Here is a 535,117-nt window from a genome sequence, read left to right on the forward strand (position 1 = left end):
AAACACCATCAGTTTCAGATCCGCTACAGATACCAGCTGGGAAGCTCCACTTAGAAGGTTTGAAAGAAAGAAAGAAAGAAAGAAAGAAAGAAAGAAAGAAAGAAAGAAAGAAAGAAAGAAAGAAAGAAAGAAATTCCCCCTTTTAATTAGTGATTTCCTGCTCCTCGGTGGGTGCCTCTGTAGCTGCTATTTTGCTCTCGCTGGAAGAATGGATTGTTTGGGGTTTGTTTTGAACTTTGTTTTATTATTCTTGCCCTTTTGGATAGGCCCAGGTGGCACTGTGGTTAAACCACTGAGCCTAGGGCTTGCTGATCAGAAGGTCGGCGGTTTGAATCCCTGTGACGGGGTGAGCTCCCGTTGCTTGGTCCCAGCTCCTGCCAACCTAGCAGTTTGAAAGCACGTCAAAATGCAAGTAGATAAATAGGAACCGCTACAGCGGGAAGGTAAACGGCGTTTCCATGTGCTGCTCTGGTTCGCCAAAAGCAGCTTTGTCATGCTGGCCACATGACCTGGAAGCTATACGCCTGCTCCCTCGGCCAATAATGCGAGATGAGCGCGCAACCCCAGAGTCGGTCACGACTGGACCTAATGGTCAGGGGTCCCTTTACCTTTACCTTTTATCCATTTTTTGTGCCAGCCGTGTGCAGGGCTCTTTACCAAGACAAGCAAGGTAGGGTCATAGAATCACAGAGTTGGAAGAGACCACAAGGGCCATCCAGTCCAACCCCCTGCCAAGCAGGAAACACCACCAAAGCATTCTTGACAGATGGCTGTCAAGCCTCTGCTTAAAGACCTCCAAAGAAGCAGACTCCACCACACTCCTTGGTAGCAAATTCCACTGCCAAACAGTCATAAAGGCCGGCCCATGAAGTGGACTGGGGCAGCCGCCTCAGGCAGCAGAATTTCACGGAGTGGCGCCCTTGCAGATGACCCAGCCGCCACCGCCGCCGCACGACATGAGACTTTGGTGGAAAGGACAGCGCCTTCCCATTTCACCTCAGTTTCACCTCAGTTGGTCTGCCAGCAAGGCCTGGTGTTTGAAACCAGTTCCCCATAGAGCCTGGGTAGGCAAACTAAGGCCCGGATACGGCCCAATCGCCTTCTGAATCCAGCCCGCGGACGGTCAGCATGTTCTTACATGAGTAGAATGCGTGCTTTCATTTAAAATGCATCTCTGGGTTATTTGTGGGGCATAGGAACTCGTTCATTTTTTTGCCCCAAAATATAGTCCGGCCCCCTTACAAGGTCTGAGGGACAATGGACGTTTGCTGAAAAAGTTTGCTGACCCCTACCGTAGAGCATGTTCTCGCGGATCCTGCCCTCTTCCATCCTGTGGACATGGCAGGAGTGTGAAGATGCTGGGATTGTGGGCTTGGGAGAGCTTTGTTTGAGACTGTCCTGCCATGTCATGCCCAAACTCTTCCTGACACAGAATGTGCGGAAAGTGTTGAGACGTCGCTCCTGGTGAATGCAAGTTGCTAGGTAAAGGTAAAAGGTGTAAAGGACCCCTTGATGGTTAAGTCCAGTCAAAGGCGACTGCGGTGTTGCGGCACTAATCTCGCTTTCAGGCCAAGGAAGCCGGCGTTTGCCCACAGACAGCTTTCTGGGTCATGTGGCCAGCATGACTAAACCACTTCTGGCGCAATGGAAACACCGTGATGGAAACCAGAGCGCACAGAAATGCCGTTTGCCTTCCCGTCGCAGCAGTACCTATTTATCTACTCGCACTGGTGTGCTTTTGAACTGCTAGGTTGGCAGGAGCTGGGACAGAGCAACGGGAGCTCACTCCGTCATGGGGATTCGAACCGCCGACCTTCCGATCAGCGAGCCCAAGAGGCGCAGTGGTTTGGACCACAGCGCCACCCGCTGGGGTACTCCATTCTGCCTCAAACCCCATCTGGAATCCTGTGTCCAGTCCTGGGCACCACAGATTCAGAAGGCTAATGACAAGCTAGAAGGTATGCAGAGGAGGAACGTGTCCAGAAGAGGGCAACCAAAATGGTCAAAGGCCTTATGAGGAACGGCTTAGGGAGCTGGGTATGTTTAGCCTGGAGAAGAGAAGGTTAAGGGGTGATATGATAGCCATATTCAAATATAAAAGGATGTCATATAGAGGAGGGAGAAAGATTGTTTTCTGCTGCTCCAGAGAAGCGGACACGGAGCAATGGACTCAAACTAGAAGAAAGAAGATTCCACCTAAACATTAGGAAGAACTTCCTGACAGTTAGAGCTGTTCGGCAGTAGAATTTACTACCAAGGAGTGTGGTGGAGTCTCCTTCTTTGGAGGTCTTTAAGCAGAGGCTTGACAGGCATATGTCAAGAATGCTTTGATGGTGTTTCCTGCTTGGCAGGGGGTTGGACTGGATGACCCTTGTGGTCTCTTCTGATTCTATGACCAATACGATAAAGGGCTTGCAAAGCCTTGCGAGGAACTTCAAGGAGCCTTTTGAGGAACAGTTAAGGGAGTTGGGTACGTTCAGCTTGGAGAAGAGAAGACTCGGAGGGCATGACCTTGTTTTCTGCTGGTCCAGAGAGTAGGACCCATACCAATGGATTCAAATTACAAGAATGGAGATTCTGATTAAACATTAGGAAGAACTTTCTGATGGCAAGAGCCATTCAAACAGCAGAACGAAGGTGGTGGACTCTCCTTCATTGAAAGTTTTTTAAACAGAAAAAAAAGTCCGTCCAGGATTCTTGAGTTGCAATTTCTGCACGACAGGCGATCGGACAGGCAATGGGAGCTGCATTTCAAAACATCTGGAGGTCGGCACCAGGTTTGGGATACGTGGTGTTGGTCGCCATGCATGACAATTGCAAGGTGTGTCTCCCCCCCCCCCCGGCATTAATTTTTTGGGAAGCTGAGACAGGCACACACTTCGCAAAGTGGAGCGCTTGCCGTTGCCTTGTGGGTCAACCTTTGAGCAAATTTGGCTGATTTTGCACCACCGCCACCACTCCCCACGCGGCCCCCTTACATAGATGTGTGGACTCTGATTTTTGTGTCATTCTCCTGGAGGTGGGAGGAAGGGAAGGGGGCAGGCGTGCTGGGCTGGGTGAGCACACCCACCGCTTCCAGCTTTTGGTGTCAACTCCGATGAGGCATCTTGGTGACTGTGTCACCTCTCATCTCCCAGGATCTCCTCAACCCAGCAGGGAGCTTGTGGAAACTCCCATCTACTCCTGCCAGCTGCCAACTCGCCCTTGATGGGAACAAATCGCCTGGCGACACCCCTTAATGAAAGACAGAGTATATTAAGCATTACCCATTTGGGGGAGAGAGATATGCTATGGTAACTCACTTAAATCTGCATGCAAAAATGTTAAATCCACCTGTGATCTAGCTCTCTGAATTTTTTAAAAAAGCAGATAGCAGGTTAATAATTATTATAATATATCTATTTATACCCCGCTTTCCCCCCTGACAGGGAGTTAAGGGAGCAGGGGAGGTACGCACATCCTAGGTCTTTTGGAATTTGTGCAAATGAGATGACCTAACATCGGATTTCAGGCTTCTTTTTTAAGGGCGGAGAACCAGAGGACGTCCTATCAAAACAGCGAGTCTTGAATCCTAATCCAGAGATTGGCAATAGCTGTTCTTCTTGGTCACCTACGGTGTGCTGATAGCCCCTGCAGGTGACCAGAGGCAAGGAAAGAAGGATTTGTTGCCTTAGTCCAGACATGTCCAAAGTCTGCTTTTGGGGGGGGGGTCTAATCTGGTCGGTTTAATCCGGCCCTTGAGGCAGTTTACTTCCTGGGGTAAAATCCTTTAAAAAGCTCAACAACTTCAATCCTAGAAAAAGGTTCGCCCTTTGGTCGCCTCTCACGCATGTTCACTTCGTCAGATCTGGCCCTCTTTGGAAAAAAAAGTTTGGACACCTCTGCTTTAGTCAGAGCAATTTCTTGCCTCTTTCCCGGTGTGCATGGACAGGCACAGTAGCCAGAGTTTTGTGGGCTGCTGCAGGCGATTTACTACATGGCCTAGGAAGCTGGCTTTGTTATTTATATATTTATTTACTGTGATTACATCCTGCCTTACACACACACACACACACACACACACACACACACACACACACACACACTTCCAAGGAGCTCAGCGTTTTAAACGTAGTTCTCCCCTGTCCCATTTAACACCCCTGTGAGGAAGGTCAGGTCGAGAGAGGGTGGGGGGAGAACAGTGCCTGGCCCAAAGCTACACCCAGCGAGCTCCATGGCCAAGTGGGGATTTGAACCCTGCTCTCTCCCAGGTCTTTGTCCAACGCTCTAACCACTGAGCCACCCTGCCTCGGTCAGATGGTTCATCTCGGCAGGATATGGTGGTGGTGGCACTTTTTCCACACACACACAAAAAACCTGTTATCTCTCCCCTCCCCCCAGTTGCATACAGTGCTAGAGATTCCCCAGGAAGGGCTCGCCCCTTGGGCGTTGCCCTTGAAAGAGCAGAGGGTAGCTGGCAGGCCCTGGCACAGCACTCCTGAGACAGCCCGAAATAACTTCTGCGCACCGCTGTCATCGGCTCCCACCCACCCCGGCTTCCTTCTCCCTCCGGCTTCCTCAGCCGACACCTTGCATCTCCACAACTGAGAGGAGACGAAGGCTTAGGGGCTTTGCCTTTGTTTGCCCCCCTTCCCTGAAACACGTAGGAAGGTGGGTGTCGCACGTCTTTCCCCATCTGAAGGCAAGGGGCACCACTCAGGCACACGGCTGCCCTTCCGCCAGCCGCTCTCTCACTCCTGCCGACGCCGCCTCGCTCTCGCACCATGTACCCCTACAAGCCGCACGGCACGGACGCCTTCGGGACCCCTCTGCGGCGCACCCCGCCACGGACTGCGAGGGGCGGCCTGAAGAGGAGGAGCCCGGCTCCTTCGCACTCCCAAGGCTGCAGCAGCCCTGACAGCGGACTGGGTGCCACCCTGGCCAGCCACGGGATTGACCCTCTGCCTGACACGTCCGTGGGATGCAGGTAAAAGAAGCCGGGTGCAGGATTCAAGAGACAGTGTGGTGCACTGGTTAGAGAGTCAGAGCAGGACCTGGGAAAGGCCAGGGTTCAAATCCCCGCTTGGTCGGGAAGCTCACTGGGTGGTAGCCTGGGGGCCAGTCACTGCCTCTCTCAGCCCGGCCTACCTCATAGGGGTGTTGGGATCAAATGTGCGCACCTCGGGCTCTTTAGAGATTGGATATAACTACATGCTGAGCTGCAAGCCGCTTCCCTGAAAATCCACCATTGCATTTCTTGGGTGAATCCGACATGGGCTTCTTGGGTGGCGAGTGCGGGTTCAACCGCTGTTGAACACAGCGCAGCTGTTTAAGAGGGGATGTAGCCACCCAGCGGGTCTGAGCAGAAGGAGGCTGGGGGCAAAGGTCAACCAGATTTGTCTGCACCAAATTTTGCTGCAGGGGTTAGACGAGATTGGCTGTTTATTGGGCATCCGTTCTGATTTGTTGTCTAGATGACCTTGCGTCAAGCAAATGGCATCCCACACTTTCCCGTGCATTTCCTTAATGTCAGTTCCTGTTCTCAAAAGAGGGGGGGGGTGAGAGGTAAGCTTTAATTACACATCTCCCCTGTTTTATTTTTTTCCTTTCCTTTTTTATGGGTTGTGGGAAAACAACGGCTTCTTAGCACTAAATTGTCTTAATGTAAAAGCAGGACGTTTATCAAGGCCCTACATATTTACGAGTGAAGCTGTCTGCGGACAAACGCCGGCTCCCTCGGCCTATAGAGCGAGATGAGCGCCGCGACCCCAGAGTCGGACACGACTGGACCTGATGGTCAGGGGCCCCTTTACCTTTTTAATAGGCTGGCCCTATCATTAGGCAACCACTTCAAGCAGCCGATGTGAGCAAGTGGGCAGTGGTGGCAAGGTCCAAAGGGGAAACTGATCAACTTTTTCATCTCTGGCCTCCACTGGGCACAAAAGAGGAGGAGAGAGGGATGGCAGCAGCCAAAGTGGTGGAGGGACATAGGAAGCAGAACGTATGTAAAGGAGCCCTGGGCGGTTAAGTCCAGTCAAAGGTGACTGTGGGGTGTGGCGCTCATCTCGCTTTTCAGGCCGAGGGAGCCAGCGTTTGTCCACAGAAAGCTTTCTGGGTCATGTGGCCAGCAGGACTAAACCGCTTCTGGTGCAACAGGACACCATGATGTAAACCGGAGCGCACAGAAACGTCGTTTACCTTCCCGCCGCAGCAGTCTCTATTTACCTACTTGCACTTGTGTGCTTTTGAACGGCTAGGTTGACAGAAGCTGGGACAGAGCAATGGGAACTCACCCCCTTAAAGCGGATTCGGACCGCCGACCTTCCAATCGGTTTAGACTACAGCGCCACCCACATCCCTACGACAAACAGAACATAGGAACAGAATCTAGTACCTTAGTTTATAATAATGGAAAGCACTTGCGGAAATTGGTTTTAGAGGAGCTCAGATCTGTTAGGTTACTTCCTCTGTTGTGTGTGTGAGAGTGAATTTGCATGTATCTAGAAATGATTTTGATTAAAACATTACGAACCTTTGGAAATTTCCAGGTTGGGTGTCTGTTGCAACTGAGCGAGCCAGTGATAAGAAATGAACCAGACAACTCACAATAACGTAGTTTTTGGAATTTTGATTACTTTAGCAATTACCTTACAGTATTGATATAGATTCTGTTGTTTTTTTTTTATTATTATTCCTTCTTTCATTATTTTTTTTTGAAAGGCCTTTGTCCTTTAACCATCTGTGCCCTTTTTAGAAGTGTGTGGGATGTTTTTAATGCATCTCTGTGGCAGGGGGTTGTCCGCCTGTTTGGTTGTAAGTTGCTTTGGGCTGACCGGACCAAGATAAGCAGCTAACAAATTCAATTAATAATAATAACAATTTAAAAAAATTAGGTGGAGTCAGACAATTGGGATCCATCAAGCTCAGTATTGCCAACATGGACTGGCAACAGCTCTCCAGAGTTTCAGGCTATCCCAGCCCTACCTGGAATTGCCATTGGGGATCGAACCTGGGAGCTTCTGTGTGGAAAGCAGGCGTTACAATACCTTCCCTTAACGCAGATACCCCGCTTATCTGGTTGAGTCTCCCCAGCCACTCTGGGCGGCTTCCAACCGAATATTAAAAACAGTACAGCATCAAACATTAAAAACTTCCCTAAACAGGGCCGCCTTCAGTTGCCTTCTAAAAGTAAAATAGTTGGTTATTGCCTTGACATCTGCTGGGAGGGCGTTCCACAGGGCGGGTGCCACTACCAAGAAGGCCCTCTGTCTGGTTCCCTGTAACCTCACTTCTCGCAATGAGGGAACCGCCAGAAGGCCCTCGGCGCTGGATCTCAGTGTCCGGGCTGAATGGTGGGGGTGGAGACGCTCCTTCAGGTATACAGGACCGAGGCCGTTTAGGGCTTTAAAGGTCAGTACCAACACTTTGAATTGTGCTCGGAAACATACTGGGAGCCAGTGTAGATCTCTCAGGACCGGTGTTATGTGGTCCCGGCGGCCACTCTCAGTCACTAGTCTAGCTGCCGCATTCTGGATTAATTGCAGTTTCTGGGTCACCTTCAAAGGTAGCCCCACATAGAGCGCATTGCAGTAGTCCAAGCGGGAGATAACCAGAGCATGCACCACTCTGGCGAGACAGTCAGCGGGCAGGTAGGGTCTGCGTACAAGATGGAGCTGTTAGACAGCTGCCCTGGACACAGAATTAACCGGTGCCTCCATGGACAGCTGTGAGTCCAAAATGACTCCCAGGCTGCGCACCTGGTCCTTCAGGGGCACAGTTACCCCATTCAGGACCAGGGAGTCCCCCACACCCACCCGCCCCGTCTCCCAAAAACAGTACTTCTGTCTTGTCAGGATTCAACCTCAATCTGTTTGCCGCCATCCATCCTCCAACCGCCTCCAGGCACTCACACAGGACCTTCACCGCCTTCACTGGTTCTGATTTAAAAGAGAGGTAGAGCTGGGTATCATCCGCATTCTGATGAACACCCAGCCCAAACCCCCTGATGATCTCTCCCAGCAGCTCCATATAGATATTAAAAAGCATGGGGGAGAGAACGGAACCCTAAGGCACCCCACAAGTGAGTGCCCAGGGGTCTGAACACTCATCCCCCAACACTTTCTGAAGACGGCCCAGGAGGAAGGAGCAGAACCACTGTATGACAATGCCCCCAGCTCCCAGCCCCTCTACACGGTCCAGAAGGATGTTATGATCAATGGTGTCAAAGGCTGCTGCGAGATCCAGCAGAACTAGGAAAGAGCTCTCACCTTTGTCCCTAGCTCGACGAAGTTCATCGACCAGCGACCAAGGCAGTTTCAGTTCAACCTTTCAGACAAAGGTTGCCTCAACTGTATTTGTTAAGGTCTACTCCATTTAAAGAGACGAAGCTCATTGGACAGGGCCAGGCTGGGCTGAAGGAACAAGGGCATAAGAAAAGCCCTGCAGGATCCGGCCCATGCACTCAAGCATCCTGTTCTCTCAGTGGCCGACCAGATGCCCATTGTGGGGAACTCTTATGCAGGACTCTCTCCCTTCCTGCAGTTTCCATCAACTGCTATCCAGAAGCATTTCAGCCTCTGGCTACTAGCCATTGATAGCCTTAAAGGTAAAGGTAAAGGGATGCCTGACGTTAAGTCCAGTCGCAAACGGCACTCATCTTGCTTTACCGGCCAAGGGAGCCGACGTTTGTCCACAGACAGTTTTTCCGGGTCATGTGGCCAGCATGACTAAGCCGCTTCTGGCGAACCACAGCAGCGCACGGAAACGCCGCTTACCTTCCCACCAGAGCGGTACCTATTTATCTAATTGCACTTTGACGTGCTTTCGAGCTGCTAGGTTGCCAAGAGCAGGGACCGAACAACGGGAGCTCACCCCGTTGCAGGGATTTGAACTGCTGACCTTCTGGTCGGCAAGCCCTAGGCTTTGTGGTTTAGACCACAGCGCCACCCGCGTCCCATCCAGTTATAGCCTTAGGCTCCAATAATTGGTCTGCTCCTCTTTCAAATCCATCCAAGGTAGCGGCCGTCACTCCCTCCTGTGGCAGGGAGTTCCCACAGTTTGCTGTGAAGAAGTACCTTATTTTATCTGTCCTGAATCTTCCAACATTGAATGTCCATTTTGTTGTCCGAGGCAGAGGATATATGCCTGCATCCCCTTCCACATAGAGAACCACCGACTGTCGAACCTTTCTTGCGACACTAGTGATGGGGTAGCCTCACTTGAGAGGAAGAAGCAGGGCAGGGCATGGTGCTCAACCAGATCTCACGTCTGCCACCCGAGGCAGCTCCCGCACTTTGCCTGACAGCTGGGCCGGCAACCCGGGTCCAGAACGAGAATTTGAAGTCGATGGAGGTGTTGACCCAGTGTGTGGCAGCTGTGGGGAAAATCCAAATTCCAGGCTATGGGTTGTGAACAAAGGGTCTGAAAATAAAGCTGGCACAATCATAATGCAGTTCTTCAAATTTATGGTGCGACCACACTTGGAATACCGCATACCGTTGTTGTAAAATTTAAGCTGGTTCCTATGAACCCAGAGAAATGGATCTTGACCCAGGGAGAGCTCAAGGATCCAGGCAAGCAGACGAATTTAAGCGTCTCCTGCCCACCAAATAACAGAGACCAAACCAGGACTTACGAAGCAAGGCACTTTTATTTTTGCTGTTGCAACAGGGTCCTTCCTCTCACACAGGAGAACAAGGAAGGAACCCCAAACAAAGATGTCTTGCCCTTAAAAAGAAATTTGAAATTGGTTTCAGCCCACCCCCCAGAAGCATCATCCATATGTCACAGAAGGGGTGTAGCCCAAGACCCCCCTCCCTAGATTCATCATAGGTACATCATGAAAGGGGAGGTCTGGTGGCAGTAATCTGAGCAGTCTGGACCCTGCCCCCTGCCCCCCAAAACCTAATCAACAAAATTGAGAGATATGTACATTTCCCTGTTTCCCAGCCAAGTTAATCACACCCTTTTGTCTGGCAGTCAGGTATCAGGATGCCAGGGATTATCACTTTAATTCCTGAGACAATGAGAAGGTTCCCCCCACCCCACTTCTTCCTTGCAGAGGAACACCTGGTCAGAGAGAGTCAAAATGGTGTCAGTCAGGCCTGTTTTCCTGTGCTGCTTCAGACATGTTTCTGTACATTCATGTACATGTTTTATGAACAATTATTATATATATATAGATATGACCTCAAAATTCTTATAACAATTCCCCATTTGGGGCTATAATTTTTCTTAAAAATTGTTGCCCCACAAAAGAATAACCAGATGTGTTGTTTTAGTACTTTGGGAGAAGCATTTCTCAAAAATGGTCTATGTATTACACTTAACAGGATGGTCCACCAATATTGACTGGAAAGTGCAGTTTGCTTGTTTACCCTTTTGTGTGTTCTCAGGTGTCAAAAGCTAGCTCTCCTCTGGTTGCACACCTCCAACGTGGCACAACAGCAACAATCCCTGGTGAATCCCCTTAGGGCTTTCATATTGACCATGTCGCCTGGCACTCACCATAGCTGCCACAGGTTTGGACATGTCATGAGAGAGATGCCTTTGCCTTGGGCTTTCTATGGACCTTTATTATAGGCTCTGGCCTTGCACTGTAGGGAGTTGCCCAGTTGCTCTTAAAGGAAGAAAGCTACTTGCACCTTGGATACACTTGCCCAATTAGAACTGAAGCCAAATTAAAATTTATACAGCCCCATAAAACATGTCCAAATTAGTCAAATTTAACTCTAAAAGGGATCATTCCTGTTAAATCAAGACATAAATACCTTCATTTATCTGGTGTTTCATGGATCTTGGGGCTTATTCTTGGTAAAATGATTTAAAACAATCTAAAATTGTGTAAGAAGGCTGGCACACTGCAGAGTGCCAGGTGGGACAAGAAAACGTGGTCATAAGTTGATCTAATCTAAATACTGAACTATGCAATATCCTGATCCTTTAAAAGGCATACAATGCATGGCAATAATACAAAAAAAAACATTGGGACACTATACATTTTTTTTTTTTAAAAAAAAACCCAACAATTAAACACAAAATTGGTTCACCTCCCCCTCCTTGTGGAAATAACATACTGTCAGACATAGTTCAATGTTTCTGTCGAATATCACGCAACATAAGACCTAATAATTATATATCAGTTGTATGTCTTGAGGCCATCATGATCTTGAGACAATTCCGGCTGCTTTTAAATCCTAGGGCACAGAGTCTTGAGGTCAAGGAGAGAGAATGTCCTTGCAATTCACTTTCCCCCTTTGTCCCAAAGTCATTTGACACATTTCAGTATTCCTATATAACACATAATGCACAAAACCTTCAAATTATTAATTATACGCCATTTGTATATCTTGAGGCAATCAGGTGAACTTGAGATAATTCTTGCTGCTTTTGCATGTATCTCCAACAAGGGGGTTTTCTTGTCTGCCTTCGAGTCACTGGGAGGAAGTTAACAGTACTTCTATAACAGCACTTCTAAACCTTGCTGAAACGTTATAGCTTTCTAGGTCCTCCTTCTTAGGTTGTGATCAAAGAGATAAAATGTCAATTTGATTTCCTGTAAAACATCCTTTTGAAAATAGGCCTGCAGGGGGTTGGGGCCTGAAGATATAATTAGTTAAAAAATAATAATGATAAATAGTCAAGAAAGGGGAGAATATTCTAGAAATTTCTTCTTGGGGAGCTGCAAATAATATAAGATCATAGTTATTTAATTACTGCTGTTATTGTCTACTCAGTCAGTTTAATTTACTTCACCTAGTTTGGCTGTGGAGGAAACAAAGGACAAAAATTTTGTTAATTAGGACACAATCGATAAGTTATTAACATTTTCCTTATGTGGTTCTGAATTCTCTTTGAGGTTCATGTATCTTGTTTGAAAGGGATTATTATTATTATTATTTACAGGAAAGAATGACTTAGATGCTACATTTGTATGTACAGAAAGAAAAAGTAGAAATACCAAAAAACACACAACAATTTTTACCTGGTTATTGTTAGAATAATTTCATAGACATAATGGAAAAACTGATATAATAAATGGAAGCAGATTATTTATAAGCTAAAGAGAAGCGCCAAAGAGAAATGAAATTACTGTTTGTATCTCCTCACTCCTCACTTTTTTTTTTTTTTTTTTTTGCTGTGGAAGAAAAGAATTGGCAAAACACTCAATCATTGCTACATTAGAAAAGGGAGGGTTATATTAACATAGGGTAATGCTTCGGGGTGAAATGCAAATGGGAGATAAGTATCCATCCTGAGTACCTGCTAGGAAAGAAATGGAGCCTTTTGTTTGCATAGTCTGTCAACTGGTAGACAGCAATTTTCTATGAATTTCCAAGTGTGGAGGGGGCTTGTTTAGGTGGCGTGTCCCCCCCCCCATTGGGAGATAATTTTGCATTAAGGTTCTGAAAGAATTTCTCCACACCCTGAATCTCAGTATTCTGCTGGAAAGGGAAAATTATTTCATGTGAAAATCAGTCAGGAAATGTTCCTAAAATGTACAGAGTTTTGCATGTTGAACTGGAATTGGCAGCTTCTAAACAGTTGATGGTTCTCAATGGTTCTTTATCTATTTATTTTTACATAAGGAAATTTAAATTTAAGTTTCATGTGCAAAGCATAACCTTGAACCTCTTAATTAATTTATAAACTACTCAAGAGACAGACTTATAGTAGTACTCTGCTATTTATACCTGTGGAAAGAATCTGGCATGTTAAGATTTTGAAACTTGGCAACCATTTAACTTTGATGGACCAGTAACATACATGAGGTTGTTTTCCCTCAGTGGTTCAAAGCTTTACATTAAGAAATTTGAATAATATTTCATGAGCAGATTATAACCTTTTCGCCCCTTAGTTAAAACCTCCTTTTTCTCCTCTATTTTCCTCTTCAAACTGACATAGCCTCTGTGCATGTACAGAGTTCATGATTCGGCAGTCTATTGTACCATTTTTTAAAGTGCTGCACCTCTTGACAAAATTACCATCTGAATAAAGGAGGGGAAGGGGAAAGAGTAGATTTTAAAATAGGGTTAGATTTTACACAGAAACCCAGCAATTTACACTTCCACCAAACCAGCAACAAAAGTGGTGAAATTAAGTTCTTTGGTCAGTTTAAATCCATTTCTTTAGCTTTTGTGTCCTGAGATATTTCTGACACCTCTTATTTCCTGTTCCTTGCTGCTTAGGAAGCAGGCTTATAAATCTTAAACTTTAAATATATAAAACTTCAATATCCAGGCAACCCAATATTTTCACCAGAAAGCTGCAAGAAAAGTTTGGTCAAATTAAACTCCTTAATGAAGTCATGGCACTAATTAGCCATGTTTACTGTACTATATAAACATCTCATACCCCAGGCAAAATAAATCTTGATTTGCCCCCTTTATCTACAGGGTTCGGGGTGAATTCGTAATTGCAAATGTTTTCGTTTGTTTGTTTGTTTTTAATTAATTTATTACAGCCATGGCAGACTAAATTCTCTGCCCCCTTATCTATGGGTAATATGGTCATAGAGCCAGAATTCATAAAATCCTTTGCATTCTTATTGATTTTCAGCCTTACCAATTCCAGACAAAATTTTCTGGCCCTTTATTTACAGGGATGGTCAAGGCTCATTCTGCTTGATTATGAATTTGTATGTGCTTGAACTGTTGGCTGGAGTTTTGCAGTTAATAAAAATAGCTGACAATATGGTGGAAAAAATAACACCAGACATTCATTTTCAATGCATGATATACCATCTCTACCTCTTTCTGAATGGCACCTCAAACTCTTCATGCCAAACTTTAAAAATCTATCTTTCCATCCTTCTCCACCAAAGAGTAATGCTTGACTGAATTCAGGCCATTTCACTATACCACCAGGGTTTAAACTCACTTTTCAGTGCTTACAAACACATTTTCTCTCCCTCCTTTTTGCAAGTTTGGAAAGGGTTGGAAGGGATCTTGAGTAATCTAGTCCACCCCTTCTGAAATATGGGGATCTCAACACTATCACTGCTCTTAGGATACACATACATTTGAGTACAGACGTCTGACTGGGAAGGAAACACAGGCTATGCCCTATCACGGAAGCACATGTGTGTACTAAGGGAAAAATAAGGAAGGGGAAGATTAAAAGTACCGACGTTATATAGAAGCCTTTAGCAAACCTTAAGATTGGATAAACAGTTTAAGAGGGAATTTACTTCCTTACTAAAACCATTCTGTCCATTTGAATCAAGGTTAAAGTGACTCAGATAGACATTTGCTGGCTATGGATCCTCTACTTTTAATAACATTTCCCTAGAAGGAACACCATATTCCATAGTCACATGGTGAAACATTACATACAGAGCACATGGCTCCCTTGTGACACAGACCTTAAATATTGTGAGTTCACAAACAAACATTTTCAAGGTTACAATCTCCCTTCCCGCTCCCCCTTTCTGTACAGAAAGGGGTATGTATGCACATACACCCCTCTTTTACTCTCTAGAGAAAGATTGGGAAATGTTCAAGACTTTCATATGTGCTTAAACTTTAACCCTTAATAGAGAAAGTGATAAAAACTTATATAATCACTCCATAAAAACAACAATGACACTCTTGTTCCAACTCTGAAAACCAATAATCTTTCCTTGCCAGAAAGCAGAGCTGGGCTGAATTTCAACCCATCACCACATCAGACACATTGCCTTTCACATAGCTCTAAAATGGGGGTTAGAAGGGACCCTGAGGTCATTTAGTCTAACCCTCTAAGATACAGGATTCACAAGATTTGAATGAAAATACCAACTTTATATAGAACCCTTTAGCAGATGAGTTTTTTTCCTTAAGAGGTGATATCAGGAGCCCAACACAATTGAAGTTAAAACTAGACTCAGATAGACAATTCCTGGCTAAGGAAGCTCTACTTTTGACAAACAATTCACCTTTATAGGAATAGCTGTTCAATTTTCCTTTAGTCAATATTCCTCTAGTCACTTGGAGGAAGACTCCCTTTTAGAGCCTCTCTCAATAACAAACATTTGCACACCTCATGAAGTGAACATTTTCAAGTTTCAAAATATTTTCAAAGCATTGAGCAAGCATTTTCAAACTTACTACTCTTATTTTCCTTCATCCTGCCCCCTCTTTTTACTTTTGGAGAGGAAAAAATGGCCTTCTACAGCCTCTTTAAAACAAACCTTTACACACTACCTCCACTCTTTTAAATATTTGCCATTGTTTTTGGGTTGATCAAGCCCTTACATAAGATTATTTAAGCAAGCTTGCCTTATTATTATATTATTTTAAACTATGCATGCTTTAAAAAAGGCAGTCTGTGGGTGTCATGGCCAAATTTTACACAAACCCCTAATTTCCTAAACCTGGATTATATCTCTCATTTACTTTAAGGGGAACAATGAACTATAGCAGACACAAGGATCAGACGCACATACACTTCACAGACAACACAGACAACATGTAACATGCAAACATATATAATTTTATACCATAACATACTTTGTAGGATTCCTCACAAAACTTTTCTCATTCAGAGTTCACCAGGGTTAATTTTAAAGCGGAGATTCACTGTATGTTAAAGGAACCTCCTGGTAGCCATTTCCCCTCATCTGGGTGGTCCATAGTAAATCGGACCCAATGTTTTTTTCTTACAAAGTTTTTGCAATTGGTTCCCTTCAAGCTTGTCCGCCCCGGGGATTTCGTGCCAATTTAAGAGAACGAATTGGAGTGGACTTTCATCCTCAAAGTCCTTACCGGAGCCAAGCCTCAGTTGTGCTTTGCCTCGGTTGGGAGTCTGGGAAAGGAATTCCTTAGAGTGGGTTGCACCCATTTTACTTAAGCCTTTTTATACTGCAGTTCGGGTCCCCGACCCTGTTCCTGGACACTCTTAACTTCCCGAGTCTATGACTCACCCCCACGTCCTAGTGGTGTTCCTGCCTGCCGTTCGCGTGCACTAACTACTAGGCGGCCTGGTGCAGCTAAAACCCTATTGGAACCCTCCCACTGGTCATCAATTGCCTGAGGGTTCCACAGCAACTTCCCTGCCTCTTACACACTAGACTCATATCCTACTGAACGCTTGCCTACGCAATGTCAGGTCGGAACTGAGGAATACAGAGATACAGAGTAGTAGGAAAGGAACGGGCGCACTTGCAATCTCTGGTCATGGGTCATACCTAACAAAGGTCGCCATGGCAGGGGGGCGTCTTCACCCGAAGATTAAGAGCAGAGGAATAGGAAACAGAGCTGGGATAGCCAGATTCCCAGATTGGTAGAAAAGGCGACAGTTTGCTCAGACTTCTGCTCAGTTTGGCAGAAGGGAGCTGGGACAGTCTTTCTAAGCACTGCGTTTAACGTAAAGACTGTTGCCCTGCACCTCAGTTCTACTTTATACCCGTGCCTTGGCAGCCTTGCTGCAACTGAGGTCCAAAGAGGAGAGTAGAAAAGGATAGTCTAAGTGGAGAAATAGATTTTTAGTTGCTGTGGTTCTTAGCTCACCCAAAGTGTCCCCTTTTAATACTCACGACCGATCCTTTCAGTCGAATCCCGTTGTCTCCAGCTTCCAACTGGTTCCTGAAAAAAAAACAGCCTTGTCCCTTTAAACGTTGCTTCGTCCTGGGGGTCCCGCTTGGACTCTCAATTACTACCAAGTGCCTCGGGTCCTGAGGTTGGTTTACCCCCCTGCAAAAGAGGCAAGGGCGCGCTGGGCTCCCCTTCCTCAGTGAACCCGGAGCTCAAGGCAAAACTGGGTCCCCGAAGTGGTCGCCAAATTGTTGTAAAATTTAAGCTGGTTCCTATGAACCCAGAGAAATGGATCTTGACCCAGGGAGAGCTCAAGGATCCAGGCAAGCAGACGAATTTAAGCGTCTCCTGCCCACCAAATAACAGAGACCAAACCAGGACTTACGAAGCAAGGCACTTTTATTTTTGCTGTTGCAACAGGGTCCTTCCTCTCACACAGGAGAACAAGGAAGGAACCCCAAACAAAGATGTCTTGCCCTTAAAAAGAAATTTGAAATTGGTTTCAGCCCACCCCCCAGAAGCATCATCCATATGTCACAGAAGGGGTGTAGCCCAAGACCCCCCTCCCTAGATTCATCATAGGTACATCATGAAAGGGGAGGTCTGGTGGCAGTAATCTGAGCAGTCTGGACCCTGCCCCCTGCCCCCCAAAACCTAATCAACAAAATTGAGAGATATGTACATTTCCCTGTTTCCCAGCCAAGTTAATCACACCCTTTTGTCTGGCAGTCAGGTATCAGGATGCCAGGGATTATCACTTTAATTCCTGAGACAATGAGAAGGTTCCCCCCACCCCACTTCTTCCTTGCAGAGGAACACCTGGTCAGAGAGAGTCAAAATGGTGTCAGTCAGGCCTGTTTTCCTGTGCTGCTTCAGACATGTTTCTGTACATTCATGTACATGTTTTATGAACAATTATTATATATATATAGATATGACCTCAAAATTCTTATAACACCGTTCTGGTCGCCTTGCTTCAAAGCGGATATTGCAGAGCTGGAAAAGGTTCAGAAAAGGGCAAGGGGGTGGAACAACTCCCCTATGAGGAAAGGTGGTGACATTCAGGACTGTTTGGAGAAAAGGTGAGTAAGGGCTCATCCACACTTACTTTGTGTCCCACACTTTCTTAGTAAAGGTCTGCACTTTAAAGCACCATGTCTGAGCAGCACTGCTTTCCCCAGGAAACCCCGCTCTTTACCACTGAATTGGAACAAACAGTAATTCAGGTTTTCTTCTGCAGGCTGCCCTTTGCTCTGATTCAGCGGTAAATAGCGGGGGCTTCTCCAGAATAAAAGCTGGGGCAAATAAAGAGTGTTTGGATTGGACACAGCTTTAAAGTGTAGGTCTGTGCCTGGAAACACGCCACAAAAGGAAGTCTGCATGAGCCCCCAGAAGCGACATGATGCAAGTTCATAGCGTTATGCATTGTGAAGGGGGAAGAGAAAGAAAGCTTTTCTCCCTGGAACTCGTTCAGGTGAGAAAAAAGTCCTTCACACAGCACATAGTTAAACTTTGGAATGCTCTCCCACAGGACTCGGTGATGGTCGCCAAGTTGGATGGCTTTAAAAGAGGCTTAGGCAAATTCAAGGGGGGGGGGGTGAGACTCTCTGTGGCTACTAGTCCACGAGGGCTGCTTTAGTTGGTGCCAAAATATTGTCCAAATGTGGGGAGGGGGGGAATCAGCTGCCCTTCCAACTTGCCTGCAGAAGGGAGCCTTGCAGACCCACCAGTTTTCCCCATTCCCCTGGGGAGAGGGGCTTCTTCCTTGCCCCCAATTCCTCTACTCCCATCTCACCTCTATTCCATGTTCCCCACTGATACAGACCACCCGTGTGGCTGCTTCGCCCTCCCCCATTAAGTGCTCCCCTCAACCCCCCCCCCCAAGTCTCCTGCTTAAAGTCCTAAACTGCTATTATCCCAAATCCTTTCTCTCCCCCACCTTTTTTTTATGGATGCTCTTAACTTTATCCATCATTCCTCTTTGGGTGGATTATCCGAGCCAAGAGAGAGATAGGGGGGTTAAGAGCAGCGGGGGCAACACGTGTCCCCGTTAAAAGCTTTCCGCAGCTGTCGTGGTCTTTTGTTTTTCCTCCCTCTCCCCTCCGCCCCCCAGTCACATACGCCAATCCCCGGGAACCCAGGAGTCCTGCTGCCCCCCTCCCTTTCCCCTAAGAGCTTTAGGAGGAGGAAGTGGAGGCGGCGGTCCAGAGGATGCTCTTCCCATCTCCGCCTCTGCCAGCATCTTCGCCTGCATCCCCGAGCATCCTTCTTCCTCCAACGCAGCGGGTCCCCTCGCCTCCCCCCACACCCACAAAAAAGGCCGGCGGGGGAGGAGCCTGGCATGCAAATGAGGCCCAGCTAAACCGGGGCGAGGAGCGGCATCCCGGACAGCAGCTGTACTGAGGGTGCTGCCCTCCCTCTCCTCTTCCTCACCCCCCACTGCAGCCTGGCCAGTCCCCCCCCCATCTCAGCACCCCTTCCCTCAAAGACGTCCCCGCCCTCCCCCCTTGCATGCAGCTCCCCCCACAGGGAAGGAGGCAGCCAGGCGCCCACAGCCCATAACCCCGGGGTGCGTTGTGGGGGGGGACAGACACCTTTGGGTGTTGGGGGTCCCCAGCTGAGCCATGCAAGTTTCCATCGCCTGCACAGAGCAGAACCTGCGGAGCCGGAGCAGCGATGACCGGCTGTGCGGCGGGGGGACGCGGGGCCAGGGCAGCGGGGGGCAAGGCAATGGGGGGTACCAACCCCCCGGCAAGGGACCCCGGCTAGCCATGGGGCCGCGGGCGCCCGGGCAGAACCTGCCCCACATCGCCTTCCTCCTGAGGGAGTCCACCGGCCGGGCCACGGGCATGAACTACAGGTAGGGTCTTTTTTCTGATGGGGGGATGGGATATGGAGAAGGGAGGGGTAACAAGAAGGGGGGCTGGAGCGGGGGGGGAGTTTTTAGGCTGGGGGGACCAATGGGGATGGCTTGCGGGGGGGGGCAAGATGAAATGAGCTGGTGGTCTGGCATGGGACCTCACCCCTGTCCCAGAGGAAGGTTAAAGGAGTTTAAACTGATGTGGGGGGGGGGGGTGTGCTAAGGAGAACTCTGAGATTATGAGGAGGGAGGTAGAGTCGCAATCGTCTGCAGGACACCCCACGGTGGTGTCTGCTGCCAATGGGGGTTGCTGGGGGATGGGGTGGAGAGAGGATTTGGTGGGGAGGGGTTTCAGTCCCTTGGAAAGGGAGAAGGCGGATTCTGCAGATGAAGAAGGACCTTGCAAGGAAGGGGGGGTGTCTCACACCACATGTGGAAGCAATATTTTTTGAGATGCTTCTTAGCAAAATTCTTGAGCGGGGATGAAGAGGTGGGATTTTGGCTTTTTCTGAGGCTGGCAGCTCATCCAATGCGGCGCCCCCCCCCTTTGTTGGGGTGCAGCTTGCGGAGGATGTGGTCCAGAGGGCAAGGAGAAGCAGGAAAGGCACGTTGAAAGGGAGCAAAATCCCAGAGGCAGCTATTGGGGGGGGGAGGGGGGGCTGTGAACTTGTCGCTTGTAGATACTTAGATACTACGGGTCCCAGGACTCCTGGGTTCTTTGAGAAGAAATTCTGACCTACAAACAGAGGTTGTGGCAGGATCCTACCCTAAATGTTGGGGAGGGGGAGGTAAGAGAACTAGTGGGGTGTGGGAGGAAAGATGAGGTGTGGGGGGTCCTGGGTAGAAAAGCTCTCCCTGAACCTCAAAAGGCTGAAGGGGAAAGTAGGGGGGTGGTTTCCTCATTTTACTGGATTACGCAGCGAGTTCAGTTCCTCTTAGAGGAGCTGTTTTGGAATGGGGGGGGTGGGGAGACACAAAGAGGCCGAAGCAAGGCCCCCCAGTAGTTACTGCTGTCTGTCCGTCCCCCCCAGCACAGACTCAGAACTGCACAGACGCCACACTTCCAATCCCTCTCTTCATATTTGGCATTTTAATCAAAGTTGGGTCAGATCTCTGCTAACCCCAAGGTTAATCCATTTGCTCACAAGAAAGGGTGGGTGGGGAGGAGAGAGCCTTGTAGGGAGGGAGGGGTGTTGTGCCTGTGAGCCAGGACGCCTGGGTTCTCTGAAACAGGGGGAGGGGCATAGGATCTAGAGGGTCGGAGCAAGGAGGGGTGCATAAAGGCGGGGGAGGGAGGACCCCCGATGAACTTGTGAGGAAACTCTGGATGGAGGTTTTTAAAAAAAGGAAAATTGGGAGTGTGGGGTGGAATCATTGGAGCCCATCACCTCTGGCAGGTCAGGGAGGGGCGTGGGGGGGTGTAGTGGTAGTTTAACACAACCTGGAGAAACCCACAATCTGCAGATTTCCCTGGAGAGGGATTGTGGAGACGGAAGGTCAGGTTTGGATACAAAAAAAAAATAGCTACCCAAAATCTTTCTGCATTTGTTTTGGCGTAATGTCTGAATGTTGCAGTAATGCAAGGGTGGGCCGTGGAAGAGAAAGGAACTGAACCCCCCCCCAAAGCACTCCTCGAATCTTCCCTCATTCTCATCCCAGCCCAATTTAGGCCCGTGCTATGTATAAACGCCACTCTGGCACAAGTCCTCAGACCCAGGAAGGGCAGTGAGGCCTAGTAGTGGTGTTTCATGAAGAGGCTGTTATTTCTGCTGAGTGTTTTGAGGAGGGGGGGGGGAGAGAAGATATATGAAAACGTGAAGGCAGGAGGACTCGGGGGTTTCCTTTTCTGTGCTGTGTGTTTTGTGTGTGTGTGTTGCCTACCTAGAAGTAGGTTGTGGGGGAAGAGGGGAAGGGAGCCAGGACTCCCGAGTTCTCTGGCACAGCCAGGCGTGGAGCCTAGTGGGGTGGGTTTTCGAGTGAGGCTGGGATGGGCCCGGGCAGGCGGCCAGGACTCCTGGGTCCAATTCCCCTGGTGCACCACAGAGTAGGGTTGTTGCTGGGGCTGGCCGGCTTCCAAACCGCCTCGCAGAGCCCATAATTGCCGCTCTGCGCCTCTGCTCAGGTTGCCCTGGGCCGGAGCCAGCCCAGCTCTGAGGTTGGAAAGCCAGATTAAAAGCAGGAGATGCTGAACTTTCGACAGGAGGAGCAGAGTCCTAAAGGAGCGTCTCCACCCCCATCGTTCTGCCCGGACACTGAGGTCCAGCTCCGAGGGCCTTCTGGCGGTTCCCTCGTTGCGAGAAGCCAAGTTGCAGGGAACCAGGCAGAGGGCCTTCTCGGTGGTGGCGCCCACCCTGTGGAACGCCATCCCATCAGATGTCAAAAAGGAAAACAGCTACCAGATTTTTAGAAGACATCTGAAGGCAGCCCTGTTTAGGGAGGCTTTTAATGTTTAAGAAATTAGTATATTTTAATGTTTCTGTTGGAAGCCAGCCAGATGGGCAGGGTATAAATAATAAATTATTATTATTATTATTATTATTATTATTATTATTATTATTATTATATGTTGGGGGCTGTGGGAAAGTGGGGAGGGTGCAAGGGATGGGAGGGGGAGCTGGGGGCTTTCATGGTGGGGGAGAGGTCCTAGCTAGAGGTGAAGGTCAAGGACCTCAGTTATGCAAGAAAGAAATTACCGGTAATATGCGTATTTGTGTGTTTGTGCGGATTAGGTTGATGTATTTATATAAAAATATAGGTATGGTGTTCTATTTTGGGCTGCAAATTGTATTCCCGCTTCTGATCTCATTCCTCTTGAAGATGTAGATGAAAACATTGCTGAATATTTATTATTTATGTTCAATATTTATATCCAACCATTGCTGTGTACAGAAGGCGCCTAAGGAAGTTTATGGCATATTAACCTTTTTTTGTGGGGGGGGGGGAGAGGATAAGTGCATTGTGAAGTGGTCATATCCGCAGCAGTTCCAAACTAACCCTCCTGCCCACCCGAAAACAGCACCCCCTACTGGTAGGCAGAGGAACCCCCAAACTGAGGTTTAAGTGCATGGGGAGGGATGATCACTACAATCAGAAGAGAGCAAAATTTGTGCTGGGGGCGGGGTAAAAGGTCTTTTTCAGCTAGTGAACCTTGAGCATGTAGAAAGTGCTTTTTTGCATACCACTGAACCGGCACAAGCAGCCATCGCATATACCGTTTTCAGCGCCCAGTAACCAACCACCCACAGTATCTGGACTTGTAGTGTTACCCCCCTGGAATAGGTTTTGATTACACTCAGGAAGACTGATGGATTATTAGTCATTTATTGGGCCTCCAGGATTTTGGATGTGTGTGGCGGGGGGAGAGTAATGTTCCCCCTGGCCAGGTGACTGAGGGTTTTCCTGCAGGTTGACCAGCTGGCTTGAGTCACCTGGGACTATCATTGCTTTGATGGTGTTTCCTGCTTGGCAGGGGGTTGGACTGGATGGCCCTTGTGGTCTCTTCCAACTCCATGATTCTATCACTTCCAAAGGGCCAAGCACCCTGGATTCCCATGGCAGAAAATCCAGTCTTGCCCCTTGCCGTGCTCCACGCGGCTTGCCCAGGAGATGCTCCTTGTGAGATTGTGCCCTGGGGTTAGACGGATCTATAGGACCCCAGTAACCTACCCCCACCCCCCAACCATCTGCACCCCGATCTCTACTTGGACCAGGTAGCTCACCCTTTGCCAACCTGATGCCCCCCCACTAGCTGTTTTGGGCTACAACTCCCAGCAGCCCGTCACAATGGGGTGGGCAGTCCCTGTGTTGCAGTCAAGTGCCTTGTCTTGAAGGGTAGTGGTTATTTAGGAAGTGGGGAGGGGGGCTCCCCTGAGCTTTAATATGGCCTTACGATCTGGCATGGCTGGGTATATTGTTCCATAAAACCCAGCTTTAGGAGTTTGAGCTAGAGAATCATAGAATCATAGAGTTGGAAGAGACCACAAGGGCCATCCAGTCCAACCCCCTGCCAAGCAGGAAACACCATCAAAGCATTCCTGACAGATGGCTGTCAAGCCTCTGCTTAAAGACCTCTAAAGAAGGAGACTCCACCACACTCCTTGGTAGCAAATTCCACTGCCGAACAGCTCTTACTGTCAGGAAGTTCTTCCTAATGTTTAGGTGGAATCTTCTTTCTTGTAGTTTGAATCCATTGCTCTGTGTCCGCTTCTCTGGAGCAGCAGAAAACAACCTTTCACCCTCCTCTATATGACATCCCTTCGGGTCCCAACTTTAAAATTCTATGGTTCCCTCTGAGCGATTGAGGTTGTTCTGGTCCACTGGACAGTTGTTGGGGGGGGGGCGCGCGATTGGGTTTCTGGCCTGTCTCCCCTCCACCATCTGTTTTCCACGGGTCCCTTATGGTTTAATTATGAGGCCAAGTCGCAATCCGTATCCGCGCAGCAGCTGGTGGATACGGATACTTTGATACTTGTCCCTGATGTGGGGAAGGGAGGAGAGAATGGGGTTGCCATAACCACCTCTCTCCTTCTTCTCCTCCCCCTGCCCCTCCAAGGGACACCTCTGGCTCAGGAGCAGAGCATCGGGCGATGGGTTCAATTCCAGGCTGGGAGAGACTCCCCCCCACACACTGCCATGTGAAATCCCAGAGGGTTGCTGCCAGTCTGTGCAGGCAATATTGAGGTAGATGGACCCCAGTGCAGCTCCCTGTGTTTCGCTGCCTCTCGTGCACACTGCCAACTTCTTCTCTTCTTTTGGCCCTCTGTTGGGAAATGCAGCAAGGGAGAGGTTTTCGTAGAATCATAGCATTGTAGAGTTGGAAGAGGGACCCCTAAGGGCCATCATTTCTTATTAAAGAAAATCCTTAATAAAAATTATTTAAAAGGAAGTTCTTCCTGACATTTAGTCAGAATCTCCATTATTGTCAGTTGGATGGCTGGGAGTAGTGGGGCTATTGGTTTGTTTCCTTTCTGTCCCTGGTTTTATTATATATTTTGTGCTTTCAAGTTGTATTTTTATGCTGTCAACCACCCTGAGATTTATGGGTGAAGCGGGGTGTAAAATGAAATAAATATTGAATAACGTTTGGTTCGGGTCTTACCCTCTGGGGCAGCAGAAAAACAAACTTGCTCCATCTTCAATGTGACAGACATAGATTTTTCTACGAAGCCGAGCAGGGGTTTCCTGTCTGTGGTCGTCACACTTCATTCAGGTGGTCTTTGGTGGTATGTCTGTAAAAATGCAATTAAGAATCGTGCAGCACCTGGTATATGGGGCATTACAACCGCCACAGAAGGCAGGGAAAGTAGTAAGTGGTCTGCCGTGGAGCAAGAAAACCGCTAGCACTTTTGCAAAGCTAAGCAGGGTGTGCTCTGGTTTCGAATTGGATGGGGAACCGCAGGTTGAGATTCCCGCATTGCAAGGGGTTGGACTAAATGACCCTCCGGGTCCCTTCCAGCTCTACATACAATTCTACGATTCTAAGACCCTCAGGAATTTTCAAGGGGTCTGCGGCAGTGGTGGTGATACAGAGTTTGGGAACCGCTGGAGAAATTTGAAGAGGGATGATGAGCAAAGCTCCACCTGCTTAAGGTCTGTGTGTTCTGTTCCGGCACTGAAAGAAGTTGGCAACCATGATACACAAAGCTTTACTTGACTGGCAATTTACTATATTTTTTAATCTGAGCTTCTTCAAGGAGCTTAAGGCATTGAACCTAGTTCTCCCACCACCTCACGCATTTCACCTTCACAACAACTTTGTGAGGTAGGTTAGGCTGAAATAGAGAGTGACTGTGCAGGGATTTGAACCTGGGCCTTCCCAGGCCTGGACTGAAATTGTGAGTCATAGAATAATAGAATCATAGAGTTGGAAGAGGCCACAAGGGCCATCCAGTCCAACCCCCTGCCAAGCAGGAAACACCATCAAAGCATTCTTGACATATGGCTGTCTGTCAAGCCTCTGCTTAAAGACCTCCAAAGAAGGAGACTCCACCACACTCCTTGGCAGCAAATTCCACTGCCGAACAGCTCTTACTGTCAGGACGTTCTTGCCCTTGAAGGTCAAAAAAAGGAAAGGGAAGGGAAAAGATGGAAATTTCCCAGAGTGACTGATCCCTACTCCTTGTTCTGTTGAAAGAGCAGCACTTACTGGGTTCAACGGGAAAAAGCAGACGCTCGAAGCTATTTGCAAGTCATTCTGGAGAGCTCCTCCTCGTTCCCCAGTGTGTCCGCTACGATGAAACGCACTCCGTGCATGCTCCATGGCACTGCCTTTAATACTGACCCGTGTTTTTAGAACCCGCCTTGTTTTTGGACTTCTAAGTTGTTTTGAACTGTTTTGAATATTGTGCTTTGATAGCGTAACCCGCCCAGGGACATTAGGGTGAAGGGTGGGAAACAAACAAACAAACAAACATTAGTGCAACCGTTGAGCAGCCTTTGTTCAAAGAGCTTTCCAGTGACACCCACCAACTTAAATGGCTTTAAAAGAAGATTAGACAAAATCGTGGAGGAGAGGGCTCTTGAATGGCAATGCTTTTGAATTCCAGTTGCTGGAAACCACAGGAGGGGAGAGGGGCTCTGGTTGGCCACTGTGAGAACAGAATGCTGGACTAGATGGGCCACTGGCCTGAATCACAGAACCGGGCGGGACCCCCAAAGGTCATCCAAACCAACCCCCCGCAATGCAGGAATCTTCTTGTGTTCTTATCTCTGCTCCGCCCCAGAAGCAGCTGCAGCGGCAACAGCTGAACTCCCCCCGTCCTTTGCCCCACCGCAATTTCCTCTAAAGCCCTGCTCTGCCCCATCCCCACCCCATTATCTCAATAGCAGAAGCTCCCAGCCATCGGCTGCAGTGACCCCGTTTCCAAGCCCCGAGCTCAGGCTCCCATCTATTTTTATCCTCCGTTAACCGCTCACAGCGGTGGCTCCGCTGGTTAACGAAGCTGCGAGAGGCGCGCTGGGCAGACGGCAAAGCTAATGAACACAGAGCGGAGGGGGAAAGTGAGGCTCTGAGAGGGAGCTGGACACCTCCGAGGGCGCTTGGTGCAGTCACTCTGGGGGAAAGTGCCCTCGAGAGGAACCCAGGAGTCCTGGCTCTGCTCACTTCCAGATTCGTCACTCAGCCAATTTGCACAATGAACCAGTTAAGAGATTAAGTCCAGCCTGCATCACATTTTTGTGATGCAGGCAACTAATGCCAAAATGTAATTCAAGAGATGAAACTTGGGCACAGGAGGACATAATAGTAGTAATAATAATAATACCAGCATTAAAAAATTCCAGCTGTTTTCTACTCAGTCTTCACCAATACTTTATCAAGCCCTGACCAAGCCTTCACCTATGTCTTGGAAGGTGCAAGTTCCCTCAGTTAGCAGAACCATATGCTGCAAAGTTTTGCTAAGATGTACCATCTCACATTAGAAGCAAGGAATAGCATGTTTGAATAGTCTCCCATATAAATAGTCTTCTGCGTATAGTTAAGGACACAATTGCCTTTTTCAGTCAGTTGTAGTGGAGCAATGGAGACAAGTTTTTCCTACTGCCTGGGGATAGGCAATTTGTGGTAATATCACAAATTTTATGGTCTGTTTTTTGTTTTGTTTTGTTTACTATACCTAAGATCCTTTGCTTATTAGTGGCCACCCTACATTTTCTTCAAAAAATTGCTTTGCACAGACCACAGTTTTCAACATTTTCAAAAGTAGGGGGCCCGTGGTTTGGCTTTTGAAAAATAAGGGGTCCTCAGTAATTAGCTAATTGGGAACCACCTGGCCTAGACCTCAAGAAATCTCTCCCTCATCCCAGTGTGCTCAGGACCATGGTCACTTAATGTAAAATAAAACGAACCCAGTGTCCCCCCCCCCAATCGGCAGGCCTTCTCTTGGAAGCCCCCCCCCCCGTGCTGTGTTGTCTGTTGGATTTGATGGAAATGTCCCTGGGGGAGAGACTATGTCACTCTGTGCTGCTATTGGTATTAGTATTTCATAAAAATTCTACATTCCTTGATTGCAGGAAGAACCTCAAAGCAGTTTGCACACACAAAAAGGAATAAAATGACGACTAAGAAATAGAAAGTTGTAACTTACAGAAAGTTAAAACACTAAACAAGTTAAAACTCACCTCGGCTTTCTAAGCACCTGGGTAAAAGGTAAAGGGACCCCTGACCATTAGGTCCAGTCGTGACCGACTCTGGGGTTGCGCGCTCATCTCGCATTATTGGCCAAGGTAGCCGGTGTATAGCTTCCAGGTCATGTGGCCAGCATGACAAAGCCGCTTCTGGCAAACCAGAGCAGCACATGGAAACGCCGTTTACCTTCCCGCTGTAGCGGTTCCTATTTATCTACTTGCATTTTGACATGCTTTTGAACTGCTAGGTTGGCAGGAGCTGGGACCAAGCAACGGGAGCTCACCTCGTTGCAGGGATTCGAACTGCCGACCTTCTGATCAGCAAGCCCTAGGCTCAGTGGTTTAACCACAGCACCACCTGGCTTGTCTAAATAAGATTTTTTTTTCCAGCAGGGAGTTCCAAGGAGCAGTTCTTACAAATGCGGAAAGGGTGTTATGCAGGACCTGTAAAAATTATATTATTCACTATATCATATCAAATAACTTATAGAGTTCAACAGAAATAACTCATAAAGTTCAACGGAGTAAGCAGAAGACCCAGTAGATCAGTTCATTCACAGATCAGTTCATTCACGAGGTCCATACATGTACTACTAATGTCTATTCCACCTGTTGTCTTTGTATATTAACATACATACTTTATTAAGTCTAAACAATCCACATGGGAGCTTGTACAGTTCCACAGAATCCCTTCACACAGTCTAGACAAGGATTTCCGGAATATTGGCCTTGTTTCGCCGTCCTGGGCTTCATCAGTTGTACAAGTTCATATGTGATGTAATAAGATTGTGGATCTTATGGCATAGTAGTAGTTGCAATGTTGTTGAGTGCATTTTACGTAACCACAGGTTTGGTGTTGTTTTGGACCTGTAAAAGTGCCAATTCCGTCAACTGAAGCAGTCTGGTGGGCTCATGTGGGGATAATAATAATAATAATAATAATAATAATAATAATAATAATAATAATGGTTGATATTGTTATTACTTAATGCATTTTTATCTCGCCTTTCTCCCAAGTTGGGAATCAAGGCGGCTTGCGACATATTTATATATTTTAAACAAACTTTATAAAATACTGTTGTGGGTTGGGGAAGTTTAGATTTTTGCCTGAGTCCCTTCCAATTCTGGGGGTCATGTACTCTGTGATGGTTAGACTCTATCAGAGCAACTACTCTATTCCAAACTTTAAAATGGAAAGCGTAATGCTGGTGGTCAACAAAAGAGGTTTAAAGACTGTCTCAAGGCAAATCTTTAGAAATGGAGTATAAACACCAACAATTGGGAAACACTTGCCTGCAAGTGCTCCAGTTGGAGAACAGCCTTTGCCAAAGGTGTCGTGTGCTTTGAAGACGCTCAAACTCAGGACGCAAGGGAGAATCGTGCTAAGAACGAAGGCATGCTTGGCAAATCCACATCATGATCAACTCCTGCCCAGAAACCTATGTCCCCACTGTGGAAGAATGTGTGGATCCAGGGCCGTCTTAAGCCCACCCAGTGCCCTGGCGCTAGGTCCCTCCAGAGCCCCCCTCCAGAGCCTCTCCAAGGGCCCGGGAGTGCCAAGCGGATCGCGGCAGCAGCGGGAGGCCACCTCCAAGGACTCCGCGTTGCGCCTCCTTCTCGTTTCCCCAGCGCTGGGTTCCGCTCAGTCAAGCTTCGCCACCAGCGTGCGCACCGCAGGACCAGCAAGAGCTGCTTGGGCGCTGTGTGCGCGCTGGTGGCGAAGCTTGACTGAGCGGAACCCAGCACTGGGGAAACGAGAAGGAGGCGCAGCGCGGAGTTCTCGGAGAAGGAGCGCAATCCTGCCCAGATCGCCGGAACCCTGCGCTCACTTGGCGCCCTTGCAGCGCCGTGGTTCTCCGCACCACTAGCCTCTATGGCTAGGACGGGCCTGTGTGGATCCAGAATTGGCCTCCACAGTCACTTTCATCAACATCCCAAAAGAATGAAATTGGTTGCAAGAGCCCCAGCTAAGTGATGGGCCCCCTCCAGGCAAATGGGTGGGCTTTTCCTCCACCTGCCTCCCCTAGCTGCTACCGGTAGTAGCCAGAGCTGGGTATGAGTAAGCAGGATAAAGGCTGGGAGCTGGAGGCACAGAGACCTGCTTGCTTTGTGCTGGATGCAAAGCTGCGACTTAAAGAGAAGGAATATCTTTGGGGCCATTAATGCTGAGAGTCTTTCATCTTGCGCTCAGATTGTAAAGAGGTGTGAACAAAACCATATATCCTAAGGCTCTGCTGACCTTCATTCCAAAAAAGCTGAACTCTGGGCAGGTGCTGCAATTCCTGGAATCTCACACTCTTGGGAGATTGCGGTGGCGCGTCACAACATGAAGGCATCAAAGCAATAGTTAAGATTCGTCAGAACTCATTTAGAACCAGCAATTAAAATATACCGGTAGTTTGCCCTGGCAGCATCTTCTGCAGCTTGGTTTTTCTGAACGGGGAGGTCTTAGCTTGCTGGGAGAAGGAAAGCAAGGAGGAACCGGACTAACCTCTCTTGGGAGGGAATTTCGCAATACGGGAGCCACCACTGAAAAGGCTCTCTTTTGTGTCACCACCAGCCATGCCTCTGATGTTGATAGGACTGAGAGAAGGTGCTCACCCGAGGATTTTGGCACCTGGGCAGGTTTCTATAGGGAGATGGATATACGTTTACAGGACCCAGCATACCGTTTTATGAGATCTCCAGTGGTAAAGCATTGTTGTGAGAGCACTTGTAGTATTCCTCCTTTTTCCTTTCTTGCAGGAACCTTGGCAAATCGGGGCTTCGTGTTTCCTGTCTCGGCCTGGGTGAGTTCATGGGAGAAGGGGGACACTAAGAATGGCAAGGGGTTGCGATATGACTGCTTTGGGGCAGCAATGCGGGGAGGGCAGTTTGTGCGTGCTCAGAGACACTCCTGACAAGCCCCAAGGCCATAATCTGCCAGAGCATTCTTTGACATCAGCAAGCTCCCCCTTCAGATTATGCTGTGTCCAGTGGGTTCATTTGCTGGGATGGGGCCTTTCACAGTGGCTTTTGGGTAGAGCTAGGAGTGTGGCCTGGCTGAAGCATATCCGTCTCACGAACTTGATTTCTCCCCTTGCAGGTACTTGGGTAACATTTGGGTCGCAGATCTCAGATGAGGTAAGCCTGAGCCCCGTGCCAATCTACCCTCCTCCCTGCTGGAGATTTTCCTGCCACCCATTTATTTGACACTTATCTCCCTCTCTCATTTTTTTCGAGATGGCGGAAAATGTGCTCACCATCGCTTATGAGAACGGGGTCAACCTCTTTGACACAGCTGAGGTCTATGCTTCTGGCAAGTATGTCTGGCTGTTCCACCCTCGACTCTTTGCAGGATTGCTGCCACCTTTCTGCCTGCGCCTCAAATAGCCCTGTGTGACAGGGAGAAATTCAACAGGGGCGGCTGCATTCCCACACCAGAGGAAGCAACACCTTCTGAATTTCTGCCTGCCACGCAGCTGGAAACCCTAGACTGTGGCCATCTTTATTCATGACATGAACGAGTCTCTCTGGGTTTGGAAGGGGGATCATAGGAGTATTGGCACTTGCATCCCCCCCCCCAGTCATTCTCAATAGCTAATTTCTCTAGAAGGCCCTGAAACCCCAAATCTGGGAGCCAACCCATCTTGATTTGTCAGCCCAGCCTTCCTAGGCAGTGGTAGAAGAATGGTACTCTTCCCGTGCTCAGAAGCCCTCTCACCTTTACTCTTCTCTGTGGGACCTGGCTTGATGGTTGGGGATAGGGAAATACCCTGACTGTGAAATTTCCCCCTTCCCTACGGATTACAGTAAACTCGGCCCTTGCTGCCCTGTGTGACGTCTGCCCGCCATACATGTCCAGAGCAAAGAGCTGTCTCAAGGCTTTTCAGAATGCGGTAATTAAAGCCCCGTGACATGATTCTGTCAGGCTGAATCTGGGGGCTAGCTGGCTCTGAAGGGAAGGCAGGTTGGGGGGGGAATGCAACCTGCCGCAGGATGATGAAAAGTGATTGGGTGATTGAAATAATTTGAACAGAGGGCGCAGGTGGCGTCTCTTTGCGCCAGCAATAGCAGGGGCTTCCATAGATCAGGAATGTAGTGTGGCGACAATTCAACAACAGCAATCCCCAGAGATGGCCAGAGCAAACATTGCAAAATATTGGAAGGTGGTGGGTGGTGGGGGGGGGGAGAGAAATCTATGCCATTTCATCGAATTTTGAAATGTAGTATAATCCGTATCACAGTTCAGCAGCTGTCACTATCTTAGTTGGCTGCGGTTATGACGGCAAAAAGTATTGTGGCTACCTTAAAGATGAAGTTTTATTGCAGCATTAGCTTTTGTGAACTAGCAGGGCACATTGTCAGATGCAGCAAGCAATGGCATGTTAGATTCATCTGCCATATTCATATGATGGCTGGGATGCTAGCAGTGGGGGCCGAGTAGGATTGGCTCAGCTGTGCACAAGCCCAGCATGGAAAATGTCTCGCCTCCCTAACTTTGCTGTGCTGATTTGATCCCTGGGAAAAAGAAAGAGAACTATAGTCATGGGAAAGAGGACTATAGTCTCAGTTGAGCCCCAAACAAATAAAATCAAATTTGTAGATATACCTTATCTAGTTCATGAACCGCCCACTGACATTTCCCTTGAAAGCTTTTAAAATACAATCTATACCCCATTGATTGTTGTCGTTTAAAAAAAACCTCGAAGTGGTTTACAAACAGTATAAAGCAATAAAATTATCAGTCAAAACAACCATTTAAAGCATTCAAATAATACAATCAGCAATAAACTAAAAACAAATTAAAACGTACACCAGCATTCCACATGTCTGGGTAGGCTTGTCTAAACAAAAAAGTACTTTTAGCAGGTGCTGAAAAGAGTACAGTGACAGCACCTGCCTGATACAAATAGGCAGGGACTTCCAGAGGTAGGTGCTGTCATCCTAAAAGATTGGTTTCTTATAAATGTGGAAGGGGTAACCGTGCCCCTGTGTTAACCGATGACAGTGCCAGTTTTGATGGGGAACTTCGACTTTCAGGTCTATTTTCCCAATAGAATTTGGCAGCGAGAGTAAACAACTTCAAGGCCCATCAGTACAGAGCATCAAGCCAAAAAACAACAACACAACCCTGTGATTGACACTGATTGCATCTGAAGCTGTTCCTTTGCAGTTTGCTTGTGGTCCTTATTGCTGGAAGGCGGGGGAAAAAACCAAAATAAATTCACCCTGCAAGGCAGAAACCATCTGCAGGCTTTGTGTCCATGCTGAAGGCCATTTTGTCAGTTGCTCTTTTCAGCCCGTTTGACTGGTTTTTTTGGGGGGGGGCCTGTTTCTTGTTCTGAGTCCCTGGAAGTAGATATTAAAAGGCATTCATTTGAGGGATTTCTGAGGAGTCAACCAGGTAGGGTGTGTGTGTGTGTGTGTGTGTGTGTGTGTGTGTGTGTGTGTGTGTGTGTACATACACACACATAAAATTTTGTCTTCTTTTCTTATTCAGAGCAGAAAAAACATTGGGGAATATCTTGAAGAGCAAAGGATGGAGGTAAACACACACACACACACGTTTACTACTTATTGATTTCCTAAAATGTATATACCACTTGCTTGTAAGCAACAATTCAAAGCGATTAAGGAAAAGCGTTAACCAGTTGAAATGGAAACATAATGAACATTCTGTTATCTATAGAACTGGATTTACACTATTTGGAGAGGGGGGTGGTTTGTCTTCAGATGATGATATACAGTACAGTACTTGTAACTGTTTATATCTAAAAATCAATAAGGTACGCCAATGAGAGAGAATTGACCAAATTACTGGTAAAAGCAATTATATAAATCATTCAAAAAAATTAAAACAGCAGCACACTAAAAACACACCAGCCTTGAGATATCTCAGGAGGTTTGTTTTAGCAGGGGCCAAAAAGAGTGCAGTGAATGCTCCTGCCTGGTATCAAGAGGCAGGGAGTTCCGAAGGGTGGGTGTTGCTGCGCTAAAAGATACATTTCTTACCAAGGCAGAACATGTTTCATGTGGCAATTGGAACAGTGCCAGTTCCAAAGATTAAAGCTGTCAAGCGGGCACATATAGGTATGACGACCTCGTAGGTAAACTGGTCCCTAGTTGTTTGGGGCTTTATATGCTAACAGTAGTAACACCTTGAACTTGGCCCAGTAGCAAATCGGCAGCCAGGGCAAATCTCTGAGCAGAGGTGCTCACTCCTGCCGGCAATTGTGCTGCAGCATCTGGCACTAACTGTGGCTTCCGGATCAAGCGCGAGGGAAGCCCTACCTAGAGCGCATCACAGCAATCTGTCTTGAAGTAGCCAGTGCAGGAACTACGATGGCCGGGCTTTCCTGGTCCAGGAATGGTCGTAGCTTCTGTAGCAGTTTCACAGCTGCCCTCCCGTCCGTCAATATCCTCTGCCTTGCTTCCTTTTTCCGGATTTGGCAAGCGGTGCTTTGTGTTTCCAATCGCTGCATCACAGCTTCCTCACTTTACATATTCATTTTACATATCATAAATCTCTGCATATTTTACCAAAAGTACAGTATTCAGTATTTCTTTATTGCATCCATCAAAACTTGTTTACACTGTTGAATTTATCTTAATGCTGCCAGCGTTTTCAGCTGTTCACAATTATTTCCCATATATTCAATAAACGTTTTCCAATCTTCTCTAAACGTATGTTCTTCTTGTTCTCACATTCTATATGTTAAGTCTGTGAGTTGTGCATATTCTGTCAACTTAAGTTGCCATTCCTTTTCAGTTGGGACCTCGCTCGTTTTCCATTTTTGGGTTTACAAAACACGGGCCGCAGTAGTGGCATACATAAATAACCTTTTTTGACACCTGGGAATTTCAGCCTGAATTATCCCCAACAGAAAGGACTCTGTTTTTTTTGGGAAAGTACTTTAAATCATTTTTTTCCCCGATTCATTATGGATCGTTTCCGCACTAATTTCTCCTCTCTCTGCTCCACAGGCGTTCAAGCTACGTTGTCACCACAAAGATTTACTGGGGAGGCCAGTAAGTACTCAAGGGATGTAGTGAATTGATGGGGTGGGAAGGGGCTGTAAGGAAGGAATCTGTGTGTGGGTGGTGAATTTGCCGTGTGTGGAGAGCAGTGGCACTGTCCAGTTGTGGGGTGCTGGTTGCAGGTGAAAAGGAAGCTGGCAGAATCCTAAGCCTTCCTATAACCCCAGTTGGGTGGAGCTGGGTGGTTGTTGTAGGGATAAAATGAGGAGGTGGGGAGAACCACCTATGCCCCCCCCCCAGAGCTCTGTTAAGGAAAAAATCCCAGGGTGATAGACCACTCCACAGCCCAGCTCGTCAGGGTGCAAGTCCCCTGTGGGTCCATGCAGTCAGTAAAAGAAGGAAGTTCCAGCCAAGTTGTTGTTGTTGTCGTTTAGTCGTGTCCGACTCTTCGTGACCCCATGGACCAGAGCACGCCAGGCACTCCTGTCTTGCACTGCCTCCCGCAGTTTGGTCAAACTCATGTTCGTAGCTTCGAGAACACTGTCCAACCAAGTAATTTGGAGCAAAGCAAGGAGTCAGTAGACCATGATCTTTATTGTCGCACAACAGGTCCCAAGCATGGGGTGACATCCTCTTTTTAAACGTTTTAAACTTTTGCACTTTGACGTACTTTCGAACAGCTAGGTTGGCAGGAGCAGGGACCGAGCAACGGGAGCTCACCCCGTTGCAGGGATTCGAACCGCTGACCTTCTGATCGGCAAGCCCTAGGCTCTGTGGTTTAGCCCACAGCGCCACCTGCGTCCCTGTCAAACAGCTCTAAGCACCCCCAAAGCTCCTCCTAACATTCAGGTGTTTTTCCTTGTTTTCTTCCAAGGGCTGAGACGGAGAGAGGCCTGTCGCGGAAACACATCATTGAGGGTAAATGGGGGGGGGGCTGGGCTTGATATTTCAGGGTTTGTGGGAAGGGAAGGAAGGAAGGGACCACGGTATGTTGGACGGCAAAAGCATTTGGCGGATTGAGGGATTTGGGGCGAATGGGAGTTGGGGATCCGGGGTTCTTTCTTGATGCCATTCTCAAGAGTTAGATATCTGGGATGCTTCCCAATTTCTGCTATTTTGAAGTGGGATTCTGGGTGCACAAGTTGGGACTTTTTTTCCCTATGGGGAAAATGCTCCAGAAAGTGTGGGGTAGCCCTTGCTTTCACCTACATTCCCTACACACAAATGGGGCTGGATCCTCATTAAATGACAGAAGATATTACCAAGGGTGACTCTGAGGCTGACAGAGTCCAAGATGTCTGGGCAAATGTTATCAGGATGCATGCGGAATAGGAAGCTTGCTTGGAAGAGCCCCTGGAGATCAGGAGATGTGCTTCTGGAGCTGGGGGCCCCTGCCTCTGGGGCAAGCTTTTCTTTTGGGGCTGCAGCAGGGCAAAGTCTGCTCTAAGCTTCAGCCTTTCTGTGGCTCCCTGTCCTTACTCCCTGCCGCTGTTTCGCAGGGCTAAAAGGCTCTTTGCAGCGGCTTCAGCTGGAGTACGTCGACATTGTCTTTGCTAACCGGATGGATGCCAACAGCCCCATGGAAGGTGAGTGGCCCAACCTGCTTCAGAAGGGCCAGGATGAGGCATGGCTGCCTCCCCAGACACCTCCCCTTAGCAGATCCAGGGGAGGCCAACCCTCTCTCCTAGGCTTCTCAGCAGCCATCCCTTTACCTGCCCTGCTTGACAGACACCCAGCAACGCCGCTGCCATAACTGAGGGGTTCCCCCTCCTTGTCTTCTCTTGCTATCACGATCCCTCACATTTGTGCGATGCATTGTAGGAACGTAGCTCCCACAGTGATGATAACCTTTTGAGGAAGGTCGTTATTAAGCCCATTCTTCATGCTGTAGGGGGGGGGGGCTGAGGCCAAGAGTAGGCAGCTTGCCCAAGGGCAGGCAAAGAGCCCGCAGCAGATACCCCCCCCCCAAATCCTGACCCTCTTGCTGCCAGGCACACACACACACACCTTGTGCCAGATTCCAGCGGCGTCTCATTGGTTCTCTCCTTCCCCCCCTGCAGAATGCGACCCGAACTTCCGATTGCTCTTGCTGGAAGGTACTGCAGACTGCCCCGATCTCCCACCTCACCCCACCCCCCAAAAAACCACCCCATTTTGCTGCCCCGTCCACCCCAGATCCTGTGAGCCCCATACCTCTCTCAAGCGAGGAACAGGATGAAGGGTTATTCTAGCTTCGAAAAGTCGTTCTAACTAAATGAAGCTGTTTTGTGAAAAGGTGTCGTGTTCCCCTTGGAACAGGGGGCTCTGAGGGCCAAAATCCCACCTGGACTGTGACCTGAGGGCCACATGGGAGGGGACAGATTCAAAAGTGGGTGGCACACTGGATGGAAAGGTCAGCTTGGCACCATAGGGTCTGTCCGCCATCAAGACTGACGAAGAGGCATCATCAGAGTTAAACTCTGAGTTAAACACCCCAGGCAAGCAAACATCCAAGGAGGGTGAATGAAGTAGGATCAGTGAGGGGCGTGGTCTGGGGAGGCTCCTGGGGGCCACAGAGAGCCCTGCGAGGCTGCATTTGGCCTCCGGGTCTCGTGTTCCCCAGCCAGGTTTAGAAGAACTCGAAGCTCGTATGTGTCAATGAGTCTTTGCTCTGTGCACAGGTTTAGGAAGATTTTCCCAGCACGAAAGAGCTTTATCTTCAGGATTTTCACCTGCTGTTACAGGCTCAGGGTTCACTGAGAGGAAGGAAGCTTGCAGTCTCGTTCTTCAGCTCAAGCACACTGCGCAATCCTAGGCTAAGGTAGACTTAATACCTGATGTAAGAGAGGTACTTATGTTCCTCACCTCGTGAAGGAGGCTGTGTGCAGAACACATCGAGGTCTGTTTCAGAGATACCGTGAGGCTTTAGCTTGGGGGCTGCCACCAGAAATCTCAGAGACAAGGCCCTATAGTGAAAATCAGAGCCTTGCACAAAATCTAATGGATACCGGGCAGGATTGAGCTAATGAGTCTCATCAGTGGAAACCCATGCGAGGACTTCTGCTCGTGAAATGGGGCTTTCCCCTCTCCCCTCGTGTGCCCCCCACAATTGGCTCAGGGGTTGCAATCAGGTGCACCCCCAGAACAGGGTGCAGGAGGAAGAGGGGAAAGATTGGTCCACCTAGCCAGCTGAAATGCTTGCAGGCATTGCATATATATTTCATTGTATATTCTAGTGATTTATTTCCAAGCCAGGCTCTTGAGAGGTATGGCCAGCCCCTGCCTCCTTCCTGAAGCCCAATACTCCTCTTTGCACCCCATAATGCCCTCCCCACTGCAATGGCCCTGTGCCCCAGATGACCCTTGTAAATCCTTACCCATATGTCTACCCAGAAGTAAGTCCCACTGAGATCATTGGGGCTTGCTTTCAGGTATGGGGGAATAAGATTGCACCCTTGGTTCCTGGGATTAGAGGGGGAAACCTTCCATGAATATTCCTGTCTCCATTCTGTAGAGACCTCACCGACTGTAGACCCAAGGATGGGGGTGCTGCCCTGAAAGTAGATGTGTGTGGTGTGTGCTCGCATGCTTTTGTGTTCCGCTGTAGAAAAATTCTGTGTGTGTCGCATTGCCAACTGATCAGAACAAAGCAACCTGCCTGTTCTTATGCCTTTAACAGCAACTTGATGGCTGCAAAAATCAGTAAGCAGAGCTTTTTCTGAATGGTGAGATGAATAGTTTGCCTGCTTAATACCTGCAAATCAAGCAACAATTAAAGGCGATTAAAGTTGACAATCCTGTTTTGTGTCTGTGTATGTGTGTGTTTACTATAAATGCAGGAACTCAAGATGCCTTTGTGCTTCCTGATATCACATGAACCCACAATTGAACAAGCTTTGCCATATGGGAGAGGAGAGGAAAGGCAAAATTATTTTCACTATAGCATTTTGGGAACTTACTTTGGAAAGAATATTTTAAAAGTAGTTTAACGGTAGATCAAACCAATTTGTTTCTGTGCTTTTAATGAAGTAGAGATGAATAACACAAGTATCTTTTCCCCCTAGAAAAGGATTTTAGCCAGCTTGTAATCCACTGATTTCATTGTGAAAATGTGATCAACAGGGGGAGCGCAAGATCGAGCGATCTTACTGGTGTGGTGCAGCTTTTTGGAGAATAACTGCTCAAACCCACCTTTCTCCCTCCCTCCCTGTTGGGATTCAGTTTCTGCTGGAGGCGGAAAGAGTAATTGTCCTGGTTACATTGGGCTCACCTTCCAAAGGTGATAGGCAAAAGGTCTGGTGGGGCAATATCTTCTCTCACGTCTCCTCTCTCACCCTCAGAAATTGTACGTGCCATGACTTACGTGATCAACCAGGGGATGGCCATGTACTGGGGCACCTCTCGCTGGAGTGCAATGGAAATCATGGTAAATTCTGGAGTAGCGGGTACAACCCTAATTTATGCATGTTTTCTTAGAAGCAGTGGTGTCCTGCTCCAGGGTTGTGAGGGGTTTCGGAGACCCCTTCCTATTTCTGCAGCAGGGACCCTTGCTCCAGCATCTGAGAGCCGTCCAATCAGCATGAAAGGGGAGCTTTTTAGCCACCGACAAGGAGCCTTCTCGCCCTTTGTGCTGATTGGAGTGAAAGGAGGCGGGTCAGCCACTGAGGATGGGCTCCCGGGGGGGGGGGCCGCTCTGGAGAAGGTGTGCAAGAAGATCACTGAGGAGGAGTTGTGTTGTATGATCCAAAGCTAAGCTTAGAAATACACTGAAAATACAAGGCACCTCCGTTCCAAGAGGACGCTGTGCTACTTCTGTTGCGTACAACAGGATTTCAAGGCAGGCACAACTTAAGTCACTCCAGCAGAAGATACTGGAGCGCTTGAGAACATTTGCCTATGTACATGCACAGAAAACAGTAGCTCTATCTGAAGATCTGCAATGATCTTTGCAATGCATCCCTAATTATTACTTAGAAGGTGGTTTCAGAACTGTAGGAGGGGGGTTTGGCTGTAACTCTCCCGACAGGGAGGCTGCACTTCTCAATTCGCCGCCGCGTTGCTGCCCAGAAGCAAGCCTGCCCTGCGAGACTGATTATTTTTGCCTCCCTCCCCTAAATTAGGAGGCGTATTCCGTGGCACGGCAGTTCAACCTCATCCCACCTGTGTGCGAACAGGCAGAGTACCACATGTTCCAGCGGGAAAAGGTGGAGACACAGCTGCCAGAGCTCTACCACAAGATTGGTATGAAGGCAGGAGGGAGAGGGCTGGGCCAGGGAGCCCTTTTTAGCCCAGGGGCCACATTCCCTTCTGGGCGAGCTTCTGAGGGCCACGCGTCCCAGTGGTGGGCAGGGCCAGAGTCGAAAATGGAGCTGAGCGGCTAATATAAAGTTCCCCTTTGTAAAGTAGGCTAGTTTTTCTTCCCCAATAAAACGACTTTGGGCGCAAACCAGCACAGTAGGGGGTGCAGTTTGGAGGGCATGGGGGCTAGGCAGAGAGGCCTTGAGGTCTGTGTACAGGAGAAGGGATTACAGGGGCCAGTGGAAGCAAATTGCTGGGAGAGACTGGGGCAACCGGTGAGACAACCAGGAACCAGAAGATACAGAGGGATCTGCAGCTTGGATATGGAATCTGAGAAATGTGTTTCTGGAGGTGGAGCAGGTGGAAGCAAGATGATCCCTTGCGAGTATAAGCCCAGATTCAGGGTACAATTCTGCATGAGGCATAGCAGATAAGATTGATATCTGCACTTCTCTGATGGCTTTTCTCAGCATGGGATGGTGTTAAAAGACTTTTGTAATGCAGAGTAAAGGGACCCAGGTGGCGCTGTGGGTTAAACCACTGAGCCTAGGGCTTGCTGATCAGAAGGTTGGCGGTTCGAATCCCTGTGACGGGGTGAGCTCCCGTTGCTTGGTCCCAGCTCCTGCCAACCTAGCAGCTCGAAAGCACGTCAAAAATGCAAGTAGATAAATAGGAACCGCTACAGCAGGAAGGTAAACGGCGTTTCCATGTGTTGCTCTGGTTCGCCAGAACCAGCTTTGTTGTGCTGGCCACATGACCTGGAAGCTGTACGCCGGCTCCCTCGGCCAATAATGCGAGATGAGCGCGCAACCCCAGAGTCGGTCACGACTGGACCTAATGGTCAGGGGTCCCTTTACCTTTACCTAATGCAAAGTAAACCAGGAGGAGCTGTGATTTAGGATGGCCTGTGGCTATTATTTCAGTGAATCTGTGTACAGTGATAGGAAGAGGTGGGGGAATGTTATTTGTTTCCCCCTTATCTTTACCTGACCTGCTTTTTTGTCTTGCTAGGAGTGGGGGCCATCACCTGGTCCCCGCTGTCTTGTGGACTCATCACAGGGAAATATGAGGAGCGGGTGCCTGAAAACTGCCGTGCCGCCATGAAGGTACTGTCTCCTTTGCTTTTGCTGAGGCCTTCCATCTCTCAACTTCAGCTGAACCTCGCACTGTCGACACCACACACAGCCCTTAAATCAGGGGAGACAGGCCTGTGGACACCTCCAGATGCTGCTGGACTACAACTCCCATCATCCCTGACTGCGGACCATTCTGCCGGTTCTGATGGGAGTTGTAGTTCAACAACATTGCTATTTTCAAACACTGGGAATCTGGAAGTCCTGGAGCTCAGATTACGCACACTGGCAATGCTCCAAGAAACCAAACGCTTCCCTTCTTCATCCCAAACATAAATCAATTTGTTGCTGATGTCTCAGAGGTACTTGAAACTATCCTCACCAAAACACCAGGGCCTCATCCAGACGTCCTTATTGTGCATTCAATATTATTTGTGTTCATGGTGCTATCAGGGCGGTTACACAAGCTCCTGTTTCCAAGACTGTTCATGCCCACAAAAGTTTCGGAGCAGGCATACTACTCATGTCCTGCTGAGATCCTGTAGCTTCTTATACAACAAATGTTTCAGGGCGGGGGGGGGGGGTTAGGGGGTGTTGTCCCACTTTTTTTGGCATCAGCACAACATTGAGAAAACATTGCAGGACAACTAATAAAGTGCAATGATGCTTCAGTGATCCATTATGAACCCACACCTAAGGCACTATTCTTGTGTCAGTGATACCTGCTGCAAAATTACCTGCCAGCCCCCCCCAAAAAAATCAACCTGGAGGGGTCCTAAATCCTTTGCTGACAGCTCAGCACATCCCTAAGGGCTGCTTTGCAAGTTCACAACCTCCATCCTTTCCTGCCAGTGGCTCACTACCATGCTGTGTGTTAGCTATGATTCCTGCATTGCTGTGGGTTGGATTGGATGACCCTTAAGGTCCCTCCCTGTTCCCCTCTTCCTCTGCCAGTGCTCCCAAGACGACAGTTCTATGATTCTGTGCTTGTTTCCGTTGCTCCTCACACTCTCCAGGGGTACCACTGGCTGAAGGAGAAATTGCAGAGTGAAGATGGGAAGAAGCAGCAGGCCAAAGTGAAGGAACTCCACCCGATCGCAGACCGCCTGGGGTGCACAGTGGCGCAGCTGGCCATTGGTGAGGGAGGAGTGGAGCGTCTGTGTTGGTCAGGGCAGGCCTCAAGCGGCCCCAGAAGCAGCTGCACATCTGGGGCAGGTTGCATTCCAGATCCTGCCTCAGAGGTGGGGCAGTTACGTAGCCCCGCGGTAGGAGAGATTCCCTTTCCTGAAACCTTGGAGAGCCACTGACTGTCATTGTAGACAACTCTCCCCCAACCTGAGGCCTTCCAGATGTTTTGTACTAGAGTCTGGAGCAGGCTTCCTCAAACTCAGCCCTCCAGATGTTTTGAGACTACAATTCCCATCATCCCTGACCACTGGGCTTGCTAGCTAGGGATCGTGGGAGTAGTAGGCCAAAAACATCTGGAGGGCCAAGTTTGAGGAAGCCTGGTCTGGGGGCTGTAGTCTGAAACATCTGGAAAGCCCCAGGTTGCAGGAAGTTGGTGTGAACAACACCAAGCGATATGGACCCCTGTGGCATGCCTTAGCATAAGGCTGAGGCTAACCTTTGTTAGCCGCAGAGCTAAAAGAGCTGGACCCTAATAAGAGAAGTAGGTTAGAAATCAGGAGGCGGTTTCCAGCTGCAAGAGGCATGTGGCATCCTGGAATAACCTCTCTTGAAAAGTTACGGGGGAAAAGAAGGCGCCTTTGCCCAAGACCGATGTAGAGCCCCGCTGCACAACTGGCTTCCTGGTGCTTTCAGCCGTGGCCCATGGGAGTAGAGAAGGTCGCCCTTGTATTTTTGTCTGTTCCCCTAAGAACATGGAGCATTAGCAATGCAGCAGCTGAGACTGGGAGCTTATCCAGGCACTGGAGACGCCCTTCTTCCCTAGCTCTCAGCCAGGCCCTGATCCAGGGTGGTGCTTCCCCCTACTCTCAAGTAGTCATACATGCAGTTAGTCCGGCACTTTGAATCTTGTGTCTAGTTTGCCACCACTTCTAGTCCTGTGGCCCTGGGGGAGATTAGGGTGGTCCGAGAGCTAGCCAGCCACCTAGGCAGCTGGTGAGGAGACCTCCAGTCCTGGGGCAGGGATGGCTGGGCCCTACAGCTCTTCAGAGTCTTGCTGTCGTTCCGAGGTTGGTTCCAGGGCTGGGCAGAGCTGAGCCCTGACACTTGGAGACCCCATGAGGTTCTCTCTTAGCCAGGGCCAGTGTGCATGAAGGTGGGCCTAATTCAGGGAGGTCACAGGGAAGTTTTAGCAGCCAGGATGATGCCTTAACTCCACCCAGATTCCTCTGCAGTTAAGTTGTTGGGTGGGCGAGCAGCTCTTTGCTCCCTGCCCGCCTCTTTTCCGGCCCTTTTGTTTTCTTCCAGGGTGGCAAGTTTTTAGACGGCTCTCCTTATTTGGTTTCTCTTGTCTCCTCCTAACCTAAGCCTGGTGCCTCCGCTCTGAAGGCGTCAGCTCTGTCCTGCTCGGGGTCTCCAGCACTGAACAGCTCATTGAGAACTTGGGGTCCATCCAGGTAAGGAAGAGGAACAAGGGTGCAAAGTCTGGGATAAAGGATGCCAAACCTTCCTCCGTCTGTGCGCATTTATGTCTTGTCCTGTCCTGAAGCATCATGAGAACATGAACAAATATTCATCTAGGCCAGGAGGGGGAAACCTTTTTCAGCCCAAGGGCCACACTGCCTTCTGGGCAAGCTTCCGAGGGCCACGTCTCCCTGTGGTGGGCAGGGCCAGGAGCAAAAGGCAGAGGGTAGAGCAATGAATGCAGATTTCACCTCTGTACACGCGCCTTCATTATACACCTTTAGGTGCCGGACGAAAGCATTCCTCTACAACCAGGCCTTTGGCTGATTAAAATCCAGTACCCTTTTAAATGAGTTGTGGGAGGGGGGGGATTATCAGTTTATTAGTTTTCTTGTTTTTATTATGCAGCTTACATTTTTTATATTGTATTTTTATGTTGCAGACCACCCTGAGATCTGTGGACGCAGGGTGGTATACTACTACTACTACTACTACTACTAATAATAATAATAATAATAATTTTTGCATACACTCAAACACCCGTCTCTGTCCTATATCTAGGGAAGCATGAGGCAGGCACTATCAAGAATTCAAGGACACACCCAAAAAATGAAAGAGCAAGTGCAGAGCAGGTCTGGTAGAGGTGTGGCTGGGGAGAATCCGGGGGGCCAGATAGAGAAGTCTGGAGGGCCACATCTCTCTCTCTCTCTCTCTCTCTCTCTCTCTCTCTCTCTCTCTCTCTCTCACACACACACACACACACACACACACACACACACACACACACCCCAAGACCTGAGGTTCTTCAGCCCTGATCTGGTTGCATTTTAAACCATTGTGACCTGCTCTGGGATCTTAGGGTGAAGGGCAAGTAATAAAATAAAACCTCATCCTGGGTTTTTGGAGGCGTTCCATAGAGCGATCCTGCCTAACAGCCATTGATAGACCTCTTCTCCTTCATGAATTCCTCTTTGTCTCCTCTTAAAAGCAATCTAAGCTTGCAGCAGCGAATGTCATAAATTAATCCTGCTTTTACCTCTCATCTCCCTTGAATCTCCTGCCAACTGGGGCTCTTCCAGGAGGCCTGTTTATTGAGCATTCACCCCTATTTCCCCCCACAAAGTGTGCACAATGGTTATACGATGCCCGCTGTTCATTGAGCAATTGCTGTGCTCAACTCCCAGTGAATTTTCTTGTCAGTTTCCTTACCACAAAAAGCCTGTGGTTTCTTGTTTGGCTGAGTTTAATCGTGCGTTTTCAACTGCACAACCTAAATTTGCGGGTTTATGATCAAATCCCACCCACAAAGTAGCCACAGTCTGGAAAGAGGAAGAGAAGAATTACTTCTCGATTTTCTCCACATTGTGCATACCAGCTCGGTGGCTTTACAATATTCATTTCAAATTTTAAAAAAAGAAATGTGGAGACAAGTGGGTGGGGAGCAGGGGCAACTGCATTTCCCCCTCCTATTAAATTTCCATAATTTTTTTTTGGCCAAATGTACCCGTAGCCAGAGATTATACAGATTATTAATTTTTTTTAATGGAGAAAAGTGATCGTGGGGAAGAATGGACATTTATCCACTTTTTTTTAAAGCCCTCAGAAAAAGTGGTGGTTAAAAAGGTGGGGCACAAGAGAGGGATGCACAGAGATGAAAACTGGGACACCCTGCAGCTCTTTTAAAATTTTTGGTTTCCCCTGGCCTTTGTGTTGCATTTGACAGATATATGAGCCAGCTTATCAAAATGCTGGCTCACTCTATTTCCCTACTTATTTTGAAAGCTTACATACCTCTTAATTTTCAAAAGAACTTCAAATTAAAATCACAGCGATAATTTTAAACAACCTGGCATGGGACTCGGCTACATTGGCAAAGAAAAAACGCTTTGTATGCATTGTTTATGCATTCTAACGCTCTGACACCAGATGGCACTGTGGAGTTCCATTTTTGCTAACCCGATTTCTTATACAAAGTTTGCAACACGTTTAATTGAAACGCTTGTTTGATGGGTCTAGACCAGACATCCCCAAACTGCGGCCCTCCAGATGTTTTGGCCTACAACTCCCATGATCCCTAGCTAACAGGACCAGTGGTCAGGGATGATGGGAATTGTAGTCCAAAACATCTGGAGGGCCGGAGTTTGGGGGTGCCTGGTCTAGACAGTGCTTTTTTTCTTTAAAAAATTTTTTTAGGAGTACAGTACTCTCATTTTCCTACTCATATTTGAAATACTGCCCCCTCAATGAGGCCAAACTTAGATTCACAAAATGTTTAGGGGTATGCATACCCCTGTGTACCCCCAGAAACAAAAGCACTGGGTCTAGATCCATCCTACGTTTTATATTTTTATTCCATACACAGCATGGCTATAGGTCTCTGAGATCATGTGGCAATAAATTTATGGAACAATACCTTTGTTTAAGAACTGAAATGACTTAAAAGTTAAATGTCATTAAACAGGCATTTGGTGCTTTTGAGTGTGTGGCGGGGTGTGTGTGAAATTGCTTCTTGTTTAAATCATCGGAAACAAGAAAATATTTGAGGGTTAGGGGAAGCTCACAATAATAACGAGATGTAAAACAGAGTCCACAATTCAAATATGGGTGCCACCATGGCGGAAGCCCTTCCTCCTCAGTCATGCAGCCCCTCTCTTTCTCTCCGCAGGTCCTGACCCAGCTGACACCCCAGGTCGTCCAGGAAATTGATGCGCTCCTGGGCAACAAGCCCAATGCAAAAAAAGAGTCCCGGGCGTAGGGACACATTGGCGCCCGGGACTTTGCACGCTGTTGTCCCAAAGGACTGCATCGCCTCCTGCTCCTCCTCTGGTGGGCTCCTGGCTCTACCTACCTACCCCTCCCTGCCCCACATGCTCTCCCACCAGCTGCCGCCTCTCAACTTGGCGGGGGTGGGCAACGAGGAGCCGCTTCGCGCATGAGAACCAAATAACCGTATACTTCCACGGCGGGCGAAGTGGGAGGGTGCCGGCGGGTTAGCGCTGGCCCCCCTGCAGCCGTCTGCTTAGATTACAGTACAAATAATAAGGCATGAGCAACCCAGCTATGGGACTGGCGGGTAAGAGGCACCGCCTCCCACTAGCGCCGGAACTGCCGGCCGCTTTGCCTCTCTTTCCCATATCAATACGCCTGGTTTTTAAACAAGGAGCGGGCACAGTGCAACGAGGCAACATGGGGGGGAGTGGGAAAAATAAGCACACAGCTGGTGTATGATAACAATTGAGCATCCTTAGTACATATTTACCCTCGCCGACCAAAGTCCCGTCTTGCGTAATGAGTCATTCCATTTACTGTACTTTTTTTACTTTTCTCCTCAGCATCTTGTGCTTTCGTTGGGGGGGGCACCGCACCACCTTCATTTGTGGGTTTTATGATGTTTTGAGGGACCGCAGAGGAGCCATCGTGTGCACGACCCAGTGGGAAGTCCTCTCGGCGAAATGAATGGGAGCTGCGCATGAGCGGGAGGGGCGCCATTTTGTATTTCCTGCCTCAGGCACTGAAATGTCTTAGGCTGGCCTTGTGTGAAGGCCCCAGTGAGGACATAGCTCAGATAGTCCCTATAAACTGAGGGAGAAGTAGAGGGACCCTCCGTGCCCCTGTCTCTGGTGGGGATATTGTGAAGGGACAGTGCCCTTCACCCCAATTTTTCAAATGTAACCTTTCTAGAGTCCTTTTTCAGATACAAATATCAGCTTTCTTCCCCTTCCCAGCTCTTATTTCCATTTCCCCCCCCCCAAAAAATATTGCCTTGCCTCTCCAACACAACCTTCTCCCTTCACCGTCTTTCCATTCCTAAACATTTAAGGTTTATTCCCCCAGGGAAAATAATACAAATCCTACATTTTGAGGACAAGGGGGGCTAGGACTTTTTGAAAGACAAATTTGTCCATCAGTTCGTATGCTTAACTTGGGCTAGTCATGGATTTTTATTTTTATTTTCCACGGAGGGAGTGGGGAAAGGGAGGGACGTTTCTGCAGTGCAAAATCATTGCCAGAACCCGCTTCCCCTTTCTCACCGAGTGGAGAGGATTACGTTCCTCCATTTTGGGGGGCTAAGAAGGCCCAAAATTCATGGTTGTCGGGCAGATCAGCCCTTTGGGCAAGCAAAAGCCATTTTGCCCGCAAGCTCCACTCAGCTGCCCCAAAGCGTAATTCGTAATGTCTTTATTTGGTTTCGCCTAATCCTTTATCTAATTTGCAGCTATTCTCCTCACAAAATGCCATTACAAATCCCCCCTGTTACTTTTGGCAGGAAAGCAAAACTGGCTCCCTTCCTGCTCCTCAGGAGCAGCAGAAGCAGATGGCTGAGAAGAGAGAGAGAAAAAGACATTTCTCTCTCCTTCCCCCTCAGTTTCCCTCTGTGGTTTTTCATTTTGCCATGAATTTCCTCCCCAGAGGCCGACACCACCAAACCTTCCCGTTTTGTCGCGGAGGTGGAGGCTGCCTTATCACTTTGGTTCTGACTTAATCTCTCTCTCTCTCTCTTTTGCATTTCATTTTTTAAACAGAATTCCATATTCACCCTCCACTAGGGAAAGAGCCATCTCTTCTTAAAGCAATAATATATTGAAAAAAAGCGTCAAAAAAAAAGCGTCCTCAGGGTCAAAGGGTCACCTTGGGGCAGTGGGGAGAGAGGAAAGCTAGCAACCAAGTCCCCCCCTGAACTCCCTTGCTCCTGGGGGAGCCCTGTGACACCCCTTTTTTTGCACAACTCATTGCTTTGAATCTGCTGCGCTTCCAGGGCAGGGCCACTGTGGCACCTGTCCCCCTCGCACTGGCTGCAAAAATTAAATTATACGATGCTGTGTATATAATATATATATTTTCTCTGTCGAGAATGAGTCTTGCTTCGAGTTTTACTCTAGAGTAGCACTTCTGTCGCTTCCAGGAGTCTCTGCAGGGGGTTGGGGTGGGTCTGCAGGCCAGAACTGAGGCTGCTTGGGATTTCTAAGATGGCACCCACGCACACCCCTCTCGGTTCCTCAGATCATTCCTCAGCTTTCTTTATTGCATTGTCCACCAAGGGATAGCTCAGTCAGTAGAGCGTGAGACTCTTAATCTCAGGGTCACGGGTTTGGGTCCCACATTGGGCGAAAGATCCCTGCATCGCATGGGGTTAGACTAGATGACCCTCGTGCTCCCAATTCTATTATTTATGGCACACCTGTTATTCTGCAGGGAGCTCGAGGTGGTTTATGCGGGTCTCCTCCCCTTCCTCATTTAATCCCCACAACAACCCTGCAATGGAGAGAAGAAGGCAGCCCAAGATCAACACCCTATAATCTTCATGACAGAGTGGGAATTTGAAACCTGGTCTCCCAGGTCCAAGTCTGACACTTTAACCACTATGTCACACTACAATCTTTAAAGGCTTTGAACATATCTTGTTATATATCTATTTATACCCTGCCTTTTACCCCGACAGGGACTTGAGGCAGCTTACAGATAAAATAAGAACAGCTAAAAACATTGGGGGGGAGGGTTTAAATTAAAAATATTACTATGAAACATTAATATAATTAAGTATATGTATAATCTTTATATCGGTGGGCTCTCCTTCACTGGAGGTTTTTAAACAAGAGGTTGGATTGCTGGCAGTCAGAGATTCTTTAGCTGCGGTTCCCTTTCCAACCCTACAATTCTTAACGTTTTTAAGATTCTATCTGCTTGTAGCCCAGATTTGTACCCCACAAAAGCTCAGGTGCAAGGAATCTGTTTAGAAACTGCATAGGAAACCTGTGTCAGGGTGGGTGGGGGAGGGGGGGACTGAATATACCGGTATTCAATTTTTAGAAGAGTTTTCCAAACCGACAGGCAGGTATTTTTAAAAGGCAAAATGGGGTTCAGGTCAGTTTTGCCTGGGAGCTGGACTCCTGGGCTCCTGTCCCCAGATCTGACTAGGTTGTACAAGGTGTTTCTCTGTGCGTGAATCTAGTAATATTTAGCCGCCTTTCGATAATGTTCTTTTGGATCCGTAAAGGGAAGGGGGCTAGGCAAAAAAAGCCCTGAAAGATTTCAAAGCGCAGAGCTCGTTCCAAGGGAGAGCAGCTCCCTCTGCAGCGCAGCAGAGGCATTGCAGGCCTGTGCACAAATTGCCCCTTTCCCCCTAAAGGAGAGAGAAAAGAGCTATTTCTACTAAAAAGCAGTCCCCCTGCAGAGACCACCTTGCAGGGATTTTTTTAAAATGCTTGATATAAGTAGAATGGGCACGTGGCTTTTAAAGAGGTTCTTTTTTGCCCCTTTTCTTCTTTTGGGGTGTGTGTGTGTGTTTGGACGGTGGGGTGGGGGCGGGGAGAGATACTTGAAATATTGAAATATTAAAGAATACATGAAGCAACAGACCTGGTCTTGCTTGGTGTTTTGTGATGCTTGTTCTTGCGATCGATGAGATGCTTTGAGAAGAGGATTTGGAAGGGGAATAAGACTCCACCGTTCAGCAATGTTCTGTCTTAAAATGCTCATATTGTCATGACAACAATCAGCCACAGGCATCTATACCTGGAAAACAGTGCAGGGGGAGTGACAGAGAGATCTCTGCCCGGTGTGACAAAGCTTGAGTCTCTCTAGGTGTTGCTGGACTCCCAACTCCCCATCACTTATTTATTTAGTGAGGTTCATGGCTGAATGGGGATTTGAACCCGGGCCTTCCCAGCTCCAAGTTCAACACTCAGCCACTCGCTATACTATGTTGGACCTCATCCCCTGACCATTTAGCATGAGACACTTAACCTCAGGGTCAGGGGTTCAAGCCCCACTTTGGGCCAACGTTTATTGCATTGCAGGGGGTTGGATTACTAGTTGCGATCCGTTCCAACTCTACAATTCTGTGATTCTACCACTGAGTTTGTGTGTCTGTGTTTGATAATGCATTGTTCTTAGGTCCACGCTATCTGATTTGGAAATGAAACACAGCAAACACTTGGCCAGACACTCGCTGTGTGGTGGGCGACAAGAGCATGGCGCTCACGCTTGCTTGCATTGTTTTATTGTGTTTTTAATATTTTGTTGGGAGCTGCCCAGAGTGGCTGGGGCACCCCAGTCAGATGGGCAGCATATGAATAAATATGAATAAATATGAATAAAATTATTATTTATTATCATCCTAGTCTCTGATAAGCTTCGTTCCAAGGAAGCAGGACCCTGCTCAGAGATCGGGGTAGCATGCAACAAAATGTACATGTTTGAAACTCTTAATCGTGGGTTAGAGCCCCACAATGGGCAAAACATTCCTGCATTGCATGGGGTTGGATTGTTGACCCTTGGTGACCATTCCAACTCTCCAATCCTATGATTCCTATGAAACCTAATGTATGAGGAAGCTGTCTTAACCACTGCTGGATCCATGCCTATGCTGCTTGGTAGCTCCTTTCAAGCAGGCATGCTTCCCAATAATAGTTCTGCTCTGTTTTGCCTTGGCCAGACCATACCTGGAGTCCTGTGTCCAGTTCTGGGCATCCTAGTTTCAGAAGGATGTTGACAAGGAGGAAGGTGGGCAGAGGAGGGTGACCAGGATGTTGAAGGGTCTGGAAACCCAAGACTTATCAGGAACAGCTGAGGGATCTGGGTATGTTTAGCCTGGAAGAGAGGAGATACGATAGCTGCCTTCACATCTCTAGTTGTTTTCTGCTGCTCCAGACGGTAGGACCTGGACTGAAGAATTCAAATGACATTCAAAGGAAATTATGCCACAGTGGCACAAACCTTAGTCACCTCCCATTTGATTACTGTAGTGCGCTCTACATGGGGCTGCCTTTGGAACATGCTCAGAAACTTCAGCTGGCCCAGATTGTTGACTGCGGCTGGTTCTAGCAAGCAGGCCACTCCCTTGCTAGAACATTTCCACTGGTGTTTCCAGGCACAATTCAAAGTGCTGGCTATGACCAATAAAGCGCTATACGGCTACTGTATCTGAAATTAATAATAATAATAATAATAATAATAATAATAATAATAATAATAATAATTTATACCCCGCCCTCCCCGGCCAAGACCGGGCTCAGAGCGGCTAACACTGAATATAAATACAGTAAAAACATTTTTTAAAAACAAAACAAAAAACAAAAAAGTTGATTGAAATATATGTTAGAATACAGTTTAAAATGCAGCCTCGTTTTAGTGGTAGCTATAAGGGGAGAAAACGTCAAATATTCACCAGGGCCAACATGCTGGTCCTACATGGGCCAGCAAAAAGAGCCGAGGGAAAATTTATATACAAAATCCCATATAAGGGGTTCCATCCAAAAAAAAAATGGGGTGGGGGGTTAGACTGAGACCAGCCCAAAGGCCAGGCAGAACAGCTCCATCTTGCAGGCCCTGCGGAAAGATGTCAAATCCCGCAGGGCCCTGATCTCCTGCCGTAGGGCGTTCCACTAGGCCAGGGCCAGAGCTGAAATCTAACCTCCTTGGGGCTCGGGACTTCCAAAGTGCTGTTAATTACGGACCTTAAGGTCCTCTGCGGGGCATACCAGGAGATGCGGTCCTGTAGGTATGAGGGTCCCAGGCTGCATAGGGCTTTAAAGGTCAAAACCAGCACTTTAAACCTGACCCTGTCCTCCACCGGGAGCCAGTGCAGCTGGTAAAGCACTGGATGAATCTGATCCTGCGACAAGGACCCCATAAGGAGTCATTCTGCACCCGCTGGAGTTTCTAAGTCAGCTTCAAGGGCAGCCCCGCGTAGAGCGAATTACAGTCATCAAGCCTGGAGGTGACCATCGCATGGATCACTGTGGCCAGATCAGGGTGAGAAAGGTATTCCCTCATATGAGCCTGCCCAGGCTCTGAGATCTTCTCTCAGTGCTTCTCCACAGGGATGCTTGGTGGGGACGTGGGAGAGGACCATAGCTGCCAAGTTCTCCCTTTTTTTTAAGGGAAATTCCCTTATGTTGAATAGGCTTCCTCGCGAGAAAAGGGAAAACTTGGCAGCTATGGAGAGGACCTCCTCAGTGGTGGCTGCTCCCAGGCAACTTTGGAACTCCCTGCCTAGAGAAGCCAGACTGGCTCACTCACTCCTTGCTGTCCTTGAGCCAGCAGAAGACTTTCCTGTTCCAACAGGCTTTTGGGAACTGACTTTTAATGAAAGGGCTGGTGCTGTGCTGTTTTTATTGTAATTATTTGTTATGGTTTTAATAGATTTTTAAATGTATATATATAGTTTTAGTGTTTGTTTATAATGATTGGGTTTCCCCCCTATGTTTGTAGCTGTTCTTATTTTTATCCATAAGCCACCTTGAGTCCCTGCCAGGCAAAAAGGTGGGGTGCAATTAAATGATTAATAAGAAGCATTAGGAAGAACTTTCTGACGATATGAGCTATTCAACAGTGGAATGGGTCCTTCGGAAGGTCATGGACTCTCCTTCCTTGGAGGTTTTTAAACAGAGGCTTGGTGCCCCTCTCTCAGGAATTCCTGAATTGTGGTTCCTGATTTTCAGGGGGCTGGACTAGATGATCCTCGGGGGGGGTACCTTCCAACTGCACAGTTCTATGATTCTATGGAGATGCTGTTAGCTGTACTTGGGACCATTTGCCCACAAAGCAGGAGCTTGTACCAGTGAGCTACAGCTCTTTGTCCCTGGCTCTTGGAGGTGATGCTCTGCCTTGGGGAGCACAAGCATGTTCATGCTGTGATAAGTCCTTCAAACACTTACCAAGTGGCGTTGGTCCATGTGCCACGGTATCCTGGGGGAACCGGTGCTTCCTCTCAGCTGTGCAATTAGATTATTCAAGAGGAAATAGCTTATCAATTACCTTCTCTGTTATTAGCCAAGAGATTAGCGAGTCACAAACCCAAGTGCCTTTGGCACATGAGAAGTTTCACCGCTGCTGCCTGCATGAGGTGCAGGTTGAGACAGGAGCACCGCAGTCTGAGGAGGGGGAATCTTTGCATCGACTCAAATGAAAAACACACAGTAAAAGGTGCCCATCTTTTTAGACCTATGACCATTCTCGTTATGGGGAGAGTTGAGCCCATCAAGCATATACATCGTGCTTCCTGTCTGGTTTCCTTTTCACCAGGGCAAGGCAAGCGATGGAAACGTGGCTGGCCAGCCTTCCCTGCAAAAATCCTGCGGCAATTGCAACTTGAGTTGTCAATCAGCTTGCATTGTTGGAAGGAGCAGACAGCGCCTACAATTACCAGGCTTACGAGCATCCCTCACCAACAAAGCAAGCGGCACACAATAGGCTACGCTCCTGTCATAGATTAAGCCAGTGTCATTTATGGGACCCCATCGAGCAAGCAAGCGGATCCCAGTTACACAGTTTGTAAAATCTGATTTCTTCACCTGAAGAATTCAGTACAGGTATAGGGTTGTAACGTCGAATTGCTTCATCAGTCAGATTAAAAATGCTTTGGGTCAACTGAGGTGTCCTTTAATCAGACTGTGTGGGCGGGCGGGCGGGCGCATCACTCATGGAGGGGGCCCTGCAACAAAGTGTTGCAGTGTGAAGTGCTTCTGTTCGGGGTTCCACGTACACCACCACTACCACCCTGACAGCAGTTTGTGCCCATTGAACATGCTTAGTCTTCATATCAATGGGCAACTCTCTCTTCCATCCCCAGTAATGTCTAAAATAGCTTCGCAGCGTGAACCAGGAAGCGACAAATCGCTCAACATGATTCCCAGCCATATCTGTATATGCTTTCACTCACATGCAAGTTCATAGAATTAGAGTTGGAAGGGACCCCGAGGGTCATCCAGTCCAACCCCCTGCAATGCAGCAATCTCAACTAAAGAATCCATGACAGGTGGCCATCCAGCTCTCCTTAGGAGAGTCCACCGCCTTCCCAGGGAGTCTGTTCCACTGTCAAATGGCTCTGGCCATTGGAAATCTTAATACTCTCCCAGCAGAGGTTCATGCCTTGCCTTGGGTAAATCTTCTGGGAAAGATAATCCCATTGTTGGGGTCTGGCCAACCTGAACGCCACATTCTATACGTAGTTCTCTTATCCTGCGAGGGATGGCAAGACCTGGGGTTGGAGTGGCTGACTGTATATGTGTGTGTGTGTGTGTGTGTGTGTGTGCGCGCACACACACACACACGCAAGCGCAATATAGGCTAATAATACAGACGTGCTTTATAGAGTTGTTAGAAAGATTACAGAGGTAATGTACGTGAAGTGTACAGAGCACTCAATAAATGGTAAGGATTGTTGTTGTTGGTATTTTAGGATTAGCATGTACTGATTTGCCAACCCAGAACTTATAACGCCACTCTCACTATTTAGAAAGAGGCTGACTCATGCAATCTGCAGCAGTGGCAGTTGCAGTTGGCGGCTCCCTGCCCTCGGCTCCTGCCAATTCTCTCTCCGTATCCTTAAGTGAACAAACTGAATCAGTGGATTCACTCTGCAGCTGGGAATGAATCAAGAAAGCAGGAAGGGGAGGGCAAAGGAGGAAGCTTTGGAAAGCCTTGGTTCAGAGCAAACGTGAGATCATGCAAGGAAGGCGAGGCAACAGCAGCAACAAGCAACTCAGTCCTGGAAGGATGGCAACAAAGGCGAGGCCCTGTGAGGCCAGGAGAATTGCACATCGCTGACCTAGTATCACACCTCAGGCTCTTGCAATAATTCTGCAGGCTTGGCAGCAAACTCATTCTCCAAAAGTGGTTGCTTAATGTAGCCAAAACAGCATCATCCACGCTCACAAGAGGGACGTATATAAGCAGGGTCAGGCTTGCAGAAGTTTGTTGTTGTTGTTTAGTTGTTTAGTCATGTCCGACTCTTCGTGACCCCATGGACCACAGCACGCCAGGCACTCCTGTCTTCCACTGCCTCCCGCAGTTTGGTCAAACTTATGTTCGTAGCTTCGAGAACACTGTCCAACCATCTCATCCTCTGTCATCCCCTTCTCCTTGTGCCCTCCATCTTTCCCAACATCAGGGTCTTTTCCAGGGAGTCTTCTCTTCTCATGAGGTGGCCAAAGTCTTGGAGCCTCAGCTTCAGGATCTGTCCTTCCAGTGAGCACTCAGGGCTGATTTCCTTCAGAATGGATAGGTTTGTTCTTCTTGCAGTCCATGGGACTCTCAAGAGTCTCCTCCAGCACCATAATTCAAAAGCATCAATTCTTCGGCGATCAGCCTTCTTTATGGTCCAGCTCTCACTTCCATACATCACTACTGGGAAAACCATAGCTTTAACTATACGGACCTTTGTCGGCAAGGTGATGTCTCTGCTTTTTAAGATGCTGTCTAGGTTTGTCATTGCTTTTCTCCCAAGAAGCAGGCGTCTTTTAATTTCGTGACTGTTGTCACCATCTGCAGTGATCAAGGAGCCCAAGAAAGTAAAATTTCTCACTGCCTCCATTTCTTCCCCTTCTATTTGCCAGGAGGTGAAGTTTGCAGAAGTACAAAAAATATTGTAATGCCCAACCCCAATCTCTGAGTGGTGAGAGACTGCAGGGTTTCAGCGCTTATCCAGGGATTGGTTTCCTTTGGATAACAGTCACTCAGGGCATTGTCCAGATTGACACACACACACACACCCCGCAAACCCACAATAATATTGAGGGGGCAGAAAAGCTTAAATGTGACGGAGGGCAAGAAAAACAACAACCCCAGATCAATGAAGAAAAAGTATGCTCAGTGCCAGGGTATGCAGGCTAACTGGAGGGGCAACAAATGGAATGGAGTATTCTGGAATAGGACATGACTAGCTAATGGGGTGGGAACCTGGACAGGAGCACTCCTCACACTGCAACATTTTGTTGCAGGTCATATTAGTTACCTAAAGAACAGAAGTCAAAGGTGCAGATGGAAATTGAAAAATAGACCATTCAAATTCCTGCGATCTGCTCCTTTCCCTTCACTGTACACCCCCAGTGTGAATGAGGGTGGAAAGTCGCAGAAATTTGTGGGATTGGATTTCTCCACTAGTCTCCGATCTTTGCTGAAATATAACATTAATGTTCACAACCATCAAGCTAGGCTCTTGAGACTTCTGTGAACCTGAAAGATAGCATATTTACTTTTTACTTCATCCTGACTGGTGTTTCATGCAAAGGCAATTTTGTCAGACTCAGCCATTCCCAGCTATTTCAAATTCCCTTGTGATAGCCAGGTGTTGTCAGAGATCGTTCCATCTGCCAAGAATGAAATTTGCATGAGCTTCTGTCCTCAACCGGTTTGATGGCTTCCTGTTTATCTGGGAGACGTTGCTTCTGCGGGCAAGGAAGGGAGTCATAACACCCAGATCCACTATCATCCCAAATGGGTCTGGAGAGGACCTCCAGTTGGGAACAGCTATGCCTCTGTACAGCGCCTAGTAAAGGTAAAGGGACCCCTGACCATTAGGTCCAGTCGCAGATGACTCTCGGCTTGCGCGCTCATCTCGCATTATTGGCCGAGGGAGCCGGCGTACAGCTTCCAGGTCATGTGGCCAGCATGACTAAGCCACTTCTGGCAAACCAAAGCAGCGCACGGAAACGCCGTTTACCTTCCCGCCGGAGCAGTACCTATTTATCTACTTGCACTTTGAAGTGCTTTCGAACTGCTAGGTTGGCAGTAGCAGGGACTGAGCAATGGGAGCTCACCCTGTTGCAGGGATTCGAACCGCCGACCTTCTGATCGGCAAGCCCTAGGCTCAGTGGTTTAGACCAGTGCCACCCGCGCCTAGTACAAGCCCCCAAAAGACTAGCTGATTGTTCACGAAATCAAGAGCAAGATTTATTGTGGCACTGGCTTTCATGGACTAGATCCCACTCTGTCAAATGCATGAAGTGTTATTGTCAGCTGGAAGACTGAGGGACCTAGGGTATGTTTAGCTTGGAAAAGAGAAGACTGAGAGGAGATATCATAGCCATCTTCAAATATCCAAAGACCTGTCACATGGAAGATGGAGCAAGCATGTTTTCTCCTGCTCTTGAGGGTAGGAGCCATACCAATGGATGCAAGTTACAAGAAATAAAATTCTGACTAAACATTAGGAATAACTTTCTGACAGCAAGAATCATAGAATCATAGAATCATAGAGTTGGAAGAGACCACAAGGGCCATCCAGTCCAACCCCCTGCCAAGCAGGAAACACCATCAAAGCATTCTTGACATATGCCTGTCAAGCCTCTGCTTACAGACCTCTAAAGAAGGAGACTCCACCACACTCCTTGGTAGCAAATTCCACTGCCGAACAGCTCTTACTGTCAGGAAGTTCTTCCTAATGTTTAGGTGGAATCTGAAGTTTGAATCCATTGCTCCGTGTCCGCTTCTCTGGAGCAGCAGAAAACAATCTTTCTCCCTCCTCCATATGACATCCTTTCATATATTTGAACATGGCTATCATATCACCCCTTAACCTTCTCTTCTCCAGGCTAAACATACCCAGCTCCCTAAGCCGTTCCTCATAAGGCATCGTTTCCAGGCCTTTGACCATTTTGGTTGCCCTCTTCTGGACACGTTCCAGCTTGTCAGTATCCTTCTTGAACTGTGGTGCCCAGAACTGGACACAGTACTCCAGGTGAGGTCTGACCAGAGCAGAATACAGTGGTACTATTACTTCCCTAGATCTAGATGCTATACTCCTATTGATGCAACCCAGAATTGCATTGGCTTTTTTAGCTGCTGCATCACACTGTTGACTCATATCAAGTTTGTGGTCTACCAAGACTCCTAGATCCTTTTCACATGTACTGCTCTCAAGCCAGGTGTCTCCCATCCTGTATTTGTGCCTTTCATTTTTTCTGCCCAAGTGTAGTACCTTACATTTCTCCTTGTTAAAATTCATCTTGTTTGCTTTGGCCCAGCTGTCTAATCTGTTAAGGTCATTTTGAAGTGTGATCCTGTCCTCTGGGGTATTAGCCACCGCTCCCAATTTGGTGTCGTCTGCAAACTTGCTCAGGATGCCCTCAAGCCCATCATCCAAGTCATTGATAAAGATGTTGAATAAGACTGGGCCCAAGACAGAACCCTGTGGCACCCCACTAGTCACTACTCTCCAGGATGAGGAGGAGCCATTGATGAGCACCCTTTGGGTTCGGTCAGTAAGCCAGTTACAAATCCACTGAATGGTAGCATTGTCTAGCCCACATTTTACCAGCTTCCTTACAAGAATATCATGGGGCACCTTGTCAAAGGCCTTGCTGAAATCAAGATAGGCTACATCCACAGCGTTCCCTTCATCTACCAGGCTTGTAATTCTGTCAAAAAATGAGATCAGATTAGTCTGACATGACTTATTTTTCAGAAACCCATGCTGACTTTTAGTGATCACAGAGTTTCTTTGAGCTGTTTGACAGTGGAACGGACTCCCTTGGAAAGTGGTGGACTCTCCTTCACTGAAGGTTTTTAAGCAGAGGTTGGATGGCCATCTGTCATGGATGCTTTAGTTGAGATTCCTACATTGCAGGGGGTTGGACTAGATGACCCTCGAGTCCCTTACAACTCTACAATTCTATGATTCTGTGATTCCAGCAGTGGGGACAAGCAGCTTTGAAATACAAGACGTACTACAGCTTGAGACATTTCCATGCAAAGCTCATGAACAGTAATTGTTCACAATGCTAACTGGTGATAACCCAGTCTTTCTAGCTAGCTCTATAACATCTAAAGTGATAGCAGAAACCCTGGTCTCAACTGAGCCCCAAACAAATAGAATCAAACTTGCAAATGAATTCTAGCTCAGTGTTAAAAATATAAACATCGGAAAAAACCAAAGTAGATGGCTCCCCCCCCCCCACAGTCATTTCCCCCGACCCCCATCTGCCCTCTAGATCAGCATTTGCCAGCCTGGAGTCCATTGGGTGTTTTGGACTACAACTCCCATCAGTCCCAGCTGGCATATGGCTAATAGGAGTTGTAGTCCAAAACACCTGAAGGCTGGTGAAAGCTGATGTATATCACGAACGGTGCTGCTCAACAGGAATCATATCTCATAATTCACCAGCGCGAGCAAAGGATGTGGTTGCCAGCCTTACCCTAACACCTCACAAAGCATGGGACCTTCTCAGCGAAGAAGGGAATGCTTGGGATGACTTATTCCACCTGGCATAGCTTTGTGATCACTCACCCACTCAAAAATGTTGCCTCACACCAGCTTAGGTGGTGGGAATGGGTGTTGTAGGAAAATGCCCTTTCTATACACTTCAACTGGGTGAGCAGATCCTTCTGCAAATGGCATTAGTAACAAAATTGGAGTCAATTGTGGGTAGAAAAGTAACACAACACAAGGGAACGTGGTAGTGAAAATGGCCACAAATGAAGAGGCCTCTGACAGGTGAGCATATTTAAGAGGCCAGAAATTTCCCTTGAACATCAACTTTAACTGCCATTGAAGACCTCTACATATTTATTCCAGCTGTTGCTTTAAATAAAAAAAACTTTCTATGCAAATACTGTCAGTGCAGGGAGGTCAGACGTGGGGGGTGGCTATGGGATGCAATTGAAGGGCAGGGTGATGCCCTCTCTATGCCATGGGGTCAGGACTAAGGGGGTGTTCCAGACTGAGACGGCTGCATGTGTACGTGCGTTGTTGCACAAGGTTAAAACCCCAAGGGTAATTTCTGGTTGAAGGCTCAGTCAACACACGGAGCAACCAGGAAACAGCTGCTATCTCCATACTTGGGGGCGAAAAAAAATTCAAATCCTGCTTTCTGCATCTCCTGGCAGGGAGAATCTGGCACTGGGAGGCTTCCTGGATGGCCGGCCAAAGAACCCGGAGCCCTGACCTCATCAGAAAGCTCTCCCTGCCAAGGCCCCAGACGGACACGCCAACAGGATGACTCATGCTCAGGCAATTGAGCAGGTTTTTGACACTCTTGGCCCTTAAGATACAACAGTAAGACCAATGCAAATTTAGCCCTCTCTATCATATCCTCTATGAGAGCAGGAAACGGGACCCCGGTAGAGTCATCAATCCTAGTATTGCACAGACCCAAAGCAACCGAGTGTTAAATCTTGTTTGCCTTTCCAGCAAATCTTATTTGTCCAGGGCGAAAATTGGCTCGAGCAAGGGGATTTCCGGCACTTGCGGTCAACAAACATTAAACTCTCCCATTACCTCAGAGGGTTTCCCCAACAAGCTTTCCCCGGTGCAATGTCTCTGCCTACTGAACAACTACACAGTGCTTTAGTGCCAAAGAGCCAGCCTGGACCCAATGCAGTGAGCAGTCCCCCCATCTTAATATATCCCTAGACACACACACACACTACACACACACACACACACTGCTCCCCTCTCAGGAGGCCCTCGGAGGTGGGTAATCTGTTGCAGCAAAGAAACAGCAACCTACTGGCAATTTAAAGATTAGCATATTTATAAGCTTTCATACACACACCACTGGTTGAGATAATGTTTCAACTGATTTTAAAAAGCTTTAAGAGTGATTTTAGAATGCTTTTAAGGTTGATGTGTTCTCTGCCCTGGGCTCCTTCGGGGTGAAGGGTGGAATAGAAGTTGAATAAGCAATAGTAACAATAACTAATATGCATATACAGTGATATTTTTCCAGAAAAGGAGGTGCGGGAACTCACCATGAATGCCTCCCTTTTTCTCTTATAATGGCAATGGTGCCCACCTGGGTGCCGGAACTGAATTGTGGTGAGTTTGGGCTGAAAAAAAGCCCCGCGCTCCATGGTTTGGAGAGACTGTAAATAACAAAGGGGGTTGTTATTATTATTCTGCCTGACCTTCAGAAAGCCTAGGGTCCCATGCATGGCTGTACTTTGGCAGTGTTAGAAACTGGGATAGAAAGCTAGGAGCCATGTGGCTCCTGGGGCCTAGGTTGTGGGTACCAAAACAAAATGTCTAGGCGCCTTTTTTTTTGCTGCCACGCTACCAGACCAAGCAGCCTGGGAGCAAAACAACAACAACAGTTATTGTTGTTGTTGTTGTTGTTGTTGTTACTTTGCTGTCGGGCGAATCAGGTGGTCTGCAGGGTTGCATGGCAGCAAAAAATGCGAGTCTTTTGCTGCCACAGTGCCTGGCAAACCAGCTGACTGCAGCCCAGACATCTCCCAGTGGCAAAAGGCTGATTGCTTGTCAAAAAGTGCTACTAGCACCTGGCTAATTTTGAACGCAGGTACTTCCTACCCACCTGCATTATTCTCACAACCTGAGAGGTAAGCCAGACTTCCTGATTCAGCAAAAAGTCTCCCCAAACCTAGCCCAACTATTTGCTATACTCACCTGCCCCTCCATCTTCTTTCTTTCCTCACCTGTCCAGGCTGGGCAAATACAAGCCCCATGGCCTTGCTCCTAGGTGGCTCTTGATCTTTAAAACTAGCAGTTTGGGATCAGGCTATTGGAAGCACTGCCTGCCCCTACAGAAATTGCTTGGGCTTTAAAGATTGCCCCTGAGATGCTGCATGCACGCCCACAATCAAGATCTATCAGACTGCCTGGCACCAGAGACAGAGCCTTGTCATCAGAGGCACCAGATCTTTGGGGTCCCCCCCTTAAAAAAAAAGAAAAAAGTACATATGGCCCTATCTTTGTTTAAATACTCCCTTTTTAAAAAAAAAACTGACCTTTTAAGACATATTTGTTTCAAACTGTGCTTTGTTGAAAGTACCGTGAATCGGGTTTTAAACCGCTCTTTTTCACTTTCTAAAGAACTTATTGATTTTTTTTTATTATAGCGCAAACTAATTGTTCTGCCATCATCTATCCATACGTGTACATTTATAAATAAATCATCATGATTTTGAATGCATAATTCATATGCTGCCATAGCAATTCCTGTTCAAGAATGAGAAATCTTCATATGCATGAGGGGCGAGACTGAATTTCTGCTTTCCCCTTTCTTCACGCAAACACATTATGCTTAGGCATTGCGGCTGCATGCTATACTTTAATGAGCCACTATTTTTCTGTAGGCATATTCATATTGTGCAAATGCCATTTAGCAGTTATTACATTAAAATTGCCACTGTCATTAAGGTTCCCACTATATTTTGGTGCTCATGTGACATGCATCATTGTATGAAAAACCTAACAGAATTCGTAGAGGATTAAAAGTACATCCTTCTGTTTATGTACAGTAATGATATTTCCCCCCAAGCTGCTGGTTGTTTAATAAAATAAGTTCTACAATGTACACATAAAGTGAGCTTCAGATTTCCCGTACTTGCAGGCTACAAAGCACCTGCTGTGTAAATAGAAATCCCAATGTTAAACATTCAGCATTTCCAAATTATGGGCAGGAAAGAACCCCTCAAACCCTGAACTGCTGCCAGGTACCAGTAGTGTAGGCCAGTGCTCCCCAACCTTTTTATCGCCGCGGACCAGTCAACGTTTGATAATTTTACTGCGGCCCGCTGAGGGGGGGGGCGTTGATTGTTTTGTGGCCCGCCGAGGGGGGGGCGTTGATTATTTATATTTTGTTTAGATTGTTTTGATTGAATAATTTTAATTTAATTGTATTTAATGTTCCTTGGGCGGTCTGATACCAATTGATCCACGGACCGGTACCGGTCCGTGGCCCGGGGGTTGAGGACCACTGGTGTAGGCAATACTGAGGTAGATGGACCCAGGCTACAATTATAAGGCAGTTCCTATAGTCCCACAACATTTAGATATACCGTATTTTTCCGTATAAAGTATAAGATGCCCCCATGTATAAGACGCCCCCTACTTTGGGGGACCCCAAATTTAGAAAATGGGCATATGTACTATCTGTGTTTAAGACGCCCCCAGATTTTTAACCTTAAAGTAAAAAAAACCCTAGCCTTATACACAAAAAGTACGGTAATTTTGCCAGGCATTGTACTTTTTGTGCCAGGCTTCATTTGTACTTTTAAAATACGGTACTGTTTTATTTGCTGGGGGGAGGATAAAAAAGAAGTTATCTTATTAAATGTTCTGGGAGGGCTCCTGCCAGCAGCTGAAGACTGTTTTATTCCAACAAGCTTTTGGGAGCTGTTTTTAAGCAAAGGGAGTTTAATAGTGCTATGCTGTTTTTGCTATCCGTAAGTTAATAGATTTGTGTTTACATTGTTTTAATTCTACTAGGTTTTATAAACAAGAATCATAGGAATAAGAAATAATAAACAGGCCAAGCCTCAGTCCCATCATTCATTTATCACAACAAAAATAGCATAATTTTTTTGCAGTACTGTAACAACTACAACTTATGGTTCATTATTAGTGGTCAATGTATATGTTCTTAGTTTGCAAATTGATTTAAACAAAAGGCAAACAGGATATAACAGAGTTAACAGATAACAGTCAACATTGCATACTGGTAGCTAAATGCCTTATGGTTGTGCTTAGATTAAGTATGAGTAATACTCATTTTTCCTCTTATGTCACCGATGAGACAATATAAAATGTTGGTATTTGGTGAACATGGGAATTGGGTTAAGTGAAGATAATAATTTATGTTAAAATTTACATACAGATCAACCAGATTGAGCCAAATGCTGATGTGGTGGATTGTTCCTATCCTGGAATACTGGCATAAATTATGAAATTAATTATGAAATTAATTGGCATCAAGACAAAGCCATTTTTCTTGATCTGTCCACATGTCAACTGTAGTTTATTTGTTAATCTCTCGGAGTCCTGCTAACTGTTTTATACTGATTGTTTTATTGTTGTGCCAGAAATATCTTTCCATTGTCTGGCTGCGTCTTGTCGCTTGTTAAAAACGGCTTATTATCATGTAAATCCAGATTGTTGTCTTGAAATATATTTAATAAAGCTAATTCTGGTTTGAGACTTCCCATTGTTGTTCGGTTATTTTATTAATTTCTTGGAATATCAAATTTCAGAAAAGCTGGATTTTTGGAAATTCCCATATCAGTTCCCATTGATGTTTAAGTTTAAATACTTGTTAACTATTATCTTTTATATTTATTTTTAGCTTTTTGTATTTTAATCTGTGTTGTTTTAATTTTTTTGTAAGTCGCACTGAGTCCCCACTCTCGGAAAAAGGTGGGATAGAATGAATGAATAAATATTATTTTTATTAATGGGGATGATGGTTGTGATGATTATTTATTCATCTATACCCCTCATTTTTCCCTGACGAGGATTCAATGTGTCTTACAGATAAAATAAAAACACGGGGTGGTTTTGTTTTTTTTTTTTTAAAGAAAACCACATACACACAATGAAAATCAACTGGACATTATTGGAATTAAAACTGTACATATAAATAAAACAACCACGATAAAATAATGCATGCTAAAAGTAAAGAAACGGGGTTGCCACACCTTTCAGTTTCGTGGTGCAGACAGAAATCAGACTGGTGTAGCTGCTCTTTCTGCATCACTTTACCAAAGAAGCCTCACCAGTTGGATTTCTGCCTGAGTCAAGCGGTTGCCTCTCCCGCCTGCCCTCCCCGCCCCCCACCAACCGCCTCCCATCTTTTCTCCCGCCTTTTTCCCCCTTTGAAAGAGGCTGGGGAGGCGTGTCCTTTCGCCGCGCGCCGCCCCTCTAGCTCCGCATTGGCTGAAAAGAGCAAAAGGGGCGTGTACCCAAGCGACCGGACACGCTCTCCTCGTGTCTATATATAGAGGCAGCCGGCGAAAGGCGCCCTTCAGTTCGAAGCCTGGCTCGCGCGGGTCAGCGCGGAAGGGGCCGTTTAAAGTCGAGGTAGCGGAGGATGGCCGTGGACGAGCGCGAAGAGGGCGGGGCCTCCGAGGAGCTGGAGTGCGGCATCTGCTGCATGCCTTACGATCGCTGCGGCCGCGCGCCGCGCCGCCTCGGGGGCGCGCACGGCTCGTGGAAGCCCTCCCGCTGCCGCCACGTGATTTGCAGCGCCTGCGTGTGCCAGCTGGCGCGCGAGGGCTGGTGGGAGGAGGTCACGTGCCCTTACTGCCGCGCCGTCACCTCCCTGCGCGAGCGCGGCAACTTCCTCGTGGCCGGCGTCAGGCGCGGGAGTGCGGGCCTTACCGGGGGCGGCCGCCGCCGCCTGGTCCTGCCGCCCATCGACGCCGAGCTCTGGCAGCGCGTAGTCCGCCTCGAGAAACAAGGGGCCGGCGGGAGCAAGGCCGAGGAGCACCTGGGGGAGAAGGAGGGCGACGAGGAGGAGGACGGCGGCGACGCCGAGGCCGGCCAATGGCGCCTGTGGAGGGCGCTAAAGAGACTCCTGAAGGGAGGAAGTGGGGACAGCGATGCGTCTGCGCGGAGCAGGAGAGGGCGTGGCCGGAGCAGGTCCGTGCCCCCCAGGCGGAGACCACCAATCAACCGTGAGTTCCTCTTCTTAGCCGTAGGGGGCGTGGTCTGAATTATTTTTTTAACCGTTACTGTATTAGTAAAACATTTGTTTTCAGTAAGCTTTTTAAAACAGAATACAGTAATAGAAAGCCACAGGGAGTGGGAGGAACAAATAGCCCATAAGGGTGGGAGGAATAAATAGCACAGGAGGCTCGAAGGGCTTAGCAGGCCTCGCTTGTTGACAGGAGACTGCCTTGCCAGGTGCATGAAGTGCTGCTCACCTTGGGGGATGTGTATGCATGTTTGGGGTGGTGGATGTAACACTTTGCTGCAACGTGGCCTCTCCACAAAAGCTTTCAGTTGCCATAAATGCTTGCTTTTTAAGCCATCTTCGCTTTTGCTTTGACAGACTTAACACGCGTGGCCTTCTGAGGTGCTGCCTGCTGCCTCCTGCATCTGACTTGTGGGTTTTGTTTGTTTCTTCTTTTTTTAAAAAAGGAAACTTTCTTGCTTTGAAACTTTATGTAGATTTCATGGATTGACTAAAATGGGATTAGTTGGCCAAGGTTTCCTTTAATTAAGTGGCAGCGCGGTTATAAGCACGGTTATAAGATGTGTCAGTTTGGAGCAAGCAAGCAATCCTGCTGGCCGTGTCCTTAATCTCCATTTTATTGACATCACGGGGTTTATGTATGTTAAACGTCAATGCTTTTTTCCAAAATCCAGGTATTGGAATTCCCACCACCCTTCTGAGTAATACCCCTCCCCACCCTCTCACTATATATCCCCACCCTCTCACTATATATGTGTCTGGTGACTTCTGTTTCAGTGCATCTGAAGAGGTGTGCATGCACACGAAAGCTCATACCAATGACAAACTTAGTTGGTCTCTTAAGGTGCTACAGGAAGGAATTTTTTTTATTTTGGTAGACAAGAGTTATTGGAGATGAGTCCCATCTCCCTCTGGGGCTGGAGTGTACCCCAACGTCTTATAACTATATTCTTAAAAGAGTGTGCCAGTCCCTTGATTGAGCACTTCCTTTCCCTTGCCTCCATGATGCAAAGTTGGGTCAGAGGATGGTGGTTCAGGTGAAACACTTTCTTGCTTTAATATGAGGCTCCTGAATTAGGCTTGTGCTGACAGACATAAGCTTTGGCATTAGCGGTTTTAAATATTTATGGGTCCCCAATTATAGTTTACACCAGTGGCTTTCTTTTTCTCTCCTGTGCAGCCTATGGCCCTGAAATAAAGGACTTGGCACTCATGACTTGCTACATCATCTGAAAAGTGGCTGGCTTGGAATCAACAAGCTTTTATGAGCCTGCTACATCAGAAGAGTAGCCAGCTTGCACCTTCAAGGCTTTGATGAAGCATCCCTTGTCCACCCATGGGGTGTCCTTTCCCTGCAGCACGTGCAGGATGACTGAGGTGATGCCTGTTCTTCTGGTTACCATGCGACAGATTTTCACCATGCTGCTCAGGGAGGTGCTATTCCTTATGACCCAAGAAGAGCTAGAGCAACTCTTTCATCCCTTCTCCCCTCACAGCTTCTGGAGCAAAGTGTGGAAGATAGCAGCAGAAAGTGGAGGATGGCCTGTCACGTGATACAAGATTACATCTCTTCTGGACTAAGTCCGTGTCTTGAAGGCTGACTTGCAGTCAATTTATCTTGCACATAGGTTGTTTAACATGGTTCTGAACCATGGAAAGTTTTCCATTGTCTATGTGCCTTTCAAAAAAACTGAGGCGGCATACATTTCTGAAAGTACCCTCCTATGTGCACTCTGGCAAAAATGGGATGGATGCAGCCAAAATTGGATGGCTTACAATTTGAACATATATTTTTGGCACTTGTAATACTTTGTTTTCCTACTGCAAAGTAGCCATTTTAACAAAATTTAGCATGTGCCATTGTATGAAGAGATCGAGGGTGGAAATACCGTGCCTTGCAATCCCTGTGTGTATGTGTATGTATATTTTGTTTTCAGCCTTGCAAGCTACATCTTTCATATTTGGCTTTCTTTTTTTTACCCTCAGCATACCTAACAAATTTGGTTAAATGACTTCATGGAAATATTTTGGTATATTATCCAGTTCTTACTAAGGATCTCCCCCCCCCCCCCGTTGCAACATGTTTTTGACACAAAGTTGAGGGTGTTTCTTAGTTTATCAGATGAGTAGCTGAAGTAAAAGTTTATTTGACCAAAGGTCCTTTGAGAAGACCATCCAGGCTACAAGCAGGGCTCATAATCCTTGTGACTGTTGGTTTGGCTTGTGCTTCCTCTGACCAATACCATTTTCTTTTGCTGCATTCATTACAAACTACAGAACAGATTATGCAGGCTCTCCCATGTTGGAAATCTCATATGTGAAAAGTATCAGAAGAGGCAGTCGGCCTCTCCTAGCTAGATACTGTGTTTTTCCTGACAAGGAAATTATTTAAGTGTTTGTTTGTTTGTTTGTTTGTTTTAAGAAGCATTTCTGTGAAATGTATTTGGCATACTTAATAATTTCATATTTATAATTCTTCCCCGTTTTGCCAATTGTAACTTATTTAATTTTAATAAAAACCCAAGAGTTGAACTATTATTTTAGTGGTTATCTTTTTGGTTTTGTAAAAAGCCCCTTAGTCCCAAACACAACAGTTAAGGACGTCACCAGTTGAATTCTGACCTACACCTCAATTCCAAACCTTAGCAGCCAAACAAAACCCCTCAGACCACAGACTACCAGCCTTTCCACAGCACACTGTTTGGGAATCATTTTACCAACCTAAAAGATTTATGGGCCTTTGTTGATATAGGGCAGGGGTCAGCAAACTTTTTCAGCAGGGGGCCGGTCCACTCTCCCTCAGACCTTGTGGGGAGCCGGACTATATTTTGAAAAAAAATATGAACGGATTCCTATGCCCCACAAATAACCCAGAGATGTATTTTAAATAAAAGGACACATTCTACTCATGTAAAAACACCAGGCAGGCCCCACAAATAACCCAGAGATGCATTTTAAATAAAAGGACACATTCTATTCATGTAAAAATATGCTGATTCCCGGACCGTCCGCGGGCCGGATTTAGAAGACGATTGGGCCGCATCCGGCCCCCAGGCCTTAGTTTGGGGACCCTTGATTTAGGGGGCCTAGCCCTGCCTTGAAACAAGCCTTTGTCTTGGGTCAGCAGAATGTAGTGACCCACCTCCTAACCAAGCAAGAACTGAGTGTTATCTAGCATCAGCACTGCTTTGACATGGCAGCAAAAACCTTGAAAATGGGCAGGACTGATACAGGTTGTAGACCAGGCATGTCAAACATGCGGCCCTCCAGCTATTTTGGCCTACAACTCCCATGATCCCTAGCTAGCAGGACCAGTGGTTGGGGAAGATGGGAATTGTAGTCCAAAACATCTGGAGGGCCTCAGGTTTGACATGCCTGTCGTAGACCAAAATAACTGAAAGGCAGTTGTCAAAGGGTGCTCAGGGTCCAAAAGGTTTGTGAGCTCTTGAGGCCGGGTAGTGCCCTTCATCCTAAAGCTCTCAAGGTGAGGAAAAGATCTAAATTTGGAGGAAGGTGGATGTAAAAGACTTACATTTGGTTTCTTGTAGGAGTGGGGCAAATAGTTTGCAGAATTTTTTATTGATTACATTTATATCCCACCTATTCACTTAGGAGCTCAGGATGGTAGACATAGTTTTCCCTCTGTTTCATCTTCACAACCCTGTGAGATAGGTTTGGCTGAGAGGCATTGTGACCCAAGATCACCAGGTGAGCTTCATGGCCATGTGTGGAATTGAACCCTGGTTTCTCCAAGGTCCTAGTCTGACACCTAAACCACACTGCCTCACTGCATTCAAGAGAGCTTGACAATACAGTACTGAAGGTTTGGCTAGCCAGGTGGCACCTGCCATTTCCCAACACCTTGAGTAGATAAGACCTCTGTGTGTTCCCTGCAACCTGCAGATTCTTCACCTGGGTGACTCAGGTTGCTGCATTCCTTGCTTTAGCACACCTGTCCCAGGCTCTTTCCAATTCTAGTTTCCCCATCGAGAGGATTGCAGCAATTTCCAAGCCATCATATCCTGTTTAATCATCACTCTGGACTCTGCAACCAGCCTCTCTCCCATGACTAGGGACAAGGGCTGCTTTTAATGAGCCTGTGTGGGTGGCATCTGCATGACACACTCTGGCTAGTCCACCCTAGCCCACAGCCAGCCAGACACAAACATGCTGCAAACGTGAGGGATGTGACTCAAACTTTTGGCGGCCAAGGAACCTCATTTTGGAAATGAAGCTGGAAATTGCCTTGAGGCAGTGGCATGTGATCAGGAGAGCAACCTGTTAACAAGCCAAGCCCAACATGTGAACTGTGAGTCTACAACTCCAAAGGAGAATTTGGGGCAGGATTTGGGTCAGCTTTAAGCCTAAAAAGGGTTACACTGATATACCTGAAGTGCCACAGAAGCTGGCCTTTTTTTCTTAAAAAGTAAGACACGCCTGGACGTAGCTGATTCCCATGGTAAACAATGTTATTGGGAGCTGTATCTACTTTGTGTTATGCGAGCCCACCATTTGTGACTGGTGCCCCCATTGGTCCAAAAAGGTTGGCAACTCCTGATTTATGGCACTAGTCCTCAAACATTTTCAGTCCCAGGACACACTTTCAACCCAAAGTTCCTACAAGGGTCCTACTTTTGATTTTTTTTTACACTATATATAATTACTGTGGGAATGTTGCTGCTGTGACCCAGGAGTTGAACAATGCAGAATTCATCTAGCAAGTGGAGCTTTTTGCTACAAGTTAAGGGTTAATATTGATACATGGAACAAGGTGTCTTGCTCAGTTTTCCTTCCTGTACTTGTTAAAAAGTAGGAAAGAAACAATATGAATACTGTATTGAATGAATGAATATTGAATTTTCATAAAGTATGGGAGGTACATAATGTGTTGCTATTAACTGAATCCATGTGTGAGATTGGCTTAATTTCAGAAATAACTCAGGTGAAAGTCATGCAACCTGTTGGTGTGGACCCCACTGGTATAGGTAATTCTCCAATTGCCTGGCAGCGTGTGACTGGGGAAAACATTAACCGATAATATGTCTCAACCTTATTGTCCCCCTGGGGCTAACTCATGGTGTTCCCTGTTGAATAGATAGAGAACTGTAGAAATTGTAACACTGTTAACCCTTGGGGGAAGGAAAATGGAGGTAATTTTTATCTTGAATGGTGTTTTTTTAATAGAACATGAATAATTTTCTTCAAAACATGGTGCAAGTAAGTTCACAATCTAATTGACAGAAGAGTCTATTCTGCCTCAGTTTGTTGGGTATGTTTTAGCTCTGAATTACTTGACTCTTTGTTCTACAGGTACCTTGGTTTACAACCGTAATCAGTTCCGGAGGTTTGTTTGTAAACCAAAACAGGTTGTAACCCAAGGCGCGCTTTCACCAATGCCCCCCCCCCCAAATTTGTTCGTAATCCCCCCCAAAAATGGGTTGTAATACAAACAAGTTGCAAAATTTTGCTTTTTGTCTTTCTGGTTTTCCAAACGCTGCCTCCTCTCAAAGGTGAGCTTGGGTCAGCTCTTGGTAAAATCTCCCATGCGAGTTCATTCATTTTAAGAAGCTGGTGATTAGTTGAACTTTCAAAAGGGGAGTGGGGTGAGTAGACTTGGGGGAGTGGGGTTGCCAGCTGAAGTTAGGCGTGTGTGTGTGTGTGTGTTAGAAGTAGAGATCAAACTAGTGGAGAGGAACAAAGACATTGCAGTAAAGAGTAAAATATCAGGCATCCACTACCAATCACAATCCATTTTGAATGGACACACCCTGGGTTGGGAATGAGTGAGTACACTAGGAAATCATACAAGTGCCGCCTGCAATGTAGGAGGAATGGCCGTAGTTTTGCATGCAGAAGGCCCCAGGTGCAACGCTCACATCTCTAGGCAGGGCTGGGCAAGACTTTGGTGTGAAACACTGTCGAACTATGGTACTGAGCTTGCTAGCCCAATGGTCTGACTAAACATCATGGCGCTTCCTAGTTTCCTCTATTGCACCAATAGGAATTCAGCCAAGCAGCCTTCCCCCAACCCGGTGTCCTCCAGATGTTTTGGGTGGCAGTGTGACCCTTTAAAAAAAAAGCAGTTTGTGCCAGAAAAGCTGTGTGTTCAACAGTTTGGCGGAAGAAACCCCATGTAAATTTCTTTTTGGTAGTGCTCTTACAATCTGTGACGGGTCAGGACAGCTGGGTGGGTGAAGACATCAAAGAGGCTACCCTGATGAGAGATGCTCCAGATAGCTGAACAGAAGGTTGAAAGAGCCTGGCTGCCTGTGATTCTCGTTCAGTCCCTTCACAGAAGCTGTACCTTGCCATGGCTTTCTCAGAACTTCAGTGGCTGGAACGAAAGGTTAGATTTTCCTGCAGAGCTTTTCGCAGAGGGTTAGGCTGACCTCTGCTGGTGGGAAGGGTTCCTAGCTTGTGCCATAAACTTCACCACTTGCTGCTTTTTTTTAGTCGTCTTCTTTTCTTTCATAGAATTTTAGACCACAAGGCTCATCTAGTCCAACCCCCTGCAATGCAGGAATCTCTTGCCCAATGTGGGGCTCAAACCCATGACCCTGAGATTAAGAGTCTCATGCTCTACCAACTGAACTATCAAGAGCTTTCAAGAGTGAAATCTCTAAACGGCCTATATGGCTGCACTGAAATGCAAAGCCAGGCCATCTTCATTTTTGGTCCCCTCCTGCTTTGCAGCTGCGCCACACCAAGAACCTCACTTGGACCCTGCAGCTTCCTCCTGATGTCCCAGAAATGGGACTTGCTGGTGGATGGCCAGAGGCTGAATTTGGATATCATCTCCTTTTCTTCCCCATTGCCAATCTTTAGTGTAAATGGTTGAGAGCATATAAAACAGCAACCTTCTCCTTCCATGCATAGTCCTGAGCAATCTCAAGCCTTTTTGGCATCTGTATTGCACTCCTTGACTTCAGGCTCAGAGCCCAGGCTCTAAAATGCCCCAGGCCCTCGCCCTCCTTCTGCCAACAGGTAAAGAGCACTGGATCTACATGGGTCTTTGCCTGCATTTCAGTCATTACTCATTTTTCTTAACTGGCAGCTGGCTTCATTTATGGGATTTGCCTGGTCTTTTTTTGGCTTGTAGATTGCCACTTGCCTTAACGTATGTGTTTTATTGTGGGTGTGAGCTGCCATTTGCACCAAGAGGAAAGGTGGGAGGAAACCTGAATGAATGAATAAATAAATAAATAAAATCTTGAGCTGTTCCTACATATCCATTTTCTCCTCTTCAATAACAAGGGCTGAATTTTTCAAAAATCCTCTGCACAAGAAAGGCAAATGCTGCTATTCACCCCATTTCTTCAAGCCTTGTTTCATCTGTTAACAGTCGTGCATGGAAAGGTGCGTACATTAAATCCATATTTTGCAAAGCTCAGCACACACAACTGCTAACAAGTTTCATGTCCAATGCTTATGTTTACCTTTTTTAAATGTGCAAAGCAACCTTTTAGATTATGTGAAAATGACACAGAAACTGCAGTGGAAACAAATGACTCAACAGCAAACCTAGCCTCCCCTTTCAAGCACTGGCAGAGCCCCATTTCTTCCAAGCCACCCACACAAAGGAGGCACAACGCACCCAGGTGATGTAGCCAAGGAAACAGTGCCTTTATTCTGTAAGATTTAAACAAGAAGTGACTTGAGATCCGGCAACAAAATCCAGGAGCGCAGAGCTAGCTCTCCTGTTGCCCCTTCTCCCTGTCCCCCTCTCCTCCAATAACTTGCTTCTAAGGAAGAGGCTGGCAGGAAGGAGGGGTAAAGAGGCAGCCCCCTTGCCCGTCTGCTCAAAGCAGGGGACACTCCTGGGAGGGGTGCACCTTCGGGATCTGGCTTCCCCATTCTTCCAGATGCAGGAAGGTGGTGGTGGAGTTTGCTCCCCACACTATGCGTTCTCAGAACAGAACATGGCTAGGGAGTGTGTCCCCCTCCCCAGACTGCCCCATTATCGCCCCTGCAAGGGGTCCAAGCACAAGTGGGAAGGGGGTTAAACATACAGGATGAGTGTGTATACATTATATATATATTCATATTTATAGAGTCACTTTGCAGTGCTTCTCAAAGGTTCAGCACTGCCAGGAACTAATGCCGCAAGGCAGGCAGCCCCCTCCTCTGTCACAAGCAGGAGACTCCAAAGGTGGAGCCCTGGGAGCCTAATTCCATTCCTGCTTTTCCTGCCCGCTTAAAAGCCTCTGGCCAGGAACAGAACCCAGGTGGGCCCTGGCTCCCAAACATTTCTCCCCGGCTGGTTTTGAGACCTGCCTCCCCACACCCAAGATGGGAGAGAGGAGGTGCTTGGGAGACAGCAACTAAATCTAACACAGGAGGTTGAGGTGGGCATTATTCACCCACCCTCCCCACCGCCCAGGCAAAGCCACCAACGTGATCAGAAAATAAAAGAGGAGAGGCTGGAGGGGAACCATGTGCCCTCCCTTCTGCCAGAGGCAGGACCTGTCCAGAAGCAACCAGGTGGGCAAGTTAGCCCAGCTGCCCCATCAGTCGTCTATGCAAATCACCTCCCCACTTTTCGCCTCTTTCTTCTCCAGGCTCTCTCCTTCTTTTTCCTTCTTCACAATCACAGGGGGACCATTGGCTGCAATTACACAAGCAGAGAGAGAAAAAGGCAGGGTTAGCTAGAGGAATGACTCAGACATGCAGCTCCCAACTCTTGCCTGGTGCTCCTTTTTGCCCACTGAAGAAGGAACAAGAGAAAGAGGGCATACTGGTGATGAGAGCCATCCCCTGCTATGTCGCCACCATTACATAGCTCACCTTTGACCACAGAAGCTGCTGTTTTGGCATGCAACCACAAAACACACTTCTTTCCCCGCCCACATGTTCTAATCTTTTTAGAAAGCCACCATCAGCATCAGAAAGGAGAAAAAGAGGCAACGCCTCAAAATGGTATTGTGCAGGGGGGGTGAAATTTAATAAAATCATAAAATGCTAAACATATTTTGCTGAATACCATTTTTTAGGGGCACTGAAAAAAACAACCAACCATATATCCCTGATCAACTTCCATGTTCTGACATCCTTGAGCCAAGGAGAGAAGCTACGATTGCTGGACTTTCTTCAACACCTATTTATTGACCTTTCTACTCCCAGACTACCCAGGAATCTTCATTCCTTGATGGGTTTCATTGTTAAGTAGGTATGAGTCTGGTTAGTGACTGGATCGGAGAATGCCATCTAGGGTCCCATGTCAAAGACAGGAATGCCAGAATATCAAAAATGCTCATTCTGATTTGTTGCTCTAACAATGTATTTTGGTCTGGGAAGGAGACAAAAATTTCCCCCTGCTGGTCCCACAATTGGGGTGGGGTGGGGTGTGTGAACTGTGATCAGAGATCCCACATGCAGTTTCAATTTGCCCTTGCCTGCCCTTTCCCCACTCACCCACAACCAACCTGTGATGAAGGAGCCAGTTGGCATTTGGCTGTAGTTGGCACCCATAGTGGGGAGCGTTCCGCCAGGGGTGGCACCAAAGGCGCCCCCAAAGCTCGGAGGGGTGGCATAAGGCCCAGGGGGGAAGGCCTGTAAGAAGAGAAGAAGAAAAGAAGAAGAGGGAGAGGGCAACTGAACTCCAGCTGCAATGCAGAGAAATCCCACAATAGAACAGGTGGAAATAAGTCTGTCTAGAAGGACCATCCTTCCAAGTCTTAAAAGTTTCACAACCTGTTTTGTCAGTTGTGTTCCAGGCTGCCTTCACACCAATAGAAGCAAAACCATGTTAGGCCCTGTTGTGAGGTGCCCTCCACCCCACTTCACTGGCCAGTCAGGGAAATGTGAGTGGAGCAGGGAGCAGATGGTTACCGGGGCAGTCTGTGTCTCGTTCCCCTTGCTTGCCAAGCGGCTGAGGATGCTGCGTTCGGACATCTGGAGGCGGGCAGCGATTGGAGGGATGCGAGAGAGCGTGGCTGGCAGGCGCGTCACGTCTGCTTTCATGTCACTGAGAAGCTCCTCAAGCTGGTTCAGCACTGGCAGGAGAGAGAAATGAGGAGACAGAAGGAGAAAGAGACCGGAATCTGTCAGGGGGGGCAGAGCCCAGGTTAACAGGAGACCTCTCCTGGAACCCAATAAACCCTTGCCAAACCTATGCTGCATTTCACCAAGTTCATGGAGGCTGGGGGGGATGGCGTGAAATCTGCTCCTGAGCCAAACTCACTCCATGGACACTCCCAAAATGAGCTAGAAGATTTATCCACTCTTCCTGCCCAACTGTCATAGAGAAGGGATTCGGCTCACTTGCCAGATTGTTAATCACCAAGTGGAGAGGAAATACAGTACTCTCCCAAGGGACAGCTAGCAGGCACTGGAGACTCCCGGATGAGTCCAAGCAGATGGAGGGAAATGAATGCACCAAGATGGAAGACTAAATGCAAGGGATGCTCACACAGTACTTGGGAGGGTGGGGGACACACCAGAGTAATTCACAGGGAAACAAACCAGATATACTTGAGAAATGCACCAGAGAGAGCAAAATATTTAAGAGACACATGGATAGGGACAAATGTGAACCAGTGCTACTCACAGAATATTTGATGGAGAAATACACAAGCGATACTTAAAAGTGCATGGAGCCAGGGATCTCAGAAGCGCTCCATGTGAAACTCAAGAGAATTTTATGGGGACTTAAAAAAAGGAAAGATACATCAAAAGCACTGAATATGATTGTGTAAAAGGACAGTCTGGAGGGTATATTCCACTGCTACACCGAAAGATACTCAGCAGTCATGCTTGGGACAGAGAGGAGAGGGGAAATGTTCAGAAGATAAAAAGATGTTTTGCAGATGTCCAGCAAGCACACAAAAGATTGTTGGCAGATACTCAGAAGATATTTGTGGATACTCCATGGATAGACCAAAGCAGATACACCAGAGATACACAGAGCAGGATCAAGGAGACAACTGTACACAGCGGCTTTTCTGATCACAACCGCACTTTAATGGATTCAGAATGTCGTACAGAAGGACGCAGCACAGAGGCGCGGGGGGTGGGGTGTAGGGGGTTCACATGGACTGTCCTCTCCGGGCCCTCCTACCCGCCCGCCTCTTACCCTTGTGCAGGACGGCGTTGGCAGGCTTGTTGCCAGCCAGAGATTCCTTGGACAAGTGCTGGTGGCTCTCGGCCAAACACTCCACCTCGGCAAAGCGGGTGTTGAGGGCCATGGCCGGGTGGCTGGGGTCCTGGGTCATGTTCAGGTAGGCAGCTCTCCGCAGCTGCTCTTCAATCACCAGGGCTTGCTCCAGAAGCTGAAGGAAGGAAATGGAGAGAAGGAAAATGAGGTGCTATGAAAAACTGTCATTTGGCCCAATGTGGCTTTCCTCTCAAGGTAACCAAAACCAGGACTGGGCAATAATTTGCAGATTCTTCAGTATTAATTAGTTTAAACAAATCCAGTTAATTCTGACTCTTTTAAGTCACAAGGAGGGGAAGGAAACTATGCAGAATCCTGAAGTACCCCTGAAATGCTTATACCTCCACTGCCCCACTTTAAGGATTTTAGGTTCTCCCCAGGCATTACATTCAAACTTATTTTCATAACCATAAGGACTAGAAACCTGTTTATAAAAGCTGAGATTATTTTGCACCCCAAAATACATTTGTGATTGTGGAAATAATGTAATTGTCTGGATATACGCCTGGTTTATTTCAGAAGCCACTGACATCGTCGTTGTCCTCAGATCGGCAACCTCTGGTTACACTGCCAACGTTAACACAGCTTCAACTTTAGCTTCAAAATGCTGAAAGCAAGCTTTTGAATTACACAGACTGCTATGCCTGAAGTAGTCATGCTCTATGACTGCCAACTGGCCCCAAGCCCTTGATTCTATTGTCTGGTCCCATCAATTCATTCATCCACACCTTGAATCTTCTGGCAAGGAACTTGTTCTTCATCTCCAAAAAGTTTCCCTTGTTGGCTTCGGTCTTAAAGGGCTCATTGATGATGGCGAACTGGTTGTCATTCTGGATATCCTGCCAGCGAGCGTAGCCGTGACTGTAGAGAGGTGCAGGGGCATTAAGGAATCTTGCACAGGCCACAGGGAACCCACTGCCACTTCCCAGCAAGGCAGGGGAACAAGGAACTGCCTGGCATGAAGTCACAGCCTACAGCTTATGGTTCAGCATGGTTATCTACCCTGAACCAAGAGGCCAGAAAATGCCTTTCCCAGCCCTGAGGCTATGAGTGAAAGTTTGGATCTGCTGTTCCCTGTCAACTCACACAGCTCCATAAACAGAACAAGCATAAAACAGCAAAAAACAGCAAAAAAGCATTTAAACCTTTGTTTTCCTCAGAAATACAGGAATGGAGGAGGTGGCAGACTTTGTCTGAAATATTAAAAGACACCTGGGGAATAAGTCCCATTGAGCCCTGCTGGGCAAACATGCTTGGGATCATAGGGCATGATTAGGAGAAAACCTTTTGGGCAGATGACTGCCTATGGAATGTTTCCTTTCAAGGCTGGAAGGAGAAGATGCTGGGTCCAAGTACCTGCCTGGCAATGCTGGGTCCAAGTACCTGCCTGGCAATGGCAATAGGCTCTTCTCCCATGCTAGGACTCTTTTTCTCCACTGTCAGCAGCATTCAAGAGGGGGAAACACTGAAGTCATATTTGCTATACAGAACGCCAGCAGCAGACATTCCTAGCACAGAGAACAGTCGCTGGGTCTTTCCCCTGCTCTAGACAACTGTTCAGAAGGTGCCAAATCTCCCTTTGAATCTGCCAGTGGCCAATATTGGAGGAGAGTGCCATAACCAAGCCCACTCCAAGGTTAGGCACTAATCCTATATTTCTGTTATTCGTCTCTCTGTACTGTCACATCTCTTGCCAAGGGCTGCACCTTTCGCCAAGGAAGAGCTCAAGTAGGGGTTTCCAGGAGGTGAGCTTGGCACTCCTTACTTGCCAAGAATCAGCACACACACACATACTACTCTCCTGGGTCAAAGGATACAGGACAATGCCTGCCAGTAGCCAGTAGTCATGTCGGCGGTGCCAGATCTCGTTAAGCTTACTGGAGGAGATGGCGGCTCGCTCCTCGTTCTGCCACAGGGTGTGGAGTTCTGAAGAGAGAGGGGGGAAGAGATGTCCACAGTCAGTGCTACTCTCAATGAACTCCTGACAAAATCTGGCACCCAATGTTTCAAACAGTACACGTTACTTCCACACTAAGTGACCTAGTTCACACATTATCCACTTAAGAGAGAGAGCCTCTTTCCCTAGTTGGTCCAAACAAGGGAGGGGGCCGCTCTCTACACACCCACAGACACACACACTTGCCAGGTCACTCTCTATACCAGCACAGGCTCATCTCCACATTGTAGGTCTGCATCTGAAGCCAAAACATACCCGTGAAGCCACCATCGGCTATGTTGAACATGAATCGGGGCTTCTCGGTCTTCTCCTCCTTCTTGCCATTGTTCCGGTTTTCATCTTTGATGCTGCTAGCTTTGGGCTCTTTTCCAGGCTCCCTCTCAGCTTTTGCCTCTTCTTGTAAGAGAGAAGGTGAGAACAGGGAGATGAAAGAGGCCCCCAAGCCCTGAATTCTCCATCCGCCTCCTGTAGATTCTGTGCCCCACCCCCAGGCTTCCACACTGGAGGTCGGCAAAATTCTACATAAGCCACACCCTCAAATCTAAGGCCTCCCCTTCCTCCCTCCCTGGAGGCTATGTGGAGTCACTCTGCACACGTCAGGCAATTTCTGGAGTGGGAAGGGGGATCGGAGAGACTGGTGATATTTGTCCTTTCCCAAACAGCACCTTCAAATCCTGCCATCAGGCCATTCCCAGAAACCAGAGCAAGGCAAAATGGGGGGGAGGGGGAATTAAAAACTGGAAAGTACCACATGATGCCTTCCCAGTGAGAGTCTTAAACTGCTCATTTCCCCCAGCTTGCCTAACCCCTGGATGGTGACACAGTACAAGCCATTCAACCACAAAATGGGTTCATCACTCTACACTTCTGCCTCATAAAGGCCATGTTACCTTTTTTCACTTCCTGTGCCTCTCCCTCAGCCTTTTCCTTACTCTCGTCGCTCTCTGTGGGTTTCTCATCTGCCACGAGTTTTTCAGAATCAGCATCTGGAACTTTGGAAAGTGAAGGGGGAACATTAGGTATGGGGGTGTCACTTGGAGTATCTGATGTCATGCAATGCTGCATAGGATCTTCATTATACAGTGGTACCTCGGTTTAAGTACACAATTGGTTCCGGACGTCTGTACTTAACCTGAAGCGTACTTAACCTGAAGTGAACTTTCCCACTGAAAGTAATGGAAAGTGGATTAATCCGTTACAGATGGGTCCGCGGAGTACTTAAACTGAAAATACTCAAACCGAAGCGTACTTAAACTGAGGTATGACTTAATCTGTTACCATTTCCCCCCAAAAGGAACAGCCAAAGTTTCTTGTCCTCTTTGAAAAGGGAACATTGGTTGCTTATCATGACAAGTGTAGGGGGCCTCCCATAGAACTATCAGCACTACCTCCACAAGACCACCACACACCATCCAGAGAAGATACAAGCAAGGTGGACGTTTGGTTGGAGTTCCCACTGATGACAAGGTCTTCTCAGGTCCACATTCCTTGACAGTAAAGAGCAGGTGAGGATACCTGAGGCACATTTGCACCTTCCTTTTATTACTCACTGAGCCTTGCCCACTGTGGTACCAGTCTGGTCAGTTGTCCCAATGAACCCAGCCTTCGTCTACCACAAGACCCACTAAAATGAGCAAATTGCATTTCCCCCACGTTCCCAAAGAAGGACAGTCTTCGGTGCTCAGATCTAGAACCATTCCCCCTCCATCCCCATCCTTGTAAATCTTTACCCAATTTCTCTTTCTCTTCCTTGACTGCGGGCTCAGCTTCTGTTTCCTTCTCCCCAAGTGCTGCCAATCCCTCCTGGTCAGGCTTCTTGGATGACTCCATTTCCGCTTTTTCCCCTGAGAAGGTGGCAGAAGTGGGCTGCTCGGGGGCTGAAGGCTGAGAAATGCAAAATAACAACCATTTTCCACCACCCTTTGAGCTAGTAATACATTGCTAGGAACTCCACACAGCAGGGAAGTGAATTAGAGATGATGTACCGCTGCTAAAGGGGATTGTGTGGTTGAAGTTTCACTGTCTGCAGGTGGAGCTACTGCTTAACTGTGGAATCCTCAAGCTGTTGTTTCTAAGGCCAGAAGCTTTTAATATCAAAACTAGTGGGAAGCATAGCTGCCAAGTCTCCCGTATTCCCCGGGAAATCCCCATTTTTCTAGCTGTTCCAAGCTGAAAAAACGGATTTTTTTATTTTTCCCCGGTTTATTCTGGCGCGGCGGCCATTTTGGAACTGGGCGGAGCATGCTCAGAAGCGATTTTTGATGCTGCTCTGCCCAGTTCCAAAATGGCTGCAGTGCGACTTCTGGCGCGGCGGCCATTTTGGAACTGGGCAAAGCAGCATCAAAAGTCACTTCTGAGCATGCTCCGCCCAGTTCCAAAATGGCGGCAGCGCTACTTCCGGTCTGCTATTTCCGCCCGGTCCCTTATTTCTATGGTGGGAAGAAGAAAGCAGGGCACATCCACAGAATGTAGGCTGTTGCCTTCAGTGCCAACAATCCTGGTAATTTCCCCAGCAATATTGCTTTTGAAAACATTCCCAAAATATATCCCCCCACAAGGTACACCAAACCAGAAAGCTCTATTGCTTGGAGGGCCATCTGAAAGAACCCCTCCTTGCACAAACACAAACCTCAACCTCCATTTTCTCGCCACCCTTGGCTTCTTTCTCCGGCTTCTCATCTTTGGCTTCTGGGTCCTCCTTTTCTGCCAGGGTTGCCCCATCTCCTTTGTCACTGGGAGCCGGGGTAGCTGGTGGGATAGACACCAAGGTAACAGTCAGTCATCCTCTCCTTCTTCAAAAACACATTTGCACTATAATCCTATACACCTTAGAACCAACCCAAAGCCAAGATGAACTGCAGCCATTCAAATCCACATGAAGCTTATCATTTCAACAAACCAAGTTTTTATCTAATGTATGCTAGCATTAATACAGCCACCTTCTTAAACTGAATCTGGTTTCATTTACACTGGTATCCATGTAAAGTGACTTTGCCTTAGACCCTGGGGCAAAATTCTAAGCTCTTTTGAGAGCGATGTCTGTTTGGAATGAATTAGTAATTGTAGTCAGCCCCAATGCTCAGAGATGTGGCAGGATAGAAATCCTAGGAGACCAGCAACATGAAGGAACTTTACCTTCACCTATTGGCCAGATTCTGAACCTATTAGGAGGGTCTCTGGCCTCTTGGTTGGAAGTGATTTGGAGTTCCTCCCACCCCCATCCCCACCAAGAGATCCTCAGTGTTTCCCATTGCTCCAGGGGCCATACCTGGCTTGGACGTGCAGGGGGTATTGGTGCAGCTGGGGTCTGGGGTGGTGGTGGAGGTTTTGATTGTGGGAGACGAAGCTCGGGATGACTTTTTGGAGTCAGCGCTGGGGTCAGGCATCAATTCAGGCATGCTCCAGCGACCATTAATGTGTTCAAACTCTTGCACCTGCCATACAAAAAGATATGCAGCCCACTGTGAGCAAACACATTTTAGCTGTGTTAGATAAGGGCCGCAGAAACAAGCCCAACAGTAGAAATATTGAGGAAGGGAAGAGGATCCCATGGACTCAGTCAGGCTCTCACAGAAGAGATTCTGGAGTCAAGATGTTCCCAAACAGAAAAAAACAACACAACAAAACACTGGCATTCCCATTCATTCCCTTTAAAAAATAATGCCAATAGCCTTGAAGCAGACAAAAACTGTGGTTCTGTCTCATGGCATTTAAATACCTCACTTCTGTATGATGAGAATTTTAAAATTCAAACAGATGCTGAATTCCAGGAATACTTTGAAAATAATAAGGGTACTACTTCTTCCCAGGCTATTGAATGATATTAACTATATTACGCTAGAGCTGAATTTGCACTGGCTTATTTGCACCACAGCTATGGGGATTGTGGAGAGAGAACGGGTAAAATATTGGCTTGTTGTTTAAAGCAAAAAGAAGAAGAGGGAGTTGGAATTTACCTGGTTAATGGTGAACAAGAAAGCCAAGATACTCAAGAACACTTCCTTTTCCTTTAGCGCAAAGAAGCCATGCTCAAACCCACGCATAATAATTTCTTAAGGGAACTGGATGATTTCCCTTTACCCACCTGCCTTTCCTACCCTGATGGTGAGATTCCCTACCTTTTTCTTCACCAGAGACATGACACCTATCCGTGTCAGGACCTGCTGCCTCGAGAGACCTTCCCTGGGCACCCCATCGGCAAAAGTCTCGGAACCGTCAGCCCCAGGCTCACAGAGGTGTCTCATGAATAGTGAGACGTATGCCCTGAAGAAATATAAAATCCAACAGGCTGAATGAGAATTTATGGGCGGGGGGGGGGGGGGGAGAGAGAGCACCAAAGTTAAGATCCTGATACATTTCCCCAAGGATGCTCAGGGGACAGAGCAACTCCCCTATGAGGAAAGGTTACAACAGATAAAACAAATATCTGAAGTGGTGTCACATGGAAGATGGAGCAAACTTGCTTTCTACTGCTGCAGAGGGCAGGACCCAAACCATGGATTTAAATGAGAAAGGGATATTCTGACTAAATATTAGGAAGAACTTTCTGACAGTAGGAGTTGTTTGGCAGTGTTCTGGAATACTAGGGAAGGTGCTGGAGTCTCCTTATTGGAAATTTTGAAATGGAGGTTAGAAGGCCATCTGAAACAGATTTTTTAGCTGTGATTGCAAGGTGTTGGACTAGATGACAGTTGTGGTCCCATTCCAACTCTAAAATTCTATGGTTCTACAAACATTTGGGGCTTTTTAGTTTAGAAAAACAAGATGTGCCAATGGCTGCCAATTTGGACAACTTTAAAGGCAGCTATCAATAGTAATTCCTGGATCAGAGCCAGTCTGCCTCTCAATACCCATTGCTGGCAATCCTGGGCAGGAGAGAGTGACTGCACTCATGTCCTGCTTGTAGACTTCCCCTGCTTGGGGCAACTGGCTGGCAACTGTGGGGGGGGGGAGGGGATGCTGGACTATATGGACCTTTGATCCTATTGAGCTGAGTTCCTCTTATCCTCTGCATTTGGTGAGCTGCTGTAAACAGAATTATTTGGGTTTGAAAGTAGGCTGGTGTCTATCTGCAACGGCCAGCTCCTAATCAGTGGCTAGATTGCAATGATGTCACAGACCTCTAGTGCCTTTGTTTCCAGAAGCAATAGCACCCAAACCATGAGACGGGAGGGAGAGGAGGAAACGGAAAGGAATAGGAATACTGAACGTGGACCTGAACCCAAACACCCCACCTATGACAAAGACCCACACATTTGCCATCAGAATTTTCTTCTCCTGTCTTCACCCACTGAGCACATAGCTCTGTAACTGTGGTCCAGCTTGGTAGATGCCAGAGTTTGGGCTCCCCAGTGCACCCGGCCACAGCCCCTCTTTACTGAGGGATTGCTGTGTGTCTGCATGAGGGAGGGGAGGGTCACCTCTACCTCACACTCCAGGAAACACAGACCCAAAACACTTGGCAAATAGAGTTATAGGCTCATCTGTCTACCCCTGTTCCAAGAGTTCAGGGTCAGTACAGGCTATATGTCATGCTACATCTGAAAATGCCAAATCTGGCACTTGAACAAATTAGACTGAAAACTGTTTTCCTTGCATTTGCTTATTTTGTATATTATGTTCCAATTGTTCATACAAGCAGGGGGAGTGCTGAAGATGGGCCTCCCTCGAGCTCTGGAGGTTTTAGCAGGCATTGCTGGTATGCAGCCAAGCTTATCTTTGTGGCCAGAATGTCTAGAAAGTGTCTGTTTTCTTTCTTTTTCTTTGAATGAAAATAAGTTTCTTGAGATGCTGTGTGTTTGTGTTTGTACAGCAGGACTGTGATGTTTATACAACCCTGGTTATAGCTGCTTTGCAGGAGGATCCTCAAAACTTGTTATTCGGGAGGTTCTGCTAATTTGCAGCAGGAGGCAGGACGAGCCCTTCTTCCCCCTGGTGAAGAGTGGCAGGTGGCAGGATGCAAATCTCACACAAGATACCTACTTAAATTCTTTCTCCGTCTTGCCCCGCAAGTCCCGGACCAGCCACTGGGAGGTGAAGGCATCTTGTGGAGGCATGCCCCAGCGCATGACGGCATTCAGGAAGGCCTTTCGCTGGCGGGTGTTGAACCCAAGCACCTGAAGGAAGGTGGCACAAAAGCCAGGGTCATCCCTAAAACATCACTAATATGGCTACAGCTAGGGTTCCCCTAATTTTTCTAGGAAACCTAGTAAACTAGCCACTTGTCCACAGAGCATAACTGTTGCCAAATTGCCCACCACTCAAGCTGTACCACAACACATAGATTTTGTAAACCGCTATGATGTTTGCTTGTTTTTTTACAATCAAGCAGTGCATAAATTTAATGAAATAAAAAATAAACAACGCCTAAGCCAAAGCACTGCTCCTTTTCCAGTCCCCCTTTCCCACAAACTTCCTCTTCCCTGACATCTGTCTACAGAAACAAGACCCTCCAGTAGTCCAACCCGTACTTTTTTCCTACTCCACAGTTCAAACGGTCGTTAGGGAAGTGGACCTGTCCCATCCACCGTTCCCCTCCCACCACTCAAAAGCCATCCTGCAAGGCTGTCTTCTCACCTCGATGTTCCCACCAACTCGTGCCAGAAGTGGGGGGAGAGGCTTGTCCTTCTCGTTCCGGAGCTGCCGTCTGGACTGTCGCCGACCTTGGCATGCAGAGCGAGACAAGAGGCTTACAATCACATCCCTCCACTGCTCTAGTATTACCAAGGCATGGCCTGGTGCCCAGAAAGCCTCCGCCTGGCTTGGCAGGCAGAAGGTGGAGCAGGTCCCACCGAAGTCCCTTGTGCTGGCCTGCCCAAGGCCACACACTCATTTGGCCCAGGAAAGCCAGGAAGAGAACACAGCCCTCCCCCTGGCATGCCAATAGGGAGGGAGGGCTGGCTGGCTGAGATCCCAGAAAGACATGTGCAGCAGGCTGCCGTGATAGAAAGCAACCTCCCATCACACAGAGGAAGACAGGCCACCAGGAAAGAGCAAGTCCCATGGGGTTTGTTAGGTGCAATACAAGGCAGCGTAGGCCAAGAATCAGTAACACAAAAACGCATGTGCACACACAGTTCACAGCCCTGATGGAATGCCGCACAAGAGCAAACCTCTGTTCCCAACCAGCCATATAGATTTGTTCCCTCTCTTTGCTTGGCAGGAGCTCACAAGCTGTAGATTGAGCGTGGAAAGAGGGAGGATCCCTCCCCTGGGCTGAGAGTTGGACTATTACACAATCTCCAGGCTCCTTTCGGGGCACACCACATGCAGGAGAGGAAGGAAAAACAAGCCCTCACCTTCTGGCCTTTCGTCAAAGTCTTCGTCCTCCTCTTCAGAGCCCACTGAGTACTCGGACTGATTGTCTGAAACAGCATCAGGCCAGTTTGCAAGCAGTACAAGGCTCTTGCTTTTTCAGTGCTTCTTCCCCTCTCCCATAAACCCCACATCATCAGACGATCATTTCCATGCAAAGTGCTAGAGAGGAGGTTGCTGGAACACAACCACCGACCCCCTTTTTTGAAAGCTGAAAATCGCTTGAGACACCAGTGACCAAATATATGACCAGGTTGGTTTTCAGGGGGGCATGTTAGTCTAGATTTCCTTCCACTGCATGATGGGAGAAGCAGTCCTACCTCCATGTCTTGCCCAAAAACCACAGTCCTCACGCACTTTCAGCAGATGGAATCTGGTAGAATCTTACACAACACAAAGGAGATGCAGTTCTGGCTGTTCTCCCCCCCCCCCCCAAACCTCCATCAGGAATACTTCCTGAGGACTAGCCACTCCGAGCATGCATAAATGTTATGACTGTCACTCTTTTTTCTGAATTTGCAGGTTTCAAATTACAAGAAAAGGGGGGGGTCAGGATAGGGTCCCTAAAATCTGGGGCCATTTTGTTCGGAGGTAGGTTCAGTAGCCCTGAGAGTGCCAGGTGGCCACTCCTATCCTCTCAAGGGGATCCCCAAATGCTGACCTTGGTCCTCTTGGGCCGCATCATTGTAGTTGACCTGTTTGCGCACACGCTTCCCTTTTCCTAGGTTGCGAGCCAAGTCCTCCTGCTGCTGCTCGTAATGGTGCCGCAACAGCTTCTCCCAGTAGTCAGGGTCCACATTCTCTTCTTGTTTGATGATCTCCCGCTCAATCTCCTCAATCTGAGGCAGCAAAGAGAAGGTCGGGGTCACTGGGATGCACATGCTAGCACAAAAACAGTCACCCATCACACACTCCACACCCATTGCTCCATGGCTTCAGCCTCTCATCTGTAAGCCCTGGAGCACAGTCTTGCTGCCTATTAAACCGTCAGCCATCATCTCACAGCTGCCTTGTCCGACTGACCTTGTCCTCCTCCCGAACCACGTACTGAGCCACTTTGAAGGAGCTGAGGTACTCGTTCATGTTTTGGACGTCCGCATCATCGGTGGCATCCTGGTTACGGTCCAACAGCCGTGCAATGGCTTCGTTGTCATAGTGGATGACACTGCTGTCCTCCTCTTTGTTCTCTCCTGTAGTGAGGTGAGGAGGAGAAGAAAAGGGGTAAGGGGTAGGAGACTGAGGCTGAGACCCGGGAGATTGCTGTCAGATTCACCACAAAGGATGCTGCAATTTATGATCAATGGATTTCACCTTCAGCCCAAACCCTGATTCTGCACACTTTACCCTGCAATGGTTGCAGCAAGAGGTACCTGCATCATTTGACACAGCAAGATCCACTGGTGCACCTGGAAGCCCAGGTGGCAGAAGAGGCCAAGTGCACTGCTCAGCAGCTCTGTCTGATTAAAAGTGTATAGCTTCCTTTGTTCAGCTTCTCACTGTGCAACAGTTATTCCTCTTCTAATATACATGAGGCTAGACTACTGCAATTAATTATACTTGGGACGACCCTTGGACATTGCAAACAACTGCCTCCCTCTTGATGCATCACCCACAACAGCTATCTCCTCACCCTCATTTTCATCCTTGAAGAGCTCCTCAGTGCCAAACTTGAGGATGTCATCCAGCTCCTGCTTGGACATGCTGCCCGACTTGGAGCCCAGGCCTGGGCGTACAACCAGGTGAGTCAGCATCATCTTCCGCTTGGCCACCTGCGTAATACGCTCCTCCACAGAGGCCCGTGTCACAAAGCGATAGATCATCACCTTGTTGGCCTGGCCAATGCGATGAGCTCTGCTGAAGGCCTGCAAAATGGGGGGGGGGGGTGAAAAACAACCCAAGAAAGTCAGGTAATGCTGAAATGGCTTGGGGAGGATTATGGCCCTTAAGTCCTGATTTGGGTTTCTCACCCTAGGAACCAAGATGCTGAACCAGATAGGCTTTTGAACTAATTGATCTGGACTCTTCTTATGCTCCACATCTGGTAAACTGCTATGGTCAAAATTATGTGTGCTAAAAACAGGGAGGGAGGGAAAGAACGGGACCTGTTTTGCAGCAATGGTTACGTCTGAAGATATTTTAGGATAAAGCAGGCTGCTGCCCATCTGTATACTTGTCCCTAGCCACTGGCTGATCTGCAATGATGTCAGAGACCTCTAATGACCTCTAATGGTTCTAGAAGCGGCCTGCAATAGCACCCAAACCATGAGAAGGCAGGGAAGGAAGGAAACGCAGAGAAAGAGGAATAGAGAGAATTAACCCAAACACCCTGAACATGAAAGAGGCCTGTGGCAAGACTCATTGCTCCACATTTGCCATCAGATTTTCTTCCCTTGTCTTCACTCTGTGAGCACATAGGTCTGTAACTGTGAGCCAGCTTGGTAGAAGAAGCCATAGCTTGGGCTTCCCAATGTACCTGGCCACAACTCCCCTTTGCTGAGGGATTGCTGTGTGTCTGCATGAGGGAGGGGAGGGTCACCTCTACACCTCGCACTCCAGGAAACACAGACCCCAAAACAAAAAAATGTTTGGAGGGTTTGTCAGATGAGTAAGAACCATCATCACTTGGCAAATATCATGCTAAGGTTTAACTATCCACTCTGCTCCAAGGGCTCAGGGTCAACTGCAATACAGGCCTCTCTCATGCTGTTATCCAAAATGCCTAATTTGGTACCTGAATAAGGTAGATGAAAACTACTTTCCTTGCATTTGCTGATTTTGCATTAGTCATTCCGTTTGTCCTTGCCTTGGGTGGGAGTGCTGAAATCAGCCTCACTCTAGCCTAGAAATTTTAGCAGGCGTTGCTGGTACATGGCCAAGCTTATCTTTGTGGCCAGAAAATAGCTTTGACTAAAAATTATCTGTGTGTTAATGAACAGTAAGCGCCTTGGGACGCTGAGGATTTTGCTTGCATAGTCGGATTGTGGGAATGTCTATAACCCGTAGATCGCTGGTTAGCTAATGGGTGAAAAAGGGATGATAGATAAAAATCAGCCTTTGGTCTGATCCAGCAAGGTTTTTATTTTATTATTTACTTCATAAAATTAATGTATTGATTGTAAAAACAAAACAAAACCACACCCTCAAAGTGGTTCTTATGTGCAACCTCCGGTGGATCTACACAATTATTATTATTTTATCCCACCTTTTCCCCTGAAGTTTTAGATGCGTAGAAACATCTAGAAACATAGAAAAAAGCAATTATAAAAATAAACTATACATACACACACAGGGTATATATAGTCTATTAAAACATGCAGAACATTACAATAAAAGTATCACAGCCCCAGCCACCTCCTTAAAAACAGAAGTCCATAAGGAGGAGGAGGGGGTGATCAGGGAAGCAGAGGGGCCTACCTGAATATCATTGTGAGGGTTCCAGTCTGAATCAAAGATGATCACCGTGTCTGCAGTGGCCAAGTTGATGCCCAAACCACCTGCCCGTGTGGAGAGCAGGAAGCAGAACTGCTGAGCTCCCGGGGCTGATAAAGAATGAAGACCTCAGTGAGTGAATCAGGAGGTAAAACATATGAATTGGATTCAACATTCAGAACACAAAGCTGAACTCAGAAGTCAGGCTTAGGTCTGCTTCACACAAGGTATTTCATGCTTGGGAGCAGATTCCCAAGTATATCATGTCACTCCAGAGTAGAAATTATGGCTGCCTGCTCCAAGCTATGCAAAAACATCATGCTTAACCTTCAAGTTACAAGAGATTCCAACGAAACATCAAAAATAACTTTCTGACAGTTAGAGCTGTTTGACAGTGGAATGTACTCCCTCAGGAGGTTGTGGACTCTCCTTCCTTGGAGGTTTTTAAGCAGAGGTTGGATAGCCATCTGCCATGGATGCTTTAGTGGGGATTCCTTCATTTCGGGGGGTTGGACCAGATGACCTTTGGGGGTCCCTTCCAACTCTATGATTCACCATGAATGTCCTTTCTGGTGTGGGGTAAACAAGGCATCCATTACTGAGGAGCTGGCTCCTTCAGCTGCCCAGGAAAGGCAGAAAACATACAGCCAACTTTTGCAGTCTAGTCTGGATTAGCAGACTACATCCCTGTTCTGTCTCGTGACCAAGCAAGAGACAGAGATAGCTGAAGAGGAGTTGCTGTTTCAGGATTTTTTGTTCCTCCTACTGGACATTGCTTATAGTGTTGCTCTGGCCTACTGGCACACCTGCAACTCCTATCCTCCCTCAACTGACAAAGGCTGAAGTTTTGGGTGCCGATTCTGGCACTGACTTCTCAACCATGACAAGACTGTTGCAACTGACCCTCACACCCAGCTTGTAGGTTCCCCATCAGCAACTGCCTGACCACTATGAGAGACAGGATCCTCGAATAGATATACCTTTGGTCTGATCTAGTGGGGTTCTTCTTGTGGCATGTAGATGGATCCTTACAACCCACTCTAGTCCCAATCTAGAGAGAGCCTCCACCTGAAGGAGATCCTTGGCAGGCTCCTTTCTATAGACAATTGAGGTCATGGTACTGTAATGATATATAAAGGCCAAGCCCCACCTGCCCTCACACATCAGGCCCACAACCTTCATACTTGCCATTAAATCTATCAATTGCCTCTTGCCGCAGGGCCCCCGTAATGCCTCCATCAATCCGTTCGTACTTGTACCCTTCATAGTCAAGGAAATCCTCAAGTAGGTCCAGCATTTTTGTCATCTGGAAAAGATACCCATAAATGAGACAAGAGGTCTAGTACTTCTGGAAATTCTCAGTTGGGGAAACGGGGTGGGGGGGTGGGATGCAGAAACCACTAACACTGTGGAAAATTATTTGGGGTTACAAACAGTCTCCACAATAAACAAGATCCAGAAAAAATAATACTAAAAATTCTCCTCCATAGCCCAAGAAGCAACAGAAAACTTTTTTTATTTCTATGCCTTTCTTTTGCCAAACAGAATTGGAATGGAGTCGTTCATATCTACTGTATACAGAGACTGCAATTTCCTAATGCTGTATATTACTGTACAAAGTTACTGGAAACAATTTTGAGAGAGTACTGTACAGCTAAAATTATATTTTAAAACCCTGCCTTAAAGAGCAATATCCTAAAAGAGATAATAGTTCATTGGAGGGGTTTCTTTTCCTTTCCAATTTCCGTTGTGGGAAAAAACGGGGGGGGGGGAGGGAGGAAGACCTTGGAAAAATGAGGAAAACCCATTTTTACCTCTGGGCATTCATATTCCTAAATGAGATTGATAGTGCCTTCGCATTCATCAATAGCATTCTTGCTGTATACTGCATGCTTGCACTTGAGACTAATTTGTTCTTACTGAACAGATGATGTCACAGAAAACAGCATCCCAACTCCTCCGTAACATTTAGGAAAAATTTATGTCATGAAATTACATTATTTGCATGCTGTAACCATAGAAGAAACACACAACAAGTTGTTCACATCTTTTTCTTCTCCATCCCATCCTCAACACTCCACACAGCCAGCATCCAGGTGTTCAAGGCCCCATATATCCCCCAACCACTCTCACCTGCGAGAAGATGAGCACCCGGTGGCCCTGCTCTTTTAGCTTCCGCAACATCTTCTGTAACAGCATCAGTTTCCCAGAGGACTTTATGAGAGCACCCCCTTCATAGGCACCGCTTGGCAACTTGGGGGATTCCTGCCAAGACAAAGCATAGCCGTCGCCATTCATGCAGGTGGTTTCATCTGGCTGGGTCTATTATTTACTGTCAGGGGATTAGGCAAAGGCCAGAGGCTAACTGAGGAGGTGGGCCAGTTTGCCTGCCAAAGGCAACCTATCCCTGCTCCATAACATGAGCCCACTCATTCCAGCTGGAGAGAGCTGCCCTGGCCCTACACAGGCCCCTGCTAGCCGGCTGGGCAACACAAGACATACCATCGCAGCAACAGGGAAGAGGTAGGGGTGGTTGCAGCATTTCTTCAGGTCCATCATTATGTTGAGCAAGGACACCTGGTTACCGCCACCACGGGAGTTCAAAGCTTCAAAGTTGCGAGTCAATATATATTTATAGTATTTTCTGATTGGGGGGAGGGCCGGGAGAAGATTGGGAACAGCAGCAGGAGGAGAAAAAGAGAAGCATGAGACTCTATGACCCCTCCACATACAGAAGTATCTGTCAGATTTTTACCAAAAAGGGAGGGAGGGAGAGAAATACAGTACATTTAACATTCAATGACTTGTCTTTTCCCATTCACCCTCCCAACAATCTGGAGGAAAGGAGACCAGAATCTTGGGTTCTGGCATGCTTTGGTCTACGGCTCCCTCCCTAGCATGTAACTATCCTTGCAGAAAACCTAAGGACCTTGACTCGCCTCCATCCTGACCAGACCTGCTCCCCTCCCCCAAATCCTGTTTCATTGGGTCTACCCTCCCTGATCCAAGAGCCATCACTGCCACGTAAATCCATACCACAGTGCCCCTGCCCCACTAGTTGTTGTTTAGTCATTTAGTCGTGTCCGACTCTTCGTGACCCCATGGACCAGAGCATGCCAGGAACTCCTGTCTTCCACTGCCTCCCACAGTTTGGTCAAACTCATGTTGGTGCCCCACTAGAGTCCAGGTCATATATCAGCCACCACCCTCTGCATGGAAAGAACAGTCCCCCATACCGCCTCTCCTCCCCCAATCCTGCCCATACTTCTGCATGGGGCTGAGCTCCACCCGGACAATGAGCTCTGTCTTGGCCGGCATGTTCTTGAAGACGTCAGCCTTGAGGCGGCGCAACATATGGGGTCCCAGGAGGTCATGGAGTTTTTTTATTTGGTCCTCCTTGGAGATGTCAGCAAACTCCTCCAGGAAGCCTTCCAGGTTGCTGTGGGAAAGAGACAAAAGCTGTTACGTGTACACCTCTGGGGATATTTCAGGCCAACAAAATCTTGCACACAAGCAAGGAAAAGGAAGGGATTTTGGATTGGGGGAAGTATCTGAATGAGGATTTGTCACAAAGATGCCTCAAGCCTAGTGCTCAAATTAGGGCAGGGGAAGGGAAGGGACCCTTAATGAAACGAAAGCCCCATCCTTCAACTCCCCACAATTCTAACCAAGTCATGCCCCCCTAGATTCCTTAAAACAATGGCTTGCGGAGTGGGGGTAGGATCATAAAAAGTAAATTGGTTTTAAATTGCATTTTCTTTATTCACTTAAATTTTGTGACCCACCCTAAAATATTTTGTGATTACAGACAGAATATAGAAGCATAGAAAACATAGGGAGCTGCCATATACAGTATAGTCTACACTGGCTGGCAGCAGTGGCTCTCCAGGGTTTCAGACAGGGATAGCTTGCCTACATTTCCCGTGCCTAGAAAGCATGGGTCCAAGCAGTTTACTACTTGTCCTGTGCTTTCTAGGCATGGATCCAAGTGGTTTTGCCTTTACCTCACCACATTCCCCGGAAAAACCCATTCTTTAGCACTAAATCAAGACAAACAGCAATACAAAGTGGATTTTCTAGGGAGAAATTGGCTGGGCAAATGGAATTGAGGAACCAGGGAGATTTGGCTGACGCCTTCATTATACACCTTTAGGCACCAGGTTCCTCTTCAACCAGGCCTTGGGTCGATTAACATCCTATACTCCTTTTAAATGTGTTTGTGGGAAGGGAGAGGGGTTATTGGTTGGGGTTTTCTGTTCTTGTTTTTGTCATGTATTTTGTGCTTTTATACTGCATTTTTAGCTTGTGAACCACCCTGAGATGTGCAGATGAAGGGTGGTATACAACTGCTCTTTAAGGCACGATAATCGTTATCTGGGTGATAACTGAGTTAGACTACGTTTTATTTATTTTGGGTGGCAGGTGGAAACCTGTGAAGTGTGCTGACTTGTAGTACAGTGGTACCTCGGTTTACGAACTTAATACGTTCCGGGAGTCCGTTCTTAAACCGAAACCATTCTTAAACCAAGGCGTGCTTTCCCTAATGAGGCCTCCTGCCACCGGTGCCCTTCCACCATTTGGATTCCATTCTTAGACCGAGGTAAAGTTTGCAAACCGGGACACTACTTCCGGTTTTGCAGAGTTCGTAAATAAGCAGGGCTGTTCTTAAACCGAGGTACCACTGTATTAAGTTTTTTTAAAAAAGTTTTAAACTGTGAATTTTTAAGGTTTTAATTTTGATAGTAAGGCTCTTGTCCAGAAAAGCGACTAAACATATTTTAAATTAATTAAATAAATAGAAGTGGATAATTTATGTAGTGTTAATGTGGTGTCAAATTTGAAGGCTGGGAAGGCAGGATCTTTAGTTGGTAGGTGGAAAGAAATAACAAAACCACAGACGTGCAGGAGGGTTTGAACAAGGGAGCACCTAATGGTTTGTGGTCCCTTTGCAAGTCTCGGTGTAAAAGACACCACCAAACCAAATAAAATCTTTCCAGCCCTAAAGTCAATGAAAGAGGAAAGAAAGAAGCCGTCTCTTTTGGTTTCCCTAAGCCTTGGAGAGGCAAGAGCAGCTGAGGTTCCTCAATGCACAAGGGGCAAAAATGTGAAAATGTAACCTGACCCTCTCCACCCGCCCTGGAAAGAGCTTGAAGTCCAGCTTCCAGTGCTGATGGGAGGAGCCCGCCCCCCATCACTAAACATCTGTTTCAGACAAACGGAAATCCCTTGAGGCCACCAGAAGTCACATTAAGTTTCACTTGGGAGTGACCAAGGTGCCAGATTGCAAGCAGTGTGCATGTCTGGTCAGCAGAGGGAGCCATCCCTCCAGATATACATTTTCAGATGCCCAAATGCTCCTCTATTATAGGTTTTCGGAACGGCTTTCTGTATATAACATACACACTAGAGCTGTGCTGTGAGGCAGATGGCCCACCACATTTTGGGACCAGCTGTTAGGCACTGGGTCTTATAATGCTGGAGAGATCAACTGATCATGGAGGTCTTTGGCATGAAGGGCAACTAAGAAGTGTCCAGTAGCACCTCAGAGAACAACTAAGTTTGCTCTGGGTATAAGCTATCGTGTTCATGCACACTTCTTGAGATAATAATAAGAGAATAAGAGAATAATAAGAAGTGTACATGCACACGAAAGCTTATACCCAGAAAAAACTTACGTTGGTCTCTAAGGTGCTACTGGACAATTTTTTAATATATTTTTTACTTATTTCGATTGCGTCAGACCAACAAGGCTACCTACTGGAACTAAGAAGTGGTTATCTAAAGATCTACTATTTGCTTGTCCTTTCACATTCAGCCAAGTCTTTTTATGCCAACTGGCTCACCAGGCCCTCCTCATGCTTATGAAGGCTGAACTTATCCAAAGGTCTTCTGTGATTAGAGCGGAAGGACTCAGCCCCTCTGTTCTACCAAGTTCCAGTTGGGTGGAAGATTAGGTAGAAACTCCACCCTATGTTCAGGCTAGCTATGCACTGGATGAAAAGGTTACTGGTGGATGCAAACCTGGAAAGGAGAGGGAAAACTGTGGACAGGGACCCCAGTCTGAAGGTAGATGACAAACAGGTCAATGTGTCAATGACAGAGAGGAGAGGAGTTAAGATTAAGCCCCTCCAGCTCTCTGATTAACAGGCCTCCACAGCAAAGGGGAAGGAAGCACAAAATTAGCCATACTTGAATCTCTCAGGAGTGAGGAAATTCAGCAGGTGGAACAGCTCCTCCAAGTTGTTTTGCAAGGGAGTCCCAGTGAGCAGCAGCTTGTGGTCGATCTTATAACCGTTTAACACCCTGAAGAACTGAAAGCAAGAGCAATACAGGCATCAGAGCACCCTTCTTCCCTCCCTCCACCTTCCTACACTCTCACCCACCACAGAGGAGTCCAAAATCCTGGCATTTATCCAGGACAAACCAGCTCAGGCTTCACCACCACACGGCTCTCCTCACCTTGGACTGGTTGTTTTTGAGTCGGTGAGCTTCATCCACAACAAGACATGCCCACCGGATGGAAGCCAATGCAGCCTGGTCAATGGTGACGAGCTCATAGGAGGTAAGGAGGACATGAAACTTCACCTGAGCTTCTCTCTGAAAACAAAGAGGAGAAATACAGAAGGTGGGAAATACATATGTATAGCCACCATCTGCTCCATGACACCACTGAATGTGGTTCTCCTTGATGGGGGAAGAGTTCGGAGCTCTTGTGCATTTGAAAGGCAAGCTGGCAATGCGGCATTGTGGGTCTTGGAAGCAAAGGGGTTAACAAGCTGCTTTCTGCCTCAAGGTTTGGTGGGAAGCAGAATTATATTGACCACAATCAATATAAGGCCCATGGGAAGCTGCAGAGTCAGTGCTGCTGTTGCTGTAAGGGGGGGGGGAACCCCACTGCACTTGCCTTCATTTTGAAGGCCTTCTTTCCACCCTTCATGGCATTGTCCTCAAAAGAAAACTCGTTCTCACGGATGATGGAGCGGCTGTCCTTATCCCCTGTGTAGGTCACTACATAGAAATTGGGCGCCCACATCTGAAATTCTCGTTCCCAGTTGATGATGGTGGACAGCGGAGCACTGACCAGGAAAGGCCCTTTGGTGTGGCCCTGGTTGGGGGGAGAGAGAGAGAGAGAGAAAAGAAGAGCACGAAATCACATGTGAACTAGAAGGAACTTTCCCGTCTGTAGCTCGGGAGGAGTCAAAAGAGGCCACCGACAGCTCCCAGCCCTGACTCAGCCTGATGCAGCAATTCTCAGGCTCTTTGCTTTTGGCTCCCAGGGGCTCAGCTAGGCAAAGAGAAATCCATTCATAAAACGCTGGCTGCCAGAATGAGCAAGGTTCTCCTGTAGCTCTGCTGGGATCACTGACACGCAGCCAGTCACAGCAGCTGTTCATACAGAAGTAACAGCTGTTCACAGAAGGACCCTTTGCCTGGGGCTGATGCACTCCTCCTACCAGACGTTCATTCAGCACCAACACTGTGCTAGGCGGTATACAGAACATGGAGACCTCATATGGTCAGTGCCCAAAAGACTTACAATCTACATCACACAAGGCAAGGCTGGCAATGGCTCCATACGTTATGAATGAGGTAGGAAACACCAGCACGACACGGATGCTTCCAACATGGAATAGGTAATCAGGCAGATGTCGCGCACAAATCTGCATGTATCTGGGAAATCTGGCCCCATCAGGTTTCCCAGATGCATTCACGCTCGTGTTCAGAGAAGCATATGCACATTGTGTGCTTCCCACGTCATCACAAACAAGGAAGCTGCCCTACAACAGAGATTAAATGTGCACCTTTTCTTTTGTGGAGGAGGGCTGCCTGCTGCCAGATATTTCTGTTATGGGGGAAAGAATCTGGGGCAACGTGGCAGGGTCCGCCCCCCTCATGCTGCGGGATCAGCAGCTGGAACAGACAGCAACTCAGCTGCTCGCTTAAGCAAAGGGCTTTCCCTTGCCTCACCACCTTTCAGAAAAGCCTGCGGCTCTAGCACTTCAGCAAGATGTCTTGGCAAAGCAGGCACTCACTGGCAGGCTGCCATGAGGAGGTCAAGACAGGAGGTGGTTGGGGCAGAGGAGGACAGCAGGGAGGGAGCACTTGAGGTCTAGCTCATGCTGACGGGTAGGATCCTGCAGAAATAGTTCAGCTCCAGAACACTCACCCATGAGGAAACCCCAAAGGGGAGAAGCATGGGAGAACAGGAAGGCCAAACTCCAAACAACAAATGAGGCCTGTCTCCCTTCAGAAACCCTGAAGGGAAACCCTCCAAAAAATGAGAGCTAAGGTGGAGGTTTTGAGGGAAGTGAACAAGTGGCAGGAAACTTGCTTTTTGCCATCCAAAGCAAATTGGAAGAGAATAGTCAGTGGCTTCAATCTGGTTGGAGAACAGTGGAAGTGAATGGATGGGCCTGAGGTAGGAAGCAAAGAGAATCTCTTCCATTCCACATCAGAGGGGGAGAGGGGCTAGGCAAACAGGGAATGGGGGCTCAGGAGAGGTGTGGGGGCACTTTTAGTTGCTTTAAAAGGTGGAACTGGGTAAACAAAGACAACGTTGGCAAAAGCAACTTAATTGGCTTTCTTGGAAAGACACAGGGGGTCTGGAGTAGGTGGGAGAGTTTCATTGGAAGGCTTATAACCCTTCCCCCCCCTGTCCCATGTATACCCCTGTTCTCCTTCCTCTACTTTTAGGACTGTGAGTTTTTAGGACAGGAAGCCAGCACCTTCTTTGTAACACTTGGGAAGGCGCATGATCAGAAAAGAGAACCAGTTCAGAAGTCCTGAGTCACAGCATAAGGAATGGGCCATGCAATGACATGTAAATGTTAGGTTTCCACAGGAGGCAGGGGCCGGGGTGGGGGGGGGAGAGACTCACATACTTCGGACAACAGAAAAGAGAGCGAACATGCCCAGGCCACCACTCCTAGCTTACCTCCTTGTACAGCGAGTACAAGAAGACAATGGTCTGGATCGTCTTGCCGAGGCCCATCTCATCCGCCAGGATCGTGTCTGTGCCCTGGGCCCAGGAGAACCGCAGCCAGTTCAGGCCTTCCAGCTGATACATGTGCAGCGTGCCCCCTGTGGACGTGATGAAGCGTGGCTGGCTGTCATACTTCACCGTGGGCTGCAAGGATGTCCGGAGAGAGAGAAGCAGAGAGGTGAGAGCCATGCACGCACACGGACAGAGGCTCGCTCCCTTCTGGACACCACCCCTGCAGTGATCCCCATTTAAAAAGTCTTGGGCCCATCAGATGCACAGAGCTTTCCTCTTTGTCAGGCTGCACTCCCTTCCCAGCCTAGTGCTGCACCGCCAAGGGCGCCTAGCACCACAGAGAAGTGGCCGCACTGCTAGCCACCACCCCAGAGCTTACATCATTGGTGGGGGAGTTTGGCGGGTCCTCCGACGTCAGCTCCTTCTTCTTCTTCTTGTACTTCCTGGGCTGGGCAGGGTCTTCACCCATTATCAGCTCTCTAGAGAGTGAGGGGGTAGAGAGAGAGGAGGGCCCCATTGTGTCTCACTCAGGAATCTCAGGAATGGCCCAGGGTGCATTGGGCCAGGTGGCTCAATCCTGCCCTGCTCAGCGCCTCCCTCCCCACCGCCACCCTCATGGTTTCCTCACCTGTGAAACCAATAGGCCTGCTTGTGGTACTCGTACTCTGGAATTGACATCTCATCCTCCTCCCACGTGGACTGGTCGTAAGAAAGGTCTCGCCATTTCACCAGGTAGTGGTAGTTTCCCTTTTTGTCAATGCTGCATGCAGTAAATTCACGGCACAAAGAGAAAAGAGAGAAAGAAGCAGAAAGAAAGCAAAACACACAAACTGGGTTTGCTTACTCTGTTTCACCGAAAGGCATCTGACGGGATTAAGTCAACAAAGGCCACCATGGCTAAGCCAGTGAATATCATGAAGATATGGAAATCATTTAGAAGGATTCTCTTGGAGAAACACACAAAGGTCATGTTCAAATCCATTTTATTCTTCAGAAACTTGCGGAATAAATAACGTTGAAAGAAAGGTGGGCTTCCCAGGAGTGGCCAGGCTACCAACACCTATACCTCAATTACTCTCCACTAATGCCCTCTGCAATGTATCTAACACACCCCTAGGTCTCATCAGGACTAACAGTGCACTGGTCGTGGGCTATGGTACAAGCGGCTAAACCTTCCCGGGTCCAGGGGCCACATTCAAAACTGACCATTGTCCGAGGGCTGCATGCATGCACACCACACACACACACATGCTTGCCGGATATGCAGTGTACACAAACCAAACACTTGCAGATCACATATGCTGGCACAGACCGCACTAGGATGTATGCATGACACTTATCCTCATTGCAGTGCTGGGGTGAGAGGAGAGGAAAGAGGTTCAAGCCAGCATTGTGATGGGGAAGAAAGCCCCACCGGTTGACCTTACAAAGGTTCCTCCTTCCTGTGCTGTGCTGTTGGCAGGAGGTCTTAATGCTCAGGAAAGAGGACGGAGTATGCCTTCCTGTTTCCTGATCAGGAAGACCTTCTAGCAAGAGTTGCCTTTGCAGAGAAGAGGACCTCAATTTTGCCAATGCCTGTTGACTACCTGCAGTGGTTTAGTGGGACACCCCCGAGGGCTGCAGGTTCACCACCCTTGAGTCATGGCATCATTGAGATAGGGGATGAAGTATGCGCACACAAGCGTGCACACACACACACACACACACACACACACACACACACACACAAGCTGACCTATGGTTTATAACACGGTGGATGGTCATCCAGTCAGGCTTGATGCCATAGCGGTAGTATTTCTCCTCCATCTCGGCATAGAAAGGATCCTTGTTCTTCCTCTTCTCACTCTTCCCATCGTCATCACCAGAACCGTAGTCAAGCAGCGGGGGCTCATCCATGTCATTCTTTCGTTGGTAATTCCTGTACATCACCAGGTGGAAAATCTCAAGCTGGGATTTGTGGGGGGAGGGGGCAGAGAAAGGGAAGAAAAAAGAAAGGTGAGAAACCGAGTAGAAGGGAATGAGAACTATAAGGATTTGAATTAAAAGCTGAAACAGAAAACCCACTGTGACCACACCCCTGATCAGTGACCATCTAGCCCAGGCATTCCCAAACTTCGGCCCTCCAGATGTTTTGGACTACAATTCCCATCATCCCTGACCACTGGTCCTGTTAGCTAGGGATCATGGGAGTTGTAGGCCAAAACATCTGGAGGGCCGCAGTTTGGGGATGCCTGATCTAGCCTCTGCCATGATGGGTCAAGAGCAACAGCACACATGGTTCTGATGAGGCCAGTAACATGCCTGCAGGAAGCTCACACACAGGGCACCCTGATGATGGTGATTCCTTTGCTCAGCATCCAATCATTAGAAGTAGGTGGGACATAGAGATTGGACTTCTGGCTATCATTGGCATTGACAGACATGGGTTGCTGCTGCTGCTGCTCTCCTATTCTAATAATACAACCTTTCAAACCAAAGTGGTTTTAGCACAGTCAGGCTGGCAGTGATTCTCCAAGATATTTCCCAGCTCTACTACACAGGCTGCCTAATAGGCAATGTGAGGGGTCACATCAGAGTTTCTGGGCCATGATGCCTCTCCTCCTCCTTGCCTCATCATCGTCAATGCACCTTTCCTGGCTGCCCGTGCCCAGAGAGCAACATCAGAATAACACTGCTGGAGCGCTGGGAGCCTCCCCAAACAAGAGGTGCCAGGGAGAGGTGGCAGTCCTTGGGGGCAGAAGAGAGGGAATGAAGAAGTTCACCCCAGCCCACGGTTGCGCTTACACTGATTTAAGTTTATGCCAAAGAACAAAGGCAGGGCAAAGAACAGAATCAAGCTGCCCAAAGACTGAATGATGCTGGGGGTGGGGGTTCCAAATGCCCAGACACTCCAAGCTCTCCCTATATGCTGTTGACAAGCACTGCCATCCCACCATTCATTTCCAGTTTTGGGGCCCCGCACTCTCTGATGACACATGAGTTTTGTTCGAAGGCAGAGCTGCCTCAGCCCCAAGTTTAGTCAAAATTGTACCTGCAATTCCTTTATCCAGGAGCAGTGCCAATAGGACAGCCCAACCCACTTGACGAAGAATTCGCGCTCGGAACGCCCCTGCAGAGACTTGGGTGGTGGGTCGTCTGGGTTGGCATCGGGTGGCAGGATGACAGCGACTGGTGTCGGAGGCTCCCCCCATCGCCAGTGCATGATTTTTTGTACCCGTCCCTTTAGCATGGGACACTGGGGATGGGAAAGAGAAGGTGTCAGAGACACAGGGAGTCTGTCTGGCCACCCACCAAAACCTCTTGCCCAGGAGGCAACCCTTTATGTAACCGGTGAGCCTTGCTGCCAAGTAAATGCATTGGCTGGTCTCTCTCTCTTACTCTCTTCTCACAGCACAGCCACTCCTCCCCCACCCCGAAATCCAGCAGGATCCCCTCTCTCCCAGCGCCCTCACCGTGCAACGGGGACACAGCCATTCCCCATTAGGGATCTCAGGAAGCGGCGGGTTGAGGCAGTGGATATGGTAGGATGAGATGCAAGCATCACAACACAAGAGCTCGCCCCCGTCCTTACAGACGCGGCAGTATTCCATGTGATCGTCCTCCTCCTCCTTCTCAACATCGTCCAGCTCCCCTTCGTACTCTTCTTCCTCCTCCTTTGGCTCCCACTGCACCCCTTCTTTTTCCTGCAGGCGAGGGGCACGACAGACCCAGAGAGAGAGAGCTGGATTATGATATAGGCGTCATGCAAGTAGGAGCACTTGGAGCTGCAAACAGCAGAAGCCAGAGCCTATCCAGCTACTATTCTGATGAATTTTAGACTCATGGGTGTCTGTTTCTACACAGCCTGAATTCTAGGCAAAGGAAAATTAAGTATGTTGAAGAGTCACAGCTTTAAAAGACCCAGAGTAGCTCTCAAAAATTAATTTAGGTACTAGCTTCAGCAGCACATGTGCTAAATATTTTTTAATATGATTTTTCAAAGAGATCCAGATCCTTGCAGCCAATAATAGCAGGATCTGGGTTCCTAGTATAGCATCAAAAAAGCAAGAATCTCCACTTCAATTGCATTAGTCTCTGTGGTACAAGAATATGCCAGGGTTTTGATACCACAAGGCATCTGAATGGACCAATCAGAGTCCTTCCACTGAACCCCAGCCCCTGCCTCCTTGTCCCTATGCACACAGCACCCCCCAAAGTCCCTCTTTTCCCACCATCCCTAACCCAAGCACTAATTTAAAACAAAGGGGGGGGGGAAGGACTGTTTTGCACTCAGAAGGTGAACTAGTAAGTGCAAGTTCATTGTTTTTTGCACAATCTATTCGAGCTACAGAATCTGAAATTTCAGAGCTTGAATATTTTGGGTTTTTTAATATATATTTTAGCACAGCATCCTGGACTCCTAAGCGGGAACGGCACCAGAGCAAGGGCTACAACAGGCAAGCTCCTTCCCTGGAAATGGGGGAGACATGGGGTGGGAGGTGCTAGTGTGCAGAGAACAAGGAAGAAAGGTGAGCAGCTTACACAGTGGGGGCAGCTCCATTTGCCCTCGGGGGCCTTGTCTAGCTCCGGATCCAGGCACACCAGGTGATAAGCTCTGGGACATGAATCGCAGAGGATGATCTCCCCGCCCTGCTGACACACCTCACAGTAGTCTTGGTGGTCTGTCTCGTAGCCGTCTGCCTCTTCTTCACCAGCAACTGCAGGGCCAGGAAGTGGGGAGAAACCAGAATATGGCATGAAGGCACCTGAGCTATGTACAACCTTGGGAGTCATCCATCTTCCTCCCTTAGAAACTATGGGGTATTCAACAGATTGCATTTACCGCTCATCCCCAAAAGGGGATGGAACTGAAAAGCAGCAACTGAAGGGAGAAGAGGCTGGGTGATTAGCACAATGAAAGGTGGGTTGAATGGAAACTTCTCTCCAGGGCTATGGGGGCCTGTGAATGACACAAACCAGTGGGAAGGAGGCGTGGCTGAAACTTCCCAGAATTCCCAGAATTCCAAGTTACCACAAACAGGTAACTTGAAAAACGGCCCTTCTGCCCTGGCGGCTGAGTGAGAAAGCAAGTATTTGCCCCTTCTGTCGTTCTTTTTACAGGGAAATCTAGTAGGATCGTCTTTTTCTAACCCCAAAGAACTCAGGCTAGTGGCCCATCTAGTTCAGCATCCTGTTGTTGCAGTGACCAGCCAGATGCCTGCAAGGAGGACACGAGTACAACAGCACTCTGCCCAACTGCAGTTTTCATCAACTGGTTTTCAGAAGCTTATTGCCTCTGACCATGGAAGCAGAACACAACCATCAGGGTTAGGAGTGATTGATAGCTGCATCTATCCTGTAACCAGGAAATGAGTTTGTTTACCTAACTGCCATGCTCTAACCTACAACCCACACTCACCTTTTTTCTTCTTCCTTCCAGGTCTACCCCGCTTGAGTTTCTTCACCCGCCCTGAGTTGTCAGAACGCACCGAGGAGCTGTGAACACTGGAGTTGTCAAGGTCAGATTCTTCCTCTGGCTCTCCCGCTTCATCACTCTGAAACAAATGCTGTACATAACCGGAGCAGCCCTCCATTAGGAAAGGCCTATACAGAAGCAGAAGTAAGGGGGAATGGGGAGAGAGGAAATGGTTGCTGGGAGGTGGGGGAGACGGGCTTGGCACCTGAGGTTAGTATCTGCCCCAAGGAGCAAGCAAGAAGAAAAAGGAGGTGGCTTGCCATCCAGTCCTCCTCAGTTAAGGCCGGGGGGGGGGGGAGCAGGGAGAATACAGCACCACTTAATACAGTTATAAGGTAAAGGTGAGGGGGCAAGAAGAAAACAGAAGTGATTTTATAAGCAAACAAGCATACCTCCAGTCATACCATGCAAACTCCAAGTCTAGCCTGGTTTCCTACCATAGCCCATAAGAAAAATCTTATGCCTGTGGTGGGGCAGGATGGCTTCAAAGGCAAGCTAAACATTGTGCAGGCTATGGCAGCACCTGGTGAAATCTCAAAAGCTAGAAGGGCAGCAAAGAAGGTCAGTCCAAGAACCCTCCCCATGACTAGCACAAGCACAATAAAGCAAGCAAAAGAGCCAAAGGGATGCAAATGAGCTGCATTTGCATAACAAAAACAGGTCACAGAAATCCGATTTTAGCAGGTAGCTGTGAAGTCTTCTTTTAAAACTGCACAGTTCTTCAGTCCAAAAATGCCAAACAAATAGAAACAATGCCCACCCGCACATCACTTTTCACTCAATCTCCGCATTCACACACAGTGGACAAGGAGAGGGTCTTACTGAGCTGCTCTTTTTGCGCTTGCCCCCAATCATGCCCAGCTTGATCTTCAGAGGTGCCATCTTCTTCCCCTTCATCTTCCTCTTCATCTCTGGGATGCGAGGACTCTTGCTCCGCTTCTTGTGGCCTGGACCTTTTGTTTAAATAAACAAATAAATAAGCAAGCTGTCATATGAATGTGTTCAGTGCTCTCTTGTCTCCCCCCCACCCCCTGCACACACATTTGAAGAGCAAATAGATAGGCGTTTGGGGTGAAGACGTTGGCTCTCGTGAAGCTACAAAGCAGCAAACAGATGGCGGAGCTTGGCAAGAGATTCCCCCTACCAGATGCTGAGAAGCCAAATGTCCTGGCTGCTGTCCTCTTCTACACCACTCCTCTCAGAAAGAATGGGATGTTGGTTGCTTACCATGAAGGTCTATCCTGGTCAAGTGTGAAGGTGGCATCTTTATATGAATGGACTCCTACTTACCACCACCTAAAGCAGGCAGGATCAGGTGACACAAAAATGAAACATTTTGCTGGCTCAGGAGCCTCAGTTCCAATTCCTTAACAAGCTGATTGCATTGTGTGTGCATTAAGAAACTAGAGGAAAAAGGAGTATTAGGAAAACAGAAATAACAGAGTCTCCACATCTGGCACAGGTGGACAATTATAGTCAAAGCCCCCGTGTGCCAGTTGGTACCCAACAACCTGAAGAAGAGCAGGGCTGGATGCCTCTGGTCACACTGGGCCAGGGCAGCCATTCACAATAAGGGAGCAAGGTTCCATTCTGTGTCCATTGGGAGGCAGGCATCCCAATATGGGACTTAACCCCTCTTACAGGAGGGCTGGATATCTAAGACAGCAGCAGTACATGTTGCAGCACACTCCTATCAAATGCTACCTCTGTCAAAGCATAGGTATGCATCCTGCAATATGCGATGAAAAGTAAATCACCCACCTTCATCTCTTTATTATTAAGCATTGGTAGAAAAAGCTGCAGTGATACCAGGCCGCCCTGGTAGAGCAACGTGATTTTAAACAGTGTAGGCAAGCTTTGTGCCTCAAGAACTAGCAATATACATGCACTGATCCATCTAATCAGAGACATCTTAGGCATGTTTTGGCCTAGGTTAGAAGGATTAAAGGAAATACAGAGGCAATCTGAGTGCCTGAAGGGCACAGTGCTTCTGAAATGGATTTTAGTGCCTTGCACATGTCTAGCTTGTACCAAGCCTTCTTCAGAAGGGTTAAGGTCAAAGAAAGGCAGGATTAGCTCCTGAGAGTGATGGGACAAGGAATTAACTTTAGGGATAAAGGATGAGTCTAGTCTTGAAATCACTCTGCCCTTTTCTACAATACACAAGAGGCGTATACACCTGAGCCTGTCATTTAGAGGCATACTGTGATAATGTGATCATCACATGGGAGAGCACCTTCAGAAGAGGCGCTTCAGACATAGAAGCTCAAACAGCTCCTTCATGAGTGCCTTGGGAACATGATCTGGCCAGGACAGTACTGAGGACAGGGCTGCCACCTGTCAACGCAGGTGCTCCATGATCAGCTGTGGTAGAGAATAAAAATGTTGAGTCACACTAATGTCCCTCCTGGTCTGTAGGAGAGCCACCCACTCCTCTTTGATGGCATTAGAAAAAGGGGAGGGAAACGGGTTTGCTCGACAGCAAGTTTGTGCTTAAAACAAAAAACAAAAGAACACTGCTGCCCTAGAGATCTGCTGCACATGTTCTGAGGTTGGGTCCTGCAATCTCAGGGCACTTAGGGAGTAAGTGCTTAGCAATAAAGACAGGCCATCCTCAGGCAGGTGATCCTCACTCCATTCTCCTTAATCTCTGGGACTCATAGAAGTTTGTCTGTTAGTCTATTTTCCTGCAATCCTCTGAATAATGCCCCCCACCCCCCGCAGCTGGATGCACCTTTCCTTTCCCTAAGTATTTTATGACCTGGTTATTATGGTATAATTATGTATAATTATGATTATACTCCCTAAGTATTTTATGATCTGGAACCCCTAGCAATTTTACGGCCATCAGATATCTGCCCATCAATGTGCTTGGGATCCTTAACTGCTGATTTGAGCTTAGAAGGAATGGAAGCCAAAGAAGAGTTGGAGGAGGGCTGATGGTGAGGTGAGCAGTGGTGCCACAGCTTCCCTCTCAAGCACTAGCTCAGGGTCCCTAGCTATTGTGTACATTCCTCAGCTACAGCCTGCTGTGTTAGATCCAGCGTAGATACTTGAACCAAGGAAGTGCCACCAGAAGCTGCTACAGTAGTGGACGCAGTGCCATCAGCCATGCAGCGCAACCAGTGCAGTATAATCTTCACTGAGGAACTCTTGGATTGAGCAGCAGAGAAAAGCAGAAGCTGGAATCCTGTATGTTCTTTGCCATTCTTATGGGTGGAGTAGACCCCCTGGAAATTGCTGCTGCTACATGACCCCCCCCCCCCTCAGCAGCAAGATCAGAAAATGGCATCACTTGTTCCTCAAGGGGGGAAACGTTATCATTCCAGCAGTCCTCCTGCATAAGGAGGCCCACTCATACCTCACTGTGCTGCCCCAAAGCAGATTTTTATCTCTGGAGACAGTCAGGAGACCAGAGTGGCAACAACAGCTGGTAATAGACAGTGGTTTCTGAGCTAGCAATACTGCTTTTTTGTGCTCTGCTAGAAGGGCACTCAGGGCACTACCAGTAATGCTGTCTGCTTCCACTGATGACCCTCCTTGGGAATCCACTGTGGGGTGCCCTGCAGCAGCCACCCAGGCAGTGAGAGAAACAGTGCTATCGGCAGCACTTTTTAACCTTCTCACCAATCTAACCAATCCTCCTTTATTTCTGTTGATGTCCTTGCAAGACTGATCTTTGCCTACTGGTGCTGTGACCAGGCAGCAGAAAAACAAAGGGAGGGAAAAGAGGAAGCGATGAAAGATAAGGAAGCAACAGTTTTTGTAATTTTTTTATGTGTAAAGCCAGAGAGAAGAGCATGCGAGCATGAAAGCTGAGAAATCTGAGGAAAAAATAGTAGAATGTCAAGGTTAAAAGCTGTGGTAAAAAACAATCACCATAGAAACAGAACAGCTGCTGTTAACCTGGGCAAGGTAGGAAAGGAGCTGAAGTGGAACATCCCTGAGTCAGCAAAGTCCTTCTGGTTTGGTGTCACATGATCCTGCCTCTGCTGGGTAGCAGTAGGAGCCTGCTTGCTTGTGGGTGCCTTCCTTCCACTGGACAGAGAAGTGAGGCTGTAATTGGGTGTGGGGAACTAGAGGGCTTAAAGTTGGTACTTTGGGAGAAGAGTGGAGTCCCGGTGTGCTGGTGTATGGATTGCTGGGAGCCAAGATCTCTGGGTCCAGGGGGAAAGAACCAGCCCCACAGCTCTAGGCACAAGATCCGACATCTTGGCTCTTTATGTTATTGGTGTGACAAACTTAATGCCACTCGGTGGCAGACACGCACGTTGTATCCTACTAGCCCACCACCACTCTCCAAAGCTCCAGTGTCAAAACATTGGAGAGGTCTGGCTTCCACAGCAAAGGAAAGTTGGACAGATCGAGCCAACAGCTTTGTCTAATGCGCGCCGCACACACGGGTGCACACACATACTTCTGCAAGGCCTGAGGTCTCCTGCTACTCACCTTTGCCTTCTTTGGTTTTGGCTTTGCGGATTGGAGGAGGCTGAGGAGGAGGCTGCAGCGGTAGTGGCGGTTGTGGCTCAGGTGAAGCAGTGACAGCCGACACTGCAGCCGACACCTGCTCAGCTACTGCAGCTGCTGCAGCGGCAGCTGCTGCTGCCACAGCTGCTGTCGACCCTTTGAAGGGGTTGTTGGCACTGAACTCCCGCCATTTAGCTCCCATGATAGTCATCATTTTAGACATCGGAATCTTGGGGTTCTTTTTGGCAATAAGAGGCCTAGGAAGAAAGGGAAATGAAACAGCAATGTAAGCTGAAGTGTGAAAACCCAACACCATCCCTTTCAGAGCCTAGCAAAGAAATGCTAAAGAAGATTTGATGCCCTTGCACTCAGCACTCTTCCCCACATAAACTTGCTACTATTTTTGATGACCCCAAGTTCTAGACTCATGAGAGAAGGAGAAAAACACCTCCCTATGCTACACCTTCTCCATACTATGCATGACTATGCACAATGGAGTTGTATTCAACCAATTTTTATTCAGCATAGACTCTCCAAAATAAATGGCCATGACTAACTTAGGTCCATTAATATCAGTGGGTCTAACGGGGGAGGGGGGGAATTATCTGAATAGAAAGAACCCAGTACCACTATCATGTGTGTTGCCCACTTTGCAAGCCTTGTTTCTAAAGGAACAAGTCCCAAATGTTGCAACCTTTCCTCACACAGAAGTTGCTCCAGCCTGCTGATCATTTTGTTTGTTTTTTCTGTTTTTCCTGCTGATTATTTTGGTTGCCTTATCCCACTTGAAGCTAAAGCATAAAACCTGGAAATCCTCACACCAGTTAATGATTTTGTATGATTTTGAAACAGACATTTTTTAATTTATGTGAAATAAATCCTGGGATTAGAGAGAGGACTGAGCAACTGTACAGCACCTGGAGCACCTTATAGAATCCAGAAGCAATTGAACCTCCCCCCCCCCCTAATAAGGCCATCAACTGGGCCTTGATGAGTTTAGATTAGGCTTCAGAAGGAGCCAAGGTATCAGAAGTGTTAAAATTCTCAAATCACTTCCTTAGTGGAGGAAGAGCTAAAGATCTAGCTCCTTTTAAAACAGAAATGGAAGTATTTGTGGTTTTATTCTGGTGGGTTGGGGTTTCTTTACACCAGGCATCCCCAAACTTCGGCCCTCCAGATGTTTTGGACTACAATTCCCATCTTCCCCGACCACTGGCCCTGTTAGCTAGGGATCATGGGAGTTGTAGGCCAAAACATTTGGAGGGCCGCAGTTTGGGGATGCCTGCTTTACACCGAGGAGATGCTTACATGTGTGTGTGGTTCTGAGCAACAATCCAGAATGAAATTCCCAAAATCAGCACATGAATGGAATATTTCAGAAGTGGCCTAATGTATTTGGGATCTAAGGCAAAAAATAAAAGCAGCTCCTTCCAGGTCTAAAAGTTATTAATGTTCCACAAAACAAGTGAAGCTAAGAGGACGTCTGAAGCTAAGCTTTTAATGTTTAATAAATTATTGTATTTTAATATTTCTGTTGGAAGCCGCCCAGAGTGGGCGGGGTATAAATAATAAATTATTATTATTATTATTATTATTATTATTATTATTACCATTACCTGGAGGCATCCTGTTGAACTACAGGATCAGTCCAACATAGAAGCAGCCTATTCCATAGAGCAAACATAAACAGATAAATCACCCCAGCTTGCCCCTCCCCTGAGCTAACCTCATAGCCCAGCAAGGCAAGGATTACAGTTGCTTGCTCCTTTTGGCTCTTATCTGTCTCAAGGGAAGACAAGAACAGCCAAACCGGAACAGGCCAATGCTCTGTTTAATCCAATAGAGGCCAACACCACACTCACAGAAACAAAGCACCATGTTGCCGTACAGGGCTGGAGGCGATAGCTCTGACCTCCTCTCCTCCTTCATCCCTCTATCCCTGCAGCCAAGAACCCTGGAGCACAAGACATCCATCATCTGCAATAATCCTCGCTGTAGATGCTGCATCTTCTTGATCTCTCTGCCCTCAACCAGCCTCAGCACTTCATCTGCTGTCAACACAAAGCGCTCGTAACCAGCATGCCGACATTTGAACCAACTGGGGCTCGAGTGTACAAGGACCTCTGGGATTTTGGCAGGCTGACATTCACAGCCCTTGTGCAATGGGCATAAATACAAGCCTTCATCCATCTGACAGGGAAAGCCATGCACAAGATTCTAAAGGGGTTAATTTCTAGCACAGCAAACCCTGACCCATGATCGTGCTCAAGCCCCGAATTCTGTCAGGATCCCTGCTGCTTCTATCCATAGACCCTGGAGCCTAAAACACCTGAAATCATGCTCCACTCAGCCTGACCCATCCATGAGATTTCACATACATTCAAGTCTAAGAATGCAGCCATAAAGGCTAGACTTCTGAAAATGAAGTCCTCAAATACTTAAAACCTGTACAAAATCCCAATTTCTTCACTTGCATGGGAAGATTACAGAAGGGCATTATTACATACATACATACATACATACATACATACATACATACATACATACATACAAGAAGTGTGCATGCACACGAAAGCTCATACCAAAATAAAAACTTAGTTGGTCTTTAAGGTGCTGCTGGAAGGAATTTTTTTATTTTGTTTCGAATACATACATGCGCACGCATGCGCACACACACACAGTGGGAGTAACAGAAGAAAGGCGTGAAAACTCAAGTCTTCCTAGAATTCCTGTTCCCTTAACCTGTATGTGGGGAAGGGGACTGGTTGCCAGTTACTCAGAGAAATGCTTCCCTTTATTATTGTATCACACATACCAGGGCACAGCTCCAGATCAATTTATGCCCTGGGCTTTGTGTTATGTCACTCAATAGAAAAATTTCAGGTTTCAACTTGAGAGTAATGCTATATTCCTGGCGATGGGGGTAGCCCAGCCATTTGCTACACACATAATGTAGCTGGGTATCATTCACTCCCATAAATGTAAGGCCTAAGAACCTCTTGAGCCAAGAGGTCATCTTGTTTCATCTTGGCTAACAATAGAAAAAATCTCCCTGGCTTGCATCTGCTAAGGTCCTTTTTCCTTGCAAGCTTTTTTTGTTCCCCTGGAACAAGGATGATCCAAGGAGGTTGATCCTCATCTTTGTAGCTGCAGAGACAAGTCTAAAAAGCCCGGCAAGTCACTGACAATTGATCAGTTCAAACAATGCTGCAAGTCTCCTTTCTTCCACCCCTGCCACCCAATCCTTGCACACCAATTTCCCTCCTTCACTTCCAGGTTGTTCAAGCCAGAGCAACCACAACTTCAACCATCTATGCCTAGGGCTAACCTTTAAACCATGATCTGAAGTGAGGCTACACACCAGTTTGAAGTTCATCCCTAACCATCGTTTGTCTGATTCAGGTGTCATGGCAAACTATGGTTAGAGCGACCTAGAAATGGAGGAGGGACTCAAGAGGAGAAGAAAGAGATGGAGAAGAGAGCATGCAAGCCCATTTCATATTCCTCGCCCTCCAAAGCATGATATGGAGGATTTTCTGAACTGAACCAATAGGAAGGCTGTTATACAGAGCTGTGCTATGATCTCATTTTGACTTCTTAATTATTGATGGTCACCATGGCCCATAATGCACTGCAGACTATTAAGGGATGCTATTAAAGAAATATGAGCTCTTGCTTTGAAAAGGAGGAGGGAGAGGGGAGGAAAAAGTCTGAATTTATTTCATTTCAAAATGCTTTCCAGAAATAGGCGGGGCTCTAAGACAAAGACAGGCCCGCATAAAACAAAGCAGCAGCAGGCCTGCTTTGCCTCGCATGTGGTGAGACTGACAAAGAATGCAGTGGGGGAAATGGGGAGGCAGAGACAAGTACAACAAGATAAAGAAAAGGCCAGCAAATGTCACTCTTTCGGACTGTGATACTATATGGGAGCAATTCTACATCCAGTGAGAGACAGAGGTGGAATATTAAAAACAGATCAAGGGGCAGAGGGGAAGGGGGGGAGAGACACACAAAGAACACAATACAAAGATAGATGGATGCAACATGACAGACTCATATCACCGCGACGCTGGGAAAAACTACAGATTATATCTCATCCTTCCTCCTGCAGAGAAATTGGATTGTCCAGGGACAAAACCTGTTTAGAAGCAGCACCAATAATAGCCACCTGCGATAACACCCAAGTTTTCCAACTCTTCAGAATATCTGTGCTAAACTCATATTTCTTTTCCATTTCCGTGATCATGTCACTTTTTATTTTGATGGTTAAAGCTGCTTCTTTATCCCTCCATATCAGTCTCAAGCTTCAGTCCACACTTTGAAAGCTGTTCACTTCTCTCCATCCCTTTCTTAAGAGTTGTAAACCGTGATCTTGCCCCAGCCACAAAGCAAAGGGCCTTCGTTCTGTTTGCTCACTCTTCAACATCACTAGCTAGGAGATGCTATAGTTGACTGAGGGGAGGGGAGGACGGCGGCTCTAGAAAACAGCAGGGTTAGCCGTGGGTTGGCAGGCACCATTTGTACTGCAGCACCATTCTTGCCCCAGCAATGCTATAGAGAACAGATTGCTGGATTCAGATGAATGGGAGACCCAGCTTCAAATCCCTGGGGCTCTGCTATGAGAGTCGCTGGATGGCCTCAGCAAATCTTCCACTCTAGGCCTGAATAACTTCACAGGGCTGCTGCCAAGGATAGAAACGTGCCAGGAACAATAAAGCACTCTGCACACTGAAGGATAGCACACCACCAGATACTACAGCATATGGCAGCTATGGAGACCTCTAGAAGTCCTGATTATACACTGCATTTCAGGAACACAGATGTCCCAAATGCACAGCAGATCTTTAAGCCCTCGGGGAGCCATGAGGAACATGTGAAAGGGCTCCAAAGGGCCTTTCCAGCAGGAGCTCCATCTTGTTGGTCTTGAGGGAGCTCTTGGCTGATCCCAGCAGCAGCAGCAGGGGAAGAAGGCAAACTGCCTCAGGTACAGGCGAGTGCCAAACAATTTAAAGCTAATTAGAGCCAGGCTGAGAGCTTTACTCTCCAAAAGCCCCACTGGCAAGCCTGTCCCCTGAGCCCCTGGCACAAATCACTGACTTGATTAAACTGGCGAGGCCCAGGTGGCCTCAAGATCTCGTGAATGTTGGTGCCGGATTGCTGCCATTGGTCACAGAGAGTTGTTGGCGGCAGAATGCACCTCAGCCCGCCAAGCCAAAGCAGGGAGATACGGGGGCCTGCCAAGGCCACTGGCAGCTGCCTTATAGCTGACATGAACTCAGCTTTGCCTGGATTGAGTCACAGGCTCACAGCCAGATAAGCCCTCAAGTCTGTGGATGCAGATACTGGGCTGTCTGGTGCTCCGGTACCTGCATTTAACAAGACTGTTTGCTGAGAAAGGCTATCTACAGCACACTCACTACAAAAACAGGTTTTTTGCTTTCTTGTCTCCTCCTCCTCCTCCCCACTCATTGCCTTTTTGCCATTTCACTACTCCAACTAGTAAAGCAATCTGTTGCTTCAGTTTAACAAACCATTCACATTCCTGCAGTTCCCAGAGACAAGAATAAGAAAAGGCAAGACTACTCAAAGGCCTTCACTCCCAAAGCATTTGTTCATTTAGTGACATCATAAAGTAGGCTGATCGCCGAAGAATTGATGCTTTTGGATTATGGTGCTGGAGGAGACTCTTGAGAGTCTCATGGACTGCAAGAAGATCAAACCTATCCATTCTGAAGGAAATCAGCCCTGAGTGCTCACTGGAAGGATAGATCCTGAAGCTGAGGCTCCAATACTTTGGCCACCTCGTGAGAAGAGAAATGACTCTCTGGAAAAGACCTTGGTGCTGGGAAAGATGGAAGACACAAGGAGAAGGGGACGACAGAGGACGAGATGGTTGGACAGTGTTCTCGAAGCTACCAACATGAGTTTGACCAAACTGCGGGAGGCAGTGGAAGACAGGAGTGCCTGGCGTTCTCTGGTCCATGGGGTCATGAAGAGTCAGATACGACTAAACAACAACAACAAAAGAACATAAGAAAAGCCCTGAAGTTGAATCAGACCGAAGGCTGATCTAGTCCAGCATGCTGCTCCTACAGCACCAACCAGATGCCTCTCGGAAGCCCACAAGTAAGACATGAGAGCAACGGCACTCTCCTACTTGTAGTCCCCAACCTCTCATCCTACAGGTAGACTACAGCCACCAGGACTAGTACTAATAACCTTATCTGATTTGAATTTATTTAATCTCATTTTAAAGCCATCTAAGTCAGTGGCCAATGGCACTAGTGCTTAAAAAGGAGTGAACAGGAGTTTGGACATCCTTATCTGACAACACACTCCTCCTTGAGTGTACATGAAACAAGTGTGTGTGATCCGCACACAGTTGTTTTTTTAAAAAAAAAAGTTAATCAGAAACCGCTGTTCACAAAGCTTACCCCACATCTCCAAACAACAATCAGTGTCTGATTTTCTTTCATTTGTGAATAGGTGGACCTTGAAGCCCACCATTCCTCCTGGATTCCAGACACTCACCTCATAAACTGGCTGAAGGCTTTGTAATTTGTCAGGGTGTGATAATCCTCCTCGGAGAAGACATGATCCACATCTTCCAGCCCCCAGGTCATGAGCAGCTGAGCAGAGGATTTCTGCTCCACCTTGAAAGAAACATGAAAAGTTCAGTATATTTTGAGCTATTTAAACAACAATCTCCCTGCTGTTGCTTTGCACCAGGGGAAGAGTGTTGGGACAAGAGAAGTGAAGGACTGGGAATGCAAATGGTTCTCTACATCAGCCCTGAGAGGAGCTGAAGCATGCCTTGACAAATTAAGCCACCATGCTGGATGCATCCACCACTCTGTGCCTGCTGGAGCATTAATCCCCTCACACTCTACCACTTTATGGACAGTGGCATCATCCCAAGGGACGGAGGAAAGGCCCACTGGGATTCTGCAACACATTCTGTGCTACAGCTGACAAATAAATATAGAGGAATCCCACAAGCATCCCAGTACACTCTATCCCTGAATGACACTGAAAGTGGGAAACCAGGAGGCTGAACTTGCTAGGCATTTGTAGGAAACATGCCTGACCATTGTTCTGGCAGCTGATCAAGAAAAACAAACCTGTATTTGGTGTAGGGTCAAGGGTGACTCCGGGTTTAATCCAGAAAAATAAGCCCACCCGGTCTCAGTAGGCTTATTTTTCTGCTTTAATACCTCCCAGAAAGCAACCTGAGCAAAATATTGAAATGTTGCCCTGTGGGGGCTCTTTTGCTACTAACCCTGTTACGTGTCTCCACAGAATAATGTCAAAGGAAGGAGCAGGAGGCTCCAGCTTGGGAACAATGCTACCTTAAAGACTGCTCTCTCTCACACAAAACTGCCCAGTTGTTAAGAGCTCAGACCCATGGGTCTCTCTGCCTGCTGAAGCAAAGCAAGTGGTAACCCTTGACAGAGTTTCTTACATTACAGCAGACCAGCTCTAGAAGACTCTCCCCCATGGAGGCTTGTTTGGTACTGAGCTCAATGTCTTTTTGGAACAAATTGGAGAGGCCTATTTATTTGCTTGGGTATTTTAAGATGTGGAGCTCTATACTTTTTTTTCCAGGCATTCTGCTTTGTTTGCTACTGCTTTCCAATATATCTCATTGTATTCTATTGGTTTTATATTTTTAAACCCTGAGACACCCTGAGATCATTTATCTACTGAATATTCATTCAATAAAAACCTAAAATAAAGAAGATCAAAGTCCCTGCCTTTCAGCACTGTAAATGCCCATGAAGAATAAACACAGGTGCTGGCAGAGATTGTGTGAGGAGCCTGAGAAACTGTGGAGCTCTCTGCATTCTCTTGCTGGGTCTGCCTTGCTCACACTTCTTTGCCTCAGTGATGGGCACCTGGAGCTGCAGCCATGCCGTGCACCGGGGGGGGGGGTGAGCTGCGCAGGGGGCAGCGTGATCCGCGCATGACCGAGAGATCCACCACACATGGCGGCGGTGGGGCCATCCGCTGCCCGCAGCCTGGGGCAGTGGGGCAAGCCCCCCACAGTGTGCCTTTTTGTCACTCCCTTCATGGATGACACCGGGGCGGGCCATCCCCAACCCCCCTTCCTACGCCCTTGCTTTGCCTATGGCTTTTTCAGCAGGTGGCACTGAGAAAAATATCTGGGTATGTGGGATTATCCAGAAGCCAACACAGCGTGAAGAAAAAGTGTTTGGAGGGTTTATTGTTGCCTGACCCAGGTGGCGCTGTGGTTAAACCACTGAGCCTAGGGCTTGCTGATCAGAAGGTCAGCAGTTCGAATCCCTGTGATGGGGTGAGCTCCCGTTGCTTGGTCCCAGCTCCTGCCAACCTAGCAGTTCGAAAGCACGTCAAAATGCAAGTAGATAAATAGCGGGAAGGTAAACGGCGTTTCCATGTGCTGCTCTGGTTTGCCAGAGCGGCTTTGTCATGCTGGCCACATGACCTGGAAGCTATACGCCGGCTCCCTCAGCCAATAATGCGAGATGAGCGCGCAACCCCAGAGTCGGTCACGACTGGACCTAATGGTCAGGGGCCCCTTTACCTTTAATTCTCCAATCAGTGCTAGCACAGCCTTGCATGGTGGAAAAGTGTGGGGATTGTTGAAAAGTACAGGGCTGCAGAAACACAGACGGGTCTAATTCTGGGTCTCGGCATGAGCACAAAACCTATAATTCTGCCCCTCCCATCCCAACTGTTTTGTTTTAGTTCTTCTTTTTATTATGTTATTTTGTGTTCTTACAATTATTATTAAAATTATTTTTAAACCAAGCTATTTGAAAACTCTGGGTGGTGGTGGCTCTAGTCTGGAGTCTGAGGTGCAAACTCCCTGAGTTATCCAGCAAGTTCCAAGGGTCCTCCCTCGGGAGGTTGCAGACTCTCCTTCCTTGGAAGTTTTTAAGCAGAGGCTGGATGGCCATCTGTCATGGATGCTTTAGTTGAGATTCCAGCATTGCTTGGGGTTGGACTAGATGACCCTTGAGGTCCCTTCCAACTCTACAATTCTAGGATTCTACCTTTGGCTTTTGCACTCCATCTTCTTCCGTCTTTTTCCGTCGTTTTGTCTTTTTCTCCTTCTTCTCCCGATGCTTCCTCCGCTTTTTCTTCCCCACTCCTCCATAGTCACTGCCGCCACTCTCTGACTTGGCCCGATACTCCTCTCGGTCAGATTCAAACTCATCCTCACTGACCTGCCAAGGGGAAGACAGAGAGTGAGAGGGCACAACAAGTGAGATCATTAGCATTAATTAGCAACAGCCTTCCTGCTGGGCAAAGGAGCCCGTGCCAGGACAAGGGCAACCCGTTCATTATGGTGAGATAAAGTGGCTTAGCAAAATAACCAGCCTGCAGTTACTGTCAACCCGCAAATCAAACAGTAAACCTTGAAGAGATGATTCAGCAGCAGCATGCCTCAGGCAGAAAACCTTCTGTTACAAAGCAAGAGCCCCCAGGGAGGTGCAGCCCACTGACAGGGAGGTCCAAAGACTTCTGTGACTGGTGCATGGGAAAACTAGGGATATTACACAAACAACTCATTTTCATCCAAAATGAAGAGGGGAGATTAAAAAAAACCCTATGAGGAATCTCTCCCACCCAGTTAAATGTGTGCCTTTTGTGCCCCTCCATTTGCGGTTCGAGGACCCGCCCCCCGCGAGAAATAAAGACACAGTGACACATGGTATTTGAGTTAATGGGTAGAATAAGGCCACAACTTTATTGGTTAGAGCAAGTGAGAGGTATTGGCATAGGCATTGGACTCTCTAGCAAGCGTGACTCCACCCCGCTCAGCGGGGGGGTCATATCGGGTTAACACCCCAAGGAAGGAGCCTGTTGATGCAAATACAACTGAAAGCTCCCCCTGGTGCCACCGGGGGTCGTGCCATGGCCCTAGCCACCAGCAGGGCATCGGACGGGATCCACGACCGCCGGATCCCTTAAGGGGATGCCCCTATAAGAGGAGGGTTGGATGATGGCCACAACCAGTCCTCGAACACACCAGACTACTCCATATTCCAATGCCTACCGCCCAATACCAAAAGAAGTTGTGACGAATTGCTATGAGGTAGGCGAAAAAACCAAGAGGCCGGTGCCAATTAGCCAATTGGATAAAAAACTCCTACCAGGCCCCTTGGGCAACCAAAGGCGACCAACCGAAGTCCATAGCAAGGTCAAAGCAAACACACTAAGGGAAGACCTAAAGGGAGGGTGGGCGGGAGATCCGTTGAGGTGCAGCAGCAGAAGGGGAGATCCGGAGGCTGCCGTGCTCTTTTGAAGCAGGTAAACACCGCCCACGAGCTGGCCCTATTGGCCAGCCAGGGCCCTGAACGCGGCAGCAGGTATAGGTGGAGCAGGGGGCCGAACACGCCCCCCTGCTCGGTGCGTAGAGCGGGTCCCACCCGCAAAGTCCCCCCTCCCTGAAGAGGAGGAATCTAATCCACCATAGCCTTCAACAAATGCGGAATTCCACCTCTGCATACCAGGACTACATAAGCTGAAGAACCAATTAGCTAGCATAGCCGGGGGTGGGTGGCAGGGAATCCCAGTCCAAAGTCAAACTTCGCCGTTTCTTTCTAGTGAACTCTTTAGCCTTTGAGGGGTCAGAATGGCCAAGGCATCAAGGAACTCTGCCCCCCTTGCAAACTGGTTCCCCGTAGGCCCCAGTAAGACAGTCTTGCCACTATCACGACTGCCCCATCAAACGTCCACCTCCTTCAAAAAGCAGCAAGTCACTAATGCCATTAACAGATATGCACGCATGTACAAAGTGGAGAAAAGGAGGCAACTTACTAATTTCTTGCGCTTCCTGGGTTTCCCTGGCTTGTTCTCTTTCTGCTTTTTGGGCCCTCGTTTCTTCTTCTTGACAACAAGGGGGCTCTCCAAGTTGCGCAGCTCTTCCTCCTCTTCGTCTGAAAATAAAGGGAGGGGTGGGAGGGAGGGAAATGAGTCCAACAAAAAAAGACAGAAAGAGAAGGAAATCACTTGTGTGCTTTGCTACTTCTGGGCAGCTACCACTCCAAGCTCACGCACATGCTGAAACAATTATCCTCTCTCCATTCCTCACACTGTGCTCTCTGCCAGCAGGTCTCACCACTGCACTGAAAGAGCCACGCTAGGGGAAGCTGGAAACCCTGGTGGAGTTCCCTCTCCTCCTCACCCCTGTGGTCAACTTTATCCAGACAGGCTTGAACGATTCTATTTTTTACTATTAAGGCGGTTTTGCTTTCACTCTCCCACCCCTCCCCCACCCCGCTTGGTCAGAAGAGCAGCCATCTGTTCCAACACTCTCAAGACGGTCACAGGGCACAGACGACAATCCCCCTAAGGGACTTCCACAAAAACCTTGGCTCATTTCGCTTCACAAAACAGTTGAAGCCATGAAGGGCAGTGGGTAAGGAGGGGAGGCAATGGGTGACCTGCCTTTTGGCACAGGAGGCTGCAAGTGCATATGGGCCACCACCTAAAACACTTGTGGGTTGAAATTCAAGGCCAGGCAAAGAAAAGGCACTTCTGAGGCTACAACCTCACCCACCCTCCCATTGCTGAATGGGGAAGGTTGATTTAGTCCTACATAAGTGCACCGAGCACACCCCTCCTCACAAGGGGATGGGGAAGGAGTAAATGCACTCTCCTACGTACAAAGCATGCAAACAGGATGAAAGCAAGACACGTCTGTCTGAATGACCCTAAAGTTGGTCTCCTCTGTTCATGCGAGGGCTGCCTACGAGTTCATCTCCTCCCTTCTGTCCTGTTGCAAATGCCAAATGACAATACTCTGCACCTGGTACGGCCAGCCTTCCTACCCTAAAAAGAGATTATGCAACCTTTTATATGGTTGGGAGTTGCAGGTCACTCTCCCTCCTCCTGCTACTTCCCCAGCCCAGTGTTCCAAATTCTCTTAATTCCAGCCTGCGATGGCTAAGGACCCCCATGTCTTGGTGCCTTGCCAGCTCACCTCCAGCAGCTGCTGTCTGATGCTCTTCCCAAAGCACTACCACCCTTCCCTTACAAGCTCCTCAGTCCCAGCAGATGAATGGGAGACCTGGGGCTGGCCACTGCTCAAGTGCTTCCTGGTAGCACTGCAAGGCACAGTGGTGCCAACTGGGTGGGCCAGGGATTTAAAGAAAATCCTCCAGGCAGGCTGGCTGAAGGCTGGTTGTCACTGACACAGACACTCTACCATGCAGCAGGTGTAGCGACGAGGCATAACTCCTTAATAGGAGTCACCCGGGCCAACTCCCCTCTCGTTCACACTTCTTGTAAATCAGAAGCGACTCTGCCGGCATCAACTGAAATTACTTCAGTATATTAAGACAGAGGAGGGACCATTAATCCTCTGCGTTTTCTCCGACAGCTTTTCAACCTCCTGCTCCCCTCGGTGCACAGAGGAAGGCTCTATCTACAGCGAGCCGCACACGGAGGCTACACACGCCGCCGACTCGTTAATATCACAGGACAGCCGGCTCAGTGGTAATTAGACGCTCCAGAGCCACTCTGCCCCCTTGAGCGATTTCTCTTGTCTTGCCAGACAAGGCGGGCGGGGAAGGAGACAGAAGAGTCTTGCTGCTAACCTGGCTGTGATTAATGTGGGACGTAACCCCACTAAGTGTCGGTGCTCAGAAAACCTTTTCCCAAACTAGAAGGACCAATACGTCAGGTTCTGTCACCATTTGCCCAAATCCCTTCCAAGTCTGGGCAACGCAAGCCTTTGTTGTTTCATCTGACGCTGACCAACCCAGCTTCCCAAGAATTGGGTTGAAATCTAGGCTTAGGGCCCCTGAGATGGGAGAATCACAGATTATGTTAGTGTTGCAGCTCCAGGCTTCTGAAATGGGTCTCCTACTGAAATTGAACAAACAAGTTCTTGTGGTTAGGAAGTGACTGAAGACATATTTGAGAACCCTTTCCCTGAAGTGCAGCCCACAAAAATAAATCTACAAATAAACAAACAGATGGAAGGAGACTGAAAGTCCACCAAGCCCAACCCTGGAGGTAAGAGGCAACTAACCTACTTTGAGCCTGGTTGATGCATATATGAAATATGAACTGTAACATATTTTGCACTCTGAAAAGTCCTGTATTACAAGTATCATTATGCAGGATTGCTCCTGAACCTATACTGCTCCTGCTCACACCTCAAGCAACTTCTCTCAATAGCCACCCCCGCAACCCTTGCTGTTATACAGAGCACCACCACTCCAAAAGCCATGATACTTGAAGTGGACAGGGAACTGGCTTAGCTTTGGAAAACCTGTGTCCATTGCCTGGCCTCATTACAGGTCAAAGTCTCAGCCTCAGGTAAAGGTCTAAAAGGAACACGGCTAGGTGGTGTGTCTGTCCAGAGCCTGGATTCAGGACTGCTGAGAAACCTCTGTGGACACTGCTCCAAGTCTCTTGGGGAGAAAAGGTGGACAATGTAACAAATGCATAAAAATCAATTTATTCTACAGCTGCCAACCCAGCTGTTCTTCCTTTTATCCTTCACAGTCTGGCCTAAGTTGTCTGCACACCTGGGACACATATTAAAATACTCTCAGACTCCCACCAGCATTTCCAGATGAGGAAAGGCAGGGCAGGGGAGAGGGAAACATAGGCAGACATGTCTTGCTGGGGGAGACCCCTGCCACACCCCTGCTCCCTTTCAACCAGCATTGAACTGACTACAAGCTTCATCTGATAAGAGTACTGTTGCTGCTGCTTACAAAAAGTGTATTCCCTTGCAACATGGGTTTGTCTTCCCAGAAACTCCAAGGAGGCTTGATGCTTCAGGGAGACACAAAAGGGCCAAGCAAGGCACAGTGCATCTGGGCATGGGATATGTAGCGAGAAGGTTCACCATATGATGACTGGTTGTGACAGCTGTATAAATTTTTGTTGGAAGAGAACGAGAACTCAAGACTGATTAGAGTGGAGAGATTGTTTTGTGTGAAGAAGAAATATACCTACATGTGCCCAATACCTTATGGGCACCCGTGGACATGACCTAATGGTCAATTCCAAATTACCGGTAGCATTGTGCCCTTCCCAGGCCTGATCTAAAGCATTCCAAAGTTTCAGTTTCATATTCCCATTGCAGTTTTCTTTCCTGCTGCAGAAGGTAGAACCCGAACCAATGGCACCCCCATGTATAAGACGCTCCCTGTTTTTTGGGGACTCCAAATTAAGAAAATGGGGGGGGGGGAGAGATTGTCAAGAGTTGTAGAGTTGTTAAGCTTTTTGGGTGGGATTGCCCACAGCTGTTGAGCTTGGGGGGGGGGGGTTGCCGAAAATCGCTCACCCGACTGACCAATGCTTAAAATCGCAAAAGCCGCCAATCGCCCGCCCAATTGCCGCAGGGGCAGCCAATCGACAACAGCCCTTGCCACAGTCACCAATCAACCACCCAATAGCCGTTGACAATCTCCTGCTCACGGCTGCAACCAATCGCCCACCCCCCCCCCACTGCAGATTCTGTGTACAGTATAAGACGACCCCCAATTTTTAACATAATTTTTTAAGGAAAAAACTCGTCTAATACATGGAAAAATACGATATCTATATCAATAATTCACTCCAGATAGATCTCTGAGAGTCCGGCAGATGCACTCTATTCATGTCCCTATTTACATAAGATAGGAATGGATACCAAATCTCTATAAAGCTGTATTCTTTGCTTATTCCAGTGGCACCCAGACAAGGTGAGATACCACATGTGTATACCATCCTTGTAACATATAGCCTGACCTGGTTATCCAGTGCTGTGCCACCTCTATATGTGCAGCTGCCAATAATGAAGTCACCATGCACCAAGGCCCCTCATGCACAGAGAGCAATGCTAGCCAAAGATCTAGAACTACCTGAATAACATCAGATATGACCCAAAATACCTTTGGCCAAAGCTCCTGCACCAGAGACAGTCCCACCAGAGATAAAAAGAAAAGGGAAAGCCTCCCACAGCCTCTCCAGCATCATGGCAGTAGCTGCTTGTCTACATGCTTTGACCATACTAAGGTGAGGTAAGACCTGTGCACCTCAGCACAGAAGCTCTAATTCTCACTGAGGTTGTACAAATAAGTTTTCTAACCCACATTCTCTCCCACTTGTCTTCTGTAATTACAATATCCAAATCCACCTCTCCCACTGATTTTAGGCTACCTGCAACTCAGATATTAGCAAACTGCAAGTCCTAGAAAAGGTGTAAGCCAACATGGTGACTCAGATATTGTTGGACTACATCTCCCAATAGCCCCAGCCAGAATGGCAAATGCCCAGGGATTGTGGGAGTTGTAGCTTAACAACAATCTGGAGGACACCATGCTGGCTGGTTACCCCTATGCTAAAGATAGCACCCTTCAAGTCATTCTCCTTGCTCAGGCACATGCTTTCATATGCTATCACAGACCTCAACTGCTCTCCAGATCACAGTAGCCTCTTTGTGAATGCCTTCACCTGACATAACTGAAACCCTTCACCTTTGCATTCTTTCCATGATTAGTCTATGCTCTCTAAGCAGTTGGGCCAACCTAAACTAGATCTCTTTGCCCAGCTTTCTGGTACCCTCCAGATGGACTACAATTCTCAAAATGATGGCTGGAGCACCTGATGGGAAGTGCAGTCCAACAGCAACTAGAAAGAAGGCACCAGGCTGGCAAAGCCTGTCTTAGCTAATAGTGTACATCCATCCAGTCTTGCATTCTGAATAGTGGTCTTATTTGTCTTTGTGCCTACATCTTGGATAAGCCAATAATATAAATAAGCCACTGTATCAATAGTCATACTTAAAATAGGCACTATATTTATTATTGGTCCAGTTCCTTAAGATGTCGTTAGCAGGGGCTAGCAGAAGATATAGATCTCCCTTTTCAGATAAACTGGAAGCTAATATGATTTTCTACTATCCTACTTGCCCATTTTTACTGAGAAGAAAAAATTATACCGTATATATAAATAGCACCAATATTGCGATATTTTCCTTTCAACCGGCTGGCCAATCTATAACAGCTGTTAAAGACAAGGCAGTTGTTTTACACTGCAGGTGGGTGGTCGTACATTGAATATTCCCATACATAAAAAACCAACAACCCCCAAACACACTTCCTTGAAACGTGGAAAATCAGTGCAGGGCCTGATGTGCTAATTTACAATCAGCATAGATAATTACATAGGAAAGTGATCAGAAATATAATCGCCCACCTGTAGTCAAGTGGTACAAGTCCAGAGTTCTAGCACCTCATTCTCCTAACTTGTAAAACAGCTCTAGGCCACCCAGAGAGCTTCACAACCAAACAGGTATCTGAAACAGTGTTTCTCATGTTCATCACATCATGTTGGCACCTATCTAACAATAGATTGTTCTGACGATCAATGACTTGAGGTCCATGAAGCAACGCACAACTTAGAAGTATCACAGATATTACAATTTGTAGTACAGTAGCAGCTTTACATTTCACCTTCATATTTAGCATTAATTCCCCTCCAAGGGCCCTTGCAACCACTATGGAACATCATAGGTTCTCTGCCCTTCCCCAACTACTGCTAATTATACATCTGCACAGGATTTGGCCCACCAAGGTAGCCTGGAACATTTGCTGATATTTTTAGAAACAGGGTGATGAATGAGTTCCAATCTAGACAGGGGAACATCATCAAGAGCACAGCCAGTACACAGAGAGAGAGGCGGTAGCTTCCAACTTACACCAGGGAGCCAGAAGTCACCGCCACCCAATGTCTCTTGGGTGACCTACAACACAATGTGTTGTCAGGCTCTGAAGTCCTGGCCCCTCTTTGCTCATTTCCTATCACCCCACCCCTATGAGCCACAGGACACAAACTACTGTATAAATCACAGCTGGCACTAATTGGCTCACTGCGCCAGCAGCTCTGCTGAGAGGTCGTAGGCTAAACGGGGCTGCAGGAAGCTAAACTGCCCTCTTGTGCCCCCGCAGGGGGGTTCCTCCAGGTCAAAGATTAAACATACTGACTACAGAGAAAGTCAGCGTGTGCGTGGGAATAGCACAGCGTCCACTCTTTGTGGGTAAACAGAGAACCTGCATTTTTCTCTTCAAACATGGTGCAAATCCAAGCCCTTCCTCTCCACCCACCCAGCAACAGAATTTTATATCCACAATACAGGCCAGCCAGATCTTCCTTGCTCATGCCAACTCGGCCTCCATTTACAACAGTGCCAAACTCAAAATAGCCACGGGAGCTGCTCCGAGAGATAAATCAGGCCTGTGGGGGAAACAATCACATACAAATGTTGGCATCATCAGCTCAATCCCACCTTCTCAGCTCAGATCTGCCCATCACCCCCTCAACCATCTGAGGTTGGCCAGCTCATACAATGCAGGCACACGCCTGCTAGATTTCAAAGACAATCCAGTGACTGGTTGAGTCTCTTTTCAAATTGCAGTCTAAAAATACCCAGCAGACCTCCTAATTTTAATGCCTCAGATTAAAACCAGGTGCAAAAGCAGATCTAGGTTTAACTAACCAAGAAGAGGCTGATACTCCACTACAGGCAGAGGAAAGTGGGCACGGGACATACATTACTACATAATCATTGCCCACATTGAGTCAACCAAGCACTTATGTGTTGTTTTTCAATCTTGCAAATAAAGCCGAAACCCCCACCGCTTCCAAACGCTTCCCCCACCCCACTTCAGTTAACAAATGCTGTTAAGATTAATGGATATTGGTGCAATAACCACCTTTCAGGCGCCCCTCTTCCACCTCCTCCCATTCCTCCCTCCTTTTCTCTGCTTGCTATATTTTTGCATCTGGCACAATCCTAGCTCCTTCTGACAATACAACATTTATCTCTGAATCCTGCAAGCTGATTCACCTTGTTGCATTTCCCTCATACCACGCCGCCTTCCTTCTGCTTCTGATGGGATGGAATTGACAAATACGAGGGGGGGAAATACACCAGGGTAGGCTTATCAGACACCCCCTCCCCCGCAACTCTTGTCAATTTCTAATCTATCTATCAATCTTTTTTTCCTCCTACTTCTTCCACGCATTCTTCTCCCCCTCCACCCCCCCTTTCCTAATCATAATATTGGCACACATGCGCAGAAGATTCTTATATTTGGCAGGCAATCAACTAGAATTTTCCACACACGTGATATTTCTACTCCCTACCTTGAAAATATATATTATATAAGGCTAACAAAGGATCTGGAAAGGAAATGGGGAGGGGGGATAAGGAATGTAGATGTGTAGCCATAACTACAAATTACAGAAGACCAACCCTGCTTAGAATTGCCATCTCTTTCACGACAAACGGTATATATGTATTTCAATTTAATACAAAAAAATAAATGGATGGCCAATTTAGAAAAAAAAAAGAACAGCGCCTTTTATCTGTGTCAGTTAATGGAGGAGAATAACAGCCATTTCCATTAGTGAGAAATCTTAATCATCAGGGTGAAAACAGTCATGCGGAGATGAGGGTGGCAAGGGGAAAATAGCATATTCAGTGAGATGGGGAAAGATTTACGGGCATGGCTCAATTCTACAATTTGTCCACCAAAAGCAATGGTGGATTAAAAGTGAGGCAGGTTTTTCTAAACTCTGATTTCTCAAGAGTTGGGCATGGTAGGAAAGAAACAAGAATGAAGCCATCACATTTTCAAAAAATAGCTTGACAACCAGCTGTAATCTTCAGCCAGTGGTTGAAAACAGGATGGTTGTTTTCTAGCCAGTTACACCACTACAAATCTAGACTAGAAGGGCACCACCTGGCAAGAAGCATTGCTGGCACACACACAATTGACAGATATGTGCTCCAATGAAGCTGGGGGAGGTCAGAGCACCAAGGCTTCCTTCCAGATCTCTGAGGCCTTCTTACATTGCAAGGGGTGTATTACCTTGTTGGAGTGTGAAACAGACAGGATGAACCAGTTTAACATCAAGAATTATCAAAATATGGAATGCTTGTGGATTAGAAGCCAGTGGTTCAAAAGTAGCCTACAAGTGGAACCCCATGAAAATGAATTAGTTATTTCATTATATATCTTTTAATACTTTGGTATTGTCTCTCTGCTTTCCTCCAGCACCTCTCCTTGCATTGGTGGACTAGCCTGGTGCTTCCCAACCCTTCTATTCTTCAGGTTATATCCACCACCACCACCCCTGTTGCCTTTGCATTGTTCTCTTGGTCAACACTCGACTTTCTTCTGACCCCAGGTGCCCCTGGGTGTCAATATTTCCTGGTTTTCTTCCCGGCAAAGTCCATTTCTGGTTACAGCATGGTCTTCTTCATTCCCCGAGCTCCACTCCTGAGCCCACTTCTGCACCCTCTGGGCCCTCCCTTCCCTTCCTTTCCCTTCCCTGCATTCTCCCACCTTCCACTCTATCTTGTGCAACTGTACAAGCAACATTCATTTCCATGGAGCCAATACCTAGATTGCTGTTGTGTCAAAGCATTTCTTTAAAATCCACTTACATTCTTGGAGAGCTAAAGCATTGTCAAGTACAACTTTTTGCAAGTCAGCTGGAATGAGATTCCACTATGGACCTGGTAACTGCTCTTACCATCCTTGGAATCACAAGCCCTTCCATTACTATGCCCAGTGCAGAGATCATGAAGGTTGATCTCCTTGTGAATTTGCAGAGTTGTGCAAAGTATAAACAACTATAAACAAAAAAACCTCATCATAGATACAGGCTGAAAAGGTTCCTCCCACAGGCAATAGGAGCAATATCTAGTTTACAATATTCCTAGTCCACATGCCTTTTTGTTGTGGTGTTCCATCATAGGAGGAAAATTACCCTCTAGATTTTGAGCCCAGGTGAAATCACAAGCAACATCTGTCACACTGCTTCAAGCAGCACTGGCTTGTGATCTACAGTACTCCAAAAAAAAAAACCCACTTCTGGCCAGCTGAGTGAGGAACCTCCAGCTCTGATAGAGTTTCCCATGCCGTTCCATCGTCAAGATACATGCTGTACATTAGCCAACCACAGAATCGGGGGAGCTGGCATTTCCCAAGAATACTCAGAAATGCAGTTGTTGTTTTCAATGAGAAATTATTTTACATGTAGGACATAGCTCTTTGTGAGGGCTTGAGACAGGTAAAGTTAATTCATAAAGTAGCAGAACTGTTGCTGGGGAGTCCACAATCTAATTAAATCAAAGAAAGGTTGACAGGCAGCACCCTTTCTACAAAGATCACATCACCCATTTTTCTATCACTCTGGAAAGGCAGTACGTACAACCAGGTTTTTTTAGAAATGCCAAAACTGCAGGTGCTGCAAGGACCATTTGCTCAGCCACAGACACAGTGTGGAAAGGGTCCATCAACTTGTGAGATAACCATATCAAGTATTTAAGAGCTTCTTGTGCACACTCGTTTCCATCCTGTGCTTACACCGTTACCTGTTCCTGCAGGATACAGGGTAGCACTTTTTGAACTATGCCCAATAAAACAAGGCACTGCCACTGTCTGCCAGTGTCAGCAGAACTGAACCTTAAAGCATTTCCTGTGCAAGTTATCATAGCATAATAAATTGTAAACTTTGTATGACAGAAAGCCATTTTGCTTCTCACTTTGCTCATACTGCATTTATATTTAAACCAGAAGCAAGCAATGCAAGCAAGCAAACCTACCTTGTTGAAACACATGTACAGTACCAGTAATTTATCATCAGTAAATTATCTGATATCCTTAACAATACCGAGAGAGATGACCAGAGGGTCACTGATAATCAGAGGTGGCAGATAATCAGTTTAAGACAGACATAGTGTTGTGATCGTTTTTAATGTTTAAGTATCTCTTGCTAGCCACTTCGTGGGCTATCTGAATGGGTCTTGGCAAGCCTGTCTAGGCCTTTAAAAATGCAAGAGGAATTCCCCCCCTATATATTGCTTTATATAAGCTAGACTCCTGACACCACCAATTTGGCCTTAAAGTTACCCAAGTTGCATTTCAATATGCAACCCTCAATGTCTAGACCTGCTTAATGGTCCAACCACCTTTCCTGTCACATGGATGGGGCCTTACTGTATGTGCTTCGCCTTCTGTTTTTATTCATCTTTCTTAGAATGATCATCTGTGGTTTGGGCCTGTTTTTATTGATTTTTGTAATAATAATAAAAAACACATTGGACGCAGGGGCTGAATAAATATTATTATGACTGACTCTGTAAGATCAAAAGGCAACAAAAGCTCCTGATCCACACACAGAATCAAAAGTCCTTTTCCCATAAGGAGCCATCCACTACCACCCAATTCCAATCAATGGGCCTGTAATACTATGAACAATAGTATTCCTCCATTCTGAAGGAAATCAGCCCCGAGTGCTCACTGGAAGGACAGATGCTGAAGCCGAGGCTCCAATACTTTGCCTGGAAAAGACCCTGATGTTGGGAAAGATGGAGGGCACAAGGAGAAGGGGACGACAGAGGACGAGATGGTTGGACAGTGTTCTCAAAGCTACCAACATGAGTTTGACCAAACTGCGGGAGGCAGTGGAAGACAGGAGTGCCTGGCGTGCTCTGGTCCATGGGGTCACGAAGAGTCGGACACGACTAAACGACTAAACGACAACAACTATGAACAAACGGCCCCAAATCAATGAAACAACGGCCTTGTTCCAATAGGGTTTCACAGAAAGTGTCATGCCCCTGCAGTTTCTAAATCTTCATGCCAAGTACCTTTAGTCTGCCAAGCCCACTCCCTCAACGACACTGGCCCCACTACAAAGAGGCTCTGCCTCTCATAATCCCCAAACAGAGGCCTCTCCACTCCCTTCAGTCCTGTTGCCCTGCTGTCAGGCAGCCCTCTCTGCTCCTGTCAAAACTGGCATATGGCCACCAAGTAGCCAGCTGCTCCCATCACCTCTAGGGCACGCTTTTCTGACATGTGCTTCACCTCACATTCCCTACCCCCAAATCACCAGGCGTCCCCTCACCCCCACTTATCCGAAATGCATGGCCCTTTCAGCCACCTGTGCTGGGCTTACAACCCTTCCTGCCAACTGTGAGAATAAATACTCTCGGTGCATGTGTACACCCCCCCCCAAAAAAAAGTTGCGCTTGCCACAACTTCTCACCGCTCAGGCCCAAAGAAGACGAGTTTGGGGCTTATTCCCTCACACGACATTGGCATGGCTCCCATTCTCCAGAGATGGGGTGCCCACCCACTAACTCCCCCCCCTAAAAACAGGGGGATCAGGTAAAAAAAGCGGGGGCCCTTTTAACAACAATTAAGGGGAGCAATCTCTCTCTCTTTCCTTTATTTGTGCAAATGAGGGTGTGCTTGCAGATAACTCCCCCCCCCAAAAAAACCCTAAGTGAAGTCGACGGCGGGGAGAGACATGAGGGTGTTTACAAAACAAACCGCCCCTCCCCCCTATACACACACCCTGAGGAAAGCTGCGACGGGGTGTCAAATAACGGGGGGACAGGGCTCCCCAACAACTTTCAGAAAGCGTTGAATATTATTACTGTATTAAATAGTCCCCCCCAAAAAAAGCCCCGCTGGCCTCGCTCCCCCCCCCCCCCCCACGCGCTCTCCTCAGCCTCCTTCGAGGCAGACTGGAACTCTCGGCCCCTTGAGAGCTGCCCGCGCCGTTTGGCCGGCGGCCGGGGGGCGGGGGGGAGGGGCGGCTGGCTCGGACGTGGACCCCCGACCCCACCCCCCGCCATCGGAAGGTTCCCAAAAGCCGCCGGCTGGGGCAGTCCGCTCTGGGTGAGGCATTGCAGCGAAGGGCAACGGGCGAGGGGAGGAGAGGCTAAAAAGTGGGGGTGTGGAACTCCGGGTCCCTCAACATTCCAAAGCCGTTGGGCAGCGCGCGCGCGGAACGGCGGTTCGCCGGGGGGGGGGGCGGAGGAAGGCTCGGCGGCGGTTGGCGCGAGGAGGGCGGCGGGTTGGAACTCCCGGCCCCTCGGCGTTCGAAAGCCGTTGGTTGTTTACAAACAAGCTGCCCTCCCCTCCCCTCCCCTCCCCCCCCAAACCCACCGCCCTCCCGCCAGTTCCGAAAGCGGCGGGGCAGATTTCTTTTTGTGTTGTGTGGTGATTAATATAGCGCCGAATCTTTAGAGAGGTCAAATCAAAGGGGCGACCGGGAGTGGGGGGGAGGGGTGTTGTTTACCTGGAGGCGCCTCTGTCCCTTCAGCTGCCGCCGGCGTGGATGCTGTCGGTGTCAGTGGAGCAGCCTCCTCAGCCTGAACAGCAGGCGGGAATATGTCGCCTGGGCTGTTGTCCCCTGCTCCTTCTTCCTCCTCCTCTTCCTCCTCTTCGTCTTCGTCCCCCTCCACCTCAGACACCACCATCTCCTCCTCCTCTTCCTCGTCCTCCCTCAGAGGGGAAGCCATGGTGGTGCTGGAGGAGGGGGGTGGGGGAAACACAAGAGAAAAGCAGAAGGGGGGCAACCCCCCTTCCCTCTCTCCCTCACACACACAAAAAGCTCTCCCCTACTTCAGATCACCTCAGTTTAAAAAAAAGTCCCATGAATGAAAACAACTCTCCTTCTCTACAACTTTGTCCTTCCTTCAAATGTTTCCTCGACCCCCTTCTTTAAAAAATAAAATAAAAAATGAAGGGGGGAGTAAAGATATATTTAAATTCTGAGGGGGGAGTTCAGGATAATATTTTCCACAAGACCAAGAAACAAAAATGGCCGCCCTTAAATTATTTTTAAAACAGACCCCCCCAGGAGGTAAAAAATATATAGGGCCCCCCCTATATCAAAAAACAAAATGGCTGGCTTAATTTTAACCCCCTCTTCCTTAGGGTTAAAAAGATCTCCCCCCCCTTTCAAAAAAAAATCAGCTCCAAATTTAAGAGGGGAAAAAAGCATGCAATAAAACGAAAATGATAATAAAGATAAAGGCTTTTTCTTCTTGCTGTTATATTTTCTTTTCAATCTCCAAGATCTGTGATCATGAACAATATTTAGACATTCCTGGCACTGGGGGGAAACTGACAAGATTTCTGCATAAAACAAAGATGGCTGCTCTAAATTATTTCTTTTTTTCTTATGCTCTCCCCCCCACCTCCCTCAATAAAAATATTTTTTACAGGGAGGGGGGAAGAGAGAGAGAGAGAGAAAAGGTTGGATTAATCAGTACTCATGCTCAGTTATGACATCAGCATAAAATTGTTAAAGGTTAACTAGTTCCATACTAGTAAGACCATGACTTTTGTGTGTGTCTGTGTGCTTTACTAGCATAAGAGAAGAAGAAAAGAATAGGGGTGGTTTTTTTTCCTCCCCCCTTTTTTCTTCTTCTTCTTCTTCTAACTTTAAATACTTCAGAAGGGAGTGGTTTTTTTCTCTCCTTTTCCTCTAGGGCAAGAAAGGAAGAAGAAAAGAAAAACCCCACTGATTACTGCAATTCATTAAAATATTTTATCCATGCTCACAGAAGTGGATTTCACTGTTTTTCTAGATGAGTGCTGTTTTGTTTTTTAAGGCTTTTTTTTCTTCCAAACTTCTGTGTGGAAAGTCTATCCTAATAAATATATTTTGCTCCCTTAAACCCCCCCCCCCAAAAAAAATACCCTATCGTGTTTGCTCCACTGGGATAAATGAATTTAATATGAAAGTGTAGTTTTAGCAAATACCTTCATTACAAAGGTTGCCCCCTTCTCTCACCAAAACATTGGGGGGTTTTTTTTTTAGCTGATCTTGAAAATAATTATGGCCACAATCCAGCACTGAGTGTGGTACACTGAAGTCCCAAGAAAGTCGCTGGGCGTAAGGATGTATACCTCTCTTACGGATTGTAGCCCTTACTTTTCTCTCCCTGTTTTATAAATGGGAAAAGAATGCACCACTAAAGGGAAATTAATAAGTAAAATGGGGAAGCATTTTATAATAATTAAGAATGGCCATCACATTTTATTTTTGGACAAGCCTCATGCATCTTTGAATTTAAGACTTAAAATACAGTTTTGAAAAAGTTAGCTTTCCTTTTATTTGTGGCCTTTGATCTCAAACCCTCTAATAATAATGGAGGAACCAATAGGAAGTTTTAAAGGACTCAATTCTTTATTTTTTCAAACCAGGTGGCTCTGATCATCTCTCATTTTAGTGTCCGTTATATTGGAGCAAATGAGACTGTCCTGCCTGCACAAATAAGGCCTGCAAAATCTAGCTGTCCATGAGCCATTGCATATAGCAAGTTACCCCACAAAAAAGATGGGAGTTTGGAAGGGACATGATAGAAGTGGAGAACAAGCTGCAGTCACAATTCTGGTTACAGGTAGGTAGCCGTGTTGGTCTGGATCGAAGTAAAATAAAAAAATTCCTTCAGTAGCACCTTATCTGAAGAAGTGTGCATGCACACGAAAGCTCATACCAAAATAAAAACTTAGTTGGTCTTTAAGGTGCTACTGAAGGAATTTTTTTATTTTACTGCAGTCACAAGTAAGTCCCAAGTGAAGTGCAAATTTGCATATTGCAGGTCATTTACCCATGATAGGAAGTTACAGCTATTGAGGTATCTTCAGCCTACAATATCCTTGAACCCAACTAAACTGAATCCAAGTGTGTGTCAGAGTACTGACCCTACAAAGTGTAATGTTTTACTCACCAGAGTTGTCCTACCTGCATAAGGAAACTACAAAGAAAAATCAACTCTTTTGGGGGACAATTGGATAACTGCTTCTGCCCATTGGATCTGACATGGGAATTTTTAAAAAAACTTAAAAACATATTTTCCCCAACTTCAGTCTTACACTACACTAGCAATATACAAGTATAATGCTCGTATCACTTTAAAAATCAATTTCTAAAATAAACCACTTGGTTTCACACATCCCATTTTTTTGAGACACAAATCTCTGCTGATTTTTTTAAAAATATTATTTCACTGTCTTCATTACATTTTCATTTTTACAAATGATTCTGGGAAATTTTGGACCCGACCCACCCACTTCCAGATATTTAAGAGAAATTTTGAGGTCAAGATCCTGTTGCTGAATGAGGGACTTGCCAAAGGATTGTGTATAAACACAATGCTTACACAAACTGTTCCTGAGGCAATTCTCTTATTCGTGCAGTATCCATATACCCCCAAATACTTTAGTGGAGGCTTTTATGATGCTTGTTTTCAAAATACTTCAACTTTATTGACATTGAAATCGAATTGCAGGTGAATTCCCAGTAATTCTGAACTAGGCCTGGTAGCAAAGTTGATCAGCCTTCTAATCAATTTTGAAGAGAACAAGTTTTCTTCTCTGTATTTTGTTGGAAGTAAAAGAAAAAAGGAAAAAAGCGCATGAAATGGCACCTGAAAGAAAGTTGCACTGACCTCACAGTGGGACTTCTTTTCATGCAAGTGTGCTTGAAATCATGCAGTGTCACATCTGAATCACTCTCAGTGAAGGTAGTAGTATTGCGGTTGGTAGTACAGTACCTTATTTTAAATTCTTTGCAGGGCTAAACTTCATTTTTGGGGGAAGAATTGGAGGGCAATCACCGCTATTAAAACATGGCCGCTCTCCAGTGAAAGTGTTCAACTTAAACCTAAGCTTATTCCCCTGTAGACTAGTTACAAGCGTCCACAGAGAACTAACTGTGCCTGCAGGAGACACCGTTTGCCAAGTGAATGTTATCCCCCATGTGGCTTTTATATTTAACGCAACACCCTCTGAAGCCCTCCAGGAGCTTGGGCGCCAATCCCATTCACTCATGTTGAAACATTCGCCTGGCAATGCTGGAAGCCAATGCTCCGGGAAGAGCTTTGGAGGTTTCATGCTATCAAAACCTTTTTACATTAAAGTGGCATTTTTGATTCGTATACAGAGCATTTCTCTTCCTGGTGGGGACGAGAATGGATCAAGCGGTCCAGCATCACCTGAATTTAAAACTTGGAATTTCACTACATTGGTGCATTATATTGCCTGCTGGTTAAAAATGAAGCAACAAGAACAAAGTACAAATTTCCAAAGAGGGGGGGGGAATCCCTTTTGAATCTTGACCTGAGTTGTTTGTGGCTTGGTCCTCCTTGCTCAAGGGAACAGCATGAAAAGAGGAAAACATCCTTTTCCTTCTGTGTCTTCTCTGCCTTTGATGTTTTTTCACAGTGCAGTTAAGTGTCAGGAATCCTATCAAGGAACCTACAGCATGATACTAATAGGGGAAATGTAGCATTTATTTCAACAGCTCACACACACACACACACACACAATACACACAACTGCATCTTGTCTTTCAAGAGGGTCAAAGATGTGTTGCTCATTACCCCACAAGCCTGCTCTTCCCTCAAGGGAACTGCTGCTGTTTGGCTCGGGGGTGGGAAGAAATCTTTCAAGGCCTTTCCCCTGCTGATTACAATGTGACTGACGCAGACACACACTTCTGTGAAAGCCTGTGGAAACATGGGAATTACACACTTTGATTCAGAAAATCAGAGTGCTGGTGGCATCTGTTGCAAATTCATCCCCCTGACCTCGGGCAGTTTATTGACACCTTCCAGCATTCAGAAACCAAGAGCAAGTGCTCCCACCTCTTGGCAAAATCTTCAAATGTCTTAAGACTTCTGGCAAAATTATAACTGATTTTTTTTGGGGGGGGGTATTTGTTTTTCCATAATACGCATGTCTCTGCAACTAGTCCTAGGAATTTTGGCTCCCTAGGAAATGAGAATCACTGGAGGATTTCCAGGTCAGAGGTCACATTCTCTAGTGTTTCCTTCAACCACAGCTGTATGGTGTGTCTTCTTTTCCATCACAAGGCACTGGATTGTGGACAGCTTGAGCCGCCGCCCCCCCCCCCCCCAAAAATTTTTTACCAGATGAAAGGATGGCCAGTTTGAAATATGTTAAACGTTCATAAGAATTCACAACTGATTGGATGTAAGCATTAGCCATGCTGTTCATTTACAGTCAAGGATTTGTAATAGGCTCTGCAGAGCAGGGAGGGAGCCAGGCATTGTACAGCAGGCCAGCCTACTATTGATGGCTACTTTAGACCTCATGTAGCCAGTCATTTTATTTATTTTACTAAATCTACATCCTGTCTTTCCTCCAAGGAGCTAAAGGTTGGCCTAGAATGGTTATCCTCACAACAACCTGCTGGCACCTGTCTGTCTTGGGAGACAATGGAAGAGTGCGCCTTTGAGAGTGAAGTCAAGCCGTTAGTTACAGCACCTGCTGTGGCTGTGGAGACTGCTGTGGGAGAGACATGTTTTGTTGCAGCTGCGGCAGATGAAGAGGTCCAGTTTCACTGTTACAGATACACCATGGCATTTCTTCTCTCTGCACTCCTCCCAGTGTTAATTTCTCCTGAGGTTGTGTTTCCACAGCAGTGACCTGAATGATTGTCTCCAGGTGCTGTGGTCATCTGCAAGGGATCCCCACATTGTGGGGGTGCGGTTGCCAGCCTTCATATGGTCTGCCAACAGGCTTGGTGTCTGAAGACAGCTCCCCATAGAGCACATCCTTTGGGATCCTACCATCTTCCACCACCAAGCCAGCATAGAAGTTGCTGAGACAGGAGCATGAACATACTGGGAATGTGGGTGTGGGAGAGCACATCCTTGTTTGAGACTATGTCCTGCCATGGGACACCCAAATTCTTCCTGATGCAGCACATGTGGAAAGCATTGAGATGTCGCTCCTGGCAGGTGTAAGTTGCCCATGACTCACAACAACCATGTGAGGTAGGCTAGACTGAGAGGCGGGTGGTGAAAGGCTAAAGGGCATCAAGCAAGCTTCATGGCTGAACAGAGATTTGAACCTGGTCTCTAACCAGTACAGTGGTGCCTCGCAAGACGAATTTAATTCGTTCTGTGAGTCAATTTGTTTTGCGAAAAATTCGTCTTGCGGATCCCATAGGAATGCATTGAATTATTTATTTATTTATTTATTGCCCATAGGAACGCATTAATTGAATTTCAATGCATTCCTATGGGAAACCGCGATTCGCTAGATGAATTTTTCACAAAACGAATTAGTCTTGCAAGGCAACCTCTGATCGCAAAAACCATTCATCTAGCGAAAAATTCGTCTAGCATGGCATTCATCTAGCGAGGTACCACTGTATATCACATAGCCTCATTCTCCACCTCATACCACAGAAGCTTAAACAGTGGCTGTCACTAAGCATTAACCATTTGATGGCTGATTTGAGGCAACACTGGAAGCTGTATGCTGGCTCCTTTGGCCAATAATGCGAGATGCGCGCCGCAACCCCAGAGTCAGTCACAACTGGACCTAATGGTCAGGGGGTACCTTTACCTTTATCTTTGAGGCAACACTATAATGTCAAATATATCAAAGACAAAGTAGAGAATTCAACACCAGTGTCTAATCATGCAATGGTTTATGACAGACAAGGGAGGAGAAAGTCATAGGGACAAGTTTTTGTTCTTGTTTTTTTTGAGGATGAACATGTGGAAGGAGAGAGCATGTGTTCCTTTTTAAAAAATAAGCATGTCCTGCCTTTGTCGTACAATAATGCAACAGTGTAATAAATCTCAGTTAAAATATTACAAATATTTTTTTAAGTGCAACCCCTTGCATGTTCACTCAGAAATAAGATCTTGACTTACTGCCCAGTTTTTTGCTTACAGAATTTTTATCCAGCTCTTCAGGCAAAAAAGGGGGGGCTCTCAGTGTGTCTTATGGATCACTAAAAAGAAAAGAAAACCAAACTGTCCCTGCCACCAGGATTGCAATATAAAAAGACACAACACAAACGGGAAATGAATTGGGAGGGAGGAGGAAATAAGCCTAGTGAGGTACACACTCGTAATTACAAGTTATTTTAATGACCATATGGGATGCAAAAGTTCTAATAGAGCAGGGGCCAAAATGTGCTGGTCTCACAGCTGTGCCGATGGAATTAAAAATGAAATGAAAAATTAAACTTAAAAATTAAAGGCTAAGCCTGATGGGAATTGCAGTCCAAAACATCTGGAGGGCACCAGGTTGGCCAAGGCTGCAGTATAGGATTGCAGCATAAAGGTTGCCAGACAGCAGATAAAATCTACCAGGAAAGTATTGCTCCACCAGGCCTCTGCCAAACTCTCTGAGAAAGGTCATGTCTTTGCAATGCAGCAGAAGGGCAGCAGTGATGGAGCCAAACAGGCCTCTTTCGGCCAGGATTCCACAACTGTGGGTCCACAACCAGGTAGCAGTGCAGGGAGAGACAAAAGCACTGCAAGTGCAGAAGGAAAAAGGGAAAATCAGGCACCATGGGCCAAGAGCAGCTGTTCCTTTCGGCGGAGAGTGGGCAGGGTTCCCTTCTCACAGACATGACAGTGGTCGCAAGTCCATCTGTTCTCTATACAAGTCAGAGCCTCCCTGAGGTTATGGGACCTGCCAGCACCACACCACAAGAGAATGGCCAACCTTCAAGTCTCACATCATAATCCCCACTTGCAGAGAGGGATTATCCTTTTCCCCTTCTGCTGCAGCTACCAGGGACAGCATCCATCCAAGGAGGCAGAGAGAAAGGAAAGCTGGCCTGATGTGACAGCCTGGGGCCTTGTTGGCTTGGCATGGGAGTAGACAGATGCACATTACCCCTGCCACAGCTGGGGAGGAAGCTTGATGCCATCCCCCTAGGAGGGACAGAGGGAGGAATGTGAGGTATGTTCCCAATGAGGCAGCTGCAAATGTGGACAGAGAGCAGTTAGGAATGGAGGAAGCTGCTTTATACAGAGGCAAGCCATTGACCCACCTAGATTAGTATCATTTGCACCAAGGGCAGCTAACCTCTAGCTCTCCAGATGTTGCCTGAAGAGTTTTGGCATATGGCCCTGTGGATTGTGTAATGACAGAGCTTGTAATTTGCTGGCTCTTCCTTAATGTTAATTGTCCATTGGCAATTTGACGACTTGCCCTGGAGTCACATGAACTGGCCAGTTCCTTAGGCCTTGAGCATCAGTTCTAAAGGAGGGTCTTAGCAGCACCCCTGAATAAAGCTTTTTAATAAAGTTACTCCTCATTCTCAATCTTGGTGTCTGTTGCTGGAGCAAAGCAAGAAATATTACAGACTGCAAGGCCCAACAGGAACATGACCACAGCCACATTTCCCTCTGTTCCCCTCTTCCAATTTACTTCCATCTCCAGGGCCCACCCTTGTGATATCCCTAGGAGCTGCCCTGTGATATAACCAGGGGTGTCCCTCCCTGACATCACTGGGGGCCACCACTAGGTTTCAGGTTTGGACCCGGAAATCTCAGGGTCTGGGATACTTCGACCAGGCAACCTACACACACACAGCTTGCAAACCCTGCTTCCCTTCCTCTCATATAAAGTGTGATAAATGGGAAGCAAGATGGATGCAGGAGAGCATCAGGAGAACTGTAGGTGGAGCCAAAAGGAGAGGAAAAGGCAGCCAAAGAGACTCAAGAGAAAACATCCCTCCCACCAAAGGTGCCAACTTGAATAAAATATTGGAGCGGAGCAGATAAGCCCCAACCTGCAAAACTGATCACAAGACACACCGTTTAAATGGCAATGTCCATCAACTTTGGGGTGGGCATCCCCCTCAAATATTTTCTTGGGGCTGAAGGGGCCTCAGCCCCTAGGAGTTAGCTCCTATGCCTCCCACCCACCCTGACTTGCCACCCCGAGAGGACTCCTGGATCAGAGTTGCCGCTCTCAACTCTCAGCTCATACATTTGCTGTTACGACTCCAGGAAGTTAGGTGTAAGAGCAACTGCAGCAAATACTTTCAGGCTTATTACCAGCAGACCAGGTGTGCCTCGGGGGGGTTGTATACCTGAAGGAGCATCTCCATCCCCATTGTTCAACCCGGACACCAAGGTCCAGCTCCAAGGGCCTTCTGGCGGTTCCCTCTCTGCGAGAAGCCAAGTTACAGGGAACCAGGCAGAGGGCCTTCTTGGTAATGGCCACCCAGCAGATGTCAAAGAAATAAACAACTATATAACATTTAGAAGACATCTGAAGGCAGCCCTGTTTAGGGAAGTTTTTACTGACTGATGTTTTAATGTAGTATTTTTAATCTTTTTGGAAGCCGCCCAGAGTGGCTGGGGGAACCCAGCCAGATGGGCGGGGTAGAAATAATAGTAAAAAATCATCATCATCATCATCATCATTAAGGTTTCCTGGCCTGGGATGCACCTTTCCAGAACCATCACTGCACTCGAGTGTTGCTGCTCCAAGCACGCCAGCTTGTTTGTGTATATACTGTATAATGCTTTTTGTTTGTTTTCATTTTGGCACAGGCACCACATGCAGGGGCAGTTTTTGAAGATTGTGGGGAGAGAGACTGGATATATTACCATAAGGAGCAGTGGGGAAACGTTGCAGGAAGAAGCTCAGCCAGGTGAGGAGCACGCAAGGTGCCTATTGGGAAAGACAGCTGGAGTCCTGAGGCCAGCTGGTGTAACACTGTGCAAAATCCAAGATTAGTTTCCTTCCTGTTATCTTTCCTATAACCTCTCCTTTCCGACACCTGTCAGTCTTTGGTTCATCCTCCCTTGCAAATTGGTTCATCCTCCCTTGCAAACCCATGGTTTTCCTTTTAATACCCCCAACATATTCTAAATGATAAAATCAACTTCCCAAAGGAAACTCCAAAATGTGAAACTTCCCTCTGTATTCTGTGCCGTATTTTTGTGTCCAATGCTATTTTCTTACAGTAAGGGGTGGGGTGGGGGAGGTTGCTCTGTTTTACTCCCCCTCCCCCCCCCCGCCCGGGTTGTATGTCATTGTATTTATATATCTAAATATCTGGATGGATTTGCAAGTTCCTGTTTCCTGGTTTCTAAGTGAAATGTATTGTTGTGAACATCTTAGGGTGGCAACAGGAGAAAGGCTTTTGAAAACACACTACAAGAATTTAATCAGTCTTCAGAGGGATGGAGATCCCAATCATAAATACGTACATCATATGAAAGGAAGCTGCAATGATAGCAGTAGAACCTGCTTCTGCATAATGTATTTGAGGTTGGTGTGTTTAATGTTTATTTGGCTCAAAGTACACTTTAAATTATTCTGGCTCGGTATGCAAATTTCTAAGGAAACAGTCTTTTCTTTATTTCAAAAAAAATTACACACCGCTTGATTGTAAAAAAAACCCTCAATGCGGTTTACAAAAAGAATAAAACAGTAAAATTATTGGTTAAAACCATTGAAAACAACTATTTAAAACATTTAAATCAGTGCTAAACTGAAAATATATCAACATTCAATGTATCTGGGTAGGCCTTTCTAACAAAAAATGTTTTTAGCAGGGGGGGAAAAGAGTACAATGAAGGCACCTGACTGATGGCGATTGGCAGGAAGTTCCAAATTGGGCGTGCTACCACACTAAAAGATCCATTTCTTACAGATGTGAAACAAATATTGTGTGGCACCTGTAACAGTGCCAGTTCTGCTGATCCAAGCAGTCGTGTAGACATAGAATGTGATCTCACAGGTAAACTGGTCCCAAGTTGTTTGGGGCTTTATATACTACTAGCTGGCCCTGCCACGTGTTGCTGTGGCTAATCCCTGTGCCTGTCCCCACCCTGTGCCGTTCCATGACGTATCCCACCCCCTCTTCCCCCCACCCCCCCGGCTCATCCCAGTGACTGGTCCCACCATGTCCTGACCTATCCCGTCCCCTCCTCTCCCCAACCCCCACCCAGGCGAGTCAGTACCTCCATTCGGCCTAGTCTGTAAAGGCTTCGGCCTAGTACGGTATGTAAACGAGAGCCAAGGTGCTGTTGAGAAGGAAGGTTTTATAGGTGCAGTACCAGCGTAGCCACCACTAGAGGACGCTGGTTTGCAACCTGGTTATTTTCCCAGAATGCATTTTCGTCTGAGTGGTGTGTTTTGAAACATGGGGTTTGGGGTTTTTACGTGGCACAGGCGTGACATCTGTCTTTGAAAAAGGTATGGGCTTGCTCTCATATTCGCATGCAGCATTGTGTCAAACTTTGAACGCAATCGGTCAAGCGGTTTTGGTGAAACGTGGATACTAACGGACATGGCCAGTTTACATTTTTATATACTGTATATAGATTAGTAACACCTTGAGCTTTGCCATGTAGCAATTTGGCAGCTGGTGAATTCCTTACATTCCTTTTGTGCTAAGCATAGGAATCATCTATGGTTCTTCCTATACATTCTGAAGGAAATCAGCCCTAAGTGCTCACTGGAAGGTCAGATCCTGAAGCTCAGGCTCCAATACTTTGGCCACGTCATGAGAAGAAAACGCTCCCTGGAAAAGACCCTGATGTTGGGAAAGATGGAGGGCACTAGGAGAAGGGGACGACAGAGGACGAGATGGTTGGATAGTGTTCTCGAAGCTACCAACATGAGTCTGACCAAACTGCAGGAGGCAGTGGAAGACAGGAGTGCCTGGTGTTCTCTGGTCCATGGGGTCACAATGAGTCGGACACGACCAAACGATTAAACAACAACAAAAGAACAACATGGTTCTTCCATTTCTGAGTCCTGCAGCACTAAGCGAGTCTGAGCATAGCATTCCCAAGTATCTGAGACTGGGTAGGCTGTGCCCTTTATTTTATTTATTTATTTATTTCAATTTATTTTTATTATTTTAAAAAACATCTAATAAAAACAAAACACAACAAATAACAAAAACCAATAAACACTAAAAACAACAACAAAAATACAAAATTTCTTAAACTTAACTGTGCCCTTTAGAAGCTAAGAGGCTGGGTTTGCTTTTTCGATAGCCTCCCCTGAGTTCTGTCATGCTCTTCTTCTAAAGCAACTCTCTCCCAGCAACTCACACACTCAAAGCACCACCATCACTTTGCCTACAGACACAGGTTAGCAAGCAGGGAGCCCAGCTGTTACTGTCTCTCCCACCAAAGCAATTATCACACAAGTGCACTCACTGGAGGGGTTATGGCTCACCACAGGCCTCCCTGATCCCCTGAGTCTAGCTTGACTCGGCTCTAAGCATTTCCTTTTCTGCCGCACTGGATGTCCCCGCATGATCCACAGATGTTCTTACCCCCATATTCCGGGACTGGTGTTTGATATTTCCTTTTCTCTCTGTGTGTGTTCCATCCAGATCTCAACAATTTGCTAAGAACTATTTTTTGATTAGCAACCTCAACGCAGCATGCTTGAACAGCAAAAGCACATAAAGGGAGAGGGATGTCCAGAGTGGCTGCTTCCAAAAGAAGAGTCATCTCCTTCAGAGGTCTGACAAACAGTACTTCAGAAGCAACATAACACCTTCTTGACTAGAAGAAGCACTTAGGGGACCTGGATGAGCTGGGAATTCTTTTAGCAATTATGTGTATTTTAAATTCTGTCTTTTCAAAGCTGAAGAACTGTCTCTTTTTAAAAAGTTAAATAAATTGAGACTTATTTTCTATATGAGAGAAAAGAAACAAAAATTGTGTTGCTTGGTGGCAATCATGGAGGCATTGGAAAGGGAGAAAAATCATACTCTCAGCTGGGAGAAGGGTCACTATCTTCCCAACTTCTATATATGAAAAATAGTGGACATTCTGGGAACAGAAATCATTTTTCCATTAGCACATGTGAATACAGATTTAGCTTCTCTACAAATACAGGTTTATTTTGTATCTGCGGGATGACAAAGCAGATTTCTCCTGCAATCCTAAAGATCAGGCAGCGTGTGTTCCACGGAGACTTTCTTCTGTGTAAACACATATAGGATTGTGCTGTCTGTGTATGAATTCTGAGCTTGAAAGAGGAGAATTTTGGCCATTTACCCCAACTAATGCAGCAGTATTAGAAGATGCTGGAATTCTAACTGGTCTCCTTTTTGTGCCATAATAAAGGTATTGCTTCTACGTTAGCCTTGCCAACCTGCTACCCTCCAGATGTTTTGGACTACAATTCCCATCAATCTTAGCTAGCACATTCTGGCTGGGGCCGATGGAAGCTGCAGCCCAAAACATGTGGAGGCAAAGACTACTGCAGAGTCTGTGTTTTATTTATTACATTGTTATCATGCTTGTCCTCCAGGGAGCTCAATGTGACTTTACATGGTTCTTCTCCTACCACCTTCACAACAACCCTGTGGTGTAGGTTAGGTTGAGCTAAAACAATTGACCCAAGGTCACCCTGAGCGTCATGGCTGGGTGGGGATTTGAGCCCAGGACTCCCCAGATTCTCAACAGCCAGAGGATGACCCAACAAGCCCTCCCCATCTCACAAATGCAAACAAACCCCACTGCAGACAACCACAGACAACCAGCCACACCCTGCCCACCAATACCTCTCACTACCAAGGAAATTCAATAGACAAATAGAAAGAGAACCTACCCAGTGGACATTGGCACAAAACGCCACACATGCACTATACAAAAGAATATAAACCTCACCACCACCCCCTCCTCTCCCCCCTCTTCTTCCCCATCACTAATGTCGCATAACAAATGTAACTGATTTGTAAGGAAGACTGTACAACCTGAGAAAAAGAGACAAGGCATGTATTTTTGTAAACCAAGAAAATCTTTAACAAAAACATTTTTTTTAAAAAAAAAACCACCAGCCAGAGGATGTTAGTAGGCTTAATAACAAAGTTTGAATTTCAAAAGGCTCTGGGGAAAGGCGAGCGGGAGTGAGTGTGTCCTGCTCCAAATGAGAAGCAGTGCTTCTCCCATTGGCTATGACCCTGCAGAATAATCAACCACTGAATGTTAGAGTCATTATTCTATATTTAAAACCATTTCAAGGGTTGCGGTACAGACCTCAAAATGGCTGCTTGATGAGCCACTGCTGACATCTAGTGGATACGTCCTAAACTGCTTACATATTATAAGGCTCCTAACTCTAGGGTGGATGCAACCCAAGGTTGGTGAAATCCTTTTCCAGGAGTCCATTCATGTAAAATTATCATTTCTTGGTACACCTTCATTTCCAGCAAATACCAAACTGGCCCAAGAGTGCCCTTGTACAGGCCTCATACTGGATCAACAAGCCCATGTTGACTCTCATGTTCTCGTTTCTCCTCAATATTAGCACTGTGTCTTGTTTGTACAAAAGGCTTTTATTTTTCTGTGGCACCTCCTACCCAGAAAGTTTTCCTGAAATACAGGAGCTTCATCATCTTGAGTCTAGAGTGAATTTTCACAAACGCCATTTTCCATCTCTGTTGCTGACTTCTGGGTAACCAGTTGCAAGGCGGGCCAAGAGGAAACGCCTTCCTGATCAATGGAGGAAAAGCAGGGTGTGGCCTCTTTGCGAACACAGAATCTGGGGGTGTTCTTCTGGCTGAGAAACACATTTACTGAAGCTCTCACAGATTCATTCAAAAGGTTTTTTAGCAGAGGAAGGGCAACAACCTGGCTGTCCCCAAATGTAGACTCCTTACACTATTCACCCTCCTCCCAGGGTTCTTTCCTCAGTATCCCAGGTATCTCTCCCATCTGAGTAATTAGCAGCCTTAATGAGTTGTAAGGAAATGTGTGTGCTATGCAAAAATCACAATGTGGGAAAATCTGTGAAGCCAGGCAATGCCTCTCCGTAGCTGCATCTTTATTTCGGACATTGTGATGTAACGCTATATCGAGATGTTTAGTTGGTGATATACTAAGATGCTGAAAACCAGATATCGCCCAGCCCTAGACGGGACCTGGGAGCCCAGGGTTCAAATCCCAACTCAACCAGGAAGCTCACACGAGTGACTTTGGGCCAGTCCCTGACATTTAGTCTAGCCTACCTCACAGGGTTATTGTGAGGATAAAATGGGGAGGGGAAAGCCATGTATGCTACCTGGGGCACTCTGGAGGAAAGGTGGAGCATAAATCAAATAAATGAATATATTTTGGAACTATCAAAATCAGGCAAGCGCCTAAATTGGAGTTGTAGAGTTGGAAGGGACCCCCAAGGGTCATCTAGTCCAGCCCCTGCAATGCAGGACTCTCAATTAAAGCATCCATGCCAGATGGTCATCCAACTTCTGCTTAAAAAAACCTCAAAAGAAGGAGAGTCCACCACCTCCTGAGGGAGACCATTCTTCTGTTGAAGAAGCTCTTACTGTCAGAAAGTTCTTCCTGGTGTTGAGTTCGAATTTCATTTTTTGCAACTTGAATCAATTGGTTCAAGTCCTACCCTCTGGAGCAGGAGAAAACAAGCTTTCTTCATCTTCCATGTGACACAGCCCCTTGAGAAGATGGAGGAAGCTTGTTTCTCCCTGCTGTTCTGGTTTAACCAAGTGTTCTGTATCTTACGATTTTAGAATTTTACAGCGTTTGAAAGGTTTTATTGGACATGATGCATTTTTTTAAATGAGTTGGTGGCTTATAAATATTCTTATAAATAAGCAAGCTAGATGAGGGGCTGCTGGGGTGGGGGTGGGGGGCAGCATGGCTGGAGATGGGACCAGTTCCTTCTCCATTTTGGGGTTACCTAGAACTCAGTGAGGTCATCGTTGAAGTAGAGCAGGATGGCTGGGGTGAAGGCATCAGCGTCCATGTAGAGATTGTAGAACTCCTCGTCCTCATCTGGAATGTTGTTCTGCTGCAGGTTCTTATCCATGTCTAGGTTGACGCGTTCATATTTCCATGTGTAGCTGGCCGCATGGGCGTTGAAGGGCAAGTACCGCCGAAGGATCTCCCACATGGATTCCTCGGAACAAACCTGCAGAGAGCACCATGTTACATCCTCGGTCCAGTTTACCTGAAGGAGCGTCTCCTCCCCCATCGTTCTGCCCGGACACTGAGGTCCAGCGCCGAGGGCCTTCTGGCGGTTCCCTCGCTACGAGAAGCTAAGTTACAGGGAACCAGGCAGAGGGCCTTCTCGGTAGTGGCACCCGCCCTGTGGAACACCCTCCCACCAGAGGTCAAAGAGAACAACAATTACCAGACCTTTAGAAGGCATCTCAAGGCAGCCCTGTTTAGGGAAGCTTTTAATGTTTGATGGATTTCTGTATTTTAATGTTTTGTTGGAAGCCGCCCAGAGTGGCTGGGGGAACCCGGCCAGATGGGCGGGGTATAAATAATAAATTATTATTATTATTATTATTATTATTATTATTATTATTATTATTATTATTATCATCCATGGGTGGAATCACAGGAGGTCCAAATGCGTCTGAAAACCAAGTGGTTCCCTTCAGCCTCCACATCCTGGGGAGGCGGAGACAAGCCAGGCAGAATCGAGGTCCACAACATTGTCCCATCAGAGGAACATTAGCAAAGGAAGAGGGGCAATTGCCAACAATATCTTGGGTGTTTTTTTTATTTCTTAAATTTTACCTTTCCGAAGGTGGGGCAGGACTCACCTCAAGGGTATGTTCCTGAGAGGTCAGAGTGTTGATGATCCGTATGCGTCTGGTTTTGGCAGACAAGATGCCCACCTCGTAGTTGTTATCTCTCCACCAGGGCTTGCCAAAGTCATTGGCCCAGTCTGTACGAGGCAGAGGAGGTGGGATGTGCACAAAGCGACCTTGTGGGGTGTAGTACTTGAGGCATCCTGTTAGAGGGTTAATGTGTGTCTGTATCTGGAAGGAGGGAATTCACGGCCTTTCTCAGTTAAGAGGGGAGTGGCTTCAAATAAGTCTTTCTTTGGTAAATTTTTATCCCACCATTGCTGCCAAACCCTGTGACAGCAAGTTGCAGCCATCCCATATACAGTACAGCATAAACCAGGAGCAGGAAAAAAGATCACTTAAAACAACCAATATAAATTTCATACTGAAAAACCTTTAAAAATGTGGGCAGTTCCAGAATTTACATCATGTAAATGCCAGGGAAAACAGATACATTGTAAGTTGGCACCAAAAGGAAAGTACCAATATGTTACTACATAATGTGCCATTCCTGGATGGGAAACCTCAAGAAACACCTCTTCTAAAGATCTTTACAAATGGGACAGGTTGATACATGGAGATAAGAGGATTCCACATGCATGACAAACAGAAAATGGGATTCCAGAAACAATTTATTTGGCATTTGCAGTGATGGAAATGTTTGCTCCTTTTTTCTCTGCCTTTCAAGACCTAACATAGAGTATTTCAAATGTATTCTGCTTGGGACAGCAAGTCAAGGAAATTGTTAACAAACTAATAATGATACAAATGCCTTTTAAGTGTGTTTGTGGGAAGGGAAGGGGGTATTGGTTTGTTGTTCTTTCTTTTATCATGTATTGTATTGTGCAATTATATTGTATTGCATTATAATGTTTTATCACAAATTTTTATATTACATGTTTATGTATACTGCCCTGAGATCTGTGAATGAAGGGCAGTATACCAATTTTAAACAACAACAACAACAACAGTAATAAATGGCCAGCAACACTCTTATGGAGAAAAGCATCAACATTCTGTAAGAGTAAAACTAAACTCTAATTTTCCAAGAGTTTTCCACTCAGGCAAGATCTTTGCCCTAAGTTGCCCTGAGCGCCAAGAGCTGCAGGTACTCACGTCTTTGGTTTTGGGGTTGAACCAGTGGGTAATGTCTTTCCCCGCTGCTTCTAGGATAGGCTTCAATAAGATATCACCTGAACAGGCAGAGAATATAGATAAGGCATACATATGAAGCTTGCCCATCCTTAAGTCACACCAGTGCTCTAGCTAGCCTCATATTATCTTGTTTGACTGGTATTCTTCACAGTCTCCAAAAGAGAGGAGTCTTTCCCATCAGGAGCAGGGAGCCCCTTTTTTTAGCCAAAGGAGCACGCTCCCTTGTGGCAAACCTCGAGTGTCATAGGTCAGTGATGAATAGGGCCAGAGGCAAAAGTGAGTGGCATAATGCATGTGTACGTACATCCACACACCCACACATCCAGGGAAGGAAGAGGCAGAGCCATAGCAGGTGCGGGGGCTAGCTTGGTTATTTTGCCCTCGGTGAAGCCTCTAGAAGGGCACCAATGAGGCTCCCTGCTTGTATGTGTGTGTACACAAATGGGGGAGGGGAGGTGCCAATCTGGATCTTTGACCTGGGTGAAATAAAGCCTAGTTTTTGCCCCTGGGAAGAGGCTTTGTTGGAGTTCAAGGACACGTTCCAGCCAGGCAAAAGTGCTCAAGGAGGGTCAAGGGGGGGAGAATTCCAAGGGCCAAATATTCCAAGGGCCTTGAGGACCACATTTGCCTCCCAAGGCCTGAGGTCGCCCACCACTGGAGAGGACCTTGTAAAAATGTGCTCTACCACCAAGCTATTTTCCAAATTAGGGAAAAGCAAAAAATAAAACAGGACACATTTGGGATCTCAACACAGGAGGGAGGAGGGGGTGAGGAAAAGCAGGCCACAAGGCCTGTGAATGCGATGCAGCAGCAGGTGCGTGGAAAAACAACTCACACCATGAACGTACGTAAGAGAAGAGTCCTCCTGCTGGATCAGGCACGCTAGCCAAGCACCCTCTTTCCCAGTAGTGGCCCAAACGAGAGGCCCTCCTGGGGAAGGCAGCAGCCCCACCGCCCTCGTGGCGTCCCGTGAGGTTTGCCTGGAGAAGGTAGACTGCCACTGAACATGGAGGTTCCCTTTTAGCCCTCGTGGCCGGCAGACCCTGGATTTGCCACCCCCGAGGGATGTCTTCTGTTGTGCATTCAGCATTCCCTCCGACTCACCCGCCCCCCCCCCTCAATTTCTTGGGTGGGGAAATCTGCCGGCTGCCTTTAGGGCCCCCATAGGGAAGAGGGAGAGGCTGCGTGCGTTACCCTTGTGGGCCTCGGCCAGGGGGCTGAGGTCATAGACCCGCCCCATGTAGGAGACCCAGAGGTCCCAGGGCCGGTTGTGCACCTCCACCTCCTTCGGGGTGTAATAGCGCGGCCGGTAAACGTCCATTGCCGGGAGGAGCGAGAGGAAGAGGAGTAGGCCGCGTCCGCCGCTACCATGGCAACCGCCCCGCGAAGCCCCCGCAGCGCCTGACGGGAAAGGCGGAGGGAGGAGCGGACCTCGTGCAGAGCGTGCTGGGAGCCGAGGGGCGGGGGAGCCAAGCGGCCTGCTGGGAGCTGTAGTCCCTCTGCCGGCGGGAGGGTCAAGATGGCGGCCACTGCTCTTCCAGAGCCGTTGCAGCAGCAGAGGGGAGAGGAGAATGGCTGCGGAAACAGTCCTAGTCCTGGGGTGAGGAGCCCAGGGGGGAGGCCTACAGATAGGAGAAAGGGGGAGGACATAATGGGGTGGGTGTTTAAACAGGGGAGGAGAAGGAGGCACCCTGGGGATAGAAAGAGTGAGTACTGTACATGGGATGGGATGGGAAGGGAGTAATTGGGAGTTGGGGTATAATAAGACACCCCCCAAAATAACAAATTTAGGCTGGAAGGGCCTAGTATGGTGCGGTGGTTAAGTGTTTTCTTTGTGGCGGGCGATAGGAGATGGGAGGGACCAGGGTTCAAATCCCCCCTCACTAGGTGGCCATTTTTATGTATGTATTTCATTGCAATTTTATGCCACATTTTCCTCCATGCAGCTCAAGGTCCGCCTCTCGGCCCGCCCTACCTCACAAGGCTCTTGTGGGGATTAAATGAAGAGGGGGTCAGGCAAATAAATCAAAATTGGGGGGGGGGAGAGGCCACTGGTTACCGTCGGGGTGGAAGGATAATATGTATTTATTATGAGTGGCTCTTGAGCTCGAATATTGCATCCTAATTTCCCTCGGGGGCATCTGGTTGAGAACAGGATGCTGGACTACAGGTGAAACTCGGGAAATTAGAATATCGTCGAAAAGTGCATTTATTTCAGTAACGCAACTTATTATTTTTATTTTTATTTTTACAAATGTTTTCTTTTGGAAATTCTACAGTAATAAAACAAATAGTTACAATTATACAAAAATAAACAAAAATAAACATCGCTATTACGTTTCATTAATTACATTCCATTTATACCGGTAATTGACCCGCCTAACTACAAATAAAGGCTTGACATAACTTGCTTTGCATGTCATGCATCTATCTCATATATTGGTTTCCCCTTTTAAGTTGTGTTACTGAAATAAATGCACTTTTCAATGATATTCTAATTTTCCGAGTTTCACCTATAGATGGGCCACTGGCCTGATCCAGCATTCTCTCCTTATGTTCTTATGAATGTGGGTAGCCTTTGTTGGCTTGAACATTGGCCCTGCCGGCTGCTCACACAGTTTTCCTGTTCTGGAGTGAACCCTTTTTTGGTTTTCATCAGTACCCTCTCAACTGTTTTGTAAATCTTTTATGGTTGGATTTGGAGAAGATGCCCTCTTTTCTACTCTGTAACAAATCTTATTGATTGTGAATAGTGAAAGGAACTTATAATAAAATATTCTTGGTTGGCAACTAATCCACAATATGTAGCTTTGTGAGCAGAGACCACGAAAGAAGCATCTCCATCAAACACTAGATAGAGGGTGAGCGAACAGGTTAAGGCCTCGGTCCAGTATACCTGAAGGAGCGTCTCCTCCCCCATCGTTCTGCCCGGACACTGAGATCTAGCGCCGAGGGCCTTCTGGCGGTTCCCTCGCTACGAGAAGCCAAGTTACAGGGAACCAGGCAGAGGGCCTTCTCGGTAGTGGCACCCACCCTGTGGAATGCCCTCCCACCAGAGGTCAAAGAGAATAACAATTACCAGACCTTTAGAAGGCATCTCAAGGCAGCCCTGCTCAGAGAAGCCTTTAATGTTTGATGGATTTCTGTATTTTAATGTTTTGTTGGAAGCCGCCCAGAGTGGCTGGGGGAACCCGGCCAGATGGGCGGGGTATAAATAATAAATTATTATTATTATTATTATTATTATTATTATTATTATTATTATTAAGGCTCTACATAAATTGCTGTGTGTGTGTTTTGTTGGCAAATAAAATAAGCAAATTGTTTGTTGTTCATAGGAGTGAACATGACACCTGTTTCATGAAAATTCTAACACCGCCTCTATCACTTCTCAGCTGAGTTACCATTCTAGGTAACTGGTGCAATATTAACACACTTGACTGTCAATGATGTAAGCCGGGGATAAGAAGGAAATGGTAATGCAATAATAACAATAGCAACAACAATAATAATAACGATCCAGCTTTCTCCCCCAGACCTAGACTCAAGGCAGCTTACAAAAATTAAGACCACAAGGATAAAATATGAAAAGCTAGAAACAATGACAGTGTTTTAAAAGTAATTAAACTATAATAGAATCAAGACAATATTTTAAAGGTTCATTAAAATTCACATAGTAAAAACAGCACAGCACTATTAAAAGCTCTTTCCTTAAAAAACAGTTCCCCAAAAGCCTGTTGGAATAAAATGATCTTCACGTAGCAAAGAGGGAGCTGGTCCAAAATCCAAAAGAGGGAGCTCCAAAATCCGGAAGGAGCCTCTTATAGCAAAGGCCCTCTTATAGCTAATTTAAAAGCCCTGTGTAGATGAACCTCCACCACAGGGCATGAACAGATCCTGAGATATTAAAACACCACCACCACAAATTTGCATTCTAGAGCCTACCCAAGAAAGACTTCCCCAGGCATTGCCCATATGCCACCATGAGGACTAGAGGCTTGGTCTCTCTCTGGAAAGTGAAAAAGCAGGACATGGGAGTGGGAGGGAAAGGTACCCCCAATGCATTTCTTCCTATGAAGTATTAGGGAAAGATCCCTCTGGCCTGCGAAGACTAATCCTTTGAACGTTTCTGCCAGGACTCAGGTGAGGAAAAAGCTGACACGCCCTACCTACATGCCCGCCGGAAGCTGGAGAACCTCCTCAACAAGAGCATGCGCATCCGAATGACAGATGGGCGGACCCTCGTGGGCTGCTTCCTGTGCACGGACCGAGACTGCAATGTGATTCTTGGCTCCGCCCAGGAGTATCTCAAGCCCACAGGTTAGTGCTCACCTGGGGTCTCCACCGTCGTTCCACCATCTCTCTTTCTTTGTTTATTCATTTCCTGTTTAATGCTTTCCACATGTTTTTGCTTGTAAACGGATTGTGGCTATTGAGGAAAAACTGATGCAATAGCGGAGTGAAACAGAAAAAAAAGATTTAAGTACTAATAGCGAAGAATTAGGCTGGGGGCAAGAGAGGGTTGGTGGGGCTTAGCCGCTCTCCTGGCGAGACAGAATTTCAAGGGGGTTCTTGAAGGGGAGAGGGGCGTGTGCCTGGGGGATGGAAGCCCCTGTGTTCTTTGGAGGGAGCCTTTATAAGCGCCAGGGAGATGAGGACAGCCTTTGCCAACCTGGGGCCCTCCAGGCGCTTGGAACTACAACTCCCATCGGTGCCAGCCAGCACCTTGGGAGCTGCAGCCCCAAACCTCTGGAGGGCCCAAGGCTGGATTAGGAGCAGACGGGACCCTCCTTCTCACCCTCTCCCTCCTTTGCTCTGCAGACTCCTTCTCCGCCGGAGAGCCCAGAGTCTTGGGTCTGGCCATGGTTCCAGGACATCACATTGTCTCCATCGAGGTGGAGCTGGAGAGCCTGGCCTCCTTGCAGTACCTCCGATGCACCGGCAGAGGGCAGCAGGCCTCCAACGTTTGACCAAACTGAGGGGGTGGGGAATGCGGGGAAGGGACACAGGCCCCAGTTTGCTGCAGGGCAAGAGACGTTTCTCCTCCCTTCCCGGCTAGACCCCGGTTTTCCCTAGGCCGTTGCCAGGGAAGGAAGCTTTCCTGCCAAAGCTGGACTGGACCAGTGCATGCACCGTGGAACAGGACACGCCCCCTTCTCCAGGACTTGGAAAGGGGTGGACTTCATGTTTGCGTTTGTCAAATGTTTGCTAAATCTGGAAAAGAATCCCATTGCTGTTCTGAATTATTGTGGGTTTGTTTTCTTGTAACGCTTGGACGTTGGGTGGGCCATGTGAAGACCTTGGCTGCTACCTCTATGGCCTGCTGAATCCTGGGAAGTTTTGTTCGGTCATCCCCACTGATGATGATAGAATCGTAGAGTTGGAAGAGACCGCAAGGGCCATCCAGTCCAACCCCCTGCCAAGCAGGAAACACCATCAAAGCATTCTTGACATATGCCTGTCAAGCCTCTGCTGAAAGACCTCCAAAGAAGGAGACTCCACCACACTCCTTGGCAGCAAATTCCACTGCCAAACAGCTCTTACTGTCAGGAAGTTCTTCCTAATTAATGTTTAGGTGGAATCTTCTTTCTCTTCCAACTCTACAGTTCTCTGATTTGCAATGTGGGAGCAGGGGGAGAGAGCTTAAGCAGCACAGGAACAGATGCCCATCACGTATTTTCATCTCAACATGGAAAACTAGCAGAGGCTCCAATGAGATTTCAAAATACAGCGGTGCCTCGGCTTACGAATTTAATCTGTTCCGAAGGCACCTTCGTAGGTCGAAAAATCCGTAAGTCGAAAAGCGCCATTGGGAACGTGATTTCCCATAGGAATGCATTGGAAACGGAAAAATTCGTAAGTCGAAAAAACCCTATCTAAACCTGCCGCGGTTTCCGTTCGGATGTTGAGAAATTCGTAAGCGTGCAGCCATTTGCCCCTTTTGTAAGTTGCAAAATTCGGTTGTCAAGTCGTTCGTAAGTTGAGGTACCACTGCTTACCAGCTTACATACAGTGCCTAGGTATGGGGTTTCACCACCACCACTTTGAAAGCAAAAGCACAGAACTCACCAGTGTAGTGAACAGCAGGGGCAAAGCCCACCCCAAAATGGCAACAAATACCGTGTTTCTCATATTATAAGTCATGTCTTATAATCTTTTTTTCTCAAGAAAATAAGCCTATGGCTTATTTTCGGGGGTGTCTTATTTTTTTTTAAAAAAAATTACAGTATGGTACCTCCCCTGTCCGGCGCCCGGAACTGGCTGCTGCTGCGCTGCTGGGCGCGTTGTCGGCGCTTCAGCAGGGCACGCTGCTGGGTCCTGCCGGGTCGGGGCTTCACGCGGCGCGCACTGAGGCTCTTGCTGCGTCCCGCCACCGGGTTGGGGCTTGGAGCAGCGCCAAGTGCCAACCCAGCGGCGGGACCTGCAGCGCGCGCGCGACAGGAAGAGGAGGGACCAGCGAGTGGCAGCCGCGGCGGCCAATGAAGGCTCGGCCGGGTGTTTTTTGTCGTTGTTGCTGTGTCCCGCTGCGTCCCTCTTCTTCCTGTCGCGGCTCGGCGCCCGGAACTGGCTGCTGCTGCGCGCGTTGTCGGCGCTTCAGCAGGGCACGCTGCTGGGTCCTGCCGGGTCGGGGCTCCACGCAGCGCGCGCTGAGGCTCTTGCCGGGTCTCGCCGCCGGGTCGGGGCTCGGAGCAGCGCGCGCTGCGGCTCTTGCTGTGTCCTGCCGCCGGGTCGGGGCTTGGAGCAGCACGCACTGCGGCTCTTGCCAGTCCCGCCGCCGGTTCAGTGCTTGGCGCGGTGCATGCTGCTGGACATTTTGGAGGGGCAGCAGCAGCCGGTTGCGGGCACTGACAGGCATCTTCCTCTTCCATGGCGCCATCCAGACCTGCTCCCACCACTACGGCTTATTTTTGGGGTATGTCTTATATTTCTTCAAGTCAGGAAAATCCTGCCATGGCTTATTTTGTAGGGATGACTTAAAATATGAGAAACACGGTAGAACATTAAATTTTACAAAGAAGTCCCTAGGAAAAGTGCATTTCAGCTGCTATAAGCTCATTTTCAAGAGGGCTGTCGAATAATAGCAGCCATGGTTATTTCTTTGTTGTTGTTTTAAAAAAACACCATTTGAACAAGGGGAAAAAAGCCTTTTGTAACTTGCATGACTTATTTGCAAGATTCTGCCTTTGTTAGACGCCAGGGTGATAGAGCACTGAATCCACTAGCCCTTGGCAACTGAACTCTGCCTTCAGCTTCTGAAAATTTCTTGTATGTATTCTCCACCCCACACGCCGCCAATATTCTTTCAAACCATGAGGGCTAGAAACAGGAATAGCACCGTCGCTGCAGGCGGAGCTCAGCCGTCGAGACTGCATTCGTTTGTGGGGTGGACTGCAGAACCCGTTCTGCTGGCAACAGGGGCGTTGAATTTACCAGCTGGGTCTGAAAAGGTGCTATCTTGATCTCAGCGGCTGACACCAGTTCTCTGGGAAGAAGCAACAGGATTTGCTCCCAAGCTGACCTGTGCGGCTGTTCCATCAGCTGCAAAGCTGTGCAGGAAACAGTATCTATAGATAGACCGGGGTCTTGTCTTCTTTGGCTCCTCTTTGCTCCCACATCACAATGGGGAGCTTGTACACGCCAGCAGCCGTGTTATCTTATCCGAGGTTCCTTCCTCCCCCAGAACGCAGAGTTTCCATAAGAGACTCTTGGCGCCCAGGGCTGACTCCGCTCTTCCTTATCCTGTCCTGGAACAGGATATTCCCCTCTCCAGCCCCACGGCAAGAGTGATAACCTTTCTGCAGGTTGTCCATGTCCCTCTGGTAGCTGCGCAACAGGCCGAAGTTCAGCCAGGGCAGTTTTCCCAAGCTTCACTTGTTGGGATTTCTGTCTCGTGGCACAGGTGCTTCGGCAGAGAATCAGGTGTTTGTGACCAAGGTTATGCTGTCCTAGGGGTGTGCCTGTGCTCCTGGCAGCCTTTTCAACGAGCGAACACTCTTTGCAGCCATTATCCGTCAATAAGTTGCAATTGATGTCATTTCATGGAGGAGGAAAAGAAAAGCTGGGGAGGGGGGGGACCAGTTGTCCCAGAGTGACCATCTCAGCTGAACCCAGGTCACCATAATTCAAAGTCCACCATCCTGGTCTCAACTCCACGGAATGGTGGATGCTCGTGGGTTAAAACAGGCATGGGTGCGAATGCCCAATTTCAACCTTCATTCTATACGGAAGAAAGCTAGGGATCTTGTGGGCCTGCAACACCCGTCCTTCCTAACTGTTGGCCTTGCTGGCTCGAACTGTATGGCGTCTCAATGACACCCAGAGTGCCACCGGTTACTCCATCCCCGCTGAAACGGCCTAGGTGACCGGATGCCAATGTAAACATTGGCATCCGTCTGTCTCGAGAGAGAATGGAGAGCACCTCCAGGGGTGAAGACAAACTGCTTCACCAGCAGCACTGAAAGGACTTCCTTGGGCACAAGGCAGCGGAGGTTTAGGATCAGAGTTTCCCTTCTCCTAGATGAGCTACCTTCCCAGGTGGACGGGCCCCATCTGCTCCTCACTTCCCTCTACAGCAGGTACAGAAACCACCAGAGCCTGCCTTCACATGCAGAGGAAGTCCATAACTCCCTGAGGGTTGGAGATCCCTCGGCTCCCCTCACCTGGTTTAGCCAGCCAGTGGAAGCCGTTCCCAGGGTGTGGCGGCTGTTGCACGCTGACAGCTTCTAGGAGCCACAGGTGCATGGTGGGGACCAGAGGTGAACAGACCACCACAGAAGGAGGGGGACATGTCCCCCACCAGACGTACCCCTCCTCCCCTAACACCCCATACACCCAAAAGGTGGGGCACATTGGCTCCCAGTACGTTCCCGAGCACGATTCAAAGTGTTGGTGCTGACCTTTAAAGCCCTAAACGGCCTCGGTCCAGTATACCTGAAGGAGCGTCTCCTCCCCCATCGTTCTGCCCGGACACGGAGGTCCAGTGCCAAGGGCCTTCTGGCAGTTCCCTCGTTGCGAGAAGCCAAGTTACAGGGAACCAGGCAGAGGGCCTTCTCGGTAGTGGCACCCGCCCTGTGGAACGCCCTCCCATCAGATGTCAAAGAGAAAAACAGCTACCAGACTTTTAGAAGACATCTGAAGGCAGCCCTGTTCAGGGAAGCTTTTAATGTTCTGTTGGAAGCCGCCCAGAGTGGCTGGGGAAACACAGCCAGATGGGCGGGGTAGGAATAATAAATTATTATATAAATGCAATAAATATATAAAGTAGGAATGGGATCCTGGTTTCCTCCAGGTGTTTCTGGACTCCAAAATCCCATCCGGCCGAGCCTGCATGGCCAGCTATCAGGGTTGGTGATGGGAACAGGAGCCCAACATGGATATTGGCAGTGGTGGAGGAAAGGGGTGGGTAGATTTCAGGCCTGCAAGATTTACCTTGGGTATCTTTTTTGGGGGTGTGTGGAGTTTTTCGATGGGAGTCAGCTCCGTGTTTCACCTGCTGCACCATACGTGGGACAGTCTATGAATTTGCCCAATCCTCTTTCAAAGCCATCTAGGTTGGGGGGGGGCAGGGAATCTTTTCTCTAAACTAAAAAGTTTCCCCCCAGATGCCTGCTGTCTCTCATTTCAATTCACAACTTGCCGGAAGAAAAAAGTGGGCAAGTGGGGAAACAGGGCTGGTTTTTCTCTCCCGCTCTGTTGGTGAGAAAGGGGGGGGGGCTGAGCAAAACGGCGCTTGGCTACGCCTTGTGACTTAAGGCGCTGCAAACGCAAGCGTGATGGGAAGGTCCGTTTCTGCCGTGAGACGGTTCAAGTGCCTCTCCCTACACCTTGTGTACTGGGTGTGACTTCCCCGAAAGAAAAACGGCTCATGCAAACTGCTTTGTCTTTTCCAGTAAGCGACAACCCCATGTCTGAAAGCACGAATGTAGATTTAGCCATCAAGGAAGTTCAGCTGCAAATAATATCCTTGCCTAAATCTACATCATGAGCCTGGTTAGATGGAGGGGACGGAAATATGGCTATATCCCGAGCTCCTTCAGAACAAGTCATTTTCTATGAGTTGACGTACCCCTCCACGCAGTGAATTTGTCCCCAGCCCCACCCACCATCCAAGTGCAAGGAAAGTTAGAGCCCACCCCAGCCATAATAATAGACACAACCACTCAAAGTTTTGTATCAAAGTTGTAGTCTGCATATTGACAAAACTGTACAAATGAGTTTCGCCCGAATAATTCCCGCCCGCAATAAATGTGTCGATTGAACAGCGTGCTTATATGTAACTTGGCAAGAGCTCAAGGTGGCTGTGGCTTTGTGTGTGAGAGAGAGAGGGGGGGGGGGGAGAGGGCAGTAGGACCCCTAACCTTTCTGGAACTCGTATCCTGATACTGCTGCAAAAATTATTCCTGGGGACATCTACAGGCTTCCATCTTCACCCATTTGTCCAACCACAGAAATCCAAAGGCAAACATGTCCCAAGTAGCAGAGAGTTCCATGGGTTAAATAAACTACTTGCTAGAGCTGTTCTTGCCTCTTCCCACCCACCCCTTTGTGTAGGAGAACCCTTTCGTATATAGAAAGGGCTAATTCCTTATTTTTTTTAATGCAAAGTTTTGCTTGTGGAGCTCTCCCCGCTCTGTAGGAAACTCTGCAATGGGCCTTCAATTCCCCAGCAGCCCTGTTTGTGTGAACTGAAGGGCAGCTGAGGGAAGAAGTGAAACCGAGGACCTCTACTCCACCCCAACACACCATCGCAAAGTCCTTCAACTCCAGGGTGAATTGTCAGTTTTTCCTCGTCAGCAGCTGGAGAGATGAACCATGTTACAAATTCTCTGCGGGTGTGTTGGAAAGGGACCCCCAAGAGTGCCCTAGTCCACCCCGCTGCAATGCAGGAACGACAGCCTTGCCTCTGATGGGATTTTGCACCTCTCCATTTGCAACAGTCCTGTGCTCGGTGAGAGCCTGATGCCCCATTGCACATCTCACTGCAGCGACGTATCCCACTTTTGCTGCTGGGCTGAGACAAGCGCGTTCCCTCAAGCTTGTGTATCCGGATCTTGCTGTTGATGACCTGTGCCCTCCCCACCCAATCCCACCCACTCCCAGTCCCAAAAACCGCCCCCTCCCCCCTCAAACCCAGACTTTCTCCACTGGCTCGAAATCCTGGCTGCAGCAGCAGCCGGAGCTGTGGTAATGGGACGCAGGCAGGTTCTTGTAGACGGCCTTGCTGTAGGGGACAAGGCAGTAGCCCAGCTGGAGCCTGCGGGCCAGGCGGCAGTAGGCAGCCAGCGCCAAGACCAGGAGGGGCACCAGAAGGGTGAAGCCCACCACCAGGAGCGCCACAGAGGAAGCGTCGTTCAGGTGGGTCGTGCAGTAAGGCTCCTGGGTGTGTAAGAACTGCAGGGAGAGAGGGAGAGAAAGCACAGGTTAGGGGTCAGAGGCCATCAGAAGAAGCTTGCTGGAATCAGGGCTGTGGCCCATCTGGTCAGCAGCCTGTTCTCACAGTGGCTGACCGGATGCTTGTGGCGAAACTCTTCAGCGGGACCTGAAGGGCATTCTCTCCCTCCTGCGGTCCAGGGTGTGGGCATGCTTGATGGAGGAGGTCACAAACCTCCGTAGTTGCCAACCAAGGATGCTGTGATACAAGCAAAAGAGGGCATCTCTTCCAAATCTGACCATAAAAGCCAGGTGGGGCTGGAGGAATGGTGGTGAAAACAGGGGGGAAGGAAGTGGATTTACTACCCCATAAAACGAAGACACGAAGCAGTCGCGAAATTAAAAGACGCCTGCTTTTGGGGAGAAAAGCAATGACAAACCTAGACAGCATCTTAAAAAGCAGAGACATCACCTTGCCAGCAAAGGTCCGTATAGTTAGAGCTATGGTTTTCCCAGTAGTGGTGTATGGAAGTGAGAGCTGGACCATAAAGAAGGCTGATCGCCGAAGAATTGATGCTTTTGAATTATGGTGCTGGAGGAGACTCTTGAGAGTCCCATGGACTGCAAGAAGATCAAACCAATCCATTCTGAAGGAAATCAGCCCTGAGTGCTCACTGGAAGGACAGATCGTGAAGCTGAGGCTCCAATACTTTGGCCACCTCATGAGAAGAGAAGACTCCCTGGAAAAGACCCTGATGTTGGGAAAGATGGACGGCACAAGGAGAAGGGGATGACAGAGGACGAGATGGTTGGACAGTGTCCTCGAAGCCACCAACATGAGTTTGACCAAACTGCGGGAGGCAGTGGAAAACAGGAGTGCCTGGCGTGCTCTGGTCCATGGCGTCACGAAGAGTCGGACACGACTAAACAGCAGCAAAACGAAGACCCTGCATGAGCAAGCTGGGAGGGCCACTGTTCACACCAACCCATGCTGCCTACATTTGCAGGATCAGGCCAAAGGCCTGTCTCATCCAGCGTCCTGATCTCACAGTGGCCAACCAGATGCCCCCGAGAAGCCTGGAGGAGGATAGAGGGGGGCAGAGATGAGGGAAAGGGAGCTGGCTTCTTTCTGAACAACCAGCCCCCTCCCCAAATTTCAGGGTGGGCTACGGAGACCCACACATCCATGCCTGGAATGCGCATCTCAGCCCCCACAAGGTTATCAAAGGCCCTGACCCTGGCATCTGGTTTTTGTCACGGCATACAGAGCGGGACGTCTGGACCCAGAGCCCCACTGAATCCTCGCCTCCCTCCCTATTGACCACTTCTTTCATTTGGGGTGGGGGGTGGGGGGTGCTGAGCTCATCAGCTGGAGGGTTAGACTGCTCTCCTGGTCACACTCGGGTCCCTGTGTGGGCCAGTTTGGGCATGCAAGCACCTCCTGGCCGAGGTGGGCAGCAGAGCGAGGTGGTAGAGTCCCGAGGTGGTAGAGGCTGGGCAAGCGAAGCAATCGAATTTATAAAAACACTTTGCAAGCCAAAAATGAGCTAAGCATGGCTGGCTGAGATCCTTTTTACACCGAGGTGCTAGATGTTTTTAATAGTGGAGTGTTTTAATTGAGTTTCCTCTCCCCCCCCTCCCCCCATGAAGGAACTTTTAAGCTGAATGTGTCTCCCAGCCCTTGGGCAGGCCACCCAATTTGAGGTAGGGCTGACTCTGCCCTGAGGGGGGCAAGGCAAGCACTTCGGGCAACTGGGTTATCAGGCTACCAACACACTATTAGCACGTTAAAGGGGCCCCTGACCATCAGGTCCAGTTGTGTCCGACTCTGGCGTTGCGGCGCTCATCTCGCTCTATAGGCCGAGGGAGCCAGTGTTTGTCCGCAGACAGCTTCCGGGTCATGTGGCCAGCATGACAAAGCTTCTTCTGGCGAACCAGAGCAGCGCACGGAAACCCCGTTTACCTTCCTGCCGGAGCGGTCCCCATTTATCTACTTGCACTTTGATGTGCTTTCGAACTGCTAGGTGGGCAGGAGCTGGGACCGAGCAACGGGAGCTCACCCCGTCGCAGGGATTCAAACCGCCGACCTTCTGATCAGCAAGCCCTAGGCTCAGTGGTTTAACCCACAGCGCCTCCTGGGTCCGTTATTCCCATCCAAATAATCCTGGGAAGGGAACTGTAGTTTATCTCTCGCAGAACTTCAATTCCCAGCACCCTTAGCAAACTAGTTCCCAGGAACCGTGTGTGTGTGTGTGTGTGTGTGTGTGTGTGTGTGTGTGTGTGTGTGTAAGTCCAAGTCCCTTTGGGTTGCAAGATAAAGCGACTAAGCAAATTTAATAAATAATAGCAATGTGTTCTAAATGCACGGCGTGCCCATTTAGCTTCTGCCTCAAAGGAACTAGGGCGGCTTCGGGGACTACGAAACACCTTGGTGTGTGTGTGTGTTGTGTAAGTGAGGAGCGTGCGATGCTCCCTCTCAGATGTGCCACACATATCTTGGGCAAAAAGGCAATCTCCAGGGCAAAAAAATAAAAATAAAAAAAACCCTGCAGCGCTGGAAATGAGCAGAGCCACATGACACGTTCCAGGAGACTGGAAAGAGGATATCCCCCTGCAATCTCCCAAAGCCCACCACGAGAGAGGTTTAATCCAAAAGCATTCCAGTGTTGCCTCCCCCCCCCCTTAAATGCTCCCTTAGGGAAGACCACCCCGGAGCTCATGCATCTGCCAGGCCAGTCCTGGGGCGGGTGAAGGAAGCCTGGTCCCTGCCTCTGGAAAGGCAGACCAAATTCCAGGCCTTTTATCTTTTTACAAAGGGCAGATGCGTTTTATGTGCCATGCACATAGGCATGAAGGAGATCTTTCCTGAAATCTAGAAAAGATGTTGGCAAAGATCTTACAAATGTAAAAATGTGGAAACCCAGCAGGGATGGTTGGAAATGGAAGAGGGAATCTCTGCCCTGTAAGAGACCGGTTCCTAAATTCAGCTTGGCCACTCTGGCCCATTGAGCTCCATGGAGAAGGTGGAGCAGAGAGGCTTGTGCCTGTGACTGCGGGCAAGTCACCTCTCTCTCCGAGCCTCAGTATTCCCGATCTGTAAAATGGGTCCCTGCAGCAACACACAATCTAGAGTAAGGAAAGAAGTTAACCAACAGACTTTGGGCCAGTGGCAAGTCGGGGAAGAGAACTGAAGCAAAATGGGGAGAAGAGTTGACCACCAACTCTGGAAGCAGGCAGAGCAGAAGTGGGGAGGGGGGACGTGGAGCCCCCCAGACTGCTGGGCTCCAGGTCCCATCAGCTCCAGCTAGCAAGGACAGTTGGCAGTGGGTCTGTCAGCATTCAGGTGGAGCCTTTCTTGGAAAAAAAATTCTTAGCCAGGATAAAGAAGGTCAAGCCCCGTTCAGTTTTAGCACAATTCCTAACTGCAGGGAGGAGGGAAGGAAAGAGTATTCAGGATGCGGCAAACCTGCTTTGGAGCTGCAAAAAGTGTTGCTTTTTCCGCCCGAGGTCACGCCGAGAACATTTTGCCAGGATTTCACAAGCCCAGGAGCTGGAAACACTGCGGAAGACTACAAGCCTTTGCAGTTAAGCCTATGCTCTGAAACTTTAAAGTTTGGAATGGAATTAAGAACAAAAGATTACAGATCTGGCCTGGAAGTCTCTCTCCCCTAGGTCTGGTTGGGGGGTTGTTTGGGATGTGCGCGAGGAAGAGTACCTGAGAGCTTGTGCAGAGGGCATAACACCCCCCCCCCCCGCCGCTGCCACCCAATGCTCCAAGGCTGGGTTTGCCCATTGAAAAATACGGCCTGGATTAAGCTACAACCCAAATTGTGTCCTGAGAAAGGCACCTCTGTCCAGACTGGCCTTCACCCCAACCCTGGAAAAAAGCCCCCACATCTACTACGCAAAGCCTCATTCTCTCACCCCATGGCTATTATTTTGAAGAGTATTTTTGGGGGGTTACATAGTTTACACTCCAGTTCGGTCCTGCCAACGTCCTCATTTCCGACCCACAGCTCCCTGCCTGGTCCTGATTTGCAAAGGTCCCCAAAGGTGCTGTGGGATATCGGTGGGAGGGGGGGTGCCACAGTAAAACAAGGACCACCTACCTTGGAATGGCACAGGAACCCGAACCCCAGCAGCACCCCAGCCGGGAGCAGGATCAGCCCAAATATGACCCCCACGAAGAGGACGTTGAGGCTCCCGACCAGCAGGTTCTGGACGGTGACTAGCACGGCACATGCCCAGCAGTCCAGAGACCCCCGCAGCTCCAAGGCCCCTTCCCCACCATAGGGAGGGGGCGGCAGCGGGGAGACCCCCGCCCCGCTCTCATGCTCCAGGGACCCTGACACGGCTTTCTGCGAGCGAGTGTCCAGGCCCATCATCTCAGGCTGCGGGTCCCTAACTCTTGCAACGCCGTTCCAAGCAGAGACGCTCCTGCCTTGCTGCTCGGCTCAACAAATTATCTCGCATCCTTTATAGGCTTCCCCCATCCATCTCCACCCCCTTTTCAGCTGCCAGGCCAGCCTCCACCTCTCCTGGATAACGTAGGAATGCAGACACACACACACACACACACACACACACACAGGCAAGTGCCCATCAAACACAAGCCACCACCAACTCCCTCCACCCCAACCACCTCCCAAACTGGTCCAACCAAGGGATGCTTGGCTTGTTGCACCGTTCCCAGAGGGTGGGGAGGGGGGGAAGGGGTCTCCCTGGGCTCAAATTCCTGGGATGTTTCTCTTTCCAGAGATCCACCCACCCCCATATATGCCTTCCCCCCCCCCCCTTTGTGGTCCATGCCTGCTAAGTCCCAGGCCCAGACCATGCTTGTAAAAGGAGGGGGGGGGAGATTTGATGCACAAATCGTAAACACAGCCAAGACGGTGGGGGATGCCAATAAAAAGGCAGATTTGACCCAGGGATGGGAGGCAGCAACGCAAAGTCCATCTCCTGCACAAGCACCTTTGAAATGAACAGGCGCTGTGCAAGAGCTGTGGCCTTCCTGTTTTGTCTCAAGAGGGGCTTTTGCAGGAGAAAGTTCCGTGTGGCATTGGGATGCTGGTTCGTGGCACCTTGGTGCTCAGAGCGAGAGGGCACCATTGGTTTGCCGCAGGAGCCGTACTGAAGAAAAACAATGTCCACCAATTGAGGATGCAGAGAGTAGCCATCAATAGCCCTCTCCTCCGCAAATTCGCTTTTAAATCCCTCCACCACTGCTTCCTGTGGGAGCAAGTTCCTGTTGCTTAACTGGGACAAGAACGGCGGCTTTATATCGCGTACCTTTCCTAGTAAAAAACATTCCGCCCTTCCCCAAACGATGAGAAAACCAAAGAAAGAGAGAGAGGCTTGTTTTAATGACAGGGCAGAGATTTGATGTCTCGAGCACACCAAATGCCAGCTTTTCGTATATCCAGGACGGGAGAAATGAAGGAAGACAGAAGTCGACCGGTTTCTTTTTTTTTTTATCTCTGTGAGTTAATTTAATTATTTATTTATTTTACATTTACAAAATAAGATTTGCTTTCTCCTTGTCCCCTACAGTACGATAAGAATCAATTTTTACGTGAGAGTGAGTTTTCTCAGAGAAGCGAGATTGTTCATCTGCTTTGTTTCAGTGTGTGTGTGTTTGTGATTGGTGAGGGTGGGTGGGTGGGGGAATCTGGAACTAAAAAAAGTGCAGGTTTTTTTCAGGAGGAAGGAAGAGATTTTCTTCCTTCTGCAGGGTGGGGTGAGATTCTTCCATTTAAGGGGGGGGGAAGGGAAGGGCAATCAACAGATGAACCAGGATCAGGCTTTTGTTTCCCCACTCCAAACACCCCCCCCACCTGACCCCCATGAGAAAACAGAGCACCATGTCAAGGAAAAATATCAACAGACAGGAAAAAAAATCCCGAAAGAACATGTAAGTAATTCAATAAAAAATTCCAGAAAGAAGCCAAAAAACAAAAAAAACCTGGAACAACAAAAGGAGACACTTTTTTTTTAAAAGAAACAGGTACAACATCATTGTAAAAAGTTTTTTTAAAAAAGAAGAGGCTGGATCAAACCCCAAGAGGACCAATAAATAGAGAGATCATTACCAAAAAAAAAAAAAGGAGAGACGTATAAATTAAAAAAGAGAGAAAGAGAAAGAACATTTACAAACTGCAAAACAATTTTTTTGAGGCATGGAGGTACAATTTTTTTAAAAAAGAAAAATGACCCCAAATCTGAGACGTTTCTGCCTTCTTCTTTTTCAAATGGACCAGGGAGTATTAACTGTAGAGCCAAAAGGGCAGAGAATTGGAGGAGGGGGAAGAGGAGGAAGGGGGGGCAATGAATTCAGCCAAGGAATATATCTATATATATATATATATATATATTGAGTTAAGGTTAAACGGATTTTATCAGCTGAAGAGGAAGCGTTAAGGGACAGAGTTAAGGGTTAGCCATAGCTAGGCAGGCAGAGGGCAGAGTTAAGGGGTCCTTGTTAGATTGCCAACCGCACCCCACCCCCTGCCCCCCACAAAAAAATGGCATAGGGAATTGGGGAGGGCAATGGCAACAACTAGGGATTTTTGGGGGGGGGAGAAATCAGCTCCCCCCCTCACTTTTGTGAAAAAGGAAAAAAAAAATCTCCCATCTACCCGTGTGTCTGATTTGGGGCGAGCCCCACTCCCTCCGCACGGGGTTATCATTTCCACCATATCCCAATCTCCTTTCGCACGAGGACGTCCTCCGTCCTGCTTGCTCCTCGCGCAAAAATTCTCGTATATTTTTTATATATTTTTTGTCTCGTTTTCTGTATTTTGTTTTTTAAAAGCAGTTTCTAATACAAACCAGGAATTTTTTTTCCTTCTTATATTTATATATATATATAATATATATATAAAAGGATGTAAGAAATCAAAATGTTCATCAGAATAATTAAAAACCACACGCGGGGGAAAAATTCGCCACCCCTCCCCGGCCCCTCCCCACCAATATATATAAATCAATGTACACTCTCCCCCCCGCCCCGCCCTATCCCGATGAGAAGTTCACCCAGAGAGAACTAAACCCATAAAAGTCCTGTGTTAAGAAACCCGTATTAATTTTTCTTTTTTGCTTGCTTCCATTTCCGAAACTCGTCTCTCTCTCTTTTCCCCCCGTTAAATTTCTGCCAAGAAAAACGTCATCGAAAGGAAACAAAACAAAACAAAACCAGGCACCCCCAAATTTTGACAGCAGTCTCTCTTTTTCTCTCTCTCGTTTTCCGCTCACTGGCTTTGCATCCCGGCGAGACGGAAATTAATGCTCTTGAGAAGAAGGGAACGCTTCCGCCCCCCTCTCGATCTGTTCGTAGCAGTTCCCAAAACCATCGCACCCCAATTCTTGTCCATGAGGCACGGTGGAATTTCGCCATTGTCCACCATCGATTTCGCTGCTCCATTCCATTTGCTCTTCAGAGTTTTTTTTTTTTTAAAGTTCAGGGTTTTTCTTCCTGCTTTTTTTAATACAAAATCAGCACCACCCAGGAAAAAAAACAACAACCAAAAACGAGAAAAGGTTCGTTCTGGAGAATAAATTAGAAAAGGGGTCCGTCAGGAGAACGCCCCAAGGTCACGGCGCTTCTGCTATCTGCCCCCCTGGGGTCAGGGCAGGTTTGAGTTGAGAAGGGCGGGCGGAGATCAGAGGCTCAGCTGCTATTGGAGGGAGAGGGCGGAGGGCAGAACATAGCAACCCCCCCTCCCCACGCGCATGGCGAGCGGGGGGGGGGGGCGAGCTAGCGTGTAGAGACGGCCCAGACATCCGTGTCCAGGCGTGGTATGGCTCATCTGGAACTGGGCGGCGCAGACTGCAGGAGAAAATGGGAGAAAAAAAGCCTATCATTATTAGCAGCCCGTCTTCCAAATCGTAGCACCGTAGAGTTGGAAGGAACCCCTGAGGGTCATCTAGTCCAACCCCCTGCAGCAATTAAGGAATCCGTCCTCTATGTGACAGCCCTTCCGATATTTGAAGGTGGCTATCCTAACTCCCACTTCCCAGGCTAAACGTGCCCCACTCCCTCAACCGCTCCTAGACCAGTCTTGGTCGCCCTCCTCTTGTCAAAATCCTTTTTAAACCGGGGTGCCCAGAATCAGACACAGTTTCCAGGTGGGGGTCTGACCCGTGGTCTAAACCACAGAGCCTAGGGCTTGCCGATCGGAAGGTCGGCAGTTCGAATCCCCACGACGGGGTGAGCTCCCGTTGCCCGGTCCCTTCTCCTGCCCACCTAGCAGTTTGAAAGCACATCAAGTGCAAGTAGATAAATAGGTACCGCTCCAGCGGGAAGGTAAACGGCGTTTCCGTGCGCTGCTCTGGTTTGCCAGAAGCGGCTTAGTCCTGCTGGTCACATGACCCGGAAAAACTGCGGACAAACGCTGGCTCCCTCGGCCTATAGAGCGAGATGAGCGCCGCAACCCCAGAGTCATCCGCGACTGGACCTAACACTCAGAGGTACCTTTACCGCTTTCCTTGACCTGTTGATGCAGCCTATAATCAGATGAGCTGCTTTTGCTGCTGCGTCGTGTTAAAATTGTGGTCGGCTCAAGACACCTATATACTTTTTTAACAAGCACTGCTGTCGTGCCAGGTGTCCCTCGCATCCACGCTAAGTTTGTGCACCTGGTTATACCTGCCTAACTGCAGAACCTGGCATTTGTCCCTGTTGACATGCATTGTGCTAGTTTGCGTCCAGTTCTCCAATCTGTTACAGTCCCCTTTCCTGCTTGGCAGGGGGTTGGACTGGATGGCCCTTGTGGTCTCTTCCAACTCTATGATTCTATGAATCCTGATTCTTTCTCCTGCTATTTCTTCAGCCCGATTCCCCCAGCTCATCCTGGGCGACGCCAACAAGGGAACAGAAGCAGAGCCTAGCCCAGCATCCTGTTCTCAGACTGGCCAATCAGATGCCCATTATGGGAAACCCACAGGCAGGATCCCAGCACAAGAGCCCTCTCCCCACTGGCATTCGGAGGCCTTGCCTCCAACTGTGGAGACACAGCATAGGCATTGGGGCTGCAAGCCATGAATTCCCCTCTCCTTCATGTGTTCGTTTATTCCTCTTTTAAAAACCCTGCTTCCTGCTGGAGGGAGTTCCATCGGTTAACTATACGCTTTATGAAGGACGTTCTTTTATCTGTCCTGAATCTTCTAACATTCAGCTTTGTTGAATGCCCATGAGTTTTATGGTTACTGGGGGAGGGTGGGGGGGGGGAGAGACTTGGTAGAAATGACTTCACTGCTAACAGAAACTGGGGTTTTGTGTTGTATCCAGTTTACATTTTTCAGATCTCTTAAATATAATTAACAACAACCCGTAATCCTCAGAGAGCCACTTTGGGAGGAGACTAGAGTTGATTGAACGGCTCTGAAGTGCCTTGAAGAGCCTTGGTGACGTTTCCCTTTTCTGCCACTAGGCCAGGAAATAAATAGAATCATAGAGTTGGAAGAGACCACAAGGGCCATCCAGTCCAACCCCCTGCCAAGCAGGAAACACCATCAAAGCATTCTTGACATATGGCTGTCAAGCCTCTGCTTTAAAGACCTCCAAAGAAGGAGACTCCACCACACTCCTTGGTAGCAAATTCCACTGCCGAACAGCTCTTACTGTCAGGAAGTTCTTCCTAATGTTTAGGTGGAATCTTCTTTCTTGTAGCTTGAATCCATTGCTCCATGTCCGCTTCTCTGGAGCAGCAGATAACAATCTTTCTCCCTCCTCTATATGACACCCTTTTATATATTTGAACATGGCTATCATATCCCCCCTTAACCTTCTCTTCTCCAGGCTAAACATACCCAGCTCCCTAAGCCGTTCCTCATAAGGCATCGTTTCCAGGCCCCTAGTGAGGGGTGTGCGGGGCTGGGGGAGCTGAGGGCACCTGGCAGCTCCTCCTCGCCCATGGGGGGCCTGCCTCTCCTCCTTCCCCAGGCACATACTCACCAGGGTGAAGCTGTCGTAGATGTTTATCAGCTCTTCTGTCTTGTACTGCTCAAGCACCACCACGCCGTGGAGAGAGGAGCTCCGTTTGCGGGCACAGGCCTCACAGTGCACCAGGTACGTGTTTTTGCCTCCGTTTTCGCTCGTCACGAAAAGAACGTTGAAGACCTCCACCTGTGGGGAGCACACGGGGAATCAGCGGCCGTCGCAACGGGATGTAGCCTTTGTATCCAACCCCCCCTGGTCAACCTGTGCTGGGTAACCGTGGAAAGCCAGTTAAAGGCTTTCCTTCTCACCTCTGCCTCTAATCACACTAAGCAGATAATAGTCCCCTAAGGCTCCAAGAGGCTTGGCGCTCAGCCCCACCTATAACCCCTCCAAATTCCCCCCAGGTCTGCTCCCCACGCCCTCAGCTACTAGATCCCCTTTAATTGCACAGCAGATCTCCTCCTCCCGCTGCATTCCAAAATCCAAACCAAGAAGTTCTGCTCTTCCTTTAAATACCTCCCCGACATAATCGACGCACCTTCGTTGGGAGAAGAGTTTCCCAGGCCTTACTCTCCCCCCCCGCCCTCCCCTGCCTTCCACTTTTGTTAGCAGTTAACAACGGCCACCAACGAAAGCATAAATGCCAGCCTGCCATGGTTTCTAGCGTTGAAGCAAGGATCTCTCCCAGCACTGCAGTCACACTCGAGGCAAAGACATTGAGAAGGGCAAGCCTTTTGTGTTTACAGGTTAAAACCCTCCCTTCCGGAAAGGGCGGGGCGGGCGTTGCCCAAGCCCATCCCTGCCACTGGCAGAGAACGTCAGCCGTGGCTCAAGGCGGGCAACAGGAGCCCCCTTGGCTGCTGCTGCGGCGAAAGAAGAGAGCGAAACACAAAGCTTGCGGCAGCTTCCTTTGCCACGGGGTGAGGCTTTCTTGCTGGAAAGAGGGGCAGAAGTGTGTGGTACCCAGAGAATGACGCCGACACAGAACCAAGGGGGAAAGGAGTTTTATTTCTTCTCCACCAAAATGGGGGGGGGGGGGGGACGGACTGAGCTCGGTGCACTTGGCTAACGTCACATGCCCGAAACGCAACCTATTGCTGAGTGTCCTTCTCTGGTGCATCTTGGAAAAGAAGGCCGTTGATCAGGCCTCGCCGGAGCGACAGGGAGAGATCCCCAAATCTTGGCATCTTCAAAGGATGCTCTGCCCTGCATCACCTGGCAGGACTCTGGGATAGGTGTCCTTGCGATGGGGACAAAGGAGGTCCAACACAGGATTCTGTTTTGAGTTGGGTGGGACTCTGGAAACAGAGGCTTCTTCCTCCACCTCAGGCATTTCGTGCCTCAAGCCATTGCTCGGCTGACTTCCTCTCTCCCTGTGAGGCTCGGCCGACAACCAGCCCTGCATCCTTTCCACTTCCCAGGGGGTCGGACTAGATGACCGTGTGGGTCCCCTCCAACTCTACCGTTCTGTGATTATATGGTTTCTTTTAACCCAAGTCGCCACAGCTGAGTCCTGGGCTCCACGGCTGGGGAGGTCCTTCTCCCCGGCTGGAAGGGGCTGCAATTTCCTCCACCCTAATTCACGGCTCAGTCACGGCGGCTTCCTGGCTTCAGTCGGGATGGCGTCTCGCTTTTGAGATGGCACAGCAGACATTCCTTCTTCGCTTGCTTGAGCTGCGCTGTCTCTCAGACTACCCTGAGACCTCAGGACGCGGTCCTTCAAGAACACCAGTGGAGCTTTGCGGCTGGATCAGGCTCATTTCAGCCTAGCATCCTACCCGTCCCCTGCAATTCCCAGCAGCTAGGACTCTTGCTCCCTCAGACAATGGAGATAAGAGCACAGCCATCGAGGTGAGTAGCCGCTGAGAGCCTCATCTCCCATGAATTTGTCTAATCCTCTTCCAGAGACTTCCAGGTTTGCAACCACCACTGCCTCCTGCAGCAGGGAGTTCCACAGTTTGAGGATGCACTTAAAAGCATGTTCTTTCTTCTATCTATCCCGAATCTTCCAAGGATCAGCTTCACTCTCTGGCCCCTAAGCTGCACCAGGCATTGTTTTATACACCTATAATCTTTTCGGTAAACTAAGAAGCCCCGTAGGGGAAATACTCCAGTCCCTTAATCATTTTGGTTGCCGTTTCCCAAACCTCTCCTGTCTCCGCACAATGAGACTTTTTGAGGCGCAGCCACCAGAATTCTGCTTGGGGTCCAGCTTCCTCCATTGGGGTCCTTCTCCCCTCCTTCAGAGAGGGGAGGTATAAAATTATATTTTCCTCCTGTTTTCATCATAGACTTCTTAGTTTGAGACTCTTGACCGACAGCCATGATTTGAGGTGAAGTTTCAAAGAGCCACGAGGTCCGACTTCACAATACGCTTCTGGATCCTTCCGGAGGCTTCTTTTTCAACAGAGCTTTTTTTAAGACACGCGTTTCATACTCACTGTTTCGACCTTCCTAATCCCCTTTATGGAACCTCAGGGGCCGTCAGGCATGAAGGAGGCACGGGGGCCTCAAACTGGAGTTGGGTACAGGAGGTATTTTAAAGACAAGCAGGCCTCATCAAACACTGTTCACACCATAAAGGCCTAGGAAAACCCTGCCAGGCCCTAAGGTGGGTCCTGACTTCAGTGAAAGGGGGAAGGACTGTTTTCCAAAAAATAAAAGTCTGTGGCGGTGGGGGGGAACAGAGTCTGTCACAGGCTAGAAGGACCTGCCGGTCGCTCTCTGCCAAAGAGCTCAGAGGAAATGGATCGCCGAAAATGGAAAGATGGCCACTTCCGTGGGGGTCAACTTTCAGAGAACGTGAATGCGGAAGGCAAACTTTGTCCCCATAGTCAGAACTGCAGAGAGGGCCAGACATGGAAGCCCAGAAGAACTGGGGTTTATTCAGAGAACGTGAATGCGGAAGGCAAACCTTGTCCCCATAATAAAAAAAATCCTTCAGTAGCACCTTAAAGACCAACTAAGTTTTTATTTTGGTATGAGCTTTCGTGTGCATGCACACTTCTTCAGATACCCATAGTCAGAACTGCAGAGAGGGCCAGACATGGAAGCCCAGTGTACTGGGGTTTATTTTGGGGGGTGTCTCGGAGCAGGGCGCGCCACCTGCATTGCTGGCGCTGTGGCGGACCTGTGGAGAAGGGGCAGCGCCCCGGAGGAAAGCGAAGTTGAGAGAGGGACGGAGCCTCACCCCCGTGGAGTTGCCACTGTGGCGGGAGAGAGAAAAGCGAGGATAGGCAGAAAGGCTTACGTCACATTCGTTGCAGTAGTAGGCCGGCTCGTCCTTCACGCGGCCCTGGTAAGCAATCTTCTTGCCGGACCGGATGAGGCTCTCTCTCTGCACCTGGCAGTGTTTGATGGACTGCATCAGACAGTACCTGTGAGCAGGAGAAGACAGGGCAGGGGTCAGGATGCGGCCGGATGGAGCAGCCAACAGATTGATGTTGGTGCGGGAGGGCAAAGTCCCCCGAAGGGATTCTGTTAATTTAATTGCATCTTGCCTTGCCCCCGAAGGTCAATGTGTGTTAAGGCTGCACATGTTAGAAACGGCACGATTTTGGTGTTTTTACCGGGCCTGCGCAGGGACCCAGGTGGCGCTGTGGTTAAACCACAGAGCCTAGGGCTTGCTGATCAGAAGGTCGGCGGTTCGAATCCCTGTGACGGGGTGAGCTCCCGTTGCTTGGTCCCAGCTCCTGCCAACCTAGCAGTTCGAAAGCACGTCAAAATGCAAGTAGATAAATAGGAACCGCTACAGCGGGAAGGTAAACGGCGTTTCCATGTGCTGCTCTGGTTTGCCAGAAGCGGCTTTGTCATGCTAGCCACATGACCCAGAAGCTGTACGCCGGCTCCCTCGGCCAATAATGTGAGATGAGCGTGCAACCCCAGAGTTGGTCACAACTGGACCTGATGGTCAGGGGTCCCTTTACCTTTGCCTTTTACCGGGCCTGCGCAGTAAACATCGCATCTGTATTTAAACAGTAGCCACGGAAGAGACGGTAAATGACACATCCAGGCAGGGACTCGGGCCAATTGGGGGTGGGGCTGAGCTCTTTCGCTAGCCCAAAACTACTGGAAGCTCAAAAAATTGCAGAGCCTTTTTCTTAGCTTAAAGGAAGGAAGGACGCAAGGCAGCAAGAGCTCAGGGGTGGGAAAAGCCTCAAGCCTTGACACCCCCCCCCCCAATAACCAACTCAAATTCATGTTTCTTTTCCCTTGTTTTTATCATGCATTTTGTTTTTTAGTATTGTCTCTTTATGTTGTGAGCAGCGCTGAGATTTATGGATGAATTGTGGTATACAAATTTAAGAAATAAATACAAATTTTTAAAAAAGTTTTTTTTTAGGAAAGAAACAACATCCAAACTCTAAATCCTATCAATTCACATTACAGTGGTACCTTTACTTACGAATTTAATGCGTTCCGAACACACATTTGCAAGACGAAAAAAATTGTAAGTCGAATCCCATAGGAATGCATTGGGAGAAAAAAATCGTAAGTCGAAGCAACCCTATCTAAAAATTCGTAAGTAGGAAAAAATCCTATCTAAACCGCATCCAAGATGGCGGACGGAGCTCCATTCGTAAGTAGAGTTATTTGTAAGTAGAGGTACCACTGTACGTAAACATTTTGTCAAAGGGAACCTTTCCCTCCCCAAATGCAAGTGTCAATGATCATTTGTGTATTGCCTTTCCTATAATAAATATTTTTTGTGGGGCAGGCCTTCCTCGCTGAGTTGGAACGTAATTTGGGCAGCCCAGGAGGTCCCTACACGGCGACGCACTGGCCAGGCTGGTGCTCCGGGGAGGTGACTTTGGTGCCGCTGCTAACACGCGGTTGGACTTCACCCCTGGAAGTGCACTCCATTGTCTGTTGAGACAGACGGATGCCAACACCATCACCAGCCGCTATTGCAAAATCCATGTTTCTTTTCCCAGACAAACTCTTGACTCCTTTACCAGCGCAGGGGACAACATGCATAAGGCTACTTCTCTTATTTGTAATGCAACATTTCTAGGTAAAGGTAAAGGGGCCCCTGACCATCAGGTCCAGTCGTGTCCGACTCTGGGGTTGCGGCGCTCATCTCGCTCTATAGGCTGATGGAGCTGGCGTTTGTCCGCAGACAGCTTCCGGGTCATGTGGCCAGCTTGACAAAGCTGCTTCTGGCGAACCAGAGCAGCGCACGGAAACGGCGTTTACCTTCCCGCCGGAGCGGTCCCTATTTATCTACTTGCACTTTTTTGATGTGCTTTCGAACTGCTACCGTGTTTCTCCGAAAATAAGACACCGTCTTATATTTATTTTTCTTAAAAAAAACACACAATGGTTTATTTTCAGGGGATGTCTCTTTTTTTTATTAAGAATGGTTCAGTTTAACCTACAAGGTTAAACTACCTATCACTATGGCTTATTTTCGGGGTATGGCTTATATTCCTTGAATGCTTAAAAATCCTGCTATGTCTTATTTTATTCCAGTAGAAATTGGAGTTCTTGGTAAAGTCCAGAAGTAAACGAAAAATTGCAAGAACTCGGGCCAGAAAGGATAATTTCAAAAGATATTCACAAAGTTTTATTCAGGATAACTTCCAGTAAATATCAACATCAGGACAAGGCCCTGTTTCGATGATTCTTCATCAGCGAGGTTTCTTAGGTCTAAGTGTACCAAGTATGTTTGCTTTTCAAACTTAGACCTAAGAAACCTCGCTGATGAAGAATCATCGAAACAGGGCCTTGTCCTGATGTTGATATTTACTGGAAGTTATCCTGAATAAAACTTTGTGAATGTCTTATTTTATGGCTATGTCTTATTTTCGGAGAAACAGGGTAGGTGGGCAGGAGCTGGGACCGAGCAACGGAAGCTCACCCCGTTGCAGGGATTCGAACCGCCGACCTTCTGATCAGCAAGCCCTAGACTCTGTGGTTTAACCCACAGTGCCACCTGGGTCCCTATTGCCTGTTTATCTGTTCTATAGATTACACACACACTTCCTGCGCCCACCACCAAATGACGGAGATCCCCCCTGCAACCAAAATGAGGCTGGGGTCCTCATCATTTCAGCAGAGGGCCCCCTGTGCCTTCCCACCGAGGACCCCTTGTATCTGGTCCCCCGCCAAGAGACTTTTGTGCACCTGAGGAGAAACGGTGGGGGGGCAGGGTGCTGATGCAAAAGCAGGCAGGACATGGCCAGGAAAGTCTGGGGGATTTGCAGGGGGGGGGGGAGAAAGAACCAAAGGCCCTCCTCACTTGATCATTTTGTACAAGTCGGGGTCGCTGATCTTGACAGTACGGGCCACGTTCCAGGAGACGTGGATCATGGGCACGATGGACTTGACGTTCTTCACCTCGTTCCATTCGTAGCGCTCGAGCGCCAGCTGGTATTGGTAAGCTGCAAGGGAAAGGGAAGAGGTCAGGGGGGGGGCAAGGAAGAGGACGCCCCTCCAGGCAAGGAGAGGATCGTGTCATGGAAGCTGGGAGAGGGTCTTCAGAAGGACGTGGGCGGGTGTCCAAGTCACATGCACCCACAGCAAAAGAAGAAGGTGGCCGCAAGCAGGATCCGAGCACAAGAGCCCTCTTCCCTCCTGCCAGGATTCAGAAGCCTACTGCTTAGGGAAGCTTTTAATATTTGATCAATTATTGTAGTTTAATATTTTGTTGGAAGTCGCCCAGAGTGGCTGGGGAAACCCAGCCAGATGGGCGGGGTATAAATAATAAATTATTATTATTATTATTATTATTATTATTATTATTATTATTATTATTATTATTATTATTATATCACCTTGCCTACAAAGGTCCGTATAGTTGAAGCTATGGTTTTCCCAGTAGCGATGTATGGAAGCGAGAGCTGGACCATAAAGAAGGCTGATCGCCGAAGAATGGATGCTTTTGAATTCTGGTGCTGGAGGAGACTCTTGAGAGTCCCATGGACTGCAAGAAGATCAAACCTCTCCATTCTGAAGGAAATCAGCTCTGAGCGCTCGCTGGAAGGACAGATCCTGAAGCTGAGGCTCCAATACTTTGGCCACCTCATGAGAAGAGAAGACTCCCTGGAAAAGACCCTGATGTTGGGAAAGATGGAGGGCACAAGGAGAAGGGGACGACAGAGGACGAGATGGTTGGACAGTGTCCTCAAAGCTACAAACATGAGTTTGACCAAACTGCGGGAGGCAGTACAAGACAGGAGTGCCTGGCGTGCTCTGGTCCATGGGATCATGAAGAGTCGGACACGACTAAACGACTAAGCAACAATAATTGTTCTCAACCACTTTCATTGCTGTGAGGCACTTGCATGAAAGGGGATGAATAAATTGTTATTAATAATAATAGCAGTATGGTGTGGGTTTTTTTTTCCTGGTCTGGAGTATGTGAAAAGCAGGAGCGCTGACAAGGCCTTAGTTGAGGTAAGACAAGGTGCTAGTCCTTTGTGAGTGGCCCTGTAGCCCAGCAAGGCTCGGGATCACGTTAACCCCTAAAACAAAGGAAAGCTGTTTCTCTGTGTGTTTAACCCGTGACCTGTCATTTACCGTGTTTCTCATATTATAAGACATGTCTTATATTTATTTTTTCCTCAAAAAAACACACTATGGCTTATTTTCAAGGGATGTCTTATTTTTTTCCTTCTCCTGCCGCGGCTGGCATTGCTGCTGCGCCTATCACTATGTCTTATTTTCGGGGTATGGCTTATATTCCTTGAATGCTTAAAAATCCTGCTATGGCTTATTTTATGGGTATGTCTTAAAATATGAGAAACAGGGTACCAATATGGGGGGGGGGACTTTAGTTGTGAGCAAGAGGGGAATTAAAAGAGAACCATTTAGCAATCAGGAAAAAGGTTTCTGGGATGTTGGCGGACAGAGAGAAATGCCTGTCTCCATCTCAGCTTCATCTCTTTGCGACACTAGCAGCTTTTCAGATGTCCTTTTGTGCCCAGTCAGTACAGTCTCAGGATGGTGGGTTCGAGCCCTGCGTTGGGCAAAATATTCCTGCATCGCAGGGGGTTGGACTAGATGACCCTCGGGGGGCCTTCCAACTCTGCAATTCTGTGATTCTTCTCTGGATCATCCACACAGAGGAGGAAACTTGGCTTTTCAGATTCCAGTTCTTACTACTTTTAATAATCTTCACCTGAGTGAATTTTCTGTTTGGATCTTCCTAGATCCATTTGCAGAACGTATATGCAGAATTCATCATGCAAAAGGCTGGACTAGATGAATCCCAAGCCGGAATTAAGATTGCCGGAAGAAATATCAACAACCTCAGATATGCAGATGACACAACCTTGATGGCAGAAAGCGAGGAGGAATTAAAGAACCTTTTAATGAGGGTGAAAGAGGAGAGCGCAAAATATGGTCTGAAGCTCAACATCAAAAAAACCAAGATCATGGCCACTGGTCCCATCACCTCCTGGCAAATAGAAGGGGAAGAAATGGAGGCAGTGAGAGATTTTACTTTCTTGGGCTCCTTGATCACTGCAGATGGTGACAGCAGTCACGAAATTAAAAGACGCCTGCTTCTTGGGAGAAAAGCAATGACAAACCTAGACAGCATCTTAAAAAGCAGAGACATCACCTTGCCAACAAAGGTCCGTATAGTTAAAGCTATGGTTTTCCCAGTAGTGATGTATGGAAGTGAGAGCTGGACCATGAAGAAGGCTGATCGCCGAAGAATTGATGCTTTTGAATTATGGTGCTGGAGGAGACTCTTGAGAGTCCCATGGACTGCAAGAAGATCAAACCTATCCATTCTGAAGGAAATCAGCCCTGAGTGCTCCCTAGAAGGACAGATCGTGAAGCTGAGGCCCCAATACTTTGGCCACCTCATGAGAAGACTCCCTGGAAAAGACCCTGATGTTGGGAAAGATTGAGGGCACAAGGAGAAGGGGACGACAGAGGACGAGATGGTTGGACAGTGTTCTCGAAGCTACGAACATGAGTTTGACCAAACTGCGGGAGGCAGTGCAAGACAGGAGTGCCTGGCGTGCTCTGGTCCAGGGGGTCACACGGAGTCGGACACGACCAAACGACTAAACAACAACAAGTGTAATGTTGCAAGTTTTCACTACGGCCCTGAGACTTTTTTTAAAAAATTGATTTTTAAAAGGAAAGCAGGGGAGAAGGAAGCAAAGATCCCAGAGAACCAATGAGATTCTTTCTGCTGAAAAGTCCAACCTCCCCCTTCCTTACCATGCGACCTCCCACCAACCCCATCAGTACCAATGGCAGCACACCTGCCTTTCCTGCAGTGCCCCTTTCAACCTGTAGTTGGCGCCACACTGGAGAGGAATACAATGGTACCTTGGTTTACGAACTAAACCCGTTCAGGAAGTCAGTTCTTAAACCGAAACCGTTCTTAAACTGAGGCACACCATACCTGCCAAGTTGCTGTCAGAGAAATAAGGGACCGGGCCGGAAATAGCAGACCGGAAGTAGCGGCTGCGGCCATTTTGGAACTGGGCGGAGCATGCTCAGAAGTGACTTTTGATGCTGCTTTGCCCAGTTCCAAAATGGCCGCCGCGCCAAAAGTCGCACTGCAGCCATTTTGGAACTGGGCAGAGCAGCATCAAAAGTCGCTTCTGAGCATGCTCTGATCAGTTCCAAAATGGCCACAGCGCTAGAATAAACGGGGAAACAGCTGGAAAAACGGGGATTTCCCAGGGAAAACGGGAGACTTGGCAGCTATGAGGCACACTTTTCCTAATGAGGCCTCCCGCTGCCGGTGCCCTTCCACCATTCGGCTTCTGTTCTTAGATCGAGATAAAGTTCATAAGCTGGGACACTACTTCCGGCTTTGCGGAGTTTGTAAACCAAATTGTTCGTAAACAGGACTCTTCTTAAACCGAGGTACCACTGTAATAGAGTCATGGAAGCAGGGCATGACCCTGCCCTTTAGAGTGTGGGGCGCTGGTGGGGCACCGGCTTCCCCTTTCCAACTCCCCCCCCCCTGCCCCACTTTTCGGGACCTCGGCCATCCAGCTGAGTTACCTGTCAGGGGGCCAACGTTCCAGGCGATGTTATTACACCACCCAGTGGCCTGAACCCAATGCACCGTCCCGGCGTTGATCCACACAAGGTCTCCGGGGCGCTGGATGAAGCGGTAGACGGGGATGTTGGACTGGTAAAGGTCCTCGAGGACGGGCCACCACGAGCCGGTCAGGTAGTCGACACCGTGCCTGCGGGAAAGCGGGCGTTGGAGTGACGAGGCAAGAGGGAAGCCCCCCGGGAAAGACCTCCCCTCCTGATGATTAATACGTTCTCCTATGATGGCCCCACAGAAGTGGGCAAATCAATGCAGCAGCAGCTCTCGTGCCCCCGATCCCAGGAACCGAGCCCCCAAATCATCTCCCCCAACATGGCACCCATGGGTGCAACGGCATCCTCGAGGTATTCTCCTGGGACCCACAAAGCCTCTGGGCACCCACCCACACTGACTCTTGGGTCACGAGGTGGCAAGAGGGGTTACCTTTTCCTCCCCCTGAACAGACCATAGAGTTGAAGAAGGAAGTTGCAAGAGTGGCTTCCTTTGCCACTTCCTCCTCAAGCTTTCAGCTTAATTTTACTGGACCTGACTTCTGCTCAGTTCCCAAAAGCAAAGTGTGCATGTTGTGTGTGTGCTTTCCCTTTGTATGCCTCTGGGGCGGTTATCTGGGGGAGAGAAGTGACCGGGGGGGGGCACACCAATGGCTCTTGCTCAAAAACCCACACGGGGCCCGAAAGGTTGGGATCCCCTGGTACCAGCGATCTCTCCATCTTGCATAAGCATATATGACATTTATACAGTAGCAGGGAAATGACATGCTCTGAAGACCCTCACCTTTCACAGAAGGCGCTGATGTCCTGCCAGTAATGCTCGTGGACAGCAAACCACTCGCAATCCCCCGGCCCGATGTTGATGTTCACGGAGCAGAAGTTGTTGTTCTCCTGGTGCCCTAGAAGTTGTGTTTTTTTGGGGGGGGGGCAACAGGACACAAGTTATAACAGAGGTTCTCAAAGGGTCTGGCATTAGAGTATGGCAAGTGCGGCAGAAGGATTTGAGGACAATCCTAAACATTTCAATGTAGTGTGCAGCATCAAAACAAAACTATTTTTGCTTATTTGCAAATTATGGATAGATAGATATATTTTCCAAAATGAGAGCAAGAAATGGATACCTAGGACAATATTGTTGTGGTTTTCAAGCCTCAAGTATGAAAGATCGGAAAAGAGAAAGGCATCTTTGTGTTGATGAGCAGATAAGAGTTTGTCTGTCTCAAATTGGACCTAATATAAATGAGATTGCCTGGCAAAAGCAAGCACATGCCTCTCACTGTACGCGTTCATAATTATCTGGGGGCAGCCATGCTAGAGAGGTGGGAAGCAGAAAGCTTGCTCACATCCCTGAACTAAGCTAGCAGCTGACCATTCAGAAACTGGGCCTGAGTTTTGGCTTTCCTCTTCCCTCCCCATCCTTTTCCTCCTATGTGTCATGTGTTTTTCCCCGATCGTAAGCCTGCAGGCAGGGGCTGCCTTGGGTTGTATGTTAGGTGCTCTGCAGACCTTTTTCGGCTGAAGGGGGGGGTAGAGATACTCTAAATAAAACCACTCAATCAATCAAACAACCCAGCCAGTGGCTATCGCCGCAGCTTGTGGCCTTACCTGGTGTGCGGCTGCCAGGCACTTTCATGTACAGCTGCACCGTGTTCATGCCCAGGATGGTGTGCCCCACTTGACTCAGCATGTTCCCCGTCGACGTGACCCGCATGAAAGCTGGCAACTTGAGAAGCTCCTGCAGCTGCGGTTTCCACCTGCGATGCATTTAAGGGGAGAGCGCTTAGCTGCGATTCCTTGCATCACAGGCGGTTGAACGAGGTGGCCCTTCCACAATTCGACGGCTATCAAGATTAGTTTTTAGGAAACTGCTTTCTAAATATTTATTATAACACTGATATGCATTCATTTACTGATTCTTTGCATTTATTCGCTGCCCTCCATCTCAATGAGAGCCCGTTTAAAAATGAAAACACATCTTGCACATCTTGTTGCCCACTGGGGGGCAGCACTGAGAAGCAATCATGTTTCCATCTAGTAACAACCACCAAATAATAATAATGGGGTTGGGGTGGAGACTAGGGGCCGGGGTTGGGGAGCTTCACCTGCAAAGACCAGTTATGACAACTGGAGGGAAAGCAAAGAGCTCTGTTACAGTGAGAAGGTGGCATACAATGCAATGGCAAAATACAACCACAGGGAGGCAGCATGGAGCATCACAATAGAGAGAAAGAATAAATCTAGGGCATAGCCACAGAGGGGCAGCACCGAGAAATATTAAGTCTCCTGCCTGCAAAGACAAATTATGGTCACAGAGGATCAGCAACGAGCAATGTTAAGTCTCATGCCTGCAATGGAAAATTAAGGCACAGAGGGGCAAGCAAAGAGCAATGCTCTAATGTCTGCAATGACAAATTATGGCCACAGAGCAGCAGCAATGAGCAATGTTAAGTCTCCTGCGTGCAGTGACAAATTATGGCCACAGAAGGGCAGCAACGAGCAATACTGTATTAAGTCTCCTGCCTGCAATGACAAATTATGGCCACAGAGGGGCAGCAACGAGCAATATTAAGTCTCCTGTCTGCAATGGAAAATTATGGCCACAGAGGGGCAGCAGCGAGCAATATTACTGGTAAGTCTCCTGCCAGCAATGGAAAATTATGGCCACAGAGGTGCAGCAACGAGCAATACTGTATTAAGTCTCCTGCCTGCAATGACAAATTATGGCCACAGGGGGGCAGCAATGAGCAATATTAAGTCTCCTGCCTGCAATGGAAAATTATGGCCACAGAGGGGCAGCAACGAGCAATACTGTATTAAGTCTCCTGCCTGCAATGACAAATTATGGCCACAGGGGGGCAGCAATGAGCAATATTAAGTCTCCTGCCTGCAATGGAAAATTATGGCCAAAGAAAGTCTCCTGCCTGCAATGACAAATTATGGCCACAGAAGGGCAGCAACGAGCAATATTAAGTCTCCTGCCTGCAATGGAAAATTATGGCCACAGAGGGGCAGCAACGAGCCACAAAAAAACAAGGTCATTGAGAGAGCACAAGACTTTTAATCTCAGGGTTGTAGGTTCGAGCCCCACATTGGGCACATCTACGTTGCAGACGGTTAGAGTAGATGACCCTGGGGATCCCTTCCAACTCTACAAATCTTGTTGTTGTTGTTTAGTTGTGTCCGACTCTTCGTGACCCCATGGACCATAGCACGCCTACAAATCTATGGTTCTACAATTCCATAAAATCACGATCCTCGTTTTCTTGCAGTCATAAGACACAAGGATTGTGTGTTTGCCTGTAGGAAAAACAACCCTGGCACTTCGCAGTGTAAAGGCGGGGGTAGAATTGGAGGCAGTTAAAGAGCAAAGCTCTTCTCCCTGGTTCGAAACCGGGCAGAAACAGCCTTACATTTTATGGGACCCAGGTGGCACTGTGGGTTAAACCACAAAGTCTAGGGCTTGCTGATCAGAAGGTCGGCGGTTCGAATCCCTGCAACGGGGTGAGCTCCCGTTCCTCAGTCCCAGCTCCTGCCCACCTAGCAGTTTGAAAGCACATCAAAGTGCAAGTAGATAAATAGGGACCGCTTCGGCGGGACGGGAAGATAAACGGCGTTTCCGTGCGCTGCTCTGGTTCGCCAGAAGCAGCTTTGTCATGCTGGCCACATGACCCGGAAAAACTGTCTGCGGACAAACGCCGGCTCCCTCGGCCTATAGAGCGAGATGAGTGCCGCAACCCCAGAGTCGGACACGACGGGACCTGATGGTCAGGGGCCCCTTTACCTTTAAAGAGCAAAGCAACAATTCTCACCGTTTGGCATCCGAGAGGTCAATGTTGGTCCCAAACTTGATAATGTGGTGCGGTTTCTGGTCCGGGTTGCTGCAAAGGCCAAGAAAGGAAGAGTTATGATGCAGAAGGTGCAGATAAGAGAGATGGGAGGGAATTGCCCCCCTCCCCACACCATGGCCCATTGAAACCCTCCATCCAGCCCCAAAGAAATAATAATTTATCTATGAACCGCCCCATCCCAAAAGCGTAGTAACCCCTCTCTGCCTTCTACACACCGCTCAGTCTTCAAAATTCACTCATAAAGCATTGCAGGGGGCTGGATGACATGACCCGATTAAATCATTTTGGGGGTGCAGCAGCCTGGCAGACCCTGCCCCACAACTCACGCCCTCTTTTATTTGCATTCCATTTCAAACTGTTGCAAAGCCATTCCTCCAGCAGAAATCCACCCCCCCCGCCCCCTCACTCCCCGAAATGAACAAAAACGGCAAATGCCATTGGAAACGTAAAGCAAGGTAAGGAAGGACGCTCTGGCAAGGCCTCCTACCTCGGGGGCGCCTCGGTGGTGCTGTCAGGCTCATCTGCTTCCTCGTCATCTGTCTCCTTGTCTTCCTACATCAAGAGACAGAAAGGTCAGATCGGGAATCCTCACCAATCCCCCTCCCCCAAATAACCCCCCACGCCATCCAGGAAGAGGCATTCAAGTTGGGGCACCCAATGAGAAGAAAAAGACCTTCACCCGCCAACCTTAACAATGCAGGAATACGGAGACCCCTCCCCAGCCCAAAGGGTGGCTTGCTCTATCTCCCTAAGGAGCGGGCTGGCCCACCCATTAGCCTCTGGGGTTTCCCTGGGCCGCCACCAGCTGCCTCGGGTAGCAGCAGCAAGGGGGCAGGCACCCCTTTCCGCTTTGCCTCAAGCGGCAAAATGACTTGGGCTGGCTCTGGCAGTAGGGGTGGGGGGAATGGCCCCGAGAGATGCCCCCCCCGCCTGCCGCCTTCTCACCTGGAGGGACTCCTGGAAGGAGGCCGCTTGGTACTGAGCGTATTTGGCGATGGTGGTGTGCGAGCGGCTGCTCTCGCAAGGCCACACCTGCTTCGTCCCGGAGAGGTCCCAGTTTTCGTCCGAGGGCTGCTGGACCTGCGTGCGAACCTCGACGGCGTGCTCCCCGCTCGCATCCACCAGCGTCTTTGTGCTGAACAGGCCCAGGTCTGAGGGGAGGGGAGCGGGTGTCATGGTGGGGCTTCAAGAGACCTCTGCCCCCTCCCTGTTCGCTGGCAAGTTTATGGGAGGAGGGAAAGCCCACCCTCTCCAGGCTTCCCCAGCCTGGTGCCCTCCAGATGTTTTTGGCTGGGAGTCGGAGGCAAAAACACCTGGAAGGTGCCCAGTTTGGGGCTGCCTAACCCAAGGCGAGACCTCTGAGAATCGTGACCTCTTTTTCTTTTCACTGCCCCCCACAAGGAAAAAGCGACTTCTTCAAACAAACCTCCTCCTCCTCCCGAACAACCGGATCCCAAGGGCTCACTGTGATCCTCACCGACTCACCAAGATCACATATTCCATTTTGTGGACGTCTTTTCATTAAAAGTACAGTCGTACCTCGGTTTCCAAACAGCTTGATTTTGGCTCCCAAACACCGCAAACCTGGAAGGGACTGTTCCGGTTTGCAAGCTATTTTTGGAAGCCAAAGGTCTGACGGGGCTTCCAATTGGCTGCTGGAGGCGTCTCTAGCAGCCAATCAGAAGCTGCATTTTGATTTCCGAACATTTTGGAAGTCAAATGGACTTCCGGGACGGATTCCGTTCGACTCCCGAGGTACGGATGTACACACTACCCGCTCAAAAATCTATCCGACCCCAAAGCCTCTGATTTCAAATACAGTACGATCACATCCTGCATGCGGGTTTGGTCCTGAGACCTCCATGTTTACACAAAAACACGCATACCCATGGTTGGTGGGGGAGGCAGGCCCAGAAAGAGAGGTGGAGAGCTTGCTCTCTCCTCACCAGGTCCTCCCGCTTTAACCAGCACAGAAAGAGCTTTTAAGCTTTCCGACTTAGAATCATACGAGTTGGAAGGGACCCCCAAGGCTCATCTAGTCCAACCCTCTGCAAATGCTTGCAGAACATTACCTTGCGTGATTTCAACCAGCCAGCCCCCAAGCACGCGTGGTCGAAATTGTGCAAGTTAAATGCGTGTACGGTGCGATCGAACCTACACAACGCTGCAGAAACAAACACACACTTCTCCGTTGGGAGAGCACGAGACTCTTGACCCCTCGGGGTCGTGGGTTCGAGCCCCTTGTTGGGCAAACGAGTCCTGCTTTGCAGGTGGTTGGAGTAGATGACCCTCACGGTCCCTTCCGACTCTACGATTCTTTGTGTATCCTTCCTAGGCCCAGAAGCCTCCACTTCCAACTCAGGCTCTCCTCCGCAGAGCCTCAGCCTCCAACCCGGGCGCCCTTTGACCCCCACTTCCAAACCCACAGAGCCCGCAGGATACTCACTGAGGCGGAGGGATCCGGCCAGGCCCCGGATGACAGTGATGGGGTTCTTGGGGTCAGTGCAGAACTGCAGGAGGACCGGAGAGAAAGCGTCCCGCTTGCTCTCCAACTGAAGAGGAAGGAGGAGACCCGTTAGAGGGCAAGATGCCAGGATGGGTCCCCACCCCCCACCCCTAAAAGCAAAAGCCACAGGCCTAAGGCACCCCTAGAAACAGTGACAGCAGAGCAACACAGCATCTCCTACTTTGGACCAGAGGTCCACTCAAATAAGCCCACTGCTCAGGATCAGGGTGGATAAAAATCAATGATTTTTTTGATTTAAATCAGATTTTTTTATTTAAATCAGATTTTTTTTAATAAAATGCTTTTTGAGGAAAATATATTACCATCCAAAGGTTATTCCATCATGAAATAAAGATTAGGGTTTTTTTAAAAAATTATGTAGAATAAGGTTGTATATGTTTAATTTTTTTGGTAAATAAATTCCATTAATCCATTCACAATGTCATGCTCTTCCAGAGGTTTTTGTAAGATTATGGGGCAGTTTCTCTGCCTACAAGATATTATCACAGGTGCTTGGTTTACTTTTGCAGTTCTCAAAACTGAATTTGACTCAGCAGAGATCACATGCCTTTTCTTCACAGCAAAAATGTTATAACATGAACAGGGTTGAGAAAAAGACCTTAATCCTATTGTTCTACAAACCTATGAATACAGAATCAACCCCTTCAGTGCTAAGTTTCCAGAAGTTCAGTGGACAGTATTTAAGTTTTTCATGTGTAGGCTGGGCTGACAGACAAAGTTTCTTAAAATATATATATTTTGTTTTTGTTTAGTTAACAAACATGGATGTCCAAATACAGTATGAATGATTAACCTATTAAACTGGGGATAAAAAAAAACTAATATGAAAAGTTGTTATTCTAAAAATCTTCATCTACTAGCATATTAAAGTTGTACCAGCAAGAATTAGTCTTTATGTAGAAAACTATGATTTAAATCAATCCTTACTGACTAGTGATTTAAATAATAATAATGATGATGATGATGATGATAATAATAATAATAATAATAATAATAATAATAATAATAATAATAATTTATTATTTATACCCCGCCCATCTGGCTGGGTTTCCCCAGCCACTCTGGGCGGCTTCCAACAGAAAATTAAAACACAATAATCTATTAAACATTAAAAGCCTCCCTGAACAGGGCTGCCTTCAGATGTCTTCTAAAAGTCTGGTACAGTAGTTGTTTTCCTCTTTGACATCCACAGGGCAGGCGCCACCACCGAGAAGGCCCTCTGCCTAGTTCCCTGCAACTTGGCATCTCGCAACAAGGGAACCGCCAGATTGATTTAAATCAAATCCACCCTGCTCATGATCAACAGAACCACCTAGTCCAGGCCACTGGGCCTGATTCTGCCCAGCCCCCCCCCCAAGTTGAGACTAGAGGGCCTAATGTTGCTTCAGCATCCCCCCCATCTTCAACCAGAAACTCCCCCCGCCCTTAGATCCACTAGTGGGTGCTCATTCATTGGTCAACGGTGGTCTCCACCAAGCACTTTTGAAGTCATTTGCAAGGTGGTGTTATTGCACAGTGGCTGGACTCTGCCTCCGCAGTCGGAGGCAGCGATGCTTCTGGAGAGCAGTTGCTGGAAACCACAGGAGGGGAGAGTTGCTCCTCTTGTGTTTGGGTCCTGCTTGCGGGTTTCCGAATGAGGCATCTGGTTGGCCACTGTGAGAACAGGATGCTGGGCTACTGATGGGCCACTGGATCGATCCAGCAAGCTTTCCTTGTGTCCTCAAGTTCTCCAGGTCATTTAAGAATGAGCAGGGAGGACACAGGGGGGCAGAAAGTTTGCGGAGTTCAGAGTCTACTTTTAGAAGCCGTCTTAACTGTGCAGCTACAGGAGGGATCCGGAATAATAAAAAAGAGCTGGTTGCAGTTCCGCGTCGGAAACAGTCGAGCAAAAAGGCTGCAGGATGCAGCCCATCACTCCAAAGCAGCCAGGGGGAAGGCTTTTACTCTGCTTTCCATAAAATCAAGACAAGTAGCCAAATAACGCTCCTTAGGGTGAAGAAATGGAGGCAGGAATGTCAGGAGATGGCTCTCTGGGGGCTGTTTTGGAAGTGCTGGAGGAAGGAAGTGCTGGAGGTGGGAAAAACCTCAAGGAAAACAGCCACCACCCCCAAAATAAGTCTTCTTGGAGGAGACACGTCCTGGGGTGAAGGCGAGCAAGGAGCTCCACCGGTCCAAGCTGGGCATCCAGATTCCAGATTCCAGGTCCAGGGTTTCAAAAATCTCATCTTCTGGGATGCTGAGCTAAGCTAAGAGCAGGCAGAAGGCCGTTAAACTAGCGGTGCAACTTGTTGAGGGAGGGGAGGGAGGAGGGAAGGAGGGAGGAAGGAACGGAGACTTTTGGGGAATGGCCCCCAACTCCCAAAACACAACCAAAATGGAAACTCAAGGGAGGAATTGAAAAGACAGTGGGACCATGAGTTGGAGATAGATCAAGGCGGAGGGAAAGAAAAAAAGACCTCTTTCAATGCCTTTTTCCACGCAGGAGGGCCTGAGCCGCCCAGGTGATGTGCAAGAGAATCTAATTGGTGAAAGGGAACTGGATTAAACCCTGCCTGCACAGAAACTACAGCTCTCTGCAATGTCACCTTCATAAAGCTTCAACGTACAGCAGAACAGGGTGGCCGGAGGGGAGACACCAGCAGAACTTTGTCCTAAGACAGGCATCCCCAAACTTCAGCCCTCCAGATGTTTTGGACTACAATTCCCATCTTCCCCGACCACTGGTCCTGCTAGCTAGGGATCATGGGAGTTGTAGGCCAAAACATCTGGAGGGCCGCAGTTTGGGGATGCCTGTCCTAAGAGATGCTACCCCACCAAGAAAGGACAAGTGTCGACTGACTCGAAGTGGACTGACTCCCAGCCCAGAAGTTTCATTTTGGACCAACAAATCTGGGCGCCAGAAAGTCCGGCATGGGGTGTGTGCATTGCGCCCGCAGTGGGGCTGAGGACAGTCCCTGAGTAAAGAGGGGGCAGAATGGATGATCTTCATGACCTCGAGACGCAGGAACCAGCAGAAGGGCAGGCTGGGTCAGGCAATGGAAAACTTTACTCTGAACCACAGTACCCGAGAGAGAATTGGGTGAAGGTTTGGACTGCCTGATTCAGTAATCCCAGAACCCTGTAGCTTTTTGCTCCAGAATAAATAAGGAGGAAAATGAAGGGAGTTTTACTCCAAAACAGCCGGGGGAGCCAAGGACGATGTATCCAAAAGAGACAGTGGGAAAGGATAAGGAGCACTGTTTTGGTGTGGGAATGTGGCTTTTTAAATAATAAAAAACCACGATCGTCATAATAGGTGTCTGGCTCGATGCGCTTGCATTCCAGAGGGCCAGAGGAACGAGATAAGGAAAGGCTGGCCGGAGGTTGAAAGGAGGTGAAAGGTACATTGCGCTGGGAGACAGAACCTGATTAACCCAAGGATGGAGCCCGAGAGATAAGTGGGGGGCAGGAGTGGGGGAGGCCTGGGAGGAAGAGAAGGCAGGGGGACGAGAGATGGAGGAGACCTTGCGAAACCACCTTACCTCCCCTCCTTGCTTGATCCAGGAAATCCAGCGCTGAGAGCGGCCGTGGGGAGCCCCCTCCGACTCGCCAGATGTTGCTGAACTACATCTCCCACCATTGCTAGCCATCGGCCATGACTGCTGGCGGAGGGAATTGTAGATACACCGAAAAGAAGGTATTTTTTTTACACCAAGAACTCTGGCCATAAATTTCCATGTTAGGAATAAATCCTACTTGTGAGTTACCGTCAAATAAGGTATGTATTCTGTTAAGACTAACAGTCTTGAACAGAACAAATGAATACAAACAAGAAATGAGCTTCAAGTTCACTAGAGTATATGAAGTTTGAAATAAATGTTACAACTTAGAAAATAATAGTACATTACAGTGTAAAGACACAAAAGATATCAACTAATAATATTCGTAAATATCAGTCCGATTTCAGAAGTGTTCAAAAGGGTCGTTTTATATAGAGCCGGAATGCCGGGTCGATTCAGTAAAAGAACCCAGGTCAGGGCGTGTTGACTTGTGAAATAGAATTCTGTGTTTTTCAAATATCGTGTCTTGAGTTTGTGGAGATCAGCGTGTATCTAAATCTTTCCATGCGTAGAAAGATTTAGATACGCATAGAAAGATAAAACAACCCTTTTGAACACTTTTGAAATTGGACTGATATTTATGAATATTATTAGTTGATATCTTTTGTGTCTTTACACTGTAATGTACTATTATTTTCTAAGTTGTAGCATTTATTTCGAACTTCATATACTCTAGTGAACTTGAAGCTCATTTCTTGTTTGTATTCATTTGTTCTGTTCAAGACTGTTAGCCTTACCAGAATACATACCTTATTTGACTGCAACTCACGAGTAGGATTTATTCCTAACATGGAAATTTCTGGCCAGAGTTCTTGGTGTAAAAAAAACCCCTTCTTTTCGGTGCTGGTGGAGGGAGGCTGATGGGAGTTGTAGTTCGGAATCATCCCGGAGGGCTGAAGCTTCCCCCCCCCCGGGCTTACAGCCCCCTCGCAATGGGGGGCTGCCTGGTCCCCCAAGCAAGGGGGAAGCCCACCCGCTAGGGCTGGGCGATATCAGCAGTCCAACATCGCGGTGTATCGCCAGCCAAACATGGCGGTTTGGCAATATACCGCGATGGCAGTCGAGCAGTTTAAAGATGCAGAGGAAGGAACAAGCTGTTTCGGCGCCTCGCCAATGCAGTTTGCTTCTCTCTCTGCCGTCTGCTCTTCATCCCGGTGGTCCTGGGCGATATATAGCGCCTGGGCCTACCACTCACCCCTCTCCCAAGTGATGGCTTCTGTGGTCCAAACTGCTCTTTTGTTGCCACCGAGTTTCTCCAAAATTTTCAGCCAATATCCAACGCGCTGTAAGCGAGATCCTAGCTGGGCGAGGCAGGACCAGCTCAAGGCGTTTTGCTGCCTGAGGCGGCTGCATCCTCCGAACAAACGATAGGGCCGGGGTAGAGGGCTGAAGGCACCGAGGTTTCAATTAGCCAATGGTGAGATCAAAGGCATTGCGGTGGATGTGTGTGGCTGCTTCCAGCCGAGGGTCAAGGCCGGGCAAGCGGAAATAAGCCAGGTGCCTTATCTCCCTCCCTATCTAGGGACAAGAAGCAACAGGGAGACATTGAGCCAGGAGGTGGATCCCACTGGCAGAATGAGAGAGGGCAGAGGGAAAGGTTTCCCAAAGGGACTACAACACCCCTTAGGCCTTAGGGGATTAAGGGGAGAGAAAGGGAGCAAGATTTCGCCTCTGCACACAGACTCTGGGATGCAGGCAACTTAATGGGCAGGCAGAACAATTGATTGATTGATTGATAGATAGATCGATAGATAGGCAGGCACTAGGAAGGATCTCGCAGAACGGCCTTAAAAGTTAAAATTTAAGAGGCCAGTCCTCTTTGCGGTCCACACTGCTAAGGTCAAAGGGCCATCTTAAAAGAGAAAGATCAGAGCTGTTTGGAAAGAGGAGGCAATGGCGTTTTCTAAAGGTGGATGCTGTCGCAGCAAGATTAAGAATATGGCTCACTTGCTTAATAAGTAAACGAATGCATTTATTTAATGGCCTAACAGAGAAGTTGGTGATGAGCTCATTATATGGGGAAGGGCGATATTTATTTATTTCTAATGGCCAACAGCTGCCTTTGACGTGGAGAAAGTAACCTTGGAAGCATTGCAAAAAGGAGGAGAAAGAATAATCAGGAGTTCAGTGGTCCTTTGGTTCTCAAACGCCTTGGCTGACACAAACAACTTGGAACCCAAACACTGCAAACCCGGAAGTAAGTGTTCCGGTTTGCGAACTTTTTTTGGAAGCCAAACGTGCTCCGTTTTGAGTGTCACGCTGCCGATTTGAGTGCCACACGTCCATTTGGAGTGTTACGCTGAGGTCTGTCTGTTTTTGTTGTTTATTTGACATTTTTGTTTCTGCGCCTCTTTTTGTTTTGTTTTTGTGACTCTGTGGAACCCAGTTCAGCTACTGATGGATTGATTGTGTGACTGCAGTACATTGTTTATTGCTTTTCGTTTTATGGATCAATGGTCTCGTTAGATAGTAAAATTCATGTCAAATTGCTGTTTTAGGGGTTGTTTTTAAAAGTCTGGAACGGATTAATCCGTTTTGCATTGCTTTCTATGGGAAGGCGCGCCTTGCTTTTGGAACGCTTTGGTTTTGGAACGGACTTCCGGAACGGATTAAGTTTGAGAACCAAGGTACCACTGCACAGTGATAAAAAATAAAAAACCAAGTCAAAAACAGGAGGGGGTTAAGGAGTGGGGGATGGGAGGATGAGCATGTCTGTTTGGGGGGGAAATCGGGGAGGGGGAACACAGATCAACAAGCATAGCCCCTCCTTCGCGGACTCGGCCGACATGCCCCAGTCCTCCCCAGACTCCACTCAGCCCCAATCCCTGGGCTGGGTGACCCAGCCATTCTGGAAGCACCCCTCGATCACCCCTAGGTCAGTGGGGGGTGTCAATGGATGCACGGGGGGGTGTCACCCCCATGCGCTTCAGGGCAACCGCACCACGGAGGGGCGGATTCTGCAGCTGGAATTGCAGGAGGTCGCTCCTTGTTGCTCCAGTGCAGCTTCTGCCGGCCATAGGAGAGCCGCGCCCGGCTCTCTCTGACCTCCTGGAATTTCACCAGGCTAACTCCCCTCTGCAGCCATGAGGGCTAGAACCTTGGGATGTGGCTTGAACGTCAGAATTTGAACCCAGTGCTGGTGCAGCGCAGAGCCCCGTTTATCAACGCCCCCTCCCCAGTTAATCCAACAAAACGCTCCCTTTGCCCTCTCCCCGTCACCCCGCAAAACTGGGACTCACGTATATGCTGGGGGTCGGGGGGTTGAGCTTTTCTCGCGGGAGCTTCTCATCCACGTTGATCTGAGGTTTGACCGAGTGGCTGGGCAGCAAGTAGGACTCCTTGAACTTCCCTTTCACCTTGGCATGCCTGGAGGAAGGGTGAGGGAAGCAGGAGAGTCAGTGATGGACAATAATAATAATAATAATAATAATAATAATAATAATAATAATAATTTATACCCCGCCCATCTGGCAGGGTTTCCCCAGCCACTCTGGGTGGCTCCCAACAGAATATTTTTTAAAATGATAAGACATCAAACATTAAAAAACTTCCCTAAACAGGCCTGCCTACAGATGTCTTCTAAAAGTCAGATAGTTGTTTATTTCCTTGACATCTGCTGGGAGGGCGTTCCACAGGGTGGGCACCACCACCGAGAAGGCCCTCTGCCTGGTTCCCTGTAACCTCACTTCCCACAGTGAGAGAACTGCCAGAAGGCCCTCGGAGCTGGATCTCTATGTCCGGGCTGAACAATGGGGGTGGAGACGCTCCTTCAGGTATACTGGGCCTTTGAGGCTGTTTAGGGCTTTCAAGGTCACCACCAACACTTTGAATTGTGCCCGGAAACGTCCTGGGAGCCAATGTAGGTCTTTCTGGACCGGTGTTATGTGGTCTTGGCGGCTGCTCCCAGTCACCAGTCTAGCTGCCGCATTCTGGATTAGGTATAGTTTCTGGGTTGCCTTCAAAGAGCGCATTGCAGTAGTCCAAGCGAGAGATAACTAGAGCATGCACCACTCTGGCAAGACAGTCCACAGGCAGGTAGGGTCTCAGCCTGCGTACCAGATGGAGCTGATAGACAGCTGCCCTGGACACAGAATTGACCTGTGCCTCCATGGACAGCGGTGAGTCCAAAATGACTCCCAGGCTGTGCACCTGATCCTTTAGGGTCACGGTTACCCCATTCAGGACCAGGGAGTCCTCCACACCTGTCCTCCAAAAACAGTACTTCTGTCTTGTCAGGATTCAACCTTAATCTGTTAGCTGCCATCCATCCTCCAACCACTTCCAGACACTCACACAGGACCACACAGGACCTTCACTGGTTCTGATTTGAAAGAGAGGTAGAGCTGGGTATCATCTGCATATTGCTGAACACTCAGCCCAAACCCCCAAACTGCCCAGAGAAAAGGGGCAGTGGAGGAGTCTGGGGGCAGCCTCAAGGGGCAACAGCTCCTTCCATAAACCTTTCAAATTCCAAAACTGAGGGGTGCAAAAAAGTTGCCACTTGACTTGGGAATTCAAAAGATGTATCAGTTAGATTAATATGATTTAGTTTTGCTTGGCCAGTAAAATTGCAGAGAAATAATTAAAAATGATTGCCAAGAATTTGCAGTTATATTATTATTATTAGGCATTTTCAGAAGGTAAAATTAAAATTCTTCCGTTTCCCGAAAGCAGTTTACGTACTTCATCAAACACAGACTTACCAAGCTAAATGTTGCCCAACCCCAGAAATAATAGTAAAATCCTCAGACTCCAAAAAGACCCCTCACTGAAGAAATTTCCAAAAAAACCTCCCCCCTAAAATGGCATGGCTTACTGGTGGATCAGCTCTTTCCCAGTGAACCATCCCAGGAGGCCTCGTGAATTCAAGCTGTTAGCAAGCCCGTCACATTTATTTATTCTATTTTTATAAAAATACTGACGCTAGCAGTATTAATTGTAAATCTACATGCATGCATCAAAGCAGTTTACAGCACTAGAAACATAAAACTCCGCAACAGAACCTGTATTAAGAAGTTAAAAAGAGACATAAGTTAACCATCTAGCGTGAGAGTCAGAAACCAGAAGCCCAATGTGGGCCCTGCTCCAGACCTATCTACCTGCCCCCTAAAAAACTCACACACCCCTTGCTGGAGTGCGTCCTTCAACTCTGATACTGCTTCCTTGCCTTGATGGAGGAGAGAGGGAAAAGCACGACAGCAAGCGTAAAAACTCACAGACAGCGCAGAGGAAACATCGACTTTTTTGCTCCGCCCCGTTTTGCCTCTGGCTCCACCCACCACTGGGCACGCGGCCCTCGGGAGGCTTCCCAGAATGGAATGTGGCCCTTGGGCCTGAGAAAGGTTCCCCGGCAGAACCTGACACTCAGGCTTCTTTTTAACAGCCTGGGGAGATTCTATTCCTGCCCGAGTCCCCTGCAGAGACCCCCACAAATGAGTCAAGGCCAGCCCGTGGCACCCCTTGGCGAGAAGGGTGCCCCAGAGCACGTGCAAAGCGACGGCCTGGAACCAGAGACGCCCTCCCCCCCCCCGCAGCCACGTTGGGCTTAAGAGGGCACAATATAGCGTTTACCTTTCTGGCAAAATTTCACCTGCTGGAGAGAACATGGGAAGGGGCAAGCCGTGCCCACTGGGGCACGGGAGAGATCGCCTTTGGCCCCAGTTCCGTGGGGCGCTGCGTCCCACTCAGAATCTTCCCTTTCCTCCGCTTCGAACCCCAAGGCCTCCTTGCCTCCCTCCGGCTGCCAAGTCCCTTATCTGGGTTGACCCTTGCCCCCACGCCTGCCTGCCCTGGGAGTTTGCAAAGAGGAGCAGAGAGCTACTTTTCTGGAAAAAAGCAGAGACAGACCAAACCCTCCGATAGCAGAACTTTTCGGGGAAGCCGTCCGGCACGCAACGCACTCCGACGCCCTCCATTCCGCACAGCCGCCTCCGTTATCAGGCCTGCCTTACTCCTCCTCCTCCTTCTCCCTCCTCCAGTCTCCCATAGGGCTCCCTCTGCCCTAGAGACACAATATACCCCTCCCATTCGTGATGCGGAGGCCCGGGATTTCAGCAACCACCTTCGCCCCAAACCAAGCCTGCGCAGCCATGCTGAGGGTTTTGAAAGAGGTGTGTGCACAGTTTCCGAGCTCTCAAGCGATGCTGCAAAGGGATTTACTCATTCGATCTGCACCCTGCCCTTTCTCCAAAGACCCCCACCAGCAACCGAGCCCAGCGTGGGGGAAGCGGAGGGGTGCGGGAGACAAGAGAGAGGAGGCAGGAGTGGGGACACTGAGCTCTGCTCCCCGCTTTTCTGCGCACTAGGTTAGCTCTCAGAAACTGTCCATGGCGTGCCCTGATTTGCAAGTGCTCGGGGGCAGGTCCAGGTTTAAAGGGACAGGTCTTACGAGTGTCTTTTGGGCAGGGCCGCAGCCCAGTTGGCAGAGAAAATTCCAGGTGCGATCCCGGCCCGACGGCACTGGCTGCCGGTTAAGTTTCCGGGCCCAATTCAAAGTGCTGGTGTCGTAAAGCCTGACGTGGCTCAGGACCGCAATACTGCCAGGACCCATACGGACCGACCCGGACCCTGAGATGAACATCTGAGGCCCTTCTCTGTGTGCCCCTCCCCCCCGCACGAGAGGTCCAGAGGGTAGCAACACCAGAACAGGGCCTTTTCTGCGGTGGCTCCTCTGCCTGGCACTAGACAAAAACGATCCTCTTTACCCAGGCCTTCAGCCATTAAATCTACGGCCTGTTCAATGTGGAAGGGGCACTGTAACTATGGTTTTTTAATTAACATGCTGCGTATTATGTTTTTGTTATTGCGCTGCGTGAATTATGTTCTTGCCCTGGGAATCTTTGGATAAAGGGCGGTATATAAATGGAATAAATAATAAAAATTATAATCCCCGACAGCGTCTCTGGGGAGGGCTGGCAGAACCCGGTGCCCTGCCTGAACCCGGGGAGAGCTGCCAGTCAGAGTAGGCCAATGGTCTGACTACTTTAGGACAGGGGTCAGCAAACTTTTTCAGCAGGGGACCAATCGACTGTCCCTCAGAATTTAGGGGGGGGAGGGCCGGACTAAATTGCGGGGTGGGGATGAATGAATTCCTATGCCCCACAAATAACCCAGAGATGCATTTTATATAAAAGGACTCATGTAAAAACACGCTGATTCCCGGACCGTCCGTGGGCCGGATTGAGAAGGCGATTGGGCCGGATCCAGCCCCCGGGCCTTAGTTTGCCTACCCATGCTTTAGGACAGGGGTCAGCAAACTTTTTCAGCAGGGGGCCGGTCCACTGTCCCTCAGACCTTGTGGGGGGCCGGACTATATTTTGAAGAAAAAAAAATACAGTATGAACGAATTCCTCTGCCCCACAAAGAACCCAGAGCTGCATTTTAAATAAAAGGACACATTCTACTCATGTAAAAACATGCCAATTCCCGGACCGTCCGCGGGCCGGATTTAGAAGGCGATTGGGCCGCATCCGGCCCCTGGGCCTTAGTTTGGGCACCCCTGCTTTAGGAGGACGCTCCCTGTGTACCTCTATGCCGTGCATGGCTTGCCCCACAGACCCACACCCCACCCAAACCCATGCCTTGGGTGGATGCCCCCTGCCCCTCGACCCTGCCATGCACCCCACTTCCCAAACCCCCACTGGGCATCTTTTCCCCAGCCGCAGGGCCACAGGGTCCCTGGGTTGGCCACGCAACCTTTGCAGGTTCGAGGGTGAAACCGCAAGAGGCCATTTCCAAAAGGGAGGGGGCAAAACACACCAGGCCCACCCCTGAGAGGAAGGCCTTTTCCCAACATCAAAATGCGACACCACGTCACAGGAGAAATGGCAAGGGAGGGGGGGGGGAAGAAGAGTCAGGCTCATCTTGCAACCCAGGTGCTTCGCTTTTAAATAAGGAACAAGCTTCTAGTCCTCATTTGTGCTAAGCATGTGGGCCCTGCCTAAAATGATTTTGGAAGCTAGCAAGCGGCAGCTAGGTAAGGTTCCAAACCGTGGGGATGGGCAATCAGTGCAGCTCAGCCAGAATTCCCCCCCCGGCCCCCAAATTTTCAAATGCAGAATAGAATAAGAGAAATTCCAGGCCGTATGGGAGTCATACGGTAATGGTAAAGGATCCCTGGACCATTAAGTCCAGTTAAAGGTCACTATGGGGATGTGGCGCTCATCTCACTTTCAGGCTGAGGGAGCCGGCGTTTGGTCACAGACAGCTTTCCGGGTCCTGACTAAACCGCTTCTGGCGCAACGGGACACCGTGACGGAAACCAGAGTGCACGGAAACGCCGTTTACCTTCCCGCTGTAGCGGTCCCTATTTATCTACTTGCACTTTGACGTGCTTTCGAACTGCTAGGTTGGCAGGAGCCGGGACAGAGCAACGGGAGCTCACCCCGTCGCAGGGATTCGAACCGCCGATGGTTTAGACCACAGCATTGTCCAAGTGCGCTCATTCAAACTGGGGGGGCTAGGAACCTGCAGTCTTCCAGGTGACGCCAGACCACAGCTCCCATCATTCCCTGCTGGCTGCTGGGAGTTGTAGTCCAAAACAAGCTCTTTTTGTGCCAAATTCGCTTGGCAGGAAAAGAGCTTCCAAGCTCTCTACTTTGGTTTGAAGGCAAGGCGTTCTCAGCACATGGGCAGCCTAGGGATGCTCACGAGCGAGAGATCTACGAAAAACCTGCGGTGACGCATCCCAGAGCAGTGCGCCGATGTGCTGTGCTTTGATACCAGGGGCAGAGGGAGGAGGCCGCAAAACGGAAGAGAGGGAGTTCATATTTCTGCTATGCATTTTGTGGTTTCTACATTGCAATTTCAGGGACCCAGGGGGCGCTGTGGGTTAAACCACTGAGCCTAGGGCTTGCTGATCAGAAGGTTGGCGGTTCGAATCCCTGTGACGGGGTGAGCTCCCTTTGCTTGGTCCCAGCTCCTGCCCACCTAGCAGTTCGAAAGCACGTCAAAGTGCAAGTAGATAAATAGGTACTGCTACAGCTGGAAGGTAAACGGCGTTTCCATGTGCTGCTCTGGTTTGCCAGAAGCGGCTTTGTCGTGCTGGCCACATGACCTGGAAGCTATACGCCGGCTCCCTCGGCCAATAATGCGAGATGAGCGCGCAACCCCAGAGTCGGTCACGACTGGACCTAATGGTCAGGGGTCCCTTTACCTTTTACATTGCAATTTCACGTTGTGAACTGCCCCAAGATCTACGGACGGAGAGCGGCAGGCAGATTTAATAAATAAAATAAGAAGGCAGGCACTCACTTGCTTGCCCGCACCACTTCGGCCGCCGAATGGTTGATGGTGAGCTCTCCCAGGGGGATCCTGCGCTCCTCCACCTCGGAGGCGATGAACGTCTCCTTGTCTCCGCTCTCCACCTTGATCAGCCGGATCTTCAGCTCCTTGGGCGGGCCTTCCGTGAACGAGCGCAGCTTCAGCAGGTCAGCCGAGCACACCACCGTGGAGCCCGCGCCGACGGCCCCTTCCTCCTTCTTGACGGGGGGCGGACGGCGCTCGGGCTGCGGGGCGGCCGGGGGGTGTGGGGGCGGCTTGGCGCCGTTCTCCCGCGCCTGGCTCTCCGAGCTCTGCACGTCGAGGCTGCCCAGGATCTGGCGGTTCTTCTCTTTGCGGGCCTTGCCTTCCCGGTGCCGGCGCGACCCGTCCTTGCTGGAGCGGCGGTGCCTCCGGTGCTCGCGGTCCCTCTTCCGGGACTCGTCCTTGGGGCGCTGGGCAGGAGCCGGAGGAGGAAGAGGCGGGAGCGGCGGGATGGTCAGTGTCACGGGAGAGGAAAGGGGAGGGGGTGGGGGCGGGAGGGGTGTCGGCGTGGCTGTAGAAGGGGGGCTCTTTTCCCTCTCCGCTCGCTCCACCAAGGTCTCGCAGGCGCGGCTGATTTCCTCCAGCACCTCCGACTCTGTCTTGATGGGCCGGGGGGCGGGTGGAGGGGGCGGAGAGCTGGCCGCCTGCTCCCCCATCGCTCCCGCGGCCCAGCCTTGGCTTGAGGTAGAGAAGTGGGGCGCGGACCCCGGGCTGGCGCTGGCCGGGGAAGCGATCTTAGCACCTGGGGGGGTCAGCAGCTTGGGCCGATAGGAGTGCTTCTGCCCTTCCAGCATGTTGGCCAAAGACTTCAGCAGGGAGGCCGTGCTGTGGTGGGGGAACTTGCCCGGCCCGCCGGCGGTCGCGGCAGCGGCCTGGGGCCGCTCCTCCGGGTCCCGCTTGCCGTAGCGGTAAAGGCAGGGCGGCTCCGGCGGGTCCTGCCCCAGTGGTTTGGGGTAGTCGAAGGAGGCGTTGGGCGGGGCGGGGGGCTTTGGTCTGGCCAAAGGCGGGGGGCTGGGGAGCAGCGGGGCCGGTGGCGGTGGCGGCGGAAAGCTCTCCTCGCGCTCCTCCTCCCCGCGCAGGATCGATTCGTCCAGCATCTTCATGATATTGGCCAGGCCATCCGGCAGGATCTTGGAGAACTCGGGGGGCTCCTCAAACTGGTCCTCCAGCTGGGGGCTGGTGAAGCCAAAGAGCCTCTCGTGTGCGGGCTCCGCTGCAGGGGGCGCTGCCGAGGGCTCCGGCGTCTTTGGATAGGAGGCCCGGGGCAGGGGCGGGGGCGGCAGGGGCAGCGTTGGCGGCTGAGGGGGGCTCTCCGGGGACCCGAAGGTTCCTGAGGTAATCGTGGGGCTCCCTGGGGCCGAGGCCCTGGGGCCGCCGGGGCCCTTCTCCTCTTGGGTGCTTTCCGGCATCCAGTAGCCAGCGGCTGCCGGGTTGGGTTTGGGGCTGGCTGATCTTTGGGGGCTGGCCTTCTCCTCGGCCCCTTCTCCGGGGAGCGAGAAGGGCCCTTTCTGGCTGCTGGCGTTGGAATCCTGGAAGCTGTGCCCCGAGTCGCAGGCCCCGAGAGGGGAAGTGTCCCCCCGCGGCGGCTCCCCGCACCCAAAGAGAATGTCGCCCAGGGGGTCGCTGCTGGCTTTTGCATCCCCTCCTTTGCTGCCAAACGCCGGGCCTTTCAGCCAGGGCAAGGGGGGTGCTGGCGGAGGAGGCGGGGGTGGGGGCAGAGGGGGAGGGGGCGGTGGGCACTGCGGAGCTGTGGGTGCCTGGGCAACTGCTGGTGGAGGCCCCCTGGCGATGGGCGGAGGGGGAGGCATGCGAGAGCAGGGCAGGTTGCGAGGGGCAAGGCAAGGAGCTGGCCGGGGCGGCGGTGGCTGCTGCTGCAAGGGTGCTTTGCGGCCCCCGTTCTCCTGGGCGGGACTGGGTGGCTCCAATGCCGGCGTTTGGTAATGGTCGGAACCCTGTGGGATGGACAGAAGGAAGAGCCAATCAGAAAGGGATTGTCCTCCCCACCTCCCAGGCCTACTGCTCCCTCCTTCGCCCCGCGAGAGAGCAGGCTTATTCACACACCGCCCATCCACCAACGGACTCAGGGTCCCGGTGTTCTGCTCAGGTACGCTTCGTGCCCTAGACCAGGCACCCCCAAACTCGGCCCTCCAGATGTTTTGGGACTACAACTCCCATGATCCCTAGCTAACAGGGCCCAGTGGTCAGGGATGATGGGAATTGTAGTCCAAAAACACCTGGAGGGCTGAGTTTACCTATGCCTGCTCTAGACTCATCCTCAGCGACCCCTACCCTATAGAAAGCATTGTTCAGAACAGCTGCTTGCGCAACCCACTCGGGGTGATAATAGCACAATAGAATGGTGCACCCCCCTCTCTGTGGGGCTACCCTTGATCCGGAAGCTGCAGCACAACTGCTTAGAGGAGGGTGGCCTCGTCAGCTTATGTCACCCGTGATCAGGGATCTGCACCCGCTGCCAATTTGCTGCCGGGCAAAGTTCAAGGTGTTACTATCAGTATATCCAACCCTTGACAACGGGCGAGCAGTTTCCCTATGAAACTGACTTTCCCCACTTTGCCGCTTCGATCGGCAGAACTGGATCCGTCCCAAGTGCCACATAATTCCTGTTCCGCATTTATAAGAACCTGGTTGTTTAGTGCAGTGTTTCCCAACCTTGTGCCTCCAGCTGTTTTCGGACTACAATTCCCATCATTCCTGACCACTGGTCTTGCTAGCTAGGGATGATGGGAGTTGTAGTCCCAAAACATCTGGAGGCACAAGGTTGGGAAACACTGGTTTAGTGCAGCAGTACCTATGAAACTTTGGAACTCCCTGCCTATTGATAGCAAGCAAGCTCCTTCACTGCACTGTGTCCCTGTTTAGACAAGCCTACCTGGGTGCTTAGAAAGCGGAGGCGATTTTAATCTGCCCTAGCATTTAAACTTTTGTATGTCTCAGAATCGCAGAACTGTAGCGTCGGGACCACGAGGGCCACCTGGTTCAAATCCCTGCAACCCAGGAATCTTTCGCCCAATGTGGGACTCGAACTCATGACCCCGAGAGCCTCACGCTCTGCCAACTGAGTTATATTGCTAGTGTCATTGTGATTTTCCCTCCCTTGTTTTATCTTTTTTTTGTAAACCGCTTTGAGGGGTTTCTTCCCTTGCGACAGAGCGGTGCCAAAATTTTATGAAATGAGCGGATAACAAAATCCAAAACGGCAACAACAACCAATTGCATGTCTATTCAAAATGCAATTGGGGCTGTTTTAATTGATTCGGCAAAAAAGTGGACGGAACTGATCCAGCGATGCCGGTTTCGGGAGCCGGTGCCCGAGGCCTCCCGGCGCTTGCTCCGATTCCTGGACCCCCGCGAGAGCCGCCCTCGCCCCCTTCCTCTCGTGCCCCTACTCACAAGGCAGTCAGGGGTCGGTGGGCCCCGCGAGGTGGTCTTGCTGGTGGCGGCGGTTGCTCCTCCGGGGTTTGGGCGCGGGACGTAAGGCACGCAGGCGGCGTTTGCTGCTGGTGTGGCGGTGGAGTCTGAGCGCACCCGGGGGGCTCTGCCGTCTCTAAGGTCACTTCCGTTGGGCCGGGCCAGGCAGCCATGGCTGTCGAGAGGGGGCCGGTGTGCTGGCGGTGTGCGAGGACTGGGGGCCACGGCCGGCAGGCGGTGCGGGGGCGGGTGGGAGCCATAGGCGGGGCAGGGGTACGGGAAGGGGTGGGCCACCGAATTCCTCTGCTCCTGGGGGAGAGGAGGAAGACAAGAGAAGTCAGGAGAGGGGGCCCAAAACCAGGGACGACGACCACCCAACTCTTTGAAATGCAGCTGTTCTTCACATAAAGCACAAACCAGCCTTTCCTAACATGGTGCCCTTTTGGTTGAGCCCCAGCCAGTGCACCCTGGGGCTGATGGGAGTTGGAGTCTAAAACGGCCAAACTGGCTGAGGACCGATGGGAATTGTAGTCCAAAACGGCCATACTGGCTGAGGACCGATGGGAATTGTAGTCCAAAACGGCCATACTGGCTGAGGACCGATGGGAATTGTAGTCCAAAACGGCCATACTGGCTGAGGACGGATGGGAATTGTAGTCCAAAACGGCCATACTGGCTGAGGACTGATGGGAATTGTAGTCCAAAACGGCCATACTGGCTGAGGACCGATGGGAATTGTAGTCCAAAACGGCCATACTGGCTGAGGACCGATGGGAATTGTAGTGCAAAATGGCCATACTGGCTGAGGACCGATGGGAATTGTAGTCCAAAATGGCCATACTGGCTGAGGACTGATGGGAATTGTAGTCCAAAACGGCCATACTGGCTGAGGACCGATGGGAATTGTAGTCCAAAACGGCCATACTGGCTGAGGACTGATGGGAATTGTAGTCCAAAACAGCCACACTGGCTAGGGATTGATAAGTGTTGTAGTCCAACACCTCCAGAGGGCACCAATTTGGGAAAGGCCGATTTTCCCTTCCGATTTGTAAGCATTCGGACTCTTGTGTTTCCGCATGAACTGGAGGCAGAGTTGAGGCCACATCTCTGAGGTGGGTGGGAACAGTTAAGGTGATACCCTACCCCACCCCACCCGCTTCCCAGGGCCCCCCACCCCCATGCAACCCAAACTTTGACAGATCTGAATTCGAGAGCGCTGCGAGGGGGAAAGGAGCAGGCACAGCAAAGTGTTGAAGCCCCCTCAAGCAAGCAAGCAAGCCAGCCAAGCTACCCTCCCCTCCCTCTGCAAGGGAACATCATGAGCACTAGAAACTCGTGGTTGTTGTTGTTTATTTAAAGGGCAACCGATTCTAGGATATGGAAATGGGGGCAGCCTTACTTGTCTCTCTGGGGCAGCGACGTTCTTGCGCTCCTGCCCCCACGAGTCTCCGTGGAGAGGGTTCCATAATCCCGGCTTGGGCAGCTGGTAGTGGGGGTTGCCAGGGACCCCGGGCGGGTGCTGGCAGACCCCGTTACCATTCTGCGTGCGCCAAGGGTGGAGATTTGCAGGGGGTGAGAGGAGGAGGGGGAGACAGCGAGACAGAAAAAGCAGAGGGGGAAGGAGAGAGAAACAGGGGGGGGTCAGAGATGGTCACAGCGCCCAACATTAGGAGGCAGCCCCTTCCCCAAATCTATCCTCCCCAACTCCCTACGGCGAAATAAACCTGAGCGGCCAACCGAAACAGGGCAGGGAAGTGTCCGTCCCCCCACTGCCCCAGGGAACTTCAAACCGCCCCCCCAACCCCAAGGCACATGCAAGAAAACAGCAACAACTTCCTGCAATTAAATCGCTACACCCCCCAAAGCAATCTTGGAGCAAAGCGTCGAGCAGCGAGCGGTGCCGGGGCAGCGAAGCGAAGGCAGCCGGGCCAATGCCAAGCGAGGGAGTGTGGGGCAGGATTTGGGCTTGCCCCGCAGCACGAGAAAGCAGAGCGGTGGGAGTGTGGCCGTGGGTCTGGTTCGCGGTGGTGCATTTTGCCCCCAGGCGTGTCCCCCACCCCCTGTACCTGGTCAGGACTGGCGCTCCTCCGCCTCTTCATGGGGGCGGGCATGTCCTCCCCGTGCCCCGGGTGTGGCGGGTGCTGGACCGGGGGGATTGGCTGAACCACGGGGGGCTCCATGGGCGGGCCAGGCCTCTTCAGCTGGGGGTTGCGCTTGGCAGAGAAGTTCCTCTTCTGGAAATTTGGGAAGGGTGCGGGGAGAATTGGGGAAGAAAAAAGATATTTGCAAGGGGTTATTTTCATTAAACACTAAGGGGGCAGCAGGGACAGCTCAGTCGGTAATAATAATAATAATAATAATAATAATAATAATAATAATAATATATTATTTATACCCCGCCCATCTGGCTGGGTTTCCCCAGCCACTCTGGGCGGCTTCCAACAGAAAAATAAAACACAGTAATCTATTAAACATTAAAAGCCTCCCTAAACAGGGCTGCCTTCAGATGTCTTCTAAAAATCTGGTAGCTGTTTTTCTCTTTGACATCTGATGGGAGGGCGTTCCACAGGGCAGGCGCCACCACCGAGAAGGCCCTCTGCCTGGTTCCCTGCAACTTGGCTTCTCGCAACGAGGGAACCGTCAGAAGGCCCTCAGTACTGGACCTCAATGTCCGGGCAGAACGATGGGGGTGGAGACGCTCCTTCAGGAAAAGCATGAGACCCTTAAATCTCTGGGTTGTGGGTTCGAGCCCCACGTTGGGCATTGCAGGGGGTTGGACTAGATATCCCTCGGGGTCCCTTCCAACTCGACAATCGCGTGAGTCTATTTTAGAGAGGCAGGAGGTGATCCACAGCCACTGAAGGGTTGGGCAATGGCTTCAACAAAACTCCCCACCAGCTCCCCCTTGCTCTGGTGAGTACAGGAAGTGATAACGAGGCTTCCAAGTTGTTCCCCAAAAATTAGCTCAACGATGGTGAAATGGGGAACGAGAGAACGATGGAGCTGTTGATTTGTTTTGATTCGTTCTTAGTTTATTGCTTATTTCATCATCTGAAGTTTCCAAATAGCTGTTCTTTTCTGTTTTTACTGGAATTTTTTAAATTATTATTCTCTTGTTAAACCGCCTTGAAGTTTTTCTTTTCCCCCCACAATTAAGCGGTATATAAATCTTATGCGATAAAAAAAAAAAGCAGGTTCCAAGTTGTTTGTGACAGATTACCTCAGATTATTCAAAAGAGGTGCCAAGAGGGGAAAGTGACCTAACCCACGGTCTGTTATCTTATCTATGCTAATGAATTAAAACAGTCTCTCCCTATCAGCCTAAATCCACACACCCCAACATTTTGAGATTTCTACAGAAAGCAAGCAATGCAAGCGAACTTCACGTACTGTATTTCACTTTATATAAAGATTATTTTTGTCTTTTAATGTGTGTGTGTGTGGGGGGGGAAATACCATAATCTGTAAAATTCGAAAATGAGAAAGAAATCTTGAACGGCGCAGAATGAATCATCCAGCTTTAGTTGCCCAGTGAAAAGGTTCCTATTCAACCAGGCCTTTGGGGTGATTTAACATTTGATAACCTTTAAAATGTGCTGTGCGAGGTGGGGTTATCAGTTTGTTTTTATCATGCATTTTATGCTTTTTAGCTTATAGCCGCCACGTCAACTGGGCTGATATACGTGGGTGCACAGCACTCAGCAATATCAAAAGCAACACGATGGCTAAAAACAATTACAATGTGAAACTTGATGGAATAATTCAAAACATAAAGATTAACAAACGAAAGTCTCTGAAAGTACTGAATGAATCACGGTGCCAGACTTTACCCGGTGGAGAACAAGCTGTGAAGCTTTGTAATCGGCAATGTCCAACTCTGAACTCTGCTGAACAGTGTTTCCGGGTAGCAACTACTGTTTTGTTGATTTCTTCATCAGCCAATTAGTTCAACAAACAAACACTCGTAAGTAGAAAGATATGTAATTTCTTCCTAAACCAATTTTCCCCGAATAGATGTACAGTGGTACTTCATGTTCCGAACGGAATTCGTTCCAGAGGCCCGTTTGCAACATGAAAAGGCCACAACATGAAGCACTGCATCTGTGGGTGATGCAATGTGGCGCGTCTGCGCATGCGCAAAGCGCAATTTAGCGCTTCTGCACATGCACGCAGGTCACGGACGCACCGAACCTGGAAGGTAACCCATTCCGGGACTTCCGGGTTTGGCGTGTCCGTAACCTGAAAAGATGCAACATGAAGTGGACATATCCTAGAATCATAGAGTTGGAAGAGACTACAAGGGCCATCCAGTCCAACCCCCTGCCAAGCAGGAAACACCATCAAAGCATTCCTGACAGATGGCTGTCAAGCCTCTGCTTAAAGACCTCCAAAGAAGGAGATTCCACCACACTCCTTGGCAGCAAATTCCACTGTCGAACAGCTCTTACTGTCAGGAAGTTCTTCCTAATGTTTAGGTGGAATCTTCTTTCTTGTAGTTTGAATCCATTGCTCCGTGTCCGCTTCTCTGGAGCAGCAGAAAACAACCTTTCATCCTCTTCTATATGACATCCTTTTATATATTTGAACATGGCTATCATATCACCCCTTAACTTTTTCTCCAGGCTAAACATACCCAGCTCCCTAAGCCGTTCCTCATAAGGCATTGTTTCCAGGCCTTTGAGCATTTTGGTTGCCCTCCTATGGACACGTTCCAGCTTGTCAGTATCCTTCTTGAACTGTGGTGCCCAGAACTGGACACAGTACTCCAGGTGAGGTCTGACCAGAGGGGAATACAGTGGTACTATTACTTCCCTTGATCTAGATGCTATACTCCTATTGATGCAGCCCAGAATTGCATTGGCCTTTTTAGCTGCTTTTCACATGTACTGCTCTCAAGCCAGGTGTCACCCATCCTGTATTTGTGCCTTTCATTTTTTCTGCCCAAGTGTAGTACCTTACATTTCTCCTTGTTAAAATTCATCTTGTTTGCTTTGGCCCAGCTGTCTAATCTGTTAAGGTCATTCTGAAGTGTGATCCTGTCCTCTGGGGTATTAGTCACACCTCCCAATTTGGTGTCGTCTGCAAACTTGCTCAGGATGCCCTCAAGCCCATCATCCAAGTCATTGATAAAGATGTTGAATAAGACTGGGCCCAAGACAGAACCCTGTGGCACCCCACTGGTCACTTCTCTGCAGGATGAAGAGGAGCCATTGATGAGCACCCTTTGGGTTCTGTCAATTAGCCAGTTACAAATCCACTGAATGGTAGCATTGTCTAGCCCACATTTTACCAGCTTCTTTACAAGAATATCATGGGACACCTTGTCAAAGGCCTTGCTGAAATCAAGATAGGCTATATCCACAGCATTCCCTTCATCTACCAGGCTTGTAATTCTGTCAAAAAATGAGATCAGATTAGTCTGACATGACCTATTTTTCAGAAACCCATGCTGACTTTTAGTGATCTCAGTGTTCATTTCTAGGTGCTCACAGACCGTTTGCTTAATGATCTGCTCTAGAATCTTTCCTGGTATTGATGTCAGGCTGACTGGGCGGTAATTGTTTGGGTCCTCTCTTTTCCCCTTTTTTGAAAATAGGGACAACATTTGCCCTCCTCCAGTCTGCTGGGACTTCGCCTGTTCTCCAGGAATTCTCAAAGATTATTGCCAGTGGTTCTGAAATCACCTCTGCCAGTTCTTTTAATACCGTGTTTCTCACATTTTAAGACGTGCCTATAAAATAAGGCATGGCAGGATTTTCATGTGTTGAAAAAATATAAGACATACCCCGAAAATAAGCCGTAGTGCTACCGTATGTGAGCTCTACTTGGTGAAGAGGACAAAAGTGGCATTTGCGGTGGAGAGGAGAGGAAGGCACGAAGAAGAAAAGAGGAGCAATTAAAGACGCTGCCTCATGAATGACCTCCGTGTGCATCTCTTTCTCTCCCCCTGTGCGCGTCCCCTGTGCGCGTCTATTTCTCTCCCCCTGTGCGCGTCTATTTCTCTCCCCCTGTGCGCGTCTCCTTTTCTCCCCCTGTGCGCGTCTATTTCTCTCCCCCTGTGCGCGTCTCCTTTTCTCCCCCTGTGCCTCTCTCTCTCTCTCTCTCTCTCTCTCTCTCTCTCTCACACACACACACACACACACACACACACACACACACACAGCCCACCTCTCGCTTCCCCTCATCTTTTCCCCCTTCCATTCTACCGGTATGTGCCCAGCCATGAGTTGCCTGTTGATTTCCTCTTGATGTCCGAGACAGAGAGCGAGGCAGGCAAACTGCAGCTACGGTAGGAAAGTGGCGAGCTCTCGCAGACACCTGGGTGGTTTTTTTAAAACTGACATCCCCTCCCCTCTCGTTTTGCCGAGAGACCCAGACAACTTGCATTCCTAGGCTTCAAAGGTTATGCATATGAAAGAGGAGATTAAGGAGATAGATAAAGACAACTTCCTATTATCACCTTGCCTTTGTCCTGAAAGATAGAAACCTTATGGTAGCCATGAGATCTGGGCATCAAAGGAAAGTACTTAACAGCTATTTGATAAAGCCAATTGTGATTTCAGGCAGCATCTGGCTAATCAGTCCTGAGAGAGAGAAACGTGATTTCTAAATAGAGAAATAAACACAGCCAGTTGTACAGCATCTGTAAAATCCATATAAAAAATCATTTCCCTGTTATGATCCAGCCCCCGAATAAGACACCCCCAAAAAATAAGCCATAGGCTTGTTTTCTTGAGTAAAATTAAATATAAGACGTGTCTTAAAATGTGAGAAACACGGTACTCTTGGGTGTAGTCCATCTGGCCCTGGAGACTTGAATACATCTAAACTAGCCAAGGTATGACTGTAATATACATGAGAATGAAAAAATACTCTGGAACAGTGCATGTGCGATTATGTAGTCACTTGACTATATAATCGCATGAGAAGTGTTCCAGAGTATTTTTCATTCTCATGTATATTACATTTATTCGAGAGAGAAAAGATTGGTTTATGAAGAAATTACATATCTTTCTACTTACGAGTGTTTGTTGAACTAATTGGCTGATGAAGAATTCAACGAAACAGTAGTTGCTATCCGGAAACAATGTTCAGAGTTGGACATCAAAATTGGACATGGCCGATTACAAAGCTTCATAGCTTGTTCTCTGCCGGGTAAAGTCTGGCACCGTGATTCATTCAGTACGTTCAGAGACTTTCATTTGTTAATCTTTTATGTTTTGAATTATTCCATCAAGTTTCACATTGTCATTGTTTTGGGCCACCGTGTTGCTTTTGATATTGCCGAGCCATATTTTGCAACACAGGGGTTGCAACACATAACACTGGTCCTGAGAGATCTACGTTGGCTCCCAGTACGTTTCCGAGCACAGTTCAAAGTGTTGGTGCTGACCTTTAAAGCCCTAAACACCTCGGTCCTGTATACCTGAAGGAGCGTCTCCACCCCCATCATTCAGCCCGGACACTTGAGATCCAGCACCGAGGGCCTTCTGGCGGTTCCCTCATTGCGAAAGGTGAGGTTGCAGGGAACCAGACAGAGGGCCTTCTCGGTAGTGGCGGCACCCGCCCTGTGGAACGCCCTCCCAGCAGATGTCAAGGCAATAAGCAATTATTTTACTTTTAGAAGACAACTGAACGCAGCCCTGTTTAGGGAAGTTTTTAATGTTTGATGCTGTACTGTTTTTAATATTTGGTTGGAAGCCGCCCAGAGTGGCTGGGGAAACCCAGCCGGATGGGCGGGGTATAAATGTAACTTGGGCCCAGCCCATTTTAAGGCTTTAATAGTTAAATCCAGAGTGTCAAACAGTGCAACTGACAGGAGTTGCCGTCCACCGACATCCACAGCATCACAGGTTTGCCCTCAAGAATGCGGGGCAAAGCAGTTGAGGAGATACTGAGGAGAGGCAGAGAGGAGAATTTGGGGGGGAAGGTGAGAGTCCCTCGTTGGCCACAACTCACCTCAAGGTGCAGGAGGTTCCAGACTTGTTGCAGGGGGGGCAATGCTTTCGGTCGGTGGTGAGACGACCCCGAGTGATAGTTCCACAGCTGAGCCTGGAAAAAGTCACGGGGAGAGCCGAAAAGGACAAAATGTACCGTTTGTAAAGCAAATAATAAAACCAGTTAAAGCAAGGAATGTGTGCAAGGAACCATACAGGAAACAATCCAAATCATTCCAAGCGTTAATAAAACCCAATTCCACACATAAAGTGCTTATAACGAATGAAATGGTAGCGGTTAGGGTGTCAGGCTAACCCCCCTAGAAGAGAGTCCAGGGTTCAAATCCTTGGTCGGCCAAGAAAAGCTCCTGAGGGGGTGAACTTGGGGGCCGGCCACTGACTATCAGCCTAACCTACCTCACAGGGAATTAATGGAGAGGAAGAAGCATGGGCATGCCCACCTGAGCTCCTTGGTAAAAAGGAAAAAGGTGAGATGGATGCAATAAAATAACTACTAAATATTACAGATTCAGAATAGGATAGAGACATACCAGAGATTTGCACCAGGGAATCAGGTACGCTAGTGCATTTTGTAATTTCATAAGCCAGGGGACTCGGTTGCCCAGTTCAACCTTCTACTTATCGCAGTATTTCCATGTACGGTGACTCTCCTGTTACTTTTACGGAATATTTCCTACCAATGATTCATTCTAGAGTGAATTTCTGCTCTGTCTGCTAATAATTTTATTGTGCAATGTTATAAACAGACTATTGAATAACCTAGTACTTTAATTTGACGCAAGCTGTTTATTACCAAGTCAATATTTTTCTATCGTGGCTTATTTGCCTTGTTATAGGGCGTGTGAGCTTTGTGGCACACATTTTGGTCGACGACTGGGAAGCGCTGGCCTGCGAGCGCTCCAGTTGGAGAACAGCCTTTACCAAAGGTGCCATGGGCTTTGAAGACACTCGAACTCAGGACGCAAGGGAGAAACGTGCTAAGAGGAAGGCACGCTTGGCAAATCCACACCGTGACCAATTCCCACCTGGGAACCAATGTCCCCACTTTGGAGGGACGTGTGGCTCCAGAATTGGCCTCCACAGTCACTTACGGACTCCCTGCTAAAACCGTGTCCAAGGGGGACAATCTTACTCGGCTACGAGGGATCGCCGAAGAAGAAATTTTGTCGCTTTGACGGCTTGCAAACTGCCTTGCGTGCCCCAATGTAGAAAGGCAGTGTGCAAATTAAATACAAAATGAAATGGGCCTGCTAGGAGGCCGATTGGGACTGAAAGTGAGTATTATATTTATTCCCACACCTGCTGCAAGCGTCCGATCCGGGCGTGCATCTCTCCGTAGCTCCCGTAGTCGTAGTCTCGCGGGTACCGGGTGGCATTCTGGTAGCAGCGCACGGCCTCCTCGCAATCCTGCTCCGACTCGTAGATCTCACCCAGCTGCTCCCAGAGCTGAGGCTGCCCTGGATCCCGGAGCAGGGCCTGGACGCAGCCGTGGATGGCCTCCAGCTTCCCGTGCAGGGGCCGCGGGGCCAGGTTCCTGGGGAAGGGGAGAGGCGTCAGCGATGGGGAGAGGCAGCCAGGATTTGCAGGAAGGAACTCTGGGGCCTCTGATAAGCCTGGGGGCCTCCAGATCCTTTGGACTCCAGCTCCCATCAGCCCCAGACACCATAGGGTTGGTGATTATTATTATTATTATTATTTTATTTATTTATACCTCACCCATCTGGCTGGGCTTCCCCAGGCACTCTGGGTGGCTCCCAACAGAATATTAAAAACACAACAGAACACCCGGACACTGAGATCCAGCACCGAGGGCCTTCTGGCGGTTCCCTCATTGCGAGAAGTGAGGTTACAGGGAACCAGGCAGAGGGCCTTCTCGGTAGTGGCACCCGCCCTGTGGAACGCCCTCCCAGCAGATGTCAAGGCAATAAGTAACTATTTTACTTTTAGAAGACAACTGAAGGCGGCCCTGTTTAGGGAAGTTTTTAATGTTTATTGCTGTACTGTTTTAATATTCGGTTGGAAGCCGCCCAGAGTGGCTGGGGAGACCCAACCAGATGGGCGGGGTATAAATAATAAATTATTATTGTTATATTATTATTATTATCAAACATTAAAAACTTCCCTAAACAATACAGTGGAACCTTGGTTGCCGAACTCAATCCATTCGGGGAGTCCGTTCGACTCCCGAAACCGTTCGACTCCCGAGGCGTGGCTTCCGATTGGCTGCACTCAATCGGAAGCGGCGTCGGACGTTCGGCTTCTGAAAAACGTCCGAAAACCGGAACACTTACTTCTGGGTTTTCGGCGACTGGGAGCCAAAAGGTCCGAGTACCAAGGTGCTCGAGAACCAAGGTGCGACTGTACTCCAAAACGTCCAGAGACCAGCAGGTTGGGACCCCAGTCCTAGGGGCGGGGTTTTAGAGAGGGGTGTTCTGGGAAAACTGACTTCTTGGTGCCATGTGATGGAAGTGAAGTTTACAGCAGCCCATCACCAGCAACCAAGACTCTCGAGGAATAAAGGAAATGGCTTCAAGCTAGCCTGAGCCCCCGTGTCCGGACAGTACGGTGCTCAGGGTCTGGACCCCCTCATTCAACCTCTCCCCCACCACCACAATATACAGGATTGGGGGCTGGGAGCTGGAAGGATGCGCCACCACAATCTCTCCCGTAGCTGCTGATGTTGTCAAAATGCCCAAAATGCCCTCTGGGAACACTTACCCCGGGGGGAAGTAGCCCTTGTTGTGTTGCCCCATGTTAGAGCCATGGTTGGGCGGCAGGTGCGGGGGCAGCTGAGGCTGGCCGACGCTGGCAGAGCACCTGGGCAGAGGCAGGAGGGGAGAGAAATGTCAGAATGTTGGAGTTGGAAGGGACCCCAAGGGTCATCTATTCCAACCCCATGTAATGCAGGAATCTCAACTTATGTTGTGAACCGCCTTGAGATCTATGGGTATTAGGGGGGGGTATACTAGTGATAAAGCATCCATGACAGTTGGCCATCCAACCTCTGCTGAAAAAACTCCATGGTCTCAGTTGTCTCTATACTAATACACAGAGTATGGGAAACAAGCAAGACGAATTGGTCATTAGTCCTACCCCCGCAATGCTAGAATCACAGCTAAATCAAGTAAGGGGACAAGGGCTGGTGTAGTGGCTGAGCGGGAGAACAGCTGCTTTCCATGCAGAAGGGCCCGGCTTCAATTCCACCACCCTCCCATGGCATATCCTGGGAGGGCTGGGCATGTCCCCTTCCTAAAAATAAATAAACAAATCTTTATTGTCACTACACCACCTGTGTGCAGTGAAATGAGCCCCCCCCATACACTCAGTCTTGTTCGTAGTCCGTGTGCTTGTCAGAAGTCAATCACACCACTATTTTCCCCCCCCCCATTCCTGAAGTGCCGCTGCTGCCAGCCAGTGTAGGCACTACTGAGCTACTTGGATCAAGGCCAGCTGCAGCTACTCTTCGGAACAGGAGTGGGGCGGGGGGACGGCACTCTGCACATGCTTATAGGCTCCCTGATTCGTAGTTCATTGAACGCACCATGGGGCTGTACTGCAGCTCTAAGGACAGGCCTGGGAGCCAAAGTCTCCTTGAGTGGCATTATTTACTTCTTTCATGAAATTGCCACACTACCTAGTTGTAAAGCGGTTCACGGAGAGAACAGATCAATAAAATGACCAGCAAAAGAAGTCAAAGAGCGCTCAAAAACGGAAAAACAGCCATCAACTAAATTAAATTCGTGCCCGCCTCCTAAACACCTGGGACGTATTTTCAGCAGATGCCACAAAGAGCACAGGGACGGAGTCTCCCTGGTGTCAACAAGCAGGGAGTTCCATAGGGCAGGTGGAGCATCTAAACTATTCAAAGGCTGGGGTGGGGGAGTCAGACACAGGGCCCCTTTCCTTCCTGCTTTGCAGAGGAAGCTGTGGAAGCCAAAACACAGGGGGCTGAAGTGAGGGGGGTGGAGGAGAGAGGGAGAGACAAAATCTCTCTCAGAGCATTCATCAAAGCAACGTCAGTTTTTTGTCTTCCCTGCCTGCAACGGGTGCGGTTTTATGAAGGGCGCTCAGGGAGGCGAATGCAATTCATCGCCCACGATTCTTTGCACAGCTGTGTGTTTGCTTCGCAGGTGTGCACACATGAATTTTATATATATTTGTGTGTACACACACACACACACATACACACACACGCAAGGCTGGTGTGGAACAGCTTTCGTCAACCTGGAGAGCTTCCTGGACTACAACTCCCATCTGCCCCAGCCAGCGCCGCCCCTCCGGACTACGACTCCCAGCCGCTCCTGCCCCCCCCCAGCCGTAAGACACTCACCTGCCGCCCTGGAGCCATGGGCGGGAATGGCAGGAGCTCCAGCCGTTGCCGCTGCAGCCCAGGTTGCCGAGAGAAAAGGGGTCCCGTCCAGCACGGCCCCCCAACTGCTCCACTGTGCGATGCATCCAGCCTGTGATAGGGGGAGAAGTGGGGTTCATGTGCCAAGCAGGGAGCTCCTTCCCACCTTCATGGAGGCCAATTCCTCCTCCTCCTCCTCCTCCTCCTCCTCCTCCTCCTCCCCTCTGACCAACCCATCACCCTTCTTCTAAGGCCCACCCCTTCCAGCTTCTGGCTCCTCCCACAATCTCACCCCCACCCCACCCCCAAATAAACACAATATGGAGCTTATTCCAGCTCCCTGGCCTCTTGTCCAGCAATCCCGTTCTCCCCGTCCAAGGCCCGCTCCCATCCAATCTGCCAGCTGCTCCTCATAGGAACACAGGACGCTAGCTTGTGTCAAATCAGACCATTGGCATCTATCTAGCTCAGTACTGCTAGCACTGGCTGGCAGCAGCAGCAGCTCTCCAGGGTTTCTGGCAATACAATTTCTCCCAGCCCTCCTTTCCCGTCTAGCAACTTCCCTTTCAAATGACTGCCCCACCCCAACCAATAGGCAGCCTCCTATGCGTGCCCCCCCCCACCTCACAACACTTCATTTATTAACTTTCTTTCCATATTAGAACTTTATGGAAAGTTTACAACTTTTAGAACTTTCTTTAGAACATTCTTTCCATATTCATACACCCAGATAATTAGTTGTTGCTGCTGCTGCTGAGAGATAACACTTTTGCAACAGTTGCCAAAAGGTGCGTTGCCACTTTTGCGACAGTTGCCAATAGATATCTTGCAGCCCCCATCCCAACAACGTTCACGGCCCCCCCCTCTCCGCTTTGCTATTCCACCCCAACAACAACAAATGAGCACATTATTAATTTCCCCAAGTAATTATTATTTTTTTACCTCTCCCGCTGTGGGGGATCCGCCTTTGTACCCCACCCTCCACCCCCCCGATCTGAGCGACGGGTGCCACCACCCTGCCGCGGCTTGCTGCAGTTTCCTCTGGTTTATTCCCCTTCTCCAGTCACAGCCACATAAAATGCTGGGGGGGGGGAGAAAAGAGAGAGAGCACAAATTACTTGGAATTCAAAAATATGTTTGCTTCAGTTGCCCACCTTGGGTCTAGATTCCCAGGGAGGGCAAGCAATGCGGGAGCCTCCCGATGCTCCTGGACTACAACTCCCATCATCCCAGATCACTGGCTGTGGTGGCTGAGGGGAGTTGTAGTCCAACAGCACCTGGAAGGCACCAGGCTTGGGGAAAAGATGATCTGGAGTAAGCCCAGGATAAACCAGGCATCCCCAAACTTTAGCCCTCCAGATGTTTTGGACTACAATTCCCATCATCCCTGACCACTGGTCCTCTTAGCTAGGGATCATGGGAGTTGTAGGCCAAAACATTTGGAGGGCCGTAGTTTGGGGATGCCTGGGATAAACAACAATGTTGGAAGCCTTGATGTTTGTTCCTCAAATGTGCAATTAAATTCACCCCAAATCTTGGTGTTAAGTCGTTCGGGTGAATAATCTCCATTTCAGATTAAATCAATATGAACATGGCCTGAACAGGAAATCACTAATTCAAATTATACAAAGGTCTGTAACTTAGCTATTTATTGCGAACACAATGCATTTCTCTGTTTCTTTTATTGCTGAAAACATCAAAAGGTGTATGCAAAAAAACATTCAAACGAACGTGAACAAAAATTTTGTATAATTAAACCCAAACACATGTTGTGGTGATTTTATATCAATTTCCTCGGTTCTGCCTTATTAGGGGGCTGGATGCAATTAATTTAGTAGCAGAAACTCATTCCCTTTTCCGCCCATCTCTGTGGATATAGCGTTAAGCAGCAGGAAAGAAAGAGTTAACAGAGCCACGTGTTCCTCTCATCCAATCCACACAGGGCCTCCTTTGCCCTCCCTCCAATGGAATTCCTTCATGTGGGGAAGGGAGGCGGGGCCTCTGCTCCTGCCAGCCCCAGGGTTATCCCTTGCCCTACCACACCCACCCCTTCTGATGGAAATCACACCCTGCACACACCTACTGTGCCGGAGAAGCTCTGAGTGGCTCTCTCTCTCTCTCTTTCTCTCTCTTTCTCTCTCTTTCTCTCCTCGAAGACAGCCAATCACTCGAAGTCCTTCGCCTGGCCGCCAATCATCTTTCACCTCCGTCTCCTAATGAGGTCTGGAAATCATAGAGATAGAAAAAGAGAGAATGGCTTGGGTTAGTTAGTCTTTCGAGGAGGCTGCAAAGCAGAGGCGCTTTTGCCGGGCAGGGGCAGCTTGTGGGGGGCAGTTGGGGTCGGGAAGACCTTTTTACCATTATCTAAATCTGCCAGGTCTTTTGTCTCGTGTTGCTGTAATTCCTTATGACTCCCTAATAGCCTGATGTTGCTTTTTAGCAAAAACAGCTAAAACCAGCAAAACCAGCAGGACCTTAAGAGGCGACATCACCACCACCACCACCATCATTATTATTATTGGCATAAAATTGTGCCTGACAACCCTTGTTGTCAAGTACGTCATTATCATTGTGCTAAAAGGTAAAGGTAAGGGGGCCCCTGACCATCAGGTCTAGTCGTGTCCGACTCTGGGGTTGCGGCGCTCATCTCACTCTATAGGCCGAGGGAGCCGGTGTTTGTCCGCAGACAGCTTCCGGGCCAGCATGACAAAGCTGCTTCTGGCAAACCAGAGCAGTGCATGGAAACACTGTTTACCCTCCCGCCGGAGCGGTCCCTATTTATCTACTTGCACTTTGATGTGCTTTCGAACTGCTAGGTTGGCAGGAGCTGGGACCGAGCAACGGGAGCTCACCCCGTTGCAGGGATTCAAACTGCCGACCTTCTGATTGGCAAGCCCTAGACTCTGTGGTTTAACCCACAGCGCCACCTGGGTCCCTATCATTGTGCTAGTCTGCATTTTATTTCCCCCTGACTTCACTATTATTTGCTGCATTCATATCCTTCCTCCTCCTCTTCCAAGGAGCCCAGCGTGGCAGATGCGGTTCACCTTCTCATCTTTTAATCCCAACAACAACCCTATGAGGTAGGACGCGGGTGGTGCTGTGGTCTAAACCACTGAGCCTCTTGGGCTTGCCGATCAGAAGATCAGCGGTTCAAATCCCCCCAACAGGGTGAGTTCCCGTTGCTCGGTCCCTAGCTCCTGCCAACCTAGCAGTTCGAAAGCACATCAAAATGCAAGTAGATAAATAGCTACCGCTGCGGCGGGATGGTAAACGGTGTTTCCGTGCGCTGCTCTGGTTTTCATCGCGGTGTTTCATTGCGCCAGAAGCGGCTTAGTCATGCCGGCCACATGACCATGAAAAACTGTTCGTGGATGTTAGGGAATTTCATAGGGGGGGGGCACCCAAACGAGGCTTCATTTGGGAATCAAGATTGGCACTAATGCCCTCAAGGGGACCCCATTTGATCCTACAACACCACTCTAGTATCGCACCAACACGAACCCCCTCAAGATCAAGCCCTGAGTAATAAAGGCTCCCTTTCCTACCCCTTCTCTGTTGCCTGAGACTCTATGTAACCATATTTCTTTATGAATGAATACAGTGTATCTTTATTTCTAAATGAAACCCCCTTTTTCTACTCTGGCCAAGGGCTCTCAGGGATGCAGGGAACAGCCATAATCCTTTAAGCGAGAGGTCAGGTAGCCAGGGTGGTGCTCCTCTGCATATCCATAATCCATTCAGGTACCATCTCCTGCCATTCCCAACCCTCCGAAGCCAGAGGCAATACTCACACCTGGACCCATTGTTTTTCCCCACCAGGTACTCAAGGATCCCTTCCCAGATACTTACTGGTACTTGCTTAACAATGTCCTGGGACATCTTATGCTAATCCTGCTTACCTCCTCTTTACCTGTATGCTAATGCCCCTTGCCCCTTCCCCTTTTCTGACGTTTTACCCTGTCACAAGTGATGTATGTATGATGCTTTCTATGTGCATTATGGGATGGTGGTGGGAAGTTTTAAAAGTTCTTGCAGCCCTGTTCACGGTGTTCAGTCTGGCATTGAACCTGCTGCGCAGTAATAAACCTTGCTGTTTGCTCCGGATCATGGCTGGACTCCTTCCTTTTATACTCCGCAACGACCACAGGCCCTTGCCTGATGAGCTGGGTGGCTGAGCATTCTCGCACCCAGAATTTTGCCCTAACAGTGGACAAATGCCGGCTCCCTCGGCTTGTAAAGCGAGATGAGCGGCGCAACCCCAAAGACGTCTGCAACTGGACTTTAACTGTCAGAGGTCCTTTCTTTCCCTTCTTCTTTTTTTTAGGTTGAGAGCTAGTGCCTGGCCCAAGCTCATCCCCCAGTGGACTTCACGTGCCTGAGTGTGGTTTTTGAACCCTGCTCTCCCAGTTCCTAGCACACTCAACACACTCAGGGCAACACTTCTTATGCACTCTGTAGCCAGCAGAAACTTGCGCCATAGCAAATGTGTTAGCCTATAAGGCGCCACAAAACACATATGCACTGATGCGCAAAACATATGCACAACTTGATAGTTGTGTTATTAAATTGCTATATATAACTAGTGTTTCCCTCGTGGTTTCAAAATGCAGGAATGAGAGGGGTGGTCTTCTCATTGCGAGGCATGATCTGTATGCAGAGGTCATGCGCTCTGGTTTTCAACACGGCTATCGAAATGATTTCGGGCGATTTGCACGCACTGGGGCAGAGCGGGTTCATATCTCTACCAATTCCAAGCAGGGGCCGGCAAAGGTTTCACGGTTAAAAGCCCCAGAGATCCACTGCCGGTTAGACTAGCTTTTCACAATGTTGTGCCCACCTTGGCTTGGACTACAACTCCCATCAGCCCCAACAATAACAAAGATTAGTTTTTTGTACCCCACCCATCTGACCGGGCTGCCCCAGGCACTCTGGGCCGCTTCCAACAGATATTGCCTCTTGTTTGTCTGGGCAAAGAAGGGTGCGCGTGTGTTTGCAGAAACCTCCGATCTTTGCGCGTATCTACAATGTAGTGCACTTTGCAAAGGTAAAAGCCAAACCCCCTGTTGCCCCAACCATGGCTTCACCTACCTGTGACATTTCCCTCCCCCCCAGCCTCCCCGTGAGGAAATGTGGCATGCAAACTGAAATACTGTATATTGTCCAGTAGCACCTTAGAGACCAACTAAGTTTGTTCTTGGTATGGGCTTTCGTGTGCATGCGCACTTCTTCAGATACGAAAAAGACCGCCATTCATGCTCCTCTGCAACACATACACGCGCACGGATGTGCGCACAAAGCAGCAGCCCACAAAATGGGAGATAATCACACTGGCCTACATTGCAAGGTTGTCGTACGCTTCTATATCTCTCTCTCCACCTTTGGAAATGTGTGTACGTGTGTGAAAATTATATTGGGCCATTTCATTTCTCCCTCCCTCCCGGAAGCACTGGCAGGATGAGCGGTTAAAATTTTAAAAACTGAAATTCACACCACCCGCCATGCGAGTTGCCCCAAGTTTTAAAAAAAAAAACCTCAAATTTTGCTTCTGCTTGGTAGGTGAGAGAGTAAGGCCAGTGTGTGTGTGTGTGTGTGTGTGTGTGTGTGTGTGTGTGTGATGCTGTCCAATTTCTGCTCCAACAAAATTTCTGCTCCATCCTTGTCAGGCCTTTAACAACACACGCCAGGAAATCTGGGTTGCAACCAAAAGACCTGTCAGTGGGGTGACATTTTCTGGCTCAGCTCAGCGCGCACAGAGACTCTGCGATCATTTTCTTAGCAGCTCACGGCATTCTCCTGAAAAGCCCCATTGCTGAATGCGAGTCCTAGTGACTGAGTGTCAAGGGAAAAGCACTCTGCACATGCACACCCCTGCATTGCATTGGACCGGATGACCCTCAGGGTCCCTCCCATCTCTATGATTCTACTGCTGCTTCCCTGCACTGGTGGGCGAGGGTGGCAGCTGGAACAAGGCCCCAGCATCAACCAGCCTTTATGCATAAGGCTTGTGAGGCATTGCCTGGATTTATTCCTTCTCTCCCCCCCCCATCCCAAAATAACCTGCCTCAACCATTGCAAAGAGGGGGGTGGGGGGGAGTTTGCAAGTTTGGGGTTTGGCGGCAACAAAAAACTGGAGGCAACTTTTTCCCACGCTGCCCCAGGATGGTGAAGGGAAAGGAAAGGAAGAAGGGGCTCTCTAGTCACCGCCGGTGACTCACGGCTCACACAGTCTTTTCTGCCCCCCCCCCAAAGCATGTCTGGGTCTACGTCCTGCCATAAGCCTGGGCCAAACACACCAGCTGCCGCACCCCCCCCCCGCCAGCAGCACCGGTGTGTTCCGCCTACCGTGGGCGTGAGCCAGACAGTGTCTCGTGAGTCCACCCACGGCTACTGGAGGGGTGGTGGGAGAGGGAGCTGGGGGTTTGACTGCCCCAAACATGGCTGCACTTAGGAAACCCCCAAACACACACACACACACACACACACACACACACAACCTGGGTGTGGGGGGGAATTAGCAGGGCCCTCCTCCCAACCTTTAACTCTGGATAGGAGAGCCGGGGCCTGAATTTACGTCCAGACCAAATAGCAACCCTGGAGCCAAAGACCACGGCTATTTCTGGAAGAGCCGAGAGCTAAGTTTGGCTCAGGGCGGGGCAGGGCAGCGGCGGCGGCTGCGTTGGAGCAAGTAAGGCCGGGGGGGGGTGAGCATGTCGTAAGACCTCCTGTGCATACTCCTGCCTTGTGAAATGTGGTGAAGGGGGGGCGGAGAGGAGGCGTCCCAGGAATATTGGTCTCCCTGCCATAGAGGGCGTGAGAGAAAGTCGAGCCTCTGTTCCGAATGCGCCAACTGCACAAAGCACGCACGCCAGCGGTAGAGCATGGCACATGCCAAGGCTGCCCAACGCTTGGGCTGAACACATAGGCACATCACGGCAACGAAGCTGCTGGGGACATGGCACAAAACCTCCGGAGGCATGTACGACAAATTGGACGTGGAGAGGGCGCATACTACCATAATAATATGCGCGAAACAGGCTGTTCTGACATAGGTAAGCTCAGGGAAAGTTACAACACCTGCGGAGTGTGTTTGCATCACCCAGGATGCGCTCCATGCTGAAATTATGCCCTAGGTGCACCGCGGTCTACAGCCAACGGCCGATTTACGCACATCCAATTAATGCACGGCCACGCATGCGCATATCACCGCCATGACCTGGAAGTGGCTGGGGAAAGGCTCTCCACCGTCATGGGGTCAGGAACGTAACCCCAGTGCAAAACGCTTGTTTGCCTGGGCAATATCTGGTTTTCAACATTGCACTGTATCACCGGCTAAACATTGTGATATACCGATATATCGCGATGTCTGAAGGATGGAGCCATGTTGAGAGGCATTGGCCAGCTTCACAGGTCTTCCCACATTGTGATTTTTGCACAGCACACGCACACACACACATCGTGATTGGCAATATATCGCCAGGTCCAAATTACGAAACCGATATCATGATATGGACTTGAAACCGGTTTGGGGCGACATAACAGCTCCTGAAAAGTTGAAATCCTCCCTGAAGAGGCACGGGGGTCTAAAGCCCTTCGCTCGCCCTGCACACACAAGCCACACACTCACTTTGCAGAGCCATTCCGAATACCGAATTGGGGAACCTGTGCTACCTGCCTCGAGAGTTCGCAGACGGACTACTTCCACACTCCTTGCACGCTCACACTCTTGCGAGATCCGTATCGCAAGACATACGCGCTGCGTTTTCTCGCCCTCAACTGCGGCACGGTGCACCAGCCCCCCCCAGCCCCCAACATGCGCCTTTCTGCTCCCCCCCTCAGGTTGAACTGCAACAGTCTGCAAGGCCAGGCATACACACCTTCCAATACAGAGAACCAGGTTCTGGGCCGCTTTGTCACCCAGGGCACACTTGGCTTCACCATCTCGACTGGCTGACCACCCCCAAGGTGAAAAAGTGGCTGCAACGGGAAAGGAATCCCGGCGGGCTCTGTTTGTTGACAATTCCAAATTCCAGTTCTGTTAGCTTGTGTTAGGATGACTTTGGGGCCGCTTCTAGTTTATTTGTGTTTTCGGTTGCGTAGATTGTTTTGGGGCGCTCTCTCTCTCTCTCTGTGGTGTCATAATGCTGTTAAGACAGGCATCCCCAAACTGCGGCCCTCCAGATGTTTTGGACTACAACTCCCATGACCCCTAACTAACAGGACCAGTGGTCGGGGAAGATGGGAATTGTAGTCCAAAACATCTGGAGGGCCGAAGTTTGGGGATGCCTGTGTTAAGACATGCCTTTTTCTCTTTTTTTCAGGCAGCAGAGAATGTGGAACATGCATTCCTAAATAAAATAAAACGAACAAGGCAAGGATTCGACAGGCATGCAAATCTGCACACACACACACACAGGGCCAAATGACGTGTTTGTGCGTGTTCAGAAACCTGTGACCCCCCCACATGTGGCTTACACACGCCCGTTTCCAAACATGTGCAGCCCATGTTGTTAGCACGCACGCAATCTCCATGTGTGCCCAAACACCCGGGAGCTTTCTACACGATCTCCCCATGCCCCCGGGCCGCACAAAAACTTTTGTGCGTCTGCATGCTTGTATTCTGGTGTGGCCAGCCGGTGATGCCAACCACACACTCGTTCCCTTGCTCACGCTATTGTGACACACTGCCCCACATCTCCCCACGCCCAGCTACATCCATGCGCCCCGCCAATTTGCACACAAACGAGCATGCTCCTCTCTGTCCCTGCTACTGCCCACCCTCGCAATCTCCACGCTGCTGCTGCTGCGGGGATTTCGGGGCCGAGCCGTGACGCAACTGTGAGCGAGCCAAGAGGAAGCGATGGGGGCAAGTCCTGGCAGCACAGCTGGCGTAGGAGGGCGAGGCTGACCCGTCTCGGGACTCACCCAGCCTCCAGCTACTACGCCCGCCCCCCTGCGGACAGCAGAAGTGTCCAGTTCCCACCCAGTCTGGCCAGGGCGCCAACACGCACACACCCCTCGCCGCTCCAGGGCTTGCGCATCTGTGGGTGTTAATGGCAGCTACTAGGCTGAAGATTTCTCCCGGCAAGGAGGCCAAGGCAGCTGCAAATTCAGAGAAGCATTACATCCCCCCCCCGCGCCGCCGGCCAAACCATTCCTCGCTTTAAAAGCCCACGTTGCATTATGGGAAAAATCGACAGGGATGTTACTTGGGGACCGTCCACCCAGGGAGGAAGTGAGGCAGCTCACGTGAGTGGAGGAAGTAGGGGGAGGAGGGACAGGAAATGCAGCCCAACACACACACACACACACACACACACACACAAACACACACGGGGTCTCGCAAACCATTTCCTGTGCAAGCAGCTGTCGATACACAGCCCAAAGGAGAAGGTGTGGCCAAACCCAGCAAACACAAAAGACACCTATTTGATGCTAGAAATCTAAAATAACAAAAGCAGGCCGCACAACACAAAAGACGTGTGTGGTTGCTCTCTTTTGCTCCTACACACGCACACCCTGTCACATCACAGCTCCATCGCCCGACACACTCCCACAACCTCTCTCGCACTCAGCACCCACCCATCCCGCCACGCGCACAGAGTTCTGGGTGAGGAGATGAGGTGATCCTCCTCCCCCAGGCATGCGCGTCAGCGGCCCCCACACGGTGCGTCGAACATGATGCGCAGGGGATCTCCAACACTCCCACGCCTCCCGGAAGGCGCGGGGACAAGGGTTCCGGGGGCGGCTGCCCGGAACCCAGTGGGGCAGAAAGGGTACCGCCGGGTTGGCCCCAAAGGGCATGGCACAAAATGGGGAAAGTGCCCCCCTCCGCCAGCTGCCATGGGGCAGAAGATCAAGCGGATCGATGCTCGCACAGCAAGCAGGATTTAGAAATTTCCCCCTGTATCAATGATGGGGCTGTGGGTGAAACATCCCCCCACACACACACCCTCCCGAGCTGTGTTGTTTTGGGGAAAGGTCCTTTCATTTTCCCCTCCGCGGCCACATTCTCCGAAACAGAGATTGCTCGCTTGCTTACGGGACAGATTTACAAGAAAAGGGAAGCAGAGATGATGGCAAGTCGCCCCAACCACAGAGGAAGCAGCGAGTCACGGGAGAGTGTGCGCATCACGGGTAAGTGTGCCAGAGCACGGAGGGCACCGACACAAGGCGTGAATGAGGAGAAGGAGCAGAGAGTGAATGGGTGCCCAAGAGGGTGAAGGAGACAAAGGTGGGCGTGGGAGAGAGCGAGGGAGGTGGCCCAACGGTCAGAAAAGGAATGATAACCAAGAGGGAGCCAGTCTAGCTTCCCTTGGTCGGGAATTCCACAACATGGGAGCCACCACCGAACAGGCTTTCTCTCCCCGATAGGGATGGGGCCGAGAGAGAAGGGGAGGTTAGCTAGCATCTCTCCAGGTGGAGCCAGGCCGCAAAAGGAACATTGCAATCCTAATTCATTCCTGCTTAAGTGACCAGGCAGGCCCCCACCTCACAAGGAGACGCAGGCAAACGGCAGGGCATTGCAGCAGGGCCTGCGTTGGGTAGGGAGGGCAACCCGGGCTCTGGGCTGGTGCCAACTGCGGGTGTCCGTCCAGGTAAATAAAGACCCCCCAGAGATACAGGATGTGCCACCTGCACCCAGCCCAAAGATGTACCCAAACAGACACACATGTGGGGACGTATGCACAGACGCAGCACACACTCGTAAGGCGCGCAAATGCATGGGAAACACCGCAAGCACATAGACACAGGCCTCACTTGGGCAGGGAAGCAGATCGCAAATATAAGGAACATACGCGGATTCAGGGTAGCGGAAACCCAAAAGCACTTGCAGTCTCCATCAAGACCACTTTTCCTCCAGAGATACTCTCCCTTTGCTTCCACCCAGTTTCCATAAGAACGTAAGCCATCGGTGGTTCTCTCCTCCTCCCCAGGGAATCTGTCCAATCCTCTTTTAAAACCGTCTAAGTCGGAGGCCGGCCCTGTCTCCTGCGGAAGCGAGTTCCACAGGGAGACACCTGGCTTGAGAGCAGTACATGTGAAAAGGATCTAGGAGTCTTGGTAGACCACAAACTTGACATGAGTCAGCAGTGTGATGCAGCAGCTCAAAAAGCCAATGCAATACTGGGCTGCATCAATAGGAGTATAGCATCTAGATCTAGGGAAGTAATAGTACCACTGTATTCTGCTCTGGTCAGACCTCACCTGGAGTACTGTGTCCAGTTCTGGGCCCCACAGTTCAAGAAGGATACTGACAAGCTGGAACGTGTCCAGAGGAGGGCAACCAAAATGGTCAAAGGCCTGGAAACGACGCGTTTCAATGGTGCCACAGCAATCTCCCTGCCTTTTACACTCTAGACTCAGGTCCTACTGAACGCTTGCCTACGCAATGTCAGATCGGAACTGAGGAATACAAAGTAGGAAAGGAACGGGCGCACTTGCATTCCCTGGTCATGGGTCATACCCAACAAGGGTCGCCATGGCAGAGGGGCGTCTTCACCCGGGATAGTTAGAGGATGCCTTGAAACTCTCTCTCTGGGCAGCGATGGACCTTTGAGTTTCAGGCGAGAGAAGGTAAAGTTACCCAAGGCTCTCTATCTGGGCAGACTCCGAAGGATATCAAGCCTTGGGGAGAAAAGGCAACCGCAAAACCCTCAGCCTGGGCAGCCTCCGACGGGCTTTGGGCTTTTTGGTTGTGAAAATAGGAAAGAGTTTGATTGCTGTGACAGTTCCCCACCCCAAACAGCCAATTATTCCCTATTGATACTCACTTCGCAGCGCGCTGCCTTCTTTTCCTGAAGCTTGATCACCTCGCGACAACAGGAGAAGAAAATCTTGGAAAATCAAACCCCACGGCCGTCTGGATCCTGTTTGTTTTCCCTGTGTGGTCCCGCCAAGGATCCCAGTTAGGCCAGAACTCCAGGGACAGTCGGGGATGGGGATCCCCCCTGCAAATGGCTGGGTGCGCTTGGGCTCCCCAACCACGGCGCCCCAAGAGTACGGCTAAACGGAGTCTCCTGGCTGGCTCGCCATATTGTTATGAAAAAACGTACCCCAAAATGCGTTGCCTTTTAAGAAGGACAGGCGCGGGTCGGAAGCTCCAAAATTTGCACTAAGTTCAGCTCCGCCGGGAAAATGACAGAGACCACACGATGCTGTCAGGAAAAACAAACCGATCCCTTTATTGCAGAATGCAAAGCTACAGCTGTAGGGTCCCTGCCTCTGGAAAGAAGGAAGGAACCCCGGGAAATGGTGAAGCCCCTTTTTATGCCCTCCTGTCCCTGCGTGAAAATCCCTGGACTGGGAGGGAGGGGAAGGACAAGGAGGATGGGCGGCGATCGGATTAGCTGGGTGAGGAGATGACTTTTTCTTTCAGATGGCGGGATGTCAATTGCTCTTCTCCTGTCGCTGATGGTGTTCCCTTTTGTTTGGCGGGAGGGGCAATCAGTCGAGATGGGTGCAGAGGTGGGGCAGTTCCTGGCGATTTCCGTGGGGTGGAAGTCCGCCCGGCAGGTGTTTTCCCCCAGGCCATGGAAGGGTGGGCTACGTAGAGGATGGCAATTTATTTGAATAAAGTTGTTCCAGCTAATCCCTCTATTGTCCGTGTGTCCTTGAATGGGTATAGGGTGGTAGTAGGGCAAGGTTCAGGTGGGTTGGGGTCATACAGGGTTCATACAGAAAATATACCTGGAAAACATACCTAATACAGGGATTTCTAATTAAAAGGTAGCAGTCCTGACATATACAGTTCTAAGATATAAAACAGCAATTCTAATACAGAGAGATACTAGCAATTCTAATACAGAGGCAGCGGATAGAGATTTCATGGTAAGAGAACATATAATAGGCTGTATTATTAACTTGAGTAGAAAAGTGTCACTTTGGATTTGGGCGGTTCCCCCCCCCCTTTCTTCTGGAAACATTGTTTTGTTCTGGGCGGAGGGGAGGTGGAGAGGGGAAATGTGTGAGTTTATGCTAACTGTTGTGCATATGCAGATCCTTAAGCCTTCCTTCAGGCAGGGTCGTGTCCTAGCGGGAGGGGTGGGGAGACAGGGAAGATGGCATTGAACAGGATTCTGGGTATTGCAGCTGTCAAATTCTGTCACCCCTCTCTGTTCATTAATAATGGTGTCCTGCAAACCCCCCCCCCCAAATATGATTTTATAACAATGCCTTATGAGGAACGGCTTAGGGAGCTGGGTATGTTTAGCCTGGAGAAGAGAAGGTTAAGGGGTGATATGATAGTCATGTTCAAATATATGAAAGGATGTCATATAGAGGAGGGAGAAAGGTTTTTTTCTGCTGCTCCAGAGAAGCGGACACGGAGCAATGGATTCAAACTACAAGAAAGAAGATTCCACCTCAACATTAGGAAGAACTTCCTGACAGTAAGAGCTGTCCGGCAGTGGAATTTGCTGCCAAGGAGTGTGGTGGAGTCTCCTTCTTTGGAGGTCTTTAAGCAGAGGCTTGACAGGCATATGTCAAGAATGCTATCTGAATGCTATATGTCAAGAATGGTATCTGAAGAAGTGTGCATGCACACGAAAGCTCATACCAAAATAAAAACTTAGTTGGTCTTTAAGGTGCTACTGAAGGAATTTTTTTATTTTACTTCGACCCAGACCAACACGGCTACCTACCTGTATCAAGAATGCTGTGATGGTGTTTCCTGCTTGGCAGGGGGTTGGACTGGATGGCCCTTGTGGTCTCTTCCAACTCTATGATTGGCTTCTTTTCATCTTCTTGGTAGGGACCGGTGTCCTAACAAGGAGACCCCATATCCCAACCCCAGTCCAGGGGGAGGCGCACGGGATTTTTCCTCCCCCAGGGAGCGTGGAGAGGGAGCGCTCAGAGAGCAAAGCGTGGGAAGACCCTGTAGGTCAGGAGAACCTGGAGCAACCGGCCGCTTTCTGGGATGTGGGTTTAGGAACCTGTTTGCAAGGGATCGGCTGCTCTTTTGTGTGTGTGTGTGTGTGTGTGATTCATTAGGCACAATGAACAGGTCTCCCACACACTTGCACACAGGAGGGTGAGAACAGCTGTGTCAGCGCTGAGTCAACATCAGAAAGGCTGCCATTTCTCTCCCCCCCCCATGTCCTGGAAACCACTGAGAGATTTGGGAGAGGAGGGCGAGAGTTAATTCGGTTCATATCCTTAATGCGTGCACCGCGAGGGAGGCACAAAACACACCCCTCGCAGTGACACACACACGGAGAGAGCCCACACTCCTTCCCCTCAAAACACAAGGCATCCACACACATCGATCTATAAATGCAAGTCAGGATAAAACACACACGCTCACACACATACACAACAGCGGCCCAGTTCTGCCCACACACAGCAATCCGGAAAACACAGCCCCACACATAGGGCAGTGCGACAGACACACCCACACGCAACAGTGCCTGGTGTGCGGCGAAGCAACGCCCCCACATGTGCCATTTTCGCAGCACGGTGGGCTGACGGCGTGACGGCAGGAGCCCACGACTTCCTTGAACCCGGCACCAGCAAAGCCAAACAACACGCGCGCTTCGCACGGTTGAAGAACGACACGGCCGGGGGCAGGCTGACGTGAGCAGATTCCCCTCACAACGGCCACGCTCCTACTAACCAACTCACTAGGGAAAATACACATTGCGAGCTGCGCCCAGGGGTGCGCAGGGCCCATGCGCGAGGGACCCACGCGGTGTGTTTGAGTTGTCCAACGGAGTGGGCGTGTGGTGTTCTGCCATGACTCCTCCTCTGCCGCCGCCACCACAGATAAGGGCCAATCGCACAAAGAGATCATTCAAAAGAAGCGCAGGCTTATTCTTCTGTTTCATGTGAGTTTTGTGCTTAGCATGGGCCGGGTCTGAGAGGTGGGTGGGGAGGGCAGACCACCGTACACCACTAAGCCTCCCCCCCCCCAAGCAGGGAGTTCAGCTAACTTGCACCCGAGGAAAGCCCCTCGGCATTTCAGGGGTTAACAGATCACAACAGGGCCGGGAATCCCCCCCCTTTTTCCCCTTGGGTGATGCAGTTGGGGAATCCCAGACAGAATCAGATTTCTCAAGATTCCGACCTGGCTTCCCAATAACCCACCTCTGCAGATTTGCATCTACCTGCCTCAAAAGACAGAGAGTAGGAAACACCCAGAAATCAAAGGGGGCCTTGCCCCATTGTTTTTTTTTGGGGGGGTTGTTATTGTGGGGGGGGGGAGTGTGTGTGTGTGTGTGTGTGTGTGTGTGTGTGTGCATCAAATGCCCCTAAGGAACACACAGATACACACCAACAAAAAGGACACTACAACTAATCCAGAATGCGGCAGCTAGACTGGTGACTGGGAGTGGCCGCCGAGACCACATAACACCGGTCTTGAAAGACCTACATTGGCTCCCAGTACATTTCCGAGCACAATTCAAAGTGTTGGTGCTGACCTTTAAAGCCCTAAACGGCCTCAAAGGCCCAGTATACCTGAAGGAGCATCTCCACCCTCATCGTTCTGCCCAGACACTGAGGTCCAGCTCCGAGGGCCTTCTGGCGGTTCCCTCCCTGTGAGAAGCCAAGTTACAGGGAACCAGGCAGAGGGCCTTCTCGGTAGTGGCACCCGCCCTGTGGAACACCCTCCCAGCAGATGTCAAAGAGAAAAACAACTACCAGACCTTTAGAAGGCATCTCAAGGCAGCCCTGTTTAGGGAAGCTTTTAATGTTTGATGGATTTCTGTATTTTAATATTTTGTTGGAAGCCCACGGGCATTTTTCAGGCACCACTGAATAACTGCACCACATCTGTAAGGACTTGGCCATCTAGCGCAGGCATAGGCAAACTCCAGCCCTCCAGATGTTTTGGGACTACAATTCCCATCATCCCTGACCACTGGTCCTGTTAGCTAGGGATGATGGGAGTTGTAGTCCCAAACATCTGGAGGGCCGGAGTTTGGCTATTGCCTCATCTAGTGTGACTCTTTGGAACTCCCTGCTGATTGATATCAGGCTGCTGGCGGCTTCATTGTACTGTGCTCTTTTTGGAGCCAGCTGAAAACCTTCTTGTTTCAGTAATAGCGATAACGATAACGATAATGATAACAACAACATATTACTTATTGTATAAGTGGGTTATAAAATGAGTCCACATCTATTCTGGGCAAGCCCACCTAGATGCCCAGAAAGTTTGCAGGGGTTTGAATTTGCTCTAGTCTATTCTATTGCCGTTTTAACTTTCTGTACATTTTAAATTACGGCTGTAAACCTCTTAGCGATAATTTCTCCGTGTCATCTTCGTCATAAACCACCTTGAGGGCTTCCCTCCACGAGCAAGCAATATATAAGTTTTATGAAATAAATACAGTAAATAATAAAAACAACAACAACAACAACAACACAACAACCCTTCAGGGCTGAGGGCAGCGGTTTTGGGGAGGCTGTTTTAGATACACAAACATCCAGACGTACGGACATCTCTGAATTTGCACATATACAAACATATCTGAATTTGCACATATACAAACATTGCCCCATATCCTTATCGTTTCACGAAATGCGCAGAGCGAAGGACCCAGGCGGACAGGCGCTAAGAAGAGGGTAAGGGGGCATGGGTTTTTTTTTTAACAAAAGAGGCCTTGAAGCTTGGCGGGGCAGAAGGGGGATTGCACACAAACAAAACACGAGAATTTCAGCACAAACCGGGTCCTTGCACAAGATTACAACACTGGGGCAGAAGTGAGTCAACTCCTCCCGAAAGTCTCGCAACCCTCGCCGAGCGAGAGACAAAAACTTTAGAGTGACCCCCTTTGCGTTCCCCACCCCTACCCAGAAGAAGCGCAGGCACAAGTCGCCCCTGGCACAGTGGGGGCCAGCGCCACCAGAGCCACACACACCCTGTGGGAATCAATCTCCCCCCCCATACACACACACAACATACAATTTTGCTTGAGAATGCTGAACCAGCAATGCCCACGGCAAATAAACGCACACCTTGAGTTGGAAGGGACCCAAAGGGTCATGTAGCCCCCAAACACACACACACACACCCTCGATGTGCAGGAATCCCAGCTCAGGGAGGGCAAGGTGTTCGAGATTGAGCCGGCGAGTGTTGAGCGCGTGACATGTGCCAGGAGAAAAACCGGCACGGGAACTCTGGTGTTCCTCTCTCTCTCTCTGCTACTGGGAGAATCCTTCCCTTCCACTCACAAACACACACAAAGGAGGCAGACACACACAGAGAGACCCCGGCCTCACACACCCACACCCACGCCCACACCCACGGCCTGGGCTTACCTCGTGGCCCCAGAGAGGCATGGCGTGCTTCAAAGCGTTGCTGTCCCCCAGGGGTACACAAAGGAGCATTGACTGCCTCGCACACAGCCAAGGGAATTGTGTGTGTCTTAACTTCTGTGCTTCCTCCCCTCGCTTGCCGGCGTGTCCTGCCCTCCCCCCCCCCTACACACACACACACGCCGTGTGGGGTTCGGGGCCCCTGCCAAGTCAGCAGAGCACATGCGGGGGGTGGATTCCGGCCACAAATGACTCAGCCCCCCCCCGTTCCCTCCACCCCCGGGAAACTTGCCCTGGTTTAAAGGGCTGGGGTGACATCATCATCAACCCCCCCCCCCTAGCTCCCTCCTCCACTCAGCTCCCCACATCGTTGCCCCGCCTGGGAATCCCAGACGAGGAGGTGGCGGCCTCCTCCTCGCCCAGCCCCAGCCGGCCGGCCTTCCGTTCTGAGGAAATGCAAGCAAGAAATGCAAGCAAGAAAAGCCTAACAGGGAAAACACACACACACACACACACACTGAGAGAGAGCAAACCCCAACACAGTCACACCGGCCAGGAGCGCATAACAGACATGGGCGGCGCATGAAACTTTGCAAATGTGTAAGCGCAGAGACGTACACACACCGTGTCTCTAGCTATGTATTTCCCTGCAATGCGAGCGCACGCATGCATGCACGCAGAGCTCTCCTACATCTGAGGGCGGGCTGTTCGATCCCACGCGCCGGAGGACATGAGTGCGCAGAGACCGGAGAGGGGAAAGCAGAACAAGAAGCAAAGGAAGGGAAAGTTGTGGCGTCACAAAAAGGCAGCTCCCAGATCCCTGTGCGCACACCTCCACAGGCGGGCCCATGCGCCCTGCAACCGCACAACGGCTATAGAGACCGCTGTTTCCCCAAGGCCAGCGGCCTGCCACGGTGTGTGGGGAGAGAGGGCCCTGACTGCTGCCTCATCTTAGCTGCCCCATCCAGGCCCACAAGCCTCAGTGGGCTGACTCAGGCTAGAGGAGGCATGAGTGCGCAGCCAAGACACCTTTCCCCTCACGGTCCGCCACTCTCCTTCCTTCCTTCTGGTAGCCGACTGCCTCCAGAGCAACCAGGAGGCGGTTTTAAAAAGAGAAACAAGAAAGGCCACAGACAAGCGAGCAAACGGCAAGATCCCCACTAGTTCCTGCGTTGTGTCATCGGGAGGAAGGCGCAAGCTTCCCCATGCCGGGTTTCTGAGGCAGTTTCTGAGGGAATTCTGAGGTGGCGGAAAAGGAGGCTGGGCACGGCCACAGGAACTCACGAGTTTTGTGTTTGTATACATGAAGAAAGCCCTTGCCGGCCGCTCAGCACCACAGAAGGTTAACAGGCCTAGCGCACCATCAATCCCACAATGCTCTGAGGCACCTAGGACCCTAGCCCAGCACCACAAGGCCCATCGTAAGACAGGGCATGCGCCAGACAGAGGGGCACTCCCCCTCACACCCAGGGCAGCCATGTTGCGGCTGTACGAAAACATTTGCGCGTTTTTGGGTGGTGCTGCAGGAGCCACGCGAAAAACCAAACCCGCCCAGGACGGCCTCCATCTGTGACACAGGCGGGGGAAAGTGCGGATAAAGCAAACCGCTGCCTCGCATGAACTTATAAGGATAGTCATATCGCCACCAGGAGCCTTTGTTCCTTCTGTAAAATCCAGAAGCTGCTGAGGGAAAGATAATATGGGGAGGGTAGCAAAAAAAAAAAAAAAAAAAAAGGAGGCGGGTGGGGGGCAGGCTGTGTCCATGGGCCTGGCCCCCCAGAAGCAGCGCGGTGGCGAAGGCCGGCGTGGGGTTAAGCGTTCACTCCGGCAAGGAGCCTTTTAAGGTCACAGCTGTGGCTGGGCGTTTAGGGGAGGTGCATGCAATACTCTCTCTCTCTCTCTCTCTCTCTCTCTCTCTCTCTCTCTCTCTCTCTCTCTCTCTCTCTGCCTCCTTGTGGTTACTAGAGAGAGAACCTCCCTCCATGTTCCCCCTCCCTTGTGCTCTCTGTCTCCCCCCCCTCGCAACATGCCCAGCTGCTACCCCGGCAGCATGCCAAAGAGGCGCAAGGGGGGGGGCGGAATTGTGCCAAGGTCCAAGCCTGGTCTGTCAGGCCCCCCTCACAGGCTGGAAGGAAGGAAGGGCAAGAGGCAGAGCTAATCTGCTTTTGCATATGTGTGCCTGTGTGTCTTTGCAACACGCGGGCGCCCAGCTATTGTCCCCGGCTGTGGGAAAATAAAAATATAAGTGCAACATGCACAACTGTGCACAAAGGGGCTGGCCTTTCCATATTCCTAGAGAGATGCGACGTGCGCTCGTTTCACGGCCTCGCAACGGAAGAATGTGCATCAAGGGGGAGATTTCCTCCACAGCACTGTCTGACACAAACACACAAACACAAACACACACACACACACACAGAGCCATGTATCCTTCTCAATTGTCTGTATCAGAGGCGAGAAACCTCAGGCCTAAAGAGTCCGATGTGGCCCCTTCAGGCCCCCAGAACATCCCACACGCCACACCCCTCACCAGCCCAGCTTTGCACCCCAAAGATTTTTGCCCTGCTGAAATGTGTCCTTCAACCCTTGAGAAGGCCTCTTGCTTGTCCGGATGCGCAAGCATGCGCAGAAGGCAAAAGTCACATTTGTAGCCTGCCCACCTTTGCCTCTGGCCACGCCCTCTGTGGGCCCCCGAAAGGCTGCTCAGAAGGGAACGTGGCCCTCGCCTGGAAAAAGGTCCCCCCATTCTTGCTCCATTACAGTGGTACCTCGGTTTGCGATCCGTTCCGCAGCAATCCGTTCCGCAGCAATCCGTTCCGCAGAGCCGGTCGCCCCCCGAATCAGTCGCTCCCCGAAGGCATGCTTCTGCACGTGCGCGAAGCACTGATAAGAGAGCGCTTCTGCACACGCATGCGCTGTGCAGATCGCTTCTGCGCATCCGAGCACCGCGGAACCCGGATGTAAACACTTCCGGGTCCGCGGTGGCTGGAAACCGAAGCGGTCGCAAAGGGAGGCGGTCGCAAACCGAGGTTTGACTGCATCGCATAGTTTGCGCCAGAACCGCAAATCCCCTTCCCAAAACACAGAAAACCCTCAAGGTCGCACCCACCCCCTGCCCACCCCCAAACATAGCGCCCCCCCGCTGCCAATTGAAAAACAAAACAAAACACAGAAATCACAAAAATCGCTGAAAAGGGTCAAACTGGAAAGCCAAAAAAAATAATAATTAAAATTTCATTCATGGGAAAACCAGCCCACTCACCAAAGGAAGGGGAGGTCCCGTCGCTGCTTTCTCATCGGCTGACACCCCCCACATGCCGGGCCCATGCGAGACACGGCTGGTGTGGGGGGGAGGGTCAGACTACGCTCCAGCCATGGTGTGGGACCCAATCCTGCAGGAAAAGGAAGGAAGGGCGAGTTAGAGAGAACGGAGGAGGCTTTGATTGGAGAGTCAGAATTCCCCCCCACACACATACTGCTAATTTCCAGGGAATAAATCAAATCCCACAGGGTGACGCCACCTATTCACCTGAAATCCCACTCGCCCACTTGAAGAGAGCATCCAGCTCTACACACACACACACACACACACACACACACACGTATTCTTTCATAGCTCTGCAGACATGCCACACTCCAGAAACAGCCGCAATTCACCTATGTGCCAAACGGCCTCTGCCCCAGAGGAAGCACAGCCCCCCCCTTCCAGTGCACTCCCACGGGGGGGGGATGTGCACACCTAACGCAACTTGCACCTCCTTGCGCTTTGAAGTAAACGCCTTCGCCATAATTGCCGGGACACCTTGGGGAGGCGCCAAGGGAAGGAAAGCTCTTTGCTGAACTCCAGGAAACTCCGAAGCGGATATGCTCTTTTTGCAAGAGGAAGCAGGAAAAGCCCGCCTAGCCTTTTGAGGATAAACCTGGGGGGTCTTCTGCCTGTGAGCAAGGGCCCTTTCTGCCCCTGAACCTCCCTGCACGCTTTCCCTACAGAACCTGCTCCCCTTGCAGGATTTGCACCCGGCTCACCTCGGCAGCTGGCCGCCCCAAGCGAAAGCTGCGAGGCCTGCTTGCCTTATCAGCTCCAAGGAGACAACAGCTGCAACTTATCAAAAGCCCAGAGGCTGAAGCCCGCTTGGTATTTCAGTTGCTCATTCCTCCCGGGGGGGGGGGGGGGAGGCGTGTCAAGCCAGGGTGTCCCTAAAGGTGACATCGTCGGGGAACCCCAAAATCCAAACACACCTGCCCACTCCTTGTTGGAACCACTGAGCCAGAGCCTTGGGAGGAAGCGGGCTGTGCTCCAAAGCTCTTCCTGCAAAAAAACAACAACACCAAAAACCTGACCCAACTTATCCGGCGATATTCCCTCTAGGGCTCAGCCAAAAACAAAACCACAGCCCCGGTGAACCTGCCCTGCCTTCTGCCGAACCAGCTTAGTCACCAAAGTGTCAAAACTCTCTTTCAAAAAAGGGGGAAACCCAGAGAGGAGATTGAAGGGGAAAGTTGGAACAGGGCACCTGCGGGCGAGAGAGAGAGAGAGAGTGCGCTGGCATTCCGGTCTCACCCCTGTGACGCAAAGTTGCTTCACAGCTGAGAGCAAGCCTTCGGATGTCCTTTTAACATGCACCGGTGATTAATTGTGCTATTGGGGCGGTTCCACGCTTTCAATACTTCTTGCGCTTGCAAGAGTTTGGGGGCAGACACACTGCTTCGTTTCCAATCGGTGCATGCCCCATAGTTTCCTCCTGAGACCCGGTAACTCCCCACACCGCCAGTGTACCGCTACGGCGCAAGGGCACCCCTCGAGAAGTCAGTACCGCGGCTGCACTGCAGAAGAACCCGCAAAGCGCAACGAATGTGTGCATGTTCCAGTATGAATCCGACACGAATGCACACTTGTTGCATCAATGTCATGCTGCAGAACAGACACGCACACAGCAGCAGCAGCGAAGGCAGGCCCTCAGTTCATCTGTAAAATGGGAACAAGCCGGGCTGCAGAAGAACGGCGCATTAAAAAGGCATTAGTAGGGATGCTCTCGTAAATGACATAATGGCCGTTAACTGGGGAGAGTCTGCAGAAATGGTGCGTCGAGGGTGGCGTATCAGCCTTGGCAGAGATAAAGGCCCCAGTGTGTAGAGACAATGGACATTCAGAAGGGTCCACTCCAGCCAGCACAAGGGGGCCCTTCAAAGACGCCCACGAGGGCTGGGGGGGATCCCTTTCCGGAGGGTGGAGCAGCTGGAGACGGTGCCAAGGGCTCTTCGGCAACCCAGGCTGAGGATCGAGCCCACACCCAGTGCTTCCCCCTTCCCCCCCCCTCAAAACGCACCCACTATAGTAGCTTTTTAAATACAGCCTCCTCTGTTATTTCGCCTCCGTCAAATTGTAAGCTCCTTGATGGCAGGGACATTTCTCTCTCGCCAACATCCTATTTGCACCATCTGAGTAAATTCCAAAATTCAACTCTGGCTGGACCTTCTCACTCAGAATCCAAACCCGGAGGCTTTTTGTTCCCACGTCAGCCCTGGGGACATGCGGAGCAACAAAGCGGCGTACCTCTGACCGCATGCAGAGTTCACTGCTCTCTGCAGGCTGGGCTTTCGGCCTGGGTTCCACCAGATGCTACACCACACCTCTTCCAGGGAACCCAGAAACAGGACCCAGACCTCGTTCCAGGTGCTCACTATTGCTCATTTCTGTATACCCCACCTTTCCTCCAAGATGTTCAACGCGGTGTGCAGCGTTCTCTCGCTTCCACTTCAGCCCCGCCAACAACCCTGTGAGGTGGGTTAGGCTGAAAGACTGGCTGGGTGCAAGGTCGCCCAGCGAGCATCAAGTGAGGATTCGAACCCAGGTCCTGGCCCGACCCTGTTCATCTCTGTGCCACGCTGACTCCTAAACTAATAAAGAACGGGCATCCGTTGAGACATTGCAACCAAATACTCCAGGCACAAGCTTAAAACCACTTTATTTTTTACTCCAAACCGAACCGTCCACGGCAAACAGCCACTTTCTTCCACCTGTCTCTGGTTGTGTGTTCACAACCACGAAAGTGAGCTGTTGTACACGTGAAAGCATGCGCACAAAAAGTGGGAAATAAGTACGGCCACCAGTTCAGAATCAAGCAACCAGCGACATTTTTATTTTAATGGATGAAAACTCTTGCCCTGCATTCCTCTCCTCCCTGCGGTGGGACTTTTAAACTTGCTCACAGCACACCGTTCGTCCCCAACATGATCATTGGGGTTTCATGCGCTTCAATGCGTAACATTTCGCCATTTGTGCCATAGGCCTACCATCTCCCACTCCTGGAAACGCCCTTTCCCACAGAAAACCACGCCCGCTTTGGGGGTTGCGAGGCCTACAACTGAGGGGAGGCCCTGGGAGTCCTTCAATAAGAACTCCTGCACGCAAACATCCTTGGGAAACCCAGGGGTCCCAGATAATAATAAAAATGCTTCCAGGACAGACCTATTTTCATTCTGTGTCAGATGAATGACCGGGGGGGGGGGGAGAGAGAGAGAGAAGCAGCAAAGAGGTTGGGGATTAGACCTTGTTGGGAAGCAGAGGGAGCGAAGCCGGCCCCACATGTGCTTCCATGGCACAGCAGCTGGTGTCCTGCCCTGATGATGCAAGGCTGCGCAACCTGCAGCGCCTGATGATGTAACACCGCCCTGGTGCGGCGCAGGCAGCTGGGCCCACTGGCGCAGGGGGACCCTTGCAGGTATTTTTGGCCCACAACGAGCACCCCCTGGGAAAGGGGAGGAGCCCGGCAACGGAGGACCGGACTTTGCTTTATTTTATTTTATCTCTTTTTAAAGCCGAGCGAAGTTTGGGTCTCTCGGAGTTTTGCAAGTGCAGCAGACAACACATTCTACACCAGCCCAAACTGGCCCAATGAGAGGATTATTTTTTTTTTTTTTTTGCCGAACCTCGGGACCTGACACGACAACTGTTCTCTGCTAGAGGGGACATAACATATATGTGCTGGATCGGGCTAGCGACCCACTTTTAGCCCAGCTTTCTGGCCTCAGGCAGAGGCCTACAGGAAGCATGCACTCCGCACTTGCGATTTCCCAGCACGCTGCCCCCGACAGAGGAGGGAAAGCGCAGAGGTTAGGGCGGGAGGAGCTGGCAAGGCGGGGCAGACAACGGCAGCCACGCGCCATCTTCTGCCTTCTCCATGCACACAGATGCTCCCTTCGGGCACCTCCGCCTCGAGGACCCCTATGCAGGGGTGGTTTTTCTCGTTTCTGTGCATTTCCCCCCCCCCCCAGCCAAGGGCAGCCTCCGGGGTCCTTATCTCTTCTTCTCTGCACCCCGGAACAAGATCTGCACTAGCAGATATGAGAACAGTGGTACCTCTACTTACGAATAACTCTACTTACGAATGTTTCTACTTACGAGTGGAGCTCCGTCCGCCATCTTGGATGTGGTTTAGATAGGATTTTTTCTACTTACGAATTTTTAGATAGGGTTGCTTCAACTTACGAATTTTTTCTCCCAATGCATTCCTATGGGATTCGACTTAACAAATTTTCCCGACTTACAAATGTGCGTTCGGAACGCATTAAATTCGTAAGTAGAGGTACCACTGCATAGGCAATTCTCTTCCTGCTGGCTCATGTCAGCCGCCACAGTCGCTCACCAAAAAATAAAAATAAAAATACGAATACAAACCCAAACCTTTCATCCAAGCTACTGCGAGGGTATTCTCTCAACTAGGGTGACCTGCCTCTCTCAGCCTAACCCACTTCGCAGGGTTCTTGGGCGGGATTAACTGTAGGCCAGCCATTTATGCCACCTTGAGCTCCTCCTTAACGGGGGAAATTGTGGGGTATAAATGCAGCAAGTAAATATATATTGGAAGGTTTTTTGCGACAGGAAAACAGGACTCAAGGGTTGAAGTTCCCCCGCTCCCAATTCCGCAGCCCTAAAGCTTCACTGGGGCTGTGCCCCCATTGCTCTCTGCACATGGATGCACACAGGCACACTGGTGTGTTAGAGGAGCCCTCAGTAACCTGGGACCGTCCCCACCAGGTGTTTTGGACTACAACTCCCATCAGCCCCTGGGGCTGATGGGAGTTGTAGTCCAAAACATTAGCTGGCAATGCCTGTGATACAACAGGAGCAGGGTTGTAAACTATGGTTTGGCTAACATGCGCTGGAACTTTACACGCTCACACAGACCTTTGTTCTCTCCCCAAAGCAAGACAAAAAACAACAGCCAAGGTATTTCAACCTAAATCCCAGTTGGGGGGTTTAACGCAAGGCCGCAACTTCACTATGCATTCAAACCAGTTTCATGCCAGTCCAGGCTTCTCCCAAAGAATCCTGGGAATTCTTGTATTGGTTCAGAGCGATGAGAGTCGTTCAGGGACCCCTCTTCCGTTCCCAGAGTTTCAGTCCTCAGTCTAACAGTCCTGAGAAACACTGGGAACTGTAGCTCTGGGAAGGGGGAATAGCCATCTCCTGAAGACTCTCCCCACCCTTAGCAAACTACAATTCCCAGGAGTTGTTGAGGGGAGGGGAAGCCGTGGCTGTTTAAAGCTGTATTTTAAAAAAAACCCACGTTGGGCAAAAAGTTTCCTGCATTGCAGGGGGTTGGACTAGATGACCCTTGGGTACATTTCAACTCTACAATTCTGTAATCCTATGATATCGCTTTAAGCCTACTGGGCAAACGGGGGGGGGCGCTTCCACGGAAGGTTCCTCCAGGGGAATGTTGGGTTGGCTACCCAAAAACCATCCCCTCTGCTCTTCCTGGATTTCGACAGGGGCTTGTGGAATAAACCCAGAGAGAGGAGGCCCAAGTAGCACAATATAGGGGAGGGTGGTTATTGTGTTTTTTTGCAGAAGGGGGAGAGGAGCCCTCCAAGGCCCCCTGAGGAGTGTCCAGGACATGCCTCAGAGCCTGAAATACCATATCCTATACATCTCTGTGTAGGAGAGAGGACAGGATCCCACAAGTCCCTAGCCCCGAGTAACCAGCAACCAGGTGGAGCAAACACACTTTCCTTCCTCACAAGTAGCACCTTGTGTGAAATTTCCACGCCTTTCCCCTGCACAGAAGTGGCTTTCCAAACAGGAAAAGGGAAGGGAAACATAAGGAAACACCAGATGTATATAATATATTATCAGCACAAAAAAATAATAATAATAAAAAATCCAATGAATAAAGAAATTTGGGGTTTCAATTCTAAACAGCGACGGAAGAGACTTCAGCTAACTTTCTGCCTCCCAGAAAGAAGCACAATTGGGGGGGGGGTCAGTAGAAAGTGGGTGTGTGTTCAACTTTGTGACAACTCAATTCTCTGGAATCAGGACCCCCCCCCCATATTAATTCCCCATCAGAGAAAACAAGCAGGGGGAAAAACAGCAGGCTGATATAATTTTTTTAAAATGAGGGGGGGGAGTTTAAACTGTTCTATGGGGGCCTATCTTTTTTGGAGTCCTAGTCTCTGGAGCTGAGGGAAGTCAGAGGGCTTTAAACATTTTTTTAAACGGGGATATCTGGCGATTCCTATCCAGTGAGGCTCTACTGAGTATTTTGGGGGAGTTTTTTGGCTAAGGTCAGGGGTGGGGGGTCCTCGTATGTGAAGCACTTTGAGGTTTTATGGGTGGGGGTTACAATCAAGCAGTATATAAATTTTATGAAATAAGTGTAGAAGGGGGGCATGGGCTGGGATTTGGGGGTGGGTTAAACAAAAGTCCCCACCCCAAATTGTCCTTTTTAAAACAAGGACCGAGGGAAGGGGGCAAATGCAGGGTGGGGGCTGTTCATTAAAAAAAAACCCAGGGACACAATTGTGGGGGCGGCACAGGGCTTGGCCCAGATCACAGGCACACTTCCAGGCCCCCAAAACTTTTTTCCGCCCTGATTATTTTCTCTTTCTCTCTCCCTGCAGGTTCGTTCTGGCTCCCAGGGACCTCCTTTGGCCGAAACCTCAAATATTCCACTCCCAAGGAACCCAGGAGTTCTGGCGCTTGTCTCTATAAACTCTCTCTCTCTCTCTCCCCTCCCACACACTTTGGTGTTCAGGAGGCACCCCAAAACCTTCACTCCAAAAATCTCATTTCTGCAAGGCCACATAAATCCCTTTTCCTGGAGCTGGGCACAGATAGAACCCAGGTGTCCTGGCTCCCAGCAGCCCTTGCTGCTTTGAGCCAACCCACAAGGAGAGACCATGTGACACGGGTTTCAGGGAAAGTGGGTGTGTGCGGCAGGCCAGGCGGTGGGGGTGCGGGGGAAGAGGTGGAGAGGTTCCCATTCATACCCAGGGAGGGCATCAGCTGCCCCCCCCAGGACCCCCACCCCAAAAGCCCCTGCCCTCGGACGGTACATTCCAGCTGCTCAGATCTGGACAGACACGCACAAAAATGACCCCTGGGAACCGAAGTGTGGCCAGGGTGACCGGCCAACCCCAGGAGGGCTGCCACACCAGCCAGCTCCCACGAAAAACCAGGGGCCAGAGCCAAACATTCACAAGTCGGGGTTTTCTCAGCCGGAGAAGATCGCCCAACTCTGCGGCAGATCTTCCCTTTATCTCTCGCTCAAACACACCTACAGCACCTAAAACGAAAAGCATTTCTTCTAATAAGAACACACACACACACACACGCCCTATTCAACATAGTGAAGAGGCAGCAAACATCAAAAGATAGATATGACAGGGGGCAAAAAAAACCCAGCCAAGCGCTGTGTGGCCTCACCTGGGCTCCCTTTCTGTACTAGAAGGCCGCCGCCTGCTTGACTCGTTTGTCAGCCAGTAGGTGCCACCCTCATCACAGCGCACCTGTCCTGTTTCACCTGGGCACTCTTAAAGGGCCAGGCGCACACTTGCAGGTAAGCATTTGAACACGCTCCCCTTTCACATTATTCCTAGCACCCCGCAAACCACCACCAATGCATAGCTCTGGACAGCTATCTCCCTCCACCATGACCCCCAGCCCCAAAGTCCAGTTGCGAAGGCGCAATGGCAGCCGGAAGACACTCTGTACGCTCTCAGAGGCGCCCTTTCTCTCCGCTTTGCACCCTGCTCACTTCCTGGCAGGCAACCCTAAGCAAAGAGGCTTGCCGTGCTATCAGCTCCTCGGAGGAAACAGATGCAGCTGGTCTAAGCTGCTTGCTTAGCAGATATCCTCAATTCAACTTTCTGTCTCCCCACCCCTGTAAAAAAAGAAAGCCCCCCTCCCCGCGAACCAAGTCTTGTATGGACTTTGTTTCAAAACTCTTAACCTTGGAACACACTCATCCCCCCCCACCAAAAAAAACATTAAGAGAACGGCAAGGGGGCTGGAGTTTGCAAGTCATACCCCCCCATGAACTTCTATTGCAAACTGATTGCAGCCCCCATACACTCAACCAGAGTCAGTTACAGGATCCAACCTCCACACCACCACTTACTATTCTCAAAACTTTCTGCACTTGCTCTCCCCCCCCCCTTTCAAGAAAAAGGAATCCACCGAGGGTGTGTCGCCCCCCCGCCCCTCGTGAAACACCTCTTTGCTGCCTTTGGCACCCCCAAAATGCACATTCCGGTCAAACCCCCAAACAGGAGGTCGCCCCCATACGATTCGTGGCCTTTCCCACCCCACAGATCGCAACTCAATCCTGACTCTCTCCCCCCCCCCGCAGTTCGGAAAACACTTGTCTCAAATCAGTTCCACTCGCAGCCCACTCTGAATATTTACAGGCGGAGACACAAACTCCCCCCCCCCCCCTTTTACCATAGCTGCCAAGTTTTCGCTTTTCTCGCGAGGAAGCCTATTCAGCATAAGGGAAAATCCCTGTAAAAAAGGGATAACTTGGCAGCTATGCCTTTTACACTTGCTTCGGAAACAAGCAAGCCACACAAGAGCCCAGCAATCTTGGGGCCTTGCCCCACGGAGGAGAGGGGAAAGTGCTGCTTTTAAAACTCGCACAGCCGGGGGGTCAGATCCTGCCCAGTCTGGAGGAACCAGGATCTGGGCGCAGCGAGACCGTGGGGTGGGGGTGGGGGAGAGTTTGTGCAAAGTTGCACGGTTAAAAGGCAGGCCACGCCAGCTGTGCTTGAGCTCCCCCCACCCACAACCAGCAAGCCTGCTGTTCCCACCAGCTCCAAGACCAGGGGTAATTCTCTCTGCTGCTCTGCCACAACTCCTCCAAGGACCGCGTCACCCCAAAAAGGGACGCCCTGGGACCATTAAGAAACCGGACGTCCTCACATCAGGGTCTGGCCCTCTGGCTCCCAACGGCGATTCGGTCCAAACCGTGAAGAGCAGGCGAGATCGGGCAACAGAACAGCCAAGCTGATCTCCACACTCCCCGGAAGAGGATTTTTGGGAGTCCCGGACTCCCCCAAAAAAGTGGGCAACCCCTCCAAAAAATACAAAGTCCTACTTCCATGCCGCAATGTGCGCAGGGCAACGGAGGCGCCCTGAGCTGCCGTCTCGGGGGGGGGGGGTCCGTCATTCCACCAAGCCGCCCCCCACCACCCCCACCCCGTTTGATCCAGCTGCAGAAAGTGCCGGAGGGCCTTTCGGGGTGCTGTTGTACCTCCTCTACCACCACATCGCCTCGGGGGGGGGGGCAGCAGGTTGTCGCAACGGGCTCCTTTCTGATCTACCGATCGGGCAGGGGCGGCACGGCCAGGCCACGGAAGCCGTGCTCAGGGTGAAGCCGCGACCCAGCGAAACTCCATCGCGATCCTGCCCCGGTGGCGGCGGCGGCGGCGGCGGCTGTGTAGACGTGCTGGGTCCGTCCTCCTCCGGCTCGGCCAGAAGGGTCTGGGCAACTCCAGTCCATTTGCGCCCTACTCCGCCAAGGGAGGCCGGCTCTGTAGGCTACCCATCCGGAGCTGGGCAAGTCCAGGGGCGCGCATGGGTCTCTGGTGCAGGGAGCTCTTCCCAAAAGTGTGCCGTCCGCCCGCCCGCCTGTCTGCCGAACCCGGGTCTGACGCCTGTTCCTTTAAAGGTGGCATGCAAGGTGAGCCTAGGAGGCGGCCAGGCCTGTGGCAGACTGGGCTCCCCCCCCAACCCTGCCCTCCTCCGCCAGTCTTCCCTTCCCTTCCTCCTCGCCTGTCTTCTCTCTTCCAGGCAAGATAACAAAGCCAGCATTAGCAGCCAGGAAAAGACCTTACACACAGCGCAGCTCCCCTCCAACGACACACACACACACAGAGGCTGCAACACCGCCCCCCCAACACTCTCTCTCTCTCACACACACACACCAGCGCACACGTTTACGGCGAGATCCCCCAAAACTGGCAGAAGGAGGGGGGGAAGAGAGAGGGTGGGGGAAACCAGACACAAGACAGCAAATGGGGGGTTTGGGGGTGCGGATCCAACGTTACCTGCAGGAAGGGGACTGTTAAGGTTGCGGGGGTGGGGAGGGAGGAGGGCTTTGTTCCTCGGGATCTCCCCTCGCCCGGCCAGAAGGAAGGATGGAAAAACCAAAAAATTAAAAATAAAACCCAAAAAAATTGAAGAAGGAAAAAAATGCACGATATTGGCGAATTTTCCACAAAAAAAAACCCACCACACGAAAAACCAGCACCCCACGGGGGAGAGGAAGGGCTGGAAAAAAATCGAAATTGGGGTGGTGGGAGGGGACGAGAAGGAAAAAAGAAAAGAAAAGAAAAAAATGGCCAATCTTGCTTCTTTGGGGAGCAGACTTTAGTGCCAACTGGGATCAATCCACAGGGTTTCGGGCGCTCAGAGCTCTCTGTACTAAAACTCCCGTGCACACTCGATGGCTTGGCTTTGCTTGCCTCGGCTCGCTCCAGCGCCCCCCCTCCCCTCCCTCGGTCTCTACTCAAACAAAGAAATGAGGGTTGTGTTCATTGCCCAACCCCCTCGCAGGCCCCCCCTCCCTTCCCCGAGCCCAGACATCCCTCCGCCTCCGCCTCCTCCTGCCGCCCCCCTCCCTTTCCGGCAAATAGGCCGCCTCACTTCCATGTTCCCAGCCTTGCTCCCATGCTCCCATGCGCCGGAGAGGCCGCTGGTGGAAGCGCACCGAGAGCGCCAGGGAAGGAAGGAAGGAAGCGAGCGAGGAGAGGCGCAGGAGAGCCAAGAAGGCAGGGCGCCGGGGGTGGCTTTTCGCAAGCAGCGAATTGTTGTTGTTGTTATTATTATTATTATTATTAATTATTATTATTCCTGAAAGGGGTGGAGTGGTGGGGGGAAAGACGGGCAGCTGCGCGGAGCGGGATGCAGGGCGCAGGTGGAGAGAGAGAGTGCGTTATTAAGGAACCAGACGGGGATTTGGAGAGGAGCACAGCGCAGGAGGGCGCACGGGCGGCTGGGCGCACAGAGGAGGCCGCTGCAGGAGAGGAGCGGGCGGGCACGGAGGGGTGGTGATGGAGGATTTAGGCACGTAGGGAAATTGGCCGGGGCTTGCGCCTTTCCAAGCGGGTCTCCAGCCGGCGAATGGGCGCGCAAGGTGGACGGAACGGAGTGGCCGCAAACAGCAGCCACGCGCTCTGCGCCCGTCTGGGTTACCTGCGCATTGATGGTGCCGACGGGAGTGTCTGGCTGCACAATCCTCACGGCTGCAAGGTGAACTTCCAGGTGAGGTGGGGTGGGGGTCCGCTAGCTTTCAACCTCTCCCCTTTCTCTCGGAAATGCCCGTCCCGAAATCTGCCATTCAGCTTCCGACTTTCCAAACATCCCTTTTGAAAAGCACAACAGTTTCTCCGCCACCCCTTAATTTCATTTCACTTCATTTTGTTTATGTATCCAGATTCTGTCTTGCCTTCTGAACATTTTTGCCCTCCTCCTGGTCTTGCTCCAGACTTTGGACACAACAGGTATGTTTCACCATCAGGGCCAGGGCAAACTTCCCGACACTACCACCACCACCCACTCCCCGCACGTGGAACATAAATTCAGAATTTCAGGCGCTGGCAGCAGGATGGAGGCTTGCTACAATCTGTGACTTGCATAATCTGTTCTGCTTGCAGTATCTGGCAATCTGGCGCATACTCTGCTCTCTCCTCTTGCTGGCAACGTCAAGGGCACATGGAAGGAGTTTCCAGCATGGGGCGGGTTGTGGGGGGAGAAAAAGTAAGTGGGAGACCGCCCTGATCCGATGAGCTGCTCGTCTCCTCCCTGAGCTGCCGCCTCCAGAATCTGTGTTTCACAGGCCAGTTGGCTGGTAGGGACAGTATGCCTCTGGGCATGCACAAAAGGCACTTTCCTCACTGTCACCATAATCACGACCAAACATCTGCACAGGTTTGGACCCCACCCTCCCATGTCCCAGCACCTCTTTACCAAGCGACAGAGTTTAAGACAGGCACCCCCAAACTTCGGCCCTCCAGATGTTTTGGACTACAATTCCCAACTTCCCTGACCACTGGTCCTGTTAGCTAGGGATCATGGGAGTTGTAGGCCAAAACATCTGGAGGGCCGCAGTTTGGGGACGCCTGGTTTAAGACAAAGAAAGCGCCATGATTCACAGTGAGAACCTCAGAGCAACCTTATCATAGAATTGTAGGCTTGGAAGGGACACGAGGGTCATCTAGTCGGACCCGCTGAAATGCAGGAATCTTTTTGCCCAATATGGGACTCGAACTTACAACCCTGAGATTAAGTCTCTTTTAGAATCCCTCAGTTCTGTCCTGGGATGCAGAAACGGGTGGAAGAGAGCCCCGCACAACTTTTCCGTACCACCAAAAATCCAACAGAGCGCATTTCACCATCTTGAAAACACAGATGGGAGGCAGATGTCTACACTAACACACACACACACACACACGGCAACCGCCTCTGAATCAGTGCAGGGGGAGGACGACGGTCCAGGTTGGAAGACCATGTGCAAGAGGGACACTGAGGACCCAGACACACTCTGGCTGCAGGAAACACCAATGGCCTGATCCAGCAGGCTTTCCTCGCGTTCTTAAGTCCCCCCCCCACTCCGCAGCAAGCAGGCTCGACAGCTGCGAAGCAAGACCCCCGGGTCCCAACCTTGGAGGCTGGTGGGCAGAGGGAGAGTAGTGGGGACTAGTGGGTGGGGACAAGCCTTTGTGGGAGACTCGGGGAAGGGAGTCTTGTTGGGAGGGTGCCGAGTGTGTCCCTTGTGTGAAAAGGCCCGTCTTCCCCCCCAAGCAAAACTGGACGGAGATGAGCACACAGCCTCTGGCCCACCCGCCCCCTTTGCAATCGAGGAAAGCAGGTCCCAGGGGGGGACCCAGAGAATATTTATAGCTCCGGCGTGAATGGAGAGCAGAGCAAGTGGGGGGGGGCCTCCTGCGTTACCCAGCAACTGCCGGAGGGCACGTGTGGAGGCAGCGTAATCTCCAGCGACCTTTCACCCCAACCTCTGACCTTGCGGCACAAGGGAGAGAAACAGCTGCACCAAAGGCTTCTGGGTGGAGCGAAAACGCCACTGATTTCACTCTGTTGCCTTCCTGCACCCCCAGTCTACACACACACACACACCAGACAGGACACCCCTACTCAAATTTCTGCAGTGCTCCCCCTGCCCGGCAGAAATCCAGACCGCCGCCGCGCATCCTTCCCAGGGCTCCGAAAACGCCCCAAACCCCCGTTTTGCAAAACCGCACAGCTGCTTCTATTTCCCCACCAGAGAGAGAGCTGCATTTCTCGCTTCTCTGGAGGGCTAGAATGGGGGCTTGCTTTTTAACGCTTCGCATTGCTGCCGTTCCCCTGCACCTCGCTTTTGGCCATTTCCCCACCCTAGGGACACTGAAAAGAAGGGGGCAAAGGTGGATTCCCCGCCCCCCACCCCAGCTCTTTCAGTCCACGTTTGCAATATGGCTCACAAATTCAACCCACTCCAGAAGTGACCTCAGGCCAGGGGGGCGGGAGCAGAGGATTGACAGAGGTCACTGTGGCGTGGGGGGGGGGCTGGCTCCAGATTTGCAAACTATCCTGGCTACACACACACACACCAAATGAATGTGCTTTTTCAAGACCATGCAAGGAGGCAAGGGGGGGGGCGGGAGGTTAGGAAAGGTGTTGAGAAACTGGGAAATAAAAAACTGGAGCAGTGGAACCTTGACCCACATACCCAGATTTCCTCTCTTTGCAGCGGATGTTTCTTTTTATCTCTCTCTCTCTGTCCCTCCCACCCCCTCCCCACAGCATGATCCACAAAGCTGCCACAACCACCCCCTCATCTCTTCCCCCCCCCCCACCGATTGAGAACAGAGAGAGACAGTTCGGCTGAGGACAAGTTAAGAGCAGCAGACGTTATATAAGCTTACTTGTAAAGGCAAGGTGGGGAGAAAGAGTGGGGGGGGAGAGAGGAAAGGTGTTTAGCTCTCTCCCAGCAAGGGCTGCACGGGGTGACTCACGCCCTCCTGGGGCCCTGGTCTCCCTCCCTCCCAGAGGACCCAGGCATCCGGGGACCCGACACCCTCCCTGGCTATCCGGCAACAAGCTGCTTAGCGGAGACCGTAGCAGGAATCCTGAGCCATCAGGCCCGCCCACCAACTCGAATTATATTTTTTCCATTCCTGCACCTCTCCAGCCAAAGCCCCCTTCCCCCTGTCATTCCCAGGAAGGGGGGGGGCGGAATTGATGCCAAGCACTCCCTCCCCGGGCTTGAAGGCAGAGAGAAGAGAGGAAGCCCCCCCCCCAAAAAATACGTGCAGCAGAGCAGAAGTGTGCAAGGCTGTCAAATGAAGCGGGGGGGGGGGGCTCCACCCCTCCACAGCTGTGCCACTGTGGGCTGATCCCCCTGGCAGCCTGTCATGTTGGCAATGGGCAGCCAATCAGGGCAGAGGGGGGGGGACCAAACCCAGGCAGCCAATGGGAGCACTTCCAGGAGCAGAACAGGTTCAAAACTGGGTTTTCCCTGCCCGCCCCTCAGACTCCCCGCCCCTCAAATTGTCTCTCTAAAAGAAAATTGCTAAAAAATAATAATATTCACAGCTTCTGCAGAGGCATTGCTGGGAATCTTTTGGCAACAGCAGAGATGGTTTCAAGAGGTCTCCCTGTAATGGGCTCAGTACTCCAGGTCTGTGAAATGGGAGCAAGAAAAGGGGGGGAGAGAAGATACCGCCACCCCACCCCACTCCTGCCTTGGATCACAGGGAAACCGTAGAGCTAGGCAAAGAAGAATTGCACTTGCTGTATTCGGGGAGATTGACAGGGGGCTGCTGGCTCCAAGGGGTCAGAGGTCTTGGGGTGGGGGGGACAGGACCGGCGAGGGACCCCTGCCCTGAAAAAAGGGTGGGTTGTTAAGCATTGGTGCACAGCCCAGTGAGCCAAGCCCACCTTTGCTTATAGAACGCACTATGAGGCTTGGCGTGACTCCCAGAATCCTTTGCTCTTGCTTATGTTTCTGTGGGGCACTTACACCTGCATTTTCATTCCCCGTCCCAGTTTTCCAGAAAACTCACAACCGGGCCAGGAAACCCTGCCTGGGTTTTTTTTTTTTCCAGCCCCCAGAGTTTCGCCTCTGGTAGCAATTAGCCTGAGCTTTGGAAAGGAGGCGATGGAAAGGGAATATTTAGGCCCCTTTCATTTCAGCATTTCAGGCTCCTGCCAAGCTGGGCGATAGACCTGGAAAACACAGGCCAGGCTCGGATCCGAAAGCTCGCCTCAGTTTTCTCCACCTGTGAAATGGGAATACTTGTGCCATGCCACAGAAGGTAGGGCTGAAAGCTCCCGTTGCTGGTGCTTCGTAGAACAGAAATTCAGGGTTGCACCTCTTGCTAGTCCAACTCAGAGTAGGCCTATTGGAGTGAAGGGAGCAAAGTCCTGCGCGTTGATTCCAAAGGGCCAACTAGCACGGGACACAGGCTTCAGCCCTGCCCCACAAACCTGCCCCCCCCAACCACAAAGGGGCCCAGAGGAAGTCAAAGGATAACTCGCCTGCCCTATAAATATACCAGCTGCATTTTTAGGGTGGGCATGTGGTGAGGGGGTGGGAGGAGGAAGCATGCCCCCAAACCTCCCCTTCTTGGGGGGGGGGCAGAGCCGAAGTTCAAAAAGCGTGGCAAACAATGTTTCCTGTCCTTGCCGCTTCACATAGCTATCAGATGTCAAACACACGAACCAACCCATCGAACATACACCGCCCAAAACTTTTGTCTATAGATGATAGATAGATGATAGATAGATAGATAGATAGATAGATAGATAGATAGATAGATAGATAGATAGATAGATAGATGAGGAGAGGCAACACAGCACTCAAGGCAACTGTTGCTCTAAGGGGCTACCCTGCGGCAGTAGAATACCCAAACAAAAGCAGGCTCTCGCCAGGTAAGAGGGCGAGTCCTTGCCAACAGGAACCTGGGAGGAAAAGCAAGCAGTGAGCCCCTCTGAACGGAGGAGGAGGAGGAGGAGGAGGAGGAGGAGGAGGAGGAGGAGGAGGAGGAGGAGGAGGAGGAGAAGAAGAAGAAGAAGAAGAAGAAGAAGAAGAAGAAGAAGAAGAAGAAGAAGAAGAAGAAGAAGAAGAAGAAGAAGAAGAAGAAGAAGAAGAGAGATGTTTTCTATGCACTCTCCAAAATTGCAAGCAGGGGGGAAATAATGATTTTGTTTTGTTTGCTTTTGAAGGGCCTCGACATCAGCAAAATGTGTGGGTTGTGTGCCTTGCTCAGGTGGAAGAAATAGCTCTGCAGAGCATATATATCTTTCCTGGAAAGGAATTAGCAGCCTGCTTGTTGTCGTTTTAATCGCCGTCCTTTTGCCGAAAACCTATTGGGTGTCCAGGGAAGGAGTCTTCGCCCGATGTAGGCATGGCACTCGAACCCAGACCCTGCACTGCATTGCTTCAGAAGGAAATCACTACAAGGCACCCAACTCTGGGGGAATTGGGACAGCTCCGTCGGTAGAACCCAAGACTCTTGATCTCAGGGCCGTGGGTTCAAGCCCCACATTGGGCGAAACGTTCCTGGGGTCGCAGGGGGTTGGACTAGATGACCCTGGAGGCCCCGTCCGACGCTGCGGTTCTATAAAATGGCACACAGATGCACACTCGGAAGAAACGGCTGATGATTCAGTAGACCAACCCCTTGCCCGCAAAGGGATTTGAGGTGGGGAGGAGAGGGAGCAGGTTGCCTTGATGCTGAGGAAACAGATGGGCCACCTGAAATGAAAGACGTTCCTCAGAGGAGAGGAACCACCTGCAGGTGTGCCGGCGTGAAACACAACCGCACGCCCCTCTTTGGGCTCCCCTCGCTCCCAAATGCATCTCCGTCGCCCCTGCCATCACAAGGGAGGCAGCTACTCTGGGTTAATTAACCCAGAGTACAAAAGGTTCAGCCTTTCTGATGTGGAAGGGACCCCTGAAAGTCATCCAGCCCAACCCCAGGAATCACAGCTCAAGGATCCCCAACAGATGGCCGTCCAACCTCTGCTTAGGAACCCGAAAGGAAAGAGAGTCCGCCATCTTTCGACCGCGTCCGTCCTGCGTTGCTCTTACTCTCAGAGAGTTGTTCCCAATGTTGGAATCTCCTTTCGTGTGACTTGAAGCCGCTGTTTTGAGTCCTACCCTCCGGAGCAGGAGGAAACACGCTTGCTCCATCTTCCTTTGGATAAGGGCTCGGCAAACTTTTTCATCAGGGGGCCGGTCCCCTGTCCCTCAGAACTTGGGGGCGGACGGCGGACTATATTTTGAAAAATATAAATTGTACAGTGGTACCTCAGTTTGCGCACGAGGTGTTCACTCGCCGAGGCATTCGCTCGCCAAAGGCACGCTTTTGTGCGTGCGTGAAGCGCCGATAGAGCGCTTCTGTGCATGCACGCGCTGCGCAGATCGCTTCTGCACATGCGTGAGCTGTGCAGATCGCGTCTGCGCACCCGACGCCGCGGAAACCTGATGTAAACACTTCCAGGTCTGTGGCGTTCATCAACGGAGGCTTTTGTAAACCGAGGTACTCGTAAACCGAGGTTCCACTGTAAACCAAACAGGTTGAAACCCAAGGCAAACTTTCGCTAATGGGGCCTCCCCCCAAAAAATAAAAATGGGCTGCAATCCAAAAAAAGGGACACACACTTCAGGGTTTGACGTGGTTGTAATCCAAAGCGGTTGCAAACCAAGGTACCACTGTAGGTAAACCTTGTGTCGAAGGTCAGGAATAAAGAGGATAGCTCAGTCAGTAGAGCACAAGATCATGGGTTCGAGCCCCACGTTGGGAAAAATATTCCCACGTTGCAGTGGGTTGGGCTAGATGACCTTTGGGGGTCCCTTCCAACTCTACCATTTGATGGCTTTATGAAAAGCCATGCAAGGGGACACACACACACACACCACACACACACACGTTGACTGTGAAACCCTGCAGCCTTTCAGTTATTTGGACTTTTTGTTCCTTGTTTTTATTATGCATTTTGTGTTTTTATCTTGTGCTTTAAAGCTGCCAACCGCCCCGAGCTCGACAAACGAAGGGGGGCGTATCATTTCATCAATAATGATGGCGTCCCTGGGAAGCGCTAGGGAGAGACTTCCCCAAGCCGCTACTGCCAGCCAGTGCAGGCAACCTAGGCCCGGTGGGGCCCCAATGAACTGACACGGCAGGAGGCTGCTTCCCATGTTCCCATGCACGGGAACCGCAGGCCCGGCGTGCAAAGAGTTAACACGGACCATGCGCTCGGCGCATGTTTGCCATGCGCGCACATCGCAGCTCCCCTCCCCCTCCTCGGCCATGCGGGCTAGCGTGTGCAGGCGTGTTCCATGCATGAGGGAGCATGTCCGGGCGTGCCCTGTGGGATGTGTGTGCGCGCACGTGCAATCTCCCGGCAGCTGTTCCAGGCCTGCCCTCCCCATCGCCCCGGCAACCAGGCCCCGCTGCAGAGCTCCCATTGGCCCCCGCGCCCGGTGATGTCAGCATCCCTGGAAAGTTAATAGGGCGGCTGGAGATGAGGGCAAACATTCCTGCCACTGTTCCCATAGCAACAGGGCAAGCGCCCTAGCTGAGCGGCCATGTGTGTGCGTGAGTGCGGGGGGGGGGGCTTGCTCCCTGCCCCTCCCCAAAAAAGCCCAATCTCTGGGTCCTGCAGCCAACTTGGCAAGGCACAGATGGGGAGGGAAGAGCAGGGGTGCAACCCCCTCCCCTTCCCCCTTCCGCAAATAAGAGCAGCTGGGGCTCAAGCCTGCTTTGCAAGACCAGAGGTTGGGGGGCTAGGGGTTGGCAGAGGGAGTGATGCACTTTGACTGTATTTTAATTTTTTGTTGTAAGCCGCCCAGAGGGGCTGGAGAAACCCAGCCAGGTAGGCTAGGTACAAATAATAAATTATTATTACTACTCTGCGCACACTCAGAGGCTAACAGGGGAGGGAGTGATGCACTCTGCACGCACTCAGAGGCTACCGGGGAGGGAGTGATGCACTCTGCATGCACTCAGAGACTAACAGGGAGGGAGTGAGCGATGCACTCTGCACGCACTCAGAGGCTAACGGGGAGGGAGAGATGCACTCTGCACGCACTCAGAGGCTAAAGGAGAGGGAACGATGCACCCTGCACGCACTCAGAGGCTAAAGGAGAGGGAACGATGCACCCTGCACGAACTCAGAGGCTAAAGGGGAGGGAACGATGCACTCTGCACGCACTCAGAGGCTAATAGGGAGGGAGCGATGCACTCTGCACGCACTCAGAGGCTAATGGGGAGGGAGCAATGCACTCTGCACACACTCAGAGGCTAACAGGGGAGGGAGCGATGCACTCTGCACGCACTCAGAGGCTGACGGGAGGGAGCGATGCACTCTGCACGCACTCAGAGGCTAATGGGGAGGGAGCGATGCACTCTGCACGCACTCAGAGGCTAATGGGGAGGGAGCGATGCACTCTGCACGCACTCAGAGGCTAATGGGGAGGGAGCGATGCACTCTGCACGCACTCAGACGCTGACAGGGGAGGGAGCGGTGCACTCTGCACGCACTCAGAGGCTAACAGGGGAGGGAGTGATGCACTCTGCACACACTCAGAGGCTTCTGACACTGCACATGCTTCAGGGCTAGCACTGAAATTTAAGTCTCAGGGCCGAACCTTGGGTCAAAGGGATTCAGCACAGCGTGAATTATGCTCAGCACTTTCTTCCCACTTCCTCCCCCAGTGTAGAAAACTACCGGTAGATGCAAAGGCAGGCTATCTTCCTCCACTGGGGAAAGGATGCTAAACTGGTATCACAGAGTTTGGGGGGACCCCCAAGGGTCATCTAGTCCAACCCTCTGTAATGCAGGAATCTCCACTAGATCACAAATGACAGGTGGCCATCCAATTTTTGCTTAAAAACCTCCATGGAAGGAGAATCCATCTTCTGCGGGACTCAGTAAAGCATTAGATAGTGCATCACTAGTAAAGCATCAAGTATCCCAAACAGACAGCTTCCACAGCAGCCAGACTACCACACAGCAGCAAGATGTGCAAAGCTAAAGCAGGCTCTTGCCAACTACAAAGCGAGTGAACTGCCAAGCAAACACGCAAATTGGGGGGGGGGGAACCACACAGGCTGAGGAAAGGGGTCCCACTAGGCTGCACCACCCAGAGCTGCAGGTTCCAGCTTCAGCTCATACTGCTTCCAGATCCAGGCCTCATCTTTTGCCGAGGCGGTTGACCCGATCCAGTTCAGTCTTGCTCCCCACACCTGCCCCGCAAGCTGTGCGCGCCATTGCTCAACAAAGGAGCAGCGTTTCTTCGCAGAGGGAGACGCTAACCTGCGGAACTTCTTGCCACAGGCTGTCCTGGCGGTTGCTGTTCATGACTCGCTGAATAATGGATCCATTAAAATTAACGAGCATGACTCAGGCGGCAGCTGCATTTATACATTTAAAGCAGTATTGAACCACTGTCGCGATCCTGGGAATTGTAGTTTGCTGAGAGCCCTCTTCCCCACAGGGAGTACAATTCCCAGAGTGGTTTTACAGCCAAACCTTCCTCCCAGGGAGCTCCGGGAAACTGTAGCTCTGTGATGATGTCTCCGAACAACCTTAACAAACTATAGTTCCCAGGATCCTGTAGAACTGTCAAGGGGACCCCAGAGGCCATCCAGCTCAACCCCCGGGCAGTGCAGGAATCGCAGCTAAAGCATTTCTGACACAAAGCCTCCAATGAAGCAGAGCCCACCACCTTCTGAGGTCGAGCCATTCTTACTCTCAGAAATACTTGTTCATTTCTTGCCACCAACATTTGTTTGTCCAGAAAAGTGTTGCCAGGAGGCAGTGTGGTGTAGTGGTTAGCGTACTGGTTCGAATCCCTACTCAGTCATGAAGCACACTCGGTGATTACCCCCTTTCTCATCCTTTGCAGGGTTGTTGTGTGGACAAAATGGGGGGTGGGGAAGAGCCCCGAGTTCACCGCCTTGAGCTCCTCGGAAAGAAAGGCTGCAGACAAATCAATAATAATAAATTGCCAACCTTCAGTGGCTACAGGCAGGGGGCTTGTGGGGTAGGGTAGTTTGGCCAGTAGAGCGCGGCGAGGCTCTTAATCTCAGGGTGGCGGGTTCGATTCCTGCACTGCAAGGGGTTGAACTAGATGCCCCCCTTCTAGCCATACGATTCGAAGATCCCCAGGCAGGGAACAGAGGCAAGGTGCGCCTGCGTGGGCCAACTTTGTTGCAACACGAAAACTCCCTTCCTTGTGAGTTCCCAACCTCTGGGGTTGCGGGAACCCACAAATTGCTGAGCAATAAGCTTTCCTGCTCGGTGAATTCTCCCATGCAACCAACTTGCAGAACTGGGCCGGGGTGGGGATGGGATCTTTGCACACACACACAGAGAGAGAGAGAGAGAGATGCACAAACTCACATCCGCCAGGGGAGAAGAGAGCATCAGACAGATGGAGACAAAGGGTGGGGTATTTGGGGGGGGGGGAGAAGGAGAATCACCTGTTCCTCCTTTCCAGGTGAGGGCAAAGGCACTCCGAGGTTGATGATTAACCTGCCAGCAGCCGGTTGGGGCCGGGAGGCAGCCCAGAGGCAGAGGGGGCCGGAGGGCAAACGGCAAGAAGACGAACAGGTTTAGATTTCGTGGACTGGCGCCTGTTTCGTCAGACGCATGAGAAAGCCTGCCGCCCCCCAAAAAAACAAATACGTGCGTCAACCGAGGCTGGAACTTTTTGTGCATCTCATGAGGCAGGCTCAGAAGGTGGCGAACGCTCTAAAAGGTATAGGGGCTGGATGGCCATCTGCCAGGGATTCTTGAGCTGCGATTCCAGCCTTGCAGCGGGTTGGACTAGATGACCGCTGGGGGTCCCTTTCCAATCTACCATTCTACATTTCTACGACCTCAGAAGGTAGAGGACTGACCTTAGCTGGAGGTTTTTAAACAGAGGTTGGACAGCCACCTGCTGCCAGGGATTCTTTAGCACCATGGAACCACAGAATTTTAGGGGTTCCCAGAGGTCCTCTAGCCTAACCCCCTGCAATGCAGGAATCACAGGCAAAGAATCGCTGGCAGAGGGCCACCCAGCCTCTATTTTAAAATCCCCCAACAGAGAGGCTGCCACCTTCCAAGGCAGCCCGTTCCACTGTCGAATGACCCTTTCCTAATGTTCCTATAAATTAAGTAGGTAAAAAAAATATTGTACGGGAAAAGCCACTTAAGGGAAGGATGCAAGATATTTTCCGTGAAGCTTGAATTTTTTTCCATTCCGGATTGTCTTATTTGACATTTAATGTGTTGTAAGCCGCTTTGAGATTTTTCTTTGAACTATACCGAGGTATGGAAATGAAAGGAATAATAATAATAATAATTCCACTGGGGAGAAATACATTAAAAATTTAATTTTAATGTATTTAATCTTGTTCTTAGGTTGTATTTTAATCAGTTGTTTTCTATCAAGGGAGGGCAGGGTATAAATACAATTTATTATTATTATTATCTATTATAAGACATTCTGTCGTGGCGGCCATAACCCAGGTTTAAGGTGCCATCTGGCGATTTGCTTACATCTCTTGAGTTTCTAAGCCTGGAGGTTTGGGGCCAGGTCGTTCCTACCCACCTTTCATTTTTTTCAGGGGGGGGGGCAAGGACTTCCTGTTTTGTGCACTGAGAGCAGGAAGCTGACGTCTCCTTGCACCCACATCAAAAAGGAGGGGTGCGAGAGAGGCCTCCCACGCAGAATGGGGGGTTCGCAATGAACCACCGTGCTCGATTCTGGAGAAGTTCCCATTCAGGTCTCACACCTTGAACCTTAGACGATGCCCCCCCCTCAATATCAGGCCTATAAGCCCCACCACCTCACCTCTGAAGACCCCAAAGATGAAATTTTGTGGCAACTTGTGCAGTGGGGACCCTAAGAATCTAGTCCAACAGCCTTTTCCTCTATGGGTTTGCCTCGCCCTCTATCGAAGCCACCCAAATGAATGGCCGCCGCCGCGTCTCGTGGCAGGGAGTTCCACAGTTCGTCTGAGGCTGGCGGGAGATTGCATCGCAAAATATGGACAGGACACCTGTTCGGAGGAGAGCGGTCTATCCTCATGGACACTAACAACCCCCCTCCTTTGTGAAGTAATAAAAACCTTGGAAGTGTTATGGGATGGTGGTGCCGGAAGGGAATAAAGTTTGCATTCATATTTGGTTGCCCATCTTTCATCTCAAGGTGGCATACAATTTTCATTTTTATTTTAAATTCATTTATATCCCTCCTCCTTTCTCCTCATGCAGGACCCACGGATGTTCGCAATCCAAATTAAAACAAATGCAACAGAAAACACACATTTTTAAAAAAACCAGTTAAATAAGTAAGCTAACAGCATGAAATACACTTAGAATCACTGAATTGGAAAGGGGTTACAACGGTCATCTAGTCCAGCCCCCTGCAGTGCAGGAATCTTTTGCCTCACGTGGGACTTGAACCCACAGGCCTAAGATCACAAGCCTCGTGCCCTGCCGACTTAGCTATCCAGCCTCAACTCTTAAAACCACTCATGCTTCCCCACTCACCTGTTTCTCCCTCACAACAACCCTGCAAGGTAGGTTAGGCCGAGAGACAGAGAACGGCTCAAGGCCACCTGGGGATTTTCATGCCCAGATTGCGAGTTCCAGTCCTGACAACGGGGCCGAAAAGGCCAATCTGTAGTTCATTGGCAGGACGCAAACACTTTTCCTGGAGCCATTTTCGAATCCTGATTCCTCCCGATTATGGGCAGAACGGCCCCTTTTCTGGGATCAGAGAGCCCCGCCCTGCCAGCTGGGACACAGGTGAAGCCTTGGCCTCCTCCCTCCCTCCCTGGCGGGGATCCGGTTTCTCTCCTCACCCGTCCTGGTCCAGGCCTCTGCTCACGACAGGTGGCCCACCACTCAAATAACAAGCCAGACACTACACACAGGGGGCCTCCATCGCCTCCCTAGAGGGCTAAAAAGGTGTGGCAAGGTGGATTTGCACGGCTGTGCTGCCTAGCAGTTAGATTGGGTTGCACCACAGGGAGGGAACCATAGAGCGTTAGTTGTACCAAGAAGCAAGGACCAGTTCTTAAGGTGTCCAGTTCTGGGCACCACAGTTCAAGAAGGATACTGACAAGCTGGAATGTGTCCAGAGGAGGGCAACCAAAATGGTTAAAGGCCTGGAAACGATGCCTTATGAGGAACGGCTTAGGGAGCTGGGTATGTTTAGCCTGGAGAAGAGAAGGTTAAGGGGTGATATGATAGCCATGTTCAAATATATGAAAGGATGTCATATGGAGGAGGGAGAAAGATTGTTTTCTGCTGCTCCAGAGAAGCGGACACGGAGCAATGGATTCAAACTTCAGATTCCACCTAAACATTAGGAAGAACTTCCTGACAGTAAGAGCTGTTCGGCAGTGGAATTTGCTACCAAGGAGTGTGGTGGAGTCTCCTTCTTTAGAGGTCTGTAAGCAGAGGCTTGACAGGCATATGTCAAGAATGCTTTGATGGTGTTTCCTGCTCGGCAGGGGGTTGGACTGGATGACCCTTGTGGTCTCTTCCAACTCTTCTATGATTCTATGATCAGCCTCCCCTCAGCCTGGCGCCCTCCAGATCTTCCGGACTCGCACCAGTTTCGAAGTTTTTGCAGCCGGAAAAAGCTTGGGGTACCTATTTTCTGCCTCCCGCAGCTGCTCACAATCCAGAAAGCACTCCCTGGTGAATTTCTGCCTGCCTGGCAGCTGGCCCTACGATGTTCCCTCCTCCCTCACAAAGCCATTGTTCAGGGCCTACAAATCCAGTGCCAATTATTTGTCAGCCAGGAGTTGCAAGGCTTTCCTAGGGTAAATGAAATAAATTTGATTTTTTTTGGGGGGGGGGCTTCACCCAACCAAACATAAGGAAGACAGACGATCCGGCTTCTCTCTTCTGCATGCCCACCCCCACCCCCCCACCGCCCAGCTCAGATGATGGCTTCTGCATCTGGTTCTCCAGAAACCGCAGCGCCAGGGGACAGCGATTCACAGACGCATTAACAAGAGCCTAGTCCCTAAGAGATGAGATTTGAGACTGGGGCGTTTGCCAAACATCTTCTCAACACCTGCTCATTAAACCCAACGCCTCCGCCTTACGGTTCCCCCTTGCAAGAGCATATGGGGTTGGAACTGGGAGGGGCTGGAGGCGCCCGGCTAAATTGGCTGAAAACTATAATTAGTAGCGGAATTACCCCTGCCTCCCCTGGAGAAATAAAAGGATCGAGGTTTGAAGGTTTGCCCAAACACCCCGGCGCTGTGTCGCAACAGCAAAATAGCGGCGTACAAGTTTACCTTTCGCGGCTGAGCGGAAAAACCAAACGGAAATAACCTCTGCTATGGGGCACCCTACTTCATTCTTCTTCCTGAGGTTTCCGCCTGCCCAGCCAACCTGCCCCCAATTGCCCCCTAAGCCAGCTTTTGCAACCTGGGTGCCTCCCAGACATTTTGCACAGTGATTCTCATCACCCCAGCCAAAGGAGCTTTCCGTTGGCAAAGGGTGCCCTGAGCATGTGCAGAGAGCCTGTGTGCTGCAGCACTCAAAGAGTGCTGTTCCAGGACCTGGGAGACACTGGGGTTCAAATCCCCACTCGGGCACGAAGGTCGCTGGACGACCTCGAAGGCCAGCCGGCGTCTCCCAGGCTGAGCCTACCTCAAAGGGCTGTTGTGAGGATAAAACAGAGAGACGGAGAACCATGGGCATCACTGTGAGTAGAGATATGTTTTGGCTGATTGTGATTGGGGGGGACAGACGGATGGACGGATGGACCACATTTCTACATGCTAAACAGCATTCATCTTTTATGTTCCTGCATTTCTCAGCTAGAAATGCACTCTGCGCATGCTTATGAGCCTGCATTATTCACATAGGTTTGCTGCAAGCCTCATGAGGGGAAAAATCTGGACATAAGAACATAAAAATAACCTGCTAGTCCAGCATTCTGTTCTTACAGTGGCTGACCAGATGCCTGTAGGAATCCTGCAAAGCAGGATCTAAGCACAAGAGCCCTCTCCCCTCTTGTGGCTTCCAGCAACTGGTATTCAAGAAAATGCATCGAGTTCTGCAGGCATGGGATCAGGGCTAGCAGCCACCTAGTTCGGCGGCTGTCCCTGCTTCCTGCAGAAGCGAGTTCCCTAGTTCAACAATGTGCTGTGCAAAAGAAGTGCTCCCTTTAATCTGTCCTGAATCTCCCACTCCCAGCACTAAACTCCACGATGGCTCAGATTTAAGAGCTTTACAGCCTCTAATCCCCAGCAGGGAACTGGAGCCTGTGCATTTGGGGTTAAAGGGGGGGCGGGAATTATCTCGCCTCCTTCCGTGGTCTTGGCTCTCCCTCTTGTGGACACCAACTGAAAGCGCAGCTGGTTCCAGCCTCCCAGGCCAAAGAACGCTCATTTACAGCGACTGCAGTTAAGATAACCGTTTTCCCTTTTTTAAAAAGGCGCCCTCGCATTCTTATGAATGGATCTACAAGCGTGGAACCAAAAATGGAATTGTGCAGAGATCAGATCGGCTGCCATGGCAGCGGATCTGATCAGCGGGGAGCGCAGCCGAGCTGCAAAAGCAGCAGCAGAAAATGGATTCCTGGGAAGCCGGATCTGCTGCCCTGGTGATCGTGCTGCCTGAGGCCGCCTCACCTTGCCTCATGGGTGAGCCGGCCCTGATCTTAGAGAGGCAGGACTCCTGGGTTGAAGGCTTAAAGAGTGAGGCCCACGTTGGCCTGGACACACCATCCCACCCAAAGGTGGCTGTCATTGCTCAGCTCTGAGGCAAAGGCATTCTGCACATGCTCCAGAGCCACTCACTTCTTCCTGCCTACGTTCCAGGGCTGAGCCACGTCACACGGGATTTACTTACAAGAGTCAACAGACATTTGATCCTAAGCCTGGTGGCACTTGGAAAAATGCCTCTTCCTTCCCTGCAGGTGCTCGGCAAACAGGTTGGCAAATGCACTCACTGCCAACTTCAGCAAGGGCCAACTTCAGCAAGCTTGGGACATGCAAGCAAGCTACCGGGTTACACTGGACTCTTTCCCACCTATCTGAAGAACAGTTCTGTGAAACTCAAAAGCTCGCACGTCGGGACGCACACCACGCCAAGGATGGCACCCTGTTCTCACAGTGGCCAACCAGGCGCCCGTGGGAAAACTCGCACGCAGGACTCGAGCAGAACGCTTTCCTCTCCTGCCCTTTCCGGCAACTGGTGTTCAGAAGCATGTCTGCCTTAAAACCAGAGCCACACTCTCAGGCTGCCATCACATTTCTGAGCTGCCCAATAGGAAGCTAGAACCAGATTCCCATGCACTGGATTTCCTAACTGGAACCCAGAACCCAGGCAACAAGGGCACTCCAGCACCAAGCCCTCTCAAGACGCCCTTACCAGCTGGAGCAGTTGGTGGGACTGGGAGAACAAAACGAGCCTTTTATTAAAAAGGGGTTCCTCCCAAAGGCCATCCAGTCCACCCCCTTGCCCCCACGCTAAAAGCCTTGGTGGTATTCTGTGTACGGCAGGAGGGATGGTACTATAGGGTAAAGCAGGGACGTGTGGCATGAAGATGGAGGCAATTTCAAGGGCGAGGAGGAATAATCCCCTCTTTAACGGAAGTAGGCATGAAAACACAGGAATGGCACACTAACCCCCTCCCCCAGTTGCTAACCTTTAACCCCTGCAGGGCTGGGAAGAGTGGAAGAGGAGGGGAAGGGGGGTGAGAATGCTCAGAGAGTGGCGGGGAGAGAAATATAAGCCATCCCATAAGTGGTTCCAAAACACAAGCACACACATCCCTCCAGGCCCAACGATCAGGGGACCTTCCATTTTAGCTCAGCTTTTAAAGGGGAGAGGGAGCCTTTTTTGTCCATAAGAGGTGGTGGGAGGCTAGTGGCTCAGTGGTTAGAGCATCTTCCTTGCATGCATAAGATCCCAAGTTCAAGCTGCAGGCTGGACTAGATCACTCACGGGTTCCCACCAGCCAGCCCTACAATTCTATGCATCCAAGCTAAAACCCTGGCGGACTTCCTGCTGCCCGCCAGTGTAAGACAAGACTGAGCCAGATGATGTCTCACTCAGTAGAACACAGCTCCATGTATATACGTGCTCCATATGTTCTATCCGTTGCCTTTATTAAAAACAAGTAAGTTGGCCATCTCCCCACACCCTTCAGATCTGCAAGAAGGAAAGTCAAGTATGATCCCCGTTTCAACCCTCCCCCCCCCCGCAATCCGCCCTCGCACCGTCCGCCTCTTGCTCATCTTTTTGCACGGCTCCCCCCCCGCCAGCCCCGCCCTGTTCCCAAGGAAAAAAAAAGGGGAAATTGCAAAAGGCGCAGCCCGCTTTCGCCATCGCGGGGGTCGGTGAAAACGAAAGCCCCGCGCGCCCCTTGCTGGGGGTGGGGACCCCTGGGAGAGACCTGATTTCAGATCGCCCACTTTGTCTGGGCCGTGGGGGTCGTCGGGCCACTCGCGCCCCCTCTCTCCTACCCCGCAGGGTTGTTGGGAGGATCATAGGGAGGAGAGCTACGAGCGCCCCCTTGAGGTCCTGGAAAGAAGGCGGGATTGCAAACGCAGCCGATAAATACACAAACAAACTTGCAAGTGGGAAACGAGGCGCCCTCGTGCTGCAGGCAGGGAAACACCCCCCTCCCTTGCCCCCTCTTACCTGGGGGTGGGCTGGCTGGCGTGCGCGCCCGCGGAGGAGGACGACGAGGCTGGAGATCCCTCTGCGCGCTCCCTGCGCGTCCCTTGGCCAAGCTGCTGTGCCCCCCGGGCGCCGGGACGAGCATCCTCCGTCCGCCCCCCTCCGCGGGCCGGCGGGAACTTTGCAGCGGGCCGGGGAAGGAGGGAGGGACGGAGTCCGGGGCCGCTGCGCGCCCTCAGCGCGCGCGCCCGCAGGAGAAGCGGGGACTCCGCGCCTGGAAAAGTCCGCTCTCCGGTTGCGCAGTTCCATTTCCCCAACGCAAACACGCGCTCGGCGCCTCCGCCTGCCCCGCCCTCGCTCGTGTCAATTCTGTTCCCTGGGCAGGATCCGAGCGTCCCTCCGCCCTGCGCCCGCCCCTCTCCCTCTCCCGCCGCTCCTCCTCCCCCGGCGCCCGGGCCAGCCTCGCTCCCCGCGCGGGGAAGCAGCAGCAGCGGCGAGAGGCGCCGGCGAGGCTCCCCGCCAGCGCGCAAAAGCGCACAAGGGGCTCCCGCTGGAAAGGCCGCGGAGGGAAAGTTTCGCGGCCTGCAAGGGGAGGGGGAATTAAAGGCCAAAGTCCAACCCGGCTTGCCCTCTTCTCCAGGGAAGGAGGAGGAGGCCGCCTCGTGCACGGAATGGGCGGAGGGGCACGCCGGGGTCATCCAGACCCACCCCGGACGAAGGAAAACCTGCCCCTTCCAGGAGCAGCAGGGTTCTCTCCTCTAGCATAAACCCTCCCCAGAGACCACTGCCCACCATCATCACTGTAGTTGCCCCATTGCCGCCCTCCCTCCCAGGACTGTCCCTAGGCCTCCTTCTCAACTGGCCTTTGCTCCCCAGTTGCTACTGGGACGCCTCCCCTCCCCCCCTACATGTGCCTGCCAATGGAAAGGACATATGGCTCCTCTCTGCCAGCCGTGTGTCACCAGAAAGGTATTTCCTTCTCTCTGGCCTGCTTGGCTCTTGGCACCACAGAGCTGCCCTTTCTCCAGAGCCCCACATCCATCTCACAAAATAGGGGCGGGGCTCCAATGAACTTGGCCCCCCGCAGCACCACAACCTCGAGGGCCCCAAAGAGCAGCTCTTCTGCCCCATCGCTGGTGTTTCCACAGCATACATTTAAAAGACATCCCCTCCCCTCCAGGGATCCTGCTGGGAGCTGCATCTCTGCGAGGCGTGTACTACAGTTTCCAGGGCACGGGAGAGGCATGGAGAATGTGCTTTTTCAGTGTATGGTGTGGAGGCAGCCTAAAGTTCTGTCTGCCCCAGAAGATGATCTAATCCCAGCTCTGAGATGGGGATTTCCCATGTCAAGTAAGAGGACACACACAAAGGAGACTGTAAACAAAATAGCTTTATTTTAATTCTACCTAAAACTGTGGGGTGGGGGGAGTCAGAGAAGCAAGGTTCCTTGGGAGAAAGGGGTTCGTATGGGGTGAGATGTCTTCAGGTATCCAAACTCATCAGCAAGGCTGTGCCTCTCTTGATCCAGTGGTCAGAGGGCATCGCTCCGGACCGCAGGTCGATGCCAATGACAAAGGAAGGCCGCCCGGCAGTGCCAGCCCGGTTGGGGTAGTAGTAGCAAGGGCAGGCGTACATCCCTAGAGACATTTATTTGTTTAGTCATTAGATTTATACTCTCCCAGGGTGGCAAGCATATCCATACAAATGCAATTACAGTACAACCGTTAGAAACAAGCTTCTAAAAACCAGTTAAAAACCTACCCTAAACTTATAAGTTCAGGACTTATTTTAATTTATTTATTATATGTGTTTACTGCCCTTCATGCAAAGATCTCAGGGCAGTTGACAGCATAAAAATACAAGATAAAAACACAAAATACATAATAGTTACATGAAGAAAAACAACACAAACCAAAGACACCCCCTCCCAAAAACACATATACCGTAGGATGTTAGTCAGCCAAAGGCCTGGTTAAAGAGGGACATTTCTGCCTGGCACCTAAAGGTATATAATAAGCACACCAGGTGAGACTCCTTGGGGAGAGCATCCCACAACGGGGAGCCACTGCAGAAAAGGCCCTGTTCTCATGTAGATGGAACTTTCTTAAGGACATAAGGAGAGTCCAGCTGCTGGATCTAGCCAAAGGGGGCCCATCTAGGCCAGCATTGTTTTCCCACAGTAGCCAAGCAGATGCCCCAAAGCAGGCATCCCCAAACTTCAGCCCTCCAGATGTTTTGGACTACAATTCCCATCATCCCTGACCACTGGTCCTGTTAGCTAGGGATCATGGGAGTTGTAGGCTAAAACATCTGGAGGGCCGCAGTTTGGGGATGCCTGCCCCAAAGGGAAGTCTGCAAGCAAGACCTGAGCAAAGGAGCACACTCTTTCTCTGGTTTCAGAAACATGGCTGCCTCCTCCATCAAACTGGGTAAACGGGTCTGTTTTGACATTTCTCTTGAGTGTTAATATTGGGGGAGAGTGGGGCACCTCACAAGGGAGGGCATTCTGCAAATGGGGGGGTTTGCCATGGGTTCCCACCAACTGGGGCGACACCACCAACAGGTGCTAAAAGAGGCTCGGTAGCCGGGGATGGCGACGACCCTGGAGAGACAGACTCTGCCAACCTTGGCGTCCGACCCGGTGCCATCCAGCTGCCTTGGAGGACAAAGTTGTGGTCTTGAAAGAGCCGGAGGCCGCCAGGTTGGCAAAGGCTGGAGCAGGCTGTAACAGGGCAAGGTGGGCAAAGGGTCTGAGCTGGCCTAAGGCAGTGTCTTCTGTCTGTCTCCTTGCACCCAGGGGCCACCCACCTTTGCCGCTCTTCTTCTTGTTCTCCACGGGCTTGAAGTGGATGGTGGGGATGGGGCAGACCAGCTGCATGGGCTCTGCATCCATCAGGCAGGAGTTCTTCTTGTCCCAGCCGGCACCCTCCAGGTAGAGACCTCGCACCCACACCCCTTCCTAAGAGAGAGGGAGGGAGACCACGCAGGGCTGGCTCAGGGGGTCCCAGGCTCCTGAGCCCTCCCCCCCTGCAATGTATGCCCTGGGAGAGGCACTTACCTTGGGCGGGTAGACAAGGTTGTTGTCATCCACGGTGGAGACAATGAACTCCCAGGAGAGGGTGTCGACAGAGATCTGAAAGGGAGGGAGCCACATGAGATGGTTCTGCAGCAGCCCAGGGGTCTCCCCCTAAGCCAGCCTTTCCCCATCCCGAGTCCCCGGCTGTTGTTGGACTACAACCCCCATCATCCCTAGCTGGCAGGACCAGTGGTCAGGGATTATGGGAGTTGTAGTCCAACAACAAATGGGAGCTTAAGATGGAGATTGGCGGGCTTAGGGGGAGACCCCTGGCTCTCAAGCCACAGAGACCCACTTCCCCTCCCTGCAGAGCAGTCCTTGCTGCCAGGCATCACGGCCCTCTCTTCTCCTTCCAGGCCAGTCTCCCCATCCCTTTCAGGAAACGTCCAAAGACACACACAAGCCCTTCCAGCCCTCCTGCTGGACCCAAAAATCTCTCTCTCTCTCCCCCCGCCCCGGCCACCACCCTCTTGTCACCCACCACCTACGTTGTTCATGCGTGCAGCAGCTTGCAAGACGGCTGTCAGGAACCCCGTGGGGAAGGTGAAGCCCGAGAGCCAGAAGAGGACGGGAGGGTGGGCGGTGGTGGCCCAGCGGGTAAACTGCTCCACGCGCTGACCCAGGTCCCGGGTCCAGGCGGCCAGCGGCTTCTGAGATGGGTAGGCCTGCAGGAGGAGGGAGGAGGCCAGGAGCTGGGAGAGGCAAAGCGGGACAAGCCAGCCAGTTCCCCCCCAAAAAAACAGCCCCCACCTTAGGAAAGAGGTGCTGCCGGCCCCAACCCACAAAAAGTGGCAGGTGTGTATCCCTCTGCTCTCCAGCAACCCGGGAAGGAGAAACCAGTATTTCGCTGGGGAATCTTACTTTGGAAGAAGCCGTTTTTGAAATATTTTCGTTCAGAAGAGGCTTCTGAATTATGCATTTCTCCCTAATGGGAAATCTCTTCTTCAGATGTCGGGTGAAGGCAGGAGAGAGGATGGGGAGGGGGGAAGGAGAGGGAGAAACCTGGTGGGTCCCACAAGGGATTCCAGAAACACCTCTCTCCTGAAATCTATGCTACTCCTGGGTAAAATAGGTTCAAAATATGTTCACAAGCAAAACAACAGGTGTTTCTACCTACAAGGCACCAGGGTGCTCTCTCCTCAAGGGAGACTAGCAGCTTGGAGCCCCCGGATCACACCCTCCTTCCTGCTCCTCCTTCAGGGACACCAGGTCCCCCACAGAAGGGGGTGGAAGCACCAGGAACCGCCCCATTCCCCCCCCCCTTACCCTCTCCCACATGGTGGGAACGCGGGCGTCAAAGATGCAGTTGAAGATCTCCTCTAGGTCCGTAGACATGACCACCAGGCCCTGAATGCCCTTCTCCAGCTCCACCAGGGAGGAACTATGGGCAGAGGACAAGAGAAGCTGAGGTGAGCACAAAAAAAGGGACCGGGGTGTGTGTGTGTGTGCTGAGGCCTGTCTTGCCCTGTCCCCCTGGGCACTCACTTAATGACCTGCAGCAAGGAGTTGTACCGCTGGATCTCCTGCAGCAAGACCACGTTGAGCGGGGAGGGGTCCCCAGACAGCACCTTGCAGGTGCCTTCGTAGTCAATCTCCTCTGGGATCTTGCTGCGCACGTCTGCTGAAAGCTCCAGCACCTGGAGAGAAGGGGGAGAAGGGGACAGAGAGAGGAGGCATGCAGGGCGCTAGCAGGGAGGTGGCCGGTGGTCTCCCAGGAACCACCACCTGCTCCCCAAGCCAGCTCAGTTCTGCAGGGCCCCAGGCATCTGGGAAGGGAGACTAGACGTGCTCCTACAGACCTAAGAAACTGTAGGGAAGCGGGGGGACCTGCCAGGGGATCGCGTCCTGCTCTTTGGTACCACTGCACCAGGGCTCAGCCTCAGAAGGACTGTCATGATACGAGAGTGCCCCTGAGCATGTGCCGAGTCTGCTCTCATCACCACAAAGCGGGCGCTCGGAGGAACCCTCCTGGGATCCAGGAAGTTCACACAGCCAAATAACGAGCTGTGAGGGCCTTTCACAAGTGTGAGACTTGCAGAAAGGCCAACTCAGGAGGGCTGCCCAGGACCCCTGGGTACCTTGTCCTCGCGGCTCTGCCCAGCTACTCCGGTGGGCGTGGTCTGGGGCTGCAGGGAAAGCAGCGTTTCGAAGAGCGTCCTGGCTTCGGTGATCTGGGAGGCCACGTCAGCATTGGGGTGCTGGCCAAAGGCTTCGGGGGGGTCCATGCCAGGCAGCAGGCTGATGTATTCCTTGTAGGAGGCGATGTTGCCATCCTTGGGGATTAAGTAGGTGTCCAGCACAGAGAGCCTGCAGAGGGAGGGAGGCCGGCCAGCCGGCTTGCTCAGGCAAAGATTTCCTCCTGCGCCCGACAAGCATGCCAACCCCTGCTTTCCCCGCACCCAACCTTTCCCCGCTATCCCAGGCGCCAGCTCACTTGTAGAAGGGGGTAGTCACACTTTGCTCGCAGAAGTAGTCGTTGATGTAGGTGGTGAGGAGACGTCGGTCCCAGTCGTCCGTCACGTGGCCCCCATAGTTGACCCCTGCAATCAGGTACTTGAGGGCGTCCCAGGGGGTCTCCTCATACTCATCCAGGTACAGGCTCAGGAGGTTCTCTGACACCTGGCAGGGAAGGAAGGAAGCGTCACTGGTGACAAGGGCGTGGGCCAAGGAAGCACCTGCTGTAGCTACCTGGACTGGGATGTACAAGGGCGGGGTTCCCCAGTAAAGACTGGCTTATCCACGCCACCCCTTGTTCTGCTGCTTCTGCCACCCTCCTGGGGGAAAACTACTCTTTAGTGCTCAATCAGAGTTAACAGGAATATGGGTTTTTCCCAGATTGCCATTTGTTCTGATTTATCACTAAAGAGCAGGTTTTCCCTTGGAGAGGAGCGGGGCAAAGGGAACCTGCCAGGACTTGAGCTTTCTAGGCGCACCACATGTGGAAGTGTGGATGAGCCCTGTATTTATATTTCTATACAGTATATAACTGAGATCAATAATTGCAGTCACCTGTGTATGAAAGCTATGTACATTTTACAATTTTTTATGTGCTGTAAGCTGCCCAGAGTGGCTGGGGAAACCCAGCCAGATGGGCTAGGTATAAATAATAAAATAACCAAATTATCATCAGCCCAGAGGCCCAGCTGTGGTTCCCTCTTTCTCAGCAGGCAGCCTACGGGACACTTAGGGGGACCACCGCCAAGCTGAGCATCCAGAATTCGCCCACTCGGCAGCATCCGTCTAAAGCCCTTGTGGCCAGACCTCCTTACCACCCTACACACTTCTGCAACTCATGCTTGCGCCCCATGTTCCAAAGAAACATGGCAGACGGGATAAGGGTGAAAGGACTGCTGTGAGTGATCCCCAGTGGCTTGGAGCATGTTGGTGTCATATGAACACATGTGGATGTTCTGACATAAGGGTGCCAGGTGCACTGGGTTACCATAGCAACACCGGCAAGATCGTGTGCATGGCTGGCTGAATCGCTCACCCTCCCACTGGTTCAGGAACTTAGAGACAGGTATAATAGTCTCTGGGGGCATTGATTGCTTTCATTATGTGAAGTCCTGATGCTATCCTACTTTGCTGTCAGGGTCTGACTCTGAATCTGTGAGACAGGGGAAGAGGATGTGGGTTTAACACAGCAGCATTAGCCAGCATGGAGCTAGTGTTACTTGATCTCTCTGTACATAAGCATCTTTAAAGACCAGCAGTACTGTATATAATAGATAGCCGTGTTTAATGGAGCTTTCCCCTTATCTGGGGACTCTGGAAGAAGCTGTTCTGCTGGGAGAAGGAAATCTCTGGACTCGGCTGGAGCGCTGCAGACTTTGCTGCTACATGACACGAGTTGAGGAGTGGTGAGCTGCCAACTAACTTCCAAGAGTCACTGACAGGGCAGGTGGCGCTCCTGGGCACTTCAGGCCACAGGGAAGGCTCAGCCGCAGTTTGTTCCGGGGTTTTCTGAGCATACATGGGAGCCTCGTGGACCGGCAAGTCAGAGCACAGACAAGGAAGGCACAAACAGGCTCCCCTGCAGAATCCGCCCTTTTTCTGGTCTCCCGATCCCTCCCGATCCCTTTCCACCTCACGCCACCTCAAAATCCGAGTCGTTGAAGCCATAGACGATGTTCCAGCCCAGCTGCAGGAACTTCTTCCGCTCCAGCAGGATGCTGTGGAAGAAGCAGAGGGCAAAGAGCAGCTTCTTGTACTTGGAGGGCTTCGTGCAGCGGGTGAACTGGGGCTCCGTGATGAGCTGGTAGAGGCGCTTCATGTTGGCTTTCAGGCCCTGTCAAAGGGAGGAGGAGGAGAGGGGCAGGCTCACAAGTGACCTTGCAGGAGACATCAAGCAACCAGGAGGGGGGGGCAGGGGCAGCAATGCACTTGGCCTGTTTTCCGTGCTGCAGGCCAAGTGCAGACAAGTCACCCCTGTTTGAGCACCAGCTCTTGAAGCTGACGATCCAGAACCAGCCATGTTGATTAAGAGGCTGTTTCGTAACCTGTTTTGGTTGCCTGGACTCCAGGAATGCAGGGAGTTTTCTTAGGAGATGGGGGGGGGAAGGAAACCTGGTCACGGCTCTTGGAAGTGCTGCAGAGGAAGGCCGAGGCCTGAGAGCATGGCCTGGCTTCTCTGCTCTCTGCTTCCAGGGGAGCCACATTGGGCCTAACACTGTGGGTTCTGGCTGCTACAACACACATGCAGGAAAGGTTGCAACGGCGCTTGAGACTTTTTAAGTTTAGAGAAAAGGCGAGGGAGAGGATATATTTGTAACATTATGCATGGCATGGAGAGAGAGAAGTTTTTCTCCCTCCCTCTTAAGGCTAGGACTTGTGGACATAATAAAATAATAATAATAATAATAATAATAATAATAATAATAATAATAATAATTTATTATTTATACCCCGCCCATCTGGCTGGGTCTCCCCAGCCACTCTGGGAGGCTTCCAACAGAAGAATAAAACACAATAATCTATTAAACATTAAAAGCTTCCCTAAACAGGGCTGCCTTCAGATGTCTCCTAAAAGTCTGGTAGTTTCCCCCCCTCTTTGACATCTGTTGGGAGGGCGTTCCACAGGGTAGGTGCCACCACCGAGAAGGCCCTCTGCCTAGTTCCCTGCAACTTGGCATCTCGCAACGAGGGAACCGTCAGAAGGCCCTCGGTGCTGGACCTCAGTGTCCGGGCAGAATGATGGGGGTTGTCACAGTGGCCGGAGTGGGCTACTTCAGAGTAACGACGCTACGCAGCTCTGCATTTTATTCTTTTATTGGTGCTGCGTATTTACAGTGCTGAAGTCATTGCTATTTACACGGAGTGATGTGGTCAGTCGGTTCCAGAACCTCCGAATGGCTTTTGGCGCGTCTTTCTCCAACACAAAAGCTTTGGCAGACCCATCCTCTTTCCCCTCCTCTTTCTGCGTAATTCCGGAGTTGGGGGGATGGGTCTCCCCCCCTTATTCGCCCCTTCCTGTCCCACCTGGGACCCTGGCTCCTCTACCTTGCCTGAGCCTCGGACACGACTTCCTGCTTCCCCATTGGAATCGGAACTCTCTCTGCTTTCCCCTGTGCTCGGGGATGGGCTTGAACTCAGGAGGGGAGGGACTTCGCGATATCCCCTGTCCCTCACATCCACCCCCCTCCCAAGCTCTCCTTCACCCCTCCCCAGGTCCCCCCCAGGTGTCGGTGACGACTGGAAGCCTAAGAACTCAGTGCTTTCCGAGCCCGTTGGTGTGAACACCTCCCCCCAGTCCTGCGAGCCCCCCCCTTCCGCCTGGGAGGACGGGAATCCCAAAAAGTCCGTGGCGTCAGAGCTGGTAGGGGTAAAAATGTTCTGCCAATCTGCTCCTTCCTCTGACTGGGTGGATCTCGGTGACACCCATACCTCATCCTCTGGTTCCTCAAACTCCGCTTCCCAGCGCCATGGTGAACTGCTCTCCCGTGCTTCCTCCCCCTCCCCCTCCCTTTCCATGTGCCAGGGCTTGGGTCTATGGGGAAAGAGGGCGTGAAATTCTTCTACCAGGAATTCCTCTTGTATCTGAGTGGCTGGGACCCATTCATTCTGGGACGGTGGAGCATCCTCCCATGCCATGAGGTACTCCAGGCCCCCCACCCCCCTCCTTGAGTCCAGGATGGCCGTGGCCTCATTGAGTTGCTCCCTGCCTTCTCTCTCCCCCCCTCCCTCAGGGGTTTGTTCGCTGCCTCGGAGCCTGCTGCTTTCCCTGTACGGCGACAGCAGCGATCTATGAAACACTGGGTGCACCCTCATGTCCTCTGGCAGTGCCAGCCTGTATGCCACCGGGTTGACCTGTTGCGTGACCGTGAAGGGGCCCAACCTTCTGGGCGCCAGCTTTTTGCACCTCCCTCTGATGGGAAGGCCCTCCGAGGACAACCAAACTTTGTCCCCCACCCTAATGACCTCCCCCGGTCGCCTGTGGCGATCTGCCCCCTTCTTGTACGCTTCCTTGGCTCTCTCCAAGTGTTCTCTGAGCTGCTGGTGCACCGTCTCCAGTTCCTCTGCCCAATCCTCAGCCTGTGGGCCCTCCTCCTCCTCCTCCCCCTCCCTCTCTGGGAAAGATCTGAGGTCGCGCCCGTAATTGGCCTTAAAGGGCGACACCCCTGTGGAGACGTGCACCGCATTGTTGTAGGCAAATTCTGCCAGTGGCAGGCGATCCACCCAGTCCGTTTGCCGCTGGCTGACGTAGCATCTCAGGTACTGCTGCAGAATGGCGTTGACCCTCTCCGCCTGTCCATTGGTCTGCGGGTGTCTAGCCGTCGACAAGCTGACCTCCACCTGCAGGAGGTTCATGAGCCGCCGCCAGAACCTGGAAACAAATTGGCGGCCACGATCTGAAATAACCCTTAAAGGTAATCCATGCAGTCTGAATACGTGATCCACAAACAGTTTGGCTTCTCTTCTGCAGAGACCGCCCTGGCACACGGTATAAAGTGGCACATTTTGGACATGAGGTCCACCACCACCAACACTGCGGTCTTGCCCCTGGAAGAAGGCAGATCTGTGATGAAGTCCATGGACACCACTTCCCACGGCCTGTGTGGCGTGGCTAAGGGCTCCAGCAATCCCGGTGGCGCTGCTCTGACCACCTTTGCCCGCTGGCAGGTGTCACAGCCCCGTACATAGTCTCGAACATCTTCCCGCACCCCTGGCCACCAGAAGTGTCTCATGACTAGGTGAGCGGTTTTGTCCCTCCCAAAATGACCCGCCGTTGGGTTGTCGTGCATCTGCTTGAGGACCGTACGTCTAAGCTGGGTGGTGGGCAGGTACAGTGCACCCTTGTAGAAAAGCAGCCCCCTGCGTTCTGCAAAGTCTTTTGCCTGCTCCCCCCCCCTCTCAGTTCTCTGAAGATGCGGTTGGCAAAATCATCCGCTGCCGTCAGTGCTGTGAGTTCTGCCTCGCTCACCACTGCTGCTCCGCAGGACCATGCTGACGGGGGGAAAATGTGCCTGGGTGCCGGTGGCGCCTCCTCCTCCATGTACTCTGGCTTGCGGGAGAGGGCATCCGCCCTGACATTCTGCTCTCCCGGGATGTAGTGTATGGAGAAGTTGAAGTTCGAGAAGAACTCTGCCCACCGTATCTGCCGCTGGTTGAGCACCCTGGCAGTTCTCCAGAACTCCAGGTTCTTGTGGTCTGTGCACACCTGGATGGGGTGCTTGGCGCCCACCAGGAAGTGTCTCCAGTGCTGGAACGCAGCGTGGATCGCAAGAAGTTCCCGATCAAACACCGTGTAGTTTCGCTCTGGCTGGGTCAACTTCCTGGAGAAGAAGGCACAGGGTCTCCACTCTCTGTTGGCGTCCAGTTGCAACAAAATGGCACCCACAGCTTTATCAGAAGCATCTGTCTCCACGCGTAGGGGCGCGTCCTGAACCACGTGGAACAGGTTCTGGTCTGAGGCGAACACCCTCTTGAGGCTTTCGAACGCTGCTTGCGCCTCTGGTGTCCACCTGAACTTCTGCTTGCCTCTCAGGCAGTCAGTGATGGGAGCCGTAACGCGAGAGAAGTTCTTGATGAACTTCCTGTAGAAGTTGGCGAAGCCTAGTAGGCGTTGGGCATCTTTGCGCGTCCTGGGGCTGTGCCAGTCCAGGATGGCCTGCACCTTGTCCTTGTCCATCGCCAGCCCCTTGTCTGACAGCTTGTAGCCCAGGAAGTCCACCTCCTTGGTGTGAAACTTGCACTTCTCCAGCTTCACATACAGGTGGTTCTCCTTCAGGCGCTGCAACACCTCCCTGACATCTTTCACATGCTGCACTGGGTCATCGGAATAGATAAGGATGTCATCCAGGAAGACCAAGCATTTCCTGAAGAGGAGGGACCCCAGGACGTGGTGCATGAAGGCCTGGAAGCATGCTGAGCCCCCTTGCAACCCGAAGGGCATCACCAGATATTCAAAAGAGCCCAGAGGCGTGAACATCGTGGTTTTCCATTCATCGCCTTCCCGGATCCTGATCAAGTTGTACGCCCCCCTCAGGTCGAGCTTGGTGAAGATCTTGCCCCTGCGTGCCGCTGTCAGGAGATCATCCACTCTGGGCATGGGGAAAGCCGCTGGCTCTGTCACTGAATTCAGCCGTCTAAAATCCACCACAAGACGGCGCTGTTGCGTGTCTTTCTTGTCCACCCAGAAGACCGGGCTGCCCCCTGCTGCCTTGCTTTCTCTGATGAACCCCCGCTTGAGGTTCTTGTCGATGAAAGCGCGCAGATCCTCCAGTTCCTGGTCTGACATGGCGTACAGCTTGGCTGGGGGTATAGTTGCCCCTGGCACCAGGTTGATCTGGCAGTCAAAAGGCCTGTGTGGGGGTAGGTGGTCGGACTCCGCTTCGCTGAAGACCTCCTGCAGGTCCCAGTACGGCTTGGGTATCGCCTCACCCCCTTTGACGTGCATGGTGGCCACCGTGGCTATGGGAGGCCCCTCCCCTGGTTGGTGCTGCATGCAATGTTCCAGGCAAAAGTCCGATCCAAAAGTGATGCATCTCTGGTGCCAACTGATGGAGGGGTCGTGGCGCGCCAGCCAGCTCATGCCCAAGACGATGGGGGGGTCTGAGATGGTGGTGACGTTGAATGCCAGTGTCTCTGAGTGCCTTCCCACCGTCATTTTCATGGGGGGGGTTTGATGAGTGATGGCCCCTCCCAGCAGCTCTCTGCCGTCAATGGTCGCCACGTGCAGAGGAAAATCCAGCTGCAGAAGCTGGATCTGGTGCTCTTCTGCAAAGTTTCTCGAGAAGAAGTTCGCTGACGCCCCACTGTCAATTAGGGCGAGGACCGTCAGGGGATAGCCATTTGGGAGCGTGAGCGTCACTTCTAGAACCACTCCTGCTCTGGGAGGGGTGGGCTGGCTCTGCTCCTCTCTGTGCGGGTGGGTGGGCTGGGGCTGTTGTCTGCTGACTGTGCCTGGCTGCTGCCCCTTGTCTCCTGCAGCCAGGCTTTCCCGTTTCCCTGCTGTGGTGCTGCGTCAGTGGGGAAGGGCACAACCGTTCCCGCCTTTCCTTGCCACTCCCTGCGATGTGGGCAGTCTCTGACGAGATGCTGGGGGGAGTTGCAGAGAAAGCAATTCCCACCCCTTCCCTCCTTGCGTCTTGGCGCCGCTGGGGTTTGAAAAGCCCGCGCGCGCGCTATCAATCTGCATGGGTTCCTGGTCCTGGCTGGCCCCAGGCGTGGCTTGAAAGGGTTGTTGGGGGAGTGGCTTCTCCTGCGACCGTGGGAACCAAGCCCGCTTTGCGCGCGTTGCTTGCTTGTCGCTCCACCGGGATTCCTGTCTCACCCCCACCGCCAGAGCCGCTTTGCTCAGCTGATCCATATTACTGGGCTTTGGACCTCTCGAGAGCTCATCCTTCACCTCCTCATGCAACCCCAAGTAGAACGCCGCTTGCATTGGGGGTGACTCTAGTTCCCACCCCAATCTGTGCACCAGCATGGTGAATTTCGCCCAATACGCGCGAACTGTCATATTTCCTTGGCGTAAATTATGAAGTTCCTCCTTAGTCTGGTCCATATGACTATCGGACGAATACATCGTTTTCAAACCTTCTAGAAATAGTTTGACATTCTTCATGCAAGGATTCTTTGTTGCGATTAACGGTCTTAGCCACTCCCTGGCTGCCCCGGTAAGGTGCTCCACAATAAACGCTACCCTGTGCTCATCATCAGGGAACTCATCGTGGTGCAGCTCAAGAGCATACACAATCTCAGTCTCAAAGCCCTGATATTCCCTCGGGTCTCCATTGAACTTGCTTACTAGGGTCCCGGCTCTCCTTCCTGGCAGCACTTGGACTTGGGGTGCCCCTCCCGCCTTGTTTTTCTCTGCATCCAGCTTGTTTTGGAGGTCTACCGCCACCGCCCTTAATTCCTGCTCTCTTTCCTGTAGCGCTCTCACCTGTTCCGCAAGTTGTAGCCGGTCGTCCTGGACCTTCTTAGTCTCTTCTTTAGCTGCCTTCAATTCCCCCTGCGCCTGCAGCGACAGCTGCTGCAGTTCTTGCTGGGCTTTCTCCGCGATCTGCCGCCATCTCTCCGCCTCTGACACGCTCATCCCAGCAACTCCAAAGTAGCCCCAAAAAGGATTCGGAGGTTGCTGTCACAGTGGCCGGAGTGGGCTACTTCAGAGTAACGACGCTACGCAGCTCTGCATTTTATTCTTTTATTGGTGCTGCGTATTTACAGTGCTGAAGTCATTGCTATTTACACGGAGTGATGTGGTCAGTCGGTTCCAGAACCTCCGAATGGCTTTTGGCGCGTCTTTCTCCAACACAAAAGCTTTGGCAGACCCATCCTCTTTCCCCTCCTCTTTCTGCGTAATTCCGGAGTTGGGGGGATGGGTCTCCCCCCCTTATTCGCCCCTTCCTGTCCCACCTGGGACCCGGGCTCCTCTACCTTGCCTGAGCCTCGGACACGACTTCCTGCTTCCCCATTGGAATCGGAACTCTCTCTGCTTTCCCCTGTGCTCGGGGATGGGCTTGAACTCAGGAGGGGAGGGACTTCGCGATATCCCCTGTCTCTCACAGGGGTGGAGACGCTCCTTCAGGTATACTGGACCGAGGCCATTTAGGGCTTTAAAGGTCAGCACCAACACTTTGAATTGTGCTCGGAAACATACTGGAAACGTACTGACATGCAAAGAAGCCGAATGTTGGGAGATTAAGGTCCGCTTTTAAAAAGCATTTATTCGTGCTGTGAATAGTTAAACTATGGAACTCCCTCCCACAGAGGCAGGGATGGCTGCCAACCTAGGTAAAGGTAAAGGGACCCCTGACCATTAGGTCCAGCTGTCACCGACTCTGGGGTTGCGGCGCTCATCTCGCGTTATTGGCCGAGGGAGCCGGCATATAGCTTCCAGGTCATGTGGCCAGCATGACAAAGCCGCTTCTGGCGAACCAGAGCAGCGCCCGGAAACGCCGTTAACTTTCCTGCTTGGAGCGGTTCCTATTTATCTACTTGCACTTTGACGTGCTTTCGAACTGTTAGGTTGGCAGGAGCTGGGACCGAGCAACGGGAGCTCACCCCGTCATGGGGATTCGAACCGCTGACCTTCTGATCAGCAAGCCCTAGGCTCAGTGGTTTAACCCCCAGCGCCACCTGCATCCCATTGAGCCAACCTAGATGGCTTTAAAGGAGGATTAGACAAACTCATGGAGGAGAGGGCTTTCAAAGGCTCCGAGCCATGATGTCTCTGCTCTGCCTCCACAGTCGGAGGCAGCGATGCTTATGAATACCAGTTGCTGGAAACCACAGGAGGGGAGAGGGCTCCTGTGTTCGAATCCTGTTGAGGGTTTCCCTTTGGGGCATCAGATTGGCTACTGGGAGAAGAGGAGCCTGGGCTAGATGAGTGGCTCTTATTGTGTACTTAAACACACACAGTTTCCCCCCAGTTCTTCCTCAAACTATACATTTGTTCTATAATGCTGCAGGGGGGAAACGACCTGATGTGAAGTTGCCAATCTGGAGTAAGGCAGAGGGGAACTTTTTACTTGACCCAAGAGGAGAAGGAAGCCTGTGGCTTTCGTAGGGCTGGGGTGGGGCCTTGGGTGTGGGGGCCCCCTGAGGAACAGGTGGTGGGAGGAGGAAATGACGAAAGAGCCCCCCGCCCCGCCCCTTTTGGCCACCTGGCTCTTTTGCTCTCACCGTGGGGGGCTCCGTGGTCATCTTGATCCCGGCCTGCAAGATGGAGATGGGGAAGTCTGGGTGGGGGCTGGAGCTGAGCCACAGGCGGAAGGAGGGGTGCGGCTCTTCCACCTGCAGCTGCTCCACCAGCTTGTCCAGCTGGGGCATCCAGGAGAGAGAGAGGTGGCAGTTGGCCAGGAAGACCCAGTTGCCTGCCGGGAAAGAGTGGCAAAGCCAGGTTAGAGGGTGGAGAGGCCCCACAGCTGCTTGGCGGGGGGGGGGGCGCCAAGGCGTGAGCTGAGCAAGATCTATGAAGGAAGACTCAAGGTAGCAGGAATGGCACCCCCTGTAAGCGAGAGATGCCTCCAGAGCAGCCGTTCCTCTCCGGACGTTGTTGGACTACAACGCCCATCATCGCTGGCCAATGATGGGAGCCCCAGAAGACCTGGAGACTGGCCCCAGACGTTCCCCATCTCTGCTCCAGAGATCAGAAGGGGTCGGGTGGGCGCAGCCGGCTCGCCTGCGGGGAGCTGGACTCACCCTGGTGGACGCCGTCTTTGATCATGCGGGTGGCGATGGGCGCCTGGCCCTGGCCCAGCGAGAGGGCTTGGAAGTGCTGCGACATGGCCGACTGCTCGGCCAGCTGGAGCAGGGAGGAGGTGGGGTCGACGCCAGGGGAGAGCACAAAGATCAGAGGCGTCTTGGTCGTGGAGTCATCCACCACCTGCGCCCAGAGATGGAAAGAGAAGGACAAAACGGGGAGCAAAATCATTCTAGGCCACAGAGAGCGACCGAGTAGCTGAGGCAGGACAGGATGGGGGACAGTGACTGTGAGGTCAGTCCCATACAGATGAATATTTTTTTTTGGGAGGGGGGACACTCCTATTTACTCCTGTCTCAATCCGGCTGCAGAGACCATTCTTCCAGAGCAGTTGAAAAAAAACAGATTATTGATCCTGAAGTAGCGCTACAAGCATCAGAGCATCAATACTCAAGCAGAGAGCATCAGTACATGGAAGGAGGGGGTTATGCACACAACAGAACCATTATTTCCAAGACCACCCTCATCACAAGCCTGGCAAATCTGGAACTACACTTGATAATCAGATATCACTAAAACTCTTCATTCTGAAGACAACACTTATTCTCCCTTTTTCTCTCTCATGACTTGGGACGGGTTGCTGCATTCATTCCACATGCCCACTTTATAGTTTTGCTATTTTCATCTTTGTTTATAATAACTGTTCTGTTTATATACATTATAAAATGAAATTTTAAAAAAATTACAAGAGAGAAAGAGAGAACATGGAAGTGGGTAAGGGCCTAGGAGTCCCCCCAAGTGCCACAGACACTGCCACTCACCGACTTCATGTTGAGCACTGGGGGCTCGATGAACTGGGAGCCCAAGTTAGAGACGATGAATGCCGTGACGCAGAAAGCCACGCGGTCTGGCCGCAGGGACCGGACGACCAGCATCCGCTGCATCTGGTTACAGGAGTTCTCCCACTCACCTGCAGGCGACAAGGCAAGGATGGGGGGGAAACTGAAGAGGGGCCCAGTGGGTGGGTTGTAGAGAAGGCCTGGCATGCCCACCAGAGCATCTCAGCTTGACTCCCACATCTCCAGTGCATAAGGAAAGGGGACAGACCTCTCACAGGAGGCGGTCCTAGAGGGATTATCTGCACCAAGAACACCTCTTTTCAGAGGCTCTGGGCTTCCAAAGTATGCTGGCACAGTGGCTGTAGTGTCGCACTAGGACCTGCAAGCCCTGGCTCCGAACCCCCATTTGGCCACAAAACTCCCTGGATAACTGCCTCTCAGCCTAAGCCCACCTGGCAGAGTTGTTGTGAATAAATGAGGAGGGGGAGGGCCCTGTATTTGAGCTCCTTGGAGGAAAAAAGTCGGATATAACTTTTGGATCTTTACGGCCGCAGCTAGAGTTCAAGCCAAGGCTGCGAGGGAAGATCCCCTGGATGTCACGGGACCAGGGGCGTGTTACCCATAGAGCTAGTGGCGCGGGGCATCAAGTTCTGGAGGGCGCCAGGGAAGAGGCGGAGGCGGGACGCAGCACCTCCCGGCATCAGCTCGCCGCCCGGAGCCTCTGTCTGCCATGGCATGAAGCGGCCAGCTGAGCCGGGAGGCGCCACGTCCAGCCTCTGCCTCTTCGCCAGCCGCTGCTTAAGACTCCGCACCCCCAAACTCGGCCCTCCAGATGTTTTGGGACTACAACTCCCATCATTCCTAGGTAACAGGACCAGCAGTCAGGGATGATGGGAATTATAGTCCCAAAACATCTGGAGGGCCGAGTTTGGGGGGTGCCTGCTTAAGATGGCCCTGCACGGGACATCAGGTGATTGACAGGCTAGTTTTGGATCCAGCCCGTGTGCCAGATCCAGTGCTCCCAGCTCTGTTCTGGAAGATGGTCGTTAACCCATTTCCACTGGACTCCCTCCCAATTTTCTTTAGGGAGGGCATGGACACAATCCGATGGCAGGGCGCTGCCTGACCTGGCAGCATGGCCTTCTCCGGCTTGGAGTTGGTGTACCAGAGGTTCCAGTCGCGAGGGTACTGCTCAAAGGAATTCATGATGCCATGGAAGTTGGTGAGCTTGTCCAGCTCGGTGATGTTGTCCCAGTAGATGTCGGCCAGCCAGCTGGTGCAGGGGTTGTCCATCTGCCCTTCCCTGTCTAGCACCTGCAAAGCAGGAAGTGAACGATGGAAGAAAAAGGACAGATTTTTGTTGAAAGTCCTTCTTCCCACAACACACAGTTAAACTGTGGAACTCCCTCCCACAGGAGGCCATCAGCTCAGATGGTTTTAAAAGAGGATTAGGCAAATCCATAGGGGAAGATCAGGCTATTTAATACACCTTTCCTTTCAGGGTATTTGGGGGAGGTGAAGCAGGCCTCCCCATACACCAAGGTATTTCTGAACATCCACCATCTTCTCCAGATGGGATGGGCCCATCGTCCTGAGCGTGAAGGGCTCTGGTCAGATTCTGCCCACCTCTGTTACAAGGGTGGGGATGCATCCCATAGCGGGAGACTCTCATCACCCGGGGAGGAATGGCACAAAGCAGGGAGCATTATGGGTAAAATATGGTTGCCAGAGAGAGGGCCCCTGGAGATGGCCTTGGCAGCAAATCTGGCCATGGACACACATACACATAGTCATCTCAGGAATGGCACTGAAAGGCGTATAATGCCAGGTGTGCCCAGGTGGGGGCCAGCCTCGGACCTCAAGGTGAAAGTAGGGAGAAGGAAAAGTCTCTGGCTATTTCCCAGCCTGCTCTGGGTTTCCCCTCAGGAAACATATAGCGAGGAGCAGGCTGCAGAAGGTTGGGGTGGCTTTCCCCCGCTCCTTCCCCCTCTCCATGGCTGTCCTGCTAAGTGGGCAGCCATTCTTGCTCTCTGGCCCGTTGTCATGGATGGGGCTTGGCTGAGCTTCAAGGACTTCTCAGATTACAAAGCCAGGCCCTGGGAAAGCCTCCCGGACGGCTCACCTAAAGACCTGTGGGACGGCCAAGGTGCATTCTGCCCTTGACTGCCCACATGGCATGCCTGTGTTGTGGGGCAAGGCCTGGGGATATTTCTTTTTTATAGAAGATTTATAGAAGATTTTATTAATGCTTTTTCATAATGCAAAATTCAAAAAAAATCTAAATAAAAGCAGGAAAGGGAAAGAGAAAACATCGAAGGAAAAACAAAAATATAAAAGAAAAAGAACATAACGGACTTCTGATTTTCCATCTGTCAGTTACATAAAAGAAATTATTCGAAATATTCACTCTAGAATGACATCCAACTGATCTACCTTCTGTTAGGCAATATTTTCCCAATCTTACAACCCAAATGTATCAAATTAATTCAGTTTCCTTTTTACACAAAAAGTCCAAAAGTGGTTCTCTAATTATTTTTATTAATGGTTTTCGCCTCCAATAGTTTCAAAATCCATTACTCCATATTAAACAATAAGACGTCTTTCCATCTTTGTCCACACAAGTGTCTCCACTGTGATCATATATTAAAATAATATTCCATAGTTCTTTACTTATTATATATTCATTAGTTCATTATCGTCTGTTCCTATTTCCTGTTGTATATCCTGTAGTTTTCCATCTTGATTTTGAAAAGACACAGAACACAGCACCTGAGTTTAAGCCCTTGTTCACTCTTTATCTCCAGGGTGAATTTGACAGCCAAGATTTACGTATTGGCTATCATCAATCACCACGTAATTATCTCCATCGACAACCTGCCGACAGAAGATGTTCAGTCCACCATGTTCCTCCTCCGGAAGTCAAGGCCCAAGGAGATTTCAACCTTTTGGGGGTACTACACCTCCTTAGAGACTGCTCCTCTTGAGAGCCAGCCCAAAATCTCTCCCCAGAAGCTTCCCTTGTCAGGACAATGGGGATGCATGGGGGGGGGGCAATGGTCAGGGCTGTGCTGATTCAGCAGCAGGACCGTCACTGATCTGATGTTCTTCATACAATCCCACCTCATCCCCAGTCCCAATATTGGGCGGGCAACTGACTGATACATGGGAGGGCCCAATCACTTGTCAAATTTGGCCTGCCAGCAGGTAGGGAGATAAAGATCTGGCCTGTTGGCCAGGAATGTTTTCCCACCCCCCCAGCCCTATATGGGGCGTGGGATGGTGTCAGAACTGACGTCTACTGGATTTAAAGGACGGGGGAGAATTTCTGAAGCAGCAAAAGGCAGAAGAAGCATCCCATGGTAGTCTGTGGCAAAGAGACAGAGGTGACATGGGTGGCAAAACTGCTGAAAACTTTCCATGGGCCAGAGCATGAGCTTCAGGTGGGTGCTGCACCTTCTAGGGACAATGGCCCAAAGCGATGTCCCCTGGCCCAAACAACGAAGGCCGGTTATGGCAGGGAATCAGCCTTCCTTTAACACCAAGGCCCTGCCAGAGTTGCAGTCTTGAGTCCAGGCACCAGCAATCTCGCTGGAGCCAGACGGACAGTCAGAACGAAGGTGTCCGACATTATTTTGAAACCATGTAGGAACTGGTAGAAGATTGGCATCTGCCTGTTCTATAGGCTTGGTGGGTGAAATCTTCACAGTTTTCCTCTTCGGAAAATGGTCTCTCCAGTGAGGAAGAGCCTTGAGAAGCCGGGGGGGGGCACCAAATGGCAACTGTCAAGGTAACCGGGAGAGTGCTGTTTTTAGACCTGCCGCCTCCCCAGCCTGGCTGACTTTCTTTTGCGTGTTGATTTCTCCTTGCAGAAATGTCATTTCCCCCAGCAGCGTCATGCTCAGGCAGTGGGAGAAGAAAGGGTAACAAAGAAAGGGACCCAAGAGGATAAGGAGAGGTAAAAACAAAGATGACTCTTCTTTTTGTGTGTGGTAAGGGAAGTTATTGAAAGCAGGGAAAGGGAAAGGCAAATAAGGTTGAAAGGACAAAACCCGAGGAGAACTGCTGCATAGCAGACACGAAGGGGGAGGGAATCCGAGACCAGAGAAAAGGGAAAGTTGCCCTGGACCTGGGCAAGGCAGGAAAGAAAGGGGGGCAGGGTCTCCCTCTCCCTCCCTCCCTAGGCCTTCAAAGATGTATGGTGGGGGAGGGCAACCCATTTCTGGACGCCTCCCTCCCGCTGCACAGAGAATAAAACTACCAGTACCATAAATTAGATTACGCAAATCTATTCCGTGCTTGGAATGCTGTGCATTGCATACCGGTAATTCAATGGAGTGCAAGGCTCTATAGCTCTGGGGTTAGAGCACTGGCCTTGTAAACCAAGGGTCGCGAGTTCAGATCTCACTGGGGACTTTGTTATGCTTGCACAAGCGATAACTTCCTAAAGTCTCTGCCCATTGGATGCTGCTGAGACACTTGTTCCCGCTATCCATACCACTGGCATGCTTCTTCTCTGAGAGCCAGTGTGGTTCAGTGGTTAGTATTGGACCAGGATCTGGGAGAGACCAGGGCTCAAATCCCCACTCAGCTATGAAGCTCACAGGGTGAACCTTGGACCAGTTAGTCACTCTCAGCTTAATCCACCTCACAGGGCTATCGCGAGGATAAAATCGAGAGGATGAGAACTATTTACACCACCTTGAGCTCCTCGGGAGAAAGGTGGGATTTAAACACAACAAACTCACTAAATAAAAATAATGATTCTGTGTACAATCCTGATCACTATACGTTAAGGAAGATACTGCAGAGCTGGAACAGGTGCAGAAAAGGGCAAGCAAAATGATGAAAGGGCTAGAGCAGCTTCCCTATGAAGAAAGGTTGCCAAAATTTGCTTTTTTTACTTTAGACAAAAAGACAAGTGAGACACAATACAGATGCATACAATTGTACATGGTACAGAGTAAGCAGATACTGTAAAGAGTTTATCCTTCCTCTCTTATAATACGAGAACCCAATGGGCTCACCCAACAAAGCTTAAGACCTTTTTTTTTTTTTGCAGGGAAAGATTCAAGACAGAGAAAAGGAAAGACTTCTTCACACGGCGCGTTGCTAAACTATGTTTTGCTACGGCAATAATTAGCGATAGCCTCCGATTTGACAGCTTTAAAAGAAATTACGATACATTTAGGGAGGCTATGGCTATCAAGGGCTGCTCGAGACGATGGCTATACTCTGCCTCCAGGAGCAAAGGCAGTATGCCTCTGCATGCCCAGTTGCTGGGGATGAGGAAGGGGTGAGTTCTGCTCTCGCACTCAGGTCCTGCTTGTCCGCTTCCCGTAGGCACCTGGCTGGCCACAATAATAGCAAGGTTGGCCTTTGGTCTGATCCATCAGGGTGGCTCTCTTACCTTCCAAGTCCTGGACTGCAGAATCCGGGACCGGCAGCCGTGTGACACCAGAAGTTGCGTCGACGTAACTTCCGGTGGCACTTTGCCCTTCTATGGGCACCAAAAATGGCCACCGCCGGCTTCAAAAGTAGCTTCTACACATGACCGGAAGTGCGGTGACGCAACTTCCAGTGTCACTCCGCCCATCTATGGGCACCAAAATGGCCGCCGCCGATACTGGAAGTCGCATCTACGCACTTCCGGTCATGCGTAGATGCGACTTTGAAGCCGGCGGCGGCCATTTTTTGTGCACATAGAAGGGCAAATCAGAAAGAAAGAAAATGGCCGCCGGCAGGAGAAAAAAACGGAGAAAAACGGGAGACGAAGTGATACGGGGGACCACCGGGAAAAGGTAAGTAAAAACGGGGGTTTCCCGGGGAAAACGGGAGACTTGGCAGCTATGTTGGCTCTTGAGCACTTACCACTCCCCCGCGCAGGAAGAAGTTGTACTCGTCCATCTTGAGGTTGCCGGAGACCTCCAGGATCTTGGCGCACATCTGGAAGCTGAAAAGCAGCTTGTGCCGCTCAAAGAGGCCCCGACAGGTGTACCTAAGAAGCCACACAGAAAACGGAAGGAAGGGTTGAAGCTCAGAGAGAACTCGCAACAGCCTCCTTGCTCAGATATTCAAGAGGGTGAAAGCTGAACTTCCAGCGCCTGTCTGGAACCGGTGTCCTGTCATTTGACTATGTGGAACCGGGGCAAATCTGAGGATTGTAGAGAACTTCTCCCAGTTACATTGAACACGCCTCGTTCCTCAGGAAGGAGACCCCAAGGGCATAGATTACCAGGTGCAACAGGGAAAGGAGAAGCCCCCCCCCAACCCTGTCTGGATGGTGGCAGTGGTTGGCTGCCCCCCCCCCCCCCGGCACGAAGTGGGTTACCTGTAGACGGCAAAGGTGTGGTATTCGTTGAGGAAGCGGATTCTCTCGTCCAGCTTGGTGCTCCGATGGCTCTTGTTGATGCTGATGTTGAAGAGGTCGATGTAGGCATCGAGGGAGAACTGGTACATGGGGTCGATCCTGCCCATGTCGTTGAGGACGAAGAAGAGGATGGACGCCCTCTGAGCACATGGTCGGTAGGCCTGGCGAGAGCACGTGCAGCAGGTGAGTTGGCAAGCAGCCAGAGGGCAGGAGCAGGATGCCCGCCAGGAGATGGGGGGGGCGGAGAGGAGCCACTGGGGGTGGATCAGCCACGGGGTGAGGCCTCTACCCCAGCACACAAACCACTCACTCCCAGAGAAATGACCTTTCCTGCAGAATCAGTACTTCACCAGTCAAAGAGCAAGTTACTAGCCCCTACGGACTGTGGAGAAACCCAGGAGGGGTTCAGGCACAGCATCTGTATTCACAAATCTTCCTTAAGACCCTCAGTTCTGGGGGTTCCACCTGAAGTTTATGAAATAATGCAGGCATCCCCAAACTGCGGCCCTCCAGATGTTTTGGCCTACAACTCCCATGATACCTAGCTAGCAGGACCAGTGGTCGGGGAAGATGGGAATTGTAGTCCAAAACATCTGGAGGGCCGAAGTTTGGGGATGCCTGAAATAATGCATCACCTGGAGAAAGTGGATAGAGGAAAGTTTTCCTCCCTCTCCCATCAGACTAGAACTTGTGGACATCCATGAAGGTGGATATTGGAAGATTCAGGACAGACAAAAGAAAGTGCTTCTTCTCACTGTTGGGAGATTCTTTCCCCGTGTGCAATCAAAGGTTTGTTGTCTGTCATATGACTGTATGTGTTCTGATTCCACAGAGTGGGAAGTGACGTAGACAGGATGTTTGTCTTACTGTGTTCCTGAAGTGGAACTGTCGTTCCTTTGTTCTTTCTCTTTGCTGTGTGATGCTAGAGAGAGACGGAGCCATGTTGCAGTGCTCCCTGTGTTTATGTGTACATAAACTAGCTTGGCCAAGATGCTGTGCTGCTGTGGTCTGTTACGCAACTGCGCAACCTCTGCTGATCCCTAAAGTGTGCTGGTGTCTTCTGGCACCAGTCGCTGTGATGTTCGGGCTGGAGAATGCTTAAGAAGCTCCTGAACGATCGCCCATGAGGGAGGGAACATGCCAGTCGGGCATGTGTCTCTGCCAGGGTCCTACTCGTGAGTAGAGCCCGTTTTCTGACACTCACAACACAGAGTTGAACTATGGAACTCCCTGCCACAGGAGGCAGTGACGGCCAGCAACCAAGAGGGCTTTAAAAGAGGATTAGACAAATTCATGGAGGCAAGGGCTATTGGGGGCTACTAGCCACAATGGCTAGGCACTGTCTCCATGGTCACAGGCAGCCATGCTTCTGAGTACCAGTTGCCAGAAACCATCGGAGAGGCAAGTGCTCTTGTGCTCGGATCCTACTTGTGGGTTTCCCTTTGGGGCCTCTGGTTGGCAGTGAGAGAACAGGATGCTGGCCTAGGTGAGCCATTGGCCGGATCCAGCAGGCTCTTCCGCTCTTCGGCCAGCCTCCCCGCCCTTCTCGCAGAGCCAAGGCGAGCTCTTTCCTCTCACCTCCCGGGCGGTGTCGATTTTGATCTCCGTGGTCTCGCTGGTCTCCAGCTGCTCTGTGACCTCGGTGGCTGTGACCTTTGAGGTTTGGAGTGTGTTCACAAGCTGCACATCATCCAAGAGGGAGCCCTGGGCTTCGTTCAGCAACCTGACAGTGGAAAGTGGGAGAGGTGAGCCCGGGGGGGGGGGGAGAGAGAGAGGCCAGAACACCTGTGCCCACTCCACAGAGGACCTGAGTATCAGAAGCAGAGCCCTGCAGCTTTGCCCAAGAGGCAGGGAGGGGAAGGATGCCTTCCCTGGCTGGAGAAGCCCAAAGATGATGGAGGAGGTGCGGTCTGGGCCTGCAGAACTGTCGGCTGAGTTTATGGGGAAGAAAGGAGAGGGAAGGGCAGGCTTGCAACATGATGCTCACCCTCCACAAAAGACTGGAGACCCAGGGGGTAAAGGGAGTGGCGCACACAGCAGCCACCTTCCTTCTCCTGGTCTGTAAGGACTGCCACCCCACAGGCCCAACCACGCAGGCTTCGTGGGCTCCACTGCCAGTTCCTTCAGCTTTGCTGAGCTTGCAGCAGATGCTGTTTTTAAGCCTTTGTTTACATGATGCTCTTCAGGCACAAAGCATCTGCACACACACAAGTGATGAACCCTCAAAAGGATCCTATTCCCCACAGCACCTGCATGTCCCCTTGCCCAGCCCCGTTACCTCAGGATCTCATCCTCCAGCTCCTTCAGCTTCCTTTTGCCAGCTGCGATGTTGAGGACCAGGTTGTCCTTCTGCTCTTCCAGCTCGGGCCTCTCTCTCCGGACCACAATCCCCAGCAGCTGAGCTTCCAACCCCTGAAGAGGCCCAGGGCACTCAGTACAGATGCTCCCCACCCCATCTCCCACCTCTTATGCCTGCTCTCCTGGCAATTCTTCTTCCCTCCTGTGAAGTTTTCTCCAGGGGGGCGGAATCGGTCCCTTTCCAAACCGCCCATCTCCTCCCACCTCAAATCCCAGGAGCCGGAAAGAATTCCCAACATCGAGGCTGCGAGAAGCCTGGATCAGGCCAAAGGGGGCCCACCGCAGCCCAGCATCCCATTCTCACCCTGGGCCAACCAGATGCCCCGATCGGAAGCCCATGAGCTAGCAGCAGTGGCAATGCTCTCCCTGGCCACCGGCATTCAGAGGCACATTGCCCCCTACCTGCTCTTTGACAGCAAAGTTGACAATGGTGGTCTGGGAGGACGTCTCCGGCGTGTAGTGTGGGTTGGGGAGCTTGGTGGTGAGGTAGAATCGGAAATCGGGGTGGTATTCCACTTCCTTGTCCCCCAGCCTTATCAGCAGGCGGCCGCCTACAAAGACACACAGGTACCAGTACTGTATAGAGGTCAGGAGCAAGATGGGAGTGGGATTAGGAGTCTTTCACCTGGGCCCTCTTTCCCTCTGGGCAAGATGCCCCAGGAAGCTGGCATCCATTCCTCCATCAAATTCCTCCCCCCCCCAACCTCAAATCCCAAATCTGGATCTAATACACAAGCAGGTGCCCAGAGGTCACCCCCTCCTTTCCCAGAAGCCAGATGCTCACCCACTTTGGTGACGGACTTGTTGAGAATGGGGGCCAGTGTGGGGTCCAGCTCCTCCTGAACGTTTTGCAGCAGCACGGGAGTGCCGAGCTGGATGGCCGTCTCCAGGATGCGCATATAGTCAGGCATCTGCAGGTCAATTATCTTGAGGCCCTGTGGGAGGCGGGGGCGGCGGCAAGAGCATGAGAGGGCCACCAGAACGCCTCTCTCTGACTGCCCACCCACGTCAGAGAATTTCCCAGGCAGGTAAACAGGTGTTGGATCCAGCTGCTAGCCCAACATTCGAATGCACTTCTGCTTTGAAGCAGGTACAGGGGGCTGGAACTGAAGGGGAACGAGCACTAAGGCATTTGTATAGCCCTGCAACAGCAAACAGGGACGAGGGAGGGGGTGGGATGCAGAAATCCTAGGGCAGGGGGTTCAAACCTAGAGAAGCAAGCACCTGCAATGGAGCTCCTCCTTACTTTTTTTGCTTCCATGTTCTTAATCCACTTCGTGGCCTGGCACTGGGGGTCGATCATGAGAGGCCACCTGGCAAAGACACATTGGGGCTTGAGGCGCGTTGGGGGCCCTCGGCACCTCACCTTTGGATTTCTGGGTGCCCCCCTCCCCCAATCGATGATCCAAGGGGAGAGGGCCTGAAAAGCCTCTCCGGGGGGTGCAGGGAGCCCTGAGCTCCCTCTCAGAGACCGAGGCTCACCGGTTGCCTCGTGTGACAATGATCCCGTTCTCCGTGGAGAAGTTGTCGGAGGGCAGGCCCTGGATGTTCCAGTTGCGCACAATGGTGGGGTTGGCGAGGAAGCTGTCGCAGGTGAAGTTGGGGCAGCAAGGCACATGGAGCTCTCGAGTCTGCAGGTGGGGAGCAGAAGCAGGGAAGCCAGTCAGGCCCCACTCAGAACGGCCTCCTCTTCCCCTGCGCGGAAGGGGACAGACACGGCTTCCGAGCTGCTCACCGGTCAGCCTGGCCAGCTGATACCCTGGGAGGCCGACACCGGCTATTTGTTTACTTCATAAAATTTGTACCCCATGCGGTGGCAAAAAAACCAAACAAACCTCAAAGTGGTTTGCAAAGAGAACAAAACCATAATATTACCAGTAAAAAGCAACGTTCAAAAGATGAGATTGCAGTAAATTAAAAGCAAGATCAGAACTCACATCAATATTCTACGTGTCTGGGCAGGCTGGCCTAAAGAAAAATGTTTTCAGCAGGTGCCGGAAAGAGCACAGCAAAGGCTCTAGCGTGATGTCAATAAGCAGGGAGGCCAGAGTGTTGGTGCTGCCACACTAAGAGACTGATTTTTCACCATTGCAGATCATGTAGGATGTGGCACATGGGACAGTGCCAGTTCCTTGCTGCTAGCCTCGTGTCCTTCCACCAAGGGCGGGATTCTGGTAAAGGAATGGTGGGAGGGAGAAGCTGGCCTCTCAGGAAAGGGCCGCCAGACTCACCTGCTTCATCCAGATGTGCGAGACAATGTCATCCCGGTAATTGGACAGGAAGGGCCCCATGTAGGACACGAAGGCGGCCGCCAAAAGACAGTCCCCCACCAGGTAGCCTATATCTTCCTCCAGGCCCTGCAGGGGAGGAGGAGGAGATCAGGGGAAGGACAGAGCTCAGGAGACAGTTCCCCTTGCAAAGGGGCCCTTGGAGATATTCAAAAGCTGCCACAATCTCTTTTCTCGCACCCCACATTTCCTTCGTCTTCTATTCTCTGAGCTCAGCGTCTTGTGTGTCCTGTAGCCTCCCCTCACCCCCTTGCATGTCCCAAGGCTTTGGTCTCCCTTGCTGGCTCCTAGAAATGGTCCTGTCAAAACTTGACACCCTACTCCAAGGGACAGACAGGGGTGTGTGGAGAAGCCCCATGGGTCGTACCTTGACTGTTTCCTCCCATCGGATCTTCTCTCCCGCCAGGCCCGACACCAGCTTGTCGGCCCGGTCCAGCTTGATCTCCATCTCCTCCGACTTCTTGCGCAGCTCCTCCTTCTGGGCCAGCTTCTCCTCGTACTCCTTCTTCAGCATCTCCAGCTTCTCTGCGACCTGAGCAGGGGTTGGGGCGAGGGCGGAGAGGAGCAGGTCCGTTGCCAGGGAAGATGTCTACAAGGGCTGGCCTGGGACGATGCACAGAGGGAACTCCCTACCACCGCCATTGTACAATAGGGCCACATCTAACACAGAAGTTTGGTTCAAATGCACATACTCAAACTGCCCTCGGTCAAGGATCCTTAGCCTTCTGAAGCCAGCATGCCAAGAGAGCCTTGCACCCCGCACCCCAGCTTTAAAAGCTCTTTTTGCATCAGGAAACCCCAGTTCAGAAAAGCTCTTTGGAGCTCCCCACCTTGCTTGTGTGCAGTCAAACCAACAATTCATGTTTTGCCCAACAGGCACATGAAGGGACTGAGGCTCACAGAGCTTTCCTGAAAAAAATTCCTAGAGAGGTCACTTCCTTGTCTTCCTACATGCTTCCTTCTTGCTTGGGCATCCTTCTTTTTCTTCATCATGCTTCCAAGCTAACCCTCGCTTGCATGTCTGAGTTCTGCAGCTCAGACACCACTTCTGAACGTACATTTTGTACTTTTGTAACTTAGATAGCAGTTTTAAACCTGCCTTCATTTTGCTACGGTAACTGCTGCTTCAAGACCTAGACTATGTAAGTAAACACTACTTTTATTTCTTCAAAAGTGTGTGTGTGATTGTTGTTTTTAAAGGGGGAGAAAAGGGGTGATAGCAGGAAAATCCAGTCTGCCTTAAAGCATCCTGGTTTATTAAATCAATCTTGACTTCGCTTCCAGGTTTAGCTGCAAAGGAGGGTACTCTGCTGATCTCACAAACATGAGCAAGGCAGGACAATAACTAAACAATATATCCACTCCAAATATCCAAATCCATTCCTACAGCTTGGATTTAACTCCCAGAATTTCAACCAGCCAGGCTTCAACTGCGTGTGGTTGAGATGCCACAAGTTAAATGTGCATAAGATGCGGCTGCAATGCAATAAGAAGAGAGGCCATGCGTCTCCATGACTCCTGCGGCCAAACGGCACTCCTGGATCGTCCTCAGAGCCCGACTGACCTCTCTGAGCCTCGCCTGAGCCTCGGCCTGGGCGGCCTGCTTTTCTGCCAGCTGGGCAAGGGCAGCATTCATTCGAATGCGTTTGGGCTCCACCACACGGTAAATGCGTCCGTACATCTGGGAAGGAGAAGGTGGGGAGAAGCAGAGGATGGAGTGCAACCTGCAAAGATCGAACCCCAAAGCGTCTTCCCACCATGCAAAGAGCTGCTGCTGGGCCCTTCCACCGATCTGTTTTTGATGCTCACCTCCATGGCTCTAACCCACATGCACAGGGATTTGGCAGCCACCGAGACGCGCCCAATGATGTCTGGCTGGAAGTCCGGCTGAGAGCAGTAGGCGCTGATCTTCTTGAGCACCTTGTCGGAGATGTTATCCTTGTCAAAGTAGACCAGCTGCTTAATGAAGTTGGGCTCACCTGGAGAAGCGGAATCGAGGTCAGGGGAGCCGGGCGATGCCAGGAGAGCCCTTTTGGGTCGTGCTGATGGCACTTCGGACTTCTGAACCAGGCCCCACAGAGTGACCAAAACAGGACAGTTCCAGGGAGCCCAAAAACAGGCTGTCTCTAACCCTGGCGGCAAATGCCCTCCCAGAAAAAAAGAGGTCTGGAGAGGGGCAGTAGGATAGGTGGAAAGGATTCACCCCCTCCCTGCTGCATTACGGTCAGGGCCGGCTCTAGGGGTAGTCTGGGTGGCACGGGGTGCCAGGGCGCGAGAGAGCCGCGCGGAAACTGTGCTGCGCGCTGTGCCTGCCCACCACCCACAGCAAGAAACGGAGCGGGGCAGGGGCGCCGGAGCGATCTCCGCACCACGGCGCCCGCGCGCCCGACGTGCTTGAGACGGCCCTGATCACGGTCTAGATCCATGTTATCTGTCCGCACACATGTTGTCTCTGGGCCCGTTTTAGGTTCCTTACTTACCCAGCTGCTTCTTGGCTTCGGCCCAGGTGGGCTCGTTACCTCGCAGGATCATGACCGCCTGCATGACTGTCTCCACCAGGGTGGGAGGGCGGCCATAAGATTTGATCTCGGTCAAGTCTTTCTTGTTGAGCGATTCCAAAGCCTGGGGGGGAAAGGAGGGCGCAGGGGGCCTTTCAGAAGCAGCTGCTCCAAAGGGAGAGTCACACAGGGAGTCAGAGCATGGAAACAGGAAGAGGGGACACACACACACACCCTTCTAACCCTTGGAGAGGAATGTAGAGCATCCTAAATCTCCAGCCATCACCACACAGCTGGAAAATCCCAGCATGTTGGGGCTGTGCAGGGAGGGTGGCGCCAGAGCATGCACACAGACTCAGAACGCTGTGTGGTTAAGAACATTACAAGAGCCCTGCTGGATCCGTCCAATGGACCATCTAGTCCAGCATCCTCCTGGCACAGGGCCAACCAGATGCCAGCGAGGAGGGCCCGAGCACAAGAGCCCTGTCTCCTCCTGCGGTTTCCAGTAACTGGCATTTGCAAGCATTGCCGCCTCCAACAGTGGAGGGAGAACAGAGCCATCCTTGCTAGTAGCTTCCAATAGCCCTCTCCTCCTCCTCCTCCTCCTCCGTGAATATCTCTAAACCTCTTTTAATGCCAAGCAGGTTGGTGGCATTACTGCCACCGAACAGGGAAGCTGGGAGAGCGCCAGTTTGGTGGGATGGATCTCTCCGCTTGCCTGGAGTCGGTAAGAAACACAATGCTGAAATAGACGTGCGCATTGCAGCAGAGGAACTCTGCAGGTCACAAATCCTGCCCCAAACTCCACTGTGCTGTTTGGTTCGCCAGAGATCTGGCACAGCTCCTATCGGCTGCCTAACTTAGCAGCCCCTGCAGCCCACGGGGCAGTGCTTCTACAATGTCCCTCCCCTTCCTGCTACCTTCATGGCTTCCTCCAAGGCAGGCATGGCCTCCTCCAGGTCCCTCTGAGCAGTTTCCGCTAAAGCTTTGCACTTGATCTCCTCAACTGCGATCTTCTCACTGTTGGCTGTAACCATCTGTGGGGAAAGGAAGGGGGGGAGAAGGCTCAGCACCAGGGGTCCTCAAACTTTTTCAGCAGGGGGCCGGTCCACTGTCCCTCAGACCTTGTGGGGGGCCAGACTATATTTTGAAAAAAAAATATATGCAAGAGCACCAGGCAGGTTTGCCTGTGTCTTGCGAGCGGCAGGGGCTGGTGGCGGGGGCGGCGGGACAATGAGCGGTGCACGAAAGGGCTCCGGAGAGGGGCTGCTTTAAATGGCGGCCGCTCGAGAGCGGAGCTCAGCCAGCTCAACAAAGCCCAGCCCCCTTCCTCCTCTAGGCAGGGCAGGGAGAAGCCAGGAGGAGGGAGGGAAGAGGTGGCGTCAGTGGCGGCGGCACCAAGTGAGGGATAGGGAGAGGGAGAGGGAAAGAATACGTGTGCTGGGGATCCACGCGGTGATTCCTGGACCATCCGCAGGCCGGATCCAGAAGGCAATTGGGCCTGATCCAGCCTGCGGACCTTAGATTGCCGACCCATGCTCAGCACCAAGGAGAGCATCCCGGAAGCCCAGCCTCGGACACCCACCTTCTGCTGCTCATCAGCTTCTCGCTTCTGCTGAACAATGATGACCAGGTACTCCTCGCACTGCTTCTGGAATTCCGCCACCTTCCTCCTGGCTTCCTCCAGCTCCAGCGTCATCACCTCCACCTTCTTCCGGGTCTCATCAATCTTGAAGAGCCCGTTGTGGAGCTTGTTGGCTTGGTCCGAGAGCTCCTTCCGCTTCTCAGCCAGGAGCCTGCAAAAGGAGGAAGGGGAAGGCTCCATGACTGCTCTGCAGCCCAGTCTAGCCCAGACGTTGGGCCGCCCACGGATTTCCATACACTCCTGGGCTCTCGGCCATCCCACCCGGCTTCCCTGGACAGAGACCAGAAGGGCCTCCTTACTTCTTGTAGCCAGAGACCAGCTCCAGGTAGTTAGTCGGGGTGACATAGTTATGGCGCCTCAGCTCCAGCAGCATCTTCTGTGAGTACCTAGCCACGGACCAGTGCATGGTCACAAAGATCCTAGCCACTCGCTTTTGCATCTAGACAGGAGGGAGAGAATCAGGCCAAAAGAACCTAAAGAAGAGCCTGGGGGCTGGATCAGGCCAACGGAGGACCATCTAGTCCAGCATCCTGTTCTCACAGTGGCCAGCCAGATGCCGCAGTGTCAAGCCCACAAGGAGGAGTCAAGCCCTCCTGTGGCTTCTAGCAATTGGCCATCAGAAGCATTATTGCCTACATGCAGCTTGGAAGAGGAACCCTCACCCAATGCCTGCAGCCACGCATTTATTTATAAAAAGATATTTGTATGCTGCTGTGCCATAAAAAATTATACCAAAGTGGTTTACAGCGTTAAAAAGATGAAACCACACAACAGATTTCTTTTAAAAAGAAAAAAGAAAGAAAGAAATTAAACGCATCGATTAACCGCTGTGGAAGGATGCATAGGCCTGCTGAATATCCAGTGGCAGAGTGTTCCGCAGGCACTAAAGGCTTGGTTTCTCGTTGTCAAACGAGCCCTGCCAACCTTCAGGTCAGCCCCCCTCTGCACCACTTTGGGAGGGGCAGGGGCTCCCCCTCACCGTGTCCAGGCTCCCCTTTTCCACGGATCCCAGGTCCACGCCCTCCAGGTATTTCTCCGCCACTTCCAAAAGGGCATCCTTGGGCCACTCAGAGAACCAGTCGATGGTGGTGCAGTTCACCAGGGCAGGGTACTGCCGGATCCAGTTCCTGAGGCACAGCGGAGAGAGCCGTGGGGGCGTTGCACCAACTATGCCTCCCCCCCCCCGGTCCAAGCTTCTCTTACTCCTTGGGCCTTGGCCATGGTGCTCTCGTTTGCCCACCCCACTTTTGCCTGCCATCAACAGCCATTTTTATCCAGCCGCCCGTGTGTCCACCAGGGGTCGCTGTTGCTCTGAGCAGAAGCCGCCCCTGTGCCTGTCTAGACAGCAGCCTCTGCTCCGATGATCCCGGCAGCTTCCCCCTCCCCTCACCTGAACGGATCGCCGACTGGGCTCAGGCAGAGCACCACGTGCAGCTGGTTCCGCACCCTCTCAATGAGGAAGGCAAAGAGGCTGTCCTGGGTCTCCTGGATGCCCTCCGCCCGAGCTGCGTCTACGAGGTGGTTCTGGATCTGGGGACGAAAAGGCGGGTGGGGGGCAGAGAGAGGGGAAAGAAAGAGGATCAAGGGAAAGGAACCTGCTGTTCGTTTTGAAACGCCCCTTGTGGAAACAATGAACTGCTGCGTGTCATCAGCTCAGGTGCTGCTCACCAGCTCTGCCTCAAACTTTCTGTGCCAAGTAGAGGAGCAGACCATGGTTCGGCTCAGCCAGTAGAATCACAGAGAGTTGGAAGGGAACCTGAGGGTCATCTAGTCCAACCCCCTGCAATGCAGGAATATGCAGCTGTCTCATACGGGGATCAAACCTGCAACTTTGGTGTTATCAGCACCATGCTCTAACCAGCTGAGCATGAGACTCTGAATCTCAGGGTCGTGGGTTTGAGCCCCATGTTGGGCGAAACATACCTGCGTTGCAGGGGGTTGGACTAGAGGACCCTCGTGGTCCCTTCCAGCTCTACAATTCTATGATCCTATGAACCCGGGTGGGCAGAACCATCATGGTAAGGCAGCTTCGTCTAAATTCCTCTCTAAATAGAATTATTGGGGTTCACGCAGGTCCAGATGCTCAACCCCCCAAACTCAGGTGCTCAAGGGGGGAGGAAGGGCAGGCAGGAAGCCCAAAGCTCCTGAAGAGGGAGGTTTTCAAGCTCTGCAGGTCTTCAGATGCTGGGGGGGGAAAGGCTCCGAGGCAGGGTCACAACTCTGAGACCAGGCGACGGTCACAGCCCTGCCAGAGTCGTCACAATGGGTGTCTTTCCACAGGAGCCAGGTCAACACACACCTGGGGCTTTTGGGGGGTGGGGGTGGCTTGGAATAGCTCCTTGGTCCAAAAAGGTGGCTCCTAATATGTAGCCCCAGTACCTCTCCTTTTTAAAGAAATCATGTGCTGCCTAGGACTGTGGGTAATCTCCCAGCTAGAGGGTTGTTGTTGTTGTTGTTTATTGAATTTATATACCGCCCTATACCCGGGGGTCTCAGGATAAAATCAAGATATAAAACCACAAAAGACCCAATAAAAATAAAACAACAACCCAATGGCCCCCCTTTAAAAAAACATTTTAAAAGGGCATAGGATGTAAATCAGATCAACCAAAAGCCTTGTTTAAAAGGAACATTTTTGCCTGGCACCTAAATGTGTATAATGAAGGCGCTAGGCAAACTTCACAGATGGGGAGCCACTGCAAAGAAGGCCCCGTTCTCGTGTTGCCACCCTCCGGACCTTGCCCTTCCCAGGAGGAGAACTCATTCAGCCTGTCTGTTGCAGCAGGAAGCAGAACAGCATGGATCCCTGCACTGCCCCCCCCCCCCGCCCAGTCCTAGTCTTTCCAGAGCTCCATGGGGTGTGGAAGAGACACTAACCTCCTCAAACTCATCTGGCTTGTACAGGTTGGGCACCTCCCCGGAGCTGAGGATGTTGTTAATGTCCTCGAGGAAGCACTCGTCCGCAATCTGCGTGTCCACAAAGAGGAAGGTGGTGGGCTTCTGGTCCACCCCGGTCTGGCGGTAGAGCTTCTTGATGTCTGCGGGGAATAACAGCCAGGGGAGGGCCGGTCAAAGGAGAGGGTGGGTGGCTACCCCGGGGCTGGCTTTGCGGGCCAGACTCCCAAAGCTGGAGGGAGATGAGGGGGGCATCCTTACCTTCCCGGAACTCTTGTTTGCGGTACTGCCTGGAGACTTCGATCTGGAAGGTGTAGTACTCACAGATGTATGAGGCCAGCCGTGCCAGGCTCTGGCGCCCGCTGCCACCGATGCCCACCAGCAGCATGTTGCCTCGCGGCTGGCTGATCACCCGGATGATGCGGGTTACTGCAGGGAGAATCGGCACCAGGCTGTCAAAGCCCACCTGCAGGAGGGTGCTGCCCTGGGCAGGGTGTAAGCTAGGCTTCCAGACTGAGCTCAAGAGTGCCCCCAAATGCCAGTTCATTGGGGGGGGGCGTGTCTCTTGGAAATGGCAGAGAGAGAGAAAGAAGTCTCAGCCAGGATCCTCTCACTCACTGTGTTCAATGGCGTCCCGGAAGAGCACCAGGCGCATGGGCACCATTCCTGGCGTCCGGTTCAGCTCGCCCAAGGCGCGCTCCATCTCAGCCTTCAGGACGGCCATGTCTGTCAGGTCCTCGTAGACGTTGCGCATGAAGTCCCCTGGAGAGAAAGAGGGGCAATAAGTATTATGGTGCGATCGCATCTTATGTGGGGGGTTTACATTGATCAAAACTGCACCCACAGGAAGATCCAAACAAGGTGGAGAGCTTAAAAGCCAGCTACCCAAGGCAAAAGGGGCCTCCTTGCTTGCATTCACTTGAGGGAGGTCAACTGGCGGCCTTCCATCGTCCAAGTTAAATGCAAGTAAGATGGGATCATAATGTATTATTGGAATCTGTTCTTATTACTCCGCTCCCCTTTCAATCTTTTACAACCATGACTACAAGCGCTTTGAAAAACGGTGGACACGGAATGCTCCCTTGGCAGAGGCCCTTCTTCCCGGGTCTGTGTGAGAGAGCAGAGTAAGAGCCCTGCCGGATGAGGCCAATGACCCCTCTAGTCCAGCATCCTGTCATCAAAGCGGCTGAGCAAAACCTGCAAGCAGGATCCGAACGCAAGAGCCAGTCTCCCCTCCTGCAGTTTCCAACATCATGGCAAGTAGAGAAAGGTTAAGATGAGCTCAAGTGCCATATGGTGGAAAAGAGAGATGCAATTTTAAACATTAATAATCAACAAACAAACCAAAGCAAATACATCTCCTAAGATGAGTCCTGATGCAACATATGTGGGGTCTGTGTGTGTGTGTGTGTGTGTGTGTGTGTGTGTGTGTGTGTGTGTAAGCTAAAAATGAGCCATGTGCTTTTTTTCTTCCTTGTGGAAACTGATGGAGATCTAAATGATTAACCAACTCTGGCTGATGAAGTCAATCAACTTCCAATCAGGAACCAGTTTTAAGACAGACAGACAGACAGACAGACAGACAGACAGACAGACAGACAGTACCACCTACGGTAATCTCACAACCCCAAAGGGGATTTGGGGGGTCTTTAAACTGGCCCCTCCATCACACACACACACACACACTTTGCCTCCCCGCCCTCCCAGATCCAGAGAACAGCCGGTACATACCAAAGATGGGTGAGCGCTTGTTGGGGCAAAGGTTGTGGAGGGTCAGGTCGAAGTGTGTGCCCAGCTTCTCACTCAAGAGGACAATGAAGGTTTCCATGTCTGCAGTATCCACCAGACGGTCAGAGAAAACCCTGATGGAGAAGAGAAGGTGTTCGGAGGTCACCCATGAATCCAGAAGCCTCCTTGTGGGGTCCAGACCAAGGGGAAGAGACACCCAAATTCTTTAAAGCCCAGAAGCAGCTTTTGAGAGTAGAAGGACTTTCCCTAGACACACAGCTAAACAACTCCAAGTGATTTCCCTTCTCCCACCTGGCAATTGCGCCTGGGCATCGCATGGGTGTTTTGGCGACTGTTAATGTCAGTTTCTGATGGCCACAGCACTGCCCACAGGCAGTGTCTCCCAAGGAGACATGGCACCCAGGGGTGCAGCACGAAAAGCCTCCACAAGCAGCAGGAAATGATGAAAGTGAGCCCGGGGGGGGGGGCCCTTACAGAGAACTCCCACCACTGCTCTCAGGCAGCCTTTTCCTCCCACCAGGCCTCAGTCTGATGGGAATTGTACTCCAAAACACCAGGAAGGCACCAGGACGGAAAGGACAGCTCTTGCGCAGTGGCAGAAGACGGCAGGCAGGACATCTGTACCTGAAGCACTCGTGAATCCACAGGCGGGTGAGGCTGGGTTTGGTGTCGTGGAAGTCCTTGTGGGCTCGCAACATGCCCTGGAAGACCTGAGACAAGCAGGGACGACAGTACAGCTATGGACCCCAGGCAAGCATCTTCTAGGCCAGTCCCGAGGATGGGCCCCACCCCCAGCTGGTCTTCCAAAGAGAGCCGTCCCACAACCACCCTCAGCAAAGGCCCTAAATGCGCCTGCCTCTTGTCCCAAGGAAGGGTCGTCATCACAACTCAGTGGCGCAGACCACCATCTGACTGCACTGCAGAGGGCTGGGCTGGAAGACCCCTGCGATCTCTTCCAACTCTACAATTCCATGACTGTACTTTTCTGGTCCTGAGGATGTCTTTACCAAGACCTGTCTTGCTCGGTGAGAAGCAGGGGGTGGAAATCTTCTTAAATAACCCATTTTTTTCAAGGTTGGCAAGCAGGAGACACTTCCAAGCCCTCTCTCCAGAGGCATAAGAACACTAGAAGATGAATCAGGCCAGTGGCCCGTCTAGTCCAGCATCCTGTTCTCACAGTGGCCAGCCAGATGCCCCAATGAGAGACCAGCAAGCAGGACCCACGTATAATAATAATAATAATAATAATAATAATAATAATAATAATAATAAATTATTTATACCCTGCCCATCTTGCTGGGTTTCCCCAGCCACTATGGGCAGCTCCCAACAGAATATTAAAAACACTTTAAAACATTAAAAAACTTTCCTAAACAGTGCTGCCTTCAGGTGTCTTCTAAAAGTCAGATAGTTGTTTATTTCCTTGACATCTGGTGGGAGGGCGTTCCACAGGGCGGGTGCCACTACCGAGAAGGCCCTCTGCCTGGTTCCCTGAAACCTCACTTCTCGCAGGAAGGGAACCGCCAGAAGGTCCTTGGAGCTGGACCTCAGTGTCCAGGCTGAATGATGGGGGTGGAGACGCTCCTTCCGGCATACAGCGGCTACACCCCAAATAACAGCCTAACCCAGGCTGAACGATGGGGGTGGAGACGCTCCTTCAGATATACTGGGCCGAGGCCATATAGGGCTTTAAAGGTCAGTACCAACACTTGTGCTTGGAAATGTACTGGGAACCAACGCAGATCCTTTAGGGCTGGTGTTATATGTTCCCAGCGGCCACTCCCGAGCAACTCTCCCCTCCTGCAATTTCCAGCAACTGGCATTCAGAAGCATTTACTGCCTCTGATTGTGGAGGCAGAGCATAGACACAGTGGCTAGTAGCCATCAATAAGTCCTCTCCGCCATGAATATGTCTGATCCTCTTTTAAAGCTATCCAGGTTGTGGCCACCACTGCCTCCTATGAGAAGCCAGGGTAAAGCCAGAAGGCCCTTCTAAGTCTGAACATTCACAGGTGACGCTGCCCAGGAAGCAGAGGAGTCCCAGGAAGCAGAGGAGATGAGCTTGCTTGGAATCCTAATGCTCCCAGCCGCTGGGCTGGCACAGAGGATCACACACGCAGGAAAAAATCCATCATGCCTCGTCTGCTGGGTCTCAGGCAGGAGAAGACCCCAGAAACAGGCACATTCTGTCTACGTGCTGGGGAAAACAGCCTTCCCCAACCTGGGGTCCTCCAGGTGCCTTGGACTACAACTCCCATCAGCTGGGCTGGCTGTGGGGTGATGGGAGTTGTAGTTCAGAGCACCTGGAGGGCCCCTGGTTGGAAGAAGGCTGCTTTAGATGGAGGGCAACGCGAAAATGTTCAGCCCCCCCCCCCCCGCTTAGAAGCCTCCCCTGTGTCTCTGGCTTAACCCCACAACATTTCTGTAAGATGTAGGAGCAGAAGACAAAAGAGGTGGGAAACATTCTGATTCTGAGAAAGCTGCAGCATTAGGCAAAAGAGAAATGAAGATGTCTGAAAGAGACCGAGGGGAAAGGCGAAGGTGGGTGGGGGGGGGAGAGAGAGGAGCTTCTCTAACTCAAAGCTGCGGAGAGCTAACAAGGACTTGCTTCCTTGCCTGAGGCAGAATGAGCCCAGAACTTGTGGGTGATCTGCCCCCCTCCTTGTGTTTGGAGCAGCATCAATCAAAGGGAACCTGCCTCCCATTCCTGCTTCTGAAGGATGGGAAAACACTGCGTGTCCACGCCATGGTTTTCCGGCCACAGAGCCTCACCTGCGGCACCCCCTTCCTCAGGAACTTTGCCAACCCTACCCCCCCCCAGGCCCTTCCGAGCTTGTAGGGAAGAGTCCCAGAAGCCTGAGCAGGCCTTTGTTTACCTTGGAGATGTCCCGCAGGTTGAAGAGGTAGTGGATCTTGGCCGGGGTGGGCAGGAACTTCTGGACAACGCTGTTATAGAGCTCCACGGTTGCCTCAGTGATGGTGTTCCCGAGGGGCTTGAGCCCCTCGTCGAAATTCTGCAGCTTCTGGTTGATCATGGTGCCAAAGATGCGTCGGATTTGGGAGTCCTGTTCAGGGTGGAGGAGAGCCGAGGGCATGACATGGGGTGGGCATGCCCTCCCATACCAGCACCCGCTACGTTGGCCTGAGGCAGAGAGGTCAAGGAGCTGGGGGCAATCTTCCCCCTTCTGGATCAGGCTGTCCTGGGTTTCTCCCAAGGATTCGTAGAACTATAGATTTGAAAAGGTCATCTAGTCCTGCCCCCTGCAATGCACAGGGTGCCATCTCTGCGACGGGAATCACAGCTCAGCAGGAATCCTCGCCACAAGCTGCCAACCTCGTCAGGAGTCCCACGGCCAGCTCCCCAGTACACATACTACCCTCTCACCCTCCTTATTGGCATTGCGGGGGTTAAGGTCCCGCTCCTGCCGCACTGTTCACTCCCCGGCCTCAGCCAGGGTCCTGTGAGGCTTGCCTGTAAAATGGGAATAACAGCAGCCTGTCTGGCAGAGCTGTTGTGAGGATGGGGAAAATGGCAACTGGAACAAAGGAAGAGAAGTGTCTTAAAATACTTCAGTGGGAATCAATCATTCGCTCAGTCATACACCTCAGCTTATCCCAGCCCCCCAGCCCCCCAGCCTGACCATAAAAGTATGACAAAGCTGGACTGTCGTGGGTATGGGGCAACAAGAAGCTCTCCTCTCCACTCCTGACTAAGTCCTACTCATTGAAATGAATGAACCCAAACTACTGCAGTCCTGTCCATTCACTTCCATGGGTCTAAGAAGATAAGAAGAGCCTGCTGGATCAGGCCAACGGCCCACCTAGTCCAGCATCCTGTTCTCACAGTGGCCAACCAGATGCCCATTATGGGAAACCTGCAAGCAGGATCCAAGCACAAGAGTCCTCTCCCCTCCTGTGGTTACCAGCAGCTGGCACCGCCCTGTCCTGCTCTAAATGGGACGAGCAGGTGATTGAGCAGGAGCAGCCATTTTGGATTCATCTCGGGCCGGAGCCGCTTCCTTGCCAGCACCATCGCCCGCCGTGCCAAGCTCTCCCCACGCCTCCTGGGCAACTTGGATTTGGACAGCAGGCATTGTCAGTGCCCTGCATTATGCAGGAGAGGAAAATAAAAGGCCGCGGGCGCTTCGGCTGTGCGGAGGTGAAAAGAGCTTTCCCCCTTGATCTCAGAAAGACTCTGGAAGCCAAAAGGCCAGCTGGACGAGCCCCTCGCCACCAAACCAGGTTGCCTGCGTGGACACACGCACACACAAGGGGGGGTGGCGAGCCAGGCGGCGTCTGCGGCTGTGGTTGCCTGATTAACCCCTGCCCTTGGAGCGTCCCAGCCGGCCTGCGTAGACCAAAGCAGCCCTTACTGTGGGGAAGGTCATGTTGATGAGGTTGAAGCGGCTCTGAAGCCGGCTAGAGATCACCGTTCGCCCTCCTCCGGGGGGCCCCATGGCTGCCATCAGGAACATGTCCTGGGGGGAAGGCAAACAGGCAACGGATCAAAACCAAAAGAAAATAAAAGACTTCTCGCTCGCTCTCTCCCCCCCCCCAACCTCCGCCCGCCTCTTTCCATAAAAGTGTCTGAGTAGCACGACGACTAAACAGTCTAGAGGGACCCCGCAGAGGTGGAGTGGGGGGGGGAGGAAGGCAGGCAGCATACAAATCGGGGGGCCTGCATGGAAGTGGAGGCTGTAATAGCTGCAATGGCATGCGCCACACTCCAGCCGGGAGGCTCTGCTGTGCGGCACGCCCTCCCGCTCCTTCTTGCCCCCCCCCCCACCGCACACTCCTGAAATTCAGATGTGCAGCCTCCCAGAAAGAGACAACAACAAGTATTCCACGCACAGTCGTCTCTGGTTGTAGGTTGCAGAGTTCTTGAACGGCGGAGAGCCAAATCAGACAATTACGTTAAATGCGCAATTGCGCTCAACGTGCCTGGATTTTTATTTTTATTTATTGTCTTTTCACAAACAGGGCCACGGGGCACCAGAGGGGGAAATCAAGGCTGGGTCTGTGGGGTGCAGAGCAACTTCCGCCCCTCTGCCATGGCGCTGACAAAAATCAACGCTGCGAATCCCTCCCTCCCCCCGCGAGAGAAACCGCTATTGGGTTTAAAGCGTAACACACACACACATGTATGCAACCAGGTTCCAATCCTGGTCCCCCTGCCCCAAGAGCGTCTGTTTCAAAGAAGAAAGCATCGCGCAGCAATTGCACGTTGGGCAATTTGTCTGGCTCTGCATCCGGCCCTCACCTTGATGTACTTGATGGTCTGCTTGGCCCGGTCGTACCAGAAGCCGTAGTCCAGCCAGAGGCGGAGCAGCTCCAGGGGGGGCTGGGAGCCAAACTGGTCCTTGGCAGGCATGTTAAGATCATCCATGAAGGTGATCATGCTCTTCCCGCCCAGAGGCACATAGACGCCCTTGGTGCGCTTCTCCACCCGGCTCTCAATGATGCTCTGGACGTTGGTCGACGTGGTCTGCAAAGGCAGAAGGGGAGCATGAGGCCTGGGCTGATGGGTGCACCTCACGAGGCGCCGCCCACACCCCTGGAGCCAATGCGTGGGGTGTGTCCAGGGGGCGGAGCCGGGACCCTCCTCTCCCTCAACCTGTTACCTGAGCGGACATGTTGATGACCAGGACAGCCCACTTGGTGCTGTCCAGGGTCTGCAGGACGCCCTGGGCAATGGAGGTCTTGCCGGTCCCCACCAGGCCGACCAGCAGCACCGGGTTCTGGTTGGAGATGAGGGCGTCGACGAGATAGTTGTAGCGCATGGTGTCCACGGTGGGGACGATGATCTTGTAGAAGGGGGCGCTGGAAAGAGAAGGGAGGGAGGGGGGAGATCCGGGCTCAGCCTCAGGGGCGAGGCATCAGCTCCTGCCATGCTTGGGACCTGCCAAAGCTTGGCTGCTTCCCCTCCCTGCTACACACACGCAGGGCGCCAGAGCCCCGGGGGCCGTTCTGGTCCTTCCCAACGCGGCTGTCACGGCTCCAGGAAGGACACTGGCCTAAATGCATGAAGACATCCGACACGAGGCGCAATTGGCGCAGCTGTCACCCCCGCCGGAGCCTGACAGCTTGGAAGGAAGCCACCGTTAATGAAGGCTTGTCCCTCCGCCCAGCTTCCGAGGATGCAGGCGGCCGGCGGCCCGTGGCAGCTCGGGGACCACGTTCCGGCAATTTCAGGCCACTGATCGGATTAGGGGAGCGAGGGGCGGGAAATGGATCCAAGCCACTGGCTTGAAGAACAAGATCGGCCGAGCGACGCAGTGGCACGGTGAAGGCAGGCTGCTCGGGAGCCAGAAAGGAAAAGAATGCAAAAAAACAAGAGAAGGCAGGCAAAGGGAGCGGGGAGAGTCACTATGTGTGTATCATAGAGGTGCCCCTGTGCTGTCACTCATACCCTGCTACTGCTACAAAAATCTCGCCTGAGACCCTCCAACACACACACAATGAAGACAGGACACTGCCATCCCTAGAATGTGCCCGTTTTCCATGGTGCCCCCTTAGCTGCTGCTTCTCCTTCCTACTTTCTTTACGTATAAGAACTTCAGATGGGCCCTGCTAGGCTAGAGCAAACGTCAGCTTCACCCAGCAACCTGCTTCTCACACAGGCCGACTCCCCAGGCTAGAAGGCAATAGTCTCTCCTGGCTACTAACGGCCATTCATGGACTCCCGTCTCCTCCTCCTCTGCCTCATCCATCACTATTTTCTTCCCGACTGCCACATCTTGTGGCAGCGTATCCCACAAACCTGGCACGCAGGGTAGGAGGAAGGGCTCTCCTTTGCCTCTCCTGCCGCTGTCCTACTGCCTTTGAGCCAGTGGCGTAGCACGGGGGCAGTTGCCCTGGGCACAAAATTGTTAGGGGGCACAAAATTTTAACACCCGGTGCTGTCTCAAATCAGCTGTACCGTCACTGGGCTCCACTGAAAATGGCTTCTCCAGGTGAATCAGGAAGCGACCTCTTCAGACAACAGAATGACTTCTTTGTTATCTCTGTGTCTGTGATCTTATTGGGTGACGCAGACGCCATTAGGCAATTGAATGCGCATGTGTACACCATGAATTTCCCTCCCTCTTACCCACCCTTTTTGAGTGGCCCCGGGCACTGGCAACCCACACTAAGCCACTGCTTTGAGCTACAGAAGGTTGAAGAACACAGGTTTTAAGTTTCAGGGGCTGAGTCACACTCCCATTAAGCTCCTCCTTCCCTGCCTGGGACTGGCAGGGAGAACAACGATGGCCGGCCTGCTCTATCTTGGGCAATATGCGAAAAGCTGTTTACTTACTTGGGTGGGTACCTCCACATCTTGGGCAGTTTATCTTCAAAGGAAGACCATTGCTTCCGCTTGGGGTCAACGTAATACTCGTAGACTGTATCCTGGGACAGAAAGAAGTTAGCTTGTCAGAGGGGTGTATTTTCAGCAGACCTTGCAGAAGCCTAAAGCTGGGCCTGAATCGTAGATCACCCTGGGCAGTGGAAGGGTTTTTGATTGCAACTGGCTCTTAGGTGGGCAAGAGGGATGCCCTGTGCACCTTCCCATTGTTGCAGGAATTTATGTATTGGGGGGGGGAGGTTTGCCCCTCCAGCAGATATCATGCACATGCACCCCACTACCGAAATCAGCACAATCACTTTTGTGACTTTTGTGATTTGTCTTCCTATCTATTCAAAGGGCCTCTCCTGCACAATACCAAATGTAACAATTCACTGATAAATGTATCTATATACAGTACCGGCTCACTGGGAAAACTTCAGAAATTCATATAGACATGTGAGCTCAGCTACTCAGCAGCCCCTCTGCCTGAATGACAATCCCTGGCATCCTGATACCTGAGTGCCAGACAGGTAGCCATTCCAGAAATAACAAACCCAGATGAAGACAAAAGGGTTTGATTAACTTGGCTGGGAAACAGGGAAATGTAAATATCTCTTTTTGTTACACTTGATGGGTGTGTGGCGGAGGGCAAGGGGAGGAATGGGTCAGGGCCCAGGATGCTCAGATTACTGCCACCAGACCTCCCCTTTCATGATGTAACCATGATGTATTCAGGGCCGGTGCATCCATTTAGGCAGACTAGGCCATTGCCTAGGGCGTGAAAATAGAGGGGGCGCTGCCGAGCCTGCCCTGCAAAACCCCCGCGCCACCGTCGCCCTCCCAAGGCACGCGCTCGCGCTCCTCCCGCTTATGGAGGGGACGCCAAGAGCTCCCCAGCGGCAGCGGCGGCGGTAGTGGCGGCAAGCGCCCGCAGATGAAGCCTTCAGCTATGGGCGCTGCCGCCGCCGCCCACCCGCCCGCTCGCCGAGGAGCTAACAGCGTCCCCTCCACAGGCGGGAGGAGCGCGAGCCAAAAGGAGAGCTCAGTGCCCTCCTGCCTATGGAGGAGACGCCGAGAGTTCCCCGGCGGCGGCAGCAAGCAAGCGGCAGCAGCGCCCGCAGCCGAAGCCTTCAGCTATGGGCACTGCTGCCACCACTGCCACTCGCTCGCTGCAGCCGCTGCCGCTGAGGAGCTCAAAGCGTCCCCTCCACAGCCGGGAGGGCGCCGAGCTCCCCCCTTGGCCCGCGCTCCTCCCGCCAATGGAGGGGACGCAGGGGCATCAGCGGTGTGTGTGCGTCATGATGCATGCGCCCGGGGGGCGCCAGAAGGTGTTTTTGTCTAGGGCGCAAAAAGCCCTAGCACCGCTCCTGGATGTATTAGTGATGTAGTTGGGGGGGGGATGTAACATGGGGATTAGCAGCTAATAAAAGTTTGGGTTCTCTTTTGTACAGGGCTTCCATCTTGTTTCACCTGGTGGCAGGTGGGAGTCCTGTCACGACAATCTTCAATAAAGACCAAGCCCACTGGCTGCTGTTTTGCTCTGGCATTCCTGGCTGGTGTCCTTGTTTTTTTGTCCAAGGGAGCCCTCAGATTTCTCCGTTAACACCAGAGACATAAGACCCATTTTTTCTTGCCCACATCCCTTTAGATCTATTAACTCACATGCCCTCTTTTCACCTTTGGGGTAGCCTATCTTGTTCCGGCAAGCACAACAGCTGCAGGACTTAGCCCAGCCTCATAGGACCACCACCACCACCACCACCCCGTCACTGCCATCCCTCGTGGGAAGTGCATCCAAGTGACCTTGTTAGGAAAGGAGCCCTCAATCTCTCGAAGGAAGATGTCGATTTTCTTCCGGCCCTCCTCGTCCACGGCTGCACACAGGGACCAGATCATGCTGAAGATAAAGTACATCTCCACCACCGTTGAGTAGTTTTCGCTGTCCGCAGGATTCAGCTGGGGGGTTCAGAAAAGCTCTCCTCAGACCCACTGCCCCCCAAACTCGCTGGAAGCCACCTCCCTAGGAACAAAACTTAACAGTGCTGGGATAGCGCACTTGGCCGTTGGTTCAAGCCCCAAGTTGGGCAAAAGATCTTAGATTGATCTTAGATGACCCTTGTGGTCCCTTCCAACATTACTATTCTTTGATCTGGGTTTTTATTTTTTATTTTTAAAAATAAGATTTTATTAAAGCTTTTTCATAACGCAGTAAGAGAAAAGAAACGAATCTAAATAAAAATAAGAACAGAAAGAGAAAACGGCAAAGGAAAACCAAAAAAGGGGGGGGAGGGGAAGGAAAAGAGAAGAGATATAAAAAGGACATCCAAATTTCCATTTGCTAATGACATAAAAGAAATTTATGTCAACCCATGACTAAATTGCTTTCAGATGAAGATTATGCATGGACAAATTTAATGATACAGTCGTACCTCAGAAGTCGAACGGGATCCGTTCCTGAAGTCCGTTTGACTTCCAAAACGTTCGGAAACCAAGGTGCAGCTTCCGATTGGCTGCAGCCAATCCAAAGCTGCAACATCCGCGTCGGATGTTCGGGTTCCAAAGGACAATCGCAAACCGGAACAATCACTTCCGGGTTTGCGGCATTTGGGAGCCAAAACGTTTGAGTCGCAAGGCGTTCGACTTCCGAGGTACAACTGTAATTTGGAATGTATTTTTGGAAACTACAGTGACCCATGAATCGATGTATATTTGAGGGAAACAATAAGTTCATGCATTTACATACAGTGGAACCTTGGGATACGAACGTGATCCATGTGGGATGCACGTTCACAACCTGCAGCGCCACGTCTGCACACGCACGTGAAAATGCGCAACCCGCAGTGATCACAACCCAAGGTATGACTGTATATGTTATATAGTTCTGTAATCTTAATTATATTTTAATGTCATTGTTTTAATGTTATTGTTGTTTTCCTCTGTCTGTTAAAATGTTTTATGTATGCTTTCTCTTTTTCTTTCTTTTGTACTTTAACTCATTGTAATATTCTTAATCATTCTTTTTTTAGAGAGAGGCAAGGGGGCCTTCCTTGACATAACACACCCCAAATGCTAGGTGGCCCGAGGAGGGCGGAGGCTGATGATGCGCCCAGGGCCTCCAGAGCGGCTGACTGGCCCTTGCTTGCCACTTACCCCTTCATCAGACGACGTCAAGGATGAGAACAGCTTGCATAGAGACACAATCCCACTGTACTCGGGGATAGGGACCAGCTCCTGACAGTTGTCCTTCTTGAAGGTCAGCATCTTGTTGGTAAATTTGTCAAACATTCGCTGCAAGGTTTCCGCTTCAGTCTGGGAGGAGACGGGGCAAAGGGAAGCTCGCCGACTGTCGACTATTTGATCTGCTCCTCCTGAAGACCCCCGCAAACCCACATTTGTCCCTTCAGGGCTTCCCTAGGACCTCTCCATCCCACCCTGACCAGTGCTGGATTTACGTATAAGCTAAACAAGCTATAGTTTAGGGTCCCACTCTCTTAAGGGGGCCCTAAAAAATTAAAGGAAATAAAACTGGATGTACATTTCCAAAATATAAGATAAAAAATGAATAAAACCTACCTACAGCAACAGTGTTTTGTGTTGTGTAGGCTCCTATGATGTAAGTCATGGGCCCCGCCTGCTAGCCTGCTCCCTAAAATATCACGGGTTTGCTCCTTTCTATATATAGGGTGCCTACATTCTGGATGGACAGGTTGCAGGGCAATATGGGCAAATGGCTTGAGATACCTATGAGGTCCATAAATGATAGCATATATTCAACACAAAAAACAGTGATAATTTGTTGTTGACAAAGGACAGCTGGACGTATTAAAGGGCCCCATTACCTTCGATTGCTTAGGGCCTCATCATACCTAAATCCAGTTCTGTCTCTGACCCTCACACAGTCAGTAGCAACATTATTGTTGCTATTTATTACATTTACAATGGTACCTCAGTTTACAACCACAATTGGTTCCGGAAGTCTGTACTTAACCTGAAGCGTACTTAACCTGAACTTTCCTATTGAAAGTCATGGAAAGTGGATTAATCCGTTCCAGACGGGTCCGTGGAGTACTCAACCTGAAGCGTACTTAACCTGAAGCGAACTTTCCCATTGAAAGTAATGGAAAGTGGATTAATCCGTTCCAGACGGGTCCATGGAGTACTCAACCTGAAGCGTACTTAACCCGAAGTATGAGTGTAATTGGTTCTGGAAGTCTGTACTTAAACTGAAGCGTACTTAACCTGAAGCGAACTTTCCCATTGAAAGCAATGGAAAGTGAATTGATCCGTTCCAGATGGGTCCACGGTGTTTGTAAACCGAGGTGGTTGTAAACCGAGGTATGACTGTATATTCTGCCTTTCCATATGTACTTCTCGTCCTCCCCATTTTATCCTTTACAACAACCCTGTGAGGTAGAGTAGGCTGAGAGAAGGCAGCGACTGACCCAAGATCCCCGTGGGAGCTTCATGGCCTCGTGAGAATACAGCTCTTGTGGGTGCATGAAATGAGCAGGGCAGAACAGGGTGGGGGGAAAGGGACAGACTTGACCGTGGGGGTCCCGGCGTCAGCTCGCTTTTACAACCCACTGTTCTCCCCTCCTCAAATACCTTTGGGCGCTTCTCGATCCAGGAAAGGACATAGGGCCTCCACCCCAAGTCACTATAGTCTGTGTAAACCATTCCGCACCGGGAGACGGTGGCGGGCGAGGCGACGGCGAGATTCTCCACCTCAAACAGCAGGGAAACCTGGGGGGGGGAATGGAAACCACCAATCAGTTCTGGCCATGGAGCTGCTGGAGTGGCTGGCTTGTGGGGGCCGCAGCTCGGGCCTACCTGCTCAGGCATGGCAATCCTCTCGCCATTGATGAGGGTCAGCACTTTGTTGTCGTCCATGACAGAGTTCATGCTCTCGATCCACAGCGTGTCCACGGGGCCGTCAAATAAGATCCACTTCTCGTCAGGTTTCTCGTCTGGGCAAAGAGGAACGTTAAGAACTCCGAGTCCATAATGCGGACTCCTGCCTCCTGGGCTACAGCAGGAAGGATCTCAGGACAGTGAATTCGCTGCCCTCCTTTGTATACCTTACATGGAAGCCACAACATATAACTAGGTGGGCTGAAGAAAAATTGCCTCTCCTTGAGTCTTGGAAGAGCCACAGCCAGCGTAGACGGGGTTTGACTGGGTGGCTATCAGCTTAAAGGGCTTGGAAAAAAGGGTTGGAGAAATTCATGGAGGAGAAAGGCTGCCAATGGTATGAGGCAGCAACATTTCTGAGTACCAGCTGCTGGAAGCCACCGGAGAAGAGAGGGCTCTTGTGCTCAGATCTTGGTTGGATCCTTAAATGTATTTGGGAAGACATACCAGAAGAGCCATTAGCAGACTCGTCAGTACATCAAGGAGAGCTAGAAACATGCCCTTTAAAAAAAATGAGGGCTGGGATTCCCTGAAAGCCAAATTCTGTGATTCAGAGGAACAGAACAGTGGCTGGTCAACAAACAAGGGGCAATGGGTGGGGCACCAGGGACAAGGGTTGAAACACACAGAATGGATTGAAACACACAACAATTTCAAAAGCAAAGCAGAGAATTTCTTCCAAGGTCTCATTTGAAGAGGTTGATTGTCTGAGACAGAGAGAGAGGTGCCAGCTTGCTCAGAAAGGAAGAGTGATTGGCAGCCAAGGCAGGCACCTGGCACGGCCAAGGTGGGCCTCCTGGAGGGTAAATACCTGTGCAGACCTCACGCATGATGGAAGCCAGAACGCCATCGTGCCATTCGCTGGTGGCAAGGTCATACCTCCCAAACAACTCCCCAAGGCTCAGGGCTTTGGGGTTGAGGGAGAAGTCCTGCAGTGGGGGGTCAGATGGGGACAGGAGTCTGGATTAGAGAGTTAGGAGCTACTATCCACGGGCGAGGGGGGAAGCAAGGCCTGGCTGGGGGGGGGGAAGCAAAGATCTGGGCCTCAGGTGCCCAAAGGTGGAAAACAGAGCACAGAGCTGGAGCAGCCCAGCAAGAACCAGCCCTCAGCTTTGCAAAGGAAGTCGCTCCAAAGGCCAGTTCCCACCACTGCTCACATTGATTATTTCACTCACGGGGGCTCTCTTTCAAGCAGGCAGTTTGAATCATTTGACTCAAGTGCAAATCGGGGTCGCCGTCCCCCCCCCCCCAGCATCTGGAAGGTTTACGAGGGCAAGCGGAACTGAGTCTGCCACTGAGTCATGGCAAATGAGTCAAGCCCCCCCCCCCTGTTACCATCTAGCTCAGCGTAATCCAAACAGTGGAGGGGGGGGTGAGGGGTGAGGTAGCTAGCCACACACAACACTGCAGCCCCAGCAGCAAAAACAGAACCCCAGAAGTCATCCAATCTTCTTCACAAGAGAGTCAGACACCGTACCAGCAGGGGGGTGGAAAGAAAGGGGTCGGAAGCTGATTCAGAAACCCATAAGCAACTAGGGTCTCTCTGAAGCAGCCTGATGCCCCAACCTGGACCAAGATTTCGCCCTCTTCCTTGCCTTTCGATCCTCTGTTCCCTGTGCCGCCACCCCCCCAGCACAGAGCAGAGATCCCCCGAGAGGAAAAGACAGTGGGTCACCTTCACCCACCCAAAATCAACATGCATGCCAACAGGTTCCCATCCTCAATTATCATAGAGATTGGGGTCAGAGGAAGGCCTTCCCCCGCTCCGTCTCCCACCCGTTTCCTAGAAACAGCAGTGCCATCGCCCCGCTGGCATGAGAAAAAGCAAATGCCCGCGGGAGGCCTCCTGCCGGCACTCGGAGATAATCACTGGTGCCCCCTCAGGGTGAGGCTATCAGGCAAAGCGGCATGAGCTGGGGGGTGGGGTGGGGGGGACTGAGGAGAGGCAGGCGACAGTGTCCCAGGCTCAGCACGTATTTCCCCCCACCCTAGGCCTGGGGCTCAGTGCCCCCAGCTCTCAAGAGGAAATCCCCCTCAAAGCAGGAACCTGGTGCCTCCTGGCTACATCCAGCCGCTCCTTGGGCTGTGGTGCCCCCCTTGCTGGGTGGGGGGGCAGGAAATGGTCTCTGAGAGGCAGGCAGGCAGGGGGAAGGCTGGCCAGGCCACAGCAAAGGTGAAGCAAAGGTGAGGGACCGCCAGTGAGGGCTGGAGAGGAGAAAGCAGGAGTTATGGCAGAGCTGAGCCAGAGCAGTCTGTAGTTTGAGGCCTCTGCCCAAGCAAGGCCTCTCCTTTGCCCCCTAAGCTCCCTGGGCGCCTGTACAGTGACAAGCATGCCATGTAGCTGCCTAAAGTTCACAGCTGGCCTCAAGAGCAGGTGGGAAATTGCCCCAAATGCTTTGCACAGGCCCCCTGTGGCTCGGACTCGGTAGCCACAAGCAAGTAACAAGGAGGACAGGAGGGGCTCAGCTGCCCCACCAACACACACACTTCGGCTCCCGGTCACCATGGGGGCAGCAGCATCTCCTGTGGAACTGGCTGCCACAAGATGGGGCGGCAGCGGCCACTGGCTTAAATTGGGAATGCAGACAAACTCATAAAAGGTAGCAGTATTGTCACTCGCTATGGACAGCAAAATGGAGCCTCCAGGTTCCAGAGGCAGTGTAGCTCTTAATACGAGACAATGGGGGCAGGCAGGAGGGGAGAGCAGCTGCCTTTCTGCCCTGCCTCCTGGGTTTCCTGAAGGAACAGGATGATGGGGTTAGAGAGGCCCCTGGTTTAATCCTGCAGGGCTCTGCTTATGTTCCCTGTGGGTGTCACCGTCCAACCCACCTGCCCTTTGCCTGTTCTGTTATACATTTGGGGCCTCTGAGTACCCCGGACTCAGCCTGGCCTGAGGACAGCAGGACAGCAGGACTCAGTTTCCCCTAGGGAAGAAGATGAGATGAGTGCCTATAGGTCTGAGACAGTGTGGCTTCTAGGCAGGAAGGCACTCTGATACCTCTCTCTCTCTCTCTTAGCAACATGGCAGGAGTGAAGGAAGGGGCCCTGGTGTACCTGCACATGCCATTCGCATGACGCTGGACAGAATGCCATCCGTCCACTCATTGGTGCTGAGGTTGTACTCTCCGTACAGCTCGCCCAGGGAAACTGCCTTCGGGTTCAGGGGGTACTCCTGGAAGCAGGCAGGCCCAGCAAGGAAAGAGAGCGGGAAGGTGGGAGGAAGAGAGGGGCAGGGGAGACAAAGTCAGGAGGAAGCAAGGTGCTTTTTTTTCTAGCTAAGACCCGGACAGACCTGTGTGCTTTATTTATTTTTTATGGCTATCCAACTGGGGAGAAGCAAATGGAAGCTAGAGGGCTGCGGGTAATCCTGCCCCCGTTTTTATATCAAGGGCGGACAACTTGCCTCCCGTCCCTAGGAAAGAATGCAGCAGAGAAGCCAGCCAGCAAGGGGGGGCTACAGGAAAAGTGGACATTGGCGAAGAAGCCCCACCCAGCCCAACAAGTCCCATCAACTGGAGAAGACGTCTGGGATGGGCCCCCGAGGAAGTGGAGGAAGAAGAAGAGGCAGCCAGACTTGGCAGAGGCAAGGAGGGAGGCCAGTCCTCTGCTCAGCCCCGTGTCGCAGAGCCAGGCACCGGGGAGGCACAGGAGCTTCCCACTGACCCGGACTAGGTTGGCCGTCGCGTCTCCGCTCTTGCAGAGGGTGCAGAGGGTGGCCTGCAGGGCGCGCCAGGTGACGGTCTTGCCGCTGCCCGTGTTGCCCACGATCATGGAAGAATGGCGAGAGTTCTTGGTCTCGTACAGCTGGATCACCTTGGTGATGGTGAAGGGGATCACCTGCAGGCCCATTTCTTTCAGCTCCGCCTCAAGCACTTCCTTGAGCTGGAAGGGGAAAGAAAGAAAGAAAGAAAGAAAGAAAGAAAGAAAGAAAGAAAGAAAGAAAGAAAGAAAGAAAGAAAGAAAGAAAGAAAGAAAGAAATGCCCAGATTGGAAGGCTGCATAGGCAACACCTGGTTTTTCATGCCACATCTTAGCTCAGTCAGTAGAGCACGAGACTCTCAATCCCGGGGTTGTGGGTTCGAGCCCCACGTTGGGTGAAAGATTCCTGCATTGCAGGGGGTTGGACTAGATGACCCTCGTGCCCTCTTCCAACTCCACAATTCTATGATTCTCTCTCCCAGTAATGAAAGTCCCTGCTTTTCCCACCACTACCATCAAGCATTCCAGTGGGTTGGTGGGTTCCACCTGCGAGGGGCTTCCCTTGGAGAACAGCAGCTCAGCACTGGGTGGAGCTCTTGCCCAGTTTCCCGGGAAGAAGAGGCGAAGCCTGTGGGGCAGGGAGGGGACGGGATGGCTGACCTTTCCATAGTCGATGACGGGGCACTCAATGCCTGGGAAGAGGTCCTGAGTGATGGCGTTGAAGAGAGGCACATCGCCAGACGTCAGCTTGGCTATGTTCATGTCTTTCATGGCCATGAGGAGGACCTGCAAGCAGAGAGTGTGGAAGAGCTGGTCGGAGGAGGGTATGTGGTACAGGGGGGGGAGGCAAAAAAGGGTGCCAAGCGCTCCATGAAGCACCCCAGGGAGGACCCCGTGGCATAAAGGAGCTGCTGTGTGACTGATAAAGCCACCAGAGGCAGACATGGAGAGCCAAAGATCATTTCCCCTCCCAAACCTGCACACACAACAGCAACGTTACGAGTGACTTCCTCTTCATTCCAACCCCAGAGTTCTTAGCAGCCACTAGCCTTTCAGGAACAGAGGAAGCTGCTTTACAGGGGGCCAAACCATTGGTCCACCTAGCTTAGTATTGTCTACACTGACTGGCAGCAGTGGCTCTCCCGGATTTCAGGCTGGAGATTCTCCAAACCCACCTGGAGATGCTGCTATGGATTGATCGGGGGACCTTCCGCTTGCAAGCCAGGCTCTCTGCCGCTGAGCTACCGGCCCTTCTGTGCTGGCCACGTTTTGCGGCACAACTGCAGAAGTCAGGGGGCTTCTCACCTCCTCATCAGAAAGGTCGGGCCGCACCCTGCGCTTCTTCCCAGCATAGCGGAGGAGGGACGTGAGCGCCCGGAGGCCAAAGTCATAGTGGTCTTGCTTGGAGAGCTGCTGGACAGCCAGCGAGTAGAGGGTGTAAACCTTCTTGGCCAGGATCTGGGAAGGGGAGGAGATAGTTTGGCATACCTCACTGGGAGGGCTCTTTTTCGGCTCACCCACTCTGCCCAAGCAAAGCGCCCCCTCCCCAAACCATCCCAACAGTACCTTGCAGTTACTGAAGCCTTCCCCAAAGAGAATGATCTCGGCGATGAGAGTGGAGTCAGGCACCACCATGGAGATGGGGCGGAACATCGACTTGAGGTTGTCGGGCAGCTCTGTGCGTCCAGCATAACCTGCCACGAGGGACACAGAAGCACTGGCAAATGTCCACGGGTGGAGGCACCCCCCCAGCTGAGCCCACCTGTAAGGGACTGGACTGAAGGGGATGAGATTGAGGAGGAATGGTAGAGATCGCCCCCCCTCTCTTCCTGAAGCTTCCAGGGGAGAGGAAGGCAATATTGAATTACAGCAGTGGTTTAAGGAAGGTCACACCTCAGAGACAGGTGAACAGAAGAGATGGGAGATGTTGGGAGGAGGAGGAGACAGAGAGCAGCCAGCTGACACACTATCACTGGATAGTATTTCTGACCCCCCCTTCTCCCAGAACCTGGCATTCGTTGAGATTGCAAGAGCAAAGGACTCAGAGACAATTCGCCCCTGGCAGCCACCGTAAGGGGAAGTGCTGTTGCTAGGAAGGGGGGGGGGAGGAGCTCAGTTGGAGCAACGCCATTAATGGGAGACAGACTGCATTCCTTTTGTCTCTTACTGTGATGACTGAATAAACTCATTAGCAAGAACTCTTCTTTGTTTTTCTCTACTTCTTGCTGCCACCGGGGGGGGGGGGGAGGGATAGAATTCCCCGAAGCCTAACACCACCCCTGCCCAGAACAAATCTCCCGGCCTCCCCACCTGGGTTCATGGTGATGAAGATGCCGCAAGACCACACCAAGTTGATCTCGTGGCCCTCAAAGGTGAAGCGCGTCAGGTTGGCAGCCAAAGCCGAGAGGATGGAGAGGATCTGCTGGGCCACGACGGACAGGACCTCAATGTTGATGCGGTTGAACTCGTCAAAGCAGCCCCAGGCCCCGGTCTGTGGGCAGAGTGCAAAGTGGAGAGCTTGAGGAGGGCCAGGGCAGGCATGGGGAGCCCTTGGAGCAGGGCCAGCACCTGACTCTTCTCCTTACCTGTGCTAGGCCGGAGTACATGCGCCCCATCGACTTGTAGTCCAGGCCTTCAGAGCAGTTGACCACAATGACGTACATGCCCAGAGCCTTGCCAAGGTCCTTTACCGTCTCCGTCTTTCCAGTGCCTGCAGGGCCCTTGGGGGACCCTCCCCGGTGGAGGTGGAGTGCTGTGGTCAGAGTCATGTAGCACCTGCGGAAGAGAGGCCGAAGGAACCCAAAAAACCTCAAGCTCTCCTTGTCGACTGGCCCTCCAGAGCAGGATGACTAGGGGTTCCCATGGCTGGCTTCCCACTTCCCCACTGGCCACCTTTCTTTTGTCACCCCTCCCCAAACATTGTTAGCTGCCTCTTCCCCTTCCCAGGCTCCCTCCTGCTGTCCCCAGCAGAATCCCCCACCCTTCCAACCCAGACAGACCCAGACTGTAGCCTTTCAGTGCTGGCACCAGGCCCTTCATGGCATGCCAACCTCCATGGCCAGAAACCCCTAGGCTTCTCCTGGTCGGGCTCACAGCCCTCGTGGGGTACCTGTCGGTGAGTGGGGTGATGACCAGCCGCCCAGAGTTCCCCAGATACTCGTAGCCATAGGCAAACTGGGTGTTGGTCTGCCGGATGACGCAGTCGTCCAGCTCCTGAAAAAAAGATTTTCCATAGGAGAGGGGTGGTGGGGTGTTGGGAACTTGTGGAAGTCGGCTGGTAGCTCATCCCATCTCAGCCCCTGTGATGCATCAGGATTATGCGGAGTCCCAGCAGTTTTCAGATATTTCCTTCCCGCAACAGAACGGCTTCTTCCAGAATCCCCGGTTAAGGGGAAAACTCCTCTGCCACATAGTTCAAAGTAACAAAGCGCTTATCATCTCCAGACGGAAGACAATGCTAAACAACACTATGGACTTTATACAGTTCTTCTGGTCTTTGAAGAAAATATGCTTATATACGGAGAGGTCCGCTAAAGCTATCACCATGCTAGCTGACGCTGGTGTGTAAAACCCACAGCCTATTCCCCTATCTCACAGATTCAGAGTCAGACCCTGACAGCAAAACAGGATAGCATCAGGACAGGACTTCACATAATGAAAGCAATGCCCTAGAGACTATTATACCTGTCTCTACATTCCTGAATCAATGGGAGGGTGAGCAACTCAGCCAGTCATGCACATGACCTTGCTGGTGTTGCTACGGTAACCCCAGTGCACCTGGCACCCTTATCTCAGAACATCCAGATGTGCTAACTCAAGACATGAGACCAAGCACTGTGCCACTTAAACCATTGTTCACATTGCACCAACACAGAGCGGTCACTTGCAGTCACATGATGCCCCATGTCCCCCCCCCTCCCCGGAACCCACATTGCTAAAAACTGTCCTTCCTTCCCACTCCTGGCGTCCTCCAGATGTTTCGGACTACAGCTCCCATCAACCCCAGTATCAATGGGGTTCATTCACACTTCCATTTGGCCAGTGATTTCAAGTCATAGGTCTGAAAGGCTCCTTTTTTTGTCCCACTGTTGAATCGGAACAAATGTCAATCAGGTTCTCTGTGGATTGACATTTGTTTCGACTCAACGGTAAGCAACAGGTGTTCCAAGGGAAAGCGGCGGAAAAAGAAGAAGAACCTCTTTGACCCGTGACTAGAAATTATGGGGCAACCAGAAGTGTGGGTGAGTCCATGGTCATGCTGGCTGTGGCAGATAAAGAGCTGGTAGCTCAAAACATCTGGAGGGCACCAGGCTGGGGCAGGCATCAATAGTCCTCTCCATTATGGACTTATCCAATCCTGCTTCTTCCGGCACCCCAGGGCCTCCACCATTGCTTCCAGCTCCTCTAGTTCTGGCTGCCTTGCTCTGGACTTGACTCCTGCTGTGTTTTGGACCCAGGCACCTCCTGTGGTCTCAGCCAGCTCTCCCCTCCTTACACACACACACACCAGGTCCTGGAACTCTGCGAGGACCTGGCTTCTCCTGAGGGCAAGCACAAAAGCAGCAAGGGAGGCCGCATAGGGCCATATTGGTAGCCAGTGTCAGTGCAGGGGGCAGCCCCCAGCAGTCTCCCCACCTGCCTCCTAGATGCCATACTACTTAGGTGTGGAGACCTGAACGTGCAGAGTATGCAGACAAAAAGTCTGCTGCTTCCATTTGAGCTCCAAACCAATCCAAGCGGTCTGGCTGCCACCCACTGGGTGAGAAAAGAGGCGAGAGACACACACGCAGGCTCCAGCCCAGGCTCAGACCCTCCCCAAGAGCAGAGTCTCCTGCGCTTCTGCACCACAAACAGCAGAGGGAAACGGCACTCAAGGATGGGCACAGAGCTAACCGGGCTGGGAATTGTTAGCTGTCCAGAGGAGGGCGGCAGCGGCCGCTCACCACTGACACACGGTAAATATGCATCTCTCTGTGTCCCTCCTTCCCTGCTCACCCACTGCACCATCCAGCCTCCGTGCCAGCCACCCTCCTCACCTTTTCCCAGTAGAGGCGAAGCTGGCTCAGCCACTCAAAGGACGTCACGTCGATCAGGCCACTCTTGTAGAGCCTCTCAATGACATCCCGGGCGTGGACCTCCACCGTCACCAGCGCCACAATCTTCAGGCGCATGATCTTTGTCAGGTTGCCTCGAATGGCCTCCGAGTACTTGTTCAGCATGGACACCTGCGCGGGGAGCAAGGGCCTGACTGTGGCGGGCAAAATGGAGCTTCTGTATTCAGTTGGGCCAAGAAACCATGGAGGAGGGTTGCCGTCTCTTGTGCCCTGCCTGTGATCCTTTCCAGAAGGATCTGGCCGGCTGGAGACGGAGGCAGGGCCCCAAACGTGGGAGCCCAAAGGCCCCCACACCCTCTAACATCCCTCAGTTGAAAATGGAGACGTATTCCACATCGGTGTTGTGAGGGACAGGGGATATCGCGAAGTCCCTCCCCTCCTGAGTTCAAGCCCGTCCCCGAGCAAAGGGGAAAGCAGGGAGAGTTCCGATTCCAGTGGGGAAGCAGGAAGTCGTGTCCGAGGCTCAGGCAAGGTAGAGGAGCCAGGGTCCCAGGTGGGACAGGAAGGGGCAAGTAAGGGGGGAAGACCCATCCCCCCAACTCCAGAATTACGCAGGAAGAGGAGGGGCAAGAGGATGGGTCTGCCAAAGCTTTTGTGTTGGAGAAAGACGCGCCAAAAGCCATTAGGAGGTTCTGAAACCGACTGACAACATCGCTCCGTGTAAATAGCAATGACTTGAGCACTGTAAATACGCAGCACCAATAAAAGAATAAAATGCAGAGCTGCGTAGCGTCGTTACTCTGAAGTAGTCCACTCCGGCCACTGTGACAGCAACCTCCTAATCATTTTTGGGCTACTTTGGAGTTGCCGGGATGAGCGTGTCAGAGGCGGAGAAGTGGCGGCAGATCGCTGAGCAAGCCCAGCTAGAACTGCAACAGCTGTCGCTGCAGGCGCAGGGAGAATTGAAGGCAGCTAAAGAGGAGACTAAGAAGGTCCAGGACGACCGGCTACAACTTGCGGAACAGGTGAGAGAGCTCCAGGAAAAAGAGCAGCATTTAAGGGCGGTGGCGGTAGACCTCCAAAACAAGCTGGATGCAGAGAAAAACAAGGCGGGAGGGGCACCCCAAGTCCAAGTGCTGCCAGGAAGGAGAGCCGGGACCCTAGTAAGCAAGTTCAATGGAGACCCGAAGGAGTTTCAGGGCTTTGAGACTGAGATTGTGTATGCTCTTGAGCTGCACCACGATGAGTTCCCTGATGATGAGCACAGAGTAGCGTTTATTGTGGAGCACCTTACAGGGGCGGCCAGGGAGTGGCTAAGACCGTTAATTGCAACAAGGAATCCTTGCATGAAGAATGTCAAACTATTTCTAGAAGGTTTGAAAACGATGTATTCGTCCGATAGTCATATGGACCAGACTAAGGAGGAACTTCATAATTTACGCCAAGGAAATATGACAGTTCGCGCGTATTGGGCGAAATTCACCATGCTGGTGCACAGATTGGGGTGGGATCTGGAGTCTGCCCCAATGCAAGCGGCGTTTTACTTGGGGTTGCCTGGGGAGGGGTGAAGGAGAGCTTGGGAGGGGGGTGGATGTGAGGGACAGGGGATATCGCGAAGTCCCTCCCCTCCTGAGTTCAAGCCCGTCCCCGAGCAAAGGGGAAAGCAGGGAGAGTTCCGATTCCAGTGGGGAAGCAGGAAGTCGTGTCCGAGGCTCAGGCAAGGTAGAGGAGCCAGGGTCCCAGGTGGGACAGGAAGGGGCAAGTAAGGGGGGAAGACCCATCCCCCCAACTCCAGAATTACGCAGGAAGAGGAGGGGCAAGAGGATGGGTCTGCCAAAGCTTTTGTGTTGGAGAAAGACGCGCCAAAAGCCATTAGGAGGTTCTGAAACCGACTGACAACATCGCTCCGTGTAAATAGCAATGACTTGAGCACTGTAAATACGCAGCACCAATAAAAGAATAAAATGCAGAGCTGCGTAGCGTCGTTACTCTGAAGTAGTCCACTCCGGCCACTGTGACAGGTGTCATCATGCCCCAAATGTCTCCTCCTCAGAGGCTGGGGCAGGGATGCAGAGGCAGTGGTCAAGAGAAGCAAGCCAGAGCCAAGCGACAGTAATGGCCGCTCTGCAACCCTGAGACACCTCGCAGCCATGGCAGCATCCTCATGGGCAGGCCCCACCCTCACTTTCTTTATGGGAGACGGACCGAGCAGCAGGGAAATGGTGAAAAACCTTTTTAGGTGCATTAAAGTGATCTGGATCTTGTTTTCATAAAAACAGGAAGTGACACCATATTGAGTTGGGGTGGGGTGGGGAAGGCACAGATCTAAGAAATGTGCTAGAGGGACTCCCGGATATGAACTTCCAGTAACACATTACATGCTATACTGAAGGGAAGGCTCCTTGGGAATTTGGGACTCTGCGTGAAAAAGCAAGAAGCCGTGATGGTGTAAAGGGTTTCATGATGAACCTGGCATTTTCAGGGCGTCTCCAACTCCCGAGCCACTGGGACCCTCCCTGAGGTCAAACTCCTCTCAGGGTCCCAGATTCCCATACCCCAATCCACTAGGAACTTCCCCTGAATTGGATTCCTCCAACACTCTGATCTCCTCCTCGTCACCTGGCAGCTCTCTAGGGTAACTCTGTGACCCCTCAGGTGCTGTTGGGTCCCCTAACCCCTACTAGCTCCAGCCAGCATGGCCAATGCTCAGGAGTGACTGATGGGAGACACAGTCTGGCAGCAGCACCTAGGGGGTCCCTCGCAGGGCCAACCCGTCCTACCTAAGGACCCAAAGCACTGGATAGCCAGAGAGCAAAAGACAGCACGGCCCTCGGACTCAGGTTCCCTAGGCACACATCCCAGAGAGAAGCAGATCTTGACAGCCTCCCAACTGAGGGGACGCAGGTGCCAACATGTGCTCATCTGTGGGCGCCTTGACCCACATGCAGGAATGGGGTAGATCTGCCAGCCCCCGTCTCACCTGCTTCTTTTTCATGGCTTTGAGGTATTTCTTGTCCCCTCGGTCCTTGCAGGTGGCCAAGCACTTGCTAACGTCCGCCGTCCACTGGATCTGGCTAGCGGTGATCACCATCTGCAAGGAGAAGATTCTGGGTAAGCATGGAGGGGCTGCCAGTTTCGGGGAGAAGGCCTCTGCAACCAAACCCTGGCCCCAATTTTTTTCAGTGTCAGAACTTTTGCTAGGCACTCAGGAGTGGATGCCTATACTTCTGGGATGGTTCACTCATCATCACAGGCAACTGGAATCTCCGATTCACCTGTAAACGTGCATTTAAAGGGGCAGGAAGAAATGTCCTGTCAGGAGATTCAGTTCCACCTTAAGACTTAGGCATGTTGCTGCTGATATATGTCACATGTCTAGGTATATCCTTTTATGGACTTCTACTTTCAGTTCTGTACTGGTTCTGTTCTGAGTTCTGTTCTGAACTGTTTGATCTGATGGAAGAGAGAAAGCATCGTTCGCTCTCTCTTCATGCTGTAATATAGCTGTAAATAAACCACTTTAAAATGCCTCTCTGCTGCTGCCTTATCATCTCTGCTGAAACTGCGTGGGCATCTCTGCTGATTGCGTGCTCAGGTTGCTGAGACCCTGAGTCGTGTTCCATGGGAATCACCGGGACTGAGACGAAGAGGGAGCTGCCGGCTGGACCTCCCAATGGTGAAATCCCATCAAAAGGGTTCCGGGCCCAGAAGTACAAGGGTTGTCAAGCCCAGAGGAGATGGTTGGTGGTCTCTGGACCAGCCAGTTATGGATCCAGGAGCAGGCAGTGTGTTCCGAATGCGGCTTTGATCAGTGCTGAAAACATCGGAGCAATTGAGAGGTATGTGTGGAGAGCGATAGGCAGCAAAATGTTTATTCAGCAAGCTGCTGGCTGCTGCCGGAGAAAGCTTTGAAACAGACAGTCGTAAACCTGTCCCAGTGATTAATTGACTGTGAGATAGAGCTGGAGCGGAGGCATTTTTCCAAAGTGATTGCCTGTAACGGGTGGCTGGAAAAATGGAGAATATGCTTGGAAGCTCTAACCAGATAATTCTTCTGGATGGGACTAATTATCATACATGGAAAATATATGTAGAAGGCAAGTTAAGACTTGCAAAGCTCTGGCATGTGATTGAAGAGAACCCCCCCGCGCCTGTAACGAATGCTTGGACTCAATGTGACTCACAAGCTCGCGGTTTGATTATTGGATGTGTCTCAGCTACAGAATTAATTACCCTTGCTAACAGAGCGTCTGCGAGACAAATGTGGGAGGGACTACGTGAAGCCCATGAACGCAAACAGGCAGGGTCAGTTCTATTGTTTTTTCGGACTCTGCACAACATGAAACTCCAGCCGGGAGGTGATTTACGTGCCCACATTCTTGAAATGCAGCGGCTGAGGGAGGAACTGGTGAATCGTGAATTTGTTTTGACAGAAGCTGTGTTTGCAGTGTTGATTCTGGACTCTTTAGACCACAGCTTTGATGCCATTGCTAGCCAGTTAGCAGCCCTCCCCACAAGAGATTTAACAGCAGCTAGAGTAATTGCTGTATTGCAAAATGAGTGGGATCGGAGGAGAGCTGAGGGCGCCAGTTGCAAATCACAGGAGCCAGCTGCTACGTGCCAATCTCAAGCTGATAACGCTAGAGCCTTCACGATCAGATGCTATGGTTGCGGAGGTCAGGGTCACGTAAAGCGAAACTGCAGAAAGAAGCAAGATAAGCAAAGACCGATAGCTGCTGCAAATTTCAAAGGCAAGCAAGGAAAGGGGGGTGGCAGCGGTGGAAAGCAGCCAAGTGGACAGCGTAAAGCTATGCTGGCTAAGATAACAGCAACTTCAAAGGCTAATAACTTCTTTGTTGTCGATTCTGGTGCCACGAACCACATCTGCCGAGACCGACATCTTTTTGTTTCATTTCAAGCCTTTAAGGGGAAGATTTTACAGGCAGGTGGATCATCTTTGGACATTCAAGGAACTGGGACAATTGTGTTAGAATCTCTAAACCTAGAGATTGCTGATGTGCTTTATGTGCCAAAAGCAAAGGATAATTTACTTTCAGTTCCACAGCTGGACAGAAAGGGTTTTCACATCTCTTTCAGGAATGGCATTGCCATTATCACTAAGAACAATGAAGAATACGTACGTGCTGAAAAGGTTGATGAACTGTTTTTGATGACTTTTGATGATGTAAAAGTGTCTGAGGGTGAACCTGATGAAAATGTTGCTTATGTTGCTAACACAACTAATAGGCCTCTTCATGCAGGTTGTATTCACGAATACCATCGCATTTTTGGACACTTAGGCTGGCAAGCAGTGTCCAAGATGCCCAAGGTTGTGCAGGGCTTGAAGCTTAAACCCTGCAAGTATCATATGAAGTGTGTTTCCTGTGCACAACATAAGGTGAAAGTTGCACCCAAAGGGAAAGTGTCTGGGAGGAAGGCAACCCAGCCTTATCAGGTGGTCCATGCAGACCTGGTAGGTCCACTTTCACCATCTGTGAGTGGATCTAGGTATTTTATGATCCTAATAGACTCCTACACCAGATATGTTCACGTGTTTGTGCTAAAACAGAAATCAGATGCCTTTTTAAAGTTCAAGGGTTTCTGTGCATGGCTTGAAAATGCCAGGGGCCAAAAGATAAAGTGCCTATTCAGTGACAATGGAGGGGAGTTCACTTCTCATGAATTTAAAGCTTTTCTGTCTGAGAAGGGAATTCAACACGATCTGGCATGCCCCAGAAGTCCTTGGGAAAATGGTCTGTGTGAAAGGGCAGGACAAACCTTACAGCAGGGACTTAAAACCTTGCTGCATGATGCCAATTTACCTGAGCAGTATTGGGCCAAAGCACTATCTAATTTTGTTTACACTCTTAATCGCAGGTGGCATTCAGCAATTGAGTGTACCCCTTATGAGAAGATGTTTGGCAAACAGCCTTACATCAAACACATGAGGATCTTTGGATCTGACATGTGGGTAAACACCCCACAAAGTGGTAAGCTGGGGACACGAGGTGAACCTGGGATATTCTTGGGATACGAAAATGGAGCGTACAGAGTGTTGATGAAAAACACTCAAACTGTAAGAATCACCAAGAGTGTCCAGTGCAATCCCAAATGGGGGGAAAATGTGGGGATTTTTCAGATTCATCCTGTTGATGAAGAAGAAGAAGAAGCACAAGCTGAGGATGATGATGAGCAGGATTCTGGTTCTGATTCTGATTCAGTAAGAGGCGCAGGTGCACTATCAGCATCTGATAGTGACACTGCAGATTATTTAAGTGCAAAATGTGATGAGTAACAAGTAACTAAAGAGTTAACTGTGTACTGTAGCACCTGATCACTGAGGAATATCATGTTACAGAATGTACCAGAAGTGTTTCTGTATGTCGCAGTTGGTTTCGTTTCTGCCTGGGAGACGGTCGCAAGATGTCTGCGCTCTCACCAGGTTGTTTGTTATTTTTCTCTCTAGAATAAACTTAAGTAGTTATTAAGAACACTTTGGACTCTGTGTGTTCTTAAGAGGCTTTTTATCCAACGGCTATACAAGCTTTCGCTGTGTGAGAAGAAGAACTCTGCTGTGTGTGTGTTTTACTGCCAGCCCGGTTCTACGGAAGCAGAGAAGCGGAGAGGAAGCGCGCCGGGCGATAATCAGAGGCTCCTAATTGAGTCATAAACAACTCAACGGAGCCCTATACCCGTCACAGGTTATGGGAGATAACAGGTCATGGGCTCACCTGTCACAAGTTCTGGGTGACAGGTTATGGGTCATAGAACCTAATCAATCACCAAAGCAATAAAAGGTGATTGCAGCTGTAAAAGCCTTGGAGAAAGCCGGTGTAAAGAGCTAGCTGGGAGAAACCTGTTGTTTTGCAGTCGGCAATCAATAGATGCACTCGCTAGCAGAAAGACCCTGTACCAGAAGGCTGGGATCCACAGTCTACCCGGAGGAGCAACGTGAGCTATTCTGAGTGAGTACACAGACACGGAGCCCGGGGGTGGACAAGATGGCGGAGCAGCTACAGGAGTCATTTGTCGTGCCGTTCCAGAGGTTGAATGGCGACAACTATGCAGAGTGGAGAGAAAGGGCCAGAATGTGGTTGCTGGGAAAGGATTTGTGGACTTGTGTGTTAAATCCTCCAACCCCTGTCGCTGATAATTCAGCAGCTGAAGCACAGAGGTTTGCAGCAGAAACCAGGAAAGACAATAAGGCTCTATGTGCCATTGCCATGAGCTGCGATGCTACACAACTGCCCTATGTGCAAAATGCTGAAAATGCCAAGGAAGCCTGGGACAGTTTGGAAAGGGTCCATCAGAGAAAAACAGCTGGAGCTAAGCTGCATGCTATGAGGCATCTCTTTGAGTTGAGACTGAGACCAGGGCAACCCATTAAGGAGCACATTGCCAATGTGATTGATGCATTCCATAAGCTGCAGCGGCATGAGCTTGTGTTCAAAGAGAAGGAAAAAGTTTATATTTTGCTGTCTAGTTTGGGAAACGCCTATGAACATTTGTGTTTAACATTTGAGTCAATGCCTGAATCTGAACTCACGATTGCTTACGTTTCTGGGCGTTTGGCGGATGAGGAACTGAGACGCCAGAAAGAATCGGCTGAGAAGGGGGGCCGTGGGCGCAGAGAAGCCAGTGGGGGTGCAGTAAAAAGCACTGAGGAATCCACTGTGAGTGCGTGCGCAACAAGGCTTTGCTATCGGTGCCAGCAGCCTGGGCACGTAGCGAGATTCTGCCCAGCTCCGGAAGCAGCCAAGGTCACTCAGCCAGGTGCCAGGCAACCCAGCGGACGTGGTCGTGGGACCAGCCAGCAGCGCCGAGGCAGAGGACGTGGGAAAACTCCAGATAACCCTGTCAGCTGTCATCTTTCTGCTGCCTTAGCAACGGTTCGAAACAGAGGACAGGACAGTTTCGCTTTTATTATCGACTCAGGCAGCAGCCATCATCTTGTACCGCCTTCAGGACAGATCCTGAACTGCAGGCCACTTGAAGATGAAAAGAGCCTGCATCTTGCTGATGGTTCTTCTGGAACAATTAAAAGCAAGGGTGTTTTTTATATGCAATGCTTAGACACTAACCTTGATGTTTATGTTGTACCAGGCATGGAAAATGGTCTTTTAAGTGTATCTTGCTTATTGCGTGAGGGCTTTGAAATAAGTTTTGCCAATGGTGTTTGCAAAATTGCCAGAGATGGGGCTGAGCTGGTAAGCGTTACTGTTGGGTCTGATGGTCTGTTTGTCCTAGATGGGAGGGGGCAAGCAGGTGGAAGTAACACTGGTGATGCTCAGGCTAAAAGTGCCAATACCCCAAAGGGCACAGAGGGCGCTATCCATAAGGATTGTATTCATGCTTGGCACAGAAGGTATTGTCACATGTCTTTTCCTTATGTGAAAAAAGCCCCTGATTTTGTCAAAGGTTGCAGGTTCAAGCCATGTCAAAAACACCTGCAATGTCGCGCATGTGCGAAAGCGAAGACGAAGAGATGCTCTTATCCTAGGTCTGAGAGGAAGAGCACAAAGCCATTTCAGTTAGTGCACTTGGATATTTCTGGACCTATGTCAACGTTAAGTTTAGGTGGTTCAAAATATGTTTTGTGTCTTCTGGATGATTTCAGCCATTTTTCCTGGGTCATAACACTGAAAGAGAAGGGGGAGGCTGCCAGAGTGATACAGGAGTGGGTAGCCGAAGTAGAACTACAGTTCTCCGTCACTGTCCAGTGTTTCCAGAGTGACAGGGCGGGAGAGTTTTTGAGTGCAGAACTACAAGGGTTTTTCCGCAGCAAGGGAATTAGGCACAGGAAAACCGCTCCTTTTAGTCCACAGGAGAATGGTTTAGCTGAAAGGAAATTTAGAACGCTGTCTGAACTGGTGGAGGCAACGTTGTTTGATGCAGGACTACCCCAGAAGTTTTGGGGGGAATGCTATAAATTTGTGAATTATTGTTCAAACCGCGCTTTTAATTCAGTTGTGGACAACACACCCTACTACATGTTGTATGGCAAAGTTCCGAAGGTGCACTATTTCAGAACTTTTGGGTGTGAGGCTTGGGTTCTAATTCCAAAGCAGAAGCGCAGAAAGGGAGGATCAAGATCCAGAAAAATGATCTTCTGTGGTTACGAACCAAACTCAAAGGCTTGGAGGTTTGTACCAGCAGAGGGGGACCAAACCCGCGTTCACATTAGCAGGAGTGCTACGTTCTGTGAACAAGAGGGCTGGAGACGCATTCATGCTAACCCCGAAGTTCTTCTTGACTGGTCTTCAGGTTTTGACCAGGAAGAGGAAACTCAGTTAGCTGATGCTGGAGTTCCAGGTGCTGCAGGACCAGATCCAGGTCAGGCAGCTGGTCCAAGTGGTGTAGCTCCTAGGGAAGTGAAGCAAGTAGTCAGAAGCGCACCGACTTCACCCCAGGTCAAGCCTGGGAAGTACAGCAAACGTGGTAGGTCACCCACTTCACCCAAAGCAAGCCCAGAGGGGGCTGCAAAGCGAAGTAGGTCTCTTGACAGTGCTGCTAGTCCGAGAGAGCCACAGTCAGAGACAAGCCGTTCGGATTTAGAGGGGGAAGATGTGGGACCAAGGCGTTCAAAACGCACCACGAAAGGTAAACCACCTGAAAGGTTTTCAGCTGTCATTGTATGGGCGAACCTAGCAGTGTGTGAGCCTGAAAGCTTTGAAGAGGTGCAACAGTTGTCAGTGGAGGAAGCTAGTAAGTGGAAAGTTGCAATGGAGAAAGAGTTGAACTCCATGCAATCTCTTGGTGTGTATAGCCTAACACAGTTGCCAGAAGGCAAGAAAGCAGTCAGTTGTAGGTGGGTTTACAGGCTGAAACCCACAGTGACTGGAGAGCCTCAGTACAAGGCTAGATTAGTGGCTAGAGGTTTTACTCAGAAGAAAGGAATCCACTACACAGATGTCTTTAGTCCGACTTCGAGAGCGGAATCTTTCAGGATGCTTTTAGCGACTGCAGCGCAGAGAGGCCTAGTGGTCAACCACTTTGATGTGGACACCGCTTATTTGAACTCTGACCTCCAGGAGGAGTTGTACATGTTACCTCCTCCAGGGTTTGAGAGTGACGTGCCAGGTCAGGTGTGGAAGCTGCACAAGTCGATCTACGGTCTGAAGCAATCCGCTAAAAATTGGAATTCATGTCTTGATTCTGTTTTGAAGAGCCTAGGTTTCAGGAAGAGTCTAGCTGACAGTTGTCTGTATCTCAGAGGTGAAGGAGAACAGCAAGAACTGTTGCTTGTCTATGTTGATGACTTGATCTGCTTAGCAAAGAGCCAGATGCAAGTGCAGAAGTTTGCAAAAGAGCTAAGCAAGAGGTTCAAACTCAAGAATCTAGGTGCAGTGAATGTTTATCTAGGTGTGCAGATAGACAGAACTGAGGATGGAAGTTTTTTGCTCAGTCAGAAAGGCAAGATTGAACATTTGCTGGAGAAGTTCAGAATGTCTGATTGTAAAGGGGTCAGAACACCAATGGAGACAAACTTTGTGAAAGAGTCACAAGTGAAGGACAAAGTGGCGTTTGAGAGTCCTGAAGTGTTTCAGTCAGCGCTAGGGAGTCTGTTGTATTTGTCACAATGGAGCAGACCAGATATTGCTTTTGCAGTCAATTTGCTCAGTAGAGAAGCATCGAAACCTAGCGTGCATGCTTGGAATGGCATTAAGAGAGTGCTTAGGTATTTGCAGGAGACCAAAGAGTATTGTTTGGAGATGTCAGCGCAAGGTGAGCCACAACTCACTTGTTTTGCAGATGCTGATTGGGCCAATCAGGAGGACAGGAAGTCAGTGACTGGTTTGGTAGTCAAGTTTGGAAATGCCCTGATTGGTTGGCGGTCGCGCAGGCAAAGCCTAATAGCAATGTCTTCCACGGAAGCCGAATTCTGTGCGTTGTCTGCGACATGCACTGAATTGGAGTACTACAGATGTTTGGTCCAGGAAATCTGGGGTGATTGTAGCCAGCCCATCACTGTTTGGGGCGACAATCAACCATCTTTGAGACTGGCGGAGTCTGGACAGTTCAAAGCCAGAACCAAACACTTAGACATCCGCTTCCGAAACGTATGTCAGAGCATACAGGTAGGCTTGGTGAAGTTGAGGTATTGTCCAAGCCAAGAGAACCTAGCAGATGGGTTCACAAAACCCTTGAGTTTCCAACGGCATGGGGAATTCTGTGAAGGGTTGGTTTTGGGGTAAGTTTGGATACCCGCTATCCCCAGTGTTCAGGTGAGAGGGGGTGTGATGAGTAACAAGTAACTAAAGAGTTAACTGTGTACTGTAGCACCTGATCACTGAGGAATATCATGTTACAGAATGTACCAGAAGTGTTTCTGTATGTCGCAGTTGGTTTCGTTTCTGCCTGGGAGACGGTCGCAAGATGTCTGCGCTCTCACCAGGTTGTTTGTTATTTTTCTCTCTAGAATAAACTTAAGTAGTTATTAAGAACACTTTGGACTCTGTGTGTTCTTAAGAGGCTTTTTATCCAACGGCTATACAAGCTTTCGCTGTGTGAGAAGAAGAACTCTGCTGTGTGTGTGTTTTACTGCCAGCCCGGTTCTACGGAAGCAGAGAAGCGGAGAGGAAGCGCGCCGGGCGATAATCAGAGGCTCCTAATTGAGTCATAAACAACTCAACGGAGCCCTATACCCGTCACACAAAAGCCTCAATCAGACCATCAGATGCGTCTGACACTGAACTAGAAGAACCTCTGTTCACCATTGGACGCTTTTCTCCTAAAAAGGAGGAGTTAAGTAAAGATGAAGAACGGACTGTTCGAAGGTCCGAGAGGGCCACAAAGGGGAAACCGCCCAAGAGATATGCTGATGAATATGCAAAGACAGCTGTTGCTGTTCTTGGTACCTCTGAAAAAATCTTTGAACCTGCAAGTTTCCAAGAGGTTCAGGAATTGAACCCTAAGCAGGCTCAGCCATGGCTGGAAGCCATGAAGGCTGAAATTGACTCCTTAGATAGAAATCAAACCTGGGAGCTAGTTCCAGTTGTCCCGGGAATGAGGCTTGTTGACAGCAAGTGGGTGTTTAAAGCCAAGACTAACCAGAATGGAAAGATTATGAGACACAAAGCAAGGTTGGTCGCCAGAGGATTTTCGCAGGTACCGGGGGAGGACTTTCACCAAGTCTTTGCTCCTACCGTGAAATACGAGACGGTGAGACTCATGCTTAAATTTGTGTCTGAACAAAAGTTTCAGGTCGCCCATCATGATATCGATACAGCTTTTTTATACGGGGTTTTGCAGGAAGATATATTTTTACTGCCCCCTGCTGGTGTGGATGTACCAAAGGGAATGGTATGCAAACTAAAGAAATCACTGTATGGGCTCAAACAGAGTGCCAGGTGTTGGAACACCAAACTTACAGAAACATTGCTTTCCTTAGGATTTAAGCAAGGTATCGCTGATGTGTGTATTTGTCAAACAAGAGGGGGAGCAAAAACTGTACTGTATTTGTTTTGTTGATGATTTGCTGTTCTTCTGGAAGAACAAAGAGTTGTACCAGAGTACACTTGCTCAGTTGAAGGAACACTTCAATATGAAAGACCTAGGTGAGGTTTCCAATTATCTTTCTCTACAGGTTGAGAGAAACAAAGAAGGTACTTTTCTGGTACACCAAACTCAAAAGATTACTGATGTGCTGAACCAACTGAATTTAATTGATGCAAATCCTGTTGACACACCTATGGTACAAGGTTATAAAGTTGATGATGATGCAGAACCATTTGCCGACACCACACTGTATAGATGTGTGTTAGGTAAGTTAAACTTCATCGCAAGAGTTTCAAGACCTGACATTGCTGTTAGCTGTAATTTGCTGAGCAGACGTGCCAACAATCCTACTGTTCAGGATTGGCGTGCTTTGAAACGCATTTGTAGGTACTTAAAAGGAACCATGCACTACAGATTGCGTTTCACAAGTCAAAAGACTGGAGGTCTGGAAATCTTCGCAGATGCAAGTTTTGGTAGTGATGACACAGATAGCAAAAGCACTTCAGGTGTTTGTTATGTATACAACCATTGTCTTTTTGATTGGATGTGCAGGAAACAGACAACCGTTTGTCAGAGTTCCTGTGAAGCAGAGCTCAACGCTCTCTCACTCTCCTTAATGGATTGTGAATGGTTGTTGCAACTGTTCAAGGATATTGGAGTTAATGTGTCTTGTCCTATTCAGGTATATCAAGACAATCAGTCCTGTTTAGCTTTGCTAGCATCCGAGAGTTGCAAGCAGAGGACCAAATATTTGCAGATAAAATTACATCGTGCAAGGGAATGCATAAAGAAAGGACTGGTCCAAATATCATACATGCCAGGTAATGAAATTCCGGCTGATATGTTGTCCAAGGTTGTAAATAAAGAACAGTTGCACAGTTATATGCAAAAGCTACAGTTTGGAACTGCTGAGCTTAAGGTTTCACAGAATGGGGGAGTGATGTCAGGAGATTCAGTTCCACCTTAAGACTTAGGCATGTTGCTGCTGATATGTCACATGTCTAGGTATATCCTTTTATGGACTTCTACTTTCAGTTCTGTACTGGTTCTGTTCTGAGTTCTGTTCTGAACTGTTTGATCTGATGGAAGAGAGAAAGCATCGTTCGCTCTCTCTTCATGCTGTAATATAGCTGTAAATAAACCACTTTAAAATGCCTCTCTGCTGCTGCCTTATCATCTCTGCTGAAACTGCGTGGGCATCTCTGCTGATTGCGTGCTCAGGTTGCTGAGACCCTGAGTCGTGTTCCATGGGAATCACCGGGACTGAGACGAAGAGGGAGCTGCCGACTGGACCTCCCAATGGTGAAATCCCATCACCACTGCTTGTCAGTACAACTTAAAAGAGGAAGAGAAAGAGTTCCCGGGGTCACTAATTAGCATGGAGTAGTACTGAGTATGATTACTGTTATTAAATCTACTGCCCACCGTTCATCAGCAGGTCCAGGGCTGGTGATATCAATTTAAAATTCAGTATTAAAAACAACCAACATGAATGACAGTTCCAAGAATAAGGGTGTGCCCTAAAAGCACACACCCCTTAGGCGTCAAAGGCCAGGCCAAAATCTGTGCCCAAGGCACAGTCTGATAGAGTCATAGACATGGAACTGTACACTTGGAAGGGTCACCTGGTCCAAACCCCTAGAATGCAGGAGTCACAGATTCCCCGACAGCCAGCCATTCTCTGCTAAAAAACCTGCAATATAGGAGAGTCCACCCCCTTCCAAGGTTGTCTGTTCCACTATTGCTTTGGTGCCGGCTAAGGCCTCAGTGTGACCACCCCATCCCTCTTCATATTCTGGCCTTCTTTCCCATATGGCTTAGTGGTTCGTTGCGCGAGGGTGCCGGCCTCTTGGGGCGTCCCAGCAAGTGGAGGAGCTGCGCAGCTTTGCCGGCAGCCTCCCCTTTCCCTGCACGCCCGCCAGCTGCTCCCCGTCAAACATGTGGCTGGCGGGCGCACAGCTTCCCTCCCAAGCCTCTGCGGGGATTGCTCTCCTGCAGCAGCATGGGGGAGAGTTGCGCACACACCCCCATGGCTGGCTGTGCACAGCTTCGCCCCCCCTTATCCGTGGTAATTTGTGGGTGCTGAGCGAAAATTTGCACCCCGGCACCGCATCTGCCAAAGACAGCCCTGGCCTTGTCCATCACCTGTCCAGGCCACTCCTTCACCCATTTGTCCCTCTTGGTCAGCATCTTCTTCAAGGCGAGGCGGCAGTTCCTCAGCACCTCCCGCAGGGTCCAGCGCATGGCCCGTTCCACGTCACACAGCCAATCCTGCAAGGTCAACGATCCTCAGCTAGTACGTTCTGAGGGCAGACCAGCAGGGCTGGCGAAAAGGCTTGCTGCAGGTGAGCATCACAACTTTATTGCACAAAGGCACAAGGGGAGAAACGTCGGAGGAATCCCTGGCTCCCCAAAATTGCTCTCTCGACACATTATTCCACCCTCATCGCGCTGAACCGGACACAGGGTCTCAGAAAGCAGAGAAAGCCGCAAGGGTGGCAGCAGAGGGAGTGGGAGACGCAGGGGTTCAGAGGGCTACTTAGAGAGGCTGGAGACGGCCTCTATTGAGGCACAGCAGCAGAGGACCAGGAAGGGGACCCCCAAGCTAGACCCTGCTCAACTAACCCTAACTCAGGGAGTGTGAGCAGTCACGGGAGAGAGACCAGGCATAGCGTTCACATCCCCAGCGAGGCCTGCCCATCCATACTGGGTTCTTGATGCTTGCGGTGCTTAATAATAATACTAATAATATAATTCATTCATGCCCCGCCCACCTGGCTGGGTTTCCCCACATGGTACTGCAGTTCCTTTCCACAGTCAGGGAGAGCTAGGAGCAGAAGGCCAGAAAGGACTCACCTCGACGGGTCCCTCCAGCAACACTGAGTGGGTGAAATCTATGTACTCGCCATCTAGAGAGAACATGCCCAAGGCTTCGGATCGGTTGGTATTGCCAATCTAAGGGAAAAAGAGAGAACTAAGGTTTTCGTCCCAGTCACCGGTTTGGGGGGGGGAGAGAAAGGGGCCCTTGCTAGCTCACTTTCCCACCAAGAGAGAGCCCAGGATGAGGAGAAGGCCAGCTGCCCATTAACCACAATATTTAGTGGAAAGAAGAAAAGGCACTGGGGAAGAAGCCTTGCTGTGAGGCTGGGGGCAGTTGCCGGCAGTCAAGTGGGCTGGTATGTGTGTGGGGGGGTCCCCTGCCTTCTGCATTTTGAGGCACTTGATGTTGTCGAAGCACTTCTTGAGGTGGGGCTGGACGGCTTCCGGGTTGCGCGACTGGCCCAAGATCTCCAGCAGGTCGTCGTTGGAGAGGAAGTAGAAGCGGGGGAAGATGTGGCGCTTGGTCTCCAGGTACATGTCGAGGGACTTCTGGATCTCTTCCAGAGCGCTGTTCATTTCCACCAGCTTGTCCAACAGTCCTGTGGTGGCGGGGGGGGGGGTTTGAGCATCACAAAACAGTCGCAAGTGGCCCCGCTGCCCCTGGAAAAGAAACCCACCCACTTTGGCCTATCCGCACACCTTCTGCAGGTGCTGAAGTGCCCATGCCATAATAATAATAACAATAAATAAATAAATAAACCCCACCCATCTGGCTAAGTTTCCCCAGCCATTCTGGGTGGCTCCCATCACAGTATTAAAAACACGTTAAAACATCAAACATTAAAAACTTCCCTAAACAGGGCTGCCTTCAGATGTCTTCTAAAAGTCAGATAGTTGTTTATTTCCTTGACATCTGGTTGGAGGGCGTTCTGCAGGGTGGGCGCCACCACTGAGAAGGCCGTCTGCCTGGTTCCCCGTAACCCCACTTCTCGTAGTGAGGGAACTGCCAGAAGGCCCTTGGAGCTGGACCTCAGTGTCCGGGCTGAGCGATCGGGGTGGAGACGCTCCTTCAGGGATACAGGGCCGAGGCCGTTTAGGGCTTTAAAGTCAGCACCAACACTTTGAATGTAGGAGCCATTGTAGGTCTTTCAGGACCGGTGTTATATGGTCTCGGCGGCTACTCCCAGTCACCAGTCTAGCTGCCGCATTCTGGATTAGTTGTAGTTTCCGAGTCACCTTCAAAAGTAGCCCCATGTAGAGCACATTGCAGTAGTCCAAGCGGGAGATAACTAGCAAGGTCCTGTGTGGCCTGCCCTCTACTTCCCTGACGCTTGTCACATTTAATCGCACTGCACCAAACAGGACTGCCCGTCATATCATAGAATTACAGAGTTCGAAGGGTCCCCTAAGGATCATCAACTCCTTGAAATACAGGAATCACAACTAAATCCCTGACTGATGAAACACCTCCAGCAAAGGAGAGCCCATCGCCTTCCGAGGCTCTGCTCTTGAATGGCTCCTGCTGACAGAAAGTTCTTCCTAATGTTTCATAGGAAGCTGCCTTAAACCATCTGGGCCCATCTAGCCCAGTGTTGCTGCCTCTGGCTGGCAGCTGCTCTCTCAGGTCTCCGGCAGTGAGACCTCTCTCATCACCTGTCACCTGAGGCTATTGTGTTGGGCTGAACCTGGGGCCTCCTTCCTGCAAATCAGGAGGGCACACCCCCGCTCCTGAGCTTTTGTCACCTCCCCTCCTTGCTTCTCCTTCAGGGCCGGCGCGTCCATTTAGGCGAACTAGGCAGTTGCCTAGGGCGCCAAAATGGAGGGGGCGCTGGCCAGCCTGCCGGGGGGGGGGGGGGAAGGAAGCCTGCTCTTGCGAGAGGCGGCTGGGCCGCTTTCCCTTCCCCCCGCCCCACAGTGAGCCGGGGAGAAGGGAGATGCGGCCGACCGCCCCTGCGAGAGGTGGCGACAGGATCAGCGCCCCGAAAGCGCTCCTTTCGGGGCACTCATCCTGCCGCCGCCTCTCGCAAGAGCAGGCTTCCTCTCCCCCCCTCTTTTTTCTCTCTCCCTTCTTTCTCTCTCTCTCTCTCTCTCTTACCCACCCCTTCCTTCCTTCCTTCCTTCCTTCCTTCCTTCCTTCCTTCCTTCCTTCCTTCCTTCCTTCCTTCCTTCCTTCTCTCTCTCTTCCCTCCCTCCCTCTCTCTCGCTATTTCCCTCTCACCCCCTCCTCCCGCCCTTACACACACTCTCTCTCCTCTCCTTCTCTCCTTCTCTCTTTCTTCCCTCTCTCTTCCCTCTCTCTCTCTCTCTCTTTCCCTCTCATCCCCTGGGGGGAGCCAGAAGGTGATCTGCCTAGGGCACAAAAAACCCTAGCACCGGCCCTGTTCTCCTTGCACCCCCTCCCGCAAAGCAGCAGCACCTGGGTAATGTGTGGCCCGCAGAGCGTTGTTGTCCTTCACAAAGCGGTCCATGATGGTCTTCCAGCTGCTGTTGATGCGGTCAAAGGAGGCCGACTCACCGGGCAGCTGCTTGCGGATGTCTTCCCCCAAGAAGATGTTCTGGGGAAGGGAGGCGGGAGGAGGAGGAGGAGAGTGAGGGTGAGGCACAAATTGCTGGGATCACCTGCACTTTTGGGGATAGAGGTCACCAGGCACTGCCCGCCTTGCCCACAGTAGCAGCACAGAGGATCTGAGAGGCTCTTGCCCAACCCAGCCTCTGGGACCCCAGGGCAGGCGAGAACATGGGAGAAGTCGCAAAGGTCTCTTTTTATCATGTAAGCTTTCTGTAATACAGTAAGATATAGTAAACTAATGTAAAAAAATAAGAATTAAAAGCTACAAAAAGTATAAAATAGAGTAAGTAGAACACAGAGTTCCATCTTAACAGTGGTTCTTAACCCTTACCACACACAGAGAGCTCCTCCCAGCTCTGACCCGAGATATTCCTTTCTCCTCTCAGATCTCACCTGGAATCTTTCCTTTCTCCTCCCAGCCTCTCATCTTGGAAGACCAACATTTCCCTGCCTCCCACCCAGGGTCCTCCATCAAACATCTACTGCCCCCATGAGTATGCAATCTCTGGACCTCAATAAAGGCCCCGAGTGGAGGACACCAAGGAGAAAAGAGAAGAAAACAAAGAGAGACAAGAACAACAAAAGGAGAGGCAGGAAAAGAGTAAAGGAAAGAGAAAGAAGCACGAAGAAGAAAGGATAGAGAGAGAAAAACAGGAAAAGGAAAAGAAACAATAAAGATAAAGAGGGCTTCTGATTTTCCATCTGCTGGTTATATTACAAAAAGAAGAAGAAAACAAGACATTCAGTCTATGATAACCATCAATCCTTTCCACTTCCTGTTAAAACATTATTTCTTTTAAGTCAAAGTGTCTCAAAATCATTCATTTCTTTTCCCCACAAAAAGTCCAAGCGGGGTTCTTGAATTGTTATTATTATTATTGGTAAATGTCAACCATGTTTTTTCTTTAATATCAACTTTACTTCCATCAATTGCCAACACCATTCCTCCACTCTGAGTAACAATAAATTCTTCCGCAAAGGTCCCGAGGCAACCAGAAGTGCCTTGGCTTGTGGAAGTTTCATCTGACAGGCCCCTGCAACAACCCCTCCCGCCACCTCCAGAGCCCTGCCTTGATCCTGAACTCTCTCCCTTCACCCCCTGGGCCTCATGTGCAAAGGCAACAGGGTACCCTAGGAAGCTCAGAGTCAGTGTAGGAGGACTTGTTGGGTTGCCAGGAGTCTCCTTGGGAGCAGGAGTCTAGTCAAGGAGGGAGAAGATGACCAGGAAGAGAAGAAGATATTAAGTCACCCGGAGTCCTCTGGACCAATGGAGGTGAATTTACAGAGGTGGCTGGGCCTCCTTCAAAGGGGTGCCACATTTTCTGTGCAGCAGGATGCCACACTTGCAACATATCCTGAGGGTTGTGGGTAATTTCCCCCTCTCAGATTCTGTTTAAAAAGTTACCCTTGCTTTCTGACTGAAAGAGAGACTGCCCATAGTGGCCATAGCTGCCAAGTCTCCCGTCTCCCCCAGGAAACCCCCGTTTTTCCGGCTGTCCCCAGCCGAAAAAACGGATTTTTTTGTTTCCCCCCGGTTTATTCTGGTGCGGCGGCCATTTTGGAACTGGGCGCAGCATGCTCAGAAGCGACTTTTGATGCTGCTCTGCCCAGTTCCAAAATGGCTGCAGCGCGACTTCTGGTGTGGTGGCGGCGGCCATTTTGGAACTGGGCACAGCAGCAGCAAAAGTCACTTCTGAGCATGCTCTGCCCAGTTCCAATATGGTCACCGCGCTACTTCCGGTATGCTACGTTCGGTCCAGTCCCTTATTTTTCAGAGAGGAACATGGCAGGTATGCATAGTGGCACGAAGGAAGGACCTGCTTCTTTCCTTTCTTTCTGTGGAAGATGCAGAACAGCCATCACTGAAACCCTCTAATGCCCCCTCCTCTGATCTGCTCACATTTAACGCTTGCTCAGAGGCCTGTCTGATAGCACCAAGACAGAACGGTTACTTGTTGCCCAAAGAGAGAGAGAGAGACAGTTTCTCATTTCCATCAGTGAAGCCCCCAAGTGCCTGTTGCTACCGCCTTTTCTGCCTTCTGGAGAAAGCGAGCCTCACCTCCAAGTACATCCACTGTCGCTGGACCGTCAGCAGCATCTCAATCACCTCCAGGATGAGCGAGAGGCAGCGCTCCCAGCGGTCCACGTCCTTCTCAAAGGGCTTCACGAAGCGCGAGGCCTTCATGGTGGACAAGACCACCTGATTGTCATCCAGAGCCTGGAAGACGTCTTCGGTTCCTCTGCAGAAATGGGGAGCACGTGAGCACAGGCCTTCCCGGACAGGGCCCAAAGCCTGGAACCCTTGTAAGGTCAGAGCATGCATGCAAGATCAGAATCCCTCTCTGGCTTCTGACTGGGCTGGAATGTACTGACAAGCCCCACTTTAGACAGTGTCTGGACCACAAGCTCCTAAATCTCCCGCGTCGTTTTATTTATTTATACTTCAGAAAAACTGTGCTCTGCCCTTCCACCACGGTTGCAATGATTCTGGAAGCTCGCAACAATTTCTAAAATCAATAATGAGAGCATTAAAAAAAACAAAAAACTAAGGCAGGCACAAAATTTTAAAACCAGGGATATGGACAGCAGACAAAAACCCTAAAAAAGAGGGGGCCAGAAATTTAAAGCTACCCAGCCCAACTGGACAAATCCCGGCCAGAGGCCATGACAGAAATGCAACCTGGGTCCTGCTCTGGCATGTGCCAGAGTGCCTGGGTGAAGGGGTGAAGGGGTCACCCTTTTTTTACACCTCCTGCACTGGGCCTACCTGACACGGTGGTGTCCCTTGTCCTTGTATGGCACGATGTCCAAAGTGGTGGCGTCCCAGGTCTTGGCAATGTTTGCAAGAGCCTGCAGGGAAGGCAACGAAGGCCAATTGCCAATGCTGACAGAGAGAGAGGCTGGAGGCTGGGCACCCGGTGGCTAAAGCAGCAGCAGGACCACTTCCCCAAGCCACACCCACCTGAGGTTATGCATGATGTCAGGTGGGATACAGTAAAAAAATGTGACTCCCTGCCATTTACAGGCATTTTGAGCAAAGGGAAATGGCGACCAGGTGACTGGCAGGTTGGGTGGTAAAGGAGGCCAGGAGCTGGTCTGATCCAGTTCCCCACCCCTGCTCAATGTGGGGGTGAAGTGGGCCCCCTGCAAGTGATGCTTGAGGCATCCTTCTTTCTGAGGAAGGATGGGGCAGGGCCCCAGAGCAGCCAACGCTACCTGCTCAATGGCCAGCTCCTTGGTGGCCGAGGAAGAGATCTCGCCAATCTTTTCCACGTGTTTATCCAGACCAAGCTCAATGATGTTCTCCAGCCTGAAATCCTCAGCGTCCTGGTCAAATGCCCTGAGGACCAGGTCCTTCACCTGTTCCCAGTGCCTGCAGGGAACCAGAACAAGCCAATCAGAGGGTCTCTCTCTTTTCTGGGTGAAGAGCTGAGCACTTCAGCACCAAGAAGAATCTTATGCCTTTGAACCCTAGCTATTCATGGGCAGTCTAGGGAACTTCTCCTCTTGGCCAGACAATTCCCAGCATCTCGCCTCCACGTCTCCAGCCCACCGCCCTGGTCTCTGCCCACTTTGCTTTGTTGATGAGAAGATAGGCCAGTGCCCCAGGCCCAAGAACACCTGAAAATCATTATCAGAAATCATGGGGTAGGTGCCAGAAGCCCCTGCAACCACCCGGTTGCAAGACCCAAAATATATCCAGGGCAGCCTGTTCCACAGTGATGGAGTAACATTGCCTTAATGGGATGTTCGGATCTTGGACGACGACTGCAGGAGGTATACCATTCATTGTGGCCTGGGTCATGTCACAGAGGGGTCTCCATGGTCCACCCTTCTTTTCCAGCTCCATAGGATCCTCATCAACCTTCCCCAAAAGGAACAGCCTAGCCAGTAATCAAACTGCCTACCTCTCTCGCAAGGCCGGGTTCCTGAGGTCTGTGATTAAGGGCATGGTCTTCTTAAACTGCTCGATCTTCGCCTTGGAGGTATCAATGATCTCCCAGTTCCGATCCTAAAGTAGAAAAAGTCAATGGGAGTTTATAAAAACTGTGGAAGGCTGAAAAACATCTGCTGCGGTAACCCTGTCAGATGGGCAGGGATATTATTATTATTATTATTATTATTATTATTATTATTATTATCAACATCATCATCAGAACTAATACCGGGATTGCAGGCAACTGCCAATAGGCCCTTCAGCACTCATCTTGCTGTGCCTGCCTCCTCTCCCAAGAAGACACAATCCAGGCCACCCACTGCAGCAATTGAAGGGATGCCTCCACCCTTAATCCTGGGGGACTGCTTGTCAGGGATCGTGCCAAGGAAGGCTGCACAGATGAGGAATGGTGGGAGCCTCCCCCTCCCCCTGCTCCTTATCCAGATCCTGAATCTTCCCAGGAGCAGTGGAACTGTATAGATTTGAAACAGTGATTCACAGAGGGACATAGTTCAGAAGACAAAAGTTAGGAAGAACTGGGTGGTGAACAGCTAGGAGGAGAAGAACCGGGGGAGAGAGAGAGAGTTAACAGACACTGGTTTGCTGGAAAGGGTCCAACTGATCAGTCTAAGGTCACAGAGATTAGATAACGTAGCTGCACAGAAGGCAGTGGTTGCGAGATCAGGTTGCAAGACGAGGGTGACTCGGGGTGTGTGTGTAAACCTTAACTGGGAGCACCTTTACTCCGAGAATGGACTCTTTGTTCTTCCACTGTGATCATTAAAATCTCTTTAAATGGTAAGAAACTATATTTACTTTGTTCTGCTTATCCATGGCCAAAGGGAGGGGGGAAGCCGCTTCCTCAAAGCCTGACATTGCTTTTCTTAGGATGGAAGCACAGAAGGAAAAGCAGCCAATCCTGCGAAATGCCCTTTTGAGTCCCCAATGGGAAAATGACCCCCTGTGGCCCTAAAAAGGGTCAGCTGGGCATCATTGCAGGGACACGACCCATGCTTTGCCCTTTACCTTAAGCTCTTTGCTCAGCTTGTTCAGCTTGCGGAAAAGTGCGAATGCTATGTTCTCCATCACTTCTGTCTTCAGGGTCTTGAAGCTGACTACCTTCCACTCATTCCAGTGGACCTCCCACTCTTTGGTGATCTCCCACACTTGCTGGATGTAATCCAACTCCTGCAGGGGGCGCAGAAGAGAGGTCAGCGACGGCAAGCTCGCCTGCAGGCCTACCCCAGAATTCAGCTTCCTTCTTTCTGGTGGAGGAGGTGGTGGACGGGTCGGTCAAGGCAAGCTCCCTCCCCGCAGAGCCAATCCTACCCTCTCCAGCTTCTGAAGGTCCTTGGAGGCCGGCTGGTCGATCTTAAAGATGCCCAGGTTAGAACGAAGGGTGTTCTCCTCCTCCTTCATCTGGGCCAGCAGTCGCCTCATTTCAGCAATCTGCTCCAGAGCAGCATCGGCCGACAAGGCGCTGGTGAAAGGACCTAGCATGGAAGGAGAGAGAGGAGGAGTCAATAACCCCAAGCCCTTTTCTTCCTCCCTGCCCTCTCTGCTTGGCCATCCAGTTGCATAAGGAGTCTGGAGGAAGGCAATGATAGGTGAAGGCAGCAGTGCTCAGTATAAGGTGAGACAGAGACCTGGTTACAGGTGTGCTAGGATGTCAGTCCCACTGAGGACAGAGGCTTACCCCCGTCATAGAATGAATTGTACACCTGGAAGTTTTGGTGCAATGTGAACAATGGTTTAAATGACACGGTGCTTGGTCTCACGTTTTGAGTTAGCACATGCCCTATGTCTGGATGTTCCAAGATAAGAGAGCAGGTGCACTGGGTTATCACAGCAACACCAGCAAGGTTGAGTGTGCGACTTGATGACTCCTTCGCCTTCCCATTTCGGGAATGCTTTCGTTATGTGAAGTCCTGTCCTGACGCCTGCCCATGTCTCGGTCCTGTTTGCTGTCAGGGTCTGACTCTGAATCTGCGAGAGTCAGGGGAAGAGGCTGCGGGTTTTACACAGCAGCGATAGCTAGCATGGCGACAGTGTTAGTCAATCTCTCTGTACATATGCATCCTTACTTCAAAGACCAGAAGTACTGTATAAAGTCCATAGTAGTGTTTAGCTTTGTCTTATGTCTGGAGACAATAAAGACTTTGTTACTTAGAACTGTATGGGAGAGAAGTTGCTGTTTTTCTTTTTATTATGTATTTTGTGGTTTTATATCTTGATTTTATTCTGTGAACCACCCTGCGACCCCCGGGTATAGGGCAGTACAGTATATAAATTCTAACAACAACAACAACAACAACAACAACAACAACAACAACAACAACAACAACAACAACAAGGGATTCAGGAAGAAGCCGTTCTGCTGGGAGAAGGAAATCTCTGAAGACTTGGCTGGGACTCTGCATACATCACACGGGTTGAGGAGTGGTGAGCTACCAAACCGAATTCCAACAAGAAGCAACCCCAGGTGTCATCAAGTCCAACCCCTTGCAATGCAGGAAATAAGGAGAGCCCACCACGTTCCAAGGGAGTCCGTTCCACTGTCGAGCGGCTCTTACTGCCCATGTAACTACATTGCACCTTCCTTCTCTGGATTCCTTCCAGGAGGAGAATCTGCATCTCACATACAAACACAACCCCCGCCGGGTCTGTTCGGTCCTTAGCTACTACGGCTGCCTTTGCAATTGGCTCACAAGATGGCTACTGCCACAGCCAATGGTAAGCCACTTCCTTGCAAAGGCAGCTTCGGTGGCTGGGGACCAGGCAGCGGGCGGGACGGTGCCAGTGGCAACCTTCTCCTTCCTGGAGAACAGTATGAACTTGCTGCACAATAATCCCGAGGGGGTTTACTTCCAAGTAAATGTACAAAGGATCAGACAAGAAGCCTCCCTTGTGGCGTGTGCAGATGGGAGCCAGGAGGCACATTTACCAGACGCAGCCCTGGCTGCGGGCCTCCAGTTAAGAGTTTAAGATGCCTGTAAAAACAGCAGGAGCCAGATTTCCATCGAGCCTGGGCTGCTTTACAGATTCTTCTGAGGCCTTTAAAACAAGCAAAGCCCAGGCTGAGGTTTCACGCAATCGACCAAAGGGGAGGGGGTGGGATTCTTTGCCTTGCAAAGGGAAAGGTGCCCTTGGCTGTAAAAAGACTTGGCCACCGAGGAGGGAAAGAGGGTGGGGGTGGGGGGCAGAGAGAGAGAGAGAGCGCCTGGGCTCCCCCCTGCGGCCATTTACCATTGGCGCCAAAGTCTTGCAGGAGATTCTGGGCCTTCTTCTTGAAGTCGTCTGCACAGTGGATGAGGCCCGTCTTGAACTTCTCCTTGTGCTTCTTCAGCATGGCCTCGCTGTCCAGGATGCACTGCTGGAAGGCCAGCCACTCCGAGTTCAGCTCCCCAAGAAGCTGCAGCACCTGGAAGCGAGAGGGGAGGAAGAGGAGGAGGAAGAAGGAAGAAGAGAACACAGAGGTCAGAGGAAGGGGATCAGAGGCAAGGAGGCACTCCAGAGAAGAGAGAAGCGTGACCTCCCCCCTTCCCCAAACAGCTGCTCCCTTGCTCTGCCTGCCCGCCACCATGCCCGCCACCCTCATCCCAGAGATCAATCAGATTTGTGCCTGGCTCTTGCCCTCAGCAGGGCGCGTAACTTAATTCCGAGAGCGTCTACCTCAGCAAAAAAAGGGAGAATATTACGTTCAGGATCACTTTGGCAGGGAAAGAGGGAGAAGGAGGAGGCCGCCCTCCTCCCATGGCCGCCAGAGAGCCCCTCGCACCTCTTCCTCCACTGCAACCTCGTACTTCTCGAGGATGGCAAACTGCTCGTGGATGGGGGGGATCTGCCCCTCGATCTTGGGCAGCTCGTTCTGGAGGGTCTCGTGCAGCTGCAGGCTCCGGCTGAGCTCCTCCAGGGTCTGCGGAGGACGGCTGACACTGTGCGGGGGGCAAAGGGGGTCCAGTCAGAGGGAGGATCCGGAGGCTGGGGCAGAGAACACTTCCGGGGGGAGGGGAGGGGCGGGCTCGGTACTCACTCGGCGGCGTTGTCCTGGAGGTAGGCATACAGCTCCCTCAGTCGGCTGGTGGCCATCTCATTCAGCAGGTTGGTCAGCTTGTGCTGCCACTCGTTGCAGTGCTGGACCACGGCGGACTTCAGGTGGGAGCAGTCCAGGAGCACAAACTGGATGCTGAGCACCGTCTCCTCCTTCTGGACGTTGTTGGCCACCTCCATGTACCTGCAGGGGCCATACGAGCCCAGTAAGAAAAGCAGGAGGGCTTTGCCTGGAGACCTCAGCCCCATCCTATCCTGCCCCACTCCTTCCAGAGGCTCCAACTTCATGAAAGAGGAACCGCTGCCAGACAACGACACCCCCAGGGAAGCCCTCTGCATGCTGCTGAACTGTGACAATTCCCAGCAGTTATGACGTAAGAACCAACCACCACCACCACAACAACAATTTATTTATACCCCGCCCATCTGGCTGGGTTTCCCCATCCGCTCTGGGCGGCTCCCAACAGAATATTAAAAACACGTTAAAACATCAAACGTTTAAAACATCCCTAAACAGGGCTGCCTTCAGATGTCTTCTAAAAGATAGTTGTTCTATTTCGTTGGCATCTGACGGGAGGGCGTTCCACAGGGCAGGTGCCACTACCAAGAAGGCCTCTGCCTGGTTCCCTATAACCTCATTTCTTGCAGTGAGGGAACTGCCAGAAGGATCTGGGAGCTGGACGTCAGTGTCTGGGCTGAACGATGGGGGTGGAGACACACCTTCAGGTGTACTGGGGGCCAAGGCCATTTAGGGCTTTAAAGGTCAGCACCAACGCTTTGAATTGTGTAGGTCTTCCAGGACTGGTGTTATGTGGTCTTGGCAGCCACTCCCAGCCACCAGTCTAGCTTCCACATTCTGGATTAGTTGCATTTTCCAGGTCACCTTCAAAGGTAGCCCCATGTAGAGTGCATTGCAGTAGTCCAAGCGGGAGATAACCAGAGCATGCACCACTCTGTGTCTGTGGGCAGGGAGGGTCCCATTCGGCGTATCAGATGGAGCTAGCAGACAGCTGCCCTGGACATAGAATTGACCTGTACCTCCATGGACACCTGTGAGTCCAAAATGACTCCCAGGACATAGCGGTTAGAGCGTCAGACTCGGGCCCAGGAGAGGGTCCAGTCCCCACTTGACCATGAAGCTCACTGGATGACATGGGCCAGTTACAGTCTCTCAGCCTCAGCTACCTCACAGGGGTTGCAGGGTTAGGATACAGGGCTACGCTGTCAGGAGTATGGGCAGGAGACAGGCTCTGGGACCTGTAGTGGTTTGCAGGACTGGGGCCTGCCTCAGCTTGTGCTGGAGGAGCAAGGAGTGGTCACTCAGGTGAGGCTTCAGCTTGTGCTGGAGAGGCAAGGAGGGGTCACTCAGGTGAGGCCACTTGATATCTCACTGCACCTGGTGGCAGGAGCTGGGAGGGATAAAAGCTCAGCATTTCCCTTCAGCTCTTGGCCACAGCAACGCTATCCCTGCCTGGTTGCCTCTGGCCTCTTGCTCCTTGGACTCTTGCCTTGCTGACGCCTTGCCCCTCAACCCTTGGACCTTATCCTTGCCGACGCCTTGCTCCTTGACTCCCAGACCATGGCCTCTGCCTTGCTCCTTGACCCTGTAACTGCCTGCTGCTGGACCCTCAGCCCTGCACCTGTTCCTGCTTCTACACCACCATCTTGCCTCTGGTCCTGACGTCCTCAGACAGGGCTTCAACCGCCCGCCGACCGGAACGTGACATACGCCACCTCGCGCTCCTCAGAAAGGTGCGATAGAAATGTAATAACAAATAAAAATAAGAAGGGCCCTGCTGGAGAGGGCCAGTGGCCCACCTAGTCCAGCGTCCTGTTCTCACAGTGGCCAGCCAGATGCCCCAGAGGGAAACCCACAAGCAGAATTCCAATGCAAGACCCGCTCTCCCCTCCTGTGGTTTCCAGCAACTGCTGTTCAGATCCAGTGCTGCCTCCAGCTGTGCAGGCAGAGCGCAGCCACCATGGCTAGAAGCCATCAATAGCAGCCAACATGGACAGTGGTCGGGGATGGTGGAAGGCATAATTCTGTAGTGCCACAGGTTTCCAACGGAGGGGCTGACAACTCAAGGGTAGCTGGAAAGAGAGAAGCGTGGGGCCTTTTGTGCAGACATGTTTTTTGTCCTTCTGTGGATGGCAGGACCCCAGTCAGAGGCGGATGGATCAGACCAAAAGGTCAAAGCAGGAATGGAGGAAGGTGCCCTATTCCTAGTGAGCTAGTTGGGGTCCATCTAGTTTAGTACCAGCTGCGCAATGTCTCCCGGGTTTCAGGCGGACCTCTTTCCCAGTCCTGCCTGGAGATGCCAGGGATTGAATCTGGAACCTTCTGCAGGCAAAGATGGGCTCTCTTTCCCCAAGCTCAGCATCCTGCTTCCCCCCTCAACCAACCAGAGGCCCCGCTGGGAAGCCCACAAGCAGGGCCTGCAGGCAGCTCTCTCCCCTTCCGTCGCACCTCAGCAACTGGTATTCAGAGGAGGTCGGCACGCCGCCCCTGCACTCAAAAGCCCGCCTGCGCTGCAGGAAAAAGGGGCTTTTGCAAAGCTGCTTGACATTCCGATGAAGTTTGCTGAACTCCTGAACAGCAGGTGCTCTGGTGTCACAGTAATGAATCTAACTTACCTAGGCGTAACCTACATAGATTATAGCCAGATTCTTTAATACATCACATCCATCTAATCTGCAATCTCACCTCACCTAGACTCTAAATAGGGTATCATTTGACCCAGATCTAAATATCCCAAGATTAATTCCCTGCTTCACGTTCTCGGCTAGCTAGTTGGAAGAGGCTGGGGGACGGGATGGAATATCTGGACATGCCGGGGGGGGGGTGGATTTTAGGCAAAGCATGCATTCACCCTCATGCAAGACTATTCACGTAGAATCACATGATGCATATGCTGTGAAAGGAAGACAGGCCGCTGCCTGGACACACGCAAGGTGCAAAGTGGCCCTCGGACCACGTCCGGCCATGTCCCTGGGATGCGCAATGGGAACAGCCACTTTGGGGAGAGAGAAGCGGATCCCTCCGTGCGATTTGTTAATTGAAACAGAGCTTTCCTTCCTATCTTCCTGACTCATTGAAGCAAGGAAGGCCAGCAGGTGGAGAATTGTTTCGGGCCCCAAGGGATCTTATTAAGTCTTCCTGTTTCATTTATTAATTCCCTGTCAACGGGTCAACGGGAACACAAAGCCAAACTCTATTAACAGGGAGAGCGAGGAAACAAACACAATTGGGGCTCCAAAGAGACAAAGGGGGCAATGGCAGCGCTTGGGGCCTGGCAGAGACGGATCGGGTGGAGGGATCCTTTGCGCCGCTCCCTCATTACGGGGCCCAAATTCACCTCCGTCCCATGCAGGGCCCGTAAATTAGGCGTGTCAGAAGCGCTGAGTCAGTAAAGCACAGCAGGGGAGGGCTGGGGGGGGGGAGAGAGAAAAGAGACTGGAGAGATTTATCCTGCCGCTAGGCCTGGCTCCCCTCAGCCGCTGCCACTTCTCCACAGCCTCGGCCCCCTGGCTTTGCCATCTGTGGGGATAAAACATGGCAGAAGAGGCTCTCCTGGCAGGGACTCATGGTCTGCTGTACTAACTTCCCCATCAAAAGTGTGGTGGGGTTTTATTTTAGGGGGGGGTCGCTCTCTTTCTTTTTTGCTTGTTGCCTTTAATCTGAGAACTCAGCTACTGAAGCACGCTGGAGAACACCGAGGCATCAAAAGCTCGTAAAACATGCTGTAAACGAAAAAGTTCAAAAGGCAAACGGCAGCTGCTTTGAAGAGGCCTCCGCCAGAGCCGCCAGCCCCAGGGACCCCCTTGACCTGGCCATGACACCGGGGCAGTGGAGGACTCCCGCTTTTTTTGCTCCGTCTTCCTTGCTTTTTTGAACCGCAGCAAGCCTCGAACCACCAAGGAGATGGAGGCTGCCTGGCATCCTCTCCCAGCCTCCCATCTCCCTCTCTACAGAGAGGCAAACCCCGGCGGGGGGCGGGGAGCTGAGTCTCTCTCGCTGCCTCCCTCCAAAGCACTCAACATGCTTGTTCAATAAATTATTAAAAGATTAAAGGATCAGGGATGGAATCCTTCCGTTTATCCCTCTCGTGTGTACACACGAACTGCTCTCGGCCAGGATGCCTTCATCTCAGAAGGCCTTGACCGGGTTCGGAGGAGGAAGAAGGAGGCAGGGAGGGAGTCTCACCAGCTTCCCTACCCATGCTGGGGAAAGGACCCGAATGCGAGGGGCCGGAGGAGATGCCTTGCTGTGTCAATCAGAGAAAAAGAAAAGGAAGGTGGCAGGAAGGAAATCAAACTTCTCCAAGTTGTGGAGAGCAGGCAAGCCTCCACATGCATACCAAAGGCAGGGGGCTAAGTAAATAGTCCAAACTCCGTAGGACGAGCTCAACATGTCTCAGACCACCCCTCATCTTTCTTCCCAAGCCCGCCCTCTTCCCTCTTCCGCGGACAACGTTCCCATCCACCCTGCTGAGCAGGCATGTGACCCCTGGGTGATTTATCTTGGACTCCTCTCTCTCTCCTCCACATTGGGTACACAGCCAAGCCATGTCGCTTCCCCCTGTAGCACTGTGAAAATGCAGACCCCCCCCCCTCTCTCAGCCCACTCTGTGAAACTGTGGTGCATGCCTTGGCCATTTCTCGCCTAGACCACAGCAACCTTCCCCTCTCAGTTCTCCCTCTCATTCCCCTTGATCCCCTCACCTCCATCCAATGGTCTGCAGCCAAAGCCACTGGTCTCTGCCATTACTCTGGCCGGACAATGACCCCCCTGAAATCCATACACCCAGGACTGACCCTCCCAATAGGCAGAGTGAGGCAGGCACTTCCATCGGCAATTGCTGGGAGGTGTGGAGGAATGGTACCGCCCCTGCTCCCCCAGCTAGCCTGCTACCTCTGTTGTAGTGGAGGACACCACCACTGCTCCTGTAAGGTTCAGCTTCTAGCTTGGTTGGTTTATGTACATGGAAAGTGGCGGGGGCAGGTAGCATCTTCATATCCTTTGTATTGGACCAGTCCTTCCTGCACCAGCTTCCTGCCCGCTCTCCAAGTCAGCACAAGCACCTTACCCTAACCTTCAAGCCCCTCTGTGACCTCTCACCTCTCTGCTCTCAGATCCCAACTCCCCACACGCCCTGCTTGTGCCCCTCGTCCCGTCAGCCTCCACCATCCAAAGCCCTCCAGCTCTCTCGCTGACTCTTTCAAGCTGCTTCCTGAAACGTCAGCATGACACCCTCATTTCTCTCCCCAAACCCAATTCCCGTTAATCCTTTGGCATAAAGCCCCTCGTTCCCATGCTCTATTGCAGCAAAGCCTGAGCGTGCAAAGCTGAAGCCACATCTTATTTCTCTGCTTACCCCTTCCCCTCCTAGATTCAGAGAGTTGGAAGGGACCTAAGGGTCATCTAGTCCAACCCCCTGCAATGCAGGAATCACGGTCAAAGACTCCCTGACAATTGGCCCTCCAACCTCTGTTTAAAAACCTCCAACAGAGGGTCAATCACCTGGCCAAGGTGTCAAACGGCTCTTGCCATCAGAAAGTTCTTCCTAATGTTTAGCCAGAATCTCCTTCCTTGCTCTGTCTTCTGTGCGACAGCCCTTCAGGAGATGGCTATCAGGTCACCTCTGCATCTTTTCTTCTCCAAGCTAAATATACCCAACCCCCTTAACCATTCCTCCTCTTGTTTCTCCTATGTCAATTTTTAGACTGCAAGCTCTTTGGGGCAGGGACCCTTTTTCCCATTCAGCAAAGCACCAGGCTCACTGATGGTGCTAGGTAACAAATAAAAGTGATGAACAATGAATCATGGAAAGCTCAGTTTCGTGCAGGCCCCCACCCCAATAAGGGCACCAGATGGAATGTGCCTGCCTCCCTGTCCTGAGGAGGGGGCACTCAGGAAGGGCAGAGGCTGTCCGCCCCAGCAAGAAGGTTTTTTACAGCCCCTGAGCCAAGCTGTCTGGCTCCTCTCGCCAGGCCAGCCCCGCTGGGCAGCGTCTCCGAGGGCGGCCTGGGCTTCCAAGCCTATTTGCCGAGTCTCCTGCAGCAGCTGGATCTTGTTTACAAAGCTCTTAATGTGACGTCTCCAGGGGGAGAGCTGTACAAACATCCAACTTGCACTCAGACTCTCTGTATTTCTCTCCCCGGTTTGGGTTTCTTAAAATCACTTTTGACATTTGCATGGAAACAGGTTTTCTTCTTCCTGCTGCTCATTCCCCCCAAAGCCATCGCTCAAGCTGCACTGAATTCCAGCCTCCTCTGGGGAAGGGGAAGGGCAGTTGCTGAGCAGCGCACAGCGGTGTTCGACAAGGGCTTGCAACAGAAAGGGGAAACAGACTGCCCTCCCCGGCTTGGGCAGCGGGGAAAACGCTGCGGGGAGTTCTGATCCGCAAACCTTTGTGTGTACACAGAGGGTAGAACAGCGCCTCCAGGGTGCAACTGCCTTATCTTCACTTGGGGCAGCCCCACCACAAGTTAAAGTCCCGAATGCCAAAGCCCAAAGCTACCCTGTAGGACAGGTTCAAATCCAGCACCATTCCCAGGTAAGAGCTGGGAGAAATGCCCTGCCTGAAGCCCAGGAGATGGCCCAGCGGTCTGACTCATTATAAGGGACCTGCCTATGTTCCCATCATGCAACTTTGTACTACGTCCATCTAGTCCAACCACCAGCAATGAGCAATCTCAACTGAAGCATCCATGACAGACGGCCATCCAACCTCTGCTTAAAAACCTCCAAGGAAGGAGAGTCCATCACCTCCCAAGGGAGTCTGTTCCACTGTCAAAACAGATCTTACTGTCACAAAGTTGGACTCTCCTTCCTTGTAACTTGGAGCCATTGGTTTGAGTCCTGCCCTCCAGAGCAGCAGAAAACAAGCTGGCAGCCCTTAAACTGTTTGAAGACGGCTCTCATATAACTTCTCAGTCTTTTCTCTGGGCTAACCTTCCCCAGTTCCTTCAACTGTTCTTCCTTAAGGCTTGGCTTCCAGTCCCCTGATCATCTTGGTCGCCCTCTTCTGTACCCATTCTAGCTTATCAATATCCTTCTTAAATTGTGGTGCCCAGAACTGGACACAGGACTCCAGGTGAAGCGGTACTATTCCTTCCCTTGACCTGGACACACTACTTCTGTTGATGCAGTCTAGAATAGCATTAGTTTTATTGCTGATGCATCACATTGTTGAATCATGTTCAGCTTATGTTCTACTGAGACCCCAAGTCAAGCCAGGTGTACTACTGACAACTGAGAGATGGCAGGCCCTGAATGAGAAACCTTGGCCCCACATGCCTGCAAGGGCAGATTCCACCTTTCCAGCAGGTGACTGGCGCCTGCTAGTTACACAGACCTCTCAGTGGAGCTCTCATACCTTTGCCTCCTGAATCGCCCCCCCTTCCCCACCCCCCACCTTCTGGTCCCTTTCCTTTCTCCTTAAAAGCACAGCCCTGCCTTTCTTCCACATGGTCTTTCATTGGCAAAGTTCTCTGGAGCAACCACATTTGCACCTGCTACCCGGGTGGCGCTGTGGTCTAAACCACTGAGCCTAGGGCTTGCCGATCAGAAGGTCGGTGGTTCCAACCCCCGCGACGGGGTGAGCTCCCGTTGCTCGGTCCCAGCTCCTGCCAACCTAGCAGTTCGAAAGCACATCAAAGTGCAAGTAGATAAATAGGGACCGCTCCGGTGGGAAGGTAAATGGCGTTTCTGTGCGCTGCTCTGGTTCGCCAGAAGCAGCTTAAGTCATGCTGGCCACATGACCTGGAAGCTGTACGCCAGCTCCCTCGGCCAGTAAAGTGAGATGAGCGTTGCAACCTCAGAGTCGTTCACAACTGGACCTAATGGTCAGGGGTCCCTTTACCTTTATGCCTATGGATCTGCCCAAGTGCCAACTTCTATAGTATTGATCCTGCCTTGCAACCTGGGCTTGTGCCTCTCAAGAGCTGAGAACGAGATCGGGCTGCACTTTCCAGGTGGAAAACTGATGGCGTGATCTTAGTGGCTCACTCAGGGCATGAAGGCAACAATCCTCTCCTCTTGTTGGGCTGCGAGCATTGTTGTTGACCCCCTCACCTCTGAATGTGGGGAGTTCCAAAGAGCCTCTTATAGGTTTCTCCTCAAACCCTCTTACCGAGCAGTGTCTGCATCGAAAGACGACACCAGGGGGTTGAGGTGCCGGTAGCGGTTGATGAAGGCATCCTTGTTGACCTCCCAAATCTCGCGGTACACATCCCAGGTCTTCAGGTACGCCTGGAGGTGTGTCGCGTTGGACTGCATGCCAGTGCTGATCTGCGCCTGGATTTTCTTTATGTCCTCGTCCCGGTCTGGGGGAGGATAAAGAAGAAAAGTCAAATTCTGTGATGCTGTCATGACAGCGACACCAGCAGACTCCACGCCGAGGCCATCAGTTCCTGGAGACGAAGAAACCGGTCCTCCTAGACCAGGCACCTCAGGCAGAATGGAGACGGGCAGGAGGGCCCACGCCATCAAAATTAGCCATGCAGCAGGACCCGGTAGCACCTACCCCAGGACTTCTTAAGGAACTCAAAGGCGACACTGCTGAACCTCTCACAAAATGTACAACTCCTAACTAAAATTGGCCTCCAAACAAGAGGCTTTGAAAGTAGCCAAAGTAGGCTCCTTAAAAAAAAAAGTGATTCAGGATTTACAGTATAGGGTAAATTAGTAGAAAGCATTATCAAATTTATTTATTTATTTAAAATATTTACAAACTGCCTTTCTGAACTATATACACCCAAGGCAGCAAATCATATAGCTTTAAAAAAAGGACAATATGTTATGATATGATTCATAAACTGAAAAGTTTAAAAAATGACAAAAGTAGCAATGCCTTAAAATAGGCTTGGGGTTTTTTAGTTCAAATAAAAACAGTGGGCAGAAGGAACAAGACAGTGGGAGGGAGCATGGGGTGGAGGGAACATTCCATCCCCCCCTCTGAGAATACTAGAACCAACATGGAACCAACATGGATGGGCAGCAGACTCAGGGCAGGCAATAGGAGGGTCCTCCTCCATGCAACACAAGGGAGGAGCCTAATCTGGATCAGGGCCCTGGTGGCAGCAGAGGTGGCAGAGTTAACCCTTTCCTTCTGCACTGTGGTCCCACCCGTCTCCCAGCTGCCCCAGGAGGACAGAAGCTGCACAACTGGTAGGTCACCCTGTCCAGTGGCAAAGGGGGTGCTGAGACACCAGCTCTGCATCGTTTCCCGAATCATCCTCGCCTTCCGTGATACAGTGCTCTGGTGTCTTCCAAGGACTCATAGAATCATAGAGGTGGAAGGGAACCCCAAGGACCATCTAGTCCAACCCCCTGCAATGCAGGAATCACAGCTAAAGAATCCCTGGCAGGTGGCCATCCAACCTCTGCTCAAAAACCTCCAACAAAGGAGGGAGTCCATTCCACTTTTGAACAGCTCTTAACATCAGAAAGCTCTTCCTAATGTTTAATCGCAATGTCATTTCTTGTGATTTGAATCCGTCGAATCATAGAATCTTAGGAGTTGGAAGGGACCCAAGGGTCATCTAGTCCAACCCCAAGCAATGGTTTGGGTTCTACTCTCAAGAGCAGAAGAAAACGAGCTTTTTCCATCTTTTATGTGACAGCCCTTCTGGTATCTTGCTATCATCAATCATCTCTCCTCTAAGCTTCACAAACCACCAGGAAAACAAGCCCTACAGGCTTTCTTTTACAACAACCTTTGCTGAGCTGGTGCCCTCTACTGCTGGGGAGCTGATGGCAGTTGTGATACAAGACATCCAGGGGGCACCAGCTTGGCAAAGGCTGTTTTAGCAGAAGCTGGGAACAATGATCAGGTGCGAGCCAAAGACACCTTCTTCCCCTCACCCCTTTTCCGGCATACGGGGGAAGGCGCCCGGCTCTGCCTGAACCTCCCCGCACAGGTCTTCTATTACTCAAGCGTCACCTAACTACCCAGACTTCCCGCAGAGCTTCCAGGAGATGCAAAACCAGCACCATGAATCACACATGGCGACACAAACAAGCCTAATGTGCGAGCATCTGCGAGGAAGGTGGGGGGGGGGGAAGGTAAGGGAAAGCAGCAGCGGCAGAATAACACCCAAGTCTTCCTGGGACTCAGCCCAGAAAAGAGGCTGAAGGAAGCGGCGGGGAGGGAGGGGGAGAAGAGGAGAAGGAGACAAAAGCCAGGAGGAGGTGAGCCGAAAGCTTGTGTGCGCAGCCGGTTCATACGTGGCTGGAGTTCAGAGTGCACCTCTCTCGCCCTCGCTCTCTCCTTGACTGCAGCCCCTTGCAAATTCCACAGCTCTCCTTTGCTTGCCAGCTGCACTACACAAGGACTGCTAAAGACCCTGTAATGACTCCCGAGCTAACAGGGAGGCCAGCTTGGCTCAGCTGCCTTCCCAGCTCAAAACTAACAAACTCCGCAGCTACTAAAACCCATCCCGCCCCCCACCCCCACAAAATGCACTCCACAAATCACCACTTTGTTTAATAATGCTCTGGGCGTCTCCTAACCCATTATAATGTCCTTCCTTTTAATGCTATTTGCACACCATTCTGTCCTCCCCAATAGCGCTTCTGATGCCCCCCCCCCATTTAAGGCAGAGACCAAGAGGCAAGAGGATTGGTGGAGGGGGTGTGGTGGAGCCAGTGTGGCATGGTGGTTTAGAGTGTTGGCCTAGGACAGGAGTCAGCAAACCTTTTCAGCAGGGGGCCAGTCCACTGTCCCTCAGACCTTGTGGGGGGCCGGACTGTATTTTTTTTTGGGGGGGGGAATTGAACGAATTCCTAAACCCCACAAATCGCCCAGAGATGCATTTTAAATTAAAGGACATTTTCTACTCATGTAAAAAACGCACTGATTCCTGGACTGTCTGCGGGCTGGATTTAGAAGGCGATTGGGCCGGATCCGGTCCCCGGGCCTTAGTTTGCCTCCCGATGGCCTAGGACCTAGGAGACTGGGGTTTGAATCCCAGGACTGTCACCCATTTTGCATCTCCAGGCCCATCAGCTCTTGGGCCTGGCATCTACCATGTTTATGCATATTTTCTGTATACAGAGGGTAAGAAGCATGTCATTATGTACCCCCTTTTCCTGATGATTATGATTGAATTCTGCACCAGCCACAGGCAAAACAGTTGGCTTTATCTGAAAGGTGTTTATCCTTGTGTGTACGAATGTCTCCAAGTGTGATGGGGGAGTTAAAGCCACTTGGAGACACCCAACACCCAAGGCGAGACTGAACCATTGGGGTTTTTTCCCTGAAAGGCTTTCCCCCAGGCTTTTAGATATCATTGTTTTCGCCCTGCTCATCAGCTTATTCAGGTTTTCTACAATTCTCCTGCCTTTAACATGCTTTTATCTGCTTTTATTGGGCAGTCTCCAACTAAGGCGTCTCATCAGTGCAAGGATTTGCATTTATGCAACCCTCTTCTCCGAAATCCCCACCCCCAGAGGAATCACGGAACCCCTGCAAAAGATTTAGGTGGCGTTAAGGAGGGGCAGGTTCCATTGAACAAGCGTAAATCCTTGTGCTGACTAGACACATTACTTGGCATCACACTGGATACAACCCGTTGTTTTTACTCTGTTTTTTAAATCATCTCAGGAACCTGGCTGAAGGGTGGGGCTAAGAATTCCTAAAATAAAGTATGAAATAGGTAACTGAGTAAGATTTTGGAATTGACTTTTCATTCCTGCCTGGGCTCGGAAGCACACAGTCCTGGTGGTGGGCTTTGTTTGATGCAAGCTTTGAATGGGAGAGCCCAGTGCCCTCAGATCTGGCATGGGAGAGGGACAGAAGCCACAAAGAAGGCCTGTCTGTGAAGAACTGACAGTTTGCGCTGCATGGCCTTCAAGCCAAAGTGGCCTCCTTACCCACGAGCATGTAGATGGGGTCCCGGGGAAACTTGCGCCTGACGAGGATGTCTGGGAGGTGGCGGAAGACAGAGATGCTGGTGATCAGGTGGGCGCTGATGTCATTGACCATGCTGGCCAGCTGGGCAAGCGTTGGAGAAAACTCCACCTGCAGAAGCAAAAGGGAACGGGTCAGCAGGAAGGGGGAAGAAGCCCAAAGCAAACTCCCTAGAGAAGAAGCACTCAGCATCACTCCCCACCCCAGAGTCCCAGGCTAGGGTTGGGACCTGAGCAGAAAGAAAATCTCCTGGTAATATTTTTTTTAAAAAAATCAGCAAATGCTTATTTCACCATAATCATCATGTGCAATTCCAAAATGTGACGCAACGGCATCCACACGCATTCTCCCCACCTTGCAATTAATTTCCTACACGGCACTGGGGTTCTGCTTTTCAAAATTAAAATGCGTGAATGGCGAGGTGTGGGGCTTCGGAGCACCTTCCCTGAAGAGCTCAGGGGCAGGCAGAGGTGGAAGGCGGCAAAAGGCTCACCTGAGGGGTCTGGCCTGGATAGTTATCCTGCAGAATCACCTTCACCCTGAAGAGGGGGTTGGGGCTGCTCTTGCCATCGCCGTTAATGGCTTTGGAGAGCTCCATCAGGGACCACTTGACATTGAGGCGCAGGGCGTCTTCCATCATCCTGTCCATCTTCGTGGTGTAGTTGTACCAGTGCTGATGGACCTGGGGGGCAGGAGGAGGGGGAGGGACAAGTGGGGAAATGTTCGCTCTTTCTAGGATCAAGCATGTCGGTTGTGCCCCTGAATCCCTCTGGAAGCAACTTTGCCCAGGGATGCCAAGGACAAGCGGAGCCTGTTAATGAGGGAGCAGCTGGCCCGATGCCCAGGCAGCCCCACCTTCCTCCATAAGCACGCTCAGCACTTCAGCAAAATGTCACGGCCCCTGCTGGGACTGCCATCCCACAACAAAGCTAAGGGAAGCAACAGCGCCACCTGCTGGCAGATACAGGAATCAAACACGCAGTGTGCTTCATTTCCCTTCAGTGTCATTCAGGTTTTTCCAAAGCACTTTGAACGAGGCTGCTTTGCAAAGTAGGAAGGCTGGCCTTCCCGGCCTCCTCACCTCTGTCCCATCGTTCTTAAAGACTTCGTATGTCTGCCGCATGATGTCAATGCACTCTTCGTGGATGGTGACCATTTTCTTCTGCACCCAGGCCCGGTGTTCTTCCTGGTCCTCCTCAAACTCCAGGTCGTTGTAGACCCTTTTGCCAGTGATGCGCACCAGTAAAGCCTCGCTTATCTGCTGGGCCTTGCGGGCGATGGCCAAGGTGGAGGCCTTGTATTCATTCACAATGTTCTGCACCTGTATGGGAAAACCAAAGGGAAGGGGGGGAGGAAGGGACTTAAGTAGGTTCAGGAGGGGAAAGCAGGGCAGACGTAGCGCTGGAAGAGGCACCAAACCCATATGCCTAGTGCGGAGACCAGCCTCCTTGCTGCATTAGGAGAGGCCTGGGGAATTCCTGCTTGAATACCTCCTGGGCAGAGCAGCCCTGGAGCCACGAGGAAAAGAGCAGAAGGGAAATGGGCAACCGCACACTGCAGGACTGCCAGGTGGGGGTTTCCGCAGGGATTTTGCCAAGAGGGGGAGAAATTAAAACATTTGAAGCCTTTTTACTCACAAGAATAGTGCCTGTACGTTTGGCCTCCTATCACCTAGGTTCTATAGATGCTAAACATGCATTTAAAATAATAGTAATAATAATATAAACAGTAGGAAGATGGAAAGGTGGGTATCTGGGGGCTATGGCTCATCTGGGGAGAAAGGACTTGTCCCCCTTTGTCATCATCCCCTGCCTGCAGATGATAATGATGATGATTAATTGAATTTATATACTACCCTATACCTGGGGGGGTCTCAGGGCAGTTCACAGAATAAAATCCATATCTAAAACCACAAAATACAAAATAAAAATAAAAACAACAACCCACTTCCACTTGTGCCCTGCCTAGAAAGCATGGGTCTTATCCCCTTGCCCCGCTCCTTTCCAAAGGAAACCCCATTCTTTAGCTATAGATTGGAACAAACGGCAATCTGGGGGGAACTTGAATTGCCATTTGCTCCAACTGAGCTGCGAAGAGCCAGTTTTCACCGGAGGAAAGCGGCGGAACAAGAGGAAGTGTAGATAAGCCCCCATTCAAAAAGTAGGTGCTTGCGTGGAACAGTAAGTGGTGTGGAGGGCAGACAAGTCCTAAGGCAGAACAAACCTTTTGGATAAAGGAAAGCCTGTCCAGAACGTCCCTAGAACACTAGGGATCTGAGCACAATTTTCAAAGAAGCCCAGAGTACATGTAAGGTGCACAGATTTGGGGCGGGGGGAATGTCACCTCTGCCAGCGGGCAAGCAGTTGCTGAATCAAGCCTTGAAGTGGGCATTCCATTCCCCCCCGCCGCCCCGTCCCACAGAGGTCTGGGAAGGGAGTAACAGATGCCTCCAGCGGCCTGCAGGGTCCCCAGCACCCCAGGGCAGAAAGCAGCCTGACCTTGCTGGCATGCAGCCGGCATTCTGATATAAAGACGGTGCTTGCTCCTTTGAGGGACCAGTGCAGCTTCTTCAGGCCAGGCTGGATCTTCCTGTCCAGATAGCGAATGCGCTCCCGGAAGAGGCCCCTCTCCTCTGCGGACAGCATGCTGATGATCCTGAGCACCAGGGGCGGCAGGGGGAGATGGATGAGACCCAGCAACAGAACCAGCACTTCCTTCCCCACCAAGCCAGCCAAAACGTTGCAAAGTCCGAAGTCTTACGGCCAATTTCCCACTATATCCAACCTACAAGCAGGAGCATGAAGACAGAAGACCTTCCCAATTGTTGCTTTTCAGAACCAATGTTATTCAGATATAGACTGCCCTTAAACATGGCTGTTCCACATAGCCATCACAGCTAACAGCGCTTTGACTGCTCCATGAATTCATCTAATTCCTTTTTAAAACTGTCTGACCTGGTGGCCATCGCTACCTAATGAGAATTGGCAATCTAAACCTTTCCTTTACCTTTTACCTTTTACTCATAGTCTTCGCTAAGTAGAATTGCACACACAGTTTCAGTCCCTATTTAGGGCAAACTGTCATTTATTCTTGTCTGCGCTGGTGATTGTTAATAGAGAATGAGGAGGTGGTCTTTATCCCAGACTAATTAACCTGGGGGATTCGCGGGTGCGATTCTCCCCTGTGTGTATCTTAAAAGCCTCTTGCGTCTGAATGCTGATCCAAATAAAAGCCTGGCACACAGGATGGTCTCAGGCAGCCTTCCCTGAGCTAACCGGGAGGGTTTGATGAGAAAGAGGGATTGAATGCTGCCCATTTCTCTCCCGCGGCACCAGCTTGGTCTCCAATTAATTCCCAAGTGGGGGAAAAGCTAGCACAAAAGAAATGCTTACACTTGTGTCATGATAAAAATACAGCTGCCAAGACAAAGCTCGTTTCAAACAACACTTTCTCTGCAGAGAAACGCCTCTGTGTCACACTTCAAAAAGGAGACTGTGGCAAAGCAAAGGGGGGGGGAGAGAGAAAGCCCCCTCCTTGCCCAACGCACCTTCCTTCGGAAATCTGAGTCAGGAAGCAAACCGCTCTTCTGATCACCTTATGAACGTGGCGACGCCATAATATGGAAGCGAGGCTGATGCCACAGGAACCTCCTGATGAACCTCACCCACCCCTTGGAGCATGTGGTAGTTTGGTTGGCAGGGGGAACTGCACCCTCCTGCGGCAGGAGAGGCAACAGCAGCAACACTGGGGTTCAGGATGGGGGGGGGGACGGAAGCATTGCTTCCGTACGTTGCCAACACAGCATCCCTTGGACCATCATGAGCCAGGCAAGGAGGAGAAGGACGGTGGGATGTCCTCCCTCCAAGGAAACAGAAGCAGGAAGACCTGGGCGTTTTCCATTGCCCGGGTGGGAGAGCTCACCCCCAGGCCTCCCCCCAATGACTTTTCTGTGTGCCTCATGTTTGTTCCTCCCTAAAGAGAATGGTCCAGCCAGGCCACTGTTGCAGACCAAGGGCTTCAGAGGGAGCATGAACTGGGAGCGGGGAGGCTTTTCCCATGAGGATGAAGCCCCCAAGTCTGTTTTGCATAGCCCTGTCTACAAAAGCAAGTGGAATATAAAACCCATATACGGCTACCATCCTCCACTGAAGGAGGAGGGTTCCGTTAGTGAGACGAGAGGAGGTGCTATGAATGGACCACAGGGTCAGCTCTGGCCTTTGAGGTCAAAGCATCTAGGGCCCAGAGCCCCCTCTCCCCCGCCCTGCAATCCAGACACCTGGAAACATTTCCACGAAAGAAAGGAACGCTGCCATCTTTGCACTGTGCCAGACCCTTTACAAATCATAATACTCAAATCCTTTCCAAAGCAATGAGAGGGGGGGCATTCAGATGAGCGTGGGAGGAGCGGCTAAAAGGTGCCTCTGGTTGTTAACTGCCATCCAGCCACGTGTTAACCAGAGATTCAAAGAAGCAGCTGCCTTCTGTCCTAAGCGGCAGGCAGGGAGGACAAATTAGCCTTTGCTGGCTGTAAGGCGAGAGGCACCAGAATTTGTGAAATTCACTTGTTCTATTCCACAGAACTGTAGAATTGGAAGGGGGGGTGCAAGGGGTCATTTAGTCCAAATGCAGGCATCGCAGCTAAAGAATCTGCGAATGATGAGGGCGGAAGCTAGCAATCGCCCTCCCGAAATGGGCAGCGTACCTGTTATAGTCTCGTGCCACCAGCAGCAGGTTCTCCCTCAGGTTGCGCAGGTCCTCCTTCCTCTCGTAAACCTCGACCACATAGTGGGGGATCTCAAAGAGCACCCTTTCCCAGTAGTGGATTTCCACAAATAACTTCAGCAAATGCCTGGAAGGAGAAGGGACAGAGGCACAAGGGGGTGGGAGGGGCGTCCAGCCTCCCAGCACACGCCCAGGCTCCACGGTGCAAGGTTCCCACCGCCGCCAATCGGCTCGCTCACTTGTCAAAATTGATGTCCAGCATCCCGGGCTTCTCCGTGCTCAAGATGAGGAGAGGGGTGTCCAGGCGCTTCAGGCTGTCCTTGTCGAGGGTCAGGGTCCATTCGTGGAAGGTCTTCCGCTCAATCTCGTCCATGGCCTGGACGAGCAGCTGATAGGTCTGGAAGCTCTCTTCTCCGGTCCCAATGTGGGGGATGAAGTGGGCCTTGGTGAGACACTGCCAAGGAGGAGAGGAGAGGGCCCTGCTCAGGAGCCACGCAAGGCGGCTCCCGGGAGGGAACGGACACACCGCTCGTCCTTGCACAGATGGCCAGCGAGGTGTGCAAGGTGAGGGACAGCTAAACTTCTCACGAACTGAAGATGCAGGTCCAGGGATTTGCCCATCCACTTTGAGCAGCAGTAAGCAGAACCCAGCTGAATCAGGCCGACACCCTAGTCCAGCATCCCATTCTCATGGGGGCCCAAAATGTGTCTGTAGGAAACTGGCAAGTGGGACCAGAACACAACAGCGCTCTCCCTACATGTAATCCCCAGCAACTGACTGGCATTCAGAGGTATATCGCCTCCGACAGCTAAGACAGGACATAGCCACCCTGGCTAGTAGTCGCCAATAGCCTTATCCTCCGTGAATTTGTCTAACCCCCTTTTAAAGCCATTCTAGCTCGTGGCCATCACTGCCTCCTGTGGGAGGGAGTTCCACAGTTTAACTGTGCACTAAGCGAAGAAGCATCTGGGGCACAGAGTCTTTTCCATCACCCGAGAGGCCGTCAGGGACCGATGCTCTGCCACCCCCCCGTTCACTTAAAATGTTCTGGCAGGTCCATGTTCTCCTAAGCACAGAAATACGATAAGTTGGCCAACCACCATTTCCCGCCACAGTAAAAACGCAGCGTCCGGGTTCTCTACCTGTAGTCAGGCTCCCCTCTTGCACTGAAAGAGTGTGTGTGACTATGCCTAACCGAAAAAGGGGTAATATTAACTTAATTATCACAGCACACGCCCTAGTCTTTGCAAGTCGGAAAGAAGGAATACTAGCGGAGCAGCTGATGATTTTGAGGCTCACCTGCTTTTCACGCTCCCCCCCTTTCCTTCCTCCCCCAGGATCCATCCCCCAGTCTTGAGCTCAGCTAGAACATTAGTTCGCTACTTGGGTCAACGGTGGGCACAAGCGAAATGGGAAAATAAAATCCTGGTTGCCCATTAAACTCTTTCCGGTGGGTGTACTAAAGAAAACAACATATGTCACCTAGAAAAATTGGGCCAATTATTAGTGCCAAAATAAAAAATATAAAAAGCTTTTAAGAAGCTTTTGTCATTAGCAAAGCTGAATCAGGCACCACTTGTTGGTTTCCCCAGCGTGATGGTCTCCCAGCCAACGCTCAGGAAACGATGCCGTGGGCCAGGGTGCCAACGCCAATGGCCTTCAACGAGGACCCAGCAGAGAAGGGGACGGCTTGGCCTGCTTCCAAACTGGACACTGACTGTGGAATAGCCACACTTCGTTCACTCAAAGGGCATTTGCACAGCGCTGCAAACAAAAATCCCCCTCTTGCACTTCCCCTGCGCAGTGCTAATAAAATCCAACTTATTTTTTTAAACTCAGCTGCACAATTTCCCCAGGTGTAGATGACCTACTGTGCTGTTATTCTGGCTGTTAATGGCATGTATAGATTGCCGTAGCCATTTCCTTCTCTATAGCCCCAGTTCTCTAGGAATCAACTCTATCACTTTAAGCCTTCGCTAACAGCATTAGCTTTATATCCATTTTTTCTTTCTCCCCAATCCTAAAAAGCAGCAGAGTAGGGGTTAGGAGTGCAGCAAAGTGGCAAGTATTGAACCCTTTCCCCATATGCAACAGACCCCAAAGGATCACGGCACCGGGGGTGGGGTTTCAATCCATGCCCTACTGAGTTGTTCCCCAAAGCTACTTACTCCCCTGGCTAAAATACAGTAACCATAAGTGCCAACTCCCTAGGGCCCTGAGAAGAAGAAGAAGAAGAAGAAGAAGAAGAAGAAGAAGAAGAAGAAGAAGAAGAAGAAGAAGAAGAAGAAGAAGAGTAGTAGTTTGGATTTGATATCCCGCTTTATCACTACCCGAAGGAGTCTCAAAGCGGCTAACAATCTCCTTTCCCTTCCTCCCCCACAACAAACACTCTGTGAGGTGGGTGGGCCTGAGAGACTTCAAAGAAGTGTGACTAGCCCAAGGTCACCCAGCAGCTGCATGTGGAGGAGCGGAGACGTGAACCCAGCTCCCCAGATTACGAGTCTACCGCTCTTAACCACTACACCACACTGTCTCTCTGAGTGCCCAAGCACCCATAAAATTCCCCACGGGGGGGCCATGCACCCACAAATTTCAGTGCCAGGGCCACACATGCTGCATGGCACCCACGGCCCCGGGAACCCACGTTCATGGGGCCAAGTTGGCACTCCTAGCGGGAACAAAACCTGTTATGGAAGAATGTGTCTTCTTCTCCCCATAGTTCCTTAAAACAAGGGGACCCCATGACTGCCCCGATCTCCCTACCCAAGGACAATGGCGCTCCTTTATCAAAGGCGGTTCATTCTCTGAGCTAGAATGTTCTGTCCAGACTTGGCAAGCCTCACCGCAAAAGCAGCAGCTTCGTTCCAGTCATGTGTGAATAGATCCCTACCTGTCAGCAGCTGGGAAATCCCATGCTAAACACTACTGCAAGGGGAGCTGCATGATCAGAAGGAATCAGATCCAAAACATATGTGTTGACGCACACATATTCCCCCGGGACACTGTCTACCAAAAAGCATGTTCCAAACCCCTCATTTCTGAACTTTGCTTTTTCGTTTGAATGTACAGAGCCAGGAAAGTATTCCCTGGGCGCAAGCGACTGGGTAAATTCCAGTAGCAGCAGCGGAGGTCGAAAAAATGTGCAGCACAGAGGAAGACAGAAAACAGGCAAAGAGGAACAGGAGTAAGTATTGAGGTCAAGCAAGGAAGAAGTGGGGGCATCCAGGTGGGCTCAAGGGGTTCTCCATCAGGAGGGCTGGTGAAGATCAGAACAGGAAAGGGTTATAGGTGTTTTCTGGACAACCACAAGTGGACACAATGAGGCCGGTGGAAACCCATAATAGGACCTTCTCAACAGTGGCCCCACAGCAGTGAAACTTCATCCCTTCAGAGATTCAGCAGGCTTCATCTGAACTTTCAGCTGCACAGAAGGGAAAGCCACTTGATAATTGGGGTTGTGGGCTTTCATGACAGTCCCGGCATTTTCAGGGCGGTTGGAGACTATGAATTCCTACTCCTGTGACTGTTTTCTAATTTTGAATTGTAAATTGTTGCAACCTGTCCTGGGACCTGCTGGTAATAAATTTAATAATAACAGGTATTATGATTTGGAGTCATAAATCAGGGCTGGTATATTGGGGTCTGGTGGAGTTCATTGTTATAGGCGTTGGCACAGTCATGCTTTATATGCTTTATGTGGTATCTTGTACAGGTTTTTTAAATCCTATTTTATATATTGTAAACTGCTTTGTGACACCTTTTCTCAAAAAGAGGATCAAGGGTTATATTCAACTGGTTTTTACTCAGAGCTGGCCCACTGAAATTAGTGGTCATGGCTAACTATGGACCATTAATTTCAGTCGGTCTACCCTGAGCAAAAGTTAGTTGAATGCAACCCTGCAAGTCCAATCAATCAATCCAAGAGCCCATCAGGGGCCAGGGATTTCCTGCAAAATGGCAGGGGAAGGTGGGCTGAGTTCAGAAGGAACTCAGCTTCCAGACTGGCCCAGTTGCTTGAAGTATCTGCTTCCACACCCACGGTCCTGAGTTCTAATTCTGCAGCACCCAGTCAGGAGGGCCGGAAACTCACCTTGTGAAAAGAAGACCGCAAGGAACCCGTGGGTTGCCAGCTCCGGGCCACGTGGAGGGTGGGAGCGAGGGAAACGGGCACTGTAGGCATGTGCATTCAACTGCCGAATGGCACCCGCATCACCCCAGAGATTGCAGCCCCAGAGGTGGCTCCGCTTTTTCCTTGCTTGACCTCAGCAGGTTTCTAGACAGCCTTCCCCAGCCTGGTGCCCTCCAGATGTTTTGGACTACAACTTCCACCACACAACCTGTGTTGGCCGGGGCTGACAGGGGTTGTGGTCCAAAACATCTGGAGGGCAGCTGGCTGGGGAGAGCTGCTCTAGAACTGAGTGAAAGAGAAAGAGAGACAGGAATCAGTAAGGGCTCCCAAAGCAAACTCTGCTTCCCAGCCTTGCTAGACCTCCCATATTCTGCCGCCAAACTTATTGGTTATTCACCCATCCCGCTGTGCTTCTTCCCTCCCACCCAGGCCACAAACGCCCCCACCCGTGTCCCTTTGTCATTGTGCCCAGTTGCTGCCTGATGACCCCCATCTCAGCTTGCAACTTGGCCCGCAGCACTTGAGAAATCAGGCGATCCCAGTGGGAAGCCTTGAGCCCTGGGCGTCCGTAGGCTTCTTGCCACACAGCATAGCAAAACCCTTTGCATCCCACACACCCTGGGCCTGAGAAACGCTGAGAAGGAGAGAGAGAGAAAGAGAAAGAGAGAGGAGGGGAGAATATGAAACTGCCTGTTTCCTCTGCCTGCCAAGAGCAGCGTTCAGGGACTGGCACACCTCGCCATTACACAACAAACATCAGAAGCAGGGCAGGGGAGCACCGGGGTCCAGGCGTTTGCCAGCTAATATCAACATAAAGGGAAGGCTCCTGGCAGGGGAGAAGCCGATTTTGGACAGGGAGGTTCAGAAGGGAGCTGATCCACAGGCACTTTTCCTTTTTACATCCTAACGCGGATTTTGGCAATTTCAATTTTCAAGTGTGCACAGAGCGAAGAGCCGGGGGGGGGGGGGAGGTTTGATTGATGGTGGAAAAGCCGTTTTGTTTCTACCCAACGTATAATTAAACCTGTCAGATGGAACTCGGAGACGGAGGATGTTATTGAGGTAAATAGCTGAGAAATAGACAAAAAAAAATTGATGAGGTTGCTTGATGAATAAAGAACAGCCGCCGCGACCATGCCAAGGGCCCGTTGTTTTGCTGACCTGCAGATAGTTGCCCCCGCCAAAAAATAATCTTAGAAGGGCTGGAGAGGAATACCGTCCCACCCTCTGCCCAAGCAAAACAAGACTAATGTGAAGGAGACGTGCATTACTGTAGGACAGGACTGTCTCTAAATCACTGAGCATTGTTTCACCAGTGCAGGGCAGAATACCAAGGTGGATCTCCTGTGGTCCACCTTACGGCTATACTGTATTGCCCTGGCTCCACCCAACAAAGCCAAGAGCCAGGGGGAGGGCTAGCCTCCGCCAGGTCTGAACCTTGCCTAGTACCCTGGGCCAGGGGAAAGGAGCAAAATGGTAGAGGAAAAAGAGCAAATCTAACCTAACAGGAACAGGAGAATGAATCACAACCGCGGGAGCAAAAGCTGTGACTCCTGCACTGCAGGGCCCTGTGGCTCCCTTCCAACCATGCAGTTCTATATCAACAGTTCTGACCGAGGCAAAGCAGGAAAAGGAAGCGACCAGCATGTCTGATACAATCCTGGTGGGCCTGGAGACAGTATGCTAATCCACTCCTGTCCCGCTGACTCCTGCTCACACGGAACAGAACAGGATGCGCAGCACGCAAAGCCAAGTCCACTACCTGCTCCTCAGCCGCTGACGCCCGAGGCGGAAGTTTCACTCTGCCTAATGTTGGGACCGGCCCTGCTGGCCACTGTGGTCTATTGCAGTCCTTAGAGCAAGAGCCTTACATTCATGGGTTTCTCAATGCGCCGTCGCAGAGCGCGCATCCAGTGCACCAGGCCCGAGTAATGGCACATGTGTGGCGGCAGGAAAGGGGTCCTCTTGCTCAGCTCCTTGTTGACCAGGGAAAGCTCTCTGTTGAATAGCATGAAGATGTCAACCGTCTTCTTGTCGAAGGTGCGCTTAATGGCCTGGGACAGAGAAAAGAGGCCTGGTGGGATGCCCTTTCCACAATGAGAAGCCATCGACCCTCGCCCCATAGCTGCCAAGTCTCCCATTTTCCCCGGGAAACCCCCGTTTTTACTTACCTTTTCCCGGTGGTCCCCCGTATCACTTCGTCTCCCGTTTTTCTCCGTTATTTTCTCCTGCCGGCGGCCATTTTTTTTTCTGATTTGCCCTTCTATGGGCACAAAAAATGGCCGCCGGCGGCTTCAAAAGTCGCATCTACGCATGACCGGAAGTGCGTAGATGCGACTTCCGGTGTCGTCGTCGGCCATTTTGGTGCCCATAGATGGGCAGGGCGACACCAGAAGTTGCGTTGACGCACTTCCGGTCATGCGTAGAAGCTACTTTTGAAGCCGGCGGTGGCCATTTTTTGTGCCCATAGAAGGGCAAAGCGACACCAAAAGTTACGTCGACGCAACTTCCGGTGTCACACGGCTGCCGGTCCCAGATTCTGCAGTCCGGGACTTGGAAGGTAAGCCCTCGCCCCGCTGGATTGAACCACCTTCCGAGGTCCTCCTGAAACTCCCAAGCATTTCCTTGGCACAGGCCTCCCCGAAGCTCTCGAGAGGCTGGTCATATTGGGCGCCAGCAGCCAACCGGTCTAACCGTTGGCTCCTATTGTACCAGCTAGGTCACAGAAGGCTGAACTCTGTCCAAGGTGATACCTGTTTAAGGGCTCAAGCTCTACTTTCATGCCACAGGGATGTTCAAGCCCACTATGAGCAAAGAGGCCCACAGTCAGAGCTGCTTATAAGAAGAGCCAGGATCAGACCAAAGGAGGCCCAACTAGTCCAGCATCCAGCTTTCACAGGGGGCAACCAGATGCCCCCAAGGGAAACCCACAAGCAGGAATGAGCTCAGTAGGCCTCTCCCCACTTGAGCTCCCCAACAGCTGGTGTTCAGAGGTGTGCCGCCTCCCCCACTGGAGGCCGCCATGGCTAGTAGCCATTGATAGTCTTATCCCATTGATAGCTCAATGCTCCCTTCCTCCTTCCAGCTCCACAGAGCTCAGCCCTGCCTCAGATTCAGTCAGAGGGCCCGTTGCTAGCTTCGCTGTACCTCTCGCGATGACAAGTGATGGAAGATGTCCTGGATCTCCACCCCACGCTCTACGTCCTTCACTGTCTCAAAGGCGGAGGTGATCAGGTTCTGGGTCATCACCTCCAGGTCCTTGATGCCAGCGCGGAAGCTGATGCCCCCAGGGATTCACAGAGAGAAGGGAGAGAACGTTGGAAGGAGAAGGTAGAGTGCAGTGCCCTGACTGGGAACAGCAGGCTCTGCCTCGGGAGATGCTATGCTTGCCTCCTCGGTATCCTCTGCTCCCTCCCTCTTTCTGTACACTGAATGAAGAACCCAAGGGAAGACTTGTCTCCTGCCAGCCCTCCCAGCTCAAGGGCAGCCAGGGGGATCTCTCACCGGTTGAAGTCCTCATGCCAAGAAGTGTTCTTCACATCCAGGATTCCCCCCTTCACGTTGCGGAGATTGCCGAGGTACTTGTTGAAGGTCTCCTCAATCTCCAGCAGGCTCCTGGTCATCTGGGGTCCACGCTGGCCAAAGAAGCAGGGCAGCGGGGTCTGCTTGCCGTCTTCCCAGCGCGCAAAGTGCTGCTGGCTCTCGCAGACCTATTGGGCAGACATAAAATTCCTAACCCAAACGTACCGCTCCTCATGGACATTTCTCTGCCCTCCAGGGGAAGGCTAAAGCCTAGGGAGATCCCCTGTCAGGCAACCTGATGCTTTGGGCAGATCCCAAATCACACAGGCCTAGGGTACCCCGCAAAAGACCCAGCCCAGTTATCAAAGCCGCATGCACCCACAGATATTTGCAAATGGAGAGAGCAACAGGGGACACATCAGAGAATGAATGAATTTCTGAGACCAGAACTTCTGCTATGACATCCCACATACCTCCAGGAGGTCCTTGCAACGCTGGACAAAGGCATCGACCTGGGCAAAAATGCTGGTCTGGTCCAGTACCCAGCCCTTCCCAGAAAGCCTGTGGGAGGAGTCGCATAGTTAGGAGCAGGGCCGTCTTAAGCGCCCCTGGCGACGTGGTGCGCCAGATCTCTCCGTCGCCCTCCCGCCCTGTTTCCCAGCGCGGTGGGCGGGTGGGCGCTGCACTCTGCGCAGCGGGTGGGCGGGCAGGCACAGCGCGATCTCTCCGGCGCCCTCCCACCCTGTTTCCCAGCACGGTGGGTGGGTGGGCGCAGCGCGCAGCGGACCAGTCGGCCGGCCAGCGGGCGGGCGCAGCTCGTGGCGCCCTCCTGACAGGCCGGCGCCGTGGTGCCCTGCGCCACCCAGCCTGCACGTAGGGCCGGCCCTGGTTAGGAGAACAGACGAGTTTTGTCATGTTCGGGGGTCAGGGGTCCTCATTCCCACCCAGCCTAAGGGGCTGCCCATACAAGTAGGGGGCATACAGGGGTCAGAAACCAGATGAGGGTGCATCTAGTGAACATAAAGATCTAGAAAAAAAACGCAAAAGGCAATAGAACCTTTCCCAAGACAGAGTCCAAGCATATTGGGAAAGAACACAGAAGCTGAAAGATAGCCAGCCGGTCACCCCCTGTTTGTCTTTCTCTCTCCCCCACCCCTTCCCACCCACCCCCGCAGGCAAGAGGGTTCTGGAGAAATCATCTAATCAAAGAGCTCTGGGAACATGCGAGATCCTCGCCCCAGGAGCACGGCTTGAGTGCCTAATCCAGGCCTGGCCGTGCCTGCCTTGCATCAGAGCCGCTCGCATGTTAAATGTCTTTATATCTTTTACGATATTGATCCAGCCCCACTAATTTGAATTTGAAGCAGACAAGTAACACTTAGACTTAATTGTCAAGGACCAGGCACCCACTTAAGCCTGACATCCCTAATCATAATGATAGATTATGTTGCATTATTTCTGAAGTACAGCCAGGAGAATCGGGGAACGGGAGAGACAGCCAGGGCCAGAACGGAAGCCGGAGAAGCCAGGGATCAGCTGACACTGGGATCCGGGTGAGGGGCAAGCAGGGGGCCTTACTAAGCCGCCCCGCACGGCTCCCCTCTTGCTGCAGCTCAAACAATATCCACCCGACAGACACAGAGCAGGCTAGTTCTCCACGGGTCCAGACGACTGGCAGGGAAGCAGCCACTGAAGGACAGGCGAGAGCAGCCTAGGCAGCCTGTGTGGCTGCTTGGAGAACATGGGGGCCATTGCAGAAGGAACAGGCACAGTCAATAAGAGCCTAAGAAGAGCCTGCTGGATCCATTAAGTTCAGCATCCTCACAGTGGCCAACCAGACGCAAGCAGGACAAGAGCTACTCTCCCCTCCTGCAGTTTCTAGCAGCTGGCATTCAGAAGCATCACTGACGAAGAGCACAGGCATTGTGACTAGGAGCCACCAAAAGCCCTCACCTCCATGAACTTGTTGAATCCTCTTTTAAAGGATTGGGGGCTATAATTACTGCCTCCTGCGGGATCTAAGGGATCAAATGGGGGGTGGGGACAGTACGAAATTGTTTAAAGGAAGAGCTGAAAATGGCTTGGGAAGGGCTTGGTTTCCCTGTGGCGTGCACACACATTGCTTTTCTCCAACTGTCGTAGCCTCGGGTCAAATATTTTTGGCAACAGTACATGAAACCTTGCAATCCATTGAACGCTGGTGTATGCGGGGGGTGAGTGCAAGAAGCTGATCCCATTTGCAAACTGCTTTCAGCTCTGCCTATTGTCAGGGGAAGCTGCCTTTTCCATAGCTGCCAAGTTTTCCCCTTTCTCGCGAGGAAGCCTATTCAGCATAAGGGAATTTCCCTTAAAAAAAGGGAGAACTTGGCAGCTATGGCCTTTTCCTGAGTCAGACCACTGGTTCATCTAGCTCAGTATCATCTACACAGCTCTCCAGCATAGCTGCCAAGTCTCCCGTTTTCTCCCGGAAACCCCCGTTTTTCCAGCTGTCCCCAGCAGAAAAAACGGATTTTTTTGTTTTTTCCCAGTTTATTCTGGCGTGGCGGCCATTTTGGAACTGGGCGGAGCATGCTCAGAAGTGAGTTTTGATGCTACTCTGCCCAGTTCCAAAATGGCTGCAGTGCGACTTCTGGTGCGGCAGCCATTTTGGAACTGGGCACAGCAGCATCAAAAGTCACTTCTGAGCATGCTCCGCCCAGTTACAAAATGGCCGCCGCGCTACATCCGGTATGCTAATTTCGGTCCGGTCCCTTATTTTTCAGAGAGGAACTTGGCAGGTATGCTCTCCAGGGTTTCAGACAGTTAATCTCTCCAAGTCCTACCTGGAGATGTTGGGGATTCAACCTAGGACCAAAGGAGATGCTATAAGCCCTGGGACATGGGCCTTCCCTTTCTTTTGTGGCTCCTCAGCTCCATGCTGCGCAAAGGCGGCACAGAACTGCTTCCTTGCCAGGCAGGGGACCCTGCCCAACCTCAGCTCTCCCCAGGCCTCCTGTCCCTAGAATGGACACAAGCCAATGCCAGGAGGTCATCTGACACAGCAGGAAGACCAAGAGAGCCAGAGCATGGAGGGAGTTGGCTGGGGGTATCTTTCAGGCAAGAAGGAGGGCAATGGGCCTCAAATACAGCACGATTGAAAGCGGTCCATGAGGAACAGGACTTCCGGGGGAGGATCTTGGCAGACTGAACACCTTCTGTCAGCAGGTTGCTGGTCGAGATTATTACACGGTGATTGATGATAACCAGGCATACATTTGGCTATCAAATTCACTCTAGAGATAACAGTGAGCAGGAGATTAACCTCTGGTGCTCTGAAAAAGCAGTGTTATACTTCAAGAGACCAAGAAGCTGTCAGTTCCTGGGAACATGGACAGGGGTAAATGACTTATGAGCGGAGGAATAAACATCTTGCACAAAGCCACATGAGAGCCCTAATGGGCATAGGGTCTGCAAAAACCCTCCCTTTCTGTAATGATATCTGAGATGGTTATAATTTATGACTGAGAGAGGTTTCTCTGTCTGCCAGTGGAAATTTAAATCTGGTGGGCAAGCTACTTTCTGGGTTTAAAAAGAGTCAGTCATTAAACCACTGAAGGCAGAAGAAAAAGCATGCTCAAATTGTTTGAGCCAAGGAAGTTTTAAGGGGGTGTTAAGAACTTTGATTTATTTATTTATTTATTTAAATTCTGTTTTCAGAACCAAAGTGTTGCCTCGAAATCAAAAGTAACTTTGCCACTCCATGCCTCCTTAGTGGGAAAGCAATGTGTTTTGAAAAGAGATAATGTTGAGAAGAATTTAAAGTGGAGACGGGAGATGTAACGAGACTGAATTGCTAGTATGATAAAGGACATTTGGTCTTGCAAATACAGTACACTGTTGGACATTCCAGTGACCGTTGGCATCCTTCAGCAAATGTTCCAGGTCAGCAGCCTGACACGGTATAAGGCAGCCCATTTGTTCCCAGCTCAACACCCACTGCCAGCCGAAGGCCTCTTACTTGTTGTGCATAAAAGCAGCGTGCTGGTAGCTGTCCTTCCAAGAGGACATACATGAGATGCAGCCATGGAGAGTCTGCCGGGTAGAGTTGATGTAGCCCTCAAAGAGCCGGTCCAGGGAGATGTCTTTGCAGCACATCTGGATAATTTTGTTGCTCATCTATAATAACAATAACAATAACAATTTATTATTTATACCCCGCCCATCTCGCTGGGTTTCCCCAGCCACTCTGGGCGGCTTCCAACAGAAAAATAAAATAAAATAATCTATTAAACATTAAAAGCTTCCCTAAACAGTGCTGCCTTCAGATGTCTTCTAAAAATCTGGTAGTTGTTTTTCTCTTTGACATCTGATGGGAGGACGTTCCACAGGGCGGATGCCACCGCCGAGAAGGCCCTCTGCCTGGTTCCCTGCAACTTGGCTTCTCGCAACGAGGGAACTGGCAGAAGGCCCTCGGTGCTGGACCTCAGTGTCCGGGCAGAATAATGGATGGAGACACTCCTTCAGGTATACTGGACCGAGGCCATTTGGGGCTTTAAAGGTCAGCACCAACACTTTGAATTGTGCTCGGGAACGTACTAGGGAGAAGTCAGGAGAGGTCACTTCAGCACCACCTCCGAGTTAATCCTTAGGGCCACGAACATCTAACCTGTGGCTGGACTCCATCACTCATCGGCTCCAGTCCACATGACCAATGGTCAGGGATGATGATAATTGTAGTCCAACAACAGCAATTGGAAAGTTACAGATTAGCTACCACTGTTTTAGACAAACCTTGAAAAACAACTGATATTGCCCAATGTTCCCATATGGCATTTCCCCTCTCATATATGTTACCAAGCCTGCCCATGTCCCTTATCACATGTTACATGCTAACTCGTGTATCTCCACATGATAACACAGAGATGTGATTTTGAGATCTTTTATCCAGAGTAATTTATTTGATTTTTATTTAAAAGCATTTATATTTCAAATATCTCTTGAGCAATTGTGGCGTATTTCAGGAAGTTGCACCGCACCCCAGGTAATTACTTCAGTTACTTGGGGGTTGGGGAAGGTAATAACCCAGAGCCAGAGAAGTGGGTTTGAAAGAAGAGATGTTCATCATTACAAACACCAGAATGGCATTAAGGAATAAAACAGAAAATGAAATAGAAGAGTAACTTGGTTAGGAAAATTGTACAAGAAGAAGAGAAGAGTTTGGATTTGATATCCCGCTTTATCACTACCCAAAGGAGTCTCAAAGCGGCAAACATTCTCCTTTCCCTTCCTCCCCCACAACAAACACTCTGTGAGGTGAGTGGGGTTGAGAAACTTCAATAAGTGTGACTAGCCCAAGGTCACCCAGCAGCTGCATGTGGAGGAGCGGAGACGCGAACCCGGTTCCCCAGATTACGAGTCTACCGCTCTTAACCACTTCACCACAAGGCTTAACCATCCTACTCTTTCCTGGACCAACAGCATACACTTAGCTTGCTTCTAGGATAGAGACAGGCAGACAAGCAGCCTGAAGGGGAGAGCTTGGCTAGACATAGTGTACCAGGGAAGCTCAGATGCAAAGGATTTGGGCCACACAAGAGCAAAAAGATAGTGAGGTTTGGGATATGGAGAAGAATGGAAGGAACAAAACTTTGACGACCACCAGTTCCAAGGAGAGGAGAAGGAGAGACGGTGAAGGGTTTGGGGTCAGCGCTGTGGAGCAGGTCAGAGCAGCTGGGCATAAATTTTTGTGTGGCTTAGCCTCCCTCAGAGGCCCAGATGGTCTTTTGCTATCTATAAACATTTATGCTGTTATTTTATGCCGAATTTTACAGCTTGCCTTGGATGTTATTTGTACTAGTAAAACCTGTTTAGAAGGAAGGTTCAAAGAGAGAAATGCAGTCCTCACCTTTCTGAACAGTGCTGTGATTCTCTCTCGGGTGTTGTAGTACGGGGAGTTGACCCACACAATTCGGACGAGGCTGATGAGGTGAGGCAGCTTTTCGGGGATGTTTTGGGGGCGAAGGGTGGCTAGCTCCTGGAACGGTTCCTTCAGGATGGAGAGGAATCGGAGGTTTGACTGGGCCTGCTCTGATCCATCCTGCAAAGCAACCACAAAGAGCAATAGTCAAGGACTGAAGCGGGATCCGTGCCCACACAGGCATGGCTCAACCTCCTCCTGAACCCTTCCCACGAAGGAGAGGCAGACTGGAGGAAGGGCTTGGTGTGGAAGAAACTTAAATCGCCTTTCCTGAGACCATTCTCTCCCTGTGCCCTACCCAACCGCACCCACCTGGATCTGTTTGGCGAGCCGCTGGAAAGGGGTCACATAGGAAGACTTGGAAAAGGCCAGGATGGTTTCAATGTGCTTCACGCCCTGTTGGCAGAGCTGCTTGCTGATTTCGGAGAGGTCTGTACAGCGGTTCCTCCAGAACTCGATCTCTTCCAGAGGGCCTGAGCTCTCTCTGCTCTCCACAGCCTCTTGTGCCCTCAGCACCTCCTTGATCTGCCGGGTCCAGTGAATCATGGATGCTGGAACAACAGCAGCAGCAGCAGCAAATAAAAATAAATTTAAAAAATCAGATGGCCCCCCAGGTCTGCCAAGCTTCAGGAATCAACTCACAGTGTAGGCTCTGGGGCCTTTCACCCCTGTATATATATGCTTTGCCTCAGCACAAAAGGCCCTGACCAGTTTTCATAGTACCGGTAGCAGCAGTTGCCTTGCCTGCCATGTGTGAGGACAGAGAGTGGAGCATAACCCTAAGGTGCTCGGTGAATCTGTGGGGCAGCCACACACGCCTCACCTCAGCACAGAAAAATCCACCACACTGACTAACTGACTAACAGCTTAACATCAAGACATGGTTTGCGTCACCTATGGATCAATGCACTACTACACAGTCAGAAAAGAGAGGAGATCACAGGTTAAGAGTCTCTGGACATGTGTATAAGAACTGGTGCTTCACAAGCGCAGGCCCGTCCTAGCCATAGAGGCTAGTGGCGCAGAGAACCACGGCGCCGGGCGCTGGAGGTGAGCGCAGGGTTCCTGCGATCTGGCCAGGACTGCGCCCAAGCAGCTCTTGCTGGTCCCGCGGTGTGCGCGCTGGTGGCGAAGCTTGACTGAGCGGAACCCAGCGCTGGGGAAACAAGAAGGAGGCGCAGCGCGGAGTCCTCGGAGAAGGAGAGAGGCGCGGCGCAGCCTCTCAGCTAGTGAAGCGCAGTCCTGGCCAGATCGCAGCGCGGAGTCCTCGGAGGTGGCCTCCCGCTGCTGCCGCGGTCCGCTTGGCACTCCCGGGCCCTTGGAGAGGCTCTGGAGGGGGGCTCTGGAGGGACCTAGCACCAGGGCGCTGGATGGGCTTAAGACGGCCCTGCACAAGCGCCTAAAACACTTTAATCGCTGCAGTGCTTGAGCAGGAGTGGAGTGTGGAGGGACCTCGTGGAGTGTCTGCTAGAGAGAGAGAGAAGATCTGTCTCCACTCTGGAAAGCAGAAAAAGAATTCTGGGGTATATCATGCTATGGCTCCCTATGAGTCCCCTGGGTGGAGAATATACTCTTATACAAAGAGACAGGGTGAGTCACACAGAAATCAGGCATGTTCCTTGGGAGGGAGGGTCGAGGTCCCTCCAAGAGTACCTGATGCCATTTGCCTTCATTCTGTGTGAACGCACACTGTTTTGAGCCATTGCGGCGCTGTCGGGGCTTTGATGTTTTTAGAACCGCATCGCTCTCCTCCTGTACGTCAGAAAGGAGAGGAAAACGCGGCAAATTCTTTGTCCCAGCCATTCTGCACACGAGGCCCTGACACTCGCCTAAATGCGCCGTCATCCCTGCTCTTTAATATGGGACTTTGGCTGCTGCGCCTGGGCTCGTGCAGAAATTACCTTCTACTTTGCGGTCTGTCGTCTGATAGATCCCAAATGCATCGTGTCCAAGTGCATTCTGGGGGAAAGCTAAGAGGAGGGGGCCCTGCAGGTCTGAATCATAAAAGGGGCTCCCCTGGCTGCGGAAAGAGGGGGGCCCAAGGCTTCCAGGTGCACGAGAACCCCCAGAAGAGGAAATTGCCGAAAGGAGCCGCAGGGCCTCAGTTGTGGGGAGAGTTTGTGGCACCTGAAGCTCACCAAGTTTACTGCCTTCCCCCCTGCTCCTGGAATGGAAGAGGCTAATAGCTAGAGAGCAGCCATCTAGGAAGAGTTAGCATCGCAGCGTGGAAGCTGCAGTCTCTGTGCCAAATTACAGGGGTAAGACAATCACACAGCCCAGGGATTAGAATAGCCAAGTATCTCTAAGTGCTTGATAACAGCTGAGGTTTTAGTCACACAAGAGACGACCCCAAGGTAGCCAATTGGATGCTTAACCCAAGCATGCATTGCCATGCAAAATATCCAGCCATGGGAAGATTTTAATGCGCACGGCGAACATTGCAGGCTGGGCGCTGCCAACCGCACAGGCCTCTCATTATGGGACAATCATGTGAATTTCAAATCCTCCATCTGTCTATGGCAGTGGGGGATTTCTTCATAATGCTTTTAAACTTTGAAAAGAGGCATGCTCCACTTTTATGCTGGGGGGGGGGAATTCCTGTACTCAAATTCAGAGATAATACAGGGCACAAGATGAACGAGTTGTCTCCCTTTGTGCTTTGTGTGTGTGCCTGTGTTTTAAAACCTACAAAATCGAGAATAAGAACGTTCTGGAGTCTATTCCCACCCCCCACGCCCAAATGAGCTTGGGCCGTATTGAAGTGCTGTGGCGTTCAATCCAAAAAACGGGTCAATTAATGCCTGTTGTTACTAAAAGGCCTTTTTATTTTCCTTTGTTGCAAAAAGCCAACGGTAATGGCAATTTATGCAACGCCACAAGCGAGGCAGAGCGAACAAGGAGCTGCCTCTCCTGGATGCCAGAAGAAAGCCAAAGGCAGCGACAGCCAGGAAGCGCAAGCCGCTTCACCCGTGTTGGGGCAGGAGAGGCCTGCGGGAGGTCATGTGTACATGAACGGCAGTGGGGAACTGCAGCCAGGCCCAGATCCCCCGAGGGATGGCACTCTTATGACAATATATCCCCAACCTGCTCCTTCCAAAGGTTTTGGACTACAGCTCCCATCAGCCACAGACAGCTATGGCTGATGGGAGTTGTAGTCCAAAACATGTAGAGGCAGGCTGCTGGCCGACACTAAAAATACACATCTGTGTCATTTATTTTTATACACACAAGAACATTTTGTGGGCCCACACCTTCAGAACAGGATGTCTGACATGTCCCTCACACAGTACAGAGGCAGAGGGCCCAGCAGGCTCCCCTAGTGGGCGTCCTCTGCCATTTGCATATGGAAGAAAAGGACTGAACAACCCCTGGTGAGGCGCACCTTTGCCAGGCTCTGCTTTATTATTCCTAATAGAGACACACACACGCTGCATAATTCAGTCAACATCTTTTCCCCTTGTCCGTAACGAGATGTTCAATTGAATTTGCGCAGGGCGGAACAAACGAGCCGCTGCGCCAGATCTGACTGGTGACTTCTCTCGCCGGCGCTTCAGCCTTTCTTTTCTTTTTTCTGCCTGCGGGGCAGTAACAGAACCAGCACCCCCTGGGAGATGAAAAGGGGGCGAGACGCGGCTGGGGCAATGGGATGACGGGACGGGCCCAGAGAGACAAGCCGCACAAGATGGCGGCGGGCCGCGGGCCTGTCTCTTCAAACACAGGAGGCTCAGTTCAAAGCACAAAAGGAAGGACCACATGGGGGTGCCGTGCGCCCCCCACCCCCAGAGGCTTTTCTCCCTGCAACCCGTGCCCCTGAGGTAATTTCTCCTTCAACTTGGCTCCAAAACCAGAAGTACTGGAGGAGAACAGCTGAGGGAGAAATTACCTCAGGGCACCACTGCATAGGGAAAGCGGGGTGCGATATACTCGGAGTCGAGAGTGAATTTCATGCTCTTTATTCAGCTCGTAGTCATCAAGGAGAAGAAGAGAAGAAGAATGCCCTTTTCCCAAAACCATCTGCTTATATACATTATTTACACAATGGGCTTTGTGTGATTGGCTACTTCTGGGCTACACCTGTGGGCCAATCAGGTTGCAGATTCACTTTTTCATGGGCGTACCCAGGATCAAAACTAGGGGGGGCAAGGGGAGGGGCCAAGGCATGGAAGGGGAGGGGCCACAAAGTGGGCGGGGAAAGTGCAGTCAGAGGCGCCAGGCTGATGGGCAGAGGCGGAGCACAGCCCGACAGAGCGCACCGTGACGCGACCTCCCTCCAGCTGGGAGATTGAGAGAGAGATCGAGAGAGAGAGAGAAAGAGAGATCTGGAACCGCGCAGACGCCCCTCTCTCCTTGCGACCCTGTTCTCAGCAACTGCCGACCCCTGCACGGTTTTGCATGCGGGCAGATGACGGAGCCAAGCTCCTCCCGCTGCCTCGCGATGGCCCAATCGAAAAGACCCTGGCCAAAGGCGGGCGCCTTTGTCACAGAGAGGAAAGCTGGGGAGGTGCCGGCAATAGTGCAGCCGCCGCTGCGCCAGTAAAGGGGGCAGCAAGGCAGGAGTTCGCCAGGGCAGGAAGGCCCCCCTGCCGTGCTCCCTGGTTCCCCGCCGTGCATGGCTTTACCTGAGGGCGTGACGGGGAGCTGGAGGGAGAGCGCGGCGCGACGGGCGGGAACGGCGAACTCGCGCTCCGCTGGGCTGTGCCCCTCCCTAGAAGCAGGGCTGGTGGGCGGAGACAGAGCCCAGCCCAGCCCAGCGGAACGCGAGTTTGGCGTTCCCGCCCGCCGCGCCGCGCTCTCTGGTTCCCTGCCGCGCTTGGCCTTGCCTGAGGGCGTGACGGGGAGCTGGAGGGAGAGCGCGGCGCGGCGGGCGGGAACGGCGAACTCGCGCTTCGCCGGGCTGTGCCCCTCCCTAGAAGCAGGGCTGGTGGGCGGAGGCGGAGCCCAGCCCAGCGGAGCGCGAGTTCGGCGTTCCCGCCCACCGCGCCGCGCTCCCTGGTTCCCCGCCGTGCTTGGCCTTGCCTGAGGGCGCGCCGGGGAGCTGGAGGGTGCGGCGCGGCGCGGCGGGAATGGCGAACTCGCGCTCCGCCGGGCTGTGCTCCGCCTCTGCCCACCAGCCCTGCTTCTAGAGTAGGGCAGCTGCCCTAACTTGCCCCGTGGTGGGTACGCCCTTGAGACTGCTGATTATGGATCCTATTGTTCTATGATTCAGCTCAGTACATAACACGGGGGGACAGTTATGATGCCCCCAACCTGTCGTATGGCCATAAGTGGCAGTTCGGCCAATGTCTTTTCCGCATTTAAGGCCAGCTCTGGTTCAGTTCTCAAGCCTCTCTTGGGCTCTGCAAGCCCCAGTTTCACTCCAAACTCTGGGAGTGTGGGAAAGAAAATGCCCTCCAACCCAAGAATGTCACTCAAAATGCACTAAGAGAGGTTACAAGAAGTTCCTGAGCAAAGGGGTGGAGAGGAGAGAGAGAGAAATATATATATTATAGGGTTTTTCTCTCCTCTCTGCCCTGAGGCAGATGAATAGGCTGGAGCAGGCAGGTCGTGGCCTTCCCCTTAAGGCACAGAGAGGGACCCTGGCAAGATAAGGAAAACAAAGGACAGAACAAGCCTCTCAAAGCGTCCCATACCCTGAAGGCTCAAGATGGGTAATGTGCCCATTAAAAACAGCAGTAAAATGAAACCAAGTCCTGTGCATTTTTAACACCCAGAATAGCAAAGGTGTCCCTTGCTGCTTTCCAGGGGCTGTGCTCTGGCTAAACAAATAAAATAGGTGTTCTGGGCTGAGCAGCAGGGACTAAGTTCTGCTGAGCAGAAGAACTGTTTTGAGCAGCAGAACTTCTGAGCAGCAGAACTTCTGAGCAGCAGAACTTCCTGACAGTAAGAGCTGTTCGGCAGTGGAATTTGCTACCAAGGAGTGTGGTGGAGTCTCCTTCTTTGGAGGTCTTTAAGCAGAGGCTTGACAGCCATATGTCAAGAATGCTTTGGTGGTGTTTCCTGCTTGGCAGGGGGTTGGACTGGATGGCCCTCGTGGTCTCTTCCAACTCTATGATTCTATAACAAATGGAGGGCATAAACCATTTGTATTTCGGAGAGCAGCCCTTTGAAATCTGCAGGATGCCAACTGGGGCAGGTTCAGGAGCAGTGGCCAGACCTGGGGTGAAGAGATCCCATGAAGGAATAAGCTGTGTCACAGCTAGCTGCCTTACATTGAGTTCAACCATCAGACCACCTTGCTCAATGTTGCCACTTCTGCCAAAAAGCACAAGCTCCATTCTGCTTGTCATGAAACATGACAACTAAGGGTTGATGATATTTGCTCTTCCATGCTTACTGTGATTATTATTTTTAGAGGTCCACATGCGCAGATTAAGAAATACATTTTTGCATGCCCGTAATGGGGTAAAAAAAAGGTAAAAGACGACTATGGGGTTGCGGCGCTCATCTCACTTTCAGACCGAGGGAGCTGGCATTTGTCTGCAGACAGATTTCCGGGTCATGCGGCCAGCATGACTAAACCGCTTCTGGTGGAATGGGACACCGTGACGGAAACCAGAGCGCACGGAAACGCCATTTACCTCCCCGCTGCAGCGGTCCCTATTTATCTACTTGCACTGGGACGGAGCAACGGGAGCTCACCCCATTGTGAAGATTTGAACCGCCAATCTTCTGATCGGCAGAAATGTTAGTGGAGGGTGGTGTCGTCCTTGAAGGGAGGGGCCAGTAAACGGAAAGATTCAATCGAGGACAACCCACTGGTGTGGATGTGGCACAGCTATGGAAAGACTTCAACTGCGTGCATGTGGACGCAGAACAAATCAAGTCTCAGAGCCCCGTTTGTGAGACATTGTCCCAGTCTGGAAACACCCTTAGTGGTGAAAGCAGTGGGCTCCACGTACCTCGAGAACAAAACCACACGCGGTTCTGATTTTGAGATGAAGGGCCAAAGTTCCTCTCCCTCCCACCCCACGTTCTTAGTCTCGAGATTTTTGGTGTGTGCACATTTCCCCGCAGCGTCACCACCACCAGCCCTCTTCCCCCAAAATAATAACAAAAGCAGGATTTTTAATAGACCCGAGGAGAGAAGGTGCTGGAGAGCAGGGAGAAGAATGATTCACCCCCACTAGCATTTTAAACATCAGCCACCTGCCTGTCACAAGACAGCCTTCGGGGGGGAAGGGGGGTGGTGCTGGGAGGAGGGCAAGAAACTGGTATGACACATAATACGTGAGGTTTATAAAATTGTGCATGATGTGCAGAAAGTGAGGAAAAGTGGAACTTTCGTAGGGTCACCCTATGAAACAGATCAGCGGAAGATTCAGAAAAGACAAAAGAAAAGTCCTTCTTCCCATGGGACATAATTTACTTCTGGAACTCACTGCCACAAGATTTCCTGTATCAGCTGGTGGGTAGATGCCCTTTGAGGTGCCTTATGAACGCTTATGACTCAATGAGGTGCAGGGTTGCCTGATGGCTTTGATGGCCATGCAGAAGGAGAAAGCTACCAATGGCTACCCTTCAAGACGGCCATGCAGCGGTCTCCAGGATCAGAAAGCCGGTTGCAGCTGCTGGGCTTTTCTGAGGTTTTTATGGGAGGTCTGTTGACAGCTGTAAGTTGTTGGGAGCTAAAAAGAGGGGGGAGCTATTCCCTCCCAGGTCCTTGGGGTATCCTGGAGGGATCTGGTTGGCCACTGTGAGAACAGGATGCTGGACAAGGTGGAGTCTTGGTATGAGATACACCAGGGCTCTGGTTCTGCAGAAAGGAACCACTTGCTGCGAACAGAATTAGAACATAAACCACAAGATCTCCCATGGTGAGTTCATGAATTGGTTAGCCAGTCTGCGTAAATTCCAGCTCTCTTGAGCAGGCATAGGCAAACTCGGCCCTCCAGATGTTTTGGGACTACAACTCCCATGATCCCTAGCTAATAGGACCAGTGGTCAGGGAAGATGGGAATTGTAGTCCTAAAACATCTGGAGGGCCGAGTTTGCCTATGCCTGCTCTTGAGAGTTCCTCATTCTCTCCCCAAATTATCAGCACTTGCTCCTCAACAGACTGTTCCACCATTCCAGAGAGCGGACAGACAAGTTTGCTTTATTATTTGTTATCTTTGTTGTATTGTTATTTAATAAACTCAAGGGGAATTACTGAAGCACACGAGTGTTACTGCATCTCCCGGATTATGGCGTCTCCATTGCACCTACCAAACCCACAAAGAGGAAGCACTGTGGTGGCCTATGCTGGGCATGAAGTCGAGGAAAGGTTTATGTCTGTCTGAATAGATCAAGTCTCTAGCTCTCATGGGCACAAGGGCAGGAAATGTGCTCGCTTCAAATCCCACCACATGGACTCCAAAACAGATCTCGAAAAGGCTGGTCCTTGGACAGGTGAAAGTCTCCTCAACAAATCGAAGGATCCAAGCAGCGCTTACAGTCAAGGAAAGGAAGTTTCTGCGCCCTGCAGCCATTCTCTTCTCTTCCTGTCTGCTCCCAGGCCTCCTAGACATTCTCTCTCTCCCAGCCTGCACATCTCCCCCAGATCTTGCAAGCAGAGATGGAAAAATGAATGCTCTAATAAGGAATGCTCTAAAAATGCAGAAAAAGTGTGCGTTTGTCATCCCAGTGCCATTGTTTTCTCCATTTGCACGTGCGTGGTGCAGAATTTAGATGGGAGGTGGGGTGGGGGAGTGGAGAGGAGAGGAGCAATTTCAACACCGAGGCAACCCATGAAGGTAGGATGGAGGGCTAGGGAGAGGCCTAACCTGCCCCTGCCTTCCATTTCCTGACAGAAAACGCCTGCAGCAGAACTAATAACCCCACCAAGGGGCCCTGCAGACGTTCACAGCCTGACAAACCCGTTTTCTGTGATTGGGAATGATGGATGCAGCTCATATGCTGCGAGGGGTTAATTCACTTACAGTCCAAGCACTGCTGCTCAGCTGGCAAGCCTCTCGGTCAAGCTTCATCCTCCCCATCAGCCGTCTTCCTCTCCTGCTGATCCTGTTACCACCACTCCCTCCCCCCCCACCTCCAGGGCCCAAGTCCCCAGAGATCCGCCACTCACTCTCCAGCCGCTGAACCAGGGCTTTGTCCTTCAAGGCCATCTCCGTCTTGATGGTCAGGGACTCGATTGGGATGTAGAGGATGGTGCGGCCCCTCATTTTGGAGCGAGTGTCTAGAGAGGGACAAAGATGGAGAAAGAGTGACAAAGCAGAAAGGCATCGTTCTGGGCAAATTGCTGTTTGTGGGGGTCTTGGAGGGAGGGAGGGAGGGAGGAAAGGAAGGAAGGAAGGAAGGAAGGAAGGAAGGAAGGAAGGAAGGAAGGAAGGAAGGAAGGAAGGAAGGGCTCTCTCATAACACACAGAATAGGAAACACTGTTTATGGTTCCTCAGCAGGGCGCCAATAGCATGGGCGTAGGCAGGAGGGGACAGTTGCCCCCCCCAGAAGCAGGGCCGCTGGCCAGCCTGCCCCGCTGCCCGCCGCCGCCCGGTGCCGTCTCCCTTCTCCCTGGCTGGCTGTGGGGCGGGTGGAGGGAAAGCCCCAGAGCCGCACAAAGCGTTTGGCTGGCTTTCCCTCCGCCCGCTCCACAGCCAGCCAGGGGGTGCCCCCTGATCCTGGTGCCCCCTCACCCCATGCCTGTCGAGAAGGGGGTGGGAACAGTCCGATTTCGGGCTGATCATGGCGCCCCCTCGCCCCTGAACGACCATGGCTTTCCTTGCCCCACTGTGGCCCCTCCCCCCTTGCCTTGGCCCCGCCCCTTGCCCCTTGCCCCCCCTAATTTTGATCCTGGCTACGCCCCTGGCCAATAGTCATCGCATTTGACACACCTGCTACCAAACAGCCCTCTCCCTTGACCCAATGTCCCAAGCTGTGTGGGAAAGCAAAACCTCATGGGAGTAATTTATGCAGGTGGCACGTTTAAGCAAATGCGCTCAGCTTCCCTAATAGTAAAAAAATACAGGGATACATTCCAACATGCACAAATTTAAGGGTGACTGGGAAAAAGACCAAGGCACTGAGAAACTCTGCGAGTACAAAGACACTAAGCATAATCGCAGTCGTCTGATGTGTAAACCTAGGCAAAAGGCTGGTTGTTTTCTGTTGGTCAGGTAGACACCCGATAACCCAGGGATGGCCCAAGACATTTTGGCACCAGAGGTGAGCCACAAAATGGTGCCCCACCCCACCCTGGCCAGGGAAGATTTACATCAAGATCAAGAGGGGGGGGGAATAATGATCTTCGTGGGTGGGAGGAGCCCAGCAGCACCTCCTGTTCACCAAGAGATGGCTGTAGAGGTGGCATGGAGGGGGGAGCTACTGAGGAGACAGCAGATCTGGCCTCCAAGCAGCGTGCTACAGTCGTCGCTGCCACTGCAGGCAATGCATTCCTTGGAGAATAGGACAGCCTTCTGTAACCACTAGCTGTGGGCTGTGATGTCAGAGCAGCATCCCACCTGCTCAAATGAAAGGTGCTGGCACTAGAATATTGAGAAAGGGTGCAACTTCTGGGGGAAACCTCCTCTCATGGCCTAAGAACGGGATGGGTAATGAAATATCAGCAGGAAGAGCTCTGAAGGCTGAGAAACTGTGGGCCAGGCAGCAGTGATGATGGGCATTAGGGAGCGTGAGGTGTACTGAATTTCGCGGAGAGATCTGAACTATCCTATAATTTTAGAGTTGGAAGGCACCCAATGGTCATCTAGTCCAATGCAGGAATTGCAGCTAAAGATCCCCAACAGCTGGCCATCCAACCTCTGTTTAAAAACTTCCAATGAAGGAGACTCTGGTGCCCTCGGGGCAGACCATCCCGCTATTGAACCGGCAATTACCACCATGCTCAGCTGGAATCTCCTTTCTTGATCTGGCAAATCTTTAGAGGGAGGTCTTAGTTAGAACTCAGTAAAACGGCAAGCCCAGCCCTACATAAAAGTCAGATCCAGGAAGGGAGGAGACAGCAGGGAGTCCTACCTGTGAGAGAGGTCATAAAGTGGTAGATTTCTGAGAAAAACTCATTCTTTATGCTTTCGGGCCAGGTTGACTTGCGAAAGAGCTGGGGGAGATACACGGCGTTGAGAAGGCGGATCAAGGAATCGATGTAGGGCTTCCGGACAGTGCCAAACTGGACTACCTCGTGGAAGTTCTCTTCCGTGATCTCTGCATTCTCTTGACGGATGAAGTAAGTGAGCTGCTTCTGCTCCTGCAGGGACAAATGCTGAGTTAGAGATGGCAGGATCCTCAGCAGAAACTTATCCTGGTGACCTCCAGCTCTGGGAACAGAGCTTCTAAACTGCCCTGAGTCTAGCCTACCACATATTTCCAGTGCCCAGGACTGGACCGTTGGAGCTGATTGATGCCAGAGTGTCTGCTACAGCACCATAACCGCCACATCCGTCCATAGCACAGGTGCCTGCCGCAGAGACCTGTTCCACAGAGCGGGCAAAATGCCTCCCGAGAACAAATTGGGAGTAGGCAGAGGTTGAGTGGCAGGTTGTCACAAACAAACCATGCAACCTTTAGCTTTTAATTAAGAACTGGATTCCCCACTGCTTTTAGGAAACATGAGCCCGGGGATCTGGGGTAATTTAATCTGAGATACAGAACAGCAAAGAGACCAACCGTCAGAAGCAGAAAGACTGAAACAACGGTAGCCACCTTATGCCCTGTGCAGGGAAACACCCTGTGGGCAAAGGATTAAAATACTCCTGATACCATCTGGACAGTTGGAAACCTACTAATGAAGTATCAAAGGTTGGAAAGGCCCCACTTATTAAGAGGACCGGGGAAATTCAGGATCAGTGGCTATTGCTGATGAAGGCTAGATGGGGCCTTCAGGTTCAAAGGCAGTATATCACTGAATACAGTGGTGCCTCGCTAGACGAAGTTAATTCGTTCCACGGGTCTTTTCTTATAGCGAAAAATTCATCTAGCGAATCCCATAGGAATGCATTGAATTATTATTATTATTTTTTTGCCCATAGGAACGCAATAATTGAATTTCAATGCATTCCTATGGGAAACCGCGATTCGCTGGATGAATTTTTCGTAAAACGCATTCGTCTAGCGAGGCAACCTCCGCTCGAAAAATCCTTTCGTTAAGCAGAAATTTCGTTAAGCAAGGCATTCGTTAAGCGAGGCACCACTGTACTAGGTGCCAAAGGCAAAGAAGAGGGGAAGAGGGCCAAACTCTGCTAGTGGGCTTCCTGGAAGCATGAGGTTGCCACTAGGCTAGATGGATCGGATTCAGCCACAGGGCAGGGTGCTCTTATGCTTTTGCACTGCGGAGGAAACGGCAAACCTTCCCACATTGTTACCCCTCCCAGACACACAGAGGATCCTCTCAGGTGGACCGTGACAGACTGAGCCGAACCAACCTGGTACGGCATGACTGGCTCCACTTTCAAGCCGGCAAAGTCGTCAATGTAGAAGACAAGCATCTGCTGGGTGGGGTCCTTCAGAAACTGATCCATGGCGTCCATGTGCTCCTCTGTCCACATCTCATCTCGGAGGCCAGACAAGGCGATCCGGCTTTCAATGCAGGGATTCTGAATGAAAAGGGAAAGAGGCCAAGCTCAAGCAAGGTGTTCTCAGAGACCGCGTTGGATTGCATCGCCTCCCCCCCATCCCACGTGTTTAGGCGCAGGACTGGGAACCACACAAGCACAGAGCCTGGCCTGCTATTCCAGGGCATCGGATTGAGTCTAAAAGTGTGAGCGGCCACAGGAGATGACACCAGTTCATGGAGGTTGAGGCTGTAGACACCTCCAGTTTAAAAGGCAGCCTGCCTCTGAATCGGAACAAACTAGACAGCATGCAAAAATCGGTGCATGCAATTGTCGCGTCTGGTTCTTGTTCTTTAAATAGCAAGTATTGAAGTGCTGGGGGGGGAGGGGCGTTGCTGATCAGGACAACACCATGCAGGGAGAGCAGGGACTCATTCCCTTCCACTTTGGGGGCAATTTTCATCAGGGCTGTGGGATGCAGGGGGTGGGGGAACGATGAAAAAACACATTTCCCCTCCTGGCATGGTCCTGATCATCCTGCCCTACAGGCTCCTATTTAGGTAACAAAAAAACAAACAAACACATATTTCCCATACCGTTCAGTTTGGCAAGATGCGGGGACAAGCCTCACCCCATAACCTGTCGCTTTCCGCAGTTCGAACCCCCCCACCCCACCCCGACTCAAATGAATCATGCAAGTCACCAGCAGGGCCTGCCTCATGAAAACTGGGAGTCCAAGACTCACAATCTTCTTCCGCCTCCCCTTGTTCAGCCAAACCCCCACCGGGGCACTCAAAGAGGGAGAGAGAAGAGGGCTAATTTGTTAAGATGATTGCAAGACAGTCACTCCAGAGAGCTTCCGCAGATCATGGAGCTCAGTCATTAAAGCAACACAGTTCCAGGCGCAGGGAAAGGTATGCAGGAAAAAGTAAATGGGGGTGGGGAGGGGAGGGGAGGGGAAGAAAATTAAGGGTAGGAACAGTGCAGACTGAAAAGCAGGAAATGGGGAGTTGGGCAGTAGCCACTTTTTGGCCCTGGAGAGAGAAAGTGTATGATTCCCCCCCCCAAAAAAAAACACATATCAAGACTTCTTTTTCTCATCCCCAAGAGATACTCAAAGAAAAACCTGAGAGATCAGGATCAAATTAGCATAACATCTGGCACAGAAGCATAGAGCCAGATGTTCCTAGCCCAAATGTGACAAAATTGTGGATGCAGGCACCCGTCCGCTTTTTGGTCTCCTGTTCAGGGCGTCTCTGTCGGAGGAAGGATTTGGGCCTTGCAACAGCCGGACGTCACCTGAGTCAGAAAGGCAACACTTCCCTCCTGGAAAGGCATCCTCCCCCTTTGGTGTTAACAGCTAGCCAAATGCAGAAGGGAAGTCACATGCAGGGCCAGGAACCTTTGGCATCTGCAGCCTTGGAGAGGGGCAGAAGACGCACAGCCGAGGGGTTTTTTCTGCTGGACTGAGACAGCTGCTTCCGTGACAGAGTGCAGCAGCTGCTTGTCAAGGAAGACACCCGAGTTTGGGATAGAGAAACAAGAGGCAGACAGAGAGAAAAGCACCTGATCCATAACTCTTAAATGCTGAGGGCAAAGAGACCTCCACCTGTTTCAGCCTGCACAGACTTCAGCTACGCAGGAGTAGTTTAAAGTTTTCAAGGGTGGCAAGAGCATCAAAAAGACTGGATCTCTCTCTCACACACACACACACAAGCACAGTCCTTCAAAAGTGGGTCCAGCTGGGAGCTTCTGCCCACCCTTCCTTTTGCGCCTGCTACCGTATGTGAGATCTTCCTTGTGGCAAGGTCACACACACCCGGCTTCCCAACTTACCAAATCCGCCTCTCCCTCCATAGGGCTGGGAGGGATAGCCAAGTCCTCCTGGCTCTCTTCTTCCATCTCGTCCAAGGATGCCGAAGTAACATCTCCTAAGAGGAGGGCAAAAGGCAGAGAAGCAAAAATCAGAAGTGCACCCAAGGACTGTGGTATCTTTGGGGCAGAGGTGGTGCCGGGAGCTCTAAAGCTGGCACAGCAGAAGGGATCTACAGGTCTACACACCTTTCTGACACACTCCTCTCTCTCACACACACAGGCCTTGCTTGTACAGTACCAGGCAAGTAGTTGGGGACAATTCCTGTTGAATCACCAAGTCTGAGGGTTCAAGGAGACCACCTAATGCAGAACACACGCATGCCCCCTCTTGACGAAGGGTCGCCCACCCCAGCCCCAAACAGATCCACCTGGTCAATCCAAACAGTCATCAACACAGCTCTGTAGAAAGACACTCACTCGGGAAGTTTAGCAGGGAAGTTTTAGGAGGAGCCCAGGAAGATGGTGGGTTCATCAAGAGATCTGAGCACTCAATCCTACTAGGGAGGATGAAAGTTTTTTTTATGAGAGCCAGAGTCAAGATGCGCTCTTGAGAGGATGCCTAAGGGCAGAGGTTACCATCAAGTAAAACCCAAGAAGCTGTACACAGAGTCAGGCCATGGGTTCATCTGCACTGTCTACACCAGGGATGTCCAACAGGTCGATTGTGATCTACTGGTAGATCCCCGGGAGGTTTTGGTAGATTGCGGTCGATCGTTGGGTCCTTTTCCTTAGCGTTGCTAAAATCGATTCCGACCCCAACCCCTCGACCCCACCCTCCATTGTTGCATGATCTGCAGAACGCAAGGAGGAGTTAACAAAGTGAAACTGTTTGTTGGTGAGCGGCTGTTCCACCTTTCCCCAAAAAACCCTTAAAATTGGGGCTTTCCTCGTCCCTAAAAAAAGCTGAACAACTTTGACCTGAACCCCCCAAAAACGTGGCTTTCCTTACCAAAAAAGGCCAACAACTGTGACCTGCACCCCCAAAAAACGGGGGTAGACCATTGCCATTTTTTAATTCTGTAAGTAGACTGCAGTCTCTTGGAAGTTGGCCACCCCTGGTCTACACTAACTGGCAGTCACTATGTCAAGAGAAGAACACAAAGGGCAGTGTGAAAGAGGATGGCTCTCAGGACCGAAAGAATGAGGAGACATGCTGTGTCACTGGGCAGTGGCCCTGGGTCAGTAGCAGAAGCATCACCCCCATGCTCCACAGGGCATTAAGAACAACACCCAGACGCCATCCAGTGTGATGGCGATCAGAAACATCCTCCTAAGAGGATTAGAGGCAGTTTGTGCAGACCTGACACGTCTTCTCAAGAGGTTTGTGGCTGTCCATAAAAACATAAGAGTCTGCTGGATCAGGCCCGAGGCCCATCTAGTCCAGCATTGTGTTCTCACAGTGGCCAACCAGATGCCTGTGGAAAACCTGCAAGCAGGATTCAAGCACAAAAGCTCTTTTTCCTCTGGTTTCCGGCAACCAGCATCTGGAAGTATTGCTACGTCCAAATTCGATAGTCGTGGGGGTATGTATTCAAGATATAGAGGGCCGACGCGTCCATTAAGGCAAACTAGGCAGTTGCCTAGGGCGCCAAAATGGAGGGGGCGCTGGTGCGTCTCCCCGCTCACAAACGCTCTCTCTGCTGCCACCGCTGCCGCTTTCGCTCCTGCTTGCTGCTGCTTGTGAGGCGCTTCCCTGCAATGCCCTGCAGGGGGCACAGGGCCGCACCACACGACGGAGCCAGAAATCGGGGGGGGGGGCACTCAAACCAATCAATCAAAGCAGGCGGGGAGGCGGGGGAACCTGAGCGCGCGCATGCCCAGTTGTTAGTCAGACGGGTTTTTTAAAAAAGGAAAAAAGAGTGCGCGGCCTTCGGGGCGGGGCGGCGGAGGACACACTCCAGACTCCTCCCCTCACGCGCCTCCTTGGCCAATCGCCAAGCGGGAAGGCGGAGGGGGGCGCCAGAAGGTGATCTCGCCTAGGGCGCAAAAAACCCTATCACCGGCCCTGAAGATATATCAGCATGGGTGCCAAGGCTCCTTCATCCCACCGGCTCCTGCGTGCTCCTGCTGACCTTCCACACAGGAACCCAGCCAGTAGAAATACTGAATGGGCCTCCGAAGACTGTAAGTCTTGAAAGCCTGATCAAGAGAGCTTAACTTTAAATCCCGTAGGGGAGGGAGGCAAAAGTCCAGGGATGAGTGCTGAGCCAAATATACAGGGCAAGACCATGTGGGGAAGAGGGAGGGTGCAGGAGGTGGTGCCCAGGATTTTGCGGAGAAACATTTGAAATTGCAACACCCAGAGCATCCAAAATCTAACACAAAGAGTCAATGGGAAACTGAGAGAATGGACTCAAAAACCTACTATGGGAAGATACTCTCATCCCTGGTGGGATAAAACATGATTGGAATATGGAATATTGCTCAAAAGGAACAGACCCATCAGAGAGGGACAGAACAGTAGCTTTACATGTAAATAATAAATACAGCTGCACAGAAATCCATGGATCAGTCTTGTTGAAAGCACCTGGGTAAGAAGAGAGGAGGAGAAACCAAAGCGAGAGTGTTGTGGCAACATACTGCAAGCCACCCAACTAACCGGAGGGCAAGGGTGTTGCTTTCCTGGAAGAGATCACAAAACTTTCGCACAAGGCAAACTGTGGCAGAGACGGGGAGCTAGCAACCCCCCGGACACCTGCTGAATGTCTAAATCTGCACTACAAACGCAACGTCCAATAAAATCTCGACTTCCTCTGCTGACAACATCGTTCCTCAGAAGGTGAAACAAGAAGCAAGGGGGGGATTGCTATCCTGGAGTTAATCCTGACCAACGGAGGATAACTATTTGATGAACTGGAAGTGGCAGGAACCTTGGGGGAAAGTGACCGTGTCATCTTTGAATTTATGATAGCGAGGGACGTGAAAACTGAGTGGAGTGGAGTCGGATGCAGAGAGCTGATTTTAATGAGCTCGGAGGAAAGTTGGTGAGGTCCGTGGCCAGGGATTCTGAAAGAGGAAAGGAGTCCAAGAGGGATGAGAGATTCTGGAAAGTGAAAAGCTGATGGTTCAATCACTAGACCAGCCAATAGCTCAGTCGGTAGAGCATGGCACTCTTATTCTCAGGGTTAAGGGTTCACGCCCCATCTGGGGTAGGGGGCAGGACTAGATGATCCCAGTGGTCACTTCCAACTCTACGATTCAATTATTCTATTTCAGTGAGAAGGGGGGAAATGGGAGAAGTCTAAAGAAGTCGGTGTGGTTGCTCAGAGATATTTACTGACCAGCTTTCAAAGCAGGCTCCACTCTGAGTAAGAGCAGCACACTGTCCAGCTCATGAGAAGCAATCATTGCACCCTTTTCGATGGTGCAATAGGAATTTAGAATATGGTGTGCATTTGGAATACGGTGTGCAGATTGCGGCACTGCCTTTCAAGGACGGCCATTCGCCAGGGGCGTTGTGGTTGCATCCTGCACTGAGCAGTGGGGTTTGAGTAGATGACCTCCCAGCTCTATGACACCCCAGGGCGCCACAACCACCTAGAGAGGGCAGAGCATAAGTGTGAACAGCTCACGCCAAGGAAGGTACAAAGCGCTCAGGGCCACAGGCACAGTGTCCTTCCCAATCCAGCTATTTATGGCAACTGGCCCCTGGCCAAGAGCCACGGTCCCGGAGGCCCCACAGAAAATAAGGGAGGCAAAGGAAATAAATTCATAAGCAGGCAGCGTGCTGAAAACCGAAGAGCCACAGAGAATGCAGTCGGCATCAAACTGAAAGGCATTTGGAGATTGCAGGCAGCTAGGCTGGGCGGTCTGAGAGGTGCACCCCAAGACCCCTCGCAATAGCACGCAAAGATCGGGGTGGAGTGGGACTGCACACCTCTTGAACCACACGTTGCTTCATTCACACACAACCCACAATCACTGTCAGGCCCATCCTAGGGAATAAGGCTTTGTTCTCCAATGCAGATCAAGGCAGCTGTCACAGAATTCCAAAAAAAAGCTTCTGTTTATATATTAAAAACACATTTATTTTTTTTAAAAAAAGTAATAATACTTGGTTGCGTTTTGCCTGAAGGCTTAGAAGGCAGATGGGATCTGAGTGGCTCTTACAGGTGTCTGCATTCAGCACAAGTGTTTGAGCCTGCCTCTCTCCAGCTCCTGCCCCACCAATACCACGTTCCGAGCTCAGCAAGACCCACCCATGGGTGTAATTGCAATCAGGGAAAAGGAGGGTGCATTGTTCCAAATTGCAAGGAGGAAGATCTCATTATTTCTCCGTGGCGCAGCTCATTTCTCGGCCTGCAGGAGGGTCCCGGTTCAGTCCCGGGCTTCTCCAGGTGAGGCTGGGGAAAGCTCACACCTGAACCCTTGCAAAGCTGCTGCTAAGGCAGGACAGGGCAGCCTTGCCTCTCCCAATCCGGGGCCCGGCAGGCACTTTGGACTACAACTCCCATCACCCACTGAGCACTGGCTAGGGCTGATGGGAGCTGTGGTCCAAAACATCCGGAAGAGGCCAAGTTGGAAAAAAGCTGGTGTGGGCGATGCCGAGTTAGACCAATGGCAACATCCCATAGTCACTCCAGGGGGAGGGGACGGCACAGGTCAGTAGCATTTTTTCCCCACATGGAAAAAACATCCCTCACCACCCCATGTCCCCCCACCCCCATTTAAAGTCAACAGGTATCCAGTTGTTCATATATTTAAATGTTCAAATAACTTTGGTGTTTTGCAATGGGAGGGGATAGGGCCTCTACTTTTTCCCGAGACAGTGTGTGAGGTTCCAATGTGTCACCTGGCACCTGCCAACCCCCAGCATGAGCCAGCATGATGATAAGAGTGTTGGACTAGGAACTGGGAGATACAGTGGTACCTCTACTTACAAATAATAATAATAATAATAATAATAATAATAATAATAATAATAATAATAATAATATATTATTATTTATACCCTGCCCATCTGGCCGGGTTACCCCAGCCACTCTGGTCGGCTTCCAACAAAATATTAAAATACAGAAATCCATCAAACATTAAAAGCTTCCCTAAACAGGGCCATAGCTACGAAGTACCCCGTTTCCCCCGGGAAACCCCCGTTTTTACTTACCTTTTCCCGGTGCTCCCCCGTATCACTTCATCTCCCATTTTTCTCCATTATTTTCTCCTGCCGGCGGGCATTTTTTCCCTTTCCGATTTGCCCTTCTATGGGCACCAAAAATGGCCGCCACTGGCTTCAAAAGTCGCATCTACGCATGTCCGGAAGTGCATAGACGCGACTTCCGGTGTTGGCGGTGGCCATTTTTGGTGCCCATAGATGGTCGGAGCGACACCGGAAGTTGCGTCAACGCACTTCCTGACATGCGTACAAGCGACTTTCGAAGGCGTCGGCGACCATTTTTCTGCCCATAGAAGGGCAAAGCGACACCGGAAGTTACGTTGACGCAACTTCCGGTGTCACACGGCTGCCAGTCCCGGATTCTGCAGTCTGGGACTTGGAAGGTAAGAACAGGGCTGCCTTGAGATGCCTTCTAAAGGTCTGGTAATTGTTGTTGTCTTTGACCTCTGGTAGGAGGGCGTTCCACAGGGTGGGTGCCACTACCGAGAAGGCCCTCTGCCTGGTTCCCTGTGTATTGGCTTCTCATAGTGAGGGAACTGCCAGAAGGCCCTCGGCGCTGGACCTCAGTGTCCGGACAGAACGATGGGGGTGGAGACGCTCCTTCAGGTATACTGGCCCGAGGCCGTTTAGGGCTTTAAAGGTCAGCACCAACACTTTGAATTGTGCTCGGAAACATACTGAGAGCCAATGTAGGTCTTTCAGGACCGGTGTAAGTAGAATAACTCTACTTACGAATGTTTCTACTTACGAACGGAGCTCCGTCCGCCTTCTTGGATGCGGTTTAGATAGGATTTTTTCTACTTATGAATTTTTAGATAGGGTTGCTTCGACTTACGAATTTTTTCACCCAATGCATTCCTATGGGATTCAACGTACAATTTTTTTCGACTTACGAATGTGTGTTTGGAACGCATTAAATTCGTAAGTAGAGGTACCACTGTACCAAGGTTCAAAACCCCACTCAGCCATGAAGCGCACTGGGTGTTCTTGGGCCAGCCACTGTCTCTCTCTCAGTCTAACCTACCTCGCAGGGTTGCTGTGGGGATTAAATGAGGAGGGGGAGAGCTATGGATACCACCTTGAGCTCCTTGGAGGAAAAGGTGGGATAGAAATGCAATAATAAAAGCCCCACATAGTGCCATCTCGCCACTTGGGCCCTCCCTGGCCTCAAAACTATGGCCTTAGAACAAGGATGGGCTTAGGAGGCCCATTAAGGCTACCCGAAAAATGGCTGTTGTCCTCATAGCCGATGGTCGACTGGAGAGAAGTGCTCCTCCGAACTCACAGGCTTCTCGTCGGCAACACAAAGCAGGCAGCCGTCTCCTTGGCTGGGCCTTTGCAGGCGCAGCTTTAATAATAATAATAATAATAGTTTATACCCCGCCCATCTGGGCTCTATTTTAAACCACAGCTCTGGAACCCAGTTGGGTGGGCTCCAGCTGAGTGCAACGGCAATCTGCAGGCATCCACAGGCGACAAGAACCCAACCTGTTCTGGCAGATCCCCTTCAGGAGCTGCTCAAAACATGAAGGTCGGCAACGGTGCTTCTGGGAAGGGCCTTCCAGAGGGCAAGCAGAAGGCCCCGACTGCTCTGGGGGAGTTTTGAGGAACCCGAGAGACACTCACAAGACTCCTTGCAGCCACCCAAGAACACCACGCCAGATCGCGCCAGACCCTTAAGGGTTGTCGCATGGGAGATGGAGCATGCTTGCTTTCTCCTGCTCTGGAGGGTAGGACTCGAACTGATAGCTTCCAGTTACAAGGAAGGCGATTCCGACTCAACATCATAGAATCATAGAGTTGGAAGAGACCACAAGGGCCATCCAGTCCAACCCCCTGCCAAGCAGGAAACACCATCAAAGCATTCCTGACAGATGGCTGTCAAGCCTCTGCTTAAAGACCTCCAAAGAAGGAGACTCCACCACACTCCTTGGCAGCAAATTCCACTGCCAAACAGCTCTTACTGTCAGGAAGTTCTTCCTAATGTTTCTTCCTAAAGAACTTTCTGATGGCAAGAGCTGTTCGATAGTGAAACGGATTCCCTCTTGGAGGTTTTCAAACAGAGGTTGGAAGGCCATCCATCATGGATGCTTTAGTTGAGATTCCTGTCTTGCAGGGGGTTGGACTAGATGACCCTCGGGTCCCTTCCGATTCTACAGTTCTATGGTTCTGTAAGTGAGGGGAGAGGGCTACTATTGTGCTCAGGTCCTGCTTGTGGGCTTCCCGTTGCGGCATCAGCTGGCTGCTGTGAAAACAGGATGCTGGACTAGATGAACCCCCTCTGATCTAATCCTGCAGTCAGATTCCTAAAGGAGAGTCCCAGCTTGTCAAGAGCTTGGTGAAGTTTGGCCTCATCCCCACTTCAGAGAGTCTAAAAGAGAGCTGGGTAATGCCCAGCAAGATCTCGCGCTCCAGCTGACATTCATTTGCACAAAGCCCTGCCAAACTCGGAGGGAACTGTGCACACTGATTTTCAAAAATTCATGAAAATTCAGCTTTCAGCGTGCTCTGTGCGTGTGTGTGCTTAAGCGTGGGTTTTGAAACCAGGACTGTGGTGTGGATCCTAACTGGCAAATCAAAAGAACCCAAACAGTAATTTTGTAGTTCTTTAAAATAAAAATAAAAAAACTCACGGATTTTAGGAGACAAGAGTTCAGCTCTTCTTCAGAACATTTGGAGTTGTCAAACCAAATTACAATTAACTTCCCCATAAACCTGCTTGTGTGTCAGGAGTTGTCATGCACTAAAATGTGTAATAGTCATTGAAAGCGGCAGTTTGAGAAGGGTTTATTTTCTCCCCCATATTTCTCCCACCCCACCCCCACCCCCACTGACACACCAGAAAAGAGCTTGTAGGAGATACAGAAAAGGAAGGCAGGAGGGAGGGAGGGAGGCCTGCCTGAGACATTTCGGTGCCTGAGGCAGCAAATCCAAATTTACACTCGATCAAGAGGATGGAAAGCTCTCCTTTCGGAAGCCTGATGGATGTGAGGCTGGCACCAGAGAACGTCTGGGTATAGCTGTCTGTCTCTTGCTGCGCTGTCCTCCTCCTATAAAAAAGGCTGCTGCAGCTTTCCCGGGAGAAGATCAGAGGACTGGGGGACGGCAGGCAAGACCACTGCAGGCAGCCCTGCGCTGGGATAATAGGATGTGCAAAATTAACGCCGGCTCTCACCATATGGCAAGCCGGAGGAATATAGCAGCGGGCACAACCGGAACGTGAAAGCACAGACTCAGCAAGCAAGGAGCAGGAGAGGGGAAAAACTGCAGCAGGCGTGTTTCCCTCGGAGGGAGGCAAATCGGAGGAGAGTAGCTATGGTATAATGCTGCAGCGAACACATCCAGAGGATGTGGCTAGCTTTTGATCAGGCTTCCTTGACCTCAGCCCTCCAGATGTTTTGAGAATACAATAAGCCAGGGCCCAAGGTAGCTTTTCCAGTCCGTCCACATTCTCTCCTGGGAGGCAAGGGCCTGCATGCCAGTGGTGAGCAGGGCCAGAGGCAGAAAGTGGGCAGAGCAAGAGATGTAACAGATGAGGTTTACACACACACACACACCCCTCTCTCCATCCTCCACTCAAGTAAGCAGGAGCCATTATCCACCATTCAAGGACATAGCCCAGCCAGGCAAAAACAAGGAGGTGTCAAGTGGGGCCAATAAGTGGTCTGGAGAGAGGGGGTGTGGTTTGGGGAAGGGCCTGAGGGTTGGACCTGGAGCCTTTGGATGTGAGGTTTTTCATCCCCACCCTAAACCCTAGGTGAGAGGGGATGCCTCTCGGAGATCTCATTGCTCCTTAAGGCTCATAGAGCTTTTTGTCAAGTTGAGGGATCTCTCCCAGGACTGATAACTCAATTGCTAACCAAACCCGGCTTGGGGAGACGCATGCCAATCCCCTCATCTGCTTTCCTACTGCTGCCATCTGGTCAGGGGTTACCTGCTATTGTTAACTGACAGACAAGGTCCCATCCTGCTTCCTTTCCTTCCCCCGCTCGCCATCACCCTCCCTTCTGCTGCCGCTGCTGGAGGAGAGGCACGATAGGGAGAAGGTGGGATGAAGAACAGAATGGCCTGTTGCCCACTCCCTTCATAGGGATGGGGGGGGCTGCAAAGACAACATCTAAGGCTGGCTCTCCCAGAGTGGGTGGGAATGAGGGGGGGGGATGAAACTGGTCCCCCTCCCCAGGCGCAATCGCTTCAGGCATTTTTCTCCCAAAACGGTTAGGGATCTGGGTATGTTTAGCCTGGAGAAGAGAAAACTGAGAGAAGATAGGATAGCCATCTTCAAATATCTCAGGGGCTGTCGCATAGAAGATGGAGCAAGCTTGTTTTCTGCTGCTCCAGGGGGCAGGACCCAAACCAATGGATTCAAGTGACAAGGAAGGAGATTCTGACTAAACACCAGGAAGAACTTTCTGTTCTGTTTGACAGTGGGGTGGACTTCCTTGGAAGGTGGTGGACTCTCCTTCCTTAGAGGTTTTTAAGCAGAGGTTGGATGGCCATCTGTCAGGGATTCTGTAGCTGTGATTCCTGCATTGCAGGGGGTTGGATTAAATGACTTTATGCTCCCTTCCAACGCTTCAGTTCTATGATTCTTTGAGCCACGAGTCCGGGAAACCTCAATGCAAGCTGGAGCAAAATGGAGTCAAAATCTGTCCACCTGCAGAGAAGCAGGCTCAAGGAAAGGCAAAAGTCTCAACCTGTCCAATCCAAGAGGATTTGGAATCATGAGAGGAAACTTTGGTGCCCCTTATAAGCCCCAATTCCACCCCTGCACACAAACACATTTAAAGCAAATCATATCTCCCCCTGGAACCTCCAAAAGCTGTAGCTAAGGGGGTCATTGTAAAAAAACAAAAACCCAAAAGGTAATAGGCCCAGGATGCTTCTGCCCCACATCAGTAACATGAGCACTGGGGATCATTGCTTAGCCTCCCATCTCTGGTTAGAGATGTCCAGAGCAAGGCTGGCTCTCCTCCATTTGTCTGTGCCCCCCGCAGAGCGGCATGTCTTGTGGCACACAAGCAAAACCTGGAAAACTAGCAGCAGGCGCCACGGCTGAGTTCCCTTGCACACACATCGCAGGCATGTCATCTGTTTCACCTCTGCACCTCGGAGACCTCGGGAATACTCTTCTTTGAATAATATGCCTTAGCCAGCTCTGGGAGGGGGCAGCACCTCTCAGTGGCCAGACTGGAGCCCAATGCCGCTGGACGCTTCCCTCCCAGTGGAGCAGAATCCACCCAAGGCCAGACACCCGCAAGACACCTGTAGCTGCGAGGAGGAAGAGGAAGCAGGGCAAGGCAAGGCAGGTTCCTCCAGCAGCTGGCACCCGCTCCCCCGCTTCAAAATCAAATGACTGCATCAATAGGAGTATAGCATCTAGATCTAGGGAAGTAATAGTACCACTGTATTCTGCTCTGGACAGACCTCACCTGGAGTACTGTGTCCAGTTCTGGGCACCACAGTTCAAGAAGGATACTGACAAGCTGGAACGTGTCCAGAAGAGGGCAACGAAAATGGTCAAAGGCCTGGAAATGATGCCTTATGAGGAACGGCTTAGGGAGCTGGGTATGTTTAGCCTGGAGAAGAGAAGGTTAAGGGGTGATATGATAGCCATGTTCAAATATATGAAAGGATGTCATATGGAGGAGGGAGAAAGATTGTTTTCTGCTGCTCCAGAGAAGTGGACACGGAGCAATGGATTCAAACTTCAAGAAAGAAGTGTTGTGTATTGAGTCAAAGGATTTTATCTCTGTATTATTATTGTCTGTATTTGCATTAGGATAAAGTAACTGCCTTTTGGTTCCAGAGGGTACAGCTACTATTGGTTCATTTAAGCTGCTGTATTTGGATCCTCTGTCTTATTGGTTCCCTCCAAAAGGCAGCACTGTGATTGCCTGATATTGTTCCCTCCAAAATGTATCCCCTTCTAGCTAGTTCCCTGTCCCTATAAATGTAGCCTTCCTGCCCTCACAGTCAGTCTTGTTCACTTTAATAAAGAGCTGTTACTAGAGAACTGTCTCCAGCATGTTTTGTCAAGAGAGCTGAAATCACAAACCCCACGTCACAACAACTGGCGACGAGGATGGGATCCGGAATGCTGAGGAGCGGTTAAACACAACCCTGCCTCAGAGTCCGGATTGCAGCTGAGAACAAGACTCACTGGCCAGCTGAGAAGACGACCCTGCCCGCTAGGACAATGGAGAGTCCAAGGGTATTGGAGCCCTTCCAGCCATCAGAGCCCCACACCTGGGAAGACTACGTCGAACGCTTTGAGTTCTTCGCAGTGGCTCAAGGGATCACCGATGCCAGCAACAGAAGGGCCACATTCCTGAGCTACTGTGGGCCCGAGACCTTCAAGCTAGCCAAGGCATTACTTGCTCCAGCGAAGCTGAGTGAGACATCTCTCCAAGATATTCTTGCCTGCCTAACAAGCCACTTGGCGCCTACTGAGACCAAGATGGCCCGGCGGATGGAGTTCCATAAGAGGCAGCAGCATGCTGGGGAGTCTGTATCCGCATTTCTGGCTGAACTCCGGAAGCTCGCTCAGCACTGCGGCTTCCAAAATCTGGAAGAGACTCTCCTGGATCAGTTTATTGGTGGTCTGAGCAGCAAGAAAGCCAGAAGACGCATCGTGGCTAAAGAAGAGGTTACCCTTGCTTCAGCCTTGAAGGAGGCCACCGCCACGGAGAATTATGAAAGAGAGGAGCTTGATGCCAGTCGCAAGGCCACTAAGCCACAGATAGAAGTTGCGCATGCCATGGACGAGCTAGAGGCTACTCCGAGCCAGAGCCCAGTCCGTGGGGTCGAGTTGGTGCGTCAGGCCTGCACAGTGCACAAAGATCACCGAGGCAGTTGCCCAGGTTGTGGCGGAAACCATGGGCGGAAGAGTTGTCGTTTCAGGGATGCTATGTGCCGGATGTGCGGGAAGACAGGTCACATCGCCAGGGTCTGTAGATCGGCGGCGTCAGGAGCAACAGGAGCACCTAGACTGGAGCATCGCAGACCGCCCACAGCAACTCATTTTCGAAAGGACTGCCACTACATAACGGAGATCAACGGGAGGGCCGTGCAGTTTCCAGCGCAAGGCAAGGCACACGTCAAGGTGAAGATTGAGGGTCAGCAGTGCGACATGGAGGTGGACTCTGGATCTGCATTCACCATCGTGTCGGACCAGACCGCGAAGACATTCTTCCCCAGGGGTAAGTTGCCCCCTCTGGAGCCCTTCCCGGCAACCTTGCAGTCGTACTCAGCAGGCCGCATCCATGTTATGGGAATGTGTGCTGTGAGAGTACAGTTCCGGGACAAACAGGCTGTACTCAAACTGGTGATTGCGAAGGGCAGTCGCCCCAGTCTCCTGGGCACTGACTGGTTCCCCGCCCTGGGACTGAGTATCTCAGGGCTTCATTCAATCCAAACCTGCCCTGAGATGAGCGAGGCATTATGCAAGGAATTTGCTGGTCTCTTTAATGGAAAACTGGGTTGTTATAAAGGGCCCCCAGTTGACTTCGAGTTGGACCCCGGGGTGGCCCCAATCCGACTCAAACCAAGGCGAGTGCCATTTGCACTGCAACCCAAGATCGAGGCAGAGCTGGATAAATTGGTCAAGCAGGGAGTTCTCTCACCCGTGGACTCTGCTAAGTGGGAGACTCCAATCGTCACGCCCCTTAAAGCAAATGGGGAAGTCAGGATATGTGCAGATTACAAATGTACTATCAATAAGGCACTCAGGGGAAACTCATACCCCATTCCAGTCGTATCACATCTGTTGGCTAAACTGGCTGGGGGCAAGGTGTTCGCCAAAATTGACCTGGCACAAGCTTACCAACAGCTGCCAGTAACCCCACAATCAGCGGAAGCACAGACTATTGTCACACATAAAGGGGCGTTCAGAGTTAACAGATTACAGTTCGGAGTTTGTGTGGCCCCAGGGATTTTTCAAGGGCTCATGGAACGCCTGTTAAGGGGTCTGCCGGGGGTCTTGCCATTTTTTGATGACGTTTTGATTGCTGGAAAAGACCCACAGGAACTGGTTGCGCGTGTCCGTGCAGTGTTGCTCAAGTTCAAGGAGGTGGGGTTGCAACTGAAAAAAGAAAAATGCAGTTTTGGGGTGCCAACTGTGGATTTCTTGGGGTTCAAAATTGATGCATCAGGCATCCACCCCACAGATGCTAAGATTAAGGCCATCATCGAGGCACCACGACCACAGAACAAGACGGAGTTGCAGTCATTCCTGGGACTTATTAACTTTTATCATTTATTCTTACCCCAGAAAGCTTCGGTAGCTGAACCATTACATAGACTTTTGCAGAAAAAGAATGTGTGGCGATGGGGGCGGGAGCAGCAGAAGGCTTTTGACTCCTTGCGAGAAATGCTGAGTAGCAGGAGCGTCCTTGCTCATTATGATGAGTCGAAGCCGCTGGTCTTGGCATGTGATGCCTCTCAATACGGCCTGGGGGCTGTGCTGAGTCATAGGGAACCGGATGGGTCGGAAAAGCCCATCTCTTTCTATTCCCGTACGTTGTCACCCACGGAGCGCAACTATGCTCAAATTGATAAAGAGGCACTAGCAATTGTGTCAGGAATCAAAAGGTTCTATGATTATTTGTACGGTCGCCATTTCTCCATTGAAACGGACCACAAACCACTGTTAGGGTTGTTCAACCCAAACAAACAAACACCACAAATTCTCTCCCCCAGAATGTTGCGTTGGTCAATATTCCTGAATGGGTTCCAGTACACCTTGACCCATGTGCCGGGGAAACAGTTGTGCCACGCTGATGCACTGAGTCGATTGCCCCTTCCTGGCGGGAGCAATGAGGATCCTGCTCCGGCGGAGCACATTATGATGCTAGAAACACTTCCGGGGGCTCCTGTAACAGCTACTGATATAGCTGAGAAAACGAGGAAAGATGCTGTTCTCTCCCGTGTGCTCACTTGGGTGGGGAGGGGGTGGCCAGGTGGTCCGTATGAAGAAAAATTCAGGCCTTATGCGACAAGGCAGCACGAATTGTCCATGCATAAGGGTTGTCTCCTATGGGGAGATAGGGTGATCATCCCAGCACCACTGAGAAACAGGGTTCTTGAGACGCTTCACATGGGACACCCGGGAATGGTCAGGATGAAGTCGCTAGCCCGATGTTATGTGTGGTGGCCTGGAATGGACCAGAACATAGAACAATGGGTACGAACATGCACGGCATGCCAAGAGGTGCGGCCAGAAGTGGCCAGAGCACCAGTCCACTGGTGGGAGCAGTCCAGGACTCCCTGGAGCCGGCTGCACATAGATTTTGCTGGGCCATTCCAAGGGAAGGTCTTTTTGGTTATCGTTGATGCATATTCCAAATGGTTAGAAGTGGCGATGGTCCCTAGCATGGCATCAGCTGCCGTAATCAAGGTGTTGAGGCAGCTGTTTGCAACCCATGGGTTACCTGAGACCATTGTATCAGATAATGGGGCAGCTTTTGTATCCCAAGAATTCAGGGCATTCTTGGCTGATAACTTCATAAGAGGGGTCACATCCGCGCCCTTTCACCCATCTTCCAATGGGCAGGCTGAGCGCATGGTAAGAACAGCCAAAGAATCCATTGCGCGCTTAATGGAGGGTAACTGGTCGGCTCGCATTGCGCGAATGTTATTTTTGCAGCATGCGACGCCGTGTACTGCGACGGGCAAGTCGCCAGCTGAGCTGCTCTTAGGTAGAAGACTGGTAACGGTGCTGGATTATGTCCACCCAGATAAAATGCCAAACCGTAATTCAAGAGCAACCCCCCAGGCTGAGACTGACACAACAAGGTATCTCGCCCCTGAAGATCTGGTCTGGGTGAGGAACTATTCACGAGGTCCGCGGTGGGTGGCCGGTGTGATCACCCGGGCTAGTGGACCTGTGTCCTATTATGTGACCTTGGAAAATGGGCAAGTTTGGAAGAGACATATAGATCAGCTGAGGCGCCGGGCGCTCAGCAGGGAGGAGTCAGATAATTCATCCCTGGCTAATGACGCACAGCTGCGAGACCAGAGTGAAGATGGCCCAGAGGTGCAGTCACCAGGGGCTTCCGCAAATGAACCAGGGCCTGCTAGTCCTCAGGATGACGAGGTACAGGTAGGGGACCCTGAGATGTCTGGGACTCCATCTGTTCCTGACGAAACCCCTATAGCAGCCCCTCCACCACAGGTAACACCCAATCCAGAACCTGCAACACCTGTTGTCAGGAGATCAAGTAGAAGTTGTAGGACCCCACAGTACCTGAGGGATTATGTCTGCTGTGCTCACTAGGGGGGGAGGGGTGTTGTGTATTGAGTCAAAGGATTTTATCTCTGTATTATTATTGTCTGTATTTGCATTAGGATAAAGTAACTGCCTTTTGGTTCCAGAGGGTACAGCTACTATTGGTTCATTTAAGCTGCTGTATTTGGATCCTCTGTCTTATTGGTTCCCTCCAAAAGGCAGCACTGTGATTGCCTGATATTGTTCCCTCCAAAATGTATCCCCTTCTAGCTAGTTCCCTGTCCCTATAAATGTAGCCTTCCTGCCCTCACAGTCAGTCTTGTTCACTTTAATAAAGAGCTGTTACTAGAGAACTGTCTCCAGCATGTTTTGTCAAGAGAGCTGAAATCACAAACCCCACGTCACAACAAGAAGATTCCACCTAAACATTAGGAAGAACTTCCTGACAGTAAGAGCTGTTCGGCAGTGGAATTTGCTACCAGGGAGTGTGGTAGAGTCTCCTTCTTTGGAGGTATTTAAGCAGAGGCTTGACAGCCATATGTCAAGATTGCTTTGATGGTGTTTCCTGCTTGGCAGGGGGTTGGACTGGATGGCCCTTGTGGTCTCTTCCAACTCTATGATTCTATGAAACAAATAGATAAAGTCTCGCTGATGCCGAAGCACGTCCCATGTGGACCTCCTCCCATCTCACTGCTCCGTATTTAGATTATGTGCAGTTTAAAATCGGTACTGGAGGCGATGCGTGGTTTTGCCAGCTGGGCTTTTTTACCCCCCCCCCTTTCAAAATCTATAAAAATTATAAACAAGCAAACAGATGAATAAGCAAGCGCGGACAACACGAAGGAGCCCAGGGGAGCTGATAGGACGATTAGCCAAGGGAGAGGCCCAGATTGAAGGGGGGCTTCCTCCTCCTCCTCCTCTGAACCACAATGTTCCTTCAGGAGGGTCTACCTCTGTCCAGCCTCTTCCCTTCCCTCCTCTCTCCCAGCTCCCTTTCATCTCCCCTCCTGCACTCCCTGTTCCATAATCAAACTCCCTGCGCTCTCCGAAGAAGAGCCTCCCGCGGCTCCGGCTTGTGGGGGCCCAGCCACAGCTGTACTTCCCAATTCGGGCAGCATTCAATCGCCTGACAGGGGATGTCATTTCCCTGCCTGTCGTGGCAGATGGGATTGGTGGAGAGGGGCTCTGCGCCCGGTTGCATTAGGCAGACGAGGACCACCGCCAAGATGCAAGAGCTGCTTGGAGCTTTGAAGAGCTGCCGTTGGAAATCCCGATGGGTTACTGTGGAAACACACCGGAGGAATTGGGAGGGGGGGTGTTAAGGGGGCGGGGTGAGTGGGAGACAGAACTCAAGGGATGCGGCTACTGTCCACAATGACCTTTGGGGGGTTCTAATGCCACAGGGCAAGGTCCAGAAATAGAAGAGTTCTTTGGGGGGGGGACACTCTGGTCTCCTAGCTCAGCTTATACAAGGTGCAACATATTTTTATTTAATAGACTCAAACGCATGGCTCGGAAGGATGCTAATGAGTAGGAAATCACAAGGGTTTGCCTGGCTAGCGCTACACCAAGGCAGCCGGCCTGATCCAGATAAAGAGAACAGTGCAAGCAAAGAGGCGCTGGGCTCCTACTAGATCAGGAACTGAGAGGATGCACACCCAAAGGCACACACTTCCCATCCACAAACCCTGGTCTAGCGCAGCTGGTCACACGCAGATTCAGCCATTTTTATGCCAGGACGAAATCACAGCACTGGACTTTTGCAAAATAAGGAACCATTGGGATTGTTTGCAAATGGCAGCGCGCAACGCTGGAGGGGAGGGTGGGAGAAAGAGGATGGAGGGCAGGTGTAGAGCTCAAGGACCTTCCTCCAAGGTTGGCAGAAGGTAGATCAGCAAATGGTTGGTTCCTCCTCTACACCTTGGCAGAGAGGAGAGAAGCCAGGTTGAGAGGACAAAGGCAGGTGGGAAGGTGGGCATTCTCAACTCTAAAGTTCCCAAAACGTTGCAGCTGCCCCCCCCCACCTGCATGTTACCCTTCTTACGAGGAGGCCTGTGTGTATTCTGTAATACTTGGGATCACACCGCAAAAACGAAGAAGGAAAAAGGATAGACGTGAAACGCTGCAATCTGAGCAATCAGCTTCCTTTCTTTCAGCAAAGGTACGTTTGAAAGAGTGAGAAATCTCGCAAGCCAACTGGGGCTGAGGGGAACTTCTTGTGGTTGCGAGAGCAGGGCGCGGGGAGCTCATTTGACAGTCTGATGAGCTCCTCCCCAGAGCTAGCAAAGCCCTTCAAAATAACAAGCCACCGTAGGCAACTGCATTATTTACATTGCAGTTTTGCGATGCCTCTGAGGAGCAGCGAGTGCACACAGCTGTCCCCGAGGAGGGAGCCCACACACAACACTTAAAAGATCCGGCTCCAGCGGCAAAAAGCCTCGTCACGGGCGCCAAATGTTCCTGAGGTGGCAGATCAAAGGGGCACTCAGTCTACTCAGCAGTGGCTGAGGATCTGGGACCAGTACACCTGAAGGGGAAACAACTTTTTTGTGGAAATACCAGGAGGCTCCTCGGGGATGAGCGGCTCTGGGGGTGCTTCGATCTGCTGCTGCACTGGCGCAGGGACTGCACGGCTGCTGGCCTTCTTCCCTTTCTTTTCGCCAGGTGTGCCACGCCGCTTGGCACTCATCTTTCACCACGGGATCCTGCAAAAAGTCATAAACACCGTGAAGAAAGGCAAGGCACACAGCCAGAAAGAATGGCTATTTGGCTAGAGTCATCCCCGTTGTTCTTTGCCCCCTCCCCTCTCTCTTTCTTTACCGCTTCCTCTGCCCTCCTTTAATGTGGCCCCCAGTGTGTCTCAGGGGCCAGGACCTGGGTTCAAGTCCCTACTCAGTCATGAAGCTCAGAGGGCAACCCTGAATATCTCTCTCTCTCAGCCTAAACCAGGCTTCCTCAACCTTGGCCCTCCAGATGTTTTTGGCCTACAACTCCCATGATCCCGAGCTAGCAGGACCAGTGGTCAGGGATGGTGGGAATTGTAATCTCAAAACATCTGGAGGGCTGAGGTTGAGGAAGCCTGCCCTAAACTATCTCACAGGTTTGCTATGGGGGTAAAATGAGGTGTGTTGTTGTTGTTTAGTCGTTTAGTCGTGTCCGACTCTTCGTGACCCCATGGACCATAGCACGCCAGGCACTCCTGTCTTCCACTGCCTCCCGCAGTTTGGTCAAACTCATGTTTGTAGCTTCGAGAACACTGTCCAACCATCTCGTCCTCTGTCCACTCCTTGGGCAGGAGAAATAAAGTGCAATAAAAAATAATATGCCCCTCCGTGAGTCCAGCAGTCAGATCAACCTGTTCCCGTTCACAAATCTTGATGAGCAGCACTGCTATTTCTCCTAATCTTCGCCTTCCCCATTATATCCCTTGTCCATCACTACAGCCTCATGTCACCTGCCCAACCAAATCACCCTAAACACATTTCCATGCCCAGCCAGTCAGTTTCCACCTACCAACTTTCAACCCACACAACATTCCCCCACCCAACATCATCAATTCTCTCCATCATTGCACTCAACTACCGGTAGTTGCCTCTCTTCCACCTCACCATAGCTGCCAAGTTTTCCCTTTTCTCGCGAGGAAGCCTATTCAGCATAATGGAAAATCCCTGAAAAAAAGGGATAACTTGGCAGCTATGCACCTCACCTGATGACCTTAAGCCCCCTGGGCATGTCTTTCATCAACCCACACATGTGAATGTGATCAGCATCCATCCCCTTGACAATCCTCCAGCCAGCACCCAACACTAATTGCCACCAATCCCCCTTTATTTTCTTGCAGTTATGTTATGCTGTTGTTATTAATTACCTGCCTTTCACTCTAATGTCCCAGGGCGAGTTACGACATCAAAACACAACATTAAAAAGCAGCTTAAAACAACTTACAATCACAAAAATAAGGTGGGTCCGCCATTTGAAGGGCAGCATACAAATTTAATAAATAAATAAAAGGGGTATCGAATGAATGAATTTATTATTTCGGTCACAGACCAGTTCCAGCTCACATCAGGGAAGTCATGAAACCCAATGTTGTTGTTGTTTAGTCGTTTAGTCGTGTCCGACTCTTCGTGACCCCATGGACCATAGCACACCAGGCACTCCTGTCCTCCACTGCCTCCCGCAGTTTGGTCAAACTCATGTTCGTAGCTTCGAGAACACTGTCCAACCATCTCGTCCTCTGTCATCCTCTTCTCCTAGTGCCCTCCATCTTTCCCAACATCAAGGTCTTTTCCAAGGATTCTTCTCTTCTCATGAGGTGGCCAAAGTATTGGAGCCTCAGCTTCACGATCTGTCCTTCCAGTGAGCAATCAGGGCTGATTTCCTTAAGAATGGATAGGTTTGATCTTCTTGCAGTCCATGGGACTCTCAAGAGTTTCCTCCAGCACCATAATTCAAAAGCATCAATTCTTCGGCGATCAGCCTTCTTGATGGTCCAGCTCTCACTTCCATACATCACTACTGGGAAAACCATAGCTTTAACTATACGGACCTTTGTAGGCAAGGTGATATCTCTGCTTTTTAAGATGCTGTCTAGGTTTGTCATTGCTTTTCTCCCAAAAAGCAGGCGTCTTTTAATTTCGTGACTGCTGTCACCATCTGCAGTGATCAAGGAGCCCAAGAAAGTAAAATCTCTCACTGCCTCCATTTCTTCCCCTTCTATTTGCCAGGAGGTGATGGGACCAGTGGCCATGATCTTGGTTTTTTTGATGTTGAGTTTCAGACCATATTTTGCGCTCTCCTCTTTCACCCTCATTAAAAGGTTCTTTAATTCCTCCTCACTTTCTGCCATCAAGGTTGTGTCATCTGCATATCTGAGGTTGTTGAGATTTCTTCCGGCAATCTTAATTCCGGCTTGGGATTCATCTAGTCCAGCCTTTTGCATGATGAATTCTGCATATAAGTTAAATAAGCAGGGAGACAATATACAACCTTGTCGTACTCCTTTTCCAATTTTGAACCAATCAGTTGTTCCATATCCAGTTCTAACTGTAGCTTCTTGTCCCACATAGATTTCTCAGGAGACAGATGAGGTGATCAGGCGCTCCCATTTCTTTAAGAACTTGCCATAGTTTGCTGTGGTCGACACAGTCAAAGGCTTTTGCATAGTCAATGAAGCAGAAGTAGACGTTTTTCTGGAACTCTCTAGCTTTCTCCATAATCCAGCGCATGTTTGCTATTTGGTCTCTGGTTCCTCTGCCCCTTCGAAATCCAGCTTGCACTTCTGGGAGTTCTCGGTCCACATACTGCCTAAGCCTGCCTTGTAGAATTTTAAGCATAACCTTGCTAGCGTGTGAAATGAGCGCAATTGTGCGGTAGTTGGAGCATTCTTTGGCACTGCCCTTCTTTGGAATTGGGATGTAGACTGATCTTCTCCAATCCTCTGGCCATTGCTGAGTTTTCCAAACTTGCTGGCATATTGGGTGTAGCACCTTAACAGCATCATCTTTTAAAATTTTAAATAGTTCAGCTGGAATATCATCACTTCCACAATAGGGATACATTTAAATTTGCAGTTCGGTATAACAGGGACAGTACAGATATAGCAGCAATTAAAATATATAAATTACTGTAGATCTTACTCACTAAAATACAACCTGAAGTTATCATTTAAAACCTTAATCATGATGATACCGCAGCTTGTTTCCTAAGTTTTATGGCAATCGTGCAGAATTTGGCCACCTTTAACATGATCTCTGGATCTTGTCCTCAGCATTTGCCAGGAGATAGATAGATATATCATCACTCTCCTCCAAGCTTGGAGCAGCAGACAATGCTTCTTGCCCTCTGTCCCCCCATTTTATCAACACAACAATCCTGGAAGGTAGACTGAGAAATGGCAGTAGCCTAGGGAGGGTTGATTCCCCTAATTTTTAATTGATTTTATCTGGTTGTGTTTTATATTGTTAAGATCTTTTTTTCTATAAAGTGACTAAGAAATGTAATAAAAATAACAATAGAGAAAGTCATGTTATAAGAATTCTACAGTCTCAAATATAGAATAAATGTTCATAAATGTACAAGGCAAACACACATACAGCGGAACCTCGGGTTACAGTGGGGAACCGTTCCGGAGGCCCTGCCACTACCCGAAAACGACACAGCCCAAAGCGTTGAGTCTGCGCACACACGCAGCACGATTTAATACTTCTGCGCATGCGTGAACGGCACGAACTCAGAAGTAACCCATTCCAGTACTTCTGGATTTGCGCCGGTCGCAAGCCGAGGGTGACATAAGCTAGAGGCAACTTCACCCAAGGCTCCACTGTACATAAGTATATAAACCACATGTCTGAAATACGGTAGTAGAAGAGAGCAATCCCGCAGCCATTTTGACCTTCCCAAATTGACCTCAACTATTTCTCTGCAAGGAGGAAGGAAATGGGGAAAGCTTTCCCATGGTTTTTGGACTGTAGGGGCTTACACCTCCCTGTAAATACAGTCTGGCAGGTATCTGTTAAGCTGAGCAAACTATCAAGATGTGTAAGAGATTCAGGAACTAAAAGTATTTACTATCTCAAAGGAATGGCCAGGCAATCAAGTAAGGCATGATCAGGTATCCTGGCAGACAGGAGAGATGCAACCCTCTCAAATTTCTGCTGAAGACTGCCTCCTTCTGTGATGTAGGTATGATGTTTTTTGGGGGTGGTCTTGGGGTACAGTATGGGCAACTTCAAAAGTCTTTATAGCAGCTTGCACACCATTGATCTCTCTTGCCTCCTTGCAACTCTATTGCAACAGAAAAATAAAGATCTGCCTTGCTTTCTATGGATCTTGCCTCCATCCATTCCTCTCTGACCGATCATGGACTTAGGGGACTCAGAGTCCCTTGGCGAGTTGGGCAGCAAAAGCCAAACCCAGTTTTTTTCCATAAGTCATAACCTGAGTCAGGATTCGAACCTGAGTCTTCCTGAGCCCAAGTGCAGCACCTTAACCACACTGGAACCCAATTGTCCCTTTCCAGCCACCGTCCCCTATTTCCCCCTTGCCCCCCCCACCAACCAGCCCCCACCCCTGCCCCATTTCCACATTGCGTCCGTCTCTCCCCCCCACCCATTCCTCCACAATACCCACCTTTCCCAGCTCCCAACTTGGCACCTGTTCCCCCCTTACAACTCCAAACGCTCTTGGTCCTTTCCCAGACTCCGCCCACCCACCAACGTTTCCCCGGGCAACGGATCAACGGGAAAGATTAGGGGAGGAGCGCGAGCTCCGCGAGGCTACCAATGGGGCGGCGAGGGAGGGGCTCGCGGCCTAAAAGGCTGCCTCAAGCAACCGTTGCAGCGAGAGAGCCAAGGGCGGGCGAGGAGGCGCGCGCTTGCCTCGTAATTTATAACCGGAGGGAGGCGGGGCTTGCTAAGCGAGGCGGGGCTGTAAGCGCAGTGAGTGACAGGAGGAGGAGGAGCGAAAAAGAGCGTTCCTGCCTTGCGCGTGTCAGCTGGGAATGGGGAGGAGCCCGGCGGATGGCCGGAGGGGCGGGGCGGTGGAACCGCGCGACGATGTCAATCACTACACAGGCTCGAGGGCACGAAAAGTAAGCGTTGTGGAGGGAAAAAGCTTGTCAATCACGTTCAGAAGCGTCACCTAATTGGATAAAGTTTGAGCCCGGGGCGGGGGCAATGTGATAAGGCCCCCTTTTTAAAAAAGCGTTGGACGATGTGAGAGACGTTTGTCCCTCATACATCGAGATACCAGCCCACTCAGAAGAATATGCCTGAGGGAACTAATTCTTCCCTCATCGTTTATTTATCCCACGTTGGGTGGGTGGCGGGAAAGGAAAGGCTTCCACAGTGTCTTGCAAGTGTCTGTGACAAAATAAAACTGCCAACTGTCAGAGTAATAGCTAATAAATAAATAAATAAATAATCCAGCAGCTACTGTCCTGTCTTAGCCACACTCCCAGCATGCATTGCGTTGGATCCTCCATAGTGTTGTATCGGCTTTTGCCAGAGCTGGAAGGCGACATGTCAACCTGAGGAAAAAGTGATTTTTACATCGTGTGTAGCGAGAAGGAAGCTGTCCTCAAATGAATATGCAGTGCTCTGGCCGCCCATAGTCCTTAATAGTGCCCTTTCCTTCCCATTGGGCAAAGCGAGGTGGCAGGACTCAGTTCAAAGGCAACAGCGCATTGTTGGTTAGCTAACTCGTATTTTGACCACGGCAAAGGCCATTCGGATCACCTGAATGAGACGCCAGGAATTTTGGCAGCAGCTCAATTGAGTGCAACCCCTGCTGCGGTTTTTTGGCATCTGATCAACATGCTCAAAATCTGAACGCTCAGGAACAGGACCCTTTCACTATGTGTGCTGCGCGGGCAAGACGGAATATGCTCAGTACCAAATGCAAAAATACTGGTACAAAGATAAGGAGGCCTGTTTTCAACCATGAGAAAATGCCCACAGGGATCAAGATGCCAGCCATTGTAACATCAAAATGGATTCAACATGAAAATGAACAGGATGGATGTGTGTGGAGGTGACTCACATTGAGTCAATGAACCACTAAGCAAATTTTAATATTCATCATTATCTCGTTTCATATTTAATACGTATGTCATTACCTAATCTAATACGCATGCGCAATAAGCGTTGCTAACTAAACTTTGATTCTTACCGTGATCTGTTCATAGCTGCCAAGTTTTCCCTTTTCTCGCAAGGAAGCCTATTCAGCATAAGGGAAAATCCCTTTAAAAAAGGGATAACTTGGCAGCTATGGATCTGTTACATATTGTTAGTTTGCATGTATGGGAACCTGTGTTACGTGTGGATGTAACAATTTATGTTCTAGTTTATGAATTGCTTCTTTGCGATTGACGTATTTGCTGACCTTCTATCCCACTAGGGACGGCTTCCATAGCTGCCAAGTTTTCCCTTTTCTCGCGAGGAAGCCTATTCAGCATAAGGGAAAATCCCTTTAAAAAAGGGATAACTTGGCAGCTATGCGCTTCTTGCTGAATCATCAGTTTCTTTAAAGCAACAGGTTACCATAATTCGCTAATATAAGCATATTCCAGGATTCATAGGGAATTACATTATTACCTTAATTGGGGCCCTTTGGGCCCCTGCTACAGTAACATCAAAATGGATTCAACATGAAAATGAACAAGATGGATGTGTGTGGAGGTGACTCACATTGAGTCAATGAACCACTAAGCAGAATATATATTTCATGCCCACAGATTTCCAATTGAGACTAATATGAAAGAATCAATAATCACAATATTGCAGGATCACGATGCATGAGCAATAATATCCCCCCTCCCTCCACATTATTGTGGCCAACCATGGGTGTACCTTTGCTTAGTGAAGGAATCCTCAACATATCCCTCCAGATATCGCTGGAGTCAAGCCTCCATTGTCCCTGAGCATTGGCCATGATGGCAGCTGAGGATGAGGGGAGTTGGAGTCCAGCAATATTTGAAGGGCGCTACATCAAACATGAAACTCACATACACAACCAAAGGATCATCTTTGAGGAAGGCTGCCAGTTGTAGATGCTGGACTCTTGGCTAGCACCATTACCGTCAAGATTGCTAACATTGTTGGCCGATATTCTACTTGAAAGTTCTCAGGGTAGCGCACAAAGCCAAGCACAAATAGCAATCTGACATTTTAACAAGACCACAATACAATAAAAGGCGTAAAGTCGATAAAAATGCTATAAAACAGCTGGGCAAGATTGCAGCAGGACTGAAAGCAGCAATTCTTCCAAGCTACAAACTCGCAGCCACTTACACTTACACTCATCTAGAGTGGCCACTTACGCACGGCCCAAAAGAGGAAATACATCACTGAAAAAAAGAGGACAGAAGAGGATACAGATTTGCAGATATGCTAATTGCTGTTTCTAGAATATGCAAATTTAGAAATAATCACTATAATTTAAATACAGATGCATCTCGCGGTAATAGGGAAGACGGTGACCAGGTGAGCTGTGCGCTTGCTTAGTCTGTCGTGAGCCGTGTTATGCAAAGTGGCATCACATAGCCTGGTCATGGATGGGAGGCAATCAACACTAATGAGCAATTAGATTTGCACTTTGTCTAAACTCTGAAGCCACACAAGGGATCCAACTTGAGGAATGGTAGCTAGAGGCGGAAGCCATGTGAATCTGAGGCCTCGTTCGCACTTCCTTTTGCGCTGCACTTTCCAGACATGGGTCTGCACTTTAAAGCTCCGTGTCTGAGCAGTTTCTTTTTTTCGCCCCAGCCGAAATTAGAGCAAATGGTAATCAGGTATTCCACCAGGAAGACGTGGGTTTTCCCAAGGAAAGTGCTGGGACGGAAAAGAAACTGCTCAGACACAGAGCTTTAAAGCGCAAACTAGTGCCTGCAAAGTGCAGCGCAAAAGGGAGTCTGGTGTGCCTGAGAGATAAGGAGACTGAGAGAGGCAGAACAGTTTGGGATTTGGACTACAGCGGAGTTGCAGGGTTCATCTGGACTTAAACCTGCTCTTTAGCACTGAAAGAGAGCATGCCCACACTTTGCCTTTCCTCAATTTAGAGCTAAAGAGCATGTTTTCCTTGGAAAAGGAATTGAGCAAGGGTGAAACGGCTCGGTGTCGTGGTTTCTAGGCACAAGACAGGCGTAAGAGTGGATGAGCCCAGAGCAAATGTCCGTTGGATTTCCCACCGATTGGAATTTGCTCCGATTCAGTGCAAAACAGCGGGTTTATCAGACCCGTGTTTTCTAGGCACAGGACAAGCAGAATTGTGTTTAGAGAAAAGGTAAAAGTGTGTATCTGAAGAATTGCGCATGCACACAAAAGCTTATAACAAGAACAAACTTAGTTGGTCTCTAAGGTGCTACTGGACAATTTTTTAAAAAAAAATTATATATATTTTGACTGCATCAGACCAACACAGCTACCTACCTGATGACAGAATGGTGATTGGCATGGAGAAAGTAGATAGAAGTTTTCCGCCCTCTCTTGTAACACTAGAACTCATAGTCATGTGATGAAGCTGAATGTTGGAAGATTCAGGACAGATGAAATAAAGTCCTTCTTCACACAGTGCATAGTCAAAATGTGGAACTTGCTCCTGCAGGAGGCAGTGATGGCCACGCCATTGCATGGTGCACTAAACACCTCACTGTTTAGAGGAAACCCCAAAACACAGGAATTAAGCCTATGCATACCACAACCTTCCCGACCTCATTTTCTCCACCTGGTTTTGTATTATGGCTGGTTACCTGTGTGAGAAAATGCTCCATATAGCCCACCCCTGAGGCCTCCCCGCCGCCACCCCCCACCTCCAGCTTTCTTGAAATTGGCACTTCTGCTCACTGATGAGACTGCATTTCCCTTCCCTTCCCCATGGTCCCCTTTGTTGCCAACTCACGTCCATCAAAGGCGCGCCACCGCCTGAGCAGCTTGTGGTGGCAACCAGAAGATAGGCACTTAATAACAGGGCTCGCTGGGAGCCTGCTGATAATCCAAGACCAGTGGCAGCTCCCGGGCCGATAAGACCTTGCAAAACATCCAGCTAATCTACCTTCCTGGCAGCGGACTGAGGATGCTATGCTACCTTGGGAGTCACGGGTGATGCTAATAATGAGACTCCAAATGGATTCTCCTTCTCCCAGGCAGAGGTGGAGGGGGGGGCGGAGGTGGAGAGCAACAGAGGAGGCCTCACACACACTTGCAAGGCTGAGCCCCTTCACCCCAAAACACCTGAAGGCAGTCTTCGTCCCCAAGGCCCCCTGGATACAATCCTTCCTCCACCACCCCTTCAACACTTGGGGATTTCTGAAGCAAGACTCACTCAAAATAAGCCTACTGTGAATGCTGCAAGAATCTTGTTTTTCTTTTTTTCCCAGTAAGTCAAAAAAGCCACGTCACCTAGGGCTTGCCGATAATCATCAGAAGGTCGGCATTTGAATCCCCGCGACGGGGTGAGCTCCCGTTGTTCGGTGCTCCTGCCAACCTACCAGTTCGAAAGCACGTCAAAGTGCAAGTAGATAAATAGGTACCGCTCCAGCGGGAAGGTAAACGGCATTTCCGTGTGCTGCTCTGGTTCGCCAGAAGCAGCTTTGTCATGCTGGCCACATGACCTGGAAGCTGTATGCCGGCTCCCTCGGCCAATAACGCGAGATGAGCGCCGCAACCCCAGAGTCGGTCACGACTGGACCTAATGGTCAGGGGACCCTTTACCTTACCTCCTGAGCTCAGCCCTGGGAGAGAACACCTCTTTGCAGGCCCAAATCATTCTTCTCAACAGTCCAAGCATTGCAATTTCTCAAGGGCCAAAATCACCATTGCTCAGGATCCCCTGGGAGCAGAAATCTTCCTCCTGTCACACAGCAGCTTTTTATTTATTTATTTTGTAAATCACTGCCCAAATATTTCTGACAAAGGCATTATCATTTTAAAGAGGGAGAGCTACAGGAGGGGGGGGGGCGACAGGGATGGAGGGAACCAGAGCAATTAGGAAGGGCAACATCTGGAAAGGAAGCAAGGGCATAAAAGGGAAGGCAAAGGTTGCATGGCCCTGGTGGCATCCTTCTATGAGAGAGGGCCCAGGGTCAGGGGGTCAGATTTCAGGGGCCAGAGCAGCGGCAAGAAAAGAAAAAAACCAGGCCCATGGAGCAGGGGGAAGACCCCTCAGCTTGGGGGGGGGGCAGTTGGGATTCCTGTGCCGAGGCTGAATCTGAGCCACGGTTTCCGTGGGTCGTTTCAACAAGAAGGACAACACCAAGCAAGAAGTCTGAAGCTGTGGCTCTCAAGATGCACAGACCAAGCTTAACCCCAGCAGAATCATAGAATCATAGAGTTGGAAGGGACCATGAGGGTCATCTAGTCCAACCCCTGTAAGGCAGGAATCTTTTGCCCAACGTGGGGCTTGAACCCACAACCCTGATATTGAGAGTCTCATGCTCTACTGACTGAGCTGAAATGGACTAGTCTGAGGGCGGATCTTCACCATAGCGCATTCAATGTGTATGTAACGCACTTCCCCCACCAAAAAAAGGGAATCATGGGAACTGTAGTTTCCCTCTTGCAGAGCAAACTGCGGCTCCTGGGATTCTTTTGGGGGAAGCTGTGCGGTTTAAATGTGCATCTGGTGTGCCCTGAAAGTGGCATCACCACCGCAGAACGAAAACAATGGTGCTAAATTTTTTCAGAGACTTCAGATTCCTTGCCATCCAAAATCCCCTGCGTTACCAGAAGCCGACTCGCTCTTCCAGCGCAGGGAACGCAAGACAGTTAGTTTGGACGTGCACATAAATATATCCTTAGATGATAAAGTTGGTTTGGCCATCTTGTTGCTACCCAAACAGTCCAGCTGCCATTGAGAAATTCACGTGGCCTAGATAAATGGATGTTTTTTTTAAAAAAACGTCATTAAAGTCTTCACACGAGGGGCGTCATTAGGTAAATTGCTCGGTGATGACTTTCTAAGTACCCCATTACAAGCAGGAGGGAGAATGCCACCCTGTGCCAAAATGCCAGGGCACAGCATGCACTAAGGCCTGTTTGGCTCACCTATCTGGCTTGCCTTAGACCAGTGGGAGGTTCAGACAAGCCAGTGCCACCCAGTTACCCTTGCGGGATAACATCAGGGCCCCAACGGTGTCTTTGCTCAAATCCGTTTTGCTGGATATTGGACAGATGGCTTGAAAAACGGCGATGAGAAGGAAGCCATCCTAAACTATGCTTGCCCCAAGGCGGAATCGGCGCAGTCCCAGAGTCTCACCATCACACAAGCAAAGCATCTAATCCAGCCCATTCCAAAAAGGAACCAATTCCTGGGGTGGCTCCATTATTTTCCTTATGCCCCCCCCAAAGACAATACAGTAGTAACTCCCACCTTCTCGAACCCTGCCCTACACTTTCAAAACAACACAACACCTTCCACGCATTCTATTAAAGACCAAGGACGTTAGAGTTCAGCCAGCCCCAACTGGCTGATTCTTCCAGCTGCAAATTCATTTAAACAAATTCACGGAGGAGCGCTGTCGATGGCCACTAGCCACGACGACTCTGGCTCTGCCTCTGTGGCTTGAGGCTGCGATGTTTCTGGGGACCGGCTGCATACCCTCCAACATTTTTCTGGTGAAAATAGGGACGTCTGAAGGAAAAACTGGACATCCTGGGATCAAATCAGAAACCGGTACGGCTTCTGTAAATCTGGGGACCCTTGGAGGGTCAGCAGTTGCTGGAGGGAGAGAACGCTGTTGAGCTCAGATTCTGCTTGCGGGTTTCTCGAAAGAGGCATCTGGCTGGCCACTGTGAGAACAGGGTGCTGGACCCCCTATGGCCACGGGCCTGATCCAGCAGCCTTATTTTTACATTCTCACAAGAGGGAATGACAAACCACAGTCCATTCAACAGGTTTGCACAGGAGTGTGTCGCAATGGATTGCACCCCACGTCATTAGTGAGTGAAAGGTTTTCTTTTTTTCCCCTTTTATGAAATAAATCTTTATTTGATTTTCAAAAATATAAACATACAACAAAACCAATTCCGAATCCAAATATCGAGATTACTCCGAATCTCCTGACTCCACCCCCCCTTCCATGGGTCCTATTGAGCCTATTTTCAACTGCATATCAATACTTCTCCAATTTTTTAATCTTTCTAAATTACCCATTGATTCTGTTACATTACAAGTGTGTTTAAAATCCTCCCGATGTTTTAACCCCCTTACAATGATCTTCTATATAAATTATAACTTTTCCCATTATTTTTTTGAAGTTCTTGTCTTCTTGGTTCCTGAGCTTGCCTCTTAGTTTTGCCATTTCAGCATAGTCCATCAACTTGGTTTGCCGTTCCTCGCGTACATGAACAGTCTTTTCTGGTCCTTAGGGATCTCGGTACCTGCAATTCCTAATAAAAAAGCTTTTGGTTTTTTTTAAAACAAAGGTTATTTTAAACTTTTTTTTTATTTCATTATATACCATTTCCCATAATTTTTTTATTACTTTACAGGTCCACCACATATGATAAAAGGTACCGGTTTTCTTTTCTTTTTTTCCGGCTCAGGTGCAGAAACGTCTTGGGACAACTCTGCAGCCTGTGACATCAATAGATACAAGCGCCTTCGCACCTTTGCCTCTCCTCCAGTGGCAGTCTACCCCAGAAGAGCTGTGCTTCGTGCATCAGAAGCTAGGCTGGCAGTCGGCAGGGACAGCGTACAGGGGAGGTCCCTTTGCGCCTGGGTCGCCACATGTCCCACAGGAAGGTGCTCTGTGCCCGCTGGAATGTGCCACTGTGACATCACCCCCCTCGACCTCCCACCCCGGAAGCAGCCGTTAAACGGCTGGTTCTGCCAGCCGAGTCTTGGCATCTCAGAGCTTTCCTGGCAATCTCCAGGCGTCTCTTCTCACCTTGCTCCAGTAGGTTGCCTCTTGGTGCACGGGCAGAAGGTTGTAGGGGCAAGTGAAGGGGTGCGGTTTTCAGGCTGTCTAAAGCCCAAAGTCGAGAGAGAGAGAGAGAGAGAGGGAGAGAGAGAGAGAGAGAGAGAGAGAGAGAGAGAGAGAGAGAGAGAGAGAATGGGGAATTAACCACTGGTTAATTCGATTTTCCTTTATGGGTTGATAGCAGCCCACGGGGTTAAACTCGAGGCTTGGCACAGCCATACTCTTAACAATTCTGGACGGCTGGTATAAGACACACACACATCTTAAACTATACAGTGGTACCTCCGGTTTATGAACACAATTAGTTCCGGAAATCTGATCATAAACTGAAGCGTTCATAAACTGAAGCGAACTTTCCCATTAAAAGTAATGGAAAGTGGATTTATCTGTTCCAGACAGTCCGCGGAGTACTTAAACTGAAGCGTTCATAAACTGAAGCGAACTTTCCCATTGAAAGTAATGGAAAGTGGATTAATCCGTTCCAGATGGGTCCACGGAGGACTTAAACTGAAGCGTACTTAACCTGAAGCATGGGTGTAATTGGTTCCGAAAGTCTGTTCATAAACTGAAGCGTTCATAAACTGAAGCGAACTTTCCCATTGAAAGTAATGGAAAGTGAATTAATCCGTTCCAGATGGGTCCGTGGCGTTCGTAAACCGAAAATTAATAAACCGAGGTGTTCATAAACCGAGGTTCCACTGTATCGTGGCATCTGTGGAAAGTGTGCTGCTGTTGCCAGAAATTAAGCAGGCAGGTCCCTGCCCGCAAGGGGCCTATAATACGACCAATAGCCCAAAGGAACAGAGGAAGGGGAAGGGAATCCAGGCAAGCATAAACAGGACGAATCTGCGAGTATTACAGTGACACTGGCACCAGATTTAGGGTGGTTCCCCCATACAGGGCACCGAGTCGATGGGGTTCAAAATTGAGAAGATCCACAATCAAGGAGATCCATTTGGGGGCTGCCCAATTTTGGCCTCGCACAGGGTGCCAAAGTACCAAAGTCCACCCCCTGGCGACACAGGTGCGTTTTATTTATTAAAACCTTCCATCGTGCTAGATTTCAAGCCAGTCTGTATAAACAGACGCAAACAGAAAGCAGGTAAAGCCTTAGAGCTAAGTGATAATATACATTCTTAGGCGCCGTTTCAGGAAGGCATGGGAACAAAGTGGTGGTGTTAAAGGGCTTGTGGAAAAGGTGGGTTTTGAGGCAAGGATGTGAAGGGGGGAAAAGGGGACATTGCACAGGGTTCCCGGGAGCCATAACAGGGGCAGGGGGAGAAATTCGATCCACTTTGCATTAAAAAGGCAATTTTACTTCGTTTGCATTTCCCGAAATGACCCACGAACCAAAACACAAGCCGTCCTTCACAATGCGCCCTTATTGGATTTTACCGTGCATTTCTCCAGCCACATAATGCATTCAAAAATTCATATGCTAGGGCAAAGTATTCATATACAGTGGCACCTTGGTTCTCAAAATTAATCAGTTCCGGAAGTCCGTTCCAAAACCAAAGCGTTCGAAAACCAAGGTGCGCTTTCCCATAGAAAGTAATGCAAAACGGATTAATCCGTTCCAGACTTTTAAAAACAATGCCTAAAACAGCAATTTAACATGAGTTTTACTCTCTAACGAGACCATGGATCCATAAAACGAAAGCAATAATCAATGTACTGTACTATAAAATAAATAAGACAGTATTGTAGGTGATACAACTTAAAATTATTTTTTTTTTCATACCTGCACTGATGATAGTCATTGTTTGGATGGGGGGATTTTATCCGTTTCCGCAGTCACACAATCAATCAATCAGTAGCTGAACTGGGTTCCACACAGTCGCTAAAACAAATTAACCGAAAAAGCCTTAAAAACAGAAACGTTCGAAAACCAAGGCGCAGCTTCTGATTGGTGCAGGCACCCCAGAAACAATAGCCAACAGCCGCATTGGACATTTAGCTTCCGAAAAACGTTCGGAACCAGAACACTTACTTCCTGGTTTTTGGCGTTTGAGAACCAAGGCATTTGGGTACCAAGGTGTTTGGGAACCAAGGCGTTTGAGAACCACTGTAAATGCACAGATGAGTGAAAAAGGCATACGAGAATGCATTCTGTTTGGGGAAATCCAGTATACTGTATTAGGGAAAAGTGCTTTGCAAAAACGGGTATCTTAGAAAAAATATTCCATGCAAAGCTTCATTATATTTGGGGAAATTGCTTTGCAACTATAGGTTCGTTAGAGGAATCCGTATAGGAAAATGGGTCTATAGGGACAATTTTTCACTAAAACATTGAAGAATCTTCACGAGGATTTTGGGAGGCTGTTGCAAGCAAGACGTGCAGGGACAGCAGGCGAGAAAGGGTGGAGGTAGGAGAAGGAGGCAGGATGGCCATGTATTTACAAAATGGTCCTCGCAGCTGGTTTCCCACATCCCTAAATCCTGCCAGGGGCTGATGATAGCCCTTTCCTGCTGCCAGCTGGACTTTCCAAACACTGAAGCCCACCCTGTGCCTCTCGCTCCACAGGTGATGGCTGCCCACGTGCCCCAAGCCCCCGGGCTGCCCCAGATGCTCAAGGCGGGCATGAAGTACTTCAGTGGCCTACAGGAAACCCTCTTCAGCAACCTGACTGCCTGCAAAGCCTTGGTGCGCTCCTTGCGGACCTGTTACGGCCCCCTGGGCCGCAACAAGCTGGTGGTCAACCACCTCGGCAAGAACTTCCACACCTCCCATGCTGCCACTATCCTCCGGGAACTGGAGCTGGAGAACCCCGTGGCCTGCCTGCTCCGCACCGCGGCTGAGACGCAGAACGTGGAGACAGGGGACGGGACCAATTTTGTCATCCTCCTGACCGGGGCGCTCTTGGAGAACGCCGAGAAGCTCCTGCACTCGGGGCTGCCAGTGGTCCACATCCGGGCCGGCTACGAGATGGCCTGCAAGGAGGTCCTGCGCTTGCTCCCCGGCCTGTCCTGCTACGTTCTGAAGAACCCACGTGACGTCGAAGAGGTGCTGTGGGTGCTGCAGGCCGCCGTGGGCAGCAAGGTCTTCGGCCACCAGAAAGTCTTGGCCAGGCTGGTGGCCAAGGCCTGCATCCTGGCGCTGCCGCCAGACCGCACGGCCTTCAACGCGGACTTCATCCGCGTCTGCAAGATCCTCGGCGGCGGGGTGGCCGACTCCAGCGTGGTGGAAGGGGTGGTCGTCTGCGCGGAGGCCGAAGGGATCGTCCGGCGCGTGGAGAGGGCCCGCATCGCGGCCTACTCCTGTTCCTTCGGCCCGTCCGGCTTCGAGGCGAAGAGCACCGCCGTCTTCAGCAGCGCGTCGGACATCAGGCGCTTCAGCAAAAGCGAAGAGAACATCATCGAGCAGCGAATCCTGGACCTCGCCAGAGCCGGCGTCACCGTGGTGGTGGCCGGGGGGAAGGTAGACGAGATGGCGCTCTTCTACGCCAACCGGTACCGGCTGATGGTCGTCCGGCTGCGCTCCCGGATGGAGCTACAGCGCCTGTGCAAGGCAGTGGGGGCCACTCTGCTGCTGACCGTGGCCCCTCCGGCGCCCGAGGAGCTGGGCCACTGCCGTCGCGTTTACATGAGTGAGATTGGCAGCACCAGTGTGGTCGTCTTCAGCCAAGACGGCATCGCTTGTCCTGTGGTCACCATCGTGCTCAGAGGGGCCACCACAGAGATGCTAGACTGTGTGGAGGAGGCTATCCACGATGGCATCAACGTCTACAAGGTATTGGGCAGCGATGCACGGCTGCTGCCTGGTGCTGGGGCCACCGAGATGGCGCTGTCAGTGCGGCTCAGCACCTTGGGGATGTACTTCCCTGGACCCGAGCAGTACGGCATCTTGGAGTTCTCCCAGGCCCTGAAGACCCTCCCGGCTACCCTGGCGGAAAACGCAGGCTTGCCGGTCAATGAGGCGATGGCCAAGATTGAGGTGCAGCACCAGCTGGGCACCCAGAACACGGGCCTCAGGCTGGCGAGCGAGGAGGCGGGCACCATTGATGCCGCCAAGGAAGGGCTGTTCGACCCGTTTTTGGTGAAGTACCGAGGCATCCTGCTTGCGACCCAGACGGCCGTCACACTGCTGGGCGTAAGCGAGGTCATGATGGCCAAGAAGAGTGGTGGGCCCAAGCCTAGAGGAGATAACCCTAACTGGGACCAAGAGCCAGACGCCTTGGATTGACGTCATGGATACTAGCCAAGGTCACCTTATCAATAAAGTACAATGGCCATGGTTAACTGGGTCTCTCTCTCTCTCTCTCTCTCTCTCTCTCTCTCTCTCTCTCTCTCTCTCTCTCTCTCATATCTCTGGGGTTGCCTGTCTGGTTAAGTGGGCAAGAGAAACATCACTGTCCTGTTTGCCAAGAATACTCATGAAAGTGTTGCATTGGAAGAGACCCCAGGGGTCATTTAGTCCAACCCCCTGCAACTGCAGGTCATCACAGCTGATTTTCTTTTCCTTTGAACAAAAACGATAAACAAATATGGATGCTGGGCGAAGGGAGCCCAAGTTCTGCTCCATATATTATGCAAATTAGCTGAGATCAGCATGTCGTTATGGGGAGTTAAGACAAGCCAGAGCACTGAAGTTCAGCCCATTAGTTACACTATCCCCTGGCTGCTACATGCCCTGCTCGGACAGAGAACGCAGGAGAAAGGTGAGGCCATAATGCTTGGTGCAGAGGAGGTAGAGGTTTTGGACTACAACTCCCATCAAGCCGTGCTGCCTAGGGCTGATGGGAGTTGTAGGCCAAAACCTCTGCTTGGGCACCAGGTTCCAGTTGGGAGGAAGTTATTCCTGATTGGCTTTTGGCATTTGCACCTCCCACCTCATCCTCACAACAAACCTGCAAGGACAGAGGAAGTGGTGGAGGGGAGGGGTTGAGCTTCGCAAATGACCACGTCAGGATTTGAACTTGGCTCTCCCTGTTCAGCCCATGACGAAAGAAAAGAAAAACACAACTTATAAGCCGCAGGTCTCTAAGCAATTTACATTAAAGAAAAAATATAGGGCCATGCATAATAGCATAGCAGGAAAAGCGGGGATAATATAATACATTAACATTTCATACAGAATACAACTTACGGGAAAACAAAAGTAGCAAACAACATTAGCATTATTCAACCACCCAGTAATTAGCAGATAAACAAAACCTCACCCTTCCCCTCACATCGAACCAACAATCTGCCCCGTTTAACCTCCCACCCCAGATTTAGGGCTGTGCGGGTGGTTTCCCTGCACTGGGCAATAAGAGTGGGCGTGGTATAGATATTATTATTATTATTATTATTAAGCAAAGGTGGCACAAAGTTATAATCATATAATAAACCTATATTTATATGAGTAGCTACTGAGAAGATCCATTAGAAAGCAGCTGCACCAAAAGGAATTATTGTAAAAATAAGAAATATTGGGGGGGGGGATTTCAGCCTTGCTCAGGACGCCGTTGTTACCAAAGTCCACCCCCACATTCAGAAGTCTGGTGTCAGGCCAGCTACTGCAAATCTGCCGTTGGTACGGCATCCTCCACATCCTCCAAATGTGGTCTGGCATTTCTCCCCCCATCTTCAGTGGGGAGCAGTAGCAAAGCAAAGCAGGGAGATGGCGGCAAAAGTTTCAGAGCATGGGGAAAATACCTGCTGCGGCCGAGAACGGGATGACAGACTGAGCCATGGGCTCTGAGTCCCGGAAGCCGCTGTGCTCAGCCTAAAGCGAGGCCATGTTGAAGGAGTCCGGGATAAGGGCAAAGTGGCCAGAACTGCATGGAAGCAACAAAGCTGACCCAACAGGTCGGCACACCCACCTGCCAAACTTTTGAACACGGGACGAGGCATGCTCACTCATGAGACTGCAGAGCATTCAGATGCTCGCTGCCACAGGAAGGATGCATCTGTGGCCAGCGAGAGAAGCACCACCAGGTCCCGGGGAATAAGCCCATTGATTTCCACCCCTCCAGCAGTGGTCCTATGCTCCTTCCCCCAGGGGAGAAGAACAGAGAGGGGAGTCCCGCTTCACCCAGCCAGGGCAGCCAGGTCCTAAGAGGAGGCCTCTGTTCTCCAGTCTCAGCCTCTTCTCTCTCCCCCCACAACCACCATGTCTCACTTCTGTTTGCCCTCCTTGTCAATCAGCCTACCTCCCACGCCTGAGGCTGGTGATGCCTGGGGACTAAGGACACCGGCGGTGGGCAGGGCTGAAGCCATCAGTGGGCATAACAGCATAAGAGCAGCCCGCTGGATCAAGCCAATGGCCCACTCTGTCCCAGGAGTGGAGGAAGGGGGGCGTTGGGGGCGGTCCGCCCTGGGTGTTGTCACTGGGGGGGTGACATTCGGCGCGCCGCCCGCCCGCGGCTCCCAAGCCTTCCCCGAGCCGTTGGGGGAAAGGGCGGAGCTGTGTCACCTTGCCGGCGGCCTTCCCCCCATCCGCCTCTGCCCTGTCCAGCATCCCATTCTCCCAGCAACGCCCCAGTGGGAAGTGCTAAAGCAGGGTCCGAGCACAAGCGCCCTCTCCCCTCCTGCGGCCTCCAGCAATTGGTATCCAGAAGCATGGCTGCCTCTGAGTGTGGAGGCAGAGGACAGCCATTGTGGCTGGCAGCCATGAACAGCCCTCTCCTCCAGGAGTTTGTCTAATACGCTTTTAAAGGTGTCCAAGTTGGTAGCCGTCCCTGCTTCCTGTGGGAGGGAGTTCCGTAGGGCCTGAGCCATGCACATTTCCCCTCTGGGTCTCTCCATGATAATAATAATAATAATAATAATAATAATAATAATAATAATAATAATAATTTATTACTTGTACCCTGCCTAACTGGCCAGGCCCCCCCAGCCACTCTGGGCGGCTTCCGACAGGATATTGTTGTTGTTGTTTAGTTGTTTAGTCGTGTCCGACTCTTCGTAACCCCATGGACCATAGCACGCCAGGCACTCCTGTCTTCCACTGCCTCCTGCAGTTTGGTCAGACTCATGTTCGTAGCTTCGAGAACAACATTGCAACATTGAGGGGCACATCCCAGTATGTATATGCATGTCTGCCATTGCCAAATATTACATTGGAACAAAGTGTTAACGATTGCGCAGCGGCCCCAACCCGGGGAAAAATCCATCCGTCTTGAAACCCATGTGAATTTAGATTGTAGCTGCCGTCGCCACCCCATCGCTGATTCTGATACCCAGATTCCCAGATATTTTTCATCAGCTCTGATCAATGAGGCAGTACGACTAATCAACGAATGTTTTAATCACGGGTTAAAACTTTGCTGCCTGATAGTTCTATTAGCTAATCAATCAAAAGCTTTGTTGTTGTTGTTTAGTCATGTCCGACTCTTCGTGACCCCATGGACCAGAGCATGCCAGGCACTCCTGTCTTCCACTGCCTCCCGTAGTTTGGTCAAACTCATGTTCGTAGCTTCGAGAACACTGTCCAACCATCTCGTCCTCTGTCGTCCCCTTCTCCTAGTGCCCTCCATCTTTCCCAACATCAGGGTCTTTTCCAAGGATTCTTCTCTTCTCATGAGGTGGCCAAAGTATTGCAGCCTCAGCTTCACGATCTGTCCTTCCAGTGAGTACTCAGGGCTGATTTCCTTCAGAATGGATAGGTTTGATCTTCTTGCAGTCCATGGGACTCTCAAGAGTCTCCTCCAGCACCATAATTCAAAAGCATCAATTCTTCGGCGATCAGCCATCTTTATGGTCCAGCTCTCACTTCCATACATCACTACGGGGGAAACCATAGCTTTAACTATATGGACCTTTGTAGGCAAGGTGATGTCTCTGCTTTTTAAGATGCTGTCTAGGTTTGTCATTGCTTTTCTCCCAAGAAGCAGGCGTCTTTTAATTTCGTGACTGCTGTCACCATCTGCAGTGATCAAGGAGCCCAAGAAAGTAAAATCTCTCACTGCCTCCATTTCTTCCCCTTCTATTTGCCAGGAGGTGATGGGACCAGTGGCCATGATCTTGGTTTTTTTGATGTTGAGCTTCAGACCATATTCTGCGCTCTCCTCTTTCACCCTCATTAAAAGGTTCTTTAATTCCTCCTCACTTTCTGCCATCAAGGTTGTGTCATCTGCATATCTGAGGTTGTTGATATTTCTTCCGGCAATCTTAATTCCGGCTTGGGATTTATCTAGTCCAGCCTTTTGCATGACGAATTCTGCATATGTTAAATAAGCAGGGAGACAATATACAACCTTGTCGTACCAATTTTGAACCAATCAGTTGTTCCATATCCAGTTCTAACTGTAGCTTCTTGTCCCACATAGAGATTTCTCAGGAGACAGATGAGGATATTAAAAACACAATAAAACATCACACATTAAAAACTTCCCTAAACAGAGCTGCCTTCAGATGTCTTCTAAAAGTCAGCTAGTTGTTTATTTCCTTGACATCTGGTGGGAGGGCATTCCACAGAGCAGGCGCCACCACCGAGAAGGCCCTCTGCCCGGTTCCCTGTAGCTGCACTTCTCGCAGGGAGGGAACCGCCAGAAGGCCCTCGGCGCTGGACCTCATTGTCTGGGCTGAACGATGGGGGTGGAGACGATCCTTTAGTAATTCCTGCCATGCCCTTTCTTTCTCTGCCATGCACCCCCCTCCTTGCCCCCACCCACCCACAAACAATTGCTCCAGGGGATACAGACGGGCTACCTCTTGTGCACCAACATTAAAGCCCAATCCCATACAAGTCCTTTTCAAGAGCCAAACCAGGAAGGCTTCCTAGCTTGAATGGCGAAGGAGAAGCAGGGCTTCATTCTGTGGCTCCCAACTCTCTCAGCCGCCGGTGCAAACCAGCCGTTCCAAGGGCTTCTCTGGCATAGCTGCACCACCTGCATCCGTTTGGCGTCGTCGTCCAAGAGCAGCAATTAGCAAGCGCGCTTCCCCCATCCAGGCGTAATTAACTAAATGGCCCCCGCAAATAAGGCCCGTCTCGCGGTAATCAATTATATTAACGTGCGGCTAACAGAAAAGGCTGCTCTGTTTTGGGTGCCGGCCTGGGGACCCAGATGTTGGCTGTTTTGGCTGAGGCCGGGCGACGGTGAGGCCAGCGTGGTTGGAGATGGGAAAAGATGAGCTGCACAGATCAGGATCCCAGCAATGTTCTCCCACACAAGCCCAGTTGAGATGAGGATGAAAGGGTCTGGAAACCAAGCCTGATGAGGAACAGTTGCGGTACCCGGGTCTGTTTAGCCCGGAAAAGAGGAGATGTGGGAGATGGTGCAAGCTCAGTTTCTGCTGCTCCGGAGGGCAGGACCCAACCCGATGGGTTCAAATGACGAGAAAGGAGATTCTGACTCAACTTTAGGAAGAAATTTCTGAGGGTCAGAGCTGTTCGACAGCAGGTCAGGATGAGAACAGGATGCCGTGGGCCTGATCTGGCAGGCTTTACAGTGGTACCATGGTTCTCAAATAACACCTTGGTACTCAAACAACTTGGAACCCAAACACTGCAAACCCGGAAGTAAGTGTTCCGGTTTGCGAACTTTTTTCAGAAGCTGAACGTGCTTCGTTTTGAGTGCCACACTTCCGTTTTGAGTGTTCTACTGAGGTCTGTCTGTTTTTGCTATTTATTTTGTGTTTTTGTTTTCGTGGCTCTTTTTTGTGACTGCGTGGAACCTCGTTCAGCTACTGATTGATTGATTGATTGATTGATCGAGTGACTGCAGTACATTGTTTACTGCTTTCATTTTATGGATCAATGGTCTCGTTAGAGAGTAAAATTCATGTTAAATTGCTGTTTTAGGGGCTGTTTTGAAAAGTCTGGAACGGATTAATCCGTTTTGCCATACTTTCTATGGGAAAGCGCGCCTTGGTTTTGGAACGCTTTGGTTTTGGAACGGACTTCCAGAATGGATTCAGTTTGAGAACCAAGGTACTTAGGCTCTTATGCCCACCCTAGCTGGTCCTGGTGACTTTGCTGGGCCTTTTTATTTCCAAGCAGGATTGCCGAAAGTGTGAATGGTTGTAGCAGTCCAGTGTGTGTGTGTGTGTGTGTGTGTGCGTGCCTGTGTGTTCATGTGTGAAGTTTTGAACGTCTTGGCGCAGCTACTGTAGTTGCGAAGGTGCAAGGGACACAGACTAGTATGTCCCTGGGCTTGTCCTTTTTGGGGGAGAATTCCTAAGGAGACAGGAAAAGAAGAACATAAAACGAGTCTGCTGGATCAGGCCAATGGCCCATTTAGTCCAACACTTTCTGGCAGTAGGAGCTGTTGGACAGTGGGTCTCCCTCAGGAGGTGGTGGACTCTCCTTCCTTGGAGGTCTTTAACCAGATGTTGAATGGTCATCTGCCAGGAGTGCTTTTTTATTATAATAATAATAATAATAATAATAATAATAATAATAATAATAATAAAAGAGATTGCTGCATTGTTGGGGGGTTGGACTAGATGACCATTGGGGTCCCTTCCAATTTAATAATTCTATGGTTCTGGTCCAAAGATCAAGTCATTGCTTGCTCAGAAGGGCACCCTCTGGTGGCTTCAGGCAGCAGCTTTTGAGGCAAACCTGAACCTCTGGACCCCTGCCATTTTTGAAATATGCTTACAGAACGTCTTACGATTTCTCTCCTGGTGCCAGATTTAATCTGCCAGGGTATGGATGACTGGATTGAGCCACATCCTTGGAACAATGACAAAAGGCGGAATAGAGTTTTTGTTGTTTCGTTTTTAAATACATGATAGCATTTATTTCCCTGCCCCGCCCCAAACCAATTAAGAATTTAGGAGAAGGGGGAACAGGAATTCCAGAGTTCAGCGCAAACTCGGAACAAGTGTTACTGTGGTGGAAGAAAGGGGGGGGGTAGTTTTGCTTCAGAAAAGAAAGGAGGCCCTAAGCCTCAGTTACACCCCCACCCCACCCCCAAATCCAGAAGCACCATCTCACCTTTTAATCTCTTTGCAAATGCCGATTCCTCAATCAGTGCAAAAAAATGAAAAATTAAATCAAATTAACTTTGTGTTTCCATGGGGAGCTAAATATAGAGCAGAAGGAAGTGTGTGTATGTTTGAAGTGTGTGTGTGTGGGGGGGGGAATAAATGTGGAGGTGAGACCAGGCTGGGGTGTGGGGAGGAGGAGGAGGAAGAGGTGGAAAGGGGTGAGAAGAGGGAGATGGGAGCAACGAAGAAGGTGTGAGGAGTGAGAGGAGGAAGAAAGAAAGAAAGAAAGAAAGAAAGAAAGAAAGAAAGAAAGAAAGAAAGAAAGAAAGAAAGAAAGAAAGAAAGAAAGAAAGAAAGAAAGAGAAGTGCACAGAGAGGTGGAAGGATGCAAAGAACGACTAAAGAGGAATAGAAGGATGTGGAGGGGGGGTGCAGATGGGGAAGCCAGGGGGGCGCTGGGGTGAATTTACAGCACGCGGAGACACATCTGGGTGGCGGGGAGCTAGGCCTGGAGGAAGAGATCTGGAGAGACATCACTGGGGAGGCAGAAAAGGGCTGTTTCCTATCTGGCAAAAGGGGGCGCAGCTCAACAGCAGTGCGGCTGCTTGGCATGCAGAAGGTTCAATCCCTGGCGGCACCTCCAGGCAGAGCTCTGGGAGAGACACCCCTCCCCCTGCTGCCTGATATCTCGCTGAGCTGCTGTCAGTCAGTGTGGACAATATTGAGCTCGTGGGAACAGTTTTCTATAAGGATGTCCCAGGAACAGCCTCCCTGCCTCAAGTGGCGGGGAGTCCCTAGGGAGCAGGGTCCAGAAGTCTCTCCTCCGCTTTATCTCCCGCCCCGCCCAGGCAGGCAAGATCCTGCTTAGGTTTGCTCAGAGAGGCCAGGATTTGTCAGAGGCGGGAATGAATTGCAGTTTAGATCCGCTTAGTCCAGAAGTCCTCAGGCCTGGAGTTAAATGAGGCCCTTCAGACCCCCTCCATCAGGCCTCTGGGACTCTCCACTGGATCTGCTTCGTGTTTTCACTTCACTGGAACGGGTCCTCGAACCCTTGCTCAACAGCTCTTCCTGGATGGAGGACACAGCGTCATGTGGGAACCAGCCTACGGGACTAAGGTAAAACTTGCCTCCATTGCTCCGCCCACTTTTGCCTCTAGCCATGCCCACCACTGGCATGTGGCCCCTGGAATGTTGTCCCGAAGGGAATGTGGCCCTCAGACTGAAAACACACACACACAAACCCCCGGCATGCTTGTCTTGGAACAGAGCGGGTGACGGTCGAGGAAGTCAGGGGACGCCACTTTAAACTGTCATGGCTTCCTCCCCCCCCCCAAGGATTCTGGGAGATGTTGAGAGCTGTGCAGAGCTATAATTCCCGATACGGCTTGATTATTAAACCGCTCTGGGAATTGTAGCTTGGGGAGGGCAACAGGGGTCTCTGAACAACCCTCAGCACCCTTAAGGAAACTGCACAAGGGCGAATTTATTCCCCTTCAGAAGTATCTCAGCAGTTTGTCACGTGGAACAAAAAGGAATGGGGTTAGGGGATTTAACTCATTGACTCCCCAAGGCTGCAGTGGTACCACCCCCTGGAAGGACAATGGGGTTCTGGGGGGCGTTAAGAGGCAAGGGGGGCGGTCAAAGTGACTTTGAAAAGCTGGCATCACTGGATCAAGTCCACCCGTTTTGTTGAATTAATCAAACTAATTGCATTTTGAATAAACACACAATGAATCGTTAACTGTTCTGAATTTTTATGGCATCACCACCTTCCACAAATGGCTGCCCGTTTTCGTAGGGTGGGGCAGGCGGGAGGCGCTGGGAACGAGTTTGCAGAGCCAAGGGGGTGGGCAGTAGGGGCTCGAAACAGTTTGGAAACATTTCCTGATGGGGCGAGTTGGTAAGCCCCCCAAACACCACCTGTGTCAACCTCCAGCTGACATCTAACTCTACGGAAAATGTAAACCTGCAGCATTTGGATGGGGGGGGACTAATTTTTTTGGGGGGGGTTGGATAATGAACAAAGGCGAGCAGCCAGAGACCAAGTGGGCGATGACCTTTATGTGAGCCTTTGAGATTTGGCGCACCTTTCTGATTCTAAATCAATTCGCAGAGCAGGGGAGATATATATACTTCTTTTTCTTTTTTGGGGGGAGAAATAAACCCTTTTCTTGGCTCATCGGCCCATCTCATTCCTTTTGTCCTGACTGCTTTATGTCCAGGCGGCCTTTCGCTTCCCCCGGCTCTCAGACAGGTTCCCACCAGAACCTCCTTTCACGTTCCGACCTCCAGGAGCGATGACTGATTCTCTCCGCTTGTAAGGGTTGAACTTTTCAATCCGTCAATATTTGACTTCTCCGTGGGGGCCGCTCTGTTCCGGCTGCGTCCTTTCTGCCCGTGTGCCAGAGGCTCCCCAAAACACACAGCCTCCCCGCCTGGCCAACACCAAGGTGTCGGCAGCTGGAATGTGGCTGGATGCCCACAGGAGCCCGCTGGCCAAATGTGAGGAGGGATCGGGGTGTGTGTGTGAGCGCATTGGCCTGTCAAACACAGGAGCAGACTGGCACCATCAAATGCCCAAGGGAGGGGAGGACTGCTGCGCCCCAGAGCGACCTGGCGAAGGAGCTCGAATCTGGGGGGCAGAAATGCACCTGCCCCCCTCCTCTTGTAGAGCTGATGGGGAAGAGGGTGTGGGCTGGAAGAGAGGATGCTGGGAATCTAAGGAGGATTCTGGGAGTGGGCTGCTAATCGCATCCGAGGAGGAAAGCCGCATCGCCATTGCCAGTCCCAGGAACGCGGGGCAGCGAAAGCCACTGTTCTAAGAAAACCTGCTCCCTTTTCCTTATGGGGTATTCCAGAGCCCGTATAGAGTCCTTAAGTGGGTTCCCTATCGGTAGGAGAAAATAACAGAGGCCAACCAGATTATATTGAGAAGCAAAGCGGCTAGTAATCCTGATCTTTATTAAACAGTTGCAACAGGGTTCCCACTCACCACACGCAGGAGGGGGGCGGACCCAGAACAAGCCCTTATATACTATTGAAATTGCCCACCCTGTAGCCCAAGACCACCCCGCAAAACATCGTACCTACATCACAGAAGGAGGAGGTCTACAGCAGATATCCTGCCTGCCAGGATACCTGATAATGGTCCCTGATTGCTTTACCTGGGCAGCCTGGCCATTCTTTTGTGATGGTTCATACTTTAGTTCCTGAATCCAGGTCACAAGCTTACCCTATTCATACACAAATACGACAGGATTTGCAAGCAAAAAGACAATGGGAAGGTCTTTCCCCCCATTTGCCTCCCTTAAGGCAGAGGAATACTTGAAGTCATTGGGAAAGTCCAAATGGCTTCAGGATTGCTTGGTTCGTATATATTGGTTCGTATATTTAGATAGGTGTGCATTTATGAATATTAATCTACGCTTGAGACCTTAGAATTCTTATAACACCACCACCACCACTGACTCATCCCAGGTCCTCTATTTTGTACAGGAAATGTACCCAGAGCAAAGTCCTTTGTGTGAGAAGGTCATAGTTTCATAGAATCATAGAATCATAGAGTTGGAAGAGACCACAAGGGCCATCCAGTCCAGCCCTCTGCCAAGCAGGAAACACCATCAAAGCATTCTTGACATATGGCTGTCAAGCCTCTGCTTAAAGACCTCCAAAGAAGGAGACTCCACCACACTTCTTGGCAGCAAATTCCACTGTCGAACAGCTCTTACTGTCAGGAAGTTGTTCCTAATGTTTAGGTGGAATCTTCTTTCTTGTAGTTTGAATCCATTGCTCCGTGTCCGCTTCTCTGTAGCAGCAGAAAACAATCTTTCTCCCTCCTCTATATGACATCCTTTGATATATTTGAACATGGCTATCATATCACCCCTTAACCTTCTTTTCTCCAGGCTAAACATACGTAGCTCCCTAAGCCCTTCCTCATAAGGCATCGTTTCCAGGCCTTTGACCATTTTGGTTGCCCTCCTCTGGACACGTTCCAGCTTGACAGTATCCTTCTTGAACTGTGGTGCCCAGAACTGGACACAGTACTCCAGGTGAGGTCTGACCAGAGCAGAATACAGTGGTACTATTACTTCCCTTGATCTAGACGCTATACTCCTATTGATGCAGCCCAGAATTGCATTGGCTTTTTTAGCTGCTGCATCACACTGTTGACTCATGTCAAGTTTGTGGTCTACCAGGACTCCTAGATCCTTTTCACATGTACTGCTCTCAAGCCAGGTGTCTCCCATCCTGTATTCGTGCCTTTCAATTTTTTTTTGCCCGAGTGTAGTACTTTACATTTCTCCCTGTTAAAATTTATCTTGTTTTCTTTGGCCCAGTTGTCTAATCTGTTAAGGTCATTCTGAAGTGTGATTCTGCCCTCTGGGGTATTAGCCACCCCTCCCAATTTGGTGTCATCTGCAAACTTGCTCAGGGTGCCCTCAAGCCCATCATCCAAGGTCACTTGGAGACAGAAACAGAAGAGGTCTGGATTTGGGAAAAGATGGTCTCTGAATTTCCCCAAAGAAGGACCAGTAGGATGCAAACCACTTTGCCTCAGAAAATCCCATTGGGTGTTTTTTTTGGGGGGGGTTGCTTTTGCTTCCAGTTGCAGTTTGGGATTGGTCAGGGTGAGATCTCATATTTTCTGGGCCTGGAACCAATGGGCTGACCTGAACAGAAGTTGGGAAACAGAGCCTGGAAATGGGAGGAGGGACTTCCTGGCAGGTGCAGGTAGACAGCATAACCTCCAACATTTCTCCGATGAGAATAGGGATGTCCTGCTCCATAATGATAATTTTACTATTTATACTCCACACATCTTAACTGGGTTGCCTCAGCCACTCTGGGCGGCTTCCAACCAACATATATAAAAACATAATAAAACATTCAACATTTTTTAAAACTTCCCTATACAGGATTGCCTTCAAACAGCTCGGACGGTCAGATAACTCCATATCCTCCAATGTTTCTCCAATGAAAATTGGGGCATCCTATGGTGCTGGAGGAGACTCTTGAGAGTCCCATGGACTGCGAGAAGATCAAACCTATCCATTCTGAAGGAAATCAGCCCTGAGTGCTCACTGGAAGGACAGATCGTGAAGCTGAGGCTCCAATCCTTTGGCCACCTCATGAGAAGAGAAGACTCCCTGGAAAAGACCCTGATGTTGGGAAAGATGGAGGGCACAAGGAGAAGGGGACGACAGAGGATGAGATGGTTGGACAGTGTTCTCAAAGCTACTAAAATGAGTTTGACCAAACTGCGGGAGGCAGTGGAAGACAGGAGTGCCTGGCGTGCTCTGGTCCATGGGGTCACGAAGAGTCGGACATGACTAAACGACTAAACAACAAGGAAAAGCGGGACATTCCTGGATCAAATCAGAAACCAGGATGGATGTGCCTGGAAAATAGGGACACCTGGAGGCTCTGGAACAAGAGCAATGTGAGGTTTTCTCAGAGAGCAGAGGTGAAAAGTCTGCGTCAACGCCTTTTCTTATAAAATCAAAGCATTAGCCCCCTTCTCTGTTTCTTCCTCACCTAGAGTACTGCACTTCAGAAATGTCCCTTTGCCTTCCAAATGTCTGGAACCAACAAAAGCACAAGACAGAAAGGTGCTTAAGGCCCATCTGTTTTCAGACTTCCCAGATAACATCAAGGAACACTGGACCAAGCTAAAAACATCCATTATTGCAGCCTGTGGACAAACCATTGGGTACCAAACCAAGAAACACCAGGACTGGTTTGATGAGGAAGACAGTGAGATTGAACGCACGATTGACAAGAAAAGGAAGGCCTTTCAGAACTGGCAAAGAGATAGAAACTGTGCCACTAAAAAAAAACCTATGCCAACGCTAAGGCAGAGGTTCAAAGAAGAACCAGAGAACTAAAAAACGTCTGTGGTTAAACCACTGAGCCTAGGGCTTGCTGATCAGAAGGTCGGCGGTTCGAATCCCTGTGACGGGGTGAGCTCCCGTTGCTTGGTCCCAGCTCCTTGGTCCCAGTTTGAAAGCATGTCAAAATGCAAGTAGATAAATAGGAACCGCTACAGCGGGAAGGTAAACGGCGTTTCCATGTGCTGCTCTGGTTTGCCAGAAGCAGCTTAAGTCGTGCCGGCCACATGACCCGGGAAAACTGTCTGCGGACAAACGCTGGCTCCCTTGGCCTGTAAAGTGAGATGAGATGAGTGCCACAACCCCAGAGTCATCTGCGACTGGACTTAACTGTCAGGGGTCCTTTACCTTTTTTTACCTTTTTGGGGGTGTCCATCTGCCTGAGATGCTTCAGTTGAGATTCCTGCATTGCAATTCTACCATTCTATGATTCTAAACACCACAGTATGCTTTAACCCCCACCCAAATGGAGGCCTCTAGCTTGACTGAACATTCCTATCGCTTCTTGTGATTACGAAACGGGTGGATCTCTTAATGAGGAGCGTGAGGGTGTGATCTTTTCGTGTGAGCCATGCCTGGCCGCCTGTTTTTGGCCCGAGGAATTGCACCTGTGCGCGCGTTTATTCTGTGCCTGAGAGCAAGCGCGCATGCCCCCCCTCTCTCCCTCTGCACATGAAATTCAATGCGCCAGCAAAGAGCTGTGTGCTCCTCCTGTCCCCGGTGCCTGTGTGTCTTCCTGTGGGCCCAGGTCTCTCTTTCAAACCCCTTCCCATCTGTCCGTCCCATTTGCAGGGCCACCTCTCCTCCGTGCGCCTGACAGATGCGCCACCTTCCAGGGTGTGTGCGCGCACATGGTGGCAGGCTGGTGTGTGTGTGTGTGTGTGTGGATTTGACACCCACCGAGGTGCCAGCTTCCACGCTCCTAGCTGTGCAATTTCACAGCTCCGCTTCCTGAAGCGGGTGCCCTATATCTGAGCCTCTGCCCTCTCTGGAGAGCAAGGGGGGGGGTCAGAGCTACCTGGGAGAGGCGCATGAGTTGGCCCCCCTACTGGGGTTGGAGGGGGCTGGCAGTGGGGTGGGAGAGGAGAGCTCTTCTGATGAACTTTATTAATCCCCCAGACACCTTCCACCCTGGTTTTGGAGAGGAAGGAACACATATCAATAGTCCCTAATTAAGACAAAAGGAGTGGGAAGAACCTTTGATTGCATTTCCATTTAAAGCAACGCTAATGACATTTCCCTTTTATGTATCAACTCTGATCTCACCTCGTTTGCATGGAATGCTCCCTTGCCACCCCCTCCCCACCCAAATCCTCACTCTCCCCGCTGCCCCCCCCCGCCCCACAAGGCCCTCTCCCTCTGCCTCAGTGCTTTTCCAGCCAGCCAGCAAGGTGGTGATGTGGCAACATGACAGCATCTCAGAGGGTGAGCAGCATGGCAAAGTGTGCGGCCCCAGATTGGCGCACCGGTCCTCTGGACCCCCAAGCCCACTCTCAGAAGACTTCCCAGGTCCAGCAGCCAGAAATCCCACCATGTTGTGCTCTTGACGATTCAAACACATTGATTCACATGCTGCCTGCAGCGCCTGCACAATTTAAAAATAACTCTCTCTCTACGTTTTTTTTTTTGTGTGTGTGTGCGCACTGATGGGGGGGGGGAAGGGAAGGGGCTGTAGCTCAGAGGGAAGGATGTCTGGTTCTATCCCTGATGGAATAGCCAGGTTGGGAGAGGAGCCCCTCTGAAATCCTGCCGAGCCATTGCTGCAGTTACGGAAATGTTGGTAATGTTCTATCCAGCGCAGTGCAATAGCTTCTTTATCTTTTAGAAGTGTGGTACGAGTGATCGAAGAAGAAGAAGAAGAAGAAGAAGAAGAAGAAGAAGAAGAAGAAGAAGAAGAAGAAGAAGAAGAAGAAGAAGAGGAAGAAGTGTCTGCTGAATGTAGGGGGCATGTGCCATGATTTATTTGCCCATAGATGGTCTTTGTGACTTTAAAGAAACTCTGTGCATCATGAGTGTTGGCTAAGTGCTGGATCTCTTCAGCTTTTAAAAAGGTAAAGGGACCCCTGACCATTAGGTCCAGTTGTGACCGAGTCTGGGGTTGCGCGCTCATCTCGCATTATTGGCCGAGGGAGCCGGCGTACAGCTTCCAGGTCATGTGGCCAGCATGACAAACAGAAACACTGTTTACCTTCCCGCCGGAGCAGAACCTATTTATCTACTTGCACTGTGTGCTTTCGAACTGCTAGGTTGGCAGGAGCTGGGACTGAACAACGGGAGCTTACCCCGTTGCGGGGATTCGAACCGCCGACCTTCTGATCAGCAAGCCCTAGGCTCTGTGGTTTAGACCACAGCACCACCCGCGTCCCGTCCTCTGCTTAAAAAAACCTCCAAGGAAGGAGAGTCCACCACCTCCTGAGGGAGACTGTCACACTGTCAAACAGCTCTTACTGTCAGAAAGTTGTTCTGGTTTGACTAAATGAGCCATTGGCCTGATCATGGGGTCCTCGCCGCGGGATCATATTCATCCAGTGCTTTACCAGCTGCACTGGCTCCCGGCGGAGGACAGGATCAGGTTTAAGGTGCTGGTTTTGACCTTTAAAGCCTTATGCGGCTTAGGACCCTCGTACCTACGGGACCGCCTCTCCCGGTATGCCCCGCAGAGGACATTAAGGTCCACAAATAATAACATACTGGAGATCCTGAGTCACAAGGTGGTTAGACTGGCCTCGACCAGGACCAGGGCCTTCTCGGTACTAGTCCCGACCTGGTGGAACGCTCTCTCTCAGGAGACTAGGGCCCTGCGGGAGTTGTCATCTTTTCGTAGGGCCTGCAAGACGGAGCTGTTCCGCTTGGCCTTTGGACTGACTTAGTCTGACCCCGGTGTTACCCTCCCCTAAGGTTTTATCCTACAGGTATTTAAATGAGGTTCCATTTGCAGATTCCTAATTTTAAAATTGAATTTTAACATTGGATTTAATCTGTATTTTAATTGAATTGTTTCTTTTATGTTTGCTTTGATATTCTTGTTGTTAGCTGCCCTGAGCCCGGTCTTGACTGGGAAGGGCGGGGTATAAATAAAATTATTATTATTATTATTATTATTATTATTATTATTATTATTATTATTATTATCCAGCAGACTCGTTTTATGTTCTTCTTTTCCTGTCTTCTTAGGAATTCTCCCCAAAAGGACAAGCCCACTTACACTCTAGTTTGCACCCCATGCCCATTCACAACCAGCTGCGCCAAGACGTTCAAAACCTCCCACTGGCCGAAGGGGTCAGAGTCCCCGTTTCAGCCGCCAGCAGGTCTCGGTAGGGTGGGCAAAGTCCCACCCTGTGAACACGTGAGAGGGCCCGGTCCAGGAGTAACAGATCTGCTTGTGGCGAACTTGAGCCTGTGGCTTTATACCAGTTGCTGGAAACTGCAGGATTGGGGAAGAGAGCATAATGTGGCATAATAGAGTGTCGGACGAAGGCCTGCGAGAGCAGGGTTCGAATCCCCACTTGGCCATGAAGCGCCCCGAGTGACCTTGGCAGTGTCGGATTTACGTATAAGCTAAACAAGCTATAACTTAGGGCCCCACTCTCTTGGGGGGCCCAAAAAATTTAAAGGAAAAACAACAACTGGATGTACATTTCCAAAATATAAGATAAAAAACAAATAAAATAAAATCTACATAGAGCAACAGTGTTTTGTGTTGTGTGGGCTTCTATGATGTAAGAAATGGCCCCCGCCTGCTAGCCTGCTCCCTAAAATATCACTGGTTTGCTCATTTCTATATATAGGGTGCCTACATTCTGCTATTTATAGTTATTAGTAGATAGTTTGCATCATATATTTACACCTCTTATTATTTCATGTTATACTTACAGCAAGTTTCTAGAGACTAGATTAGGAGTCTTTGTAAACTGTGTTTCTAAAGGAACTGTCACAGTGGCCGGAGCGGACTACTTCAGAGTAACGACGCTACGCAGCTCTGCATTTTATTCTTTTATTGGTGCTGCGTATTTACAGTGCTAAAGTCATTGCTATTTACACGGAGTGATGTGATCAGTCGGTTTCAGAACCTCCTAATGGCTTTTGGCGCGTCTTTCTCCAACACAAAAGCTTTGGCAGACCCATCCTCTTTCCCCTCCTTTTTCTGCGTAGTTCTGGCGTTGGGGGGATGGGTCTCCCTCCCTTATTCGCCCCTTCCTGTCCCGCCTGGGACCCTGGCTCCTCTACCTTGCCTGAGCCTCGGACCCGACTTCCTGCTTCCCTACTGGAATCGGAACTCTCTCTGCTTTCCCCTGTGCTCGGTGATTGGCTTGAACTCAGGAGGGGAGGGACTTCGCGATATCCCCTGTCCCTCACATCCACCCCCCTCCCAAGCTCTCCTTCACCCCTCCCCAGGTCCCCCCCAGGTGTCGGTGACGACTGGAAGCCTAAGAACTCAGTGCTTTCCGAGCCCGTTGGTGTGAACACCTCCCCCCAGTCCTGCAAGCCCCCCCCTTCCGCCTGGGAGGATGGGAATCCCAAAAAGTCCGTGGCGTCAGAGCTGGTGGGGGTAAAAATGTTCTGCCAATCTGCTCCTTCCTCTGACTGGGTGGATCTCGGTGACACCCATACCTCATCCTCTGGTTCCTCAAACTCCGCTTCCCAGCGCCATGGTGAACTGCTCTCCCGTGCTTCCTCCCCCTCCCCCTCCCTTTCCATGTGCCAGGGCTTGGGTCTATGGGGAAAGAGGGCGTGAAATTCTTCTACCAGGAATTCCTCCTGTATCTGAGTGGCTGGGACCCATTCATTCTGGGACGGTGGAGCATCCTCCCATGCCATGAGGTACTCCAGTCCCCCCACCCCCCACCTTGAATCCAGGATGGCCGTGGCCTCATTGAGTTGCTCCCTGCCTTCCCTCTCCCCCCCTCCCTCAGGGGTTTGTTCGCTGTCTCGGAGCCTGCTGCTTTCCCTGTACGGCGACAGCAGCGATCTATGAAACACAGGGTGCACCCTCATGTCCTCTGGCAGTGCCAGCCTGTATGCCACCGGGTTGACCTGTTGCGTGACCGTGAAGGAGCCCAACCTTCTGGGCGCCAGCTTTTTGCATCGCCCTCTGATGGGAAGGCCCTCCGAGGACAACCACACTTTGTCCCCCACCCTAATGACCTCCCCCGGTCGCCTGTGGCGATCTGCCCCCTTCTTGTACGCTTCCTTGGCTCTCTCCAAGTGTTCTCTGAGCTGCTGGTGCACCGTCTCCAGTTCCTCTGCCCAATCCTCAGCCTGTGGGCCCTCCTCCTCCTCCTCCCCCTCCCTCTCTGGGAAAGATCTGAGGTCACGCCCGTAATTGGCCTTAAAGGGCGACACCCCTGTGGAGACGTGCACCGCATTGTTGTAGGCAAATTCTGCCAGTGGCAGGCGATCCACCCAGTCCGTTTGCCGCTGGCTGACGTAGCATCTCAGGTACTGCTGCAGAATGGCGTTGACCCTCTCCGCCTGTCCATTGGTCTGCGGGTGTCTAGCCGTCGACAAGCTGACCTCCACCTGCAGGAGGTTCATGAGCCGCCGCCAGAACCTGGAAACAAATTGGCGGCCACGATCCGAAATAACCCTTAAAGGTAATCCATGCAGTCTGAATACGTGATCCACAAACAGTTTGGCTGTCTCTTCTGCAGAGACCGCCCTGGCACACGGTATAAAGTGGCACATTTTGGACATGAGGTCCACCACCACCAACACTGCGGTCTTGCCCCTGGATGAGGGCAGGTCTGTGATGAAGTCCATGGACACTACTTCCCACGGCCTGTGCGGTGTGGCTAAGGGCTCCAGCAAACCTGCTGGTGGCGCTCTGACCACCTTTGCCCGCTGGCAGGTGTCACAGCCCCTTACATAATCCCTCACATCCTCCCGCACCCCTGGCCACCAGAAGTGTCTCATGACTAGGTGAGTGGTTTTATCCCTCCCAAAATGACCCGCCGTTGGGTTGTCGTGCATCTGCTTGAGGACCGTACGTCTGAGCTGGGTGGTGGGCAGGTACAGTGCACCCTTGTAGAAAAGCAGCCCCCTGCGTTCTGCAAAGTCTTTTGCCTGCTCCCCCCCCCTCTCAGTTCTCTGAAGATGCGGTTGGCAAATTCATCCGCTGCCGTCAGTGCTGTGAGTTCTGCCTCGCTTACCACTGCTGCTCCGCAGGACCAAGCTGACGGGGGGAAGATGTGCCTGGGTGCCGGTGGCGCCTCCTCCTCCATGTACTCTGGCTTGCGGGAGAGGGCATCCGCCCTGACATTCTGCTCTCCCGGGATGTAGTGTATGGAGAAGTTGAAGTTCGAGAAGAACTCTGCCCACCGTATCTGCCGCTGGTTGAGCACCCTGGCAGTTCTCCAGAACTCCAGGTTCTTGTGGTCTGTGCACACCTGGATGGGGTGCTTGGCGCCCACCAGGAAGTGTCTCCTGTGCTGGAACGCAGCGTGGATCGCAAGAAGTTCCCGATCAAACACCGTGTAGTTTCGCTCTGGCTGGGTCAACTTCCTGGAGAAGAAGGCACAGGGTCTCCACTCTCTGTTGGCGTCCAGTTGCAACAAAATGGCGCCCACAGCTTTATCAGAAGCATCTGTCTCCACGCGTAGGGGCGCGTCCTGAACCACGTGGAACAGGTTCTGGTCTGAGGCGAACACCCTCTTGAGGCTTTCAAACGCTGCTTGCGCCTCTGGTGTCCACCTGAACTTCTGCTTGCCTCTCAGGCAGTCAGTGATGGGAGCCGTAACGCGAGAGAAGTTCTTGATGAACTTCCTGTAGAAGTTGGCGAAGCCTAGTAGGCGTTGGGCATCTTTGCGCGTCCTGGGGCTGTGCCAGTCCAGGATGGCCTGCACCTTGTCCTTGTCCATCGCCAGCCCCTTGTCTGACAGCTTGTAGCCTAGGAAGTCCACCTCCTTGGTGTGAAACTTGCACTTCTCCAGCTTCACATACAGGTGGTTCTCCTTCAGGCGCTGCAACACCTCCCTGACAGGAACTTTTGTCATTGGCAAATGCCAATGTGTTTGCATTATGAAGTTAGTTGTGAATAGAAAAGCATTTTAAGTTAGAGCTTAACAATTATTTCACTATTAATATACTTCTTCTTAATTGTATTTCAGTTCAACAATTACTTTGATAAAATACATATTTTGTTACGCGCAAATGGCTTGAGATACCTGTTAGGTCCATAAATGACCATATAACATAAATTCAACCCCCCCCAAAAAACAGTGACAATTTGTTCTTGACAAAGGACAGCTGGACATCTAAAGGGCCCCATTACCTTCGGTAGCTTAGGGCCTCATCAAACCTAAATCCGGCCCTGCCCACCCCCACCTCCACCCCCACCCCCGGACTGCTACTTTGGCCAATCCTGCTTGGAAATAAAAAGGGCGACTGTGGAGGGCAGAGCATAGCTATTGTGGATAGCAGCCATTCAAATCCCTCTCCGCCATTGAATGGTCCAGTTCTCTTTCGGCCATCTAAGTTGGGGGCCATCATGGCCTCCTGCGGGAGGGAGTTCCATAATTTAACTGTGCCAGCTGGAGATCTGTCATAGACTAGACTAAGCTATACAGCTGCAATTAAAACATTTTAAGGTGCAATATACAAATGTGGCACTAGATGGCGACAGTGAGCTATGTATTTTTCAATGTATTTTTCAAAACTTTTTTTTAAAAAAGAAGCAATTTCACAGCATTTTTTTTAAAAAATATGTGTGTAGAATCCGCCTTAAATACTCATGAGCAGAGGCAGACAATGACAGCCAAGCACAGGCGCACAAAAGGCCACAATCGCACACAGTCATCCTTTGACCCTGGTCACTTCCCTGCAATCAAGATCAAGAGGAGCCGAGAGTTCAAGAACAGCATACCGTTCTGGACAACTCACGTAAAAAAGGGTATTGAGAAAAACAGGTGGAAAAGGAAAGCGCAACTGAAGTGCTCAAAGGGAGGAAGTGTGTGCGCCCCGCCCCCCTGGAAGAAAGGTTGTAGTGCTTGCAGGGAAAGCAAGTTAGAGGGAACAGGGAAGAAGTTCCAGCCTAGGAAAATTCATGAAGGAGAGGGCTGCTACGCTCTGCCTCCAACAGTTGGAGGCAGTAAATGCTTCTGAATGTCAGTTGCTGAAAAACACAGGAGGGGAGAGGGGTCTTGCATTCGAATCCTGCTTGCCTCTGGGGCACCTGGCTGGCCACTGTGAGAATAGGATGCTGGACTAGATGGGGCCATTGGCCTGCTGGCCGTATTGTCTTCTTTTCCGACGTTCTTAGGAAATGGGAGTGGTAGGGAGCAGCTTGGGGTGTGTGTGTGTGTTGTTGTTGTTTTCCTCCGCAAAGGTACCCAGCTCTCCTCCACCCCTTTCCCTCAGTTCCACCTCAGCAGGGTCCCTCATCCTCAATTCAAGCAAGACAAAACCCAGGCCTCTCTCGCGCTCCCCCTTTTGCGCAGGGGAGAGGGCCTTGGGTGGGGGGCAGCGGCGGAAGAAATCATGGTGTCATTTCTGCACACCCTGCCCCGCCATTCTCCACCGCTACAGCTGTTCCTCTATTCCTCCTTTCCAAGGACGAAACTGTGGGAATGGGAAGACATTTGCTGATCCCCTTCCCTGGTGAGTGATTGATGTCGGTTTTAAATTAAAACCCTATATATTTCCCCTTCTTTTAATAAAAGTTGGTTTCTAGGAACACTCCCCCCCTCCGGCCTATCCGCTCCTCCTGTCCTGACCACGCCACACCGCCAGATAGTTGATAGACGGGGTCCATTGTTCCCGAGGTTTGCTGAGCACACAGGTTTCCAACACCATGGGACGGACGGCTGCAACGCCCCCACCCCGAATGAAACCGCCTTCTGCAATCTGTCGCTGCTTCTTTCTCTTTTTTTAGAGAGGGGAAACGTGGGGAGGAGGTGATGCGCACTTTGAATCAGCTGAAAAATCCCGCAAGTTCCTGAAGGGGGGGAACGACTAAGACCTGCCTCTGAGAGCTTGGAGGCTGTAGGGAAGAAATAAGAGTGTTGCGCCCCAGTTCAGGAGGGGACCTGTCACGTTCTCTCCCCCTTTCCCGGCCTTTTAATTTTTTTTAAAATAATATATTTATTAAGTTTTTTTCAAACAAATAAAAAACGTTTAAAAAATACAAAGCAAAAAAGAACATACAAAGCACAAAAAAGTACAGCAATACAAAAAATACAAAAATTCTAAAAACAAAAATTCAAACTTATAACCCTAGTTGCTAATCTATTGACTTCCTCAATCCTCCTCCTTCTGCGATTCTTTACATATCTTCAATAGTAAAGTCTAAATCTTATATACTTTCTAATTCTTACTTTAATATTACCTTGTTTCTATATCTTTTACATCTTAACCTTTTATTTTCTAACCAAATCTTAATTAATTTATCATCAATTTCTAACAATACTTATTTTACACCATTGTATTATCTACAACCTCTATTTTATCTCCCTCACTTCCACTAATTCTAATCTATTATATGCTTATTCTTTAAATAAATTTTTAAATTTCTTCCAGTCTTCTTCCACTTCTGCTTCATTTCGATCTCGGAGTCTCCCGGTCAGTTCAGACAGTTCCATATATTCTATCAGCTTCTTCTGCCATTTCCCGGCCTTTTAAATCCAGTTATTCACATTTCGTCAGCAACTCACAACTCTTCATTAAAATTATCCTCGTGAAAGTTCATCAGCATTTGAGTGAGATTTTCCCCTAATCGACACATTTCTGGGCGCAGCTTTGACTCACGAACACGTTTTTGCAAGCCGTTTCCCCCTCATTTTGGTATGTCGCTCTGATGAGCGGGTGTGTTTATTTGCATACATCCACCCTTGTGTGTGAATTTTTGTACCCATTGCTCAGCTGCAGAACTGATTTGCAACATTCGGAGAATTTTGGGAGGCGGCATTTCGGGTGCGAATCGCTTCGGGAAGTGCGAATTTTGTAGGTTCCCCTGTCAAATGCAAACTGAACCTAATCTATCCCCCATCCCTTCACCAGAAGCCAGTCCTACAAGTATGGGGTTCAACCCACAGAATTCTGGCTACCAAGGGAGCAGCAGGGGGCCCCATTGCCAAGTCCAGATTGAACATAATCGATGGGTTACAGAGGCAGGAGCTGAGATCAGAACCGAAAGGCCTTGCAGACTATCACTATGTTGGGGTGGGATCCAGTCACAAATTCAGGGTGTGCAGTTATCGTCAACCACCAGCTCTGCATGGGAATTTGCAGAAACCCCAAAATATTGCAATTTTTAAACGTATCGTGCGAATTCTTGTGAGTTTGGACTCGTCACAACAAAAATTGGGTAAACTCACCCCAAAGACATGCTTGGTGCCCAACACCCAAACATTGACGGAGACCACTGCCCCCCACCCCCGAACCAAGTTTGGCGGCAATCTCTGGAGAGGCGTCTGAACCCCCAGAGGAACAGATGGACGGATGGCGGAACCGCTTTCCAAAATATATAGAAGATTGGGAAGGTCTGGTGCTGTGGCAAATCCACTTCCCGGAAAGGTGAGACATTTTGTGATAAGGGAAATGGCCGGGAGATGCGCTGGAAAGTCTAGGGTAGCGTCATCTCATCTGCCTTCAGACCAATCAGGATGAATACTCAATAAACAGGTTCCTGAACTGAGGATTTGGCAAAGGTGCCAGAGACAGGAGAGGAGAAACAGAAGGATTGTGCCTTGCAGATGCGATTTCCCCGAAAGATTTTCAGGGCTTGGCTCTCATTGATATATATGTATCTCCTCATTACTTTTATTTTTTACTAGCTGGCCCTGCACGCGTTGCTGTGCGTTAGTCTGTCAAATGGAGGGTAATAGCCCCCCTTCAGATCCCCCTGAGTCTCAGAATCCCCCTGTTTTACAGGCTCTTGCGGCAGAGGTGGGGTTTGTGGGTGTGGCGTAGACTCCATGGGGAGGGAGGAGGAGGTGGAGGAAGAGGAGCTATGGGAATAACACCACTTGAGGGCGCTGTTTTAGTTTGTGGAAAAGCAGGTTTTTACCTGCGCAGGTATGAGATGTGAGCAATCCGAGGTTGTGCAAACACTCGGATAGTGGCATGGACCGTTGTGTCCAAATTCCAGGGCAATCGGTCAAGCGGTTTCGGAGAAAAGTGGAGCCCACAGTTACACACACACGCACACACACACACACACACACACACACACACACATATATATATATGCATATTAAGCAGACCTATTTCATAGTCCCACCCCTGCTTTGCTAATTATGGGAGTGAGCCCAGGAACTACGAAAGCCATTGAAGTTACTCCTGTTTGTTTGTTTAAGATTTATTATTATTATTTTGTAATGCATATACACAACAGAGAGAGCCGTTATAACAGCAGGTGTGTGTGTGTGTTTATTAAGGCCAAGGTGGCAACCAATCAGGGCCTTAACCTCACAAGTGGGCTCCCCCCCCAAAAAAAGCATTAAGGCTATTAGGGCAAGCTTGCATTGGAAATTAAAGCAACTGAATAGCTACGCAAATAATTTTTCAAAAAACGAACAAACCGCCTAATTACAAAGAGCGCTCATCTCGCCAGTACTCAGAAATGCCTGTTGTTATTTTTTAATTAAAAACCACAAAAGTGTCGGAAGATTTGTACGCAGGCTTCGCTGGGTGTCTGAGAAATGAGAGCTCTGCGTCTAGGGAGTGGCTGTTTCAGATGAAGCGAGAGCTTGTGGGGTCGGTGACATATTTGGGGCAAGCGGGCTAAATAAAAATAAAAATCGGGGTGGGGTTGCACGTGGCAGAAAAGTGAGAAACCCCAAATTTCCCTTTCCTGGGCCTTTGGGCCCTGTACGAGCTGCATCCAGAAAGCACATTTCTTCCCTCAAAGAATTCTGGGCAATGTAGTTTGTTGCAGGTTGCTGGGAAGTCTAACACCGACAGGGGTAAACTACTATTCCCAGGGTCCTTTGAGGGAAAGAATTTGCACCAAATGGACTTTAAAGGTGCAGGATGCGGCGCAATGGTTAGACACCATTTCTCAGCCTAACCTACCTCACAGGGTTGTTGAGAGGATGAAATAGCGGGGGGGGGGACCTTGAGCTCCTTGGAATAAAAAGGTAATAAATAAATAAAACTAAATGTGTGCACAGCCTTAATGCTGATCCTTCCATGAGTACACCAGAAGAGCCTTCCTGGTCAATCCCGTCTAGTCCAGCATCCTATTTTCCCGGTGGCCGACCAGATGCCCATAGGAAACCTGAAAGCAAGACCCGGGTGCGAGAACACACTACAGTTCCCAACTACTGGTATATACAGAGGCATGATCAGCCTGGACTTGGGAAGATGTGTTGTGGGGGACAACAATCCTCGTGACTTTTATTTTTTGTGCATACTAAGCAGGCCGAGGGACCCAGGTGGCGCTGTGGGATAAACCAGTGTTTCCCAACCAGTGTGCCTCCAGATGTTTTGGGACTACAACTCCCATCATTCCTGACCACTGGTCTTGCTAGCTAGGGATGATGGGAGTTGTAGTCCCAAAACATCTGGAGGCACACTGGTTGGGAAACACTGGGATAAACCACTGAGCCTAGGGCTTGCTGATCAGAAGGTCGGCGGTTCGAATCCCTGTGACGGGGTGAGCTCCCGTTGCTCGGTCCCTGCTCCTGCCAACCTAGCAGTTCGAAAGCACGTCAAAGTGCAAGTAGATAAATAGGAACCACTACAGCGGGAAGGTAAACGGCGTTTCCATGTGCTGCTCTGGTTTGCCAGAAGCGGCTTTGTCATGCTGGCCACATGACCTGGAAGCTATACGCCGGCTCCCTCGGCCAATAATGTGAGATGAGCGCGCAACCCCAGAGTCGGTCACGACTGGACCTAATGGTCAGGGGTCCCTTTACCTTTACCTAAGCAGGCCTGCTTCATTCGCATAGTCCCGCTCCTGATTTCCTAATTATGAGGGTGAGCCATTTAAGTCCCTCCTGTTTTTTTGTAAAGGTTTTTATTTCATTTCATAATGCATACACAATAGAGAGAGAGAGAGCAGTTATAACAGCAGATGAAAATTAAAAGATGAAGACAAAACTATGACATAGGCAAGTAGAATAAGCGGTTCCATGTGGGCTAAAGTAAGAAAGGCCAAATAAATCATTTTAGCGTTATCCGATTGTGCAGTATACTTCCAGGTCTGCCAGGTTTGTGATCGGAAACGACGGTTCCGTTGTATCCGCAACAAAGGAACACTAAACCGCATTAAAAGTGCCTGGAGGTTCTAGATATCTCAAACGATGCGTGATTCTTTCCATTTTAGCTCTGCACCAGAGTGAGGGGAGCCAAGCGTCCAGCTGGAAGTTTCACCCAGAAAATCCAAAATCCCACCCGCCCAGCTCCCCCTAGAGCTGCACACTTTTTTAAACCACTGTTTACTTCCAGTCCCGAGGACTAGCAACCTGGAGTACGCGTTGTTGGGACTGGGTTAGGTGGTCTTTGGGTAACCTCTGACTCAGTAGCTCTGTGGCACACACACACAACACACACACACACACCCAACACATCGCTGAGCTCAGGTGCTGCCTCCTGTGTGCTGGCTGTCCCCATCACCCGCACCCGGTTCCCTCCCTCCAGTTCCTGGCGTCATTTCTCACTTCTGTTCTTCTGCCAGCTGCTCCAGTCCTTACCCAGAGAGAGGCAGGCAGATGCAACCCCTCTCCGTCCCAATTAACACCTCGGAGAAAGAGGTGGCAAAGGATGGCTCCGCTGGCTGCGCCACCGGTGTGTGGAGACGCATGACGAGGGGGACTCCGTCTTTCAGCTTTCTCCGCCGTTCCCTGGCAGCACACACAATGGGGTCCGTCCCCCCAGCTTCCTCCGAAGAAAACCCCTCTGCTGAGGAAACGAGAGGCAGGTTCGCTGGCTGTGGGCCTGTATCCGAGGGCCTCACAGCTGGATGGAGGACTCGAACTCCTAGCCCTGTGAGGACTCTGGGTGCCTGCCAAGGTCTTTAAACCAGAGCAATACTTAGGTCACAAGGGGTGTCCAAGAGGACTAGGCAAAAGCTAAGACATTCTCCCCACAAGCGATGCCCTCCTGCACCTTCTGTCCCAGTGGTTCCCAAATTTTTTCAGCCCGCTGCCCCTGACTTGGTACCGTGGACCTAACCGTAGAACCTCTACCCTATGAAAAGCATTATCCAGAATAGCAGTTTGCACGACCCGCCGAGGAAGATAACAACGAGCAGTAATGAGCAGTTGCACATTTGCTCAAAATCCGATCCAAACTGTTTAGTTAAATTAAGTCGGGAAATTTAAAGAAATTGATTGAGAAATACCAGCTTTTCAAAGATACATCTCCAACGACTCAGTGCTTCCTGACCCTTGGCATTCCCCGACTGCCCACCTCACCCTCGACCGGAGTTTCTGCCATCTAGTCCTGGCCAAGAAGATCTCAACTGTGGCGTGTAGCGGTTAGTGTGTTGGGGACCAGAACCTCGGGAACCAGGGTTCAAATCCTCTCTCGGCTATGAAACTCGCTGGGTGACCTTGAGGGCCAGTCACAGCCTCTCTCAGCTTAACGTACCTCTTGTGAGGATAAAATTTGGGGGTGGGGGTGGGGGGAGAGAGAGAACTGCGTATGCCACGAGCTCCTGGAAGGAAAGTTTGGATGTAAACGTAACAAAATAAATAAAATAAATAGTATAAACCCCAACAGAAGGTTCCCTTCAGGAGCCTCGGTTTTCCACACGCCCAAATCCAGGCACCTCATTCTCTTTTCTGCAGCAAAGTACACTAGGTTGGGGGGGGGGGCGCAGTTCACTTTGAGGGGCCAGATCCCACGGGTAATGCAACGGGGGTCCCTGACGGTGCCCTGCCCCTCACCTGGGCCTTTTGTGAACTGGCGAAATGCGCTCAAATCAATCAATCAACAGATGCGCGGCAATGGCGTATGAAAGCAAAGAGAGCATCTTTTGCCTGCCGCCGAGGCCCTTTTCAAAGCAATTTCCTTGGCTAATTTTGAGTCCCTGTGGTATTTTGGATCTCTTCCCCCGTCACCGTAGCAAAACCCAAATAAGAGATGGTTATTTCTGATCCGTCTGACAAGCAGCTGCCTGACCTTTTGGGGAAACAAACTCGCTTCTGAAATGACAGAAATTCATCAAGATTTCCCCCCCCCCTCTCCTCCCCTGCCTCAGAGCTGCGGGGTGGGAAAGAGATGCAGGCTTGGCTCTCGCACAAGTACCCCATAACATCACTTCCCCCAAGTTTGAGGTGGGGGGGGGCCCTGGGGGGAAATGTATTCTGGTGACCCCTTGGCCCTGTCCTTGTACCCTGGTGGGCTTATCTAGCCAAACTCGCAGGGCTAGGCGACTGGGTCTTTCTGAATTACCCACAATGCCCCAGTATTCCCCAACCTGCCACTCTCCAGGTGGTTTGGACTCCAACTCCCATCAGCCCCAAGCCAGCACAGCCGTTTTGGCCTGATGGGAGTTGCAGTCCAAAATAGCTCTGTTGGCCTCGGGGCTGATGGGAGTTGGGGAGTCCCCAATGGCCACACAGGCTGAATTTCTCGGGAGTTATGCTCCAAAATGGCCGCACTGGCGGGGGCTGATGGGAGTTGTAGCTCAAAATGTATTTGCTGCCAAGGAGTGTGGTGGAGTCTCCCCTTCTTTGGAGGTCTTTAAGCGGAGGCTTGACAGGCATCTGTCAAGAATGCTTTGATGGTGTTTCTTGCTTGGCAGGGGGTTGGACCGGATGGCCCTTGTGGTCTCTTCCAACTCTATCAGGGCCGGCTCTACGGCCAGCCTGGGTGGCGCAGGGCGCCACGGTGCCCGCCCGCTAGGGGGGGGCGCCACGCAGCCGTGCCTGCCCGCCCACCCGCCCGTCGCGGAGCAGCGCCCTCGGTGACTGCGCTGCTCGCTGAGCCCGGCCGCCCGGCCGCCTGTCACGCTGGAAAACGGGGCGGCGGAGGGATCCGTCGCACCACGGCGCCAGGGCGTCAAAGGTGCTTAAGACGGCCCTGAACTCTATGATTCTATTCATTCATTTATGAAAAGTGCAGATTGGAAATACTTTGCCAATGCAAATTGATGGTAAAATCAGCAAAAACGTTCCATAAAACATCGTTAAAACATAGTTTAAATGGCTGTGGCGGGGCCTGAGGGGAGTTGTAGTCCAGAACAGGCTGGTGCGCACCAGGCGTGCCCCACAGCAACACAAGGTTAAAAAGAGGGCTCACTCCAGCCGCCCGGTGCTGCTTTGAGTGCCAAGCCAGACAAAAGGGGGGGACCCCACAGTCTCCACCATCAGGGCTCCAGGGCCCTGAGGTGCCCCAAGGCTGGGTGCTGCCGTGAAGCCCACCCAGCCTAGAGAGGTGGTGGTGGCCATGGGTGTGTGTGTGTGTGTGTGTGTGTGTGTGTGTGTGTGTGTGTGTGTTAGGCCTCATATCTGGAACAATTTCCCCCAAAAGAGGTAGAGGACCCCACCACCCTTGGCTTTTAAGCGCCAGGGCAAAATCTTCTACTGATCTTGCTTTTCGTAAGACCTTGGCCTTTGATTGATTGATTGATTGATCGGTTTTTCGACCGATCGTTACTCTATTGGTTTGCTTTCCAAAGGAGCCTGAGTTTTAATGCTTTGCTTTCTCTTCCTTTCTTACGGACGTGCAAAGAATGAATGGTTCCTCCGCTGCGTATTTCTGGCGCGAGCTCGTTCTAAAACAACGACAACAACAGTTGACTCTTTAACACTGTAAATGTTTTATTTTGTTGGTACTTTGTGTGCTTCCCTTTGGCGACATTTGCAGGAAAGCGACTAACGGATGCTGTAAATAAAGCAATGTGAGGTTTCTGTTCAAACACCTACAATGGTGGTCTTCCCCCCCCCCCCCCCGCTCCATATGCCCCCTTAACTTGGGGGCATCGGGATAAAAAATGCTGCAGCATGCATGGAGTTGTTCCTTTTCCAGGATACTCTATTCCGTGCATCCTGCCACCACCACCCCCAAACAGACACATTTTTCTGTGGCTGCTGAGCATGTTCAGGTCGCATTGGGTTCTCCGCCATCCTGTAGAGTTTTCTCTCTCTCTCAAATCCCCCAAACTTCATGGTTTAGCCACCTGACGTCTCCTCTCTGGCACATGGATGCTGCTAATTTACAGTCATAGAACAGGCACTCCCAAAAGCCATCTAGTCCAACCACTGCAATGCAGGCACCACAGCTAAATCATAGAATCATCGAATCATTGAATCATAGAGTTGGAAGAGACCACAAGGGCCATCCAGTCCAACCCCCTGCCAAGCAGGAACCACCATCAAAGCATTCTTGACATATGGATGTCAAACCTCTGCTTAAAGACCTCCAAAGAAGGAGACTCCACCACACTTCTTGGCAGCAAATTCCACTGCCGAACAGCTCTTACTGTCAGGAAGTTCTTCCTAATGTTTAGGTGGAATCTTCTTTCTTGAAGTTTGAATCCATTGCTCCGTGTCCGCTTCTCTGGAGCAGCAGAAAACAACCTTTCTCCCTCCTCCATATGACATAATCCCTGACAGATGGCCGTCCAACTTCTGCTTAAAAACCTCCAAGGAAGGAGAGTCTTCCACCTTGTGTCCCTCCTGTCCCTATCATAAGAGAGTCCGTTCTCCTGTCAAACAGCTCTTACTGTCAGAAAGTTCCTCCTGATGTTTAATCAGAATCTCCTTTCTTGCAACTTGAAGCCATTGGTTCGAGTCCTACCCTCCAGGGCAGGAGGAAACAAGCTCGCTCCATCTTCCATGGGAACAGCCTTCATGATCTCCTCTCTGTCTCCCTTTTCCCCAGGCTACACATACCCAGCTCCCTCAACAGTTCCTCATCAGGCTTGGTTTCCAGGCCTTTGGCCATCTCAGTCACCTCCTCTCTGCACACCTTCCGGCTTGTCGATATCCGACTTAAATTGTGGCGCCCAGAACTGGGACACAGGATTCCCGGTGTGTTTTGACACCTGGAGGAGAGAGAGCTGCTATCGAGAGCTACTAGCCATTACAGTTCTGCTCTGCTGTCGCAGTCGGAGGCAGCAGCAAATGCTTTTGAATCTCAGTTGCTGGAAACCGCAGGAGGGGAGAAGGCTCTCCTTGCTAGGATCCTGCTTATGGGTTTCCCACGGGCATCTGGCCTGATCCAGCGGGGCTGTTCTGATGTTCTTAGATAGATGGGTGGCTGAATGGATGGCTAGGCAGCTTTGAGCCGGATGGACTTCAACAGAGAGTCTTCCCCACTCCCCATGGCTTACGAAGGCACATCACACTCTAAAACCACGCATCCCCAAGGGATTTCCCCTAACTTGCCTGATCTTCTCTGTCCATTGCTCACTGTAGGTTCCCTCCCGCCCCCCCATCCCAAATCCAGGAATTAAACCTTTACACATAACCATGGGTACCTGCTGTGATCACTGCAGATGGTGACAGCAGTCACGAAATTAAAAGACGCCTGCTTCTTGGGAGAAAAGCAATGGCAAAGCTAGACAGCATCTTAAAAAGCAGAGACATCACCTTGCCGACAAAGGTCCATATAGTTAAAGCTATGGTTTTCCCAGTAGTGATGTATGGAAGTGAGAGCTGGACCATAAAGAAGGCTGATCGCCAAAGAATTGATGCTTTTGAATTATGGTGCTGGAGGAGACTCTTGAGAGTCCCATGGACTGCAAGAAGATCAAACCTATCCATTCTTAAGGAAATCAGCCCTGAGTGCTCCCTGGAAGGACAGATCGTGAAGCTGAGGCTCCAATACTTTGGCCACCTCATGAGAAGAGAAGACTCCCTGGAAAAGACCCTGATGTTGGGAAAGATGGAGGGCACAAGGAGAAGGGGACGACAGAGGACGAGATGGTTGGACAGTGTTCTCGAAGCTACGAACATGAGTTTGACCAAACTGCGGGAGGCAGTGGAAGACAGGAGTGCCTGGCGTGCTATGGTCCATGGGGTCACGAAGAGTCGGATACGACTAAACAACAACATGGGTATCTGCTTCCCTCTCCCCTCCCCTGGGCTGTGGATTCTTAAGCCCGCTTTCTCGCCCAGGGAACCCAGGCGTCCGGGCTGCCCCTCAAGCTTCTCTGCACCTTTCGTTCTATCCCTCTCGCGCCCCCTCTAAGAGGGCAGCCGCGATCCCTGGCGGCTGGGAGGGTGTGAGTTGTGGGGGGAGGCAGCTAGAAAAAACACAGCCACCCTCTTCCTCTCCAAGAGGGAGCCTGGGGGTCAGGGCATCTCGCTTGGCACAGTGTGCTTCCTGTCGCTGGGCAACAGGTTGCCATGGTTACAGTTGCTGTTGCCCAGGGCGATGGCCAGCAATAGGAACACCTCCCCTGTGGGGTGTGGTGGTGGTGAATGGAGATGTAAAATTTCTTAAGAGGGGGTGGGAAGAGATGGAAGCATGTGAGGAAAAACGCTCCCTTTTCTTTGGTCTCTCTTTCTCCTTTCAACGCCCCCACCCCCACCCCCCACTTTCCCTAGGGGGTGAGGGAGATGGGGGGCTGGGGAACCCCAGCGGTGGCGGCTATATAAATAATAATAATAAAATTAAATATTTGGCGTATTTGCTTGGCTCTCCACCTCTCCGCCAGGGTTATAGCTTCCAGGCTCAGAAATAATATCTAAAATGAACCCATCTTGACATTCTGATGTGTGCAAAGGGAAACCAGTGTTTGCAGAGAGGCCAGGGAGGAATTAATATATTCAGGACTTTATTGTGGGAGAAATTTTGTCTCTTTCCCCCTTCCACATTTCCAACCAACAGCATTTCCAGTCTTTCCTCGCCAGACTCTCTCTGTCTCTTTGTCTGCGTGTGTCTCTCTCCCACCCCTTTGTCTAAAAGTCCCGTGCAAAAAAGGAGAAAAAATTGACATGAAAATAAGTATTATTTCCATTGCGTTTCATCTCTATTCTGTATCATAATTTGTGAAGTTGGGGCGCAGGGCGCATGTGAGTGGAGTGCTCCTGTTGGCGTTCTCCCACACACCCCTGCTTCCCCAACCTGGTGCCCTCAAGATGTTTTGGGATGCAACACCCACAAGCCTCTCTCTTTCCCTTAAAGCATTTCCCACCTTCCCCCAACCCCACTCGTTGAAAAACGGGGAAACAAACAAACAAACCTGGAGCCTCAGCACCACACCTGAGTTGGGGGGGGGGCAGGAATGAGCAAACCTCGCCCAGCTCTAACCCTTAGGCCTCGCTCCATCTTTGAGATCCAACGTTGTACCTCAGGGAACCACCAGGGGTCAGTGTGCTGTCACGAGTATTGCCGTGCAGTTCCTGAAGCGGGCACCAGAGGGCGGTGCGTTCATCCCAGGCTTTAGTGTTTGGGGTGGTTGTTGTGGGGAAAGGGGAGGGCCTTTTGGGAAAGGGGGGGTTGCATTGCAGAGGAGGAAGCGTGGGGGAATCCCGCTCCCCCTTGGCTGCTTCAGGCCTACCCTGGCCCATCCCTCTCTCTCTCTCCTCCTTGCATCCTCCAGTCTCCCTGTCCTGGCCCATTCTCTGGTTTAGGGGTGGGCCCCATTGTTCCTCTGCCTCAAAAGCAGACCTGACCCTCCCCAGCTGCAGTGGGGCAGGAGCAAGGCGGAGGGGGACGTTGATTGATGAGGGTCCTTTTTTCCCTCTGACAGCACCGGCCCGGCAGCTGCCGCATGTTCCTTTCGAGAGAGGACCCCCGTCTGTCAGGACAGCAGGGCCCCCTGCTCCCCAACCGCCCCATCATGTGTTTGAGAGGACTGGGAGGCAATGGGAGGGACTGGGAGGCGATGGGAACAGGAGAGTTGACAGGAGGAGGAAGAAGGCTGAGGAGAGGCGATGGACGGGCCGCAGAGACCAACCACGGGCAAAGATGCTCCAACAGAGCAGCTCTCAAACTTCCCTGCTTTCGGTGGCACATGGGTAAAAAATGAGGCAGGGGGTGAAGAAAGGAAGTTGGGGGGGTGCAGCCCCCTTTTGGGTGTCCCCCCCCCAGCCCTTTAAGCTTGGCAGATATTTTAAGAACCTGCAATGCCTACGTATGCTAAACTGTGGTTTTAATATTTTTAAGGGTGCGCCGTGGCGATGTTATACTTTCTTGCGCTCTTGAATTTAGAGAAGTTTTTAAAGTGAGCTGCTTCGAGGGCCAACACTCCCGTAAAAATGAGAGGAAAGTGGGTGAAATGGGTGGAGCAGAGAAAGTGGCACTACCCTCGTTTGCTCTGCAAGGAAATCAGCTGTGGGTCCCCTTAGAAAGCATTGAAAGAGGTTCGTCCGTCCATTCATTATTTTCCATGGAGGATAAGGTTATTATTGACAGCTACTAGTCGTGATGTCTCAATGCTTCCTCCAGGAGGAGAGGGGCGGCCTGTCTCCCAGGAGCTTGGGAGGGCGATGGCATCTGTGACCCACTTGAGAGATTCCCGCCGGCTGCTGTAGACTCTCCATCACGGGGAGTTTTTAACCGGAGGTCGGGTGGCCGTCTGTCAGAGGTTCCTCGGCTGTGATGCAGCAATAAAACCGCCGGCACATTTGCAAAGCTAAGCAGGGTCCGGGGTGGTTTCGAATTGGATGGGGAGCCGCTTGCCGAGATTCCTGCGTTGCAGGGGGTTGGACCAAATGATGCTTGCGGTCCCTTCCATCTTTGTGATTCTAGATACGCGCTTCCTGCTTTGCAGGGGGGTGGACTAGATGACTCTTGGGGCCCACAGAGCCCACCACCAGCCCAACCTAGCAAAGTGAGCCTGTCCGTGGTCGGGAGCCAGTTGCAACCTTTCAGGAGATTCGGCCTGCCAGGGCGGATCTCGTTGTGGAGGAGCCCCCCATAAGCTCTGTGACAGCCCCCCCCCCCAGCCAGCCTGGATTAGTCCGGATCAGATCAGTCTGAAACCCACTAAATTAGAGAGGATGAATCTCTTAATGGCTGCATTAGGAGAAGGCCGCCCTGGAATCAATCTTCAGCGAAGGGCGGTGTGTAAATAATTTTCACAAATGAGCAAGGTAAAATGCACAGAGGACGACGGTAATGCTAGAAAAATGGACAGATGGAGAGGTCAGCAGAACGAGAGCTGTCAGCTCTTTCTTTGGCCCTGCCAGAGTGCAGGCCCCTGGCCGAGGGTGGGGTCCACTGCCCCACACATCAGGCAGGCTTTTGGGATCTACTTTGGGGTTTGTTTCTCTTTTGCTAGAACCAGGGCCAGGCCTGAAAAGAGGGCAGGGCCAGAAACAAAATGGCGGCTGCATGGCCCACGCAGGGAGCAATCGAGGCCTTGGATCACGAGGGAACAGATGTCCCAAGAGCCCAAATTGTGGCATGGCGTTGTGAGGGAGCCTCTCTTTTTTTGCTGCTGCTGTTACACAACCTGGCAAATGCCTGCCTGGAAACCACCCAACCTGTCACTAGGGCGAAGGCAGGGCTGCATCGCGGCAGCAAAGCAGGAGCTTTTGGGCGCGGCACGGAGATGGCGCTGGCAGCCGGATGCCGTCTCCTCTCCGCCCTGCGGGGCCTGCGTGGGAGGAGAGTGACAGGGCCTTGCTCCGTCCCGTCTTGCCCTCCTGCCTGCCTTGTTCCTCCAACAGGCCCTGCGCCTTGTCAGGGACAAAGGGCAGGCGAGGCCCCACCGCCCACGCCAGGGCAGCGCCACGTGGCCGCTGCAAAGGGGCCAGCTCAGGCGCCGTGACCCGTACCCATCTGGGGCAGGCCCAGGAATCCCGCCGGCCTCCGACGGCACAAGCAATCTGGGCGTTTGGGCTCTTTGCTGGAGTGTGACAGGCCAGCCTTTCCCCCCCAAGGTTGACCATCGGTTTAGGCCAAAGGGGCTCCAGGTTGGGGAAGGACGGCACTTGGGACTGTGCTGGCTTTCCTATCCCTTACTCTCAGGCTCCCCCAGACGTATACCACCCAGCAGTTTGCAGAACTATAGCATTGGGCGGGACCCCCAAGAGCCATCTAGTCCAACGCCCTGCAATGAACGAATTGCAGCTGAAGAACCAATGGCAGGTGATTCTCCAATGAAGGAGAATCCACCTTCCGAGGGAACCCGTTCCACTGTTGAGTGGCATGGCGTTGTGAGGGAGCCTCTTGAAAAGGATCTAGGAGTCTTGGTAGACCACAAACTTGACATGAGTCAGCAGTGTGATGCAACAGCTAAAAAAGCCAATGCAATTCTGGGCTGCATCAATAGGAGTATAGCATCTAGATCAAGGGAAGTAATAGTACCACTGTATTCTGCTCTGGACAGACCTCACCTGGAGTACTGTGTCCAGTTCTGGGCACCACAGTTCAAGAAGGATACTGACAAGCTGGAACGTGTCCAGAGGAGGGCAACCAAAATGGTCAAAGGCCTGGAAACGATGCCTTATGAGGAACGGCTTAGGGAGCTGGGTATGTTTAGCCTGGAGAAGAGAAGGTTAAGGGGTGATATGATAGCCATGTTCGAATGTATTAAAGGCTGTCATATAGAGGATGGAGAAAGATTGTTTTCTGCTGCTCCAGAGAAGCGGACACGGAGCAATGGATTCAAGCAACAAGAAAGAAGATTCCACCTAAACATTAGGAAGAACTTCCTGACAGTAAGAGCTGTTCGGCAGTGGAATTTGCTACCAAGGAGTGTGGTGGAGTCTCCTTCTTTGGAGGTCTTTAAGCAGAGGCTTGACAGCCATCTGTCAAGAATGCTTTGATGGTGTTTCCTGCTTGGCAGGGGGTTGGACTGGATGGCCCTCGTGGTCTCTTCCAACTCTATGATTCTACTCTCAGAAAATTCTTCCTAATATTTAGTTGGATTGGCCTTCTTGTATCTTGAGTCGACTGGTTCAGGTCCTCTCCTCCGGAGCAGCAGAAAACAAGCTCACTCCATCTTCCATGTGGCAACCTCTCACTCTCCTCTTCTCCAGCCTAATCATACCCGGCTCCCTCAATTCACTGCTCCTTGTAAGGCTTGGTTTCCAGACCCTTCTGTCGCCTTGGTCGCCTTCCTCTGCACACATTTGACCTTGTCGATATCCAGGAAAGAACTCAGGAGTCCTGGCTGCCTGGTGTTGCTGGTCTGGGAGTCGGGGATGTTACTAACCCAGCTTCAGGCTTTAGGCCGTAAGGCCACCACCCAGAGGACCCAGGCGTCCTGGCCCCCTTCCTTCTTTCCCCTAGCCCCTCAGACAGAGAGCTTCTCCCCCTCCCTTCTTCTTTCTCCAGCCAACTGCCTAGGAGGTCCAGGTGCAGAGGAGAGAATTCTGGCAAATACAGCTTCTCTCTCACCCTGCAACGCTGACAAGCGGCACCTGCCAAATTCTTTTTCTCCCCTAAAGGTATGGGAGAGAGCCATGCAGCAGCTGGTCAGCGATGTGCATGGAGCTCAGGTCGAAAGTTGCGCATGGATGGAGCACAGGATTGAACCCAGGGTGATGGGAGCATCAGCCTGACCCTCTCCACCCCCCCCAAAAAAATTCAGGCCTTATTGTTTCCCATTTCCACTAATAAGGCCGGGATTTAGAGATTTAAGAGAGGCAGCATCGCAGCAGGGATTGCTCTGACCACAAACCAACCCCTGCACTGTTGCTTGCATCTGACAAATTTAGGGCTTCCTCTCCTCTTCCCTCCCCTCCCCTTTTTCCTTTTGTGCCATGTCTCCAAGATTGCAAGCCCACAAGCAATGAACCGTATGCCCAGGCTCCTCTGGGAGCCTTTCTGGGTAAAAATGCTCTAAAGAAGCCTGTAAATTAATCCGCCCGTCCCATCCTGCGGGGCCATTTGCCACGGAGAGCTAGCAGCAGCAGCAATGGATTGGTGCCCCCCATCTTCTACCTTGTCTGCCAAGTTCCGCCAAGAAGCTTTGTTTTTTTTTAAAGCACAAACTACGGCGCAGGTTCTGGGTAGCTGTCTGACTTGTCGCTTACGCTCAGCGGCTGAGAATTGACAGCCGCCCGGGAGCACAATTCTCTGACCTTAATTTGAGAAGCGCGGCGTGGGCTTCCGCTCCTCAGCGGCAAGGTAAGGGCGCTTTGCATATGCTCCGGGGTACTGCGGCGCTCCCTAGTGCAGCGCAGGGCTGAACCCCAAAGCTTGTGGCTGCGCCCAGGCCTGCATTCCGATCAGGCCCTGACCTCCAGCACAACCTGGGGCACCTAAAAGTCTTCATCGCTCCCATCCTTGGGTTAGCCAGATGTTGCTGGACTACAGCTTCCATCAGCACCCAACTGGGTTACTCTACCGTTCTTGCTTCGAAACATCCAGGCCTGAAGCGTAACCGAGGGGTGTTTTCTTCTTTTATTGAAAAGGAAAACAGAGAGATCCCAGCAAGGCCGCTTTCCCTCCTTTGATATCCCTCCTTCCAGGGGTCCGGTGTGACTCTCAAAAAACCTCCCCAAACTGGAGGGATTCTGGTGAAGGGGGCCTCTTTGATTAATTCCCTTTTGTTGCTGGGAAAGCGGCTCTCCCTTGCCCTTCCTCTGGGCCTCAGCAGAGGTAAACTCGGCGAGAAGCATCTGTGTCCTCCCCCTTTGCCAGCGACCTATTAGGCCACGCTGCCCGTTCCGCCAGGCTAGGATGGAGAACGTCGTCATCCAGCCCCCTGTCTCTCCCAACTCCCCCAGTGCAAACTTTATCCAGTTGATCCCACCCACCCCCACCCCAAGATGGGAACCCCACGAAAGCAGCCGCCCTCGTTAGCAGTGCCTCGTTCCAGGAGTGGAGACAGGAGGGAAAAATGTGACCTAATTGGGGAGTGACCCCAGGCGACCCCTGGCTCCCAGCCAAGCGGCTCAGCTCGCTGAGCTAATGGGCTTCGCCCCCTCCTCTCCTGCCCCACCGAACAGTGTGGGCTCTGGTCTCCCCCCCCCACACTCCTCCTTGGCGCCCGGCACAGGATTTGGGCACAAGAGGCCTTCCCACGGCGGGCTGGGAGCTGGAGTCGTGAAAGTCCATTCCATCTCGCCACCCTCAGCCCTTTTCACCTGACCCCGGAGCAATTTTCCTGCCGGCACCTAAGATCTCGGCATTTGGCAGCGAGGCCCACGGTTTTGCAAACCCACATTTTGGAAAGGCAACAGCTTCTGACCCCGCCAAAGGCCCAGTTCGAAGTCAAACTTCCAAGGCTATTCTTCTTCTTAATTTCCAAACACCAATTTAGCGCCGCCAGCCTGCAGCTCGGAACAAATCTTCAGCTTCGTTGGCAGGCTTTGAAGTGATAACGTCGAGCGTTGACTCGACGCACCTTTATTTTTAAATGCAGTGCGATTAAAAAATTAAGTGTGTGTGAAAGAAGGCCAAAGCTGGAGCCCGCACCCTATTTTGAAAGCACATTTGACTCATGCTTAAAGCGCATGGCTTCTCCTGAAGGATCCTGGGAACCGTAGTTTACCCGGGCCATTCCAAGCTGCCCTCGGCAAACTACAGCTCCCAGGATCCTTTGAGGGCAAGCAATGTGTGTTCAGGGTGCTTTGAATGTATGGTGTGAACATGAATCGGGGTAGAGTCGGGAGGGAGCCCCAAGAGTCATCTAGTTCACCCCCTTGCAAGGCAAGAATCCCTGGCACATGGCCACACAACCTCTGCTTAAAACCCCCCAAGGAAAGAGAGTCTGCCACCTTCCAGGAACTTGACCGAGAATGTCTTAGCCTCCAATAAAACCTGTGCCAGCCTGGCCAGGGCTAATGGGAACTATAGTTGGAGCGCACCAGCTTGGCATAAGATGCAGAAGGGCAATTTCTTCAGAGCGCCGCCCTTGTGGGCGCTGGCAGAAGTGCCTTCTCCGCACCCTGAAAAGGCTTTCTTTTCCAAAGCAAAAACAAATGGGTTATGCAGCTCTCTGCAATGCACCGGGACGCACCCAGAGATTGGGCTCAGCTTCTCAAGACGCCATCAGTGCCCGCTGCTGCCCCCCACGCTTCCCAGGCCGCTCTCTCTCCCCCCCACCCCCCAGTCCGTCCATGTCGGGGCACGTCAGGGCTGGCGTTTGCTCCTGTTTGCCCTGTCGCCGATTTTGCGCTGCCAGTCCCAGAACAACCTACGCCAGCCGTTGTCTTCTTCTAACAACTGACAAGGTGTCTGGATGTGGCAGGAGGCAGGCCCAGGACACATAGGTCTGAGGTTTCGTTTTGGGGAGGGGGGCGGACGCAAGAGAGAGGGAGGGAGGCAGATTGTGGAGGGGGGGACAGGGGGGGAACCTGTCACTGGTGCAGAATGCGGCCGCCCGCTGTGATCTGAGTGAAGATGAGTGTCGGGAGGGAGGGAGGGAGGGGGCGCCCCACTTTGGAGAGCTGCCTGCTTACGTAGCAAATCTCCTACGGAAACTCTCGCCCCGTTTGGAGCTCCCTTTGGGTGCTGTTTACTTAAGGACTGTGTGTGTGTGTGTGTGTGTTGCGGGAAGAGTCCTCAATTAGATCTCTGGTACATGGGACAGACACAGCCCTGGGGGTGCTGCAAAGCCTGAACGCTGTCAGACTCCATCAGGGAGAAAAAGCGAGGTTTGCTGATGCAACTGCCCCAAAAAGGGGATGTTGTTTGGTGGGGAGGGGGTTACGCAAGGTCAGGTGTGGGGGGGTACAGCACTGGCAGGCCGGTCCGGACCCGTTCTGGGACAGCAGCAGGAGACAATTAAAGGACAGAGCCTCCGATTCTGCCTGCCCCCCCCCCAAGCTCAAAGAACTGCTGGCTCCCATTTATAGGATGAGCCGGCTTTGGGGTACGGCGGGGGGCAGTAACAGGATAGGAGGCCAACTCCTACCCCCAGTTTATTTCATTGGAAGTCTTCTGACCTGGAGAATTTATTCCCCCCACTAGCCCCGAGCCTGCTAGGAAGGCTGCTTCCCGGCCCTTGGCCTCTGAGCGCGTACAGAGTGACGTCAGATAACTGAAAACCCACCCTGTGCGATGAGCAGGTGGTGGCCAGCGGTGGCTTTCCCCACATTTTGGGTTGTGGGGGCTTTCTCCTCCCACTGGGTAGCAGGGTGGGCAAACATGTGGCACGTTAGTCACAATCCAACCCGCCCCCCGCCAACCATTGCCACCTCCACAAATATCTCGCAGGCCCCCCCTTTAACGCCCCAATGTATGGCTGTCGACATGCAACCTCCAGCAACCAGCTGGCTTGGTTTGGGTGGGTTTCTCTGGGTGGTTCGGAAGGAAATAAGCACAGACGAGTCCAAAAGCCCAGCTCCACAAGAACTTCTATAATCAACAATGTCCAACAGTAAAATTCCACCGACAAAGCTAAGAAACTCTGATAAAAAAAACAACCACCTCTGTTAAAGCTGAAAAAAGACCACATTTTTTTTCCTTTTTTTGTTTCGTTTCGTTCCCCTGCCAAACGCAGGAAGGGCCCCGACCACATTCCCCCCAAGTCCAACACACACGAAAAGTCCCTCCTCTCTCGGAGCGCCGTGAAAAAAATCTCCACACAGACAAAATACGCTGCTTCTGAAGGCCAGCCAGATGTTGGCCGTGGAGGGTTGGGGGGGGGAACCAGTCTTTCAGTTTCCTCCCCAAATGGGGGCAACGTGGAGACCCTCAGAGAACAGCCCCCCAACCTTCTCCCCACCCCACCCCCGCCCTGCCCAGTCTTCATCTCAGATGGGGAAGGGTGGCCATTTTGTGCGACTTTTCTTCTTCTAACAACTAAACAACGAAAAAGCTAACAAAACGGCCCCCGGACGGCTAAGCAACCAGTCCTCTTTCTGAGTAATCCTGAGTCCGATCCGTGGATTCTGCCAGTGTCTCTCTGACCCCCAAACTCCGGCAGAGAAATTGCCTCCTTCATTTTTTTTGTGATCAGCAAAAGTGTATGGGGTTAATGGCCAAGGGGATGAGCATGGGTTTTTTTTGGGGGGGGGGCGGTGTATATGTGATGGCGGGGTCAGAAAGGGAAGGAAGGTTTCCTCATGAGCAATGGCATGACGGTGTCTCCTTAAGCCAGCCTCCCCTTGCCTGGCGCCCTCCAGATGTTTCGAACTACAACTCCCTGTGCTGGCTTGACCCTCGAATTCGTGGACGACCCACGAAGCTGAACATTGGACAGATAAAGTCCCTTCAGGCACAGTCGAACTGTGGAACTCCCTGCCGCAGGAGGCAGTGACGGCCACCAACTTAAGATGGCTTTAAAAAAGCTTTAGGCAAATTCATGGAGGAGTAAGGCTATTATTGGTGGCTCCTAGCCAGGATGGCTGCGCTCTCCCTCTGCAAGTCGGAGGCAGAAGTGCTTCTGGGTACCAGTTGCTGGAAACTACAGGAGGGGAGAGGTCTGCTCTTGAACTCGGCTCCCACTTGCGGCATCCGCTTGGTCCCTGTGAGCCTCAACCCGTTCCCTAGCGCAACCTAAAATGGGGGGGGGGAAGCAAAATGGGACAGGCAAAATGGCTCCCCTACACCTGCCCTGCCGTTGTGCTTTTCTTGGGCGGGCAGAGAGGAGGGTAAACTGACTTTGCCGCTGAATTATTTCCTCACAGAAGCCGAGAGGAACAGGGCAGGTTCTGCAGAGCCAAAAGGTAACTTGGCAGAAGAAACCCTGCAAACCTTCAAGATTCTCAGATTTAATACTTGAAATGTCAGTTTTGAGGGATGTATCCGGGGTGGGAATGGAAAGGTAACTATTAAGTCTCGGTAGGGTGAAATAGCAACAACATTATGCTTTAACCCATTGCTGCTTTGTATCTCCCTTCCCCTCCAAACCATCTGACCACCACAGCATGACCCTTGAGTATGTTGTCAAAAAGAATTTGAAATTGTGCAAGGAAATTTGTGCGTGAATTTCTTTTTTTCTTTTTTTTTAAAAAAAGAGAAACACCGTCCCACTTTAATTCATTTTGGCTGACGGGTGGATGTTTATAAGTAAGGGCTCGTTCACAATTCCGCTCGTCCTTTGCCTAGAAAGCCTTTCCCTTACTGCATTCCCCTGGGAAAACCCGCTCTTTATTGCTAAATCGGAACAAACAGCCAACTGCAGAAAACACGGTTACCGTTTGTTCCGATTCAGCGCTAAAGATTGGGTTTCCCCGGGGCAAACGGAAGGACGTATGGGCCCTAAGTCACCTTTATTTATCAAACAGGGGTGAGAGATCCGGACTGTGGGGCACACCTCACTCCCAGGATGAGTCCTGGAGCCAGGGGAGAAATGGAGGGGTGTGTGTGTGTGTGTGTGTGTCCCTATCAGGAAAGAAATCAGCCGACGTGGGAGCCCAGTCCTTCCCCCCCTCGCACCCCGCAGTGGGGCGAGAGGGAGTCTTGTCCCTGTTAAGCTCGCTGGCGCCTGGCGGAAAGGGGGTTGGCCTCCCTCGGCCTGTCCATCTGAGCGAGGCCCAAATCCACGGAAAGAGAGGAGGAGGAGAGAGCGAAATAGAGGGTCCTCCCCTCTGGCCAAGTCCAAATCCTGGAAACGCCCCCTGAATGCCGTAGGGGGGGGTCCCCGCAGCTGTGCATGGACCCCAGTATCCAGGGCGGGCCAGAGGGGCGGCAACGTCCCGTCCCCCCAGTCCGTGCCGAGGTTCTTCCCCGCCGTTGGGGGGTGGTGATGGCCGAGGGGCGCAGCCTCCGCCAGGAGGGCGCCGTGCTGCCCACCCCTCCTCATACTTTGTAGTAGATGTTGGCAGGGCTCTGGGGGGGCATCTCCTGCACGATGTAGACCGGGTGGCCGTAGTCCCCGCTGACCTTCTCGTAGTGGGGGCAGAAGGCGCTGTCTGAAGTCCGGAGCGGGATGATGATGTCGCTGGGCTCCGAGCCGTTGTTGTTGCCCCCGCCGCCCCCCCGCTTGGGGCTGGTCAGGGTGCTGAGCGACAGCGGCGGGTGGTGGGATTCGCTGTGCTTGGCCCGCCGGCGCCGGTAGCAGAGGGCGCCCGTCACGGCGGCCGCCACCAGCAGGACGAAGGCGGCCCCTCCGGCGGCCCCCGCGATGATCGGGACGCTGGACTGGGGCAGGGGGCCGTTCTCGCCTCCCACCTTCCCGGTCGCATTTCCGGTCGGGGGTCCTAGGTTTTTTGGGGGGGGGGAGGAGGAAAAAAAGAAGAAGAGTGTTTAGGGAGACGCTTGTTTACCAAACATCAGTATAAGCAAACGGCTCCCTGCTTGCCCATGGCATCACCTGCCCCACGGACTGAGGTCTCACTGACATTAAAGGTGGCCAGCACCCACCTCTGCAGTCGAGGGCCTCCTCTGTGACGGCCCCCTAACTGTGGAGCTGCCTTCCGACAGAGGTGCGTCGACACAACTCTTGAGCCTGTCCTCTGACTGACCTAAATGTACTTTTGCGGCCACTAAGGTGTTTCCTGTCGTGAGACCCTGGAGCTGAATTTGTAGGGGTCTGTTCCATTCGAATGGTTTGATAATTAACAGAATCCTAGAGTTGGAAGGGGCCCACGAGGGTCATCTAGTCCAACCCCTTGCAACACCGGAAGGTTTAATACACCGTAATTTAATTTCAATTGTGAGTTTTATTTTTATATAAGGCAGGTAAAACATTCAAAAGAAGAGGGCGAAGGGCTGTTTCTAGGTCACAACTTTTGTGTCTGGATTGGCAACCCTACAGAGCGAGTCTTTGGGTCTCTGCAAATGCCCCTTGCTCATCTGAGTGGAGGGGATTTGGGGCAGGTTGGGGCAGTTGTAGAAACTTGCCTAGTGCGCAGAGACAACATCTGCATCAATTGCTCCGCCTACTTTTGTCCTGGCCCCGTCCACCACTGGAAGTGGCCAATGGGTGGCTACCCAGAAGGAAATCTGGCCCCCAGGCTTGAGAAAAAAGATTCCCCAGCTGTGCTTTGGATTATGTCAGGCTGACGGTGGAGGGTTTTTCCGTGGGGAAAGTCTCCCTGCTTGCAGAAATCGAGCATGACAAGGAGATGTCTGGGCTCCTCTATTTTCCCACCAAGCTAGCTTTTTAGTGTATTTCGGGCAGGGGCAGGATCCAGTGCCAAGGGAGAGCCAAGCATGCACCTCGCTCACCCCGCCCCCCCCCCCACCCTGACATGTTCAATCCAGGAAAAAGCCCTTGATTTTTCTCCTCCGAACTGGCATTTTCCTCCCCTGTGAAAAGGAGATTTTAGTTACACTGTTTGCCTTTCCCCCCTCGCCAGTTTCACCGAAAGTGTTTCTTTAGGGTTATGTTTCCTAAGCCACTTCCTGCCGGCAGCCAAGACAGGCAGGAGGAGATCTGCTTCTTTGGCTTCAACGTGAACCAGGCCATGGAGGGAAGACTCGGCCTTCAAACGAAAGGTGGGGCTCAAGGCTTCTCCCTACAGCGGGCCCCAAGTTCAGCCCCCTGGCACCAGTGAAAAGATTTCTGCGTGGGGAGATGTGGTGGAGCTTGGACTGCGCACACCCCATACATGTGCACAAGACAAAGAACCCTGGGAACTGCAGCTTGCTACTGGCGCTGGGAATTGTAGTTCTGCTAGAGCAGGCATGTCCAACAGGTAGATCGTGATCTACCGGTAGATCACTTGTTGTCTGCAGTAGATCACTGGTAGATCATTGGCTCCCCCCAAAGAAGCTGAACAACTGTGGCTCCCCTAAGAAAAGCTCAACATTTTACCTCCTCCCTGAAAAAACTCAACAACTTTGACCTTGATTCCCCCCCCCCCAAATTGGTCTTCCTCCTTCCTAAAAAAAGTTCAACGACTTTGACCTGAACCCCAAAACGGAGGGTAGATCACTGCCAGTTTTTAACTCTGGGAGTAGATCGCAGTCTCTTGGGAGTTGGCCACCCCTGTGCTAGAGGGGAACAGAGGTGCCCAGGACTCTTGGGTGGAGGTCATGTGCCTTAAATGCAGGGTGCGCATGCACCCTTTGGAAAACCTTGGCCGCTCACAGAATGAGATTCCTGCATAATATTATTATAATAATTTATACCCTGCCCATCTGGCTGGGTTTCCCCACCAGCCACTCTGGGCGGCTCCCAACAGAATATTAGGAACACGATAAAACATCAAATATAAAAAACTTCCCTAAACAGGGCTGCCTTCAGATGTCTTCTAAAAGTCAGAGAGTTGTTTTATTTCCTTGACATCTGACGGGAGGGCGTTCCACAGGGCGGGCGCCACCACCGAGAAGGCCCTCTGCCTGGCTCCCTGTTAACCTCACTTCTTGCAAGGAGGGAACCGCCAGAAGGCCCTCAGAGCTGGACCTCAGTGTCCGGGCTGAACAATGGGGGTGGAGACGATCCTTCAGGTATACTGGGCCTTTGAGGCTGTTTAGGGATTTCAAGGTCAGCACCAACACTTTGAACTGTGCTCAGAAACGTCCTGGGAGGCAGTATGTTTCCGAGCATTAACATAATAAAATTATTATTGTTGTTGTTATTGGATGACTCTTCAGGTCCCTTCTGGTTCTAGGAAGAAAGGCAGACCTGGTCCGTTGCCCGATTCAGAGGTTATACTTAGAATCATATAATCATAGAATCGTAGAGTTGGAAGAGACCACAAGGGCCATCCAGTCCAACCCCCTGCCGAGCAGGAAACACCATCAAAGCATTCTTGACATATGGCTGTCAAGCCTCTGCTTAAAGACCTCCAAAGAAGGAGACTCCACCACACTCCTTGGTAGCAAATTCCACTGCCGAACAGCTCTTACTGTCAGGAAGTTGCATGGGAGAAGGGTGGTGCGCGGCCTTGCCAAGGAGTCATGCGCCTCCCTGGCGGCCACACAAGACAGCCCAAGCCTTTATGCGCAGAGCTGCACAATGCACGCAGGAAGGCTTCCGGGCTGCGCAAGGTTCCAGCTTTCAAGGAGGTCTTTCTGCATGCAACTGTGCCTCCCTCGCAGTGGGCACCTGTGCTGTACAGACAGTGGGCACCAAGGGGGTAGGGCTAGCTGGCACGACCATCCAGGGGGGGGGGCTGCCCCACGCAGCCTGGATCATGCCCCAGCCTGCAACTTCCAAAACGGGCCTTCCCATCCTTTTTCAATAATAATAATAATAGTCCGATTCGGTATACGGAGAGCATAAAAATAACTGGAAACCTGTTGGTTGGTGGAGAGCCGCTCAAGTAGCAAAGCGGGCCCTGCCTGGAGAGGGGAAGGTGCTCGTTAGTGTCTGTCGACTCTGGTTAATGGAGCTAATTGCCTCCTCGATACCTCCCCCCAGCCCGGCTCGGCAGGGTTCATTTCAGCCATCACTATCAATAAACCTCAACCCCGGGGGGGCCCCCTCTCGCGGCTTCCAGTTCTGTCCCCGACACGGAAGAGAGGCAGAACAGAACACTTTGCAAGGAGCTAGTCCCCCCCCCCGCTGCCGCCCCCCCCCCCAGCCACAAAGCCTCGTCTTCGGTTTCCCCGCCTGGGCCTGTCAGGGCCTGACGTGGAATGATTCCGGGAAGAAGGGGAAAGCGGCGAAGGAGGGTCTGCCACCCCTCCGCCACAAACACTGACCCACAAGGCCCCTGTCCTGGTCTCCTTCCCCAACAACCCCGGCTGACCCCCCCCTCCCCTCTATGCGAGCAGAGCTGGGAGCCAGGACTCCTGGGCTGTCGAGGAGAGGTTGGAAGAGGAGGAGGGGCAGGAGCCAGGACGCCGGGGTTCTCCCAGAAATGGGGCGCAATAAGTCATCTCATTCCATTGCAGCGGAATTGGGAGTTATCAGGGTTTTTTTGGTAATTTATCTGCCTTGTTTCAATTTGCGTAAGCCGGTCCAGGAAAAAGGAATAATAATAATAATAATAATAATAATAATAATAATAATAATAATAATAATGGCTGCCCCGCATGCTTTGGACCACAATTCATTCCAACCCCAAGCCTGCCATCTTGAGCTGGATTTTTGTGGGGGAGGAGGGTGCCTGATGCCTTAAAGCAGGGGATTCTGGGAACTAGGACTCCTGGGTCCTCCACCTACTTGCCTGGAGGCTGCAGGCTTCTCTTCCCTTAACAATGGACTTTCTGGGGCAAAGGCCCTTCTCTGCTCAGGCCTCAGAATCCTACACACCTAAAGGAGAAGGCATTTGTGGAACGCAGGATGCCGCCTCGAATCCCGCTGCCCGGACCCTCGAGTCCATGGCAGCCTCTTGGGAAAGGAGGGCACTGGGGCTATTGTGCCTGGTGGTGGGGCAAGAGCAGGCACCCCCCAAACTTGGCCCTCCAGATGTTTTGGGACTACAACTCCCATCATCCCTGACCACTGGCCCTGTTAGCTAGGGATGATGGGAGTTGTAGTCCCAAAACATCTGGAGGGCTGAGTTTGGGGAAGAGGGAGGGAGGGGGTTGGGGAGCGGGAAACGTGGGGGGGGGAACATGGGGCAGTGTGTGTGGGGGGGCTGTTAGCCAGGGTTTTGGTGCAGAGGGGCTCCCTCCTCTCGTGACTGTGCTTAGGGGGGCGGGGAGGGAGTTGTAGGGTTGGGGCATACCTGGGTTCACCTCCTTGCTGGGCTCGGCTGCCCCAGACGTCCCTCGCTCCTTCTCGGTAGGCGTGTCTGGAACGGACTTCGGGGTTTTGGAGCCTGTGTTGGGATCTGGGGGGCAAGGGCGCACAGTTAAAACTACGGAACCCGGTTCCCGCGGGGGAGAGGCGGCGGCGGCGGCAGCCACCAGCTTGGAAAGAGGACTAGACAAATTCACGGGGGGGGGGGGTGGAGAGGGCTCTCGATGGCTACTAACCGCAATGACTATGATCTGTCTTCCGCACTTGGGGGGGGGGCAGCAATGGATACTAGCAGATGGGCCCCTGTTCTGATCCAGCAAGCTCTTCTCATCTTGTGAAGGGCAGAGAGATGGCAAGTGTGGGGGGGAGCTGGGGGGTGGGGTGGGGTAGGGAAGAGACCCGGCTAGGGGCAAAGGGAGACACATTCAGCCCCCCCCAATTTATGGAACGCTTTAACAGTGTGAAGCGGCAAAAAACAGAGCAAAAACACACAAACTCAAGAATAAAATAATAAAATCAACATGCTCTTTTAACAGTGCGAAGCGGCAAAAACAGAGCAAAACGCACAAACTCAAGAAGAATAAAATGAACATGTTCTTTAAAAACAACAAGAAGGAAATGATCCCCACAGACTCCAGAAACAGTGAAACAATTTTGTCAGATGTCTGCCACCTCCCCGCCCCTCTCCTGCGCCCCGACATGTGGCAATTAGGAAACACAAATGAGGCCGAGTTCCTTTTATGGCGCCACTCTGGGACAGAAGGAGGGTGGATTTTTGGGTTGTCTTTGTTTTCATTATGTATGCTGTGTTTTTAATATTGCAATTTTATTTTGTGAATTGCCCTGAGATCTATGGGTATAGGGCGGTACACAAACTGAGCAAATAAATAAAATAAATAAGCAGGCCAGCTTCCGAGTCACACAGAATTCCGCAACCAGGTGGAGAAGGAACATAGGGAGTTCTGTGTGCTTCAGGTGCCTGCATGCTTCTGCAGCTCAAAAAAATTTATATTGCTGCGGTTAAAAGTAAGGGGGGGGGGAAGCGCTTCACATTGTCCTCGGAGTTTTAATCTTGCAAAACAGGAGGGTGTGGGTGGGTGGAAGAAGGAGCCTGCAGTACCACACAGGAACCACTAGGTTGTGCTCTCAACACTGATGCGCAGCAGGAGGTGAGGTCACCTGTGGGCGGAGTCTGAGCTCACACCTGGCGAGGGAGGCAGCCAGGTGGAAGTACCTGCCCAGCCACTGCCAGAAACAGCCAGCTCATCTGCTGCTTTTTGCAAACAACAAGGCTTTTTTAAAAACACCTGCGCTAGGTGGCCTGACATTACGGGGAACCTCCGTGGCTACAGGACAGACCCTGACCTTTCTCTTCCCTCTCCCTCCAAAAGTGAAATTCCTTCCAATCCCATCTCACACACCACTATTTTTTTTTTAGTTCTGCCTTCCCCTGCATCTCCTCTCCCAGTCTTGGCAACGCTCAGTCCCGGGCATCCCTGCCTATTTAATTTAATCTACATTTTAAATCACTTTGTGTCCTTTCCCGCCACAACTTCAGAAACGAGGGCAGTTTAACCTATTCGTTTAAGCTTGTTTTCCTCCCTTTGGGAGTAGGCTGATGAGTCGCCCGGCAGCAGGTTTTTTTTAATGAACCCGAAACTGAATTTCTGAACTGTGGTATTTTAAAATTCAGATTTTTATTATATAGCTAGATAGCAATGGAAGGTTTGGTTTAAAACAGGCATCCCCAAACTGCGGCCCTCCAGATGTTTTGGCCTACAACTCCCATGATCCCTAGCTAAGAGAACCAGTGTTGTTGTTGTTGTTGTTGTTTAGTCGTTTAGTCGTGTCCGACTCTTCGTGACCCCATGGACCATAGCACGCCAGGCACTCCTGTCTTGCACTGCCTCCCGCAGTTTGGTCAAACTCATGTTTGACCAGTAGTCAGAGATTATGGGAATTGTAGTCCAAAACATCTGGAGGGCCGAAGTTTGGGGGTGCCTGGTTTGAAATATCAAGTTAACGAGCAAACGAAACCCTCCCAGATTGGGGGGGGGTTGCTTGAGAAAACCTCGCCCCCAAATTCATTTCGCTCCTCTGTTTTGGATCTCACAACGGCCCTGCGAGGCGTGCTTAGAGGCTGAGAGAGAGAGAGAACCTTAGCCCCAGGCCACAAGGCAAGGCAGTTTGGTGGCCAAGGAGGTGTTCAAAGTCAGGACTCCCGGCTCCAAACTCCTCCTCCTGCCAGCCTGGATTCCTCACATTTATTCTGCTCGTTTGTGTGATTTAATCTGAGGGGCAGGATCCGTGAGAGGCAGGCTGAGCGACAAGCGGGCATCAAGGGGCACATTTGCCCAGGTAGGACGGGGTGAGAAACAGTCAGGGCTGGGAGGAAAGATGGGGAAAGCGAGGGGGACTGACACTCAGGGGATCATAGGATCAACTCCCCCCTCCCCCTTGCTCCCACCCCAGTCTCCTCCTGCCCCCCTGTATTTCCATTCACTGGGCGGTCACAAGCTCATCCGAGTTCCAGCAGGGGCTGTGGGCCTGCCACATGCCATGTTCCCAAATCCAGGGGTTTTGCAGAGGGAACAAGGGACGGGTCCAAGTGCCCAGGAGTCCTGGCTGCTGCAGAGGTGGCAGTGAATGGGGTGGGCACAAGCCAGCCACTAGGTCAGTCTTTGCCAACCTGGCACTGCTCAGATGTTTTGGGGCTCCAGCTCCAGATAGCGTACGGTCCAAAACATCTGGAGGGCACCAGGTTGGTGAAGGCCGGCCCTGGCACTCTCCCCCACCCTTCTCCCAGGGGTCTCCTCCTTCCCAGGATTCCCCATCCTAACCCGCGCGACTCCGCTCTCTCTTCCTGAAGAGGTTATGGCTCCCAGAATGCTCTGCTCTCGTGCAATGGACCCCCATTCCCCCACCACCACCACCAGGGACATCTGGGTCATCTCCCCACATCCAACGCACACCCAGATCCCACAAAGATACACTTTCTGGATTCTTCTCTCTCCCCGCCCCCCGGAGACTTACGCTGCCCGACTTTCAAGACGACTTTCATTCCTTTGGAGAGGCAAGCACCGCCCTTCATGTTCTCAAGGCCTTCCTTGGTACCATCTGAAGTTGCTGTGGGGCAGGAGAGAGAGAGAAAAAAAAGAGAGAAAGAAATTAACCATGGTTATGGGTTAGACTGCTGTAATGTACAGTATGTGGGGCTGCCCTTGGAGACTGTCTAGAAACATCTCCCCATCCTGGCATTTCTAACTTGGGCTATCTCTTCGGAACCAGGACGATTATACCTTTTTTAAAAAAAATTCATTTCCCCAAGTCTTTAATTGCTAGAAACGGTGGCGATGGCTGCCAGGTTGCAGCTGTTTTTATCCTGCCGTTTTATTCCCTTCGAGTTTTGCAACCAACTCGTGACGATGCCTGCTTCTGATTTTCTCGGGCAAGGCGCCCAGAGAATACTGATGGGTGGGCATGGGTGTGAAATGATAAATTCATGGGCCGGCTGCGATGGAGAGCTCTGGTGGCTTTGGACGGAGACCGGAGGAGGTGGGAGATGGGAGACTTTTCCTGCCTGGGGTGCAGGGACAGGGTAGAGAAGGCAGGGACAGGCCCGAGACTTCAAAAAGGGCCATTCTGAATTCCTTTCCCTGCCCAAGATGGGTGAAAGCAGACTTTGTGGTATTAAAGAGCCGGTATGGGGGGTTGGGGGTTGGGGGGGTCCCCCAACCTTCCTACCCAGCAACCCAGACCCCCTACCTAACCCTGTAGCCCCCTCAGTGCTCTCAGACACACCCAATGCAGCTCTTTCCAAAGGATGCTCTGCGGGGTCACTTAATATTTAAACAAGATGTTTAATGTTTGCACAGACAAAAGTTCCCCTCGTGATCCGTTAATAAGCCAGAGGCTGCGGAGAGAAGAGGGGGCCGTTTTGACGCACCTGCTCTGCCAAAGCCTGATGGGGATGCAGAGAAAGAGAGAGAGAGAGAGAGAGAGAGAGAGAGAGAGAGAGAGAGAAGCCATCCTGGCAAGCGGGCAGCCTCCCTGGGTGCCCCACAACCACTGGCATGGGGCAGCCAAACCCACAGTTCAGGCTTGCCCAGAATAGCACAAGGAGAAATTAAATTCTGCTCGCGATCCAAGGCGAGCCTCACAAACCTCTCCAATGTTGACAAAAATGCGTCAATTATTGTTTATTGCATTTATATCCCACTCTTTCTTCTCCAAGGAGCGCAAAGTGGTGCTCATGGCTCTCATCCTCCTTATTTACTCCCCACAACAACCCTGCGAGGTAGGCTGAGAGAGGCAGCGATCGGCACCCCCCAAGGTCACCCAGTGAGTTTTGTGGCCAAGTTGGGGGGATTTGAACCCTATTCTCTCTCAGGTCCGAGTCCGACTCTCTAACCACTACACCACACTGTTGTTGTTGTTGTTTAGTCGTTTAGTCGTATCCGACTCTTCGTGACCCCATGGACCATAGCACGCCAGGCACTCCTGTCTTGCACTGCCTCCCACAGTTTGGTCAAACTCATGTTCGTAGCTTCAAGGACACTGTCCAACCATCTCGTCCTCTGTCGTCCCCTTCTCCTAGTGCCCTCCATCTTTCCCAACATCAGGGTCTTTTCCAAGGATTCTTCTCTTCTCATGAGGTGGCCAAAGTATTGGAGCCTCAGCTTCAGGATCTGTCCTTCCAGTGAGCACTCGGGGCTGATTTCCTTCAGAATGCAACCACACTGGGTAATATGCATTAAAAAAAACACATATTGACAGAAAAACAACATACGAAAATATGCTTTATTGGGGTAAATTGCTTGCAAAATTAGCCAAAACCGCATGTGTTTATTTGGAGAAATTCACACAAAAATGCTGGTGGGTTTTCATTAGGTTTTCTTTAAAAAATTTTTTAAAAAAATCAGCAAATTGCTGCAGAAACGTGGAGAACCAGATATGAGATTGGAAGAATGAGAAACAGAGAGAACCGGAACTGACAAATCCATCCGTCTCTCCTCGCAACCGACCCAGATCTGTCCCAATTGCGGAAGAGCATCGTCTTGTTCTTAATAAGTCTGCGTTGAGGATTGCTTTTAATCTTCCAGGCTTGCCTTTTGTGTGCATTTTACAAAAATTGTTTTTTTTCTCTCTCCCTGCGATGGCGATTTTAATTTACGTAAGCCGCCTCAAGTGGGGCATAAGGCCCTGAAAGGCTGAGAAGAAATCTCAGGAACTTTTTTTTAAAAAAAAATAAAAATAAAAAACAGAATTAGATGCGAAGTCCTCCGCTTGAAACTCAGCCCACAAACTCGCTGTTCTGTGAAAAATACCAGTCAAGGGTGCCTGTGTTAGCAAGATAAACCGTGAGAAGGACTGGCAGCTGAAACCTAACTAAATTATCGTGAGGTTAAATCATGCTGTTGTTGTTGTTGTTGTCGCAGGTGAATTCCTCACAGCTTTCCTTTCACAGAATCGCAAGCACGGGAGAAAAACCCAGAGGCCGCCTAGTTCAGCTTTCCCCAGATATTTCGGACTAAAACTTCCACCGGCTGCAGCCAACTGGGCAAAGGAGTTGTAGTCCAAAATATCCAAAGGGCGCCAGGTTGGGGAAAGCTGATTTAGATCGACCCCGCGGCCTCAGTGCCTGGGATGGGGGGAAGACGCCATCTTGCCCTCTGCCTCAGGCGGCAAAATGTCTTGGGCCGGCCCCTATGCAATGTGTGGCTAGGGTTGAACAACGGGCTCCCCCCATTTGTGGGGGGCTCTCCCCAGGGAGGTTTGGCTGGCACCTTCATTATACACCTTTAGGTGCCATACAAAAACGTTCCTCTTCAACCAGGCCTTGGGCTGACTGAAATCCCGATACCGTTTTAAACGTGTCGTTGGTACGGCGGAGGGTTACCGCTTTGCTTCTGTTCCGAGTTTTCATTATGTATTTTGTGTTTTTTTATCTTGGATTTTAATGCTGTGAACAGCCCCGAGATCTACGGATGAAGGGTGACATACAAATATCCTCAATAATGTCAACAACAACAACAACAGGGCCTTCTCGGTAGTGGCGCCGACCCTGTGGAATGCCCTCTCATCCGATGTTGAGTTATTATATAACATTTAGGAAATGTCTGAAGGCAGCCCTGTATAGGGATGCTTTTTAAGGTTTAAGGTTTTTACGGTGTTTTAATATATGCTTGAAGCTGCCTAGAGTGGCGGGGGCAGCTCAGTCAGATGGGCGGGGTACAAATAATGAGTTGTTGTTGTTGTTGTTGTTGTTGTTGTTGTTGTTGTTGTTGTTGTTGTTGTTGTTGCAGGGCCAACCAGCCCCAGGTAGCTGAGCCCAGGAGCCGCCATTTTGATCTCCCAACATGGCGCCAACAGAGCCTCACTCCAAAGCCCTGTGGGAAATTAAAATGGTGGCTGGAGCCCCACAGCCCTGTTACCTGGTGCTACCTGCAGCAACAAAAATAAAATTTAAAAGGGTAGCAAGGTGACTGTCTCAGTGGGTCCTGACTGGGGGGCACATCGGTCGCACAAAAGATGTCACGCTTTGGATGTTGGGGCCGGCAAAATAAAAATAAAAAATTATTTGTTTGTTACATTTCTAGATCACCTTTGCCTTCCAAGCACCTCAAAGCACATGGTTCTCTTGCTCCCCATTTCATCCTCACAACAACCCTGTGAGGTAGGTTAGGCTAAGAGATGGTGACTGAGTCCAAGGTCCAGGGCCGGATTTAGGTTTGATGAGGCCCTAAGCAAGGTAATGGGGCCCTTTATATGTCAACAACAAATTCCCGCTGTTTTTTGTGTTGAATATATGCTATATGGTCATTTATGGACCTCATAGGTATCTCAAGCCATTTGCCCATGTTGCCCTGCAACCAGTCCATGCAGAATGTAGGCACCCTATATAAAGAAAGGAGCAAACCGGGGATATTTTAGGGGGCAGGCTAGCAGGCGGGGGCCATGACTTACACCGTAGGAGCCTACACAACACAAAACGCTATTGCTGTAAGTAGGTTTTATTTTATTTGTTTTTTATCTTATATTTTGGAAATGTGCATCCAGTTTTTCTCCTTTAATTTTTTTTGGGGGGCCCCAAGAGAGTGGGGCCCTAAGCTATAGCTTGTTTAGCTTATACGTAAATCCGACACTGCCAAGGTCACTCAGGGAGCTTCATAGCCAAGTGGGGATTCGAACCCTGCTCTCGCAGGCCTTCGTCCGACACTCTATTTACGCCACATTATGCTCTCTTCCCCAATCCTGCAGTTTCCAGCAACTGGTATAAAGCCACAGGCTCAAGTTCGCCACAAGCAGATCTGTTACTCCTGGACCGGGCCCTCTCACGTGTTCACAGGGTGGGACTTTGCCCACCCTACCGAGACCTGCTGGCGGCTGAAACGGGGACTCTGACCCCTTCGGCCAGTGGGGGCTTTTCCGGAAGGTTCCAAGCTGGCGATGCCATGCGGCATCCTGAAACCTTTGGGTTCTCTCGTTCCGCCTCTGCGAGGGAAATGGGGGAGCCTAATGGGTTTAAAAAGAAGAAAGAGAGAGGTTTTTTTGGGGGGGGTTCGCGTGCAGCACACGGTGCGGGACTCTCTCTCGCTGGCAGCTGCCGGGGGCTCTGGGAAGCTGGGCCCGTCGGTTCAGTTTAGACTCGCTCGGCTGAGCCCTCACAAAGAACACGCCTGGCCGGTGGGGGGCCACCCTTCGCAAGGCTGCAGACGCAGGACAGGCATGGGAGACGGCCGTGCCCACCCCCCTCTCGGTGCCCACCTCCCCGTCAAACAACCGGGGTGTGCATGCTTGCCCAAGCCCCTCACCGGAGGGAGACACAAGCTAGTCCACGGGCTCCTGTTTAAAAGGACGACACATCCTATTGACTTTTTACAGCTGCACTCTCCAAAATTAAGAGTTTCAAAAAAGAAAGAAATAAAAAGACAAGCCAGGGTTTGGCCCTCGGTGACCACTGCACTTTTGGCCTGGCGGGTGCCCTTCATCTAATCTTAGGTATATCAGGAGGGGCGGGGTGTGGCCAGCTTTGATATGCATTTAAAAATATTAAATTGCTTTCCCCGATACTCGCCAGGGAATAATATCCGAGCGAACGTAGTGATGTACTTTGCGAAACGTGGGCTGTCCGGGGTGGAGGGGGCTGGGGGCTTGCACCGTCCTGAAGCTGTGCCCTCGGGCTTGTTAGTCCTCAGAGGGAGGAGATTTGTACAGGGCCCCCCCCCCTCGCGCGAGAGATGTGCCCCATTTTCTCATGGCACTGGAAACGTGGCCGTCACGGTTTGATCATTTCTGCCCAAGCTTTCTAGGGAAAGTGATGGGAAAAGGTTGAGGTTTCTGCATTGCGGGGGGTTGGACTGGATGACCCTTGGGGTCCCTTCCAGCTCTGCCCTTCTGTGATTCTACGCTGGGTTCTGTGTGCCAATTAAGGCGTGCAAAGCGTGCTGAGATGCAGCCACTCTTTTTTTGGGGGGGGTGCTTTAAATGAGTGGCCTGCCATTTCCTCTTCCATCACTTCCTGTCCTAGATGGTGCCACCCCCCATCCCTGCCCCCCAGTCAGCCGATTTCCTTCTTCCCTTCCCTCCTTCCACTCGGCTGTCTCGCGCTCTACCCTCATGCTTGGCTGGGCATAAATTCATTTGGAGGGGGAGGAAAAACTGGGTCAACGACGCCTTGCCACCACCACCGGAAAAAAACCCCACTATGTCCGCCCTGATGCTCCTATCACCTGACTCTGAGAGGGGGGGGAAGTGTCGTGTTTGGGGTGGGGGAAAGTGGTGGAAAAGCTGGTGGCTGTCTTGCCTGGTGGGTAGAGCAATGACCTTGATTTGTGTGTGTGTATATATATATATATATATATATATATATATATATATATATATATATAATGGTGAAAGCAACGGCAACTGTAGAGATCTGGATTCCCTCGCCTGCCTCCCCTGGTTGGGCGGAAGAGGAGGAGGAGAAGAAGCAGGGTGGTCACAAGTGGGTTTCTTTCAACATTTGTCTGCTTGCCCAGGGGCGCAACCCAGGCTACAAAGCAGAGAGAACTGAAGAAAAGGCAGAAAGAGGAAGATATCTATATCTATATCTATATCCATATAGATTGTGTGTGTGTGTGTGTCTTTGAGAGGAGAGCGAACTGAAAACCGCTGCCCACCATCCTTGGCAGCCATGCAAACCCGTAGATCTGGGCCCGCGTAGCCCTAACCAACAACCCCACAGATATCCCCCTGGGGTGGGAAACGGGGCTTTGCATTAAACAGGGGTCCCTGGTGCGCAGACACCCCCTCCTTCAGAAACAGTCGCATCTCAGAAATGGTCAACACGGGAGTGGGGAGGGTGCTTTATGCTCGCAAGAGGAAGGGGGGGAGTTGAGTTAGGACCCCCCCCCCACCATGGAAAGAGGCAGACAAATTGGTGTGTGTCTGGGCTGGGTGTGTGTGTGGAGATTGGCTGGTTACCCCAAAGTGGCTGCTGTGGTATAGCCAAGTGGCTGGCTCATACAGGTTTGCCGGGAGACAGTTGCCATGGCGATGGCTGAAGGGCCACCCCAGGCAGCCGGAGCTGATGAGACAGGGATGCTGAGGGGTGGGGAGAGGAAAGGGGAGAGGGGGGGTTAGAGGACTCGGTCCCTCTCCTCTTCCTTAAAAGAAGATCAGAGGATGCTCACTAGCCGTGCCCCAAAATGTATCCCTCTTCCTTTGCCCCGAGGACTAAGATGGGCTAGAATAGGCCTTAGGACGGCCTAGTCAGCCTCAAATTCCCTCCAAAGGCCTAGTTGCCCTCCAGCCCCCTTAAACGCTGGACTCCCAAGCCCCCGTCACACGGTATCATTGATAAACCCTGGGCAACAGGCATACATTGAAGGCGAGGCTGCCCGTGAAAAGGAAAAATATGGCGCTGAAACTATTGCGGTTGCCTCATTTCCCTACTTTCTTGGAAGAGGCGCAAAGCCTGCCTTTTCCGTGAAGCCGCCAACAGAATCAGCTCGCCTCCGTGCCCAAGTGGCGCCCTCCAGGTGTTTCGAACTACAACTCCCGTCGGTCCCAGCCAGCCGTAGCCGAAACAAATGCACACATACTTCTCTGCCCTCATCTGCTATTCCCCCTGCCCACCTCTCTCCCTTTGTTTCCCTTCTGTCGTTTCCTAGGATGTTTGCCCCTTGGGGGGCAGAGACCTGAGCTCTCATTCTTTGTAATTCACCGTGTACATGGATGGTGCTACATCGTCGTCGTCATCAACAGCAGCAGCAGCTACGGATGTTGCGAGTTGTTAAGGAAAAGGTGACCGATTATTCATGGAGTAGGTGTGGGCGCTACTTGGCAGCGATGGACGCATTTAATGTTCCGCTCTCCACCGCTGTGCCAAGGAATAGGCGCCTTCTGCCTTCCTTGGCCAAGAAGCGCACGTTCCCGCTTTTCCCTGCCTCCCACTTCTCCTGCCTCAGGTACGCCTGGGGGCCCATGGGAAACAGGCACTTTAAAAGCATCCCCAACTGTGTCTTGTGGACGTGCCACTTGGACCTTGTGCAAAAACATTGATCCTGTTGTGCGGGCCTGCCTCACAGCTCGGGATGGAAAAAATGTCTCAGTGCTGTCCCCCCCCCCCAGTTGTCCAACCTTGTTTTCAATGCATCCCATTTCTGCCCCCGTTTGTACATTTTTCTTTGCGAATGGTTCACACAAAAATCTGCATGCGTTTTCAGGCACCTAATGCTTGCATTTGGGTACACCTTTTTCTTCTTCTAAGACTTCGGAGCACATTTTTGGGTGGCTGGAGAACAGCGTCGCAATATCCAGAGACACGCACAGTTTTTAAGGATGTTTGGGTCTGTTCATCGGCCTCGGCAGTGTGAATTAAGTAAATTCGCTTTCGAATGCAATCCAAACCAATTTCTCCCCCGTCTGTTCTTAGGGCATACATGCAAAAGAATTGAGGAGCAAATAAAGGGCTTCTCGTTCATCCCTTGCCACCAACGTCATCGACCTCTGGGTGCAATTCAAAGGACTGGTTGTGCCCGAAAAACAGCCCTATGTGGCCAGGGACAAGAATATCTGAAGGACAGCCGCCATCTCTTCTCTCCCCATATAAACTGAGATCTATCTCTGGTTGATTTGTATCCCACCTTTCCACCAGCAGCAGTGCAAATACAAGGATGCCATAAGATGCAACAACATCAATCTGTTTAGTGTTGTTTTTAAACAGGCACCCATGTTGTGCTTTAATTTGGTTTTATTGTTTTTAATTTTTGCCATCTGCCTTCCTCTTGAGTCTGTCGGAAAGTTGCAATGGTAAATAAGCACATTCCACATACTATGCATTAGGTAGAAGCACACAAGCCCTGCTCCCACAGGTCCATACGATAACCCGTAGAGAACATTGGAAACACATTCTTACCCTCAAAGGATTCTGGGGACTGTAGTTTACCCCCTCAAGAGTTCCAATCCCTATCAACCCTCAAACTACAGTGCCCAGAATTCCTTTCGGGAAATAATATACTTTGGATATACTTTAAAGCAGGGTTTCCCAAACTTGGGTCTTCAGCTGTTTTGGGACTACAATTCCCATCATCCCTAACCACTGGTCCTACTAGCTAGGGATGATGGGAGTTGTAGTCCAAAAACGGCTGGTGACCCAAGTTTGGGGAACCTTGCTTTAAAGGCACAATGTTTTATGCAGCCACAATCCCTCTCAGCTACCTCTGATCTGAACATTATTTTTAAGGATATCTTTCACTCTCTCTCTCTCTCTCTCTTTCTCAATATCCTGTGTGGTCCATGGTTTTTTACCACGATTTCCTGTTCCTTCAGCCGCCATCTACCGCCTGCCAGACTGGCGGCGGCACCTATCGACGGCTACAGACATCTCAAGGCCTTGCAATTCTGTGCAAGTGTGGGATTCGGTACACAAAGGAAACATCTCAGCTTTCAGAAAGAAAAGGAAGTGTCCCCCCCCCTTTTCCCCAGGGCGTTAAAACTTACTGATGATGTAATAGTCCTGGTTGGTCTTGAACTCGTGGCCCCAGAGGTTGGGGCTGTACTCCTGGAACTTGATTGTGAAGCGCATGTCTTGCTCTGGCCGGTCGCAGGTGAGCAGCAGGTTGGGGGTGCGGAGGATCTCGCAGCGCTCGGCCTGCTCCGTCTGGACCAGGTACAGCTTGTAATATTCATAGTCCTCGGTGGAGAAGGGGCCCAGCGGCACAGAGCGGGGGCAGATGAGGTCCAGGCGGTCGCCAATCTGGGGGTACAAAACGTAGCCCTCCTCGTTCTGGAACCTGCAAGGGCGCAACGGATAAAATCAGCTCGGCAGAACGCACTTGGGAGCAAGGAGCCTGCATTCTTCCAACCAGCCTCCCCCCTAACAACATCACCCAGCGGCCTCAGCCCCTGGGAGCTTGTCTCTAGCACCTTGGGTGAAAGGATGCTAAGAACCAGGGTGCCCTAGGGAGAAGGGGACCCCGCGGTGCTTAATTACGAAAGCAAAGCAACAGGTGTTGCTAGCAGAGAGGAGGAAGCTCGAAAACACCGTCGTGTCGGGGGCTGGTTTGTGGAAGGGACGTTTCTCCGCAGAAAGACTTTCTGCAGATGCTCAGAGACATTAGCCTTTTAATGCTCAACGGGCCGAGTCCAGACGTCGGAAGAAACGACTGGTGTTAAATTAAGCCAGGAAGGTTTAAGGCTCTCTGTAACCGGAAATTTGGTGGACACCTTCCAATATAATTGGAAACACGTTAGTTTTCCCACCACACGCCCAGCTGCAAACAGCCTCTCGTGGCAACCGGTGGGGTGAGGCGGTTAAGAGTCTTGGACTAGCACCTGGGAAAGACCAGGGCTCCAGTCCCCATCCAGTCATATGGAGCTTGCCGGATGACTCCTGTCTCTTGGCCTATCCTACCTCGCAAGGCTGTTGTGAGGCTATAATGGGGCTTGAGAGAAGCATTGTTTACATTGGTGTATGCAACATTTGGCAGTGAGAGATTTTACTTTCTTGGGCTCCTTGATCACTGCAGATGGTGACAGCAGTCACGAAATTAAAAGACGCCTGCTTCTTGGGAGAAAAGCAATGACAAACCTAGACAGCATCTTAAAAAGCAGAGACATCACCTTGCCTACAAAGGTCCGTATAGTTAAAGCTATGGTTTTCCCAGTAGTGATGTATGGAAGTGAGAGCTGGACCATGAAGATGGCTGATCGCCGAAGAATTGATGCTTTTGAATTATGGTGCTGGAGGAGACTCTTGAGAGTCCCATGGACTGCTAGAAGATCAAACCTATCCATTCTGAAGGAAATCAGCCCTGAGTGCTCACTGGAAGGACAGATCCTGAAGCTGAGGCTCCAATACTTTGGCCACCTCATGAGAAGAGAAGACTCCCTGGAAAAGACCCTGATGTTGGGAAAGATTGAGGGCACTAGGAGAAGGGGACGACAGAGGACGAGATGGTTGGCCAGAGGTCTCGAAGCTACCAACATGAGTCTGACCAATCTGTGGGAGGCAGTGAAGACAGGAGTGTCTGGTGTGCTATGGTCCATGGGGTCACGAAGAGTCGGACACGACTAAACGACTAAACAACAAATGCAACATTTGCAGATGTCGGCACCTTCCAGGTGCTTTGCACTACAATTCACAGCTGGTCCCAGCTCTTGGAAGGCAGGCACACACACACACACACACACACACACACACACAACTTTTTTTCTTCACTCTCACCCCAGGACAAACAGGTGCCATTTCTCAAGAGAACAAAAGCCCTACACCGACTCCGTTCACCAGAGGCACAGGAGGGACCGGTGAATACACCACGAGGACCAGCCATCCCGGCCCACTTTGTGTTTTTGCAAATCTCCTTCTAAAGGTAAAGGTAAAGGGGCCCCTGACCATCAGGTCCATTCGTGTCTGACTCTGGGGTTGCGGCGCTCATCTCGCTCTATAGGCCGAGGGAGCCAGCGTTTGTCCGCAGACAGCTTCCGGGTCATGTGGCCAGCATGACAAAGCTGCTTCTGGCGAACCAGAGCAGCGCACGGAAACGCCGTTTACCTTCCCGCCGGAGCAGTCCCTATTTATCTACTTGCACTTTGATGTGCTTTTGAACTGCTAGGTTGGCAGGAGCTGGGACCGAACAACAGGAGCTCACCCCGTTGCAGGGATTCGAACCGCCGACCTTCTGATCAGCAAGCCCTAGACTCTGTGGTAATCTCCTTCTAGGTTGCTGCAAATTTTAATTCATTGGTTGGTTAGGCTAATCAATTTCAGAAGCCTTTTAAAAGTTTCCTGGGGAAGAACGTCCCCGCAACATGCAGGAAGCATTTGTCCCCAGTGAAAGTGTAAGGAGCTATGTGGATCTGAGCCGCTTTAGGGTTGCTGGTGGGTGAAAAAAATTAATTAAGCAGGTAGGGGCGTAGCATTTTGACTAAAAGTCCTCAGGAGAGCTTTGGGTTGTTTTTGATGTAGTGTGGGGTGTTGTAATCTTTTGCCACCTCTTCCTAGATTGCCCCTGCTTGCCAAAATTGTTTGTATTTTGCAATCAACTGAAAATAACGCCTATATTTGACATGTCATTTTGGCTCACCTGCCAAAATCAGACAAAAAACTGCGCATAGCGATCACCATCTCTACAGAGGCATCTACCACCAGACATTTCAGATACCTGACCAGAAGTCTCTTAAGATAATGTCTGCTATGACAAAATGCAGGGATCGTAAAACACAGACAAGAGACCGTGTTTCTCGCTTCAGAACGACTGTTTTTGCCCATATGCAAATTATGCAAATTTAATCAACTGATTAACTGACAAAAACTCCCGCGATTGAAAAATGAAGGTTTCTTCAACCGGGTTGGCAGCCCGAGTTATAAATGTCCTGACATTTGGAGGCGTTTAGCACATCCCTTTAAATAATAATAATATTAATAATAATCACACAAAATCCTATTTTAAAAGCGACTAATTGAAGTTGCCTCAAAGACTGCAAAATATAAAGCCCAGGCGTTCTGTGTTCTTCGCACCCTCCGGGGTGAAGTTCTTTGCATCTGTCTTTAATTTGCATTACTTGGTCTCCCCCGCACCATCAAAAACAGCAGGACACCCCCCCCATTCCCTTTGCTCCATCAGTTGGTCCGACATGCTCTCGGAGCATCATGCGCCCGCCCCCCCAAAAAAACACCCATGCAAGGAACCACCAGAGAACCGACAAAGAATTCCAACCCTGTATTCAAACCTGTTGACATTTGACCCCAGAGCCGCCTGTCCCCAGCCCCCTGGGACAGATCAGCTGCCAAATGAGATAATAGCCCAGGCCAGGAGAAGAAGAGGCATAACTGAGGCCTGGCCAGGGGTGGTGGGGTGGTTAGCAGAGCAGCAGATGAAAGACTCCTGGGTCCTATCCCTCGCTCAGAAAAAGGAGGGGAGTGGTGGTCATGGGGATTCCTTCAGCCTTAAGTCATTTGGCTCTGCAAATGCCTTGGCTTGAGGGGTGACCTGGGACAGGGGCAGCTCAGTCTAAGCCAGAGCTTCAGCGAAATCTGCAAAAAAATGTGAATATTAGCCACTTTCCGTGCAGCAGTATTTGAAGAGGGGCAGGATAATGGCCGCAAAGCAGCAATGAAGGCAAGAGCAGAAGTTGGCTTGCAGCTGGGTATAATTCAGAGGCCAAATGGAGCACTTCCGAGAAGGGCCACGTCACACAAGGCCTCGGGATTGCGTTGCCATGCAGCTCACAGGCGGCAGGTACAGGCCCTTCTCAGGTTTGGTTCAAGGATGGCATTATTTAAAGCACCCTAACTCCGTTCCCCAAACACACCCCAAATCAAACATGCGTCTAACAGAACCCAGCCAGTTCCACTAATCCCCCATCTTTGATTCTAAATGCTGAACAGACCGACGCAACCAGAGAAAATACCATGGGAAATTCTGAGCTAGGTGGACCAAGGCGGATTCCCGAGTTTCTAAGCATCCCCCTGAAAAAAAAAATCCTATTCTCCCTCCTAGAAAAATGTGATTTCCCCCCAAATAATGCAGAATGCAGTTTGTGAATCGTATGGGGCTGGCACCTACTGGCCAGTGCCAATGCCGCCGCGTTGCTTTTTCTTTTTTGCTTCCTCAAAAGCCTAGCTCGCAAAACTTTTGGAACAAATCAACAGGAAACACCAGCACAGCCGCCCCTTCTGTATCAATGAGGCCCACCACTTTTCCTTCCCCCATACTTTAAAGTCAGCCTTCTCCAACCCGGGCTGCTCTTTGGACCCGCTGATGGGAGTTGTAGTCCAAAACGTCCAGAGCAACCTAGGTTGGAGAAAACTGCTTTTTTTTTAAAAAAGGAGTTCTTTCAAAGCTCATTTGTTTTTCTCGCTTGGGGATGGGTTGCCTCTAGCTAGCACCGACAGAGCACTAAAAATAAAAGTCATTTTTTTCGCTGTGCAGATGAAAATAGGGCCTTTTTTTCGCATGATGAAAATAGGGCCTGGACGGAAAAAAATGCGAGCCCCCGCACTCTCCGACAAAGTCACACCTGACAACCTGACATTTCCGCGCTGAAAAACAGGGATGTGGCAAAGTCACTTACACCTGTTAACGGACACATCCTGACCTGGCATTATAACCACACACACTTGGATGGACCTTTGACCAAACGAATACTCAAAACGCATAGGTCCGCTGCACAGCTTCAGCAGGCAGGGAGAGAAAGGCAAAAACTTCAGAAACAGCTGATCTAGCAGCCTTGCATAGCAGCCTCCCACCCCACCCGCCTTGTTCCTGGAGGGCAAGGGCCGCGGCTCCGTGGCGGAGCAGCTGCTCTCTGCATGCAAAAGGTCCCGGGTTCAATTCCCAGCAGCTCCAGGTATGTCCGGAAGCCCTGCCTGAAATCCCAGCGAGCCTCTTGCCAGTCAGTGTAGACATTACAGGGTTAGATGGCTCAAGGATCTGACTTGGCACAGGGCAGAGGCGTATGCTCCTATGCTGGAGAGGAGAGAACCCAGGAGTCCTAGCTCTGGGCTACAATCAGTACACACCTTGTTTCCCTTTTATAGAACGGAGGTGGGGGGGGGGTGTACGGATGACTTCATTAGGGGGAAACCTGGCTCTCATTCCTGGCTCCCGAGTACTTTCTGTTCCAAAAACGTTAAAGAAGCAAGGACACAAAAACAAACGCAGCACACACCCCCGCTCCGCCCTCACCCCGGAGTGGGACCCAGGCATCCGGGCTCTCCTCAGCTCCCTCTCTCCCACACCCCAGGGAAACCAGAGAATGAACCAGGCTCAGCTGCAATCGCTTCTGAAGGAACCCAGGCGTCCTGACACGAGAAGTGTCGTCCCCTTCGCCCTCCCCAACACAGAACCCTGGAGTCCTGGCTGTGAGGCCTGCTCCAAGCACAGGCCTGATCCCCCCTCCCCCGAGGATCCAAGAGGGATCCTTACCTAAACGGCCTCGGTCCAGTATACCTGAAGGAGCGTCTCCACCTCCATCATTCTGCCCGGACACTGAGGTCCAGCACCGAGGGCCTTCTGGCGGTTCCCTCGTTGCGAGAAGCCAAGTTGCAGGGAACTAGGCAGAGGGCCTTCTCCGTGGTGGCGCCCACCCTGTGGAATGCTCTCCCACCAGAGGTCAAAGAGGAAAACAACTACCAGACTTTTAGAAGACATCTGAAGGCAGCCCTGTTCAGGGGGGCTTTTAATGTTTAGTAGATTATTGTGTTTTATTTTTCTGTTGGAAGCCGCCCAGAGTGGCTGGGGAGACCCGGCCAGATGGGCGGGGTATGAATAATAAATTATTATTATTATTATTATTATTATTATTATTATTATTATTATTATTATACCTGTCTCACATCTCCAAAACTACAACAGCGGCCTATGGGAGGCCCTGTCTCCCAACTCTTTTCCAGAGCTTGCCCCCCCCAATCCCTCAAAAAACAAGCTCAGGCATTGGGGCCCCCCAGTACAATATGCCCCAAGAGCTGCGGCCATGCGCCTCTCATCCTAGATTGCCCTCGTGCAAAAACCAAGCCCCAATCCTTTCCTCCAGGTGTGTTCCTGGAAGGTAGGGTACAATGGCTGCCGTTGCTGTGGCAACACAAGCCAACTGGTGATGGAGGGGCCTAGCCTGAACGGGTGCAGGAAGCGGGTGGGCACCCCTCGAGGACCACGAGAGGGGGCAAAGTGTGTGTGTCCGTGTGTGTCCGTGTCCATGAGTGTGCATGCATTTTTTTGGGGGGGGGGGCTCCTCATTCTTTCCAACCAGATGTCACTCTTTTGTGGTCCGGACCAAAACTTGGGGCCGGCGGGTAGCAGGTCTCTCTCTGCCTCGCCCAATTCATGAAAATGGGTCTGGAACCTTCCCCCTGCCTTTTTTTTTTTTGGCAGTAGGACCTGTTGCTTCTTCTTGCCCCCCTCCCCTCACTTGCCCCCCTCCCCTTTCCCGCTGCCCCTCCTCTCCCCTCCTGTAACGGGGTCATGGGCTCAGCTGGAATTGGGGAGGGCCAGGGCGAGGAGATGGAATGGAAAGTGACAGGTCAGGAAAGGAGCTAACGAGAAAATGGAAAAAGGGGGAGAAAGAGAGGGCGGGAGCGAGAGAGAGGAGAGGGGAGATCCCCCACCCATCGCTGGGAACTCAGGAGTCCTGGAATATAATTCCATGTCTGTGATGACCCAGTGGGCCTCCCCTTCCCCCTAAGCCACTGCAGGGGACCCAGGAGTCCTAGCTCACGGCTATAGTCTCCCTTTCCCCCACCTCTTCCTGGTCAAACTCACTATGATCCAGTCTCCAAAAAAACCCAGAATTCTTGGCTCCCAATGATCTCTCTATCCCACCCCCCTCCCACCCCCTTTGCAGAAACTCTCCCTTCTTGCTTGGCTGCTCCAAGCATTCAAGGTAAAGGTAAAGGGACCCCTGACCATTAGGTCCAGTCGTGACCGACTCTGGGGTTGTGGCGCTCATCTCGCATTATTGGCCGAGGGAGCCGGCGTATAGTTTCCGGGTCATGTGGGCAGCATGACAAAGCCGCTTCTGGCGAACCAGAGCAGCGCACGGAAACGCCGTTTACCTTCCCGTCGGAGCGGTTCCTATTTATCTACTTGCATTTTGATGTGCTTTCGAACTGCTAGGTTGGCAGGAGCTGGGACCGAGCAATGGGAGCTCACCCCGTTGCAGGGATTCGAACCGCCAACCTTCTGATCAGCAAGCCCTAGGCTCAGTGGTTTAACTACAGCGCCACCTGGGTCCCTGTGCTCCAAGCATTGGGAACCCCCAATTCAAGAGAGCCCAGGGCTATGTACACACCACATCTTGAAAAGTGCATTCCCCAACACCAGCACAAAGAATCTTGGGAACTGCGGTAGAGCTACAACGCAAAGCACCATTAAAAAACTACAGTTCCCAGGATATACTTTTTCTTGGGGGTGGGGGAGAGGAATCTGCTTTCAATGTATGGCGTCTATGGTGCCCCATCACCCAGCATGCCCCTCTTTAGCCCCTGTTACTGCCCCCCCTCCTTGTCAAGCAGGAATGTAATCTCTGTACTCCTGGTTAAATATTAGAGACCCCACTGCTCTCCTCCCCTGCTTGTGTGACCCCTGCGGCTTACACGGCATGTCCTGTTCCAGCTCGTTGGAGGGAGAAGCTTTCTGATTCCTATCGGTTTTGGGGGGTGGGGGGTGGCCAGACCTGATTGCCTCGGCCAGCTTCCCCTTAATGAAATAATTAACTCCTCCTGACCTCCCCTGCCCCAATACAGAAAAAGGAAAGGCCCCCATCACACACAGAGTCCCCCTTGTTCAGAGGGGGATACGCAGCTGCCACAACGCGGGTGGGGTGCTGGAGAGGCACCCGCAAAAAGTTGCAGCTGCCCCTGGGGTGGAACAGTTGGTGACGCGCCGACCCTGAGATTGCAGCCACTTCTGGGGAGTTGCTGCCTTTTTGAGTCTCCCACACCTCCCTTTTGCCCCACGGAAGACGTGAATCGCCACTTGTTCCGATTCGGCGTTAAAGAGCGGGTTTTCGCAGGGGCAAAATGAAATTAAAACAAGAAAAAGCGGCCAGACGCAGTGATTTAAAGGGCACACCGCACGTGCTCAGAGGCACACTTACTGCTTCATGTTCCCAGGGCCGAACGGAGTGGCTTTGGAAGCAGACAGATAGGCTTGCGAAGGCAGCAATTTGCTAACATCGCAGGCGTGTTTATACGGCGCCATCAATGTGCATGGCCGGGTTTGCAGCCTAATAGGTAAAAACAGGCAGGCCCCTGCTGCCAGGCGCTTACAATCACCGGCAGGGGTGGGAGTGAACAAAGGAAGAGGCTGGAAGTGGTGGGGGCAAAGGCAGTTAAAACACAGTTAAAATTTGGTTACAGTCCTGAATGCGGGCAGCTGAGGATATACGATTCCTTGCCGGAGGCTCTGCTCCAGCTGCCTCTGGAGAGGAGCACATAAGTGTTTGAAAAAGGAGGGAAGGGAGGGTGACCGAGTGAGTGTGCATGTGTGCATTTTTTTCCAGGACTCCTGGGTCCTCGGAGCTGGAGTTTTCTCCAAGCTGCTTTCAAGTCTCTTCCAAGCCACTGACTTTGGGCCTTGGTGAGGTTTGCATCTTCTGGCAATAATTAACGGGGGTGGGGGGTGGGAATGGAGAGAAAGCCCCGGGTCCTTGGCCCTCCTTTTCCCTGGATGGGAGGAGAAGGATCAAGAATTGACAAGCTGGATGTGGGGAGAGAGGAGGAGAGGGAGGACTCCCTGTTTTTAGTTGACGGGACAAAGGGAAATATTTGCAGCTCTTCTCACCTGGAAGCCAGGAACCAACGTACCAAATAAAACCCCAAGTTAACTTCAAGCTGCTTTAAAATAATTGTAAAAATAATCTTGGACTTTTCCCCAGCATAAACCCAGTACGTATTGCTGCCTCTCTCCTTGAGAACTCCCTATCCTGTCCTGGTTTGCGAATGCACCAGGACTATGAGCGAGGAGTCTTGCGTTCAATTTCGCTCTCTCAGCCTAACCTGCCTCACAAGTTTGTTGCAAAGAGAAAATGAGGAAAGGCAGGGTAGATGAAGGACGAAGCAATAAATAACTCATGGAAGCTGCCGGGACCCTCAAGACACAGGCAAATCCCAATGGTTGTCACAGAGAACCCTAAAATTCTTGGCGTCGACCTCCTGCCTCCCCCAGCCCGACTTAATTCTCTAGGCTGCCCAATGCGCTTCCTCTTCCGATTATTATTTATGGATCGCTTCCTATGAAGTGTCTCAAAGCGATTTCACAATACAATACAAAGACTCTTGTGAGTGCGTGTATATAAAATACAGTGGAACCTCTGTTTATGAACACCTCAGTTTATGAATTTTCGGTTTGCGAACGCCGCGGACCCATCTGGAACGGATTAATTCACTTTCCACTATTTTCAATGGGAAAGTTTGCTTCAGTTTATGAACGCTTCGGTTTATGAACAGACTTCCGGAACCAATTACACCCATGCTTCGGGTTAAGTACGCTTCAGGTTTAGTACTCCACGGACCCGTCTGGAACGGATTAATCCACTTTCCATTACTTTCAATGGGAAAGTTCGCTTCAGTTTATGAACGCTTCAGTTTAAGTACTCCGCGGACTGTCTGGAACAGATTAATCCACTTTCCATTACTTTCAATGGGAAAGTTCACTTCAGTTTATGAACAGACTTCCGGAACCAATTGTGTTCATAAACCGAGGTACCACTGTATATATATATACAGCTACAGCAATTGCACCTATAAAAAACGAATTGCACAGATTTCAAAAATTACAGATTTATTTTTGTAAAGAAAACCCCATTGCACAGATTTAAAAACAATTTCAAATAAATTCAGAAGCACCGACTGGGGGAAAAATATATACGGTATATAATCCGCACTTAGAGGACTCGTTATGAAGTCGGAAACACGACACTTCAGCAGTTTCGTTGCCAACTTTTCCTGCGCAGGCTGGGAAGGCCAGTGAATAAAAGGGGGGGCGGGCGGATAGGAAGATAGCATCACTCCCTTTCTTGCTTTGTTCTTTTGCATATTTTCATATGCTCTGTGTCTCTCTCTCACACACACACACGCACGCACAAACGTTCACACCTGCGCTAAATCCCTGGGATTTCCCTAGCCCGAACTTGCCTTCCCCACCTCCGCTCCCGACTCCTCAGGCTACATTCCCAACATTTCTGCTGCGCAGTTCCCCTTATTCCGCAGAGCCTTCGTATGGGAAAGGCAGATGGGCTTAGCTGGCGACTCCTGCACTTGCGCACAGCAGCCCAAAGGTTTTTTTTCTTCCCCTCAACCAACGCCTCCGCCATCGCTGCCACCCTCCCCTCTTACGCCCCGGTTGCACTTTCTTCTCCAAAGTATGCAAAACACACCCTGCTAGGCAGCTTCCCAAGGCCTCCTCAGCCTTCTCCCTCTGGCGCTCTGGGAAACGCAAAAAAGAAAAATCGCTGGACCACCCAACCCAAAACAAGGGTGCGCCTGAAAGCCACGCAGGACTTGTCCTTGCATATTCCCCACAGATACATATGCTCTGCCCCATCTCGGAAGCGCAAATGCCTTGGCAAGCATTATTTAACATCTGTAAAACTCCAGCAGGGCGAGGTGCCGTGCAACGAAGGCGGGCGTGGCCTGGATCCGGCCCCAAGCTGTAGGTAGGGACGGTGAGGAGGCTGGCCAGAATTCTTGCAGGCACAACGTCCACTGGGGCGCCAGGAATCGGCCTGACTGCTGGCGCTCTGCTACCTCAGTATTGTCGACACTGGCTGGCAGCCGTTGTTCTCCAGATGAGGCTACGGGTGTCCTAACTCGGAGCCTGGGCATGGCATTGGACCGGGTGAGGGGTAATAAAACATACAGGTCTCCCACCTTTCCTAAAGGACCAGTTTCACTGTCTAGGCTAGGGGATGCTTATTGATCCAGCGCATGTGATAGAGGCTCAGGTGGTCTCTGAGCCTCGAAGCACCTTCTAGCAGCTTCAGCCAATACGCCAGATTGGATACAGCCCCCTGTGCTCCAATTGCTGCCAAATCTGGACTACTGCAGTGCGTGGGGCTGCCCTTGAAGGTGGTACAGTTGTTCTTTTAATTCTTGTGAGCCCTGCCCAGTGCGCAGGGGATTCTGGGCAGTGAAGTTGCAGGGAACCAAGCAGAGGGCCTTCTCAGTAGTGGCCTCTGCCCTGTGAAAATGCGCCCTCCCATCAGATGTCAAGGAGATAAACGGCTATATGACATTCAGAAGACATCTGAAGGCAGCCCTGTATAGGGAGGGTTTTTTTTAATGTTTGACGTGTTACTTTGTTTTTATATTCTGTAATCAGATGGACGGGGGTATTATTATTATTATTATTATTATTATTATTATTGGTTTAACAACAGTCCTGTTTATGAATGATTCGGTTTACGAACTCCACAAAACCGGAAATAGTGTCCCGGTTTGAGAACTTTACCTTGGTCTAAGAACAGAATCATAGAATCATAGAGTTGGAAGAGACCACAAGGGCCATCCGGTCCAACCCCCTGCCAAGCAGGAAACACCATCAAAGCATTCTTGACATATGGCTGTCAAGCCTCTGCTTAAAGACCTCCAAAGAAGGAGACTCCACCACACTCCTTGGTAGCAAATTCCACTGCTGAACAGCTCATACTGTCAGGAAATTCTTCCTAATGTTTAGGTGGAATCTTCTTTCTTGAAGTTTGAATCCATTGCTCCGTGTCCACTTCTCTGGAGCAGCAGAAAACAATCTTTCTCCCTCCTCCATATGACATCCTTTCATATATTTGAACATGGCTATCATATCACCCCTTAACCTTCTCTTCTCCAGGCTAAACATACCTAGCTCCCTAAGCCGTTCCTCATAAGGCATTGTTTCCAGGCCTTTGACCATTTTGGTTGCCCTCCTCTGGACACGTTCCAGCTTGTCAGTATCCTTCTTGAACTGTGGTGCCCAGAACTGGACACAGTACTCCAGGTGAGGTCTGTCCAGAGCAGAATACAGTGGTACTATTACCTCCCTTGATCTAGATGCTATACTCCTATTGATGCAGCCCAGAATTGCATTGGCTTTTTTAGCTGCTGCATCACACTGCTGACTCATGTCAAGTCTGTGGTCTATGGAATCTGAACAGTGGAAGGGCACCGGCAGCGGGGGGGCCTCATTAGGGAAAGTGCGGCTCAGTTTAAGAGCGGTTTCGGTTTAAGAATGGACTCCCGGAACGGATTAAGTTCGTAAACCGAGGTACCACTGTATTATTATTGCTATTGCCTTCTCACATAAATGCCTTCCCGGTGCAAACCTTCAAAGGCTTTGCGCTGTGTGCCTCTGTCCAGTGAAGCAACGCAGGTAGCAACTAAGGAAAGGGCCTTTTTAGTGGTGGCTCCCGAATGATGGAATAGGCTCCCCCCAGATAGGCTCGCCTGGCCTTCGTAGCAACCAGGTGAAAGACCTTTCTATTCTCCCAATAATTCGCGGTCTCAAAATCGGAGTGTTTGAACACCTGCCGCGGGATTTTATCTCTTCCTTACGCGGGTTAAAGATTTTACTCTGCAATTCTGTTCTATTTTGTGTTTCAACATGGCAGCTTGCTGTTTTAATTCTCGCGAGTCCTGCCCAGTGCACAAGGGATGCAGGGCAGCCTAGACCAAGGCAGTATATAAATAAAAGCCAGAAAGCACTGAGATGTCTTGGCCTGGGCCCCAAGGAGCCTTCGGACAAGAAGCTGGGAGAGAGGCCAGGCGGCAGGAAAGGAGCAGCGAGAAGCAATCAAGACGGCTTCAGGGAAATCTTTGCTGAACAAAAATGGGCCCAGATTCAGGTTTCGGAGATTTCCCCCTTGCAAAAAAAATTAAATTTAAAAAGATTCTGGCAATTTTGAGCCCTGGGGAGCAAACCTAAGGTTGCTGAAGGCAGCTTGGGTGGCAAGCTCAGCCCGCACCATTCCTCACTTTCTGTGTGGTTTTAAGCCCTTAAGAGGTTAAAAGCGATGATGAAGGCCTTTGCGGAGGCAAGACTGGGGGTGGGAAGGTAGACAAGCTGGGTCTTGTGAGCAGTAGCAGCAGCAAGCACATCTCAGGGGCCGAGATGCGATGATAACACTTTGCAAAATGTACAGAGAGTGTCAGGCTGGGAGGGGGAAAAATAAGGCAGTTAGTTCTCCTAGCAACTGGGCGAGAGGGGGGGGGGAGTAGGGAGAGAAGGGAAATGGGGTAACATTGCCCAGAGGCAGAAATGACACTTTGCAAAGCAGAAAAGCTCAAAACACTTGGACCGAACTTCAGACGAGCTCCCAAAATGTAGCCGAGTGCAGAATAATGGAAGAGTTCTCCTCTTCCTTAAAAAAATAAAGAATAAAAAGTAGCTAATTTTCTAGTAACTCTCCAGGGCATCAGAGTTTTCCTTTGAGAAATAAATAAGGGGTGGGTGGCCAGTTAAGTCCGCTCGCTAAAACCAGCAAATCACAGAATCGCAGAGTCGGAAGGGAACCCCAACGGTCATCTAGTCCAACCCCCTGCAATGGCAGGAATCACAAGTGAAATCGCCCACGGCATTCCTCCCTTGGGAATCAGAACGTGGCACGGAGCATGGCAACGTATGCCACCACGAAATGCCCAGCAGATGGGCAGGAAGCTGCGGGTAAAACACTCCACTAAGATATCTAGATTCTGAACTGAAAGCTGAATTCAGCATTTAACAGAACGTTAAGTTAGCTACATTCCCCCCTCCCTACATTGCATATATTTGCAAGTCCTCAAGGCCATCCCTGCGAGTGAAAATGTCTAGAAACTCGTGTGTGTGTGTGTGTGTGTGTGTTTTTAAAGGGGAGTGGGCGGAGAGGAAGATTCTCTGGATGCGAAATAATTGTTAATTCTGCGTCCGTTACCAGACCCGACAGTGTACGCAACACAGAAAGAGAAGATCGGGGTGTCTGTGTGTGCAGACATCTCTGGACGCTGTGCAAAGAAAGTCAAAGCCAGCCCAACACATTTTGCTGCCTGAGGCAAAGGACAAAAAATGGCACAAACACCCGTACCCATTCCAGATAATGTGGCAAATCCTGCTTCAGTACTTGCAACTGCAATGCCCCGAATGATGTCAGAAGGGTAGCTATAAATGAGGAGAGACAGGGCTGTGATACAAAGCTCTCTTCTCCAAGGAGAGGGTCAGGGAGCTCAGGAGGAAGAGCTAAGGGGCACCACTGCCTCCCAGAATGTGCCGCCTGAGGCAGCCACCTGCCTAATGGCAGGGCCGGCCCTGAACACAGAAACCTGTTTAGAGCTGGGCAGTGGGCAGCCTCTCTCTAGGAGTGGCAAGTTGGCAATTCACAAAAGCCGGAGGACAGTCGAGGGCCACATCCACATTCCAGTCTGTCAAGAGGCCACACCTGCGCCACACATTCAAAGCATTTTGACAGCCCTTTAAACACCCATTTATTTATCTTATTAAATTTGTATACCACCCTTCATCGCAAGGCGGTTGGTTTGCGACATAAAAGTAGAAAATGAGAAGACAAAATACATCATAAAACAAAACAAAGCCAACCACCACAAACAACCATTGTCAAGTTTCGAACAGGGGCAGATTTCAGCTTTTCACAAATTTCCACATATTCCGAGACTAACATACAAGTCACAAATCAGTGGGGAAATTGCCTTATTATACCGTGAGCTGTTGATTCATTTTCTCTCCGATTGCTTATATTTCACAAAACGGTAGTCGACACAAATCGCAGCCGCAATCCTAAGCACTTAGAAAGCTAGCATATCACACACAAAAGGAATGCTTGCTAAGTCCTAGGCTGTGGCTTGCTCAGGTAAATTAATACACATGATTATTTCATCACCGGATGAAATCAACATTGTAGAATATGCTCGCCTGCAGAATCCCGAGTATGTACATTTGCGCCAGCTTTTTGCCCATATACCATTCTAGGTCATCTTCCACAGCCACGCTGCGCAATAATGTCTGACCAAACATGTCGCTTCTAATGATTTTTGAGGGTGAAATATAGTTCTATGAGGACTCGCAGGAACCATTCTTAGTGGCGTCCGTTCTAGTTCCCACCTGTGAGCTGTCACCTACCACGGCTTCCCCCAAAGGATTCTGGGAGCTGTAGTTTCGTTAGGGTGCTAAGGGTCGCTCGGAGACCCCCCCCCCCCCCGTATTCTCCTCCCAGAGCTACAATTCCCAGAGCTCCCCATGAAGAGGGACTGGACTGTTAAACCATTCTGGGAATTGTAGCTCAGGGGGTGTCTCAGCACCCTAAACAAACAACTCTCAGCACCCTAAACAAACTACGGCACACAGAATTCTTCGGGGGGGGGGCTGCTGCGACTGTCTCAAGTAGTTTCATAGCGCTTTAAATGAGAGGCCTCTGACAAACACCTTCAAGTCTGTGTTTATTGCACAAAAGAGGCAGGAAAGTTTTCAACCTGCTGTTACCCTGCTACTTAGGTTTGCAGCTGAAATTGCTCCTATTTGTATTTTAAAATCGTGTTCTTAGTGATTCCTGTGGCATCTCTTATTGCTGTATTGACTTATTAATTTGTTGGGAGCACTGGGCATCTGGAAGGGACATCCATACTAGATATATAACAAAACAGCAGCCATTCCTCCTCAGAGTCTCTCTCTCTCTCTCTCTCTCTCTCTCTCTCTCTCTCTCTCTCTCTCTCTCGGCTGTGCACAAACCCCTTCCTTCTTCCTCCTGAGATCTTCTGAACTATTCAAACTCTGCCAAATTCCAGGGTGGAGGAATGCCGGTTCAGCCCTGGAACAGAAACCGAGGGCTACCGTAGATGTACTCTCTCTCGTCCCTCCTCCTCCTCCTCCTCCTCCTCCTCCAATTTTTCTTTTTCTTTTTCGTAACCTAGAAAAGGTAATTTCTCTTCACCCGCCCCACCACAAACACATCTGCTGAAATGGGCCTGCCCTCGGAGGTACCTGAGCGCACAGATCGCTATCGATTCCGCGGGAAAATTATTGGTCACCGCCTGCCCGTTTAAGATAGGTTGTGGGGTGGGGTGGGGGGGCGGAGAGCGAGCGAGATGCCTTTTAGAGTGGAAATAAATGGACCGTTTCAAATCTGTAATCCGAATTCAGAGCTCGGTTTAAGAGAGCGGGTTGTTGGTGAATTCCAATGTGTCCCACCTCTCCCCCCCCCCCAAATCCCGCTTTGCCATCATGAACTAGCCCACATGGGTCATTGGGGGAGGCGGGTTCGAATCAGGCCACCTGTCTTGTCCTGGAACAGAAATCAAAAATAAACAAACAAACCCCGCTCCCTTTCTTGCATCGTAGAAGCTTAAGAATTAATATGATTTGCTGTCTTGAGGACTTTGAGGGTCAGGAAGAACGTTGCCCCGCCCCCCCCTTTTTGATTGTATTGAACTAAGTCCTACTCTGAGTAAGCCCACCGGAATGAATGAGCCTGTAACAGTCAAGTCTATGAACTTCAGTGGGGTCTGTTTTGCACAGGGCCAATGCTGGATACAAACGCCCTTTTGCATTGTGCCGATCTTTCCTTGCATGTGCATTAATTGCTGTCTGCTGCCTTGACCACCATTTGGTGGAAGGCAGAATACACATTTGATGAATAAAACAAAAGAGCACCAATAGTAATAATAATAATAATAATTTATTACTTGTAACCTGGTCCATCTGGCCACGCCTCCCCAGCCACTCTGGGCAGCTTCCAACAGGATATTAAAAACACGATCAAACACCAAACATTAAAAACTTCCCTAAACAGGGCTGCCTTCAGATGCCTTCTAAAAATCAGACACAGTCATACCTCGTGTTGCGTTAGGTTCATGTTGCGTCTTTTCGGCTTGCGAATGCGGCGAAACCAAAAGTGTATATACTTCTGGGTTTCGTTCTGCGCACTGCACACATGCGCAGAAGTGTTCTACTGCGCTCCACGCTTGCGCAGAAGTGCCGCTCTGCTTGCAGACTTTTCGGGTGCGAACCGCACCCCAGAACGGATCGTGTCTGCAACTAGAGGTACCGCTGTAGTTCTTTATCTCCTTGACATCTGATGGGAGGGCGTTCCACAGGGCGGGCGCCACCACCGAGAAGGCCCTCTGCCTGGTTCCCTGCAACCTTGCAGGGAGGGAACCGCCAGAAGGCCCTCAGAGCTGGACCTCCAAGTCTGGGCTGAACGATGGGGGTGGAGACGCTCCTTCAGGTATACTGGACCGAGGCCATTTAGGGCTTTCAAGGTCAGCACCAACACTTTGAATTGTGCTCAGAAACGTACTGGGAGCCAACGTAGGTCTTTCAAGACCGGTGTTATATGGTCTCGGCGGCCGCTCCCAGTCACCAGTCTAGCTGCCGCATTCTGGATTAGTTGTAGTTTCCGGGTCACCTTCAAAGGTAGCCCCACATAGAGCGCATTGCAGTAGTCCAAGCAAGAGATAACCAGAGCACGCACCACTCTGGCGAGACAGTCTGCGGGGCAGGGAGGGTCTCATCCTGTGTACCAGGTGGAGCTGGTAGACAGCTGCCTTGGACACAGAATTGATCTGCGCCTCCAAAATGACTCCCAGGCTGCGCACCTGGTCCATTCAGTACCAGGACTTGGCACCGAGGCCCCTTCCTCTATGAAGAGGGAAACTCCACCCAAAGTATTTCATTGCCCTGTATGTGCCCACTTCGATTGGCAGAGCTGGCGCTGCTACAGGTCTCAAATAAGACCCTTTCCATTTTTGCAAGAACCCGGTCTTCTAGTGTGGCAGCAGAAATTACCCTTTGGAACTCCCTGCCCACTGATATCAGGCAGGCACCTTCGCTGTACTCTGTTTGGCATCTGCTAAAAAACATTTTTGTTTAGACAAGCCCACCCAGATGTTTAGAGAGTTGGTTTTGAGTCTTAATCTGCTTTCAGTCTAATCTATTGTTGTACATTTTTGCTTAGTGGCACTTTATAGTTTCATCTTTTTTGTAAACCGCTTTTCTTTTCTTTTCTTTCTTTCTTTCTTTTGACAATCAAGTGGTATATAGATTTTATGAAATAAATAAAATAGAAGACACAATTCCGCAAACAGCCCTACGCTTGCCAACGCAGGCAGCTGCCTTGCTCCGTCTAATGGGATGGCCGGCCCTCCAGGTGGGTAAAGACAAAAAGCACTGCTGGCTGGAGGATCACTCAGTCCAGGGTTGGGTGTACAGCACGTGCAGGATGAGGCCTGCTATTCCTCCTTAAGAGGCAAGTTTGCCTTGATCCCATCTAGAGGCTTTTCAGAGACTCAGGGTTTATCCACATTTAGCTTTTGCCCCGCCCCTTTCAGGCTTTAGCGCCCTTTTTTCCTGCCCTGGAGAAAAACCCGCTCTTGAAAGCTCAATTGGAACAAACATCACTCCAGATTTTCCGTGGATTCCTGTTTGCTCCGATTGAGCTCTAAAGAGTGGGTTTTCGCAGGGAAAGCTCTGGAGCAAAAGAGAAAGTAAGAAAAAGGATGCTCAGACATGGAGCTTTGAATCACAGGGCATTCCTGGAATAGCGGAGAAAAGGTACGCGTGGATAAGCCCTCAGGTAGCAGTTCTGGTGGCTCAAGAGCACATTTTACAAGCTGTGCCCTTTCTTTGGGGCAGACATGGTCATGGTTGTCCATGCGCTAGTAGCCTCCAGGCTGGACTACTGCAACACTTTGCACATGGGGCTGCCTTGGAGAAGACTTAGGGTCTCATCCAGAGGCGAGACTGTTTGCCTGGAACTGTTCAGATGAAGCATGCAAATTGCTCCCCTCTCCATGCCTTTTATACCCTCATTATTGCACCAAATGCTATTACTCGTTTAGGCTAAATGTGCTAGCTAGACTGGTCAAGCCATTTATCCTGCCCTAATACATTCCCTTGTTTCCCATAAATGATGCAAATCGATTGTCAACTGTCTAGCCTAAATTCCTATTATTTTGGCTACAAGCCCAGTACAAACTGTTGACTTCTGCCTTTCAGACTTCTGCTGCCTAGACCACTCGCTTTTTGCTGTACTGCATGACTTGGCTTAGAATAAACGCCTACCATTTTCTGAATTTTACAGGAGCGAGCGATGGGCTCGTCCACGCTTTCGCTTGTCCAGTGCCTAGGAAGCACGGGTCCGAGCGGTTTCCCCCTTGCACCGATCCTTTCCCAGGGAAAACCCACCACTTAGCTTTAAACTGGAACAAACTGCAACCTGTGGCAAACCAGATTGCCGTTTGCTCCAAATGAGCACCAAAGAGCAGTTTTCCCCAGGGGGACAGAAGCAGAGCAGGAAGAAGTGTGGATACGTCCTAACTTAGGCCTAACTCATATGTCAAGAAGCTGGAATCAAAGCGTTTCAAACAGAAATCAGACTTAAAACAGCCCTGTGGACTTTATTTTTGGTTCCCATATATATATATGGGGCAACCTAGTATATGAGGTGGGGTACAAATATTGTTGTTGTTGTTATTTGCACTGAAACTTGTTTCCACACAATTGGTAAATTTAAATTCAGGTCCAGTATACCTGAAGGAGCGTCTCCACCCCCATCGTTCTGCCCGGACACTGAGGTCCAGCGCCGAGGGCCTTCTGGCGGTTCCCTCGCTACGAGGAGCCAAGTTACAGGGAACCAGGCAGAGGGCCTTCTCGGTAGTGGCACCCGCCCTGTGGAACGCCCTCCCACCAGAGGTCAAAGAGAACAACAATTACCAGACCTTTAGAAGGCATCTCAAGGCAGCCCTGTTTAGGGAAGCTTTTAATGTTTGATGGATTTCTGTATTTTGATATTTTGTTGGAAGCCGCCCAGAGTGGCTGGGGGAACCCAGCCAGATGGACGGGGTATAAATAATAATAATAATAATAATAATAATAATAATAATAATAAAAACCTAACAAACGCTGGTCCTATTTCATCTGTACGCAGTGCTAGTTGTTGCTTTTAAGGTCCTAAATCGATCAAGACTTTGGTACCTAAGGGTCTTCCTCCGGGGGGGGGGATCTGCTCCCCACTCCTCCCTCCTCCCTTTGCATTCCTGGGATTGATATCTGGGGAGGGTCAAAAATCTGCCACTCAACACCAGACGAAGGTTCAGCTAGTTGAAGAACTAAATGGAGATTTCTTTTGTTTGTTTTTTTAACCGCTGATAAGCTGGGTTTTCCTTGCCAAAACTGCTATCTGTTCTGTCTGCTGATTTTGCCGTACCCTTATTTTGATATTTATTGCTACGCCGCTTGCCTTTAAGAGTTCCCTGCTGGAAGACAAGCGACAGCGGGAGAGAGACATTTTAAAAATAAAAGAATGACAGGAGGCTGATTCTTCGTTTGGTGCACCCTAGAAATTGCACTTCTTTGATGCATTTCATTCTTTATTTTTTATTAAAAAGAAAACCAGTAATTCGAGGATTTATTTCCGTACTTAAGAATTTTGGGGAAGCACGTCCTTGGTCTCCAAAACCACTGAGGCTCTCTCTGTGTGTGTGTGTGTGTGTGATGCCTATCAGAATACAGTAACATTTAAAAAGTCTATTTCATGGGTAGGCAAACTAAGGCCCGGGGGCCGGATCCGGCCCTATTGCCTTCTCAATCCGGCCCGCAGACAGTCCAGGACATGAGTAGAATGTGTGCTTTTATTTAAAATGCATCTCTGGGTGCATTTGTGGGGCATAGGAATTCGTTCTCCTCCCCCCCCCCAAAAAATATATAGTCCGGCCCCCCACAAGTTCTGAGGGACAGTGGACTGGCCCCCTGCTGAAAAAGTTTGCTGACCCCTGGTATTTGAACTGCTTTTGCTTTTCTGTCTTTTTTAAGGACTGTTAAGTTTAAATAATGGCACCACCACCTATCAAAACCTCTCAAGGCCCTTGATTTTGGTGCCGTGCGCCCTAGAGACCGTAAGAAATAGGTTAGCACCCAAAACAACAACAATTTGGGACCAGGAGGTGTCCAACTCTAGAAGGGGAAAAAAAATAATAACATGCAAAACCACAAACGAATAAACACAAAAGGGGATATCTTTCCTCTAACGGGGAAACATAGCATATAAGGTACAGAATAGAATTGCTGAGATTCACATTTTGTAAGCTCCCCCCCCCCCTCGTCGAAGAGTTTAAAAACTCCTTTCAAACAGTCTGGGGCATAACGTTATTTTTATTTTAGCATCAAACTGCTCCAAATTGTTCGTGACCTAATTAAGGAGAGCAGCACCAGCTACCGTCGTCGGCTCCTCAGCAAAATAACCTCGGGAACGCTCGCTGCCTAGCCTCCGGCCTAACTCCCGAGGGCGGGCCAGCGCCACAGCCCTGCGTTTCAGTGCCCTAGGGAGAAAATCCAAATAGCAACCCCAAACTCTTAACAAAATGAAGCTGCAGCGGCTGTGAACTCCATCAGCCTTTGCCAACCCGGCGCCCTCCAGCTGCTTTGAACTACAACTCCCGTCGACGGGAGTTGTAGCGCAAAGCAGCTGCAAGGCGCCAGATTGGCAAAGGCTGAGCTAAATGGACATTTTAACAATATTCCCTAAGCATGTCACCTCTCCCCAATAGTAGAGCCAATTCTAGAAAGCAGGAGGTGATTGTTTGTACACACACACACACACACACCATAGCTGCCAAGTCTCCCGTTTTCCCCGGTAAATCCCCGTTTTTCCAGCTGTTCCTAGCTTAAAAAACGGATTTTTTTGTTTTCCCCCGGTTTAGTCTGGCGCGACGGCCATTTTGGAACTGGGCGGAGCATGCTCAGAAGTGACTTTTGATGCTGCTCTGCCCAGTTCCAAAATGGTTGCAGTGGGACTTCTGGCGCGGCGGCCATTTTGGAACTGGGCAAAGCAGCATCAAAAGTCACCTCTGAGCATGCTCCGCCCAGTTCCAAAATGGCGGCAGCGCTACTTCCGGTCTGCTACTTCCGGCTCGATCCCTTATTTCTCTGACAGCAACTTGACAGGTATCACACACACACACACACACACACACGGGATCCAGAATTCAAAGCTGTATAACCAAAACTGATATGTAAAATTCTGGCATTAGAACAGAATTCATTGTGTCTCTGCCAAGCCGCCCCAGCCAAACCAGGATGGTTGGCGAATCTGCGGCCATGTTTCACAAGTCACGCCTGGTTTGCATTTCATCCCGTCTTGCCATTCAAGGCTGAAAACGGTCAAGGACAAAGATTGCCAGATCAGGGGCACCTCAGATTTCAGGGCCCCAAAGCTGAGACCTAGGGGCGGTTCCTTGTGATGTCATGGGACGGGCCCCGGTGATGTCACAGGGCAGACCCTAGCGATGTCATGAACCACAGTTGCTGAGAGCATGCCATTCAAATAAAAAACCGAGGACTGAGCCATGGAGATGGGGGTTAATTGGGAGAGGGGAGGAGGGGGAAGAGGAGGGCTGCTCCGGCCCTCCCAGGTTTAAACTATTATTTGCAGCCAGCTCCTGCCGGGCTGAAACTTGAAAGCTGCACGCACAATCTTAATTTAAAAATAACAATAATTAAAGGCACTCTCGCTCGCTGGGAGATTCAGACCCTCCGCCAGGCCAACCCGGAAATGCCCATAAGTGATGCATTGTGGGCAAATTGCTTCCACCTCACTGCTACCTCTGGGTGTGTGTGTGGAAAAGCATCACACTGTTTCCTGTTCCCCGCTCCAAAAAAAAGCTCCCTTCCACGCTCACGGTTTCGCAAGGGCACCCATAGATCTGTTGCCGACACTCGCGCAGCCCCGTATAGATTAGTGCGGCAAATTACCCGCCGCCCAAACAGTTGCCTGTTGATTTAACAAGAGGGGACTGATTTTTAAGTGCCTCGGGAACATCGATCGGCGGCTGGGCCTCTGCTCTTTCGCTAGATGCACAGAGCCCAGGTGACACGATGGCACTTCACCAACGAACATCTCCCCCCCCCTTTTTTTCCTCCCTGCTCTGGTTTCCAAGGGGCTCTCGAATCACACAAAGGGCTGGAAGGAGGGGAGAGCAAGAAGTCAAAACAGGAGCCAAAGAAAAGCCAGGAGGAGGAGGGAGAAAAATTATGGCACAAATAAAGGTCTCCTTTCCCACCATTCTACATTCACAATAGATGGTGATTTGACCAATTGGACACAATGCCGAGATGATTTGCCCCCCCCCCCAAAAGAATCAAGACCGGGAAAAGTGGAAGGGGCAGGAGCTGGTATTACAGCTAGCTAACCCCCCCCCCCTTCACAGTGAGCCGCTGAAGGGTTTAATTTGAGCCACCGCTTTCCACCGGAGTTCTTGGAAATGGACACGATTCAGTTTCTCCCCTTTTCCCTTTCTCGGGGGAGTATCGAGAATGGCCAAGACGGGAGCCGCCCTCGCCCAGCCGAGTTTCCCTTCCAGTGGATAACTCCAGCTTAATCCTTCATCAACGAGCTTTCAGATATTATTTTCAGCTTTTAAGGGAAGGCCCTCGGCGGCTGGTCGTGATTGATAACCGCCGTTATCGCGTTGGTTTTAAAAATAACAGCAACATGTACACGGCCTCGTTTCCCCCCCTCCCATGCGCGGTGCGTGTGTGTTTTCGGTTGTGCGTTTTGCACTAAAGCAGCACGCAAAGGGGGGGGGGGACAACGCTCCCTTCCGGGGGTGAGGGCTGCCAGGACCTGGGCTCCGGGAAGGAAAATTATTTCCCGAGTCAAATTAGGCGGCGACATAAGACGATAAGAATCGCTGTGCCGGGTCAGAGGGAAGAGCAATGTAGTCTGGCACTCCTGTCGGCTAACAGTGGCCGGCCAGATGTTTCTGGAAAACTCAGGAGCAGGGAAGGCATTGGAGCAACTGCTAGGCCTTCTCCTGCCCCCCACATCTGGCGATCGGGGAGATAGGCTGCCTGGGACAGTGAGAGGTTCCGGAGATGTTCACCATTACCTATCTCCCCCTCCATTTGCCTAATCCGGCCTCCCCGATCCTGGTGCCCCCCTCCAGATGTTCTGATGGGGGGGCCGCAGCCCAGGCCATCTGGTGAGCACCGGGTTGGGGAACCCTCGCCTCATCCTGTTAAAAGCCCGCCCGAGCTCGTGATCCCCTCCGCCCAAACGTGGCAATAAATTTCTGAAGTTAATTGTGTGCAGCCGAGGAGGAATTTCCTTTCCGCCCCCATCATGTGGCTTTGCTCGCTCGCACCCATAACAGCATTAGGAGAGGTTCCTGGATCAGGCCAGCGAAGGCCCACCTCCTGTTCTCACAGAGGAAAACCAGATGCCCCCATCGGAAACACGCAAGCAGGATCTGAGCACAAGATCAACTCTCCCCTCCCAGCAACTGGTAGCCAAAAGCATCGCTGTCTCTCTGACCACGGATGACCATCATGGCTGCTAGCCACTGGTAGCTTTTTCTCCCAGAATCCTCTTTCAAAGTCAAGTTGGCGGCCATCGCTTCCTGCTTTGGGAGCGAGTTCCATGTGGGCTGCATGAAGAAGCCCTTCCATTTATGTGCCCTGAATCTTCCAACATTCAGCTTCCTTTGTTATGGCCACGAATTCTAGCGTTGCGAGAGAGGGGGACCATCCGTTCCCTCCATGCCACGCGTAAGTCTGCCCACACCTCTAGATACAGGTAGGTAGCCGTGTTGGTCTGCCGTAGTTGAAACAAAATAAAAAAATTCCTTCCAGTAGCACCTTAGAGGCCAACCAAGTTTGTCATTGGTATGAGCTTTCGTGTGCATGCACACTTCTTCAGATACACTGAAACAGAAGTCACCAGACCTTTATATATAGTGAGAGGATGGGGAGGGGGTATTGGCTGATAGGTGTGGTGAACCTGTTGACGACTGTTAACGACTGCAATTGGTCTTACAGGAAAAAGCAAGCGGTGAGATGTATAATGAAGAAGAGGAGGAGGAGGAGGAGGAGGAGTAGTTTGGATTTGATATCCTGCTTTATGACTATCCGAAGGAGTCTCAAAGCGGCTAACATTCTCCTTTCCCTTCCTCCCCCACAACAAACACTCTGTGAGATGAGTGGGGTTGAGAGACTTCAGAGAAGTGTGACTAGCCCAAGGTCACCCAGTAGCTGCATGTGGAGGAGCGGAGACGCGAACCCTGTTTCCCAGATTACGAGTCTACCACTCTTAACCACTGAGCAAGTTTGCAGATGATACCAAATTGGGAGGCGTGGCTAATGCCCCAGAGGACAGGATCACACTTCAAAATGACCTTAACAGATTAGACAACTGGGCCAAAGCAAACAAGATGAATTTTAACAAGGAGAAATGTAAAGTACTACACTTGGGCAAAAAAAGGAAAGGCACGAATACAGGATGGGTGACACCTGTCTTGAGAGCAGTACACGTGAAAAGGATCTAGGTGTCTTGGTAGACCACAAACTTGACATGAGTCAACAGTGTGATGCAGCAGCTAAAAAAGCCAATGCAATTCTGGGCTGCATCAATAGAAGTATTACAGCTAGATCTAGGGAAGTAATAGTACCACTGTATTCTGCTCTGGTCAGACCTCACCTGGAGTACTGTGTCCAGTTCTGGACACCACAGTTCAAGAAGGATACTGACAAACTGGAACGTGTCCAGAAGAGGGCAACCAAAATGGTCAAAGGCCTGGAAACGATGCCTTATGAGGAACGGCTTAGGGAGATGGGTATGTTTAGCCTGGAGAAGAGAAGGTTAAGGGGTGATATGATAGCCATGTTCAAATATATAAAAGGATGTCATATAGAGGAGGGAGAAAGGTTGTTTTCTGCTGCTCCAGAGAAGCGGATACGGAGCAATGGATTCAAGCTACAAGAAAGAAGATTTCACCTAAACATTAGGAAGAACTTCCTGACAGTAAGAGCTGTTCAGCAGTGGAATTTGCTACCAAGGAGTGTGGTGGAGTCTCCTTCTTTGGAGGTATTTAAGCAGAGGCTTGACAGGCATATGTCAAGAATGCTTTGATGGTGTTTCCTGCTTGGCAGGGGGTTGGACTGGATGGCCCTTGTGGTCTCTTCCAACTCTATGATTCTATGATTCTACACCAGACTGGCTCCAATGTCTCTATTCAGACCAGGTCTCTCCATGGTTTTAAGTTTGGTAATAAGTTGCAATTCAGCAACTTCTCTTTCTGGTCTATTTCTGAAATTCTTTTGAATAAGACGGCTACTTTGAGATCTTGTATAGAATGTCCTGGGAGATTGAAGTGTTCTCCTACTGGTTTCTCTGTCTTGTGATTCCTGATGTCAGATTTATGTCCATTTATCCTTTGGCGTAGGGTTTGGCCTGTTTGTCCAGTATAGAGAGGTGATGGGCCCACACCTCCCCGGATTTTGCAATGCGGTTCTCGAGCCGTGTACCGAAAGGCGATCACAGGGGAAGTGCTTCCCGGCCTAACTGATTCCTCCGCTCACTTGATTTCCTCTGCTGTGGCTGCCTCCTCCTCCTCCTCCTCCTCCATCTCCACCTCCAGGAATGCTGGGATATTCCTGAGGATCTTGTGGCCGCCCAATAGTGTGGGAACATGGTCCAGTGGCTTTAGACCTGCGTCCTTCCTGCTTTTCCCTTTGTTGGTGCCTGGCGCGAGGCATACACAGGACAGACAGGCAGCAAATCCCAGGGATCTGGGCTTCCCAACTTTGTCCCCGTGCCGTGTTTTGTTTTTTTACGTTGCATTACACACAGACAGGGTTTGTTCTCAGGGGGCACTCAAGAATACCGCCACCTTTTTTGTTAAAAAGTGTGGCATTTACTGTAACAACTTCACGGTGTTACACTGCACACACAGAGATTTATCGTTTTGATTTTTGCAAACTTTAGGTGGGCTTTCTCCCTCCTAATCACTTATCACTTCCAGGTTCCTTAATTTGAGCATTATCAGGGATTAAGTCTGGTGCTTTTTTGGGGTTGCGGGAGGTTTTCGGGGGGGGGGAGAGGAGATGTTCTGGCATTCCCCCCCCCCCAGCTTAGGCAATTTTGGGGACAGACCTTCTGCGGGCTGTCGTTCTGAATAGCGCTTGCCCGCTGGCTTATAAAACAAAAATAAAAATACAGACCATAAAATATAAGTAAGATAGAATCGATTTAACTGTACACATAAATAGCTTTCCTGACAGGGGTTGGGGATTTCATTGAACTGTACAGCCGGCAGTCCTCCGCGTGGGAATACGTTACATTAGTGGCAATTACAGTTTTCATTTTAATTCTCTTGGGGATGGCTTCAACCCGGTTCACTTGGAAAGAAATAAATAAATTTGTATTTTAGTTGAGTCTGATCGATTAGTTGGGCTGCTGATCACTGGGTACCTCGGGGAAACAGATGAAGGAATTTATTTATGGCTATAAATAAAGTTATCTTTCATACGTTTCTGAATTAACTAATGGGCTTGATCAGCAAGTATATTGGGAAAATGAATGAATGAATTCGTATTTAGGAATAAATAAATTCATATTTAATACCTTTTGGAACTAAATGCTTGGTTTGCTGGTCGGCGGGTGCAATGAGGAAATAAAAAAATGTTTACTGCTTTCTTTGACTTTGGCACAGTTGCAAACGAGGTTTTTCGTCGTTGGGTTTTGTTATTTAGCAGCGAAGCCTAAACTAAACAACAATTAGTAAGGCAAGGGTGCTGGGGGTGTTTTCCGTGAAATGTCTTGAGGTTAAAAATGGGTGTATGTACCCATAAAAGTTGGGAGCCGCTACACTAGCATAAAGTGTGCATATAAATGCGTAAATTTGCACCCAAAAAAAGCATACAAATAATACATTATATTGTGATAAAGGGTAGTGCAAAAATGGGCACATTAGGGCAAATGACTCTTATCGGAAGAAATTAGTGCTAAAACACCTCCGTTGAATTTTATTTTATTTTTTTAAGTTGCATACTGATTTGGAAATGTGGAGAACGGAGACTCGGAAACTTAGGAGCCTGAGAGAAACTGAAATTGACCGATCGGCCCATCTTGATCCCCGAGTCAAGACTTTCATTTATTACCAGGAGAGGAGATACCGCTTAGAACCTTGCCTGTCCAACAGCTATGATAAGATCAAATTCAAAGGGGACGGAGACCTGGTACAAGGGAGGTTTCCTTCTTCGGCGGTCCAGCCATTGCTGCATGGCATGAAGGTCACACCGGAGTCCGATTAGGGGCGTGCAATTATTTGCTCCTTAATTTTATCGGGAATTTCGACGTCGTAAGCAGAGAAGTCTTGGGAGACTCCGCCGCAGAAGCAGCTGAGCCTTTCCTGGCTCCAGGACACGGAACTGTCGATTTTAATAAAAGGAGAAAGCGGAGATTTACTGGGCCGCATCAGCAGATATTTAAGTACGAACATGGCAGTGGAAAGGACGTGAGAGATGCTCGCACAAAGGGGAGAAAGACAACCCCCAACCGTTTTTTTTTAAAAAAATCAAACCCAAAACTCTTTGTAGATCTACGGTCATCACAATTTCCATTCGGTACCTAGCCAAAAAAACCCAACAAGAAACAAAAATGTTATCCCCCGTAAACCAAATCTGCACCATGGAACAAGGAAAAAAATAGCATCTGAAAGAACCACAATACAAAAAAGGACCTTGTAGCTTCAAAAAAAAAAACCCAGCCCTTTCTTTTTCTTTTTCTTTTTTGCAAGGGGGTGGGCTGGGGAGGAATTAATGTAATGTGGTTTTCCAAATGGGCAGGAAACCAGTTTTTAAAAGCAGTCCAGGGCCGAACAGGAAGGTGGATTTACGGTCACATGCCGAAGCTTCATGCGCTGTCCTGCAACACCTGTGGACAGATGTGCTCCACCTGAAAAGCGCCTTATTGGTCTCCCCAGCCGTCATTACCACCACGGAGCTCATTGCGCCAAGAGCTTTTAAAAGGTCTCGTTCGGCGGGGGAGCGGTGCGGATTTGCAAGGGGGGGGGGGTTTGCAAACTCGGTTTAGGGGAAGAAGAAGAAGAAAAAGGGGAAGAAACCTAAATTCAGGGGTTTTACAAGAGAGATTCTGGTACTTATCAGGTGCATTCTATGCGCCATCGCAGCTGCGTGTGCCAGAGGGGGAACATCCCTGGTCATACTCCCCCTCTCCCCACCCCCCCAAAAAAGTAGAGGGGGGAGAAGGCAAAGGACCTTTTTCGCAGGAGGAAATGTTGCGCTTGTGAACAGACTTAATGCAATATTACGGCACTGAAGGTTCTTGCCATGCTCTTCTCCGTGGAAGTTTATCACAGACTCACTGGCTAATCCAGATCGTGAAGCTGAGGCTCCAATACTTTGGCCGCCTCATGAGAAGAGAAGAATCTGTGGAAAAGACCCTGATGTTGGGAAAGATGGAGGGCACTGGGAGAAGGGGACGACAGAGGACGAGATGGTTGGACAGTGTTCTCGAAGCTACGAACATGAGTTTGACCAAACTGCGGGAGGCAGTGGAAGACAGGAGTGCCTGGTGTGCTCTGGTCCATGGGGTCACGAAGAGTCGGACACGACTAAACGACTAAACAACAACAACATTGGCTAATCCACAGCTAATGCCCTTTTATAAATGTGTTGCGGCAGTATTAGAATCTCATGTATTTTATTTATTTATTTATTTATTTATTTATTTATTTATACCCCGCCCATCTGGCTGGGTTTCCCCGGCCACTCTTGAGCAGCTTCCAACAAATACCAAAATACATTAAAATATCACAGATTAAAAACGTCCCTAAACAGCACCTTAAATTTAGCTTTCGGCCGCCACAGTGCGCTGTCTAGGCACCGTTTTCTCCCCCCGCCATGAAATTTGTTGTTGTTGTTCATTTCATTTCTAAACCGCTTTATATTTTTTTAAAAAACAAACAAACCTCAAAGCGGTTTGCAACACAGAGCAACACCAAATAAAAGAACACAGAATAAAACAAATTCAAACTTCCAAGGGAAATATATTTCCGATCCTTCTCTTGAGGGACATTTTGCTTTGCCCAGTTGCCAAGCTGGCATCCAGAGATCTCCATGCGGGCGCAAATGGACCCATTCGCCCCTGGAGCCTGGCTAATTTCCATCCCTGGTTGCGGGGTGTGTGTGTTATTGGTTCGTTGTTGCTGCTGCTGCTGCTGCTGTTATTTCTACTATGCATTTTGTGTTTTTTGTTTGGAATTTTAATTGTGAACCACCCTGAGATATACCAATACTGTATAATAATAATAATAATAATAATAATAATAATAATAATAATAATAGACTGTGCTGCTTATCCACGCAAGTAGTTCCCAATGTCTGCATAACACTGTCCTCATCCGAAGGCCCCATCCTGTATTCTCTGCTCCGCTGCCCTCAGTTTAAACCAGACTGATGGTTTCGGCAGGGCCTTGAGCTTCGTTTCAACTTACTGGATGATTTTCATGGAAGTGGTAGGTAAATGAGAATGAACTGAACTTAGAAAGGAAAAGCGTAATGCTGGCGGTCAACAAAAGAGGTTTAAAGACTCTCTCAAGTCAAATCTTTAAAAATGCAGTATAAACACAGACAATTGGGAAACACTTGACCTGCAGGCGCTTCAACTGGAGAACAGCCTTTGCCAAAGGTGCCGTGGGCTTTGAAGACGCTCGAACCCAGGACGCAAGGGAGAAATGTGCTAAGAGGAAGGAACAGTTTGGCAAATCCACACCATGGTCAACTCCTGCCCGGAAAACTATGGCCCCACTGTGGAAGGACATGTGGATTCAGAATTGGCCTCCACAGTCACTTACGGACTCATTGTTAAAACTGTGTTTATGGAAGACAATCTTACTCGGCTACAAGGGATCGCCAGAGAAGAAATGAGAAGATAACGCAGGTTCGGCATTTGGATGAGCATGGTGCTGCGTAGATGCTGCCCTAAATTTGCATGAAGGAACAGTACCAGGGGTCGTATCCAGTGTTAAACCTGCTCAGAGGATTAACTGGGTTAAACTATTGGAGTCACTCGCACAGGAAGTAGCAACAGGCAACAAACCGGCTCGCTTTAACAGAGAATTTTACAAATTCACGGAAAAGAGGGCTACGGGGGGCTACGCTCTTCTTCCACGACTGGAGGCAGCAATGCTTCCGAACAGCAGTTGCTGGAAACCGCAGGAAGAGAGAGGGATCTTGCGTTCGAATCCTGCTCGTGGGGTTCCCACCATGGAGACCTGGTTGGCCGCTATGAGAGAACAGGATGCTGGACTATGATGGCCTATGATGGCCTGATCCAGCAGGCTCGTCTTACGTTCTTCGAGGTTTATAGCAAAACCGCCGCGTGGAAGCCGCCGCAAAACAACCTGCACGCTTTCCGTGAAAATCCACCAAGCTGATTTGCAAGAAAACAAAAAACAAACAAACCAGAAACCTGCTTTATCTATTGAAAGCAGTAAGAATTTAATGCCGTGAGCCCCCCCCGCCCCCCATGAAAAACATCTGCAAAAGACTTGCCCCAGCCAGCAAACGGCCCTCTCCCCCAAGATAAGGCACTCGCTTACGATCCCTTGTGAAAAATAGTGGGGAAGATCCCAGACTCCCCAAAATGCTTTTGCGGCCTGGGGAAGAGAATATCTCGGAAAGATCAAAGGCGCTAGAGCAGTTTAGCTTGGAGTTGGGGAGGCCAAGAGGGAACGCGATAGCAATCTTCGCAAACATGAAAGGTCTCGGCTTAAAAGAAGTTGGCGATGGTCTCCATGTCTGCTGGGTGAAGGATAATGGCAAAAGGCAGCCAACTGCCACCCCCCCCCAAAAAAAAATCCCCCAAATTTCAGATGGACAAGAGGCAGGACTTTCCAAGGATCTTTTATCAGGAGGCATGGGCAAACTCGGCCCTCCAGATGTTTTGGGACTACAACTCCCATCATCCCTGACCACTGGTCCTGTTAGCTAGGGATGATGGGAGTTGTAGTCCCAAAACATCTGGAGGGCCGAGTTTGCCTATGCCTGATCTTGATGGACCACTTAATGATTTCTCCCCTCTTTCTCAGCTGCCAGATGCTTCCAGGTTTCCGATTGCACTTTCATAGCTTCCTTTTATTGCTTATCCATTGCATTTTATTGCCTTAAGAACAATTCTACGGAATTCAAGCTGCAGGACAGTGAAATGCAACAGATAAGGGGGGGGGAGGGAGAGAGAGAGAAAGGGGAGCAATGAAAATACAATTAAAAATCATACGGCATCAAGATGGAACCGAGACTGGACTTCTGGGTTCCTGGCTCCAGCCAACTTGGCCGCCGATCGCCTTCACTCGTCTTGAAGGCTAACTCCTCCCCATCACTTCTGGCCCATCCTGCTCGCCTAAGAACAATCACAGACACACCTAGATGAAGCTCGGTCCAAAATATAATCAGGATCCTGAGGAATTGCACCTCCTGGGTTTCCTAGCTAGGTGTGTGTGTTTTTTTGTGAGCCTGATGATCAGTCAGAAAGACCAAGAAAGACAACCAGTGGCCTTGTGTACTATAGATCAAAATGACCTTAACAGATTAGACAACTGGGCCAAAGCAAACAAGATGAATTTTAACAAGGAGAAATGTAAAGTACTACACTTGGGCAAAAAAAATTGAAAGGCACAAATACAGGATGGGAGACACCTGGCTTGAGAGCAGTACATGCATAGCTGCCAAGTTCTCCCTTTTTTTAAGGGAAATTCCTTTATTCTGAATAGGCTTCCTCGCGAGAAAAGGGAAAACTTGGCAGCTATGAGTTCATGTGAAAAGGATCTAGGAGTCTTGGTAGACCACAAACTTGACATGAGTCAGCAGTGTGATGCAGCAGCTAAATAAGCCAATGCAATTCTGGGCTGCATCAATAGGCGTAAAGCATCTAGATCAAGGAAAGTAATAGTACCACTGTATTCTGCTCTGGTCAGACCTCACCTGGAGTACTGTGTCCAGTTCTGGGCACCACAGTTCAAGAAGGATACTGACAAGCTGGAACGTGTCCAGAAGAGGGCAACCAAAATGGTCAAAGGCCTGGAAACGATGCCTTATGAGGAACGGCTTAGGGAGCTGGGTATGTTTAGCCTGGAGAAGAGAAGGTTAAGGGGTGATATGATAGCCAGGTTCAAATATATTAAAGGATGTCATATAGAGGAGGGAGAAAGGTTGTTTTCTGCTGCTCCAGAGAAGCGGACACGGAGCAATGGATTCAAACTACAAGAAAGAAGATTCCACCTAAACATTAGGAAGAACTTCCTGACAGTAAGAGCTGTTTGGCAGTGGAATTTGCTACCAAGGAGTGTGGTGGTGGAGTCTCCTTCTTTGGAGGTCTTTAAGCAGAGGCTTGACAGCCGTATGTCAAGAATGCTTTGATGGTGTTTCCTGCTTGGACTGGGTGGCCCTTGTGGTCTCTTCCAACTCTACGATTCTATGATCACTTCCAGAGCCTTGTTTACAACCCATATCACTGTCTGCACAGAAGATGGTCGAACAAGGTGTTTTGCAGGTGTGTAATTTTTTTAAAAGTAAATTTAGGGTTATCTAGCTTTCGAGGAAGAATTAAAGAACCTCTTAATTAGGGTGAAAGAGGAGAGAGCAAAATATGGTCTGAAGCTCAAAACATTTTTTTAAAAAAAACCTAAGATCAAAGCCAGTGGTCCCATCACCTCCTGGCAAAAAAAGGGGAAGAAATGGAGGCAGTGAGAGACTTTACTTTCTTGGGCTCCATGATCACTGCAGAATGCAGATGGTGACAGCAGTCACGAAATTAAAAGAAGCCTGCTTCTTGGGAGGGGGGGGGAGCGATGACAAACCTAGACAGCATCTTAAAAAGCAGAGACATCACCTTGCCTACAAAGGTCCGTTCTCTTTGACTAGAGGTCAAAGAGAACAATTACCAGACCTTTAGAAGGCATCTCAAGGCAGCCCTGTTTAGGGAAGCTTTTAATGTTTGATGGATTTCTGTATTTTAGAATTTCTGTTTTTTTGGAAGCCACCCAGAGTGGCTGGGGGAACCCGGCCAGATGGGCGGGGTATAAATAATAAATTATTATTATTATTATTATTATTATTATTATTATTATTATAGTTAAAGCTATGATTTTCCCAGTAGTGATGTATGGAAGTGAGAGCTGGACCATAAAGAAGGCTGATCGCCAAAGAATTGATGCTTTTGAATTATGGTGCTGGAGGAGACTCTTGAAAGTCCCATGGACTGCAAGAAGATCAAACCTATCCATTCTGAAGGAAATCAGCCCTGAGTGCTCACTGGAAGGACAGATCGTGAAGCTGAGGCTCCAATACTTTGGCCACCTCATGAGAAGAGAAGACTCCCTGGAAAAGACCTTGATGTTGGGAAAGATGGAGGGCACTAGGAGAAGGGGACGACAGAGGACGAGATGGTTGGATAGTGTTCTCGAAGCTACGAACATGAGTTTGACCAAACTACGGGAGGCAGTGGAAGACAGGAGTGCCTGGCGTGCTCTGGTCCATGGGGTCACGAAGAGTCGGACATGACTAAACAACAACAACAAAGCTTTTGATTGATTAGCTAATAGAACTATCAGGCAGCAAAGTTTTAACCCGTGATTAAAACATTCGTTGATTAGTCGTACTGCCTCATTGATCAGAGCTGATGAAAAATATCTGGGAATCTGGGTATCAGAATCGGCGATGGGGTGGTGACGGCAGCTACAATCTAAATTCACATGGGTTTCAAGACGGATGGATTTTTCCCCGGGTTGGGGCCGCTGCGCAATCGTTAACACTTTGTTCCAATGTAATATTTGGCAATGGCAGACATGCATACACATACTGGGATCTGCCCCTCAATGTTGCAACCGTTAATAAGCAATGTGGAAATATGAATTTGTAAAAGATGTTTCCTGACGCCTACAACAAAACAGAACCTTCCGGAAGGCACTCTGAGGGCCTGCAAAACAACGGCAACTTTTTCGCCGCATAAACATCTGTGCATCCGCCCCAAAGACGCATTTGAGAGATTCAGTGTCGAAATTCGGGAGATTTGTTTATTTGTCTAAAACGAGGAGGCAGAAAACCACGGTTTCGTTCGGTTTGTTGCTCCAGAGAGAGAAAAACGCATCACTTTAATTTTAAAATATCTCGTTTATCCCAAACGGCCTGAGGGACTTGAAGGCGGCTGTGGCGATGGTGCTGAGGCAGTGGATCTGAAGTGCATTAAAAAAGGGGGAATGGTTTTGGAATAATTCCAGACTTCTGAGAGACAAGAGAGGAAATCAGGCTGGGCTTCACAGCGTTCAACATTATTCCTTGTGGCATCACACGCCGTTCGTGAAAACTAGTCGCGAGGGAAAGGCACTTTGCACATGATCAGAGGGACTCTTGTGCCATCCACCCGCATGGCCTGGGCATCACCCGCAGGCAGAATGGACTTGGTAGCCAGGTTCGAATCCCCGCTCAGCCATAAGGCTCACTGGGCTTATGCACGGCCTCTCAGCCTGACCTGCCTTGCAGGGTTGTTGTGAAGAGGAAACGCGGAGGAGGAAAACCACGTGCACCTCCTTGAGATCCATGGAAGTAAAGGTGGAAGATAGACACACACACAAAATACCATTAAAGTGCGCCTTTCCCCCAGGGAATCCTGGAAACTATAGTTCACACCTCACAGAGCTACATTTCCCAAGATTCTTTGCAAAGGAGGAGGGATGTGCTTTAAATGTACGGTGCGTACACACACACACACAAAAGTCTCTCTTTTTTTCCAAAGGAAGGGAAAAGAAATCACTAGCACGCAATGCCTCCTCCGAAATGATAGGCTTTTGAAGGAAGAGTACTGCGTTAGGCAATTACATGTCTGCAAAAGACCATCAAGGTCATCCAACCGGGCCTCGCCGCAGACGCGAGAGCAGGACCCCTCACGCCCCGAATCCTCTCCACAAGATTACTTGGCGAGACAAAAGAGTACAAAGGCTACAATCAGAAACAGATTACAGTTTGCCACACGCGGTTCGGCCGGGGCGGGGGTGGGAACCAAGGACCATCAAGGCCAGAAGCCCCCGCGAGGGACAATGTCAAGTGACTTCGGATCAGCTGGTTTTTCATTTGCAAGGAAGGCTAAAACCTGGATGCACCAGTCTAAAAAAAGAGAAAAATCAAAACGGGTGCCAGACTGACTCCACAGAAGCACTCAAGATGTGAGAGTCTTACCTATCACAAATGTCACGTTTTAGGCAAAGGGGTGGCGTTTCCTAGTGGCAAACGGGAAGAATATATTCTTCGTGCCGAATTGCCTGACAGGAGATAAAGACAAAAACGCCTTAAACAATTTGACATCTGTTTGCCAAGGAATCACAGGCAACTCCCCAGGTGTCAAGAGGAAGAAAATATTTTACAAGCAGCCGAGCCATCAAAGCTGCGCCCAGACTGACGGCTGGTTTTTACAGCTGCCAAACCGAAACAGGTAAGCGGATCGCTTTTATTGGGTCAACTTCAGCGAGGCGGCTTGCGGGTTACGCTGCCGGCGGAAGATCTCCGTGCAAAGCTCGCAAGCGGGCTCCTTTACGCGCGGGGAGGTTAGCAAACCTTGCCGGCGTTTGTTTACAGCCCTCGTCGCAAGAGGCAACACCCCTGAGATGAAGGCTGCGGTTGTTTCCTGGTGGGGAAACCAAGGCAAAGGGAACTTGCGCCGCTTCCGCCAGGACATGCCCCAGAGTCCGCGGCGCGGTGCTGCTCGAGTTAGGCCCCCTTGGTATCTGTCCGTGGCACGACGCAAGGATCTCAAGTGTCGGTGTGCATGTGTGAACGTAAGCAGAAAGACCTGCTGGGTCAGGGCAAAGGTCCACCGAGCCCAGCGTCCTGTTCTCATGGCCACCTCTTTGGAAGACTGCAAGCAGGTCTCAGGCCCAGCCGGGCTCTCCCCTCTCAAGGTTTCCAACAAACAGTGGAGGGAAAACACGGCCTAGCAGTCATGGACAGCCTCCAGCCTCCGGGAACCTGTCTAATCCTTTTGCAAAGCCTTCCAAGATGGCGGCTGTCACTTGCAGGACCTTAGCCCATTGTTTGGATGACACGGCGTGAGAAGGACTTTCTTTTGCCTTCCCCTACCCAGCTGCGTCTCCCTGCTTATTTAACTTATATGCAGAATTCATCATGCGAAAGGCTGGACTAGATGAATCCCAAGCCGGAATTAAGATTGCCGGAAGAAATATCAAGAACCTCAGATATGCAGATGACACAACCTTGATGGCAGAAAGTGAGGAGGAATTAAAGAACCTTTTAATGAGGGTGAAAGAGGAGAGCGCAAAATGTGGTCTGAAGCTCAACATCGAAAAAACCAAGATCATGGCCACCGGTCCCATCACCTCCTGGCAAATAGAAGGGGAAGAAATGGAGGCAGTGAGAGATTTTACTTTCTTGGGCTCCTTGATCACTGCAGATGGTGACAGCAGTCATGAAATTAAAAGACGCCTGCTTCTTGGGAGAAAAGCAATGACAAACCTAGACAGCATCTTAAAAAGCAGAGACATCACTTTGCCGACAAAGGTCCGTATAGTTAAAGCTATGGTTTTCCCAGTAGCGATGTATGGAAGTGAGAGCTGGACCATCAAGAAGGCTGATCGCCGAAGAATTGATGCCTTTGAATTATGGTGCTGGAGGAGACTCTTGCGAGTCCCATGGAGTGCAAGAAGATCAAACCTATCCATTCTGAAGGAAATCCGCCCTGAGTGCTCACTGGAAGGACAGATCCTGAAGCTGAGGCTCCAAGACTTTCGCCACCTCAAGAGAAGAGAAGACTCCCTGGAAAAGACCCTGATGTTGGGAAAGATGGAGGGCACTAGGAGAAGGGGACGACAGAGGACGAGATGGTTGGACAGTGTTCTCGAAGCTACGAACATGAGTCTGACCAAACTGCGGGAGGCAGTGGAAGACAGGAGTGCCTGGCGTGCTCTGCTCCATGGGGTCACGAAGAGTCGGACACGACTAAACGACTAAACAACAACACCCAGCTGCACCAAACAGCCTTTGGTTCTAGGATTGCAAGAGAGGGAGGAAACTTTTCTCTGGGGTGACCGGAACTATACACGGCATCCCAAACATGGTCACCCCATAGGTTTGCCTGTGACGGCATTATACTCTATTACTGGTTTTATTTGCAGCTCGCGATCCCTCGCGCCAAATTTGCTTCTTCCATAGCTGCTGCCACGCAGAGCGTTGGCGTCTTCACGGAGCTACCCGCTAGGACCCGAAGGCCTCGCACCTCAGCCGCTGCCGCCACTGTGGCTTCCAAACTGCCTTAAAACAGAGATAGACACTGCTCACAATTCACACGGATGGTTATGAGTTATAAATCCTTATCTGGCTTAGGCTCTCACTGTCTGAAGGGCCGTATTCTCCCCTTTGAATCTGCCTGGGCTCTGGGATCTTTGGGGGAAGCCCTCCTCTCGCTCCCGCCACCATCACAGGGATGTGGGGCGGGGCCTTCTTGGTGGTGGCTGCTCCCAGGCAACTTTGGAACTTCCTGCTGAGAGAAGCCAGCCTGGCTCCCTCCTTGCTGTCCTTCCCCTGGCAGGACAACAGAGGACTTTTATTCTGACTGGCTTTGGAGGACTGACCTTTTTTTTTAAGGAAAGGGCTTTTAAAGAGTGCTGTGCTTTTTTTTTTACTATTTGTAGCTCAATAAATTCATTTTTATTTTATTATCGTTTATTTGCCTTTTAACTATTATCTTTTATATATGTTCATAGCCTTCTGTTTTTCATCCATGCTGTTTTAATTTGTGTAAGGCGCCTTGAGTCCCACCCTAAGGCAAGGGCAGGATATAATTAACAACAACAACAACAACAACAACAACAACAACAACAACAACAACAACAACAACAACACACTTCCAGCGGAGATTCATTAGTCATCCTCACCTCTGACTTTTGGGCATCTCGTGAATACCTTTTTATGCCAACGGGCCTGATCTGTTTAATTTTTCTTAAGATTGGCCAGTCAAATGATCATTTGGTACTGTCTAATGTCTGTATGTTAGAGCTATGGTTTTCCCAATAGTGATGTATGGAAGTGAGAGCTGGACCATAAAGAAGGCTGATCGCCAAAGAATTGATGCTTTTGAATTATGGTGCTGGAGGAGACTCTTGAGAGTCCCATGGACTGCAAGAAGATCAAACCTATCCATTCTGAAGGAAATCAGCCCTGAGTGCTCACTGGAAGGACAGATCCTGAAGCTGAGGCTCCAATACTTTGGTCACCTCATGAGAAGAGAAGACTCCCTGGAAAATACCCTGATGTTGGGAAAGATGGAGGGCACTAGGAGAAGGGGACGACAGAGGACGAGATGGTTGGACAGTGTTCTCGAAGCTACGGACATGAGTTTGACCAAACTGCGGGAGGCAGTGGAAGACAGGAGTGCCTGGCGTGCTCTGATCCATGGGGTCACGAAGAGTCGGACATGACTAAACAACAACAACAAAGCTTTTGATTGATTAGCTAATAGAACTATCAGGCAGCAAAGTTTTAACCCGTGATTAAAACATTCGTTGATTAGTCGTACTGCCTCATTGATCAGAGCTGATGAAAAATATCTGGGAATCTGGGTATCAGAATCGGCGATGGGGTGGCGACGGCAGCTACAATCTAAATTCACATGGGTTTCAAGACGGATGGATTTTTCCCCGGGTTGGGGCCGCTGCGCAATCGTTAACACTTTGTTCCAATGTAATATTTGCGGGAGGCAGTGCAAGACAGGAGTGCCTGGCGTGCTATGGTCCATGGTGTCACGAAGAGTCAGACATGACTAAACGACTAAACAACAACAATGTCTGTATGGTATTTTGTTTTTTTTATTATATTTAAGTATCCATTGCCTTATACCCCACTGACATTGTACACGAGATGGCATATAAATACCTTTGTGAATAAATTGAGCGCGCCTGCAGCCGTGCTTATTCTCAGATAACCAACGGGGAGAACACATTTTAATGCAAAATCTCAAATCCTCCCGGATCGTTTGCACATCTACCAATGCCCTCCTATAGGCAAAAAAAAACCAGACTGCGCGTTGGGTCAGGCTAGCAGCCTTTTGCTGTCTGACACTCCGGCTGAATCCATCTGTATGCAACAGATTTCAAAATGGTTCAGGAGTCAGACGTTCTCTCCAGGAAATTGTGCGAAGGAGGCTGAGAATTTCTTTGAGGTCTTGGCACCTCGACCAAAACTACAATTCCCAAGATCCTTTCAGGGAGGGCAGGAATAGAACCAAGCTGGCTAAAACTGGTAATCAAAAACAGATATGCAAGTTTGTTGCGTAGATTAGGGGTGGATAGAATTTAAGTCTGTCAGATTTTTACGGGGACCCAAAGTTCTGCCAAGCAGAGTCGCGTGCAAAAGGCAGAATTCAAGAGCACATTTGAACCTTACAGGAGCTTCCCTTTTATTTAGCATTCATCACAATCTGTTTTCAGGGAGGTTAGACGGCATGGCGTCAGAGCAAATGTTATTATCCGACACTTTCCAGTGCATTTCTCGTATCACTTTCCTTATCGCTAAAAAGTCTGGTCTTCTGGGGAAAAGAGTTTGTTGCACAACACATCCCAGGCAACTGCAACTCTTCGGCCTGAATTTCCAGAATTAAATCCCACCTGGAAATAGCAAGAACTTGGGAGCACATTTGTTTTCAGCACCGAAACAGAACCAAGCTCGCATTACAAAAGTCCACTCTTGGCTCTTCCCAAGTTTTCAATGTTTCAGCAGCTTCGTTTAAGGCAGAAAAAAGGAGTTCCTTGGTTGCTGAGAAGTATTAAACGGGGAGTCTAAAAACCCCGGACGATCTACTATAAATCATTAGGAGATGATTTACCAGTAGATCTTGAACAACCGCCCGCCCGCTTCTGATGTGATAACAGGAGAGAAGAGGGAAGCCAACACAATCTTTTCAGAAAAGAAATATCATTGCCAAATAGGATGAGCTGACCGAACGACTTCTCGGCGTGTACACACTTCTGGGGTGCAGGGTAAAGTTGACGTAACTGAGCCGAGCGTCACGTGAGACCCCCTGGGGCAAGGGGTACAAGGGGTACAACTTTGCTCCTGCAAAGTTTTTAATCCAAATTAGCGCGCCAGAGCTCAGATAATTCCACAGCAACGTACGGCCACCTCTAACGCACATTTTAACTTGCGTGATTTCAACCCTATGTGGCTGGTGGAAACGGCGCAAGTCAAATCCAAGCAAAGCAGAGAGCTTAAAAATTATTTTTGCACGGGCTCCCTCCCCTTGGGTCACCCAGCACAAAAAGAGCTTTTAATTGCTAGACAATTCCCCCTCTATCTCCCCTTCCCAGTTAGCTGCAGGAGAGCTCCAAGATTTCGGGTGCACGCAATTTTCGTGTATGCTGAACTGAACCCATGCGCAGGGTGCGGCCGTACTGTATAAGTTTATCGGGTCTTGCGGCCCAAAAATCCCACACAACTTTCCTCAACAGGGGTGAGAGGGTCGTATCAGACAGCTACCCTGTCGCAAAAACACAGCTTGCGACGCAACGTAAAGCAATCGAGCCACGCAACAAATTTCAGAGGCGTACATCCCAAAATAAGCGTGCCCCTCAAGTATTTTTATTTATTGCATTTGTATACTGCCCTTCATCCGCAAATCTCAGGAATCGCCTTCCAACCAGGCCACTTTTCTACGTGGAAAAACTGCCTTATATCCCGAGTTAGACCTTAGCTCAGGGTTTCAGGAAGGGGACCCTCCCAACCCTACCTGCCGGGGACTGAATCCGGCAACTTTTGCAGACGCAAAACAGATGGTCTTCATCAGGGCAAACCCTTCCCTATTGAGCCCAGCGGTCCGCCAGGGTCCTGGACCGAGAAAGCTCTTTTGCATTGCTTGCTTTCTGACCAGCGATGTCAGGGATTTAATTTCTGAGCTTTCTGTACTGCCATAGAGCCTGGGTAGGCAAACTAAGGCCCGGGGGCCGGATCCGGCCCAACTGCCTTCTAAATCCAGCCCGCAGACGGCCCGGGAATCAGCGTGTTTTTACATGAGTAGAATGTGTGCTTTTATTTGAAATGCATCTCTGGGTTATTTGTGGGGCATAGGAATTCGTTCATTTCCCCCCCCAAAAAATATATAGTCCGGCCCCCCCACAAGGTCTGAGGGACAGTGGACCGGCCCCCTGCTGAAAAAGTTTGCTGACCCCTGGCCATAGAGCCATGGTCTTTCCTATTGCTGCAATCGCAGAATCCGGCTTGTAAAAAAGTGAAGAAGTCTGCAGTTCCCAGGCTGTTCATGCCATCATGTTGTGCCACCAGGGCAGGACTTTTGGGGGTCCCCAAACGCAGCAGAGCGGGGCTCACTGTGTTTTGAAAGAGGTGGAAACAACACCCAGTCTAAAGAGGGGAGCTTTCCATTAAAACAGAACCTAAAAAAAAACTAGTTAACTGCTCTACTGGGTTGTAGGTCGAAACACGGGGAAAGTTGTGGTCACGGCAGAGAAATCAACACCAGGACAACTCCGCTTAAAAGCGTTTTGGTAGCGGACATTGATGCGACTAATGTGCTGGTCTCTCTCACACACACACACACACACACACACACACACCCGAAATTTGCCTGCTGCCTTTCAGATCCTAAGGCCACCCGAGGCAGCCCACTTCAATAAATAAAAGAACGAAAGCAATCCTTTTTGGAAAATATAGACACCCGTGGCCCAAACACATCCGAGTCACAGATTAGAACGCCGCGCACAGCCTCGGCCTGCAATGCACACAGAACATCTCTGCGTACTTTCGCCGGCTTAAATATTCATTGTTGGAGCAGCTAAAGGGCTTTTTTCCCACTCACAATGCTCCTATCGCTCACGCTTCCGGGGGCAAGTGAGGGTTTTGATCCATGGAAATGGTGGAGCCACCGAGTTAGTGGACGGTAGCGGAAAGACTAAAATCCTGACCTGAAAAGGGGAGAGGGCGATGGACTTAGAATCACCCGAGGATCCTCTAGTCGAGGCACCCCCAACCTGCGGCCCTCCAGATGTTTTGGCCTACAACTCCCATGATCCCTAGCTAACAGGACCAGTGGTCAGGGATGATGAGAATTGTCGTCCAAAACATCTGGAGGACCGAAGGCTGGGGATGCCTGCTCTAGTCCAACCCCCCCGCGATGCAGGACTGTGCGGCTGTCCCATACGGGGATCGAACCTGCAACCTTGGCGTTGTCTGCACCCCGCTCTAACCAACTGAGCTGTCCAGCCTGACTTCTTTCACGGCTGGGGGATGAAAGCACCTTCCTGTGCAAGGCAAGGAAGCGATGGAGCTTCTCTTGGGATGTTTTCTGGACTGCTAACCCACACCAGCTCCAACAAAGCATGGTTAGCGGTGAGGGATCATGGGAGTTACAGTTCAACATGATCTGGAAGGTCACACCCCTCGTCCACCCGACACGGAGGCATGCCGTAGGTCTGTGGTCATGTGCGATCGGTATGCACCTCTGATTTGTTGTTCACCCCCGGAGGCACACTCCATTGTCTCTCGAGACAGACGGATGCCAACAAGGTACACCAAGGATGAACATCAAGGGCAGGTGCAGAAACATACCTGATCGAAACCAGGCTGCAGGAGATTCTACATTTAGGGGATTCACACTTTTAAAGGCACATTAACACCTAGAATCATAGAATCACAGAGTTGGAAGAGACCACAAGGGCCATCCAGTCCAACCCCCTGCCAAGCAGGAAACACCATCAAAGCATTCTTGACATATGCCTGTCAAGCCTCTGCTTAAAGACCTCCAAAGGAGGAGACTCCACCACACTCCTTGGTAGCAAATTCCACTGCCGAACAGCTCTTACTGCCAGGAAGTTCTTCCTAATGTTGAGGTGGAATCTTCTTTCTTGAAGTTTGAATCCATTGCTCCGTGTCCGCTTCTCTGGAGCAGCAGAAAACAACCTTTCTCCCTCCTCCATATGACATCCTTTCATATATTTGAACATGGCTATCATATCACCCCTTAACCTTCTCTTCTCCAGGCTAAACACCTGAAAGAGATTAAGGTCCCCTGTCCACATCTCGGCTTAATACGTATCTCCTCCAACTCCTGCTGTCCAACGCTGTCCTGCTAACTAAATCTGGAGATTCTCTATGTTTTGAAAATCCGAATAGGAGAGCGCCACAACGGTTGCATGGTAATCTCTGGATTTAGGGGGAAAGGAAAGTTGTGGGAACAGCAGGATTTCGAGGAGAAAGCCGTGCGAGCGAGGGGGAATTAAAGGAGATACCCGTGGGTTCGCAATCCACAAGGAGATGGAGCGTCGCCGAGACGCCAAGACACTCGAGATCCATCTCAGCCAAGTCTAGGGTGTGGCAGAATTTCAAAGAGCGCTGGGTTGCGAGACGGGAAGAGGACCAACTCGGATCCCTTGGAGGACAAGACATCCCATCTCTCGGGCTAAAATGTTTGCCATCTGATCGCGAAGGACAAAATGCAAAGCACACTCCTTTTTTCACTGGGAAAGAAAGATGATAATAAAGAATAGATGAGCAATTCCAGGGAGGGGAAGATATTGCATCAAACTCTCACATCCTTTTAGACGTACGTTATTTATTTTTTTATTGCCACAATAACCATCACAGATGGGTGCCCCCCCCCTCCACAAACACCCTTCCCCGGTCTTGGCTGAGACAGAGCCCAGGGTGAAAGAATCGCAACCTTTACTTTCGAAAAGGCGCCTCACCTTTTTTTGATAGGGCGGTCAACCAATTTATGGACTCATTAACTCGTCGCATTTAAATAAATTTGCACATGACGGGAACCTCAGCTCGCCGAGATACCGGAGGAAAGCGCAAGGATGCAACTATTTAGAAATCAAAAGCTGTTGCCGGAAGGAAAGCCTGCCTTTAATGTATCTGTGTGACCTTTGCAGCAGTCATTCGCCGGGACCAATATCACCTCCTCACAAACAAAACATGCGCCATTGAGACAGCCGAGGCAGCAGATCAATCAACTTTTTAAAAAAGCTTTCTAAGTTGATTAATCTGTTGCAGCCCTACACATCTCGCTTGGGAGGGGAACCAAACAGCTATCTATGCACAACACACACACACAAACACAAATATTCCGATTCACACCAAACTCGCACGCCAGAAGTGGCGGCTGCAGAAGTCACAAAAAGGATGCGCAACTCATGCTAAACTCTCTCTTTCTTCTGAGGTGAGTTAAGAGAGTGTTGGGGGGGGGGAGAGAGAGAAGCCCCCAGCCACAAAATGGATAGGGAAAAGATACGCTCAAGCCACAGAGTCTTTGCTGAGTTGGGCAGAACAATTTAAAACGCGATTGCTCTGTGTGTGTTCTCGGGAAACAACAAATTTTCCTCTTGAGAAACAACCTTCGCTTGCTTGGTTTTAAACAATCGAGGGCAGCCCACAGGCCAGAGCTTCTGAGGATGTGTCCCCCCCATCTTTGCCCACAATTTTTCCAGCGTTCCCCCTTCCCTATTTTTTTTTTTTTTTACGCAACTCTAACTAACTGAAGCTCCCTGGACCACTCTGTCCTCTGGGCCCATCCTTCCCCTTTCAGACCTAAATCTGCAGGAAAATAATAATAATAATAATAATAATAATAATAATAATAATAATAGCACTCCTCTACCCTCCAAAATCCCCAAACAGGGGAGAGTCCAACACCGGGGGTGGGGTGGGGATACCTCTGCTGGGACACAAATGGGAATAAATTTTAAAAATTACACAAAAGCAGCAGTTGTATGTTGAATTTTTTTTTTTTGCAAAGTTCTGCTGTGAGAGCCCCATTGGCATGAACGTGGCCTTGGGCTGGAGGCAGTCTGTGTTCTTGCCAAACCCATTCATTTCTAGGGGGCTTCTAGGCTGGAGAAATTTTCCGCCGGATTGTGGCCACCAAATCAGAGAAAAGAGAGAGAGACTGGAGGCCTGCTCTGCTCAGGTTTGCAATTCTTAAATAAGTAAATGTGGAGAACCTGCCCCCCCCCCCCGGTCCCTGTTGATTGTTTCCAACAGAGTTTCAATGATCAGATGTGCACATTTATCAAGAAGCGGGAGAGAGGGAAGGGGGGGGGGAAATGTGTGATGTTTTTTTAAAAACGTAATTTTCCCCTCCTCCCTCTGGAGGAGATTTTTAAGGTGAGAGAAAAGGTAGTAAGAAGGAGAAACATGCGCATGCACACACACACACACACACACACCATGATTTAGGCAAATAGGCCTATTAAGTTCTAATATATATTTCTGTTGCTAGGAAGCGTTGCCTCGCATGGCGACAGAGCGCAAATTGTAGCACTTATGAATCACAGGTTGGTTTTTTTTCAAGTGTGAGAGAGATTTTTCTGACAAACAACCGCCTTGCTTTCCTCTCTCCCCCCCCCAATTCCCCCCCCCCAATTTCCCAAGGACACTACTGTGCTTTTTTCCAAAAATAAAAATGATGTGATCCCTAATCTCAGTTTTTATGTAAATTTTTCCAATCCAACCTCCTCCTTCCTTAAGGAGAGGGGGGGGGGGAAATGTGCAAGGAGGACTAGGGTTTCAGAAGTTATTGGGGGTTTTAGCCACAATTGTTAACAGATGGGGAGTCAGTTTCTGGGACTCAAGCAGCAGTGTGTGTGTGTGTGTGTGTGTGTGTTAGGAGAGAGAGGAGAGAGAGAAGTACAGTATTCATCCCATCTCAAGAGCACCTCAACCAGCTCTAGGGGGGAAATGGCCAGATATGGAAGAGAAGCAAGAAATAAAAGTATGTTTTTAGTCTGACCTATTAAAGCTGTGATGTGGAAGGGGTGAGTGAGTGAGTGTGTCTGCCTGCGAGCACATGCATTTCACCCAAATGGGCAGTGCGTAAGAACTTCCTGTCCTGCCCATTCATTTCAATGCACAGCAGAACAACTTCCCAAGCGAGGGAGGGGGTGCCCCCTCCTGCCCCCCCCAAAGGATTTGTGCGTTTTGAACATTTAATCCACACATACGGAAGAGAAAAAGAGACAGGAAGTGGATGTGAGCACACAAAAGAGGGCCACAGATAATTCTGCACAGACCCACCCAAATCGCAAAAAAGTTGAAAGCACCCCCAACACACCCCAAATGCCCTTTCAACAACCATTATGGAACCAAACATTTAAGTGTGCAGAAAATCTCTTGCAGCAGCTGCTCTGCAAAAACAAAAAAAAGGCCATCGCAGCAACACATACAAGCTCATCATTCAATCTTTAGATTACAGATGAGCATGGTTTATAAATTATCCCTGGCGCACAGAGGGTGCAAGCAAACCCTCCTGGATTGCGGACATTCCATATTTAATTAGGGGGAGTTCCACTGAAATTAACTTGCAAGAGCAAATGTGTTTTAGCATCAGGGTGTTAAGGACACAAAACACACACCAACACAGCTGACAACTCTTTGGTAGTGCCATTTTGCAGAGAGGGGTGGGTGGAACTTTCAAACGCAAGTTATCTTTGAGAACCCTGTGGAGCCAGGCATAGCCCTCCCTAACTAGCTGGAGAGTCAGTTATCAAAATAAACTCTCCAGGGCTAAGAGGGGAGGGGGGAGAGAGAGAAGGAAACCACACTTGAAGGAGAGGAAGACAGTGGAATCAAAACTTGCTTCACTCTGGATATATATTTTTAAACAAACAACTCTTGATGCAAACCCAAGAATCAAATTCTCACCCAGTTGCAAGTCTTGTCCTCCTAACCCAGCCGGATGAAACCCACAAGAGTAGGAAATGGAAGATCCAGAAGTTTGCAAAAGGGAAATGTATTAAAAATGTTAAGGGAGCTGGAGCGAAACTGGTGTGAAACTAGAAGGGCTCCGTTGGTCCTTCCCTTGAAATCTGACCACCACAACTACCCGCACCAAAGCACAAGGGATATTATATTTCCCTAGATTCTCTGGTTTTGGAGTCCAGGATTTTGCAAACTCAAGAATCCAAGTAAGATTTTCTTTCTTTTTAAATAATGCACACATCGATTTCTCTCCCCCCCCCCCACCCCTGTGCCAAACTTCTGCGCGCACGCCCCCACCAGGAGAATTTGCACAGTGCAATATCCCACGATATCCCAGCACACAACATATACTTAGTTTGGACCCGGTGCCTAAGCAGGGAACACAACCCATATATATATATACACACACACTCCAAAATACTTACTTTTTGTTCGAGGTGTTCCAATAGATTGGTTCCAAGCTTGAGTCCTTCTATAAACCAGAGTTCTAGCAAAGCGAACAGGAGACCTGTATAAAATCCAACCCATGAGATTCCTGGGGCCATTATTGCAAGAGAGGCACAACTCCTTTTTCCTTTTTTTTTTTGTGGAGGAAGGGGGGGCACCAAATCTCCTTCAGTCTTTTTTCTCCCCCCCCCCCTTTTCTCTCTTTCTTCGCCTTTGTTTTCTTTCTTTGACAATCTCTCTCTCGCGCACACACACAAAAATCCAAGAAGGCAGAGAGAGAGAGAGAGAGAGCAACACTCCTTTTTTTTGCAAACAGACCGGGGCTAAAAGCGCAGACGCACGCAAAAGAGAATACTAATAATATTGTTATTTTGCATGTGTTTT

The 535,117-nt window shown here is 50.4% G+C and overlaps 10 protein-coding genes and 1 long non-coding RNA gene across 23 annotated transcripts; 5 read left to right on the forward strand and 6 right to left on the reverse strand.

The window, feature by feature from the left end:
• Positions 1 to 19,114: 19,114 nt before the first annotated feature.
• KCNAB3 (potassium voltage-gated channel subfamily A regulatory beta subunit 3) lies at positions 19,115 to 49,644 on the forward strand. The gene is made up of 14 exons (XM_035136357.2): positions 19,115 to 19,350; positions 30,220 to 30,263; positions 30,560 to 30,597; positions 30,697 to 30,776; positions 32,957 to 33,001; positions 34,441 to 34,485; positions 35,309 to 35,352; positions 35,934 to 36,020; positions 38,754 to 38,839; positions 39,534 to 39,654; positions 40,723 to 40,817; positions 41,801 to 41,921; positions 43,278 to 43,366; positions 46,039 to 49,644. The coding sequence occupies exons 1-14, from the start codon at positions 19,115 to 19,117 to the stop codon at positions 46,126 to 46,128; spliced, it is 1,221 nt and encodes a 406-aa protein (XP_034992248.1). The 3' UTR covers positions 46,129 to 49,644.
• A 15,229-nt stretch (positions 49,645 to 64,873) lies between these two features.
• On the forward strand, positions 64,874 to 70,107 carry RNF227 (ring finger protein 227). Its single transcript, XM_035137236.2, has 2 exons — positions 64,874 to 65,507; positions 66,708 to 70,107. Exons 1-2 carry the CDS (start codon positions 64,922 to 64,924, stop codon positions 66,758 to 66,760), a joined length of 639 nt encoding a protein of 212 aa, XP_034993127.1. The 5' UTR covers positions 64,874 to 64,921; the 3' UTR covers positions 66,761 to 70,107.
• Positions 70,108 to 73,126: 3,019 nt separating this feature from the next.
• On the reverse strand, positions 73,127 to 132,761 carry CHD3 (chromodomain helicase DNA binding protein 3). 3 transcript variants are annotated; one of them, XM_035134441.2, is made up of 40 exons: positions 131,391 to 132,761; positions 119,103 to 119,221; positions 117,332 to 117,505; positions 114,828 to 114,949; positions 108,279 to 108,553; positions 104,652 to 104,782; positions 103,773 to 103,908; positions 102,896 to 103,071; positions 101,827 to 102,057; positions 101,406 to 101,609; positions 100,110 to 100,321; positions 99,003 to 99,134; positions 98,754 to 98,853; positions 98,315 to 98,506; positions 96,284 to 96,484; positions 95,839 to 95,976; positions 95,569 to 95,690; positions 92,645 to 92,818; positions 91,882 to 92,023; positions 91,513 to 91,644; positions 90,568 to 90,685; positions 89,365 to 89,489; positions 87,581 to 87,812; positions 86,974 to 87,140; positions 86,612 to 86,789; positions 85,935 to 86,000; positions 85,213 to 85,298; positions 84,619 to 84,752; positions 82,755 to 82,899; positions 81,905 to 82,070; positions 81,266 to 81,384; positions 80,367 to 80,520; positions 79,527 to 79,628; positions 78,892 to 79,032; positions 78,497 to 78,605; positions 77,408 to 77,540; positions 76,599 to 76,794; positions 75,356 to 75,519; positions 74,950 to 75,076; positions 73,127 to 74,132 (listed from the first exon to the last, which is right to left on the reverse strand). In XM_035134441.2, exons 1-40 carry the CDS (start codon positions 131,611 to 131,613, stop codon positions 74,035 to 74,037), a joined length of 6,096 nt encoding a protein of 2,031 aa, XP_034990332.1. In that variant the 5' UTR covers positions 131,614 to 132,761; the 3' UTR covers positions 73,127 to 74,034. The 3 variants fall into 3 exon arrangements, with proteins under 3 accessions (XP_034990332.1, XP_034990333.1, XP_034990331.1); XM_035134442.2 differs by having other exon boundaries at positions 103,016 to 103,071; positions 103,773 to 103,920; XM_035134440.2 differs by having other exon boundaries at positions 103,773 to 103,920; positions 131,391 to 132,760.
• LOC132593068 (uncharacterized) lies at positions 130,811 to 138,054 on the forward strand. The gene is made up of 3 exons (XR_009558491.1): positions 130,811 to 130,987; positions 133,307 to 133,503; positions 136,276 to 138,054. It is a non-coding gene; the product is annotated as an uncharacterized LOC132593068 (long non-coding RNA).
• A 3,730-nt stretch (positions 138,055 to 141,784) lies between these two features.
• LOC118095857 (cytochrome b5 domain-containing protein 1) lies at positions 141,785 to 149,999 on the reverse strand. The gene is made up of 4 exons (XM_060281893.1): positions 149,817 to 149,999; positions 148,584 to 148,660; positions 147,441 to 147,659; positions 141,785 to 146,797 (listed from the first exon to the last, which is right to left on the reverse strand). Exons 1-4 carry the CDS (start codon positions 149,941 to 149,943, stop codon positions 146,567 to 146,569), a joined length of 654 nt encoding a protein of 217 aa, XP_060137876.1. The 5' UTR covers positions 149,944 to 149,999; the 3' UTR covers positions 141,785 to 146,566.
• Positions 150,000 to 150,128: 129 nt separating this feature from the next.
• Positions 150,129 to 153,865, forward strand: NAA38 (N-alpha-acetyltransferase 38, NatC auxiliary subunit). 2 transcript variants are annotated; one of them, XM_035135630.1, is made up of 4 exons: positions 150,129 to 150,222; positions 151,961 to 152,098; positions 152,759 to 152,942; positions 153,444 to 153,865. In XM_035135630.1, exons 2-4 carry the CDS (start codon positions 152,096 to 152,098, stop codon positions 153,590 to 153,592), a joined length of 336 nt encoding a protein of 111 aa, XP_034991521.1. In that variant the 5' UTR covers positions 150,129 to 150,222; positions 151,961 to 152,095; the 3' UTR covers positions 153,593 to 153,865. The 2 variants fall into 2 exon arrangements, with proteins under 2 accessions (XP_034991521.1, XP_034991518.1); XM_035135627.2 differs by lacking the exon at positions 151,961 to 152,098 and having other exon boundaries at positions 150,130 to 150,222.
• A 5,879-nt stretch (positions 153,866 to 159,744) lies between these two features.
• TMEM88 (transmembrane protein 88) lies at positions 159,745 to 165,933 on the reverse strand. The gene is made up of 2 exons (XM_035135815.2): positions 164,102 to 165,933; positions 159,745 to 160,013 (listed from the first exon to the last, which is right to left on the reverse strand). The coding sequence occupies exons 1-2, from the start codon at positions 164,375 to 164,377 to the stop codon at positions 159,747 to 159,749; spliced, it is 543 nt and encodes a 180-aa protein (XP_034991706.1). The 5' UTR covers positions 164,378 to 165,933; the 3' UTR covers positions 159,745 to 159,746.
• A 144-nt stretch (positions 165,934 to 166,077) lies between these two features.
• On the reverse strand, positions 166,078 to 264,539 carry KDM6B (lysine demethylase 6B). 8 transcript variants are annotated; one of them, XM_060281901.1, is made up of 23 exons: positions 264,184 to 264,539; positions 235,483 to 235,612; positions 217,044 to 217,187; positions 215,907 to 216,045; positions 214,947 to 215,076; positions 213,335 to 213,433; positions 211,916 to 212,150; positions 210,618 to 210,710; positions 204,725 to 204,892; positions 202,641 to 202,967; positions 199,179 to 201,181; positions 193,166 to 193,292; positions 186,247 to 186,352; positions 184,746 to 184,951; positions 184,288 to 184,352; positions 183,762 to 183,830; positions 181,558 to 181,706; positions 180,737 to 180,851; positions 179,908 to 180,095; positions 176,171 to 176,312; positions 173,180 to 173,306; positions 169,945 to 170,115; positions 166,078 to 167,817 (listed from the first exon to the last, which is right to left on the reverse strand). In XM_060281901.1, the coding sequence occupies exons 5-23, from the start codon at positions 215,069 to 215,071 to the stop codon at positions 167,794 to 167,796; spliced, it is 4,539 nt and encodes a 1,512-aa protein (XP_060137884.1). In that variant the 5' UTR covers positions 215,072 to 215,076; positions 215,907 to 216,045; positions 217,044 to 217,187; positions 235,483 to 235,612; positions 264,184 to 264,539; the 3' UTR covers positions 166,078 to 167,793. The 8 variants fall into 8 exon arrangements, with proteins under 8 accessions (XP_060137884.1, XP_060137877.1, XP_060137878.1 ...); XM_060281894.1 differs by lacking the exons at positions 166,078 to 167,817; positions 169,945 to 170,115 and having other exon boundaries at positions 170,614 to 173,306; XM_060281895.1 differs by lacking the exons at positions 166,078 to 167,817; positions 169,945 to 170,115; positions 264,184 to 264,539 and adding an exon at positions 245,553 to 246,016 and having other exon boundaries at positions 170,614 to 173,306.
• Positions 264,540 to 265,526: 987 nt separating this feature from the next.
• On the reverse strand, positions 265,527 to 414,551 carry DNAH2 (dynein axonemal heavy chain 2). 3 transcript variants are annotated; one of them, XM_060281903.1, is made up of 88 exons: positions 414,482 to 414,551; positions 409,910 to 410,055; positions 391,971 to 392,065; positions 390,006 to 390,176; positions 388,603 to 388,831; positions 386,698 to 386,808; positions 377,946 to 378,184; positions 377,562 to 377,753; positions 375,675 to 375,832; positions 372,151 to 372,238; positions 371,660 to 371,865; positions 371,303 to 371,432; positions 370,027 to 370,209; positions 364,265 to 364,479; positions 364,006 to 364,152; positions 361,802 to 361,958; positions 360,385 to 360,624; positions 359,797 to 359,985; positions 359,267 to 359,414; positions 355,524 to 355,716; positions 347,372 to 347,572; positions 347,117 to 347,273; positions 346,585 to 346,759; positions 344,668 to 344,831; positions 344,365 to 344,526; positions 343,310 to 343,413; positions 342,618 to 342,774; positions 342,169 to 342,251; positions 341,461 to 341,641; positions 339,249 to 339,387; positions 337,214 to 337,431; positions 336,869 to 336,967; positions 336,158 to 336,283; positions 324,495 to 324,605; positions 321,497 to 321,685; positions 319,570 to 319,673; positions 319,046 to 319,235; positions 318,771 to 318,951; positions 318,027 to 318,154; positions 317,766 to 317,918; positions 317,121 to 317,246; positions 316,425 to 316,643; positions 313,573 to 313,690; positions 312,681 to 312,817; positions 312,456 to 312,593; positions 311,001 to 311,159; positions 309,654 to 309,806; positions 307,821 to 307,912; positions 306,145 to 306,343; positions 305,784 to 306,008; positions 304,897 to 305,001; positions 303,400 to 303,588; positions 301,148 to 301,233; positions 300,506 to 300,636; positions 299,393 to 299,536; positions 299,036 to 299,203; positions 298,757 to 298,917; positions 297,270 to 297,409; positions 296,859 to 297,006; positions 296,179 to 296,318; positions 295,820 to 296,030; positions 295,155 to 295,271; positions 294,217 to 294,358; positions 293,546 to 293,715; positions 293,301 to 293,417; positions 292,104 to 292,268; positions 291,680 to 291,805; positions 290,931 to 291,079; positions 290,695 to 290,761; positions 290,233 to 290,383; positions 289,851 to 289,999; positions 289,369 to 289,502; positions 288,669 to 288,813; positions 287,052 to 287,251; positions 286,592 to 286,718; positions 281,851 to 282,037; positions 280,706 to 280,854; positions 279,884 to 280,067; positions 279,365 to 279,555; positions 271,335 to 271,526; positions 269,673 to 269,857; positions 269,317 to 269,545; positions 268,724 to 268,875; positions 268,505 to 268,619; positions 267,727 to 267,903; positions 267,221 to 267,295; positions 266,971 to 267,121; positions 265,527 to 265,799 (listed from the first exon to the last, which is right to left on the reverse strand). In XM_060281903.1, the coding sequence occupies exons 2-88, from the start codon at positions 410,037 to 410,039 to the stop codon at positions 265,645 to 265,647; spliced, it is 13,533 nt and encodes a 4,510-aa protein (XP_060137886.1). In that variant the 5' UTR covers positions 410,040 to 410,055; positions 414,482 to 414,551; the 3' UTR covers positions 265,527 to 265,644. The 3 variants fall into 3 exon arrangements, with proteins under 3 accessions (XP_060137886.1, XP_060137885.1, XP_034990736.1); XM_060281902.1 differs by having other exon boundaries at positions 267,727 to 267,930; XM_035134845.2 differs by lacking the exon at positions 313,573 to 313,690 and adding an exon at positions 315,816 to 315,933.
• A 10,744-nt stretch (positions 414,552 to 425,295) lies between these two features.
• Positions 425,296 to 426,951, forward strand: LOC118095758 (T-complex protein 1 subunit theta-like). The gene has a single exon (XM_035136992.2). It carries the CDS (start codon positions 425,296 to 425,298, stop codon positions 426,949 to 426,951), a length of 1,656 nt encoding a protein of 551 aa, XP_034992883.2.
• A 42,264-nt stretch (positions 426,952 to 469,215) lies between these two features.
• On the reverse strand, positions 469,216 to 535,111 carry EFNB3 (ephrin B3). Its single transcript, XM_035135885.2, is given in 6 exon segments — positions 469,216 to 470,403; positions 474,769 to 474,873; positions 477,816 to 477,908; positions 486,771 to 487,063; positions 534,712 to 534,749; positions 534,751 to 535,111. Coding segments are annotated over 6 exon segments (1,011 nt in total). The 5' UTR covers positions 534,832 to 535,111; the 3' UTR covers positions 469,216 to 470,002.
• Between the last annotated feature and the right edge of the window lie 6 nt (positions 535,112 to 535,117).

This window comes from Zootoca vivipara, chromosome 13 (assembly GCF_963506605.1).
Source record: "Zootoca vivipara chromosome 13, rZooViv1.1, whole genome shotgun sequence".
Lineage (NCBI taxonomy): Eukaryota > Metazoa > Chordata > Lepidosauria > Squamata > Lacertidae > Zootoca > Zootoca vivipara.

Bases quoted from the DNA above. Each gene is read 5' to 3' on its own strand.
- RNF227 (XM_035137236.2), top strand. From the start codon at position 64,922: ATGGCCGTGGACGAGCGCGAAGAGGGCGGGGCCTCCGAGGAGCTGGAG. The intron at 65,508-66,707 runs GTGAGTTCCTCT...TCTCCTGTGCAG, and splicing joins GCGGAGACCACCAATCAACC to CCTATGGCCCTGAAATAAAG.
- LOC118095857 (XM_060281893.1), bottom strand. From the start codon at position 149,943: ATGGACGTTTACCGGCCGCGCTATTACACCCCGAAGGAGGTGGAGGTG. The intron at 148,661-149,816 runs GTAACGCACGCA...CTGCCTGTTCAG, and splicing joins CCTGGCCGAGGCCCACAAGG to GTGATATCTTATTGAAGCCT. The intron at 147,660-148,583 runs GTGAGTACCTGC...CCCTCCTTCCAG, and splicing joins TCAACCCCAAAACCAAAGAC to ATACAGACACACATTAACCC.
- NAA38 (XM_035135627.2), top strand. From the start codon at position 150,142: ATGGCGGCCACTGCTCTTCCAGAGCCGTTGCAGCAGCAGAGGGGAGAG. The intron at 150,223-152,758 runs GTGAGGAGCCCA...CGTTTCTGCCAG, and splicing joins GAAACAGTCCTAGTCCTGGG to GACTCAGGTGAGGAAAAAGC. The intron at 152,943-153,443 runs GTTAGTGCTCAC...TTTGCTCTGCAG, and splicing joins GGAGTATCTCAAGCCCACAG to ACTCCTTCTCCGCCGGAGAG.
- KCNAB3 (XM_035136357.2), top strand. From the start codon at position 19,115: ATGCAAGTTTCCATCGCCTGCACAGAGCAGAACCTGCGGAGCCGGAGC. The intron at 34,486-35,308 runs GTAAGTACTCAA...TTTTCTTCCAAG, and splicing joins AAGATTTACTGGGGAGGCCA to GGCTGAGACGGAGAGAGGCC. The intron at 40,818-41,800 runs GTACTGTCTCCT...CACACTCTCCAG, and splicing joins ACTGCCGTGCCGCCATGAAG to GGGTACCACTGGCTGAAGGA.
- KDM6B (XM_060281900.1), bottom strand. From the start codon at position 215,071: ATGCATCGCACAGTGGAGCAGTTGGGGGGCCGTGCTGGACGGGACCCC. The intron at 180,852-181,557 runs GTAAGGCCACAA...CACAACTTCTAG, and splicing joins GCCTGGCAGCCGCACACCAG to GGCACCAGGAGAACAACAAC. The intron at 180,096-180,736 runs GTGAGGGTCTTC...GCTTTCCCGCAG, and splicing joins ATCAGCGCCTTCTGTGAAAG to GCACGGTGTCGACTACCTGA.
- TMEM88 (XM_035135815.2), bottom strand. From the start codon at position 164,377: ATGATGGGCCTGGACACTCGCTCGCAGAAAGCCGTGTCAGGGTCCCTG. The intron at 160,014-164,101 runs GTAGGTGGTCCT...CTCTCCCTGCAG, and splicing joins GGTTCCTGTGCCATTCCAAG to TTCTTACACACCCAGGAGCC.
- DNAH2 (XM_060281902.1), bottom strand. From the start codon at position 410,039: ATGAGTGCCAAGCGGCGTGGCACACCTGGCGAAAAGAAAGGGAAGAAG. The intron at 372,239-375,674 runs GTAAGAGGCCTT...CTCCTCCCACAG, and splicing joins GCTGCTTTTATGCACAACAA to GCTTTCTGGGAAGGGCTGGG. The intron at 297,007-297,269 runs GTGAGGGGAGGG...GCTGTGCCTCAG, and splicing joins CCAGTCGGCGATCCGTTCAG to GAACTGGATCCGGCAGTACC.
- CHD3 (XM_035134440.2), bottom strand. From the start codon at position 131,613: ATGGCTTCCCCTCTGAGGGAGGACGAGGAAGAGGAGGAGGAGATGGTG. The intron at 95,977-96,283 runs GCAAGTGCAGTG...CTTTGTTTTCAG, and splicing joins AGAAGGCCTTCAAAATGAAG to AGAGAAGCTCAGGTGAAGTT. The intron at 87,141-87,580 runs GTGAGGAGATAG...ACCTCACTACAG, and splicing joins CTTCAAGGATGAAAATGAGG to GAGAGAACAAAGAGGAGGAC.
- LOC118095758 (XM_035136992.2), top strand. From the start codon at position 425,296: ATGGCTGCCCACGTGCCCCAAGCCCCCGGGCTGCCCCAGATGCTCAAG.